We start from the raw sequence: 515,428 nt of genomic DNA, 5'->3' as shown, positions 1-515,428 counted from the left end.
GGTGAAACCAGCAAACACAGCCAGATCACACGGTGACCCTATACCGTAGTTTACCATTGGTGACTTCAGCTCCTGTGGAGGCAGGGTATTAATCGTTCACATAAACATTTGAGTTGACTTTCATCAGCCTTCAAAAGACTGAAGGTACTTTCACTGTTTTATGAAAAATTTAGGTCTGACTCCAGAGCCCATTTTCTTAACCCTTACGCTAGACTGGACACTGACCACATCTTGCAACTCCATCCCATGATGCCCATGTCTGAGAAGGCCGGCGTCACCCCCCAGATCATCACGTAGTGCATGGCTTAGCCCTCACCAGTGCCTCGTTCCACGGTTCTCGACTCCGGATGTCAGGATCTCAGGAGAGCTTCTTAGGACATTGCTGGGCCTCACCCCCAGCATCTGCCCTGCTCACCACTTCCCAAGTGTTGGTGTCATGGGCATCCCTTCATGAAAAGCCACCTACATTCACAAAATGAGCTGCATAAAATTTTAGTATTTAACAGATTCCTAGGGCCCATCTACAGGCTCCCCACACCCCAGAAGGATCCAGGTCCCTCAGGTTACAAATCCCTGATCCAAAGGATTGGACAGGCAGAAGTTTGATGGGCAAGGAGGCAATAGGAGCTTTGTTGACCCTAAATCAGACGCTTTCAGACTCGTGCATGCAGATCACCTGGGAATCCAACTAAAATGCCGAGTCTGACCCACTAAATTTGGGGTTGGTGGAGCTGGTGTTCTGCCGTTTCTCATAATCTTCCGAGTGATGGGGGCGCCTGGGTGGCTCAGTTGGTAAGCAACTGCCTTCGACTCAGGTCACGATCCTGGAGTCCCAGGATCAAGTCCCGCATCGGGCTCCCTGCTCGGCGAGGGGCCTGCTTCTCCCTCTAACCCTCCCCGCTCTCATGCACTCTCTCTCTCTCTCTCTCTCATATTCTCACTCTCATAAATCTTCCGAGTGATGTTGATTCTGCTGGCCAGGGACCCCAGCAGAGAGGCAGGGTGTCGACGGGCATGTAAATTAACAAAGCTCCTGCGCTAAATAAAAACTACAAATAATGCTCAGATGAAAACCTTTAATGTCGGGCACATAGGTAATTTTAAAATCTCTAGTAGCCATATTAAAAGGGGCAGGTGACTTTCAATATAATACATCTTAATCTAATATGTCCAAAATATTTCAGTACATAATATACCAATTAATGAGACATTTAACATGCTTATTTGGCATTAAGTCTTCAAAATCCAGCTGATAGTTTTAGGCTTTTAGCCATCTCCATCTGGACCAGCCACATTTCATTCACATGTGGCTGATGACTATCTCAAAACAGACCTTTGTCTTAAGTAATGCCCCATCCCTGCCTTGCCTGTAGGCAGTACTCATTAAGCAAATGTATATTTGAGAACCTACTTGAAACCCAGCAGCTGACCAGAATTTCTGCCAGAACTTGAGCTGAGGGGAGGCTCTTGGTCTATTTCCGGGTCTGAGATTTAGAGTGTGACATTTCAATTAGGCAGCCCTGGAAAGGGATCCTAGGGATTGCTGTGGCTCTACGTAGGGTTTGAACACTTTTATCCAGAGTCCAGTTTCTTAATCTCACAGTGGAGAGAAAGCTGAGGCCCAGAGCTGCTCAAAGCTGAGACCCATGGTCCCAATATCAGCCCCTTGAAGACTGCAGGTGGCTAAATAAAGTCTTGCAATGCTAACAGTCTCCGTCTTCCAGTAACAGGGCAGAGTATAACCGGAGGTGTAGGACACTAAGGGTACTCAGAAGACAATGTAAACAGCATTAATTTGTTCACTCGTTTAACAAATATTTTATCTACAGCATCTGTATTAGATGCTGAGTATATAATCATGAGAATAATTTCCTGTCCCCGTAGTTTATGATCTAGTGAAGGCATTCAATACAACATTCTACTTAAAAAAAATTAAAATAATGAAGGGTTAACTGCACGGTGACTACAGAAGAGGGGGTGGTATGAGAAGATCAGAGAACCCTGCTCTTGAGAAGTTTGTTAGTGAAGGGGAAAAGAAAAACATAAGGGAAATTATGCTCAGGAGAAGAAGAGGAACCCAAGACTGATGTCGGCATCCTGGTGGGTAAGATGTTCAACATAGAATCAGACATCTATGCACCAACCAAAGTGTCTTTATGGTTGCTGTGGGATCCAGCAGCATGTGCCCAGGACCCAGAAGAGTCTCATCCACCTGTGCATTTGGTAATAGGCAGATACACTTCCCTATGGGCTGTGGAATCAGTGGAGCAAAGAGCCTGCCCTAAGCCTTCTTGCCACTTTCGCAAAAACACCCGGAGTGTGTTGACCTGGCCAGACACCCACAGAAAACAGAGAGACTGCAGAAATCCAGGAACCCTGGAAGCATTTTGGTTCTCTGCTTTGCACCCCAAGGAAAGACCACACAGGGCTGACTGGCAGCTGCAGTGACCTCTGTGCTGCAGAGGAGGAGAGGGGTCAGGAGACCCTGGCCACCCCAGTGGTGTAGGATACAGCTGCAGAACCTACAGTCCCCAAGTGGGACCTCCATGGCTGGCAGGAGGAGGAGGGGGGACAGGCTCAGAGAAGAATATTGAAGGGTGATGTGCAGATGCAATTCCTGAGGACTGCACTCAGCAAGAGGTCCACCAGCAGCTTCTGGGAGCACAACACATGGGGGCCTCTGCACCAGCTACAGGGCATCCCCAATTCCCCAGAGCAGAACCCACACAACCCCAGGCTCTGCAGCTGCTCCTTGTGCTCCTGGGTAGAGCAGGCAGAGCAAGCTCTGAGGTCAGAAAGGAGCCAGGATCTGGGACAAGGGAGAAACCGCAAACATTGCACCGCCTTCTGGAAAAGAGGAGAGAGGTTTCCAGCAGCCAATCAGCTGAATTTCAAGAACCAAAGAAGACATAAAGCTTAAGAATTCTGCCACGGAGAACAAGAAGACTGGAAGAGGTGTTCCCATCCAAAGACAGAGCTGACCCAGTTAATAACAGCAACAACTGGAATACTGAAGGCAACGAACAAAGATTTCAGGAGGTGTCTGCTTCTTCGAAAAACGCAAGAACAACAATGCAAAAAATACAAGGAACATGAAAAAAAATCAAGAAAACATCACCATCAAAAGATAATTCTCCAATAACCAAGCTTAAAAGCATGGAATTTTCCAACCTAGTTAATAAAGAGTTAAAAATAGCTGTTTTGAAGAAACTCAAAGAGCTACAAGAAAACTCAGGAAAACAATTCAATGAGACAGAAATCACAAAAAAGAACCAAGTAGAAATTGTGGCATTGGAGAACTCCACACATGACATGAAAAAATGCAATAGAGCACATCCTCAGTAGAGCAAATGGAAGACAGAGTGAGTCAGAGGATCAGGGATTCTGAAATAACCCAATTAGTGGAGAACAAAGAAAACAATGAAAAAGACTGAAGAAAGCCTATGTGAACTCTGGGATTCAATCAGAAAATATTAGAATTTGGGTTCCAGAAGAAGAAAGGGAGGAAGGGGCAGGAAATTTATTTGAAGAAATGATAGCTGAGAACTTCCCAAACCCAAGGAGAGAACTGGACATCTGAGTTCATGAAGCTAATGGATCACTCTAATCTCCATGCAAAAAGAATGTTTTTAAAGACATATTATAATGAAACTGTAAAAAAAATAATGTAACATAAAGAAAGAATTCTAAAAGCAGCCAGGGGGAAAAAAGATTATAATCCACAAAGGAACCCTTAGTAGGCTCTCAGTGGATATCTCGGCAGAAACCCTGCACGCCGGAAAGGAGAGAGTGTAATGACATATACAAAGTGTTGAAAGAAAAAAACTGCCAGCCAAGAATGCTCTATCTGGCAACATTATCCTTCAGATATGAAGGAGAAATAAAGATCTTCCCAAACAAAAGCAGAGGGAGTTCATCACCACTAGATCTGCCTCACAAGAAATGCTGAAAGGATTTCTTCGAGCTGAAGTGAAAAGACACTACTTATGACATAAAAACATATGAAAACATACAGTCAGACTCAAGGAAAACTCTAATTCTGTAATAGGATGATGTGCTAGCCATTTAACTATAATATAAAGGCAAAGAATATTTGCTATAATTTGTTACTGAATACATAATATAAAAAGAGGTAATGACAAAATAATTTAAAGGGGAGAGTAAAATGTGAAGCTTTTGTATCTGATCAAAGTAGCATCAGCTAAAAGTGGACTGTTTTATCTATGAGATGTCTTATGTGAGCTTCCCGGTTACCATAAAGCAAGAACCTACAGTAGATGCTCATAGGTAAAGAAAAGGAAACATGGAAAACCACCAGAGAAAATAAAAAATTTACAAAGGTAGGCAAAAACAGTGAAAAAGAAACAATGGAAATACAAAACAACCAGAAGACAGTAAGAGGCACTGGTAAATTCTTACATATCAACAGCAACTCTAAGTGTAAACAGATTGAATTGACCAATCAAAAGGTACAAAGTAGCTGGATGGATAAAAACATAGGACCCAACCAGATGCTTCCTTAAAAAACCTTCAGGTTTGAAGACACACATAGGCTCAAAGTGAAAGGACAGAAAATGATATTCCATACAAGTGGAAACCAAAAGAAAGCAGGGATAGGTATACTTCTATCACACAAAAGAGACTTTAGGCAAAAAATGGTAACAAGAGACGATGAAGGTCAATATATAAAAGGGGAAAATCATCAAGAAGGTAAAACAACTGTAAATATATCTGCACTCAACATTGCAGCACCTGAATATATTAGTAACAGATCTGAAGGGAAAAATAGACAATACGATAAAAGTAGGATTTAATGCTTCACTTTCAGCAACTGACAGATCATGCAGATGGAAAATTAACCAGTAAACATTACACTTGAACCATACACATTGGACCAAATGGACCTAAAAGACATTTATAGACATTCCATCCAAAAGAAGCAAAATACATATTCTTCTCAAATGCACATGGAATATCCTCAGGATAGATGGTATGAACAAATATTAGCAAATTTAAGAAGACTGAAATCATAACAAGTATCTTTTCCAACCACAATGGTATGAAACTAAAAATCAACAATAAGAAGAAAGCGAGAAAATCTATATACCTGCAAATTAAATGACACATTCTGGAACAACCGATGGGTCAAAGGAGAAATCAAAAGAAAATTACAGAATATCCAGAAACATGAAAATGGAAGCATGACACACCAAAACTGATGGGATTCTGCAAGAAGCAGTTCTGGAGGGAAGATTATACCAATAAATGCAATATGAAGAAAACAAAGAGCTCAAATAAATACACCTCAAAGAACTAAAAAAGATCAAATGAAAAATTTAAGAGGAAGGAAATATTAAAGATCAGAATTTGAAATAAATAAAAATGAGAAAAACAACAGAAAAAACCAACAAAACTAAAAGCTGTTTTTTTTTAAGATAAAATTGACACACCTTTAGTGAGATTACAAGAAAAGAGAAGACTCTAAATTAATTTTGAGAGAGGCTTGGATGGCTATGTACTTCCAAGGACCGCTTTTGCAGTATCCCATAGGTTTTGGACTGAAGTGTTTTCATTTCATTGGTTTTCATGAATTGTTTAAGTTCTTCTTTGATTTCCTGGTTGGCCCAATCATTCTTGAGCAGGGCGCTCTGTAACCTCCAAGTGTTTGAGTTCCTTCCAAATTTTTTCTTGCGGTTGAGTTCCAGTTTCAAAGCATTGTGACCTGAAAATATGCAGGGAATAATCTCCATCTTTTGGTACCAGTTGAGACCTGATTTGTGATGCAGTATGTGATCTATTTCAGAGAAAGTTCCATGTGCACTCCAGAAGAATGAGTATTCTGTTGTTTTAGGATGGAATATTCCGTATATATCTATGAAGTCCATCTCGTCCAATGTGTACTTCAAATCTCTTGTTTCTCTGTTGATCTTCTGCTTAGATGATCTGTCCATTGCTGTGAATGGAGTGTTGAGGTCCCCTACTATTAATGCATTATTATCGATATGTTTTCTTTATTTTGGTTATAAGTTGGTTTATGTAATTTGGCTGCTCACACGTTGGGGGCATAGATACTTACAATTGTTAGATCTTCTTGTTGGATAGACCCTTTAAGTATGATATAATGTCCCTCTACATCTCTTACTACAGTCTTTGGTTTAAAATCTAATTTGTCTAATATGAGGATTGCTACCCCAGCTTTCTTTTGAGGTCCATTGGTGTGGTAAATTGTTCTCCATCCCCTCACTTTCAATCTGGAGGTGTCTTTAGGTTCAAAATGAGTCTCTTGTAGACAGCATAGGGATGGGTCCTGCTTTTTTTTTTTTAAGATTTTATTTATTTAATTGACAGAGAGAGAGAGAGACAGCATGAGAGGGAACATAGGCAGGGGGAGTGGGAGAGGGAGAAGCAGGTTTCCTGCCGAGCAGGGAGCCTGATGCAGGGCTTGATCCCAGGACCCTGGTATCATGACCTAAGCCAAAGGCAGTCGCTTAACCAACTGAGCCACCTAGGCGCCCCACAGGCCCTGCTTTCTTATCCAATCTCAAATCCTGTGTCTTTTCATAGCAATAGCACCAAAAAACATAAAAGACCTAGGAATAAACCAAAGAGGTAAAGGATCTCCACTCTAGAAACTACAGAACACTTATGAAAGAAATTGAGGAAGACACAAAGAGATGGAAAAACATTCCATGCTCATGGATTGGAAGAATAAACCTTGTGAAAATGTCTATGCGGCCCAGAGCAATCTATACTTTCAGTGCAATCCCTATTAAAATATCATCGACATTTTTCACAGAGCTGGAACAAACAATCCTAAAATTTGTATGGAACCAGAAAAGACACTGAATCGCCAAGGAAATGTTGAAAAAGAAAAACAAAGCTGGGGGCAACACATTGCCTGATTTCATGCTATATTACAAAGCTGTGATCATCAAGACAGCATAGTATTGGCACAAAAACAGACACATAGATCAATGGAACAGAATAGAGAGCCCAGAAATGGACCTTCAACTCTATGGTCAACTAATCTTCCACAAAGCAGGAAAAAAATATCCAATGGAAAAAAGACAGTCTCTTCAACAAATGGTGCTGAGAAAATTGGACAGCTACATGCAGAAGAATGAAACTTGATCACTCTCTTACACCATACACAAAGATAAACTCTAAATGGATGAAAGACCTCAATGTGAGATAGGAATCCATCAAAATCCTACAGGAGGACATAGGCAGTAACCTCTTCGACATCGGCCACAGCAAATTCTTTCAGTACACACCTCTAAAGGCAAGGGAAACAAAAGCAAAAACGAACTTTTGGGACTTCATCAAGATAAAAAGCTTCTGCACGGCAAAGGAAACAGTCAACAAAACTAAGAGGCAACCCACAGAATGGGAGAAGATATTTCTAAATGACATTACAGATAAAGGGGTGGTATCCAAGATCTATAAAGAACTTCTCAAACTCAACACCCAAAAAACAAATAATCAAGTCAAAAAATGGGCGGAAGATATGAACAGACACTTCTCCAAAGAAGACATACAAATGGCTAACAGACACATGAAAAAATGTTCAACATCATTAGCCATCAGGGAAATTCAAATCAAAATCACAATGAGATACCACCTGACACCAGTTAGAATGGCAAAAATTGACAAGGCAGAAAACAACAAATGTCGGCAAGGATGTGGAGAAAGGGGAACCCTCTTACACTGTTGCTGGGAATGCAAGTTGGTGCAGCCACTCTGGAAAACAGTATGGAGGTTCCTCAAACAGTTAAAAATAGAGCTACCCTATGACCCAGCAATTGCACTACTAGGTATTTACCCCAAGGATGTAGTGAAAAGAAGGGGTACATGCACAACAATGTTCATAGCAGCAATGTCCACAAGAGCCAAACTGTGGAAGGAGCTGAGATGCCCTTAAACAGATGAATGGATAAAGAAGATGTGGTCCATATATACAATGGAAGATTACTCAGCCATCAGAAAAGATGAATACCCACCATTTGCACCAACACGGATGGAACTGGAGGAGATTATGCTAAGTGAAATAAGTCATGCAGAGAAAGACAATTATCATATGGTTTCACTCATATGTGGAACATAAAGAATATCATGGAGGACATTAGGGGAAGGAAGGGAAAACTGAAAGGGGGTGGGAATCAGAGGGGAAGACAAACCATGAGAGACTATGGACTCTGGGAAACAAACTGAGGGTTCTAGAGGGGGAGGGGTGGGGGGATGGGTTAGCCTGGTGATGGGTATTAAGGAGGGCATGTATGGCGTGGAGCACTGGGTATTATATGCAAATAATGAATCATGAAACACTACATCAAAAACTATGATGTACTGTATGGTGACTAACATAACAAAATAAAAAAAATACCTAGAAGTTATTGCTATAAGCACATTTTCATAAATCTTGTAAATAAAGGATTTACTACTTCTAAAAAAAAAAAGAAACATGCTTCAATATCATAAAAGTCATCTATGAAAAACCCATAGCGAGTATCATTCTCAATGGGGTACAACTGAGAGCTTTTCCCCTGAGGTCAGGAACATGACAGGGATGCCCACTCTCACCACTGCTATTCAAAATAGTACAGGAAGTCCTAGCCTCAGTAATCAGACAACAATAAGAAATAAAAGGCATTCAAACTGGCAAAGAAGTCAAACTTTCACTCTTCACAGACAACATAATAGTCTATGTAGAAAACACAAAAGACTCTACCCAAAAATTGTTAGAACTTACAAACAAATTCAGCAAAGTTGAAAGATATAAAATCAATGCACAGAAGTCAGTTGCATTTCTATACACTGAGATAGAAGGAAGAGAAATCAAGGAATTTATCCCATTTACAATTGCACAAATAACCATAAGATAGCTAGGAATAAACTTAACCAAAGACGTAAAGGATCTGTAGTCTGAAAACTATAGAACACTTATGAAAGAAATTGAGGAGGACACGAAGAAATGGAAAAATGGGGCACCAGACTTTTGTAGTTTCCCTCATACAGATCTTACAGTTTAGACTTACACCTAGGTATTTCATTATGGGGGTGCTAAAGTAAATGGCATTGTGTCTTTTAATTTCAAATTCTACTTGTTCATTGCTCCTATGCCTAAAAGCAATTGAATTTGTATATTAACCTCATCTCCTGCAACCATGCTACAATTGCTTATTAGTTCCAGGACTTGTTTGTCAATTCTTTTGGATTTTCTACACAGACCATCATGTCTTATATAAACAAAGCAGTTTTATGTCTTCCTTTCCAATCTGTAAATACCATTTATTTCCTTTTCTTGACTTACTGAATAAGCAAGAACTTCCAGTACACTGTTGAAAAGGAGTGGTGAGGGGGGATATCCCTGCCTTGTACCTGATCTTAGCAGTAACTCTTTGAGTTTCTCACCATGAAGTATGATATTAGCTGTAGGCTTTTTGCAGATGTTCTTGACCAAGTTGAAGAATTTTCCCTCTGTTTTTAGTTTACTGAGAATTTTTATCATGAATGGGTATTGGATATTGTCAAATGTTTTATCATGTGATTTTTATTTTTTATTCTGTTGGTGTGATCGATTACATTGATCTCTGAATGGTGAAGCAGCCATGCACACCTAGCATAAATCCCCCTTGGTCATTTTATAATTCTTTTCTTACTATTTTAGATTTGATTTGCTAATATTTTCTTGTGGATTTTTACATATATGTTCATGAGATATATTGGTCTATGGTTTTCTTCTATGGTTTTTGGTTAGGAAAGTCTGATAAAGACACTACAAGAAAAGAAAACTACAACCAATATTCTTCATGAACCTGGATGCAAAAATTCTGAACGAAATACAAGCAACTAACTATAGCAGTATACTGAAAGGATGATACACCCTGACTAAGTAGGATTTATTACTGGACTACAAAGATGGTTCAACATACAAGTATCCATTAATGTAATACACTACATTATCAGAATAAAGAAAAAAACCCAAATGATTATATCAACTGATTCAGAAAAGGCATTTGACAAAACTCAACACCCTTTCATGATAAAAACATTCAACAAATTAGGAGTAGAAGGAAATAAATGTAATGAAAACCATATATAAAAACCCCACCATGAACATTATACACAACGGTGAAAGACTAAAGCCTTCCTCTTACATCAGGAACACAACAAGGATGCCCTCATGACTACTTGTGTTCAACACAGCACTCAAACTTATAACCAGAGTGATTGGAAGAAGTAAAAGGCAACCAAATTGAAGGGAAGAAACAAAATTATCTCCCTTTGTAGATGAGATGATCTTGTATTTAGAAAACCCTAAAGACTCCACAAAAAAACTGATGGAACTCAAATGAATTCAGCAAAGTAGAATACAAAGTACACTAAAATCAGTTACATTTCTACACATGAACAATGAACAAGAAAAGGAAATTTTGAAAACAACTCCATTTACAATCAGAAAGAAAAAAAATATTTAGGGATTAGCTTAAAAAAGGAGGTGAAAATAAATGGAAATGCATCCCATGTTCATGGATTGGAAAACAATATTATTAAGATGTCAATATTACCCAAAGCCATCTACAAATTCGGTATAATCCCCATCCAAATTCCAAAGGCTTTTTTTTTTTTTTGCATTAAAAAAACCCATCCTACCCGAGAGTGTACTATGAGGACGAGAGGGTATGATGAGGACGAGATGGTACGATGAGGACGAGAGGGTACTACGAGGACGAGAGGGTACTACGGGGACGAGAGGGTACGATGAGGACGAGAGGGTACAACGAGGACGAGAGGGTACTACGAGGACGAGAGTACTATGAGGACGAGAGTACTATGGGACTTGAGAGTGTACTGTATGATAAGGAAAAGAGTACAATGAAGACGAGAGTGTACTGTGAGAGGTAAGTTGTGTAGTTTTTTTTTTTTTTTTAGTAAATGAATTTAAGCACAATTAGAATTCAAAACAAACCTTCCCTAGTTCTGTAATTTTAGTAGTACAACCTGCCTAGGGAAAGTGCCTACTCAGTGGCAACAAACTACGTAGCAGAATGACTATCTCCAGGCCTTCACTTTGCTGACTTCAGAAAGTTTCAGTTAAGAAATGGAAAAATAAAAATAAAGTAGAAGAAATAATGTGGACTAAAAATATCATGCGCTTCAACATGACTCGAACTCCAAAAGACATACAACGTTGGTAAATTCAATTACATAAAAATTTTTGGCAAGACAAAAAACAAATTAAAAGGGATGCCTGGGTGGCTCAGTTGGTTAAGCATCTGCGTTCGGCTCAGGTCATGGTCCCAGAGTCCTGGGATTGAGTCCCGCCTTGGTCTCCCTGCTCCGTGGGGAGTCTGCTGCTCCCCCCTGCTTGTGCTCTCTCTCTCTCTTTCTCTCTCTGACAAATAAATAAAAAATCTTAAAAAAATTTTTAAAAAGTGACACTAAGCAAAAAAAATTTTCAACTCGTGACAAAGGGCTGAACTCCCTGAGACTGCACAGCAGTTAAGAACAAAAAGTCTTTATTTTTTATTTTTTTAAATATTTACTTATTTATTTTAGAGAGAGAGAGAGCATGAGCAGGGGAAAGGGCAGAGAGAAAGAGAGAGAGAATCCTCAAGCAGACTCCCCACTGAGTGGGGAGCCCAATGTGGGGCTCAATCCCAGGACCCTGAAATCATGACCTGAGCTGAAATCGAGTCAACCCAATTAACCAACCGGGCCACCCAGGTGCCCCAAGAGGAAAAAGTCTTTAAAAGGAAAATGTTAGATATAATCATGACACCCTTAGAAATAAAAAAGTAAACATGTATCAACAATTTTACTTAGTTCATTAATGAGAAAACAAGGAATATGTTATAACTGGTTCAAAGGAGGATTCCAAAAGTACCATATATTTAGAAAACAAGGAATTCTGAAATGAATTTACAACTAGATGTGAAACAGTTCTATTCATAGGGAAATATTCAATTGTATTCATGTGACATAATTGGCTATGGACAAGAATAATTAGTATTATTATCAGTTTTCCACAATTTATAAAGTATCTCAAAGACAATAAAAGCCAGGGAGAATCTGGATAGGGGAGCTTGACAGGGCATCTGATAATCTTCCCTCCCTCCACTTAAAAATCTTTCACAAAATTTCCTGGCAAGTTCAACAACCCAGTAGTTTAAGGGACATGAATAAACAGTTCACAGGAAGAGAAATATAAAGGGTCTATTAAATAATTTTAGAATCCTCAACCTTAGTTATAATAAGAGAAATGCAAATTAAAGCCAATACCTTCTGCTAGTGAAGTGCTGCTAGTAAATAAACTTAAACCAATATGGGGTTCTCTGGTAATTTGTCAAAATTATAGATGCATTTGCCTTCCAACACATCAATCCCACTTCCAGAAATCTATCCAACAGATAGTCTTTCTCACATATAAAATGAACTGTTTTGTGTTTGTCCAAACAAAATGTGATTTTTTACAATAGCAAAAGATTGAAACAAGACTATGTGTCCATTGACAGGAATGGAACTATGGTGCACGTACAGGATGGAACACTACTACCTAAAAGTAGATCTCTCAGGGTAACTTTAAAGAAAACACAGTGCAGAATATATGGCACACTACCTTTTGAGTTAGAATGGACAGCAAGAATATATATTCTCATAAAGAAATATGGAGAAGAAAAATCAGTTACTAATATACATAGTTATCTGTCATAGGCTATGGGGAATGGGGGACAGATACCAGATGGGAACATGATGTCACAATGAATACCTCTTCATATAGTTGCCATATTTGGACAACGTGTCTGAACTATTCAAAACGTCACATATATTTAAATGGTCTAAATGCTCCAATGAAAAGACATAGGGTGACTGATGGATAAGAAAAAACAAGATCCATCTCCATGCTGCCTACAAGAGATTTGCCTCAAACCTGAAGACAGGTACAGACAAGTGAAAGGATGGAAAAAGACATTGCTTGCAAATAAAAGTGAAAAGAAGCCTGGGTAGCAATACTTCTATCAGACAAAATAGACTTTAAAACTAAGGCTGTAACAAGAGACAAAGAAGGGCATTACATAACGATATTGATCAAAAAGAAAATGTAACAATTGTAAATATCAAATGACCCAACATAGGAGCTCCTACATACATAATGCAAATATTAACAGGCAAAAAGAAAATGACAGTAATACATTAATTAGGGGACATAAAGACCCAACTTATTTCAACAGATCATCCAGACAGAGAACCAATAAGGAAACAGTGGCTTTGAACAACACATTAGATCAGATGGACCTAACAAATATATACAGAACATTCCATCCAAAAACAGCAGAATAGACATTCTTCTCAATGTACATGGAATATCCTCCGGGATAGATCACATGTTGGGCCACAAAACATGTTAGGCCTCAATAAATTTAAGAAGACTGAAATTACATCAAGCATCTTTTCTGATCACAACAATATGAAACTAGAAATCTATTACAAGGAGTAAACTGGAAAAAAACACAAACATGTAGAGGCTAAACAACATAATACTGAAAAACATAAAGAATCAAAGAAGAAATAAAAAGTAAAAAGAGACAACTGAAAATGAAAGCAGTGTGGTCCAAAATCCTTGGGACATAGCAAAAGCTGTTCATAGCAATATAGGTTTACCTTAAATGCCAAACCTCAAATAAAAAATCTAACCATACACCTAAATAAATGAGAAAAGGAACAAAGCCCCAAGTTACTAGAAGTAAAACAAACAAACAAAAAAACAATGAAAATTGGAGCAGAAATAAATGAAATACTTCAAAACAAAACAGCCAAGAGCGAATACTAGCCGCCCCCCCCCCGCCCCCCATGTACTCCAAGTATTCTTCACATCACTGTTTCCACACTGTCTGCCCCTGGGTTGTTTGCCTGCCTTCTCTCCAGGAGTAGGTCACTACTCTCTGGGTTCTATCCCAGTCAAGCCTGCTGATCTTTAAAACTCTATCCAAGCCAAGCCTGCTGCTCTTTAAAGTCCCACTGGTTCCAAGAACTCATGAAATTCAGCCTCTCTTGTTTTCTAAGCCAATGGCTTTGGGGAAACATTCTCCTTGTGCCTTCCCCCTTGTGTATTTCTCTCTCTCCCTTTCTTCTTTTTTTCTCTCACCCTTCTCCATGAGCATGGCTCCCTCCCCTCTCCCCAGGACCCACAGTTTGTTTCTCCTTTAAGCTATGTCTCCACACTAAACAAAACCAATAATCAATAGAAAAGATAAATGAAACCAAGAGCTGGTACTTTTAAAAGATAAGCAAAGTTGATAAAATTTAGACAGACTCATCAAGAAAGAAAGAGAGCAGACTCAAATAAATTAAATCAGAAATGAAATAGAAGTAACAAATGACACCAAACAAATACAAAGGATTATATGAAACTATTACAAAACGTTATATGCCAACAAATTGGACAACCTAGAAGAAATGAATTAATTCCCAGAAACATACAATCTTCCAAAACTGAATTAGAAAGAAATAGAAGATCCGAACAGACTGATTACAAGTAATAAAACTGAATCAGTAATCAAAAAACTGCCAACAAACAAAAGCGCAGGACCAGATGGCTTCATAGCTGAATTCTACCAAAAATTTTTAAAAAGTTAATACCTATTCTTGTCAAATTATTCCAACATAGAAGAGGAAGGAAACCTTTCATATTCATTCTATGAGGCCAGTATTACCATGTTGCTAAAACCAAAGACAATACAAAAAAGGAAAACCATAGACCAGTATCCTGAACAAAGATGCAAAAGTCCTCAAGAAAATGTTAGCAAAATGAATTCAGCAATACATTAAAAAAATCATTCACCACAATCAAATGGGACTTATTCCAGGGATGCAAAGATGGTCAAACACCCAAAAAATCAATATGATACATCATATTAACAAAATGAAAGATAAAAACTATATGATCATCTCAACAGATGCAGAAAAAGCATTTGACAAAATTCAACATCCATTCATGGTATAACTTGTCAACAAAGTGGGCTTAGTGGAAACATACAACAACATAATCAACATCATATAGGACAAACCCACAGCTAACAATCATACTCAATGGTGAAAAACGTAGCTTTTCCTATAAGATCAGGAACAAGACAAAGATGTCCATTCTTACCACTTTTATATAACACAGTACTGGAAGCCCTAGCTACAGCAATCAGACAAGAAAAAGAAATAAAATGCAAACCTTCCAGGGACGATGGCAGAGCAGGAGGATCCTAAGCTCACCTCATCCCACAGATAAACCTAGATAACATCCACATCAGTGTAAATCACCCAAAAAATGACCCGGAGACTGTCAGAACAGACTCTCCACAGCTAACTGTAGAGAAGAGGCCACATCAAAGAGGGTAGAAAGGGCAAGGATGTGGTTGGGACCAAAATGACCTGCAGGAATGTCCACAGGAGGGAGGGACACTGCAGGCATGGAGAGGGTAGAGGAGTAGACCCCACACCAGGCACCACAGGCACAGGGGACCCACACAAGGAAGATGAATCCTCATCAGAGTTGGCTTTGAAAACCAGAGAGGCTTAACTTCACAAGTTTTTACCATCAATATGGCTTAACGTTCAGAACTTTAAAATTCAGTGGGCTTGGCTCTGGGAGACATAGAGTGCAATAGGAAACTGAGTCCCTGCCCTTAAAAAGACAGCATAACAAATAACCCCACTGAGCTGTAGCACAGAAGCAGCAGTATGAAAAACCATGAGGCACATAGGAAGATTTATTTACTAATCTCAGATTGTGCACAGGAGGGGCAGGGATTTCTAGATTTCTCCAAGAACAAAAGAGCTGTTGGGTGTCATTTCTCCCCCCACTACAACCTAGATACACGGACACCTGCAGGAACCAGCACCAATACTCCCCACCTAGGTTTGCTAAGAGTATGCTCTAATCCAGCATTCTTCTGTGGATCCACACCATCCAATGCACCTCACTCTGTAGGAGTCCATTCAAAGCAAGCAGCCCTGAAAGTGGAAAGGACCTCATTCCAAAGTGACTCCTTCTCTGTAGAGACAAGAGATAAACACATGTACCACTTCAACTGCAGCCCTACCAGTGGGCGAGGGGCAGACATCTGGTCTGACTGCAGGCTCCACCCACCAATGAAAGCCTCTCAGGGGACAATACAGGGAGGGCGCCCTGCAGTTCAGTGCCACTGCATCTCTGCCAAATAACTGGTCTCACCCAACTCAAGCCCATGGCAGCCCCAGAAAAGAAAAAAAAATTCATAGGTACATATAAACATAATAAAAGTAGTAGATTAATCACTTACAAAACATGTGGAGGTTAAAACACAAAAAAGTAAAATCAAGTATATCTACAAAAATCAGTCAAGGGAGTCACAAAATAAAAGGATATAAAGTATAATAGCATATACACAAAACATGGCAGAGAGGCAGTAAAATTTTAGTGCTTTGAGAATGGGGTCAAACTTGAGTGACCATCAACTTAACAGAGACTGTTACATGCATAAGATGTTACATATAAACCTAATGGATGGGGCGCCTGGGTGGCTCAGTCAGTTAAGCAACTGCCTTCAGCTCAGGTCATGATCCCAGGGTCCTGGGATCGAGTCCCACATTGGGCTCCCTGCTCCGCGGGAAGCCTGCTTCTCCCTCTCCCTCTGCCTGCCTCTCTGCCTACTTATGCTCTCTATCTCTCGGTCAAATAAATAAAATCTTAAAAAAAACCCTAATGGTAACCACAAATCAAAAACCTATAATAGATACGCAAAAAAATAAAGAGAAGGGAATGCAAACATATCATTAAAGAAAGCCATCAAACAACAAGACAGAAAGAGAAGAAACAGAGAACTACAAAAACAACCCTAAAACGAGTAATAAAATGGCAGTAAGTACATACCTATCAATAATTACTTTAAATGTAAATGGACTAAATACTCCAATTAAAAGACATACGGTGACTGAATGATAAAAAAAAATAAGCAAGACCCACCTATATACTGCCTACAAGAGACTAATTTCAGACCCAAAGACACATGTACATCCAAAGCGAAGGGATGGAAAAATATTTATCATGCAAATGGAAGTGAAAAGAAAACTACAGTAGCAATACTTATATGGAACACCCAAATACATAAAGCCACTATTAACAAACATAAAGTAATCAACGGGAATACAAAAACAGGAGGGGACTTTAACACCTCACTTACATCAATGGATAGATAATCCAAACAGAGAATCAACAAGGAAACAGTGGCTTTAAGTTACACATCAGACCAGATGGCTCTAACAGATATATTCAGCACATTCCATCCCAGAACAGCAAAATACACATTCTTCGCAAGTTCATATGGAACATTCTCCAGAATAGATCATGTTAGGCCACAAAACAAGTCACAACAAATTCAGAGACTGAAGTCCTATCACACAACTTTTCTGACCACAATGGTATGAAACTAGAAATCAACCACAAGAAAAAATCTGGAAAGAACATATATACATGGAGTTTAAATAACATGCTACTAAACAATGAAGGGGTCAACCAAGAAATCAAAGAGGAACTCAAAAAATACACAGAGACAAATAAACTGAAAACAAGATTGTCTAAGACCTTTGGGATAAAGCAAAAACTATTCCAAGAGGGAAGTTTATAGCAATACAGGCCTACCTCAAGAGGCAAGAAAAATCTCAAATAACCTAATCCTACATCTAAAGGAGCTAGAAAAAGAACAAACAAAAATATTAGAGCAGAAATAAGTGAAATAGAAACAACAACAGATGAAACCAGGAGCTGGTTTTCTGAAAAGATCAATAAATTGATAAAACTTTAGCCAGACTCATCAAAAAAAACAAAGTGAGAGAGGACTCAAATAAACAAAATCACTAGTGAGAGAGGAGAAATATCAACCAACACCACAGAAATATAAAGGATTATTAGAGAATATTATAAAAGATTATATGCCAACAAATTGGACAGCCTAGAAGAAATAAAAAAAAATTCCTAAAAACATATAACCTCCCCAAACTCAATCAGGAAGAAAGAAAAACACATGAATGGAGTAATTACCAGGAATGAAACAGAATCAGTAAAAAGGCAAAACAACCCAAAAACCACAAAACAACAACAACAAAACCTCCTAACAAAAGTCCAGGACCAGATGACTTCACAGGTGAATTCTACCAAACATCTAAAGAAGACTTAATACCTATTCTTCTCAAACTATTCCAAAAAATAGTAAGAGAAGGAAAACTTCCAAATTCATTCTATGAGGCCAACATCACCCTGATACCAAAACCAGATAAAGACATTACCAAAAAGAGAACTACAGGCCAACATATCTGATGAACAGTCAGAAAGGGTTTGGTGGGGTCGGAGGGAGAGGGAGAGAGAATCTCAAGCAGACTTACCACTGAGTGTGAATCCTGACTCGGGGCTTGATTTCACAACCCCAAGATCATGACCTGAGCTGAAACCAAGAATGGGTCTCTTAACCAACTGTGCCACCCAGGCACCCACACTCTCATATCTTTTATTCAACAAAATACTAGAAGTCATAGCCATGGCAATCACACAACAAAAAGAAGTAAAAGACATCCAAATTGGTAAGGAAGAAGTAAATTTTTCGTTATTTGCAGATGACATGATACTATGTATAGAAAACTCTAAAGGCTCTGCCAAAGACTAAAGTCTAAAGACTAGTGATAAAGGAATTCAGTAAAGTTGCGGGATAAAAAAAAAAATCAATATACAAAAATTTGTTGTAGTTCTATACACTAATAATGAAGTAGCAGAAAGAGAAAGTAACAAAACAATCACACTTACAATTGCAGCAAATATAATAAATACCTAGGAATAAACTTAACCAAGGAGGTAAAAGATCTGTATTCTGAAAACTATAAAACACTGATGAAAGAAGTTGAAGACAACACAAACAACTGGAAAGACATTTCATGCTTATGGACTGGAAGAACAAATATTGTTAAGATATCCATACTATCCGAGTACAGATTCTTTGCCTGTTTGGTTAGATTTATTCCTAGGTATCTTATGGTTTTGGGTGCAATTGTAAATGGGATCGACTCCTTAATTTCACTTTCTTCTGTCTTGTTGTTGGTGTATAGAAATGCAGCTGATTTCTGTACATTGATTTTATATCCTGCCACATGACTGAATTCCTGTATGAGTTCTAGCAGTTTTGGGGTGGAGTCTTTTGGGTTTTCCACATAAAGTATCATATCGTTTGCAAAGAGTGAGAGTTTGACTTCTCCTTTGCCAATTCGGATGCATTTTATTTCTTTTTGTTGTCTCATTGCTGAGGCTAAGACTTCTAGTACTACGTTGAATAGCAGTGGTGATAGTGGACATCCCTGCTGTGTTCCTGACCTTTAGAGGAAAAGTTCTCAGTTTTTCCCCATTGAGAATGATATTTGCTGTGGGTTTTTCATAGATGGCTTTTATGATATTGAGGTATGTACCCTCTATCCCTACACTGTGAAGAGTTTTAATCAAGAAAGGATGCTGTACTTTGTCAAATGCTTTTTCTGCATCTATTGCGAGGATCATATGATTCTTGTTCTTTCTTTTATTAATTTATCACATTGGTTGATTTGTGGATGTTGAACCAACCTTGCAGCCCAGGAATAAATCCCACTTGGTCATGGTGAATAATCCTTTTAATGTACTGTTGGATCCTATTGGCTAGTATTTTGGTGAGAATTTTTGCATCCGTGTTCATCAAGGATATTGGTCTGTAATTCTCCTTTTTGATGGGGTCTTTGGTTTTTGGGATCAAGCTAATGGTGGCCTCCTAAAATGAGTTTGGAAGTTTTCCTTCCATTTCTATTTTTTGGAACAGTTTCAGAAGAATAGGTATTAGTTCTTCTTTAAATGTTTGGAAGAATTTCCCTGGGAAGCCATCTGGCCCTGGGCTCTTGTTTGTTGGCAGATTTTTGCTTACTGCTTCAATTTCCTTACTGGTTATGGGTCTGTTCAGGTTTTCTATTTCTTCTTGATTCAGTTTTGGCAGTTTATACGTCTCTAGGAATGCATCCATTTCATCCAGATTATCTAATTTGCTGGCATAGAGTTGCTCGTAATATGTTCTTATAATTGTTTGTATTTCTTTGGTGTTGGTTGTGATCTCTCCTCTTTCATTCATGATTTTGTTGATTTGGGTCATTTCTCTTTTCTTTTTGATCAGTCTGGCCAGGGGTTTATCAATCTTGTTAATTCTTTCAAAGAACCAGCTCCTAGTTTCGTTGATCCTGTTCTACTGTTCCTTTGGTTTCTGTTTCATTGATTTCTGCTCTGATCTTTATTATTTCTCTTTTCCTGCTGGGTTTAGGCTTTATTTGCTGTTCTTTCTCCAGCTCCTTTAGGTGTAGGGTTAGGTTGTGTATTTGAGACCTTTCTTGTTTCTTGAGGAAGGCTTGTATTGCTATATAATTTCCTCTTAGGACCGCCTTTACTGCATCCTAAAGATTTTGAACAGTTGTGTTTTCATGTTCATTGGTTTCCATGAATTTTTTAAATTCTTTAATTTCCTGGTTGACCCATTCATACTTTAGTAGGATGCTCTTTAACCTCCATGTATTTGAGTTCTTTCCAACTTTACTCTTATGATTGAGTTCTAGTTTCAAAGCACTGTGGTCTGAAAATATGCAGGGAATGATCCCAGTCTTTTGGTACTGGTTGAGACCTGATTTATGACCCATGAAAAAAATCGAGGAAGACACAAAGAAATGGAAAAACGTTCCATGCTCATGGATTGGAAGAACAAATATTGTGAAAATGTCTATGCTACCTACAGCAATCTACACATTTAAAGCAATCCCTATCAAAATACCATCAACTTTTTTCAAAGAAATGGAATAATCTAAAATATATATGGAACCAGAAAAGCCAGAAGGATGTTGAAAAAGGAAAGCAAAGCTGGAGGCATCACAATTCCAAACTTCAAACTCTATTACAAAGCTGTAATCATCAAGACAGTATGGTACTGACACAAAAACAGACACACAGATCAATGAAACAGAACAGAGAGCCCAGAAATGGACCTTCAACTCTATGGTCAACTCATCTTCGACAAAGCAGGAAAGAATGTCCAATGGAAAAAAGACAGTCTCTTCAACAAATGGTGTTGGGAAAATTGGACAGCCACATGCAGAAGACTGAAACTGGACCATTTCCTTACACCACACACAAAAATAGACTCAAAATGGATGAAAGACCTCAATGTGAGACAGGAGTCCATCAAAATCCTTGAAGAGAACACAGGCAGCAACCTCTCCGACCTCAGCTGCAGCATCTTTTTCCTAGAAACATCGCGAAAGGCAAGGATATCAAAGGAAAAAATGAACTATTGGGACTTCATCAAGATAAAAAGCTCTTGCACAGCAAAGGAAACAGTCAACAAAACCAAAAGACAACGGACAGAATGGGGGAAGATATTTGCAAATGACATATCAGATAAAGGACTAATATCCAAAATCTATAAAGAACTTATCAAACTCAACACCGAAAGAACAAATAATCCAATCAAGAAATGGGCAGAAGACATGAAAGGGCATTTCTGCAAAGAAAACATCCAAATGGCCAACAGACACATGAAAAAGTGCTCAACATCACTCAGCACCAGGGAAATACAAATCAAAACCTCAATGAGATACCACCTCACACCAGTCAGAATGGTTAAAATTTACAAGTCAGGAAACGACAGATTTTGGCAAGAATGCAGAGAAAGGGGAACCCTCCTACATTGTTGGTGGGAACACAAACTGGTGCAGCCACTCTGGAAAACAGTATGGAGGTTCCTCAGAAAGTTGAAAATAGAGCTACCCTATGACCCAGCAATTGCACTGCTGAGTATTTACCCCAAATATACAAATGTAGTGATCCGAAGGGGCTCCTGCACCTCAATGTTTATAGCAGCAATGCCTACAGTAGCCAAACTATGGAAAGAGCCTAGATGTCCATCAACAGATGAATGGATAAAGAAGAGGTGGCATATATACAATGGAATATTATGCAGCCATCAAAAAAATGAAATCTTGCCATTTGGAAACTGGCTGTCCAGCTTTCCCAACACCATTTGTTGAAGAGACCATCTTTTTCCCATTGGATATTCTTTCCTGCTTTGTTGAGGATTAATTGACCATATAGTAGTAGGTTCATTTCTGCGTTTTCCTTTCTGTTCTACTAATCTATGTGTTTATTTTTGTGCCAGTACCATACTGTTTTCATCACTAAAGCTTGGTAATATAATGTGACATCTGGAATTGCGATGTCTCCAGCTTTACTTTTCTTTTTCAAGATTGTTTTTGGCTATTTGGGGTCTTTTGTGGTTCCATACAAATTTTAAGATCATTTGTTCTAGATCTGTGAGAAATGATGTTATTTTGGTAGGGACTCCGTAAAATGTGTAGATTGCTTTGGGTAGTACAGACATTTTAACAATATTTGTTCTTCCAATTCATCAGCATGGAATGTCTTTCCATTTCTGTCAACTTCAATTTCTTTCATCAGTGTTTTATAATTTTCAGAGTACAGGTGTTTCACCTGTTTGGTTATGTTTATTCCTAAGTATCTTGGTTTTGGTGCAGTTGTAAATGGGATCGATTCCTTAGTTTCTCTCTCTGCTGCTTCATTATTAGTATATAGAAATGCAACAGATTCCTGTATGTTGAGTTCGAATCCTGTGACTTTACTGAATTTGCCTATTAGTTCTAGCATTTGACTGATATGATAGACTTTGGTGGAGTCTTTTGAGTTTTCTATATTGAGTATTATGTCATCTGCAAATCGTTTAAGTTCAACTTCTTCCTTGCTGATCTGGATGCATTTTATTTCTTTTCAGTTGACTGCTGTGGCTAGGACTTCCAGTACTATGCTGAATAAAAGTGATGAGAGTGGACAGCCTTGTCTTGCTCCTGACCTTAGGGGAAAAGCTCTCAGTTTTTCCCCATTGAGGATGATAGTAACTGTGGGCTTTTCATATATGGCCTTTATTATGTTGAGATATGTTCCCTCTAAACCTACTTTGTTGATGTTTTTTCATGAATGGATATTGTACTTTGTCAAATGCTTGTTTTGAATCTATTGAAATCATATGGTTCTTATCCTTTCTCTTATTGATGTGATGTATCATGTTGATTTGCAAATATTGAACCACCCCTGCAAACCAGAAAGAAATCTTACTTCACTGTGGTGAGTGATTTTTAAAATGTATTTTTGGATCTGGTTTGCTAATATTTTATTAAGAATTTTTGCATCCCAGAGAAAGGGGAACCCTCCTACACTGTTGGTGGGAATGCAAGCTGGTGCAGCCACTCTGGAAAACAATACGGAGGTTCCTCAAAAAGTTGAAAATAGAGCTACCTTATGACCCAGCAATTGCACTACTGGGTATTTATCCCAAAGATACAAATGTAGGGATCCGAAGGGGTACATGCTCCCCGATGTTTATAGCAGCAATGTCCACAATAGCCAAACCGTGGAAAGAGCCAAGATGTCCATCAACAGATGAATGGATAAAGAAGATGTGGTATATATATATATATATATATATACACAATGGAATATTATGCATCCATCAAAAGGAATGAAATCTTGCCATTTGCAACGATGTGGATGAACCTGGAGGGTGTTATGCTGAGTGAAATAAGTCAATCAGAGAAAGACATGTATCATATGACCTCACTGATATGAGGAATTCTTAATCTCAGGAAACAAACTGAGGGTTGCTGAAGTGGTGGGGGGTGGGAGGGATGGGGTGGTTGGGTGATAGACACTGGGTAGGGTATGTGCTATGGTGAGCACTGTGAATTGTGCAAGACTGTTGATCATAGATCTGTACCTCTGAAACAAATAATACAATATATGTTAAAAAAATAAAAGCAGGAGGGGAAGAATGAGGGGGGGAAATCAGAGGGGGAGACGAACCATGAGAGACGATGGACTCTGAGAAACAAACTGAGGGTTCTAGAGGGGAGGGGGGTGGGAGGATGCGTTAACGTGGTGATGGGTATTGAGGAGGGCACATTCTGCATGGAGCACTGGGTGTTATGCACAAACAATGAATCATGGAACATATCAAAAACTAATGATGTAATGTATGGTGATTAACAATAAAAATTTAAAAAAGAATATTTGCATCCATATTCAGCAGGGATATTGGCCTATAGTTCTTTTTTAGTGGTTCTGGTATCAGGGTAATGCTAGCCTCATAGAATGAATTTGGAAGTTTTACCTCCTTTTCTATGTTTTGGAATACTTTGAGAAGAATAGGTATTAACTTCTGTTGTTTTATTTAAATTCCAGTTAGTTAACATATAGTGTTGTTAGTTTCAGATGTACAATTTAGTGATTTAACACTAACATACAAACTGAAGGCTCATCACAAGTGCACTCAATTCCCATCGTCTATTTAACCCATCGCCCCATCCGTCTCCCCTCTGGTATCCATCAGTTTGTTCTCTGTAGTTAAGAGTCTGTTTCTAGAACCAGCCTATGATCCAGGAATTGCACTATTGGGTATTTACCCAAAGGATACATAAATATTGATTCAAAGGGATACATGCGCCTGATATTTAAAGCAGCATTATCAACAAGAGCCAAATTATGGAAAAAGCCCAAAGTCCATCAGCTGATCAGATAAAGATATGGTGTGTGTGTGTGTGTATAATGAAATATTACTTAGCTGTAAAATGAAATCTTGCCATTTGCTACAACATGAATGGAGCTAGAGGGTATTATGCTAAGTGGTACTAACTCTTCAATTGTTTGATAGAATTCACCTGTGAAGCCATCTGGCCCCAGACTTTTGTTTGTTCAGAAACTTTATTATTGATTCAATTTCTTTGCTGGTTATCCATCTGTTCAAGTTCTCCATTTCTTCCTCTCAGTTTTGGTAGTTTATGTTTCTAGGAATTTTTCCATCTCTTCCAGATTGTCCAATTTGTTGGCATATAGTTTTGCATAATATACTCTTATGATTGTATTTCTGTGGTATTGGTTATTATTCTCTCATTTGTGATTTTATTTGGGTCCTTTCTCTTTTTGATAACTCTGGTTAGAGGTTTATCAAGTTTATTAATGTTTTAAAAGAACCTGCTCCTGGTTTCATCGATCTGTACTATTGTTTTAGTTTCTATATCATTTGTTTCTGTTCTAATCTATTATTTTCCTTCTGCTGCTCATTTAGGTATAATGTTGACTTTTTTAAAAAAAATTTTAGTTAACATACAGTGTAATATTGGTTTCTAGAGAAGTCAGTGATTCATCACTTATATACAACACCTCGTGCTCATCAGAAGTGCCCCCCCAATACCCATCATGCATCTAGCCCACCCTCCACCCACCTCCCTCTATCAACCCTCAGTTCTCTATTGGGTAAGAGTCTTTTATGGTTTCTCTTTTCTTCTTTTCCCCCTTCCCATATGTTCATCGGTTTCCTTCCTTAAATTCCACGAGTGAGATCATATGGTATTTGTCTTTGACTTATTTCACTTAGCATAATACACACTAGTTCCATCCATGTTGTTGCAAATGTCAAGATTTTTTTTGATGGCTGAGTAATATTCCATATTCATATATATATATATATATATATATATATATATATATATATATATATATAATGTCGGGTTTGGCCAGCAAACCCTGAGGCAGTGAATGAAAAGATTACTCCAGACACCTTAGTAGGAGAAAGGAGAGGCCTGGAGACCAGACGCTCTAGTGGCCAAAGGCCTCAAACCAGGCTCTGTCTCTGCTTTTATCGAGTTTGATTAACACACCACGTGCAAGGCAAGGAGAGCGTGAGGTACGTGACCACTACAGGTGCATCTAAGCATTTACTCCCTGATGAGACCCTGGAGCCGCAGGAGGAATCCGGCTGCGTTCAGCCAAGAAACTTCAGAGGAGGCCCAGCGTTCCGGGCCCTTCTCCTTTGCTGTTCAATTAGTCTCATCCAAGGGGGCATACACAAGTCTGGTTTTTTCTATGCAGGCACTGTGAACCACCCCCCCCTCCCCCGCCACACACACACACCACATCTTCTTTAACCATTCATCAGTCGAACATTTGGGCTCACAATTCTAGACTTCCAGCTCTATTACAAAGGTGTCATCATCAAGACAGTATGGTACTGGCACAAAAACAGACACATAGATCAATGGAACAGAATCGAGAGCCCAGAAATGGACCCTCGACTCTATGGTCAATTCATCTTTGACAAAGCAGGAAAGAATGTCCAATGGAAAAAAGACAGTCTCTTCACAAATGGTGTTGGGAAAACTGGACAGCCACATGCATAAAAATGAAACTGGAGCACTTTCTTACACCATATACAAAAACAAATTTACAATGGATGAAAGACCTAAATGTGAGACAGGAATCCATCCAAATCCTAGAGAAGAACACAGGCAGAAACCTCTGTGACCTTGGCTGCAGCAACTTCTTACTAGAGATGGTGCTGGAGGCAAGGGAAACAAAAGCAAAAGTGAACTATGGGACTTCATCAGACAAGATGCTTCTGCACAGCGAAGGAAAGAACCAACAAAACTAAAAGGCAGATATGCGCAAACAACATCTGATAAAGGGTTAGTATCCGAAGTCTATAAGGTTGGATTGTTTGAGACTTTCCTTGCTTCTTGAGGTAGGCCTGTATTGCTATACGCTTCCTCCTTAGGACCATTTTGCTGCATCCCAAAGGTCTGGACAGTTGTGTTTTCATTTTATTTCCATGTATTTCTTTATTTCTTTTTTGATTTCCTGGTTGACCCATTCATTGTTTAGTAGTGTGTTGTTTAACTTCCTTGTGGTTGACTTCCAATTTCATAGCACTCTGGTCAGAAAATACGCATGGTATCACCTCAATCTTTTTGCATTTCTTGGAGCCTGTTTTGTGACCTAATATGTGACCTGTTCTGGAGAATGTCCCACGTACACATTGGAAAGAATGTGTATTCTGCTGTTTTTTAGGATGGAATGTTCTGAATATATCTGTTAGGTCCAGCTGGTCTAGCATGTCATTCGGACATTGTTTCCTTGATGATTTTCTGTTTGGATATCTGTCCATTGATGTAAGTGCGATATAAAAGTCCCCTGTTACTATTATATTATCAATCAGTTCCTTTATGTTTGCTATTGTTTTACATATTTGGGTGCTCCCATGTTGGGTGCATAAATATTTACAATTATTAGATCATCTTGTTGGATTGCCCCTTTATTATGATACAGTGCCCTTCTTCATTTCTTGTTAGAGTCTGGTTTAAAGCCTAGTTTGTCTGATGTGAGTATTGCTACTCTGGCTTTCTTTTGATGTCCATTTGCATGATAAATATTTCTCCACCCCCTCATTTTCAATCTGCAGGCCTTTTAGGTGTAAAATGAGTCTCTTGTAGTAGGCAGCATATAAATGGGTCTTGTTTTTCAAATCCATTCTGATACCCTGGATCTTTGGATTGTTTAGTCCATTTATATTCAGAGTAATTATTGATAGAAATATATGAAGTGCCATTCTATTACTTGTTTTGTCATTGTTTCTGGAGATTTTCTCTGATCCATTTTTGTCTTTTTCACTTTTGGTCTTTTCTTTCCACTCAAAGACTCCCCTGTAATATTTCTTGCAGACCTGGTTTAGTGCTAAAATCCTTTAGTTTTTGTTTTCAGGAAAACTCTTCTCTCTCCTGTTCTGAGTGATAATCTTGCTGGATTGAGTACTTGTGGCTGCAGATTTTTCCCATTCAGCACACTGAATACATCAAGCCACTCTCTTCCAGCTTGCCAGGTTTCTGTTGAGAATTCTGCAGTGAGCCTTATGGGTTTTGCCTTGCAAGTTAAGGACTTCTTTTGTCTTGGTGCTTTTAAGATTTTTTTCTTTATCACTATATTTTGCAAATTTAATTACAATAGTTTTGATGTTGGTCTGCTTTCGTTGATTTTGATGGGAGTTCTCTGTGCTTCCCGGATCTGAATGTCTGTTTCTTTTCCCAGATTAGGGGAGTTTTCATCTATGATTTCTTCAAATAAATTTCTGCTCCCTTTTCTCTTCTTCTTCTTCTGGGACTTCTATAATACTAACATTATTACATTGGATGGAGTCACTGAGTTCTCTGAGTCTATTCTTATGTTGCATAATTCTTTTTCTCTTTTGTTCAGCTTCATTATTTTCCTTTATTCTGCCTTCTATATTACTAATGTCTTCCTCTGCTTCTTCTAGCCTAATGTTCATTGCATCAAGCCTGTTTCCGATCTGTTTTTACATTCTTCATTTCTGACTCTTCTTAAGCTCTTCTATCTCTGTGGTCAGGGTCTCCCTGATGTCTTTTTTTCTCAAGTCCAGTATCATTATGATCAGTACTTTAAGTGCTCTATCAGGCATGTTACTTATATCTGCTTTGCTTAGATCTCTGGCTGTGACCTTATTTTGTTCTTTCATTTGGGACAAATTCCTCATCTTGGCATTCTAAGTCTTTGCCCTCTTCTCTGTTAGAAAAGCCAGTTATGTTTCTGGCTCATGAAAGTAATGGCTTTATGAAGAAGAGGTCACGTAGTGTCCAGGGCCCAGCACTTCAGGGAGGGTCTCAAAAAATCAACTGTTTTTAAAAGAGAAAAAAGAAATAAAAGGCATCCAATTGGAAAGGCAAAAGTAAAACTGTCTCTATTTGCAGATGAGATATATGTAGAAATCCTTACTAAAGTCTCCAGCAAAAAACTATTAGAATAAACGAATTCAATGAGGTTTCAGGATACAAAATTAACATACAGAAATCTGTTGTGTTTCTATACACTAGTAACAAAATAACTCAAAGAGAAATTAAGAAAACAATCCCATTCACAGTTGTACCAAAAGGAATTAAATATCTAGGAATAAAGTTAAGCAAGGCAACGAAAGACCTATACTCTGACAACTCTGACATTAATGAAAGAAACTGAAGACAACACAAATGGAAAGATATATCATGCTCATAGATGAGAAGAATTAATACTGTTAAAATGTCCATACTACTCAAAGGAATCTACAGATTTAATGCAATCCCTTTCAAAACACAATACTATGTTTCACAGAACCAGAACAAAGAATCCTAAAATTGTATGGACACAAAAAACCCTTTTTAACCAAAGCATCTTGAGAAAGAAGAACAAAGCTGGAGGTATCACAATTCCAGATTTCAAGATATACTGCAAAGTTATAGTAATCAAACAGTATGTCACTGGCACAAAAATAGATACACATCAGTGGAACAGAATAGAGATACCCAAAATAAGCCCATGCCTATATGGTCAATTAATATACAACAAAGCAGGCAAGAATACAATGGGGGGAAAGGCAGTTTCTTCAATAAATAGTGTTGGGAATGTTGGACATGCAAAAGGATAAAATGGGGCCACTTTCTTGCAACATACACAAAAATAAACTCAAAATGGATTAAAGACCAAAACATGAGACCTGAAACCATAAAACTCCTAAAAGAAAACACAGGAAGTTGTCTCTTGGAAAGCAGCCTTAGCAACATATTTATGGACCTATCTCCTCAGGGAAGGAAAACAAGCAAAAATAAATGAATGAGACTATAGCAAAATAAAAACCTTTTGCACAGCAAAGGAAACCATCAACAAAACAAAAAGCAAACCTATTGAATGGGAGACAATATCTGCAAATGATAGATCCAATAAACATTAACATCTAAAATATATAAAGAACTCATACAAGTCAACAAAAAGTCATCCAATTAAAAATGGACAGAGGACCTGAGTATTAGTTTCAAAAGAAGATGTACAGGTGACCAAGAGACACATGAAACGATGTTCATCACCACTTACCGGGGAAATGCAAATCAAAACCACAGAGATATCACCTCATATCTATCAGAATGGATAGTATCCAAAAGGCAAGAAATAACAAGCATTGGCGAGGATTTGGAGAAAAGGGAACCCTCATGCACTGTTGGCAGGAATGTGGAAAACAGTACAGAGGTTCCTCAAAAAATTAAAAATAGAACTACCACAAGATCTAGTATTTCTACTACTGGTTATTTACTCAAAACAATAATGCTAGTACAAAAAGATATATGCACCCTATGTTTACTACAGTATTGGGTGTGGAAGCAGCCTAAGTGTCCACCAGCAGATGAATGGATAAAGAAGATCACACACACACACACACACACACACACACACACACACACACACACACACCACACACACACCACACAGGAATATTACTCAGCCACAAAAAATGAGATCTTGCCATTTGTGACAACACGGATGGACCTACAGGGTATTCAGCTAAGTGAAATAAGTTAAAGACAAATACTATATAATTTCACGTCTATGTGGAATCTAATAAACAAAACAAAGGAACAAACCAAACAGAAACATAGTCATAAATACAGACAACTTGTGGTTCACAGGGGGGTCGTGGGGGGATGGGTGAAATAGGTGAAGGGGATTAAGAGGCACAAACATCCAGTTATAAAACAAATAAATCAGGGGAATGAAAAGTACAGCATAGGGAATATAGTCAATAATATTACAATAATTTTGTATGGTCACAGTAACTACACCTACTGTGGTCAAATCACTCTGCTGTGCACCTGAAACTAATAGAACATTGTATATCAACCATATTATAAAAATCAAACATTTCTAAAAGTTACATTTTTTTCAAAAATGAAAAAAAAATAGGTTTTCCTAAATGCCCGTGTGGTAAACTGTGGGGTACCGATGGCAGATAGCAGTGATCTTTTTCTCTTCTTTCCCCTTTGCCTAACTGTATCATTCCAAGGGGAGGTCTTCACACCCACACACATAATACGCCAGTCCATTTCTCGTTTTCTAGCTTTATTTCCCTAACTAGATTGTTGTCATTGGCAATTCTGTGACTCCTGGAACCCCATCTCTATACCCACCAAAGTGCTCTAAAACAGTAGGAACTCCTTAAGTGCTGTGGGACTTACTGACCTCATTCTCTGAGCAGCCAGGCGTCCTTGAAGCCCATGGCTGAGTTGCACTGAGGACCTGGTTCATAGAGATGTCTGAAAGGACGGACTGGAAAAAACAAAGAGGTGGCAATGGGGGAAAAGAAGCTTTCTGTAGAAAATCATCCCGCACAGGTCATCCTTTTACATGCTCCTTTTACACAAAATACTGACCATATTAGTACCTGAATATCTGACTTTAAACAAACCAAATGGAGGGTTTACCTGTTCACATCACACAAGAGTGTGGGGGCTCTTAAAAGAGCTTCTTCTCAAGTGCTTCTCCACATGTCCTTAAACATTCGACAGAGTTAGGAACTACCAGCAAATAGGGTTGCCTCTGCTGAGAGATTATCAATTAGGCACTACGAGCACTTCTGAACTTTGCTGTTTAAAAAGCATCTTGACATTTGGGGGATTTTGTTGCTGTTTTAGGAAATGAGAGCACTGGAGGATTCTGTTCAGTACTGGACCCCCAGCACCCCTACTCCTGAGTTAAGAAAAGAGGAGGGTTGACTGGGAGAGAGAGATCCACATGCTGGGCTTGTCTCTTACTGGCCATGACGCCATCAACCTGACATGGTCACCCTTGTGTAACCACTGTACGAGCAAAAAAAAAAGGCCCAAACAACCCAAAGTATGTCTTTAGTGACCCTCTGGGTTTACTTTGAGAATTAAAAACCAATTTCTGTCGGAGCAGTCCCAGCACCCTAGGGGAGCTCTGGTGTCTGGAGGTGGGTTTGTTATAAGGAGTAATAGGGAAACAAAGATAAATGAGTCCTCGACTTCCCCATCGTATTTTAGTGAGAAGATGAGTTAAAAGAATTGTGTGTGTAGGGGAAATGAGACCTTTAAGACAATCTAGTCTTACCCCTTCTTTTTAGGGACAGCAAAGCTTATGTGACCTCCTCTGTGTGCAACCAAGACGAAACCTGAGTCTCCGAGTCGCATGGAACTGGGGACCAGCTTATGCCTTAGTCTCTGCTAGACCCGAAACTCAGAGTCGTGGGGTGCCTTTACTTTACCCCAGCAACCACAAATGGCTGGTGCTAAAATACTTGTTGATAAGGGAATGATACAGAATTTGGAACATTAAATTTTTTGAAGACCAAATAATCAGACTCAGAAACTAATTCCTCTTGAAGGAAAAATCAGAATCAAAAGTTAATTCTCAAAAGTTTGTCGTACTACTTTGTACCTTAGAACAAGAATCAGCAAACTATGACCTCTGGGCCAAATCAGGTTGCTATCTGTAGAACCCAAAAGCTAAAAATAGCACTTACACTTCTAAATAATTGAAAAAGTCAATAGAATAGTATTTTGTGATAAGGAAGTTACACAAAATGCAAATTTCTGTGTCCATAAATACAGTTCTATTGGACTGGAGCCTTGCCCACTTACCTGAGAGCTGCGTTTGTGTCACACCATCAGGAACGGGTGGCTGAGACAGAAGACAACCGGCCCTTCACAGAAATATTGACTGCCTGCCCTGGAAGGCTGGCAAAGATCTGCTTAAACCCCAGCTGGAGTGTTGCCGAGATGCAGCCATAACTGGTGCGTCTTGTGATCTTTCAGGCATCAGTGCCCACTAAGATTCAAGACTTAGTTCTGACCAAAAGCATCCCTCAAACCTATGGACAGTAGCCAGCTCCAGCCTCAGAGCCCACGGTTGTCTGCAGGAGCCACAGTGCTGGTGGAAGAGCTTCACTCATTGTCAGTCTGCGAAGCTGTTGGAGTGACCATCTGGGTTAGTTACAATGACCAGAGATAACCAACTCTCGAAAGCCTGTGATGCATGCTCAGTAGCCAGTAGCTCCTCTTGATGGTGAAAACAGCATGTTTTTGAGAATTCCCTGCTTGTTTGGCACTAGGCACAGACCACACAAGCCAGGGACCTCAGGTTCTCAGTCTTGTAAACTTTTGGTGCTATACCCATCCTCAATGGAAAGCCTGTCCGGTCATGGTCAGGTGCAATCTGCCATTGCCAGGTGGGTCTGAGGAGGGAGACACTGGGGAAATGTCTCCTTTGATAGTGTATCAGGGAAGCATAGCCATGGGCCAGCAACTCACCAAGTGTCACTCAACAAGAAAAGGGGGTGTCTCTGGCGCCTTGCAGAAACGTCCCCAAGGGAAGCTGGTGCGGGGCAGGGGCAGCTCCAGAACCCATCTCAGGCTTCCGAGGCACAGACACCCCTGGGCAGGCCCTGGGGGTCTGTTCACCGGCAGATGCGGACAAGGTCCTCCTGAGGTTCCGCTGCAGGAGAGGCAGGATGCATCGTCTAGGTCGCTCCCTGCCCCCCGTGCCCCCAACCTTCCTTCCCCAAGGCCGTGGCAACGCGAACATTTCCCGCCACCCTGTTCCGGCCTAGGCATGCAAGGGCTGGGGGACTCCGCCCAGGCTCCGATCACCGAGGCCCACGCAGACCCGGCTCCTCCCCGTGTCCCTCGCGCTCTCGCTGGGCCTTCCCTACTTCCCATTTCTACGGCGCTACCGCATCAGAGGTCTTCCTAACGTGCCGCTGTCCGCCGAGTAAACGATCCCCTCGCTAACCGCATCGCTTTTTTTTAATTCCTTCCCCCTTTGCCATCGTCTTCCTTTACCCTCTTTCTGATGTTTCCGGTCGTTTCTCAAGCGGCGGGGATACAACGGTCATTAGAATTCCTAAGTTCGGCCACAAAGCCCGAGTGGCTATCAGGATTCACTGGCATCTTCCGTGTTAGGAAAATCGGCAGCGTTCCTCCTGTTTCCAGTAGCTCCTCCTGTCTGTCTAGCATCCATGTCCCGCAGGGCCTCAAGCCCTCTGCTCCCAGCGACCCTGACGCCGCTTAGCCGCGACGAGGTCCTCCAGTCAGCCAGTGCTCACCGAACGCCCGCTGCCAGGCCCTAGGGACACTCAGAAGTGCCGTTCCTTCTCACTGGCCAGTGTCTGCCCTCTGGCGTAGCGGCACCTGCACCTGCACCGGCGCTCGCTGCCACACCCGGGGGAACACAGGAGCTGTCTTGTTCGCGCTCCTGAGAACAGGGCGGACGACGGGGAGCCCGTCCGCCACCCAACTTCTAGGGCGTTCCACCCTTCCGCCTCTGCGGGGCAAGCCCCGGTGCGGACACGAAGCAAGAATGGAACCCTGACGCGGGAAGGCCTGTCGGCCGGTGTGCACGAGTTACTCGTCCGCCCAGAGGTCTTTGCAGCTGGGGCAGTAAATCCAAACCAAACCCGAAGCACCACGAAGCCTCGGATGCAGCGGCGGAAGTCTGCTGTCCCTGCCACCCGCGCTGAACGCCACGTGTGCAGCAGCTCACGCACCGCGCGAGCCCCTGCCGGCCGGAGTCCGGCGCCCAGCTCGGTCCTGCGCGCCGCTCCGTTCCCAGACTCATCCTGGAAGCCGGAGAGGCGGCACGACTGCGGGCCTCGGGTTCCTAGGGGCACTGGGCGCGCAAGAGGGGGGCCAGGGCGCACCCCTCGCCTCTCCTCAGGTGCACGGACCACCCGCCAGCGCGCCCAGGACCTTGCGGGGCGGACGACCACACAGGGAGACGACCGAGCTGCCACCAAGCCGATGCCAGCCGCGTCCGGGAAGCCAGCGTGGTGCAGGGGCGAGCGGAGGGAGGCACCCCAGGTGCAGGTGTGGGAAGCAGGGCCGCCTGGGGGCCGCGGGCGTGTCCGCGGGTCCCTGGCACCGCCCAATCCCGGGCTTCCGGGGCGCCGTCCTCAGCCGGCCAGGGTGCTCCGGGGCTTCTCACCCGCAGGTGTTCGGCTAAGCCTCGTGACCTGGGGGTGCACATCTGGGTGCTAATGACTTTCATGTGTACACTATTTTCTGATAACCCTTAGGCTGAAGGCTGTACTGTCTTCCACGAGACAAACCTGTAAGAATTCTCAGATCTTGGGCAAAAGACAGAGCTTTTAAGGTTGTCAAAAGAGCAAAGATAATTTGGGTTGGAATGGCCAGCTAGGCCTACTTCCTGACATGCAGAGGTTTCCTGTCACACGGCTGACAAAGTATCGGCACACAGGAGTCATGCTTCCTCTTTGTCCCCCAAATTTACCAAGAATCTGTACACTTGCAGCAAATGTGAACAAATATATTTAGATATATTTAAAAGAATTAAAAAAAACATTTCACAAAACATTTGTTGCCATAGGAATTTTTTAAGCAGTAAATGCCCACATCAAAATTTAAACATTGTTCAAAGTATGATTTATCTGTACTAATAAGTAATGCAACAAATTATGTAAACAGAGTCAGATACATTTCCCATTTCCCTGCAGGACTCACTTCGTTCCTGGGATTGAATCTGTCCCAGACAGTTTTCCAGGGGACCAATTAAGAAACTGCTATTTTCAGAGCAACAAAAATAAAAGCTTTTATTTGTTCATTTGAATATAAAACAGGCGTTATCACAGATGTACAAAGCTTACTGGTGGTTTAACATACGAGAAGGTTGCCGTCCTTTGCACATAAAAATTTTGTTTGAAACCGTGATTGGTTGAGTACATGAATTTCTCTAACCAGTCACCACACTCTATGAAATAACGCTGCTAACATTCAACTGATAAAAGGGGCAGTTTCCCTTGGGTAAAGTGTCAAGCAGGATTAAATATATATAATAAACAAGCACCATGAGGAAGCCGCCCTGTTGGGTTAGGTCTGTGTTTCAATGTTCATTGTGTACCCTTCTTTGTGCAAGTTGATTACACGGTTTTGTCTGACTTCAAAAGCACAAGGTCACAAGACAAACATTGTTACATTCTCATGAATGATTTATCTACAGCACAATTTCTAATACAGAACAATCCTTCTTTATTGCTGAAACAGGTTTCCTTTCCTTTTTCTTGCACAAATGACCTTCGATCCCAGCCCCCAACCCTTTGGACCTCAACTCTACCATGAGAGATGACAAGACGTCACTAACCACGTTCACAACCGCCCCGCCTTGCACGTGAAGCTGACATGGTGAAGGTGAAGGTCATACTGGAAGTGATACCTGATTTGTTGTTTGCTTCCCACATCAGCTAGACCTCACAAGTTATCCTGTAGCTGTGTTTCCTAGTCAGTATCCTACCTGAAACCTTAAAGCTCCTTCCCCTTAAACAAGGTGGGTGTGTGTAAGAAAATGCCTTTTTTTCTGTGTGTGGTGGGTTTTTTCCCCCTTAGGAAGCAGAAGACTGTAGGAATGTGTACCTGAAGCATGTAGAGAAATATTCACACACAGCAATGAAGTCAAACAATATCTTAAAAATCAAATAATTTGTGGAGATGGAAGGATGCACCCCACATGCAGACAAATTAAAAAAAAATGCCACTTAAATTTTTAAAAAAACGATTAGCCTTGGATCTCGGAAGTCAAACAAAACTCTCTTAGCAAAGGGCTTACTGCTGGCGCATACAGCAAAGGCAGATGAAGACATTGCCTACAATATGATGAAAAGAGACTCTAAGGTTTGCCCAGCAACAATCTTGGTCATGCATTTCTAGCAACGAGAGCCACTGCAGGGTCATATTGGGGCAGTTACGAGATAGATCACGCTTGGACAGCGGATACCTCTTCTTGGCTGGACACAGATGGGCTATTTCGATCGAGGAGTGTACAGATGAGACGTGGAAATCGGAAGGTGTGTGAGGCGGCAGCAGCAGCGAGAGACGGAAATCAGAAACGTGTCATCCACAGGTGGCGAAATGAAGGCAGCTGGGAGGCTTTCTCGCTCCAGCCAGTGGCTCTGTGAGGAGTCCTGGGGCAGCTCATGAGGGTGGAGCCCCAGAGCTCCGGGCGGGGGAACCCCAGAGAGCTGGCTGAGGTAACAGTCTCCTATGTGAGTCTTTTCCCTTAAAGCTGTTCTGGACAGTCTGTCCACTCCATACAATGGCCATCTGAGGGGAATCAACACAACCCGGTGCAAATGACCACAAAAGAGCACTCCTTTTCATACCAAGGACCAAAAAGGGTGACATTAACAAAAAGGATGAACAACAAGGATTTCTTGCAGCTAAGTGGTGCTGCTCAGCACCTGCCTTCCCTAATGTCCGCTCAGGGTCGTACACCTGCCTTCCCTAATGTCCGCTCAGGGTCGTAAGCACACACTGGCACCGACCGCTCACCGTTGCCCCCGCAGCAAAGGGAAAATAGTGCACATTTCGCCTCAAATTCCTTCCCCATCTTCGAGATGGCAATAATTTCACTTGCTGGTCTCTGGTTCTAGAAGAAACATTTAGACCGGGCTACTGGCAATCTAGGATTGCTCGCATCAGCAAAGTGGGTGTGAGAGAATCTCGCTTTATCTACAGTACAGTGGAGGGGACACCATGCAAGTGACAGGTTCTGCATTTTAAACTTTAAAATCTCCTTTGTTCATTAGTGAATTTATATTTCATATATATATATTTGTTGTGATACTATCCACGCAAGATAATACAACACTTTTTTATATTAGCAAACATTACAAGACTTTAATGTTCTTGAATGTTTTTCTCTTTTATACTTCTAAAGAGATCAAAATAAATTAAACGTTTTGTACATAATTACATATGAAGAAGTTAACTTATTTTATCTTTTTAGTTTAGTACAAAGATATCTGCAAGAGAGTTGCCGAAATACACCTTATTTATAATTTCTTCTCATTCTATGCTAACTTCAAAGGCCACATGTTAGCCTTTGTTTATCCAGCACATTTCTGACAAAGAAAGCTGCTAAAATCTAATCGGAAGGTGCTATTTGGAAGGTTTTCTCGTACCTCAACAAACTTTCCTAAAAGGATGAAATCTAGCAATGGCTTAAATTAGTAACAAGGTCCATGTCATTAAGATTTCATGACACATTAAACAGAGAAAACAATTCTTTGTCACACTACATAAATTGTTTAAAAGAACCCATCTGGAGGGCAGAATATTTTTTTAATTGCTATTTTGGCTTAACAAAATACCACATTTACGAAGAAAGCACTTATTATCCAATAATTAAAAAAAAAAGAAAAGAAAGTTTTGAAATGGGTTTTTCCAACAAACTGAAGGCAGTAATCCAAAGTCCTTCTGAGCAAACTTCAGTGGTAAATTCACATTTCACATTTCACCCCCATGCCAATCAGGACTGCTGTGGAAAGTCTCACCACCGCGTGAACAAAGGCTCCATTCCGGTGAATGTGGCCCTCATGTCTGCAAACTTGAGTGACACAGAAAAATGTTTACTTTCCTAGAAAAGTCTATGGGACCAGAGACGAGACTACATGTTGTAGGCCACATAGATGGGATCTAGCTGGTCTGCCAAAAACCCATCCCGCAGGTGCATACGCTGCTTCTCTCCCCGGGAGTTGATGGGGATGACACCGATGTCCACCACGACCACGACCCCCACCACCAGGTAGTGCTCCTCCAGAACGACGTTGGTCACTAAGGGGACCAGGTCCAAGGCTTCTTGCTCTGACCCATCAAGCTCAACCACCACCACCAACAAATTGGTCCAGGTGAACACAGCGCTGCAAGAGAGAAAAAAATCATCACTATGCCATGAAGTGTTCATGTAACAATTTCATTTTCTTTTCAAGAAGTGCCATCTGGTTCTTTTCTGATCTGCCTGCACATTGACAGTCTCTCTGAGCCCGTGGCTTTTCGCTCATTAGGTGGCTGCACACACTCCCGTGGTTAGGGTTTTCTACCGGGCGGCTCTCACGGGGGCCGCCGCACATGCAGGGGATCTTCGTGCCAGGCAGCGCCCTGACACGGCCCCGCCCTCTGCTCCCAGCTGTGGCCGAGGGGCACACGGTGCAAGGGTGCCACGGGAGCCCCACCAATGTGCACACCAGGCCCCTAAGGTGGAGTCCTGGCCTTGGGCTTGGTCAGCGGTAAGTTAGCAGAGGCCGGACAGCCCCTGGGGCTGTGGGGCTGGTCCTGACCTCCCTCTGCCACAGCAGGAGCGGGGACATCGAGGGAGGGTGAGAAACGTGGAGGGCCACCAGCTTGGTGCCTGGCTGACCGTGGGCCCCAGTCACACTGGGGCCAGACAACCCAGCAGTCAACTGCAGACATGGGGGCGCAACAACACGCTGCTGTCTGAAGCACGGAGTCTGGAAGGAGTGTCAGGCAGCAAGAGGTGATCTGTGTCGGGGAAGGATCCTCCAGAAAGTCAGAGATTCATCTAGAAGCATTTTATTTGGGATCTTTCAGTGGAGGGTCACCCAGAAGATTTGGTCTGGCCAATCTGTGGGAGCCTAAACTCAGTACTTTACACTTTAAGCCACCTGCAGTTTATAAGGTTGGTCTTTAAATGGGAGTGGTTACAGGGCCTTAACAGGCTTTGCTCCTGGTGCCCGTGGTCCGCTGGCTGAGGCGGTCAGAAGTGTCCAGGGCAGAAGAGGCATGGGAGGCGGTGGCCAGGCTCCAGGGACCTGCAGTGGGTTGCTGGCTTCTGCGTCCTCCAGCCGGACGCACAGAAGGGTCTAGGAGGCAGCAAGTATTTGGGAAACTCACTACTGTTTTCTTAAAACTGTATGGGTATGTCTATTCAGAAAAAAACCCGCACGTTTTGTTTAGTATGACCAATATATACGTTAATGTGGAAGGGAAATATTGGAGAATGTGTCCAACAGATTACTGCTTCTCGAGTTTGTTGTGATCAGTGTGTACCTAAGGGAACAGTCCTGCCAAGGTCCGTTCCCAAGATGCGCTGGTGCCAAATTCCCATAATGGGACACTTTATGACACTAAAACATTGCTCTGTGTGGCCCAAGTGAGCCCATACTGAGTTTGTGATACCAGAAATCTCATATGTATATTAGCCACTTGTGGTATAATTTTATTATAGCACTTGACGCTTATGACACAGTATCAGGAACTGGGGTTTCTGTATTTGGTGGAGAAGGGGGTTTGCCAGGAGTGATGGGCTGGATGGACACTGTTTTCCTAGGGCCACAGATGTCCGGCACTGGCGACAACGCAGGAGAAGGGTAAGATTTGCTTAGCGGACCATGCCACCCCCTGAAACAGCCACATGGAGGGGCGCGAGCGTCTGCCTCTGCCTTGGTGCAAAGTAACCGAGGGCGTGTGCTGGAGGAGGCGCCCAGGTGGGGCAGGGAAGGTGAGAAGGAGCAGGAAGAACAGAGCAGTTTGTGCTGGGCGGTTTCTGAAGGGCCAGAGCCCCGCAGGACGGAACTATGGGTGCACATGTGAGGCGAGGTGAGTGCGAGGCCCCGCGCGCATCAGGTGAGGCCACAGGGCAGGTGACAGCAGCAGGGCTTAGAACAGAAACTCGAATCCTGGAACAGAAACCCACAGGCGGCGGCAGGGAGTCCCCGTCACAGGCCTTTAAGGTGGAAAGCAGCCCTTTGCAACCAGATGGAAAATGCTTGCGGTAGGCAATACAAACCAGTCTAAGTTATTTTCTTAAAACTACAGACCGGGAGACTGTAATCGGTATGCATAGCTAGTGGCGTGGAAACCGAGGTAGCCCTGTGCTGTCTCTGGGCTGCAGTCTCTCCAGGGATCCTGGCTCCTGTCCACCTGCAGCTCCAGCAGCCTCGGGGTGAGGAGGGACACCACCACATCGGAAGCACAGGGCCGCGCGTGGGTTCGCAAACTCTCTCTTCTCTCTTCCAGGCTGCCGAGCCACCCATGTCCAGGGCCCATGAATGGCAACAAATAACTAGCCTGTGATCAGCTCACAAGGGGCACTGAACAACTCAGGCCCATACACCCACCAGGAAGGACTGCTCATGAGCGATTTCAGAATGTGCCTCCCTTGGGGCTCCTGAGCTCCGAGAGCACATCAGGTCCCTGCCAGCTCTGGGGCCAAATGAACAAACAAACCTACAGTTAATGGTGTGGAGCCTTTCTGCACCCTTTACCACCATGTAAAGGCACCGCGTGAGCTTGGGGCCCCCAGGCCAGCCCCACCAGCAACACAGCCAACCACATGGACCAGGCAAGGATGAAGCCAAGGACACTCGCCGGCCTGGTCACTGGCAGCTGGGTGCAAATGCCCGCCCACTACTCACCATTCTGTGACGCTTTTATGGGCTCTGATGACCGAGGTCTCAATGTCTATCGGGTGATACCTCATTCCCCGCAGCTCCATCGCTTCGTCCAGTGCCCCCACCACATACAGGGCATCATGGCGCTCTGTGCAGGGAGTGGAAAACGTGTGTGAACCTCACCACAATGGTGCTCAAGCTGCTTTGTAAGATACTAAGATTAAAACTACCCCTGGGAGACACATGCCAAGGAATGGGGTCACTGAGTGCGGGTAGCTAGTTCCTTTCTCCTGGGACGCTGTGCAGCCTAGGGCCCCTAGGACACCAGCCTGGCCAGGATCATGGTCTCACGGAGAGCCGGCTGCACACCTCAGCGCCCCGGGGGAGAGCGCACATCCTGGACCAGCTCCTGCACACCTTCAGTACACTATCTCCTACTCCTCGGGAGCACCTCCACCCCTCGGCAGCCGGCAGACACCGTGCTCTCCCAGAGCCACAGGTCAGGGTGCAGCACAGCCAAAAGCAAACCCCGTCCCCTCTGATGGCATCCCATGAGGCCGTAACTGCTAGAATTCCACCTCTGAGTGGGAATATCTTTTCCAGTTCAAGTCGGATGAGATGGGGATGTTTATTTGCTGGCTTCTATTACTTCAGCAGGACTCCCATCTTTTGGGGGGTCACAGAGGTGAGGAAACAGCAACAGTGCTGTTCCCAGCACCCTAGAATTCCACGGGATGGGACCTGTCCCTCCTCCTGGGGGGTCTGGATCACATGGCCCTGCCTTGCTTCGTTCTTCACAGGAATCCCAGAGAGCACCCTCAAATAAAACAGTCTATGATTTTCCCAAATTGCAAATGCGATGCCAAAATGTTTTTGTGCTTTTCCACTAATTATATGCCAATTCAGCCAGCTTCACAAAGCTCCTGCCAGGCAGGTGTGTCAGGAAGCCTCCTAGACACTCACCTCCTGGGGTTTGGGTCCGGCAGGATCCCCCTAGGAAATCTCAGCTCCCATCTTCTGAAATAACTGAGTCTTGCCTCTACTTTGAGTGGAACTAGGAGCTGAGACTCTCATAGCAAGTAGGCCTGTACCTTTTCATTTTGTATAACTCTCCTGCCTGGCGCCAGCCGCCAGTGAAGGAGGGAGCAGCGCCTCCCCCTGCCCAAGGCCTTAGCACCTTGCTACCTCCCTTTCCCGACAGGCCAGGCCCGGTCCGGTCAGGCAGAGGGCAGTGCGTGCTCCTGCAGCAGCTGTCCAGGTGGGCCTCGGGGGCATGGGGCCGCTGCGGGTGGGTGAGGGGCCCGTCCACTGCATGGAGGGGCATGGTGTCCTGGCTCCTGTGCCGGGTTTAAATCTGTCCCTGGCTCCGTGAGAGACTGTGCTCATGGAGCACACAGTCTCTCACGTGGCTCCAGCGTGCTGGACTCACACCGACCCTCCTCTCCTTCACGCTCAGCTGGTTTGCAGCAAGCATGCACAATGTGCTCATGGGGCTGGGGTCCCAGGCCCACAGACGTTCTCAGGGCCTGGGGGCCTCTCCACCCATCTGCCTGGGCTCTTACCTCCGTTTGCATCTGTGAGCTCCGTCCTCCGCAGGAACCCCAAGTAGCCTGTCCGTGCCCAGACCGTCTGGGTGTCTCCAAAACTTAACCTTGAGTTGAAGTGGTCTGACTGCAGGGACTCATCTCCGTAAATGGTGAAATAACCACTGGCATTGTGGGCACTGTGAACCCAGATCTGTGAAGGAAGCAACAGAACTGGGTGAGTTCGCTGGGGAGGAACCACAGGGAGGAAACGACCTGGGCAGTCAGTGACATCAGAGTGCCCCCGTCCGGCGGGAACCTGGCCGTGTTAATCTCACGCAGGCTTCAGGGGAGACTCAGACGCCACAGAATTTACTGGAATAGAGTCACTAAATGAACAATGAGGCTGCCCACCTCTTGAGAAGCCCATTAAAACAGACTGAGGATTTTAAAGTGAACATATCAAATGTGTTCACCGCTGGGCACCTGCAGCCACCTAATCCTCCGTGCTGAACAAACCAGAGCCTAGAGCAGACACAGAAGCGACACCATCACGCAGGGGGAATGAAACCTGTCCCCTGCTCTCCAACACGCAATTTCCTCATTAAGACACATTCCCAGTCAGAAAACGAGAGTGAGGTGGATTCTGACCCCTGGCCGGCTCCCCCAGGAGCCCAAGACAGCACGCTGTCCTCCCCAATCTCATCTAGGAATGTACTTAAAGGAAATTCCTAAATAAGATCTGTACGGACTTTTATCACCTCAGCTCTGATCTTTACACATAACTGAGACATTCAAATGAAGGGCCAAACCACAGCCCACACAGAAATGGAGTCTGGGGAGCGGTCAGCACGGTCCTTTAGTCACCGTTTACAGCTCGAGGGCTCCGGGAGAGGCGGTGGCCCAGCCTTGTTGTTTCAGCGGAAGGCGGGCTGACACAGGAGGTTCCGTTAGTGTCCCGTGCACAGCAGAGTGATCTGACACTTGTATGCGGAACAGTAACTGTAGTCACCGGGCAACATTGTTACAATTCCCGGGCTGCACTCTTTATTCCCGAGACTCATTCACTTCACAACTGCAAGTCTGTACCTCTCAATCCGCTCACCCACCTTCCCCTCCGCCAACCACCGGTTTGTTCTCTTGTGTGTTGCACGGTGGTGTTTTTAATGGGGTGTCAGCTACAGGCAGGTCTGTAAGGAGGGAAAGCTGACCACACAGGGCTGGTGACCCCAGCAGCCAGGAGGCTCCCCCCGGGCAGGATGGGCTTCCTTCCACCCAGTGCACAGGGCAGGCTCGGCCTTGGAGAGAACGGGAGGGAAGGTAAGTGTGCTGGCACCCTTCCCTGATGTCCTCTGCGTCCTCTGTGGCCTGGCTGAGTGGGGCGGGGGGAAGGATCGGGGACGGCGGGCTGAGGATGTGTGTTCTCCAGCTGCACGCAGCAGGAGAGGCGGTCAGCCGGGTTTCATCGTACATCTGGGCTGAAGGGTCAAAGCCAGTATGGACTTTCTGACCGAAGGAAATACCTGTCATTTCCTAAACCCGCTTGCCACCGTTTACTGATATTCTATGAGTCTAGGCTGCGGCCGTTTGCTCTGTGCACAGTGCTCCACCCTCGTCCCCAGGAACTCAGCAATGACGGCTTCCTTACGGAAATGCACTTTGTAGCCTGAACTTCCATAGCTCATTCTGAGTCACTTTCCAGCCAGTCAGTTGAGACTTAACGAATCTGATCAGGAGGGGTACTGTGGCTTGGTGGCAGGGAGAGTGGGGTTGACTGGTGTCCAGGAGGACAGGAAGCAGAGAGCAGGAGAGTAGATTTGGTCTCAGAGGCTCTATCTCTGAGGACACCCCAAACTCACCTCATCCATGTGGATACCTCATACCTCACCTGGGCAGATACCCCACATCTCACCCAGGTGGACACCCCACATCTTGCCTCGGCCGGGTGGGCGTCCCGTAATTCACTTCACCAGAATGAGTACCCCATAAGTCACCTCTGCTGGGGGGCACCCGTAACTTGCCTCACCCAGGGGGCACCCCATAACTCACCTCACTCAAGTGAGCACCCCATAAGTCACCTCTCCCAGGTGGGCACCCCGTATCTCACTTCTCCTGGGTGGGCACCCCATAACTTGCCTCACTCAAGCGAGCACCCCATAAGTCACCTCTCCTGGGTGAACACCCCGTAACTCACCTCACCCAGGTGGGAGTCGCCCAATGGTCCTTTTGTTTCTGGATTGGCAATTATGATCCGAACCCCTGGAAGTATCTATGCGGGAAAGGAGAACATTCTCGTCAGTGGAGAGAGAGGTAGATGCTACACTCCAATCAGCCTTGACCTTGCCTTCATGCCACATGCCTGTTTTCCTTTTCTAAAACTGTTTAGAAAGTGGTATGGCTGTAAATCAAAATTACATACCACAGCATGACATAATTACTATGTGACAATTGCATCTTACTGCAATTATTACTACGGTGATAGAGCCTGCGTTAACGTGATCTTAAATTAAAAATCTGAATAAAAACAGGATAAATGATGTAACTCAGCCTGACGCTTGCAAAACAGGAATCTTCAGGTATTTCAATTAATTTTCCACTTATGTTTAACATTGTGCGTGACATCATGGGACGCTAATGTGGAGGAAGGGGTGAGGTCTGCAGTAGGTACTGAATTAAGGAGGTCACGGATCAAGTTTTCTGAGATGAGTGTGGACTAAAAGCACAGGTGGGCACGGCACAGGGCAGTGGCGGGAGGAAGGAAGAGCCGGCACATCCCAGCATGTTCTGACTCGAATGCCCGTCCAGCTCTCCATCTTGGTTATGCTTCAACACCCTCCTGCAGGTCACTGTCTTGTATCCGAATGCTCATATCAAGCATCTCCCTCTTAACGGAAGTTTGGCTTGGAAACATTCTGAATTTCACTAACACCACATGCATATGGCAGCAAAAGCTGGTTCTGCAAATTTAGAAAACAGCCCATGTTGGTTCAGCTACTGGGAAGGGTTGAGATTCAGCAAAACATCGGTGGTGAGAAGTCCTGTCCCGTCCCTCGACGTGTAATATGGTGGCTCTGGTCTGACGTGTAATATGGTGGCTCTGGTCCCTCGTCCTGCTAACGGCTGGCTTGGGGCAGGCAAGCACAGCGTCCTACCGTTAGAACCAACTTAGTACTAGAACTCTAACTGGTGCTCATGTAGACGGAGATTACAAAAGGTCCAGAAGTGACACGAGGCACTTCTGGAATTACGTCAAGTGGGGCCAAAAACAGGAAAAAGAAGTCTTCACTTAGGTGTAAGTGAAGAGGTCTGGCCCTCTAACTCGAATAAAAAACATACCCACAGTGGCAGAAACTACTTTGTCCCCTGACCACCCTTCTTCAACTACTTTCACAGCAATCGGCACTGGGTTTTTAGCTAGGCCCATGGATATTCAGAACCGGTACAACATTTCCAACCTTTCTTTCCATCAGTGTGACCGCGTGACCAGATTCTGGACAGCGGTACTGAAGTGTGTATAAGGTAGCTTAGGAGCCTTCGCTGAGGTCTGCACCTTTAGTTTCCCTTTCCTGCTTCTGCAGCTGCTGCTGCTGGAACGTGGAAGCGATGGCTAGGGTGGGAGCAGCCACTTCTGACCCTGAGGCACCCTGGGAATGGGATCCATGCAAAGCAAAACAAGACAGAAGATGGCAGGGCCCCTGGAGTTTTCATGATGTCTTTTATGTGAGAGAAAAGAAAAATCTAGGGGCGCCTGAGTGGCTCAGTCGTTAAGCGTCTGCCTTCAGCTCAGGTCATGATCCCAGGGTCCTGGGATCGAGTCCCACATCGGGCTCCCTGCTCCGTGGGAAGCCTGCTTCTCCCTCCCCCACTCCTCCTGTGTTCCCTCTCTCACTGCATCTCTCTCTGTCAAATAAATAAATTCTTTAAAAATAAATTGTTTAAAAAATTAAAAAAAAATCTAACTTGTTTAAAACACTGTTGTTTGTGCAGTTCCTGTACTCATGGCCAAACCTAGTCCTGAAATATTACATTTAAGAAAACTTTTTGGAGAAAATACTGTATAAAATACCTTTCTTAAAATGTCAAAGCCCATACGCTGAGACTCAAACTTACACAGAAATATATCTTTCTTCCTTCAATACTTACTTTTCCTGATTCCATGAGGGGCAAGCTATGAGGAGAGCCTCTTTCCACCAAGCGGACTCTGCAAACAGAAAAAGAAGGTACGATGACTTGGCTGTTTTTGAGCCTACGGTTCCCTTCCTCCATATTTAGCACCCGGTCGACGCCGGGTGGGTTGCTGGGGCATGTTCAGTCTGCTGGTGAGCACCGTCCAACACAAAGAGAGTTCAGAAATCAAAGTATTAAGTGGTCCGGCAGCAGACGGCGGCTGAGCTCTGGCGGGGAGATGGAGAGAGACATGGGACAGGCCACAGAGGCCACGTCCCAGTCACCAAGCCTGCACAACAGCTGGGAAAATGATTCTGCATCGAGAGGAACCAGGACTCAACTCAGCACTTGCAGAAAAGGAAAGGAGTAAGCATGACACCATAGCTCTGAACCTGCTGCAGGCCGTGGGGACCGCACTGCCCAGGGCTGAGGCGCTTGTGAAGCCTCGGCAGGGCCCAGGTCTGTGGCTGCAGAGAGTCTACCTTCTGACCCAGGTGCGTCCGAGCCCTGGGGGCAGGACTGGCCAACTCGGACAGCAAAACCTCGTTTCAGAAAAGAAACTCTTTTCCATTAAAAAAAATACTTATTGGTGATTAAATCTTAAGGACTGTGGGTGGTGACACCTGGGTGGCTTAGTCATTAAGCGTCTGCCTTCGGCTCAGGTCATGATCTCGGGGTCCTGGGATCGAGCCCCGCATCGGGCTCACTGCTCAGCGGGGAGTCTGCTTCTCCCTCTCCCGCTGCCCCTCCCCCTGCTCATGCTCTCTCTCTCAAATAAAATCTTAAAACAAACAAACAAACAAACAACTGCAGACGACATTGGTGCGGTCACAACCAGAGCTGGTTAAATCCTTCCCAGCTGTTTTTTTTAAATGCCTGGTTTTACATCTTGGCCACTATAGGACTGCAGTGCTGTTCATTCATCTAAAAGGCAGTTTTTATTGGAAGAGTGCTTGAATCCTGTGGCGCAGGCGCTGGGGGCACGGAGAGGTGGCACGCTGTGTCTCCACGGCCGTGGGGAAGTGAAGCTCAGCACGCCCCAGCCACGCTCTGCACGATCACAGCGGTCCTCCTCCTGACTAGTAAGGACTCTGAAGACGGAAGGGGGCTGGAGGGGTGCTGCTGGGCACGTGGGGCTCCCTCGCAGCCAGCCTGGGGTGTGGGCCTCCTGTTGCTGCAGCTGAATCCTGGGGGTCGGGGCAGGACAGGGGGACGGACACCTTCTCTTTGGCAGCCCTGGGGAGGGAGGGAGAGCACCCGAGCAGTGGCAGCGGTAATCTGATGATGTGGAAGAACTCACTATTCCAATTTTGGGTTAGATGATAACCACTAGCATCACTGGTGTTTGTCTCAAGGAAGACTTGATGCTGACGGCAGCAGACGAGGGGTCCATCCAAGAAAAACAGCCTAGATCTCATGCACTATGGGAACGGTTCTAGAATATGCCATTGGGCTTAATGACGTTAACCTTCAGAAGTTAACACACCAGGTGCATTACTCCAGAACTGTAAGAGACACACCCGCTCAGGACCCAGGGAGGCTGCGTTAGGACCAATGGCCCCCATCGCAACAGCACTGAGAACCTGTGGGCTTTGCCTTGTCGCACTTGTAGACAGACGTGGTGCTCGCGCTGGGTCGGGAGGCTGGGACCGCGACCCTGAGCTAGCGCCGGGCTCGTCTGAACGGCTGGGTGAAGTGGACACGCCTCTGTCCAGCAGCTGGCTGCCCAACTGTGGCGTCGGGATATTCGCAACTTGCTACCGATGGAGAGAGCCGTGGGGATGTGAGGCCAAACTGGGCGGGCAGTTGGGAGTGGGTGGGCTGGAGAAAGGGCCGAGCAGGCCCACTGCGTGGCCCGGCCCCTGCGTGAGCAGGGCTGCTGTGTCTGGGGGTACCCAGCGGGCCAGCAACCAGGACAGGCACCCCCACAGGCCAGGGAGTCGGGCTGGGGAGCAAAACTGAGCCAAAAAGGAGGGCTGTTTCAGACACACTTCCGCTCTGCCGGCTGTCCACGCGTAGCGACCGCTATTTTAGGGTGTTGGAAAGCCCTGCCGGGCATTTTGGACGTATCAAGCAGCTCTGACCACTGCATTAGGACTGTGAGGATGTCAGAAAGGGCATCCCGGTGTCAAGGGTGGAACCAGAAAACGAGGGGCAACGTCCCTGGACGCTGGCGTCTGGTGCCCAGGACCTGCTCTCCCTCCCTGCAGGCTTCTCCCCAGGCCCGTGCCTGGCCCATCTGAGGGGAGGGCACAAAGGCACGGTTCTCCCTCGGCGAGCGGGGTCCTGGCCGGTGGCTGCCTCCCCGAACAGATGACTCCTCTGGCCTCTTCCTGCTCGAAGAGATTACTTGTGATTCTTGTGCCCTGTCCTTTCCTGTCCGACTCTCCGAGAAAGGAGGGATCTCATCTCACATGAGGAAGAAAGGAGGCTCCACCGTGAGGAAGGTCTTCTGAGTCAGGGTCCAAACGGTGTACTGGTCTCCCTAGGGAGCAGCAATAGGGTGCTGGCACTGCTCACGGTGGGTCCCACACGAAAAGGCTACAAATGCCACAGAAGACTGCCCTTCATCCACATGAGAAGAAAAATATCCCGAGAGTGAAATGAAAAAGAACCAAACCAAACCAAACCCTGCTTAAACAAGAAGGCAAGGCTGGCCAGCGTGGGGTCCGAGGGCATCCAGCGGGCACCTGCCCTGCGGCCCGTGGCCGTGTGCTGCCATGGGCACTGCTCTCTCCCTACAGTTTGCAAGGTTGCGGCCACACGACAGCACATGGGAGGCGTTGCAGGGACAGGCTCTCCGCCAGCGAGCGGGCCTGGCTCTGTCCCACAGGGACGCGGAGCGGAGAACACAATCCTGTCTTCCGAGAGAGGACAGACACCCTACAGCAGAGACCCTCTCAGGAGGACTCAGACGGACGCGGCAGAATCCATCCAACATGAGGCAGGAGCCGATGAAACCCGCCAACCCTGGGCCAGAGACGTTCCGCCCCTGCTCTGGCTGCTCTCATGTCCATTCCTGCAGACCGAGCCGGCTCCCCGGGTCCTGAGTAAAACCCCCTCCCCAGCCGACGCGGGTGCTCACCAGCGCACGAGCGTGCTTGGGGCGCTGGCTGTCCCGTCCCCCTCTAACCTGGCCATGCTCCTGTGGGGAAGAGCCCGGCCTCATCTCAGACATGCCTAAATTCAAGTGCAAACCCTGGGCTTCTGAAAACATGTTTTTCCACCTAGGCTGTCTTAATGACTTGAAGTTTAGGCTTTTGCTAGAAAAGAGACAGCAAGGAACACAGGTAATGTGGGGGAGATTTATGATTCCTGATAAAATCCCTACCTCGTGCTCTGTCCTCGGGCTGTTCTTACCCCGACCCGAGCTTCACCCGGAAAGGCAACAGACCATCGGGCTGATGCCAAGGGGCTGCCGACGCAGGGCTGTTGCAGTGAGAGGTCCGTTTGCAAAGGGTTCCTTCCTCGTCAGGACTTCCTCCTGCCGTGCGGGACGGGGTGGGAGCACTACCACAGGCTCACCAGCTCTCCAACATGCTCGCCCCTCTCCTCCACCTGACACGGGGCTGTGGACCATGAGTCTTGCCCCGCGGACAGGAGCACCTTGCCCTCCTGGGGCCAGGCCCGCTGATGCTGCCCTACACCCACTGTCACCCACTGGCTCAGGAGACACGGAACAACCCAGACATCACACCATCTGCCCCAGTACGAGTGAAGGCGTGCATCACGGCCGCTGTCAGGAGCATTCTGATGGGGGACCTGTCCCTGCTGGTCACGCTGCTGCCCAGCCCTGGCCTCCTGGCAGTCGCTCGCGACCTGGGGGCGAGCACCATCTACACCTTCAATCACCACAGCCCGCTCTGCTACACCAGACGCAGAGGAGGAGACAGGACCCAGAGTCGTCCGTCCGTGTGAAAAAGAGCTTCTGTGCCGCCCCCCTCCCGGCCCATGCCCCAGATGCGCTGCTAGAAACCAGCCTGGGCTTTCACTTAAACGTTCTTCCAAAAAGTCTGAAGCATCTAACATGCTGAACGTAACACAATAAAGCCATTGGCATGAGAAGTTGTTTAAAGTCCCAGAAGACGGAGGGGAAATCCCCAACGACGGGGTGTGTGTGACGGCTCCACAGACGTGGGTCTCCACTGTAGGTGCTGTGGCTGAACCTCGCCCTCAGCCTGCCGGCGGCTGAGGCACAGGGAGGAAAATGAGACAAAGTTTACTGTCCAAGTTTGGCACTTAATGGCATGCTGTTCCCTGTGCTGCTGGGGAAGCGTATCCGAGGACGTACGAGGGACATCATGGTCACAGCCCCGAAGCAGGTGCAGAACAGAACGCACCGAAAGCAGTACGGTCTCTAAGGGAAGCTCGTCCCTGGAGTCAGCCCTTGAGAACAGCGGTGGGTTACACGCGGGCCAGCAGCCCCGTGGTGTCGCGGGGGCCCCAAACCGGGGGAAATCGCCCCAAGACCAGCGATGACAGGCAGAAGAGGAGAGCATGCTTACCTAACATAACCACTGTGCAAAGAGAATGCCTACGTGCATCTGTTGCCTCTTCTCTTATAAAATTGAGAACCTAACACGCTCTTGCCCCGCAGCACCCCTCCTTCCAAATCCCGACACTTGCGTTTCTCCTCGTCTTTCCCTCAGGCTGGATGGAGCCCTGCACCCTTTTCTTCCTGTTGGCGTCTGTTTGTGGACACCCGCCTGAGGGTGTGGGCCAAGCCCTGTGTCCATTCATAAGAGTCTGATGCAAATTCATTCAAATTAAATTTAGGAAAAACACGTTTTTCAGACATCCGGGCTTTTCCTTTTAACTTGTAGCAGTTATTTTTAGGACAGTTTTATTTTTTAAGATTTTATTTGAGAGAGTGAACTAGAGAGGGGGAGGGAGAGAGTGCGCAAGTGAGCATGAGCAGGGAGCCTGATGCAGGACTCGATCCCAGGACCCTGAGACCATGATCTGAGCCGAAGGCAGATGCTTCACCGACAACCCCCCAGGAGCCCCAGGACAGTTTAAGATTCACAGAGAACCTGAACGCAGAGTGCAGACCCACCAGGCTCCTGGCCATAACCACAGTCCTGGACACACAGGCATGAGTGTTAGAATGGGAGGGACGTGCGCTGCAGCTAAGGGGCCGCACCAACCCATTTCTGTCAACTTGAGTCCAAACTTCGTATTTGGCTAATGACCTTCCTCTGCATCCCACAGAGTATTTGGCCCTCACGTCTCCACAGGCATTCTAGGCTGCTGCAGTTGCTCACACCCTCTGTTTTAATGACCGTGATAGCTGTGAGGGGACGGGCGAGCTGCTCTGGGGGACCATCTGGTACTCCTCCCAGGATGGGACAGCGGTTGTGAGTTTGGGGAGGAAGAGACCACAGAGGTGAAGCCCTTCTCAGCATGTCCAGCCAGGGGCACGTACTCAAACGAGGCATCCCTCTGTGCTGACCCAGACCTCCATCCCAAGAGGCTGTTTGTCCGGTCTCTCCATTAGCACGACCCCCACCCCTTTCCACACCTCAAGGCTGGGACTGGCAGTGTCCTCCCAGGATGACAAACAGCCGATCCATCTACGGAGACGTCCGGCAGAGCTCCGTGCCGAGAGCACAGGGCAACATGGAGCACCCCTCAGGGTGTTCTGGAGTTTGCTTCTACCCTGGGTTCCACTGGACACCCTGTTCCCTTCTACAGGGATCCGTGTCTGCCAAAAATAGTTGGAGTTGTGTCTGCTACCTCCCACCAGAAGGTCTTCATGAATGCACACCTCCTTTCCCTTGAGAACAGAAAGACCTGAAAAATAACTTCTGCACTTGATATGTTACGAGTATCGTTTCTCTGAAACTAATTTCAAAATTGTAGAAAACTTAAAAAATGAAAAGAGTACAAAGAACACTTCCAATATCCCCTAGTCAGGTTCACCTACTGTTAACATTTTATTCCACTTGCTTCATCACGTGTGCACTCTCTGTCCTGCTCTGTCTCACACACACACACGTCCTTCTGAAGATGGGCGGGACGCTGCATCCATCGTGACCCCTTACTGCTCAGTATTTCATCAAGCATTTCCTACGAGGAGGGATATTCTCACGCATAATCAAAGCACGGCAATCAGCGTCAGTGATGTAACGCCGATCTGAGCCCCGACTGCAGTTCTGTCCATCAGCCCAACGATGGCTGCAAGAGCATCGCCCCCCTCATGTCGAGGACCCGCTGAGCACCAGCTTTTGCATTTGGTTGTCACATCTCTTTAGCTTCTATTACTGAAGACCATTTCCAAAGCTTTTCTGTCTTTACGAAATCGACATTTAAAAAGAATACAGCCCCTGCCTTTTAAAAATATCACTTAGGGGCACCTGGGTGGCTCAGTCAGTTAAGCATCCGACTCTTGACCTCAGTCCAGGTCTTGATCTCAGGGCTGTGAGTTCAAGCCCCACACTGGGCTCCATGCCCAGCATGGTGCCTACTTAAAAAAATAAATAAAACATAAAAACATCATTTGAAACCACTTTACTCAAAATGAATCAAAGACCCTAAATGCAAAAGTTAAAAGTATAAAAATGTTATGAGAAAACATAGGGCAAAAACTTCACAATATCGGATTTGTTAAAAAACCAACCAACCAACCAACCAACCAACCCAAAAAACCTCAGCTAGGACACCAGAGCACAGGCAGCAAAAGATGGATAGATTGGATCACATCCAGAGGAGAAACTGTGCCATGGATGGTGTCAAAAGAACAAAGGGCATTCATGGGTCGGGAGAAAGTATTTGCAAGTCATATATCGGAGAAAGGACTTGTGTCCCGAACTTACAAAGAATTCTTAACACTCAAAAATAAAACAATTTGATTAAAAATGGGCAAAGGACTTGAACAGACATTTATTCAAAAGAGATATATGAATGGCCAATAAGCACATAAGATGCTCGATATCACTTGTCATCAGAGAAATGCAGATCAGAACCACAATGAGATACCACCTCACCCCCGTTAGGGTGGCTACTATCAAAAAACCCAGAACAACAGATGTTGGCGGGGATGCCAAGAAAGGGGAGCCTCGTGCACTGTTGGTGGGAACGCAAGCTGGTGCAGCCACTGTGGAAACCAGTATGGAGGTTCCTCAAGAAGTTAAAAATAGAGCTGCCCTGTGATCCAGCAACTGCACTTCTGGGTATATACCTGAAAAATGTGAAAGCAGAGGCTAGAAGAGAGAGTTCTACGCCCATGTGCACAGCAGCAGGAAGGTTGAAGCAATCCAGGTGTCCATCAATGGATGAATGGGTAAGCAGAATGTGGTCCATCCGTACAATGGAATATTACTCAGCCCTAAAAAGAAGGAATTCTCACACATGCTCCAACATGGATGGGCCCTGAGGACATGTGGGGGAATGTGATAAAAAAGACGGGACCACTGGTTGACCCGTGAGCTGGACCTGGGCATTCGGAGGCTTCTCACCCCTCCCCTGTCCTTGGAACGTGGGCTCCAAGTGCCCTTCTGCTCCCAGAGGCTACTCCCCAGGGACACAGCCCTGACCTGGTGACATGGTGTTGAGAACACACCTGCATAGTCCATGTGACAGAGCCCAGTTAGGGCCCCTTGTAACTTGTAAGATCTGGTGGGCAGGTGCGGGGGATCCACCTGTCTTACTGCCGCCCAAGACAAGCAGCGTGTGTAAGTTCCCTTTGCTTATTAAAGCTGCCACCCGCCCCCATGGAGGGGCAGCCCCTTTCTTCAGGCCACTTCTGGGCTGCACACCTGCAGAACAGCATATGCGCAGGAGAATAAGCCGGTCGCAGAAGGACAAACCCTGTAAGATTCCACTTATGAGGTCCGTGGAGTAGTCAAGTTCACGAAGACAGAAGGTAGAATGGGGGGTGCCAGGGGCTGGGGAGGGGGAGTTAGTGTTTGATGGGGACAGCGTTTCGGTTTGGGAAGATGTGGAAGCTCTGTGGACGGTGGCAGGGACGGCCGCCCACCAATGAATGTGCTGAACGCCACGGAACTGTGCATCTAATGGTGGTAAGATGGTAAACTGTGTTGTGTGTGTTTATTCAGCTAAAATTTAATCGTTTAGACATTATTACTTTGGGGTTCTCTAACATTTCCTCATGCCTGACCCGAAGGGCTGAGGGAATGTCACGTTGTTCTCATGGGGTCCCCTCCGGAGGCCCATCGGTCCATCCGTTCCCTTCAGGTTTGTTTCTGGGCTTGTCGATTCTTTGTCCGTTCTGCAGAACATTCCAGCACACGACACCGGCATGCCCGTTTGCAGCATCCTGTTACATGGCAGGGGACACGCGGTGCAGGAGGAGGTCACACGTTGCTTCAATACACAGACCATGACTAAGTCCCATAAGGCAGAAGCCACGCCGTCCTTTTGTGGTGCCCGTCACACACGCAGCCCTGAGCCCCGCCCCTGTGGTCCCCTGTGGTCCCCTGTGCCAGCCCCAGGCCACAGTCGGGCCCATGCCCGAGCAGGCGGCCAGCACTTCTCCACAAAAGGACTCTCCAAGAGTAAGTTTACTTAAGCAGAGATGCTTCCCTTTGAGGGAAAAGTATCTAGGATTCATTTCTTTTAAAATGACGTTCACTTTCTAATGATGGCTGGGTATGACAGCCACATGGGCAAGAATTAGCTGGCTGCCCTTGGCTTTGCTAAGACCCTATAATCAAATGGCATTCGTAGGGTTTTGTGGTGGTGATTCTGTTAACGGCGGGAACAGAATAAGTCACCAGGATACAGAAAGAGAAGCTGAAATGTGCTGACCAGTTGGAAGAGGGTTCTCACAGACTTGTAGTTGCTGTCCTCTTCTCTCTGTACCCACCCAATCACACTCTGGGCCACTTCATTCAAAACCGCGACGTGTGTGTGCACAACACCAGAATGAGGAGGGAAGAGAGAGCAAGGAGATGATGGGACAGCCTTTCTAACCGCGCAGCTGGTCGGAGGGAGCCGGTGCGCAGGCAGAACAGGCACTCTGTCTGGCTGATGCCACCAGCCCACGGCGGGGGAGCTGCTGAACCCCTTCTCCTTCTCGGGGCCTGAGTCCTGACCCCACATGAGACACTGCAGAACCCCCCAAAGCCAGCAGGATTGGATTTCCTGCACAGCGTACCGGGAAGGGCTCATGTTGCTCTGGCCATGTGCGCACATGTCAGGACAAGAAATCAGGGACCGTGTCCACCTTCCTCTGGAAAGATCAATGTATAATCAATGTATGAGGCGGCAATCTGCAGAGGGAGACTTCCGCCAGGGAACACATGGGGCATGAACCATATCGCTCTACTGTCAGAGAACACGCCTCACTCATAACGTGGTGGCCGTGAGAACACAGCGAGCGTCTGATTTTAGGGAAGGGGGCCCAGATGTCGCAAATGAAAATACAAGATGCTTGGTTAAATGTGAATTTCAGATCAACAATAGTACTTTTTAAAGTGCACATTTACCCACGCATATTTGGGACCTACTTGCACTAGGAAAATGATGCCTCTTGTATCTGAAACTCAAATTCAGCTGGCTGTCCTGTAGTTTATCTGCAGCTCCAATTTAGAGGATTTGGTAGAGGTCTTTGGGATAAGATTTAATGAATAAACCAGTGGGGCAAAAACTATCCAGTCAATACGTTTTTATTCTTATTTATTTAAATTTGATCTTTACTGAGAAAAGACCACAGAACAATTTCTCAGTAGAGCCTCAAATGTTCTAGAAAAGGAAGGAACACTTAGTCAAAACTCCACCAATGTTTGACTTGGGAAGGGGACCTCAGATACATCCCCCAAGCATTCAGAACCAGGTGGGGAAGGGGGGGGCCTGAAACGAGTGAGGGCCGGGCTGAGAGGCTCAATGACGTGGTCTGAGGTCACACAGCCAGCTGGTGGCAGAGCTGTGACCAGTGCCCGCATCAGCGCCTCTGTGGCTCTTACTTCTCTAGGGATCTCTTGACAGGACAGCAGGTGTAAGAATGAGGTGCAAAGATCAGAAACAGGTGATAGGTTTGAAAGGTGTATGGTCTCTAAGGGATGTTGATGCTGGATGGCGGAAAAGCACAGAAGAAATCAAGGGAAGAGCTTGCTTCTCCCAGCTCCCGAAATGTCCTTGGAATGGGGCTGGGAGCCTGGGCCTGCCTCCCGCACCCAACCAGGGCCTCTCAGACATGGCTTCGGGGCTCCCCACCCACACAGCCAGCTCTGGAGACTTTGACAGGCTGATATGCTGGGCTGCATTCTAAAGGTGAGAGAAGAGAGTAAAAGGAATCATGTCTTTTTATGGAAGCTACCAATTCCAGGGAAGATTTTGGCCTTGCAGGGAAGATGGAGGCTGGAAATTCACCCCAAAATAACCACGTTGCAAAATATGAACTCTTTCTTTTTACTCAGTTTTCTCCATCGATAAACTCATCCGATTTTCAAGTACACTCCTTAAGCACCATTTAAGGAATGCATAAAACCCACACTACAACCCTGATCTCTTCAACTTCGATTACGTAGCCGCGATTAAGGTGGCCAAACAATGAACTAGAAGCACGTGTGCACATCTGTGGACAGCCAGACACAGACATAAGGGAGGAGAGCAAATATAACAGATGGAAAAGCAAATCTATAACTATATATATAATGTATGTATCTATAGAAGCAATACATTGTTTAGATGTATTACGTTAGTGAATCATCACGATGCTTCCACAAGGTAGGTACTCCTATCCCCACCGGACAGGCAGGGTGCGCTCGGGCTCAGCTGAACGGAACCCAGGAACAGTGGGTCCTGTGCCTCATGGAACGTCAGGGAAACTATGATGCTCACGGCATCCAGAACCCCTGGGGTCAGCTCGCTCCACAAAGGGCCTGCGCAACTTAGGTGCCCCACACACCTCCCGGGTGGCTGTGGAGGACCACGTGACCGGAAATCAGAGATTCAGTAATAAGTGCGAGCTCCACGTCAGGTTCTCCTAAGACCCTCATGCCAATCACGTGCACACCGGGAGCCAACCAAGAGCAGGGTCGCTTTTCAGCTGTTCTGTGTTCATCTGGCCCCCCTCTTGCCGTAGACTAAATCACAAGTCTACCAACGCACGTCTACTCTGTGCTCACTTCTCTCTGGGTCTCAATACTCGGTTAACCACTGACCAGGACTTAATGGACTATCCCTGCTTTCTGGAGACTTAGCACCTCAAGTTAGGAGGAGTAAGGAAGCTAGGGAAAGCTTTATGCTAACATTGTGTCCATAAGACTTAACTCCTAAAACTATTTCTTTAAATGCTGAAAATTTTTCTTCTTTCCTATCTCAAGTCTGCAAAATCCAAGTGCTTAAGGAAAGATGCAATTGGAAGAGATGGACAGACCATGAATTCATCTTAAACGAACGTATTAGAAAGAGTATTTTAAAAAGTAACACTTTCAAGTAGTCCCCAAACCATTTCATCATTTCCCTCTTGTGCACAGTGAGACTAAGTCTACTCCAGCATCAGGAGTCAGTCCCTTGTGATGTGAGGCAGAAATGTTCTCCACAGTGACCTCCTATAAATGCAGAGGACCAAATCCCAAACACTGTGGGTCACAGAAGACAAGGCGGTGTTAGAAAAAGAGAAAGAAAGTCAAGTAGAAATCAAATCAATTTGGGTAACTATTTGATCGCAGGCTTCCACAATGTGGCTCTCCTCCGTCACCTGTTCCACGTGTGCACGTGAGCACGCACAGTCGCTCTCTAGGGAAACTGCACGTACACACGGACAAGTTAACTCTCTTCAAGTTAATTAGATCATAATTAAGCAGGTGCTCTGGGGCTCCTAGTGAATGTACCAAAGCAACAAGTGATTAATCATCACTGACTCTCCATACGTCTGAGATTAGCACAACGGCCCCATTTTTTTTCCCCACAAATAGTGACAAGAGAGAGGGTCAGTATTTACAAAGGCTCTCCTGTTTCACCTGCACCTCTGCTGGGACCTGGAGCCAGGCGAGCTCCCTCTTGCCCCCGGGTCACCCTGGTGCCGTGGGAGGGACAGCTTCAACCCCGAGGCCCCCACAGCACCTCCAGGGCCCTCGGAGGGTGGCTGTACCACGCCCATCCTGAGCGCAGGGAGGCTGAGGTCACAGAGCTGGCCCAGATTTGAACTCTGATCAGCTGGACCGCACAGCCTCTCCGTCACATCAGCTAGGACACTTCTGGTTACGTGTTGATAAAGGTCAGAAGTGAGGCTGGAGATTTCAAGCTGGGTGATATTTTCTCTAGGGAATGTGCAGGGTGGATGGTATTGAACGGAACGGGCTTGAAAGCAGGGGATTTTGCAGACTAGGGGTGTTGTGGACAGTGGCGAGGCCCCGGGGGCACGACTCCCAGCTCGAGGAGGGGGTGGGAGCTCCAGCTTCCAGAGGCAGGGGCCTCCCAGGCGAGGGAGAAGCACCAGGGAGGTTTTCTGCTGCAGAAAAGCAGGCGTGAGCAGCATATCCGCCAGCCACCCAGCCCGACCTGGCCGGGAAGGTCTATTACAGGTGGTGAAGGCAGTGGAGGACACGGAGAACGCGGGAGCTCGGGCTCCCGGCTGCTGAAGCGCTGGGGACAGAGTACACGGAAGGAGCGGTTATGCCATGTCCAGGTTTGCTTCGGTTTCAGTCAAACGCTGACAGAGGAGGCACTCCCCTCAGCTCCCGGCCTCATCCTCGCTCTGCCCGAGGGAGGTGGGAATGCCGCAGTGTGACTGGCCGGCCGGGGGGTGGCCAGACGAGAGCAGGAGGGCTCAGGCACCACGCGGAAGGCTTTCTTCGGAGAGGCCCGGCCAGGGCGGACGTGGGGTTCTGCGTGTCCTGCGTGGGGGCAGCTCGCTGGGTCCCTCTGACACTTGCCGATGTGGCCAGTATTGTGGCCACCAGTGTCGGTCATGACACAGCTGAAACTGTGAAGATGTGTGACTGATAGCAGCTTCCAGCTCCCCAGGTACTTCTACTTCCACCCCAGATGGCCTTGTCAGAGAGCACAAAGCAGGGACAAAAGCGTCACTTAAAAGGTTTTAAGGACTTTGGAGATGGGAGAACGAGCAAATCACCAGGAGCATGCACTGCATCTCAGGCCCCGGCTCCCCCCCGAGCTCGGACCACTCTGCCGCACACTTGCCTTTCCCACGTCGCGTGCTCTCCGCAGCAAGATCTGCCAACCAACACCTCCGCAGGGTCGGTCACAGACACCGTAGAAAGTACTACTGACGCTTTCTGTTCAGCCCCTCTGTCCCCTCCGTCCGACCACATCCCTGACGCTCCAGGCCGCTCGTGACGCCACGCATGGCCCAGGCCGCTCGGGCGGCTGGTCGTGTAGTCGGCTGCTTGTCCCAGTCAAAGGGTCCGCGTTCGTCCACGTGCTCTCATGGCGCTTGCTCGTCCCGAGTTTGGGGCCAGGCCACAGACGGAACTGCATGAATGCTACCCAAATAGGCATTCCTGGGGGAGCTCCTGCTCATCTTTTGAAGGTATAAAAGGTATAATATAATATCATTTCCAAGTAGCTTCCGTAGAGAGTAAAGCAGATTTGTTCTAAAGCCTAGAAGTCACCATTTGGAAGTGTCGATGCCCTTGGAACAAGCTACTTGAACTCTTCAAAGCCAGATTTCTGAGTCGTGAACATGATCTACAGGGACTGTGCGGTGGGGAGCTGGCAAGGTGCGGGGGTTGCGTGGTCTTGTCTGTCCTCGGCCTCCCGCACGGGTGTCCAGCCCAGGGCTCTAACCTTGATTCCCCTTCCACAGCAAAGTCTAAAACGAGGCCCCCAGAGACCAGGGGGGCTCCAGTGGGACACAGGGGGATGCAGGCGAGCCTCTCAGGCTGAGCACACTGCATTTCAATCATCTGTGTGGGGCTGTCCCACGTGCTATAGGACATTTTTAGCTGCACCCCTGCCCCTCCATCCCTGGGACTCCAGCCGTACTACTCCCCAAACTGCGCTCATCAGACATGGCCCGACGTCCATGGGGCCTGAGAGCCCTGCTGGGAATGCCCTGTGTGAGTCAGGGGTGGTACTCCCCGGCCTCCCCAGCCCCGCTCCCCAACGCACGCAGGATTCGGTGTCATCCAGGAACACGCTAGGCCACCCGCTCAGCTGGGCGAGTTTCCCCCATCCACCAACTGTGGCCACTAACTCTTCTCCCCTCGCTGAACAGCATGATGACCCACGTCAGCAGGTGAGCAGAGGAGGAGACCCACAGTATCTGGCCGTTGAAATGCATTCGTCAAGCACCTGCTAGTCATTTCCGGACACACCTGTATCAGGGTCCATGCTCCCGAGTCTCATCACATAAACAACAATGAGTGGGCGTCTCCATAGTGACCAGACAGAAAGAGTCCACTCGGTGGGGAACCACAGGCTTTTTGGTAGGTCCTCCTGGCCGGGGCAGAAATTCCTCGAAAGGTTCTCATCTTGCTTACACCTCCACGTTCTTCTGCTGCTTGAGGAAAACTGACAAATGCTCACCTTTCATTCTTGCTCAAGGCTGCTTGGGAAGCTGCACAGAAGGTAACTTCACTCATGTTTTAGTTTTTCACAGAAACACCTTTACACAAAATTCCAATTCCCGTAAAGAAATGTGGGCAGACCGCATCGGGCTCCCTGCTCCGGGGGAAGCCTGCTTCTCTTTTCCTCTGCCACTCCCCCTGCTTGTGTTCCCTCTCTAGCTGTCTATCAAATGAATAAATAAAATCTTAAAAAAACAAAACGAAATGTGGGCAGAGTGCTGGTAGCTTTAAAAGGTGCAACACGGTGTCCAGTTAAAATAGTGATGGAAAGAACCACAGGCTTCTGGCCAGACTGTTACAGAAGCAACTCCGGTCACCCCTGCGCACTCTGCAACAGTCTTTGCTTACGTCAAAGTGGACAGCCCCACTGGGAACCAAACAGGTGGAGAGAGGTCACGGTTCAAGCCAACTGGTGCAGCTCTCCTGCTTGACCCCCCGGCAACAGCGCTTCCAGCAGGCAGACACTACGCTCCTTCCCTCGCTAGACAGCCCCGCACGCTGGGCAACCAGGAAACAAACCCACAAGCGCACCGTACCTGTCATGTCTCAGAGCTCGCATATCAACATAGACGGTGGTTGGGTCAGGTCCCGAGGTCCCCTGCAAGCAAGGACACAGCGCAGTTAACTCAAGTTTGTGTGGGAGGCATCTGGGTCTGCGCTTCCTACCAGTTAGTGAGAATTTCTGTGGTAAAATCTCAAACTAAACAAAAACTAAAAAGCACTAAACCCACACCTCTCTCCAAGATACCTGTTAGTTTCTAGTTTGATAACCTCAGTTCTGAAAGGAGCACCTTAGTAGGATTATGCCGGATTCTCACACGGCTTGACTGTCAATCATATTTACAAAGATAAGAAAGAAAAGAGGCATGCCACACGTCTTGCCAGATAAACAAAGGCTGAAACTGTGAAGATGTCTGGCTAGCAGGTTGTCAAGGATAGGAGGCATCGTTTGCTGAGGAGTCCCTGCTACATGCATTCCAAAAGGCGTGTTTTTAGAGGTCAAGATACTGAGGCAGAACACGTGACTTGACTGACAGCTCGAAAAGGAAGAGATGAGATAATTATCTCGTTCCTTTTAGCTCTGCCTCTGTCTTTGCTTCCCTCCAGCCGAGGGAGGTTATTTTTGTAATGTGACACAGGTCAGGGAGGTGGTATGTTTGTCAAGAGTGCAGTCAGCCTGGGAGCACCCTGTGACTCAGCTACCGAACACAGGGGTGCAGAGACCTGGTCTTGGCACCACAAATCCCTTCAAAACGTGCTGGCTTGACTTCTGACCAATGATTTCCCTCCACGTAAGAGCAATGCAATTAAACCTACGTTATAAACCAAAACTTCTAGCTCTATTTCTTGGGAAGGCCATGTGATACCTTGGGTAGAAAAAGATGGAGCCCAAACAAATTTCCAAAAATGGAGAGAGCCCCTCACAATTTATTTAAGAACTATGCTAAAATTCTTCAGGAGAGAATCTTAACCTTGTATCATAAAAGAATAAGATAAAGACACCTTCCTTAAATCAGGCTGCACTACTCAACACTCCTGGTCACCGGTCTCTTACCATGACAGGGGACAGCACGTGCCGTCAGCCTCTGTGTGGAAGCTTACACCCCACCCCGTATTACGCAAAGAACATTCTCTCCAACCTGTGGATACTCAAGGAGCCACGTTACAGACTAGTGCTGAGTGGAGAACTGGTATGGTGTTCTGAGTAATGCAAAACACATAACCACAGAAGGCCAATTAAAAAGTAAACAAATCAGAAAACAGGTCACCAAATGTGGGAAGTGAAGTCAAACAGACAGGACCCCAAACTAGCAGAGAAACCACTGACTGTGCATAATGGCAGTGTCTGTCGTGAGCGTGTGACGTTCGAAGACGTCTGAGAGCGCGCGTTGCGCTGGGCGCCAGTCCCCCGACCGCGGCCCGCACCCCAGCCCGGCTCCGCACTCGGCTTTAGTGTGGCCCGGTGCTGGAAGCTGATGAGGCGGTGGTGAGTGGGGGGCACTGGTGTGGGTGAAGAGGAAGGTCCCCTACCTGCTCAGCGAGCTTCCACAGCCTGTGGGGCTACAGCAGCAGGGGCGGGGCCAGAAGAAAGGGGAGAACAGCAGACCAACAGAGCCACAAATAAGCGACACACAGACACGCAAACAAAACAGCCCAACAATGGAAATGGGATGAGCAAGCGGGAGGGTAGGGGGGAGAATGCAAAAAGCAGGGAACAAAGTAAAAAGAGGATCAAAAACGATGTCAAATATGGAAATTGTTAAAATCAATCACTGTACCATTAAAGACTAAAAACAAAAAACAAAAGATCCTAGATGTCAACAAACCCACAGGGCACTGGAGGAGGGCAACAGATGACGACCTTGGACACACAGAGCCGAGCCACCCCCTTCAGACACAAGGCTGACGGCATCACCCGGCAGAGTCTAAGGGTGTGACGCTTGCAGCTTCTCTCCTTTTCTGAGGGAAGTAGGGAGTATGAATCGTGCAGCGAAACTGTTGAACGCTCCCTCCTTGAAATTCAGTTGCTCCTTCAGTGGCATGACTTTACACCAGGCGGGGCCGCTTACATGCGGACTGTTTCTGAGAAACCAGGGCTGTAATGTAAATGGATTTCCTCTTCCCTTTGATTTTCTTAATGATGTTTTTGTTTGTCTAGTTCACGTTACTGCAAGAATGCAGTAAATAATACATAAACACTCAAAATAGGTGTGAAGTCATCACTAAGGCACCTGGTCAACAGTGGGCTATTAGTAAAGTTTCTGGGGAGTCAGAAACTCTTTCTACGTGGATTTTCCACTGGGTGGGGGTTGGCGCCCCTAAGCCCCGCATTGCTCGAGGTCAACTGTAGTTCCAAGGCTCTGATGACGATCATGAAGGAGAGCCTGGATGCGTTCATATCTAAAATCAGGATGCCTAGCCCTGCTCCTCCACAAAAGAACCCACAAGAGAAGATGCCCAAGTACACATGAAGCATGAAGGAACTGAGCCCCGGGCGTGCACTCAGACCAGGTCAGCTGTGTGAGCAGGGACCTGCCCCTCCCGAGCACGCACCCCACCCCCGTGTCAGCCCCGCACGTGAACAGAGAGCTCCCCGTCCGGAGCACGCACCCCTGTCAGCCCCGCACGCCAGCAGGGACCTGCCCCTCATGAGCTCGAGCCTCATGTCAGTCTCACAAAGACACTTCCCCCTGGTTCTCACCTTCCGTGGTTTTGGGGTCCACGGCCACCCCTCTTAAATTACTGACGTCGGCGCAGCAGAAACACTCCAGAAAGCACCTGGAGTCAGGTCCCTGGAGCACGTGGGGAAGAGCAAGGGACGGATTCAAATCCTCCCAGAAGCGCTCTCCAGGGCCCTGGATGAGGGACAGTCGCGGTCCACCAAGGACCGCCACAATATCAAGTCGTCAGCTGGGTTTCCAGGTGGTGACACCCAACGCCAGAGGGAGACGCTAGCACCGCTCAATGGGGAATGGAGCCTTTAATAACAGCAATGCTCCAGATCTAGAATGAGGCTTCCATGCCCCTGTCGCTGCCTTCACAGTGGCAACCAGGCAGTGGCTTTCTTGGCGCGGAGCTGCAGCAGGACAAGAAGGAACAGGCTCGGGAAAGGCGTCTGCACTTAAAGTACACGGGACTTTTACTGGACCTATTCAAGCTGAATGCAAGGTTTTCAATAATTCCCTTCATGATTCCTTGAATCCCAAACATTCCAAATATTAATGGAGCAAAATAAGCCCATGTTTTCTGTAAATTAATTCAGATTTTGCTGTGATGGCTCAAGGCATTATGTCAGAGAAAAATACGTATGACCAGGAATAAATTTCCCAACTTGTAGGCTCAGGGAAGGGACAACTCAGCATCTGGAGCAAAATCTGTCTGTGCATCATTAATAAGGGACACACGAAGGAGGAGGTAAAGAGTTAATATATAGTTGTTTCCAACTTTAAAAATCTTAAGGTACAAAAAAATTGAGATTTCAAGATACATATGAGGGACTGTGTATTTAACAAAACTTCCTCACTTGAACAAAATTTACTTTGACAAAGAATGTAAGCTGGAGTTTCTTTAAATAAGGAGATCCCTAATGCATAAAAGTGCCCCCGAGTATTTAAAGATCATCAAATATTTGCAAAAGGGACCAGCAGGAAAGAAAATTCACTCATTCCAACTGGAGCTTATTCAGAAATGAAAGAGCATGTTTGAAATTTCAGGTTATATTAATAAAAAGAAAGGATTCACTCTAAAGTTCAGCTGTGCAATAAATATGTTGCATATGGATATATTCATACTAAAAATCATTTTTTCTTTGGTATAAAAGTACTGTCAGTTAGGCATTAAACACTTCTTGATCACATAAGCTATATTTAAATCTCAGCTGAAAATATAGACTCACATCCTAAACACAGCACAGAAAATCCAACACCTCAGCACATAGCACCGTAAGCTTACGTAACAAATTCCCGAGTAGAAATGTGTGCAATAAAGCCACAATGCCCAAAGTACTGATGTTGGGCATATCTACGTGCTGGGTGTTGGAGGAGTTGAGGGAATTATCCATAAACCAGGGTCAGGGGAGGCAGCGTCCCCCGGGGCAGATTATGGGGAGCACAAAGTAGACTCTGGGCGCAGCACAGGCTCATCACTGGCCACGCTGGCAGTTGAACGCGGAGCATTGGTCTTGCCTGCAGGACTCAAGCCAGGTTCTTTGGTGCTCCTAGCAGATCTGTGTATCAACTATGATCTTTTCACCATTTTAACTGAGGTATAATTTACAGACAACAAAATGCACAGATTTTCACATTTGGTTACATGAATTTGGACAATCATATACACCCATGTGACTACCACCCCAAATAGCATATAAAAACTCCTTCACCTCCGACCCCAAAAGGCTACCACTTTGTGATTTCTAACACCACAGATTAACCTATTATCAGACTTCATATAAAATAACACAGCATGTATTCTCCTGTGTTGGCTTTCACTGAACACGATGATTCTGGAATCCACGCATGATGTTTGCGGCAGCAGCTCGCCCCTCTATGTTCTGGGAAGTGTTCTGCTGTATGAACACGTCATCATGTACTCTTCCATCCTGCTGCTGTGGGACACCTGGGTTGTCTCCAGTTTGGGGCTATCATGACAAAGCTTGTACAAAGAAGTTTGTAGGCAGGTTTTCTTTCAGGTACATACCCTAACATGCTGGCTCACAGGGCGGACATGCATTGAACTTTATAGGAAACTGTTAAATCTGTCCCCAAACTTGCAGTGATTAAGGGTTCTAGCTGCTCCACATCTTCATCACCATTTAGTGCTGTCAGCCTTGTCGATCTTAATTATTCTAGGAGATGAGACATGCAAGCACTGTATTTTTTTTTTTTTTGAAGTGAAAATCACGGTTTCAATGGAGTACCACATGTTGTGCTTTGACTCTTTGGGGAGCTAATCAGCAAAGGGAAGAAGCACCTTCAGGAACTGCACAGAACATGGAATGCTTCCCAAATCTGCAGGTCACCCTGCCGGAGCTGTGCTTACCTGTTCTATATTGTCCTCACTGTGGGCTATGTGCTGCCTACGCAAGTATGCCATGTGATTCATCAGCATTTTCCTGATAACTAAAGATGCTGAGCACATTTTATGCACTTCTTGGTCCTTTGTAGGTCTCCTTCTGTGAAGTGTATATTCAAGTCTTTTGCGGATGTGTCCAATATGTTATTATAAATATATCTTCCCAGTCTGTATTTTTTCTATCAATTTTCTTAAACATATTAATTTTAATTTTGATGAAGTCCAGTTTATCATGTTTTCCTTTTTCGTGCCCTAAGAAATCTTTGCATATCCCAAGTAACGAAGACCGTCTTTGCAGTATTTCCTGGAAGCTTTATTCTAAAACTCACATCACAGACCTTCAGGTCCATGATCCACCTAGAACAGATTTTCGTGTATACTTCGAGGAAGGGATTGAGGCTACTTATACCCATCTAAATCTTCAGTCATTGCAAAACATTTGTCAAAAAACCTTTTCTTTCCCTACTCAATGGAGCTGGTGACATGGGGTCTATTCTTGGATTCATTTTTTCCCCCAGGTTTGCTTTGTTTTTGTGGTTTTGCTTTCCTCTGTTGGTCTCTCTGGATGCCAATGTCACATTGTCTTGATTACCACAGCTTTACAGGGAGTTTCAAAATCAGGTACCTAAGTCCTTCAACACTGTTCTTTTTCAAGACTGTTTATTCTTTTTTGCAATTCCATAACAACTTTAGAACCAGTTTTTCAATTTCCTCAGGACAAGCCTTCTTAGACTTAGTTGGGACTGATCAGTTTTTGGGGGAAAAAGTCATCTTAAAAATATTGACCCATTGGTTGAGTGTCTGCCTTTAGCTCAGGTCATGATCTCAGGGTCCTGGGACCGAGCCCCGTGTTGGGTTCCCTGCTCCGCGGGGAGTCAGCTTCTCCCTCTCCCTCTGTCCCTCCCCACCCCCCACTCCTGGTCTCTCAAATAAATAAATAAATCTATCTTTAAAAAAATGCTGACTCATCCACTCCATGACTATGACACATCCATTCATTTATTAGGATTTCATTTCTTTCAGCAATATTTTGTGATTTTGGTGTACACCTTTAAGTGCACCTGTCATTCTTAAGTACTTGAAGTTTTTGGATATTATGGTAAATGGCACTTAAAAAATTTCATTTTCTGGTTGTTCATCACTACTCTATGGAAATATTATTTACTCTTTTTAATTTTTCTTTTTTATTATGTTATGTTAGTCACCATACAGTACTTATATTTTAAATCCAGTATAGTTAACATATAGTGTTATATTAGTTTCAGGTGTACAATATGGTGATTCAACACTTCTGTGTATTACTCAATGCACATCATGATAAGTGTGCTCTCAATCCCCTTCACTCACCCTCACACTCGCCCCCACCTCCCCTATGGTAACCATCAGTTTGTTCTTTATATTTAGGAGTCTGTGTTTTGGTTTGTCTCTTTTTTGTTTGTTTTCTTTCTTAAATTCCACACATGAGTGAAATCATATGGAACTGGTCTTTCTCTGACTTATTTCACTTAGCATAGTACACTCTAACTCTGTCCACATTGTTGCAAATGGCAAGATTTCATGCTTTTTTATAGTGGAGCAATATTCCCTATACACACACACACCTTCTTTATTCATCTATTGATGGACACTTGGGCTGTTTCCGTATTCCAACTATTGTAAATAATGCTGCCATAAGTACAGGGGTGCATAGGAATACAATTTTTTTATGTATAAACTTTTTTTTTAAAGATTTTATTTATTCATTTGAGAGAGAGAGAGAGAGAGAGAGAGAGAGAGAGAGAATACAGAGGCAGAGGGAGAAGCAGACTCCTGATGCAGGGGGCTCAATCCCAGGACCCTGAGATCATGACCTGAGCCGAAGGCAGATGCTTAACCAACTGAGCCAGCCAGGGACCCTATGTATAAACTTTTTATTTTGTACTATTCCTAACTTTACATATTAGTAATTGTGGTTTTAGTTCCATGGGAGTTTTTATGTGCACTATTGGGAAGTCTGCAAATAGCAAGTTTTACTTCTCTATTTCCAGTATTTGCACTTTTTATGTCTTACCACATTGGCTAGGACTTCAATACAATGCTGATGTTCCTGATTTTAGGGGAAAAGCTCTCAAAGTGGACCCCTGAGAATGAGGTTCCAGCTTTTTGTATATGTTTTTTCTCAGATTGAAGAAGCTCCCATGTTTTCCTAGTTATCCCATGAACGAGGGGTTTCTTACATCTATTGATACATCATACAATCATATTATTTTCTCCTTCATTCTGTTATAATATAGTAAATTTGACTGATAGATTTTAAATGGTGAAGCAACTCTGCATTCCTAGCTAAATATGCTTGGTTGTGATTCACTACTCTTTTTATGTGTTGCTGCATTCAATATACTAGTATTTTGTTTGGGATCTTTTTCACATGGGATATTAGCCTAGATTTTTAGTTTCCGGGAATTTTTGTCAGATACTGGTACCCAGGTTACATCCACTTCATAACACATGTTGGATCATGTTCCTTTTTCCTCTATTTTCTGAACAAGTTTTTGCAGGATTGGTATTTTCCGAGTGAAATCATCTGGGCCTAGAGGTTTTCCTTTTCTCTCCTGTGAAGATTTTGGATAAGGATTCAATTTCTTTCATATATATATATATATATATATATATATATATATATATGAAATGACCTTCTTCATCCCTGGTAGTATTCTTTGTTCTGAAATTACTATTGCTTGATATTCATATAGCCACTTCAGCTCTCTGTTAAGATTAGTATGGTACAATTTTTCTGTCCTTATACTCAATCTATTTGTGTCTTTATGTTTAAAATGAGTTTGTCATAGGGAACGTATAGTTAGGTTTTGCTTTTGAAAAATCCAATCTCATGATCTCTGCATCTTACTTGGGGTGTTTAGACCATTTATATGTATTGAATGTGGTTATGTATGTATTACTGACGTGGTTATGTTTAAATATCTTTTTAAAAATTCATCGTACCTGTATTTTCGCCCCTCTTTTCAGACTTCTGTATTTAGTATTGTTTCATAGGTCCGTTTTATCTCCCTTGCTGGCTTATTAGTTTATAAGCTACTTAAAGGAAACAAATCTGTGGTTATGTTCAGGTTTTTAGCATACATCTTTTTCACAGCCTACCTGCAAGTGGTATTATACCACTTTTTGTATGACATATACACCTTGTGATAATCTATTTCCATCTCTCCCCTCCCAACCTCTGGGCAGTTTTCATACTGTTGACTTCTACACATTATAAACCCCACGCTACAATACCATTTTTGTCTAAGCCATCAATAATCTTGTAAAGAGATTTAAAAAGTGCTAAAGGTCTTACATGTTCACCTAGGCAGCTGCCATTGCCAGTTCTCATTCATTGTGTAGATCCAGATTTCAATCTGGTATCATTTCTCTTCTGCCTAAAGGATTTCCATTAGTATTTCTTCCTGTGTGGATATGCTGATAGTAAATTCTCAGCTTTTTTTTGTTTGTTATGGCTAAAAAAGTCTTTATATAGCCTGTGCTCTTGAAAGATATTTCCACTGAGTGTAAAATTCTAGGCTGACAACTCTTTTCTTTCAGTACTTAAAGATGTCCTCTACTGTCTTATTTCTCACATCAGTTTCTGATAAGGAACATGAAATGATCCCTATCTTTGTTCCTCTGTATATAATTTGACTTCTTTTTCATCTGGCTGCTTTTAAGATATTCCCTGTATCACTGGTTTTGAGCAACTTAAGCAGTTTCCTTCAGGTTATGTTGGAGGTAGCCAAGCTTTGAGATTTGTGGGTTTATAGTTTCATCAAATTTAAAATAGTTCTACATGTATTTTTTCTGAACCTCTATCCCTTCTTCCTCTGTTTTGGGGACTCCAAGCACCTGTATGTTAAGTCATCTGAAGTTCCCCACAATTCAGTGATGCTCTCACCATTAAAATTTTTTCTATATTTTATTTTGCAAAGTTTCTATTGCTATGTCTTCAAGTTCACCAATATTTTCTTCTGCCATCAATTTCATCACTGTAGTTTTCATCACAAATATTGTAGTTTTCATTTCTAGAAGTTCAATTTGTTTTTTTCCCCTCTAACATTCCACGTTTCTTCTTAACTTTTTGAATATCTGGAATACAGTTAAAATAAATCATTTAGTACCCTTGACTATAAATTTAACATCTGCATTAGTTCAGTTTTGATTGACTGATATTTCTCCTCATTGTGGATATTTACTTGTTTCTTGGTATGCCTGGTAATTTTTGATAGTATGTCAGACATTGTAAATTTGACCTTGCTGGGTGCTGGATATTTTTCTATTCCTGTAAATATTCTTGAGCTTTGTTCTACATCAAATTACTTGGAAAGATCTTGATCTTCCTGGTACTTGCTTTTAATATCTGTTAGGTGGGACCTGAGCAGTACCTCATGAATTATGAGATTTTCAGTCTGGCTGCTGGGAACAAACAGTATTCACTCCAGCCCTTTTGGTTGGTTCTTTGTGTGGCTCTGAGTAGTTTTCTAACATGAATTGATGCTGACTGGTGTTCAGAAGATTACTTGAGAAGGATGCTCTACAAACACTTGAGGAGGGTCCTCCGGGCATCCCCAGAGCTCTATGTGTCTCTTTCCTCTGTAGCACCCTGTTCTGTGAACTTTAGCCACCTTTTATCTCCTCAGACTCAGCTCCATCTCCTCCACTCAAAGAGCTCACCAGGCTGCAGTAACCTAGAGAAATCACAGGGCTAAACTTGCTTCTCTCAGGGCTCTTCCTTCTTTGTCACTTGACATCTAGGGTCATGCTTCATGAATTTGACCATTCTTTATTTGTTTCAGGGAAGAGGATATATCTGGTCCCTGTTACTCCATCTTGGCCAACAGAAGAAGACCCTGGCCCTATTACATGTAAATTTTTTCCCTCTCTCCATCACTCCTATCTCTCAGATGTATTTAGGTGTAATGTGCATGCAATAAAATTCATCCTTAAGTTTACAGGTTGATTGACTTTGACAAATGTATAGTCAATGTAACCACCATCACAATCAGGACACAGAAAATCTTTATCATCCCAAAAGTCCCCTCCTGCCTCTTTGCAGTCAATCCCCTCCCCTGGGCCTCAGCACCTGGCAACACTAATCTGATTGTTGTACCTACAGTTTTGCCTTATCCAGGATATCATACAAATAAACTCATATAGTATGCAGACCTCTGTGTTTGGCTTCCCTCATCCAGAAGATGATTCCTGAGGTCCAGTCATGCTGTTCCCTGCAGGAGCAGTCTATACCTGCCGCTACTGAATAGCACATTGCTGCATGAATGGAGTACAACCTGCCTGTCCATTCTCAGGTAATGGATATGTAGCTGTCTCCAGTTCTTGGTGATTATGAATGAAGCTGCTGGACACATTTGTGTGTTGGCCCCTGGGAGGATGTACATTTTCACTTCTCTTGGGTGAACACCCAGGAGAGAAATGCTGGGTCATATGGCAAGTCATGTTCAATAGTACAGGAAGCTCACAAACTGTTCTCCAAAGTTGCTGTGCTGCCCCGCATCCCCAACAGTGATGCATGAGGCTTCAAAAATTGTCCCATTCCCTGCTAGCATGGTATCATTAGTCTGCCTCTCTCTTATTGATTAGTATTGCTAGTTTACCAAATTTATTAGTTTTTATAAAGAATCAACTTTTCACTGTAGTGAGTCTTCCATTGTCTATTTTCTATTTAACTCACTTCCACATTTATTTTTATTTTCTCCAACTTTGGGCTTGAGTTTTTTGCTTTTTCCTAGATTTTTTTGAGGTGGAAGTTAAAATAGATTTTACACTCTTCTCTTTCCTAATACAAACATTTACTGCTGAGCACTACTTTAGGTGCAACCAACAAAACGTGACATGCTGTGTTTTCATTAACAATCCTTTTAAAGTATTTTCTCATCTTCCTCATGATTTCCTCTTTTATATATGAGTTATTCAGAAGTGTGTTAATTTCCAAATATTTAGGGATTTTCTGGCCATCTTTCTGTTATTACTAGTTTAATTACATCACAGAATATACTGTGTGATTGTGGTCATTTAATATTCATTGAAAATTGTTTTATAGTCTTTCCTGGGAATTTTTCATGTTTGACAAAAATGTCAGCTCTACATATGTGTCTGAGTCTGCTTGGGCTGCCATCACAAAATGCCATAGACTGTGTGCCTTAACAGAAATTTATTTCCTCATGGTTCCAGAAGCTAGAAGTCTGAGACCAAGGAACCAGCACAGTTGGGTTTCTGGTGAGTGCTCTCTTCTGGGCTTGCTGATAGCCGCCTTCTTGCTGTGTGTTCACATGGCTTTTCCTCACTGTGTGTGCATGGAGAGTGCAACCCTGATTTCCCTCCTTGTAAGGACACAAATCCTATCAGATTAGGTCCCCCCCCGTTTTTTTTAAAGATTTTATTTATTTATTTGAGAGAGAGAGCAAGAGAGCACAAGCAGGGGGAATAGTAGAGGGAGAGGGAGAAGCAGGCCTCCCGCCGAGCAGGGAGCCCGATGCAGGGCTCGATCCCAGGACCCTGGGACCATGACCTGAGCCGAAGGCAGACGCTTAACGGCTGAGCCACCCAGGCACCCCAAGTATGGTGTTCTTAAATGTCAGTTACATCAAGTTAGGTGACAGTGTTAAAATCTTCTATATGCTGATTTTTTTCTTACTTATTTTATCATTTACTGGGAGAGAGATGTTAAAGTCTCCAACTATGACTATGAATTTGTCTTTTTTCCTTTTGAATTCTGTCAGTTTTGCTTCATGTATTTTGAAACTCAGTTTTTAGGTGCATATGCACTTAGGATTTTTATGTTTTACTGGTGAACTGACCCTTTAATCATCATTCAATGGACACCCTCACTTTCAGTAACCTTTACCTCTAACATGTCTGTTATTAATACGGCACACCAGTCATCTTCTGCTGCTTTGTGTCTACTTTCAACTTGTCAATACCCTCATAGTTAAGGTTTCTTGTAACTTTTACACACGGTTGACTCTTTTTAACTTGACAATCTCTGCCTTTTAACTGCCTGTTTACTTTTAATGTAATTGTTGATATGATTGGCTGTTTATTTGTCCCTTTTGTTTTTGTTTCTTTCTTTTTCCCGCCCACCTCCCTGCAAACAGAATATTTTGGGTATAGTATTTTATCTCAATTGACCTTTTTTTTTTTAGTGGTTGATGTAGAGATTAAAATTTGCATAATTTATCACAATTCTCATATCATAATTTATCACAATTATCACCTTCACATAATGTGCTCTATGAGCATAAAGAGTAGCATATTTCCACCCACCTCCTTGTCTGCCCTGGGGTTTGTCCCCGCATGTGCCACTTCTACTCATGCTACAAATACCTCAATTGTCTTTTTTTGTGCTTTGATTAATGGTCTTTAAAGAAATTTAAAATATTTACATATCTATACATTGATAGAAAAATTTTCAAATGTTTCCTTGTATTGACCTTTTCTAGCATTCTGTGCTTCTTCCTACAGATCTGGCCTGCCGACCTGCCTTGTGTGCTTTCTTCTCTCCACCCGAGCAGTTCAGCCTTTCTTGGAGTGCATGTCTGTTGCTGACGGAGTCTCTCAGCGTTGCCCTGTCTACAAATACCTGCTATTGTCTTCCCGAAGGGTATTTTTGCTGGATAAGCAATTCTTTTAGCACTTTGCATGGATCACTCCACTGTGTTCTAACTTCTGTTGTTTCTGTCATTTTTATTCTTCTCCTCTATACACCGTATCTTTATTTTTGTAGCTGTTTGAAGACCATCTCTAACTTGGCTTTCAGCATTTTGAGAAGGATTCAACTAGGTTTATTTTTATTTACTCTGCCTGGAGCTCACAGAGATGCTGAGTCTGTAGGCTGACACCTCTCATCGGTCCTCACCACTATGTCTTCAAACGGTTCTCTGTCCCAGGACCCCACCCTCCCCTGCTGGGATCCTACTACACGTACGGCAGACAACTTGGTATCACCCCAGAGATCGCACATACTGTTCCACTTCACATTCTTCCCGTCTCTCCTGGTGTTTCCGTTTGCAGAGCTTCTACTGATGGGACCTGAAGTCCGCTCACGGGGCCTCTCCATCTGCAACCAGTCTGCTACGGGGAACCACGAAGAATCTTCTTTCTATGTCTGCAGCTTTCATTTCTAGCATTTCCATTTGGTTCTTTTTTGTACTTTTTATCTTTCCATGACATCCCCACCTCTTTGTGCAAGGCGCATACCTCTTCAACTGCACCCTTTAACGTATGTACCCTAGTTCTCTCAGAGTTTCTGGTAATTCCAGCGTGTCTACTCTACGGACTACTTCCACATTCTTCTTGTGCCCATGTATTTCATCTGTGCATGTCTTTTAGTTTTTTACTGTAAAGCAAACACTGTGTTTTAGAGACCAGTGGAGGCTGAAGTAAAAAGCATGCACTCCCAGAAAGGGGACCTCCTTCTCTGGCCTTGTTTGGGTGTCTCAGCGTGTGCCTTGTGTAGGTGGCCTGGGCTCTCTAACAGCTCCCCTGAGATGCCAGTCAATGCTGGCTTCATGGCTGTGGGCAGGACGAGACTCTGGCACCAGCTTTTTACCTGACAAGGTGGTTCTCCATCTCTTCAGCCTCACCCCAGCCTTCCCCATCCTGCAGCCAATGCCCAGCCTCAGGAGGCAAAGGTGCTGCACTTGGTGAAGGCCCAGGGGGCTGCGACACACGTGCTCAGCCCTCTTGTCCCACCTCTGTCTTTGGAGCGCAAGGGGAGTGTGTCCAGTTGTCTGCAGCTGCCCAGAGGGGGCCGCTCAGCATTCCTGCTCTCTGCTCATCCCTCAGTACCTCTGCCTTCCACCCACTGAAGGCCCACTGTCCCTGAGGGGACATGGTTTCTCAGGCCACCCCCCCCCCCCCCCCGCCACCAAGGCTTCAGATGCTGGTTACTGTGCATTTACTAGAGACCTAAAGAACCTCAGATGATTGTCTCGGCTCTCCTGCCCTGCTGCCGGCTTCTGCACTCTCCCCTCTGGACAGTGGAGACCTGCAGACAGGCTGGTGCAGGGATGCAGAGTGACTGAGCTGTGCTCCTTGGGATTTTCACCCACTCTCCCGCACTACGTCCCGCATCAGTGCACTCAGGGTTTGGTTGGTCTCTACGGTAAGTTCCCCCTGCTGCTTCTCTGCCAGGGATGAAAATAGGGGCATCTTCTCTCCACAGGTGACTTCAGTTCCCTGAGACTTCCGTTAATCTTCAGCTCTCTGACAGATCTTAAAAAAACTGTGACCTGTATATTAACCAGGTTGTTTTAATGGTTAGGGTTGGAACAACAGTCTCTTGTGACTTACGCAGCCTAATAAAAAATGGAAGTCCAGAATTCGTTATATAAAAATATACTTTTTGCTAACATCAAACAGAGCTGGTCTCTGTGGTTTGTCTGAAGCATCTCAACTGATTTAGAAACTAGTATCAGGAGTGGCTGCAGTAACAGATTGTCAGGGAAATAAGAAGGTCTGAAATTAATTAGTGGGTTTGGTAGGAGCCAAAGGCAGTGAAAATCCAGCTCGTATGCTGGAGCGGACCATGGCAGTCCATGCCATGTCCTGACAAATTGGTTAATTAACTGACTTTCACAAAGGTCAGCAAACCCATGTGCAGAAAAGGAGCCTGCCTCTTTGCTCACTCCCGTGTCACCCGCTTCTGCTGAGCTGCACCAGCAGAGCTGGGTCCTGCAGAGAGAGGCCATACTGATCGCAGGCCCAGGCTGCCCACTCAGCCCTTCAAGACAAAGTGCCACTGAGGGCTTCAGGTCTGGGAGCAGTGTGAACGCATGCAGACTGAGGCAGGGCAGCTGTGTCTGTGAGCGCTGCTCAAGTCGAAGGACCAATGAGAAGCTCAGATGCCCATGTTCTTCGTTCAAGGCACCAACTCAAACCCAGGAAATTCCTGCAGCTGATAAAGGATCAACCCACACCAAAGTGACCCCTTGCCTGTGAAGCCTGTGGTGTTCAGCCTCAGGTGCCCAGCTCATCATGGTCTCCTAGGACCCTAGGCTCTTCCTGTTATTCCCAAAGCTCCAGAATGGGAAGACACGCCCAGGAACCAGTAGATCCAACACCAAGTCTGTTCACTGTGGTAACCCCCCCACGCCTAGCACACACCCAGTAATGCCATACAGACGGGTGCAAGAACGCGTCTTCTCTGCCTTTGTCCCACAGTTTACAGAGCCCATCTGTCCCTGGCGGTGAACTTTACAGCCTAGTCCACAGCTGACAAGCTAGCATGAGGGAATGTCCACCAGTGACAGCAGAGGCTTGAGCTCGTTTCTTTTTTGGACAGAGAGCAGGTGTGTTTTCAGTTCTAAGTGCGAAAGCTGTGTTATGATAGTTTTTTTTTGGGGGGGGTGATGTGTAAGAACGGGACAGAGTGTGTGTTGATTTGGGCAGCCAAAGAGATGGGCTGAAGTCGCCATCCGTCACCCCTTTTTGGTCACCAAGCATCTGAACCCCTTTTCTGTATTTGGGGAACTCTACTTTTGGAGCTGTGCTGGATACAAAGCCCCTGTGTGGTGACTAAAGCTAACCGCCACCCTCCTCCCGCTCTCCCGGACACCAGCACGTGGGCAGGTAACCAAGCCCGCCAGGTACCTGCATCCATCCGTGGCACCGGACAGCGTGTGCGCTCCCGCCTGCGGCGGCGGCAAACCTGCAGCACAAGCACCAGCTGGTCGCGGTACGACTCCCAAACACCAGCGTCCTCCCACGAACGGCACCGCGGCACGAGCTATTCCTGGGTGCGCCATCCTAAACCGGGTTCCAGTGCCCCACATGCCTCTGAGAGCCACCCATGGCATCTTAATAAATTCCTTTTCATTCAGATTGCCAAGGAAGGTTTCTGCCGCTTACAAATCAGAAATGTGGACTAGGGTACTGGGTGACTGAGATGCGGGTCCCATGATCGCCAATGTTAATTTTCATTCTCTGGGACAACACGTATCAGCAGAAAGGGTGTGCGGGTTTCGGCTGAATGTGACTCATTCCTGGGAGCATATAAACCCCCAACAACACCTCATTTACTGTCACTTTCCCCCATCTAAAAGCAGTGGAGGGGGAAAATGAGAGCTCAAATTCATGAAAGTATTATACCTATCAATTTTCTTTTGAGAATTACTTAAGATTTATATCAGCCTCTGAGCTTCCTGGCTTTTTTTCTTTCCAACAATCAATGACTTCACTTCTCCTTATCAGGGTGGCTGTATTTCTCTTTCATTGTGTGAGTGTTAAGATTTAAGGTTGGCTATACCTGTTACTATTGATTTAATTCCACACAGCTACTTATGATAAACTTTCCTCCCAGATAAATTAATCAGTATTTTTTAAAAATATCATAAAGATCAAAGTTTCTGCTAAGGTGACTTAAAAGTTTTAGAAAAGAGAAGACCTCATATTCCCTCCTTCCTTCTGCTGTGAGGAGGATGCTCATTTTTCTGTTACAATGAGCTAAATTTCTTAATCGAGTATAACCGAAGACCTTTCAGCTTACACTTCTGAAAAGAGTAATTGTGGTTGTAGGCAATGTCTTTTTCAACAGAGGTTAATAAACACATGACACTTCTTAACAGCACTAATGGAAATTTATGTTAAAGTTATTTAAACTCAGAAGTCATAACTTGATCTAATGTCTACTTCTGTCATAGATTCAACAAATCCCAATTGTCTTAAAGTCATTTTTATGGCTAAAGATTCTGGGAAATGTCATTTCTAAGCATAAAAAATGGCACATACTTCTACATTTCATTCTTGCATGTTGTCTATAATATGCCAGTATTTCATGTAAAATTCAAGTCAGCCACACAGTTAATTTTATGAGTCCATTCTTTTGCCACAGAGCTATGACACTGAACTCAAGGGGGCTGTACTGAAATAATTAATGTGGCAATTCCCGCTTCAGAATGGTAAGTGGGTAAATAAACCATTTCTGAGATAGAAGAGCTCAGTCAACAGCAGCACAGAAATTATGACTGTCCCAATCTTCTATTTTTATGATCATCTCATATTTAGATTTTTTATACTTGCCCAGTTGTACATTGGAAAATGACACATTTGTCAATTTTCAGGATTTTCTCTTAAACCCGGGTTTCATGCAACAGCACAAGCAAGCAGCCACACAGCTCTGAGCTGTCAGGACGCCTTCCAGCATGCTCCCCACCACGGCCACGGAGCGGAGAACGCCCCAACCTCCCCCCACCCACAGCCACGGAGCGGACAACGCCCCCAACCTCCCCCCACCCACGAACACAGAGTGGAGACCGCCCCCAACCTCCCCCCACCCATGGCCATGGAGCAGAGAATGCCCCCAACCTCCTCCCACCCGTGGCCACGGAGCAGAGAACGCCCCCAACCTCCCACCCACGAACCTCCCACCCACGGCCACAGAGCGGAGAACGTCCCCAACCTCCCCCCACCCATGGCCATGGAGCGGAGAACACCCCCGACCTCCCTCCACCCATGGCCATGGAGCAGTGAACACCCCAACCTCCTCCCACCCACGGCCACGGAGTGGAGAACGCCCCCAACCTCCCACCCACCAACCTCCCAGCCACAGCCACAGAACTGAGAATGCCCCCAACCTCCCACGCACTAACCTCCCACCCATGGCCACAGCGGAGAACGCCCCCAACCTCCCACAACCAACCTCCCATCCATGGACACCGAGCGGAGAACACCCCAACCTCCCCCCACCCACGGCCACGGAGCGGACAACGCCCCCAACCTCCCCCCATCCATGAACACAGAGCAGAGAATGCCCCCAACCTCCCACCCACAGCCACAGAGCAGAGAACACCCCCAACCTCCCCCCACCCACGAACACAGAGCAGAGAACACCCCCAACCTCCTCCCACCCAGCCACAGAACAGAGAATGCCCCCAACCTCCCAACTATGGCCACGGAGCGGAGAACACCCCCAACCTCCTCCCACCCACGGCCACGGAGCGGAGAACACCTCCAACCTCCCACCCACAGAGACACAGGTCTTGGGTTGCTCGGTGTAGGACGTACAAAATAGCAGGTCTGATTGAAATGCTAGAGAAAAGGAAACAGCTAAAAACCAGACAGGTTCCTCTGCATCCACAGTCATCTCTGCTTACATTATGTGGTCCACGAGCAGGGAAGATTCTGTCTACTTCCCTGCTTGGTCAACCGGGAAGTCCTCTGAACTGCTCTGAGGTTAAGTCTCTTCCATCTCAAAACAACCAACTTACCCTCAGTGAGCTGTGGGGAGATCCTACCAGACGCTACCTGGAACCACATGGCCCAATCCTCTTGTCAGAGAATACTTCTGTTTTGAGGGTAAATGTCTTTTTTCTCAAGTGCAGACCCTGGACCGGCCACCTGAGCTAACAATGGGCAGCAAAGCCTTGATTCTCACTGACCAGGAAGAGCTACAAGTGATGGAGATTCACACCAGGGGCTCATTTGGGAGGAAATTCATTGCTGCCGTGACTTACTTCCCACGGGAGGCTGAACTCAACAAAAAAGTGTGCCTGCTTTCTCCAAATTGAGCTGTACCTGCAGCTAAAGGAATACGAACTGTGGTACGTTCATGAGCTGGACGCAGCTGTGGGAGGTGCTGTCCTGGGTTCTCTGACAGTCCCTCCCCGAGTCGGGGTCATGAATGTCTACAGAAACAATGGCAAGCAGTGGCAGAAAGTGTGAAGTGAGGGATGAAGTACCACGGGAATTCAAAGCAAGGAAAATACCTCCAGCCCCAGGACTCACAGGGACCTGGAAGGAGAGCAGGAGTGGGGCACGTGAGGGTGGTGGAGGTCCACTTCAGGCTGCGGCCACCGGGAGTCGTGGTACAAGAACATAAAGGCGTCCAAGACTCCACGGTGGAGAATGACCCATAGTATCAAACCGTACACGTTGGGAGGGATGCTTGGGGCGGGAGGGCACATTCAGAGTGCCATCAATGGAAAACATTCTTGCCAAGTAAAGACAAACCCCTAATTTATCTCCGCGTAGCGTTAAAATCTCATGTAGTGGATACATTGTATTCTGCAGTCACAAAACCTGTCCGCCATGTAACTCAGCCTTCCCCCAAAGACCAGAGAACCCTTCTGAAAGTGGCACGTGGGCCCTGCCACACTGAGCCCAGGAACACGGCCGCGACTGCACGGGCAAGGCTCTGCTCCTTGTCTGGACAGCGTCCCTCCATTAGGCGAGGACGCACCATGCACATGTGGAGACTCTTCCCTTTCCTGACAGGGCTGCTCTAGAGAACGGTGGCTCAAACTGCAGGCCCCCTCAGTGACCGGGACAAACAATCCTTGGGGAAAACAACACATCAACTGAAAACAAGGATGCCCACTACCCGATTTCACATATGTTGGTAATTCTGCAACAAAGGGAAAACTCAAATTTCCAATGCCTTTAAACATTTATAGGTACAGTATTTGGGACTGAGCGTTATAGCTTTTTGTGTTTTAGATATTTTTACATCAAGGAGTCAATGGTGATTATTCCTAGGTGGATGGAATTATGGGTTTAATCATGTATTTACTGGCCGCTCTGGGTTTTCTGATTTTTCTAAACTACTCCTTTATAAAAAAATTCAATCTGTAAGAAATTTAGAACCATTCAGGTTATTTCCCTTATTTCTCTAAACAATCATAAAAATTCAGTTTTAGAATATTTAACAAATCTTGTTAGGCATTTACTGTGGGCCAGGCCCCCTAGAAACACAACAGGGAGCACGACACGTGGGTTTCTGCTCAGAATGCGGGCTCCGCCTGCCCCTTCCGTACCATCATGACACGTTGTAACTTTTGCAGTGTTTAAGAGAAAACTAAGGTATTCACTGACCAGCCCTGCTTCAAGGCCTCTGTACCTGTCCTCTGGCTTCCTGGGGCCTAGCTGACATGCTGCCTGCTGGGGAGGCCCACTTGGACCTCCTATGTCCAAGTCACCCTTTACCCTCCTACTCCGCTGGTTTTTACTAGGAGTATTTTACTCACTCACTGAAAACTCCCCTGGATGCTCAGTGTCTACCTTACTGAGTATAAGGATGAGTTCAATAAGAGTAAAATCTGACTCAGGTTGACATAAAATACTTTATGCCTTGGGAGACCCGAGGCCCAGCAGGGACATTGCTGTGTGTGACCATGGGGTGTCCCCAGGCCCTGCAGGGACACTGCTGTGTGTGACCGTGGGGTGTCCCCAGGCCCTGCAGGGACACTGCCGTGTGTGATCGTGGGGTGTCCCCAGGAGCTGCAGGGATACTGCCGTGTGTGACCGTGGGGTGTCCCCAGGCCCAGCAGGGACACTGCTGTGTGTGACCGTGGGGTGTCCCCAGGCCCTGCAGGGACACTGCTGTGTGTGACCGTGGGGTGTTGCATCAATTACAGGATACAGGCTCCACGGCCTCCTCAAAGCCAGGAAGTGCCTTCCCCCTATAGCAGCCCTTGCCCCGAGCACCACGGCCTGTGGCTGTGAGCCCACACGGCCATATCATGATGTACTTTGTCTCGACTATCTGACACATCGACATTTCTAGCCAGTTTCCACCACTAACGATTCAGAAAAAGGAAAACTGGCTGAAAATGAGTTGAGAATAAAGCAAACAAATGGAAAATGGTAAATGTACAAAAATGATTAAAGATGCTGCCAAGATTCCAAAATAGCACCAGGGCCTATGACAGCAATGTCACTTTGGATGTAGTAGAAAATCAAAACAATAAAAATAAGAAAGCAACAAAACGCCTTCTGTAGCTAATGTTTCTGGAGCAATCTCATCCGATGGGTCATATGGTAAGAGTTCGTTCTCGGCCACCGTCCGTGGAGCAGTCCCAGCACCCGGAGCCCTGGTGAGGACCTGGCCGCCTGGGAGCTTCCCAAGGTCACCCCCAGGCTAATCGTGAACAACCACCTCTGGGGTCAGAAATGGGGGGACAGTGGGTGGGCAGCATGGGAGACCGGGAGACGACCTGAGTCGTGCTCCGTTGCAGCACCTGGGTGAGTGGAGTTTTTATCCTGCCAATTTGTTTGAGGACCGAAGTCTGCAGCTGTGCCCCGGGCTGCTTGCTGTGGTGAGGCTGTGCGGAGGGCACATGGGGACGCCCCTGTCTTTCCTTTCAGGCGGCCCTGCCCTGGCCAGCGATCGCCGTGGATCAACATGCTCGTCTTAAGGGTTCGAAGAAAGAAAGGAGCAGTGAAGATGGTGGCAAGCAGCTAATGAAGAAAACCCAAGACAGCAAGCGTCCTTCAGCCACGGTTGCTGTGCGGGTATCTTCAAGGGGCTGCCTCACACCCTGGAAATGCAGCCAGGAACTGCAATGTCTGCTTCTAGATGCCATCACTGCAGCAAATTCCCGAACCTGCTGACGGCGCTTGGCATTCCTCCTACAGATCCTACTGTCTGTGTCCAGGAGGCTGAGCACTTCAAGATGCAGCATTTCTTGCCACAATGAAACATTTGTGTCCTATGCGATCTTTAAAAAGCCTGATTTCAGAGGTCTGGGCCAACTACTACTCATGTTACCAAAGTGAAAATGTTTCAGGATAGAGTAAGAGCTCTGAATGCTAGCTATGAATAATGGTTACTGACAAATGCAGACTGAAAATAAAAAAGAGAAAGAAAAGAAAAATCCCAACCAAACAAGTGTGCACCAACCACACGCATTTGATTACAAGGCATCTTCTAAACATAGCTATGCATCAGCCACGAAAATGACCCTGTGCTGAGTGCCTGTCACTTAAAGTCACTCTCTGACGGGAGCACTTACTGATCCCGACGAAACCCACCTGCAAGCAAATGGCCAGGTTCACTCTGCAGCCGAAGGAGGTGCTCACAGCCCGCGGATGGAGACCCAGGTCTTTAAAGAGCTTTGAGAATGACTGGGTGAGTGCTATCCGAGGCCGTTCCTCTGCCACGACCACACACGTCCGCACGCGGGACAAGTCCAGTCCTCGTGCCTAGAAGGAACAGCGGTAAGAGGTCAGCCTTCCAGGTGCCGGGTGTGACCTTAACCAGGTGGACGCAAGCAACACAAACTCCACACGGACATTCACTTCCTGGGCTCTGTGTGTCCACGTCATTTGACTGTCCTGGGACGTCTGTGCGGGGGGAAATCCTACATCAGAGGACCGAGGATGCCATTACAAACCCATCTTAAATAACAGCAAGATGCAGCCGCAAGGGACATGAGGAGAAGCAAGGTCCTGGATAAAATATTTAACAGGACAGGGTTTGGGGAAGCGAGGTACACTACAAACACGGATACAGAAGAGTGCACCCTGGACAGAAATGAGAAGACCTATTTGTAATATAGAATGGAAAAGTAAAGTGTTTGGACAATTTCATAAAGATAGCACTCCTCTTAAGTCCCACGAGACTGAAAAGATTCCCATCTAATTCTGACGACTGTGCGCGACGGAGCTCAGCTCAGTAACCCTTCCCATGCCCTGTGACACGGTGCTTCCCTAGGACGCTTCCTTAGGCGTGCTCCCCAAAGCCCTCTGAGGCCTATGACAGGCTGCTTACCTTGAGGGAGTCTGTCTGCGAGCCCAGCCCCTTGGTACAAAGTTCCATCACTGAATAGGAGCAAAATGTATCCCGGACTTTGTACTGACTCACGGCAAGAAGCCACAAGGCAGGGTTGGTTTCCAGCTCAGAAGGCGGGATGAGAATGGACTGGTGCCCTGAGTAGACACTGCAGAGAGAGACGGGAAGGGCTCGTGAGGGTAGGGCCACAGGACCTACCCACCACTCGTGTTGCAGAAACACCTGCTGCCCATTTGCACGAAGGGGGCACTCACGCCACTGCCCCTCCAGGTGTGCAAATACAAAACGAATGTTCACGAAAACATCCTGCAAAGCACAAGAGAACTATAGGACTCTTGTTCAGTGACTGCCTTTTTGAGCGCTCACCTGAAACCTCTAGACGCTATGAGGCAATATATAGGGTTCTCTCAAAGCTGCTACATTCACAAAATGTAGGAAACGCAGGGTCGCTTTTATAAAAATGTACGTTTTCTTTGGAGGAGTGTCTAATCAAGTCCTTTGTCCATTTTTTTGATGTGATCTCTATGCCCAACATGGGGCTTGACCTCAGGACCCTGAGATGTCGCTTGCTCAACCGATCCATTTTTTTTTCCATTGGTTTTTATTGCATTAATGATGGAGGAATCTTAAACCCCTATAGGTTAAAAACCAAAATTCAGAAAGTGTGAAAAGTCATCCAGTTGTGAGTAATTTGCTGTTAGTGCTGCACACACATGTTGTGATGGGACATCATAATGGTGCACTGCTTTTTCTTTTGTTTAATTGCTTAATGTATAAGCCAGGAAGGTTAATCAATCTGATCACCTTTGAAGGAATAGCAGAAGTAGTTGAAGAAAACGCCGTATGCCAGTCGCTATTTACGCACACGCTGTATGAAATACACTCAAGCACCTCAAAGCACACCTCAAGCTGTTCTGAAAAATAGTCTATTTAAAAAAAGAAAAACATGGCTGACTAGGAGGAAAAAGAAGACATTGTGGTAACATAAAATTTCACAACTGTAGTTCAGTGATTTCAGCTTACTAACCTGAGAAAACATACAAACCCTCAGAACTTGGGCACTTGGAGCAAGGCAGACGCATGGCTCCCTATAACACACGTACCCTGTGGTGGGCAGGTTACTGTCTGCCCTGTGTGCCTGTTACCCCGATGACAGGCTGTTTTCTTTTTTTTAAAAGAGTTTTATTTAGGTATAACGTGCATACCATAAAATCCACCCCATGAAAGGATCTTTACTAAATTTGCCGAGTTGTATCCTTATCACCACAATGTAGTTCTAGAACATTTCCAGCCCACCTGTGTCCCACCGTGCTCCGACCCCAGCCCCAATCAACCACTACTCTACTTTCTGTCTCTGCAGGAGCTGCCTTTCCCAGACATTTCATATAAATGGCATCCTACGATACAGTCACGGAACATGTGGTCTTTTGCATCTGGCTTCTTTCTCTTCGTGAGCTGTTTCTGAAGTTTATCTGCATTGCAGCTGTATTGCGTTGTATGGATATGAACAAACACTGTTCATCCTGGTCGACCTGTGGATTTGTCTTTTTCTTGCTTGCGTGCTTTTATGAAGGCTGCTAGGGACATTTCATACATCAAGGCTTCCGGTGATTTCCCTTTGCTTTGGCAGATGCTTTGGCTGATGCCTCCGAGCAGAACTGCTGGGTCAGACTGTGAATTTATGTTTAATTTTTACGAACGTGCCCAACTGTGGTTTCACCATTTCACATTCTCATCCACAATGTAGGAGAATTCCAGTTTCTGCACATCCTTGGTTATTGTTGCTTTGTGGTACGGTTTTGAAACCAGAAAATACAAGTTCCCCAACCTTGTTATTTTCAGGGGTTTGTGGCTATATATCTGCTCCAGTGGGTATGAAGTGTTATCTCACTGGTTTTAATTTGCATTTCCCTAAACAATGTTAAGCATCTTTTCATGTGCTTATAAGTCATTTGTGTATTTTTAGTGAACTGTCTATTCAAATCTGTTGCCCATTTTTAAATCATGTTGTGTGTCTCCTTCTTCTTGAGTTTTGAGAGTTCGTTTTATATTTGGTCGGAGGGACTCTATCAGGTTATGATTTGCATATATTTTTCCCCAGTCTGTGGCTTGTATTTCCAACTTTCTTAATAGTGTTGCTTGATGTGCCCACATTTTTAGTTTTATTGGAGCAGCATCTGTCAATATTTCTTTTATGTATTGTACCTCTGGTACCGTATCTAAGAACTCTGCCTAGCTCAAGATTATAAAGACTAATATCCTCTGTCTCCTTCTAAAAGTCTTATTTCCTACATTAATGTCTGCAACCTACTGTGAATTTATTTACATGATGCAACGTAAAAGTTTAATCTTTTTGCAGGAGAACGACCAACATTCCCAAGCATCATTCATTGAAAATACTACCCTTTTATCATTGAGCTGCCGTGGTACCTTTGTTGAGAAATGAAGTGACTACATGTAAGAGGTCACCACAGTTTCTGCACTCCCAATTCTGTTTCACTGGCTCTTTTTTCTGCATCTACCTTCCTACTACCTTTACGTTAGCCCAGCCCTGGCCTGGTTATCACATAAATGTTGAAACTGGGAAGTCTGAGTTTTCCAACTTTGTTATTCTACTCTAAAATTGTTTTGGATATTGTGTGTTGTTTTTTTTTTAATTTTAGTATAAAGTTGTCCATTTCTGCTAAAAAAAAAAATCCCTGCTGAGATTTTGACAGGAATTACATCAAATCTCTAGATCTATTTTCAGAGAATTTCTATTTTAATAATATTAAAACTTCTAACCCATGAATATCAATGATTGGAAATGCTTTTTAAGACATATTTGATCTTAAGACTATTTTGAAACAATTCTGTTAATATCATGATTCTCAGAGAAATAATCCTCTATTTTATGACTGAAGGGGAACTTTAGGATGGAGACACAAGAAGTTGTATTAAAGTTTTTAGAAATGTTGAAACCATTGTAAAGTTACAGAAAAGTTTTAAGTAGAAATAGCTTTTTCCCCTCTTGAATCACTTGAGGATGGGTCAGTGACCTGATGATGCCCCATCAACCCAAAATACATCAGCAGGTATTTCCAGGAAGCAAGTTTGTATTTCTCCATATGGCCAACTAAGACGTCAAATCAGGAAACATACATTTCTTCCACTGAAGCCTCGGACCCTCTTCACGTTTGCCGGTGGTCCTGATGGTGACTTTTACAGAGAAAGGAGACCGTTGGGAGACACATGCACAGACACCATCAGCCCGCCCGCTGGGTCCTCAGGGCTTGTGTGACTCTGTGACCCTGGCGTTCGTGGTCACAGACAGCAGCTACGGGCATCCCTCAGTCTGGGTCTGATGCTCCCTGGACTCAGTGGTTCAGGGAAGGGTCTTTGTCAGGAAGACCCTGGACGTGACACTGTTTCCTTCGCTGCAACTCTCTGGGTGACGCACAACGGCCCTGTTTCCCTGCCGTGAAGGTTCTCTCCTCCCCTTTATAACAACTATTTTCTAGATGTCTACTCTATCAATCAACCTTTCAATTTGTCCGTCTGTCTGAATAGTGAGATAATTTCCTATTTTATCCAGTCTTACCTATCATAATCTTTATTTTGATGCTGAAATCCCCCCAATTTGACGAGTGGGAGGCCCTCCAAAGGACATGTCACCCTCCTACCACGTGCGCTTTTTTGCACAAAAAGACATTCAGGTTCACCTTGTACATTTCCTGTACCAGCCCTGAAATCGGCCATTTCTTGAGTGAACACTAGCTCATCTGAGAGACTACTGGTATCCACAGTATTGACAGGTGCAGGGCATTCTCATCACTCCTGGGGTAGATGCTCCCAGGTCCAGTTTTTAAGCAAGTTTGTCTGGATCTGTTTCTACAGAGGGCTTCAGAAGGAAGAAGTTTAGAGTTCTTATGTGTTTATTTCAGCATTGCAGAGGCAATCAACAGAACATTGTAATTTCAGGACTTCGGAACGAATTTGCAGGAAAGATGCTCATTAGGCAGAGGTTCCTTAGAGCCCCTTTCAAGAGCCCCACCATGTCCCTGTTGCTACTGGTACACGTCAAACACTTACTTTCCCACTGACAGGCAGCCTCTCTGGTGATGTCACGAGGGTTAGGCTCGGCAAGCCCCAGGACGAGAGAGCACTCCATCCACTGGCTTCGGCTCTATTGGTGTCCTTGCCAAGGGACACACAGTCTCCTCCACACACAGTTGGTGGTTCAGGACAGGCTTCCTTCTCAGTTGGCCAAGGGTCACTTGGCCCCTCTACTGGAATGCCATATTCTAAACTATTTCCCAAGAAAAAAATTTACCCGCGATACTACTGCATTTTACAGTGAGGCAAAAATCACTAAATATTTTAATTGAATTTGCTCTCTCAAAAAGTTTAATTGTTCTAATTAGAATGAATTGCAAAAACTCATTTTTTTCCAAAAGAAATTTTTTTTTTCAAAAATACAGGACTGGATTTTAATGCCACTATTAAATATTAGGAATGCCTTAGAAGAATTGTTTTCCGAAGTGTATTTCAAGACATGAGGGAAGACATTACAGACTATTAAGAAGAAAGGAAATCGTAACGACTTTCAAATGGTATCATCTCAGTTTTATACCTATATTAAGGCATAGTCACAAAACCGTATGCATACTTAATGGTTTATGGTGAAATCACATTGTTTGGTGATTGTTTTAAAATGCCGAATGGAACACAGGGGCAGAAAAAACCGGAAGGAGAGATGAAACAGAACCATCCAAACGTGGTCTGTGGGGAGCCGGATGGTGGGCACTGTGTGTACTATGGCATTCTCCATACACTTACAGAAGCTTGAAGTGTTAACAATAAATAGTATGCTACCTTCCAAACCAAACTCTGGAAGACTATATGCAAAATGCTAATGGTGAGTATTTCCTGGTGTCACGAGGTGGTATGGTCATTGAAGTCTTCATGTTCTTCATGCTATTTTGTACTCCCTAAAGTTTCTACAGTGAACACGTATGTATAGTCCGAAGAAATGCCAATACATCTCCATGTGTTCACTGTCTCTGCAGACCCTTGCTGAACCTGCTACCGGCTGGCACTGGTGGGGCTGGGGCTGGGGGGCCGGACTGTGGCGGGGCGGGCGGGGTTCTCACAGGGAACTCCCCGCCTTCCTGCAGCTGAAGTTCCTCCCACCCACGAGGGAGAGGCCTGAAGCAGGAGCGAGCCTGAAGTGCCCACCAATTTAATACACATTCCAGGGTGGGTAATGGTTAGGATTTAAAGGCGAAGAACCAAAGGCTCAGCCTGGCGTCCACACTTAGAAACAGGGGTCCCCACTGGACAGCCTCCCAGAATGAGCCCAGAGTCTGTGGTCTCTGCGGGGCTCAGCAAATGCTGAGGAGCGTGGATAGTACCGCGATGTGCCTGCTGTTCCCGGATCGCGGGGCTGAGGAGGGACGGGACAGCGACCCATCTGTGACTGCGCCGCGGCCAGCCCCTCGGGAGGTGGCAACCCCCGCCCCCCGCCAGAAACTGGCATCCCCTCTGCAAATGGTCTAGAAAGGGGGTGCATGACTGATTTGGTCATCATTGCAAAGATGTTCAAGAGGATACTCACCTACAGAGGCACCACAGGACAAACCCAAGTCCACAGTAAGGGTCCAAGCAGATGGCCACTTCTCGAGAGGGGTAGAGCTCACACTGCAGCTTAATGGAACGGCAGAAGGCACTGGTGGCTGCATGAGACATCTGTAAGACAGCAAGGCCACCCTCAGGCCACACAGCCTGGCCTCCAGCACCCCAAAGGGACTACAGGAAGCGGGCAACTGGGCTACGGTTCCTGTCAGTGCTCCCATTTTCAACGACTAAACCACACACAGCACGTTCCCGCAGCTGAAGTAACCATGTCCTGCAATGCCACCACACTGTGAAGAAGGTGGGGACCCCCCAGGGCTCGGGGCCCCTCGCCGGGTCGGGACTGTGTCTGACCTCCATGTACCTGTCATGCGATAGGGCCGGTGGGGCACAGTGGGCGGACATCCCGTGTCAGTGATCAGCAAACCAGGCTCAGAGAAGGCGGATTGCTGACAGTCACGTGCCCCAGCAACCCCGCTCCCTGCACGACCAAGGTGACAGAAGGGGGACGCCCACAGCCAGAATCTAACGTGAGTGACTGTAAAATACTGTAAAACGTGTCTAATAAAAATCAGTTTTCTCACAGAAGCTCTCTAGCCAAGCCAACCTGAGAGGGGAAGGAAAACTTTTCCGAGTTCACGGTTTTAAACATGTCTTCAGTGCATCTGAAGCCGATGTCCCCTAGAGCTGAACTGTGGGAGGGGCGGGAGCGAGCACCCTCACACGCAGGCAAACCCCGCCAAATGTTTGGGAAAAGCACCGTTAGCCACCCCAGCAACAGAGGAGAGAAGCCAGGAGTGGGGGACACTTGTGTCGTGAACGTGGGAGCACTGTTAGACGCTCTGGCTGGCAGGTTTCATGTGGGTACTTCACGGAATTCACAAAAGGTAATACAGACTTACCCCAGAATCTAACACACAAGCGGTTCCTTTTAGCTTGCTGTTAAAGCCACAATATTTGCTTAAAGAAGAAACAATGCTGGATTTATGAAACATTCCTTCAACCTCCTACCTGCTGGATGGGGAGTGAGTAAAATCCTAAATTACCAACATTCTCACTAAAATGAACCCTTCCTGAACCCCTAGCTTTGCGCAGGTACTGTTTGTAGCAAGAGCAGAGTTCTTCAGCTCAGCTCAGCAAATATTCATTATATTAATTGAGGACATGCTATGTATCAGGCTTTGTATTATGTGCTCTGGAAATAAAAAAGAATAAAACACAGCCTCAAACCCCAGGAGCTTGTGAGCCAGTGGGAAATTGAGAGAGAACTCTGCTAACTGCGGGGCCCGTGAGCATTTTGACAACATATATGGTGAGCAGAGAATGGGTTCTCCCATCGCCCTGGGGCTCATAGAGGGCTCTGGGTCTTGAGGGCGAGTAAGCATGAACAGATCTCATCAAAGTGACAAGAACAGAGACAGATTAAGAAAAAAGCAACCAGGAAAGCTGAAGATCTCATGTCCAAGCTCACAGCAATCTTGGACCCTATCAACATCACAGACCCATAGCCCAAGTTGGAAGAAAAATGCCCAATTCTTATGAAGACAGACTTATACCTGGATAAGGAATTAGTTTTCCATAAGCCCCAAACAACAAGCTCTCATGCTCTACTCTGAAAGAGACACTGAGAGCAGACGTCAGTTGGAGGACTCAGGGATGAGGGCACCTGTATTTATTTTTAGGATGCATCTTAGGACTTCTCTTGGGAAGGGTTACTTTCGAGTGCAGTATGACTTTGCCTGATGATGAACTAAGTGTCCATGGTTTGGGCAAACATCAGCGGCACACCCCACCTAAGAGTGAGCACCCTCGGTGGAAGGGAGAGCCACCACAGTTCTAAAACATCCTGTGTAGAGGCCCAGAGGGCAACTGATCTGAAGGAAACAGCAGATGCTGTATGGGTACCCCCCACATGACGTCCTCGTGGACATCGAACAAATGTGTATCCAGGAGCTACCAGGAACTGTCAGAGTTCAAATTACACTTTTGAAGAGTTAGTATTATAAAACTTAAATTGAACATAAAACACATACTCATGGGTCTTACACTAAATCAGACATTATACAGTACCCATTATGGAGAAAAACGGTTTACTGGGTAAACTTCTTTCTCTCAACTTTTGGTATTTCACTGAAGGCTTAATGACATTTTTGTCCAAAAGCTGAAAGTGTATTAACATTTCCAAAAAACATGGTGACAAGTGCAAGCAAAGAGGTAGAAGGAATTTCCATCAGGACAGACTATAAACCAGATGATTTCAGCTCAGTTTGTTCCTCTCAGTACTGAAGGCATATGGGTTTTCATTAAATGACATCACAGTAGGTTTCACATCAGGTACTCGTCAAACAAATTAAATGTCAGAAGTTTAATAAAAACTTCCATAAATTTGAGGGGTGCATGGGTGGCTCAGTCGGTTAAGCAGCTGACTCTTGGTTTCGGGTCAGGTTGTGATCTCAGGGTCATGAGATCGAGCCCCACATAGGGACCCAGGCTGAGCACAGAGTCTGCTTGAGATTCTTTCTCTCCCTCTACCCCTCTCCCCCCGCCTTGCACGCACTCTTTCGCTCTCTAAAATAAATAAATCTTTAAAAAAGAAAGCTTTCATAAGTTTGAGAGAAAGTCTAGTTACTCCTCTCTCTGGGATTCCTAGGGTTTATACTTATATTGAGTGGAATCACCATGAAGTAATAGCATAGATCGCTTTATCTCTGTTTCAAGCAGAAGTATCTTTATCGAATCAAGATGTAACATTATAGCCTCCACCTCTGTAGAAAACGGTAGGATCCAAGTGTGTGTTTCCCTTCAGCTATGACCAGAGGCGACTCAAGGCCACCTTCAGCACTGTGGCAAGTCAGTTATCCTGGTCTGAAAAGAAATCTGTACTCCAAAAGGCTTTTGAAGGGGCACCTGGGTGGCACAGTCGGTTAAGTGACAGACTCTTGATTTCGGCTCAAGTCATGATCTCAGGGTCGTGAGATCAAGCCCCAGGTTGAGCTCTGCTCAGTGTGGAGCCTCCTTGAGATTGTCTCTCCCCCCTCCCTGCTGATGCATGCTCTCTCTCTCTCAAACAAGTAAGTCTTCAAAAGGCTTTTGAAGAATTATTTTATTTTATATTCCACTTTATTTGGTGGATCAGATTCTACTGAAAAGCAAAGGAGAGGATTCTGGGAAGACGGTCTCCATAGCAACCAGACAACAATTATGTGGGCAGAAAATGATGCAACTATTTGGAGCTCTGGAGTTTGTTAAGGTTTTTAACTTCCAGAGGAAGGCTTGGGCAATGGCAATTAATTTTGGAAAAATTAAGACATTCCCATTGAAGAAAAAGTTGTGGGCACTCCTGACATTTAGATCTGCCATGAAAGGCTCAAGGGAGTCCTATAGGTTGAAAAAGAAAGACACCAGATGCAACTTGAAGTCACTGAATAAATTAAGATCTCAGTAAAGGTAAATACAAGGCAATTATAAAAGCTAGTGTAATCCTGGGGCACTTGGGTAGCTCAGCTGGGTAAGCCTCTGACTCCTGATTTCAGCTCAGGTCATGATCTCAGGGTCGTAAGATTGAGCCCCGTGTTGGGCTCCACGCTCAGCAGGGAGTCAGCCTGAGATTCTCTCCCTCTGCCCCTTTCCTCACTTGCTCTCTCTCCCCCCACTTCTAAAATAAATAAACAAGTCTTGAAAAAGCTAGTATAATCACAGCAATACTTTATAACTCTACCCTTCATTTTCTACGTGATTTAAGAGAATAATACGGTAAAACAAAACAATTATCAGTCGAAAAACTGTTACTGTAACTTTGGGTTTAAATTCCACTTTTTTCCCTACATAACTTAAGAGACCAATGCATTTAAAAGAATTATTACTACATATTTTGGGCCCCACAGTGTATAAAGATATAACTTTGTGAATCAGCAACTGAGAGAGGTAGAGATGGAGCAGTTTTTTATGTCCCTGAAATTAAGTAGGGATAATCCAAACTGGAGAATTACAACTGTAGGCTGCCCAACCCAATCCCCATGGTCACCTCAAAGACAAAACCTGCAGAATATATATGAAAGGAAATGAGAAAGGAATTTGAATGTTTCAGTACAAAAAATCAACTAAGCACAAAACAAGATAGTAATGCAGGAAATGAGTAACAGAAAGGTTGTAAGACATATAGAAAATAATGAGCAAGATGACAGAAGTCCCTTCTTTTTAAAAAAAAAAATTATTTGAGAGAGCGAGCGAGAGAGCGAGTAAGGGGAGGGGCAGAGGGAGAGTGCCGAGCTGAGCGGGGAGCTCGACACAGGGCTAGATTTCACGACCCTGAGATCATGGCCTGAGCCAGAATAAAGAGTCAGACACTTAATCGACTGCACCACCCAGGTACCTCACAGAAGTCCCTTCTTACCGGTAATTAGTGCAATGTAAACAGATTAAATCTCCAAAGACAGAAATTGGCAGAGTGAATAAAATACATAAAATACCATATGGTGCCTACAAGAGACTCATTTTATCTATTTTTTATTTATTTTTTAAAAAGATTTATTTATTTGAGAGAGAGAGTGAGAGAGCAAGAGAGAGAAAGAGAGAGCAAGCATGCAGAGGTGGGGGGCAGGGGGAGAGGGAGACAGAAACTCCAAGCAGACTTTGTGTTCTGTGTGGAGCCTGACACGGGGCTTGATCTCATGACCCTGAGACCACGACCCCAGTCAAAACAGAGTTGGATCCCCAGCCAACTGTGCCACCCAGGCACCCCCAAGAGATTCATTTTAGATCAAAAGACACAAGTAATTTGAAAGAGAAAGAATGGATAAAGACATTCCATGCAAACAGTAACCAAAAGAGAGCAGAAGTAGTTAAACTAATATCAGACATACAGACTTCCAGAAAGGTTGTAAGAGACAGAGAGGGGCATTACATATTAACAAAGGGTTCGGTACAGCACGAAGATTTAACAATTATAAACAACTACACACCCGACAACAGTCAAAACAGATGAATCAAAAATGGACAAAACTAAAAGGAGAAATTGACGTTTCTTCAGTGACAGAGACTTCAATACCCTACTCTCGATAATAGTTAGAACAACAAAAAGAAGACACGTTAAAAAAAAAAAAAGAGGGGTGCCTGAGTGGTGCAGTCATTAAGCGTCTGCCTTCGGCTCAGGTCATGATCCCAGGGTCCTGGGATCGAGCCCTGCATCGGGCTCCCTGCTCCGTGGGAAGCCTGCTTCTCCCTCTCCCACACCCCCTGCTTGTGTTCCCTCTCTCGCTGTGTCTCTGTCGAATAAATAAATAAAAATCTTAAAAAAAAAAAAAAAAAGAAAATAGGAGACTGAACACAATAAACCAAAGAGATCTGAGGGACAGGGAGAACACTCAACCACAATGGAATACACACTCTTCTCAAGAGCACTTGGGTCATATTCCAGGATAGACCATATTTTAGGCTGCAAATTAAGTCTCAATAGATTTAAAAAGATAGATACCATATGCGGTATCTTCTCCAACCACAACAGGATGAAATTAGGAATTAGTAACAGAAGGAAAACTGGAAAACCCAAACAGAAGGAAAACTGGAAAACCCACAATTAAAAAAAATGTACTCTTAACCACAAGGAAAATCATAAAATACTTAGACACAAATGCAAATGAAAATACAACATACCAAAGCTTACAGGACACAGCAAAATCAATGTTAATGCAGAAATTTATATAAACAGGTTAAAAACAAGACAGATCTCATGTCAACAACCTAACTTCACAACTTAAGGAATGAGAGACAAAAGAACAGATGAAACCCAAAGCTAGCAACAGGAAGGAAATAAAGATTAGAACGGAGGTAAGCAAATAGAGAGTGGAGAAGTAGTAATCAATGAAAGCAAAAGTTGGTTCTTTGAAATAATCAACAAAACACACAAACCTTTAGCTAGATGGACTAAGAAAAAAGGAAGGAACACTCAAATTACTAAAATCTGAAATGAAAGTTGGGACATTTACTATAGATTCTACAGAAATAAAATTAATTATGAGAGTACTATGAACAACTGTACACCAACACACTGCACAACCTATATGAAATGGAGAAATTACATTTCATGGAAACTGAAACACAAATTATCAAGAAAGAACACAAAACTTACAAAGACTAAATCATGAAGAATAAAAAGTCTGAATAAACTTACAAACAGTAAGATCAAATCAGTAAAGAAGATTTCCCAATAAAGAAAAGCCCTACACCTGATGACTTCACTGCTAAAATGAACCAAACATTTAAAGATGAACTAATACCAGGGCACCTGGGTGGCTCAGATGGTTGAGCATTTGACTCTTGATTTCAGCTCAGGTCATGATCTCAGGGTTCTGAGATCGAGCCCTGAGTCAGGCTCCATCCTCAGTGGGGAGACTGCTTGGGATTCTCTTTCTCCCTCTTCCTTTGCCCTTCCCCCCAATATGCACACATACTCTCTCTCTAAAATAAATAAATCTTTTTTTTTTTTTAAAAAAGAACCAATACCAGTCCTTCTCAAACTTTTCCAAAAAACTGAAAAGAAAGGAACACTTCTTAACTCATTCTTTGAGGTCAGCATAACCCTGATACCAAAGCCAAAGACACTATAAAAACAGAGGTCTACAGACAAATATCCCTGCTGAACACTGATGCAAAAATCCTCAACAAAGTACTAACCCAATTTGGTAGCATATTAAAAGGCTTATATGTCAGTGGGATTTATTCCTGGAAGGCAATGTTGGCTCTACATATGAAAAATCAATCAGTAGGGGCACCTGGCTGGCTCAGTTGGAGAAGCATATGACTCCTGGTCTCAGGGTTGTGAGTTTGAGCCCCATATTGGGTGTAAAGATTACTTAAAAATAAAATCTTTTAAAAAATCAATCAATATATCACATTAAAAGTATGAAGGGAAAAAACCCGTATGACATCTCAATTGATGTAAAAAAAAAAAAAAAGCATCTGATAAAATTCAACAACCTTTTATAATAAAAACACTCAATAGACTAGGAATAGAAAAAAAGGGCCTCAACATAATAAAAGCCATATATGAAGAACACAGAGAACGTCATACTCAGTCATGAAAAACTCAAAGCTTTACCTCTACAATCAGGAACAAGGCACCCTTTCTAGTCAACATAGTACTAGAAGTTCTAGCCCAAGCAATTAGGTAAGAAAAATAAATACAAAGCATACAGATTGGAAAGATAGAAGTAAAATAATCTCTGTTCACAGATAAAATGAACGTATATATAGAAAACACTAAATATTTCACACAAAAATTATTAAAAATCATAAATTCAGCAAAGTAGCAGGATAAGAAGGCAGCAAGCAAAAATCACTTGCATTTCTATACATTAAATGAAAAATCTGAAGAGGAGATTAAAACAAGTCTATTTATAATAGCATCAAAGCATAAAATGCTTAGGAATCAGGAAGACTTGTACAATGAAAACTACAAAATATTGCCAAAGAAATTGAAGACATAAATAGAAACATATACCATATTCATAGACATCAATACTACCCTAATACAGACTCAATGCAGTCTCTGGGTGTTATTAGCAACTAATGAATCATTGAACATTATACTAAAAACTAATGATGTACTATATATTGGCTAATTGAATTTAAATAAAAAAATTACAATGGTATTTTTTGTAGAAGTAGAAAATGCATCAAAAACTTCAAACAGAATCTCAAGAAAATCTGAAAAGCCAAAACAATCTTGAAAAGAAATAGAGGACTCACACTTCCTGATTTACTACAAATATACAGTAGTCAAAACAGTGCAGTACTGGCATAAAAACAGATGCATAGATTAACAGAAGAAAATACAGAGCCCGGAACAAAAAAAAATCCTTGCATTTATGGCCAACTGATTTTTGACAAGGGTGCCAAGACCATTCAATGAGGGAAAAGACAGTCTTCTCAACAAATGGTGCTGAGAAAATTGGGTCTCTGCATGCAAAAGAATGAGGTTGGACCTTTACCTAAAACCACAGAGAAAAATTAACAATTGGGTCAAAGACAGAAATGTAAGACCTAAGATAATACAATTCTTGGAAGAAAACACAATATAAAGCTTTATGACACCATAGTTAGGCAATGATTTCTTGGATGTGACCGAAGGCATAGGCCAAAAAAAAAAAAAAGGACAAAATTGGACTGTACGAAAATTTAAAAATTTTGTGCATCAAAGGACACTATCCACAGAGTAAGAAGGCAATCCACAGAACAGGAGAAAATTCAGGGTTTAATATCCAGAATATGCGGAGAATTTGTAAGACTCAACAACAACAACAACAACAAAAAAAACAAGCAACTTAATTCAAAGGTCTTGGATAGATATTTCTCCGAAGAAGATGTACAAATGGCCATTAATTGCATGAAAAAATGCTTAACATCACTAATCATTAGGAAAGTGCAAATCAAAAAACCACAATGAGATACCACTGCACACTCATTAGAATGGCTACTATTAACAACAACAAAAAAACTAGACAACTCTGAGAGTTGACAAGGATGAGGGGAAGATGAAATGGTACGGCCACCATGGAAAACAGCATGGCGATTCCCTCTCGGGATTAAAACGGAATGGCCATATGACCCCAAATTCCACTTCTTGGCACATACCCAGAAGATGTGAAAGCACTGTGTTAAGAGAGGCTTGCACATCTCTGTTCACAGCAGCATCGCTTACAAGAGCTAACCCTTGGAAGCAGCCCTACTGTTCGCTGACAGATGGACGCAAAGGCCAAACGTCAATGGAATGTTAACTTAGCCTTAAAAAGGAATTCTGAGCCCCTCAGCAACATGGATGAACCCCGGGACATTACGGTACGTTCAATGAGCCAATTACAAAAGGACAGCACTGCAGGACTCCATCTCTATGGGGTCCCCAGAATTGTCAAAATCCCAGAGACAGAAGGGAGATAGTGGGTGCTGGTGGAGGGGATGGGGGCTCTTGATTAAGAGGTAGTGAGTTTCAGTTTCACAAGACGCGGTGAGTTATGGCGGTGGATGGTAGGGACGGCTCCACAACAGTGTGAGTGTTTTTAATGCTCCTGAACCGTATACTTCGGTCGGTTATTAAGGTGAATTTATGTTAAGTGTATTTAACAATTAAAAAAGTTGAAAAAAAAAAAGTAGAGAAAGAGAACTGAGGTGAATGACATAAACAGAGGGGTCAGATCCCGAAGGCAGGCCAAGGGCTCCTTGAGGCTACAGAGGAGGTACCAGTCCCTTGACAGGGACAATGCCCGAGCCCTGAGGGTCCTCACGAGGTGAAGCACACAGCATGGCGCACCCCTGAACGACACAGGACCGTGGGCGCCGGCCCCCTTGTACACTGGTTTTTTATGGGGCAGGACTGTAAATGTTTCTTCTCTCCCTTGTGACTTTCTCAACAGGATTTCCTTTTCTCCAGCTTACTTTACTGTGAGAGTACGGAATGTAATACATAGAACACACAAAATAGGTGTTAATGGACTGTCTATGTCACTGGTAAGATTTCCAGGAGGCTGTAAGTAGCTAAGTTTTGGGGGACTCAAAAGTCATATGCAGATTTTCGACTGCACAGGGGTGGGGTTGCTCCTAACCGCCCCCCCCCAGTTGTTCAAGGGTCAACTGCAGCTCCATTCTTTGGTAGAAACAAGGGTCAGTGGTCAGCCAGCCAGGATGGAACCCAAGCTAAAAAGGGAAGAAACCCCAGTGCACCGAGTTTTATAACAGAGCACTGGGATTTGAGAACCAGCAAGGAAGAAAGACATGCAACTCTTTACTAGGGGCTAATGAGGCTGTGTTTACATACAAAAAAACAGTTGGACTGTGTGGAAAGAATCGGCCAGCCTAGGTCACCGTGGAAATGGTCACGCATCTTAGAGTCTCAGGAAGGGCAGGGACGCAGCCCTCCCACGTGCCCCTTCAAGTGCCTGCTAGAGTCCCGCTCTACAGAAGAATGTCAAGGGACAGCCCCACGTGGCTCGTAACCACACACCGTGCAGACCACGTTTCTCACCTTCACTCCAGCAAGCATCCCGGTCGTGGACACGCTGAAGTCGAGATAAGCTAGCATGTCTGGGTTGGAAGGTTTGTAGATCTGGGCGGGCCGCTTCTTTGGCAAATCATCTGTAGCAAAATAAAGCCGTTAGCGTACCTGACCCAGTGGGAAAGCAGAGGCACACAAGAACGTCTCTGGCGGGTTCGAGGACTGACCTGTGTCCAGGATGGGGGGCCATGCCCTGACGTCTACGGCCGCAGCTGCCTCCCTGGACCGTAACAACTTACAGATGAGCTGTGTTGTCATCAAGCAGGCAGAGCGACTCACCTGCCGGTCAGAGAACACGCCGCTCACTACGCACCCCGAGGCCGTGGGCCCTCACAGCCCGCGGAGCCAGTGTTGGCCGCCGGAGGCAGGACAGAGCCAGGAACTGACCACAGCACACAGAGCTCACAGACACTGTGGTCCCTGGCATTTCTGGAGCTGAGGGACACCCATGACACACATGCTCAGAATGGAGCACCCCAACCACCGCGCTCACAGTTAGCTCTGTCCTATAAAAGCCGCCCTGTGTACCCACTTACACGATCACTACCTCCTAAAGGGAGTAATGGCCTCGGCCGTCTTCCAACATCACCACTGAAAGAATTTGCATGTGCTGTCCCCAGACTAAGCTGTCCCTCCTCCAAGGGCAAAAACTTCTCCTAATCCTTCTAAACTTCCCCAAGCATAAGAACGATTAAAATAAATCTGTGCTTTAAAAAAGGAATGGGACATTTCTAAACCTTGAGCAAAGAAATTAAAAAAAAAAATAAGACTTTTGGGGCACCTGGCCGGCTCAGTGAGAGGAGCGTGTGACTCTTGATCTTGGGGTCATGAGTTTGAGCCCCACATTGGGTGCAGAGATTATTTAAATAAATAAATGCTAAAAACATTACATGACTTTTTCATCAGTCTGGTGCAGAAGCTCCCGCTGTCTGTCCAGGTGCCGTGGGCGAGGAGCTACTTTCTCCAGGGCTCCTCCATCCCCATGCACCCACAATGCCATCCCCAGCCCACACAGGAGCTGAAACCCTACTTCCAGAACTGGAGGCTAGAGGCCGCACCTGCCCCACCGGCCCGGAGCCAGTCCTGGCCTGGGCCCTGGGATCTAGGAGCCCCGGCACTCCCAGGCAGGGTTACCTCCACGATCATCTTCACGGTCGGCAGCGTCGTTGCGATGTTCTGTGGGTGTGGAGGGCGGACGGTTATTGGCACACAGCCCGCATACAGGCAGCCGTAAAATGCCGCGATGAGGTCTATTCCTAGATGGGAGAGGAGCAAAGTTCTCAGTCGACACAGTCAATGCCCATCAGCAGAGGTTCTAGCCTGGGCATGAGACCGCTGCCGATCGTCCTCCGCCCGTGAGCTTTGCTAGGCTTCGGCCGTAACTTCCTGTTGGCCTGTTCCTTCAAGTACGAGGTGCCAAAGCAGCCCACAAGTTTAATTTCTGTCACTTCTCTACGCAATTACTCAACTCTACGATTATCAGTTTAGTGAAGGGTTTAACGACTATCGATTCGATGAGCTACCTCAATACGTAAATAAACAGATACAGATGTCTGCGAAATTTCATCGTATTTATGCCCTCGAGTTACACAGCACACACCACCGTCCCCACAAGAGGCTGTAAGCAGCTGCGGCGAGCAACACAGAATGCAGGGCCAGTGGTCAGCCGGTGCCCGTCCCGCCAGCTCTGGAGCTGGCCCCGCCCTTCACCTGGCGGGTAGACGAGAGCCACGTGGTCCCCGTCCTGCAGGTGTCCTCTCTCCATGAGCATCACGGCGATCTTCTCGGCACGTTTATGCAGCTGCACGCACGTTAGCGAGCTCGCTATCGTACCCTGGGAATTGCAAGGACAAGTGGGTGAGATGTTTTTGAACAGAACAGCTTTATCGAGACGCCTGCAGGTACCAGCCAGTTCCCTTATTGGAAATGCACTCATGTGGATGTTAGTACATCTGCACACCTGTCAGTTTTAGCACACTGGCCACCCCCCTCTCCCCCCACTGGCCAAGAAGGGCAGCACTGAAGAGGCATCTAGATCCACTGTGTTAACAAGAAATATTTTATTTTTTAAAAGACTTTATTTGTCAGAGACAGAGAGAGAAAACACAAGCAGGGGGAGCGGCAGAGGGAGACGCCGACTCTTTGCTGAGCAGGGAGCCCCATGTTGGACTCGATCCCAGGACCCTGAGATCATGACCTGAGCCGAAGGCAGATGCTTCACTGACTGAGCCACCCAGGCGCTCCAACAAGAAATATTCTAAAAAATAATTACTTGGGGCACGTGGGTGACTCAGTTGGTGAAGTGTCTGACTCTTGATTTTGGCTCAAGTCATGATCTCAGGGTTGTGGGGTTGAGCCCCACGTCAGGCATGGAGTCTGCCTGAGATTCTCTCTCCCTCCGCCCCTCCCCCCACTCACATGCTCTCTCTCTCTCAAATAAAATCTTTAAAAAAAATAATTACTTGACCTAAAAAATAGCTCAACTTACAAAAAAAGTCAACCTGGTAATTCTGGGACTTCAGTGTAATCGCCAAGGGCAGTAAGACTCAGTGGGGAACGAACAGGAAAATTACACAAATTGAAAATATTTTTAAGAAACACCACATCAGAAGTCAAAGAGGTCTAAAAACAAACAAAACAAAGCTACAGTAAAAACAAACAAACAGAAAAGGGAAAAATGAACTGTCATATTCATTTTATGTAGACTTTTTAAACATGAAGAAACAAATGGAAAACATATTTAAATAAAAAAAATACCTCAAAGGCACTATTGTAACTTCCTGAGGATCTACAGTTATTTCAAAATCAAGAGTTGAAGAAAATGAAAAAAAAAAAAAACCACTGCTCTTCACGATCAAACCCTATTTTAAAGTGATTCTCAGTGTGAAGGGCCTTCCTGCAGTCACGGGCACGGCGGCCCACAGCCTCCACGTACTGAACACGGCCCCGGCATCATGACCACGCCGTTGGCTCTGGCGGAGCGAGCCAGCGGTCCAGCGGAAGCAGGAAGAACAGCGAGACACCGTGATTTTTGGGGACTGGATGCAAACGTCAAGTGTGGAGAATCAAATCTCAAGGGAAGAGCGGTGAGCACGCTCGTGTGGAAGGAGGGTAACGCTGAGCGGACAGAAGCGACCAGACCCTGGGGTCCCTTACAGATGGGCAGTGGAGCTCTGGTGATGGGAGATCCTGGGGACACGGTAGAATTCCTGTTAACATGGTCCGTGTGTTAGAAACACCTGCTCTGGGTTGGGGGTGGGACCTTTTACCATCAGGACACAATCACCAGCGCTCCGTGTTTGCCAAAATCATCCACGAGCTAACGGACTATTGTGTCGAGCTCCAGGAAACAACACACTCCCCTCCCCGATGTATGAGCAGCGCCAGGGGCTGCAGGGGGCTGCCTGCAGGCTCCGGCCCTTTCCCACCGACCAGGACTGGCCTCTCCTACAGGGCACAGGGTCCGCTTACGCTTCTCTGAAGTGAATCCTCTTGTCACACACATCTCCCTTCATTGTCTCTCTTCTGAGGATGGTTAAAATATGAGGCAGTAGAAGAGCCACGGCACAGTGCAGCAAAGCTGGGTAAACAGAGACCCAGGAGACTGGAGCCCAGGGCCTCCCAACACTGGACACTCCCTGAGCGTCCACTCCTGGGGACCACACCTGTTCGCCGGAACCAAAATGAACGCACTCCTTGACCCAAATGTCCTTTGAGAAGTTCAAAGTGAAGATGGGCACAGCTGATGGGGGGGCCCAGGACCAGCTCCCTCCCTGTGCTGGTGGGGACCACCCCACCCCTCCCATCCTGGGGGACAGCCAGCACCCCCCTCCTGACCGTCAGACAGGGACAGGCGGGTGGTGGTGCACCAGTGGACGGTGCTGGTAGAAGGGGCTCACCCTTATGTCTCCGAGGAGCTAGACCCTGCTGTTCTGTCACCGCCCTCCGGCCGCTGGTGCACCTGTCTTATCTCAGCCGACAAGCGCTCCTGCTCTGGGCGGTTCCACTTCTGGATCTGACCTTCCCTCCAGTTTCGGGAGATCCGATACCCAACCCCCATCAATGACCAGCTTCTCCGTCAGCTCAGAACCAGCAGGCATGAGAGTGTCTGAAAAGATGTGTTGGCCCTGGTGTGTGAAATTCCCACTGATACACTTTAGAAAAGGTGAAATGTAATTGGTACGCTGCCCTTTATCTTTAGTGACCTCTGAAATGGTTCACAATGCCGCTCGAGGCTTTTTAGCAGGAAAGCCCCCGCTGCACAGCAGGCCTTGAGGGCTCATCCGATTCTGGAGTCAGCGACCGGGTGCCTGGACACTGAAGCTGTCCCCGAGCCACCTGGAGGGGCTGTGCTGGGACGGGGAAGCGCCGGTCCACCGGCAGCCATGCCTGGCCCCAGACTCCCCTGTGGGAGCTCCTGCACAACCTCCTGCTCTAGAGAAACACCACTGGTGGGGGCTCTGAACAATGAGGGGCCACAGATGCGCATCCCACAAAATGGCAGCCTGTGATCCTTGGCCAACGACTGCCTGGCCCCCCATCGACATCCACGGGAAACGATGAGGTTTCCATAAAGAGAAGAGAGACTAGTATAAACCACCTCACCAGAGAAATCAGGGCTGACTTCTAAAGGAAGTTTTGGGTGGAATCATGACAGGACCAACCCCTGTCCTGAGTCAACAAATTTCAGGGCCAAGGACTGTGAATTTGGGCACCACTTGGAAGTTTGACATGAAATTAAATAATAAATGAAAAAACACTAGGAATTAAGAAAAAGCCAAATAGGATTTATATTTTAAAATTCTAGGGGCGCCTGGGTGGCTCAGTTGTTAAGCATCTGCCTTCGGCTCAGGTCGTGGTCCCAGGGTCCTGGGATCGAGCCCCGCATCGGGCTCCCTGCTCCGCGGGAAGCCTGCTTCTCCCTCTCCCACTCCCCCTGCTGGTGTTCCCTCTCTTGCTGTGTCTGTCTCTGTCAAATAAATAAAATCTTTAAAGAAATGAAAAAAAAATTCTAAAGAAGTTGCTACAAGTAAAAAAAAAGGTTAAAAAACTTGGCTGATGTTTCTGTTAAAAAAAATAACACTTTTGTTATTTAGGAACTTTTGTATGAAAACAAGTTCCAACTCGTAGCTTTCCACGACCTGCAATGAATTAGAGCCCCACTTCCTACTGCACGTCTGACAGAACTCCTACCCCACCGACCGCACTGGCATACGCATGAATCCCGTCTGCACCAAATGGGAAACTGCTCTCACTCAAGCCTTATCAAGTCGCCAAAGACAACCAACAGCATGCCCCTTGCAGGACGGAGGCCAGCAGGAAAATGCGGGGGGGCCACATGCCGGAGTGACAATATTTTGGATCTACGGAGGTCAGCTAAACATTACTAGCATGAATTTCACCAGTTTCTGTCTTTTAAAAATACTGCTTTTAGAAAACATACAATTATGTGTGTGGCTCGCGCTACCCTTGTAGGGGATAGTGCTGACCTAGGAGGGTGCTTGAAGCAGAAACTATGAATAACAACCAAGAAGACGGCGACTCCGACCCTCAGCCCCGGCTGAGCCCTTGTACGTTCTGGGTGGGGAGGGAGGGGGAGGGGGCGGACCCCCAACTGGCTCCGGACGCAGCCACCTGCACATCCAGAGCTGTGTGCAAAGGAAAGCCAGTCGCGCGAAGCACCCTTCTCCATGCTGACCCAAAGTGGATCCACTCACGGCTCTGACCTCCCCCTTGCCCATCCAATTTCCTGTCGTCTCTAACGAAGCGGGAGTCATTTCTGGTGACTCGTTTTCCCCCAACAATCCGGCGTCTAGCTACAGCAGATGGCCGTGGCCACAGGGTCAGGGATGGGAATACACATCACCCAGGCCAGAGCTGCTCAGAAGAACCCGGGGTCCGGGCATCACGCCAGGGGCCCACCTGAGGGCTCTGCTCTCACGCGGGCACTCCCGCAGTTGGATGTGGTTAGAACAGCTCTGTCTTCCTCCCCTGTTGGGACAGGTCCTCTGTGAACACACCCGCATGACCTCCGAGCCTGTGTGTGTGGCAGGGCTGGTGTCCTACTCCTCCGGCTGCCTGCTTATGGCTCCGGGGCGTCCAGGCACAGATCCTCACCCTCCCTTCTCAACCCTACTGCAAGGAGGAGAGAATGTGGGGGGACTGCGCTGGGGAGGGTTGGGGGTGATGGACCTGCCTCTTGCTCTCTGGTGGCCTGTCTGCAGATGACACCACAGCATATCGACCACACCAGCACCACAGCAGCACCTGGGAGGCTAAGCAAAGGGCCTGAGGACTTGAGCAGATGTCCCTCCCGGGGGCAGAAGACCATCGTCTCTCTGGGTCATCACTCTGGAGGGGACACTGGAAATTTCTGCAGGGCCACTGAGAGACCACAGAGGAAGAACAGTCTCCAAGACAAATACGCGGAGGGCAGGGAAGTCAGAAGAATAGATTAAAGGGAAATTAGGATGGCACTGCAGAGCTGAGGACCACCCGCAAGGCAGCGGTGTTGGGAAGGCAGCGGAAAGCGGAGTCTTTTCTGTATTTAGGGGCTGAGAAAGGAGCTAATGGAGGAAAGAGGAGAAAAGCAGGGTAGGCATGTTTCAGGGGCTCAGGCAACTGCTCAGATCCTCAGGAGCCCAGATGCAACACCTCCCACCATGCACCTGGGAGCACAGGAGAGTGTGGATGCAGGGAACAGGTCCCCTCCGTACTGCCAGTTATGTGCTTGGCACTGCCTTTCACTCATCTCTAATCGATTGCTGTAAATGGTAAGAGGTGGCTTTGCACAGTAAGATTTTGATATTTTACAACTCTAAATAGTCACAACTTCCTACAGTCGCACATACCCACACTTGTCGGGAAGACCTAAGGTTAAAATCTACTTGTCAGGCTTTATTTCCACAGCAAAAGAAAAGTTAAGCATGTTAAGACTTTTGCATTTGATGTTTATTGTTAATACTACTTGTGTGCATATTTAAGGTCTCATCCTTAAGCTCCACTGTGGAATGATACTGGATGAACTTGCTTTTCCAGCGTGAAGCGTCAACACAAACCTTCATCACGCTTGTAAAACAGAGATGATTTTCATTCGTAAGAAACTCTATAACGAAAGCCTCACTTCCTATTTACAAAAAAGTAGTTTTCTGATAAAAGTAAAGACAAAAATGTCTCATAGGTCTGAACTGTCCCCCGTGTTTTGGGGGAAATATCGCCAAAAGAATTGCTAAAATCATGTGAAAAGGCAACAAATAAATGGGAAGGATGTCACATGACACTGAAGTGAAAGGAACAGAGAGGAAAGAAGAGAAAGCTGCCCGAGGGCGACCATGAGATTCGCGTGCAGTGGTCCTCACCCTACAGTTGAGCAGCGTGTACAGGACGTGGTCGGGGGTGGTCTGTGCCCTCCACTGCAGGACCTCCGAGAGGAACAGGAACTGGAACAAAAGCACAGCCATTAGCTTCAGGCCTTCCGAACAGACCGCGTTCACGCTGACATCCTACCCTCTCAGTGCTGTTAGGGCAGCTCAGAATAGCGCGCTTTCCCACAGAGGAATGAGCACATCCCTGTCAAACAAAATTGGGAGACTAAGCCAGTGCTTACAGGGTTTTTCCTGGATGACCTGGAACTCCCTGCGCCCAACTTGGACGCACCAGTTACAGGGAGGTGGTGCAGTGCCTGGTCAGGGATGTCTCCCACCATCTGCCCAGGCTGGGAGAATGGCATTCCCCTTACAGACGGAGCAGCCAACACAGACAAGCCCTTCTCCTGGGCTCCCAGAAGAGGGGGCTTTCTGGGGCTGGAATGGCAGAATCAGATCGACCCTGTTCTTAAACCGGACTCTCTTCTATTTGCTGTTTTCAGAAGGGTCATTCCCTGAGGTCATTCCACAGCATTGCCAAGCACACAGATCATGTGCATCGCATGGACTCGGTTGATAGCGAAAAAGAGGTCAGCGCCATCTTATGTCTGGTCATAGGAAACACACAGGTATATCCCTCAATCTATTTTATTAATAGAAATGTACTCTGAGGTGGGACCATGGTGATCCAGTGCTTTCAATGTATGCAATTCTACTTGTTACCAAAGTGGCAATATTTTAAACGGTTGATTTTGTGACATTTCCTGGTGGCTAGCACAGACTGGGGTCATCATTTGGCAACTCATCAGAGTCCTCAAGTCTGAGTGGTTGTAACGGGGAGACAAGCTGAGTGATGTGAACGGTGGGTGTGGCCCCAGATTTCTCCTCCAGCCCCTAAGGATGTGTTGAGGATGCCTGGTTCCCCAACGTGGGTTTTGAATTTATGTTTTCTTGTGTCCCAACAATTACAAGACTGAAGCCTTGCACCCAGGTTGCCGTGAGGCCGTCTGGGCATGAAATCAGGGCTGGTAGGAAGAGGAGAAACAAGAACCACAGAACGCCAGGATGAGACAGGCATCCCCAGAGGCTGGCCCCAGGCCTTGGCTCGGGTGTCTGTGCACCCCCAACAGACACATCTTCCTTGTGAGATGATACGGTACGTCTGTTGGACCAAGAGGCCAATGGTACACAGGGGACTGGCAGCCGGTGATGCAGCAGCCTGTGGGCATGGGGCTTGGACAGCAGCCCGGCCTCACGCTCACCTTGCGGGCCTGGTCGTTGTCTTCGATCTGGCCCAGGTCTCTGCCACTGGCCTGCGCGATCCTCTTCCCAGACACCAGGTTCCCCACCATCACAGAGGCAGGGCCGATTTCTGGAAAGAACATGAGGAAACAGGTGAACTGACAACAGGACCTCCCACCGTGGCGCAGCGGTCGCCCTGGGGAAACCCTTCCAAAGGCCAGGCTCTGAGAAAGTCTTATCAGAACAGGGTTTCCAAGGTGTCCCAACATGAGAACGATGGCAAACTTGAACAGGTCTCAATTACAGGTTAGAAACAAATCTCGCTGCCACTATTCTCCAGTTGGAGTGATGCTGGGCTCTATCCACGTTCGTATCTGCGGGAAGTAACTCGGAAGACAGACAAGGATTAACACAGATGTGCCTCACTGCCGAGCCGTCAGGGCTCCGGACCACGTGTGCCGCTGCCCGGGGTTGCAGTGGAGGCCGTCCAAGTGGCCTCGGACACAAAGTGCTGCTTGAGTTTTATAAATACATCCTGTCACATGGGGAGGAGCACCACAGAAGGCTCAGACACGGCCACTGTGCGTCTCACGGACGGCATGCTCTGGGCTCTCGGCTGGGCCCACAGAGAGGCAGACGACGGAGTCAAGAGGCTCCCATTCCAAGTTCCTTGTACACCGTCACGGACTCGGTTACCACGCTCTTTTCCCAGGAGAAAGGCATATAGAATCTACTCTGATAACTTTCTTTTCTTTTTCAATGAAAGAAACAAGTTTCTTAAAGAACTGCAGAGACTCTTTCAAGATTTCTAACTACAAGGAACCCTAGGGACCCTCTAGGCTTCACTGTGTTGTCACCACACACACACACACACACACACACACACACACACACACACACACACACGGATTGAAGAGGGCAGGGTTCACAGTTCTGGGAGACCGTGCTGTTGGGGGAGTGGGCGTGAGACGGAGGCAAGGAGGGGAGGCAGGGAGGGAGCATAAAGAAGGCAGTAGAAATAACCAAGATGCCAGGCACTGCTGAGTAAAATTCTTATTAAACCTTTACCAAAGGTCGACTTACAGGCTTCAAATTGGGGCATTTGGTGCACTGTGTTATTGCACACAAAGAGCTCTCAGCAGCTCAGAAATATTTAGACGCCGGCTGAGGGGTGGGGCCAGTGGCTGCCAGGCCCCCCCGGGCTCCAGCACACCCTGGCAAGATGAGCAGGGGCAGGGCTGACACCCCCAGGGGACTGTCCAGGGGAGCACGACAGTCCTCTGCACACGTGGCCAACCGGACCTGGGCAGCCATAAACTATGCAACATCACAGCGATGCAGGCGAAGGCCGGGGGCTTCCAGGCAGGGCTGAAATCTGGAGACCAGCCCAGGACGTAGATTTCTGGGCTCCTGCCCACAGGCTTCTTCACGTTAGGCAATCTCTAGGAGCCCTGATACTGGCTTCCGTGTCATCACAGAACGTGCCTTATATACTCTGCTCCATTATGTCTGAATTGCCGTGTGTGAACTTTTTCTCTTAGCGCATAATAAATTCTGGAGGGATAGTGTTTTCCTATCTAACAAAGCGAGAAGAAAACGCAGTAGCGTGGTTCATGTGCACTGAACGTGGCTGCCGTGTGGACAGAGCCAGGGCTCTCCTGGGACCCCGCCAACGAGCCCTTCGTTTCCTGGCTTGGGGTCTGTGGGTGAAGCGTCCTGAGGTTCTCTTCGGTGACCGAGGTGGACAGGACAGTTCTGGGAAGCCGCTCTGGCCTAAACTGACTTGAAGAATTCTCGGTAATTTTTTAAGAATTCACGTGAGGGCAGAAGCACTCTTCCAAGGTGCTAGCAGGTGGTCCTTCCTTCCTCAATGTTTGTCCCTGCTAGAGTCGTCTGGATGTGAAGCTCGGACCTTACATGTCTCTCCCCCACGTGGACTTAAGAATGATCTTTTTCCAAACATTGCTGGGAGACAGGTGCTTTCCTGTGGCATTGTTTACAAAATCTGTCCCCCTACCAAGAACCGAGGGTCTCCCTGCCTTGCTGAATGAGGTGGGTGGGTGTGCAAGACACCCTTACACTTCACTGCATCATGATTTTGAACCCTGGAGCAAGGCTCCTCCTGGTGGATGGAGAGGTCAGCAGCTGCCCCTCCCTGTTCCCTTCCTGTGGCTCTGATACAATGTATCCCAGGGACTCTTAACCACGGGTGGTTTTCTCAATGTTTGTGATATTGTTGCAGGCCTGACTGATGGGTTAAAGGTCTTAAAGGTCTTTTAACACTTGTGCTTAGTTAAGAAACTCACATACACAGCCTTGTTAGTTGAGCGAATATGAATCCATCCAGTAAAAGAGGTAATTAGGTTGTCTACAAATTATCTACATTTTAGGGGCTCTGTTTGAAACCTCCAGCAACACCCTCATGGAAAAATGGCCTTACTAAATGTCTGCTTTGGCTCCAAGGAGTACTTGTTCCCAGTCGTGTCTACTCCAAGGGAGCCTTAGAAATCACCTGGTCCAACTCCCTCATTGCGCTTAGGGAACCTGAGGCTTTAGGGAAATACCACCTGTCTGAGGTCCATTACAGGTGGTCAGCAGAGGGAGGAAAATGGACCAGCACCTCACAGCTGCCATGAGTATTTGTTAAAAGCAGCTTTTTTCAGACAGTTATATAACTTTTCAATATTTATTTATTTATTTATTTTTTAAACTCTTTTTTTTTAAGATTTTATTTATTTATTCATGAAAGAGAGAGAGAGAGAGAGAGAGAAGCAGAGGGAGAAGCAGGCTCCCAAGGAGCAGGGAGCCCGATGCGGGACTTGATCCCAGGACCCTGGGATCATGACCTGAGCCGAAGGCAGACGCTTAACCATCTGAGCCACCCAGGCGCCCTACCTTTTCAATATTTAACAAAAACAGATAGGACACCTAATATCATTCTTAAAAAACTGTTTCCTTAAATCAATCGCACAAAGCTTCATTCACCCTGTTGCCGCTGCAATGTGCAAGCAGCCCCACCCTCCCTGCGCATCCGGCTGTGCTCGCTCAAAGGAACAAGGCTGTCCTCGGGCGCCCTGACGCTGCCCTCTGAGCAGAGTGCCTGGGCCTTTTCACTCAGCCCGGTTCTTCTTGTTGAGGATTCCTGACATCCGGCAGGTACACTGAGCCTGAGAGCCCCAGAATCATATCATGCATTTGCCAACAAGCCCCCACCGTAAATATCTGTCCTGAATTCACAAACTGTGACCCACAGGATTCACGTGAGCTTCTCCGCTCCTGGGACCACTGGTGACCAGGCCCCGGGCCGCGGTGTGTGATGGTGAGTGGAGGTGAGCAGGGGACAGGGAGAGGGCAGTCACCTCTGACTGCGCACAAGGACACCCTGAGGAGCCCCGCCACCACGATCCATTCCACGCGGACACGCGCACACCCAGACGGAGGGACTGCTCTTCCCTTCCCATGGCTGTTTATGCCCTGAAATTACAGGAGACCGAAGACGTGACTCTTCATCCTTTCGATATGCCCACAGAAGGACAATGCTTTGTGTTTTGGGGGGGGGGGCTTGCCACTGAAGTTAAAGAAATGGACACTTGGTCAGCTGTAACTTTACAGTGTCCTGCAGCAAGGATATAAACCAGTGACTGAGAAGAAAGAGAAAGAAGGAAGGTATTAGTTACGGGAATCTGGAATGTAAGGAAACCAGGGACAGCACAGAAATCGGATTAAAGCCGCAGCGCTAATATGCCCAGAAAGCAGACAGTGACTGTAGGTGTTCCCAGAGAATCCACTCCTCATGGGAGGAGAGAACAAAATGCTGCCCCATCTAGGTACCACGCGACTGTCTGCATCACAGGGAGTCACAGCAAGGGATGTAGGCCGACACCTGCTCAACGCGAGGGGTGACGCCTTCCCCCCGGAGCATCAGCATCCCCACCTCAACCACACAGGACCAGCCACCCTCTCCTCCAGTCTCACTTACAGGGCATGGGCCTCAGTCCCTGCGTTTACCACCACGTGGGCTGAGCCTGTGGTGACCCAACCGCCTCTAGCTGACTCCATAAATTCAGCCCTGCAGCCACACTGAGCTGGGTGGGACACACGGCTGCTGGGCAATCCCTGAACCTGTCACATGTGAAATGGGGACAGAAGAGTGCCCACCACACAGCTCCGAGAAAAGAGAGGGGTTCATGTGTACAACACGTGGAAACTGTGGCTGTTGTGCCAGGAGTTCTGCTACTGTTCTAGAACACAGCCTGAGTGTGCGCCCCTGCTGCCCGCACCCAGCCACCCCCACGCACCACCCCAGGACGCCCTGGGATCCCCCATTAGAGCGCTGCCAGAAGAGCTGCATCTTCACCTTCCACAGTCTTGTGATCAATTCCCTTTCACTGATAAGTGTGTGCAACCCTGAGAAGCACGATCGATTAGTTGCTAGGAAGACAAACTCAGATAATGGATAATGACATATCCCCAAACCATAAGGTGCTAGACACACATTCTCTTAGAACAATGTCACACATACATTTGTAGAATTTCTCACATGCTCCAAGCAGCTTTCCCACACCTCAGCTGCTCGGACCCCTAAATCAGCCACGTGAAACGGGTGTAATTCTAATGTGTGCACAAGTAAACCAAGGCTGCGAGGTTCTGTGCCTGGAAAAAGGTCCCCCGGCCAGACCAAGGGTCAGCGCTCCCACCGGGAAGGCGGGGGCTCCTTCCCAAGGTCCCCCACCTGCCCAGCTCCCCACACACAGTGCAGTCCCAGCAGAGCCCTTGCACTGCACCCTCTGGCGGGGCAGGGTCATGTCCTGGGAGTGTGCAGACCAGGGAAGGGAGAGGGCTGAACACCCCTGACGGGCATAGTGCCTGCTCGCACAGCACCCACAGCACCCGGTTCCCGAGTGCCACTCGGCCTCCAGCCCACGAGCCCTACCTGGTTGCTTCTGTCGAGGTTTAGGCAAGTTTGTGACACAGGTATGGGGGCACATCAGGACGTTGCAGGGGTGAAGTGAGCCCTCCAGGAAGAGCTGCTTCGTTTCTGACAAGTGGATCCCACCGAGCGGGGTTTTGGGGAGGGTGTTTGCTGGAACCAAGGCTAGGCAATAAACCCCGACTTGATGTATGCTGTCAATCGCCTGGAAAGTCACGGGAGAGGGAACCACGTCAGAACAGGTATTACAGATGGACACGAAGCAAATGTTCTGACTGAGTACAGTCCGTAACACGCGAGTGGGGTGCGGATGCCAAGAGAAGGGCTCTCTCTCCAAACCGCATAATCTTATATGGGATTTGTGGAATGCCACACACACTAAGAAAGGAAATTTGGAGCAAGAAAATACATTCTCAAGATCAGAAGAAAAACCATTACTTGTGACATCTCCAAGTGAATGGGGGGAGCCAGTTTCGCAGACCCCGATCCCTAACCTTGGTCTGCTTAGTTACTGTCCAAGCATGAAATGGTAAGTTTCCCAGTCGATGCAATTTCTGACCCAGTGGGGTGACAGTCAGGGAGCAGGAAAGCACAGTTGTTGAGGGCCGGCCACATCCTAACAGATGGTTAAGGGAAGCTGGTACGAAAGCAGGAGCGGGACTCCCGGGCAGGTGAAGAGCTACCTGGAGCACCCTGCTCATCCACTGGAAGCTGTCTTCCTCCGTGGAGTCCGGCCTCTGCTCGGCCACAATCACGATCCTCTCGTCGTGCAGGACGGTCACCGAAAACACGGCTATCCTGTGGGGACAGGAAGGGTACAGCGCAGTGGGCACGCTGCAGATTGCCGGGAAATATCGTTCTGCAATCAGGAGCTTGTAGCCACTGCTCTGGAGTGGGAACCGGGCGAGGAGCAGCCTAGCATCTCCTGCCGGGGCTGCCTGCAGCTGATGGTGCCCACGCCACAGGGTGGGCTGAGATCCAGGAAGCCCTACAACCCGCATCCTGAGTTGGCACCTGTGAGGTCGTGTTCTCCACATCAGTAGGGACGTTCTGTTTGGGGTGAGTGGGTTTCTGCCGGACGTGCCTGTCTCTCTTGGTAAAGGCAGCATCGTGGGACTTGGACCCCCATGCCCCGCCTCACACAGAGGCTGCACCTCAACAGTGAGTTCTCTCGGTGACACCCAAGTGTCTACCGCTTCTCCGCCTGTCAGCCTGACAAGCTGAAATAAGACTTTAAATAGTTAATGACTTCCTCCAAATTAGCAAAACCTCAGGAGCTAGCATCACTGATTTAATATGTACTGTGCAAGCAAGAAAGGGAGAGGTGCGTCAGGGAGGAGAAGCCGCAGGACTCCGTTTTCCCGCACAATCTGTGGCTCGACTGTTACCTTTCTGTCTTTTGAGATGATCTGCACCAAGATGAATATTTGGCTCTTTTCTTTGTGTATTTACTTTAAAAATAAGCTTTTTAAATAAATATTTTTACTTAACATAGACGTGAAGTGATGAAAACATATGTATGGAGCTCAGGAAATTTCTATAAAACTGGACATTCAGAACTAGTTGGAACGTCAGAGGTCATAGAGTCCCATCAGCTTAAGGAATCTGTGCAATTGTATATGCAAACCACCGAGTGCTGAATTCACAGAGGGCACACCTACCTTCCTCTGTAGACGAATTTCATGGGCTCCACGGCCAGCGCCGTGGCAACAATATCGTCCGCATTGTGTCTGCGTCCGCTGACCACCATGAGCCCGTCCATCTTGCCCACCACAAAGACGAGCCCCCCGGGGCCGACGAAGCCCAGCAGGCCTGTCCTTACGAAGGGGTACTCACTGACGGGGGCCCCCGAGCTCGTCACGGGAAATACCTGCAGACACACAAGCTGTGAGTGCCGGGGGCGGTGCTCGGCCCACCTTCACCCTCCCCTGGAACAGACCAGACCGCATTAGTCTAGTGGCGTCTCCTCGTGGAAGGCACTGCCCCTGTCCCCCGCCCCCCAACTTCTGTCCCCTACTGCCCACATGCAGGGCTGCCCAGTGGTTTCCTTCCAGGACTTCTGAACCTAAGAAGTGATACCAGAGATCATTATGATAGCCTAATGAACACTAACTAATTCTTCTGTTTTAGATCCACAGCATCAAAGTGATAAATGGAAAACCGAACACGTGTATCAGTTGAAAATGATCCCTGTTCATCAGTGTTTCCCTATCAGGATGACACCAGGAAGGAAACACACAAAGGAAGCAAATCTCGGCGCCCCGAGCCTGCACCCGGTCCTCAGACCCTGCAGGTAAGTCACACAGAAGGGGAGATGGGTTTCATGCAGACTCTGTCTAGCTGGGCTTCAGGGACATTTTAGAAACTCGAATCCACCCTCAGCAAAGGCGCTGGCACAAGGCACCCCATTACATCATGTTCTAAACTGTAAGGGACGAATCCCAAACGACCCCCATTTCTCGTGCGTGATGTAATCAACGTGTGCTCTTCCTAAGGTAAGGCACCACCTGGGCAGGTGAGGTGTCAACTCCAGGAGCATGGCGGTGCGGCACGGAGCTCACTGCTGAACCGCGCATGTGCAAGGCCAGTGCGGGCACTAAGTGCAAGCCACACACGCATGCAGTCTCCTCGCACACAACCAGCTCCTGCCACGTGCATCTATTCACACCTGCCAAGTCCAGCCTCAGTGGGTAGGCCACAGGGGGCCCCAGCGAGGCTGAGACAGGTGTCCTCCATCCCTCAGCCTCTCGGCTGAGAACAGCAACATATAAAAAACGGCCCCTTTTAAGAAACGATTCTGGTCCTTTTCCCCACACAGCTCTGATAAGCCAAATTTACTGAAAATTATCCAACTGGCAGCAAAAGGTGCGACCATTTTAGTTACAATGAATATGTGTTATCGAGATACTGCCACCTTCTCTTTCTGTCTGCATACCAGTGAGGGCCACCTGCAGAGCGCACCTGGAGGAAGCGCGCCCCTCGAACCTACCTCGAAGGTGTTCTTGGTCATGCCCGAGAGGCCGTAATAGGACGTGCCCGTTGCAATGGCACACACGCAGAGCTCCCCGATTTCATCTGTTCGACAAAGTTGAGGGATGCCATCCGGCTTCACCGAACACATGATGGCTGGAAGCAAAACAGGACACAGGGGTCATGTTAGAGAGAGGGGCAGATGGTGAGGGCAACAGACAGAGGGACAGAGGAAGAGGGAGACAGACAGACAGGAATAGAGGGCGAGGGAGACAGACAGAGGGACGGGGGGACAGAGACAGAGAGACAGGGATGGACAGGGGGACAAGGAATAAATGACCGGGTAGGAGTGAGAGCAGGTGAACAGGAAACAGCATCTGGAACATAACTGCGAATATACAAGTGGGCTGGGTACTCATTTTCCCTAAAGCGAGTCACGGATTTTCATGTTATAGTAAAACGTCCAGTTCCATTGTTGTGACATCAGTGAATAATTGACGTGTGGATCGTATTTGAGGGCAGTGACCTCTGCCGTCCAGACCGAGGAGGGCACGTGGAGGAAGCCCAGGGTCCTGGCTGCTCGGGTGCTTTCATACTGCACATGCCCCATGCTCCTGCCACAGACCTCAAGTCCGTGCAAGAGCTGGAGCCAGGGTTTCGGGAGGTGAGGTGTGCGACCAGCGATGGCTGGCTGTGCCCCGACCACAGCACATGTGCACATTTGTGGAAAAGGTCCATGACTTTTAAGAACAGACTCTTCTGCAAGTGAGCACTACTGGTCATCCAGAGCCCCACGGATGGGTTTTTATGTCGTCCGCAGCCAGACTGGGTGCCCAGCCTTCTCCAGCGTGCTGGGATGGCCCTCACTGGTGGGAAGAGGAGCCTTGCAGGGGGAGGAGCCTCTCAGGGGCTGCAGGGGTGCAGCAGGGCCCACGGTGCCCCTGAGGAGGAGGACTCTGGGGTCCCAGCGTGAGAGGGGGCAGAGACGCCCGCGGAGGATTCCTGAATGTTGTCACCAGGAGGGGTAGCATTACCACCAAGCTTTAAAGATGCACAGCGGAATTTAAGCGTCCTGTTTGCGTTCATGCCAGAGGGGCACGGGGGTGCCGGGCGGGAGGGCATGTGCTAACGGACCAGCCCACCGGCCACAGCCGGGGTTCCCACCTCAATGCCCCACGCCACAGGCAGCCCAGTGCCCACACTCACCGCCAGGCATCACGAGGCCGACGTCCTGCACGGTGAGCACAGACAGCTTTTCCTCCGAGTCCACCCGGATGACGCCATAGGTCAGCCCGTGCATGGATAGGACGCCCCGGCCTGGAGGCTGGTTGCTGTCATCCGTAGGCCTGAAAGAGCAGTTTTGTCTGAATACGCAGAAGCAAACAGGCTGCCGCGGCCAGAGAGCCACCCAAGGACACACACCAAAGGCAGCCAGCCATGTTGGGGTCCCACGGACCCCCGAACGCAAACCTGCACGCCACACCGCCCTGTGTTCTAGCTCGCCGGGGAATGCTGCTGCTCCGTCCACAAGATGTCCGTGTCACTAACTCTACCTCCAGGCTTCCAGAATAGTTTAAAAACACCTTAGGAGCGTGAAGACCTCCAGTCAGTAGACTGACTGATTCCTTCTCTGCCCGTCTCTCTCCGGGTCAGATTTTCCAGTGTGGCAAGTGGATAAACACAGAGAACAAGGTCTCCAAGAAGAGATTCTGCAGGGAGCAGAACCGGTGGAGATTCTGCGGGTCCCGCCTCGAGTTGGGCGTGCCCTGTGCGGACGCACACCACGGGTAAGAATCTGAAAGGAGAGTCATGTGACACTGAGCTGGATGACAAGCTCTTAGGGAAGGTTTTGGCTGAGAGGTGTTCTGTAGGATGCTGTAGGGTCCGGGAAGAAGTACAATTTCACTGCCTCTGTCTCCTCCATGGCCCGTGAGCCCCAGGCCTCCCGCTCACTCCACGCTGCCCCTGCCGTCTCTCCAGGACCCAGCCCTCTCCCTCCTGGGGCTTTCTGCACCTGCTCCTGCCTCTCTACCTGCAATGTTCTTGTAGCAGCCATCCCCGTGGCTTCCTCCCTCACTGCCCTCTGGGGCAGCTCACATGTGCAAGGACTCCTCATCCCATAAAACAGCACACCCCCAACTCCTGTCTGCACAGCAGGTGCCTCGTCCATCAGTCTCAGCTTCCTGAGGGCAAGTGGGTTTCCCTCTGTTCACTGCTGCATCCTTTCTCCTGGAGAGATAGTCTGTCGGCTACTGAACAGATGAAATCTTTCCAAGAGCATGGATTTTATCCCTGTAGCTAAAGACCCTTGTGTGTGAGCTATGAGCTAAATGAGAGCCAATTTAGGTGAATACCACGCTTGTTCCTGTAACTCTCTATACACGCATGTGTAGCGTTGCTTTAGGATCTAAAAGTTGGAGGATAAACAGAAGCTTGCTGTTTGGTTTTAAAATAGTATCAAGATTTAAAATGAGCCTAAAAACATAAATAGGGAAACGTAAAAGTTAAAATGTGCAAAAGGAGGTCTCATTTGAATCAAGTAACTGGTGTGTTTAAAAAAGAAGCCTATGCTATATGTCAATTCTATCTTAAATAAAAACTAAAAATAAATAATAATAAAAAGCATAAGAGAGTCTGGAAACTGAATTGTTCCATCTGCTAAGAAACAAAAAGGTAGAACTAACCAGACATAGAAGAAAACCCTGCCCAAGTTAGAAGGTCCATGTGGAGCTACCTGGAAAGAGCCCCAAACACTGGAACCTAAGATGCTCTCTAAAACGAAAGGAGGAGCCCCACGGGAACCCTGTGCCACCAGGACTCTCGACCCCACGCTTTTGTCCTCAACAAAATGCAACGTGACAGTCAGGAATCAGAAGGCTTGGTCCTCGCTGTGGGCTGTGTCTCCAAAACCTATGACCTCGACTGTGACCTTATTAGTGTGAAAGGGAGTCTTTGCAGAGGTTGTTGGTTGAGATGAGGTCCTACTGGATGGAGTGGGACAGACCCCAATCCATTGACCGGTGTCCTTATGAGAGGAGGAGACACAGATGGCGTGTGACACAGAGGCCATGCGGTGCCGTGTCTCCAGCCACGGAGCCACAGACGGGGCACCAGCAGCGGGAGGGCCTGGAGCAGACACTCGGCCAGAGCCTCTGGGAGCACCTGCTCGGCAGACACCCCGAGACCCGAGACAACAGTTTCCCCGTTTCCATGCGCCAGCCCCAGGCACTTACGACAGCCCCAAGACACAGACGCACCGAGCAACAGGGTTCAAAGGTGCACGTCGTTTGTTGTGGAAAGCCACGTGGAAGCAGAACGCAGGAGTGGCCATGAGTAAGGGGCAGGCGGCAAGTGAGACGAGCTGCCTGTGAGTGCTGGGAGGGAAAGGCTTCAAGATTCAAGGACGCAAGTTCTGTGTCTTAGTGACGAGACCTGCCTCCCTCCGTTCCAGAACAGCAAGTGAGAAGCAAGACTCACTGGAGCCCAATTCTGGACTGCGTTTGCTACAAGGTCTTCAGTTACGTTTATAAAATGATACTATGGAAAACTGGGTAAACTCACTTAAAATGTGAACCAAAGACACCCATCTTGCATTACTTCTGCTGCTGAGCACTTGCATTTAATAGAGTCCCTCGCTGGTCAGAGAAAACTCAGAGCCCTGGATTCTTTCCTTTGCAGACAAGAGACACTTAAAAAAGCAGAAGAGAAGCATGTGAGTCCCTGGGACATGGTCCTGGGCTTGTCAGCCACCTTGCCAGGCAAAGCCTTCCGGTTCCATGTGTCAGCATTCGTGCAGGAACTGCTTGCGGGCAGCCCCGCCTCCCATGACAGAGCCATGCTCCACGGACACCTCTGTGCCCAACCGTCCCGAGCTGTCCACATACATGGGCTCAGCGATATGCAAACCTGCCTGGCACCACTTTATAGATCAGTAGCGGAGGCACAGGGATGTGAACCTAGTCGTCTGCGTCCCTGTGGGGCTTGGAGGGATCCGGACCCACAGCAGAGCCCGTGCCCAGACATGGACACCAGCCCGTCCCCTTTCCCAACACCTTCCCCACCTCTGGCCTCAGACATCAGCACCCCTTAGTTCACTGCACACTTTTCTTTTGAGGAAACTTTAGAACCAATGATGTGTGTGAAACACGAGCACGTCATTCCATGGAGGAGTCAAGCACGGCAACGGAAGTCACAGTCACAGGTGTGTCCCCAGCTCACCCACCCCTGCCTCACAGGGGGCCACCACCAGAGACCCTCCCACCTCTTCTGTGTGCACTTACTAAAACGTGTGCATGCAGATACATCTGTACTCCAAGAAAAGCAGAACCAGAACAGGCATATCCTTCTACAACCTGCTCTTCCCCCAAGTGCATCTTGTGGCTCCTGCTGTGTGTGAATGTGTGTGACACACGCAGGATGCGTACTGCACACAATAAACTGACCTGTCTTAACTGCAGATGGTATCAGTAACAAGGACATGTGACCATTTAATTTCACTTTTATATAATTAGAAATATTACTGTAAGGCACACATCTAGAAAAGGAACTGAAGAATCAGACTACATTTAAAATTTGAATGAAGCCTAAGTAACTTCCCAAACACCGTATCGTTTTGCATTTCCACTAAAAGTATTTTCTTGATTTACCAGACATGCGTATTGCACTGTTTCATGCAGGAGGCTGCTCTAAGCACTTCATGTATGTGAAGTATTCTTCCCAGCAGCTCTGTGACACAGGCGTGCCCATCCTCTCCATTCACAGGCAAGAGCAGAGAGAACAGAGGTGGGGTGGCCCCGAGGCACAGCTGTGGGGCAGACCCAGGCGTCAAGCTCACACCAGCCTCAATCCCTGTGCTTCTGGCTGTGGGGAAGGCTGCCTCCTGGCAGTCTTGCTTCTGCACACCCAGGACGACACTGTCATCAACCTTAAAACTGCTCCTGGCTTGATGGGTAAAAGCCAATCCTCACTGCTGTTTCGGTTTGCATTCCCTTGATTATTGACCACATCAGCCTGTTTTTTCCTCCATTAACACCTTCCTAGGAAATAAAAAGTCCAAGTAGATTAAACTAGGTGAGGAAGTGAAAAAATGACCCTGGTGAGAACTCCCAGGGATTTCAAAAAGATGTGCTTTTGTGATCAGACACAGTAAAGCTGAGCAACGGCAGAGAGGACGCTGGACCTATCTGTCAACCTCCAGGTTCAAGGCAATTCTCAGGATGCAGAGTCTTTGTGCTCAGAGATACAGAAGGAAGATTATATGTAGCTGTGTGTGGCTAATCCCGCAATCAGAGGCAAATCACAGAAAGACCTGAGACGGACGACAGAAGGTGCACACGAGCTCGGCCTCAGGAGGAATGTTCCCGACGGCCAATGGCTTCACCGGGACGGCGTGTGCACCTGCTGCTCACCTGTCGCTCTGGTCCCACCTGGGTAAACGTTAGATAACTCTTAGGCCATCATGCTGTGTGACACCTGAAGACGTATCTCCTCTAAGTTTCAATGAACACATCTACAGTTTGGTATACCGGCCAAGCTCAAATCCACACCAATGGGAAATAAATGCAGTCAAGTAAGTGGTAAGCATCTGGGATGATTTCTACTCCCATGATTTAACAGAGAAATGGCCACCACACCTCCAAGGCTTCAGCACCACGATCTCCCACTGAAGGCTTTTGCAAGCACAACTACAAAGATCCCTGCTTCCGTCAGATGGAGGCAACCTCCAGTTCCAGAAGCTGTCAACTCAGGAACATCTGGAGAGCCAAAGGGCCAAGTCTCGGGAAAGTGCCCTTTCCTCCGCCAGCACCAGGATTTACTACAGCATTTTTGCATTCAGGACATGTTGTCACAGAACAACGCACCCACCCAAGTACACGTGATGTGACCACAGTAACACTGACGTGAGCCCGATGCCTGAATTCTTACCGCGCACCATGCAGATACTCTACGTGTACAGACCCATCTGCTGTTCACGCAGTGCCGTGACATGGCACGGCGGTCACCCCCCGTCACGGACTCGGACTCTGAGGCCTGAAGGGAGGCACTGTGATAAGTTACAAAGCCGGCAAGAAGAAAAGCAAAGGAAGGAAAGGCCAGAACGGTGACCCAGGCCGAGAGACTCCAAAATCCACTGGTGGGCGTTGTGCCGGACTCGCTGGACACAGAGCATATGAAGCGGTCACTGCACGCACGGGGCGCACGCCTGGGGCACATGCATGGGGTGTACGCATGGGGCGCATGCCTGGGGTGCACATACGGGGCGTATGCACGGGGCATATGCACGGGGTGCATGCCTGGGGTGCGTGCACAGGGTGTACGCATGGGGTGTACGCACGGGACACATGCCTGGGGTGCACACACAGGGTGTATGCATGAGGTGCACACATGGGCATCAAAGTGCCTCCTGGAACTCTGCCTCCCTGGGAAAGACACTTCTAAGCTGCGGGGCCATCAGTGTGTGTGAGCAAGGGGCCGCCTTTCTGCCTTTGACCAGCGAGGTCCTCCTCTGTGGATGGAGGGCGCCCCTTGTAGGGGAGCAGCCCTGCTGCACGTGTCTGGCACTGCCATCCATGACTGAAGTCTTTCTACAGATAGATGAACGTGAGCTCAGTTACCGCAGCGGCCGCCCCAAGAGGGCAGGTAAAAATGTCCTTTGTGTTATTTCTGTTAAAACCGCTGTGTGCTTGTTTTAACAGAAATAACATTTTCAGGGAACACTCCGCCAATGCGGATTTCAGGGGAAATCTGGTCAAATTTGTGAATATGTGCATCTCCCTTCAATGCTCAGTGTGATGGAGCCTCTCAAAAACACAGTGGACGCCCACACGGAAGGCTCAGTGACAGGGAAAGATACAAGATCAACACAGCACACCTTTAGGTGATGAGTTATTTTAGTGTGATTCCTTTCCCTTTCTCTGGTAAGAGCAATATCTGCTTATTAAAAAACACACCTGCTTTAAGAGCTCTATAATGTAAAAAGGGGACGTTCTCCCTGACGCTACCTCACCTACCCACCGTAGTATGTGGCTTCCAGGTTTTTTTCTTGGTGAAGAGACTGTCTAGAGATACTTAATCTTTTTCAGGCAGGAAACAGATCATACCACACAAACCGTCTACAAGCTTTGTTTTCCACCTGCCCTGGCTACTTTGCCGCGTCTTCGGGCAGGCGCTCAGCGCACACAGGGAAGCATCACCTGCTGTCTGCGTGTGGTATGCACGCCTCCACTGGAGCACGCTCCTGTCACTGTCCAACCAAATACAAAACAGAGCAGAATGCACTCCTGCAGGTGAGCAGTCCGGACAACTTGCACAAGGTAACTGAAGTCACTTGGCTCTTCGACGCTACTGAATTAAGCCATATTTCCATTTAGGGATGGTGAGGCTCATCTGCCAACTCTTTCACGCTCAGAGGACTTTTAAAATTTTATCTGAATTTGAAACTTCCAGATTAAAATCACCGACAATGCATTTTATCTTGTGTTGTAAACGAGATTATGGATCTCCATGGCTGACTCTTTGGGCGGTCAAAACCATTCCTGAAACCCCCACTTCAATTCACAGGCTTGTTAGCTATTTTTACTCTGGGTCACTGGCTGGCGAGCCTCGGGCAGAACGGTCCGAGTCTGACTCCGGCCCTGGACGGGCATCCAGCCGCACGGGTCCCTCCCTCCAGTCTTCCCAGCTCCCTAATTTCCAGGGGGGACATTTTCAACATGCAAAATAATTCCGTGGCAAAGGGGCATCTTTATCCTCCTCTGGAACTGCTGCTTTAAATACTGCTTTACATAATTACTATCCTTTGAAATAATACCTTGTGGTTAAAGAGCCCACAGAATACTTTTTTAGTTGAATCAACATTACCACAACATAGCTTTACAAAGCGGGTTCTATCCTCTGTATTGCAGACACAGAAGCAGAACCAGACAGCAGTCCCAGAGGTACACAGGACCAGAAAATAATTTGCTGGTTTTCACTTCACAATTTGCCCTTTTAAAATAATTCTACAGATGAGTTTACGCATCATAAAGTCATATTTCTCCAATATTTTGAATCTTACAACTAATCCTCAAAGAAGGAAACACAAAACGTATACCTGGATGATGACAGTTTTAAAAAGAAAGACATTAAATACTGTGGCAAACACGTGGTTGGACAGGAAGCCAGGGCACCGGCTACCGTCCCCAGACCACAGCAGAGTCCTACGGCTGGCTCTTGGGACCAGCTCTGCACCCCGCCTGTGTTTCAGGTGGGATGTCTGAGGCTCCCGTTGAAAACTCTGGGCCCCAGAACCTCCCAATACACTCATTCGGTGTTGGTGACAGGTGTTCTCCTGCTTACCAGAGGAGGGAATCAGGATAACGAATAGCCACGGGCACCAACCTGTGAGGCCCAGCTCTCTGCTCTGCACAGGCCAGCCTGGAGCAGCCCGAGAAGCTGACGGGCGTGCACGGCCGTCCCCATGTGCACAAACCCCGGGCGCCCGGCAGCCCTGCCATAGCTACTCGGCTGCCGACCCACGTACGTGTTTCACAGAAGAAGACCAGACAGATGCATGTTCCGGGAAAGACCAAAAGTCCCACAGTCGTGAGTAATGCAACACACCTCCAATTTCGTCGTCAGTGCTGACCACACACATTAACCGAGTACCGTTTCCTAACTAAATGCAGTGAGAGCCAAGTGAGCACTCAGTGGCTCTGAGCTGCTTACTGGAAGTCCAATCTCTTCTTCGCTACCCGGCTCAGCAAGCTGTCCTGGGAAGGTTATCACGCACAGGACAAGAGAAGAAGGAGAATGTCAGTCCTCAAACCCATCTGAACAAGGGGTGGCCAGTCCCCCTCAAAGGGGGCAGGGCTTATTTTCCAACAAAATCAGGCGACCTAGCAGCCAAACGCTTTTTTCTTTATAAAACATCCTACGAATAGAAACAAAACAGAGGATGCAACCCTTGCCACTCTGGTCTTAATAAAGACGTCAAAGAAAGTGCCCGTTTTGTCCACACCCTGGGACCAGCCATCCTGGACCCCCACTCAGAGCAGCTTGAAAGGAATGAGTAAGGCGGTCTCTACTCGGTAACCCAGCTTCTACCGTTCCCGTGTGGAAACTCCTGAGTCCCCACTGTGCTTGGGGAAGAAATAACCCAACATGAAGTTAAGTGCATGGGCTCGTTCTACAAGAGCAAGAATTCGTCCCAACGCCTCTGTGGATGGTTGTGCACGTATGACACCAGGAATGGGGAGCTGCCCTCCTATTCACAGAGAGGGACGTGTTCATAAAACGCAAGTGAGTGCTGTTTCTATTCTATTTGTTTGAAAATGACTTAAATATGACAGGTCAGCGAAAGAAACAGGTTCTAAATGTGAGCACTCTCTCCTCTCCTGACGAGCCTGACCACCAGTCCTCGACACCCATGCTCACTTCCACACGAGGCTCACGGCGGGGGCTTCATCCGTGTGGCTGCCGGCGTGCAGCAGTGTCCACCCGTGCCACGGGCCTCACGGTCATGTGGAAGAGCACAACCACCAGACCGAGGGACGGCATCCAGCAAGGGAACAGACGTGGGACAGCCTCTGCACCCAGGGGCCCGTCTTGATTTGGATTATGCCATTACCCCTAATTCTCCTGAGGATGCTGTGGTTGTACCTCGTGTTCCTATCCCTTCAAGTCCTGATTTACCTGCAGGCCTGGGAGGATATCCATCGCAGAACGGGTGGGCTCTAGGAGATGTCCCAGCCAACAGGGTGGGGGCTCGGGAGGGGCTGCGGGGGGCTCTTGCTTGGAGCCTGGCGGGGCTGAGGGCGCTACACTTGCTCACATCTCTGTTCTCGTGAACCCCTGACCTTCCACAGTTCCTACGTAGTGACTTAAATCCTGGGGGTTGCTCCCAAAGTTCGGGGGGGAAGCAGGTCTCCCGGCCCTACTCTGGGGCCCTGAGCTGCCCTTCTGCCCCTATGTTAGCACATCACCGCAGACGCATGTGGGCTGCTACCCAAGACTTCCCCCTCCTTCCCCTCGCCCCCACAGTCCGTCTGTCTCGGGACTGACCTTGGGGGGCCGCCCACAGGTGGCAGTAAGGACATGGCCCTCCTGCTGCTGCTGAATCAGGGGACCAGAATACGGCACCAAACTCTAGGCTCAGAGCTGCACCTGGATCATCATGAGAAAGGCAAACCCACAGACAGAGGAGAATACACGACTCCATTCAGCCAAACATGAGCTAGAGACCCGCATGCACACGCATGTGAGCTCGTCTCGCCAGGATGCCTGTGAAAAGCTCTGGCGCTTCTCAGCACTGCTTCTGGAGAGTCCACAAGGTGCTCAGAGGCAAGCGCGTGCCACAGGTCCTTCACAGACTGAAAATCTTTCTTTCGCTCATTTATTCAAAAAGTATCTACGAGCCCGGGACAGACTGAATGATGAAGACACCCATAAGTCCACAGCATGTGGGGGGGTGGAGAATGTGAAGGGAAGGAGAGGGGAGAGTGATGAGCCTGGAGGACCACGGTCGGGACGCCAGCAAAGGTGGGCTTGGCGGGCAGGCCCCGCGGCTCCAGCACAAGCTCCTGGGCCCGCCGGTGGGGGGACAGCGAGGAGGCCGGGGCCGGGCAGCACGGAGGGAGGGAGGCAGCACGGCCAGACCTGGGAGCAGCGTGCACTCCTGCAGCCGAGCTGACACCGAGGGGGCCGGGCGGCAGGGAGGTGGGGCAGCCGGAAGTTCGGACCGTGCTTACAGTTTCACTGAAGGAAAGTGGGAGCACACATTGCTGGAGGAGGGCGCTTGCACTGAAATCCACGTGCTCCGCCTGCCACCCTCCTGCCCACATGAAAGCAGAACTGAGTCGCCAGGACAGTGGCCAAAATCTAAGACATGGGAATCAGTGTCCAGTCTCTGCACAGTTCCGGATCTAACCTAAGTTTTCGTGGACAGGGAGAAGCTACGCAGCCTGCGGTGGGGGTGGTGGGCGGGCGGTGAGGGCTCAGACTGCAAGCTGCTGGGCCAAGGGCTGACGACCAGGGCAGGGCACCGGCTGTGTGTGTGTGTGTGCACACGTGTTAGCAGACACGCGTGTTCTCATCGGGGACCGGGGTGTGCGCACGGGTTAGCAGACACACGTGTTCTCATTGGGGACAGGGGGTGTGCGAATGTGTTAGCAGACACGCGTGTTTGCATTGGGGACTGGGGGTGTGCACACGTTAGCAGACACACGTGTTCACATCGGCGACTGGGGGTGTGCGCACGGGTTAGCAGACATGTGTTCACATCGGGGACTGGGGGTGTGTGCACACGTGTTAGCAGACACACATGTTCTCATTGGGGATGGGGTGTGCGAATGTGTTAGCAGACATGCGTGTTTGCATTGGGGACTGGGGGTGCACACGGGTTAGCAGACACGTGTGTTCACATCAGGGACAGGGGGTGTGTGCACACGTGTTAGCAGACATCCGTGTTCACACTGGGGACGGGGTGTGTGCACGTGTTAGCAGACACGTGTGTTTGCATCGGGGACTGGGGGTGTGCACACGGGTTAGCAGACACGTGTGTTCACATCAGGGACAGGGGGTGTGTGCACACGTGTTAGCAGACACCCGTGTTCACACTGGGGACGGGGTGTGCGCACGTGTTAGCAGACATGTGTGTTCGCATCGGGGACTGGGGGTGTACACACGGGTTAGCAGACACATCAGGGACCGGGGTGTTTGTGCACATGTGTTAGCACACACACTAGTTCATATTTTCTTCCTCTGTGGGTGGAGAAATCGAGGGTCTCAGAGGATAACTGGTCCACGGAGACACGGCAGAGAGTCAGTCACTGTAAAGACCTGCCTCTTTCTGCTGCATAAGGTGGCCTTGAAATCACAATGACACTTTTTTAAAGAACTCTCCTGAATCTATACCGCTCTGGGCAGACAACGCAAGGGGCGTGATGCCCCAGCACGCACCTGGTGGACACCCACCAGCTGCCCGGTCTTGCAGTGCAGCCTGAACTGTGTCCACGGGACCCACAGATTCTCTCCCAGAGGTGAGGACGCAGTCTGTGATGCCAAGTCCCACCGGAGCACCACCACGCAGCTTCTCAGCATAAGGGGCCTGCTGGCGGCTTCGGTCCACACAGCACGATTCCTCGCCCGTGTGCACAGGACTGAGCAGGGCGCTGTTCTCTGGATCCACTCCGGGTGGTAGCGTGCAATCAGAGGCCGCGTTCCCCCAGGACCCCGGACGTCTCCAGGACATGAAGTCACTCAGCCAAGACACACGAGGCACTGTCCAAAAGCACTGGTTTTAAGAACTGCAGCACGATTTTTAACGCTACCTGCAGCCTGCTTCTTCTGCTTTTTCACTTCAGGTGTCTTTGTGGGGATTTTAGTCTAGATTTCTAGAATATCCTTCTACTTCGATTTTGGTCACAGGCACAGACAGATGTGAAACCAAGAAGGACAGTGCGAACGGTGCAGAGACATTTATGTGCTTGTGAGTGCTTCGAAGGGATGAAACCATAATGTATAAAGACCCTCTATTTCTTACAAGGATCTTTTCCAAAATTATCTTTATTTGGCTACAACCAATACGTCAATAGGGAAACATAAATACCTTAGCATTAAAACTAGACCTTTTCCCTGTGGATCTTATGGCCCCTTGCTTTATGTAGGAGCAAAGTGGAAGGGATCACACTTCACTGTCCCCAGGAGTGACCATGAGGCCCAGGGCCAGCAGACCGTTGTCGAGAGTCCTCAGGACACACTGGGCTATCCCCATGGGCCATCCCCCAGCACAGGGCTCGTATCTTTATTCTGAAATAGGCAGCCTGGAAGCTTCACGGCAAAATGAACAGACACATTTAAACCCTCCCGGCTTCGGCAAGGACAGGGTGGCACAGACGATGTCAGGCTCAGCTGTTCCTCTGGAGCAACTTTGCCGCACCCGCCAGAGGCCAACACTCGAGCCACCACTGACCCGCATGAGGCGGGAACGGGGCTCTGCCTGTGGTAAGTGGGTCCCAGCAATGTGAGTCTCTCCCTTCCCCTTCCAGACACGCAGCCATGAGCAGTTAATGCGCATTCCTGTGATTCTTGAGCGCTGAAAGAGTGGTGGGTCTGCGGAGAGACCCGGAAGGTGGCCAACGAGCCCAGGATCCTCTGGGAGAAGATGGTGTCTTCATTTAGAAAAAAGCTCAGGGTGAGCCACCAGGCAGAGACCACTTTATTTCAAAGTCTGTAAACCAGAATATAAGCAAGGATTACAGACTATATGTTAGGGAAACCGAGAGTTTCTTCGTGTTACTGATGCACATTTCAGTTGTATGGTATTTTTCACTGTAGGGGTGACGGACGTGAAATCACTCTGCCTGTCAATCAATGGTGTTTGAGGAAAGAGTGAGCCTCTCTCTGAGCTCACTGGTATCCGCTGCCCTGTCCTGGCTCCCTGCTCTTCTACCAGCTAACTGGGAAATAGCAGATGAGACTCTGAGGATGTGAGAGTGGCCACCAGGCTGCAGTTGGCCGTGAGAGAAGCCAACTCAGTTCAAAGCAAGGCTGGCTGGTGGACTCATGTCTCTGCAAGTATGACTGCTCTTTCCTCTGCTCAGAGTGGGAGCTGGCCAGTCCACTGCCTCACACACAGGAGCAGCAATGTCTACCAGCTCTGGTAGTGAAGGTTGAGGGACTCTGAAACCATCCCTCCCAGCCCGATAATGGTGCAGACTCAGCTAAGGCAGGTCTGTGCAGGGGTTGCGTGGGGACGTGCAGGGACACGCAGGGATGTGTGAGGACCATGGAGACATTAGGGAGCATAGGGATACATGGGGACATGTAGGGATATACAGGGATGTGTGCGTACCATAGGTACACGCGGGGACACATGGGGACGCGCAGCAAGCATGGGGACGCACAGGGATGCGTGAGGAGCATGGGGATGCATGGGGATGCATGAGGAGCATGGCGACGCGCGGGGATGTGTTCAGACTCTGACCCCAGGGGAAGTGTACTGGAGGCCACTGAACATGAGCCCAGGAAATAGCAGCACTTAATTTGCCTGTTTCTTAATCTTCTTAAAGATTTTAGCGATTTTTCGACATTTTTAGAGAAACAATTACAAGTCCTTCACTGACTCCTCCCTGTGCCAATCAACTCCGGCATACTCCATAATCCTAATGCACAGAGAACAGATTTCTAGAAAAAGCACACGATAACACCATCGGACGCTAACAGCTGGAGTGTCCATGTGTCTCAGTCCCTCACCTTGTGACTTACCTGTGGCAACGGCGCTGTCACACCGCGGCGCAACCCTAACACTTTCAGGTGGGAGGCCGCGGAGGCCGCGGAGAGAGGAGCCGCCCGGGATCCTGTGGCCGGGTCGTGGCTGGGCTGCACCCGGACAGCTGAATCCTGATCTCGGAAGAACGTGGTGCCGGCCCATCCACCAGCGCGGCCTCCAGCACTCTGTCCGAGGCCAGACTTCTACTCGGAATACTGTTTGGGGAGCGCCTCCTGCTAGGACAGCTATGACACCTTCTAACAAAGGTCGTTCATGGTGCCATTTTTCCTCATCAGTTTAAATTGTTACGGACTTCTGATTTCTGGTTCAATCAAAATTAAACTTGCTCCTGATATGCTAAAGGTTTTTGATTTCCCAGCCCGTTAGACAGTCTGGCTAATTTTACACTATCAGCTAAAACTGTGAGAAAGCATCTCATTTACAAACAATCTCCCAGTGAGTACTTTTGGGAAGCCCAGCTTGTCGGTAACAGGGCGGAACTCACATGCGCCTCCTACAGTGGAGCACGTTCATGTGCCGCAGAGCAAAACCTCATGAGCGGACGGACGCAAAGATACCGAAAAACAAGTCAGATCCCGAGCTGGAAATACCCAGATGATGCCAACGCTCCCTTCCCACGTTGTGAGAATGGTGGACGGCGGGTGACAACCAGAGAGGCCTTCCCTGCACCCCTCAGCCTGGGTGGGACCAGCTTCACGCGGCCATAACCATGGTGCCCATAACGGTGTGCGCGGCGCTGGGGCAGGTGGTGAGGCAGACTGACCCACCACCGAGGGCATGAGCGATGCAGGCCCCGCACCCACGTGCACACTGGAGCCCTGCAATGGGCCAACCACAGCTTGACAGCTCAGAAAACCAGGGTTTTTAAAAATTCAGGGTGTCGTGGTGCACTGGGCATGTCCACAGGCCCGGCTGCAAACACTGCACTCAAACCAGACAGCATGCACCCAACCCGCCCCAGAATAACACCTGACCCAGATGCCGGCACATGAACATGTGGGTGAGAGCACATGGGCGTCCACTTACTTGGGAGACAGGGTCACTGCCCAGAGGGAGAGAGGGTTTCTGACTAGCAAATGTGGACCACCCTGAAGGGCCCATTCCTGCGCATGCAAGGAAACGAAGCTGGTCCCCAACAGGCTGGGTCCTGCCCTCCCTGCCCCGCGGACGTGAGCTGCAGTGGGCAGCCCCCCGCCTGGGCTGGCCCTGCAGGGCCCAGCTGTACCTCCGGATGGCCACGGTGAGAGCCTCTGGGGAGCTGGCGCAAGGACAGATGACCTCCTGACGCAGGCCTTTACTCTGGAAGACGTTGAGAAATGCGTCACAGGACGAGATGGACCCTGCAGGTGGAAGGGGTGACAGTCAGCCCGCGGAAGCATGGGGTCGACCGTGGCCACCCCACCACTCCCGCCTCTCAGGTGGGGCTGAGGCCGGCTGAGTGGAAACATGCTCCATTCAGTACCGCTAACTACTCACGTTACCGTGAGAGGTGATCCTCTCAGGCCAACAGAACTCAAGGATTACAAGTGTAACCTCTGTACTTAAATGTTTCTGCGGCCGATGAGCTTGTGAGCCTTCCCCCAGGCTTGCTCCGCCATGTTCCATATGCATGTCTCCGAGATGAGTATGTCTAAACTAAGCAAAGAAAACTCTCTCCTGTATCAGCGCACCTGGTGAGATCGGGGAGTCACCACCAGGCGCCCACCCGTGAGACCACTTCCTAACACAGGTCAGCCTGGTTTCAGCAGACAGTGGCTCAAACCAGATGCCTTAAAGCAGCTCGCAATTCACGGAGTTCTCTGGGAAATGCAAGAACCATGTATACTAAATCCTCTGATTGCAAGCGCCCATTTGCATTATCAGATTTTCCCTGAGAAAGTATGTGCTGCTTTAATTTACAAATGTACACGTGGCACTGTTTACAGATGGAGAGAAACACACGTTCTCCTTCACTCACTCTGCTTCTGGCTCACTCACTCTCATTAAAAACAAGCTAGCTGTGTTTGTTTCAACCCAGGGTGGTATTTCTCAAGGTAGGTTAACGGCATTCTATGGGACTGCTAATTTGCTTTACCTGGGTGGTGTTTCCTATAGGATTTGATAACAAAATTCCATTAAAATGACAAATTACTTCCCTGATCAATAAAATTACTATAGACCATAAAATAATAATAGTTACTATTTCCTGAGCACAAAACATCCCAAGACAGAGGAACCACTTCATTTAATCCTCATAAAATCTTATGATTTAGGTACCATTTTGCAGCTAAAGAAAGAGAAGGATTAAAACCAGAAAGTTAGGATTTTTCTCTATGGAATCAGGATGTGGAAACACCAGGCCTTGAGCCCAGGGCGGTGGGCCTGCAGGCTCCTGGCTCCCCGCCACTGAGTGTGCTGCCTCGAGGCTTCGGTGAGTCACACTGGGAGGTCATTAACTTAAGGCAGCTTCCCAACCGAGGCAACAACTAGAAAAGGAAAAGCAAAGTGCAGAAATGGGACGTGGAGAACGAGGCTCTCTCTGGCTGCCGGCTGCACCTCCAGGCAGAGCAGGTGGGTCACTTACAGGGATTTGCACCGTCAGCCACGATCAGCATCCGGAGGGAAGAGAGGTTGATGTCTCTCTGATCTCTATGTGCAACTAGCGCCCAGTGCATGTCCCTGGATTTCACACAAGCCACTTTTGCTGTGGGAACAGTGGAGAGCAGAGCATTAATAAGCACACCATCAGACCGCGAGATATTAAAAAAGAGGGAACCACACACCTGAGGGCCCTGGAGACGTACCTTTGTACTGGCAGACCTTCTGAATCCAGGAGAGGGGGTTCACCTTCATCAGCGAGTATGGGATGCTGATCACGTGCATCATGTTCATGACACTCTGCAAGCAACACATGGGGGTGACTGCCAAATGCTAGCAGGAGAGGCACCCCCCCCCCCCCGCCAGGCTGGACGTGAGGACACAACGGGCTTGGGCCCGTCACGAGCTTGCTCCCTGCTCCACACTGGGAACCAAGAGCAGTCTAGACGAAGCTCGTGTGCCCTCCTCCTAACAAATTTTGCCTGAGAAACCACAAATCCTGCTTTCTGTATTTATGTCCCATCACTCGGGCAAAAGCCACTAGAATTCTCTACCTCTGCAAAGACACAGTTCCAGCACAAGCTTAGAGAAGCAGGGAGTGGAGATCATCTAGGGCACGCACGGCCAGCCCGCGAGCAGTCACACTGTGCATGTGCTAAGGGCTGAGCACGTCTTAAATAACAAGGCTGTGTGTCCACAGACCCGCTGCAGCTTCGAACCGTCCTCCCTCATCAGACAGCACTAACAACGATGGGGCACAGGAGCAGATCCGTCACCATGGGGAGACCCGTAAGAAGGTCCCCCTGCAGCATAACGGAGCCGCCTTCCACAATATTCACAAACACAGACTCACAGAAAGGAAAAAGAGCAAGAACATCACAGCCAAATCACACGCAAGGGAAAAGTGCCCCGAACCCAAGACGTGAGTAACATCACTGCAGTCTGAACGCCAGGAGCGGGGAGGAAAGATGCTGTTTCCCGCGAGCCCCTGGGGAGGGGTCTGTGTGCTCACTCCCGTGGGGGTGGGGGGGACAGGGCCTTGGGGGGGTCTGCGTGCTCACTCCCATGGGGGGCGGACAGGAGGGGTCCGCGTGCTCACTCCCGCGAGGGTGGGAGGGATGGGGCCTGGGGGGGGTCTGCATGCTCACTCCCGCGGGGGTGGGGGGGACGGGAGGGGTCCGCGTGCTCACTCCCGCGGAGGGGACCGGGCACTGGGAGTCACATTCTCGGATAGCTGAGGGCTGCTAACAGTGACGGCCCTTCTCCCCATGCGGGAGGAGGGGGCTAACCCCTGCACACGGACCCTAATTCCCGCCGTGGCACGCAGCACAGCCAGCATCCATGGGGTTGCACTTACGGTCAGAATTCCATGCCAGAGCCCGACGTCCTTCTTGAAATCCAGCACATTCACTATGGTTTCCGCTGCACAGACAGAAACAGAAGACATGTATTCCCACCAGACGCACAGACCAAGGGAATCCAGCGTCACCTCGGGGGCAGGAGAGGCCCTGGTAGGGCAGACGCCGGGCCACCTGCCTGGAGACGTTTCTGGGTAATCTCCGGACACGCATGTCCACAGTGATAGCTCTTCGCACCTCACTTAAAGCACCTCATTCCTCCTTTGCGTGGACTTACTCCCCCTCCCTGCCTTGTCTTTTTCTCTTTTAAGATTCTTTTCATTTCCATCATGGGTTCTCCCAGGAAAGGGAAACTCTTCCCGGCAAATGCAGGGTGAACATCACTAGAAGCCTCAGGCCAGGGTTGGGGTCACAAAGGAGACCAAAGATTTGGAAGGGCAGCACAGAAGAGCACTCCAGTGTTACGGGGGAAGATACGGGCGCTGAAAATGGAAAGCCACCTGAGGGCCAGTGACACCATGAGCTATGCCTCTGGAGTCACACTTGTCCACCCATGTGGGCATCGGCCCAATACCACCTTGTCCATGCGCCGGGCATTTACCAACCCCTCCGCTTACGTCCTACGTGCTCCTTCTTGCGAGGCTTGCCACAGTTTCGGTATCGTGTGCCTCACTTCACAGAGCGGACAGGAGGCCACGCTCAAAGGAAATGTCCTCTGTCCCATTTTCTACAAGCATGTTACACTCAGAAGTACGGAGCATGTGCAGGTGCGAGTGTGCATTTCCTCTGTGACACCCATCAAAGCCACAGCCCTGGACCTCCGAGAAGCAGGGCAAGGAGTATGGTCAGGAGGTTACAGGAAGCATCGTAATTAAGACGGAAAGCACTGGCAAGCAGGGGGGTAGTGATCAGCGGCATGTGTCTCGATGGGAAAACATCTTGGAAACTAGTCCAGGGACTGAACATTAACCAGAACGTTCCTACGGAACCAACAGATTGTTTTTTACAAAGGAGATCACCAGGAGGATGGGGGGAGAAAGCAAGAGGATGCGAACAGTAGAGGAGACGAGCACCTGTTCCACAGAGGAGGGCGATGCACCAGCTGCGGGGCTGCCACTCAGTCCCCAGGGCAGGGAGCTGAACACAGAAGCCCCAGCCGGGGGGGGGGGGGGGGGGCAGGGCAGGGCATCTGTGCGGACCCTGCCATTTATGAGCTCTGGCTACTTCTGGTGACCCCACCTCTGTCCGCTCAGGGGAAAGAATGTGCATCATGAAAACCACGCTCGGGACTGCGGTCGCCCACCCCTGGGAGCTCACACAAACCCCATCAGAGATTCTGAGGTGCTAGGGAGGGCTGAACATGGGCTTTTTTTCTTTTTTTCTAAGATCCCAAAAAGACCCTAACATGCACTCAGGGATGAATTCTCATGGAATCAACTGTGACAGCCTGAGCGGTGTCCCCTGACTTCACGGGTAGAACCCTCACCCGGCATGGTGCAACTGGGAGACGGGGCCTCTGTGAGGGTAAATGCGGTTAAGTGAGGCCACCGGCGTGGGCCTGACCCACCAGGACCGGCGTCCTGAGCGGAAGATCCACCAGAGCTGTCCCTCCCTGCGCAGGGGGAGGCCTGGCAAGGACGAGAAGGCACCGGCTGCTGAGGCGCACACAAACAGGACGCTACTCCTACTGTGGGGGTGGGGACGTGACACAATCCCTCCTCCGGCCCACGCCCGCCGCCCAGGGACGCGGTCTCCTGTCGGGGCCCGGCCGTACCTTCCGTGTAGCCACACGCCTGTGTGAGGGCCTGGCAGTGGGTCAGCAGTGCGATCCTGGTCACGGTCACCCCGAGCACGCTCCCGTCCTTGCACGTCTTATACTGAAACAAGAGGACGCCGTGCAGGCGGGGGGTTCCGAGGGGACAGCCAGTGCAGTCTGCCCACCCGTCAGGAGCCCGCGTGCAGCCCTGTGACCCACCTCTATGTACGCGGTGTCGTTGTTCGCATCTTTGATGTGTGGGAACCAATCTCGAGGGGGCTTGGAGAGATGCTTTGACTCGGTGACAAACCACAGCAGCTTTGGCCAACCTTGGAAATAAAGAACAATCCCACTCAGGGGAGCGTGAACCGGAACGCCGGTCCGCAGCATCCCGTCCCCTTCCCGTGGCCCGTGTGACAGCACCACGAGCCAGGTGGGACCTGCAGTGCTGCCGTCGAGGCTCAGACCACGTAAGCAGCACGGACGCCCCCGGCTACAACAGGCCACACGGCAGGCGACGGGTCACGTGTTACAGGAGGTGGCCGCATGTGCAAGAGCGTGTCTGGGACCTGAGGAGATGCAGGGCCTTCCTGCATGGAATCCCCAGCAAGGCTCTGGGTGGCGGCATACCTTTGAACTGTGGGATCTCCCCTGTCGGGCTTTTCGGCAGCCCTTTGTGGCAAGCGTCGCTTGTTAAGGCCACGGTGACTCCGCAGCTTCCGAGCAAGAACCCAATCTGCTGGCTTCCGGCGTCCTGGGGGAGGCGACAGGGAGACAAGTCACAAAGCCAGGAAGGATGGCTGCGTTCCTGGCAACACGTGGCCTCGCCCTTGGGTTCTGGGTCGGAGGGAACCTCCCCGAATGACCAGCAACGTGGGGTTCGAACAGGAGTCTGCAGAGCCTGGGTTGCACCCAGGCAGCACTCACTGCTGTGGGACCCTGAACAGGGTAGCTGGCTAGCTCGGCCTCCGTCTCCCGGTCTGCTGCAAGGGAGGAAGCGAGGAGCGTGCACAGTGCTCGGGTGTGGCTGAGGCCGCGGGTCTCCTGAGAGGGCTCTAAGACTATGACCGTGGGACGTGATTATCGTGGAGAACAGAAAGCACCCAGCAAACATCTTCCTACTTGACATGGAGCCTGATTTTAAAGATGCTCAGAGCACAGGGCCCTGCCCTGTTTGATGTCACATGACTGGGCGAGCTAGACGCCCAGTCCTGATTGACACAGTGAAGACCTGCCACCCCCCTGCACCCTGAGAAGGCCTCGTCTGTGAGCGGGGACACAGGGCTGGACGGACCACACCCCTCGCGGAACATGGAGTCCAGAAGCCCTGAATGACCAGCACTAATGTGGCAGACCCTGTGAGACGGGGCTCTCCTGGGACCATCCACCCCATTGTCTGGTCGCTGACCACGTCCAGCTGCCTGGGCCACATCCGCTCAGCTAGTTTTATGCCCACCGGTCACACCAGCTCTGATTCAGAAAACAAGAGCCGGGAAAGAGCAGGCATTCCTACAACCAGACATCACAACACGGTGAGCAGGCCACCCTCATTTAGTCCCCCAGCACGTGGCCTGAACCACTGGCCGACCAGCCACGGCTTCCTGTCACTCTGCCGGCATGCGCCCCGCTGGGAAAGCACGGGATGACCTGGGGTGTTTCCAGCAGGTAAAGTCCGCAGCACTGACATTTTTTTTTTTTAAGATTTTATTTATTTGACAGAGAGAGACACAGTGAGAGAGGGAACACAAGCAGGGGGCAGAGGCAGAGGGAGAAGCAGGCTTCCCGTGGAGCAGGGAGCCCGATGCGGGGCTCGATCCCAGGACCCCGGGATCATGACCTGAGCTTAACTGAGCCACCCAGGGGCCCCTGCAGCACTGACATAGTCTTTCAAGTGCGTCACAGTTCCACCCCACAGGGAAAGCCACGATCCTTATGTGGAATTGTGCACCACCAGCCTCCTGATGTCACATGCGGCACTGAGCGGAATGCAGAGGGCTGGCACCCGACGGACGGATGGACCCGTTTCAGGTACTTTTCCTTCATGCACTGCTTCTTCAGGTAGAGTTTTTTAACATTCACTCGAATGTGAATTTGCGTATCATGCTGTCAAACATCGAGACAGGTTCTGAGACCCCTTTCCGCGGCAGGAAGGCATTCCTTTGTGAGCGAGAACTTGCTGAGACCGCCTCCCTCCAGGCCATGTGGGCAACGGTGCAGGAGAGTGAGTGCGGGGCTGTCAGCCGTGACCTGCCGGGGCCAGTGGCCATGCTGAGGGCTCGCCTCCCATCTGGGCTTTCCTGCACCTTGACTTTCTAGAATCTGCTCCTGATTTCTAATGTGACGTAATCACGCACACAAGACAGGAGCCCAGAGGAAGAGCTGGGACGCAGGTGAGGAGAGTGACGACAGAAGGCCACAGTTCAGCCCGCAATCCAGGCCTCACACCTGCTCCACCCTCAGCTGGAAGCGGTTTCCTGTCCCGTCCATCTGTTAAATTCCTCCTCAGGGCTCGAGCCCACTCTGCAGAAACAGTTCTGCCCACCCCGGCCCATCGCTGGAGGCAAGACTGGCGCCTGCTCTCCAAGTCGCTCGTGTGGCTCCTTCAAGCACTGAGACCCCCGAAACCCCGCACACACTTGACCTCGGAGCCTGGACCCTGCGGGCGGATGCCCCCTCCACATGGTGTTGGGGCTGTGGTCCTCCAGTCCTCTCTCTGCATGGAGCCTCCTACCCAATCCTTGGGAATGGCTACCTCCAGCTGCCCCGGCTTTGGGAAGCTGCATCCCACCTCCGGAGGACTCTGAATAAAGCATGTAGACTCCAGCCCTCACGGGGCTCCCTGTGTGCCTTTTCCTTGGGATGACCATGTCCCCTCCTCGGTTGAGGGCCCATCCTCTGAAGGGCTGGGCTGTCAGGATGGTGACCACCTCCCTGGTCACAAGGTCTTGCGAATGATTCTTTTTGGCTCTTCAAGAAAAGCGAGACCACACCTGACTTCAGCCCGTCACCTCCAACCCTCCTGCAACACAGACAGGTGCCAAGTTACGTCACCCCGTAAGAAGTCTCTCCTTGGTCTCTCTCATGACCCCAGAGCCTCCAACAGACCGGCGTGGACATGTCCCTCCACCGCCGTCTGTTCCGTCCCAGGCTCCCAGTCAGGAAGGAGCAATCACGCTCCCAAGAAGGACTCTCACAAACGTGAGGACAGCTCACAGAAAGTCCCTCTTGTGAACACACTTTGGATGTGTGGCCCCACGACTAGCTGGTGTTGGGCCAATTCTGTCCTTTGCTGACAGGGCAGTTCACCGGCTCTCAGGAAGTGGAGCAGGGCAGAAACGGGGCAAAGGTGTCTTGGGGACACAGGCTTCAGATGCTTTGGCTCTGCACAGGCCTGGGGCCTACGGGCCATTCTGTCCCTGGTCCCTCAAACATGCCCACTCTGACCCCTTCCTAATGGCCTTGCCACTCTCCTGTCAGACTCACGTGCCCGTGGCAGAGCCTGTGTTGGCTCAGGGGAGATGCTGGGGGAGCCTCTTGGCCGGCCGGCCGATGTACCCCCCAGACAGCTGGCCTTACTCGAGCTCGGCTGCCTCAGCAGGGCGACAGCAACAGGCTGTCCCAGCTCTGCTGTGACCCGGCAGGGCGCACTGTGCAAATTCCCCTGGATGCTCCACACGCCCTGGCCAAACCACCCAGGAACTCCAGTCCCTCCTGCTGCAACTCCTCATGGAAAGATGAGCTTTCTCCGCCCACCCCAAGAGCTAGGATGGAGAATAAATACACGCACAAGACTAAATGGTTCAGTTCGGTGAATGACATTCAGGATTTGGAAAACTGGCTCTCATGAGGCCCTTTGTGGCAAATCTGGTGGGCACAAAACCGGCTGATAGAGGAAATGTTCACATACTCCATCATCTTGCCCCATTCTGAACTGTGCGGCGCCAAAGGATTCTTTTGTTTAAAAATAAGTTTTGTTTTTAAAAAAACTTTTTTTTTTAAGATTTCATTTATTTATTTGAGAGAGAGAGAACACCAGCAGAAGGAGGGGCAGAGGGAGAGGGAGAAGCAGGCTCTCTGCTGAGCAGGGAGCCCGATGCGGGGCTCGATCCCAGGACCCCGAGATCATGACCTGAGCCGAAGGCAGATGCTTCACCAACTGAGCCACCCAGGCGCCCCTAAAAATAAGTTTTCTGAGACATGAAAGTCATGTTCTGAAGTCACAGAGCCTGAGGAATGATGCTCAGCTTCTGGCTTCAGGAAGACAAAGTCATCTCCTGGTTCTGTTTTCCACAAGGAAATGGTCTGGTGGAGAGAAGGACCTCAGCATTTTCTTCTGAGAAGGATCTTCAGGTTCCATGGTGCAGGATGATAATCCGAGGGTCTAGCGTGGGTTGCAGAGCACGCCACCTGGAAGGTCACAGCCTAGCTGCCTGAGACAAGTCCCAGCAGGACCAATAAGGCACAGGTGAGACTCCACTCCCCTGCTCACACCTGGGCCAGCGGAGCTCCTTCTTGGGTGCACGCACCTGCACGGACCCTCACTGAACTACCAGAGTTGCTGCTAAAGGTTCTCCTCAGCAAAGGGGGCTGAGCCATGGTCAGCACAACTCATGACAAAACACCTCCCTTCCCAGGGATTATTATTGCAGGAACTTCCTACTCACACAATTAAAAAGGCTTCCACTACAATTAAAATGAACAGACTACACATCCTTCAAATAGTCGAAGGATACTCAGCCTCGTTATTTCAAAGCATCGAGAAGCAGAAAGAGCAGAGGATGGATTTTTTGCATGTTTGTATCAGTGGTGTTTGAAATGATGTGCCGAGGTTGTCCAGTGGCAGAAAGAGCAGAGGCATGTGCCTCCCTGCTCAAATGGTCTCCTGGCTACAGACTTCCAGATTATCACTTTGATGCTACTGACTACAGACCTCAGAGGGCGTTGAGCCCTGAATTAAGGTCACCAGCGCTTTGCATTTCCATGGATCTCAACCCACTGAATTTAACATCAAGAGAAGAGGAGCACTGTATGTCCCCGAGGGGGTTTTCAGGTTAACTGTCGTAGAATTAGCCATGGCACCAAGGAGTCACCTAGGAGAACGTGGCTATATCCGGTCAATCCCCAAACCCCTCCGCATTTCTCAATCGTGAAGATCACAGGACTCAGGTCTTGAGGAAGACTTTGTGGGGTGTCTACCACACACCTGGAGTGCTGGCAGAAAACACTTGCAGGAATCGGGCCACTGGAGAAGGCTCTGAGGTCAGGGGTTGCAGGATGCCCCTGACTTCCAGGGTCACCAGCTGCCCTGCCTGACACTGACGTGTGCCCGAGAGGTCAAGTATGCAACTCCCGAGTTTTGTAACCAGGAAACCAAAACGGCAACCATCCCCCTTCATTTTCTAAGGGAACCCCACATTCTCTCCTTCCATTCCAAGAAGCAGAGTTTGAAATGTACACATGCACCCTTAACAGGCCTGGAGGCATCCCCGAGGCACTGGAAGGTGAATGACCCCACTGAGTATCAGAGTAGCCACAAAGACAGCTGGAAAATTCTCCAGAAATTCTGAGCCTGGGCACATGTAAACCATGATGTTTTGGAGCTAGGAGCATCATCCCACAGAGTCTGTGCATGACAATGTGCCGAATGAAGGCTAGATCAATCCAGTGCAGAGTCCAAGGGCATAATACAGAACATAACCAGTGACCAAGGGGACCACACCTCGTGGCCGTCAGCTCCACCTCCTTGGATGACATCAGACCATTTTCTTCAGGGACCATCAATGTCTACCCTAGTAGTCTCCTCCCCTTGTCTCTTCCTGAAGTTTCTGTAGCTTTGCTTCACTATGGAACGTCATTCATGTGGACAAGAAAACACTGATATGTGGAATATGTACAACATGTTTCTAATACTTGACTACATTATAACAGCAAGATTTAGAATTACATCTGGCAAATCATAGGTGAACAAGGGACTCCATAATGTCCAAACACCAAAACATAAGCAACAACCAACACCCTCTGAAATAAAAATTTAAAAAATCTATCATTTATCCAGATTTCTAGCGTAACACTGAAGAACGAGATATTCAAACACAGTTAATGACAGATTACTAAGCTCAGTGTTTTTTTTTAAATTAAGGTATAAAACATAAAACATTCTATTAATTTCAAATGTAAAACAATGATTCAATATTTGTACATACTGCAAAATTATCACTACACAAGAAAAGTTAAGAACTTTAAAGATTTACTCTCTTGGCAACTTTCAAATGTGCACTACACTATCACTGTATATGGTCACCATGCTATACATTACATCCCCCTGACTTTTTATTCTATTTATAACTGGTAGTCTGTACATGTCCATCTTCGTCAGCCATTTCATCCACCCCACAACCACCACCATTGGCAACCACCAATCTGTTCTCTGTGAGTTTTGTTTGTTCATTTGTTTTGTTTTTTATTTTTTTTTTAAGATTTTATTTATCTATTTGAGAGAGAGAGAACGAGAGATAGAGAGCATGAGAGGGAAGAGGGTCAGAGGGAGAAGCAGACTCCCTGCTGAGCAGGGAGCCCGATGTGGGACTCGATCCCAGGACTCCAGGATCATGACCTGAGCTGAAGGCAGTCGCTTAACCAACTGAGCCACCCAGGCGCCCCTTGTTTTGTTTTTTAGATCCCATATTTAAGAGAAATCATATGGTGTTTGTCTTTCTCTGACTTACTTCACTTAGCATATCAAGGTCCCTCCATGTCACTGCAAATGGCAAGGTTTCATTCTTTTTTATGGCTGAGTAATGTATGTATACACTATCTTTTCTTTTTCCATTCATCCACTGATGGACATTTAGGTTGTTTCCATATCTTGACTACTGTAAATAATACTGCAATGAACATAGAGGTGTATATATTTGTTTGAATTAGGGTTTTCTATTTTGTTTAGAAAAATACCTAGTGTAATCAATGGCTGGATTGTATGGTAGTTCTATTTTTAATTTTTTGAGGAAACTTCATACTGTTTTCCACAGTGGCTGCACCAGTTTGCGTTCCCACCAACGGTGCACAAGGGTTCCCTCTTCTCTGCATCCTTGCTAATACTTGCTATTTCTTGTCTTTTTAATATTAGCCATTTTAAAAGGTATGAAGTGATAGCTCATTGTGGTTTTTTTTATAAAGGTTTTATTTATTTATTTGACAGAGAGAGAGAGAGAGAGAGTGAGCACAAGCAGGGGGAACGGCAGGCAGAGGGAGAGGGAGAAGCAGGCTTCCCGCGGAGCAGGGAGTCCGATGTGGTGCTTGATCCCAGGACCCTGGGATCATGACCTGAGCCCAAGGCAGATGCTTAACTGAGTGAGCCACCCAGGCGCCCCCTCACTGTGATTTTAATTTACATTTCCATGATGATTAGTGATGTTGAGCATCTTTGTACCTATTGGTCATCTGTGTGTCTCCTTTGGAAAAATGTCTATTCAGATATTTTACCTATTTTTTAATTGGATTGTATCTTTTGCTATTGAGTGGTATGAATTTTACATATATTTTGGATATTATCCCTTATCAGATACACAGTTTGCAAGCATCTTCTCCCATTCAGTAGGAATGGAATCTTGCCTTTTCATTGTGGTGACGGTTTTCTTTGCTGTGCAGAAGCTTTTTAGTTTGATGTCGTCCCACGTGTTTGTTTTTGCTTCTGTTGCCTTTGCCTTTGGCGTCAGATCCAAAAGATCATCACCAAGACTGACGTCAAGGAGCTTACTTGGAGCCTATGTTTTCTTCTAGGAGCTTACAGTTTCAGGTCTTACATTCAAGTCTTTAATCCATTTTGAGTTAATTTTTGTGTTCTGGGTAAGATAGGGGTCTGGTTTCATTCTTTTGCATGTGGCTGTCCAATTTCCCCAATATCATTTATTAAAGAGACTGTTCTTTTCCCATTGTGTATTCTTGGATCTTTTGTCCTAAATTAATTGGCAATATATGTGTAGGTTTATTTCTGGGCTATTATATTCTACTCATCTGTGTGTCTGTTTTATGACAATACCACACTGTTTTAATTACTATATGTAATGTAGTTTGAAACCAGGGAGCCAGGTGTCCCCAGCTTTGTTCTTCTTACTCAACATTGCCTTGGCTACTTGGGGTCTTCTGTGGTTCCATATAAATTTTTGGAATGTTTGCTTTATTTCTGTGAACAGTGCCCTTGGAATTTTAATAGGGATTGCACTGAATCTATAGATTGCTTTGGGTAATATGGACATTTTAACAACATTATTTCTCCCAATCCATAAGCATGGAATATCTTTCCATTTAGTTGTGTCTTTGTCAATTTCTTTCATCAATGTCTTATGATTTTCAGAGTATAGGTCTTTCATCTCTTTAGTTAAATTTATTCCTAGGTATTTTATTTTATTTCTTTTTTGGATATAAGTATTAATGGGATTGTTTTCTTAATTTCTCTGATTGTTCATTGTTATTGTATAGAAATGCAATCAATTTTATATGTTTATTTTTTGCCCTACAACTTTACTCAATTCACTGAATAATTTGAATAGTTTTTTGTAGAGGCTTTAGGGTTTTCTAAATATAAAATATCATCCTCAAATATAGTTTTACCTCTTCCTTAACAATTTGGATGCCATTTACATCTTTTTTTTCAAGATTTTATTTATTTATTTGACACAGAGAGACACAGCGAGAGAGGAAACACAAGCAGGAGTGGGAAAGGGAGAAGCAGGCTTCCTGCTGAGCAGAGAGCCTGATGCGGGGCTCGATCCCAGGATTCTGGGACCGTGACCTGGGCCGAAGGCAGACACTTAACAACTGAGCCATCCAGGTGTCCCTACATCTTTTTCTTGCCTTAATGCTCTGGCTAGGACTTCCAATACTATGTTGAAGAGAAGTGACAAGAAGAAAAATTTTCAGCTTTTCACAAATGAGTAAAAGGTTAGCTGTAGGCTTGTCCTATATGGCCTTTATTATTTTGAAGTATATTCCCTCTAGGCTCACTCTGCTAAGTTTTTTTTTTTAATCAAAAACGAATGTTGACAAATAGACATTTCTCTGAGGAAGACACACATATGGCCAATAGACACATGAAAAGATGCTCAACATCACTTATCATCAGGGAAATGCAAATCAAAACTATAATGAGATATCACTTCACACTTGTCTGAACGGCTAAAATAAAATACACAAGAAACAACAAGTGTTGGCAAGGATGTGGAGAAAGGGAAACCCTCTTGTACTATGGGTAGGAATGCAAAGTGGTGCAGCCACACTGGAAAACAGTGTGGAGGTTCCTCCAAAAATTAAAAATAGAGCTACCCTACCATCCAGCAATTGCACTAGTAGATATTTACCCAAAGAATACAAAAATGCTAATTTAAAGGGATACATGCACACTGATGTTTAAAGCAGCATCATCTGCAAAAGCCAAATTATGAAAACAGCCCAGGTATCCATCAAATGATGAACGGATAAATAAGACATGGTGTATATATACAATGGAATATTACTCAGCCATCAAAAAGAATGAAATCTTGTCATTTGCTATGACATGGATGGAGCTAGAGAGTATTATGCTAAGTGAAATAAGTCAGAGAAAGACAAATACCATCTGATTTCAATCATACGTGGAATTTAAGAAACAAATGACCAAATGGGGGTAAGAGGCAAACCAAGAAATGGACTCTTTCAACTCTAGAGAACAAACTGATGGTCACCAGAGTGGAGGGGGCTGGGGGTACAGTTGAGACGGGGATGGGGATGAAGGAGCGCACTTGCTGGGATGAGCACCAGGTGTTGTATGGAACTGTTGAATCACTACATTGTACACCTGAAAGTAATATAACTGCATGTTAACTAGCCGGAATTTAAATAAAAACATAAAAAAAAATTTGAAAGTTGCCAATGCTTTTTCTGCATCTATGATCATATGACTAACCTTCATTTTGTTGATGTAGTGTATCACATTGACTGATTCGTGAGTGTTGGCCCATCCATGCATTCCTGAAATATATTCCACTAAATAATGGAATATGATCCTTTTAATGTATTATTGAACTCTGCTAATATTTTGTTGAGGGTTTTTGCATCTATGCTCATCAGGGATATTGGCCTGTAATTTACTTATGGCATTCTTGTCTGGTATTGGTATCAGGGTAATGCTGCCCTGTAAGATGAGTTTGGAAGCTTCCCTTCCTCTCAGTGTTTTGGAAGAGATGGAGAAGGGGAGGTATTAAATCTGTCTGAATGTTTGGTGGAATTCACAGGGAAGACATCTTGTCCTGGACTCCTGTTTGCTGGAGGTTTCTGATCAGAGTCAATCTCCTCACTACTAACCGGTATTCAGATATTCTACTTCTTCATGATTCAGCCTTGGAAAGTGAATGTATATAGGGACTAGGGTTCAATTTGTTGGCATATAGTTGTTCATAGTAGTCTCTTATAACCCTTTGTCTTTCTGTGGTGTCGGCTATAACTTCTGTTTCATTTCTGATTATATTTGACTCCTGTTCTCTTGTTTTCTGGCTGAGTCCAGCTATAGGTGGATCAATCTTGTTTATCTTTTGAAAGAACCAACTTCTTAGTGTCATTAATTTTTCCCCCCTATATTCTTTATAGTATCTATTTCATTTATTCCCACAATGATCTTTGTTCCTTCCTTCTACTAACTCTGGGCTTCATTTGCTCTTTTTCCTTGAGGTTTAAAATTAGATTATCAGAGATTTTTATCATGGACTAACATAGGCCTGTATCACTGTGACCTTCCTTCTTAGAACCACTTCTGCTGAATTTAGATTTTATATGTTCTGTTTTTGTTTAAATTGATCTCAAGCTGTTTTTTTCCTTTTTCTTTAATTTCCTCACTGACTCACTGGTTGTTCAGTAGCATGTCGTTTAATCTCCACATATTTGTGAATTTTCCAGTTTTCTTCATGTAATGGATTTCTAGTTTCATACTGCTGTGGGTCAGAAAAGATGCTTGATATGATTTCACTCTTCTTAAATTTACTGAGACTTGCTTTGTGGCCTCACATGTGATCTATCCTGGAGGACATTCCAAATGCCCTTGAGAAGAATGCATATTCTGTTGCTTACGGATGGAATGTTCTACATAAATTAAGTCCATTGGTGTAAGTGGGGTATCAAAGTCCCCTACTACTGCTGTATTGCATTTCTCTCTTTAGGTCTATTAATATTTGCTTTATATATTTAGGTGCTCCTATGCTGGGTACATAAATGTTTTTACAAACGTTATGTCTTCTTTGTGGACTGATCCCTTTATCATTATGTAATCCCCTTCTTTGTCTCTTATTAACAGTCTTTGTTGTAAAGTCTATTTTGTCTGATGTAACTACAGCTATTCCTCTTTCTTCTCATTTCCACTTCCACGGAATCTCTCTACATCCCTTCACTTTCAGCCTCTGTGTGTTCTTACATCTAAAGTGAGCCTCTTGGAGGCAGCATATAGATTGCTCTTGTTTTTTTCCCATTGACTCACTCTTGGTCTCTTGGTTAGAGAAGTTAGTCCTTCTACATTTGGATTAAGTATTGATAAGTAGATACTTATTGCCATTTTGTTAATTGTTTTCTGGCTTTTTTCAGTTGGGCCTCTCTTTGTCCTTTGTGATGTGATGACTTCCTTTACTGTTACACTTAGACTCCTTTCCCTTTATATTTTGTGTCTCTACTGGGGGTGTTCACTTTTTGGTCACCATAAGGTTCACATACAACAGCCTATATACACACGCACGCATATATTTAATTGTGTGTGTGTGTGTGTGTGTGTGTGTATCTCAGTCTATTTTAATTTGATAGCAACTTAAGTTTGAACATACTTGAGTTTACCTGTCCTCCCCATATTTAATGTTTTGATATTACACTTACATCTTTTTACTTTGTGTATCCCTTAACTAAGTATTGTGGTTTTCATGATTTTTACTACTTTTGTCTTTTTAACCTTCATTCTAGTTTTAGTTTTATTAAGTAATTAATCCATTACCTTTACTCTACATTGACCTTTACCAGTAAGATTTATACTCTCATTTATTTCCTTGTTACTAATCAATGCCCTCTCTCTTCAGCTTAAAGAAGTTCCTTAACATTTTTCATAGGGCCTGTTTAGTGGTGACGAACTCCTTCAGGTTTTGCTTGTCTGGAAAACCATCCTCCTTCAATTCTGATTGACAGCCTTGCTGGGCAGAGTAGCCTTGGTTGTAGGTTTTCTTTTCAGGACTTTGAATGTATCCTGCTGCTCTCTTCTGGCCCGCAAGGTTTCTGCTGAAAAATCTGTTGAGAGTCTTAGTAGTTTCCTTGTATGTAACAAACTGTTTTTCTCCTGCTGTTTTTATGATTCTCTCATTAATGTTTGACACTTTAATTATAATGTGTCTTGCTGTGAATTTTTTGGATTCATCTTACTGTCAGCTCTCCAGGCTCCCTGGACCCGGATATCTGTTTCTTTCCCTAAGTTAGGGATGTCTCTGCTATTATTTCTTCAATTACATTTTCTGCCCCTTTCTCTCTTTCCCCTCCTTCTGAGACTCCCTAATGTGAACGCTGTTCCACTTGATGTTGTTCCTCAAGCTATCTTAACTTAAAATAAATTGTTTTTGTTTCTTTTTGCTGCTCTGTGTGAGGTATACTGTCCTGTCTTCTTGAGAGCTGATGCTTTCTTCTGCTTCATCTATGGGAACTTTCCAGGGCATTCTTCATTTCAGTTATGTTATTCTTAAGTTCTGTGACTTCTGTCTGGTATTCCCTTCTGTTTGCCATCTCCTTGTTGAAGTTCTCACTGTGTTCATCCGTTCTCTGGAGTTCAGTGAGTGTCTTTATGACCATGACTTTGAACTACTTATCAGGTAAATTACTTAGTTCCATTTCATTAAGGTTTTATCTTGTTCTTTTTTCTGGAACAAAGTCCTCTGTGTCTTCGTTTTGTTTGACTCTCCGTATTAAGTCAGCAGCCACCTCTCCCAGTCTGGAAGGAGTGGCCTGTGCAAGCGATGAATCTTCTCATGCACCCTTGCCCTTGGATGTCTCTTGAACTTTTCTGATTGTCTAAGCAGCCAGATTTAGTCCTGGTATGTTCCCATTGCTGAGGCTGTGCCAAGACCTGTCCATGTTCCAAAGGGAGGAATCCTGTTGAGCACCCAATTTCAGGCTGACTGGAAGCCAGGCTCTCAGGCAGCAGCTTCTAATGTATGCAAATATATACAGTTCTGTGGGACCACACTCACAAACCCTGCTGGCCTCCAGACCAGGACGTCTGGAGGGGTCTCCCAAGCTATAGTTGCAAAAATCAGGGCTCCAAATGCATGTGCAGCTCCTTTCTTGGAGATGCCAATGAGCTGTAGCACGGTCAAGGGAGAGTGTGAAGTTGTCCCCCTATCTGTGTTCCCTGAGAGTCCCTCTGTAGTCTCCAAATCTGTGGCAAACCTGAAAATGGCGCCTCAGGCTGCAGCCCCAGGACAAGTAAATAGCCCTTTATCACAGACAGACTGAGCACATGCGTCAGTGTGCTGTGTAGTGCCCTGGGGTGGCTGTCTGTCAGGAACTCTCTGTCCAGGTGATACAGTCCTGGGGGGCCCAGGTATGCAAGCCCCCCGAGCCGGGTGTGCACCTGCCAGCTTTGGCAAGGCCGCGGGACGGTGCTGGCGCTGCAGCTCACCCACTGGCTTTAGGGCAGTATCAAGCGAGAAGCAGAGGCAACAACGGTGCGGGTCTGTGCCGTCCCCAGACACAGTCCCAACCCTGTCCCCCTGGCTTATGCTCTAAGATTAGCAAATGGATCTTCTTCATACATAGTGTGATCACTTCTCAAACCACTCCTTCTGCACAGGGCCCTGGGACAAGTGAGTTGAATGTGAGCTCCATGTGTGTGCTGGACACAAGCCCCGACGTTTCCAAAGGCAGGTGTTTTGGGGGCTCATCTCCCTGGTGCAGGCTCCAGGGATTGGAACGTCTGACTTCGGCATGAACCCCTCACTTTAGGAGAGTGCTCCAAATTTGTGAGATCCCTCCCACGTGTGGGTCACAGTGCAGGGGTGGGACGTTTGGTGAGACAGCATCTCTGCCTCTCCTACCTCCCTCATTTTACATGAAGGAGCTGATCAGCTAGCTCTTGGGTCTTTTTTTAGAGGGAGTTTTTCATATGTAGCTGTAGATGTGGAGTGACTGGGGGAAGAGGTGAGCTCCGCATCTTCCTGCACCACCGTCTTGCACAGCCCGCATCAGCGCTCTGTCACCATCGCCCAGAAGCTCCACCTCCGAGAAGCTGCCCGTGCTAAATCCTGCCGCGAGCTGGGCTTGCCAGGGACTGTTCCCTCTACTGACACAGCTGATGAAAACCCGCACAGAGCCTCAGAAACAACAAAAACATCTCTGTGCTTCTCCATCCACATCCTGCTGAGATGAAAAGCCATTTAAAAAACAGCCACCCACGCATTCTGACCTCAAAACAGAACGTTCCACTGCAGCTGAGCCTGACACTCCCCCAGGGTGACAGGCCCGAACGTAATAACACGCTCTTTACCTTTCTCGTGAGCGGGACTTCAATGGGCACAGGGACAACTTCGGCCAGTAGGCAGCCGTAGAAGGCCACCATCGAGGCAGCAGGGTCATTGTTGGGGAACACCAGCGCCACCTGCACGGACACAGAGCGGGAGGGATTAACCATCCAATTGATGCCACGGGCTCTCAGAAAAACCGAAGAGGGATGCAAACCGCCACAGCCCACAGGGCTCATGCTCTAAGTAAGAACAGACATTGCAACAAAAATTAGGTGTGTGCTAGAAAATACATTTTAGTAAATACCGTGTACTTTTCCTTTAATGTATGTGGAAGCCAAACACATTACTGACAGTCATCTAGAACACCGCCCCAGAATACAACCATCCCGATGGTTCACGCATTGCCTTCTACTGTGCACCTTTATACACTGTGAACCATCACGGTGCACATACTGCCTCGCTTCTCACCATTTTCACAGGCTCAGCAGGGGCTTCCTCATGCGTCCACGTGGGCTTCACCAGTGTGCCCCCCACGAGGGCGGGCTGACAGTGGGGGTGGGGATGCGCGGACCACACAGGACTCTGTTCTGGTCCCTGGCCAGGATTAACCCCTTTGGGCCTTAGTTTTCCTACCTGCGTCCTAGTGTCATGAGGAAGGTCACCTGAGAAGGTGGTAAGAGCTCAGCGTGAGGCCCAGGGCACGGCACGCCGGCGTGAACGTTAGCCCGCCTGGCTGTCAGCCCCCCCGCACTGCCCTCACAGAGGAGGTTTCCGTGAAGACCTGCTCCCCTTGTTTCGCCCACTGCCTTCCCATGTGGCCTCAGGAGTGGAGGGCACAGTGAGCAGAGTTATCAAAGCCGGGTCACTTTAATCCCCATGCGTAGTGTGATTTTTAAAATATGCTGCTGATAGCCCTGAGTGTGCCTTAATGATGAACGACTTTTCTACAGGATGGCTTATGACTCTTCCTCGCATCGAGCACTTCATTCCCCTTGCCTATTTACCTGTGTTTCCACATGTGCCCTAAAATCGGCATGAATTTTAAATATAGCTGATAGCATTCACTCTCACACTTGATGCAAAGACATGACATAGTATCTGTTTTATTTTTATCACTACAGTTAATGTTTTATGCACATTCATCAAAACTTTCCTTTACATTGGCACCTAGTATTTCACAAATACGCCGTCAGCCTAAGTGTGCATGGAGCTCATTCTAGTGCCTGCCATGCAGCTCATCTACCGTGGACCCAACTTGCTGTTCTGCCACTGCGGCTCCTCAGGGAGCAGCCTCTCCTGTCGTCTCGTTCAGAAAGCCTCCCTGCGACAAAGCGTGACCGTCTTGTTGCGCTCCCCACTCCGCTCTGCAGAACCCCGCTCCTGGGCCAACGCACGTCACTCCCACATGCCGGTCCCGCGTCCGTGTTGCTGTTCCCTCCCTGCAGACAACTGCTTGCTGCACACAGGCCCCGTGATTTAACGTGCCTGGGTCACTTCTGCATCACCTCACTCAGGGACTTAACCAGTTTTTTCTTGAATAAGGCCCTAACTAGAAGTCATTATTTTTGCCATGAACAGCTGGATAAGATGCTCTATCTCGATATTTAAATAAGCAAATTGGCACAAAGGGATTCAGATGGCAGCTGGGAACAGAACGGGCCACATCTTAAATTTGGCCATGTTGGAAATTTAGCCACACAGCACAGCTGGCAGGAAAAAAAAATTAAGTTTGGCATTGAATGAAGGTTTCCTTTCTATATGGCATTCCTGCAGTTGATTAAAATTGGTGAAATCAAAGATCAATAACCCTGTAAGGCCAGTAAAAGCCATTTTGCACTACTGATGAACTGTGTTTGAGAAATCCTGAGAAGCGACTTACTTCGTCCCAGCCAGAGGGCAGGTAACCATTAGCAGGACCTTCCAGAAGGAAAAAGAGGATTTATCTGTACGTCTCTGAGGTCCATCATAGCCTCAGGTGTTCTGCCTTCAGCCAGTAGGCTGAGGTGACAGCAATGCTTTTAGATCTGGATCCGGCACAGCAATAACATTCATCAAGTAAGTGTTTGCAAGGCTTCCACAGAAGACTCAGAACTTCCATCCAAAACTGACGGTTGCACCTATGCACAGAGGACGAGGTAAATATGGGCTCCTAGTCTTCCAGGAGCACCTGTCCAGGAAGCAGTGTCCTCACCAGGAGCAGAGAACCGAGAGCAACACGGTGACATTGCCAGACCAGACCAGTCCTGTTTCCGGGATCCAGGGCCAGCTACCAGCCCAGCTCTGTGCAGACGAAGATCAACCTAACCTGGGATTGCAAATCCCCACAGATGTGGCTCATGCCCACGATGCTACATAAACCTTGCAGGGTTGTGCTAAATAGGAGAAAATGTTATTGCCAGTGTAAAGTACATAAAAGCAGAATATAACATTGTTCATTATTCTCTCTCTCAACAGTATCAAAGTAACGGATTGTGCTGGCGTACAGGTGCTTCGTTCTAATAAACCCACACAGCTCCCCCTCACTTACTGCTCCACATATTCCTCTGAGATTTCACTGGACCTAATTACCCACAGGGCACGGCAGCAGCCACGGACCAAGAGGCAGAGGCACATCCCCAGCGTCTGCTGAGATCTCATCTCCTTAAAGCGATTCCTCTTGCTCGGCCCGCACTCAGCTCTCCCTGCACCCGGGGCGGCTGCGCAGACACCCGGCTTGTCCTATGTTTGTGCACCGCACGCTCTCCCGTCCCGGCTCCTTCCCACACTTGCCTGCCGCCTGGCTGATAGCCCCTGGCTTGCTTCTCCTCTCTGGGAAGACTTCTCAGGTTGCAGATGCTCCTCCTGAATGAAAAAGCTCACTCTCTCCCCTTCCCAGACAGTCCATCTCCAACTCTTACCACCTCTTTTGGGGACCTTCATCACTTTCCAATTTATAGAAATTATAATAATATATTATTATTATTAAATAATAATTATCAATAATGTGTCCATATACTTTTTAATACTGCAAGCTCCCTGAGGGCAGGCTTCACACGGGATGCATCTTTGTATCTTCCAAAGCTTCCACTACACCTCTCAAAACCCTATTCAGCTTAGGAATATAAATGCCTTTTATTTATTTATTTATTGTTTTATTTATTTATTTAAGATTTAATTTATTTATTTGACAGAGAGAGACACAGCGAGAGAGGGAACACAAGCAGGGGGAGTGGGAGAGGGAGAAGCAGGCTTCCCGTGGAGCAGGGACCCCGATACGGGGCTCGATCCCAGGACCCATGACCTGAGCCGAAGGCAGACGCTTAATGACTGAGCCACCCAGGAGCCCCTATAAATGCCTTTTAAAAGCCCAAGGTAATTCCCCAAACTACGTTAATAAGGTCACCCATGTGAAAAATGTCTGCAAAATTTTATGTCAAAGACTGAATATGCTCATTATTCTGGGGAAAATTATGTTTTATTCAAAAGTCATTTTGAAAGAGAGTAAAAAATTCTGTTTATTGCAATAGAAGGTTACGATCAATTGACTACTATAGTCACGTATATTTAATAAAAGGACCTATATGCATGTGCCAGATGCTAAGCACACGAATACTGTTTAATTTAGAAAAGTAGTTCCCCTCACACAGTTCAAATCAGCCTTTGCCGAAAAACCTCCTTACACAGTTTATTCATCAAAACTGTGCCCCCCAAATTCCTAACATCTTAGCTGAACAGAGGTGATTTACTTTGTCCTTGTTATTGTCAAGGAACTTCAAGAGTCTGGAGCCACGCTACACGAGAACTTTTAACAAAGTCACTGCACTAAGAGACTAAGACTATCCACCAAATCAGAGCTAAGGGAGATATCACATTACACAGGACTTTTTATTGTGGTAAATCTACATAAAGCTGAGGGTCTCGACTGTTTCCAAGTGCACAGGGGCATTAAGGACATCTGCCCTGCTGTGCCGCCCTCACCATCCAGAACCAGCCCCAGAATTCTCATCTTCCTCAACGGAAACCTCCACCCCCGAGCCCCTCCTTCAGCCCCCCAGACCCTCCCAACCCCCATCCCCTCCCCTGGACCCTCCCCCTGCCCGACAGCCACCTTGCTTCTGTCTCCAGGACGTTAACTGCCCTAAGCAACTCCTGTATCTGTCCTTTGTGGCTGCCTCATTGCACGTAGCATAAAACCCTCGAGGCCCATCCACGGGTTAGTGTGTGCCAGAATTTATTTTTTTAAGACTGCTTGATATTCCTGTGTGTGTACACCACATTCTGTTTCTCCGTTCATCTGTCCGCGGACACTTGAGTTACTTCCCCCTTCTGGTTTTGTGAATAACGCTGCTCTGAATACTGGTGTAAAATATCTGTTCAAGCTCCTGCTTTCAATTCTTCTGGAAGGGAAGGGAAATCACTGGGTCAAGGGGTGATTCCGCAGTTAATTTCCGAGGGCACCACGGTACTGTTTCCCAGGGGCTGCTCCAGGGGACCTTCCTACCGGCAGCGCTGAGGTTCCCATTTCTTCATTCTTGCCATCGTAAGGGATGTGCTGAGTCACCGGGGTTTTAACGTACTTGTCCCCGAATGAGCAGGCACGTGGAGCATCTTTTCAGGTGCTTGCTGGCCACCTGCAACGCTTCTCTGGGGAAATGTCTATTCAAGTTCTCTGCCCATTGCTTCACCTTTTTTTTTTTTTTTTTTGGCTGTTGCTGAACTGTGGGAATTTTGTTTACATATTCTGGATGCTAATCTCTTAGCAGATACAGGATTTGTAGAAACGTTTTCTCCCATTCTGTGGCACACAGGCGTTATTCTGATAAAATCCAATTTATGTTTTCGTTTTTGTTGCGTTTTCAGTGTCATCTAAGAAATGACTGCCAAATTCTGCATGATTAAGCTTTCCCCCATGATTTATTCGAAGAGTTTTATAGTTTTTGCTCTTAGGTCTTTGATCCATTGTGAGTTAATTTTTTACTCAAGGGTATAAAGGTTCCACTTTCTCATTCTGCTTGTGGGCGCCCAGTTTCCCAGCACCATTCGTTGAAGAGACTGTCCTTTCCCTGTTTCACGTCCTAGCGCCCTTAATGAGAGCCATTCCCGCCACACGCGAGGGTTTCTCTCTGGGCGCTCTTCCCCACTGTCTGCACGTCTGTCTTTACGTCGGTACTGCACCGTGTTGGTGACTTGCTTTGTAGTAAGCTTTATGATCAGGAAGTGGCAAGACCTATAACTGACACTTAAAAGCCAGAGGTCAAGCCTGGGCAATAAACAAGTGTCAAGAACTGCAGTCCACCACACAAGGACTGTGGCAATCTTTCAAAAAATTCCTCAAAATGGGCCCATTTCTTTATAGTATCTTAAGTCAATTGCAGCTTGTGTTCTTGTTGGTTTGGTGCTCAGCACTGGTATTTTTATGAAACTCAATTAGAGTTCTTTGGGCACAGGTAGGATAAATCAGCGTTGGGGTCTAAGGTACAAAACAGCCAAAGGGGAAAAGGTGCAACATTCGCAAGCAAGAAAACGTGGTTCTAAGCCCAGCGCCACACCTAAATTGGGGTATAAAGCTGGATAAGGTTATTAACTGCTCTGGGTATAACCTGCAATAGAAATACTAATATCCACTCTGTGTAATTTATCAAGTAAGAATAAAAATTTGCTTATCAATAAAAGACAGTAGTCTCTGTCCAGAAATCTAACACGGGGAAAGGAATGGGACCAGCGGCGTGCTGCTGAGATGGTCCGGCTCATGACGAACATAACATAAAGTTTTACAATCACTGTCCTGCCTGCCCAGGTAGAGGACACGAGTATGGTTAAACTTAGCAACAACAGGACAGTGGCTGGGAGTACAGCTCCAGGCTCTGACAGGAATGGACGTGAGTGCTGACTGAGCCACTTACTGGTTACCTCGCCAGCCTGAGTGTCTTCATTGGTAACACAGGAGAGGGACTGCAGCTGAGCTCATGGAGTTGTTGTGAAGGTCAATGACATCTTGTGTAATTAATGCTAACCCACAGTTAATGTAACAAAGCCTGATTTCGTAGTAGTAGCATTAGGAGACACTGAACTCTGGGACTTCCGACAGCAGGTGTCTTTGCTGTGCGGGACCGAGTATCCGCAGAAAGAGCACTTACCCGGTCTCCAGGTCGTACCATCGGTTCTTGCTTTGTACCTAATTTATGCAGAATGTTGTAAGCAACCTTCATACTTCTTGTCCACAGTTTGCCTATTAACAGAAATGACAAAGACACAAGTAAGTGGACACGGGCATTTTCAGTTATGTATCAATGTGCACATTAAACTAGAGAGAGTACTAGTTCATTTTAAGTCTTCAAGTTATCCTGAGTCCCTGGAATCAGGAAGGAAAATAAGAGCCAGCAACTCTGATTCATAAAATCTGAGAAGCCTTAACACTGGAACAAGGTACTGCTACAAATACTCTCCACGGGGGGTGTGCCAAGATGGCGGAGGAGTAGGAGACCTGGATTTCGTCTGGTCTCAGGAATTCAGCTGAATAGGGATCAAACCATTCTGAACACCTACGAACTCAACAGGAGATCGAAGAAAAGAATAGTAACAACACTCTGAACAGAAAGGCGACCACTTTCTGGAAGGTAGGACGTGCGGAGAAGTGAATCCGAGGCGATATTCGGGAGGATAGATGGCGGGGGAGGGGGCCTCTGTCGGCCGCTTCTGGCAAGTGCTAGAGCCGCGGAGCACAAAATCGGACCTTTTAGAAGTTGCTCTGCTGAGGGACGTCGCTCCAGTGGCTAAGCGGGGGGTGGAACCCTCGCGGGACAGTGTGGTCTCAGGACCCTCGGGGTCACAGAAAGACCGGGGGTGCCTGAGTGCGGCAGAGCTCCCAGGTATCGGAGCGGGGAAGCCGGCTGCAGAGACGGAGCTGAGGCGCGGGCTCTCAGCTTGGGGTTGCCATAAACTGTGATCCGCGGCCCAGTCGGGCCACTGCTCCTGCAGCAGGGACCCAACAAGTGGCAGATCCGGGGAGACTCCCCTTCCTTCCCGGGAAGGAGCGGCGCGGGAGCGCACCGCAGGGATCTGCTGGGTTTGGAGACTCCACACGGGGTCGGGTGCCAGAGATAGAAACGCTCGATCACAGGCCGGGTGAGCACGGAGTGCGGCCGGAGACCGGGGACACGGGAGTGACTGCTTTTCTCTGGGGGTGCACTGAGGAGCGGGGCCCCGAGTTCTCAGCTCCTCCGGGTGGAGATTGGGAGGCCACCATTTTCACCCTCGTCCTCCAAGGCTGTACCGAGAGCTTGCAGGGAACAAAAGCTCCTGAGAGCAAACCCGAGCAGCTTGCTTAGCCCGGACTCACAAGGGCGGGGCAGTTCCGCCCCCGGCAAAGACATTTGGGAACCACGGCAACAGGCCCCTCCCCCAGAAGATCAGCACGAACAGCCAGCAAGCCAAGACCAAGTTTACCGATCAAGGAGAACGGGAGAACTCCAGCGCTAGGGGAATACTGCACATAGAATTCATGGCTTTTTTACCATGATTCATTAGTTTTTCAAAGCTAATTTTTTTAACTGTTTTTTTTTTGAATTTTTCTTCTTCCCTTTTTCAAACATCTTATCAATCCCTTTTTTAAAAAAAACTTTTTTTTCATTTTTAGAGTCATATTTTTATCCCTTCATAGTAGTTACCCTTATTTTTGGCATATATACACAAGTTGTTCGCTCTTTAAAATTTTGAGATACAATTTCTTCTAACAGATCAAAATATACCCTAAATCACTAGTGTATGGCTTTGTTCTATTCTCCTGCCTGATCACATTCTCTACCTTTTTTTTTCTTTTTCTTTTTCTTTTTAAATCTTCTTCTTTCTTTTTAAAAAACTTCTTATCTTATCAACTCCCTTTATAAAATCTTTTATAATTTTATTTACAGTCATCTGCCATCCCTTCATTGTATCAACCCTTATTTTGTACATATATAAGTCTTTCTTCCTTTAAAATTTTAGCAGGCACTTTCTTCTAACAGACCAAAATACGCCCAAAAGCTAGTGTGTGGCACTGATCTATGCACTAGCCTGATCATATTTGATCATATTGTTTTTTTTTGTTTTGTTCTGTTTTTGTTTGTTTTTATCTTTTTCTTTTTCCTTTTTTTTTTTTCCTCTCCTCTTTCTTTCCCTTCCTTGTCCCCTGGTTTCAGGTCTTTTCTGATTTGTATAGAGTATATTTGCTGGGGACGTTGTTAACCTGTTAGCATTCTGTTCTCTCATTCATCTGTTCTCCTCTGGACAAAATGACAAGACGAAAAAAATCACCTCAGCAAAAAGAACAAGAGGTAGTAACGTCGGCCAGGGACCTACTCAATATGGACATTAGTACGATGTCGGACCTAGAGTTCAGAATCATGACTTTAAAGATACTAGCTGGGCTTGAAAAAAGCGTGGAAGTTATTAGAGAAACCCTTTCTGGAGAAATAAAAGAACTAAAATCTAACCAAGTCGAAATCAAAAAGGCTATTGAGGAGGTGCAATCAAAAATGGGGGGACTAACTGCTAGGATAAATGAGGCAGAAGAAAGAATTAGCGATACAGAAGACCAAATGATGGAAAATAGAGGCTGAGAAAATGAGAGATAAACAACTACAGGATCACGAGGGCAGAATTCGAGAGATAAGCGATACGATAAGACAAAACAACATTAGAATAATTGGGATCCCAGAAGAAGAAAGAGAGAGAGGGGCAGAAGGTATATTGGAGCAAAGAATACCAGAGAACTTCCCTAATGTGGGGAAGGAAACAGGCATCAAAATCCAGGAGGCACAGAGAACCCCTCTCAAAATCAATAAAAATAGGTCAACACACCGACATCTAATAGTAAAACTTACGAGTCTCAGAGACAAAGAGAAAATCCTGAAGGCAGCTCGGGATAAGAGATATGTAACCTACAATGGTAGAAACATTAGACTGGCAACAGACCTATCCACAGAGACCTCGCAGGCCAGAAAGGACTGGCATGATATCTTCAGAGCACTAAATGAGAAAAACGTGCAGCAAAGAATACTATATCCAGCTAGGCTATCATTGAAAATAGAAGGAGAGATAAAAAGCTTCCAGGACAAACAAAAAGTAAAGGAATTGGCAAACACAAAACCAGCTCTACAAGGAATATTGAAAGAGGTCCTCTAAGGAAAAAGAGAGCCTAAAAGCAGCATAGACCAGAAAGGAACACAGACAATATACAGTAACAGTCACCTTACAGGCAATACAATGGCACTAAATTCATACCTTTCAATAGCTACCCTGAATGTACATGGGCTACATGCCCCAATCAAAAGACACAGGCTATCAGATTGGATTAAAAAACAAGACCCATCAATATGCTGTCTGCAAGAGACTCATTTTAGACTCAAAGACACCCCCAGATTGAAAGTGAGGGGATGGAAAACCATTTACCATGCTAATGGACACCAAAAGAAAGCTGGGGTGGCAATTCTTATATCAGACAAACTAGATTTTAAAACAAAGACTGTAATAAGAGATGAGTAAGGACACTATATCCTACTTAAAGGGTCTATCCAACAAGAAGATCTAACAATTGTAAATATCTATGTCCCTAACGTGGGAGCAGCCAATTATATAAGGCAATTAATAACAAAAGCAAAGAAACACATTGACAACAATACAATAATAGTGGGGGACTTTAACACCCCCCTGACTGAAATGGACAGATCATCTAAGCAAAAGATCAACAAGGAAATAAAGACTTTAAATGAAACACTGAACCAAATGGACTTTATACACATATTCAGAACATTCCATCCCAAAGCAACGGAATACGCATTCTTCTCTAGTGCCCATGGAACATTCTCCAGAATTGATTACATCCTAGGTCACAAATCAGGTCTCAACTGGTACCAAAAGACTGGGATCATTCCCTGCATATTTTCAGACCACAATGCTTTGAAACTAGAACTCAACCACAAGAGGAAAATCGGAAAGAACTCAAATACATGGAGGCTAAAGAGCATCCTAGTAAAGAATGAATGGGTCAACCCATTCATGGACTTCACAGACATATTCAGAACCTTCCATCCCAAAGCAACAGAATACACATTCTTCTCTAGTGCCCATGGAACATTCTCCAGAATTGATCACATCCTAGGTCACAAATCAGGTCTCAACTGGTACCAAAAGACTGGGATCATTCCCTGCATATTTTCAGACCACAATGCTTTGAAACTAGAACTCAACCACAAGAGGAAAATCGGAAAGAACTCAAATACATGGAGGCTAAAGAGCATCCTACTAAAGAATGAATGGGTCAACCAGGAAATTAAAGAAGAATTTAAAAAATTCATGGAAACCAATGAAAATGAAAACACAACTGTTCAAAATCTTTGGGATAGGGCAAAGGCAGTCCTGAGAGGAAAGTATATAGCAATACAAGCCTTTCTCAAGAAACAAGAAAGGTCTCAAATACACAACCTAACCCTACACCTAAAGGAGCTGGAGAAAGAACAGCAAATAAAGCCTAAACCCAACAGGAGAAGAGAAATCATAAAGATCAGAGCAGAAATCAATAAAATAGAAACCAAAAGAACAGTAGAACAGATCAACGAAACTAGGAGCTGGTTCTTTGAAAGAATTAACAAGATTGATAAACCCCTGGCCAGACTGATCCAAAAGAAAAGAGAAATGACCCAAATCTACAAAATCATGAATGAAAGAGGAGAGATCACAACCAACACCAAAGAAATACAAACAATTATAAGAACATATTATGAGCAACTCTATGCCAGCAAATTAGATAACCTGGAAGAAATGGGTGCATTCCTAGAGAGGTATCAACTACCAAAACTGAACCAGGAAGAAATAGAAAACCTAAACAGACCTATAACCACTAAGGAAATTGAAGCAGTCATCCAAAATCTCCCAACAAACAAAAGCCCAGGGCCAGATGGCTTCCCAGGGGAATTCTATCAGACATTTCAAGAAGAATTAATACCTATTCTCCTGAAACTGTTCCAAAAAATAGAAATGGAAGGAAAACTTCTAAACTCATTTTATGAGGCCACCATTACCTTGATCCCAAAACCAGACAAAGACCCCATCATAAAGGAGAATTACAGACCAATATCCCTGATGAACATGGATGTAAAAATTCTCACCAAAATACTAGCCAATAGGATCCAACAGTACATTAAAAGGATTATTCACCACGACCAAGTGAGATTTATCCCTGGGCTGCAAGGCTGGTTCAACATCCGCAAATCAATCAACGGGATACAATACATTAACAAAAGAAAGAACAAGAATCATATGATCCTCTCCATAGATGCAGAAAAAGCATTTGACAAAGTACAGCATCCTTTCTTGATCAAAACTCTTCAGAGTATAGGGATAGAGGGTACATACCTCAATATCATAAAAGCCATCTACGAAAAACCTACAGCGAATATCATTCTCAATGGGGAAAAGCTGAGAGCTTTTCCCTTAAGGTCAGGAATGCGGCAGGGATGTCCACTCTCACCACTGCTATTCAACATAGTATTAGAAGTCCTAGCCACAGCAATCAGACAACAAAAAGAAATCAAAGGCATCCAAATTGGCAAAGAGGAAGTCAAACTCTTACTCTTTGCAGATGATCTGATACTGTATGTGGAAAACCCAAAAGACTCCACCCCAAAACTGCTAGAACTCATACAGGAATTCAGTCAAGTAGCAGGCTATAAAATCAATGCACAGAAATCAGTGGCCTTCCTATACACCCACAACAAGACCAAAGAGAGACAAATCAAGGAGTCGATCCCATTTACAATTGCAACCAAAACCATAAGATACCTAGGAATAAATCTAACCAAAGAGGCAAAGGATCTGTACTCAGAAAACTATAAAATACTCATGAAAGAAATTGAAGAAGACAGAAAGAAATGGAAAAACGTTCCACGCTCATGGATTGGAAGAACAAACATTGTGAAGATGTCCATGCTACCTAGAGCAATCTACACATTCAATGCAATCCCCATCAAAATATCATCCACCTTTTTCAAAGAAATGGAACAAATAATCCGAAAATGTGTATGGAACCAGAAAAGACCCTGAATAGCCAGAGGAATATTGAAAAAGAAAAGCAAAGCTGGCGGCATCACAATTCCGGACTTCCAGCTCTATTACAAAGCTGTCATCATCAAGACAGTATGGTACTGGCACAAAAACAGACACATAGATCCATGGAACAGAATCGAGAGCCCAGAAATGGACCCTCAACTCTATGGTCAACTCATCTTTGACAAAGCAGGAAAGAATGTCCAATGGAAAAAAGACAGTCTCTTCAACAAATGGTGTTGGGAAAATTGGACAGCCACATGCAGAAGAATGAAACTGGACCATTTCCGTACACCACACACAAAAATAGACTCCAAATGGTTGAAAGACCTAAACGTGAGACAGGAGTCCATCAAAATCCTAAAGGAGAACACAGGCAGGAACCTCTTCGACCTCAGCCACAGCAACTTCTTCCTAGAAACATCCCCAAAGGCAAGGGAAGCCAGGGCAAAAATGAGCTATTGGGATTTCATCAAGATAAAAAGCTTTTGCACAGCAAAAGAAACAGTCCACAAAACGAAAAGACAACTGACAGAATGGGAGAAAATATTTGCAAATGACAGATCAGATAAAGGGCTAGTATCCAAAATCTATGAAGAACTTATCAAACTCAACACCCAAAGAACAAATAATCCAATCAAGAAATGGGCAGAAGACATGAACAGACATTTTTCCAAAGAAGACATCCAAATGGCCAACAGGCACATGAAAAAGTGCTCAACATCGCTCAGCATCAGGGAAATCCAAATCAAAACCTCCATGAGATACCACCTCACACCCCTCAGAATGGCTAAAATTAACAAGTCAGGAAACGACAGATGTTGGCGGGGATGTGGAGAAAGGGCAACCCTCTTACACGGTTGGTGGGAATGCAAGCTGGTGCAGCCACTCTGGAAAACAGTATGGAGGTTCCTCAAACAGCTGAAATTAGAGCTACCATTCGATCCAGCAATTGCACTACTGGGTATTTACCACAAAGATACAAATGTAGGGACCCGAAGGGGTACGTGCACCCACCCCAATGTTTATAGCAGCAATGTCCACAACAGCCAAACTGCGGAAAGAGCCAAGATGTCCATCGACAGATGAATGGATAAAGAAGAAGTGGTATATATACACAATGGAATATTATGCAGCCATCAAAAGGAATGAGATCTTGCCATTTGCAGCGACGTGGATGGAACTGGAGGGTATTATGCTGAGTGAAATAAGTCAATCAGAGAAAGACGTGTATCCTATGACCTCACTGATACGAGGAATTCTTAATCTCAGGAAGCAAACTGAGGGTTGCTGGAGTGGTGGGGGGTGGGAGGGATGGGGTGGCTGGGTGATAGACATTGGGGAGGGTATGTGCTATGGTGAGCGCCGTGAATTGTGCAAGACTGTTGAATCACAGATCTGTACCTCTGAAACAAATAATGCAATATATGTGAAGAAAAAAAGAAGAAGAAGATAGCAGGAGAGGAAGAATGAAGGGGAGTAAGTCGGAGGGGGAGACGAACCATGAGAGACGATGGACTCTGAAAAACAAACTGAGGGTTCTAGAGGGGAGGGGGTGGGGGGATGGGTTAGCCTGGTGATGGGTATTAAAGAGGGCACGTTCTGCATGGAGCACTGGGTGTTATGCACAAACAGTGAATCATGGAACACTATATTAAAAACTAATGATATAATGTATGGTGATTAACATAACAATAAAAAATTATAAAAAAAAAAACCCAAATACTCTCCACGTGCAGGTAGGTCCAGCAAAGCCACTGAAAATTTATCATCGCAGAAGCGGTAGGGGAAGGTTTCTAGGGAGTTAAGTAGGGCAGGGATCACAGCAAGAGTGCCTAGTGCTGATTTCGAGTTACGCAAAATGACACATCTCCTCCGTTAGTAGGTCTTGCCTCACGTGACTGTAACGAATGCAAAGGATACTTAGGATATAGGGTGGCTCAGTCGGTGAAGCGACTGCCTTCGGCTCGGGTCATGATCCTGGAGTCCCGGGATCGAGCCCCAAGTCAGGCTCCCTGCTCAGCGGGGAGCCTATTTCTCCCTCTGCCTCCTTCCCCCTACTTGTGCTCTCTCTCTCTGTCAAAAAAATAAATAAAATCTTGAAAAAAATTAAAATAAGTTAAAAAGCCACAGAAGAAAGAATGGCCAGCTTTTTTTTTTAAAGATTTTATTTATTTATTTGAGAGAGAGAGAGAGAGAGAGAAGGAGAGCCAGAGAGCACGAGAGGGAAGAGGGTCAGAGGGAGAAGGAGACTCCCCGCCGAGCAGGGAGCCCGATGCGGGACTCGATCTCGGGACTCCAGGATCATGACCTGAGCCGAAGGCAGTCGCTTCACCGACTGAGCCACCCAGGTGCCCAAGAATGGCCAGCTTTGAAGAACCCACAACTGTCCTGTCCCTGCCCCCATCCCAGAGCTGGATACTCCCTCAGTGCAACCCAGGTGGGGACACAGCCTGAGACGAAATAAAATGACTCTGAAATCTAACATGAGCTCTTAGCCACATAAAGGTCCTTCATGACGTGAGCTTCCAGGCACGTTCAGAAGTCGGCAAGGCGTGAGACATTATGTTAATGTGTCATAACGACAGTTAGGAGCAACTTAAACTTTCCCAGAAATAAAATCAGTTTTAATCTTTTTCCTTTTAAATGTAAAAGCTAAATTAAGAAGATTTTTGTTTATAACAGTTGTTTTGAATGAAAAAAAAGTCGAATTTGTTTTATTTCACATTGGATTTTTCAGCAATCCAAATTAGGGTTTTTACTATTTATCTACCACAAGATTTATCAACTTGTCTCCCCCTTAGCGATTAGGGGACATACAGAATGATTTATCTTGAGATCTCTAAGTCCTAGGGTATTCCTGGTTTATAGCATGTGCTCAACACACGTTTGTTTCATTTATGTCCTAGGCAGTCTATAAAAAGCACAAAATTACACTATGTGCTTTGGCATTCTTCTCGAGCACTCAGAGTAATTACCAGAGATGAAGGTTTTGTCTGCCCCTGCACCCTCTTCTCTAGCTCCTCAACGCTGCAGTCCTGGGCATCTTACAAGCATTTGGTACTTTGTTGGGTGATCATATATTTTCCATAAAAACAGTTACTACTAGCTAGGGGCACCTGGATGGCTCAGTTGGTTAAGCGTCCAACTCTTGATTTTGGCTCGGATCATGATCTCAGGGTCGTGGGATCAAGCCCTGGGTTGGGTGCCGCATTCAGCAGGGAGTCAGCTGGGATTCTCTCTCCCTCTCCCTTTGCCCCTCCCCTGACGCACCCTCACGGGTGCACTCGTGCTCTCTAAGATAAATAAATAATTTTTTTTAAAAAAGTCACTAGCTATTAGAAATGACTCAGTTCCAGAAATGAAAGGAACTTAAATGACTCCTTCTTCTAAAGAAAACACAAATATTTTTGCCTTCAAATTTTTAATATGAACAATATCAGGGAATAATGGTTAAATAAACAATTACAATCAATTTGTTGTAATTGTAAAACTCAATGCTTTGTACATGAACAAATCAATTACACTCAAACAATTAGCACCATTGTGTTTTGTTAAAGTTCCAACTTCATTCTCAGTTTGGAACATTAACTTTGATGCCATCGTACATTCATACAAAAGCCAGTTTACAACCAAGAGCTTGAAATGGGCAATACACTTTTGGCAAAATACTAGAAATATACTTGACATTTTTCAAGGATAAAAATATAAAGTTGTTGATTTCAGTGAAAGGAGATAACAACGGTTCTTCACTGATTTATAAAGGAGGAAGAAAAAAATTCCCACCCGGAAAAGTTCCTGGGAAAGTGATCATTCAGAGCGGAAGGACAGATAAAGTGTTTTCCTACGAGCAAATGCTAACAGACTTCATCACCACTAAATCGCACTTACAAGAAACATTAAAGGGACTTCTTCAAGCTGAAAAGAAAGGGCACTAAATTAGTAACAAGAAAACACATGAACGTATAAATCCCACTAGTGAAGGTAAATATATAGGAATGGTAGTGGACTCTATAAAGCTAGCATAAAGGTTAAAGAACAAAGTAGTAAATAGAGATATACAAGATAAAAAAGACGTAAAATGTGAGAACATAAATGTGGGCAGGGGGAGTAAAAATGTACAGGTTTAGACTGTGTTTGAACATAACTTGTTATAAACTTAAAATAGACTGTTATAAAAATAAGTTGTTATATGTAAGTGTCATGGAAACCACCAAGGAAATACCTCTGGCAAATCCACAAAATATAAAGAGAAAGAAATCTAAGGGTAACACTAAAAAAGTCGTCAAATCACAAAGGAAAAGAAAAAAAGAAACAGAGAGATCCTACTGAAAAACAACCAGAAAACAATTACCAAAATGGCAATAAGTACCTACTTATCAGTAATTACTTCAAATGTAGAAGGACTAAATTCTCTAAACCAAAGACATAGAGTGGATCAAAGGGGAAAAAACAAGAATAATCAATATGCTGCCTACAAGAGACTGATTTCAGGTATAAAGACACACAGAGATGAAAGTGAAAGAATGTAGAAATATATTCCATGCAAATGGGAAAAAAAAAAGCTGAGGTAGCAATACTTATATCAGAAAAAACACAATTTATAACAAAGACAGTAATAAGAGACAAAGAAGGGAATTACATAATGATAAAGGGATCAATCCACTAAGATGACATAACGTTTGTAAATATTTATGTACCCAACATAGGAGCACCTAAATACATAAATCAAATATTAATAGCCCTAAAGGGAGAAATTAATAGCAATACAATAATAGTAGGGAACTTTAATACCCCACTTACATCAATGGATAAATCATCCAGACAGAAAATCAGTAAGAAAACAGTAGCCTTGAACAGCACATTAGACCAGATGGACTTAATTTATGTAGAACACTCCATCCACAAGCAACAGAATGTACATTATTCTCAAGTGCACCTGGAACATTCTCCAGATCACACATTAGGCCACAAAACAAGTCTCAATAAATTCAAGAAGACTGAAATCATATCAAGCATCGTTTCTGACCATAGTGGTAACAAACTAGAAATCAGTTATAAGAAGAAAGCTGGAAAATTCACAAATATGTAGAGATTAAACAACATGCTACTAAGCAACCAGTGGGTCAACAAAGAAATCAAATAAAAAAACACCTTTAGACAAATGAAAATACAACATACCGAAACCAACAATTTGCAGCAAAAGTAGATTTAAGATGGAAGTACTTGGCAATACAGACCTGCCTCAAGAAACAAGAAAAATCTCCAATAAACAACCTTACACGTAACCTTACACCTCAAGGTTGGTAGGAAGTAGGAAAAAAACGAATGAAATCCAAGTTAGTTAAAAGAAGGAAATAACAAAGATCAGAGCAGAGCCACACGAAATAGAGACTAGAAAGACGATAGAAAAGCTCAACAAAACCAAGAGCTGGTTCTTTGAAAAGAGAAACAAAACCGACAACCTTTAGTTAGACTCACCAAGAAAAAAAGAGACTGGACTCAAAATCAGAAATGAAAGAGAAGTTACAACTGACACCACAGAAATACAAAGGATCACAAGAGACTACCATGAACAGTTACATGTCAACACACCAGACAAGCTAGAAGAAATGTATAAATCCCAGAAACCAAACCTATAATCTTCCAACAATGAAGCATGAGGAAACATAAAATCTGAATAGAACAATTACTAGTAAGGAGATTTAATCAGTCATTAAAAATCTCCCTACAAACAGAAGTCCACAAACAGATGGCTTTCCTGGTGAATTCTAACAGTCAAAGATTTAATACCTATCCTCCTCAAACTCTTCCAAAAAAAAAAAAAAAAGTGAGAGAAGGGAACGAATCCAAACTCATTTTATGAAGCCAGCATTAACCTGATACCAAAACCAGACAAGGACACCACAGAAGAAAAAAAAAAAAAAAACCCAACAAACAAACAAACAAACAAAAACCCAGGCCCATATCCTTGATACAGATAGATGCAAAATTCTTCAACAAAATACTAGCAAACCGAATTCAACAACACATTGAAAGGATCACATACCATGATCAAGTGGGTTTATTCCAGGGACACATGGATGGTCCAACATCAACAAATCAATCAACATGATACATCACGTTAACAAAATGAATACAAGTCCTATGTCCATACATGCAGAAAAAGCATTTAACAAAATTCAACATCTTTTTTGATGAGAAACTCTCAACAAAGTGAATACAGAGGGAACATACCTCAGTATAATAAAGGCCGTATATTACAAACCCACAGCTAATATACTCTGAAACCAGGAACAAGACAAGGGTGCCCAATCTCAACTACTTTTATTCAACACAGTATTGGAAGTCCTAGCCAGAGTATTTAAGCAAGAAAAAGACATAAAAGGTATCTATATTGGAAAGGAAAAAGTAAAACTGTCTCTCTTTGAGGATTATGTAATTTTATTTTATTTTTCTTAAAGATTTTATTTATTTATTTGACAGAGAGACACAGCGAGAGAGGGAACACAAGCAGGGGGAGTGGGAGAGGGAGAAGCAGGCTTCCTGCGGAGCAGGGAGCCCGATGTGGGGCTCGATCCCAGGACCCTGGGACCATGACCTGAGCCGAAGGAAGATGCTTAACAACTGAGCCACCCAGGTGCCCCAGGATTACATAATTTTATATATAGAAAATCCTAAAGATGCCACCAAAACCAAAACCAAACCAAACAAACCAAAAAACCCACAACCAAACTGTCAGACCTAATCAATGAATTGAGTAAAGCTGCAGAGTGCAAAATCAATATACAAAAATTGTATACCGTGAACTATCAGAGAAATTCAGAAAACATTTATAGTTGCATCCAAAAGAATAAAATAGCTAGGAATAATTTTAACCAAGGAGGGGAAAGACGTATACATTGAAAATGATATGACACTGATGAAAGAAGTTGAGGAAGACAGGAATAAATGTGAAGATATCCCATGCTCATGGACTGGGAGAAATAATATTGTTAAACGTCCATATTACCCAAAGTAATCTACAGATTTAGTGCCATTGATATCAAAATTCCTACGGCATTTTTCACAGAACTAGAACAAAGAATCCTAACATTTGTACAGAACCACAAAAGACCCCAAAAAGCCAAAACAATCTTGAGTAAGAAGAGCAAAGCTCGGGGCACCCGGCTCCTTGATTTTAGACTATATCACAAAGCTAAGGTAATTAAAACAGTGTGGTATTGGCATTAAACAGACAGATGAGTGGAACAGAGAGCCCAGAAATAAACCCACTCTTATATGGTCAATTAAGGAGGCAAGAATACACAATGGGAGAAAAGGAGTCCCTTCAATAAAAATACATGGCAGTGGGAAAACTGGACGGCCACATGTACCAGAAGGAAACTAAACCACTATCTTACACCATACATAAAAATTGACTCAAAATGAATGGAAAACTTGAAGACCTGAAACCATAAAACTCCTAGAAGAAAACATAGATGCGAAGGTACTCAGTATCAGTCTTAGTGATTTTTTTTGGATCTGACACCAAAAGCAAAAATAAGCAAGTGGGATCACATTAAACTAAAAAGCTTTTGCAGAGCAAAGGAAACAATCAGGACAATGAAAAAGCAAATTACAGATATCTGCAAATTATTTGTCCAATAAAGGTTTAATATCTAAAATATATAAAGAACTCCTACAACTCAATAGCAAAAAAACAATCTGATTTAAAAATGGGCAGAGGGACTGAATAGACATTTTTCCAAAGAAGGCATCCCGATAGCCAAGAGGCATATTTAGAGATGCTCAACATCACTGATCATCAGGCAGATTAAATCAAAATCACTGAGAGACCACCTCACACCTGTCAGAATGGCTGGTATCAAAAAGACAAGAGATAACAAATGCAGGTGAAGATGTGGGGAAAGGGGAACCTTGTGCACCGTCGGTGGGAATGCAAACTGGTGCAGCTGCTCTGGAGAACAGTATGGAGGTTCCTCAAGAACTTAAAAATAGAACTACCCTGTGATCCAGCAATCCCACTTGTAGATATTTATCCAAAGCAAATAAAAACACTAACTTAAAAAGATATCTGCACCCCCTGTTCACTGCAGCATTATCTACAATAGCCAAGATATGGAAGCAACCCGAGAGTCCATCAAGGGGTGGGTGGATAAAGGGCATGTGGTATATGTATACAATGGAATATTACTCAGCCATAATAAGGAATGAAATCTCTCCATGTGTGAGACCACGGATGGACTTGAAGGCATTATGCTAAGTGAAAGAGGTAAAACAGAGAAAAACAAATACCTTATGATCTCACTTATTTGTAGACTCTAGGAACCAAGCTCATAGACACCCAGAGAGCAGACTGGCTCTTCCAGAGGTGGGTAGACACCCAGAGAGCAGACTGGCTCTTCCAGAGGTGGGTAGACACCCAGAGAGCAGACTGGCTCTTCCAGAGGTGGGTAGACACCCAGAGAGCAGACTGGCTCTTCCAGAGGTGGGTAGACACCCAGAGAGCAGACTGGCTCTTCCAGAGGTGGGTAGACACCCAGAGAGCAGACTGGCTCTTCCAGAGGTGGGTAGACACCCAGAGAGCAGACTGGCTCTTCCAGAGGTGGGTAGACACCCAGAGAGCAGACTGGCTCTTCCAGAGGTGGGGGACAGGAGGGAGAGATGGGTGAAGGGGGGGCAAAGGTACAAACCTCCAGTTATAAAGTAAGTCATGAGGTGTAACCTAAAGGACGGTGACTGTGGTTAACACTAGTTAACAATAATACTGTATTGTCTATTTGAAACGTGGGAATTGGACATGAAGTTCCAACAGATTTTGGCAAGTTGAACTGGAAAACAGATCCTGAGACTCTAAGATAGTCATGTGCATACAGAAGAGAGATGTGGACATGACGTACGCACTGTCTTATTACATAATTTCAGTTGGATTTCTGTGAGGAGCACGCACCTGTAAGAGTGTGGCTCTGAGCACGGTGGCAGGTGGGTGAGGACGGGCTGTCAGACCTCACACACCGCCCAGAAGCTAGGACGCCTGCACAGTGCAGAGACAGCCCGAGAAACACACCACCAACAACACAAAACACAGAAAGACAGAGAAAGGTTCCCCAGGGCTGTTCGAGCTCAAGCATCTAAATGTTCCAAAAGATCTGGAGCAAAAGCCAAGTCATAGATCCTAAAAGGAAGGAAGAAGGAAGAAAAGAGAGGGAGGGAGGGGTGGGGAGGGGGAGGCTGCCTGGTAGCAAAAGCAACACTACAGCAAAGCAGGATGAACTTGCAGGTATCTCGTCGAGAACGGGACGAAGCAGAGAATCATGACGGAAGGAAAGGAGTTCCTTCGCATGATTTATTTTTATTAATTGAAGATAGTGAAATGCCCTGGTTCTCCTCAGTGTGCATGTTACTTATATCGGTAAATGGAGAACAGAAGATTGTTTCTACAGGGTTGTTGACAACCTTCACCCACCATGTGTGTTTCCTGTCAAGGACCCCAAGTTTCTCATCTGGGAGTTCTGCTACCCCGGGCTCTGCAGGAAGCTGAACTTGGGGGCTGACGGTGAACTGCAATACTGAAGACCACCTGGAGCTATGTGGTAGTAGAACAATCTTATTCAGTGGACTTCTGTCTTTGCAGCAACACCCAATGATTATAGGTTCATCTATTTCAGGGTTTCTATAAAGCACTGAAATATATATAAAGCACTTTTCCACACTTTTTCTTGTATTAGCCAACACTTCCCTTTTACAGCCTGATAAACTACTATCTTCTTTTTGGAAATGCATTGCTTTCTCACATTCCTTTAACAAGTAAAAACCAAGGTTGACCCATAGCATATGTCTAATCTAGAAGAGTAAAATGCAATAAAATATAGATGATTTAAATGCAGGAGTTGTGATGCCTGGGTGTAGACAACACGTCTCAAATTTTCAGAGATAACTTTCGGTCTGCATCTTACACTTCGGTTCCTCGTAACCTTGCAAGAAGGGAAAGTCAGCGCTCCCTCAGCAGAGGGCTGTCCTTCTGGTCTAGATCCTCAGTCTGGGGAATCATGTCTCATCTCTGATGACCTGCCGTGGCACCGAGCCACACCCCACTGAGCGCTCGTGGGCTGACAGGTGAGTGCCGCTGTGTGTGTGTACAGGCAGGTCCGAGAGTCCCTGGATGTGGCAGGCGAGCCTGCGGAGGATTCAGCTAGGAAGCAGCTATCCCACCTACACACCAGCTCCCAGGCTGCATCTGGCAAGGGATGAGGGTCACGAAGGAAAGTCTTCATCTACTTCACTGAATAAAACCTATCTCCAAAGAGTATAATGAAAAAAATCAAGCTTATGCCTCATCCTGGGTGAAATGCTCTTTATCCACTTAGAATTACCCTAAAGTGGGGCACCTGGGTGGCTCAGTTGGTTGGCATCCGACTTCGGCTCAGGTCATGATCCCGGCGTCCTGGGATCAAGCCCCGCATCGGGTAACCCTGCTCGGCGGGGAGCCTGCTTCTCCCTCTCCCTCTGCTGCTCCCCCTGCTTGTGCTCTCTCACTTTCCCTCAAATAAATAAATAAAATCTTAAAAAAAAACGAACTACCCAAACATGCCCTAAAATGATGAAGCTGTGAGACGCATGCTCCCGAACCTCACAATCCATCTCTGCCGGGGAGGCGTAGGGGTAATGACTCAGTCTGGGCTGGTACCGCCTGGGGCCCCCCACCCGAAAGGCTGGCTCTGCATCATTTAATGTAACATCTGCTTCTTGAGCTGGACTGCCAAGGCAGAAACCAGTGTCATTCCTACTGCCAGTGCAAGCTCCAGTCACAAAAACAAAACTGAAATCTAGACAAAGGTCATCTCATCTCACACAGGCAGATGCAACACGAGCCGTTTTGGTCTTTTAGTTATCAGCTGGTTTCTTTGCAAACAATGTGCTTTCTCCATGGCCCCTTACCCAGGGACAGCTATTTCCAGAAGTGTACAGATTCCAGTAATTGTGCTGAATGAAGAACTAGAGAAAAGCCTGTTTCTCTTGCTTTTCTGCATAATCACTTTGGAAAGACATGGTCTTTTCCGAGGGGTCCATGTCACAGGGTTTAGACACGAATTCTTTAACTGCCCATCATTCCTGAAGGCATGACTTTTGAGAATATCAGACATTCCCAGATGTAAAATCCAACATCTCGTTAGGGTTGTGACCCACTGATCTCTTGTACCCATCTCTGGCTTTTACTCACGGAACATTTAGCAAGTAATAACTTTCCATATTCAAACTAAATACTTTTCCTAAACCATTTCCTTCCAGAGTCCCATTTGTGTGTGTGCCGGACACGGAAGGCGGTGCAAGGGGTCAGCCGGCCTGAAAACGGCCGCTGGGCCCAGAGGACAGTGAAGGAAGCGCGGAGAATTACCGTAAGTGAGGATGTACAGGGGCTTCCCGTTCGTGTCCATCGTGGTCAAGCACGGGGCCTTCGGGGAGATGGTCCCCCATCGCTGCAACGCGGCTTCCAGGGACGGAGGCCAGTTGGTGACCACTCCCAGCTGCTCCCCGCGCATGGCCAACATCTGTGCTCCCTCTGGCTTAGGCTGGTTCGGATCTGGTTGTTGAACTACATGCATTCAAACACAAAGAGTTTTCAAGAAAAGAACATCCCTATCAGTGCAATCACCTTTTTTCTTCTTTTTGAAGAGAGTAGAACACTGACACAAGTTTACTAGTGGACAGAAAGCATGCATGCCACTTTTCTAGAATCAGAGCCAGGACCCACATACTGGCCTCAGGGATAGAGAGGAAGCACTGAATTCTTACACTGTCCAAGACAATATTGGGATGGTGAACAAAGGGAGACCTGAGCGCATCTGTAAACGGATGCAGGCACTGGGTATTTCAACATGCCTGGAGTCGGGAATAGCAACAGCTCTGTTTAAAATATTAATTATTGATCAACACTCGTGATTCTGGACTCCAGAGCTCAAATCCTGCTAAACTGTATTGCCCTTAAACACTGACATGTAAATGTGAATTTGCAACACATACGCTGAATAACTAGCACAGAGCACGTTTTCTAGAGTAAAACAAAAATAAGTGCCCCGTAATGCAATCAGACAACTGCATTACGACTCTTCTGTTGAGGTGAGCAACTGGAGGTTTCTCCCCCTCACCGTTCGTGACTGACAATCTCCACCTGCTGGCTAGACAGTCGGCTGTGTCTTACTTGTGGTACAAAGGGTTTGGGTTGGACGTGGCAAGCATGACTTTGTCTTGACTTTATGTTCAAAGGCTCGGGAATGTGTACAGAGAGCAGGAGAAGGAGCCAGCCACACGCTCACACACTCAGTCCGCGTTCCTCAGAGAGAGCGCGTGGCCGTGAGCCACATCTCACCGTGCTGCCTGACCGAGGCCCGGCTCACGGGGCAGAATCCCAGTCTGCGAGGGCCCCGCACACGTGTGCCCTGGGTGTCTACCCGGCCCGCGTGCACTCGGCCTGTCTGCGGAGGGGGTAACAGGGCCTACAGTCTCCAGACAGGAGTCCTGTCTTCCGGGGAATGCCGAGACTGCTGATCTTAACGGGGCCCGCCACGACGATCTGTGGGGTCACGCGGACACGGGGAGAACGGGGTGGCAAAGGGCCCATCACCTTCCAGCAGTTCTTCAAAGTCATCGACAAAGAACTCCCGTAATGGCGGCCGCTTCGGTCGCTTGAGGGTGTTGACGAGCTGTTGGATTTTCGCCGACACCCGGCTACTCACGGGCACCCCTGGAAGACAGAACCATGGATGGCCTGATGAAGGGACAGTCAGCACCTCACCCGCGGACCAAGCGACCGTGACGCTGGTGCCGGGGCCCCATCTCCAGTGCTGCCCGGGACACCCCACACCGCGAGAGCTTGCCCCTGGGAGGACAGCAGGCCCCGGGGGCTGCAGAGGCCCCAGGAATGACACTCCATGACCACTCTATCCATCACCTGTCGTGGTGGTGGGAGGGATGTCAGACCTCAGGCTGGCCCCGTCCCCACCGCCTGTTCCTGAAACAGGTTCTGTCCTTCTTCATTCACAGACTCAGGTCCCTGCTCCAACGGGGGTCAGAGACCCCACACAGCAGGGAGACCCTCCCCAAGGCCCTGAGTCCTGAGACCACCGGCGTTCCCCTGTGGGGCCAGAGCAGTCTGCCGGACACGTCAAATTCAGGGAGACGGCAGGCCCCTGTCAGGCGCTGTCCCTGCACCTCCTGACAAAAGTGCGGGCATTCGAGGTCCATGGAGGGCCCGTCATCTCTCCTCACGGGCACCCAGCACCCTCCCATGTCTTTCAGCCCCACCCACGAGTGCACATTTAGGCAATGCATCCCGGAGCACAATTTAAATGCACCCTAAATTCAATCATTTGCATAACACAGAAAACTAGCCTGTAGCATCTATTCCTGTGTACAAATAAATTCTGTTTTATAACAATATAGCTCTTATTTATAACAACGAATGACATCATTTTGAAAACTGAATAAATGACATGATTGTTGAAAAAGGCATGAACAACCCAAGTTAATGACTACAAGGAGTGCTAGGGTGCTGACATCCTCAAGGGGAAGAAGTGTGTCCTCTGCAGACACGTCTCATTCCGCGGAAAGGTGCTCAGACACACGGACAACCATGTCTTCCAGGCAGAGCAGTCATGCTGGAAACAGGAGCGGCTCACGGACCGTGATGAGGGACACGTGCCCGGTGGGACGGACGGCACAGCTTGGCCATGCTGACCATCTTCATGAAAGTCACCTCTTCCTCAGTCTAAAGCACCACGCTAGCCCATACCTGCCAATTGTTTTGTTTTACATTTAACTTCACACTGCCCTTCTGCCAACCACTCATGGTCTTAACACTTCCACGCTAATTTCTTAATTGCTGAACCAACATTTGTTAACAAGTAGCAAGCACATCAAAATCTTATAAAACATCTGCTTCTTCTCAAGAGTAAATTCCCACCACACTGATGTTTTTTCTGACGTGGAAACACGTGGAGATACTCTGCACTTCTCATGTCCATGCCACCTTCCGTGGGAGCTACGTGACATATCAGAGTCCACTGTGTACCCACAAGAAACCTCCGCCCCTGCACACGGAAGGGCGGGTTGCAGGGACGGGGTTTACAAAGGCGTCGCCACGACCCCAGGAAACCTACCGTCGCCTGTCTCCATGAGCTCCGCATTGCCGTACTTGGGTGTCGTCCGTGATGTCGTCGAGCCCTGAGGCCTTTCTACTTGTATTGGGTGTTCTGAGGTGTAAGTGGTCACGTCAGGAGGTGCAGAGTGATTTTCTAGAAAGAAGCAAATCACAAGTTTTCTGATCATCACGACCGAGTTATTCTGAAGGGTAAGTGAGCCACAGGGTTTCACAAACTGCCACGTCCCAAGAGAAGACCAAGAGTCTGAGTCCACGTCTGCTGCAAGTCTCAGCATAAGGATTATCTTTAAGGTAACGTACGCCGCTCAAAATGGAACCAAGGTTGGTACCCCTCCCAACATAAAATTACAGTGGGAGCTACATCGATGAATCACTGCGGTGTGTTAACTAAATAATGTTCTCAAACTGCCCGTGGCAACAGAGACATTGTAAGTTATGCATTTGTTCATAAACGAGTAATTTTCTCGTCTGTCGTGACAGAGGCAGCGAAGAGCTCAAGCTCTGCAGGCAGATTCTGGGGTCTGCACCTCCGCTCTGCACGTCCCCCAGCTCGTGGGGAATGTCTTAGCCTCTCGTGCCTCAGGGTCCTGCTCCCCAAGCGGACTAATATGGCCGGTCCCCTGCAGGGTGCAGGAATTGAACGAAACATACGTAAGGCTCTTAGCACATTTTGTGACGGAGGATAAGCATTCAAGAGCTGTGAGCTGTTCTATTTGTTTTAGCACACATGATACTGAGTGACCATTCCAAACACGTGTCTATCTGTGTATCGGTGCCGCATCCCATGCAGTGAGCCATGCCTGCACAGTCCCAGGCACCAGACCCAGCGGGCACGTGGACACACAGGGGGGCTGGGGCTGCCAGCGTCCCCGGTTTGGTGCCCGGTCCCCTGCTCATAGTTGCTCCCCTGAGACCCGTTACTCACCTGTCTGTGCTTCGGCTTCCTTTTCTGTAAGATGCCGATCATAATGACGGCACCGACCTTAAGGCCGGTCGATACACGTAAGCACCCGAGTGATGTTACTGCTGGGCGCAGAGAAGTCCGCTACAGGAGAGACCGTGGCTGCAGCACAGTGTGAGTGAGGCAGGAGCAGAACCCCTGCAGCAGCAGCTGTGGGGTCTTCCACGGGGTCTCCACGCAGCACATGGGAGCACCAGAGTCCTAGCTGCAGGCCTTCAGCAGACGGCTGGGTTCCCTGCATATCTGCCCTGGTGTGAGCCACGCTGGGTCCCCTCACAGGTCACCCGTGCAAGTCCTCACCCCCAGGACCTCAGACGGGTCTGCACAGAGGTCACTAGGGCCACTCTAACCCCATGTAACTGGGGTCCTCATAAGGAGATCGGGACACAGACACGTGCAGAGGGACGGCCACATGAGGACCCGGGGAGGGATGGTGTCTGCACGCCCAGGACAGAAGCCTCGGGAGACCCCAGCCCTGCCCACACCTGCACCTCGGGCTCCCAGGCTCAGGACGTGGGATGAGAATCTCTGGTTTAAGCCCCAGCCTGGGTGCTCGGTGACAGCAGCCTGCGCAGACTCACACCCCACGAGGGCAATTTCCTCGACCTCAGCTCAGGAAGGAACCCCTCTCAGAAGGGTGAGGGAGGCCGCTCTGTCCGGTCACTGAGGGACATGCAGCTGGGGTCTCTCTTCCTCTGAGACTCGGTTTCCACCCTCTTCGTCAGCCTTACGCATGCTTCTGCCACACGTGCTTCACTCCACAGAGAAACGTGACCTGCTTCTCTGTGGCTAAGTGGTGTACCTGCTGGGGTCTCCTACTTCACGTGAAGACACAGCAGATGGAGATGCATCGTGAGCAAGATGCCAGCCCACCACCATAACAAGGCAGCTGGAATGGGAGCTCACAGCACTGTGGTTTTGTTCAGATTCACTCGTGTTTCAGTTATGCCATGGCTGCATCTCCGGTGGTGGCCCATCGGGGTTTGTGCTGGGAATGCTCCGCTCTGATGCCGGGGGAAGAATGATTCTGATACATCTGGCAACAGAGACAGCTGGGGGACCCAAAGTGCCTTCCAAATTTACTGATGTGTGTGTGTGTCACCTCCCCTCCACTGTGGGGTCGCTCCCCTCACCGCTGGCTTCTGTTGGGGCGCCAGAGGCCAGTGCCGCTGCGAGACACGCCATGCCCCGTTCTGATGAAGGTCGGCACTCCACGTATTCAACTCTGAAGGAAGCTCACGTGTAACAGATGCTCAAGAAACACTTGTTGATGGGCAAGAACAGTGGATTCGGGCTGGAGGCACCGCTCAAAGGGCTGTAATGCTCATCAGCCCCCCACGTGAGCCACGGACAGCCATGTGCAGCAGGAACACCTGCTCACCAGCCCCCGGTGTGAGCCATGGATGGCCACATGCAGCAGGAACACCTGCTCACCAGCTCCCGGTGTGAGCCACGGATGGCCATGTGTGGCAGGAGCACCTGCTCACCAGCCCCCCCCTCACGTGAGCCACAGACAGCCACGTGAGGCAGGAGCACCTGCTCATCAGCTCCTAGCGTGAGCCACGGACAGCCACGTGTGGCAGAAGCACCTGCTCACCAGCGCCCCCCCAACCTGAGCCACAGACGGCTATGTGGGGCATGAGCACCTGCTCATCAGCTCCTGGCGTGAGCCACGGATGGCCCTGTGTGGCAGGAGCACCTTGAGATCCTCAGGGCCAGTCTGTATCTTCTGAGCAAGTGAGCCACACTGGTTCTTGTGTCAGCTTCCCGGTCCTTTTAAAATCAAGAAAAAAATGGTGGCCACCCTCCAACCACCTGTCAAGGGTCACCTCTTCCACTGAGAACCCCCCAGAGCTGCCCCCACAGGTGGGTCTTGTGTCATCAATGCTATATGACTTTGCTCCCAGCAGCTGACGGTTCCTCCAGAATCTGCAACTCAAGATGGCACAGATGTGGGGAGGGAAGGAGGCGGGAGGGGGCGCAGTTCAGCCGCCCTTACGACCCAGTCGCAGGGGTCCGGCTCACTCCTCGGACACCCTCTGGGTGTTCTTGCCATCAATGCCCTGGTCTCCACCCCACCTGGACAGCGGTTTCTGGCCAAGACTGTCTCAGGGTGCAGGCTGGTCTCCCAGCTGAACCTGGAAACCCCCCGCTTCCTGACCTAAGTCTCCAGCTCCATGTGGCTCCCCGGGTCCTACTCAGACACTGAAGTGACACCAACCAGCCCACGGCATCAGCGCTCAGCCCATGTTGGAGAAACAGTCTGAAGAATGAATGAACACAGAATAAATAAAGCAACACTTCAACAACCACAGATATTCCAACATCGGCTAAAAAGCAGCTTTAATTCTGACTGTACGGTGGGGATGCCTAGGGTAAGTGGTGACAAATCCCACTTTAAAGCCGTGTTAGTTACCTCTCAGTCCCCAAATAACTTCTGAGGGAACAGTAGGAAATCTGGCCTTTACATGTAGAAAGCACGTGCTCGTGGCCCACTGATGGACGTGGGCCACAAGCAATGTGTTCAGGTGAACCCGACCTTTGCTCATGCAGAATGCCCCACACCGAGTCCCTGCAGTCACCCGGACCTCCGTTAGCACTGAGGAGGAAGCGGGAAATGGGCTCCCTGTTACACCCCAGACCACCCTGAGTGCCCAGCTGCTCTGGCTCGCATACCTTCCCCATGGGGGTGGAAAAGCAGGCTCCTCGATGGAGTCGTGGAGGTGAGCCAGACGTGACCTTCTTGGAAGGAGCTGGCCTCGGGGGGGTCAGAGCATCCGCTCTGCGGGGTCCTGTGCCTGACAGCTCCCTGCTTGGGTCCATCCTCCGCACACAGCCGACCCGGAGAGAGGACCTGCCCTGAGTCTCACCAGCCATTGGCCTAACCCGTTACTGCTGGTGGTGATCCACACTGGCCTTTCACATTTCAGGTGGACCATTCACAGACTGCCGCTAGGGGTGGTTGCAAGAGGGCTAGGTGGTTCTATACACCAACATTTCTCTGGCCAAAGTTCTGAGTCAGGGGTGACTTTAGGAGGATCGCCAGGTTCTCTGCCCTCCCACACTGATGCCACGTGATCCCATGAAGATAGGACAGCAATAGTCAGACAGGTCTTAGGAAGTATGTGCCAATATCAGAACAGGAACCTTCGACTTCAAACAAGAGCCTCTTGATTTTTATATCAAGTTCAAATTCCTGATGACAGGCTCCAACTGTCCCAACAACTCCACAGACCACAGACCCTGTGTGTGTATGTGGGGGGTGCTGGGGACACTGAAGTCTTCACTGTTAATGCAAAGTGTAACTGAGCTTTTGTCTGGAAAGGAGCTCCCTTCCGTTGTGACGAGCTGGTGCTCCTGCATCCCACAGGTCTGTCAGGTCCTGCTGACCACCGACCCGCTGGGCACCTGTGGCCTCACGCCAACATTCCTGGGCCTCAGTCTCCCCCCGCAGAACAAGGCATGGTGAGCCCTCACCGGGCTGAAGGAACTACATGACAGGGCGCCCCGACGCCCTGGCTGGGATGTGCTTACCCTCAGGCCCGTCGCCCAGACCTGCAGGCTTCTCTCCGCCTTTTCTCCCTGTTTGTGGGGACCCTCTTAGAAGCTCCAAGAGAGAATCTGTGAAACTCATGTGCATGAAGGTGTAAATGGCTTTGTTACTGCTTTCCGAGTTAAATGCATTTAAATGTCACAAACGGCAGAACTAAACAGACGCGTGTCTCTGGTGTGTGCCAAGGTGTGAGTGCACAGGCCAGTGAGGTGCTCCTGTGGCAAGGGGCGCATGGAGGAGGAGGCGCTGAGACACTTCTGGGTCCAAAAGTCATTACTTTGAGTCTACATATAAAATCTAAAAAAGCGAGTGCTGAGAGGTGAAAATCGCAGGAGCATTTCTGGGAAGAGACAGGAGCGGACCTGTGTCCTAACAGCGCTGAAGGAGCAGTGGGGCTCAGAACAGCTAGAAAGGCAAAAGGACATGCGGGCACAAGGGGCTGAGGCAGTCCAGACGAGAGGTGGGGGTCTGGGGACAGTCACAGAGCGGAGCAAGGCTTGCAACACGTGTGGCAGCCGAACACCCAGACGTGGATGCACGAGGGTCGTGGGGACAAGGGACCACGGTGCTCGGGTCTCAAGCGTGCTCCTGGGAGGACAGCCTCTTCAACAGGCTGGTCGACAGGGGGACCCGTGTGCAGTGTCGGGAGGTGCTCTGAAATGGGGGCTGTGAGGGATTTCACGGTGGGAAATGCAGATCTGTGTGTCAGGAAAGAGCAGGCGGCCTCTCGAAAACCGCGTGAGTGCATGAAGGCAGCAAGAACGTGGAGAGACGGGGCGAGACAGGAGCCCGGGGCGGGGGGTGGCTGGCGCGTGGTGCAGGCCGTGAGCAGAGGCCGTGAGCGGCCGGTGACACCCCAAGCTGGGAGGGAAGAGCTGACCTCCCGGGAGCCAGCATCAGAGGAAAGGATGGGCCTCAGAAGAGCGAGCACCCCTCTCCGGAAAAGGAAACAGGAAGATGCAGTGAGAGCAGGACAACGTCTGAGCTGGAGAGGGGTCAGTGGTTAGAGAACGTTCCCCAGGCAGATGGACACAGACGGGCAGAGACGTTCGCTCCCCGTCCCCGAGCATTTCTGCGGGGATCAGCTTCCCGTTCAAGTAAACATGACGACACAGGGTGAGAAGCCTGCATGAGGACCTAACTAAAACCCCCCGGTCGGGGTAGCTGCCGTGGGTCCTGCTGTCAAGCCAGGCCTGGATCACCAAAGGAGCCCCAAGAAATGTGTAACCCACGGTGGAGTGTCTGCGCTGCCTGCGGTGAGCTCACTCACTGTCCGCCTTTCCCTGCTGTCCCAGGAGCCTGGTGTAGAGCTCTCCAGCAGGAGGTGGCCAGTGATGGATCAGGGGCAGCCTGCCACCTGTTCTTATGAATAAAGTTTTATTGCCACAGGGACACGCCCACCTGCTTACAGACGCCTTTGTTCTAGAGAGCAGGGTGGAACAGCTGCAGGGACCACTGCTGGGGCCACGAAGCCCAAGTCACTTACTCTCCGGCTCTTTGACGGGGAAGTGTGCTGACCGCGCAGCGGTCAGGGAGCTCTCGGGGGTGAGAGACTGTGCAGGGAGACCCCGGCCCCACGCGGGCGAGCTTCACCTCTTCTGCTCTGCCAGAGGAATTGTCGTTCTCCTTTATTCCCTGTTTTATTGTATTTTGCCACTGCTTTCTTTCAAGATTTTTCCTATTTACAGAAAATTTCCAGATATTCTAGGAACTTCTCTTTGTGCCCGATTAGGAATGACTGTAGCGTCACACGCTGTAGGCTCTGTTCAGGTTGCCTTGAGATGTGAGGCACATGAGTCACGCCACCTTTTATAGTCTGGATAAATTTAATCCTCCATGCTATAATTTCCTCCAGGATTTCACACGAAACGTCACAAAGGGAGAACCGAAGGCAGTGATTAATTTGTTTGGAATTATATGTTTCTCTTAGCAAGATTCTGATTCTTCCTTAAAAGTGAACAGAATTGGAGCGCCCAGGCTCCCCAGGCTGGAGTGAGCGGCAGACGCGGAGGGACGGCATGCCCCACGTCTAACCATCCGCACAGGTGCCGGACGACCCGCCCAGACGCCACCTCAGGCTCCGAAATGCACGCAAGACGAAGCTGACCTACGTCACGCACACACGCTCTCTTTAGTTTTTAACTGACTCTCGGTGTTGCTGTCACTCACGGGTGTAAAACTGAGCTCTGATAACACCACCTGGCACTGGACCATCACTGTCCAAAAGATGAGAAATTTCCCTTTTCCTCCTTTTTACTCACCACAGCTCTGAGAGGTACAAAGCAAAGAATCATTGTTCCTTTTTTTTCCCCACTAAAAAACGAAACAGGAAGAAGTGTTTTCTTAAGATGTCAGAGCCGTTCGTGTGGAAACGGAGACCAGACTAGTTTCTGCCGGAGAAGAAAGAGCTCACCTCTGATTCTTTTATCAGCAAAGTTAAAAGCTGAAGCATTTAACTTCAACTTCATTCGAGTGAGTGCTCCTAGGTCAAAGTCCTAAAAAAGTGGTTGGAGTTTCTGTGAACTCTCTCAAGTAGCTAATAGTCTAGAAACAAAAACCTGTGAGTCTGAGATGTTTGTACGATCTTTACCTGTTCCCTAAGTTTGGGACTTCTGCAGACACGAGGTCTGGTGTGGCAAGGGGTACGTGCTGCCAACCACAGCACAGTGAGGGGTGCGTGTCCTGTGGGCGAGGTGACTCGTGTCCACGTCGCGGTTTGAATGGGGAGCATCCTGAACTATCCTGGCACCACATTCAAAGCAAGCCAATTCAGTCTGTGAAGGATCTTTACTGGGAAGCTCAAGAGTGTTAATCCGTCGCTGAAATGGGAGAGCAGAGATCTGGACGCCGTACTTGCCCCTTGCACAGCAGACAAGGACTCATTTCCTGGTCATAAGGAGCATCGGGCACGGTGGTGACAGAAAGACATGCCCCTCCTTTGCCCACAATTCCGACAGCACCACGGCTCATCCAACGCGCCTTCTTCTGCTCCGGTAATTCTTACTTAATCTCCTTTTCCATGCTAGTTTCAAACATCTCAGGCAATGCTTCCTAACTGTGTGCTTGTTCCGATAGAGAGGATCTTACTCATCACAGAACCCACAGAGGATAGAAGACGCACCAGCCAAGAACTTTGAATTCCAAGCGCGGAGAGCAGGCTACAGCAGAAGCGATAAAAACCCCCACCTCCTCAAACGATACCCCAAGTAATAGCAAATTCACTTTAAAATCCCCTGCCTTGTTTATCAGCACTATTAAGACTCCACGTAGAAGCGTGTTTTAGTGTGAGGAGAAATCGTGTAGACACGGGGTTCCACAGTGCCCTAATGAACAAGCATGCATTCCTTTATGAACAGAAAACCCCTGGCAGTCTAGCCGTCAGAGACATCGGGATGCTGAAAACCAGCAAAACCAAGGGTTTCACAAAAGCAGCAAAGCAGCCAGAGTCGGAGCTGGGCTCTGTGCTGTCCTTTGAATGGCTCCGTAAACGCCAAGGGCACAGCCACTAAAGCCCCCTGCTCACCGAGGAGAGCGAGGCACTCACCTATGTGCGTCTGGGCCATGACGTCGGCCAGCCTGTGGGCGGCGCCACTCCCCCCACTTTGGGTAGAAGAGGAAGAGGTCGTGGAGGTGGTGGAGCCGTGGATGGCCTGGCTGATCCAGTGCTCCATGTTGATGCTGCCCTGGCTGGAGGTGGGGGTCCCCTGGGAATCACCCTGCACCGAGCCTTCATCTTCCGAGCCAGAAGACGTATCTGTGAAAGAGAGGAGATGCGCTGTGCATCAGAGCAGAAACACGCCCAGACCCAGCGTCGCCAGCAAAGACCCACCACACGCACTACCCGTCCAACACCTTTTGCTTTGAACTCTCTTAAAAACCAGTTACACCACATCTCAGATAATGCATTATTTTTTTAGTATAATGAACTTTTCATCCAGAACACCTTAAATAAATATGCTACAAAAATCTGTGTGTTTGTTTGTTTTGATATTACAATTTCAGGCAAAGACACTCGCCAACTTGCTCCACTCAACAGTTTGGGAAGAAACCAAATATTTCCAGGCATGCATACAGCAAGTGAGAGGGATGGGGGCAGCATTCTCTAAGAGGTGTTGAACTTTCATGTGTTTCAAAGTGTGTTTGTAGCCCTTTAGAGACCAGAGGTGTTTCTCTGAGCTATAATTTTTTTTTAAATTCTGTGCGAGTGAAGATAACCATGTGCGTCCTCGAAGAGGAAGATGTCAGCAGAGACAATGGTGTAGAAGTTAGAAGGACTGCCATCTCTTTCCCACCAACCTACATGCTCAAGACTTTGCTTCCTCCTTTGGTGAGGACAATACGTCATCATATTACATATTAAGAGCAAGCTAAATGTATTTAACATTCATTTCTAGGGGCGCCTGGGTGGCTCAGTGGGCTAAGCAACTGCCTTCGGCTCAGGTCATGGTCCCAGGGTCCTGGGATCGAGCCCCGCATCGGGCTCCCTGCTCCACGGGAAGCCCGCTTCTCCCTCTCCCACTCCCCCTGTTCGTGTTCCCTCTCTCTCTGTGTCTCTCTCTGTCAAATAAATAAATAAAATCTTAAAAAGATTCATTTCTAATAAAATTTTTTCACTATTTACTAATTTTTTTTCTCTGTGAAAATTGTGCATCTTAGATTGGGATAAAACATGTCACCCTGTACATCAAAATTAATGGAACTATTTTCATTTAATAAGATTTCCCCTAGCAGAGACGTTTTCAAGAATTAAATATTGGTGTACTTGTTATTTAAATACCCACGTAAGAGTGAATTCTGGGTCCTCCCACTGTGAGTTATGGGAGATGCCAGGAGGGATAAGAGACTGTGAGTAGCTCAAGAACATCTGATGACAACGAGAGAAACGACAATTTTCTTAAGTCAAGACATGGGATGTTTTTTTTTCCAACACAACAATATTTGTGAAGAATATTTATACTCACATTTTGTTAAACCTGTGACATGACCTGCGCTATCTGGAATATTTTTGAAAGTCCGTTAGGAATTTGTTCGAAAAGCAGCAGTCATAGTAAGAGCCTGACAAATTCTCTCCCTCTGTCCTGGCTCATAAAATAGCGGGACTATAATTTACAGAAAAATAAAACTGATACTTTTTTTTGGATTCAGACCTAAGACTTCTTTTAATTTTTTTGAATGTGATAAAATACAACCCAAAATTTACCACCTTAACCATTTTAAAGAAGTTCAGTAGTATCAAATACACTCATAATCTGTGCAACCGTCCCCACCGTTTTCCTCAATAGGATCTGAAACTGTCCCAATTAAACAATAACCCTCCATTCTCCCCTCCCCACAGGCCCTGGACCACCATTTTGCTTTCTCTTTACATGATGCGGGCCACTCTAAGCACCTCATATGAGTGAAATCATACAGTATTTGTCTTTGTGTGCGTGGCTATTTCACTCAGCATAACATCCTCAAGATTCATCCATGTGGTGTATTGCAGAATGTCCTTCCTTTTTAAGGGTGAATTATATTCTATCTCATGTGCATACTATATTTTACGTACACATTCATCTGTGGATGGACATGGGTTGCTTCCATGTCTAGCTATCACAGCGCTCCTCTGAATATGGCTGTACAATTACCTCTTTGAGACCCTGCGTTCAATCCTTTTGGCTACAGACCCAGAAGTGGAATTGCTGGGTCATGTAATATTTTTATTTTTTATTTTTTTAAGAAATTGCCATACTGTTTACCACAGAGGTGGCACCTTTTTACATTGCCATCAACAGTGCACAAAGGTTCAAATTTCTCCATGTCCTCACCAACACTTGTAATTACAACACTTGTAATTTTTTACTTTTTTTTACAGTAGCCATTCTAGTGGGTGTGAGGTGGTATCTCATTGTGGTTTTGACTTGTGTTTCCCTAATGATCTCTGATGCGGTGCATTTTTTCTTGCATTATTGGCCATCTGTATCTTGTTGGGAAAAATGTTCAAGTCCTCAGATTTACGGTTTTTGAGAAACGCATATACCCATATATCCATCCAAATATTACCATCTCCCTACCAAGTGTTCTCATCCCTCTTTACTGTCAACCTTTCATTCCTACCCCACACCTTTTCACAAGAAAACCACAGAAAAATATCCCTTGTGACACAGACACAAAAATCCTCAAAAAGTATTAGCAAACAGAATCGAGCAACATATAAAATGGATAGTACACACCAGGACCAAGTGGTGACATTCAAAAGCAAATTAATGTTATATCCCATATTAATAAAGGGAGAAAAACCCTAAATTAACCTTGAAAGTCACAGAAAAAGTATTTCACAAAATCTAACATTAACTCATGATGAAACCTCTCCACAATGCAGGAATAGAAAAGAACTTCCTCAACCTAACATAGGGCATCTGTGAAAACCCATAGTTAACACTGCATTTAATGTTCAGACTGAACATGTTTCCCCTAAGATCAAGACTCAGGTAAGGATATCCCTTCCTACCACTTTTATTCAACGTTATCTGCAAAGCTCCAGCCAGTGAAATACAGCAAAAAGAGTAACTTAAAGGCATCCAGATTGGAACAGAAACATTAAAACATTCTTTAGTCACAGATAGTACGATCTTGTATGTAGAAAATCCCAAGGAACACACTAAACAATTCTTGAATTAATGAATGTTTAGCAAGGTCACAGGATATAAGATAAAGATACAAAATATCTTTATACAGATCTAGACACAATTAAGGGAAGGATTGTGTATCTGGCAAAGGACTTGAAATCAGATTATATAAAGAACTCTTAACTAGTGAGAAGACAGACAATTCATTTTAAAAATGGGAAAAAGTGTGCACACTTAACCAATGAATATATACAAATAGCAAGTAGGCCCATTCAAAAATGCAAATTAAAACCACGATGAGATTACATTTCATATCCACTAGAATAGCTACAATAAAAAATACAGACAATACTAAGTGTTGGTAAGGATGCTGAGAAACTGAAATCCTCATATATTGCTAGTGGGAATGTAAAATGGTGGCAGTCATATGGAAACAATTCGGCAGTTTCCTGAAAGTTCAGCATAAACTAACCATAAGATTCATTAATTCAACCCCTAGGAATCTACTCAAGATAAATAATACATGTATACACAAACATATGTACATAAATGTGGATAGCAGTCTTATTCATAATAGCCAAAAACTGGAAAGAAGCTAAATATCGACCAACTAGTGAGTAGATAACCAAAATGTGGTGTATCTAATAGGATACAATTCAGCAACAAGAAGGAATGAATCGATGCATGAGACAACATGGAGGATGCTCAAAAATATTATCCTAAAGAAGCAAGAGGCAAAAGAACGTATTTTATAATTTTATTTATAAAATGTCTAGAATATTTATAGAGGCATATAAATTAGATCAGTGACTCCCTATGGCTCAATGTGAGAATGGGAATTAACTGCAAATGGGCACAAGGAAACTTTTGGGGTGATGGAAATGTTCTAAAACTAGACTGTGGCAATGGCTGCATAATCTGTATGTTTATTAAAAATCATTGAGTTACACACTTATAATAGGTTAGTTTTATGGAATGTAAATTATACCTCAAGAAAGGTATTAAAGATGAATGTGTGTTCTACAGTAGTTGAGTATAATATTCTGTGAATATCAACTGCATCAAGTTGGAGGATAGTGTTGTTTTGACAACTTATTATTTAAGAAAGGTATTTTTTAAATCTCCAATTATTATTTTTGATTTTTCTATTTTCCCTCATTATGCCAGTTTCTCCTTTATAAATTATTTTTTAAATTTAATTTAATTATGTTATGTTAGTCACCATACATCATTAGTTTTTGATGTAGCGATCCACGATCCATTGTTTGCATATAACACCCAGTGCTCCATGCAGTATGTGCCCTCCTTAATACCCATCACCAGGCTAACCCATCCCCCCACCCCCCTCCCCTCTAGAACCCTCAGTTTGTTTCTCAGAGTCCACAGTCTCTCATGGCTCATCTCTCCCTCCGATTTACCCCCCTTCATTTTTCCCTTCCTTCTCCTCCAGGCTATTCCTTGTTCCACAAATAAGTGAAACCATATGATAATTGTCTTTCTCTGCTTGACTTACTTCACTTAGCATCATCTCCTCCAGTCCCATCCATGTTGATGTAAAAGTTGGGTGTTCATCCTTTCTGATGGCTGAGTAATATTCCATTGTATATATGGACCACATCTTCTTTATCCATTCATCTGTTGAAGGGCATCTCGGCTCTTTCCACAGTTTGGCTATTGCGGACATTGCTGCTATGAACATTGGGGTGCATATGGCGCTTCTTTTCACTACATCTGTGTCTTTGGGGTAATCCTTTATAAATTATAATACTCTTTTGGTTATATATTCATTATTATGTCTTCCTGATGAATTGTTCACTTTCCATCATGCAAGGTTCCTCCTTATATCTTGTACTACTTTTGTCCTATTTGATATTAAGAAAGACTTGTTTGCTTTACATTTAATGTTTGCATTGTGTATTTCTTCAACCTTGTATTCGTAATTATCCCAATTTTTTATTTAAATGTGTCCTGGTTCACTCAGTTGGTGCAGCATGTGACTCCTCATCTTGGGGTTGTGGAGTTCGAGCCCCACACTGGAGGAAGAGTTTACTTAAAAAAAATATGGCTGTGTCTCTTATAGACAACATAGAGATGTATCTTTTTTTTTTTTTTTAATCCAGTCTGACAATTTCAATCTTTTAATTCAGTGTTTGGTCCATTTACAATCATTGTAATCACTGATATGAGTGGGCTTAAATCTAGTATTTTGCTATTTGTTTTCCAATCATTTCTCCTATCTTTTCCACCTGTTGATTTTTCCTATCTTCTTTTTTTTATTATGTTTAATTAGCCAACTATAATACATCATTAGTTTTTGATGTAGTGTTCAACGATTCATTAGTTCCTGTCTTCTACTAACCACATTTTTTTACCTTTCATTTTATGTCTTCTATTAAATTCTTACCTCTACTTCTTATTTTTTAGTGGTTGATGTAGGGCTAAAGTATGCATCCTTAACAGACCCAATATGGGGTCAATATTCTAACTATTTGCTCTTCAAACCTGACACTACAAACTTTCTCTTTCACCTCTACTCATAACACACCTGACACTATTCATTTTCTACTGTTCACATTCTGCTCCCCAATTCACAAGAGTAATAACCACACAACAGTGTAATTCCATTCACCCACCTTTGTCATAAGTACAGGTGTTTTAAAGCAAATTACAATAGGAAAGCATAGTATTGGAGTTTTCTTTGCTAGTGTGGATCAGTGGAAAGCTCTAGTCCTTTCATCTGCTGAACTCAGATCTCTGCCTCTTCCAGGGAGCAGAATGGCCAGTCTCATTCAGATCTCAATCCCTGGGCCGTGGTCTGAACATCTTCTCCAGGAAGAACACTGGGAACCGTGGGGCTCACCTCACAAGTTGTCCTGCTCTCGGGGTGCTCTTTCACTGCTGGAGGTCCACAGCCAGAACAGCTGCCCCATTCATCTGGGGCAGTTTTATAGTTGCTTATAGTGCTTGGGTTAGTCTAGTACCAGTTATTTCTCTATAGTGAGAAGCAGAAGTGCTGGCAAATTCTTGTTATAGTTTTGTATGTAAAAACCAAAGGAAAGCTTCTCCTATAAAAGACTGGCAGTGTCACAATCCTAATTAGATCTTTTCCAGAGACTATGATACCGGTCAGTGACTAGTCCTTTCACACAGAAAACATATATTTCAGGAATATGCTCTGAAGAGCAGTGGACATGAGATGAATTCTAACAAATGTTATCAGCAACCAAGGAAAACAGAATGAGTGAAAATGGAGCTTAGCCCTAAGGTCTTGTACAAGTATGGTTATAAATATGTACACAACTGCTACACACAAAATAGGCTGTGAATAAAAATTGTTATGATGAGGGTGCTGGCATTTGATTGTACAAAACTATTCCATATGTGATATTATCGCTAGGACTCTTGCATGACAGTTTACAAAAGGTATTATATGATGTACAAGAAAGGGCTAGTCAAATAATTAAATGCAAAAATTTCAACAAAAATAACACTTCCAATAATGTTCTATTTTGCAAAGATATCTGTACAATGTTTGATTTTCTGAAGTTTTGTCTTTCATCACAAAATAACATTTCTGAGGATGGATTCAACATGTGAAAAAGCACATACATGAATAATCATATTGCTTTTTGCATTTTTTTTTAAAGATTTCATTTATTTTTTTGACAGAGACAGAGATAGCAAGAGCAGCAACACAAGCAGCGGGAGTGGGAGAGGGAGAGCCGGCCTCCCGCCAAGGAAGGAGCCCAACGCGGGACTCGATCCCAGGACCCTGGGACCATGACCCGAGCCGAAGGCAGATGCTCAACACCTGAGCCACCCAGACACCCTGCATCCTGCCTTTTAAACTCATCATTTTTCATAAAAAAGTAGCTCAGAAAAATGTCTATCTCCTTGAATACTGTCTAGTTCTAAACACTTGGTTTAAGTGGGTTTGTTATCCTTGTAAATTCATTCTGTTTGTTACAAAAATATGTACAAAATAAAACTTTTCACCACACTAATAAAATAGAGAGTCCAGACATAAATCCCTGTTGATATGGTCAATTAATCTATGACAAACGAGGCAAGATTATGCAACGGAAAAAAGACAGTCTCTTAAACAAATGGTGTTGGGAAAACTGGACAGCTACATGCAAAAGAATGAAACTGACCACTTTCTTACACCAGACACAAAAATAAACTCAAAATGTATTACAGATCTAAATGTGACACTGAAAACCATAAGACTCCTAAAAAAAATAGCCAGTAGACTCTTGGACATATTAGCAATGTGTTTTGGACCCATCTCCTCACACAAGGGAAACAAAAGCACAAGTAAGTAATTAAGACTCTCAAACTGAAAAGCTTTGCACAATGGAAGAAACCATCAACAAAACAAAAGGGCAACCTACTGAACGGAAGAAGATATTTGCAAATCATGTATCTGATAAGGGGTTAATATCCAAAATATATAAAGAACTCATACAACTCAAGACCAAAAAAAGAAAAAAAATTCCAAACTATCTGAGTAAGAAAATGGGCAGAGAACCTCAACAGACATTTTCCAGAGAAGATAATGCAGATGGCCAACAGACACATGAGAAGATGCTCAACATCACTCATCATCAGGCAAATACAAATCAGAATCATGTATCACTTCACATCTGTCAGAATGACTAATATCAAAAAGACAATAAATAACAAGTGTTGGTGAGGATGTGGAGAAAGGGGAACCCTCTCGCACTGTTGGTGGGAATGCAAGCTGGTGCAGCCCTTCTGGAAAACAGTACGGAGGTTCCTCAAAAAGTTAAAAATAGAGATACCGTATGACCCAGCAATTCTGCTTCTGGGTATTTATCAGAAGAAAATGAAAACCCTAATTCAAAAAGATATATGCCCCCCCTACGTCTTTTATAGCATTATTTACAATAAGCAAGATATGGAAACAGCCCAAATGTCCACAGACAGATGAATGGATAAAGAAGATGTGGTATATATACACAATGGAATATTACTCAGCCATAAAAAAGAATGAAATCTTGCCATTTGCTATGATGTGGAGGGACCTTGAGGGCATTATGCAGAGTGAAGTCAGTCAGGGAAAGACAAATAGTGTATGTTTTTACTCACATATGGAATCTAAAATAAAAACAAAACAATGAACACACAAAAACCAGAGACTCAAATGTGGAGAACACACTGGTGGTTACCAGAGGGGAGGTGGGTGGGGGTTTGGACAGGACAAGTGAAGGGGACTGGGTAGTACAAACTTCCGGTTATAAAACAGGTGAGTCTGGGGGATGCAAAGTGCAGTGTGGGGAACACAGTCGACAGTCGGCACTAACTTTGAATGCTGACAGGGTGACTGCACACATCACAGGGAGCGAAAATGCTGAATCACTATGTTGTGTGCATCTTGCAGTTGAAGTACCTGCTTCTGTTACTCTCACTGCTTGCAAACATTCAGGACTGAACGTCAAAGTACTCGAAAAAGTGTTGTATACGTTCCTCTGTTCCTATTGTGCAAGGTAACTTAGGTCTGCAGAAAGGCACAGTGGCAACAACATGAATAATGTTGGAACCCGATTCACAGAAAAAACACCAAATAAATTAGGCTCGATCCTTCACGTTTTCTAAAGGTACCTGGATAATTTAACTTTGCGCTTTACTTTGGTTTTGAAGATCATAAAACAGAGATTATAATGATTTAGGTAAAACGAAGCAGAGAACTTAGGTGGTTATCAACCATTTGGATCAGCCAGTGTGGGCCAAACTGGCCCTCTGTCTTTGTAAATAAAGTTTTATTGGCACACAGCCACTCACTGATCTGTTGCCTGTGGCTGCTTTCACATCACCGCAGAACAAGCACTGTGACAGACACAAAATACTACCTGCACATTACAGGAAGATGAGGACCCCAAGTTGAGGTAGCTGCATAAATTTTTCAATTCATTTGGTTTCTCAACACAACCTCATGGCATATTTATATTTGAAGGACTTGAGAATATGTACAGACCAATCTAGGCAGAAGAGAAGTCCAACTTCAGTTATAACTGTGGAGGCACAAACTCTTCCCTTTTGCTACATGAAGGGTCAAGTAAAACTTCACGAGACTTTAAAGGCTGTATCATTTATGAATCTCAATGAAAAGATTAAAATACATATTTGTATAGACACATACATAACGTTCCTTTTCCTTCCAAGTTTAATTTGGACTTCTGGTTCGAAACCTGAATTACAGTACCATTAGTCTGAAAGCTACAAAGACCGGGACTGCTTGAGCTAGTGGTGAATTAATTCCAGGGCTCGCTCGTCACTTCAGGAAGCAGACAGCGGGCCCGCCGCTCACCTGGAGGTGTGTAGGCATCCATCGAGGTCTGCACAACCAAGGACCTGCGTTTGGAAGGCATAGGCACCGCCATCTTCCTTTCTTTGTGTTTAGCCAGCGCCGCCTGCACGGCTTCTGTGTGGACGTCTAAAACAAAAGGAGAGCTCAATCACCCCATTGTTCAGGGACATCCCGAAGGCCCCAGGCCTTTTTTTTTTTTTTTTCCCTTTGGTCTGGTCCTGTGAAATAGCTGATCCTCCTACAGACACTGTCACAAACAGACGGGTGGGGAAGGAAGGAAAAGAAGTATAAAATCACTGGCTTAAAAGCTGCAGGGAGACATTCAAACTCATTCAGACTTCTAATTATTCATTTTTTTACCCTAGAACCTGTATAAATAATCACATACTGGCCGCAAAGTGCTGCATGACTTTTGTTTCTTAGGTGATCTGTGGGTATTTCTTCTCACACTCCTCAAACCTCGGGATTCATGTCTACGTTCTGTTAAGGGGGCAGGTCACACCTCGCCGGCTGCAGCAATGATTTCCACTAACACCAGACTCTCAGGGGTCAGTCACTGTGTTTGGCCTTTTGAGTATATTAACCCCCTGGATTCACCCCACAAATAGTCACTGAACGCCTACTTCGTAAGCATCCTCAGGGCGGGGGGTACAGTGGAGAGTCAGGTGGACAAGGGGCTGTGTCTCACACAGCTGACTTGCTAATGGGTAAGGGACACCCAAAAGGCGGTCATCTAGGGCAGGAATGAAAACAGGATAAACAGACTGCCCACTTCATTGTGAGGCCAGGGAAGAGTTCTGTCGATGTGAAATTTGAAGAGTAAGAATAAACAGCCATTCTGTAAAAATGAGAATTCCCAGGACACAGAGAAAATGCAGCTCCCAGGTGTGGAAGGTGAATGAGCAGGTGGCGGGCAGAGAGGACACCACCCTGCAGAGGGACGCACCAGGACGAGGGCTTCTGAGGTGGGGCAGGCACGTGTGACAGGGAGGCACTGGGGATCTTAAGCAGCTGTGCCACGATCTGAGTCCGTGGGGGTTCTGGGTGCTGTGAAGAAGGCCGCAGGACAGATGGAAGCCGGGAGCCAGCAAGAAGGCAGCAGTCAGGCGCGATTCGGCTCCACGCAATCTTCCACACAACCCCACTGAGGAGGCACTCCCAGGATTTCCCAAACGAGGAATTATTACTGTGGCAAGTGGCACTGCTAGGTATGAGCCCAGGTGTGAACACCTCCAGGGTCCACACCCTTCACCAGCAAACACACCACGCTCATGCTGTTCCTAGGAAAACTCCAGCAGGTTAGCATTTTAGAACAGAGCCACCCGACCACCCCCATGGGCCACCTGCAGCCTGCATCTCTTCTATAGAAAGTGTGAAGAGACACTACAAAAAGAAAAGCTATTAAACAGAGGTCAGTATTCATTTGCAGGTGTGGGGAGAGAGTATAAAATGTACATGTGGTGAAATGTTCAGATCTTAAGTACAACTGATAAATTTTAATAGATGGAAATCTATCTACAGAACCATTACCCCAGTTGAGACACAGGACATATCTATCAACCCAAAGTTCCTGTGTGTGTCCTTCCAATCAACCCCCATCCTGAATAAACAGCTACTGTTCAATATTTTGACAAGCTTGCCTTGGCTCTTGACCTCCATACAAACAGAATCGCACAGACTTTATATGACCATATGGATTCTCTGCTATAGCGCTACCTGCTTGATATATTCCTTCATGTGGCTGCAAGTTTCAGTACTTCACAGGGTTTTACCGATGAGACATAATACAACATAGGAATATACTGTAATTCATTCATACTTCTCCAGCTGATGGATATTTGCATTATATTTAGTTCTGGGCTATTACAAAACACCTGCAGCAAAGATTCACATACATATGTTTATGTGGGCATTTTCATTCCTCTTCTCTAAATGTCTAAATATGTAATTGCTGAGCCATACAGTAAGTGCAGGTTTCAATTTTAAAGAAATCGCCAAACCATTCACAAGTGGTTATGGTAGTTCACATCTCCGTCAGCCGTGTATGAGACTCCAGCCCTGACACACCCTTACCAACACTTGGTACACTCAATCTTTTCCACAGCAGACACCATTGTGGTTGGGAAGGGGAATTTCATTGGGGATTTAGGTTTGCATTCACCTGACGGTTTAAGCTGAGCACTGCCCTTGGGCTTACTGGACTTGAGTACACCCATCTGTTGTAAAGTACCTGTTCAAGTTTTTGTCCATCCTTTGAGCTGCCTTTTCATTGCCGATTTATAGTAGTTCTTCACATACTATAGGTACAAGTTGCTTTTAGGTGTTATGTTTTGAAAATATTTACCCTGAATCTGTGGCTCACCTTCATACCCCTACCAGTGTACCACATGAGAAATTTTTAATTTTCATGAGATTTGCTTTATTTTATTTCTCCTATCCAGTGCTTTTTGACTGCTGTCTATGAAATCTTTGCCTACCTCAAGGTCCAAAAGATACTCTACTTTCTTCTGGAAGCATTAGAGTTTTTAGCATAATGTATTCAAGGTCCATCTACGTTGTGGCATGTGTCAGAATTTCGTTAAGGTTGAATAGTGTCCTGCTGTATGGATATAACATATTTTCTTTATTGATTCAACCATCAATAAATATTTAAGTTGGGTCTACCTCCCGGCTATTGTGAATATGCTATCATAAGCACTTATGTATAAATAGCTGTTTGAGTTCCTGCTTTCAATTCTTTCAAATAAATACCGAGAATTGGGATTTCTCAGACTTCCACGGAAGATGGCGGAGTAGAAGAGTTCCAACCTCATCTTGTCCCGTGAATAAACCTAGATGACAGCCACATCAGTGTGACTACTAAACCAGAAAAAAACCCTAAGACCAGCAGCATAGGCTCCCACAGTTGATGGTAGAGACTAGGCCACGCTGGAGCAGGAGGAGGGGCAGAGACGCACTCCAGAACCAAGCCAGCCACAGACAGGGGGGAGGCCACAAGTGTGGAGACTGGAGAGAAGCAAACCCCAAAGAGATCCACACCAAGACACAGCATAATTAAAAAGGCAAAAAAATGGTATTAGAGAATTTTAAAAGCAACAAGAGAAAACAGCTACATACAAGAGAAACCCTATAAGGCTATCAGCTGATTTTTCAGCAGAAACTTTGCAGGCATGATATATTCAAAGTGCTGAATGGAAAAAACCTGCAACCAAGAATATTCTCTCCAGCAAGGTTATCATTTAGAAGAGATAAAAAGAAGAAGATAACATTTTGCCAGACAAATAAAAGGTAAAGAAGCTTATCAGCACTGAACCAGCCATATAAGAAATGTTAAAGGGAATTCTTTGGAATGTAAAGACCATAATCAGGAGTAAGAAAATTAGCAAAGGAAGAAAATTCACAGATACATACAAACACAATAAAAGTAGTAGATTCCTCACTTATAAAACCAGTATGGAGGTTAAAGCCCAAAAGCAAGAAATCAAATATGTCTATAAAATATGTTGGTCGAGGGATTCACAAAAGGATGTAAAGTTCGACATCATATACATAAAACATGGGGGGGGGCAGTAAAAATTCAGTGCTTTTAGAATGGGTTCAAACTTAAGCAACCATCAACTTAATATAGACTGCTATATGCGCAGGATATTATGTATAAACCTAATGGTAACCACAAATAAAAAACTAATAGATATGCAAAAAATAACAAGAAAGGAATCCAAGCATATCACTAAAACAAAACAAAACAAAAAACAAAAAAACATCAAACAACAAGACAGGAGAGGAAAAGAAAAAGGGTCAGAGAAGAGCTACAAACCCAACTGTAAAACAAACAGCAAAATGGCAGTGGGTACACACTTATCAGTAATTGCTTTGAATGTCAATGGACTAAATGGTTATCAATCAAAACAGAGGGTGATGGAATGGATTAGAAAACAAGACCCATATTATGCTGCCTACAAGAGAGTCACTTCAGACCTAAAGACTACAGATTGAAAGTGAGGACTGGAGAAACATCTATGCAAATGGAAGTGAAAAGAAAGCTGACGTAACAATACTTCGACAAAATAGACATTAAAACAAAGGCTATAACAAGAGAAAAGAGAAGAACACTACAAAGGCAACAGTCAACAAAAAGACATAACAATTGTGAATATCTATGCACCCAACACGGGAGCACCTAAGTACATAAAGCAGCTATTAACAAACATAAATGAAAAAAATGATAGTAATACAACAGTGGTAGGGGACTTTAACACCCCCACTTACCTCAATGGATAGATCACCAAACAGAAAAATCGACAAGGAAACAGTGGCTTTGAATGACACACTGGACCAGCTGGAATTAACAGAGAGATTCAGAATATTCCATCCAAAAACAGCAGAACATACAGTCTTTTCAAGGGCACATGGAACATTCTCCATATGAGATCATATGTTAGGCCAAAAAACAAAGTCTCAAAATATTAAAAAATTGAAGTCCTTTCCACACCTTTTCTGACCACAATGGTATGAAACTAGAAATCGACCACAAGACAAAATCTGGAAAGGACACAAACAAATGGATATTTTTGGTTAAGATTTTATTTATTTATTTGAGAGAGAGAGCACAAGCAGGGGGGGCAGCAGAGGGAGAGAGAGAAGCAGGCTCCCTGCTGAGCAGGGAGCCCAATGTGGGGCTCGATCCCAGGACCTTGAGATCATGACATGAGCCAAAGGCAGACACTTAACCGAATGAGCCACCCAGGTGCCCCCAAATGGATATTTAAAAGCATGCTACTAAACAATGAACAGGTCAACTAAGAAATTGAGGAGGAAATAAAAAAATACATGGAGACAAATGAAAATGAAAACACAATGGTCCAAATTCTTTGGGATGCCACAGGAGCTGTTCTAAGAGGGAAGATTATAACAGTACAGGACTACATAAAGAAGCAAGAAATGTCTCAAATAAACAACCTAACCTTACACCTAAAGGAGCTAGAAAATGAAGAACAAACAAAGCCTAAAAAAGCCAGTAGAAGGAAGGAAATAATAAAGTTTAGAGAAGAAATAAATGAAACAGAGACTTAGACAACAATAGAACAGATCAATGAATCCAGGAGGTGGTTCTTTGAAAAGATCAAAAAATTGCTAAACCTTTAGCCAGACTTATCAAAAAGAGAGAGGACTAAAATAAATAAAATCAGAAATGAAAGAGGAGAAATAACAACCAACACCAAAGAAATACAAAGAATTAGGAGAGAATATTATAAAAATTATACAGCAACAAACTGGATAACCTAGAATGGGTAAATTGCTAGAAACAAATAATCTCCCAAAACTGAATAAGGGAGAAATAGAAAGTTTGAACAAACCAATTACTAATAATGATATTGAATCAGTAATCAAAAATCTCCCAACAAACAAAAATCCAGGAACAAATGGCTTCAGAGGTGAATGCTAACAAACATTTATAAAGAATGCTTATTCTTCTCAAAGTACTACCAAAAATGGAAGAAGAAGGTCCCAAACTCATTCTGTAAAGCCAGCATTACCCTGATACCAAAACAAAATACACTACAAAAAAACTATAGGCCAGTATCTCTGATGAAGACAAATGCAAAAAATCCTCAACAAAATATTAGCAAACTGAATCCAACAACACATTAAAAAACTCATTCACCATGACCAAGTGGGATTTATTCCCAGGATGCAGGGGTGGTTCAATATTCACCAATCAATGTGATACATCACATCAACAAGACAAAGGATAAAGACCATATGGTTATTTCAGTAGATGCAGAAAAAGCATTTGATAAAGTACAATATCCACTCATGATAAAAACCCTCAACAAAGTAGGTTTAGAGGGAACATACCTCAACAAATGAAGAAGATCATGTATATATAAAAAAAAAAAGGTCACAGCTAACATCATACTCAATGGTGAAAAACTGAGAGCTTTTCCCCTAAGGTCAGGAACATGACAGGGCTGTCCACTCTCACCACTTTTATTCAACACAGTACTGGAAGTCCTAGCCATAGCAATCAGGCAAGACAAAAAAAATAAAAGGCATCCAAATTGGTAAGGAAGAAGTAAAACTTTCAGTGTATACAGATGGCATGATAATATATATAGAAAACCGGAGCCTCCACCAAAAACCTACAAGAACTTGCAAATGAATTTAGCAAGGTCAGAGGAAACAAAATCAATATACAGAAATCTGTTGCATATCCATACACTAATAATGAAGTAGCAAAAAGAAATTAAGAAAACAATCCCATTTATAAATGCACCAAAAATAATACAATACCCAAAAACAAACTTAACTAGGGGGTGAAAGACCTGTACACTGAAAACTATGAGACCATGATGATAGAAATTGAAGATGACACAAAGAAATGGAAAGAAAGTCCACGCTCATGTACTGGAGAACAAATCTCTCTCAGCACTGTGTTCCAAACAGGTGTGAGTCTGTCTGTACTCCACTGGTTATATTGTCTGTTTCCTGACAAAATGTGTAACAATGTTATAAATTCTTTCCTTACACAGAATAGAATTCACTAGTGAAACCAACTGGGCCTGAATTCTCTTTATGGGAAGATACTTGATAATTAATTCTATTTCTTTGATAGATGAAATACTATTCAAAATTTCTATGCCTTTTGTTGGTTTGGTTGTGTTTGTCAAGAAATTCATCCATTTTGCCATTTTATCATTGTGAAATTTCCTGGCATAGATTTTTCATGATATTCTTATCTTCCTTTTAGTATCTATATGTAATGTAACATCAACTTATTCATTTGTGATGCTGCTTATATTTTTTTCTCTTTTTCCTTGACCTTGCTAGAAACAATCTTCTCTTTTTCTTCTACTTCATTGTTTTTTGCTATTAATTTATTATTTCTTTCCTTCTACTTATTCTGGCTTCATTTTCCATTTCTAGCCCCTTAAGGTGGAAACCTGGATCACTGATTTTAACCTTTGTTCTTTTCTGACATAAGCATTTACAGGGGTATATTTCCCTCTATACATTGCTTTAGTTCCTTTCCACAGATTTTGTTGTTTGGTATCTTAAGATCGTTTATTTTATTTATTTATTTGACAGAGAGAGAGCACACACAAGCAGGGGGGAGCGGTAGAGGGAGAGGGAGAAGCAGACTCCCTGCCAAGGGGGAGCCTGATTCAGGATTCAATCCTAGGACCCCAGGATCATGACCTGAGCTGAAGGCAGATGCTTAACCAACTAAAACACCCAGGTGTCCCTTAAGATCATTTTAATTTCAACCCATTTCCTTTAAAGTAAACCTTTTATACACAATGTATGGTTGAGTTTGGATTTTCTCAACTCTGCTTTGATAATCCCTGCCTTTTGTCCATTTACACTTAACACACTTAAATCTGATTTTTGGTATTTATTTTCATTTGTTCCATTGGGTTTTTTTTTTTTTTAAGATTTTATTTGCGAGAGAGTGGGTGGGGCACGGAGGCAGAGTGAGAGGGAGAAGCAGACTCCCTGCAGGGAGCCCGATGTAGGACTCGATCCCAGGACCTGGGACCATGACCTGAGCCAAAGGCAGACACTTAACCGACTGAGCCACCCAGGTGCCCTGGGTTTTTATTCTTGTTTCCCCTTCCCTTTCTACCTTTGGCTTAACCAAGTTTTTTCTTTAGTATTCCATCTTAATTCCCTTATGGTATTGTTAGCCATATCTTCACATATTGTATTTAATGGCTGGTATAGGCATTGCCACATGTTTTTTTTTTAAAGATTTATTTATTCATGAGAGACAGAGAGAGGGGGAGGCAGAGGGAGATGCAGGGTCCCCACTGAGCAGGGAGCCAGATGCAAGACTCGATCCCAGCACCCTGGGATCACCACCTGAGCCAAAGGCAGATGCTTAACCAATTGAGCCACCCAGGCGCCCATGAATTGCAACATGTTTCTTGAACACAGTCTACTTGGAGTTAATATTGTGCCATCTGGTGAAACAAAACAATACAAACAAAAACTTGCAGAATTCCACTTATCTCCATCTTTTGTGCTATTTTTGTCATATATTTTTTACAACGGCATTTATAACTACCACCACAGAATGTAATTTTTGCTTTACCTCGCATTTTTCACAGAACCTAGACATTAAATCCTAAAACATGTGTGGAACTGAAAAAGATGGAGAATAGTCAAAGCGATCTTGAGAAAGAATAAACCTGGAGATTTCATGCTCCCAGATTTCAAACTACACCACAAAGCTAGTCATCAAAGCAGTGTGTCACTGCCATGAGAACAGACACACAGACCAACGGAACAGAACAGAGAGCCCAGAGATAAACCTACACATCCACGGTCAACTAGTCTACAGCGACAAAGGCGAGAAAAAGCAATAGGTAAAAAACAGTCTTGTCAAGAAATGGCGTTGGGAAAACTGAACGGCAGCATGCAGAAGAATGAAACTGGACCACTGTCTCAGAGCACACACAAAAATCAACTCAGAACAGAATAAAGACTTGAACGTAAGAACTGAAACCATTAAAATCCTAAAGGAGAACACAGGCAGTAAGCTCCCTAAGCAACATGTTTTGGATCTGTCTTAGGCAAAGGCAACAAAAGAGAAATGAGCAAGACTACATCCAACTGAAAAGACTTTGCAAATAGTTACTTTAATGAAATTAAGAAAAAAATTGATATCTTCATTCTTTTATATGAATTCCACCTGTTGTTCTTTCCTTTTAGCCCGAGCCGTATCCTTTACCATGGATCATAGTTCAGGTCCGCTGGCCACACCTGTCCGTTCTGACAGCCTAAGCCAGAGAGCCCGGATTTCAGCGGCCACAGCTCACCTGTGCATTGGAGACTCTGCCCTTAGCACCGATCTTCCCAGGTTCAGCTTCTAAATGTCAGGGGCAGATTCCTCTTCCCTTCTGCCTGCTTACACTCTCCAGTGTCTTCCACACAACACCGACAACACACACACGGGAAGACGGAGTGCTCTGGGTCTTGTCACGGGTACCTGACCAACCTACTGCACCATCACTAGAGCTGGAAGCACTCTCCTTCATTAAATCGTATGCTCTGGTCGTCATAGAATTTCGTGCTGGCACTTTTTTAGTTAATCATTTTAATGATGCTGTTCCTAAAGAGAAGTCAGCTGTAAATCACATTGTTGTTTCCTTTAAAGTAATCTTTGTTCTGATTTCAAGATTTTCTCTTTATATAATTAAAATTCTTGTATTTAAAGTCATTTTACTAAAAAAATTTTTTTAATTGAATGAACCACACCGAGATAGTAAGAGTAGTCAGGGGCGTCCAAGGGTCTCTGACACTTGATTTCGGCTCAGGTCATGAGGAAGCCTGCTTGAAGATTCTCTCTGTCCTCCTAACCCCACTTGTGCGCTCTCTCTCTCTCAAATAAAAAAATAAATCTTTAAAAAAATAGTCATTTCAGAATAATGAAATTATAATGTATTGATTTTTGTTCATTCTTCTTGATATCTGCTAAGGTTTTTGCTTTGAGGATAAATTACTTTGGCAATCCAATAAAAATTTTATTTTTAACATGAAATGATCATTTTAGTAAAGATGGATAGTAAAAGTACATTTTAAAATCATGTATTTTTTTCCATAAAAGTAAAAGACATTTAAAAAATTGCCAGTACTACACACATGTCTGCTAAATTTTGTCACAAAACTGAGAGAGAACAGAAGTCGTCAAATATTTCCAATCACACAGAGACCGGCACGCCCAGCCAGGCCTAGGCCCCAGAATGAAAGCAAGAGTTTACCTACAGTTAACCATGAGTCAGAAATGTACATTTGCTGTAAGTCAGGAAGATGTTATTTATTTACAGCAAAACTGAACGATACATATGAAATTTTCAAAAAAGCAACCCTGTGTTCTATCTTAATGACAAAACAACGGCATAACAAACATTTAAAAATAGGTATCAGTAGCGCCCAGAAGATTCCATCAGACTGCATACTGGATCGTAATGTTAAGTAAAATAACAGGGCGACCCCACCCCAAACGGCACTATGGTGTTGTCCCCCAGACCCTCTGGAGAGCTTGCTGATCCAGTCCAAACAAAACAAGGCCAAGCTGTGGAAAGAGATGAACTCCCCTGGAGCTTCAGATGTGCTCCTGCAGCACATGGTGTAATCACCCCAAACAGTTCCCTGCCCTTTTGAATAACACATTATTCCCCTGTGTTAAGAGGTTGCAGTGTTGAATGCCGCCCTCCGCCCCCGTAACCCCTAGTATACTAGACTACTACCTAGAATGCTGAACAACTAACCCCACCCCCACCCCCCCGAGTGATGAGATCTGTTTGGAAAAACGTCTTGAAATACGGGGCGAGCTGTGGGGGACAGACAGACCCGCGTCACCATGCATCTCCCGGGGCTTCTGACCTGGCTTCTCCCATTTCCCCTCCACGGGGCTGGGAGCATGCCGTGCTCGGGGCCGGGACAAGAACCACCCACGGTGATCCCGGTCACAGCTTCTGCACATCTAACAGCCTGCAGGCAAGTGGAGGTGGGGATGACACTGGCCAGAGGGCAAGGGACAAATCCTTCTTCTTCACAGGCCAACGCCAATAGGCACCCCATGGAAGGCCCGGGCAGTGCTGAGGGCCCTGGACACAGGCACAGGGAGAACTGGGTGCGCAGGAGATGGGAGAGGGGGGTACTAGCTGAGAGTAAGTTCATAGTTCTTAGCCTAAAAGCCAGATCAATCCTACAAGAGCTCACAAAACTAAAAACTTTGAGGAAAATATGGGTAGGTGGGTGGCTACACAACCAGCCTTCCCTTGAAAGCTCAGCATTTCCTAAAACGAGGCTATGAATGGGTCCAGCAGCTGGATGCACAGGAAATCCATTACGGCCTCGATCAAGGGTCACGGAACCTTCACCACAAAGGTCCCGGAGGCAGTTTTCAGCTAGCCACACGAATTAGGAAGGAGAGGCTGGCGGGGCGATGGAGCATGCTGGGTACAGGCAAGCAACACCACCTCTTTAGCGAGCATGCAGAGCACACAGGTGGTGAGAACTGCCAGCTGCACTGGGCAGGGGGACGGGGGGACTCCTGTGAGGGGCTGAGCAACAGGCGCACTTGAGACGGACACATGCACCTGGAGATGCATGTGACAATCTGGCTCTGGAGCTGCACGTTCCCACATTATCTACCAGAATTTTTACGTATCGATGGAGACGAGGACTAAAAATAGGTCCAAGACACTCCAGGCTGCTTGCCAAGGGGCCAGGAAGTGATTTCATGGACAGCGAACATGATTTCAGTTTGGGGTTCCACGGTGGCATCATTAGCTTACCGAAGCAAAGAGGAAGGAAGCACACACAGCCGGGAAACACTGAACACGCAGGGTCAAGGGCTGTCTGAGGGTGGACTCGGCAGGGGTGCTGCAGGAAGGGCAGACATGGACGCTGCCGGTGACCCAAAGCTGACAGGGGTGCCTCACGGGAGGGATTCTTGCAAAACCGTCCAGGGGGGTGGATTGCTGGAGACGCTGGCCCGGCAACTGCATGGGAACCAGCAAGAAAACCACCTCCAGGAGACACCCCCACAGCTACTAATGCAGCTAAAGGAAGGGCCCAGATCCACGCTTGCCCGAGAAGGCAAGGAAGGGTGAACTCAGAGCCGGAGAGACAGCGCCATGTGGCACATTCGGAAACACGAAGCAAAACGAAGCAAACCTCTGTCTTTCTCCTTCATTTCTCTTGCCTTATCAGCTCAGGGTTTATTCCCTTCACAGGTTTCCTGCTAACATCCACAAAGTGTCCCTCCGTCCAGGGGAAGGAGACATCTGAGGGCAGTGTAGCCGTGAATGCACAGATCACTCGTGCTAGCGCAGAATGTGGTACGTCCAGTGTTAGTCCTGCGCTGGTAAGGGACAGCTCTTCAGCAGAACTTCCTAACGCACAGAGGTGCTAACAATCCAGGGACTAGGTCAGTGCTGGAGAAACAGAAATGCGGTCTCCTCGTAGAAGAACTGACGAAATTCCTCACACAGCTCCAGTCCCTGCAAACGCCTCTTCCTGACATCATCCCCGTGGATGGTGACTTGGTCAACGCGCACAGCTCCCCCTCCTCCCAACTGGATGGAAAGGCGGGCCTGACCCTGCTTCTCACCATCTCTCCACCTGCTATTTCCTCAAAGAAACATTCAGAGCTTTTCTTTCCAGTTAGTTCCACGAGCTGAGATCCTGCCTTCCGGGCAGGAGGCTATAAGAAACGGAGAAACAGAAGCTGGCCCCATAGTTCTGGGGACATGACTGAACACTGACGTGGGAGCTGGGCTTTGGGATCAGAATCCAGGCTTTGCTACTCACTGGCTATAAAATACATGGCAAATTTTGTAACCCCTCTGAGCCCCACTCTGATCCCCTGTAAAATGGGAAAAGATTATAGTTAATGAGAGAATTATGTACAACACGACACACGAGGCAAGCCATAGCTGCCCGTCCCACGGCAGACGCTCGTTAACAACGGTCACTGTTACCGATACTGTCAAACAGTGGGTTTGGTCCAACAGGTGTGCAATAAACTGAAAAGGCCCAAAGGAACCTGACTGTTGGCAGTTCCCACCTCATCCTGTGCATGGGTAGCCCGAATTCTCGAAGCAACGTGGGCACGATGCTGGTGTTTCCACAAGGCACACATCACAGGCCATGGGGCAAACCAGGGAGGGGGCCTGGAACAGACAGCAGGGAGGCAGGCACGAACACAGACTCCCCGCGCCCACCTGCCTGTGTCCGGGGGACCCAGGACCCACTCCCCCAGCCGTCCCCAGTCTGCACCTTGAAGGTCACAGGTCTGTTCTCTGACACGAGAGAAAAGTCCCTTCCAAAGACTCAGTGAGGCCCTGGAACGGGAAGATCCCAATAATTTCCTGAACAGAAAACTCCACTTTCCCTTGGTTTCCCTCAGTAGACTGTACATTCCTTCACCCTGGAAGAAACTCGTATCTTGCAGTACGACAAGCACCGGGGCATTTGGAGGAATCAACACACAAATGATCGGGACACGTTCGCCCCTCAGAGGAAGAGTGTGTCTACGCACATCGTGGGTTTAAATCCCAAGAAAAACTGATGGGTGCCCCCTTCACTTCATCCTGACGTCAAAAACCTCCGCCTACTTCCTGGAGCTCCCACTGGTCCCAGAGTCCTTGGCAACCCACCATCAGTAACGTGGATGCGGGTGCGGAGGGGACAGCTGTCTGACTTCAAACCAAAAGTGAATTAACCCAGAGAAGTGTCTGCGAGGATGCTCGCCTGTGTCACAACAGTGGGGCAGGTAAGGCCAGGTGTAGATCCCAGCTCCTCTACATGAGCTCAGGCATGCTACCGAGCCCGTCTGTGCCTCGGTTTCCCTATGTAGAAAGAAGGAAAAAGGAGAGTCCCCATGGACAGGGGCGGCTCTGGGGAGGAAGGAGGAGTCAGGAGCCTGAAGGACCTGGGGCGGAACCTGGCCCACAGTAACACAGACACCTGCCCCACACCTTCACCTCTCAATCCACTACTGCTCAGGATGAATGTCAAGCACGAGAGACACCAGGCCCGGGCCAGGGAGCCAAGTGGGGCAAGCTTTGCTCGGACCATTGCTGCCGCAACCCTGTCCTCCCATCCAGCAGCCATCCATGCGCGTCTCTTTCATGGCTGAGCTATTTGTTCTTTGGGTAGAACATGCACCTGGAGGCAGAGGCCTGGGGCACCGGGTAAAAATGAAGAGTGAAGGCAAGAACGCAGGGATGGTGGACAAAGTGCATCTCCAGCGAGTGCGCCCACCTCGACAGCAGGAAGGGCCGTCCCCAGGCACGTTTGCTCCTCGCCTGCCCGAGTTTCAGGTCCCTGCCACAACTTCAGGGGACACGGAGTCCAGGAGCCCAGGGGCTGGGGAGGGACAGTGCACAGAAGGGGGCTCCGGTCAATGGCGGCCCATTCCACAATTACCCACTGAGCCTCTCAGGGGTCACTACTTGCTCTTCACCTGTAGAATTACTTCTGATGAAGAATGAACAACGTCACTATTCAGACACCGACTGAACACGTACCAAACGCCTTCACTGTGCCAGGCTCTGCTCTAGGCATAAATTGTCTTTTTTTCCATCAAAAATTCATTCTATGTTTAACACTTTTAACTAATCCTTTTGTCCTTAGTGAACGACATGGGAGATAAAATTTTAGAGCAGCTATAAACGACCCAGGAAAAACACCAAAAGTTAATCAGAAAAACAAAGGCCACTGACCTCATTGGTATGAAATGAGGCAGTGATGCTCCGGAACCGTGCACTAGGATACACAAGCCACATAAAAGACTTTAAAATGGTGCCTGGTACAAAGCAAGTGCCCAAATAAAGGTCGGCTGCCATTAGGGTTAGGACTAAGCAAACACCAGGTTTTGCTATGTGCCCTGGGTAAGCATTAACGTGGGCCAGGTTTTGCTACTGTTCCACATTCTCTAGAATTTCACAAAACAGAATTGTGTGCAATCGGTCTGTCTGGCTGGCTTCCTGCTAGGAGCAAAATGCTGGGGTCTGCTCAGGCACGTCCACAGTGGCTCCTCTCGCCTCATTACCTTGTGCCTGTCCCTGGCCCCTGCTTTTCCACCTAAATTCCAGTCCATTCACATTCTGGAGGACCCCATGGGGATTATTATCAGAATTGAATACGGCAGAGCTGACGTCTCGACATGATCACGAGTCCCCGTCCATTATCACAGTGCGCCCATTCATTTGGCCTTCTTCAACCACTTCCATCTACGGTTTAATAATTTTCACCATAAAAGTCTTGTACATCTTCTGTTTCCATTTTCATTAGGTTCTTTATAAGTTGCTGGGGTTTTTCTGTTTTGTTTTCATTTACGGACTCTTCATATTATTTATTGGGAAAAATGTTTAAGAAGAGTAGTAAGATCCCCAGGAAACAACAGAAATATTCAATGCAATTGAAAATGTCATTTATTTTTAACATTTTAAAATCTGTACATACAACTTTTTAAGTCACATCTTCATGTTTGTTAATATACAGACATAGGAATTTTGTTTAGGTTATATTGAGCCATCATACTAAACCCTCATTTTTCTAAAAATCTAGAGATTACTTTGGAGTTTCCATGTAGATGTCAACCTGCAATTTTCCCTTCCCATCACTGTGCCCATCAATGACACACGTGTCTGTCCTAGAACCAACTGGAAAGGGTCCCGTCTCTTCTCTTTCCACTCTAAAACTGTTCATATAGAATCCGACATTAATTGCTTCAAAGTTGGGTATAACTTAAATATAAAGCTTTCTGAGCCTGCTCTGTTTTTTGTGGAAAGGTTTTTAGCGACTGCTTCCTTTTAGTTAGTGGCCATAGGACTACTCAAGGTTTCCATTTCTTCAAGCTTTTATATTAGGAATTTGTCCATTTAATTAAGTTTTCAAATTTACTGTCATATGGTTATTCACACTATTCTTTTTCCCCCTCTGATGTATCTGTAGTAACGTGTCCCATTTTTAATTCCTTATATCATTTACTTCTTTCTGTCACCATTCTGACTGTAGGTTTTTCCATATAATTAGTTTCCAAAAATAATTTTTGTCTTTCTCAATCCTCTAAACTTTATCATCATCCTTTATTTCATTTTTTTAATTAATGGATTTCTATCTTTAGGGCAATTTTAGGTTTATGGAAAAATTGAGGGGGAAGTGCAGTGCGTTCCCCATTACCCCCTCACCTACACACACACACACACACACACACACACACACACACACACACACACACACACACACACAGACGCTTTTGCCCTAAACTGACATATTACGTTAGTGCAGTACAATTGATGAGGCAATGTTGGTACACTATTAACTAAAGTCCACAGTTATCATTAGGGTTCGATCTTGGTGCTGTACATTCTATGGGTTTAAACAAATGCATAATGACATGTATGTATGATTATAGTGTCATACTAGATTCACTGGCCTATAAATTCTCTGTGCTCACCTACTCATCCCTTGTTTCCCCTGAGCACTTGGCAACTGCTGATCTTTTTGACTCCATGTTTCTGTCTTTTCCAAAATGTCATGTATTTGGGATCACACAGTATGGAGCCTTTCCAAATTGGCTTCTTATACTTTGTAATATGGATTTAAAGTTCCTTCATGTCTTTTCAAGGCTTGATAATTTCTTTTTAGCACTAAATATCATCACAATATGTTTATCCACTCATTTGTTAAAGGACATCTTGGTGCTTCTAAGTTTTAGCAATATGAATAAAGCTGCAAATTTTTGTATGGATATACTTCCAACTCATTTGGGTAGTTACTGAGGAACACAATTGCTGGATCATATGATTCCAGTATGTTTTGTAAGAGACCACCAGACTGTCTTCCTAGGTGGCTGCACCACTCTGCATTCCCACCAGCAGTGAGTTAGAGTTCCTATGGCCCCACATCCTCGCGTGCATTTGATGTCAAAGTCCTGAATTTTTGTCATTCTAATAGTGGTATCTGTTATTTCAACCTGCATTTCTCTAATGACATATGATATTTAGCATACTTTCCTCTGTGTATTTGCCATCTGTATACCTTCTTTGGGAAGGGTCAGTTCAGATCTTCCACCCACTTCTTAATGGGTTTTCTTACTCATGGTGTGAAGAGTTTTGTGTATATCCTGGATACTAGTTGTTTTTTTGTTTTTTTAATCAGAAATGTGTTTTGCAAAGATTCTTCTTTGGTTTACCTTTTTTATTCTGTCTTTTGCAGAGCAGACATTTCTCATTTTAATGAAGCCAAACTTATCAACTTTTTTCTTTCATAGGTTATGCTTTTGGCATTGTACCTAAAAAGTCATCACCAAACCCAAGGTCACCTGTATTTCCTCCTATGTTATCTTCCGGAAATTTTATAGTTTTTGGTTTATTTTTGGGTCTAGATGCATTTCTTTAAGATTTTATTTGATAGAGCAAGAGAGAGGGATAGACTACCAACATGGGGTTTGATCCCACAACCCTGAGATCATGACCTGAGCCAAAATCAAGAGTCAGACACTTAACTGACTCTGCCACCCAAGCACCCCGGGTCTATGATGCGTTCTGAGTTAATTTTGTGAAAGGTTTAAAATGTTTAAGATCTGTGTCTACATTAAGTGCTATGTGTTGGAAAGACTATCATTTCTCCACTGGGTTGCCTTTGCTTGTCAAATATTGACTATATTTGTGGGTCTATTTCTGAGCTGTCTACTGTGATACACTGATCTATATGTCTATTGGTTCACCAATATCTGTCTGTACTATCCCTCATTTTATATTAAGTCTTGTAGTTGAATAGCATCAGTCCTCAACTTTGTTCTTTATTGTGTTGGCTATTTGGGGGTCTTCTACTGTTCCAGATAAACTTTAGAATTGACTTGTTGATATTCACAAAATAACTTCTGGGATTTTGGCTGGGACTGTTTAATCTATAGATCAAACTGGGAAGAACCGACACCTTGACAATACTGAGTCTTCCTATCCATGTACATGGAATCTCTCTCAGTTTATTTAGTTCTTATGATTTATCACTTTTATCATTTTCCTCATATTGGCCTTATACATTTTTTTAGAGTTCTAAGTATTTCATTTTGGGGGTGCTGATGTAAATGACATTGTAAATGACAATTTCAAATTCTGATTGTTTGTTGCTGGTATTTAAGAAAGTGATTGGTTTTTGTATGCTAACCTTCTATCCTGTAACCTTGTTATAATCGCTTATTACTTCGATTTTTTGATGCTTGGAATTTTCTACATAGACAATCATATCATCTGTGAATAAACTTTTAATTCTTCCTTCCCAATCTGTATGCTTTTGATTTCCTTTTGTTACTGTCCTATTGCATTAGCTAGGATTTCCAGTACAATGTGGCAAAGGAGTGGTAAGAGGGGACATCCTTGCCTTGCTCCTGATCTTGGTGGCAAATCATTTAGTTTCTCACCACTAAGTATGGTGTTAAGTAGAAATTTTTTTTAGATGTTCTTTATCAAATTGAGGAAGTTCCCCTGCATTCCCAGTTTGCTGAGAGTTTTTAATCATGAATGGGTGTTAGATTTTGTCAAATGCTTTTTGTGTGTCTATTGGTAGGGTCATATGAGTTGTCTTCTTTAGTTTGTTGATGAGATGAATTACATTAATTGATTCTTGAATGTTAAACCACCTTGCGTACCTGGAATAAATTCAATTTCACTTGGTCATGGTGTATAATTTTTATATGCTATTGCATTTGATTTGCTATTTTGTTGAGGAATTTTTTTAATCTATGTTCATAAGAGATAGTAGCTTATAGTTTTTCTTTCTTGTAATGCTTTTGTCTAGTTTTGATATCAGGTTAATGCTGGTCTCATAGAATGCTTAGGAAGCACTCCTCCTTTTATCTGCAGGAACAGAATATACAGAGAGGTATAATCTCTTCCTTAAATGTTTGGTAGAATTCACGAGTAACCCATCTGCGCCTGGTGCTTTGTTTTGGAAAGTGATTATTGATTCATTTTTTAAATAGACATAGCCTTACTCAGATTGTCTACTTCTCCTTGTGTGACTGTTGACAGATTGTGTGTTTCAAGGAATGGGGTCCATTTCATCTCCATAATAAAATTTGTGGATACAGGGTTGTTTGTAATATTCCTTTGTCCTTTTATGGTCTATAGAATAAGTAGTGGTCAGTTTTTCATTTCTAGTATTAGTGATTTTTAACTTTTTTTTTTTTTTTTTTTAGTTAACCTGGTCAGAAGTTTATCATTTATTGATCTTTTCAAAGAACAGTTTTTGGCTTTTTTGATTTTCTGATTTCTTCTTTTCAATTTCATTATTTCTCCTTTAAGTTTTATTATTTTTCTTCTTCAGATTTACTGCGCTCTTTTCCTAAGGTTGAAGCTTATAGATTTAAGATCTTCTTTTCTAACATAAACATTGGCTGCTGCACATTTGCTTGTAAGCACTATTTTTGCTGCATCCCACAAATTTTGATCACTTGTATTTTCTCCTTTTAGTTCAAAATATTTTACAAGTTTCTTAGGCTTCCTTGATCCATGTGCTCGTCAGAAGCATGCTGTCAGCTCTCCAAGTGTGTGGGAATTCTCCAGTCACCAGTCATGCATTCTTAGGCTAATCCCACTGTGCCCTGACAGCATATTTTATTCCTATTCCTTTCAATTTAAGGTGTGTTTTATGGCCCAGGATGTGGTCTATTTGGGTGACTGTTCTGTGTGAGCTTGGGGATGTGTGTTTTGCTGTTGTTACACGGAATGCCCTATAAACGTCAGTTAAATACAGTCGATCCAGGTGAACTCTTCAGTTCAACCATGTCCTCAACTGATCTGCTACCTACTGGATCTGTCCATCACTGATACAGAGATGCTGAAGCTCCACTGTAACTGTGGATTTGTCTATTTATTTCTGCAGATTTATGGCTCTTGTCTCATGGATTGTGATATTTTGTTAGGCATGTACACATTAAGAATTACATCTTCTTAGAGAATCATCCCCTTTATCATATGTAATCCCTGATAACTTTTCTTGCTCTCGAGTCTGCTCCGTAAGAAATTAATGTAGCTACTCCAGCTTTTTAAGTTAGTGTTAGCATGGTATATTTTTCTCCATCTCTTTACTTTTAATCTGTGTTTTTATATTTAAAGTGCATGTCTTACAGTCCACATGCAGTGGGTTGTGTTTTTAGTCTACTCTGATGGTGTAATTGGTGCATTTAGGTCAGTGACATTTAAAGTGGTTCGTATGTTTGGATTATTATTTAACATATTTGTTGCTATTATCTATTTATTGTACTTGTTCTTTGTCTTCCACTCTTTTTCTGCATTTTCTAGTTTTAATTGAGTACTGTATATGATCTGACTTTTACTCCTTTCTTGGCATATCAGTTATATTTCAGTTTTTACTTTTTCAAGTGGTTGTCCTTAAGTTGATGCTTCATAACAGAACATTCTCAGTTCCTCCCGCCTGCCCCTATAACATTGCTGCCATTCATTTCACTAATGCATAGGCTATAATCACCCAATACATTGTTCCAATCATTACTCTAAACAAACTTGTTTTAAGATTTATTTGTCAGAGAGAGTGAGCAAGCGGGAGAGCACAAGCAGGGGGAGCGGCAGGCAGAGGCAGAGGGAGAAGCAGGCTCCCCACTGAGCAGGGAGCCCGATGCGGAGCTCGATCCCAGGACCCTGGGATCATGACCTGAGTTGAAGGCAGATGCTTAACCGACTGAGCCACCCAAGTGTCCCATACTCTGAACAAACTTTAATCTGTAAGAGCAATTCAGAATTATAAAAACAACAGATTCTCTTTAGTCTTTGTGTAATCCTCTCTAACATCTCCTCTTTCTTTATGTAGACATGAATTTCTGACCTCACCACCTTCAGTCTACTGATGAGCCCATTCGTCATTTGTTACAGTGTCTCTGATTTCCAGCACTGCCTTTACATTCTCTGTAGGGCATCCATTTATCCACTGACATTACCCACCCCTAATTTTGGAGCAGTGGTTTCCCCAATGAGTTCAGTTCGCTGATGGATCAAAGTTGGGATCCAGCTGAACTCAACTGGTTGGTTTCCATTTCTAAACTTCTTTCTTGTTGTAAGGATCCATGTGACACAGTCCATGCTTCCTCAGCATCCTGGCATGGAGCCAAGACTATCTCCGCTACTCCCTCTTACTCTGTTATTTCTCATTTCTCCCTCCTATGGACTTAATTCAATTTTCCTTTTCCAATGTCTTAAATCCTTATTTCTTCAGTTTCCAGGATCTCTTATTACCTAATATATTTTAGGCTATCAATTTCTAAGTGCTACTTTAGTGCACCATGCAAATTTTGACTGTTTTCACCCAAAATACAATAGCTTCTTAGCGTGTCCCTGCTTTCAGCCAGGAACCCACCCCAATCCAACCAATCTATCCCACACTGACATTTTCAACATGCAAATCTAACCATGCCATTTTCTGTTTAAATGACTAGGCACGGGTATCAAGATTGAGTTAATTTTCATTAGTTTTGAACAAATAGACCTTTACAGACTGTCTTCAAATGCATCTTCTGTCTTCCTTCCAAGTCTCCCACAGCCTTGGTTTTAGAGCGGCCTTGTGGGATAAAACTTTCTGCCGTGCCAAATTTCCACACCTGCACTACCCAGTGTAGTAGCCGCTTGTCTTAAATGTGGCTAGTGAAGCAAAAGAACAGAGTTTTGAATTTAATTTAAATTAATTTAAATTTAAAAGGTCCACCACACTAGACAGTGCAGCTCGACACAGATAAGCCTGTCCTTCACTGGGAATATCTCGTTGAGTATGCAGTTTGATTTAGTGCATTCTCCTCTTACTCTACTGTAAAAGATATGTTATTTCAGATTTAAACTAAATCATGAAAACATTTAGTTCAGAGAGATTCAGATTGCAGAGTCGGTAAGCATATTAAAATCAGTGAATTCAAATTGACTAGAGAAAGATAAACCTTCTCAATGTAGGAAATTAAACTTTAATGTCAAGGAAGAACTGACTACAGGGTAAATACACTCTTTGGAAGCAAACACAATGTCTTCTGTATTTGTGTCTCCCCTACATTGCTCGGCAAATCCTCGGTTGGCTACCAGGAGGCAGGCCCTTACGGCCAGCAGCTGAGCACTGCCACAGCTCAGATTCTAAACCGTCACCAGCACAAAACCAGCCTCAGGGATGGGTTCGCATGTACAAGTTTGTAGTTCACAGTGTCTCCAGGTTTAAAGAAGAATTTCATTTTTACAAGTCACAAGCAGTGAGCAGTGGTTCTCAAACTCTTGGACCTAAAGAACGCTTTAAACTGTTAAAAATTGGTGAAATGTTAAAAAGCTTTTGTTTCTAGGACTAATGCTTTGATATTTACTGTATTAGAAAGTAAACTGACAAACTTTTTAAAATGCAAGGCTTCACAATCACTATCTGCACCAATTGTCAGAGCGCAGTATCACCACATCTCACAGCCTTGGAAAAAGCCATGTACCTTCACGAGAGGAGAGTGTGGACACAGCAAATCATGTCAGTGTTATTCCAGAAACAGTTTGACCTCACAGACATCCCTGGAGGGTCTCGGGGGCCCCCTGGGCCCCTGGAGCCTGTCTGGGTCTGCTGTCCAGGAGGGAGGCTGGGCTCCATGGCATCCCACCTGGAGTGAGGGCCGGGCGCCGGGGAAGGCAGCGGCTCTGGTCCATGCACACATACGGATCCTGAGATGTGCTTTCTGAAGCTATTTGTCAGCTCACCGAGAGACGAAACAACTATTTTAAACATATTAGGAAATTGTATGCTGCAGGTTTTTTTGAACATTCTTCCTTATCATCGTTGGTCCTGGTAGGAATAGCAACAACACAAATCTCAGTGTTCTTTTCTAAGGCTTCTGGTTGGGGAGAAAGGGTATACAAAGTTCTCATTTAGACTTAGCAAGTAAAAGTAATAAAGTGCCTAATACAGAGTTTGACATTTTCTAGGTACTCAGGATATGCCTCTTCATTAATTCACTCTCCAAATCAAATTTAAGTTTGCAAATAAAGTTATTTAAAAAGAGGAGAAGTACACACTATTATAAAGAATTCCAGTAGGAGTTCATTACAATGGAAGGCCATGGGTTTGGAAATGAAATGGAAAAGTACAGCCAGGAGAGATTAAATTTGAGGCTGTATGGCTGGATTGATTGATTGTTAATTAGAGTAATTATCTAAGAGATAACAGAATTACTTCTTGGTTGATATAATTTGGTCACTGAAGCATCCGAAGTACTCCTACTGCAAGCTGAGTGGTCTAAGGATTTTAGAAAGCAAAATCTCTTGAGGGCCACAAAACTTTTTGAGTGTCTGAAATCTTCCATGCTGGCTCAGGAAAACACAAACAGAAAATCCTGACACCTGTACACTGGCAGTAGGCCACACGAAGCTCTTCAGAGTTCATACCACGTTTTAAAGAAGGATTTGTGGACATACACTGAATGGGAAGGTAACTCGCAGTATACTAGTGAAACGTCTAAATTAAGAAAACTCAGGACTAGCCTATTTTAACAACAAGAAATAGGAGAGAATAAGGTGGTAAGACCATCAAAGGAGGCTGATAATGTCCCCCAGGTCCTCACTAGCTCCCCTTCAGGGTGGCTGCCCCAAGACACAGGGGAGGCACAGTGTTGGTCCTAGAAAATGAGAGCCCCACCGAGGTTCACAAGCACATGCAAAGAGCCTCTGGATAGGTTTCTCCGATATGTAAATTAAGTAGCCATTACCTATTCAAAGTTGAGAGGAGTATGAATTTTTAGAAATGAAAATAGTCTATATGGAACACCATTTTCATAGTATTCCCTACATGGTAAGTGAACAGCAGGGCCAATTCCACCATCTTTAACCTACAAACGGAAACCTTAATCCTCTAAAGCAGAGCTGGAGACCATAACCCATGCAGCCGCGTGGTCTACACATGCAGGAATCACCACGCGTTCCCACCCTCACATACCCCCACGCTGACTCAGCCTCAAGGTCCTACCGCTATTACCTTTTAAACGGAGGTCAGATCTCACTGATCCTGACTCATCTAAATGTGCATCAATCTCAGGATCTTTCTGACTCCTCTGCCTGTAAATCACATGCCACAATGCTACCAAAGTCCTCCCTAAACCCTAAATGTGCTCCTCTTGTGCCTTTGCCTAAAATCTTCAAGTGGTACCCTGACATCTTCAGGATAAAGTCTAAGTTTCCAAGCATAGTACACAACAGACCTTAAAATCTGACCCATCCTACCTAATTTCTTGCTTTCCCCCAAATGTACTATGCTTTTTCTCCTCCCTCCCTCCCTTCCACAAATATTAACGACACACTATTTTAGATCTTTGGCATACATGAATGAACAAAAAGATCCTTGTCTTTGTGAGCTTCATGTTCTTGTGGTAGACAGGCAGATGGATAGAGAGGCGTACAGATGATGTAGGTAGCGAAATGACAGGTAGATGGACAGATGATGGGTAGGTAGGTAGGAAGATGGATGACTGACAGTGTCAGAGGTGATAACTGCAATGGACATCAGTGAATCAGGAGGGGAAGTGTAGGGATTGTCCGAGGTGACACTGTGTCGTACCATTTTAACTGGGTGGTCAGAGAAGGCTCACGAAAAGAGTAACCCTTGAGCAGAGACCTATGGAATGGTAACAAGCAATGTATGTATCCGAGGGAAGAACATTCTAGGCAGCAGCAGCCAAGAGCATAAAGGCCGCACAGCAATTATGTGCTTGAGAAACATCCAGAAAACCAGCGTGGTTGCAGAAAGGAGACGATGTGAAAGACAAGACCATGGAATAATGGGAAGCCAGACCACGGACATGGTAGATGCGAATCTTACTCCGAGAGCAGCAGAAACTGCTGGAATACGAGCAGAGGAGTGTCACCAGCTAACCCATGTTTGGGTCACTGGTCTGGCTCTTCCTTTGGACTGTGAGCTCCTTCACCCAAAGCAGGAAGAGCTCCAAGCTCATCCCCAGGTCTGGGGTTCTCACTGGAAAGACAGACTCCAAGTGCAGCAGGTGTTCCCATGTCTGCTGCCCTGTGGGGATGCTACCTGACACGAACGGAGATTCTGAAGTAGGGCTCCAGGTGGGCTGGACCGAGACAGGTGTGATTTTCTTCTAAGAGGGCATTGTTGCAGGTTCTCGTACTCTCCTTCACCACCCTCCACCCACACTTCTCTCCCACATCTACTCCTCCACTCTCCAAGATGGGAGGCAGCCTGCAAGTGTGAATGGAGATGCATCTGAGGCCAAGACAGCACCATTTCCTACTTTGTTAACAGCTCTCAGACTTAACTTGAAAAGAAGAGTGGTGAGGCAACCAGCCCCTGGCCTGTCTCCTAAAACAGCCAGGAGGATTTGGAAAATATGCCTTAGCAAAGGCCAGGAAAACATCAGGGTTTATCAGCCCCACCCTTCATCATTAGGAAAGACAGGTAATGGAGGAAACAGACTGTGTTAGGTCTTAGTTTCCATCTAAATTTTAAAAAAATTTAACACAGAAAGAGCTTAGAACAAGACACAAGTTACAAACTTCTGTGTGGTAAGAAGTCAGATAATAGAGCCAGACAAAGCTAGATTTGCATCCTGTTTTGATGAGGTACTCACTGTGTTATCATTAACAACCACACACCTCCCTGAACTTTGTTTCTCATCTATAAAATGGAAAAAACATCACCTGGCTGGTTTCTGTGAGAACTGAAGATACTGGTGATCATACATGTGCGTGCCTGCATGTCTGCATGTGTCTACATGTATTTGCACGTCTACATCTGTGTGTGTTGGTGTCCATACGTGTGTCTACATGTGCATGTCTACCTGTGTGTCTGCATGTCTACGTATCTAGGTCCACATACGTATCTGTATGCGTCTACATGTGTGTGTTTACATGTCTCTGGGTCTACATGTGTGCCTACACACCTTTGTATATATCTGCATGCATGTGTCTGTGTCCACATGTGTATCCACATGCGTGTCTACCATACGGGGGCTGTGTGTGCATGGATGTGTGTTTACATGTGTGTCTACTGTACATGTGAGTTTGTGTCTGTCTGCATGCGTCACTACCTGTGTGTCTACGGTATGTGTGATTCTGGATGTCTACATGTGTCTATACTTGCATCTGCTGTATGTGTGACTACGTGTGTACATACATAAAATACTACCATGGTAGTATCCGGACAAGTGAGGTAATTGAAGCATTTCACAGTAAGTTCACAGCACCTGTGTGCATGCCTCTACCCGCCTAACTATTTGAAAGAGGCCTCTCAGACACCTGAAAGGGGATGGGCTCCTGAGACATGCCGGGTGCTCCAATATCTCTGGAAAACAGAAGGTGGAGTTGAGAACAAGCTCCTGCTTCATTCCATCCCCACACTGTCCCCACATCAAGGCATCTGGGGGGGGGGGGGTCAGGGGCAGCGCTCAGCCTTCGCTCTCATTCCCCAGATGACGGCCCTGATGCTGTAAGGTCTGCCCTACCCCTCCCTCCCTCCTAGGAAGGAGCCCAGCCAGGAAGTCGGGCAGACAGCTCCTTACTGGAAAGGGTGGGGGGTTTGTCTTGTCACCCCACTAATGGAAGGAGCCATGAAACAGAACCAAGAGCATGGTCGATCCGCCCAGCCCTGGTGTCAACTGCCTGAGCTGCCTCATCCCACAGCCTCTGCTTCCTCTTCCGCAACACAAAGGAGCGGTAAGTACTTCACCTGTTTGTTGTAAAAACCAAGTGGGATAGTACTTGTGAAAGTGCTCTGCAAAATATAAAGTGAAGTGTTACTCTTTTGTCATCATTAGCAATCCACATCCACCCTGAACTGAAGTCCCAGCAACAACACTTACTAATGATTTTCCTTAAATACTGTAGTTAGGGAAGCAGGAAAAAGCAACTTTAATGTAGATGTTGGAAAAAATCTCTCAAAATGTAATTAAAATATTAATCACAAGTGTTCTGATGAGAGAAATTAATGGAATGAAATTAATGATAGAAATTTATGCCAACCAAACCTGGGTGATGACTACAATAGAAAAAAGGTACCAAGACAGCGTTCTTGTACACAGCACCATAAAACACCAAGGAAAGAAAAAAACACAGGAAAGTTTAAGGATTTTCTTTTTTAAAAACTACTTGAAAAACAGAAAACCTGGGCTTAAAAGAGAAGGAGAAAAATTATACTAGCAACCAAGAAAATACAAAGTAAAACCAAACTGCTGAATAATAACACCTAAAAAAAAGCAAAATTTGGCTCATGAGAGATTACTGTTCAATTGTTACGAAGTTCTAAATAGCAGACACTATCTTTAAAAATGTGAAGAGTTACTGTTTATTGAGTTTTAATGTGAACCCCTGAGGGTATATTTGTTTAGGAGGCAGGATGTCATTACCTGTGATCACACAACCAACCAAAGGACATTCAAACGTACCACACTCCTGCCTCACACCCACGCAGCTGCTGCAGACATGCACCTGCCCGTCCACTTCACCATCACAATCACAGACTGGGAGATCAGTGACCTCACGACCCCTTGGTGCCTTACCTGACCGATAACGCTCATCTCGTGACCCTGAGGACCTTCGGCGGTGATAGCGAGTGGAAGAAGCAGGAGTGACAGGAGCCCGGCGCTCGGGAGGCAACGCTTGATCCACCCCTGGGTTAAGGGAAACAGCAAAGTAAGGTAAGGCTTTACTTGGCAGCCAGAGTTCATTCATTTGGTAAAATCATTTGGTAGAATGAAGCCCTGACTCACCGCATGCCCGCAGCCAAGCTAGAGCACACAAGGGCGTGGACCAGGGCCAGGGGACGTCATGGACACTGAACAGGAAAGGGAGAAGTGTCCCAGGCAGGGGAAGACTCACGCCCAACACTACCCTTTAGAGACCCCAGCACAGGCTCCCTTATATCACACACATGTAGAACAGGCATAAGAAAAATGGAGCCCAAAGAATCAAGTTATGATCTTCTTTATATAACAAACATATAGAAAGGGTTATGTTCATTCTCGAGGAAATTTAAAATTACGTTTACCATTAAGGTTACCTTTACAATAAATCTTATAGGATCTCTTAACGCTACAATTCAGGTAACCAGGACTGTGCATAAATGTTCATCTTTGTTCATTCAAAATTTCTAACTCTGAAATCTTACTCCCCTCGATGTGAAATAACTAAAAAATTTCTATTTCCATATGGCCATGACGAATTACCTGAAAGGATGAAATGGTCAGATAAAACTAATTTGACAGGTATTTGTCAAAAGCTGACCTAGATCTGGCGATCACAATACCGATTACACTTGGGAACTCGAGCAGCAGGAAGCACCATCTCTATAAAACTAAGTACAGCAGGAAAGGTTTCATCATTACAGTGCAGAAGTAAAGAAATTCAGAGCACTGGGCATCAAACATTAACTGCTGAGTCTTCAGAAAAGGACCAGCAATACTTGGTAGAGAAAGTAAACCAGTGATGGCTATTTTAACAGAAACTGTTTAGGTTTTCTGTGATGGCCCCATGAGGGTTATTTATATCAGGGGTGTAGTATTTCTCTTGTGCTAGTGATTTCTACACCTCAGTTCTTTTTTTTTAAGCAGGCTCCATGCTCAGTGTGAGGCTTGAACTCACGACCCTGAGATCAACAGTTGCCCGCTCCACCGACTGGGCCAGCCAGGCACCCGCCGCACCTCAGCTCCTGCTGACATGTTTGTGGTTAATGACACGATAGGTTAGCTAACTGCAAACTAACTGCATTTGGTTAACTGCATTAGAATTGTGCAGGAGACAGCCATGCCACAGTCACGCGGCGAGCTCCTGCAAGCGCTCCATCCAGCAGGTACACCAACATACATCATTAAACTTCTTGATGACACAGCAGCTCACAGCTGCCAAACCCTGTCCAGTTATAGTCTGCAAATGATCTTTAAAAAAAACTACTGTATTTCATCAAACAGATGCACAGAATTTATGAAATCAAGGAGTACTATTAAGTCATAATGACAAGTGGTGGTCATTTGGTGTTTATAATCATGTTTGTAAACATGAGCTTATGATCCCTTTTCATTGCCCGTTTTAGACAACACATGACTTCTTTACAGAAGTGTGACCCTCACTGCACCACAGTTAGATCATGAGTCAGTAGTGTGCTGTGAACACCCTTCTATCTTAGACTTTTTTATTATTCCTGGGTTAATATTTCAATCTTTTGGTTCCATCATCTTGGTTTTCAATGGACCTCTTGCTAATTCCTTCAAAATATCCCAACAGAACCGAAACCCTTTCCAACACTTTCTCCCCCATGGGCAATCACCAACAACTTGGGGACAGTCTTCTAGTTCGGTATTCTTTTTCCCTGAAGACCCTCCTCGTGGATCCCCTCCTGCTCTAATCCGGGCTGGCTGGTCCAGACCTGCTGTACAATCACCACAGAGCATCCCTTCCTCCTGGAACTTGGCTTTTGCCCAGACATCTAAGCAAAATTACAGATAAATTTGAAGTTTGGGAAATGTGTATAAATCTATTTATTTGAAAGTTACATGCATTCATGGCTTCTCATGCCAATTAGTGGTGAGAAGTCAAATGTCATTCTGATGGTATACTGTTCATGAAAAATCTGTTTATTGTTTTCTTTTCTCCCCTGTCAACTTTCACAATTTTTTCTTTACTCCCACCGAAGGAGCTGCGAGTCTGTCTTCCTCCTATGGCGGGGTTATCACCAGACCTACCGCCAGCAAGCAGATGTTTTACCTGAGCTGTTGCATTTACCTGCAGAAGAGACCTCCGGTCTCCTGTGAATCATTCGGGGCTGGAGCTTTTCTCACTCTCTGGGGCACATGCTCGGATTCAGTGCCTTGTAACCCAAATCCCGAGGTTTTCAGGTCCATTTCTCCAGAGAACAAACATCTCTGGGGAGTGGGGAAGACGTGGGTTGCCTGCTTCCTTGATGCCAAGCCTCATCGTCTCCCTCCGGTGCCCGTGAGAGTGGCACCACCTGCGACATGTGGCACCCCCATCATCGACCCCAATACCACAAAAACTTGCCACTGTCTCTCCCAGCCGTCCGTCCTGTGCACTGACACTTCACCCACTCACAGACGCATCTTGGTGCGGTTCTGGGAAGAAGCAGAGCTAAATGTGCACGTTCAAGCTGCCAAGGTCTAGCAGATTTATACATACAGCTAAGTCTGGCTTCCACCTCAGTCCTACTACAGACCTCGGGAATTCCATTAACCTTAACCCCTCCTGGGTCCCCTGTGGCCGTGCACCTCTGGGAAACACAGGCGTGGCGCACAGACCAGGGACCTGCCGCCGGTCCTCAGCTAATTTTGCACACAAACACTGGACATTTACCTTCATAGGCTGAAGTACACAGCTTACAACACAAGTTTTAAGAGAAATGGTTAACTAACAGAAGGAGAATACCTTCAACAGCTCACTGGCAACAGGGCATTTTAAAAAGCTAAAATATTGGTGTGCACATTTCTGTCATTAATTTTTATCTGCCCTCACTGTGAATGAAACCTGAAGTAGCTTAAAGTATGTTCTGACAAGGAAAAGCCCTCCATCAAATATGCAGCAACTCCAGATTAGAATTTCCCACCTGTCCGCACAGGGGGACCCCGAGGCAATGAGTGAGGGGTCCTTCCGTCGTGTTTAAGGTAGCACGTGCACACGCATCTTTACTAGAACACACAGAGCTCAGGATGCAGGACGCCGAGGCCCCAGGCTCCTGCCATGACTGAAAACCAGCTCTTGGGACCCCTGGAACATGGGCAACAGAATGTGGGGACCGGGTCTGAGCGAGGACACTAGAAGGCCAGGGGTCTTGAGGGAGGTGAGGAGCCCTCCAAAACCACACAAAGCCAGTGGGCAAAGATTAATCCTTCTTAGGCAAACATATGGCGGGGACGGAGAGTGGCCCTCCGTCCCACACTTACGAAGCACCACATGGCAGAGACGCAGCTTCGGGTCCCACGTGAATGGAGGGACAGGGCACCAGGGACACGTCGTGCTCTCGAGCCCGGCTACCCTGAGCCTCAGTTTCCCGTCTGTACACAGCCCTGCCATTCTAAGTAGCATCTGAATGTTTACGGGTAGCTGCCCCTTCCCTTGAGATGGGCGCTCCCTCCCGGGGCTCCCAGGTGCGCTGGGGGCTCGGTCCTCGGGGCAGAGGTCATGGGCTGCTGGGCTCTGCATGCTGGGGCAGTGACACTGTCACACGGGCAAGTCTACCTGGTCCCTGGAAGAGAAGCAGCCTCGTGATCTCGCTGCCAAACGACTCGTCCCCCAGTGACCTTCCCAGGACAGACTGCTGCCCAGGAACGAAGTCGGGGCAGCTAACAGCTGTGAGGTCGGCGGACAACGACGTGTTCCTCGGATTCTCACCCGGGAGCCGGGACGTCTGTCTGCTCATCCCCTCCCCAGGCAACACCGCCCCGGCCCACGGGAGGAGCTCGGGGAGGGCTCCTGAACCAACACGGCCGGTCTTCACAGCGTGCGCTGGGCCTTGCGAGGCTCCCGCCAGGCGTCAGTTCAAACATGGCCTTCAGTGAGAGTTCTCTTTCCCTCGAGAACCACAAAGGGGCTCAAGAGGAAGGAACCCGAGGAGCCCAAGAGGAAAGAGGAAGGTGGTCAGGCAGGGAGACAGTAACCAAGCCCAGGACCCCGGCCCTCTGCCAGAGACGTCCTTGGACAGCCACACGTGAGTCCGTTCCAATTGCTTCCAACACATGACGAAGAAAGGACTCTGCAAAGGAAATCCCTAACAACACAGTGCTGTCCCCTGAGCACCCCACCAATTCCAGTACCAGACACTGGAAACCATGACAGTCCTCACATACACCCAGGAATGGGGCCACAGGGGCTCTGTGGCTCTGACATGCTGTGTGCTTCGGGCCAGGACACCTGCCGTGTAGACCACCCTGGCTCATCCGGGTATCAAATGTTCTAGAAAACATCAAGACTTCTAAATTCAGATAGCAAGGGAAATACATGAGAACGTTGTGGTTTTCCACATAGTTTCAAGAGATCACGAAGGATTTGTGGAAGATGACTTCAGTAAAAATGCATATGGGATTCAAAACTAGAAGACCTTGATCCAATTTCTGGTCTTATTCTTAGTCCGCGTGGAACTGGGCAAATGTCTCAGGCGCTCCCTCAGCTTCCGTGTACGTTGGGGAGTAGACATGGACACAGTCACACGGAGTGACGTCCCCTCGGGCCCTTGCTGGAACCCAAGCCTCTCTGGCCCTGTCCCCTGTCGCGTTCAGCGCCCGTGGATCCCAGGGCCCAGCAGGACTCACAGCCTCCCTGGGGCTCCTACACACGTGGATCCAGCTTCAGGAACCTGGTGAAATTGCGGAGGGCTCTTCCATGTTTCAAGTCTACACAAAAACGATTTCTGAATTGTCCCCTTCTCCTCTAGTACCTAATTAACTCTCACATAGCGGCACTTACTTCTAAAATAAGTGCAATCAAGCCTTTGCAGAAGATACGCAGTACCGTCGTTACGTAAGATGAGAAACTTACTACGTTTGCTCTGTATGGACTCAGATGAGAACACAGCACAGAAAGAAATTCCATCACCTCCACAGCTGCCCCAACCGTCAGCCTGATTCTTGTTTCTGCCTCTCATAACCGAAGTTCTTGCTGAAAATCAGTGCGAATTTGCTAACCATAGTCCTGTCGATATACTGTAGTTTGATTAGAGACTCATTTTGTGGAAAAGTGCAGAAGATCTGGAACTTTAGAGAGCTTGATGTGCACCAATGCTCGCTCTTTCCTCACCGAGTAACAACAGAAGCTCAGAAGGGAATGAGTGCACGAGGTCAGGAGCGGGGCTGCAAATGTCTGCGTTTTTCAGATGTCCACACGAGCCAGTTCCAAAGCAGACGTCTTTCTTGCTGCCCAGGTGGACACTCAGACCCCACTACCGGCTCTGCTCAGGCTGCAGAAGCTTGCACAGGAGGAGGCTTCTCGGCTCCCATCACCCCCGGTATGGGGAAGCAGGAACTCGGCTGGTAGGACACCACTAAGAATAACGGGAAATCCATCTGACCAAACCCACAGCTGCGTGTGCTAGAACAAGAGCTCAGCCAATGAGAGGAGCAAACTGTGTACCGAGATCATGACCGTGGGTGGCTCACCTAGGACACGGGTGTTTCACCTCTCGCTGAGGAAGGCTCAGCTCCCACAGCAAGTCCATCTGGAAAGGATTCACACCAAGTCACAGACCGGCAACCTGATTTAAAGACCCGTTTTCTCTTCTGGGGTTTAAGCTTGCACCTGACACCCCGTCCGTCATGAACAGACAGCATGGCGTGACCCCTCAGTGGGGGTGGTCCCCAAGGAACCTGTCCCTCAAGCCCTGGTGGGGATGGGCTAACGTGGCTTCCGGGCCCAGGACTGCACTCTGGGAGACCCTAACTCCTGCTGCAGAATGAAGACATGGACCCGGTGTGCAGCGGGCACCGGAGGAGCAGAGACCCGGCCAGCGGCAGCTCAGGAGGCCACGGCACCCGCACACTTTCTTCTCTGAGTCTCAAACGGCACCTGACTGCAGTCTGCACCCTTAAACACAAGCCAAGAACATGCCTCATCACCCAGGAGACCAGGAAGGGCACAATTCACAAGCTCTGAACTCTGTCCCTTGCAGGAGACTCCTTCACAAACCTGGGGACCCAGCAGGAGCCTTGGCAGCTGGGCTTCAGATGCTGCCGCCTCTGTACGGGCCTGTCCCAGGTAAAACGACTTCAGGACAGTGTGTCTGCAGTTAGAGCACCGAACACCAGGGGATGCGGAGCTAAAATCCAGGATTAATGATCATAAAATACAATTCAGTTGACTAGAATGTGCAGAGGCCCCAAATCGTGTTCTCCTTTAACCTCTCAGATACGGGAACAGTGAGGAGCACTATGTGTCACCATCTACAAGTATCCAGATCGGAAATCAAAACAAAGCTGTGCTCACAGTGGAGATGACTCCAGCACCAAGGGGTCCGTCTGCCTGGATGCTCGGGGCATGACACAGAGCTGAGCACCGCGCGGACATGATGGCTCGGCCCTCGGCGGGGCCGGCTCTGAGTGCTCCCTACTCCACCAGAGCCCGTGAGCACCAGCACCTGCTGGACACACTGGCCTGGTGCCCACGTGGGGGCTGTGGCCAGGAGGACGCAGGGCAGGGCCCTACCTGCCACCAGCAGGGATTTGACAGGGCATCCACACCCTAGCAGCCGGTCTGTAACGTGCAGACGGTTACTGGTTCATCCTTCCGCAAATATCTGGAAGCGCCTACCTCCTTGGGGAGAAGTGGGAAGTTGTGAGGAGCGGGACCAGAGGGCCTGTCCTAACCCCAGGGACCCTTGAGGAAGTGACGCTGGAGCCGGGCTTCGAACCACGCGCTGGTGCAAAGAGAGGGCAAGCAGGTGCCACCCTTGGAAACGGAGCACGGGACCGTCTAGCAGCAGGAGGGCCTGCGATGCTGAAGAGGGGCCAGGGTTTCTGTGTGCAAAACCTTCTGACGCAGACTCGGCTATGCTCTGCGCGGGGCCCTTGGCGTCCTTCAGCAGGAACGAACGTGGTCAATTCGCCCTCACCAAGAGAGGTCCTTCCGCCGAGGAGGCTGTTCACGCGCATCCCACGGCCAATTCCCAGGGAGCAGGAAGAGAGCAGACAGACTTGCCCTCTGGTCTCATGAGTGGAATCCACCAAGATTTCTGTAACTGTACAGTCATGGGAAATCCTTGAACACAACACCACCTGGCCGTTTACGGAAAAGCAAGATAGGCATACATGAGACCGGCCCTACAGAAACCACCCTCCAGGAGAAACACGCACAGAGTCACAGGCAAAGTCAATCCCCTAACATATGCGCTGTGAGAAACAGGGACTCTGGTCCAGGGAACTCTCGCTATTTAGGTAACAGTGGAATTTGGCGGCATGGCCTCGTCCCAGGAGCAGCAGGGACTCGGTTGTCGAAGCCAGCTCTCGTGCTCAGATGTGCCCACAGAGACTGGCAGTGAGTGGGTTTGTTTCTGTTTTTAAAGTTTTATCAGGTTTGGGGATTAATGAAAGACACTAGGACCAAGACCCAATGGGTCAGTCTTAAGTAATATTTTCTCCTTGAAAATGATTTTTAGTGTATTTTCCTGACTCCTTCTTTCCTTTCTAGCTCCCAGCACAGTTTTTCTCCTCTAGATTTAGGGAAGCACTCAACATTGCACTCCCCAAAGCAACGTATCTTCTGGGGAACCTGGTACCACCAGGTATCCAGAGAGGAAAACCAGGAGACAGACTGCTTCCGGAGCACGTTCCCTGGGATGGGCTAACACCTAGGACTCCGACCCAAGTGCTCCACAAATGTCCAGACAAGCCACTGTAATTCAGAACTGTGTGTCCCAAATGACATCTTAGAAATGTTTTTGTAATACTTTCTAGAAGTGTTAATATTTTCTCTGACAAATAACGTTGAAAAAAAAAAGGTTCACAAAACACAAATGCCCTTACAGGAACATGCTCGGCAGGATAAGGTGACTGACCACACACGAGACGCTTCTCGTGAGATCCTAGCCCAAAAGCGACACTTCTCAGACTGGGCGCGTCAAGAAAGCAAGCTCGGACTCAGAACCCTCTGCTCTCGTGCTACTTCATTCTACAGAATGAATGGCGGTTACACGATTTCTCAGAAATAATGACTAGCAGTGAAAACTGCAAAACTGGCTGGAATCTGCTCTCCTGAGTCTAGAACCGTGGGGAACCCGCCTTCCCTTCCCAGGGGGCTTGGGGAGGGGGCGGGACACAAGGCCCCCAGAGCAGCTTCCCCAAGCAGGCTGCGTCCTCCTCACGTCTCAGTCAGGTGCGGGAGGCTCCTGCAAACTGTGAAGCGGACCCCGCGGCTCACGCCCGACTCCACTGGCCCCTCACCCACCTGCCCCTCCCCAGCAGGGGCCCAGAGAAGAGGGACTGGAGCCCCAGCAGAGGCCTCGTCTGACACCCTAAGACCAATGCAACATTAAACATCTCTCTTTATTTCCTCATGATTTTCAAATAATGGCCTTTCTTTGGGATAAATTTCTAAAGATAGACCTAAAGCGTACCAACGCTCACTTTCTTGTACTGAAAGATGTGTTGAACTCATTCTTTGAGCTTCTCATATTTAAAAGATTGCCCACGAAAGTAACTGTAGTCTCCGAATAGGCCCATCACCTCTGAGAATACACTGTACGATCACTGGCTCGATTTCTCTACTTCCCTTTGGAAACAGGATCGTGCTGCTGTGTGGACCTCGCTCCCTAGCAGAGCTCAGGGCCAGGGCGGCCCAACACTCCCTTGAGGAGACCAGACCCCCACGGTAGCGGAAGACCAACCATTGCAACAAGAATTTTAGGGTTTGTCATGCAATCTTCTTTCTCAAGTGTTTCTAAGTGGTGCCCCAACTGTGAAAATAGGGTTGTACAACACCCAGTAATATATCTTCAGAGAAAAGACTGGGCCCCGAGGCAGCGGGACAGTCGGGGTGCGGGGACTGGACACGTGGCCTCCGGTGAGTCGCGTGAGCCTGTTGGGAGGATGGGGCTCGCCCGGAACCCCGCCTGCACCTGCACGCAGCTGTGTGGGAAAACCCGCCAACGTCACCCACACGGGGAGTTCACGGCACGGCAGGTGTGGGGGGTCGGCCTCCGGCCCTGCGCGGGGTCTCTCTCAGTGGAGGGCGCTCACCGAAGCGAAAGTAAAACAGCGGCCGGTTCCCCGCGGTGCTGGCCGCCCGCTCTCTGACCGCGGCTTCTCGGATGTCACACACCCCGATGTTGCCGGAGTGCAGCGCTCTTCCTGGGGCTCCTTCACTGTGCTGCAGTCTACACCGGACCACGGCAGCTCCGTTCGCTGCTGTAACAAGTTGAGAAAAACTAATTAATGCAAACTTTCGGTTTTTGTTTTTTTTTTTAAATTTGTTACAGCACTGAGCAGAGCTGCCGCCCCCATGCAGAACAGCACAAAGAACACCAAAGGACCACGCGACACGGGGCCACCCTCAACGCCCAGCCAGCACGGTCAGCCGCATCCTCCGCACTGTTGCGGCTCAACAGCGTCTCCCGGGGACGCACAGACCTGTTTCTGTTTCACTTCTGTTTGTTCGGTCCCAGAAACTAAAAGCCCACAATGTCAGGAGCCTACAGTCCGCCCCTGCAGCCCTCCTCAGAGACGTGGGGGCAGTCCCTGCAGGAAGGAATCACACGGACCGCCACGGAGTCTGCCATCAGCCTGGCAGTCCTGCTGGAAGACCGTCTGGTCATCTGCCCACATCTGCTCTGAAAGCCTTCCACACGTGGGTGTCCGCCAGCCAAAAATCGGACTCACTTTAAATTCACCAAATAGAACAGAGCTGCTTCCTTCCAGAAGCCAGGCAAAAGGGAAATCCAGTCCAACGGCTAAGTCAGGCCAACACAACAGGTCCACTTTCACCTTAACTTTCTCAAATATCAAGCAAAGAAAGAAAAATACACAAAATCAAAAACAAAACTACAAGCACAACAGAAACTCCACACACAAATTCAGTTCCCTGGATTGTGAGCTGTGCGAACCACCCCACACCGTGCTAACGGAACACTAGCTAGGGGTGTCACAGGAGGGCAGAGGGACAGAGCGGGTCTGTGCGCCGTGCGCACCTGCAGATGTAAACCTCTCTACCAGAAACTCCTGAGCTGGGCTTGAAACAAGTCGTTTCAACAGTGGAAACTATAGAGTTCAGGAAGCACCTGTAAAATTTAGGTTGCTTTCCTTCTTCATTGAGGACTTGGGTCAGATTTAATCCATTCCTAAAACCTAGCAGATTCTCAGGGTCATCTCCAATTGAACTATGCTTCAATCAGAACTAAAGGGCCACAACTCCAGCCTGGGAGCATGTTTTCTCCTGAAATGTGCAGAACGCAGGTCAAGTGCACAGAGATTCTACAAACCTGCACCCAGGAAACACTTGAATGAGAGACTTTGTACTTCAGGGAAGAATCCACAGCATTTTATGATCACGTTTCAGAACACAACCAACCTTTACCAAGTCATAGCCCCACGCGGGGTACTCTAGGTTCTAGATCTGCCCCCTCATATGACAGCAACAAAAACCTTGGGTTAATTTAAACTAGAGTCAATGGCAATAATTTTTAATTCACTAAACCAAAAGTCATGTTTACATCTTAAGTGCTCTCATATTTGTTTATAATAAGCATTTTAGAGTAATCAAGGTATTCTTGCCTTCTGTAGATGAAATACCTATTAAGCTAGGCGCATTTACAGAAGAGTCCATGTGCCTCCTGGGTCCACAAAACATGTGCAATCACAGAGGAGTCCTGATGTGGCCAGCGCCACATCAGAAGTGTGACCTTTGTGCAGACTGGCCGTGAGAAAGGGTTTGCACTCAGCGGTTTCTCTTGCATGTTACACTGAACTCTTAAAATCAGATGCTTTATGTACTCATGGAGGGTACGTACTCGGAGGCTGGGGCAGGTAGGCTCCGATGAGTTTTGACCTCTTCTTTTCATACCCTTTTTGGGTGATGTCACCTGGAAGAGAAGGAAAGAGACATTCAGAATGGCCTCAGTGACAAGTGGGTCGCTCTTCAGATTGTAAGACGCCGCAAGTTACATCTTTTGTATCTTCTGTTTGCCTTTTAATTATAATTTAAAGAATGAAGGACCTCGTCATTCACCTTGGCCCTCCCCTGCCCTCAAATAGTCATTTAAGTTACATAAAAATCCTTGGTAGGCTCCTGCTTGTCCCAGCCCCTCCCTGCGGGGGTCTCGGCCCTCACAGGACCCAGAATTAGTCTGTGATCTTGTTCACACCAGCTGAGCAGAAAGCCTTCCAGTCTGCATGGCTCTCACTAGCTTAGCCGAAGGGACACTGCAGGCATCGACGCTGGGGACAGCCACCCAAACCGCTGCTGATCAGCATCTTCCTCCACTGACCAACCCCGCTGGGCAGTCCCAAGGACACCAAACTGCTCGGGTGTTTATGAAAATAAGTGACTCAGACCAAATGAAACATGAAATAAAGCAAGAGAATGTGGGAACTACAGAAATCCAAAGTATGTGAGCAAGGTGCTCATCCTTAAAGCAAAAATGGAAATGTTAAAGCCAGAGGTTCACACGCAGAAAAGCAAGGCGTATACACACTGACATTTTCCCCAAGTGCTCAGTACCTAGGACAAAGCAACCCATGGAACACACAACAGCCTTTTCTAATTTTAAGTGCTAATACACACAAAATGCTGGTTTTGCTCTTGAATATTTTGTAGTGTTTTTCCCCCCAATATTCTGATCAAACCATCATTCCCAGAAGAGCTAAACAGTCAAGTTTTAATAAAAATACAGCAGATTGGTGAATTTGCTTTTTCTGATGACATATGCTCACTAAATTTGAGCAAACCATAAAGCACCCTGAGTGTTTGCTGACTGACCCAACAAACTCACAGCTCCCACTGTGAGTCGTGTGTGCCCCATGAAACGCATACCTTGTTTTAAACAACAGAAGTCTGTGGAAAACGTCCGTTCACCCTCCGGTGAACACGCACTACAGCTGGGCCCACACCCACCCTCAGCACCGAGGCCGCTTGGCTGCTTTTGGACATGCTCCATCCAATCCCCCATTTTATTTATTTATTTTTAAAGATTTTATTTATTTATTTGAGATAGAGTGAGCAAGAGAGAGAGCACGAACAAGATGGGGGGGTCAGAGAGAGAAGCAGACTCCCCACTGAGCAGGGAGCCCAATGTGGGCTCGATCCCAGGACCCTGGGATCATAACCTGAGCCGAAGGCAGATGCTTAACCAACTGAGCCAGTCAGGCACCTCTCAAATTCCCTATTTTAAAAAGGTGCCTAAAATCTCAATAACCAAAAACCCCATGTGCACACACACTCTGGAGCATGTTTGCAATTTCAGGAAAAAGGAGTAAGTTAGCGAATTAGGACACTGGCTGAGAAGTGTTGGTCACGGGTCACACCTTCTGATTCCTGCCCACGACCAGTACACCTCTTGTCACGTTAAAGACAAGAAAACATCTTTGAGGAAACAGCATAAAACCAACCTGCAGAAGAAACACCACCGCGATAGGGAAGTGGTGTGGCTAGGGGGGACCACGCGGGGGAGGCGGGGTCAGGGGTCAGAGGTGGACAGGCCCCCCAGGCTGCTTCACATCAGCCTGCCTGAGCGCAGGGGACAGCGAAGCTCCCAGTCCTGCTCAGAGGGAGGAACCCTCTACCCTTAGAGGACACGGCAGTAGACGCAGGAGGCTTCTCCCAGCCCCATGGACCCCGAGAAGCAGCTCCCCATGGGCTCCCTGCCTCTCACTCCATAGGCTCTCCCCACTGCTCTCTGAGCACAGTGCCAGGGAGGAACCAGTTCATTTCCTGCTCCTTCACCCTCCGCAGCTCAGGGCCGCATTTCCCCAATTCAGAGCCTGTCTGCTCCCCGCAAGGGAGGGGCCGGGACATCAGGGCCGGGCAGAGGGGCACACAGGAGAGGGCAGACCGTGGGGCCACAGCGGTCCTGAGCGGCCCCCTTCCCCGGCCATCCCCCGTCCTCCCGGCAGCTCTGCACAATTCCAGGCCCGAGTCCCAGCCTGGGTAAGCCAGCACCTTTCATGGTTTGCGCTGCACCCAAAATTCAGCTCATGTTTTAAAAATGTCTCAGATGGGGCACCTGGCTGGCTCAGTCAGTAGATTATGCGACTCTTAGAGTTTGAGCCCCATGTTGGATGTAGAGATTACTTTGAATGAATGAATAAATAAGGAATAGAAATATATTTGCAGGAGCACCTGGGTGGCTCAGTTGGTGAAGCGTCTGCCTTCAGCTCAGGTCATGATCCCGGGGTCCTGGGATCAAGCCTCGAGTCGGGCTCCCCTCTCAGGGGGGAGCCTGCTTCTCCCTCTCACTGTCCCTCTATGCACTCTCTTGCTCTCTCTCTCAAATAAAATCTTTAAAAAAGTCCCAGAGGAACATGTAAGTATGGGAGGAGGAGGTCCTCACTTAACTTTCGGCATAGGACAACCTCAAAGGAAACTCGGTTTTTACTGTCTTATTTCAGGAAGCTCCAATTATTAAGACCTTAGGCCTCAGGAAAACAAGCCCTTTCCTGGTGAAACCAGGACTGTCCGTGGAATCGGAAGAGGTCAGTGTCAGTCCCGCAAAGGCACGTCCACACAGTTCCCGGCCCCACGCGGAAAGGGCTTGGCAGCGGGAGGAGTCCCTGCTTCCGAGCGGGCGAGGCATGTTGGCCCCACTATGAAACCATGCTCAGAAGCAACCGGCTCACAGGGGATTTCCAGATACCACTCTCAGGGACCCCAGGTTGCTAACAGCTCTTAAAACCCACAAGCGTGGAAAGACAGACACTTTTTAATCGGTAACGTCATCTAAATCAGGGGTTGCCAACTACAAATGCAGTTTGAGGACTCTTTTTGCAAAGGAGGCTTGCCGGGCACATAGCTGCATTCCCTCGTGTGCACCACAACCTGGACCACAGCGCCCACACAAGCTTCCCAGCCACTATCTCATGACCCTGAATACCTTTAGTCCTGTGACAACAGGTTTCACAGGTAAGAAACAGACACCAATCGTGCTCATGTTTCTCGCCCAGGGCCCCAGATCTACGAAGAAAACACACTGACCAAATCTCAAATGACTTCCCATCAAAGCCACACCTGGAACCTTACACCCCGCAGACGTGGATGTGGTTGGTGACCCCGCCACCTGCCCAGGACATGCCCCCCGCGTCAGGGCCCTCCCAGCCTTGGGCTCCAGCCATGGCTGGGCTTTCCTCACGAGGCCTGGACGGCTGCTTACAGTTTGTCACATATTCGAGTGGCTTAGCCTCAAACCCAGGGCGTGAAGCCTTCACGGGCCAGCGTCCTGCAGAGCTGAGCCCCAGTCCCGCTGGTTCACAAGCCTGCACTGAGCACGCATGTCACAGCCACTCCAGTAACCAGCCGGCCGGAGCCGCGTGCATCCGCAGGGCAAACAGAGGGTCACTGGAGGGGAATCCTCCATGATCCCGTTATTAACGTGTCTGGGACAACAGCTGGAGTGCGTGCTCCCCAAGACGATCCAGTGCCTGTGGCAAGGGGCCAGGGTCATTTGGGCACCCAAAGCATCACAGCTGAAAATGCCCTTGCTACTCTTCTCTTGCGTGGAGAAAGTCCATTATTTGCAACTCTGCAGCTACTTGAGCATCTGGTAGACAGCAGCCCCACGGATTAGTGGTAATGACCTCTCTCTGCAAATTTATATAAGCAGACTTTCTAGCCGGGGGCTCTTCCTTGGCCCTTCGTTCTGAAGCATCCAGTGATGATTTTTGTGCAGGTAGGTTGAGAAAGCAAGAGTAGATCAATGATTGATACATGGAAGAAAGATGGTGGGCAGAAGGAAAAAAGATGAAGGCACACACAGGATGGACCCAAGGGCTGGCTGTACACACAAGTCTGCCCTCCGGGACCGCTCCCTGGGCTCCGCCCCAGGCTGACCTACGGTCAGCGCCACCATGTCACCATGACAACACGGGTTCTCCATCATCTTCCATCAGTTCAGGCTGAAGGACTGATCCAGGATCACCCCGGATCTGCAATGAGCACACAGCCTTCAGGGTAAAACTGTAAATCTGAGGCACAAGGCTGTCTGAGAGGAGCCATCCTCCCCGTCACGTGTCTAAGCGAGAGTTGATTTAACATCTGTGGTGCCCCAAGGACCGTCCCGCAGCTGACAGCAGGTTGGTGAATGCTCGCTCACCGCAGAAGCGAAAGACCATGTTAATGTCCCGGGACACCAACCACAGGACCCCGTGCTCGAGTATTTGCCACATACAACCCAAATGGTGTATTTCCATGCTTCTGAGCTCGAGACACCTGTCCACCTAACACCCTTTCATTTCAGGAGTGAGGACACAGGACAGAAAAGTGCAGAAATCATCTCTCTTCAGTGAGGAGAAAATAAAAGTGATCTTTTGAAATACTTTCCACTTTATCAAAAGTATTTAAATTATTATCCTTAAAGAAGCTCTTTAAGACTTAAAATTCAGCAGGAGACATTAAATTCATGTGTTCTGTTACAAAGAGAAAAGATTTGCAGACAAGTCTTAAATTTAAAAAATGAAAACCCAAGTGAATCAAAACCACCAATACACAGCTGAGTAACGCTGAGATCACGCTCCTGTTCCCCAAAGGAGGCATCCTCTTATTCATACCATAGCCCAGACTTCCAGGCAAACCTCAAGTCCTAGAAAAGGGAAGGTCAAGCAAATGCCAGACTGAAGTGGACACCGCAGGGCCCCTGTCTGTCCGACTGGACCTCACTCCGTAAACTCGGGCCCCCTGGGGATCTGTGCAGAGCCACCCGCCCTGTGACGCCTGACCGAGATGGGAAAGCACGGACAGCCATGGGATCTCCAGGTGACCGGACGTGCCCCAGAGTGGACCGCATGCCATGAGCTACCTCCACACTGGGATCATTCAGGGTAAACAGACCAGCCTAGCAGGATGCTTTCCATTCCTGGTGTCAGGACTATTTCTTCTTTTGAAGCTGGAACGAATGCTTTATGTAACAAAGCAATCATTCCCATGTTTGGAATTTCACGGCTGTCAGGAACCTTCCTAACGTCCCTCTAAGCTGATGGCTTTATAAGGTATAGGGAGTACCCTGGAAGGCACTCTCCCTCTGGCCCAGCTGCTGAAGGCGTGTTAGCCAGCTCTGTGCTGAGCTCTTCTTCAGGCAGAAGAGACTGTGACATCCGTACACGCACCCACCTGCTCAGGGAGTGGAAGCAGGTGGACCTGGGACCCTTCTGTCTGTGGCAACATGGCCTCATTGCTACCACTCTTTTGGGCCTATGGCCACGTCTTGTCTCACTAAGGGCAGGGAATGAGGGAAGACTGTTGCGTCCAAGAAATGGTTCTTGGTCGTAACATGAGATACATCACCTGGAGGGAAATGCTTGGTGTCTCTGAGCCTCAGGAGTGCATCTCTGCAGGCGACTCCGGGCAAAGCAAACCGGCCACGTGCCCGGCCAGCTACTTCTCCAGACGGTCAGGCATGGTGATGCAAGCCCGCCGCTCCTCCTCCTTGAAGCGAGGAGCCGCACCGCCCTCCACATTCGGGTGGACTACAACACAGCACAGAGTCACCCTGACCTTCAGGAGACCCAGAATCTGACTGGAGCCGTGCTACTGCTCAGCAAGGACCCCCCGCCCCAACTGTGGCTCTCACCTGCACCCAATCTTGACCTCAGAACTTCGGAACACCACGCAAAGGGTCCAGAGTTTTATTCCCATTCCTTCATCCAGCAAATATTTATTAAGACCTACGATGGGCCAGGCAATCAGTAGAGGGTAGTAAACAGCCCCACCACTAAATGTTTGCTCAATGAAAGATTAGGTAAATAACAGTTCTGTTTTCACTTTTGAAACTTTTTTTGTTTTAAAGATTTATTTATTTGACAGAGAGAGACAGCGAGAGAGGGAACGCAAGCAGGGGGAGTGGCAGAGGGAGAAGCAGGCTTCCCGCGGAGCAGGGAGCCCGATGCGGGGCTGGATCCCAGGACCCCGGGACCATGACCTGAGCTGAAGGCAGACGCCCAACGACTGAGCCACCCAGGCGCCCCTCACTTTTGAAACTTTTTTAAAGGTCAAAACAGGGGCATCTGGGTGGCTCAGCTGGGTTAAGCATCCAACTCTTGGTTTCAGCTCAGGTCATGATCTCAGGTCATAAGATCAAGCCATGTGTTGGGCTCCCTGCTCAGCTTGGAGTCGGCCTGAGATCCTCTCCCTCCGCCCCTCCCCGCCGTGTGTGTGCGCATGCTCTCTCTCTCTCTCTCCCCCCCGAAATAAATAAATAAATCTTTAAACAAACAAACAAAAAGTGAAAACAAAGTGGTGACTAAGTTAATGATTCCAATGACATTCTTCAATTGCCCCATCTGGCCAAGTAATGGAAAACAAACTAGAGACAGAGTTTGTTAGAAAGAGTGAGAATGGCTGAATATGACCTCCCTCTTGTCGGTGTCAAGAGACAGAATGTGCCAAGATTTTTAAATCATTTTATCTTCAAATTATAAATATACATACATGTATACACATACATATATACAAACGTTTATTTATTTTAATCCTGTTTTCTAAAATAATGGCTCAGTTCTAAAAACGACTGCTGTTAATTTGAAGGATTTGGGGGGGTGGGAAGGAGAAAGAAGGGCAGATATACTGGAAGACATGTGATAGGCTAGTTATTTCAGATAATTTTATAGAATCATTATTTCTCTTTGTGAGACCAATGAGCTGTAGGAGTTCCTGCAGCAAACATGCTGAGGCTTCCTATGTGCAAACTCATTTGCAAGCAAAGCCAAAAATACCGAGCTGTTGGGAATAAAACATCTGGGTACATCTGGATAGTCCCGGCACATAGTATGTGGCAATTATTAAAAATACATGTTATTCACTGAGGCTGTTGGAATCAAGAAACCTCTGCTGGATATTTGAGTACACAGGTGTTTAAAGTTAATTTTTTAATCTTTACAAAGTAACATGTGTTGGCACCGTATATCCCAAACATAGAGGAAAAAGAAGTACAAAGAAAGAAAAAAACCCACTTCATATAAAATAAGAAAAAATAAGCAGTAACCAAAGTCTAAATCAAACTATAAAACTGGCTTGCACGTGGGGTCATGATGCAGGTTAGCTTGCAGAGCGAAGCAGCTCAGAGAAGCCAAGGGTCAGGGTGGAAAAGCACAAAAGTGAAATTATACTTCCCTTCCACACCTGCTACATGCCAGGCCGTGTTCCCTGGACCTGGCAACAGCAGAATACAAAACATAAAACCCTTGTCCTCATGGCACATGAATTCAAATTCTCCCACGGTAACAACTTCTCCATCATCCACATGCCATGCGTCAACCACCTGCATGTCAAGCTCCACCATTGCTAAAGACTGGTCACCACACAGAAAGTGAGATTATTAGGAGGGAAAATTTGGAAGGAAGCCTGCATGAATCTTGATTGCTAAATGAGCTAAGATGAGATTTGGATGAACTGCACAAACCTACCATGAACTTTCAAGAGAGAGTAAAAAATACTTCCAACTGAACAAAAATGAAAAACAAAATGTGTGCAATATAGCCAAAGTAGTGATTAGTCGCACACTGACCGCATTAAAGGTTTCTATCTGAAAAGAAAGGTCTCAAGTCACTAATCTAAGCTTCGAGCTTAAGAAGATAGAAAAATATATATATAAATAAACCCGAAACAAGTAAAAAGCAAAGAAATAATGAAAGCCAGAAATCAAAGAAATTAAAAACAAAAAAAGAAAAATGAGTCAAATCAAAAGCTTACATAGAAAATCCCAAGGAATCTACAAATTTTTTTTAAAGATTTTATTTATTTATTCATGAGAGACAGAGGAAGAGAGAGAGAGAGAGGCAGAGGGAGAAGCAGGCTCCCAAGGAGCAGGGAGCCCATGGCGGGACTCGATCCCAGGACCCTGGGATCATGACCTGAGCCGAAGGCAGACGCTTAACCATCTGAGCCACCCAGGCGCCCAGGAATCTACAAAATTAACTTCTAGATTTATTAACTGACTTTAGCAAGGTCACAACATACAAAATCAAATCATATTACTATATACTAGCAACAAATATTTGGGACTAAAATTTTAAAAACATCTTACATTTACGTATCATTCACAGTCGCTACATAAACAAGAAGTATTTAGCTATAAATCTAACAAAACATGCAAAATGTGTATGGGATCTGTAGGATCATGGAGAACCTATATGCTGAGAAGTACAACATGAGGAAGAAAGAAATAAAAAAAGATCCATACAGATTGAGACACACGCCGTGTCCACGGAATGGAAAACTCAGCATAATAAAGATGTCAATACTCTCCAAATTAATGGATCGATTGGACGTGATCAAATTAAAATCCTAGCAGAATTTCTTTTTAGATATACACAAGCTCATTCTACAAGTTATATGAAAAGTCACAAGAGCTACAAGAGCAAAAAATTGATAGAGAATAAAGTTGGAGGATTCATACTACCTGATTTATCACAAAATTAACAATAATCGACACAATGTGGTATTGGCAAACAGACCTACAAATAGACACAAATATGACTAATTGCTTTTTGACAAAGGTGCAAAATGAATTAAATAGAGAAAGAAGAGTTTTCATCACGGTGCTGGAATAAATGGACATCTATATGTAAAAAAAAAAAAAAAAAAGGAATCTCAACCTAACCCTCACAGCTTCTACAAAAGTTAACTCAAAATGGATACTAGATCTAAATGTAAAACAAAACTAAAATTTTAGAAGAGAACACAGGGGAAAATCGTCATGCGTTTGGGTTAGCAAAGAATAGAACCATGAAAAAAAAAGTGGACTTTTTTAAAATCTAGAAATTTGTTCTGAAAAAGGCACTCCTAACAGAATAAAAACTAAGCTAGCGACCAGGAGAAAGTGTTTTCAAACCAAACTCCTAACAAAGGACAGACGGCATCCCCATGAAGAACCTGGCAAAGGCTTGAACAGACCCTTCCTTCCATGGTGTGGATAAGCAGCTTGCCAATAAGCAAAAGAAAACTCACAGATCTGGACACCAAAAAGAGAGTCAGTTTTCCCTTCCCTAGATGTTAATTTTCAAAACAAGACAAAATCCTATCAAGAAGAGTAGATGTGGCATCCTGTGCTATAAGGCATGGGGTTTCCAAGCCCGCAGAAAACCAGGAGGGGTCCCCCACTCACAGCACCACCTGCCTACCCCAGACAGCACCCAGCTGGGCACCTGCAGAGCCCATAGTTTGTGCACAAGGAAAGAGAAAACAATTTCAACAACATTCACAAGTATTTCTCCAGCTCTTAACCTCCTGTTCAACTGGAAAGGGACCTACACTTTGATGGACCTTTCACAGAAATTTAGGTTGTACTGCTAACACTTTTTAATTCCTTTCAAGAAGAATATTCCTGTCTTGTTCTCCCCTAAGGTTTTCATAAAGACTCTCTACACACCTGATAAACTCTGCAGCCCATAATGGCTTTCCGTCGGGACCCAGGGACTCAGGCTAAACTTCTGCGTCTCGGACTTCAAAGCCAAGTCAAAAGTCACATTCCCACGGTGATTCTTTCACCTGAGAATTACACTCCAGTTTCCTGATTGTGCTTAACTGAGAAAATCAACTCCTTTCTATTTTTGGGTAACCGATAAAACTGGTTTATCTTTGTGAATGAAGAGACCATTGCACAGGAAAACCTCCCCCTTCGTCTTCTGGAAGCATGCAGACCCCACACCTCAGCCTCCACCCCCAGTGCCTGCCTGACCAGAGTAAGAGCGAACAACAGAGAATATTTATCCCCCAGGCTCCATGATGCATGTAAGTCATTATCAAATCACTGCTGGGCAGAAGTCCGTTCAAGAGCTCTGCAGAAGATACAGAGGGTGGACAGCCCCCACAAGGAGGAGGGTGTCTTCTCCCACACCCCAGGTCAGAGCTGCTTCCTGATCCCCTCGCGCAGAAGGGCGAGGGCGAGCCCTCCGAGACACACTGCGACCTGCTGTTACGCCCTGGAAGTTTTAGGGGGAAAATACAGTGTGTGGTTCAGCACCAAACCGTGAGGATTTCATTGCCAGCATCCACGTGAGAATCAAGTCAGTAAAAGATGAATAAAAACAGGATCCTAAAGCTACAGGATGCCAGTTCAGAGGAAAATACCCTGAAAACTCAGTGACCTAAATTATGAATAATGAGACTTTTTCCTGGTATTTTGTGTTATCTTACTCGGCAACTAAATAACTCAGTGTATCCTCCTTTTTTGAAAGAAAAGGAAGCATAACATAAAGACTGAGTAATAAGATGTGACAGCAAACCTGGTTCTTTTCAGCTTCGTATTAAAAAGAGGAAACAAACCAAAATTCCTGAGACATCACACCTTAGGCTTGCATTGTCCTTTTCCTCACGTGGTGAAGCCTCAGCACCCAAAACAGCACCCCAGGGGGAGCTCTTCACGTTTCTGGTTCTTGACACTCAGAGCTCCTTTCAGAGCTCGTGTGAATGAGCGGTGCTGGGTTTAACGCCTTCATTTATTCAAACATCTGAGGACGTGACTTAGCAGACCCTGCAGGTGCACGGGGTCCTACCCCTGCCCAGGAGGCCAGGCGCTCTCAGGACACGCATCCGACCTCTGCTGCAGCACCTGCCTGCCGCTCGGGAGCGGGCCCGCCCCGGAGGAGGAAGGGACCCCGCTACACAGGGAGCACCGCTGTGTGTCGTGGCTACCGGGAGCCCTGAGGAGCGATTACAATTCCAAACTTTTAAAGGCAACACCCAATAAATAAAAGAGGGATTAGTTAACACTCCTCAATAGCTCCAACCTCTTTGGAAGACTATGTAGCCACAAACACACGAGCCGGGGACATGCCGCAGAGGAGATGGGGCTGCCTCGGCCCGGCGCGGCGGCCACAACTGGGGCGAGGCCGCCAGCTTCTCCATCTATGAACCTCACCTCTCGCAGCACAGCCCCAGCCCGGAAAAAATGCATCGAGCTTTCCCTTCTTGCTGTGTATCGTGACAACAGTAAGCATACTAAATATGCACTCTATCCTGGGGATCACTCCACAATGTACAAAAATATCAAATACACCCAAAACTAATAGGCTGTCGTATGTCCATTATACCTCAACAAAATACCACTGTAAGGAGCAAGAAGGATTGGTGAGCGGTTCTCTTTTTCAAAGAAAAGTGAGGGAGCTACAGAAGAGCACCACGGGCATCTACAGCATTGAGTGTCGGCCCGAGGAGACGGAACGGACGTTTACGGGCCCGGGATGCACGGCAGCTAAGCCCGCTCGAGTGCGGGGGGCACAGCTGGGTGAGGACTGTCGTTAATATGGCGCCACCACGGTGCGCAGCCCCTCGGGAGACACACCTGGACAAACTCGTGAGACACTCAGTCCCGACTCGCCAGAACACGATCGCGGATGAGTACCAGCCAGTACTCCAACCCTCCCTATCCCCCGAATGCAGGATTTTAGTCTAAACGAGCGTAACTGAGTGTGTAAGATTCACGAAAAGCAGACAGGCTCAGTGAGGCTTGAAGAAACCACGACACAACTGTTTTCCTGCCCCTATCTCTCGTATAAAGTTTGCTACTCAAATTAAACATTTAAAATCCTGGGAAGAAAAAAATTTGTGTGTATGCACGCAATTCTGTGTCTGTGTGTGCGTGATTGTCCACACGTGGGGGCGTGTCTGTGTGAGCATGTGTGCATCTGTGCATGTCTGCGTGTGCATGTGTACCTGCCGTGTCTGTACGTAGGCATGTGTCTGGGTATGCCTCTGCGCATCTCTGTTCACACGTGTGCGTGCATGTATCCGTGTCTACGTGTGCATGTGTGCGCACGTCTGTGTATGCAGCTAAACTGAAGCCTTTTAAAAAGTGATTCTCTTTGGATCATGCCTATTTATCAACTTCTTGGCACTTTATAGGCAAAGTGCAGTCACCATTTTTAAAACCCTCTAATGAAACAAATTACAAACTCAGTGTCATGGAAAAACCAGGCGGGCTGACACTTTGGCTGCAGGAGGAGCCAGTAACTTCAGGACGAAAGGGGAGAAAACTGAGAATTTTAATTTACACTTTGGAATATCTCATTAACCCAGTCCCTAATAATTACTGTCTAAACCACAGAGCCCTGGGGGAACATGGTGCGCGGAGACACGGAAGAGAAACACTCTCGAAACCTGATTGGCTGCTGTACACGCGTCCCACGCACACTCCATGCACTCCCCACGCAGCGCCCCACGCACGCTCCACGCGCGCACTCTCCACGCCCGCGCCCCACGCACGCTCCACGCGCGCACTCTGCACGCCCACGCCCCACGCGCGCACTCTCCACGCCCACGCCCCACGCACGCTCCACGCGCGCACGCTCCACGCGCGCACTCTCCACGCCCGCGCCCCACGCGCACCCCACGCACTTCCCACATGCGCTCTACACCCCGACAGCGAGAGCGGGAGGCCAGCCGGGGCGGGCTCGGCTCACCAAGCCCGTGGCAGAACCAGGCACGCACATTTAAATACACGCTTCTGGGGCACCTGCGTGGCTCAGTCGGTGGAGCCTCTGACTTGATTTCAGCTCAGGTCGTGATCTGAGGGTCCTGGGATCGAGCCCTGCATCAGTCTCCCCCTGCTCAGCGGATTCTCTCTCCTCTCCCTCTGCCCCTCCCCCTGCTCACTCTCTCTCTCTCTCTAAAATAAATATTTAAAAACACGCTTCTGAAGGCATTATGTGAAGAGTAAATTCAAAAAAGCTCAAGAACACAGTTGTACTCAAGTCTGGACAACCTGTTGTGACAGGAACACCACGGTCCACGTCTCTCCATAGCAGGACCTTTCTTATCTCCAGCATCCAATTCTAATTACTTGTGTTTTTGAAGGGAAAGTGACACAAACACGAATGGATCGTTGTAAAATTCTCAGTGGTGAGAACCAGGGAAAGAACACAAGTGGCGAAGAGGAACGTGCCTATCAACAGGTGCTACATGTAAGCATGTTTAAAATGCCCACAAATGAGAGAAGCAGAAGGAGAGAAACAGGAGAGAGACACAGGAAAGGAAAAGCAGTTGTGGACCAGGAGTGGTAGCCATGAAAACTCACGGTCCTACTTCCAATTAGTCTTAGGAAAACCCATCACCAAGAGCTTGGTTCTCCCCTTCCTGAGAAAGGGACGGCGGCCTCACAGCACCAAGAGGAGGTCCACCGCGCTGGCACAGGTCGCAGCCGGGGTGATCTCCGGCACACAAACATGGACTCCTCGGAAAGGAAATGAACCTTGTCTCCTCACCCAGCCCCACGGACCACCACAGAGAAACACACAGAGCCTTTGTGGTCTTCGGATTCTGTGGAACCATCCACAGAGCCCTCAGATCCTCCTGCGACCTGGTGATGGGCCAGTCCCAAGCCTGGTCTCGCTCCTTCCTGCACAGCTGGACTGCGGTCCCAGCTTCTTCCACAAAATCAGGCGTGTGCCAGCGTGTGTCGGGTGTGGCTGTGAGACTGGTCGGCTTCATCAGTCAGGTGGTGATGCCGTGATGGGTGAGGCACTGGCTCCAGCCCGTCCCTCCCCACGCTGCCTGAGTGCAGAGGCCACCATGAAGGTGGAAGGTGGACCTCGGGCCACCAGCACCTGGTCCCCCAGGCATGCCTAAGGCCACCTGCTGGCCAAGAATTCCACAGGAGTTTGAGGTCGGCCGTTAAAATCCTGGGACTTGTTACAGCAGCTGGAGTTAGGAAAAGTCATCCAAAACCCATTATCTTTAACTAGATCCTAATTGTGTGAGATTACTTTAGACAGCTGGGGACTTGAGATCAAAACACACCTGAGCATGAGCACCTTTCAGGCACCAGCAGGAGGCCCTGGACTCTGCTGCCTTCCTTCCCTGATGGATCCTACACACAAAACAGGCACTGCATCTGGTGAGCACCTGCTGTATGCAGTTTCCTTTGATCCTTACAGCAATCCCAATGGTACCTGAGAGTGCTCGTACTTTATGGGGTAGATCTCTCCGGGGTTCAAGGAGGATGGTTGCAGATCTAGCTGGTGGGGGACCGAGGGTTCCAACCCTGGCCATCTGACCCCAAACTCCATGCGCTCAGGCTCTGAGACATAAAATCTTCCCCTCAAGGGCCCGATCAGTTTTCTGTTTTTAGTCATTTGCCAAGGAAAGGAACACCAAATAAAGGAAATACATTAACTGAAAAAAAAAAAAAAAAACCGCTGGTGTGTTAGCAAATTTTAATACAGTAAAGGCTACGTTGGTGATAAAGTCACCACCAAATCTGTGTGTTGCCAGAGTTTCAAAGCCCTTCAAAGCATTACTTCATCTGCCCCACAACTTGGTGCCGAGAACACTGCTAACTGCTAAGAAACCGAAGCCCGGAGAGGTTAAGGGTGGGAATCTTACTCACCACTGTTTTCCCATAATGAATACTCAGCGCATGCTGAACAAATGCACAGAACGTGGATGCTCTAATGGTTAACCCCCCACTGAGCTTGGGGGTGACGCCCATGGGCTCCCGCCCCACAAGGTCAGCGTTTCTGACACACCTCACAGGGACATGAGGCTCCGAACCTGACCTGCCTGTCCTCATACAACATGGAGCCTCTGGCCCGGGTTCCGCGGGAAGCTCTCTTGCCCAGAGCTCGGCTCTGAGTGGGTGCCGCAGGGACGCCCACATGGCTATTCACACGTCGGCTCTGAGCAGCACCAGACACGAAATGGTCCATAGAACAGCCAGGCAGCAGTTAGAAATAAATCGACTTCCTAGATGGAAGCAGTCCTCAAGGGTGAGCGTAGACCTCCAATGTGGGCAACGTACCCCACCATGCTCTCCCTGACCCCTGTTCCCAGCCACAACTTGGTGAGCCTTCACCCTCGCTTCTGTCTCCCACCCAGAAGGTCCTGCACATTCTCCCACTGACAGTATTCTCAGCCTCTCCTCTGAACTCCTGCTTAACCGGAGACTCCTCACAACGTGTTGTGAACGATGCCCGTAGCCTCTGGATCAATGGTGATGGAGAAGCAAGGGGTCCACGCCTGCACCCCGAGGGGCCCTGCAACGTGACCACACAGCCACAGCCCTGACCCGTGCCTGTGCCCTAGCTTCAGCTGCAGGCCCATCGCTGGGGCTCTCCTGGCACCCAACTCCAGACTTGAGTCACACTGACCTCCTCAGCATTGAAACGGGCGACTTCCGCGCCTCAGTTACATCACTGTCCCGTCCCAGACCCGCCCCCACGCTGAGTATTCATACAGCCGCTGACCGACTCCCTCACGTTCTGCCTTTCCGACTTCATCAGGAAAACCATGATTCCGAGTGTTACCTTTGTGGGTCCTGCATTCCTCAGTTTACAGAGGACAGATTTCCGCCCGCGCCGGCCCTGCGGGCACAGTCTAGGACCTTACGTGTGGGGGCGCCCGCCAAGGTGGAGCGGGGACCGCGACCCAGCACAGACCCCTCCTCCAGAGGCCAGGTGGAGAGAGGTTAGGCCCTGTGCACGGTGCTCTAACCATGCTGGCCGAAGGGACACCAGCGGGGTCAGCCGAACTGGCGGGGAGTGCCGTCTGGGAGAGGGGCGAGGTCTGGGTCACTGCTGTTTCGGGGCCATGTCAGCCGTCTGCAGTAAAGGCCGTGCGGCACGACGTGACGGAGGGCTGTAGCGCGGCCATCCACACAGCTGCACACTCCCAGGGACAACGCACTCTTCATGCCATGGAGCACGTTCATCTGTTTGCGGCGGCACAGGCGTGCCTTTCCTGCGCCATCACACGACTGTGGCCACACAGTGCGCATCCCTTCCACGCTGGCCTTCCCCAGGCGGCAGCGTGCAGGCAAGCTGGCCAGACTCTGGGCGGCCCCAAGCGGAGTGGCGGTGCTGTGTGCGCCCACTTACCGAGGGCACGCTAGCCAGTGTGGCTACAGACACCTGCACGTGGCTTCCCGCACACAAACCCTCGGCCAGGTAGACACTTCGCAGCCCGCCTGCTGGGAAATCAGGCATGTGTGACCTTAGCCTTGCAGGGGTCAAGGTCGACGACCATCCCATATCAGGCGCACGAAGCCCCATCCCTGACAGGATGTCACCGGAACGGCATTCGCCGCCGGGATCTCCCTCCCCAGACCCATGGTCCCAGTCAAGTCTCTATCGCGGGATGTCCTAGAAAACCCCATGGTGGCCAGAGGAGAGAGGAGGCAGGACACCGAAACATCATGTGCTGCCCCAGACGCGCGTCTGTGGCAGGAAAACGAGGAAATCCCTGAAACCTCACATAGGGGTTGTGACAAACATGCCACGCTAAGAGGTGCTGGGTGTGGGGGGAAGCCCGCAGTCTCCACTGTTCTAAACTGCTCTAAAATTGTTTTAATATGGAAATCCACTTCATCTGAAAACAAACCTATTCCCACAAATACTTTATGCTTCTGATCGAACAAGTGTGAGTGTAGATCCAGCCGGCAAGGTGACTGCAAGCAAAACGCCCTCTGCGGCGCCTGCTCATCGGGGCCCAGAATCGCTGGCCGGGCCATCACACGCAGCTTGCTGGACAGCGCAGGCAGGCCGGGGAACCCAGGACCACGGGAGGGGCACAGACAGTGAGGCGTCCGGGCTACGATCAGGTCTGCTGCCGCCCCCACGCCCCACGGCACACAGAGCCCGTCCACCTCACCACAACCACGAGCACCATGGATGGACGTGTGGACCGTCCTGTGGGGTTGTTCTGCTCGCTCACGGTGGAGATGCTGCTTCCTCCTCCCGAGCAGGACAGGGGCCCCACAGACACGCCCTCCCTGGTTCGTGCTGCCCCTGGGCCCCCACTGTCCACGTGGCTCATGTGGCCAAAGTGCAGCCTGGCTGTGGCCCACGCAGGGTCTGCTGTGGCCTGCTGGCTCCCCCGACCGCCAGGCTCATGGCAACACGCTCACAAAGTTCACTTTAAATTGCATGGAGAGCACTGAGTGACATGCTGACCACCAAGCGGTAGAACCCATGGCCTGGAACGCCAGTGGCTGGTTTTCTGCTCTTCCTGGGGAAGGACGAGCCACTCTGCCTGGGCACAAATGCAGGCCATGCGGCAGGGGCTCCTGGGGGATCCCCTCAGCCAGTTGCATGCTTCCTGGCTGTGCCATCGCCCCCAGCCACGCATCACCCCCGGCCATGCATCGCCCCCGCCCCCCCAGTGCACCTGCGAGCCTACGGGATCCAGGTTCATTCATGAGCTGCTCCAGGTTCTCACTTCACACCAGAAAACGAGCTTCTGGCCCCAGACCCCCTGACATCTAGCTGGTTACACACGATGGTGAAGGAGCGTGGCCGTGTGGCCGTGGCCAGCGTGCCAGGACTAACCACTAATGCTCTCAGGATCACCCAGCCATCCTTCAGAACCTTACAACTGCCAGGGATTTCCCAGAAGCTCTGCCCCTTGGAAAGACCGCACGTGCATCCACTGAGCACAGAGCGTCCACTCCCAGCCCCTCCCATGTCTGAGCCGATCCAGAAATGGAGCTCTGAGCTGGTGCCTGGGGCCACCGTGGGTCAGTGCAGGCTGGTCCCCGGGACCCCAGACCTCCACGGACAATGTCTAGAAGCCAGATGCCATGCCCCCAAGAATAATGTGAGGAACAGCTCCCCGCGGGTGTTTTAAGGAGGAAGTCAGAGACGGCGCCGTCCGGGCCGATTGGTCATGGCACACGGCACAAGGCCAACCTCTTGGACAGATGCGAAGGTTCCAAGAAGGTGGAGCCAACCGGAAGTCACGGGAGAGAAGAAGCAGCCCACACACCCGGGAGTCCATGTCAAAACTGGCCCCGCGAGCTTGGGCACATGGCGCTGGGAGGCCTGCCTGACCTCCTGCCTCAGTTTCCCCACCAGCAAGCTGTTCCTCCGCCACTCGCCTGAGGCTGCCCACATTTTAAAAGAAACAATGAAAAGGAACCAAAAGCACATTTTTTCCACCAACAATGTTCCTTCCATGTCCCCCTGTCAAGCCCACGAGGGCTGCCGCACACCTCAGCTGGGGCATCTGCAAGCCCGGCGCCCCCGCCAGCAACCATCTCCGCTGTCCCCCTCCTGGCTGGCTCGCTGCCCTGACTCAGCCATGCCACGCCATTTTTCTAACATGGAAAGCCCTTTTCCCCTTTCCAGGAACACCTGCGGGGGTCCCACCTTCTCCCCAAGCCCATCCGTGCCTGCCGATGGCACCTGTCCCTCACTTCGGCGGGCTGGGCCAGGAGTCGGGGTCCGGGCTGCTGCACGTGTGTGCCCAGCTCCCCACCTGCCCAGTCCTCGCCCAGAGCCAATGCGCCTCAGCAGCAATCTCCCCAGAAATAAAGGGGGAGGATCCCAGCCATGTTTCCCTCACGGGGCCCTGCAGGGTCTGGGGGACCACACACACAGCTGCTCAGAGCACCATCTGCTGCAGAACGGACAAGCCTATGTGCGGCCTGCTCTGCCCACTCCCCAAGAGCCTTCACAGAAGGACCCTGTGGGGACAGGGTCGAGCAGAGGCCCAGGCCACCATCCCTAGGTCCTCAGGGGGCAAATGGAGACACGCTGCACATCATGAGATTCTCTTAAAGCACCTTCTGTTTGGTCAAGAATAGGAAGAAATGCTGGTGTTCTGTGGCATCCTGATGTCTAACAGTGTCCAGAAGAGACATGCACGTGCCTCCAACTTATACTGCTCTGGAAGCTCTGAGACTTACAAGACCAAGGCACCCAACATCCCCAGAGCTGTGGGTTTTCACGGTTCCTGATTCTGCAGAATTCAGTCCAGGACCGCAGCTTACACAGCATGAAACACCGGGAAAAGCAGAGCCATCGAGAGGTGGGCCAGAGACAGGGGACTCCAGACTGCTGCTCCAAGCTCCCCCAGACATCACGCTGCCAAGCCACTCACAGCCACTGTCACACAGGTGGGGTCAACCTCCCGGGCCCTGAGCCCAGCTAGCAGGGGTGGGACACAGAGGAGGAGCTCCCCCCACCCACATCTCACCCCTGCTGGCCTGGGTGCCCCCTGCCCTCACTGCAGTCCCTCCCGGCTGCAAGGCTGACATCCTGTCTCCCATACTCTGAACCAGCTCATGCAAGGGATCCCCCTGAAAATCCACAGCTGATGAACAGGCGGAAGGCACCTTGGAGTATTTCTTGGCAAGGATGATCACGATGTGTGATCCAAAAAGTAGGAGTCATTTCCCAAGAGGGCCGACGGCCTTTGGCGTGGGCCCCGCTGGCCAGCCCCTAGCCCTCCATGCGGAGCTCGGTTACCCTCCCCTGCACCACCGTGGTTTGGTGACCTCGTCCCTGGCGGCTTCCCGCTGACTGTCCACTCACTGGTGACTCCCACAGACACTCATTAACCAAGACGGTGGAAGAGATGATGGAGGAGGAAGACCAGGGACCACGGAGCCTCTCCAGGAGCCAGGCGTCACCTTCATACACGCTAACGTCTCAGGCTTAGCTGCCGACAACCTTGTCCCCCAGACAAGAAAACCTACGTTCAGAGAAACTAAGGCATTACTCCAAGGTCCACAGGGAAGCGGTGCAGCAGGGACTCACCCAGGACTCAAAGCCCACACTCCCACTCTGTCAAACGCCGGCCCACACCATGACGACTCCTGACATGGGGCTGCAGGACGGTGCCTCCACCCACCAACACTAATAATGCACCAGTCTGTTCCTCATGGCGGGAGCTCGGCCAAACTTGAACGACGCAGGGACCACATGCAGTGAACTCCGCAGATGGGACCTCCCCTGTGCTCAGAATCCGGGCGACAGGCAGACGCAGTTGGGCACCCTCATTCAGATGGAGACCCAAACTTGGCCAGTGCCCCACTTAACCCTCTGTAGATTTCCTGCTGGGGCCTGCAGGGGGTGGGGTACCAGACCTTCATCTGCAGCTGGCTCTGCAGAAGCAGGAGCTCCAGAGACGGGGTACTGCTCCCCAGCCTGCCCTTCCTGCCACCCGTCCCACACCACGCTCCACCCCTGCACACACAACCCCATTCACACACTCGTCTGTAAAGTCATGGACGTTCCTCCGAGCACACACAGCCAGCCAAGACAGCGCTCGCCAAGATGGATGGCTAGTCCATGCAAATGCCATGGATTAGGCACCAACTGGATGCCATCACTGTGGTAGGAGCCATGGGAAATCCTGAGGTGACCGAGCCAGAAGGCTTTCCTGCAGTGAACATGGTTCCCAGAAGCAGTAAGACCGGGAGAGTTCTCTGCTAAGGAGTCCGACCGGCCTCCTGGTGGCCGTTAGCACATAACAACAGACCACCAGGTTAACGAGTGGTCAGTGACTTGAGGTCATGGGCTCTGAGGGCAGACATAACAGGAGAACGCTGGAGTGCACCACAGAGATCAGGGAGCAGGAGTGTTTCTTAGGGAGGAGCGTCTGAAGAACAGCGGACAGACGGGACCCTGGACTCCAGCAAACCCCGCACCTGTGGTCCACACGTAACGACCAGCTCAGAACGGAGATGCTCCAACAGTGCCTCAGGTGGGTCCTACGGTGTCATTTCACTGTCCTCCACCAGGTGTCTGGGAAAGATGCTTCCAGGTCAAGGGTTCTTGCTTTCACAGCAACAGGAGAAAGGAACCAGCAGCGTGGCACGTCTTAGCCCGGCAGGGAACCAGGGTGAGCGTGAGTTTGCAACGGATCAGAAAAATCAAAAGCCAGGTTACCGCCGTAGTGCTCAGCAGCACGACCATCTAACATTTAGATTTATCTGTACCAATCCTTGTCTTGGAGGATCTTTAAGACATCAAGGATAACTAATATTTCCTGAATTCTTAACTAGGTTCCAAGTGCTAAGCCATGACTTTGCCTGCAAATCATCAGTAGGTAGCCGCAGATCTGGGAGGGAAGCTGCATGTGGTAACTCCCAACCTGGAGACAAGGAGGGTTTGAGGGGTGTACCCCATCGGTCACCTCCAAGACCCTCGCTCCCACCTTGTCTGGTTTGCTTTCAGAAATCATTATTTTACTCAAACTTCTTTGCTGAGCTTCCCATTTACCCTGAATATACACGTACTACTGACATATAGGAGCCGCCGTGTGCCAGCAAACAGTAACATTTCCCCCTTCCAGAGTTTTCTGCTTTCCGGAACATTCTGGTCTGCTTTGTGACCCTGCCGGCTAGGCTTCGAGACACAGCTGCAGTGAAACCACCCCACCCATGCAGTGGCTGGTATTTTGGACAGGAGGGCCAGTTCAGCAGTAAAAAGAAACTGAACAAAAACTCTTGGGATGCGGACCCAAGTCCAGAAGGGCAGGAGGAGACAGGGCTAGAGAAGCCGGCAACCGTGTTTCACTATGGTGCGGACGACAGTGGACGGCTTCACGTGCCCCACATGCCCGTGGGTTGAAGTCAGCATTGCTCCCTGTCTGCTCTGCGGCTGCCGACCAAACGTTGTAAAGATCAAGGGTATCTGACCCGACCCAACGTCGACACTCGGACCATCCCGTACGGCGGCACGGAAGGACTCGGTCACCGACACTCGGACCATCCCGTACGGCGGCACGGAAGGACTCGGTCACGCTGGGGCACCACACACACCACTCCTCCCATCCCGTGTTCATCACACCCACCTCCTTAAAACCCAGGGCTTTCTCCTGGACATGAGGTGCAGCATGGCCAAATCCACGTCCTCCTGGACGTTTTCAACATCAGTGTGCCCTGTGCGCGCCGTCGCAGGGGCACGTAAATCTCTGCTGCTACTCTCAACACACACACGTGCACACGCCTGTGCACACACACACTGTGCGGCTGCTTCCGGAATGCAGCACCTCCTGACCCAGGACCGCCCCCCCCCAGGAGCATCCCAGGCATGCAGCCTCCAGGCGCTGTCCCCAGCCTGCCACCAGGGGACAGCAGGCTCCCCGATCAGGAAATCCCCAGGAGGTCAGACCTCACAGGTGCAGGGCTGCGCAGGAAGCGCTCTCCCCAGGGAAACCTGGGAGTGACCTCCCCAGCTGCTGGAGGGTTGTCAGTGACTCAGATGATGGGGGGCGGGGCTGGCCGACTGATCAGAGTTACACGTGAGAAAAATTCTGTGCCCTCTTTAATGGAAAAAAATGTTACCAAACAACCATAATCTTAAGATTCACCATCAAGTAAGTAACGATTTTGTTTCCAAGCCGATGTGCTACTTAACTACTACAAATCCTGTTCAGCAAAGTAAAAACAGAAAAGCTTGGCATTTACTTAAAACAAAACAGAGGGCGCCTGGGTGGCTCAGTTGGTTGAGCAACTGCCTTCGGCTCGGGTCATGATCCTGGAGTCCCGGGATCGAGTCCCACATCGGGCTCCCTGCTCAGCAAGGAGTCTGCTTCTCCCTCTGACCCTCCCCCCTCTCATGTGCTCGCTCTCTCTCTCTCATTCTCTCTCTCTCAAATAAATAAATAAAATCTTTAAAAAAAAAAAAAAACAAAAACAGAAAACCCCTCTGAGTTTCTAGTTTTCCCCGTTCCATACAGCCTCAGAGCTGTGTATAATCTTTAGGGAAGTACGGCGGATGGATTCCCAGGTCCAGGCAGCCTCCAGCAGGAAGGTTCCCTTCCGCGATGCGTCAGATGTCTCCCCGAGGGTTACCCGGGCAGCCAACAAGCTCGCAGGACACAGGATTGCTGAGCAGACGGTCAGATGTAACACATTCAAGGATTTCTACAGCGTCCACTACAAGGACCAGTTACACTGGTGTTTAACCTCTCCCCGGACAAGCAGGGCCAACATCTTCACGTCTGCACGTGCTCGGGGACTCTGGCACCGCTCATCCCACCCCTTATGCCCGGGCTCCCTCAGACCCTACAGGCAGACCGCACCCACCGCGGACACCACCCATCACAGGGACGGACACGTTGGGGCTGGTGACAAACCACTTTTCTCCCGATGCTTGCTAACCAACTGCCCTTAATGGGCTCTTAAAGATTTTCCACTTATGAATGTTTATCTTCCTAATGCATGTGGCATCAAAACTTATTTTACTTTTTAATTTTTTTCTAATGATGAGAACTTGCAAGATCTACTCTTTTAGCAACTATCAAATACGCAACCAAATATGAACCACAGTCCCCACACTGTGTCACCTCCCAACAGCTTATTTTATAACTGAAGTCTGTGCCTTGACCCCCTTTCACTCATTCCGCCCCGACCCCTGCCTCTGGCAGCACCTATCTGTTCTCTAGATCCATGAGCTTCCTTTAGATCCCCCACACAGGCATATCACATGACATGAGACTTCCTCTGACTTTTTTCACTCAGCATAATTCCCTCGAGGTCCATCCAGGTTCCCACAAATGGCAACACTTTATTCTTTTTTACAGCTATTTGCATTTTTATACCTCATCTTCTCTATCCATTTATCCATCACTGGACACTCGGGCTGCCTCCATGTCTTCACTGTTGTAAATAATGCTGCAGTGAACTCAGGGTACAGACACCTTTTTCAGTTAAGTGTTTTCATTTTCTTCAGAAAAAATACCCAAAAGTGAAATTGCTAGACTATATGATACCTGAACCTCCACAGTTTTCCAGAGGGGCTGCGCAAGCTTGCATTCCCACCAACAGTGCACAAGTTTCCAATTTCTCCACCTCCTCACCAACACCTGTTGTTTCCTGTTATTGATTCTAGCCATTCTGACAGATGTGAGGTGGGGTCTCACTGTGGTTCCTTTTGCATTTCCCTGATGATGAGTGATGCTGAGCATCCTTTCACGTGGCTCTCGGCCATCCGTATGTCTTCTTTGCACAAATATCTATTCAGTTCCTCTGTCCACTTGCTACATCATTGTTATTGCATTATTGCAATATTGCATTGTTATTACAATTATTATCACTGCTATTGATTTGCATCAATTCTTTTTATATTTTGCATATTGATATTATCAAGATAATATAATACCTGACCATTATCAGACCATATCTGACCATAATATCTGACCATTATCACATAGATGGTTTGCACTATTTCCTCCCACTCCATAGGTTGCCTTTGCATTTTGTGGATGGTTTCCCTTGCTGTGCAGAAGCTTTTAAGTTTCATGTAGTTCTGGGGCACCTGGGTGGCTCAGTCATTAAGCATCTGCCTTCGGCTCGGGTCATGATCCCAGGGTCCTGGGATCGAGCCCCGTGCATCGGGCTCCCTGCTCGGCGGGAAGCCTGCTTCTCCCTCTCCCACTCCCCCTGCTTGTGTTCCTGCTCTCGCTGTCTCTCTCTCTCTCTGTCAAATAAACAAATAAAATCTTAAAAAAAAAAGTTTCATGTAGTTCTACTTGTTCATTTTTGCTTTGATTCCCTCTGCTTTTGGTGTCAAATCCAAAAAATCATCACCAAGACTGATGTGTCTAGGAGCTTACTGCCTATTTTCGTCTAAGAGTTTTGTTTTCAGGTCTTACATTTATGTCTTTAATCTATTTTGAGTTTCTGTGCATGGTGCAAGAAAGGGGTCCAGTTTTCCCAACACCATTTACTGAAGAGACTACCCTTTCCCCATTGTGTAGTCTTGCCTCATTTGTCACGAATTAACTGACCATTTACGTGTGGGCGTATTTCTGAACTCTATCCCATTCCGTTGATTTACATGTCTGCTTTCATGCCAGTACCACACCATTCTGATTACTATAGCTTTCTGATATAATTTTTTTAAAGGCAGTCCACAAATACTTTTATATTTTGGTTTCTGACTTTTATTCTAGAGGAATACTAAGGTAAATTAAATTTATAAAGATTAAAAGGGTTTTCTGAAAATTTACTTTTAATCATGGGGGGGGTAAAAACCCAGCTTCCTACTATTAACTTTGGCATAGAAGAGTGATATCTTCTTTGTTTAAGGAAGTAAAACACCACAAACACATCTGCAGTTTTACCCTAAACTACGTAAGATGATTGTTCCTACAGGTTGAAACTACTAACCAAGGTAGATGTTAAAACCATGTGCATTATCAAAGAATCCTACACTATACTTTGTAAGCGCACATAACCAGTATTTTACATTGGGTATTTTTTCCTTCAGAAGCAATACAGCTAAATTAATATTCCATTTTTAGTCATCAATTTTAGTGAATTTATGATTACTTTTATGCACAATATAATATATTGACACCCAACGACCTCTAGAAAAATGTTACTAAAAACTTACAAGAGAAAAGGTTAAACTTGGCAAACTAACTTTCCTGGACTTCATGTAAGCTGAAAGATTCATGTTTTGAGTGGCTCCCGTCGTGTGCCTGTGTCTGTTTCCCTTGGGAATGGAGATTCCACTTAATTTTGCTCAAAAGCAACACACAGCCGAGCAGGGCTTTACATCCAAGGTCAATCTACCCTGTGGCCTGTACCTGGCACTTGGCCTTTCACACCTCGACAGAAGTCATTAAATACAACGAAGAGAGAATGAAGGACACACGACACCAGCACCCCGGGATTCGGCATCCACACAAATATTCACACTGATAAAATATTCATCAGAGGAAAACGAACACGAAACCGTGTGCACCTGCAGGGATAGCTGGTAGAGGCGCTCTCACAACGGTTAGCCGGGTAACTGAAAGGCGCTAACTGGAAGTTCCAAGAAAGAAAAACGTATACAAAAGACAGGCATTTGCAGACACTGAGGGTGAAGACTTCGTTCCCCGTGCAGCCTGGCATCGGGGCCACAAAGGTGTCTGTAGGGCTGAGCAGCTCAGTCGTGTAAAAATTCAGACACAGAGTGTACGTAAACCGTAAATGCCCAAACACTCAGAAAACAGGAAAATGGGCCAGTCCCCAGTAATACTGTCTTTTCCACATATGGGCACAAATAATGGGAGCATGGGCCATGCCAGGGTGAACAAGGGTTGTCCGTGTCATCCACTGAGCGATGCGTATTACATCCCCCCACGGACACACACCGCCCTCCATCCCGCCACGGACACACACTGTCTTCCCTCCCGCCACGGACACACACCGAGTCTCTAGGTTTCCTCCTGTTTGGATGCTCCCACCAGGAACGTGTTCCCTCACTAAGAGCTGCCTCTCTCGGATGCTGTTAAACCAGAGTTTCTATTCCTCGTGTCCAGTGTGTTTGAGGCATGGCCAATAGACCCTGCATGGCGCATTAAGCTGAGGGGGTCCCGTGCTCCCCACCTGCTGGTGCTCAACAGTTGTGAGAAGGTCAGCAAAATCAGGACGGCTCTGGGGCCTCTCCCATCTCCACGCACTGACCTTCACCACCTTCCCATGGGCAAAGGTCATGTACCAGGCATGCTCACACTTGGAGGGCCAGCTCAGGCCACTGCAGACCACATTGTTCACTGTCCCCGACCTTCCAGCTTGAGGGCATCTGCCTCCCCCTTTTTCTCAAGGCTCCTGGACACCAACCCTCGTGAGCCCGGCTGCCTCTTTCCCCACCTCTCTGTCCCTTTCTGCCTTCACCGCTCCCCCACCCCCTTGATGTCCGTTGCAGGTTGGAGACAGAGTTAGGACTCCTGCACAACAATGCCAACACACCCATGCCAATTACCACCAGTCCCACTGCACCTGACATTCTGGAGTCTGGATATCAGAACCTGGGATGCTTGTGCTTACTTGGGAGTATCTCCTCCGAGGATGGACCGATCAAGTTCTAAGCTTGCGATGACCCCATGTCTGTAGCTAAGCAACCACGGTGGTGCCACAAAGGATTTAACGTCTCCTTTCTACACAAACTGAATATAATTTAATCTTTTCATGTCCACATTTTCAAGAGTTCCCACCTGGTGAGCATGCAAATGCTAATTCCTGGAGAAACAAGCTGTTCCATAATTTTCACATTTACCATTATCACTCTGAAGCAAGAATTATCCCAAAAGATGCACAATAATCTTGTTCTCACATTCACAAACTAAGAATCACATAGTTAAATATCACTGAATGGATAAGGAATGCTTCCTTTCAGGTTTCTGATCTGAAAAAAAAAAAACTGATTGCTGGCAAAGAGATAAATATTAATTATGTAAAATTTTGCAAATGCCTCCAGAAAAGTTAAGAAATAATATAACCCAATTAGTTCTTTAAAATGTTATAAATGCAGAATTTCAACAGTAATTTGTCCATAATTAAAAGTATCACAAAAATCTTTTAAAATGTTGATACTGAAAGAATAACCATAAATGGATATAAAAATGCAGGCTGGAGGAGAGTTGGTGCTACGGTAATCTTGGGCTGTTATTTTTAACATGCAGTTAGTATTTACTCAGCTACAGTACATGCCTCTCCACTCCAAAACTGATTTTCATAGGTAGGCTTGTTTTTGGTAAGTGAGGGCAGTTTTAAAAGAGGTTGGGATATCTAAAGATAAGAACTTAGCTCTCAAAAAAAATCTGTAAGCACCTCCCCAGGGGTCACACGCCAAGAGTTCTGCATCCGATTTCAGGGCCACAGATAAAGGTCTGCTCCCCTCTGTGCACACGGTGGTAAATACTCCCCAGCAGTGCAGGACTCCGTCCAGGCTCATAGGGACGAACAGAAAACGGGCTCATCTGTAGCATTCAGCTGTACGGCTATGACCTTAGACCTTTTTTATGCTCAAAACTGGATCCCGCTGATGTGGGGGTAGGGAGAGCCTTCGGGTGGAATAGCTTCTGCTCCTAAGGTGGACTGGACCCTGGGTGGTCATCGTAAAGCCCCGCGGGAATCCAATCTGCCCACCGGCTGTCTGGGGCCTGGCTGCCACAGGTCGGCAGGAGGCGGAGAGGGCAGAGGTGAAGTGGGTTTCTGTCGTCCCCAGCAGCTCAGGACTTGCCCACAAGCACAACCAGACTAAAGAAAGTCTTCCCGCTTCAATAACCCACTTAGAGACCCACTTGCCTTGGAAATCAGTGAGGACACTGATTTATTGTGTGTTTTAGCAACATTTATTTTGCAACATTTATTTAGCAACATTTATTGTGTGTTTTAGCAACAACTCAGCACATGGGTGAATTTCAACGTCAGACCATGTGAAGTGCGAGCTAGCCGAGGTCACTCTGTAGCTGTCCTTTGTCCTCACTTGACATCGTCTTACATTCCACGCTAACTGCCCATCATGCTCAGGCGTAAAGTGCATCCCCCTCGAGGAGCACAGTGTGCGTGGGGGGGAGGCTGCCAGCCCCACCCACGCCCGTGGAAGGGGGGCGAGCTCCGCCCGTGCCCACGGAGAGAGGGGGAGCTCCGCCCGCGCCCGTGGAGGGGAGCCCGGCCCCCACCAAGAACTGGGTGTTGGTCGTGCTGCCACCCGGCATGTTATTTCCTGATCAATTCATCAGCAAACTCCCTGTTTTTTGGTTCAACAGCGACACAACATTTGTATCAATGTACTTACGCAAAAAGAGAGGCAGCAAATTCAGATTTCAGGTTAATACAAGTCACATTAACTCAGGATCTCAACACAAGACAATCACAAGCAGCAGAAGCAGGGGGATTCCTGGGAACTAAGACAACACGGGGAACATGGGCCAACCCAATCATGTTCTGCCGAGAGCAGGTATACCCACCACAGCACCAAAGCACCTTGACCTAGAAACACCAAGCGGAAAGCACCAAATCAGCAGGCAGACAGTGTCCTCAGCCTGCGCAGGATCTGGGACCACATCCTAAGCCCCGCGTTTCAGCAGCTGGGAGGACAATGTGACAGCCACAGACTTGCGCAGGGACTCCCGAGGGTACCACAAGTGACGCGGCATCGAGTGTGTCCCTGCCACAGCCTGCATCTCCGTGATCCTGCACTGAGCTGCCACAGTCCCCATGCAAACCAGTCCAATGTCCAGTCCCCCTCCACAGGGTGGACCCCACTTCCCAGGCAGTCAGCAACCCGACAGAGTTGTCCAGAACGCTCCCCAGAGACGGCTGTCACATGCAAAATTTCGCCCCTTCCAGAGGCTTTTTCTTGCTTCGGGGATCTTAAAAGGAGAAGACACAGGTTCAGGTCCTGCAGGGCAGTGCCTATGGATGACGGATTCTGGGAGCACCCCCACGCCAGACTCTGCCACCCCCACTCCTCGTGCAAGCCCGCAGTCGGCCCAGCACACTCCCCTCCCTCCCCGTGTGGGGTCCACTGTCTCCACGGAGTAATCTCACCGTTAACCTGCCCCCCTACCGCCAAGGCCGAAACATGCTAATCAAGCTATGACACCAGTTATAAGACGCATCGCCACTTTGGGATATCAAATGGAAACACAAAAAACACAAAAGGAAGATGGAGAAGAGCCTTAGGATCCATGAAATGTTTTCTCCATGAGGCTCCCTTTCTGCCACAGCCCTGTATGCCCCTCCTCCACGTGCCCCCCCATGCACCCCCCACCCCGCCTCCACGTGCCCCCCACGCACCCCACCCCGCCTCCACGTGCCCCCACGCACCCCCACCCCGCCTCCACGTGCCCCCCACGCACCCCCACCCCGCCTCCACGTGCCCCCACGCACCCCCACCCCGCCTCCACGTGCCCCCCACGCACCCCCACCCCGCCTCCACGTGCCCCCCACGCACCCCCACCCTGCCTCCACGTGCCCCACACACACACATGCCTCCATGTGCCCCCTGCTCAGAGTTCCTGAGGCCAAGGGTCACCTCTCCTGCTTACACCTCAGCAACCAAAAGCAACAGGTGCTCAATACAAGCTTTCTTGGTGATAAGGACAATTTCTCATTACAGCCAGACCACGAGGAGGAGAAAAACCCATGAGACAAAGCAAAATGGGGACAACTTTTAAATAAATTTTTAAAAGATTATACTGAAAGCCATTCATCATTTTCCATCATAGTCGGAACAAAAATCAATACTGCAAACTAGCGGAGACAGCCCTCTCTTTTCATGGATGCCTACGTTACACTGAGTTTCTCTAAAAGGCACCCTGTTTGTGCTCACATAAAAAGTCACTTTACTATTGATCAGTAGCCACCGACGGATGCTTCCAACATTGAAGGAGACACAGAGAGAGCAAGCCCTGCCTACACCCAGGTGCCAAAGGAGACCTGGCAGCCCCCTGGCGCAGCTACACTGAAAACAAACATCGTGACGCGGTGCTGTCTGCTCGGGAAATTCAGGGCCCACACCTTCCAGAAGCAGGGCTGGGGTGGGGGTGTTGAGGGAATTCTACGCATGGAGGAAAACACTAACACCTGCCCTCCCCTCTAGCTCCGGAAACACCCCAGCTCCCAATGACGGTCCCCTGGTAACCAGGTGGGACCCTATTTCAGGCTGCAGTCCCCGCACAGCTCGGGACCCTCCTGAAGGGCCAACAGCAGTCCCCTGCTACCCCTCAGCTCCGAGCTCCCCTCCCCACCTGACAAGATCTCACAGTTGGTGAGGGCTGTCACAAGACCCAACAGTGGTATGTACCCAGACAGGGCCTTCCATGGGACCTGAAGCCCAGCACTCTGACTCGCGGGCACGCCAGTGTCCACCGCGGCGCTTCCTGCTTCTGTCCGGACTCAGGCTCCGTCCCCCCGAGGGCTGAGTTTGACGGAAAACCACACCTAAGTCGGGAACACAGGACACAGGACAGATTTCACAGTGCCCCCAAGGGGGATGACTGCCCCTCTCCCAGGCAAGGCTCCAGAGCTGGTCTGATGAAAACTCCACCAACAACAGGATTTCTGAGCAACCCGCTGCTCACCCCCGTCAGCTTTTAAACAAGCACGTGTTACTGTTAAAAGAAAGGAGGTTCCTCTGGATCAATGGACTCCCTGTTTGTCCAAAGACTGCCGGCCTCGGCAGCCATCACTTTATGGGACCACCCATGGTGACCCGGAGCCCAGGCTCTGCCCACGGGGCTCACATGGACTTTCCAGGTCACATCCAGTCCACACCTCTTCGCCACTTTGCTAACAGAATGCAGACTTCTTCATTATGCACCCAGCCTCCAGCCCAGTGCTTCCGCTCCAGCTCCTGCCGAGTCCTGCGCCTAGGCACCAAATGTTCTTACCCAGCCCCCCCAGCCTGCCCCCGGGATGCCAGGGGCACTTCTAGGGCCCATCTGGACCTCCACCAGTGGTGCGCAGCCATGGGGAGGTGCCGCAGATGGGGCGGCGGCAGCACAGAGCTGCTACACAAGGTCACGCCTGAAATCTGAACGACTTTGGGACCACGGAGGCTGCCACAGGGCTACAGGCAGCGGCTATAGTGCTACAGCACACGTGCAACCCCGTCCCCGCGGTGAGACATACGGGGGCCAAGCTATGCCGGGCACCGGCCACACCACAGGTGCCCGACGAGGTTCCATTTAGATGGCACGTGTCACGGCCCTCCTGGGGCGCGACAAACCGCCTTCGCCACCAGGGCCGTGGGAGTCGGGCTTGTTACCCAACAGAACCCGAACCCTCCCTAGTAGCCGACGGCGCGCGAGCACGTCAGGGACAGGCGTGGCCCTTGCTGCCTTCAACGCTGTTTCTCCATGTGCAGCTGCAAACACTCAGACCCCTCCCTGTGGACCCTCGCCGTGTCAGAGGCGGGTAGACTCCGCCACCAAGGGAAGGGACCTGAACCCCCACATGCTGAGGGTGACCAGGTACCCTCAATGGTTGCTTCCCCAAAAAAGAGCCTTGTGCCAGTCTTGGAGGGTCAAAGAGAAAGTGTGAAGCTCAACTCAGAAAAATGATGTTTCTCCCCCAAACACAGTCATGAATAACCGAGGGCACGATCACCATACCCACCAACTTTACACCCTGAAAAAATCTGAATAGTATTAAAATGGAAAGGTCATGCAACAGGATTGAGAAAGCTATGAAATTCCAGAAGATGCAGAGATTTTGAGCAAGGATTGCTAACCTCGGCAAGCGAAGATGCTGGGTGGGTTTTACACAAGACCTTCGCCGGACCAAGCTCCAAGACAAGGAGCCACACTGTTCAGGTGATCACACTGGAAACTCCGCTGGGAAAGGTACAAGAGAGAGATTGTGACCAAAACCATCAGAAGTAAAACTGAGCACCGAATGATATTTAAGCAATACTGAGAGCTTCAGAAAACCGTTGTATGCATCGTATTTAAAACCTGCACCTACGTGCTGGCAGTTATCAGGGATTTAACACAGGGAAGAGAAATTAGAAATGAAGCTAAAATGTATTACAAAAATAGTGTCTCCACATCCACATCTAAGGACTCACACAGACTACGTATTCCACTTGAAACAGTGTGTGTCCTCTGTGGGAAGAGACCACTTCTCTCCAGAGACTGTGGGGACACTACAGCCGAGCGGGAGGCCACAGCCACACGCGGCCCCGTCCACTCTGCCGCTGGGCCCCGTGCGTCCCGTGACCCCTCTCGGTGCTCTGAGTCGGGGTGCTCAACACCCCAAACCCCGTAACCCTTCTGTTCTGCCGCCATTATACACCACGGAACTTTTGCTTTGGAGCAAAATCACAGAATCTTGGGCTTCTTAAAAATTTGCCTTTCCAGATAAGGTATGTGATCTAAAGGGTAACAGACTACAAGCTCCGAGTCTCCTTCCGTGGTTTTTAGGCATGTTGCCTGCATTTGCGTAACACACAGGACCTTTAATCCACATCTGCAGAGTGTGCCCCGCTGACTACGTGTGGTCACCGTGTGGTCACGTCTTACGGGAGAAGTGTTAAACTCAGCGGGGTTAGACATCACTCAAGCATTAAGCGCCCTGGCAACCGCTGATTGAGACTACTACACGGGACCGTTGCAGAATGAGGGGCAGTGTTTAATACAGATCCTGCAGCCTTGTTTCCCACGTGCGGTGGACACTACACACACACGTCGGAACGTCAGCCTCTTCACAAATCTTCGAGCCCAAATTCCCTAATCTTCACAACCACAGGTAAATAAATATCCACACAGGATTTAAGTGAACAGAATATCAGCTCTTGAAAACCAGTGAGTGTGATTCCAGGCCGTGCAGAGTCCCACCACCTACATTTGGGCAAAACTGTGTTGAACATGAGGATTCTTCTTAAGATTTATTTATCTGAGAGAGAGAGAGAGAGCATGGTGGGGAGGGACCGAGTAAGAGGGAGAAGCAGACTGCGCTGAGCGTGGAGCCCGAGGTGGGGCTCAATCCCACGACTCTGAGATCATGGCCTGAGTCGTAAGCAAGACTCAGACGCTTAAGCAAATGCACCACCCAGGAGCCCTGCACGCTAGGGTTCTTTGCTGTGATTCTGGTTTTGGGGGAATATCGCCATAACAGCCTTTCCTTTCTGAGTCCCTATATGTCAAAGATGAAGCAGCTTGTGTAACCCCTGGTGCCCAAAAACACATCAGCTCAGTAAACTAGAGTTAAAAAACCTTGCCGACCCTGAGCAAAAGTGTTCCAGGTCTAACGGCATGTCCGTCACCCGGACCCGTTGCTGGACACACTCCAGCCGTGACCGTGGAAGTCACTTTACCTGGAAGATGAGACGTCAGGGCAAGGTTATCTCTGCATCCCACCAGCTCCAGAGAGCTCGCCGACTTGGTGAGTAACTGCTCAGTGAATCAGCAAATGCTGAAAAGGCTGGGTTGTGGATAACTGGGTATGTGTACATTAACAGGTAAATCCTGGACACACCCTCACACAGACTTTACCCCAGCAGTACTGAGGGGCTCCTCCCCCCCCATAGACCTGACTTTTAAAACGGTTTGAAATTCATAGGGCACCTCAGTGGCTCAGTCGGTTAAGCATCAGCTCTTGGTTTCAGCTCAGGTCGTGACCTCAGGGTCCTGGGATCGAGCCCCGTTTTGGACTCCGTGCTCAGCAGGGAGCCTACTTGAGACGCTCTCTCTCTGTCGCTCCCCCTTGTTCACACATGCATTCTCTTTCTCTCTCAAATAAATAAATCTTAAAAAAAAAAAAGAAGTTTGAGATTCACAGAAAACCTGAGGGGAAGGACACTCCTCTCCCCAGCATGCCCAGCCTGCCCACCATCAGCACCCCACCAGATGGTGCATTTGTCATGATCGATGAACCCACACAGACGGGTCACCACCACCCAGATCCGTAGTTTACATTAGGTCATTCTATGGGTTTGCAGAAACATATGATGGCGTGAGTGCAGCACTGTGGGATCACACAGAGTAGCTTCACTGCCCCAAAAACCCTCCACGCTCCGCCATCCAGCCCTCCAGCCCCCGCAACCCCTGATCTTTCACGGTCTCCACAGCCTCTCCCAGAACGTCACAGAGTTGGGATCCCCCCACAGGATGGAGTCTCTTCAGACGGACACCCTTTGCTTAGCAACATGCATTTCAAGTTCGTACTGTGCCTCTTCAAGGCTTGAAGCTCATTTCAACATTGAATATTATCCCTTTGTCTGGACTCAGTTTTCCTTATCCATCGACCTTGAAGAACATCTTTGTTGCTTCCAAGTTTGGACAGTTATGGGTAAAGCTGCTGGAAACATCTGTGTGCAGGTCACCGTGTAGACGTAAGCTCTCAGCTCCTTTGGGTGAGCACCGGGGAGTGCGATCGCTGGATCGTGTGGTACGGGGACGTTTCGTTTTGTAGGAAGCCAGTAAACCGTCCTCCAGGGTGGCTGCCCCGCTCTGCGCGCCCACCAGCAGTGGGCGAGCGTCCCTGTGGCTCCACACCCTCCCCAGCTCGGCTGGAGTCAGAGTCCCGGATGCTCCACCACATCTCTAGGCCCTTACAACTTCCTGAGGGGACCACTCGAGGCAGACAGGGCCTGTGGTCTGGAAGGGCTGATGAGGCAGGCGGGAGGCCGTGGAGGCTGATGGCACAGTCACATACACCAAGGGGGCTCCCTGGCCGAGCAGGAGCAAGGCTGGCCTGGGTCCCGGCTGGGAGCTCCCTCTGTACCACAAAAGGACCCACAGGAGAGCCTCACAAGCTCCCCTGACTAGGGGCAAACGCCTGTCATCATCAGAGGTTTTTTTTTTTCAACTGGAAAACAAAAGGAGAGTGCCTTGAATGAGGAATCCACACTGCTCTGAATTATTTGCATGGCTGTAGGGTTTGTTTTTACCTTGTGCAAGGCCTGGAGCACACACCGGGACTTCTTAGCCTAGATCTCAGTCTCCCCAGCTCAGGGAAGCCTAACACCGTCAGACACTGAGGGGTGGGGCCATGGGATCCCACAGCAGCTCAAGGACATACACCGACCGTGTGGCCAGGGCTGGTCCTGCGTCTCCTGGTTCTCACGAGCTGGGACTCCAGGGTATTGTAGACAGCGCCCTGCAGGGAGCCCCTGGCCCCAGGCCTGAGTTTCCATGCTTGGGCTCTTGAAGGAGCAGCTTCCACCCAAGGGATACTGGACCGACAGACCACAGACGGCCTGGGACGATCTCGGGCTATTCTGAGCAGCCAACTGCTTCCAGAAGTGACAGGACCAACTTGTGTCCAAAACCTGAAATGTGCCGTGTGAGACGGAGAATGTGGCAGCAAGCAATGCAAGATGCTGTTCTTAGGTCTGGGAGACGCTGCAAAGCCCAAGACCACAGGAAAATCTCAGTTGTCCGCGTGGCCACGGAGGAAATCACAGCAGCTTAGACATGTATCTGACTAGAAGAAAACCTAAAAAAACACGAAAACAAGCCCCAAACAGAAACACCCTCAGATATGGCAGCCAAACTCATTTCGCTGATCAAACGTCTCTGATGGAGGTTCCGGCCCTCCTGCTCCATATGGAGATGAAAATGTGAAGGGGTAGCAACAAAACACAGCTCCTCCCAGTGTCAGCATTTTATTCTGAAAACTAGGGACATGTTGTGCTCTCCCCCTCTGAACTGCCATCTTAAATAACCACGTTTACTCAGAAATCCTAGAACCTGCTAACTCGATAGCCAACATTCATAATGGGTAATTGGTTCCAACACGAGTGAGTTTATTTTTTAAAACAGAAACAGTGATTAGGGAAACCCGCTTAAAGGACCCTCAGTGTTTTCCAGGATAATATTGTCCATGTTCTTCTGCTCGGAAGAAGGAGGCGTGCCTACAGTCCAAAGAGCACATAAAGCTTAAGACACGACCACATCTCCAAGGTCAGAAGATCAAGACTGAATCCAGAATTTGCCGAATGAGGTCATTCTGCACGACACTAAAATATCCCACGTACCTCGACTTGGGCGGAATGCACGAGACACCGGGAAAGCATTCCTAACCCAGGGTAAGAACTCGGGGACTAATCGCTTTATATCAAATTTAAAACACCTGTTTAACTGAGTGGTCATTTTCATTTTATATTTTCAGAATTCCTAAAGCTCTTAGACCCTCAAACCAGAATAGACTTTGGGATAGGCAGCGTCCAGGTCACAAAGAGCCACAAGCGATTCAGAATGCCGTTTTTGAGGGAAATTTTTATAAGTGGAGACAGAAGCCCCCAGGACTACAAAGGCAGATTAACCTACAACAGAACACAGATAAGTACATTCTGCTGGACAATAGCGGAAAGCAGCACCGTCGAGAAACCAGGGACTCAACAGAATAGGAAAAGCAACACATCGCTTCCCAATGAGTACGGACGCCGGAGGAAACGTCTCCAACTTAAAGAAGGGGAGTCTGCACAAGGCTCAGGAGATTCTGGAAGCTTCTGGAGTCTGGAAAGGGAGACCCCTGAGCGGTCGAGGATGGCAGGACGGCAGCCACTAAAAAGCCAGGGAAACGGAGCCAACGCTGAGCACCTGTTATCAGCTGGGCTGTTGCTGGCACGTTTAATCTCCCCGGGACCTGGTGTCAGGCTTCAGCCTAGGAATCCAGACTCCAGGGTGGTTCTCACACTGGGGCTGGATGAACTGATTCTGATCCAGCAGGGGGGCCCAGGAATCTGCATTTCTGGAAGTTTCTGCAGTCCGGTCAGCCGGGTGGGGTAGTGGGGAGGAGCACGTCCTGCCCCACACCCCCTCCCTGTGAACAGCGGGCACCAGACTCTCCTTCGTCCCCTGGCCCAGGCGTCTCGCGCGTCTCGCGCTCAGAATGGCAGGGCAGACGCAGAGCTCAGGTAAGTCTGCGAGGGAGTCGGCCTGAAAGAGCAGTGACCCGGGTTTCCGGTCAATCGCAGAAAACGCAGGACACGCACAACGCACCTCTACCAGACAAGGTGAGCCAGCAGCCCCAGCAGCCCCGCTCCTGTCTGGAAAGTTCTGACAGGTGCTGACACGTATCGCATTCGCACGCCCCTGGGGCCCGGAGTGTGGTCCCTGGTCCCCCCACCGTGTGCCGGGGCCCACTCCACTAAGGACCCACAGTCAGAGAGTTTCTTCACATTTTAACAAAACTAGCTTTACAACATTTTTAGAGATAAAAATGCCCCCCTAAAGACTGCCTAATGTAATGGATCTCACAACAAAAGAACATCCTCTCTGAGTTCTCTACTTTCGAGAACCCGTGGACACTCGTGGCTTTAACTATTTCGACCCAGAGAACTTCCAAAAGGCGTTTCACTTGTGCTTTACATCAAAACATCAGACTCTACGCCCAAAAAGCAAACTGATAGTTATCTTTGTTTTTCCAGTACCTGGAGCCCCATTTTCTCAAGGCGAGTCCCCGGCACGAATGTGGGGACTCATCCCACACCGGTCCCCTCATCATGCAGTGTCGTCTTGATGAGGGAGAGGCGGCCTCCGTCCCCGCCCCAACCTTGCCCACCTGTGCGGTTTGGAGCCCCAACTTAACCTGAATCGTGTTTAAACTGTGCACCCAGCGTAGCCACATACCTCAGCAGCCGTGACGGAGCAGGTGCTCGGCCACCTTGTGCCCCCTGTGCCGCTTCCCTGCGTCTCCCTCACCCTAGTCCAGGCCTGTGGGTCTTGGGTAGCCTTCAGCAATTCCCGTTTGGCCTGAATTCTGACACCTTCATGAACTTTACCCAATTCATAACTCAGGTCCTAATGACCTCAGTGTCCGGGCAAGGATGACAGACTGCCTGTGGCCATTTTTCTTGTGTGCGTGCAGTGTTTCTCCTGACTGACGGCTCCTGAAGAGACGGGCCCATCCGCAAGACCTCCCTGACCCAGGCTCCCGGATCACTCGTTGGCACGCAGTGCCGATCGGCTAGAATCATCTGGAAATCTCCGGCCTTCACTCTTGCCACTACCTTTTCTTTTTTTTTAAACTGATGATCTTGGTACTTCTGGGGTGACTTTTGGGGGTAATAAATTTAAAAATAAGAACATCTGGATTTGACTCGCCTCTTTCCACTCTCAGAAAGGTTTGCTAGAAGTAACTTCCACGGAAGAGATGCTGGGACCCGCCTCCAGCAGAAGAGCAGAGAGCCACATGGACGGAACACACCGTGCGAGGGCTCGACCAGACTGAGCGGCTCACGCCTGTCCAGGCCATCTCCAAGATCGGCAGACACATGGGCTGTCAGGAGATCAGTAAGCGGTCAGCCTGGAAACAAGGCTCTCTCAACCGGACAGTGGGAAGTCATTAAGGAAATCGAGTCGGCCTGCAAGGAAAACGGTGAAACTTCACAGCATATGGGTCTGTTTCCTCTCATTCCCGCTCACGACACCAGCTGCAGCTGTTCTCCCAGCACATGGGGCTCCATTTCATGCCTCGCGCCACTTACGGGGAAGGAAGCAAAAGGGGACGCGGTGCCGTTCCGGCCCCGAGCGTCAGGGCAGCTCCAGCTCAGGAAGGACGGCGGGCCCTCCGGCACGCAGAGCGGTGATTTGGAAGGAACCTGGATCACCAGCCTCGAGTGAGAGAAAACTGCTTGGTTTCTTAGCTCTCTGCATGTCGGTTACAGCAGTCTGCCTTTACCCCAGTCAGAGGCTGCTTCACGGGGCCAGAACAACACGTCAACCCTCAAGCACCCCACGAATTCACCCACACGAAGACCCACTGTGCGTCGCCCGGCACCGGCACGGCTGGGTCCACACCCAGAAGAAGAGAAAGCAGGGTCCTGCAGGGAGATCTGCACACGCGTGTTCATAGTGGCATTACTCACAACGCCCAAGAGGTCGGAGCAGCCCAAGTGTCCCCCGATGGATGAACGGACCCAAAAACTGCGGTCACTCCATACAACGGGTATTATCTGGCTTAGAAAGGAAGGGAATTCTGCAATATGATACAGTGCAGATGAATCTTGAGGACATTATGGTGAACGAAATGAGCCAGACACAGGAAGACGTATTCGACTGTACTGTTGAGCTCACCCGAGGCAGAGCCCTTGCGATCCCAGAGCCAATCCCAGAGCCGGGAAGTGCGGCGGTTGCCAGGGGCTTGGGGGGGGGGGGGGGGTGGAGGAGAGGGAGTTACGGGAGTTATATACGGTGTAAACCCTATGCCCACAAACAGTTATGGCAGCAACTTTATGTGTATTTTACAATTAAAGAAGGAAACAATTCCATTGTTCACTTAATTCTGTTCCCAACACAATCCCCTCCAGTTACAGTGATAGTTCGGAGCACATGGCTTTTCAGTGGAGACACACATCATGCATTCGCTGCACATCATCTGGGTTGGAAAGTGCACAGATGGGACTGGATATCCGGAACCCATCACAGCAAGGGTGCCCTCCACATGCAGGATGGAGCTCTGTTACACTTGCCGCTCCTCTTGCACACGGACACGCAGTCTCAGCCCCATCCAGCCGCCCGGTGACAGGCACACACGCTGGGCCCCACTCCCTGCTCATGGACGCATAAACAAGGCCACGTGTACTCCCCAGGAGCTCAGAAAGCACTGGCCGGACACTCCCCTCACTGGGGACGCACTCGGCTGCTGGTCTGAGATGAGACACACCTCCACGGGACCCCATCGCACACGGGCTGTGCCCGCCGCATCCAGCATGGAGGCACCCCGGCTGTGTCCATCTCCCAGGGCTCCCAAATGACCAGGAGACCTAATTAAACCACTGTAGATAATCGGAACAAAAGCACTGTCAGCAGCTCCCGAGGTGCGTGCGTTAATTCATCAGCTGCGAGGACTGCTGAGAATCTGTCAAAGTCAGAGCCCAGGTGAACTCCCCAGGAGCCGGGTGAGCCAGTTCAACCCCACAAATGTCCCCGTCACCTACGAACAGCTCCACAGGCAGGGACTCTCCTGCGTTTACCCCATGTGCGCAGCACCCCCAGCTCTGAGCGGCAGGGCGGAGGCCACGCCCCAGTGCTCTCGCCCCGCCTCCCAACGGGGCGCCCGCGGTCCCACCAGCACTCCTGGATCGGGACAATACCCATCATGCGGCTTCACGGAAACTTCCCTATTTCAATTTCAACTTACAGAGCCCGAGCAAGTCCTCCTCGTAGGGGGAGGTGGTCCCTAATCAGGGACAGAGAGGAAGTCCTACCGTGACTCCACGTACATCCCAAGTCTGTTCACTGTTTGCGTGGCTGCCCGTTTGCTTCATTTTGGGTTTTTGTCCTTAAGAGACACAAAAGTTATTTCTCAACCGACGGCCTGTTTTACCGTATTTTACTCCTGCTTGGGAATGAAACAGCTGACTACATCCTCCAGAAAGGAGGAAACAGGTAAGGGGGCGACCAGAAACCAGACTAGAGCCAGAACGCCCACAGGTCAGTAAGCGTGTCAGAGGGAAGGACGGGCACTTCTCTTCCTTCTTCCAGCAATCAGTGGTGTGCCCACAGACACCCCCCAACCTCGTGCTACACCTGTAAGAGTCTTGTGCTGTCATTTTCTACGGCTAAGGTCTCCTCACTGGGGAGACAAAGGGTTCACTCCCTTTCCTTGCTAACAAACCCTTCTCCACCACTGCACACTGGCAGGCTGGGCCCCCAGTTACCCTGCCCCCCCGCCACTGGTCAGTCTCCGGGACCCGACTCACACTGTTAGTGTTGCCGAAGCTTTGCCAACAGGGCCGTGCCCTCTGGGTGCTACCTTGAGAGAGGCCCCTGTGGCTGAGGCTGGCCTAGGTGCCAGGCCAGGGGACAGCGAATCGTAAGGCCACCCGAGAAGCTTCCCACCTCGCTACAGTGGGTGGTATTCCAACCCACAGTGTATCTCTGCTTCCCGGGATTCAGTATCACATGCCACAACGGATTAAAACATGTTCAAAATGAATACATTTCTCAGCTATCAAGTGGAGCGTGAGAAGGACTGATCAGGTGCCTTGGTTACTGGATAGGCGCTTGACTGAAAACAGCTTTCTGGACTTGGGACAAACCTCCTGATGGGTCAGCCTCTGGCTTTATGTACAGAAGAACCACCCGTTTCCTAATTGCTCTTCTAATCAGAACCTGAGGCCAAAGGGAAAGATCGTGGGGCAGGTGTGTGTATGAGGCTGACCAGTGTGCTTGCGGGGCTGGAAGAGGCACAGCCTCATGGGGGAGTCCAAAACCATGCTATCACCAAACTGTAACAGATAAGACAAGGGATGAGTGGCTATTAGTCTAGCTGCACAAAAACAGGGCCCCCTGCGAGCTGGACACCACGTGACAGCCCAGTGCTTCCCAAGCGGGCCCAGAGCTCGCTCTGCTGGTGAATCTGGCAGGTGAGCCTGGGAGGCTGTTTCCACCGGGCAGGTGTAGACTGAAGGAAAGCCACAGTCGTGTGTGAATTCTTCAGGGGGTGGGCTGCAGGATGCACCCAGATACCGCATCCTCTGTGAGCACCACGAGGCCTGGAGGCATGGAAGGCTCCAAAGGTCTGGACGGCAGAGCCGGGTGCCCGATCACGCAATAGTTCCTGGTGACGATGAAGGGTCACGCCCATGTGCTCCTGGCCATGCTCCACGGGTGCCAAATTCTGTGACAGAAATTAACCACCAGGCCATAAGTACTTATAATTCTGTAACGTATATTTCGGACACATTGGGCGGATACAGGGCTCCCCGAGACTCCAAGAGACCAGCCCGGAGCCTGTGGTCTACAACCGAGGCAGCTACCTCTCTGAGTGTGACCAATCATTCTTGATCTAAACGACTGAATGCACCTTCCAAACCAGAGGAAGCTTGAGGCTATGTCATGCATCTTCCTGCACCCAGGGACTCTGGAACACGGCTGTCCACAGTCAGTCCACGAACCCTAACAGGAAGTCCGAATCCAGAGCCTTATATTCCCACCGATGCCGATCCACGGAAGTCCCAGCAGCCACTCCCGGATCCGTGATCCACTGACCCCAGGCCTCCCCCACAGAGCCTGTGCCTGGCCCCTGCCTCTCAGTGCAAGAAGCCCAAATAAGTCGCCCCACCGGAGCCGGAGCAGAAAGGCGGCTTCGTCCGTAACGTTCGTTCCGGGGGTGACCTGCCCCCGTGCTTCTCACTGGCAAACGAGTCAGAACAGGGGTGTTTTTCCACTTACGAGATCCGTCTTGGTCCACTTAGAAGCGATATTTCTTAGACTCCAGATCCCTGAGTTTGACCGTGCGAGCTTGGCCAGGGGGGCTTAAGGTCAACACCAAAGCAAGGACCAGAACGGACCTTCTCTGCAGAACTTCCAGTGGGAAATGCAGTAAGACCCCGTGACAGCCCAAGAAAGGCGGTGAAGGAAGGTAGTGAGGTTCCGATGTTCAAATCCTCATCAACAAAAGTTAAGAAGCAGTTTATGCTCCTCGGCAGCCAATATTTACTGGAAGCCAGGCTACCAGCTTCCCCACGCCACGCCTGTCCCCTTTGAGTACCGCCTCAGAGAGGCACCGATTTCCACAGGGTCGGGAGGAGTCGACTTGCACACCACCAAACGGGGCCCCAGGGCTAAAACAAAGTGCTCGAGTCCTTCAAAATGGTTTGTTCTTCTCAACACTGGACAGTCTTGTCAAATACTGTGCATAGGACTGACGCGTTCAACACAGACAAAAACGGAGCATCGGAATTACAAAATGTCATTTTCAGTGAGGTCCAAAGAAGCTGAGGGTTCAAAGCACTAAGAACGTTTTCAAAATCCTTTCTAGGGTGCCTGGCTGGCTCAGTAGGTAGAACTTGCGACTCTTGGTTGGGGTTGTGAGTTCCGGGCCCACACTGGGGTACAATTTACTTTAAAAAAAAATAAAAATCCTTTCCAATAGTTCATCTCTCATGAAGCCCAAACTCACTTCTTTGGTGCTTAATAATGAGGGAAGTGTGGACCCGTCATACTGACATATTGCAGAAGACCCCGCTGGTTACCCCAAGACCTCAAGCTCCACCTGGGCACGTCGCTCCCTCTTGTACAGTCAGGTGGCCCTGGTGCTCAGGGGCCTGAGATGGGCGGGCACAGCTCGCACACTGTCTCCCTAAGGGACAGGCACGTCCCCCACCTCCCCTCCTTCCTGCTGGCTGGGCCCTGGCAGGTAGGAGATCAGTGAGACCGAGGAGTCTGGTCTGGGGCAGACCAGCTCCTTACAGACACAGACCCCCCTACCCACAGTCTATTACATAAAGAAAGGTTTATTTCCTTTATTTTGAAAACCTGAGAAATAGAACAGGAGTGTTTTGCTGATGGACAGCGTCTCACTCCTTCGGGGGTTTTGGATCATGACCTAACAGAAGGAAACTGCACCCTTCTCTTTAGGAGACCCAATTCCAGCCTAGATTTACTGCTGATGTGCCCTGTGGCCTCAGAATGATTCCAACACATGGCCTTTCTCATCCGCTGGACGGCCTGTGAGTTTAAATTACAGTCCTCCTTACAAAACAGGCAAGAGTCTGTTTCTGGTTGTGGGGAGCCTGGCGGCCATCCCCGCCCACCTCCAAGGACAATCTGAAGCTGCCTGAGCCCTGGAGTCCGCGATTCCTCCCAGAACACCTCTCATAAGGTCAACCCTGGGTGGTAACTCTCATGACAGACGCGGTTTCTCTCTCGCCCAGTTTACCTTGAGCTAAAGACTGTCACTGCGTCGTGTCCTGCAGAGATGGGGGACGTCCACACACGTGAGCACAGCCAGGAGGACCTGCACAGGGGCCACAGCTTCCACTAACCCGCTGATTCCTGTTCACTCACTGTTACCACTCTAACCACTCAGGATAAAACGGATCGGTCTGGTACCAGACACGCTGGCGGCCCACATGGGCTCTGGCCACACCGTCCACGTCAAATCTGAGCGCACACGGCCTTGCTCGAGGAATGACCGGTCTTCACTCGGGAAGCGTGGCCTCGCGCATCACACCGCCCACAGTGCTACATTCTTAGGGTGAAAGCTTCCGTCACAATCCATGGGTTCTGCACATACCTGTCTGTACACACGGGACGTGCTCGCCAGCACCATGTTCTCAACATTTATCTCTCATTCCTCACACAAACCTTCATTCTGGAGCAAACGATGTTTTCCGACGGACGTGACAGCTTCCGAGGGTGGCCACGATACCCTCAGCGCTGGGGCCAGGAGGCTGCGTTCCGGCCACGGGCGCTGGGAGAGCGCCAGTCCACCGCTCCCGGCGCCGCTGCATCTCCATCTCCGCGTGGCCCGTGCGTCGCAGGGTCTCAAACCTCCCCCCTTTCTAAGGACACCAGTTACTGGATCTAGGATAATCTCACGTGGGACACCCCCCCCCAAGGAGCCTCGTGCCACATGAGTTCCACATGAGTTCACAGAGCGTGGGATGTGGGACAGGACCTGAAACGGCTGAAGGGACCGTGAATTCTTTGTCATCTGCTGAGCTCTGGAGGCAGGGACAGCGTGCGTTGTTTTGGGGTGTCTCATCCATGAGCCTTCCTGCCGGCATGCAGCATCCATGTGAACAGGGAAGAGAAGGTGTGAAATGGGGGGGGCAGGTAAAGGCCTGAAACCACTCTTTCCCTTGAGCTGCCGTGGTCTTAGTTTCAATTTTTAAGTATTTCAAAGTCCCCACCTAAAAAGCATCAGTTAACACGGCAATTTGTCAGTCTTTGTTTTTCCCAGAATGAGTTACACACTCCATTAGGAGGCCACCCATTTGCAATAACGGGAGAGGAACCAAACATTTCGGTCCCTAGGTCTCAACACCGCATCTCATTAAACGCCCACCAGGAACCCACCGATGAAGAGGAGGGCCTTCCACAGGGTGGGGGCCGATGAGGAGACCAAAAACCCCAATCACAGTCACGTGAGGCTGCACAAGAGGGAAAGGGAGATGACACGGGCCATGCCGGGCCTGCCGTGGGGTCTGCTCTGGAGTCCTTCTGTACAAATTCGCAGAGGTGCACACTCCCCGCCCCCAAAGCACCGTGTAAAGCCGCATCTGAACTCCTGTCGTTAGAAATACGCCTTGTGGCGCAGGCATGGACCCCAGGCACCTTCTCTCCCCCACAGCCTGTGCCGGCAGCGCCCCCCGACTCAGGGCGCCTGACGGCACAGGCACCAACCCCACTCAACCATATCCCTGTTTCTCCCTGGACCGGGACAAAGCGAGCCAGGAGCCCTGGACACAGGCCCAGTGAGCTCGGTCCTGCCGCCCGAGGCTCCCGTGACCAGGGCAGGCCTCCCGTGATGAAGGCCCCCGGGGTCTCCACAAACACCAGGATCCTGAGTCTTTGGCAGCTCAGTCCCTCCACAGTGAGGAGAGGGAGGTGATTATTATGGAGTTTCAAAGCCAGGAAACATAAAGAGTTTGGGACTGCCGGCCATGCTCAGATCCAGGCTGGAGACACTCACCCGGTTTGCTTTCATTCCTCGACCTCATCTAAGAAGCTCTGTCCAAGAACCTCAGAACACCCAGGAAGGGGCACAAAAGTTGTACAGTTCTGATTTAGAGTTAAAAAAATTTTTTTACAAAAAAAAAGAATTGTGCCTATTAATAATTCTACCAACGGTATCAATATAAGCCCGGAGTAATGTGATTTTGAAAAATACACCAATTAGAGAGGCAAAAAATATTGCTGTTATTAGCAAGCACACAGATGTAAATTATGACAAAACTTTCTCTGTGTTTGCTGATCTTCCATACGACCTCGGCTGTGAAGTGTTTGTTCATGACACTGGCAGAGTCCTCCAGCATTTCTCACCAGTTGGAACAAACCATTCATGTAGTATTAACCCCTCATTCACTGTATTGGATTTTTTTTCAGATTTTATACAGTTTTATTCCCCTAACAAAATGCAGGGAAGACAAGGAGCTTGTAAAAAGGAAAACGTGATACCAATTCAAATACTGCACCTAAAGTTATGTGCACGTCACAGTGCAGAAAAGATGCACGGGTTTTTGTTTGGGTTGGATCTGGAAATATAAAGGTTTTTATGTAACAAATCTATGTTGGTTTCTATGTAACAAATCTAATTTTTTTTTAAGATTTTATTTGTTTGATTTATTTGTCAGAGAGAGACACAGCGAGAGCAGGAACACAAGCAGGGGGAGTGGGGGAGGGAGAAGCAGGCTTCCCGCGGAGCAGGGAGCCTGATGTGGGGCTCGATCCCAGGACCCTGGGACCATGACCTGAGCCGAAGGCAGAGAATATCACTAATCTTTTATTAACAAATTACTTTCTACCTCTTCATCTGTAAGTCTGTCCTGGTCCAGAGACTTGATACGTGCTTCCTTCCCAGAAGTGCTCCGTGTTTACTTTCATGCAAAACATAATCCAAAGAACGTAATTTTGTCCAATTACTGAACTAATCTTAAGTTTACACCTCAATGTTTTTAAAACTAAAATTCCTACAGAAATCACATTCGCACTATAAGAGAGCTATTTGGTTTTTTTAAAAATAACCAATAGTTTTGAGAACCAGCAATATTACAGGTTAAGAGAATAAAGCAGACTTTCAAAATGCAGAAATAGGTGATTTTAAAGCTAACCAGAGTGTGAAGCCTATCACAAAAACCATGCATACCAAGCGCTTGACACCACAACGGATACTGAGAAGCCAGATACTCAGAGGAGCTCCTGGTCTGTTTCTCCTCCATTCTTGGGGTTTCAGGAATAACTGTGGGGCAACACCGAGCACAGCACAGAGCAAACTGGGGAGCAAGCCCCATGTTTCATACTAAGCGGACAGGTGGGAGTCGCTGAAATGATGTGCAGGTTTTCAACATTCCAAGTCGGAGTCTCCTCTCAAGGCTAGAAGTTCGTCACAAACCTCGAGCACCTGGAGGAGAAACTTTGCAAAGAGAGAGCTGGCTCAGGTTTCCCGCAACGGCGGTGTCATCCCCACGTGAGGATCTCAGACACGGGTCGGAAGCCAAGTTCACACCGGGAAAACAAGCCCAGAGGCCCCCAGGGACTTACCACCACGTGACCACCTTCTATGCAAACAGACAAAAACCTAAAATACTTCTCAAACCTACAGCCAGCCCTCCCGGAACCCTATCCACTGCCTCCTTCTGAAGAGGCTCGTCAGCAGTCTGTGGTCGGAGCCGGCGGCCAGGGTTGATTAATAGGGCAGCTTCAGCCTGGGAAGAGGAGGAAGTTCTGGAGGCGGCAGCCCCACGATGTGAATGTGCTGAGTGCCACTGAAGGGGACACTTAGAAACGGTGAAAAGTGTAACTTTTCAGTCATGTAAGTTTTACAATAAAAAAAATTACAATTTTCTCAAATAAAATGTAATCTATAACATATAGTCTCCATTTCTTGCATCTTGTTAAGATGCATGAAGCTCTGAAAACTGTTGGTTCTATTATGAAAGATGAATGGAACAGGTTTGTCAAACCCAGGCAAATCTTTTTTTTTTTTTAATTTTTCATAGATTTGTTTGAGGGAGAGAGAGAGGGAGCACAAGCAGGGGGAGCAGCAGGGGGAGAGGGAGAAGCAGCCTTCCTGCGGAGCAGGGAGCCCGATGCGGGACTCGATCCCAGGACCCTGGGACCATGACCTGAGCCAAAGGCAGATGCTTCACCGGACTGAGCCACCCAGGTGTCCCAAACCCAGGCAAAATCTTTAAAGGTGTTTTAGGTGAAGCCAGAAAGTAAATATGAAATGACATGAAAATGCTCACAAAGCCCCTGGATTGGACATACGCTCACGGGGTGCTCACGAGGCCTCACCTGGCCTGCCATCACGGACGACCCACTATCTGGCCCCAGATGTTCTCTGCCCAAGAAGCAGCGTTGGGCTGATGGGCACACAACCACTGTGGCTCTTCCAGGCGGACTGTTACCCCAAGTGCTCAGAGGCACAGGACAAAAATCAACACCCCCCCCCCAGGGCACGAGCACAAGGTTCCCCACCCGACTGCTCCCCTCCCTGCATGCGTGATCACAGCCCACCTTCGCCCCCACGTTCCGCTGCCTGTTCTCTGATTTAATAAGCTGTGCGACTGGCACAGGGAGACTGGTCTGTGAGCCTTCTGGTCCCCTCACCCCGGGCACAGCTGGCCTGGGAGCCTGCCTTCCCGAATGACGCAAGCATTCCTCCATCTGCAGCCTTTAGCACACCTGCTGGCCCCCTGCCCGGCCTCCTGTTCCTGATGACTCCTTGTTCCCTGGCATCTCCATAGAAGCACGTCCAAGCTCAGCTGAGGCCCCATGTTGCCCTCGACGCACGCCGCCTCGCCCTACCCCATCTCCGAGGGCTCACCCACCCGAGGCCTTGCCTACAGGCTACAGCCACAACTGGACACTGGATTCGGAGTCCACTGTGCAAGTCTCACCCCCGGGACGGCAGGCACCTTCCTAACCCTCTGTTACCAGACCGCATGGACAGCACCGTCAGGCACAGACTCAGAACCGTAACACACAGCGCAGCGCCGAGAACAGCGCCTTCCTCGACAGACAGACCTTCGGCTTGTCTCCTCCTAGAGCTGCACAGGTAGAAAGCGGACTTGTCCTTCAGAGCTTCTACCTCTAACACTGGGAAACGTGGACGCCAGCATCAGGCTCCTCACAGACTCGACCTCGGGGATCTCACAGCTGCCGTTCCCGGACCCCTACGGCTGACAGCCAAGCCCAGGAAATGCGAGTTGTAGCATTTTAGTTAAAAGACAGACACTCCAAAGCCAATTAAGTAACAACTGAAAACAATCTGACTGAGGGTGTGGGCTGCCCTGATTCTGTCCCTATCGATGGCTCCAATAATCAAATACTTGTTTTTTAAGTGAGTGTTTTTCTGCACACCATTTAAAAACCACCATGAGTTTCATGGTTAAATAGATTACAATCGCTAGGATGTGTCTTATTCCTGAAAGAGAAAACACACTTCTCAGTCTCACAAAACCATCAGAAAGAAACCCCAGGCTGACGTTAAAACAGTTTACGGCAAGAGGCTGCTTTGAAGCACAGCTCCACCAAGAATGGACAGCTCCCAGGTAGCCTAACGTGGATGAGCCGCCCGGGTGTCGGGACTGATGGGGACAATCAAGGAGGAGGAGGGAGGAAGCTCACACCAGCTCCTGAATGATCACGAGCAGCAGAAGGGGCGATCTTCCAGGTGAAGGAAACCAACTGAACACTGTTCTCCGGGCAAAGTCTTCCTCCTCCAACGCAGAGTGCTCCTCAGCCCAGGTCTCCTCACCCAGCACGTCTGCCCGACGTGGCTGGTGCTTGAGAAAATCAGCCCGTTAGCTGCCCGGCTGCTGCTTGCCAGAGCAGGATCGCCCACCAGCCGGTGGACATATCCTGTCAAAGCACAGGCGTCCCTGGAGGCTCAGGCCATGAAGACGACTTCCCCAAAAGCCTCCAAGTGGCCCTGATCGCAGCCAGATTGGGAAAGGGCTGGCAGGGAGCTTCAGCTCCGTGATGCCCAACACGCCACCCTCCTCCGAGTGTCCCCAGCTGCAGTGGCCGGTGGCCGGGGTGGCATCAGGGATGGTCGGCAGGTATCTCTACGGGATCCGCCTGCCCAGCGGTGCTCTGGCCAGCAGAGCACTCAGGACACCGGGGGAGCCACTCCTATTGCTGTCTCCCCCACCCGCGTGAGAAAGGTCAGAGCAGCGGGCCGGGGGCACAGCCGCAGGGCACCGTCCTCACCCCCGAACCCTGACGGCGGCCTCCACGCTTGTCCGTCAAGCACAGGCCAACGATCTGGGCTGCTTTTCTCGGAGCCCATCAATGCCACACACCCCTGTGGCAGCACCATGACCACGCGGCTTAGGCAGCGGCGGTGACAACTGCAGGTGCAAGGACACCTGGCCAGGGTCACCAGCAGCCCGGGTCCCCGGCACCGTCCCACCCTGAAGCCGCCCTGCAGTCAGGTTTCCCGCGAGCTGTCCCGCCCCCCCCACCCCCCGCAGCCTCGGCCAGACCCCTGCCCCCGTCTGCGGGTACCTGCGCAATCCCGTTACTTATTTCCGCGCGGAGGGGGACACACGGAGCACGTGAGGTGGGCAGCCCTGTTGGGAACCTTGTGGGAAAGATGTCCATGATTACTTGTGCCAACTCTTGTTGCCATGGAGATAAAAGGAACGGACGGTGACCGCGCGGCTTGCCGCAGTACAGACGGCCACTCGGGTAAGAGAAATTTCCTTCTGCGTAGAATTCAGCTCGCATTCCCACGCCCGTTCTCCCTGCGTACGGAGAACAGCAGTGAGTTTTTATGTCAGAAATAGCATAGGTGTGGCTCTCACTGCATCGATTATGCCAGACACACAGTTTAAAATCCGTGAAGATGGAGCACGCTTAATGATTTTTAGGACAGGGTTTCCATGGTAACAAGTTCTACATGCAGTACCTTTCGTATTCTAAAATATCAACACCAGCAAAGAAGGTCTTAATTTCTTTAATTGAAATGCCATGTATAAACCACAAAATCCCTTCTTTAAAGGCATGCAATTTAGTGATTTTTAGTATATTCTCAAGGTCATGCAACCATCCCCAGGGACTCCAGAATCTTTTCACCCCCCGCATAAGAAAGCCCACCTCCACTCCCAGCCACCCCCAGCCCTGGCCACCACTCACTGCCTTGTCTCCATGGAGTTATCTGTTCTAAACATTGCCTATAAATGGGATCATACAACATGTGACCTCTTCTGCCTGGCTTATTTCACTTAGCAGAACGTGTTCAAGGTCGATCCACATCGTGGGAGCATCTCATCGTACACACGGACCACCTCTTGTTTACGCATTCAGCCGCTGGAGGATGCCTGGGTTGTTTCTACTTTTTGGCTATTATGAATGATGGTGCTATGCACATTAAGTTGTGTGTATGGACATACGTTTTAAAGTTTTTTGGGCATATGCCCAGGAATGGAATTTCTGGGTCACATGGTAATTTGCTAACATACTGAGGAAGTGCAGAACTTTGCAAAGCAGCTACACCATTCCCCCCACCCCCAGCAGTGCACGGGGGTTCCAGCTCCTCCACGCCCTTCCCAGCACCTGTCACGGACCCGTTCTTTGATTACAGATATCCTAGTGGGTGTGAAGTATTATCTCATGGTGGTTTTGATTTGCATTTCTACAAAGACAAATTATGCTGCACATCTTTTCATGTGCTTTTTAAGACCCTTGTATATCTTAGGAGAATGTCTATTCAAATCCTTTGCCTATTTTTAAATTGGGTTAGTTTTCTTCTTACTGTTAAGTGGTAAGACTTCTTCATGTATTCTGGATATCAGACTCTTATTAAATTTAATTTGCAAATGATTTTCCCCTTCTGTAGGTTGTTTTTTCTTTCCTGATGTCATTTGAAACACAAAAGCTTTTAATTTTGATAAAGTCCAATTTATTTTTTATCTTTGGTTGCTTGTGCCTTAGAGGTCGTATCCCTGAGGAATCATCACAGCAATTTTCACCTATGTCCCCTTCTAAAGTTGTTTTGCCCTGAAATGTGTCCCCTAAAAATTCATATGTGGAAGTCCTAGATGTCCAGGACCTAGTTTTGAGGCTATTTGGAGAGAGAATGAGCCCTTAAAAAAGTAAAGAAGGTGGGGCGCCTGGGTGGCTCAGACGTTAAGCGTCTAAGCCTTCGGCTCAGGTCATGGTCCCAGGGTCCTGGGATCGAGCCCCGCATCGGGCTCCCTGCTCAGCGGGAAGCCTCCTTCTCCCTCTTGCACTCCCCCTGCTTATGTTTCTGCTCTCCCTGTGTCTCTCTCTGTCAAATAAATAAAATCTTTAAAAAAAAAAAAAGTAAAGAAGGTAAAATCAGGTCACTAGGTGGGCCCTAATCCAATCTGACTGGAGTCCTTATAAGAGGAGATCAGGACACAGACATGCGCGGATGGACGACCACGTGAGCACGCGGGGAGGGGACGGTGTCTGCACGCCCAGGACAGAGGCCTTGGGAGACCCCAGCCCTGCGCACGCCTGCACCTCGGCTCGCAGCCCCCAGGATGCGAGGCAGTGAACTCTGGTGTGTGAGCCCTGGGTCTAGAGTGGTCTGTGACAGCAACCCTAGTAAACCAATACAAAAGGTTTTTTATAGATTTTGCTCTTACATTTGATCCATTTTTGAGTAAATTTTTAAAAAATTTTATTTGAGAGAGTGAGCAAGCACAAGCAGGGGGAGTGGGAGAGGGAGAAGCAGGCTTCCCGCGGAGCAGGGAGCCAGATGTAGGGGCTTGATCCCAGGACCCTGGGACCATGACCTGAGCCGGAGGCAGATGCTTAACGACTGAGCCACCCAGGCGTCCACTGAGTAATTTTTTCCTAGGGTCCAACTCCCTTCCTCTCCATGTGGTATCGGACATGTCAGAACCGTCTGCTGGAAGACCATTCTGTCCCCACTACTTGGCCTTGGCCTTGACCCTCGTCAAAAACCAGCTGACCAGAGATGCTGGGTCTACTTTTGGAGTCTCAGTTCTCTTCCATTGGTCAGTCTGTCTGTCCTTAAGCCAGGACCACACTGTCTAGATTACTGAGGCTTTGTAGCGAGTTTTAAAATTGCCAAGTGCTGGTCTTCCAATTTTATTCTCTGTCAGGACTGTGTGGGCTTTTTACTTTATTTTCAACCTTCAGAGAATTTTTTTTTTTTAAGATTTTATTTATTTATTCGAGAGAGAATGAGAGATAGAGAGCACAAGAGGGAAGAGGGTCAGAGGGAGAAGAAGACTCCCTGCTGAGCAGGGAGCCCGATGTGGGACTCGATCCCGGGACTCCAGGATCATGACCTGAGCCGAAGGCAGTCAATTAACCAACGGAGCCACCCAGGTGCCCTCAACCTTCAGAGAATTTAAAAGACTGCAGTCAGGACTGACCTTGCCCCGTGAAAAGTTCGGCCGTTGTCCCAGGCTCCTGGGAGTTAACTGCTGGGCCCTTAAAATGTCCTCACTGATCTGGGTCCTGCGTGGCCTGGGGCTTGGGCTGTGCCAGCTATCAATGCCCACAGTGTGGGCGGCCGCAGGGCCTTGGCTGGTCTTGACCCCTGGAAGGGCTGGAGGCAGAGGTCAGGCATGCGGGCGGTCTGGACACAAGGCCGGGTGAACTCCCGCTGGTCACACTCACGCCTGTTGCCAGAAGAGGTCCGTGCCATCCGCACACTCCAGTGGCAGTGGTGGGCTGGGGGCCCCACACCTGGACCTCCCCGCAACCTGCACTTCCCGGTGATGATTTTGTCCTGTTTCCTTCCACTGGGACCCACCATAAACGTAAAGAGTTCTGTGGATCCTCGCAAATCGCTAAACCTGAGGGTGGTCCTAAGGACCCTCTGGCTTGCACAAATTTAAAAGCAAAGAAAGCTCTCGGGGCACTGATAAACTTCTATTCCAAAGTTCTATCCTTCACCCTGAAAAGCCCCATTCTGGCTAGCCGCTAGGCTGTCAGTGGGCCATGCTCTACAATGTCATCTCCGCAAACACGCGCCTTTCAACGGTTTGGCATCATCCGGGGTTTTCCAAACACAGTCTGCAGAAAACTCGTTCCGTGAAGGACCTTTACAAGACTATAGCGCTATTTCCCACAGTGTGCCCAGAATACGCAATATTCTGGGTTATGAAAGGAGTCAAGCCTTCAACCATTCCTCCAGCAACAGATTAGAAGTGAGTTAACAGCAGGCAACTTGCTTTCAGTCTAGGCCAGTGGTTTTCAAACTGCACTCATAAAATTACTGAATATCATGAAAAGCTTTCATGTGGGTATATCCATTAATATTCACCAAACTAGAAATAACAAAAAAACTTTACGTTTATATTAACTTTTTTTTTTTAAGATTTTATTTATTTGACAGAGAGAGACACAGTGAGAGAGGGAACACAAGCAGGGGGAGTGGGAGAGGGAGAAGCAGGCTTCCCGCGGAGCAGGGAGCCCGACGCGGGGCTCGATCCCAGGACCCTGGGACTATGACCTGAGCTGAAGGCAGACGCTTAACGACTGAGCCACCCAGGCGCCCCCTATTAACTCATTTTAAAATAAACTCATTACATGCTAATAAACACTCTCAAGGAAAAAAAAATTCCAAAATGAAAAAGGTTAAGGGTTAAGTGGCAATGAGCTACTTTGTTGCAGATTTCTAACATCTGACCTGATACTGGACAGGACAACCCTGTCTGTACTCCTGTGTCCTTTGCAGTAAGTCATTTTGAAGTATGTGAAGAAAATCGGGCCTCACGCTAGTACACAGTTGGAAAACGTAGAGACACTTCATTTTTTTCCCCAGACTATTTTTTTATTCATCTGTGATGCTACATCAAATTTAATAAGTGGTACTTTCCTTAACAGTTGTTTGGAAAGTGCAATCTGAAATCTCATGGGGAGTCTTCAATTTCTTTCAAATTCATTGATCACCTTGCACTTCGCACAGCTCTCATACTAACATACCACACACCGGTCATTTAGAAAACCCAGATTTGCTAAATTATGCACAGTCCCCAAATGTTGACACCATTTATCCTGTGACATCAAAAAAATCACACGTAGGAAAATCACCATTGATCCCATTGTAAATGGTGGTGAATACAAGATCTCCAAAATTGTAATATTCACTTGAAAGGTCGAATTTTATCACTGGGGACAACTGATAGGTTATTTCGCCTTGAACTGAGTCAATCTATTCATTTTTGAGAAAACACCTGCAAATACCTAAGTCTGAATAGACTAAGTCATCCTCTGAAGCAGAAAAAGGCTGCTCCGTGGAAGAGTGGCCAGCTCACCCCAAGTCCTTGCCCTTGAGACCACTGCACACTCAGGGTGTGGCAGATGTAGCTCCTGCAGACGCCCCATCTCATTGCTCAGATTAGGAAACGTGGGAGTTCAGAGTTAACGAAAGCAAACTTTCACCATTTCGTCAAGTGTCTTTCTGGGTGAAACTGGTCTTTCTTCTTCTTCCTTCCTGCGAGTATGTGCCAGGGAAGAATGCAGTCGGCACCACCAGCTTGATGCAGGCCCAACGTCTGCGGCTCACCCTGCATTTACGTATCATCAGCGTGAATGCCCATACCGTGAGGAAGACAACCAGCAGCTTAGATTTTTGTAATTTCTTCTAATTTCACTGAACTCGTTACAAACATACAAAACCTGTCCATCACTGTGCTCCCTACCGGAGCAGGTTGGAGACCCCCTCTCCTGCCAACACACTCGCTTGACTCAAATTCCATTCTCCAGATCGTGTTCAATCGTATAAACAAGCTTTCATTAAATCAGACCAGTAATGACTTCAAATTCATTCTTCTATGTCAACGGGACCTGGATCCATTAGGACTGGGTTCAACTGATCAGAACAAAAACCTCAAAGTTCCAGTGGCTTCAACAACACTCAGGTATGTTCTTGCTCACGTGGACAAGACTGGGGGCCCTCCCAGCCCAGAGCCCCAGGTGTGTCCCCTAATCCTTCAGGCCGTGGTGGCCACTCGCGCTCCAGCCACCTGGGAAAGCAGGTGCCCACACCCTGAAAGCCTCCCGGAGCCAGCAAACATTTCCTCCTTAGCCCAACCCCACGGCCACAGCAGGGTGGCACAGGGAAAATGCTACTTCGTGGTGGCATGGTGGGTGCCCCACACACACTCGGGGTTCTTGTGAACGAAGAGGGGAGGCAGCGATGCTCTGGGCCCACAACTAACGTCACAGGGCCCGTGAGCAGTGACCAGGCTCTCTACACACATTAACTCAGGGGATGAACAGAGGTGTCATTACTTCCACCGTGTTATAAATATGAAGCCTAAGATCCAGATCGAAGGTGACCATGCCCTTCCGACAAGGAAGATGCACGCACGTATATCTCAGTCACAACTACGTGAACACTGAGCACATAAACAGGACTGGGTTTGCACAGGCCCCCTCTTTAGTGGGGCTGCAGTGCCCTGCCCGGTCCTCCCCTCCACACCCCGCCCCTCCCTGGGCCTGGAACACCTCCTCTCGCTTCCGTGCATGCTCTCCCTCCCCACGCAGCCCCAAAGCCAGTCCTGTGTGAAGCCCGTTGCCCGCTCAGAGCAGGGACGGAGTGGCCGAGTCTGCCGAACGCTCTGTCACCAGGGACCCACAGACCGTGTGGCCTCCTGCGCGCATGCCCTGGATGCCTGCTCAGGACAGATGGCGGCGAGCGGCCCCTCCTCCCCGGCCACCCCCGAGGGTCTCGGGGTCCCCGGAGGCAGCTTCCAATCCACTGGTGTGGGCAAGTCCGCACTCCCGACGGGGAGGGCCCCCGCGCCACGGCAAGCAGGAAGCCGCGCTCGGCTGGCTCTAAGCCCCACTCAGCAGCTCGGGCCCGGGACACTCCGCGCTTCCGGAAGCAGGCAGTGACAGGAGGGCGGGAGGCAGCGGCTGTCCTCCAACCCGATGATGGAAGCACTGCTCTTGCAGAGGCAGTGGCTGTCTGAGCTGAGTTACTGGTGACGCTGTAATTAAAACGTTACACCTAACTCTAAGGGAAAGTAGCAATTTAGGCCATTGTGCACGTTTAAATCAGGGTACAAATATAGCACACTTCAGAGACCAAGGAACAGTAGGCTGGCAGGAGAAAACACGGAGCAGCTCGACTCACCCCCAGGAAGACGGGGGAGAGAGAGAGTCCGTCGAGATGAGAGTGAGAGGCTTCACGGCTCAATTGTCCCACCCCACCCAGATGTGAGAGGGAAGATGGTGTAGATTTTGCTGTTCACTTTTACTTCCACTCAATGGAAAACCAGAACACAAGCCATGGCTTTAGCTATATCCCCAAACTGAACGTCCATCTCTGTGAAACGGAGTCATTATGTACATGGGTATGAAGGTGCTGTTCGCACCGCTCACAAGCCTTCCTAGATGTGTTTTCTCATAACCTCCCCTACCTCCAGGAACGTGCCTTTTCCAGTCACGCATGGAGGCCTGTGGGGGACACGGCCATGGCTAAGCCACCGGTCAGACCTCCCCAAGGAGAAATCACCCCGTGGAGAATGCGTGTCTCACACACACGTATGGACAGAGGACTCTCTGTGCTAGGAGACATACAAACAGGCAAAGGAAGCTAACACGCTTACCTGACACCTAAAAGCAGCAAAGAGGGGGTGGTGTGGGCAGCCTGCATTCAGATGCCAGGGACCCCCCCCAGGGAAGCAGCTGGGGGGCCCCTCACCTGGCTCCCCATCTCGCCCTGAGGCTCGCAGCAAGCACAGGTTTTCCCCCCACAGAACTGAGTATCGGGGAGTACCGATCACCAACGCCTGCTGCGTGGGCCGTGGGCCGTCACCAACACAGGCCCTGCTGCTTAAAAAGGGGCCCACATCACCACATGGAACGCTGTGACCGCCACAAAACCATCTTCCAGACTGGGTGGTCCCAAGCAGTAACCACCAGTGACAGGCGGCTAGAGTGAATTAAGATGAAAGGTTTGGTTTTGTATCTGCAGTAAACCCATGCCCGGGGCTGCGTTTCCGTCACCGTGGAACGTTCCACGGGACAGCGCTGTTTGGGGCCCTCTCCATCTGCAGATGTTGGAGCTACTAGTGTTCTGTTTACTGCAGACGTCAGCATTCTTCCCATTAAAATAATCCAAGCTGTTACAACAAACAGATTCGTATGGACTCTGTATCTCAAAAGTCTTCCCTCTTTCTGTATCACAAATATCCGCAGAGCGCCCATTCCAAGCCCAGGAAAAGGGATATGGAAATTGAAGTCGTAGAAAATCAGGAACAAAATCAAATTTCCAGCCTCCTCCCCTACAGTTTTTTTTTAAATCCCCTTAAAATTCAGGATGATCCCCAGGACACGCAGCAATGGGGAACCCAGACGGCTCGGGTGCTCCACTCAGACCCCACCAGCGGCTTCCACCCCTCAGCTCAGCAACACCCGGGGCTCAGGTGTGGGCACTTTCCTCCCTCCTTCGCCTCTCCAAGAGCTTCCCTGCTCGTTCTCAACGCTGAGCACCCCCATCATGGGGCCTGCTGCCCGTCCTGCCCACAGAGCCTGGTGCCCAGCAGCTGCCCCAGACACAGATGAAGGACAGACCGCACAACAGAGAGAACGGCGGTCAGGGGTCCGGCCTCCACGTCTACACTCAGCTGGCCTGGCATCTGTTCTTGAGCAAACTTGGTGTGCTGGTAGGATCCCGAGGTCCTCTGTAGACTTCTTAAAGGGACAGAGGTCTTGGTTTCAGACCCACACCTGGAGCTCCCACCTCCTGCTGGGTTCAGTCGGGTCCAGCACGAACGCACGTTGCCTTTAAGGAGACCCCACTGCCTTCCAAGGAGAAAACCCACAGAAGCAACACCTGATGCACAGGGAGTGATCTGCCCCAACATCCACCCCCCCAGCATGTGCTGAGCCCAGAGCATGTTGCAAAGAGAACCAGACCCCTACATAGCGCTCAGTGCACAACTTTCAAACTGCTCTAGAACATTCCCAGTGTTAAATGACTAAAGTTCAGTCTCAACTGACCAGGACCACCTTCTGGGAAAATGTACACCTGCCCATTTTCCATGGACCACAGAGAAAAGTTAGTGTATATTCATCAGCAGCACAGTACTCAGCAACAAATAACAAGAGATTTAAGACTCTGATAGCCATCCAGACATTGGTCCTCCCTCCATCCTACGGATGTACAGACACATAAGCACCATTTCACAAAGCAGGAGCAGAATTAAGCATGAAGCTGGCTCGGAGAGTCATGACAGGCCGGCTCCGATTTCTTCAGGCACAGGTGTGGGGTGCACGCAATAGAGCACATGACCGGGGTGCAGGCCTCCCAAATCGCTGTCCCTTCCCCCAGATGCGATGAGGACTTCCTGCAGTAGCCCCCAGCAGGTGGACCCAGGAAGCGCGTCCCTCTGGATGCCCCGTCGAGCCTGCCACAGCTGCTCCTACACGAGACAAGCCGCACCTGGGAACTAGAGGGAAGACCGTCCCATCTCTGCACATTGTCTTGGTGATTTCGGCACCGCTGTGCACGCTGCGGCCTGGGGCCATGGTGACATGCACTCTGCTGTAGCTGATGGAGGCTGTCAACGGGAGCTCTCGAAAGACCAGGAATTACCGCTCATTTCTGAGATTGACTCTCCACACTTTCTATTTGCTATTCAGAAGGAAAGCATCATGAAGTTCTCGTAGAAAAAAATTTTTTCTGCAATCTGTGACATCGAGATAGTAGAAATATAGCTGGGATTTTAATAGGATCTATGCAAAGGAACAGATGGTACTATTTTAGGAACAGTGCTTGCTGCCTTTTTAGAAACATAGTAAAGTCCCTGCCAAGTAAAAGGGTTGTTTATTCCTTTGCTTTGGAAATGGAGGGGAAAAGTCCTTCCTCATTATCCTCATGTATTAAGTACTCGGATATATTAAATACATGAAATATTCAAAATATATCATTGTATTTGGTTTCCTTCACTCCTTCAATGCAACTTTGAAGGGGACAAAGCATCCTGGATCAGCCAGGTCTGAAGGCAGTTAGCCTGCGGAAAGCTGACAAAGGTCTTGGGAAGTGTCACACAGAACCCTCCGCAGCGCTGTCCTTGCTCCCTGGACGTGTGGCTAAGCCGCCACTCACACGGCCACACGCACGGACATACACACGGCCACACGGATGGCCACGTGCACAGACACATGCATGGCCACACTCACGGCCACTCGCATGGCCACACGGACGGCCACTCGCAGGAACACTCACACGGACACACACACGGCCACATGGATGGCCACGTGCATGGACACACACACGGACGGCCACGCACACGAACACATGCACAGCCACACGCACAGCCACGTGCACGGACACACGGACGGCCATTCGCAGGGACACTCGCACGGACACACACACGGTCATACGGACGGCCACGCGCACGGACACGTGGACGGACACACGGATGGACACTCGCACAGACACACACACGGACACCTGCACGGACACTCGCATGGCCACGCAGATGGACACACGCACAGCCACTCGCACGGACACACGCGCCACCGTCACAGAGGAAGCCCACGTAATCGGAGGACATTATCAGAGGACGTCCCAGTGCGAAGCTAGAACCATTTCTCAAGCAGAGGCCTGGGGCTGCTGGAAGCCCTCTCCCCACCTTCCCCTCGGCCCCGACCCCCGAAGCCTGGGCTCCCTCCACAGCGACACCCCCATGGTCAGGGCCCCTCTGAGGAACGTGGCACAGGGAGCCATGACCCGCAACTAGGTGTCTCTACCTCCTGTCCTGCTCCTGGTTCCTGGCAGAAGCTGAGCGGCTGGACCCACGGTCAGTCCACGGGAGGCTCGGTGCAGGAACAGTCTAGGAAGCAGGGCTTCCCGTGTTCAGGGCAGGAATCGTGCTAGAACCAGGGTCCCCGGGCCCAGGCCAGACGCTTTCCGATCTGTGATAAAAAATAACAGCTTTTGGGGGTGGAATCCTCACTGGCTTGCGCTAGGAACCTGTGCCTCTGGGAGGCGGGGCAGAGCAGAGCCATGAGGAAACCTGTCTTAGGTGGTTCCTGGCGGGAAGGGTACATGACAGCTGAGGCAGGAGCGGAGGACAAGGGCCTCCCAGCGGACAGCAGCGCGGGTAACGGCCTCATCCTTTCCTAACTGGGCAGGGGGACCACCATGTCAGTCTCAGGAGGAAGACACTCCTCCAGGCATCTGGGGGGGTGGGGGGGCAGCGAGCTGGCTGCAGCCTCACCTCCCCCCCCGCAGGTTCCCCCCCCCACGGATTTCCCCCCCACACCACCCCCAGCGGATTCAACACGGAGCCTCAAGATGGAGAAATACCACCAGGGGATTTTGCATTAACACCTCCAGGATCATGCAAGCCCACAAATACCTACAAATGCAAACCAGCCCACAAAATGCAAACCTCTTCACCTACAACGCAGGATTCTGGCTTGTTTTGGAAACACTTCACTACTGCGCACCCTGTCTCCACGATCCATGTCCTAGGCAGCTCTCCCTCTCCTACCCACAGGGAGTCGACCTGCTCCTCTCCAGGTCCTGCTCCCCTGTGGTCTGACCGCCCGCAAGCGTTCACGGCAGCACGAGCTCCCCCATCAGCTTTCCGGTTCCTCTACCACCAACTAAGAACGAGGGTAAGGACACTGCTGTGCATCAAAACTCAAATAACCCAAGTCTGTCGTAAGTGAGAGGCAAAGGAAACGTCAGATCCTCAGGACAGAAACATCCTGGGCCACCAGGTGCTAAGCAGCGAGGCACACCCCATGGTCAGCTGCGCACTCCCGCTCCCGAGAAGTGCTGTGGGCTGGCGGCACGACCCCGTCACAGGGCAGAGACAAAAACAAGAAAGAGAAGGTAGAGGATTCGTACCTTGGAGATGCAGAACATCCAGGTGACCACAGCTGTTCTGGGGACCGGCCACCTGCACGCAAGCACCTTGCAAGGACACAGACCCCTCAGGACCCACCTCAGACCTGCTACATCTGAACTCTAATGTGGGGCCTTAACAAGCTCCCAGGGTGATCGCTTTGTACTCCAAGTTCAAAAGACCCATCTGCTTTGAACCAAATGCACGTGGCCATGAACACGCCGTCCACACGGAGAGTCCTCACCCCGCTGTTGGAGGAGAGAGGAGCCGGGGCTACAGTCTTCAGAGAACACCCCCACCCCAACCCACCAACTCTGTCCACGGAGTGCAGGACCACATGGGCCCCCACCTGACGCTGCACCTGTCATCAACCTGTTTTCATAGAAACCCTTGGCCCTTCCTTTGGTCTGGTCAGACGTGACTTCGCCTCCTTCCAGGCCCAGGGCTTGAGGTCACTAATCCCGAGTTCTCTCAGGACACCTCTGTATTAAGTCTGATCCGTGAATTGCAGCTGAGTCACAGGGACGCCCGGCTTTGCCACGGTTCCACCCTCACCCAACCCCACGAGGCTAGTGCCACAAGCGATCCGCCATGTAGATGCGGGTCCCGGGCCCAGGAGGACGAATGTCAGGAGGCACAGAGCTGAGGTCTGCACCAGGCAGCTGGTCCTAAAGGTCTATGCGCTCATCAGCGCGATTCAACGGCCTTCTGACAAAAAGGAAGCTGGATTTGGAACATGAAGTGCCTTACAGGTTAGTTTCTGGTGAACTGCTTTGCAGGACATTTGCCTGAAGCACTGAGATAGCACAGAGCATGGAGTCGTGTCCTGTGACCCACAGCAGGAGCAAGGAGGCCTGCAGACGGGTTACAGCTGTCCCAAAGCTGAAGAGCCAACGGGAGAGAGAGTGCAGATCTGCTGTGAGCTGTTTCCGGAGGCAAAGCAGAGACGTCCAGGGACCCCATCTGAGGCAGTGCACAAGGCAGAGCATGGTGGGAAAGCCCGTCCTACAGGAAGCCAAGGAGCATGGTCGGTGAGCTCGTCCCTGCCCAGCCCCGGGGCAGAGGGCCCTCGTCGGCTCCGACGTCCACATGAACCTCGAGCTCCTAGGGGAGCAGACCACCAAGGCCCCGGGCCCCAAGGTGGCCTCATCACACCAAGCCCATGATCCCAGCCAGCTCTGAGCAGCACCAGGGACCTCCCCCAGCCCACGGCTGCAGGGAGAGAGTACCACTTCGGGCGCCTTCCGCTTCAAAAACGTTCTCGCCTTACATCACGTGTATTTATAGTGTAGCCTTGCAGGGCTCTAAGTAAGTCACCCCGGACCCCGCCGACACCAGCCCCAGGATGGAGCCGCTTGTCCCTGTGTCCTGGAGGTGAGCCTCACATGGGAGAGGAAGCAGAACTGCCCTTCCCCTTCCAGGCCCCGCTCAGCCAGACGGTGACTGCTTGGCCGCTAGAAGCAGCCAGACCTCAAGGGGACACTCACGGTGACGGCTTTCAGGGCCCATGGCTGGCCGTCCAGGGCCAGAGCGCGATAAGCCTCATGGTGTGAGCTGCCCACACAAGGGCTCCTTTGCTGATGAAGAGGAAGAAAAGCTAGCGAGGAAGTGAAGCAGGAACATGTCGTGCGTGAATCCCCTCGGAGCTTGAAGAAGATCCCGTGCGCAGCTTCAGCCTCAGAGACGGAGATTCTGGGTCCACGAGAAGCTTGGACATCACTCCTCTCTGAGCCCCGGGAACAGTGGGAAGGGTCATCCAGGAAGGGGCCTGGCCAGGAAGGCACATGACCTCAGCCCCATGTCCACACAACATGGACGGTCCCTCAGACACATTCTCACTTGTGGGACGGGCATGTTTGTGCTCCTTTCACGGACCTGCTGACCGGGCCGCGAGGCTCAGTGGTTGGCCCTCCACCTCTCTGCTGAACGCCTTCCCGCCCACCCTCCTCCCCTACACCCCCACCGGAGGATTGGTGCAGGGACAGAAACTCTGGGGTCTCTGGGGAGCGCTCAAGAATGCGGGAGGCCAGGCCCAGCCCAGACCCAGAGTCAGAACCTACGTCTTTAAACTAATATACACAGATTGGGGTTTTAAAAGCCTTGGTCCTTTGTGTTCTTTATATGGCCACGAAACCCTGCAAGTGACCCCAGGCCCAAGAGGGGCCTTCAGCGCAGGTAGACACGGCCAGAGACCAGACTACAGACCCTTGGTCCTTTCCCCAGAAGGGACACCCTGTCTCACGGAGGCAGCCCAGGACCGGGACAGGCTGAGCCCTGCGGACCTGCCTCTCATCAGCGCTGTCCCTACCCGGCAGCATCACCAACCTTCCTCGGAACAAAAGTATAGTATTTCCTTGTGTCAGTTAATTCACAAACAAACCAAAAGGCGGGTGTTAATTCCATCACTTTTTGGATAAAGGAACTGGAGTAATGCCGGTCTGGGCCAAGGGAGGCGGGCAGGACAAGCTCTGCAGGGGTCTGGGGTGGAGCCTGGGGGGTCCTAACCCCCATCTGTGGTACATCTGAAGCGCTGGACGATGTCCATCCATCACCACTGCTCCAGCATGTCACAACACACTCCCCTCTTTCTTGAACCTCTGGTCAGTATTCAGAATATCTGCGCACGGTTTCGGTACCAAGCACACTCACTGCAAAGCTGCAAACCCCACGGCAGCTCCCAGCACAGTCTCTCGCTGCCGCCCGCACCTCCAGCATCTGGTGGGCACCTCCGGGACCCGATCGATGCCCGTGCTTGCTGCTGACAGACCCACTCAGCATCTCTGACTCCCGTCCTAAACACCAGCTTTTCATCCCTTTATGCACCCACTCCACGTTCTTTCCGTCTTGTTCTTACTGTTACATGTATTTTCAAAATGTAACCATTTTATCTGATATGCAAGACAAGGAAACAAACACAAACGGAAAATGCTGATAAGCGCACAGTGGGTCCACGCAGACGTGCTGGTGCCCTGCCCACCTGCTCCCAGAGATTCTCATGCCCTGCGACCCCGAGCACACTCAGGACATGGAGCTCCAGGGAGAACAGCAGAGTCGGAGGGGAAACAGGCCTGTGGCTTCAGCTCCATCTGGGGCCCTCCGCCCCCCTCTCCTCCATCCTGAGCACCCACAGATGTCCTTGTGTCCAGCCCAGACCTTCGTTGAGAAGAAGGACAACCCACCCTACAACCCACCAGCCACTGGATCTCTCCAGCACGAAATTTCTAAGGAACTTCAACAAACTCAGTCTGTCCAGGCTGCCCTCAAACTCATCCCCCACAAACCACCTCGGGAAATGACACCGCTGTCCACCTGGTGCTCAAAGCCTGGACTCTCCTCTGGCTCTCCCCGCTCTCCCGCCCACCCCCGTCCCTCGGCTCTCTCAAATCTGCACCTCCAGCCACTGCAAAGCCATGACTCCACCCTCAGGACACTGCTGGCCTCCATCACTGGAAGAGCCCCACACGAACCCACCACGCCTCCGTTCTTACAGACGATCCTCAGTCGGAACATCAAACCAAACAGCTGACCACCCAAAGCAAACACATGCCTTAATGATTATGAAGGAACACCCCCTAAACACTCCCACATCAAACCACAGAACTCTGCGGGTCCCCCTCCAGAAGCCATCCACCTGCCCCCTGTAAGGACCCTGATGTTTATAGCTATAACCCCATGCATGTCCCCTGCAGCCTCTCTGTTCTTCTCCATATTCCAGCCAGATTAGATCAAACCCCAGCTAAAACTCTTTCAGGCTTAACTTTAAGATAATGTCCAAAACCCTATGTGGCCTGGGAGCCAGATCCAGATGGCCCCAATGATCCCGTGGCCTGGTGCTCCCCTTCCTCCGGTGTCAGGGCTGGGTGGTATGACCAGTAAAACGTGGCACATGGCATGGAGGGTCAAGAGTAGACTATGCAGGGCGCCTGGGTGGCTCAGTCAGTTAAGCGTCTGCCTTCAGCTCAGGTCATGAGCCTGGGGTCCTGGGACTGAGCCCCACATCGGGCTCCCTGCTCGGCCGGAAGCCTGCTTCTCCCTAGCCCTCTGCCCCTCCCCCTGTTTGTGCTCTCTCTCTCTCTCTTTCTCTCTCTCTCTCTCATCTCTAGCTCTGGGGAAAGCCCAGCAACTCTGCAGAGAGGCCCAGGTGGTGAGGATGCCTCTTGGAAGCAGAACCTCCAGCCCTACTGAGTCACGAGGAGCACGCAGGCCTGGCAGGCGTCTCGAGCCAGAACTGCCTGGCAAAGCTATCCCTGGACCCAGGACCGCAGAAACCGTGTAATAACAAATGTTCATTGTTTTAGGCCACCGTGCTTGGGGGTAACTGGTTAAAGACTAGATAACTAATACACACAGCCCACTGTGCGTATCAAAAATATGATCTCATAAGAGCAGGTCTGCATGTAGGTGAATGCATGCATGCATCAGAATGGGAACAGTTAGTGTGGGCACCCACTCCACCGAGACTGGGCCAGATCCCCTCTGCACTGCACATGCCATCACCCATGCCAGCCCTTCTCCACCTGCCTCTCGGGACCCTGGTGGCTCCAGAACAGAGGCTCTGCCTTCCCTATCACGTTTCCAGCATCCAGCAGAGATGGGCCATAAATATTTATTAAACCAAGACCTGTCTATGGATAAATCTGAAAAATTGTTATTAAACGTGATTCTGGAATTTTTATCAGAGAGCTCGTAATTAAATGTTTCCTTTATTTTTCCTACGGTACTTCTAAATGGTTGGTAGCAGGGTTGCCAAAAATACCCATGGGCTCAGGCCAAGATCCTCAAAACTCCTGGAGCTCTGACAGCAGACCCCAAACCCAGAGTCTGTGTGGAGTAATTAACAGTGATTGTGTTTTGACACTTGTCTTTTGTACTTAGATTAAAATAAAAAAAAAAAAAACAAGATGCAGAAGTAGCTCACATTCTATTTCAATTCCCTATATTTCTGTAGTAACCAGGCCCCCCTTCCCTCCGGTTTCCCAGCCAACTGCTAAAAAGGGGCAGCTGGAGAGTATCGATGTCTGGGCCTCTGTGAGAGTATGAGGGAGACACAGAGACAGAGAGGGAGAGAAAGGCGGGGGCACGGGGAAAGGGGAGGCGCTCCCCGGCGACACTGGTGTCTTGGCTCCATGATGACTGAGACTTGGCATCATAGCCAGAATTGAGGGAATAAAAGTGCTTCAAGAACAATGCCCAACTGCCTAGCATTTTTTAGACTGTGTCCCGTTTACTTCTTCCCTTATATAATTTTCTACAAATTGTAAAGATAATGCATTTGGTTGCCAGACACGCTGTTACCAAAGAATTACACATAATAAAAACGAGAGTGCGCTGGAGGGCTTGGGGCCAGAGCTGTGGCTGGCACTGGGCTCTCCCCACACAGCCCTTGAGGCAGGAATTACTTTCCCTTGTTTCCCTGTAAAGAAACAGGTTCCAAGGAAGTAAGTTCCCAACATCACACAGCCACTCAAAAAGTCTGGATCCTTTCCTTATTCCTTACTTGCAAGGAGAAGCCCTAAACGGTTCACAGAAGTAACTAAACCCGTTACGCTTCTCAGAACTTATTCAACTCCCAAACCTAAAATTCTCTCATTACTCAAAAATACATAAAAATAGGATTATAGGACCATACCTGCCACATTAAACACAGTACTGCTGTGGATGAGTTTGCCTTATTCATGGTGATACTCAATTTCAAAGAACTGCAGTAGCAAATTCAAACTTTGTCCAAAGAGATTTTGGCCCCTCTACAAAGCAGCCTGCCAACAGCACACTGTGGAGGCGGGAGGCCAGCCCGCTAGACAGGTCCACGGAGCCAACAGACAGTAGGAGATGGGCGACACAGGTGGCTCAGGTCCCCTAAAACCTGTCAACACTTACATGGAAGATCAGCATCAGATGGTGGCAAAGGGAAGCTGTAAATGACAAGAAGGAAACGTTTTTTGCTCTCTCCAAAAACAGGACACCTTCATGACGGATCTCCACTCAACAAGATACACCATTCCTTCTGTCCACGTCCACTCATTAGGGCCTGACCAACAAGCACATTTTCCACCCAAACAGGAAAGATGCTCAGTCAACTGTAATGACCCAGGCAGGTCTGAAAGTTGGAGTCTACTGGCATATTCTAACCAACCTAAAGGAAGATCTAAAACTATCAAGGTTGGCATGGAAATTTAGCCATTTGTCACTGCTGAATAGAGGACAATGGGAAGTGACCAATGCTAACCTCATGAAATAAATCAGTTGTTCAGCGTGGTTTTCAAGAGAATCTTATTCTTTAGCTACTTAGAAAATTGGGGTAAACCATTAAGGTTTTGTGAAATGACCCTTATGTAAAGATTCTCGGTGCTGTTTTGTATTTATACTTAATTCCCACCAGTTGTCAGTGCTTGGATTGGGTTTTTATGGAAACACTTGCTTTGAGTATAAACTCTCCTTCACAGAGAGTTTATACGGCAGTTTGTTTCCCTATGCAATATAGTTTTTTCCCACCTTTCCATTAATCATGTTATTACAAAAATGACAGTTCCTCTCACATACAGGCACACACACATTTAAAAACCGTCGATGCATAATTTGATGATGATCACAAGCCAGCAGAAATAGGACAGCTTTAATACAAACACACTATGAGCTCACCGAGTTCTGGAGAATCAACACAATTCTTTTCTTCACCCATGTCATTCATTAGTTCATTTGTAAAAATTTATCAGACACCCACTATGAATCCGCCACTGTTTACATGGCTCTCAGGGACCCATTCTGGTGGAAGGAGCTGGAACTTCCAGAAAACAATGAGCAAACAGTAGAAGACCAATAGTGGTAACAGCCGGGAGTTAGAGGAGGCGGCGCCTGGGAGTAACTCCTCTCAAGTAAGCGGTCAAGAAAGGTCTGAAGTGTCAAAACGTAAAGACAAATGCTCCCAGACTCAGACATGGGGCAGAGGAGACGGCAGGGGCCGAGGTGTGATGCTGGGGCGAGCACAGCAGGGCACAGGGCCACCAACTGTCAAAGGACCACCATAGGACTCTTCCATCGCTGGTTAAGGAAAGCACACTCCTGATAAGGTGCATATGAATTCGTGTCTCAAATGTCAGATGTTCTGTCAGATACTTCTCTGTCTGACAAGAAGCCTGTTTAGGCATTTTCAGCTCTGAGACTGTGATATTTCTCTGCAAACAAAGGGTGCTCTCTCTAGAAAGCATTCAGAACAAAGAGTCCCATTCGGATGCAAGGCATTTGTTTCTGGTATTTTTCTAAGTTAATTCAGGCAACATTGGAACAAAATAATGAAAAATGTCAGTTAATCCACTTGGCCCGCTAATAGTCCAGGCCATGTAACGATGCTCCCCCATGGCTGTCCTGTGAAGGGTGTAGCAGGAAGAAGCCAGGGAAGGAGACAGAAGCCCAGGAGCCCTCACTGAGACCCTGAGGGGGTCCCCGACGCTTTCTGCCTGTCCTCCTCAGCAGAGGAGGGAGGTGCTGGGACCAGACCAGTGGCTGCCAACCAGGAGTCTGAGGGAGACTTTCAAAATGGTAAACATGTATGGGAGTTGTCTATTTCCATCTATGAGATCACACAAGCTAATAAAAAGTGACATTTCTCCGTTTCTCTAGAATTATAATCAACTCGTTGTGGGAGCACTAGCTCTATTACATGGGGGCCAAAAGTCCAAAAGGCAGTTATGTGTCTGAAAGGAATAATTTTAATAATGTGAAATGAATCACAAGACCCTAGAGAAGATCAGTAATTAGGCACATAGCCGGGCCTGGATGTCTGGCCTTTGTGGGGGAGCCTTGGAACAAAGAACCAGGAGGGGCAGGACACAGCATCCCACAGTAGGACCGCAGGAGCTCCGGGCTCATCACCCCACAGTAGGACCGCAGGAGCTCCGGGCTCATCACCCCACAGTGGGACCGCAGGAGCTCAGGGCTCATCAGCCCACAGTGGGACCGCAGGAGCTCAGGGCTCATCACCCCACAGCGGGACCGCAGGAGCTCAGGGCTCATCACCCCACAGCGGGACCGCAGGAGCTCAGGGCTCATCACCCCACAGTGGGACCGCAGGAGCTCAGGGCTCATCACCCCACAGTAGGACCGCAGGAGCTCAGGGCTCATCACCCCACAGTGGGACCGCAGGAGGTCAGGGCTCATCACCCTACAGTGGGACCGCAGGAGCTCAGGGCACAACCCCAGGAGCTCACGGATCATCACCCCACAGCGGGACCCCAGGAGCTCAGGGCTCATCACCCCACAGCGGGACCACAGGAGCTCAGGGCTCATCACCCCACAGCGGGACCGCCGTAGCTCAGGGCTCATCACCCCACAGCGGGACCGCAGGAGCTCAGGGCACATCACCCCACAGCGGGACCACAGGAGCTCAAGGCTCATCACCCCACAGTGGGACCACAGGAGCTCTGGGCTCATCACCCCACAGTAGGACCGCAGGAGCTCCGGGCTCATCACCCCACAGTAGGACCGCAGGAGCTCAGGGCACATCACCCCACAGTAGGACCGCAGGAGCTCAGGGCTCATCACCCCACAGTAGGACTGCAGGAGCTCAGGGCACATCACCCCTGAGAAGGACCGCAGGAGCTCAGGGCTCATCACCCCACAGCGGGACCACAGGAGCTCAAGGCTCATCACCCCACAGTAGGACCACAGGAGCTCTGGGCTCATCACCCCACAGTAGGACCGCAGGAGCTCCGGGCTCATCACCCCACAGTAGGACCGCAGGAGCTCAGGGCACATCACCCCACAGTAGGACCGCAGGAGCTCAGGGCTCATCACCCCACAGTAGGACTGCAGGAGCTCAGGGCACATCACCCCTGAGAAGGACCGCAGGAGCTCAGGGCTCATCACCCCACAGCGGGACCGCAGGAGCTCAAGGCTCATCACCCCACAGTGGGACCGCAGGAGCTCAGGGCTCATCACCCCACAGTAGGACCGCAGGAGCTCAGGGCTCATCACCCCACAGTGGGACTGCAGGAGCTCAGGGCTCATCACCCCACAGTGGGACCGCAGGAGCTCAGGGCACAACCCCAGGAGCTCACGGATCATCACCCCACAGCGGGACCCCAGGAGCTCAGGGCTCATCACCCCACAGCGGGACCCCAGGAGCTCAGGGCTCATCACCCCACAGCGGGACCGCAGGAGCTCAAGGCTCATCACCCCACAATAGGACCGTAGGAGCTCAGGGCTCATCACCCCACAGCGGGACCACAGGAACTCAGGGCTCATCACCCCACAGCGGGACCGCCGTAGCTCAGGGCTCATCACCCCACAGCGGGACCGCAGGAGCTCAGGGCTCATCACCCCACAGCGGGACCCCAGGAGCTCAGGGCTCATCACCCCACAGCGGGACCACAGGAGCTCAGGGCACATCACCCCACAGCGGGACCGCCGTAGCTCAGGGCTCATCACCCCACAGCAGGACCGCAGGAGCTCAGGGCACATCACCCCACAGCGGGACCGCAGGAGCTCAGGGCTCATCACCCCACAGCGGGACCACAGGAGCTCAGGGCTCATCACCCCAGAGTATAACAGAGGTCCAGGATGTACCACCCCAAAATGCGTGGCTGTGGCATACTGGTTATTTGAGCGGAAGGCTCTAGAAACACAGCAGGCACAGGGAGAGGCTTTCTCTGAACTCCCCTCATCTGCCTGAAGACAGACCCTCCAAAAGGACCTCAGTGTCCTCAGCCCCCTCCCCAGGAGCTTCACTGACCAGGAAGACTGACTCTTGTCCCGGAGAGACTAGAGGTCAGCCCCACACGCAGATGGACTGTCGGGGTCACAGCCCCACCTGTTCTTTGAAGGACCCAGTCCTCTACCCTAACCCTTCCGCTCTCCTCCAAGAGGCCTCCGCCCCCTTTCTTGCCCTCTCAGGACAGGGTGGGAGCCTGGGTCTCAGCCACCTCCCCATCTTCCCCGGACATCTCCTGTGTGTACGTGACATAACACACGTTCAACTTTTTCTCTTGTTAGTCTTTTTTGTTATGGTGGTCTCAGCTAAGAACTCAAAAGGGTAGAGGGAAAATGGCTTTCTCTCCCCTACAGCATCAGCCCCAGGATTTTGTTTTCTATTCAAGAAGGAACCTATTAGCCCCAGACAAGTACTCCTGCCTCAGGGCGCCATGTCCCCGAAGCCTCTGTGTGACCTGCAGGTTAGCTAGCATTCTTCACAATAGTTCCCGATGGCCTTCCGGCCACAAGTGCGAGCCGAGATCCCACTTCCTCCTGCAATCTGGGGAGAGCCTCCAACCAAGAGCGGCTGCACACCCCACCTGCACAGACTCCTTCCTGCCCGTGCCCGGGCGCTGTGCTCAGCTCAAACTTGTGCAAGCCGCTGGGGGTCAGGGTCACATTGGGAGAGAGAGCTGCTCGATCTGCCAATTAGCCTGTTAACCTCAGACACACAGACCTCAAGACCGACTGCTGCCCTTGACCAGATCCCCTTCCCGTTCGCCAGCTCGGTCCCCCCGGCACCCCGTCTGGCACCCCCTCTGCCACCAGGCCTGACAAAGGCCTAAGGGAGGCTGCCGCTGGGAAGCCAAGACCGTTCAGTAGCAGGAACCTGCAGGTACCCACGGCAGGAGGCATACCACACGAGTGGGTCTTGAGCACCCAGCACACACGTGGCATGGGCATCAGGCTTGAGACGGAAACCCATGGGGAGAAGGACACGCGTGCATGAATGCACGCAAGCCTTGGTGGGAAGGCCGCAGGACAGCCAGGAAGTCAGCGCAGAGGGAGATCCCAGGGGACAGGGCCAGCCTGCGTTCAGTGGCTGGCGCAAGGAACGAAGGGAAACGAAACCCAGCGACACGGGAGTCCTTTGAACGCTCATCTGTAGAGGACACCCGGCTGTTAATTAAGAGTCAATCAGGATTTAGGTTCTCGACCTGGCGGCATATCGGCACGCGGGCTTCTCAAGTGTCCTGCTCACTGGCAAGCAACCTTGAATCAATCTCAGGGAAGAGGGCCTATCGTTTTCTTTGATGGGCCACTGGATTCAAAGGAAACCTCCCTTCGCTGTAACTCGGGAACGTGCCTGACAACCCACCGGCTGCCAAAGTGATCAGCTAATTTCAGAAAGTATCAATTAGCACATGGAATCCTCCCCAGCGAATCACTTTCTGGGACTTTCTCACATGCGTGTTTTCTTTTTCTTGGAGGTGAAGAAAGCTCACGATTGATAGATGGCGGCACGTACCCTGATGGACAAAAGCCCCACAAAGTAGGACCCTCAGCGAGGGGATTCCAAACGGCCCAAAGGAGACGATCTCACTCACGCGTGTACACACACACCCACACTCACACACACTCAGTGGTGGACCGGCCGAGCTGCACCTGCTAGGGCTTCTCAGGTCAAAAGCTCCCAAACTTGACCACATCACAGAATATTTGGAGAACCCTATTCTGTATTTTTCCTTTTGCTTCCCCTGGAGCTCACCCCTCTGACAACCACACACGTGGTCAGCACCTGCAATAACGCTGGCTCTGGTTTCTGGAGCCGGGACCCAGTTCCCAAGAATGTCCGTGCACTCACCTGCCCTTCCCAGCCAGGGAAGCTCTTCAGTCACGCGACCACGGACCCTCCCTTTTGGTCCCGTGGACCACTTGTCTGCTGGGAAAGCAAGACGCCTCATTCCAGACCCCAGGAGAAGGTCCCAAAAAGCAGGTTTTTCACCACTGGAAAACCAGGTCCTTCTGAACTTAAACACTCCCACCTAATCTGTCCTCGCCTAGAGGTGATTGAGCCATCGGCACAACATCACCAACCCGGAAGCCACGTTGCGGGCGCAGCAGCCTCTGAGACCCTGCACGCTCACAGAAGGGTCTCTTCGTGGAGTCCCTGCCCCCCTCGGTTCAGCGGGCGCTTCTGGCCACGGTCTGCTCACCTGCTCAGCCGTGTGCCTTCTCTAGCGCCTGGTTTTAATGGACTGCAGGCAGAGAAGCCAGATAATCAAGATTACTGTGATTCTAAAATAAGGTGAGAGTATGGTTCTTAACAAAAATGCATGAATGTTACTGCATGAAGCCTGCTGTATCTTTTGTTACTCAATCCAGTTTTGGCTTTGCCCAGGTTCCCAAAAATAACCCTAACAGTTAAGGTCCCTGATTACAAGAGGAGGGTCAGCAGGCTACTGTCTCACGTTTAAAACCCGATAAACAGGAGTCCAGATTAAAGAATTTTCTCTTTCAGCAACACCGTACAAGATAAATTTTCCTGTTCAGAAAATTGAGCTCAATTGAGAACTAAAACTACAAATGTGCTCTTGACGAAGTTGCATATGGATGTTTTTGTAAATGAATCATTATTTCAAGAAGAACCAGGGCTCACTGTTTAAAGAAATCACTTTGTTGTGAAGAAAGGAACTCATGTGATTTATCATTTTCTAGAATTTCAGTTTCAGGTATCTGACACATGAAGACACTCCTGACAAATTATAAGATTTCCACTGACTGGACAAATTCCATATTTTAGCGGATAGCAGCACTCATTTCTTTTTACTGTGTGTGTGTGTAAGTGTGTGGTGACTAGAGGTACACACACACACACACACACTTACACAGCCATAATTTTAAATTGACCTTCCCAGAGAATTTCTAAATTCAGATGTCTTCCATTTTAAAAACTGCTTGAATGCTAAATGTTCCATTATTAAACATTTGTAACAGGGTTTGTATGAACAGTTTTGTAGACTTCTTCTTCACCAAAAACCAATGTACTCCAAACCACGTTCTCTTGCTTCAACCAGCTTTTCATGTTTTCATCATAGTCTACTGCAGAATATTCTAGAAACAAAAAGGATTTTGAAGAGGGAATATAATTACGACAGGCCAGAAGGATTCTAACAACAGAGCAGAAATGGCAGAGACATGGAAAGACAACCCCATTTAACAAAATGAAAAGAAAACCTTGCCTGCTTTGACAAGGGATACACCCACACAGGTGGAGATTCGTGTGCAAATGCTGATCTTCCCACGACCATAGAGAGGTCTCCCTCCTGGCGGAGCCCCCGCTGACCTGCAGGTGTTTCTTCGGAGAGGATGCTCACCTGTGCGGCCCCATCCAGCAATCACACGCACTCCGGCCTCTGAGCCCACTGCATCTGCCTTCGGGAAGCTGTCCCGTGCTTAGGGTCCACGTACTGCCCTGAAATCTGAGTCTGACGCCTCCCTGTAACCCAGCGTGCACGCCACACGGCGCTCACAGCCAGCAACTGCCAACACACCTGCTCTTCTGGGAGCATCCTGCAGGCCAGCTCTGCTTGCACAGTTTTAAGGTCTGCTTTGAGTTCCCCTCCCCTGGCCATCACAGATGAACACTTAAGTGTTCATAAAACCTAAAAACTGTTCCGATTTTTACATTAGTTCCGTAATGAGCATAATACAAAGTTGTCAAACACCCTTCACCCTAAAACACCTCCTACTAATAGCAGCTGTATTTTACGACACCCCTCCCCCCAAAAAATAAAATTAATAACAGAATTCACCAAACTGGGTCAGATCCATCTTCAGCAGAAAAGGAGAATACAAGCAGGTTAAAACTGAGTTTCTCAGAACTAATTTAAGCCAGGGGGTCAGCAAACCACAGCCTGGGGGCCCAGTCAACACTCTCCTTTCCTATAGCTCATGAGCTAAACACAGCGCCGCCTACACTGCTAAATGGTGGAAAAAATCACAAGAATAATATTTTGTGACATGTTAAAATTTTACAAAATTCAAATTTAAGTGTCCATAAGTGCAGTTTCCCGGGGACCCAGCCTCGCTGCTTGTGTCTGGCGTGTGACCGCAGGCGTCTCTCTGCTGTGGCTGGGTGCGCCTCACGGCCCCGGGCTGCCGGTTGACCAGGAAGCCAGGCAGGTGGTTCTTGTTCTCTCTCTCTCTGGCTCTCAGGAGCGTTTTGAGTGCCAGGTAAACCCCTAGGTGCAATATTTTACTCTATCACATCAAAGCTAAACAGAAAGAGAAGAGAAGAGTGGATTTCACCCTCTTTAAGCACAGAAGAGTGTGAAGTACTTAGTTATGGAAACGAAGAGCAAAGCAGGGGGCTCTCTAATGCCTGGACAGCCCAGCGACAAGAAATACAACAGAGGCCAACATAATCAACGTCAGCATTCATCACGCTACTTCCAACTCACAGGAAAGACAGAAAAATTAGGAAATTCAAAATCTAACACTACATCACAGCAGAACCTGACCAAAAAAAAAAAAAAAAAAAAAAATCAAACCTGCAGGCCAAGTCTCTGAGGTGCATTTGTTAGCCAAGCAGGGAAAGGCGCTGAGTGATTGTGAGATAATTACATTGTATCTGATTGCAGCAACTCGAGAACCCAGTGTGTCCAGAGGAAAATAAACTTCCTAATGAGCAGCAGGAGCAGCTGCTTAGCGCTGGAGAACTCTGAGCAACATCAACTATTAACAAACGAGGCAAATTATTTCAAGGTTTCCCTGGCTCTTGATGAGTCAAACGCTCCAGCGCTGCTCAGTTGTTGACTCAAGGAGTCTAGGCGGAGTCTGCAATAACTCCGAAACAGCGTGAAGAGTGTGGATGCACCAGCCACAAAGGAGAGTACTTCCAAAGCTGGGAAAACACTAATTCAGTACACACCGAAGTAGAATCTGCTGAGATGTGTTGTGAGTGATCCCGGGGAAAATGCAGACAACAGACAAGATGTTGGGGGCCTGTGAGGTGCAGGAGTTCGAGGGACGTGGTATTCTCCGCACCACTTGCTGGCAGGTCTTCAGTGGGAAGAATTTCAGTCCCTCCTGTTTCATTAATGGAGAGGGGTCATGGGAACCCCACTGGCTCTCATGCACCGAGCCAACCTCAGCTTCTTCGTCTCTAGGACTGATCAGCCTGTCTGCTGGGTCACCAAAATTCTGTGGGGCTCTGCTGGAGTCCCCTCCCAGCCCTGAGGCCCAGGGACCTCCTCGAGGCAGTAAGAGGTCCCCTCAGGACTCACCCCTCGCTTCCCAACTGTTAGGTTACAGTCCTTGGGAAACAGACCGTCCACATACTTTGCCCAGGGCTTTGTTTGAGGCACCAAGGGGACTTGGACAGAAGCTCTAGTCATCCTTCGCAAGTACAGGCATACCTCCTTTTATTAAGCTTCACAGATGTTTTCTTTTTTTCTTTTTTTTTTTTTTTTTTACAAACTGAAGGTTTGCAGCAACCCTGCGTAGAGCAAGTCCATCGGCACCATTTTTCCAGCAGCATTTTGCTCATTTCATGTCTCTGTGTCCTATCTTGGTAATTTCATAGTATTTCATACTTCATTATTATTATATTTGTTATGGTCATCTGTGATCAGTGATGATGACCCACTGAAAGCTTGAATGGTGGTCAGCACTTTTTAGCAATCAAGTATTTTTTAACTTAGGAATTTACTTTTTTTTTTAGACATAATGCTACTGCACACTAACTTGACTATGATACGGTGTAAATGTTACTTTTACACCCCCTGGGAAACCAAAAAATTCATTTGACTTTGTTGTAATATTCAACTTACTGCAATATGCCCTTTGTTGCAGGGTCTGGAACCAACCCCACAGTATCTCCAAAGCATGCTTGTACCCTCTTAACATCACGGTCTCTGCCTGTAAAGTGAGTTCCAATTTTAAAAGAAGGCATTTTCTGCAGCCTACTATCCCACTTACACCTAGAATTCACATGTGCAAATACAAGTAATAGTATTTGACTATCAAGGTTTTTAGAAGGATTAAATGAATCAAGGACTCCTAAAGCACTCCAAGCAATGCTTCACAGAGAGCAGGTATCACATAAAAAATAGCTATTATTTGGGCCACTTTGGCTACAAACACCCATTTGCTTTTGCTATTTCACAAACATACGGATAGAAACAAGAAAACAAATATTTTTCCAACCCGACTTGCTGGAAAACTCAACCAACCAGACAATAAAAGTCATTCTCTTCTCTTTTTCTGACATCCTTTTATCATATTCAAACAAAACTGCAATACAACTGAGCGAGTTCAGTTTTCTACTACAAAACCTGGCAAGGCCACACAAAGCCCTCTCAAAGATGAACAGAAGCAGAAAAAACTTTTTTGGTCCCCTTACCGGCCACAAATGTCCCTACTTCTGTTGAAGGGGAAAAGCAGCGAGCTGCCGTGTGGCTGCAGGCATGGGACCACATCATCACTGCCGAAGGGAGCAGCAGTGGGGGGAGCCAGGACGACACCCTCTCTGTGGGCCACCCGGCCCGGCATCACGGCCCCAGCTGCCTGCAAGTCAGGGGAAGAGCACACCCTTCGTCCACAGACCAAGCGTAGATGGTCACGTACGTCTCCCCTATGCCAAGAACTACACTAGAGTACACATACATCGTTACATATAAAACTAGTATCGTCCTCCAAATGTTTAATTCACTTAAGGGAACGTGCCACTCCTAAAAATACAAAACGGTACCTGAGCTCCAAAAGAGGGTAACAGACACAAACAAGAACACACACGCGCTAATGCAAAATCACCACCCACGCTTTGAAAAATACTCCTTCCACGTGAGCGAAACGGTCTTCAACCAGCATCAGGGCAGAAACTTTATTTTCCATTTTGGTTCTGCTTTTAAAACAACGTATAGGAGGAGTATTAAATTTTTAACCAATTTTAAAAGAAGGCATTTTCCACAGCCTCCTGTGTCAGTTTCTCCTAGAATTCACATGTATTCAAGGAGTAAGATACAAAATGATGCTTTTTCCACTTGCCACGTGCACATTTAGTTTCTAACACCCTATCACCAAATGCACTTAAATTTCAAACTCATGGAGTCATTCAAAACCTAAGGGAGAAGCAAAGTTATATAAACTGACAACTGCAAAGAGAAACACATGAATTAGACTCCGATGCAGTGTTCTGTTACCAAGTATCTGAGAGTTTAATAACATAACAGAAATATTGCTGAATCCAAATAAACTAAAAATTAATGATTAGTACTTAGAATATATCGGGGAAAATGGAACTCTTCGTACAAAAGCCACGTCCTTAATTCGTTGTTGCTGATGTTATATATTAAATCCACATCACTGCATTTTCATCTGGTCTCTTACTTTGCTGGATGGCGTCTCACGACCACATATAAAGACCCGCATCCTGGTGCCTTTGCCACTTTATATGGAAAACAAGATTTCTAAACCACATCAGGAAAAAAAAGAGGTCTATTTAAAAATTTGTACACATTTTAAGGAATAAGAAGTTTTTTAAAAGATATATAAGTTTTAAAAATCAATGCTTCTTTTAGAGCATTTTATATTAAAATCTTCAGTCCAAAAAACACAATAGCTTACATTTTCACTTCTCTAAAGAGCTATTGTGTAATTTTTGCCCATTTAAAACTAAATCATGACTACCATTTATTAAAAGCCTACTTTCAATGGGCTTTTAAAAAACGAATCCTACAGGGCGCCTGGGTGCCTCAGTCAGTTAAGGGTCTGACGCTTGCTTTCGGCTCAGGTCATGGTCCCAGGGCCATCGTGCCCTGTGGCAGGCTCCCTGCTCTGCTGGGCGTCTGCTGAAGACTCTCTCCCTCCCCCTGCTTGCACTCACTCTCGGTCTCAAATAAATCTTTATAAATAAATAAATAAAAAGAAATCCTATGCTTTTTCCTTTATTAGTGTAAATGTGTGCTTTTCTTTAGAAGATGGTACTACTGTTTATTTGTTCATGTGACACAAACATCAGCCAACAGGAGACACAACCGAACCCTTTATTTCTACACTTGGCCTTTCTTCTTTTCTGTTAAAAAGCATTCCAAAAATAAATAGTGCTCACAGTCTGGTACAACTGCTACCTTTGCAGTTCGTTTCGACTTCAGTGCTCACACCTTCAGGAGGCAGGAGTGACGGCCAGTGTGCAGGGGACGGGATGGCCGCCACTCCTGCCCATCTCTAGCTGCCGGTGCCCAGAGCAGAGGTTCGAAGGCCAGTGCAAGTGGAAAACATGAGCCCGTCTTTCTAGCAGCTCAGAGTCCATGAGGACCTCACCACAGAGGCAGGACACCACAGGGACACCAGCAGCTCCACGGAGCAGCTCAAACAGGGCACAGCCGCGCCCTCTAACTTTTCATCCTCATCCGAGGAAGTGCCCATCACTGGACAATCCAGGACTACTGCCCCCCCGCCCCCGAGTACCGGACCAGAGAAGGCACGGAGCTCTGCATACCACAGGCTTCCCCATCCCCCTTCTCCCTCAAATGCCCTTTCTCTGAATCAAGACTCAGTTCAGAGAAACACTCCTCCATAAACCAGGAAATGATGAGCACACAACCTCGCAACTGATGTTCCAGGCTTTAAATCTATTTGTGATAACTGACCTATTCAGGATAAGTAATTCAAATAAATGGAATTAAGATGCTAAACTCCAACATAAAGTGGGCTGCCCAGAGCCTAGACCAGTGGTTCTCAGCACAACCTGGGAACTTGTTAGAAATGCACATATTTGGGGGCACCTGGGTGGCGCAGTCTGTCAAGCACCTGATTCTTGGTTTTGGCTCACTGCGATGCTGTGGCTAACACTCACACAAAGGGGAGAAACACAGCAGAAAATTAACCTGGTTGAGGTTTCTCTTAGTCAAAAGTGCTTCCTATGTTATCTGAATGTTTCTGGGGAAATTCTTCTCAGCTTGGCTTACGCGCCTTGAGCAACAGTATGATGAAGAGTTTCTGATCAAGGCTCAGAGCAGGGTTCCGGGGCCAGCTTCGTGGCACTGAAAGGGTGCCCTGGGGCCATCAGGCACCATCCTGAGCTTCCAGGTCACTGGAGACATGGGGATGAGGAACGTGCAAAGGAAGCAAAGCTACGCCGCCTGGTCCCAGGAGGGACACCCAATCTCAGCATGGAAACAGTCAACAAGAAACACAGTCACTTTCCCACATTCAGGCATGGAGGAAGGAAAAGTGCCTGTTGGAATGGTTTTTGTTTTTATGGCTCTAAAAACAAGTAAATAATAATCCACTTGAGGGGCGCCTAGGTGGCTCAGTCGGTTAAGCATCTGCCTTTGGCTCGGTTAGTGATCCCGGGGTCCTGGGATCAAGCCCCACGTCAGGCTCCCTGCTCAGCGGGGACCCTGCTTCTCCCTCTCCCTCTGCCCCCCGTCCCCCTTGTGTGCGTGCACGCTCTCCGTCAAATAAATAAATAAATGTAATCTTTAAAAAAATAATAATCCACTTGTGAAATCAGAGCTCAAGTTCTAACTTAGGAAGAAAAAGCATTATTTTTTTCAATAAGCATCACAGCTCCAAATGGGAGCAGGAAGATAAGCCTGGAGATAAAGCAGGATTGGTAGATGGGAAGCACCAGAAATTATGTGGCAGCAACATGTGTTTAGGGAGAAATGAACTTCCTTTCCCATCTAGAGAATGGCTGTGGATCTACCAGAGTGTTTCTGCAAACGTTCCCAAGAGCTGCTCCCTAGAGAAATGACAACCAAGCTGGGAAACCCAGGCCCCCCGCGCACGTGTCTGGGCCTGACACAGCACAGAAGTCAGCTGCAGCCTGGGCTCTGGAGCTACACTGGCCTCGAGAAAGGGAAGCCGGCCGCAAGGTCCATTTCTGGTATCAAGGAGCATGCTTCTTAGGGGAAGTTGCCAAGCTTCCAGGAGACTGAGTAGCCAAGCAACAAAGTAACAAATGCAAACATCAAACGAGTAAAATGCAATCCAAGGTCTTCAAAGGATGGCCCCTGCAAGAAATCCAAGGAGCTCAAGGTGAATTTTACATTTTTAACAAGTTTTTTAAAAGCAAACAACAAAGAAGAATATGACAGAGACGGATGTAGCCAGCACACCATAAGACGTGTGCCCCCTGGCTCCTGAAAGTTTGCCCGCCCAGCTCCAGCCACAGCGTTTCTATAAAATAATGCCACGGATTCTCTGAAACCAATGTGCTAGAACATTCAGGGCTGTGGCAGATGCTCCTGAACACATTAAGTGGAGACGTAAGGTCCTGTCCTTAACACAGATTTTTGTTGGAGCTTTCAGAAGAAAGGCAATTCAGCTGAGAAGAGGTAGAATTTGAGATACGAAACGACAGGTACTGGCAGAATAGCCAAAAGGTGCTCATCTGTGCAGATGATCCGGCTCAAAGTTGAGCATGGCATGACCCAAAGCTCGGCTGGACCACACCAAGCAGCTAGATGGTGCACACGAGTGTGAACGCTTTCTGATCCCTGCTCAAGTGGACTCGGGGGCCACAGGGAAACAGGTGACGAGACTTGTAATGGAAGGCTCTAAGAGGCGCCGATCCGTGTGAAACCGCACCTCCGACGTGCGGGCACCTGCCCCCCCCCGGCCACACGTACCGAGTCTATAACTCCTGCACGTCCTGGCCCTGTAAGCCAACAAACCCTGGCAGTCACAAGCCCCGCTCTTTCAAGCCTCCAGACCGCCACATTTCCTCTGCCTGGACCTATATCACAGCCCCGAACAGCTCATCCCTGGACTATTTACACAGCTGAGCATTTCCGTGCACACCACGGACCAGAGTGAACTCCATGCCACCCTGAGGCTGTCCTCCCATGAGCAAAGACCCAGCTCTGCACCCGAGTCCGCGCTGCTTCCCCTGCTCTGTGCAGCAACACTGTCAGCCCAGCCTGTTGCTGGTACCATCGGTGAGCGGGCATGTGCCCGCGAGGGAAAATCACCAGCTCAGCTCCTTCGGTGCATTCTACCACATCCACTTTGTAGAGAAGGAAATTGCCTTACAGAGGCCACCTGAGTGCACGGTCCAGGATGACACACACATGAGCCCAGCACAGGCCCTCTTGACTCTGGGGCTGGGAGGGTGACCTCTGCCCGAGCCCCCCAGTCTCCACATCCACTGTCCTCACGTGAGCCCATCCCCCAGCCAGGCCGGATGCCAGCCATTCCCAAAACACAACCTGCAGCTCCCATTCCCCCCTTGCGGTTTCACACAAGCCACACGCCCACACCTCACCATGTTTCCACGCGGATCCAGCACCCCCCACGCAGGAGGCTGTCTAGAGCCTGGGAGTGACTCCCCCTTACTCGTCAGCCCAAGTTCACAGCTATCCCTTACCTCACAGGGATTCTCAGACGCTCCTGTGCGGCACCGTCTGACCAGTTAGAGTCTGAGAGGGGCCTGTCTTCGAAAATTCCGATCCCACCCCAGTTAATTCTTGAATTAACATCAGCAAAATACCTCCTTTCAAAGAATGGAAAGATCACAAAGGACTTCAGTAAGAACAAAAAGTTCCATTATGGGGATGCCTGGGTGGCTCAGTCAGTTAAGTGTCTGCCTTCGGCTCAGGTCATGATCCCAGGGTCCTGGGATCGGGTCCCGCATCGGGCTCCCTGCTCGGCAGGGAGCCTGCTTCTCCCTCTGCCTCTGTCTCTCTCTCTCTCTCTGTCTCTCATGAAAAAATAAATAAAATCTTAAAAAAAAAAAAAAGTTCCATTATGGTCACTGAAAATTAGGATCACTGCACTGCAATGAAAACCTACTATTCCTTATTTAGCTTTATTTGGTAAGAGGCTTTTTTTTTTTTTTTCAGTACAAAACATTTGCCAAGATTCCTGTATGATGAAGGCAGCGCACATCACCTCAGTGTTGCCACAGCGGAGCTACCTGAGCCCAGCAAAATTCACATCGGGCTTCCTCCACCAAGAACTCCAGAATCTGAACTGGCCAACCAGCCCATAGGTGATACGGAGATGCCGCTAAACCCTCCCGTTCCCAAGGAGAAGCCACGCAGCGGACCATGACAAACATCACAGCATAAACATGGTCCAGACGGAAGACAGGCGTCTCTGCAGGTGGCCGTCACGAGCGACCATTGTCACGGCAATGATCTCTTCGGTGGACAGTCACCCACTGAGGAAGGAGAAGCCATAGTCAGAGGGCCTCCGGCATGCCCCCCAGAAGCCTGCCTCCTCAAGCTGGCCTCAGCTGAAGAGCGGCCTGCACCCCAGCTGCCTCTGCCGGCCGCCCCTCCCCAGCCGTGCGAACGCCGTCCCCAAAGAAGTAACATTCACCGCCTCTGCCCTGCGGTTCCCTTTCCCTTCTCTGTCTCGTCCTCCCCCCCTTCTGTTTCTCACGCGTCTCAGTCCAAGTGAGCCGACGCATTTGCAGGACCCACTAGGTTCACCGGGAAATCTTTTTCATCCCGTGTTTTCATCACAATGATTATTCTTAAAGTTAATTTAAGTACATATGTTCTAGCCCACCTGGATGGCTGCCTCGTAACCAACTTCTGCCCTGGGATTTCCACATCACGTGTGCAGGTGCCCACGTAGCACGTTTAGCTGCTAAGGGAGGTGGTGACACACAGGATGTATCAAGCACACTCAAGATGCAAGTGGCTGTTTCTGCAAAACATTATCTAAATTAACATTGATTGATTTCCTAGATTGTATAGTTTTGCTATTTAACCTGCATACTGTTTCACTGAGGTGGTCTGGAATGAACCCAAGGCATCTCCAAGGTGTGCCTGCACACACTCAAAACAGTGAACACTTTGTAGATCAACCCTACAGTGGGTGGATTTAAGATTACCAAGGATAAAACTCCCCCGTAATCCCCAAGACAAAATAATCAAGGAGCACTCTTTTCAGCATAACTTATAAAAATCCAATAGGTATAGATGTACGTTTTCTTTCGTAAAGCTCCAAGATCAGTAGGCGGGGTTTAACTGTGTGAGCCCAGCTGAGGAACCGGCTCCCCCAGGCCCCACAGGTACACATCTGGAAAGCCACCACGCTCTGAGACCAGCATGCTCAGGAGTCTGCTCTTTCCAGCGTTCAACTAGATAGTAGCCAATCACATTAGACTACGTAGCCCAGAGACTGGGGTCTCTCAGAGCAGAAAAAGCACTTGAACCCAGATGTCCCACTGCGGATTTTCTACAAACAACAGGACATTATGCCCAAATAATGAGTAAGGTGGAAATACAAAGATATTTGCAGAAAACAATGCAATCAACCCATGAATAAAAGGTATCATTTTCGTTCTATGAAGGAGACACTTTAAAGCACATAAATGTTAATAGATGTGAACTCTTTCGGTTTTACTGCTTCTATTATCAAATGCAGCATATCATTTCAAAAGTCAAAGTCATAGAACTCACATCCAAGGAAATGGAAAACAGTCCCAGCTATTAGCAATCAAATCAGAACCCCAATCAGGAGGTCCAACTGTTCCAGACTATAAGCAACAATACACTAAAGAAATTGGAATAATGAGGAAAATTTCAATATTCGTAAAAGACTAAAACGTTAAATTTACATGACTCTAGAATGATATACAGAGAAAGTGGGCAGTCCATCCACACCTGAATATTATATTTTTTATGATTACCTGCTTCAGATGGTTGTTGGCATTCACATACTTTTTCCAAACTAAGCAAAGTAATTCTAGAAGGAAAAGAAACAGTTAACAGTTTTCACACATCTCAAAACTCACAACTGAAATGCTAGAAAAAACATACTGTATTTTATTCATGAAAGCAGCTTTCTGAAGTTCCTACAGAAGTCATACCATGGACCCTATCGACACCAACTACAAACTCAAAAACAACAGGATGGCATTTCTAGAAAACTAGTTCACGCTCTGGATGTTTGAATTCATTTTGAATGGCCCTCCTGGCGACATTCTATTCTGTTCACTCCGCTCTGCTTATCCTGCAGGAGAGTCTAAAAAAATGTCACAGGTAACGTTTAAAAACTGATGCTTTTCTTACATTAAAGTCACATTATAATGTATCTTACTGACTAGATGGTCAATAGTAAGTTTAAACCCTTATCCACATCAATAAAGATTCCTTTTAGCAATAAAAGTCTTTTTTATACATAAATCCCTATAACCTAACAGACTAGTCATTTTCCATAAAGATTTTGCACAATTCCTAGCATAGATTATAGCAAGAAAATCTCCATGACTTTTTTCCCACAACTAAATAATTAAATGAGGAAACTGCATATTGTTTATTAAAGCCAACTATTCTGTTGTATTACATATAAATTCAGATGAAAAAATTCAGTAGGCTCTTTGGAAAACAGAATTTCCAGTAATGATAACAGTGAAATAGGAGACAATCCTTCAGGTGACGTCCTCGTGGGGCATGTGACAAGGCAAAGGACCCTGTCCCAAACCCAAGCCTGGTACCTGAACAACAGAAAGAAAGCATCAGTCCCAGGTGGGTCACTGTAGTGGGCTGAAATCCAGGAAAGGGGGGCTAATGTTCGTTTCTTCTTCTTGTGGGAAAAGTAACACGTTCTTTTTAAGAGATGCTGATTGAAAAAAAATATCTGCCCCAATGCCAACATTATTAAGCTCTTGCTAACAAACACAAAATGTGGCATAACCACAGAGGTTTTTAGGCAGGCTCTCGAAAATCAGAGTGTGGTACATACACCATTTTTTCGAATGCTCAAAGCCAGATGTGGTGAAGTTGCTACAATACCAAAGGTTTCAAGCCGGCCGCAGAGAGAAGCCTCACTGCTCAATGATCCCTCTCAGCATTTAGTGCTTTATATGTACAAAGTCTGCTGTGAAAACATATTTGGTTTAATAGGATTCCATTTACCAGAGAAGAAAGTAAATTCGACATGCCGATTCTTTGTTCTCACCATCCCGGCGGGAATGGCTCCCATGCCCCGAGCATGGCCGGGAAGATCCGGGGGAGCTGGTTTGGTGCTGGGTGCTCAGAAACTGAGGGGACCCATCAGCGCACAGGCTCCAGCTTACAGACAAACAGACGCAGGGGTGGAACTAAAGGGGGACCCACTCCATCTAATATGGTCGTGGTTTCAACTCTACCTTGTAAAAAACTCTAGAGCATGAGGTTGCAAACACTAATTTGAAACCAGAGAATTACTTAAATGACAAAGTTTATTATGAGTACAATTCACTAACTATACATAAAACAATTAGTAAGACCCTTTGAGATTGCTTTTATAAAAAATAAATTCTCATGTGAGGGTGTTTTCAAATACCAGTGACCATTAGCACTAACTATACCTGCACAAACTTCCTTTGGCTGGTCAAGGCAGCCTTGTTTTTAAAACGGAAGAGAGACGTAAGGGAGGGGACTAGAGCCAGCAACTGATCGTCTTCGGGGTCTTCTAAGATTCCAGGCCACTTTCATCGGTGGGGGTAGAAAAAGAGAATTGTGGAAATTTAAACACAGAGCCCTCCTTAAGAGAGATCCAGATTCCACAGTAGGTCAATGCGCATGTGATCCTCGTAACGATGTAATTCTGCATTATCAGAAAAGAGAAAACAAACAGCACTCCTTACAGCCCTGACATCCGAGAGGAGGGTCCCGGCTTGAACAGCAAACCGTCCTGGACAAATGACGCAGGAAGAACAATCCATGGGGTGGGCGAGAAGCAGCAGCTGCCTCAGCACAGAGAAAAGGGTGCGCCTGTCATTTTGTGCGTGTAAGCACTGCCACAGGGAGGTCACCCCTTCCCCGGGCTCAGGGAAGGAAGGCCCTGCGTGCCCATTTCACCCCTCCAGACGAAATGCAGAGAGCGATACCCCACGGGCTCCCCATGTAGGGAGAACTCCATCCAGGGCCACAAACACACCACTTCCAGAATCACATGACAGTGAAATCCAGTCTTGTACCCATCCCCACGCTGCAGCAAGACTTGATTAGCCTTTTTATCAGCCACACGTTAGATCTTTAATGATTTTGAATTTTCATCGTATGGAACACCACCCTCCCCAACAGAGAGGCTGTTTCCAGAAGCAGGATGTGCACAGCCATCAGCCATGAAGCAAGAATTCACACCTAGTACAAAAGGAGTAGAGATTTAAAGTGGCCACACACATTCATCGGTCAGTATTCTATCTAACTACACTACACTACTCCAAATATGCGAACACGGAGCAAGTTCCATGCCTGTTAAAACCAGCAGCTGTTTGCGAAATGAGCCCCCTTCCTGGCACTCCCATTCGCTAAGCAGGGAGAGTAGCTTCTACTCAGGCATGACCATAAGCAGTGTGGTAAACGCTGGTGCACTGCAGGCTACGGCACATTGTGGTTTTCACTGCATTTAACCATTGCTGACTTCTGACAACTGTTCTTGTCTGGGTGCTGAGAGGCAGCAGGAAGGAAGCACCTCCAGGCATGCCCACAAGTCCCCCACCCTAAGCCTTACCTGTAGTTTCTCCAGTAACAAACCCACCTTGTAAGCTGCTGGGACACAGGTGAGCCGCGTGTCGGTCACACGGCCCCTGCCTGTGGTATGTGGGTGGGTAAATGCTCACCTCAGTTTACTTTCTTTCTCCCCATTTGAATAAAACCAGATATTCTCATCAAGACTAAATAATAAAAAATGTCACAATGGAATGTCACAAATAGAGACAGACCTCCAGGGAATGCCTACATGCCACTTACTCAAATTCCTTAACAAGTACTTGATCTTTAAATATTTTCATTCGTTGTGATGTTGTGCATTCTCCTGACATGGATCAAAATGTCTAACTTTGAACTAATCACTCCTGCACCTCTGGTGTGCCTATCAGCAGAAGCTAAAATGCTTACATTTAATAAATGAGCAAATTCCAGAACGGATACACTCTGTAGTATTTAATGATCCTTTGACAGTGCAAAACTGACCGTCATTTGACATACTACTGGTACCTATCAAGGAGAACAGTCTCCAATTAAATGAATAAATCCCCCACTAGATTTAGAACACATAAATATACTTTATCACAAATCTGTTGGTGATTAGCAATGATTTGTTTTTAAAGGTAGAAAAAGAAAATCGTCAGGATTATAAGTAGGAATTAATAAAGGCAAATGTAAACCTGAAAAATCTGTCACATTCAGGTTAATGCCATGTTCAACGTGCCCATAAAATATCTGTATACTGGTTTCTTACACTTTATCGAACAGCTGTTGATGTACTGAGTGGGATGAGACCCTCCGCACATACAGAACCTCGAGCTCAGCAGCTAACCCCATGCGTGGCGCAAAGTAGGAACTCGTGAATGTTCGTCAAAGGAATAACAGGCCAGATGAAGGGTTTGCCACACTATCATTGGCCCTGTGGCTTATGGAACTCCTGCCTCAAAGGTACTTAAATTTAACCTGTGTAAGATCTTCTTTTTGTGAAACATTAGATAACTATGAATGACAAAATAAAGAGGCTGGGAACGCTTTTGAGAAATTTGTGGTAATTCAGTAAGGTGAACTTGGCTGTGACGAAACATTATTTTTCAACTGTTGGAGAAAAGAGCTGAGACAGTATCTTTTTAAAAAGTTGCAACTTCTGGGGTGCCTGGGTGGCTCAGTCGTTGAACGTCTGCCTTCGGCTCAGGTCATGATCCTGGAGTCCCAGAATCGAGTTCTGCATCGGGCTCCCTGCTCGGCGGGGAGTCTGCTTCTCCCTCTGACCCTCCCCCCTCTCGTGCACTCTCTCTCTCTCAAGTAAATAAAATCTTTAAAAAAAAAAGTTGTAACTTCTGTTTCTCCAAAGTAGAACCTGAAGATTACCTTTGAGACTGCCTGTTCTTTTGTTCCAAGAAAGCAGAATATCCTAGGGATAATCTGTCAAAAGTAAAATCCCCCAAGAAATGGCAAACTGAAATAACTTCTTTAAAAATCCAAAACGGCAGACAAATAATGTAACATTTGAGACATCCTATTTTCAAATCCCAATCTTGGACATGTTTTTTTGCACAAATTTATTTTCCCTGTTTACTTAAATACTCTCCACCCTTCTCTGACCCTGAAGGTCTTCTTACTTATCCTTCCAAACAATTCCTAAAAATAAGCTTATGCATGGTGTTCAATTTTAACACAGAGATACTGTGTTGACTTTTAACTGCTTATAGGAGCAACATGAGAGAGACTCTGCTACTTAGCGACCAAGAGGAAGAACACACCATCCTGGCTTCTCTGGGAACAAAGCTCAGCAGAAGGAAGACGAACACATTTCCGAGTGGGTGGCAACTTGGTTAAGCGGCAACCAGCAAAGGCTGTGATAAGACAATAAAGGGACCCGCGAGAATTGATAGTTCTTTGGTTCGACAGGTCACCTGGTCCCTGGGAAATCTCGGTCTTCCCTTCTGGGAATAAAACCCACTTCTTAGAGCCATTACGATGATTACGTGAACACACACACACACACACACACACACACACACACACACACACCAATTTTGCAATATGACTGGCTCCTGCATTACAGCAAAGGTCCAGTATCTCGCCAAACTTCATATCCCGTGTAGCAAAGAACAACTGTTTTCACCCTACACTATCCCCGCGCTAGCCAGATGGTGCTTCACTGGAGCCTCCGGGAGCCGTGTTCCTGGTAATGTGCGGTATGCAGACATACACACCACACAGCGTATGTATATACGATGTAGGACCATGGACACAGGCAGTGCATATCCAGTGTCCACAAATACACAGTGCACGCATACATGCCCCGTGCATAGTGTAGGATACATGTACAACGTGTACTCCGTGCACATATAGACACAGTGTATACATTACACACATACCCATCTAGTAACAGTTTGTATACAGTGTCCATACAAATACACAGAGTACGTACATGTGTCTATATAGTGCGTACAGTGCACACACAAATGGCGGGAAATGTCTACGCACACTGCCTCATGTGCACTGACGCCGTGCACATATACCGACAATGTACATACACATGCAGGGTACAGAGTTTAGACCCATGTGGTGCACATGCATACAGTATACATGTGTGCATATAATGTGTGTGCCCAGTGCACACACAGTACACATGCCCAGTGTGGGAATACAATGCACACACGTACAGTGTGCACACATGTGGTATACACGCACACACGTGTTCATGCACAGCAGACACACCAAGCCCCAGCAAGGCCCTTGCTTGATGTTACCCTTTTACACTCCACAGAAGTGCGGCCAGTTCTATGGAAGCAATTTTTTTTTAAACCAGAATTCAGTGTTTTAAAAAATGATTTTAATGACTACAACTAGTGACAAAAACCGTGAAAAATGTAAAACCACTTCCTTTGAAGGTCTGGCTTGACGACGAAGTTCAGATGTTTCCTGACGCAGTAGACACGTGAGACCCAGATAGCTGTCAAGTTTTCTATAAAATTAGCAAAGAAACTTTGTCCTCATGTTTTGGCCTTTGAGACAAATCTTCATCCTTGACAGAGGTCCAACTCTGCTTCTTGAGCTGCAGATTCTGTGTGTCAGATTATTCTTAATTTTCTGGAGAAAAAGACCACTGTCCCAGAACAAAGCCACCTGCCATGTCCAGAGCACAGCCCCGAGCCAGGCAGGGCTCTGCACCCCAAGGGCACCTGCTGCCAGCCCCCCAGCATGTATAACCTTTCTGACCTATTTGTATTATTCTTTTTACAAGTCCTTGCTTCTTGAATTAAGCTAGAAAAAAAAAAGCAGAGCCCATGTGTTCATATTTTTAAAAAAATTAAAACTTTCTACATGAGAGACTGGTATCTATTAAGAGACTGGTATCATTCCTTGGATGACGCAAATATATCATCAATTTTCACTACAAATGTGGCCCCTCTAGAAGAAATAAGGGCACAAAGTCTTTTCCAAACATAAATGAGTTTCTGGCAAAACAAAAACCAAGGAAATTTACCCAAGGAAAACTGTCCATCAAATTATTCATCAAAGCTACTAATCCAGTATGCACTTAGAGATTTTTCTGAAGATTTTTTAATTGCAATACTTAGACACCTGGAGGGGAAATCAGAAATGAACATACCAGTATCTGGAAGATTCATATAAAATTGTCTTTGTATCTTTTTGATGCAAATAAAACTGTACCCTTTAAGTAAAGGATTTGATTACTCCTTATTGGAAGCTATGAATAGGATTAATAACCAAGAGGGAGTAAGTGAATATACCGTAAGGTCATGTCTGCAGGATGTGAGCAGTAAGCCAGCAGTTGAACCCGTGGTCGTTACGTTCTGGGAGAATCCTATTCCCAGATGCTGCCATGCTGCTAGAGAGAAGAACCCATATTTAGATGCCGTCAATCTCCCAAGCTCCCAACTCTCTCCAATTTAGCCTCTCCGAGAGTAGCCTGAGCACAAACATCTACTAACATCTGAGCACACGTTCACTTATTAAAGTATCCACAGTTATCTGAGAACCTCAAGGGAAGAGTCCAAACCTGACTCTGACAAGACAGACCCCGGCCTGTGAACACCACGACCCACACAAGATATTTCCTGCTACCCTCATTGGTCGGAGGAAATCGGGGGAGAGCTCCCTGTTATGGGAATTCTCTTTGGACCTGATCCAATTCAAACAGATACAGAAAATTCTCCTTTGGAAAACCCACGGTGTGTTCACTACAAAAACCTAAGGAAACCTAGTGACTTTGGGGTGGAGGGAATATCAAGAACAATAGGCTTCCTACTGAGCATGCACACCCACCTGGCCACAAGACCCTACCTGTCCTTAGGAATCACTGGCGAGGCTGCATGTTTCTACCTGTTCTTGTTTTTGATAAAACAGGGCCACACGCTGCCCCAACATCGGCTATGAGGGAACTCTTCCAGGCTCTCAGAATGCCTGCTGATCGAGGAGAAATAAGGGCATGTATGTTTCTATGATTTAGTTGCAAAGCAACATGGTGTTTCCACTCTCAGGTAAGAAAACTTCTCATGTCCATGACAACTATCGTATCCTTGGGGGCAAGTGTGATTTTTCGTTGTAAACAAACGTATGTCCATTAAACCATTCACCACATATAATAAAAGCATTTAGGACATTTTGTGAGTCACTGATATTTTCACAGACATCACAGACATTTGGGCATCTTGGAGGTTTATAAAACCTTATAAGTCTTCAAAACTGTGTGAGTGACCACTCTTATCCCCCACAAAATGTAACATACAGAGAAATGCATGATGACAACGCCTCCAAAGGAACACTCCACCATTTAAGCGCACTAATAAGAAAAGAGCACAGTTGTATTAATCGGGACATGCTCTATTCATTTTCTTCTGAAAAGCCGGGTAGTATATGCAAAACAAACACTCTCTCCAGAAACCTTTCCCACTTTTCTAGAGGCAGCTCTACACATCCAGCTTCCTCAGATGATGCAAGGAACACCACGGGATATCTTAGGAACCCGTGGAACACAAAGCAGTGAAGAAAGAGCACACAGTGTCCTCTGGGGAGGAATTCACTATTTGTACCAAGAGCCTTGAAAATCTGCATACTTTCCAGGCCAATAATTCTATTCTCATTTTCATCATCAAGAAATCTTTTATAATGCAGGGGGGGAGAGCCTATTTTATTACATGTTAATATAAGCAAAATGCTCACTTCAGCATTAAGAAACGTTGTTACTTTTCCAGTAGCAGGCGGGGGAAGGACCCACAGGTACCCTTAACGATGGAGACCGGCCACCCGGACCCAACAACACGGTCAGATGCAGCTTCTGGCTTCCCAGTCCATATGAAAGTTACTCTCACAGTATGCTACAGTCTGTCAAGGGCGGAATAGCATTATGTCTTAAAAACATACTTAATTCAAAAATAGCTTGCTTAAAAAACACTAACCAGCTATCACTTGAGGTGTTCGTTGTAACCACGGATCACAGATCACCATGAGGATGATAAAGTTTGAAATATTTGCAATAACTCCTAAAACGTGGCAGAGAAAGTGAGCCAATACAACTGGAAAAGTGGGGTCAGCGGACTTGTGGTCACCACAGACCTTTCATTTGTGAAAAATGTACAATCTGCAAAGCGCAATAAAGTTGTGCCTCTACATCTAAGACCTTAGGACAGAGAACCATGTAATCTTTTTTAACTTCAGAGGAAGTGTTACCTTTATATTAAGTATGAATGATTTCATATTTTTATTACAAGCGATCAAATCACTCCTCTGAAGTGTAATCACCTGCACAAACTTCAGTACCAAGTAGCACCACTTGGCTTCAAACAAACCCCGAAACTGCACAGTCGCTCCCACCATAGGGCTCTGAGCGCACACGGGGAGGCTGCTACTGGTTGTCCCCACAGGCTATCAACTTGGGAGTAAGACTGAGGAAATGCTGCCATGGAAGACGTTATTTAGGACCCACATGGAAGATAAAAGTCAATGCATTATTCTACAGAAGTACCCTTTACCCATGTCTTACGGTAAGAGCTCTTACAAGTAGCTACTTCCCCTTGTGGATTTTAAGTACTCCGATAATGACTTAGGATGGTTCCACTTAGGATTTTTCTAATTGTCCAAGCTTTACAACGGTGCAAAAGTGATACTCATTCAGTAGAAGCCATTCTCTGACTTTTGAGTTTGGGTCTTGTCCCGGGCTAGCGGCCTCATGAATGGCACCCCCTCAGCCCCGCAATCACGGGAGTAACAGCGGATCCAAGGACAACAGTCCCGCACCCATACCCGCCGTCTGCTCTTCACAGTGAGCACCGTATTCGATATGCTGCGTGAGACTGTCAACACCGGCTTATCAAGTAGGCTTCGTGGGAGAGGATTTGTCCCAACTGCGGGCTGACATAAGTGTTCTGAGCACGCTTCAGGTCAGCGAGCCTACGCTGGGACGGTCAAGGTTAGGGGTATTAAGTGTACCGCTTGCAATATTTTCAACTTAAGAAGGGTTCTGGGGGGACGTAACCCCACAGGAAGTTGAGGAAAATCTGTAAACACGGCATTGTAAGAAGTCTAGAAAGAAAACGGCTGGGAGGTAAAGCGCCTGCTATGGAGCAGAGACACAGGCTGGAAACCAGCCCCCTCCCCCCACTGCTTAGTCACATGCTCTTGGGCACATTTATTCATCTCTAAGTCTCATTTTCTATGTAAGTAAGATGAAGATAACATTGCCTAATTCACTGGTTTCTCCTAAGACTGAGTTTAAATGTGCAAATGCTTAGGTCATATTAAGCTCTAAATGCAAGTAACCTCTATGACTGTTATCATTAAGATCATATTGAAGAGAAAAGCACCTGATGCAGAAATAAATGTTGAATGTACAACCAAATGTTACAAGAGCCAAATTCCATCCTATTCATCACCCAAATAAAAAGTTCACTGAAAAACTTGTTGTGAACCAAAACATGGAAAATCCAGAGGGCCATCACCAATGACCACAGAAACTCTTCTGGAAGAGCATGCACGCAAGCTGTGTGTGATCACTGGGGCACTGGCCCTGGGCTTGCGACCACCTTTATTCACAGCCTTGTGCAAAATCGCTGACCTCTGGCCTTTGTGTCCATCCTGACAAGCAGGCCATGCAGACGGCCCTCTGGCCCCCCAGCACCAACACTGCCTTTCCAACACAGAACTACTCCATACACTAGATTCCCCTGGGGCCAAATCCTGGGTTGGAATCCTCTTAACTACACACCCGTTAACTATCAACAATGACAAAATCAAATATTCAGACAGGAAAGGAAGAACAGGCATGAGCCCTGCCCTGTTCAAGGGGCATTTTGCTCCTAAAGCAACAGGAAACCTACAATCATCACTAAAACAGCAGCAACCACTTAACCTGTGCTTCTGAAAGGTTTTAGTTCGTCGGGAACATCTCCACCGAGCATGTTTTTTTAGGAAGTCAGTTGACAGGTCCCATGATTTCAGAGCCTGCACACTGACCCTTGCTCAGACAGATCACCTTTTGTTGGTGGAAAATCCCTGGAATCTATTCAGGGTCTGGGGACGAGTGAGGATTTCCCTCCTCACAATACAAAAAATGTGACCCTTCCAAGCTCAAAGAATAACTAAGTTCATGTTTTGGTTTTTTGTTTTTTAAAAGAGCACCTTAGAAAAAGAGAGAGAGAGAGAGAGAGAACAGGCAGGGGGAGGGGCACAGGGAGAGAGAATCTCAAGCAGACTGGACCCTGCGCGGGGAGCTCAGCACAGGGCTCGATCCCACGACCCTGAGATCGCGACTGGAGCTGAAGCCAAGAGTCGGACGCCTAACCGACTGAGCCAGCCAGACGCCCCCCAGGCTCGTGCTTTCACAGTCTCCCACTGCCCTCGTTAAACAAACAAGTGCTACTAGCGTGTTATCATCCCTCCTGTGAGGAGCCAGCTAGCTGAGCACGGGAGCTCACAGATGCCTCCTGATCTTCTTCAAATTCCTTTTAGACAAGGGCCGCTCCTCAAAGACCCCAACTCTGTGCATCAGGACCATCTGGAGGATACTCAGCAAGTAAGTCGTACAAGACATTTCCCTGAAGAGAAACTCAGTTTCTGATTATAGAAGTACTTTTCGAAAAACAGCAGGTCTGGGGAGAATGCGTTCTGTGCCTGGTTCAGACTCGGGCGCCTCCCAAAGCCACCCCCTGCCAGCACCCGCCGGGCGGGCCACACCCCCTGCTCCTCAGGAGCTGCTGACAAGGCTGGGATAGGCCACCCAGTCACTGCACCTGGTGCTGAGCCAGGAGGAAGTGGGGACAGGCTTGTCCCGGGCTCTGCTGCTTGGAGCCTCCCAAACAAGGGAAAGGGGACAGAAAGCAGCCCCGGAGGTGAGCCCACTGGAGCTCAGCACGCACTGGCTGGGCCACTGGACATGCACTGTTGCAGGTGGTCAAGGTCGCCTCCGGAGAACCCGTGCCAGTGGCCATCCTGGGGGCAGCCGGCACCACAGCCTGCTCGCCTGACACCTGCCGCCCCCCACAGCCCCGGTCCTTCACCCAGCTCTCCACAGACCACAGACAAGGCCAACTCCAGGTCTGGAGGTTGCTAATCACCACTGTGGAGCCCTGATTCAGGCTCTTTCCAGAATCAGGAATGCACCCAACTAGGAAGGCGCCACGACATGAGTGGAGGCTGGTAGCTAAGTCCTAGAGCGGAGACACTGGAGACCCACCGAGGTTAGAGAGCGTGCTTCCGTCCACCCCACGACAGAGCCCTTCAGGAAACAGGTAACTTAGTACTGCTGCGGTCACCGGCTTCAGAACATCACATTCATCAGCAATCGTCTTGAATACCGACCCGCTCCCTTGGACTTTATATCAGACACTCAAAATAATAATAAACTTTATCGGAAAAGATTTTGCCCAATCTGCTTTCAGAATTCTATGTTAAATTATGAAAAGCTTAATGAAAACCTGAACTATGAGATCAAGTCAGGTTCATCCTGAAATGAATTGCAAAATGCCTATTTATCGCAGCTTTTTTTTAAAAAAGATTTTATTTATTTATTTGAGAGAGAGAATGAGAGAGAGAGAGAGAGCATGAGGGGGGGAGGGTCCGAGGGAGAAGCAGACTCCCCGCTGAGCAGGGAGCCCGATGCGGGACTCGATCCCGGGACTCCAGGATCATGACCTGAGCCGAAGGCAGTCGCTTAACCAACTGAGCCACCCAGGCGCCCCTATCGCAAAGCTTTGATGTGAAGAATAGAAGTGGAAAACTAATATCCTCTAAAGGATGTCAGCCATCATCCCAAACGACAGGTCCGAGTCCTGCAGCGTAAGTGATAAAGAATAATCCCCCACAGCTAAGACCACGAGCCGAGCGGCATCTCAGCACAATGTGAGAGTTCTGCTGTAATAAGGACAAAACAAATGTGTCTCTGGAGACCACTTGAAGGACTGGGACTTAAGCGTGGCAGGACGGTGGCCAGAAGCTTCCGTGGGGGGGGGCGGGGGGCTGTTCTCCAGGGTTCCCAAGCTCGCACTGCTTTGCAACAAGGACGCACAGAGAGCTCTGTCAGCACGCGAAGGGAAGGTGCAGCAGGGTAAAGGAATCCATCAGTTACACCTTCTTTAATTACTGGAAAACACTCCTTTCTCTTTGGGGACTGCTGAAAAAGAGAAAGGGGGAGTTTTTTCTTCTGAATTTTCTAACAATTACACCAGACCTCAGAAAAATAGAAAGAATAATTGCTAAGAATTTGATGAGGCAGTATGTTGATGTGAAAACAATTAATTAGTATTAGATATTTTTTAAATTTCCTAGGAATTCAAATAAAAAAATGTTTATTCCATTAGCTTTATACCACTTTAAATAAAATTATTACCCTAGCATGAAAAGAAGCCAATCTAGCTCAAGTGGGGTTTCACAAAGTGGTCCCACAGTTAAAGGTCCATCGTATGTATGAGTGATGTAACCAGTAACAGTCACACTGCGCGCAGTCCTGGGCTCTGCGGGCACAGACCCAGCATGATGAGAACCAGCACACGGCAATGACCCAGGGTGAGGGCAGGAGCCCTGTGCACGGAGGGTGTTTAGGAAGAAATTTTTCACCAGTTTGTTTTTGACTGTGTAATGGAGAGTTTCTAGTTAGACTTTTCCATCCCCACAGAGAACCACCCTTGTCTTCTACGAAAAGACACACATAGGAAAGAGCAAGCACAAAGCTGGTCAGAACGCCACTAACAGACACATGTATGCCCTGGAGACCGAGCCCGGGGCTGCTGACCTCCCAGCGCCTGAGCTCCTAGCACCTGAGCTAGCCGAGCTGCTGACCTCCCAGCGCCTGAGCTCCCAGCACCTGAGCTTCCAGTGCCTGAGCTCCCAGCACCGGAGCTAGCCGGGCTGCTGACCTCCCAGCACCTGAGCTCCCAGAGCCTGACCTCCCAGCGCCTGAGCTAGCCGGGCTGCTGACCTCCCAGCACCTGAGCTCCCAGCGCCTGAGCGAGTCACTGGCCTGGCAAGGATGCCCATCACTGATTCCCCAGCACGATTTAGGAGGAAATCCTCCCAAACTCGCACTGGCATATGCACCTGCTCTGCACAGGAACCACAAGGACATGTGTCCCTGGGGTTTGTGCGGTTTAAGTGCACCAGGCTGTGTCGGGAAAGGGACGCTGCAGCCAATGGTGGTAAAATGCAAAAAAAAAACCTGTTCTGATCCTTCTTCCAGGGGAGAACAACGGGGGTCTGGCTAGAGGAGCAGGGGTCGCGCTGTTCCTGCACAGCCGCACCAGGAGACACAGACTTCTGGATTCCCTGCACTCAGAAATAACCCCACATCACGAAGGCTCGGCAACAGACAAGGGAATTCCACGGGGCTGGTATGGCCTGGATCAAGTTTAAACTGCAAGTCTTCACCTGGTCCTTTAAACAATAAGTCATTTCTCAGAAACACGGTTGTTTTAGTGAGTGACATTTTGGGCTAAACACACACACACAAACCATGTAAGGAAAACAACATTAAGTTTCATGTTATTTCTCCTTTCTTGCCAATAAAAGCAACTTGCTGAATTCATCATTTATTTCCTTCTTCTGAGAAGGGAGAAAATACAAAGAAACATTTACTGTTAAACCATGCCCACGAAATCCTGAGGTTAAGGAAGGCTTGAGGTCTTTCCCCAGTCCTTCTGGAAATTAATATCTGTAAGAACTATTTAGAATAAAAGAATTTATAAGAATTTAGAAAAACATTATTTTTGTTTTCCATAGAGATATATATGGGAGCCCGTAAGTATTTTTAAGCTGGGAGCTGTACTTTTCCCAGTCTTAAGTCTACCAGGGCTATCGGGGGGAGGCGGGGGGGCGGGTGCTGAAGTGCTGGGTATTCACCGTCCGACCACACTGGGCTACGCGCTGCAGGTGCATGATCTCAGTCAGTCCCACAACATACAAAACCATCACCCTCACCCCATTCCCGAGGAGGACACGGAGGCTCAGAGAAACCCCCTCGTCTGAGCTCCCTCCACGTTAGGGGCAGAATGGGTCTCTAGACCCTATTCTCCTGCTTCACCCCCGTAAATTGTGAGCAACAGATCTTAGACCTTAAAGAATACTCTGCTCTGCCTTTTATGATTTATTACAGCATTAAAAAAAAGGAAGTTAAAAGTTAGGGTTAGGGGTATGGCCTCCATTACTGGCCCAATTCAAAAGTGGCAGAGAACACTGTTTTCTTCCATTTTCTAAGAGTCTAACAAATTCCAAACAGAATTAATATAACACAAACTTGGATGTGTCTTGTCCTGATTCTAAAGGGCTATAAAGGGAATTTTTTTAACTGGAAAGTCTTCCTGCCACTGCCTTGCTTGACAGCAGCTGAGTTATAGTAGGTCCAAGAACAAGGAGAGGGCTGCCGTTCTCCAAAAGGGAGCACCTCTGGAAAACCTGAGACGGGTGTTCTCCGCTTCCCGTCCAGCATAATCAGCGTCTCCACAGGCAAAGGATTATCTGCTGGAATTCCTGCGGCCACTTTCATGTGGGTCTTAGAGACGTTGCAATTCTAAACCAAAAGCGCTAGTCGCTAGTTTCCTGAACAAAGTACATGAACCTAAGACACCGACGACTGTCACCGTGACTCAGGTGATGCCAAGCACTGACAAGACGGCCTGCAAACCAGGCCCAAGCCTCCAGGGAGGGCAGCACCTCGGGCATCACAGACGGTCTCGCGCTCCCTCCTCCAACACCGGGGTGAAGCCTCACACATCCACACAGCAGGAACAAGGTTGTAGTGTGCTGCAGATGTGAGTCCTCCAAGATTCCGGAGAAGGAGATCCTGGGGGCTCCAGCGTCGGAAAAGAACCACCCCCTGGTTTATTTTTCCCGGAGTCAGTGCAGGACTGACCCCCGTTTGGAAGGCGGCATAGGATGCTCCCTGAACCCCGAGGTCAGTGAGAACAACCCCGGCCGCTGTTCAGCTCCTCCAGGAAGAGGAAGCTGGAACAGCTCTGGAGCCTCCGATTCCCACGTGGCCGGGGTCTCCTGCTCAGGAGTCACACACCCGAGTGTGGACGGCACAACTGTGGCAACGGCTCCCCATTACCTTCCTGCCTCTATGACGAGCCCTGAGAATTCGCTCCAGACCCTCAGAACGGGGGCCACATCGAGCTCTCTCCCTTGAAATGCCTCCTCTCTTACGGGGAAAGAAAATCAAGTGAGAGAGAAATCAAATAAAGGCTGTAAAATACATCCACCCATTCACACGTTAAAATTTAATAATCCTCTCTGAACTGAAGAGGTGTTAAGTCACGTTTCCAAACCCCTCAGAGCAGCACAACCTCAGCTGGGTGGGGGCGGGGGCAGCACACAGGGGCCCACTGCCGGGGAACACCTGCAAGGGCAGAGGCGGCCTGCACGGAGCCTGGCCTCCCGGGCACCCCACCGGCCCCAGTGCGGCTGGGCCACCCGTCCGTGTGCCAGGGGCGGGTGTGGGCCGGGGGCAGCAGTGGTGAGACCCCACGGCCCCACGCGCACCAGCCACACCAGGAGGAAACGGGACACAGCCTGGCTCTCACCAGAAAGGAAGAGGGTAGTGAGCACCGCCTGCGGTTCCGCAAGAGAAGCCACGAAACCCCGTTTGCTCTTGCTCAAGAGTCTTCGCACCCTCTGTTCCAGGCTCCATGCCCATCCCGCTCCCCGGGACCCTGTGGGCCCTTCAGCACCAATGCCTCCTGAATCACAGGTGCCAAAGCAGGGTCCCAAACAGAGTCCACCCGCGAGGGTGCACGCATCTCCTTGGAGAGAAGCCGCGGGGTCCGGGCCGACACCGCGTCGAGCACACAGGCTGCTCACCGGTCACGTGGCGTGGGCTGCAGTGCATCGGGGCGGGGTGGGGGGAGGACGTGCTCGGACACTGGCCTTGTCACAGCTCCCACAAGCAGCCACCAGGAGGACCGTGACCACGGAGGCCGCGGACACCGGCCAGCAACACCGTCCCCAGGAGGCTGAGAAGGTGAGCCTGCTGGCGTCCGCGCAGCAGACCGCCCCCCAGGAGAACCAGAAGCTGATGTAGACGCGGGCTTACGGGAGCCTAGACACGGATGTCAAAACCCGCCCTGCGGGGAGCCGGAGAGCCAGTCTTCACAGGATCTAGACCATGGCCAGGTGGGGGTCTCCCATCGTTATCTTTAAGTAAGGCTCCAGCCTCCGCCTCTTACCTCGGGCTGCCACAGACGATTCACGGTGTGTGTTAAGGTCCTACTCTCTGGGGCGCCTGGGGGGCTCAGTCGTCAAGCGTCTGCCTTCGGCTCAGGTCATGGTCCCAGGGTCCTGGGATCGAGCCCCGCATCGGGCTCCCGGCTCCACGGGGAGTCTGCTTCTCCCTCTCCCACTCCCCCCTGCTCATGCTCTCTCTCTTTCAAAATAAATAAAATCTTAAAAAAAAAAAAAAAAAAAGGACCTACTCTCTCCTCCGGAAGCATCGTGTGGTGAAATACAGGTGAAGCGATCCCTACCAGCTAGCACACGCCAGGCTGAGTCCAGAAACAGGACAAACGAGAGGCAGGGGCTCCAACAGGATGTTCCACAGACTTTCTGGCCCATCTGTCCGTAAGATAAGGAAAGGCCTCAGGGTATCAATGTTGTAGAAGAGTCTCTGTCTTCCCCCCAAATTCCTATATTGAAACTGAACCCCCAGGTGATGATATGAGGAGGTGGGGGTCTTTGGGGGGTTATGAGGCCATGAGAGTGGAGCCCCCATGATGGGACAGGGTCCTCATGAAAGACACCGCAAGAGCCCCCTCGCCCCTTCCCCACAGGAGGACACAGGAGAAGACGCTGTGAACCCGGAAGGGTCCTCATGGGACACAGAATCTGCCGGCGCCCAGACACGGGCCTTCCAGCCCCCAGAGCTGGGGGGACTCCATGCTTCTTTCTGAGCCCCGTCTGTGGTGCTGGGTCCTAGCAGCCTGAGCCGAGACAACAGACAACCTGAGCAGAGAGAGGATTTGGACAATAACAGAATTAAGGAGAAGACAGACAAGAAAACCCTCGCTTACAGAAACTTCCAACCTAATGTGAAGGGAACCAAACAGCACATATGTGAACAAGGTGGGATGCATGTCATTCTAGTCAAAATGTCCCCAAAGAACTGGACGTGAATTATGTTGAGCAAATAGTGTCTGAATCCCTCTCTGGCACTTTTACTTTTAAAAACCCTACAGCACATAATTCCATAAAACCAACAATCCACAGCCTTATTAGCTCCACAAACCATTGCTCTGGTTTAGAGGGCACACATCCTAAAGCCCAGACCGTTCAGGACAGTGGGGCCAGCGAGCTGGGCGGGGTCAGTTCACAGGGAGCAGAAGACTGCCTGAAGCAGGTGCTTCTCGGTGTCCATGCCCATCGTCCCCAGGCTTGCCGTGCCCCTCCAAGGTACATCTGTGAGCATCACCCACAACTGAGTGTGGTATAATGCATTCGTTGGGAGATCTTCATGACAATAACAGCAACTACGAGACCCAAGGATGATAAGCCCATGACCCCGAAAGAATGAACCTGACCCACACCTAAATCCACACAATCACCATATGAAAATATTGGGGGGAAAGGGGACCTTGTTTGTTCACTTTGCATCAAACATTCCTAACTGCCATATAGAGGGGGAAAGCAATTTGCTCAGCCAGAACACGAAGTCTCTTTTACAGACCCCAGGAGCCTCGAAGAGACCGTGCCCTCCAAACCAAGAGGGCAGGGGGACCACAAGCGTTGACGGGACAGGAAGTGCCCTGCACCTGAGCAAAGCTATCCGAGGTGGCACCACGATCTCTCTCCTCACTGGGGTCTTTCTTCTCTCACTTCCTTAACCCTAAGTTTCTGCCCAATTAACTTTCCAAACATCTCCAGGAGGGAATGAGAATTCAATCACGTGAGCCTCTCTGAACAGGTAAAGAAAATGAACACACAGGGAAGTTTCCACAGAGGCTGAGCCTAGGGGTCTGGTACCGTACTGTGTTGTTAAAACCCCAAATTTCCTTCCAAGTTGATAAAGACGGGCAGAGGATTACAGTACACGCGTGTGTGAGACCCTGGAAGCCAAGACTAGGACACGGGAGTCACGTCCATGGTGGTGCACTATCCCACGTTCTTGCCGAGAGCCCTCGATGCAGGCCTGCCTCGGGACCAGACACTCCCAGTCACCATCCCTTGGCTCCCAAGGGAATGAGGCTCGAGACAGGCCAGCTCTGCAGAGAATCACACTCGAGGGTGCCCAGTGTCTGAGCAAACTTCCAGCACCAGGGGTCACAGGTCACCGAGAGAACCTGCTAGGCTGTGACACGGTGCAGCTCACCTACCCCTGTTGCTCAAAAAACTTTCCACCTAGAAGCTAGAAAAACCTGTTCCTGTTTACATAATATTTAGTAAGCAGAATTTCTACTACAAAACAGATTTTCAGAAGTGCTGATGAGTTACAAAATGCACACAGGTCCAGCAGAGCATATGCATTACCTTTGTTCACGTGCCAGCCCGTGCTGGGCCCAGGGAATCTACGGGTCTCAAAATGATAATGTCTCACAACCGTCCCTAGGAGGTCCTGGTTCCATCTCACCAACCTTCCAGTGCTGCCTGGAAGCAGGGGAAACCCAGGGGTTTGGAGACGGTCGAGAGCATGAATTCTAAAGCCAGACTGTGAAGGTCAGACAAACTATCTGAACGCCCCAAACTTTAATTTCCTTTTCAAGAAGACAAGGATGATGACAGTAGCTCCCTCCCAGGGTCACGGGGTTAAAACAGACGGTGTCGGCTAAATCCGCGCTGGGGGTAAGGGCTGCCTGCAGACCCTATCCTCCCAGGACTCAATGCCAACACCCCTCTCAGCAAAGGCTCTACGCTTCCAGACAGGAAGGGATCCAACACACGTTTGCTGACCACTTTCAGGGATGACACCAAGGTGCTGAGGATAGAGACAGAAAAAGCCTCCTCATGAAGGGACCAGCGCCGAGCTGCTCCCTCCAAAACCACACAATCACCCCCATCAGAGGCTAGCGCTCCCAGCCCACACGCACGGCAAGAGCCCCTCCCAGCTGCAAAGTTAGGTTTACCTAATACTGCGGACCACCAGGCTATCTGCGTCCCCTTGAACTGCCCCCATCTACAGCCCCGCCACCAACATTTGTGACTTTCCTTTCAATTCACCACATCAAAACATAAAAATAAGACAAAACAAAGTTTTATTACAGAAACCAATGTTTTTCAAAAGTAACACAGGGTAACTTTCCCTACTGTTGTTGCCATTGTTGTTAAAAGTGATTTTTTAAATCTGTGTTTTAAAATCAAGTTTCCTTATGTTGTTTTCCCTTATCAACTGAGACTCCAGAAAAAAGAAAAAAATGCAATCACCGTGAATTCCATTTTGCGTCAAATTAGAAATACAGGCGTTTCCTAAAAATTACAAAACGTGATGAAAGCAATTGAAGACAAACCAGCTATCTTGCGTTCATGGATCAGAAGAATTAATATTGTTAAAACATTCATGCTACACAAATGCATCTATACATTCAGTACGATATTGGAATTCCGATGCATTTTTCACAGAAATAGAAAAAATAACCCCCAAATGTGTATGGAACCACAAAAGACTCCAAATAGCCAAAGCAATACTGAGAAAGAAAAACAAAGCTGCATGCGTCCCACTTCCTGATTTGAAGCTTATATGTTACAAAGCTATATAGTGGGTCAGAACAGCAATGTTATGGTCACACAGACAAACACACAGAACAATGAAATGCAATATGCGGCAGTCAACCATCCGACACGGCTCCAAGAACATGCAGCTGGGGGAGGGATAGTCTCCTCAACCAATGGCGCTGGGAAAACTGGATAGCACATGAAGAAAAATGAAGTTGGGTCCCTACCTCACACAACTCACAACAATTAACTAAAAAATGGATCAAAGACTGAAGTTTAAGACCTGAAACCATAGAACTCCCAGAAGAAAACATAAGGCAAAAAAAAAACTCCTTGACATCTGTCTTGACAATGGTTTTTTGGATCTGACACCAAAGCACAACAACAAAAGCAAAAGCAAACAAATGGGATGATGTCAAACTGATAAGTATGTTTCTGTGCAGCAAAAGAAACAATCAGCAAATTGAAAAGACAACCCAAGGAATGGGAGAAAAATATTTGCAAGTCACGCATCTAATAAGGGGTTAACATCCAAAATATATAAGGAACTCTTATGACCCAACAACAAAAAAAAACAAAAAACAATTCAATTAAAAATTGGTCAAAAGACTTCAATAAGTACATGAAAAAGTGCTCAACATCACTTGTCATCAGGGAAATGAAAATCAAAAGCACAACGAGATACCACCTCACACCTGTCAGAATGGCTAAAATCAACAACACACGAAACAACAGGTGTTGGCGGGGATGTGGAGAAAGGGGAACCCTCACGCACTGTTGGTGGGAATGCAAGCTGGTGCAGCCCCTCTGGAAAACAGTATGGAGGTTCCTCAAGATGTTAAAAATAGAACTACCCTGTGATCCAGCAATCGCACTGCTGGGTATTATCTGAAGGAAATGAGAGCACGAACTCTAAGAGCTGTCTGTGCCCCCGTGTCCACGGCAGGATTTGTCACACAGCAGCCAAGACACAGAAGCAACTTAAGTGTCCACAAACAATGAATGGATAAAAAAGACGCAGTGTATGTACATGGCAGGATATCATTCAGCCATAAAAGGAACCCTGTCTTTTGCGATAACATATAAACTTGGAGATTACGCTAAGTGATCTAGGTCAGAGGAAGGTAAATGCTGTATCTTTTCATTTATATGCAGAATGTAAAAAAGCAAAACTCATAGAAATATAGATGTTTCCTCTATTTCTATGGTTTTGCCTTTTCTAGAATGTCATATAAATGGAATTTCATAGAATGAAATGTTTGAGACTGTTTTCTTTTACTCAACATGTTGCCTCTGAGAATCTTCCAAGCTGCTGTATCGATAATGTTTGATTTTACTGCTGCATAGTATTCCACCGTATCGAAGGAGCCGCCAGTTATCTGCTCATCTCTTCTGGGCAACTATGAACGGAGCTTCTACAAAGATTGGAGCACAGGTTTTTGTTGAACATCATCGGCTTTCGCTTCTCTAGGGTAAACGTCCGGGAGTGGGACCACTGGGTCACGCGCTAAGTGCACGTTCACTTGTGTAAGAAACTGCCAAGCTGTTTCCCGAGCATCTGTGGCGTCCTGACTCCCCACCAGCAGCATCGAGAGTTCCGGCCGCCGATCCTCGCTAGCAGGTGGTACGGCCCGTGCCTACATGGCCAGTCCACAGGCGCACACACGCATCTCACCGTGGCGGCAACGTGCACGCTGTGGGACTCGTCCTGTCGAAGGTTTCCTGTGCTTGTCTGCCGTCCTCACATCCTTGCCAGTAAAGCATCCGTTCAAGTCTTCTGGCCACTGAAACGATCTGGTTTGTGTTCTCTGTGTCGAACTGCGGGGTTCCTTTATAGATTCCGGATACAAGTCCTCCGCAGGGGATGTGATTGTGAGTATGTTGCCCCCAGCCTGTAGGTGGCCTCTGCGTTTTCCTTAACAACGTCTTTGAAGAGCAGAAGTTTTTCATTCTGGTGAACTCCACTTATGTTCTTCCTCTGTGAACCATCGTATTCTAAGAACTCTAACTTCAGGTTAAAAGGAGTTTCTCCAATGTTGTGTTCTAGAAGCTTCAGAGTTTTCATCTGCAGCTGTGATCCCATCAGAGTTAACTTCTGGATATAGGGTTTTCCACTTTGTTGTATATGGATGCCCAATGCTACCTGCACCATTTGTTGAAAAGATGATCCATTGACCACCGAATTGCTTTTGCACCTTGTCAAAAAACAATGGCCACATTTATGCGGGTCTATTTATAAACTCCATAGTCTATTGATTCATGTTCCATCCTGAGCATATTATAATTTACTACTTACTTTAGCAAGAGTCTCTATGTGGAAAAAAAAATGACATTACTTTCTGGAAGCAAAAACAAACTAATAATGCTCTACACACCATTCCTCTTCTTGTAAGGAAGGGATGAAGCCCTGAAAGACATAAATGCCTTAATAGCTCTCAGGCAAATACACACGTAAAACTCAGCAGCAATTCAGGGTGAAAGCAATTCATCTCAAAATAGTTTCCAAAGGCTATATCAGCGTAGAACCAATTTCTCCATGTAGACATACCATCAACTCAGCAACAGACCAAAATTCATCAACAACTACTCAAAATCCTTTAATTAAAATTACAGTATGAACATACTTGCAGATTAAGATTGGTGGACCAACGCAGACTAGGTAGTAAATACCTGCGAGGTGCAGAAGAAACAGGAAAGACACTGGGGCGGTTTCCTTCCCAGCAGAAGGAGCCTGATGAAGCAGGAAAGCAGACCCTCTCTCCCTCTAAACGGTGGATCCTGAGACTCACTTCATAAACCAAACTGGGGACCAGGGCAGAGGCCGAGGGCCTGCCCCCAAAGGCCTCAGAGCAGATGGCCTCTCCGGTCCCCTAATGAGGGGCTGGATTGTTGGGAAAAGAGCAACAAAGGTAAGTAATTACCAGGAAAAGCATAAAACTAGCACGTGGTGCCAAGTAAGAGCGCAGCATGGGACACGGCCTTGGGGGAAAGGCACGGACTCTTAGGAACACACAGCTCTGCTCCTCAGCCCTGGGAAGGCTGGGATTATCGATACCCACACACTGACCGGCTTCCCTTGATGACGACCCCAAACGCAAGGCTCCACATCTCCTTCTAACCCTGGAAGTTCAACAAAGAACTCGGATGCCCACCCTCTCCCGGCCTGCCATAAAAGCTGCTCTGATTCATTCATGTGGAGATTAAACAGGCACCTCCCACCCCGACCCATCCAGAGAGGAGTTTGTTCCTCTCTAAAGAAACTCGGAGCCAGAGAGAGGCTCCTGACTGTTGCTACCAGAGTGTTCGGTCCCTGTGAGTCAGAGGAGTGCTTTTCCATTCCTTTGCCTTCAGAGTGCTAGAAATTAAATGTAGAGGGAGAAGAAACCTGGAAACTCTGCTAAAACAGTAAGAATAAAAGCTCTGGCAGACATCACCATTTTGATGAAGCATGTAGCGGGGACACATCCCCCCGTAAGAGAGTCACATGCACACACCGATGCACACCAACCGCTACCAGAAAATTCCTCTGCCGAACCCTCTACCCCACCATCACACAACACAGCAGTGATGCACACTCCACAAAACCCATCCGGGGGGGGGGGGGGTCACGTTCCAAAAAGGCCACCAGAGGAAAAATGCACAATCGCTCCGATGAATGGAGGGCACAGCACCAAACGTTTCCGGAACTGTTTTTGACACCGCCTTTTCATTCCATCCCAAACAACCTAAAACAAAATTTGTAAAATTCTTTGAGCTGGGAAAGACTTCAGGGATCTCCTTATTTAACCATAAATGTTCACTCTTCGGGGCTGAGGTAAAATAATGGGATTCTCAAACCAGTGGCCGTTTGGCATGTTGTATATCTTGTGTCCAATAACAGCACATCCTCGTTCCGTGAAGGGTGAGAGTTTTAAAGAGGGACAGAGAACTATTTTTGGTGAGTTAAACACCAGGTTGAAAGCAAACTAGTGTCCCTGGCTATTCACGAGTGGTGGATAACCTGGGCAAAGTGGATGATGGAAGGAAAGAAACCATCTTGAAACCTGACCCCCTCAGGAAACCGGACTTAGAAATGGAGCAAGCGTTCAGTGTCGTGGAAACGGCAGGAGGTCCGGTCAAGGCTGCGCCTGTTCCTTGGATCTGGAAGCACAGACCTGGTGCACAAGGGGACAACCTTTGAGCGGGCAGGGTCCTCCCCGCCTCCCCGAGGAGGACAGAGGTGGTGGAGAACCAACGCCATCGTTCTCCTCATCCTGTTCAAGCTCCTCTGAACGGGAGCAACTTCTAGAACCTCCCCCGTTCCTGGAAGCGAATGCTCACTGCCACTGGTGTCCCAGCCCTGCCCATCCTATTCTGGGGGCTCAGTGACCACAAAGAGCTCCCTGCTCTCCGTCCCTCACGCCACCTCCACCCATGGTCATCTGCACGCACCCGAGGAGGCTCAGACTGTACAATCACGGTGCACGCGTGGAGCCTGAGGGGCTGGCAGGAAGCGCCGTCTGGACCAGCCGGATCTGCCTGGACCTTCAGCTGCGCTTCTTCCTTCACTGCGCTTGTCAACGCACCGTAGTCACAGATCCCTACGCTGTGCTCAAAGAGCCCACGGAAATCACGCAGGAATGTCAACCAATTACGTGTTCTTACTTTCACTTGTCAAGAACACTGCAACATGGATTCCATACATTTTGTTACTAAAGACAAAAGAATTATCTCCATTTATCCCAGATAATGTAGGTACTCTGCATTATTAGTGTAATTGGTAAGCCAACCACACACCCACACTTGCATCTTTTCTTTTTAAGATTTATTTATTTCAGACAGAGAGAGAGAGTGTGTGTGTGCATGCACACAAGCAGGGGGTAGGCAGAGGGAGAAGCAGGCTCTCCCCGGAGCAGGGAGCCCGATCAGTGACTGAATACAGCATCCCTTTACATTTCTTTCCCTCCTAGCTGGATAAAGCACAAGTCCATGAAACAAATTTGAGGAACATCAAGGCAAGAGAACTTTCAGGTCAAATTCTAGGGATCAACAGAAAAGAAGCTGCAGTAACTTGCAACTTCTGTGACTCCCTCATATTTAAGGGCTGCAAGACAGTGAAATGCAGACATTTTCAGAGAGACCCACTCAGGGTTTCATAATCCCTACAGGTTCAAGGCCACTTGAGTAGAAGACCACAAAGTTGTCCAATGCCGACGGGAGCAGAGCACACAGAGTCCTGGGAAATGATGTGCCGCAAATACTGAATATTCCTGTATGAGTTTTTACGATTCACTGAAGAACTACGAGGAGTCTTGCAGAAGAGCTAGAAAACCATATTCAAATACAATTTTACGTCTCAAGTGAAAAACACCGTGGTCACATAAGAAGAAAAAACATGCAAACTGTCCATTTAGGAGCATTAATTAAAATGTGGTTTCTTTCTGTTCTATATGTGTAACTTCAACATTCTCAGGTTTCAGTATAAGTAATACATTTGCTCAAGTAGCCAAAGTAATAATAAAACTAACAAATTTAAGATCTGAGCAGCCGTTTGGACGTGAGGATGACTTTTATACGTGTTTGAATATGAGAAAGTGGTCCATCTGTATAATGAGAACTCCTCTGGTTCCCTTGCAGATAACATCATCACATGATGACATTCTTACCTTGTACAAGGAGTCCTGCCTTCAACAGACACACACACCAAACAGTCCAAATGTCCGTCAGTGGGAGAAGGGATGAGTGATGTTCCCACAACGGAATATTCCACAGCACGAAAACCAAATAAACCAGAGCTGACCCTCCACCCACAACCAAGCCTCCGGAGCCGAGTCTGGGAGCCCCGCACGTGGGGCGGGAGTCCCTGCCAGGCCGGCTCATGGGCTGAGTGCCTGGGCAAGCCTGGGAGCTGCACCTGCCCATTCCTCCCCGAGCCTCTGCACACACCTGAGGGTCTTCACGAATAGTGAGATGGAGCCCCTAGGGGCAGCAAGTGCTGAACACATAAATCCCACGCCTCTGTGCTGCACTTTGGGGTCTACCTCGGCTTCCCCGCCAGAGGTCCACTCCCTGGGAGAAGGTCCTGTCGTTCACCTTTGAACCTCCAGGGACAACCGAGGGCCTGCAGAGGGTGACTGCCTGGGGGACAGGGAGCAGCAAGCCCACTTTCTGCAGCAGTGAAAATACCCCACTTATTACCGACGACAACCCAGCCGAGCCAGCAGCTCGGGGACCCATGCCATGTGGCAGCCACTCCGGTTCTCCTGGCTCAGCTCATCCTCACAGCTCGCTGCAACAATGTAGCTGCACAGGAACCCTTAAATGCACACATGTAGGATCTGCTCCCGTACTTGAAAGAGCGTACAGTACATAGTGACAGAACTTTAAAACTGCTGCTGTGTTTTGTGCACAAGTAGCCAGGCGTGGACAGGGTGAAGGCCTAAGGTCACATCAGCTGTTTATGTGCAACACTCTTCCCTACATAAGCCCTTTTTTAACTGCACAAATTCCCAAAATTCCTGCACCCGCATTCACAGGAGGAAAAGCCTCTAACAGGTATTATACACCCCGACATGAAATTTCCCATTTTAGATCCCACCCCGACCGGCACGGGCTCTCTATGTAACACACGAGGGAGGCACGAGGCGCCATTCCTGAGTGACAGGGCCTCCTAACTGGACATCCCCACCGCTGGGAAAGGACCAACACGGAGTGAAGAAAATGAGTGCAGAAAGATTAGGTATTTTCTCAAGATCAGACCAGGACTGAACCCCCAGGCAGGGCCCTGAAGCCTAGCCTTCTGGGCTCGAGGTGTATTTATGCTATGACGGATGTCTGTCCCGGATCATCAGGGACAGATGCTGGGATATCCGCCCTGAAGACAGCCCTTTTATACGATTTATATACAAATCTCACACTGTACGTGCCAAGAATCAGCTACTTTGGGGGGTGCCGTGGAGAGGTGTCCAGGACCCAGTGGAGGGAGCCTTCTTCATGAACGGGACTGGGGGTAGCCACGATACAGTCCCCCAGCTCCCAGCCCCTGTGCAGGAGCTTCCGGGAAAGGAGCTCACAGGGGCCCCTTCTGGCTCCAGGCCCAGCGGGCCACAGCTCCCTGCAAGGGCTGGGAGAGAGCAGGCATAACTGGCCGATGGAATGAGGCCGGACTGTGTCCTCTACAGGAGGTTATGAGAAGCAGCCAGGCATGTGACCGCAAGGAAACCAGCCGAAGACCCAGACTACAGACACCCAGCCATGGGGGAGTTCACGGCTAGCGTCTGAAACTCTTGGGGACACAGAGGCACATCCGTAAGATGAGGGTGAACAGGGACACAACACTCAGCGCCTGTTCCTACAGTGGAAAGGGAGACTGGAGCTCACCTCCTTCCGGAGCATCCCTTGGGCCGTCGGTGGGACCGCCCACCGACAGGACCATGATGCTGGTAGAGCAATTCTTGGCCCCGCATCCATGGAGGGGACGAGACCCATGCGGAGCGGCTGTCCTGCCACCGTGCTCGTGGTGTGGCATTTCACAGACTCTGGACTGACCCGGCAAGCCACCGGCCGAGGACGCATCTCGCAGCTGGGGTCACAGCTCCCCACACAGCGCTATTCTAGAACAGAACACTCACGGTTTCATCACCCTGCCCCTAGTCGGCTGGAACAAAGCCCAGAATTCTTCTTTTAAATTATTACAATGTATCACAGTGAACAGGTGAGGAATTGGGTAGTAACTGAGTTGATAACACTATTGCTCAAAAAAGCAAAACAAAGTTTAATAGGAAAAAGAAGTCCCCTCCATAAAATAACTGCTTTTAGACCCAAAGCAGTGACTTAACCCAGGAGCCCACAAACGACAATTGCAGGTCTCGATGCTCTGAACCCACGCAGACAACTTCCTGCTTTGTGTTTTCAACAAGTTTGCTAAAAATAGGCCCCAAATAGAGTCCCTCATGCTAAGCCCACATCATGGAACGGAGACTTCAAACCTAAACGAATTACAGGTTCAAGCTCTCCCGGGAGCAGAATCTTAAAGCAGGCAATGTGTCACCACCAGGTCAGCAAGGGTGCAGGGAGCTGCCCGTCAGGCCCCTGTCGTCCCCAAAGGAAGGCGGCCTCGCCACAGACAATCCATCCTGCTGGTAACGCCCTCGTCCAGCCCCCGGCGCCCGCAGAAGCTCCATTCTGTGCGGCGTGTGGAGCTCCTTCCCGATGCACGGCGGGCCACTGCCCGATTCATGAGTCACTGCATATAGCCAATAAGATCTCTGAGATTTACTCAGCTGACCCTGGTTTTTTAACAATGACAAGAGCGAGGTGGTGTGCATCCAAAATAACGGCCATCGGAGGCATCTCTCCCATCGTGTGGTCCCAAAGCCCAGCGAGTGACAGCGGATGCTCCCAAGGCTTATCCTGCAGGCGCCGTGTGTCCCTCAGCACGTGGCCCAGGGGCCTGTCGGGACACCAGCGTGTCCCACATCCTCTCGGGGTCAGCCAGAGCCAGCTGGGCTCCAAGCACAGCAAGCTTGATCCTATTTCACAGGTGGAGAAACTGGCCCATAGCATCACGTGGAGACACACAGCTGGGCTCGACGCAGCCCCAGACCAGGACGGGGAGGGCCCCCCCGCAGAGCGAGTGCCTGCCACAGCCCCGTCTCCGTGAGGACAGCCGGGGGAGACGCTGCCCTGCAGGATGGGAAGCTGGCTGTTCTAAGAGCCCACCCGCAGAGTCAGAAGGTGGACCTTGTGCCGTCTTGTCCCCAAGGACCAGTACACCTATGTGGGCTGTCTGGAATGACAACCCGGGCACTGCGGCATGCGTGCAAGACCAGCATCTTCTTAGTTTTTCTGTCATCAAGATGCATCTTTATTAAGATCATTTTCATTTAAAAGTGCTTGAGCTCACACAGCAAATTTTAAGGCACCTTTCCAAAAGAAAATAATGTGAAATAACTGTCTTAAAAGGTGAACTTCCTTTAATTCAAGCATAGTTAACATACAGTGTTGTATTAGTTTCAGGTGTACAATATAGTGATTCAACACTTCTATATATTTCTCTGTGCTAGAAGTTATATAAACTTTTTTTTACAACAGCTTACTTTCCAGAACGGACTTCACAAAGACCACAGAACGTGTCTGCCATACCCAGACCCAACAGCAAGCGGTGTTCACCCCCCAGAGCGTACGGGGCTTCCCCAAGCCAGAGGCGCTCGGTCCACCGCCTCTGCCCTCGTGCTCAAGCGAGCAGGCTGCAAGGCAGCCCCTCTGTCCAGCCAGGGCAGGCATGCGGTAGGGTGATGCCCACCACCTTCTGTGGGCATGTCCCCTCATTTCCCTGACCCTATGGTCTGCTGCGACCATGCACAGGGTCTGGCCCAGAGGCCATGGGTAGGAAAATGGAGCATCATGTCCAGGCTGCTGCATTTCAGGATGCGGCTTGACCCCAGCCTTTCTCATCTGCTGGAACAACCTACAGAGCCCCCAAGACTCAGCGGGATGGCTGAGCTGCCTCAGGACAGCACCTGGCCCACCCTGTTCGTGCACAGCGCACCAGGAGATGCAGAGGTCTGTTCCTGAGCCTGGCCTGTCTATCCTTGTGCAGAACTAAAGTCCGTCCCCAGGACACTAGAAACATTGCTATCTCCCCTAAAAGCTCAGCTTCCCCCTGGAGCGTAAAAAAACTGGGTGCATCCTAAATACAGAGAAGCAACCAGAAACATGAAATCAGCCACAACAGTCTACAAAGCAATGACTGGAATGATCTGGACGGAGCACTGATGCTGTAGCCAAGTTTCAGCACATGACAGATTCAACGCATGAGCAGTCAGTGAACGGCGTAAGTAAGCTAAGTGCCCCTCAAATGCCCCGTAGGGAAGGTGGGCTGGCAGCCTGTCTGTGAGCCCGCACTGGCGCCCCTGCCCCCAGGGACAGACGAGGCTGCTCAGGGAGCCCACCCTTTTCCCACCCAGCCAAGAAAACAGGCCGGAAGCCACCAGGAGGGCTGTCCTGCAGGACAAACTGTAAACTGCTCTAATGTCTAGAGACAGTGAGTCATCTAAAACTTGATTATGGCTGCCAAACCCCGGCATCTGAGGCCACACGGGGCACAGCCTTTGCCCAGCCCTGAAGGGCCCTGGAAAGGGGCTCTGGAACTTCCAGGAACGAGGTGGCAGCAACCCCAGGGTTGACGTGCAGGAGGCGCGCTCAGGCCAGGCCATGCGGACACGTGCTGTCCACTGCGGGTCTTCACAGCGCCCTGCTCTCCCCGGAGACGCGGACCTGCCTTTCCTATAGCCCTCGCATGCCCTCCTCTGAAGTTATCGGTGGATATGCCTTCCTCTGGTTGTCCTGCATGCCAGCTGCAGTGTGCAGGTGGGTGTGTGCAGACGCACTCTGGAAACCACCCAACCAGGGAAGCTCAGACCTGAGCCCAGCCTGGAGAAGCCTCTGAGGAGCATGGTCTGTGCCGAGACACCTGGGCCCCACCCGAGGCAGAGAACCCGAGGGATCTGCCAGGAAACACCTCTCGGAACGTTCCCCGTGGAAGGGCTGTGTCCACGTCACTAGCGAGCAGGGCAGACAAAGCTAGAACCACAGGACTGGGGAGTTCTGTGTTACTAAGGTGTAAAATTGTGTCTTCAAGACTGGACTCTGAGAGGCAAGCAGGGAAACCTGCAGGATGCTCTTCACTTGCCATGCTGCTCTGACAGGCGTGAGTCCAGGCATCCTCAAGCACGGTCTGCAACCTTTTCTAGAAAGGGCCAGAGAACAGATATATTTGGCTTCAGAGGCCAGCCTCTGTCACCCTCACCCGCCTCTGCCTTTGCAGTTCAAAAATGAGCAGGCCAGACTGTGTCCCCAGAAAGCCTTACCTACAAGAAGCGACAGCGGGCAAACTACGGACCCCCGGACGGGAGTGGACGGCAGTGGAGTGCGAACAGTTGTGTGGGGGACTGCCTTCCCAGCAGGGAGTGGGGAGCCGGCCGGAGGCAGGAGGGCACGCGGCCCGGGTCCTGCCAGCACGCGTGCACGTCGTCACCTTCCGCTAGAGCTCCCAGAGGTGGACTGCAGCTCCCCGGCTTGTCCACGGCCTCTCGGCCACCTGCACCCGTGGTAGCAGACAGAACCCCCCATGGGCAGAGCCGACCAGGGAGGACTGTGTCCGGTGACCCCGCCTCGTGGCCCCATGACTGCCTGAGCCCCAGCCAGGGGGCAGCGGGCCCTCAGGGTCCCCTGATCCTGCCCCAAGCAGTGTACGTGGACTCCTGCCACAGACAAGCTAATAAATTCTGTCCTCCTCCCAGAGGAAAGACCCGCTGTCCGTGTGTCTGTCCGCTCAGTCCACCTTCCCTTACCCTGCGTACACCGGTGCTTCTGCAACGTCTCCTCTGATGGCTTGTAAATCCTACAGCTTAATAACTAAGACTTCAATGTTCATTTCATATCTGGAGCAGGGACGCTTTTACCTTTTTAAAAAACATCCCTGTACCTGATGGAACAAGACCAGTCCAGTGTGAGCGCCTTCCTCCGTCTGACTCAAGTCAAACACACGTGCAGCTGCCCCCACACAGAGGGTCTGCACCAACCTCAGCCACGTGCACGGAGTGCTCGGCTCTCGGCGCACTGCTCAGGGGACTATACTAAGCTGCGAGGCAGAGAGAAATCGTGGGGGCCCCATACCCGCCTCCACGGAGTCTCCACCTCCCTGACACGCGGCTCAGGTAAGCAGCCCCCAACACCCTGAACAGGGCTCAGCCACTTTCTGGGATATAGCCACGGACGCTGGAGCGATCAATACAGCTGCTGCTAGGTGTAACCGGGGTCAGCCTCTAAGAAAACAGAAGGAAAATACTGCTTGGACCTGCTTGTCTGACAAATCTCCGCCACTTAGGGCCCTGTTCCAGAACACTTCCATTTTTTCCACACATAAAATGACTTTCAATGAAATTGTTCCAATTTCCCCCACTTAGGAGACCTTTTCTTTTGTATATATCAGTATCACATATTAGGTTAAATCATATGAAATTCGAAAACAGTTCAATATTGGTGATCTCATGTGCTTCAACTTAATAAAACATCATGAACTTTCGTGCAATTAAACCATGAAATAAATGTTATTATTATAGCATTCACTGCCAAACTCATTCTTTATTGAAACATCAACTAATCATTTCCTCACCTGGGATTTTAGACACTAAATATATACGTACACACACAAATATTCTACCAAGAAAACAAGGTAGCATCCACCTTGGCTCCCTTTTAGAACAAGGCAGGATAGAAACTTTTAAATAACTACTTACTATTTGCGCTGTGATAATCAGAAGTCTAAAAGCAATAATTTTGACATTTTAAACAAATTAACAGAGTATACTCTGCATTGATTACAAGGGGGAAATCTTACCTTTAAGCTGACAATGGAATAAAGGGACCTAGCATGTTACAAGCGTACAACAGGAATTCCAAGAGCCCAGAGTCCCAGGCCCTACCCGGCCGCTGATTAGCTGCAGTGCTCGGATGCGCCCTGAATGTCTGTCTTCGGTTTCCCCATCTGTGAAAAGGGGCAGCTCTACCTTCCCATGCTATCAAAGAGCGTGGTAAGATGTAAGCAAGAGGTGTTGTGGGAAAGATCCCATAAACAAAAATACCCTTATTTTTAAATCAAATTCATTATATTAATACAAATACTCAGTCCACTATCGTCACGTAATACTTGGTATCAAATTTTCCTCTTTGTGAGACATATCATCATCTACCTGTTTATTCTACAGATCTTTACTCAACTCTCAAGAAAACCCTACTTCAGGGGCCACAACAGGACAGTTTCCCTGAAAGGTCTGAGCCGTGGGAGGGAGCTGGTCGGAGGGGTGAAAGGCGTCCAGAGAACCTCGGCAACTTACTGCCTGCCCGTCCTCCCCCTCCAGCTGTGCCTGCTGCCTGCCCAGCACCCGGCGTCCCGAGGTCCACCGCCTGCACGGGACAGACACGCGCAAACCGCACTTCAAGTCTACCCCACCATCCACCCCAGCTTATCTCCCTGAAGGCAGGCTGCCCAGAGGCGACCCGTGGTCTGCTCCTCACCCTGACACCCAGCACCCCTACCCCTTCCGGGCCGTGCACAGAACTGCAGCAGATGGAGACCCCGAGCAAACAGGATGCACAACAGCATTAGTTACAAAGATGACAAAAGTTTTACTGAGTATCAATCAATAATTAATGCTTGCCACAAAAATGAAAATAGTGAAGATATTTTTAACTATCTAAATGAATTTGTTTCATTGACTTGCTCCTAACAAGACATGATAAAACTAGGCTTGTATTATGTAAGTCTTTAAATGCCCTTGAACTGTTTCTGTCCCTTCTTATTTTTATATAAAATTAAGCCTAAGGTTAGAAGAGCATAAATAATATCACCGATCGCAGCGGAGATTACATGAGGGCAGAACTTGCCCCCATAAGGGATGGACTGACCCCAATTCCTCTCCTTCGCACACACGCAAACACCAAGAATCCAGGAGTGAGGACGGAGTGTGGACCTGCCCCTGATTTGGGAGTCATCCTGGGGGGCTCGCCGCGGCCCCACAAACAGCCCTGCAGCCGGGATGCTCTCCCTCCGCCCTCCTCGTGTTCCAGAGAGCTCACTAACGCAAGAAGCTCAAGTCATGCTCTGCACACAGCACCACTGAGGACCACAGTAGGCGCCCTCCTCTGAACACCGGGAGCCCGCGGGCAGGTCAAGGCTGAAGGAGCTGATCTGGTAACCACTCATCCATGGGGAAGACCCAATATGTCCTTCTAGACAAGGAGCCAAAGGTGCTACAGTGAATCAACTTCAGAGTGCTTAGCTCACACATAAAAAAGGAACAGATGTGAGACATCATCAGCATCGCTTAGCAGGTGTACATTAGCGCCAGCCGCTGCCACATGGGTGTCTTCCCTCCCTCTCCCTCCAGGGCCGCTGAAGGTAGCGCTTTCCTGCCTTTCCAAGAGATCCCGAAATTCAGCCCAAACCCTCTGGGGTTCAAGCCTTTAAATCAATGAAGAATCTCAATATGGATTTTCTCTCCCTAAATCCAAATGCCCACCCCCAAAAAACATACATACAACTATGATAACGCATTACCTGGGGAAAGAAACCATTGAAATCCCATGCAGACACCACAGGGCCACCCTTGTCCCCACCCGCCAACCTCCATGGTGCCCTGGAGACCCCCAGGGGCCACCGTGGCTGCACATCTCCGCGGACATGCTCATTCCCCAAATCCAAAGCCAAGTAGGGCCTGAGGGCTTAAAAGAAAACCCACACCATGCCTAGCTTCTGTTTTGATGTTTGTAAGTGTGAGAATAAAGTAAGAAACCTCACTTGCTGCGTCTTTGTGACAGCAGACGGGGCAGAGCAGAATACCTGAACCCAGGTAAGAAGTAATGGTTGCAGGTATGTCTGCCACCACCGGCAAAACGGAAGCCCCAGGACGTCAGCCTTGTGTCTACAGTGGGTACAACCTCACTCCTGGAGACGTCCGCATCGGGGACCCATGTGGCCCTTACCCCTGCTGCAAACACGGAGGGAACCAGCACCCCAGAAATAAGAAGGAACAAGTCAGCCCACAAACCACACCTTTCCCGGTCATGAACTCAGTTCAGAGCCAGAATCCCTGACCCCTCGCCCCAGAAGGACAGAAGAAATGCCGTTTCGCCCTAGCTGCGGGGGGACGGATGTCAAGAGAAGCGACACTTCGCTGAAACGGTTAGAACCAGTCGACCGTGCGCACAGAGCAGGCTAAGGACGGAGCCGTCCCACTGGAACACAACACCCATGAAAACAGGCGTTACGAGGATTCACAGAGACATCAGCTCCTGCGAGGGTTCCCCCTCCTGTTGCCAGAAAGATACCGAGGAACAAATCTGCTGGGGCGGAGCCCACCTGCTGGACAGTAGGTCAGGGATGGAAACGGGAGAGGGGCGGACGAGCGTCCAGGCCACCTCATCTAGCCGCCACACGGGAGGTCACTCGCCCGCCCTTCGGGGGAAATGCAGGGCAAACCAGGTGCCCTCACTCCTCACCACCCACCTCCCATCTGTCTTTGTGGCTCATAGTGTTCACGAATAATAAAGAAATCTAAAGATCATGAGTTTCAAAACAACACATTTAGATTGCGAGCATGAAACACAGGCTAAAAGGAGATTAAGTGGTGAGAAGTTCTGCAAGTTCTCCTAAATGTGGTTTACTGAATCCCCAAACTCAAATACCAATCTTCCCAAAGGACAGGAGAAGAACTCTGTCTCTGCCTCTGAAGTTTCGCTTGTATGCAGAATCCCTCTTAATATATGAATAATCCAACAAGTAATTAGTTCTTTCCTCTCAGGGAAAAGGCTAAAACCATTTTTAAAGTCCCTCAACAAAACCCCACATTCTTGTCATCTCTCTGTGCTTTAGAATGAGAGGCCTATTCAGCTTCAAGCGTCTACAGTACCGTTTCTGTTCAACAGCATTTATGTGAACAGACATGGGAATGTCAAAAAACGCTCAGTCTGAGCTTTCAGAACCCACAGAACACGTTTTAACAGCAAAGGAAAAAAATACCATAGCGTGGGTCACCTAAATATTCTGTCTTTGCTTTCACCCGGAGGGGAAAAAAAGCCAAGTAAATGCCCCATGTCCCTCAAAAAACAAGGAAAAGTATTCCTCACACAAGTCATTATTTCTAACCACCTCCCTCTTATCACCACCACCCAACAAAATCTGCAAGATAATTTCAACATATTTCACTTTAATTCCACTGAAATTAGACTGAAGACCTTACAACTAATTTGTGTATCTTTAGAATCCAAATGTGGGACTCTAACAGAAGTTAACTCCTTTTATTATGAGTACCCTCAACTTTTCTAGAATGTTCTTGAAGAGATACATCCATAAAACTTCTGTAAGTTTTCCACTAACTGCTGTGGGATGCAGAGGTGGGGCAGAGATGCACACGTGCATCCCCACCAACTACGCACACTCCCAAGGGATGGGCCCCCTCCTTAAGGACTCAGGAGGGAGTACAGTTGTTGTCTGGGAAGGGACAGGCTTTCTCAGAAAAGGATTACACACAGAAACAACACCCTGTATGTGGCGACTTGCCTTCCCAGGCCTGCCCCCACTCCTACCCCTGCTGTAGCTCACGTGCATCAGCTCAGACACTGAGGAGGGGTCCTGTCATTAGACCTGCTTGCGATGCAACAAGGGTCCACCATATGCATCTCCGGGGCTGGTCTCCGCTGGGGCCTCCCTCCTGGGCCCTGAGTCCCCATGCAGGGGCTGCCAAGGGGGCACTGGGACCCTTACTCACAAGGGCACATATAGGGCCCACCCTCAGTGCAAGGTGCAGAACCTGAGGCCGTAAGTAAAACGAGGGAACCTGGTTGAAATGACGGACAGCTGATACAGTCTGGATGGGGCTTCAAGAGAAGGGGAAGGGTCCAGGTCACTGCGTTCATCGACACAAACCCTACACACCCACCCTCCTCTGCACAAATCTCAGACGTGCACAGCCTGGATCTGACCCTCGGCTGGAGGGCTCCTGTCCTCACTCAAGGCACCTCACCTCCGCGGCCTTGCGCTCCTTGCCCCGGCAAAGGCAGGAACACCAGGACCCAGGTGGGAAGGCTGCAGGATGACCTGAACCCACGTCGTGCAGGGAGCGGCAGAGTGCCGGCCACACAGAGGCTTGCTGCGGCCTCGGCGGACCGTCTGCCAGCAGCTGGGCTGTGCACTCCTGAGGTCAGTATGAAGCCTACACCCGCTTGTCGCAGACTCGCACTGACCCCAGTCCAGGAGGAAGGGCTGAACTGGGCAAACAGGGCTCTGCGCAGAGCAAGTCTGGGAGGGAGCCTGGGACTGGAACTGTGGGTGGGTGATGCGTGGCTGAGGGTCCAGGTAATGGACACCCACTGTAGGGCTTTGGTCACCAAATTTTATTCCGGTGTTCTGGGTTCCCTAGTGAAGCTCACACAAAGGAGAAGTGTTGCACACCCCCAAGGCTCAAGGCGGGCTGCACACCTAATGACCACGGCCGGGACCCTCCAGATTGATAACATGCACAGGAATTTTAGGTGGAGATTGCATGAGATGGCTTTTCAGGGACTTCATTTCTGCCAGGTGTCGCGAGGGTCCAGTGCGGTGATGCAGGAACGGCACTTGGCCCACCTCTCAGGATGTGTGGGATCGGGCAAGGCAGCAATGGAGGCTGGCCCCAGGTTTCTAGTAAGTGATGGGGGGACCTGCAGCTCCCCAGAGGTGTCGGGAGGCGTGAGGAGAAGCCCAGGCCACAGTTTCCAGCGCACCTGGTGGACACACCCATGGGCACCCGGACAAACGGAAAAACTCTGGGCCGAAGTCAGGAGACCGTGGGTCTCGTCCTGTGGCACCGCTCGGGACAAGGCTGGGATTCGGTCCCCCTGAAGCTCCAGGTTTCAGAAACGTCTGCCTTGTCACTGGGTGACATGAGGGGCCAGAGGGAGCAGAGCTCGCGGGCAGGCGCCCTGTGCTATGGACTCCATGTCCAACCCCCCAGAACTCAGGTGTTCAAGCCCAGCGTCCAGCGGGACGCCATTAGGAGGGGGCCCCCGGGGAGGTGAGGACATCGTGAGGGGCCCATGATGGGGTTAGTGCCCTTGCAAGAAGCAGCAGGGAGCTGGCTGCCGTAGGTGCCCCCTGGGCTCCCCTCTATCCCGCTGGGCCGTGGCAGAGGAGGACCCCCTTCACCAGAACCGACCACGCGTGGACCTCCAGGCTCCGGAGCTGGGAGCAACCAATGCCGGCTGGTGAAGCCCTAGTCGGGGGTATTTTGCTACCCCGGGGTCCCGAGCCGAGACCCCACCTCACCTGCTGGCCACAGCACCCCCACCAACAGCCGCCACGGAGCACAGACTTCTCCTGGTCCTCCCCCACCTTCCCGGACGGCAGACACTTTCATCAGAACAGAAATCAAGAGGACTTCCCAGGTGAGTTTTGAAACGGTCTGAGCCCTTCCCGTTCCCTTCCAGCCCCGGCCAAGAGCTGCCCGTGAGGGAGATGGCGCGAAGCCTGTGGGGAACGCAGAGCAGGAGGAGAAGCGACGCAGCGAGGAGGTGCTCAGCGCCCTCGGCTGCTCCCCGCGTGCCGCGCCCCCACACACGCATCCCTCGGGTGACGGCAGCCCAGGCGGGTCCAGCACAGGCACGCGGACGCCGGCTGGCACCCAGGGGTCTCCTCAAAGCATCCCTACAGCCGGGTGATGACGTGAACCGACGTTTTCCACGCTCATGAAAACCCCTCCCAAGCATGAGTTCACCTGAACGACGGCGCGCATCAGGCTGCGGTGCGGCCACGATCCACAGGTGACGTGTTACACGTGAACGTGACGGACGGAGCTGCAGGAGGCCGTGGTGCCCCTCGGGTTCCGCCGAGCCCGGAAACCGGGGACCGCTCCACCCACACTCCTCGTCTACACTCACGTCCTGTGTCGTTAAAAAGAATACCAGGGCCACCTGGGGGGCTCAGTCGTTAAGCGTCTGCCTTCAGCTCAGGTCACGGTCCCAGGGTCCTGGGATTGAACCCCGCATCGGGCTCCCTGCTCCCCGGGAAGCCTGCTTCTCCCTCTCCCACTCCCCCTGCTTGTGTTCCCTCTCTCACTGTGTCTCTGTCAAATAAATAAATAAAATCTTAAAAAAAAAAAAGAAAACCAAACAGCTGACTTTTTTCTCCAGCCAATCATCCTACTGCTGCAGCTGATCCTCCAACGCACTAGGCGTCCAACCTCGCGCACCGAGAAATCCACGGGTAACTGAGTCCCCCAAACACTTCACTGACAGCCTACTGTGGACGGAAGCCTTACTGAGAACAGTCACTAACCGATGTTTTGTACGTGATATCTGTTATATACCGTATTCTCACAATAAAGGAAGCTAAACAAAATATAAGGAAAATCTTAGGAGAAAACACATTTACAGTACTGTCCTCTATTTATTGAAAAAAATCCGCACATAAGGAGACCTGCACACTTCAAACCCATGCTGTTCCACGGTCAACTGTAGAGGTTTTAAATTATAACGTTCTCATTGCTTCTAAAAACAAAGTCATACAAACATAACTATAGCATTATTACCACACCATGTATTCAGTAAATTTCTAGATCATCAGGCAAAACCAAAAATAAAGCTACATAAAGGTTTACAACACCCAACAATAAAAAATACACCCATGCTTCAAAAATCACCATTCTCATTTTAGATGTCAAAAGGCATGAGAAAACTTGAAATGGTCTTGATTTTTCTTAAAACAGAAATGACCACTTTTTAAAACTTTATTTTAAGAAATGACTACTTTTAGAACAATAATAAGTTTATGGATCCAGACAGATGCTGTGGATTGGCTCACTTGATCTCAATTCCAGATGAAGCTAAAAGCCAAAACCACGCTTCCCAGACCCGCAGGTTTCCCATGAGCTCAGACTGCAGTCTGGAACGTGGGTACGCTCCCCGCTCTGTTGAGAGGGGTTCCGGGGCCGGGCAAGGGCAAGTCCACAAGAGGAAGAGAAAGTGTGAGGCTGCAGCGGCCCTGGGATGGAGAGAAGCCTGCAGCATCTGGGTAACAAGCACTTTGCTCCCACTGATCAGCAGTGCAAGCAGCTGGTCTCATCACCCAGGAAGCAAAGCTTTGGAGCGTGGAGGGTGCACAAGGGCATCAGGTCCTTTGGTCTTTGGGGAAAGGATTCTTTCTAGGAAGCACAGGGGGTGTGGGCACTTCCTCGCCAACCTGTCCTGCAGCACACGGGGCTCAGTTGAGCTCCTTGCTGTCAGACATCAAGGTCTGTAGGGTCTGGAACACATGCCGACAGGCAGCCCTCCCATAGGCCATCTGAGCTAAGTCCTCATGTTGCATTCCTGTTGGAGCATCTGGCACTGACCCCTGGACCCATACATGCCGCTCCTGTTCCCCCTCAGAAGCAAAGGCAAAAGAGAAGGGCAGGGTTCTGCCATAGGGACGCAAGGCAATGTCTTGTCCCCAGTCACGGCTCCTCAATGGGCCAGAGTCCCAGGGAAACCCTACACATGCAGGTGGACTCCTCTGGAGCAGGGCATGGGGCTCGGCAGAGACAGGTGCGCCCAGAACCAGAGCCTCTGCTGCAGAGGTTGGGCGGTGGGGGGCTGGGCGTGGCTCACATCCCACCCTACAAGTGACCTGGAGCTGATAAACCCACGACATCTGGGAGAGGTCCCAGTGCTGATTTTTAAGGACGGTTCTCTCAGGAGCAATTAGCCAACAACTTGCCCTACACCCTCTAACACAAACTAAAGCCTGCCCCAGGAATGCCCGGTCACCACCGATCTGCTTGGAAAGATGTTGGAGGCTCCCAGTTAAGGTCCGACATGTCAATCCATATATGAAACCTATGTGAACATTAGTTATTACAAAGTACATGAAATAGGAAAATGACAACTTCCAGCCAGTTTTGCCATTTCACTGTTACCAACAGTTCTTTGGGTGAGCTCTGCATCCCAGTCCCCAAACCTCGATTAGTGCGGACTCGGGACTTCTGTGGATCTCTAATCAGCTTTAATTTTGTATTGTAAGCGCACAATGCGGGAAAGCCTAGTCTCCCAGGAGACTTGAACAAGCATTTCCAACGCATCAACAACAGGAAGGGACTATGTGACTAAAATGTAGGGTTTTTTAAGGCCCAAATAATAGACCCAAAGTAGATACTACTTCTGTCCAATTTTTCTTTTTCCACCGAAGTTTAATTACCGATTATTTCCTAGAAACCACCTCTCATGATCATTTAAGGGACAGGAAAGGCTCCTACGATGTCGCTATTTCTAAAATGCTCAGAGGTAAAGAACAGAAAGGCTGGATTCGCTTCCTGATCTGGAGATCAGGAGTCTCACGAGGCTAAACTCAAGGTGTGGGCAGGGCTGGTCCTCCGCCGCTCCAGCTTCCCTGGCCGACAGCCAGCGTCACATGCCTCAGGCCCCTCCCTGACCCACCCCTAGAACTGCAGCTAAATCTTATCTCACTACAATAAAACAGCTTCCTGACTATATAAACCTTTAGGTTTGGAGTTTTTAAAAGGAACTATCCTCCCCCCCAAAAAAATTTCTCCATAATTACAGAAATGAATTTCCTCCACAAACACAATTCTCAATTCTGTGGTCCCGCATACACTAAGAAAGTATATTAAAGAATAGAGACAAGAACTATTTAGTTAATTTGGGGGTTTGCCTAGGACTTGGCCACACATGACCTACCCCTGAGCAGTTAGGGGGCTGCAAAACCAAAATCTGGGGGGAAGGAAAACATGAATTCTCACTTAGGCCCAGGCCATATGCTCAGGGTTCGCCCTATGAAATTGTCGGCTGATGCTTTTCCTGCACATTCTCAATACTAGTTGATCACAGAAATTATAGCTCAAGGACACTCAGAGGACCCTTGCTATCTGAACAGTCTAAGCACAAGCCAATCCAGAGACATGGACAAAAAAAAAGAGAGAGAGACATGGACAATGCGATGCTTTATGACAATACAGAACATCGAAGTATCGGGGGCAGATGGCTGTTTGTGGAGGCTCGGAGAGTACACGGAACGCACACAGACGGCGTGCATGTGGGGGGGGGGGGCGGGCCTCTGCTCCCCGTACGTGACCTGAGAGTCACAACCTCCTCCCCCCAGTGCAGTGTTGGGGGCTCTGAGATGGACGGATGCCAGGACTTACACGCATGTCAGATCCAAGCGAGGTTCTTCCTAAACTGGGAAATCAGGGTGGCACAGTCAGATGCCCACCACTATCCCGACTGCTGGAGTTCAGGGCGTCTTTGGACATCATGAGAATCCAAATCTATTAGCTTCACACCAGCTTCCAGAGTTTCCTGAAATGTTCTTTTCCATTTGCCACTCAGCACTGTCTCGCCAAATCCAGTGACGTCTCAATCCCTGACCAAAAACATCACGTCACCACAGATCACAAGATGCATGGATGCCCTGCCCTGAGCCCTGGTCTAAATATATAAACTGTTATTTGTAAAAGATGGTTCTTGAGGCAAATTCTCAGTGGAAACCAGAAACCGTGACATTTCATCATCCCCGTTTTGGATCTGGCTGTGAAGGCTGCTGCTGAACCAGGTCTCTAACACAGGAGAGTCATTTCTAAAGAAGGATGTGATTTAACCACAGCCCCTTCTGTTTGGGGTATCGATCCTCCTCAGACTGTGAACCATGGTCCACCAATAGCTACAGGTCATTCACCTAGACACAAAGATCACATAATAATTACACCATAAAACTGCCTTCCTGGGAACTTCTCTCACACTCGTAAATAAACACAGAAGTGTGAACGCTTCCTACGGCCAGGACAGAGGGGATTCCCCAACAACCAGAACAAGACTCATCTCACTGGAGGGGACCACAGCAGAATGGCCCGCAGGTCTCAAGCCCAGGCTACGACAACCCTCTGAGAATACACCATTTCTGGGCACACGTAATGTTGCGAGCCCATCTCGGGGGTCCCTGCTTGTGAAGCACCCCTCCCCAAGGTAAAAATCAATCCCTCCATCCCGGGCCCACGGTGGCCAGGTCCACGCCTGGCGCCACACCACGGTATCACCTGGACGCCATGGTCTTTCTAAATGGGTCCCCAGAGCCAGCCGCAATGTCTGCCACCGTGAAGTTTCAGAAAGTGAGGATACAAGCGAACCACCAAGTCTGTCTTCTTCATTCTGCTCTGCAATTCCTAAGCAGTGTCTTCCAGGTGAGTTCTGTAAGGAAGGAAGGGCCCGCCACGGGAGACCTGCCCCTCACAGCCCTCAGCGGGAGCACATCACACACCAAAGATGGCCAGAGCTCGCCTGGCCCGCACTCCTGCTGCCGTGCTCATGCCCGCGGGCTCCCCGGTGCCTCCAGAAGGCTCTGCAGCGGCCCCATGCAGCCACCGCCCACCCAGCTTCTCTGCCGGGACTTGGAGTTCTCTCGAATCAACAAGAGCATCCCACTTCTCAAGGACTCCTTGCTATTTTCCACCCAAGATTAACAAGAGCCAAAACCCCTCTGAAAGAGTCATGTTTCCTCCATTTCAGAAACCAGACCCATCCCCAAATCAGAGAAGATGCTGGCACACAAGTTTGTGGGACTGCTGATTCGTCAACCGTGTCTGATCACCATGCTGTTCTTCCATCTTGGTGCAGCAGGCTGGAAGAACTATGTCGCAGTAAAACCTGACTAGAGCCTAAAGAGGGGTTGCTAGCAATTACTTGACAGGCAACCAGAATACACCAAAAAAACAACCCCCAAAACCACACATTCCTGTATTCGTGACATGCCGGGTCCTCTGCCACACACGCACGCACGAGCTCTGCGCCGAGAAGTAACCCTCTAGGACAGACTTGCATCTTACGACCCCTTCAGGTGCCCCGTACGGGGACCGAGCACAGAGCAGGCCCCACAATGTCCTATTTACTCTAACAGGGTTCTTCAGCACAAGGGAAGAGGTGCTCAGTCTGCTATTAAGGCTTCTAAAGCCTTCCCTCCGCCTCGTCATTCCAGAAGGCCTTGAAGACACAGAGAAGACCTGGACCCAGAGCACAATTGGAGCACGGGACCCAAGACGGGAGAAGGCTGCACCTCGAACCTGGGTGACCACCGTGCCCTTAGAAAGCACTTAACCACCTGCTGAGCTACGAGAAAAACAGAGCTAGGAGGACCGCAAGGACTCGTCCAGGAGTCCACACGCCTCGAACGGGAGCGGACGCACCGATCTCCTTCCAGCTTCCCAGGCGGGCTTGGAGAGGACTGCTCACAACCATATATGTCCATGAGCCCACATCAGACGGTGTCCACTTCCACGAATAAATTACAGCTGCCGTCCTCATCAACAGAGCTCAGGGAACCATGACTTATAATCTTCAGGGTGGATAAGGTGGGAATCCACAGTAAGACTGTAAGCATTTTACCAGTTCAGACAAAGCCAAAACAGGTTTCCAGAGCCACCTGCACCATGTCACTAAGCTGCACGAACCTGCAGTGAGGGCTTCGGCTCACACTAAAATCCCACGGGGTGAGTGCCCGAGAGGAGGACGCAGGGCTCACAGCGGGCAGACACTGCTGCCGGTTCTCCCCGAAACATGCACAAACGCTCATCAGCAAGTCTGATAGGACCCTCCTCCCTCCCATAGCCACGCACAAAGATCATCTCAAAAATACGCTGACACTTGCATTCAGAACAGACTTTCTGGGGGTAAACCTCCCGCAAACCTGCTGCATATTCTCCTACGACACGAAGGAGTTCACTACACAGAAGTCCTGTATAAAAATATAACCGTTTCATGGGATTATCATTCCCATGATACAGTTAAGCACTACTCACCCCGATGCCCAGCAGTATTTATTAAAAGTATGACTAACTGGTTCCGCTGAAATTCCTCACATGTTCAAAGCAGAAAACCCCTGAATCGCAAGCATAATCCTCATGGTTCCTATCATGGACGTCATATAAACAGAAGTAATACTGCACCAGAAAAGGAAAAGGTAGGAACACATTTAGCTGCTATGACTCACTGTTCTAAATTCAATGTAAAATTGCTAAAAATATCAGGAGACAAACACAATTAGAATATATTTAACTATCTCCACCTAAATTCAAGTCCCTGTTAAGCACTGTGACCTTTTCCCTCATGGTACAAACCTTCCAAAAGTAAACGTTAGAATTAACAAGATGACAACGTTTTCTGGTTCTGGAATCAAGAGGAAATTGGCAGAATGTTGTTCCCTCAGCTGTCAAGAACTTTTCTCTTGCAAAGTATCAGAAAAGGGAAGGAGCTGATGTCCTTTATTCACTAACAGTCCAGGAAGCAATGTTGAAGCCAACTGGAAATACTGGCAGTCCATTGTATGAAAGCTGATACTTTAAGAACAAGAGTAATTTCCTGAATTAACAACAGCTCCCATGGTGTCTTTTCAAAACCAGTTCATACGATCTAATAATTAACTCAGAAAACAACATGAGTCAGCCTTTTATCTTTGGGGAAAAAAGGGTAATTTCTTCCCCAAAATAGTTTCCCTTTCTTTCAAATGATTCAGTTTAATCTAAAGTTGAGACTATTTAACAGGATAGTCTCATGTTCCTTTGGCTTTTCTAATTGAAGTAAAGATACAGTGTTAGTTTCCGGTGTACAATGTAGCGATTCAACACTTCCATCCATCACCCTGTGCTTATCACAGATGTGCTCCTTCATCCCCATCACCTGTCTCCCTGCACCCCCACCACCTCCCCTCTGCTGGACAGCACTGTGTTCTCTAGAGCCGAGAGTCTGTTTCTTGGTTTGTCTTTGTTTTGTTTCTTATATTCCACATGAGTGAAATCATACAGTATTTGTCTTTCTCTGACTGACTTCACCAGCATTATACTCCCTAGATCCACCCATTTGTTATAAATGACAAGATCTCATTCTTTTTTATGGCTAATATTCTATTGTGTATATTTACACCGCATCTTCTTTATCCATTCATCAGTCAATAGGTCAGCACGTGGGCTCTGCTTCCATGTCTTGGCTATTGCAGATAACACTGCTATAAACATAGGGTGCATATATCTTCCCAATTAGTGTTTTGTTTTCTTTGGGTAAATACCAGCACTGCATTGCTGGGTCACAGGGTAGTTCTATTTTTAACTTCTTGAGGGGCCTCCATACTGTCTTCCAGAGGGGCTGCACCAGCTTGCATTCCCACCAATTGTGCAAAAGGGTTCCCCTTTCTCCGCATCCCTGCCAACACCTGTGGTTTCTTGTGTTGTTGATTTTAGCCATTCTGACAGGTGTGAGGTGGGATCTCATTGTGGTTTTGATTTGCATTTCCCTGATGACAAGTGATGTTGGCCATCTGTCTGTCTTCTTTGGAGAAATGTCTGTTCAGGTCTTCTGGCCATTTTTAAGACTTTTTTTTTTTTAAGTGTTGAGCCGTGGGTACCTAGCTTTTAGAGCGGCTAACATTTCCCAGAGAAACAAAGATCAAAAAAAAAAAAAAAAAAACCCTAATAAAAAAGAATATAACTAAATAAAACTAAGGGCAGAACTGATTGACAGGCATATATAGGGGACAAAAGACCCCAAGACTGGCAATTTTTTTTCTTCTCTGCAACAAATGTCAAGTCCCTAGGTTTCACCTATTTCTGGAAGCCCTTTGCCAGAATTCCTCGGGCTGCTCCAGGCATTCTACTCTTCCCAACCCAGGCAAACCAGGCCTGCCTACTTTCCCGGTCCCACACGGCCTTTCTCAAAGAAGCACCGCATACCTAAAATACAAGAGCCCTCTCACCAACACTTCCTAAAACTTCCCCTCATGAAGCATTTCTGGATTTAGCAATTGAAAATCTGAACATTCCTTTCCATTCTCTTACTCTGGGCAATGAAACATTGTATGCTTTCCATTCAACTAAAAGGAAAAAAAGAAAAAAGAAAAAGCAGTCCAGTGGGGGCAGGGTCCACCACTGCTTATCCATGACCGAACCAACCCTGTCTCCCAGAACAGGGACCGCCATACAGCAATTATTAGCTGAATTAATATCAGTATTTTGTCTAGAGGTTGAAAAACATCTCTGTGACTTCAGACCCTCGGATCCACTGGTGGTGTGCACCCTGGGGCCATTCACAACTGGTGTCCGAATCCTGTCCAAATGGGTCTTTGAATTTCAGGGCTTTCCAGACACAGCTGCTTTTGTTATTTTGTTTTGTTTTAAGCATCTATCATATCAGTGACCACCAAGAATAAACCCATTCACCTATTTTTCACAAATAAAACGTTCAGTATGTAAAGGTATTTTTAAATCCAGTACGTTGAGCTTAGCTCGATCTTTAAATGAGAATGTGACGTTGGGAAGAAGTCCCCCAAGGATCGGGAGGACCTAAAGCCTCCAGGAGGAAGTCAAGTATGGGGCAGGACAGCGAGGAAAAACGGTTTCTTCGAACTTTTATTTCAAAAGAGCAGAGGCACCTGGAGCGTGTTCTGTACTCGGTTCTTCTCCACGTCCCCCGAGGGGGCTGCACGGGGGAGCACAATGGGCGGGCGCACATCGGGGCGTATTTGCTCATGATCTGGCTGAGCGACGGCCACACGTCCTCACAGAAAGGGTCAGAATCCACATGTAGTTGCTCATTGCTTTGAACAGAGGCAGAGCTTCGAGAAAGGAAAGGAACGGTCAAATCCCACAGAGCCAAGTGTCCTTTCTTCAAGGTCAGAAAGGGTCAGGGTTCACATGAGACACACTGGTTTGCTACTGAACGCACTTGCTTATCCTTCCTTATATATTCCCTAAATAAACTTAGTTATTTTAGATGACTAATGACCAGGGTTCCTGGGCGGCTCAATCAGTTAAGGCTGGACTCTTGATTTTGGCTCAGGTCATGATCTCAGGGTCGTGGGATGGAGCCCCTGTCGGGCTCCCTGCTCAGCGAGGAGTCTGCTTCTCCCTCTCCCTCTGCCTCTCCTCCTGTTCATGCTTGCTCTCTCTAAAAATAAATAAATAAAACCTAAAAAAATAAATGACTACTAACCATTCTCAGCAGATGGGTGTACACTTTGAACTGGTTGCGATAGAGTGTGTGTTTTAGCCGCACACTTCCCCTGGTCTTGCTTACAATGGAACATCCCATGCCTGTGAAACTGGTGGTACAAGACAGACGTGTCTGGTTTAGGGTGGTCAACAGCAGAGTTGCAGGCCGTCTCATCTACAGAAGAACATTAGTTCTTGTTTTATACAGGAAAGGACCGCCAATTTGTAAGAAATGGATTTTAAGATTTCTAATTCCATTCCATAAGAACTTTAAAGAACAGGTGTGCAGAAATCTAAGGGCACCTGCTCTCTGCAAGTCAACGAGAGGATGCTCTGGACGGGCACAGCATCCAAGTCTCTGGAGCCTGTTAAATCAGTACATGCTCCGCGCCCCTCCCAAACACAGGGACCCTTTGGGTATGGGCCCACGGGTGCTTCTCAAGCTCACAGGTGGTGACGGACAAGCACCAGGGTCTGTGGATTCCCAGAAGCTGATGAACAGAAACCCAACCTTTCAACACTTCATGTCATAGTTCTCCTTAAGCCGAGCCAGGAATGGATGTTCGACCGCAGACTACCCTATCCCCAAACACAGCATATCTCAACAGGAGACCTGCCGGAAAACCAACGGGAAATTTTAGCTTACCTAACAAGTAAAATTAGACAATGATTCACAGAAATGGCGTTGCCAGGGCCCCAGACGGCCCCACACTCCAGGCCGACGTCGGCACATTCCGCCATGAGTTACAGAAGCCACGTCAGGTGCCTGCCCGTGGGAGGGAAGACGTATTCTCCCTGCTCACTCTGCTCCTGGCAAGGCCCCCAGGCCAGCCAGGGCATCCTGGACGTCAGGATGACACAGGAACCCCTCTCCGCCTCCGCGCCCACACATACAGGAGGTCAGTGCGACAGGTAAAAGAATGGGGAGCCGCTTCTATAAATAAGCAGCTGGTCCTGGCATTGGAGTGGAGAGTGACCGCCTGGAATGTGCCCGCCAGACCCGGGAGGGGCGGCGCAGCTGGGAGGAGACCAGCCGGGCAGGAATCCGACTTGGAGGCCAGTCAAGGCATGGAGCACTGGTGGCCCTGGCTCGGCATTCCTAGCAAGGCTGGGGCGGGCACACACCGCCCCACTTTCCACCCAGATGGCGCGGATGCCTTGCCTCTTGATAACCATCACTGCTTCTCATCCGCGATCGATGCCATGGGACCCTCACAGCAGGTCACTAGAGCAAATGCAGTCTGCGACCAAATCTCAAGTGGGCTTTATACCAGGAACTGCCGCCTGGAAATGGGGTCCACCAGGCTTCTCCCTCCTCACCAGAAATGTGGCCACGGCAGCCACTCCTCCGGCCCAGAGCCTCCCGAGCAGAGGCCCCAGACAGCAGCCCTGCGGCGCACGTGCATCTGCCCAAACTCAACACGTCACCCACACCAGGCCCTGCCCTGCCTGCCTCCAACCTGATTCAGGAACTGTTTTTCTGTGCAGACGTCCAGGAGGCCTGGGTCACCTCACACGGGTGACCACGCTCCCAGTCACCAAGCCCGCTGCACTGTGGACCAGGAGACCCAGCTCGGAGATTGGTGCCAGGATCTCTCCTTTCAAATGCAGATACTCTGAACTCAAACTAGCAAGCACACAACTTTGTGTGTGTGTGTGTGTGTGTGTGTCCATACAAGAAACACGCACAACTGTTTAGGTTCTGTGTGTGGCCAGAAATCAAAGCAGAGTTCCACCTATACTCACAATCTGAGGTTAGCACAACATGGCGTACACAGTGGGAGCAAGGGTTTCTCTGCCAAAATACTACTGGAGACTCACTGGGATGGGGCCTGGCCAGGGAAGCAAGGAGCTGCCCCGTCCCCACCTGAGACCAACAAACAAAAAGGCAAAGGGTGGCTCAGTGGAGATGCGAGGCCATCCGGACGTGCACAGCACTGCAGCGTCTGCCCACACCCCAGCCACAAAGACTGAAGCGCGCCCACAGCCCTTCTGTGCAGGCGCCCCTACTCTGGGAGGCCCCACATCTGCTCTGTCCAAACAGAAGCCAACAGTCACATGGGGTTGCTGAGCACCCGAAAACTAGCTAGTGTGACTCGGGGACCTGAACCTTCAATTAATTAACTTCTCTGGCAAATCTATTTACTTCCTGTAATTAAATTTACGCTAGCCCCTGGCGACTGGCCACCACAGTGGACATCATAGCTCGAGGGAGCCTGTAGATGCCGAGAAGATCTTCCGGATCCCCCAAGGTGTTCAACACATCATCACAAAGCAAGTCGCCAGGTAAAAGGAGACAACAGGTATGGTGAGAAGAACCTGGCCTCCGGAGTCAGACGGCCTGGCTTTGAGTCACAGCCCTACTGTGGGTGTGACCTCTGTCCCCATTTCCCCGGCGAAAAGTGGTGACCCTGCCACCCGGGCGGGTCCAGGACAGGGAGACAGAGCCTGCCCGCCCCCACTACCGCCCATGCCCTCTGCAGAACAGGCAGCTTCTGCCCCAGGCTCTCACGACAGGAGGCCGGGGAGAGCGTTTCCACAACACAGCCTATGCTCCTCAACGAGATCTACCCGGAAATTTCACTGTGATGCGGTGCAGGACCTGAGCAGCCCCCGGGGGGCTCCTCCGTGCGGCTGTTTCTGCCAAAATCCAAGTGACAGAAATAGAAATCTCGTGTGCGTCACTTGCTTTTTCCTTTCAGAAGAAATCATCTGCTCAGCTGTTAAGAAGAGAGCAAACGGCTTGTCTTCAGCCTCATCACCGAGGACGACCACGGCTGTGTCCACAGGCCTGGAAACGTGCAGACGCTCTGTGGGCGGGTGCACACCACGGAGGCACCAGTTACTTGCTGAGGGTTTGCCTCCTCAGACACGTCCAACAGATCCAACAGACCCAACCTTCACGAGCGCGACCTCAAGGTCGTTTACAGTCACCGCCCGAGGCACAGGAGATGCAGAAATGGCATTACCAAGGGCCCCTCTAGGACAGAGAAACGTTGATGTCCTTGGCTTGCGGAGACACACAGCCCAAGAGCAGTTTCCTCACCTATTCCCTCAGTAGAACTTTAGATGCATCTGGAACAACGTCACCAACAGATTTCACCCATGGAGGAAACACCCACACACAGCACGCAACCCACTGGGAAGAGATGCTGGGCTCTGTCGTGGAAAATTCCCTTTTTGTTACTTTCACTGAAGCTTAGTTGACTGAAAACCAGTATCTCCGGCATCAGATTACACTCGTCCTCAAAGCAACAGGGGTTGGACTCCCCTCACATCATCCAAAGGGCTCCTGCCAGGAAATGCTACCCGGACACCAGATGCCCCAGATGCCACGAGCTAGTTTGTGTCTCAGTTAATTACTTTGTGTCTGCAGGAAGGCTGCACAGATTCCAGGTAGCCCAGTTTCAGGACCACGTGAGAGGCGTGGGGCTTAGGGAAAGAAACCGGTGGTGGGGATCTGGACCTCCAGCTGCCTTCCCTCCCAGTGCCATCGGAGGACTGGGGGAACCCGGCGGGCCATGATCCTGCTTCCACGCAGAAGGGGAGGCTCACGTTTCCCCACCACCCAGTCTAACCCTGAATTGTACGCCTTTTGGGGGAAAAAAATTCCATTCTTCTTACTTTGGGCTCCAAAACAAGCACGGAATTTCTAACAGTTTCATCGATTAAATTTTCAAGCAGCAGTTTATAACCCGGACTACAATCTGATGCAAAATTCACAAGCCACTGGGCCACAATAGGCTCCTATTTACATTACAGACGAACCCAGATGAAAGCTCCCACCAATCTGCAGAAACTGCTCATGGAACCAGTTTCCTAAACAAATCAACTATTGAATCAGCGAGAGCATCTTCAGTCAAATGCAAATGAATTTGCTTCCTTCATAAAGGTTTCTTTTTCCCCCCAGTATGAATTTTAAAATCTACAGTGTTAAGGAAAATCTCACAAACGTATGTTTCTCCTGAGTAGGCCTGTGTCCACCTTCTCAGATGGGGAAACCCTCCTATGGGTCCAGTCGGCGAGAACAAAGCAGCAGGGCCAGCCTCACGCTGGACTGGGCCTGAGACAAAGAAAACCACGCTGACCTGAGTCTCCCTGGCCCAGGCAGGGGCCTCGCAGGGTCACTGTTGGATTGATGCAACCCTGCCCATTTCAGGTACAGCCCCGCGTCTGCCACAGAGGGCATCGGCTAGCGGAATTCCCTCCCTGATGCAGTGGCCCACGGCAAGGACAGGTCAGAATCCCGTCCTCAGCTTCCTCCAAATGCTCAGGTGCAGGCACAGAGAGGTTACGGGGCTGCCTAGCAATCTGCGTTTTATTGAGATCCTCTAGCTACTAAGTTGGAGCACCACGTGGTTGAAAAAGGCAGCCATGGCCTCAGTCTGGCCAGGCTGGACTCAATCATCCTCACGCCCTAAAAGGTCAGTGATTCACGCATCAGACTCCAAATGGGCAGGGTTGGGAGGGGGAAACAGGGCGATCACTGAGGCTCCAAGGAGAGGCAAGGCCCAGGGGGCAAGGCGCCGGTGCCAGCCCAGGGAGGTAGAAGATCTCACCTAACTTAGTAACAAACTGTGGAAGCCACAGCCTCCACACAGCCGGGCACCTCCCTGGGCACTCAGGACCGGGGCCGCTCCCGCAGGAGAACATGAAGAGGGGAAGCAGGACCCTCTCCCCTACAGCGTGGCACGCCTTCAGCCGTGGGTGAGAGGGTGGCTGCGCCGTGGCCCCCCAGGCACAGGGCAAGACCCAGTGCCAAAAGGAAGGGGCAGAAAAAGAGCTCCATTCCTGGAGAAGGGGCAGGAAATGTCTATGGCCAATGATAACAGAAGGAGACTGGCTGCCATGAGGAAGAGAGCTAACACCACCCAAAAAGCCCCCAAGGTACCCCAGATCAGGGGCTGTGGATGGGTCCAGTGGGGCTTCCCCTCCCCCATGCCCAGCAGCAGCCTACAAGGGATGAGGGGGTGGAGAGCCCCTCAGCTTTCTGACCTGAGGGTGGATCAGGAATCCTAAGAAAACCTCTGGATACTCAGCCCAGGAATAAGGTGGGGTTGTAGGAATCTGAAGGGGCTATAACAGCAAGAAACCCCAAACTTCACTCCCACACCAGTGACTTTGCAGGAGAGTGGGGCCATTTTCAGCACAAAAACTTTTCACTTTAGTCTCTGCCCTCCTATGCTGGTGTCAGGTATTCAATCAAAAACATACAAATGATGTTAACTATACTGGAGTTTAAAAACTTTAAAATATATATATATAAGACACATGAAGAAATAAAAAATTTAAAAAAAATAAACCCACAATATTAAGACAAAGCCACCCACAGAACCAGACACAGAGAGGACCCAGAAGTAACAACAAACAGAAAGGGAAGTGTTCAAAATGATGATTAATATGTTAAAGGTTCTAAAGGGAAGTGTGGCCAACACACATAAAGAGATGAGGAACTTCAAGGAGAAGGAAACTCTAAGAAAAAATGAAAAGGAAAGAAAATAAAAACATGGTAACAAATGGAAAATTACTTCAACTGGCTTATTAGCAGACTCAACCCAAGTTAGGGGAGGGGAGGACCTGAACGCAGATTAATAATCACCCAAACGGAAGCACAAAGAGAAAGGAAAGTGGGTGGAGGGACCAGAACACAGCATCCAAGGCTGGGATGGTCCCACAGAACAGGGGAAAATGGAGAAAAGAAATATTTGAAGAAACAACCACCAAGGATCTCCAAAATTAATGAAAGACATAAATCCACAGATTGCAGAAGCTCCGAGAATCCTGAGCTGGAAAACCCTGCATATTATAATGTGGTAACTCTCAATAGGAAGAGATTCACCTCCAGAGAAACGTTCGAATTATCCAGAGAGCTCTGTCCGACTATACACATCCTAGATTCCCTTTGCACAAAAATCCCTGCCTTAGCAAATCTGTGTCCTTCAGATATGTCGCCTCAGGGGAAAACTGATTTAAAAGCACTTATTTTGATCCATTCAAATCCAAGCATTTTTAAAGGAATAGTTGAGAAAAAAATACATATGTATGACTCACTACCAGCAGAAGCAAGTAACATCAACGGAAACATTTAGCACCTCCATTGGGGACCGTCTAATGAGCATTTTTTAAAAATCTGAGAGCACACTCTCTTCCTATAATAAACGAAAAAGTATATATACTAGTTATCAGTTTGGCTATATGTCTGGTTTTAAGAGCCTCACTTCAATAAAGCCAAGCAAGGAAAGAAAAATATAATTCCAGTTCACAAATGCTGGAGTTTAATCTGGTTATCATACCCGAGAAGCCATCATTATAATCATCTTTAGTGCTAGCTAAATAGCTTCCCAGATTTTGGCAGACCTGACTGACCTCTGGTAACCAGATGAATTTACCCCCGAATAAACGTAACACACATGCCTCATGGAGGCCGCCAATGCCACCTTGGCGGCTGAATCAGTCCACATTCCCAACCTTAACTGTTTCCCATCCCTCTCACTGGTGGCCCTCCAACTCCTTTGGTGGCAGTCTGTTGGGTCCACCCAAGTGCCTGTTTCCTGTGCTCTCACATCCTCAGGATGTCAGCTGTGGACACAGGTGCCTTGGGAACGTCCTAACGCACTTCCCTCCTGAGGGACCCTCCTGTGGCACACTAACCACCAGGTGGCTAGCTACCTTTGCTCAGGTACTCTTGCTCCCAAGCTCAACACGCCCAGGGACAACCACAGATATCACCCCACTCTTCTTCTTCTGGTCCAAACCGAAAATCTGATTCATCCTGCATGCCTGGTTCTCCTCATCCCTTGCTCCACACAGCCACCAAGTGTGGTATGTCTGCCTTCCTGATGCCCCATGAACATTCTGTTCTATCCCTCTTGCACCACTAGCTGCTTCAGCTCCCCGCTGCTCCCCTAAAGTGCGTAAGGACCCTCCTCGCTCCTTGTTCATGCGCCCCCAGCAGCTCCTCCCCACCCCCAGGCTGCGGTGACTAGCACCAGGCTGGGGCTCAGGTGTGGAGTCAGGACCCGCTCTGATCCTGGTTCCACCAGTAACAAGCAGTAGGACCTTAAAGACACACGTTAGACCCTCAAGGTTTCTCAAATGTAAATTGGGGCAATAAACGAGCCTACCTCAGAGAGTTATGTAAAGGCCAGATGAGATTACTGCAGCCCTCAACACACACTAACAAGTGACGTGCAAGTCGGTCACATCTCTGATGGAAACCCTCTGAGGATTCCCCATCACCATCAAAATACAATCAGAACCACTGGGGACATAGGGCAATGCTTACCATGACGCACCTGCCATCTCTCTCCCCGGTCCCACCCCTGAACACCCACACTCTCACCTGCTGCCACCTACACAGAGCAAGGCAGACCCAGCTCCCATGCGCACGCTCCCTCCCTCCCCATGCTCTGGTGTCTCCGGCAGCCCCTTCCTCTGCAAGAACACCCTTTCCAGGAAGCCCTCCCTTCCCGTGAGGCTTGTCTGTTCATCCTGCATGCACCAACCCCCCCTCCCTTTTTAAAGAGACTTTTAGAGCAGTTTTGGGCTCACAGCACAATTAAGAGAAAGGTACAGAGATTTCCCATATACCCCCTGCCCCCCCATAACCTCCCCATTTATCAACACCCCCACCAGATGGTACATTTGTTACCAAGGATGAACCTACACTGACACTTGATCATCACCCTGAGTCCATAGTCTACACTAGGGTCACTCTTGGTACTATGCATTCTAGGGGTATGGACAGATGCATATGACACGTATCTATCATTATAGTACGACACAGTAGTTTTACCACCCTAAAAATCCCCCATGCTCTACCTATTCATCCCTCCCTACCTCCCAACTCGTGACAACCACTGACCTCTCACTGTCCCCATAGCTTTACCTTAACAAGAGCATCATACAGCTGGATCCTAGTGTACACCCTTTATCAGATTGGCGTCTTTCACTTAGTAACGTACTCATGGTCTCTCCAGGTCTCTTCATGGCTGATGGCACATTTAGCTGAATAATGTTCCATTGTCTGAATATAACAGTTTATTCATCCATCACCTACTGGAGGACATCTTGGTTGCTTCCAAGTTTTGTCAATTATGATTAAAGCTGCTAGAAACAGGGGCGCGTTGGTGGCTCAGTCGGTTAAGCATCTGACTCTTGGTTTCAGCTCAGGTCATGATCTCAGGGTCACGAAATCGAGCCCCATGTAGGGCTCCACGCTCAATGTGGAGTCTGCTTGGGATTCTCTCTCTCCCTCTTCCTCCCCACCTCCACTTACTCATGCACAGATGTTTGCTCTCTCTCTCTCAAATAAAATCTTTAAAAGAAAGACTTTAGGGCGCCTGGGTGGCTCGGTTGGTTAAGCATCTGCCTTCAGCTCAGGTCATGGTCTCAGGGTTCTGGGATTGAGTCCCGCTTCGGGCTCCCTGCTCAGTGGGGAGTCTGCTTCTCCTCTCCCTCTGCCTGCCGCTCTGCCTACTTGTGCTCTCTCTCTCTCTCTCTCTCTCAAATAAATAAATAAATAAAATCTTTAAAAAGAAAAACAAAGATTTTTTAAAAAGCTGCTGGGAACAGCCGCATGCAAGTCTTTGTGTGAACATAAGTCTTCAGCTCTTCTGAGTGAACACCAAGGAGTGTGACTGCTTGATTGTGTGCTCAGGGTTCAGCTCTTCTGAGTGAACACCAAGGAGTGTGACTGCTTGATTGTGTGCTCAGGGCTCAGCTCTTCTGAGTGAACACCAAGGAGTGTGACTGCTTGATTGTGTGCTCAGGGCTCAGCTCTTCTGAGTGAACACCAAGGAGTGTGACTGCTTGATTGTGTGCTCAGGGCTCAGCTCTTCTGAGTGAACACCAAGGAGTGTGACTGCTTGATTGTGTGCTCAGGGCTCAGCTCTTCTGAGTGAACACCAAGGAGTGTGACTGCTTGATTGTGTGCTCAGGGCTCAGCTCTTCTGAGTGAACACCAAGGAGTGTGACTGCTTGATTGTGTGCTCAGGGCTCAGCTCTTCTGAGTGAACACCAAGGAGTGTGACTGCTTGATTGTGTGCTCAGGGCTCAGCTCTTCTGAGTGAACACCAAGGAGTGTGACTGCTTGATTGTGTGCTCAGGGCTCAGCTCTTCTGAGTGAACACCAAGGAGTGTGACTGCTTGATTGTGTGCTCAGGGCTCAGCTCTTCTGAGTGAACACCAAGGAGTGTGACTGCTTGATTGTGTGCTCAGGGCTCAGCTCTTCTGAGTGAACACCAAGGAGTGTGACTGCTTGATTGTGTGCTCAGGGCTCAGCTCTTCTGAGTGAACACCAAGGAGTGTGACTGCTTGATTGTGTGCTCAGGGCTCAGCTCTTCTGAGTGAACACCAAGGAGTGTGACTGCTTGATTGTGTGCTCAGGGCTCAGCTCTTCTGAGTGAACACCAAGGAGTGTGACTGCTTGATTGTGTGCTCAGGGCTCAGCTCTTCTGAGTGAACACCAAGGAGTGTGACTGCTTGATTGTGTGCTCAGGGCTCAGCTCTTCTGAGTGAACACCAAGGAGTGTGACTGCTTGATTGTGTGCTCAGGGCTCAGCTCTTCTGAGTGAACACCAAGGAGTGTGACTGCTTGATTGTGTGCTCAGGGCTCAGCTCTTCTGAGTGAACACCAAGGAGTGTGACTGCTTGATTGTGTGCTCAGGGCTCAGCTCTTCTGAGTGAACACCAAGGAGTGTGACTGCTTGATTGTGTGCTCAGGGCAGGGTTAGTTTTCTAAGAATCGGCCACACTGCCTTCCAGAGTGGCTGTATCATTCTCCCTTCCACCAGCCACAAGAGTTCCTGTTGCTCCACATGCTCATCAGCATTTGCCGTTGTCAGTCCTGGATTTTGGCCATCCTAACAGGCGTGCAGTGGCATCAATCCCTCTCTTGAAGAAATTCACTTTGCTTTCAAGCACAGCATGCATTTAATACAAAAATGGCAGGGTCGTGGCTGGCCAGCTCCAGGACAGTGTGGAGCTCACCAGCGTTCACTCAGACCCAGAGCCATGTCTCACCTAAGATTCTAAGTTGTCCTAAATCCTAAACACTTTAAGATGCTGCTGAAATGTACTTCGTACATAAAATGCTAAAAACTGACAAAACGAATGCTTCCAACTGTTGATGCTATGATAATAATGTCAAACTTAAAAATTTGCCAAATAGTTAAGATTTTTTTGCATTTTTTTAAATTGATAACATTTTCTTATGCATATTCTGGGTATTCAAGTGCTTCATTTATATAAATTATAAATATCCCTTTGAGCAATAAGTTTTTCTGGCATGAGGTAAGGACAGGTAAGCTTTGGGCTGAGTCCTGGTGGACTTGTGGGCTCGTCAAAGCAGATGGTACGTTTGCTGAGACAAAGACAGAACTCCTCACCAGTGGTACAGCCTCGTCCCAGTCCCTCACCCAGGCACACACGGCCCTGGCTGGATTAGCTGGCCTGCCCACATTTCTCAGATGCCCTGCACCAAGCTCCTGCTCACATTTCCAACAGAGCCCGGGGATGCGCAGTCTCCCACCCATGTTAAAAATACTGTCAACGAGTGGTCTGCTCGTGGGTCACATGGGTTTAAGATACACTGCAGCTGATCCCAGAGCCATACCCATAAATTATATGTATTTATAGCCATGACTGCTGAATAATAATCTTTAAATCATCACAGGTTCTGTTTGCTTTTTTGCAAGTGAGTTAAAAGACTATCATCTGTTATCAACTCCAAAACCATGGAATAACTCATGATTTGGGGAACAAAGCCCCTCTGGATACTTAGTAGCACTTGGAGCACATCACCCAGCAGGTTCCCTGGCTACAAAACAATGCTACATCTAGGACTGTCAGGAGAAATACCCCAGAGTGCTCTGCTGCACGCAGAGTCTCCAGATGTGCACACGGCTGAGTACCGGCCATGGCACTGCCCAGAAGCACTTTCTGTCAAAGTTTGAGCTTTTTGCTTTTTGCTTTTTCCAGAACTTGAAATCTGAAAGGATGATGTATGTAAACACACACACAACATCACAAGTCCTGCCAATGTTTTTTCCCAATGTGGAATTCAGTAAGGTCATAACCACCTTCAGCATTTCTCACTCTGGCCCTTTCTCCTTGAAAGGGAGCAAGATCAGAAGCCGGTGACTGCCTCCAGGGCTGGGAAAGACACACTTTCTGTAAACGTGAAAACCTTCCCCTCGGAAGGAAGACAGCACGGCCAACTCCCTTTACCAAACCAGGAACCCACTGAGTTATCACAGCGGCTCCTTCTGCTATTTCCCGAACTTCACTGTGAGCCGTCTGGTAACCCTGGTGTAGGAGCTTAGCGGCTGTAAGAAATTACTGTGGGCTCAGTGTTGAGCCTCAAGTTTAAGATACAAGCTTATCTTACAACTCTGAAGGTCAGACGGGATCCAAATGGGTCTCACGGGGCCAACGTCCAGGTGCCACAGGGCTGGCTCCCTCTGGGGCTCCATGGAGAACTCATCTTCACACCTCTTCCCGCTTCTGCAGGTGCCCACCGTCCACCGGGCTTCACAGCCAGCAATGAATGGCCAGATCCCCTGGGATCATCCCGTGAGCCCCCCCCAAGCCCCACCTCCCTCTGTCTGCCCCCCAGCCTCCTGCTCCAGCTTCACGGACCCTCGTCCTAGCAACCAGGGCTGGGCTATGTGGGTCACCTGACCAGCAACCTCCATCCACCTTTGTCATGGCCCCACCATACCCACCGGCTTCCCAGGGCAGACATGCACATCAGGGGCCGTCATCCGGTCTGCCATATTCTGCAGCAAAGTTCCAGCACATTCTTTTTAACAAATGAATAATAATCACTTATAAGGCTTCTTGTGTGTCAAAGCACAGATGAGTCAGTTACTTTCTATGGACCTAGGGCTCATCTTACCATCACAGCTAAAACCTCTCACAGCAGCTGCTAAAGGGCCGGGATGCAGAGTGACAAGGGGCTGGACAACTGGGTGGGGTACCCCAGTCACCTGGCAAGGGGTCAGAGCAGGTGTGTGAAATAGCAATCCGTCACCACATCCAGGGCACTCACCAAGGACACCTCTCTCTGAGAGCCGCATTCAGGACAACTTCAATCTCCACTGGCAAGAAAACACCAGCACGGAGCAGAGAGATGACACACCACAGGGGCTTTCAAGAAGGAGGACACCACGGTGCGTGTGGCACAGGGCCTGGAAGGACAGCCGCTTGGTCACAGGCAGGCTGCAGCCCCTGGACCCTGAAGTTAGCCCACATTCCTGGACAATACCGCCAGCCCCCTCCCCAGGAGATAGGTGCCTGAGCCCCGACTCCACTAGACCCAGGAGCTACTCTGGGACATTGAGGAACAGCGAGAGCAGACTGCACGCCTAACAGGAAGCCTGGGACGTGCACATTCCCACCCCTGACCCCCAGATCCAGCGTGGTGGCTCGTCAGCAGACAGTGGTGGACGGCAGGCTCACCCCAGCTCGGGCTCCGCCGCAAAGGATGACTTGGGGCTGGAAACAGCCATGTCCGCAGCACCAACGACTCGCAGAGATGCTCGCAGTGTTTTAAACAGACCAGGTGGATGAGTGACCCCACTACCAGGACTAAAAATAACACTGAGCCCTCGTGCGGGCTGTGTGGGCCCCGGACCCCTGCCGGCTCCAGCCGCTTTGCGTAAGTCGTCTTCACCACGCCCCACGTATACACTTGTACAACCCAGGCACAGCTCCACGAGAAACGCTCCGAATCAAAATGAGGTACTAGCGCCCTTTAGTCTCAGGGCCCCGCCCAGTGAAGACACGCTCACCTAAGGGCTCCACAGCCCGTCTACCGGACGAATGGACCTCCTGTTTAGAGCACCAAATGTTTTATTTGTGTTTCATTACATGTCTGTGGCTTTCTCCTCCCGCCTACTCCACAGGACTATTTCTTGCTCTTTCAACTGCAGTGACCCTTCAGCTAGACATTTACAGAAGTAGCGTGTGTGTGCTCTATCACTCATACTTCACAGGTAGGCGGCAAAAGGCACTTAGAGGCGGCCCGTTTTCTGCTCGCCCACCCCAGAGCCACACTGAACTTCCAGCAACACGTGGGAAGGGCTCAATTTCCAAAGCCTCCGTGTAGGGGTCCCCTTGGGCGGACCGCTGCGCCTGAAGAAAAGACCATTCCGGTAAATTCGGGCTCCGGACTGAGATTAACCAGAGCATGAATAAAAACCACCCAGGACAGTTTCTCCAAAGCAAGACTAACATCGCTTAGGTTACAACAGAAGCCTGGACGTGAGGAGGGGGGAAGAAAGGGATGAAAACAGTGAACACGGAGGGAAAACGGCCCATTGTTTCTCCCTGTTAGGACAGGCTTCATGTGACAAAACTGAACGCAGACATTTTACTACTTTGGACTGTTTTTAAGCAGAGTGGGAAGCATCAGTCATGTCAAACAATAAAATCCTGAAAGCATGCTAAATTGTTTGAATTTTTCAGTAAACGTGTCTTCCCTGGCCCCTTAGTTTACTCACTGGCTTACCAGTGGTTGGTCTAACAGCCTGGTCATTGCGGCAAACGCTACTAGATTTTGGTTTCCCTTTTCCCGTTAAAGACGCGGGTGAACATTCTTCTATTTGCAGGAAGCTGGTCCTGAGGAGACCCAAGTCCCTGGAGAGGAAGAATCAAACACTTCAAGACCCGTACGTTCAGTTTTGGGGAGACTGGGAGACGCGCAGGCCTGAGGGCCACAGATGGATTCAAACCTAGAGCACAGCCGTGCTGACAAGCAGGTCCCTCGGCAACGGTTAATGAGACAACATGGCTCACGTGGATACTCAGTCGTTCACGGGAGGAGGAGAAGGAACGGGGTGAGTAAGGAAGACCCCGCTCACACCCAGCTCCGGCGTCACCACCGGGCAAGCCAACCCGCCAAGGCAATCCTGGCACGCAGTCTGCCCTCCCTCAGCCTCATCTGTGAAGGGAAAACGTGGCTCATGATGGAATCTGCTTCACAGTGTCATCAGGGGGCACAAATAAGATCGCATGCGTGAAGCTTAGAGCCACAGGTGGAGCAGACAGCCCTGTGGATGTTCTCTTGTTGGTGCAGAACCGTAATAAGCAGACAGAACTCCCAGAAAGAAAACTGTGCGTTTACAATCCAAAACCCACAACTTAGGGTTCTTCTCAGAAAGTCCACGTCTAAGAACAAACAAAAAGGTGTTTTTTTAAACACCCTATTCTGGGGATTTTATAAAGATCTACCTTCTTTAGCATAGTTTAGTATGTATTTTTTCTTTTGATCAAAAAAAAGTCCAATAAATCCACAAAATCAAAGAACGACGTAAGTGCAGACATCTTATTTCGGTTCTTCATGTCCTTCAACCTGCTTCGTTGCACTTGAGACATTATTTTAGGATTTCTATTACTAATGCCTTCCTGAGCACCTGCCAGGGACTGGAGAAGCAGCTGCTTCTGTCTGGCCCTGGGGATCTGCCCAGACCACTCACGCAGATTCCTGCAGTGCCTCCCTCCCCCCACCCCCCACCCCCGGCCAGAAACATAAAGAAGAAAAAGGTAGTACTTTCCACCAGCCAAAAAATGCAATGCTGCAATCACGGGTCCAACAAAGCTCTCTATGTGAGGTCATTTGATTAGATACCCAATACTGACTTGGATGACGATGTTTGGAATACCTCTTACTATATTAGGATAAAACTCATGTTCTCACTGCAGTTTGCTCAGTGATGGACCTTCTAATTCAGGGTGGGAATATTAAGCTCAGTTCAATTACTCAAGCATTTATTGAGAAACCGCTAGACCAGGAGCTATATTTGATGCAAGACACAAAGACAGTCAGACCTCAAGCAGCTTAAATGTTCTCAACTTAAATTCCAGATTGCAAATTTTCTAAAAGTGCTTAAGATTACCCAACACCAACCCAAGGATTGCACCATTGAGATTCTGTGTTCTAATTCTAAATTGCATAGCATCAACATTCACCAAGTAATTTTCTATTCAGAACACCGAGCAGACTGAGAGGAAAGGTTTCAGCAAGAAGGGGGCATAGGACTACACAAGGGGCCCCCAGAGCATCAGAACAGACAAAGCCCAAGTTTGTAAAGAGCCAAAACAACACAAGAGAAACAATGTTAGACATCAAGAGATCAAGAGCATGTAGACATCAATGCAGTCGGCTCGGAGGTGGGGGGGCACTGTGTAGACATGGGATGTGGTCGGCTCGGAGGAGGTGGGTGCTGTGTAGACATTGGACGCAGTCAGCTCAGAGGAGGGGGTGTTGTGTAGACATGGGATGCGGTCAGCTCAGAGGAGGGGATGCTGTGTAGACATGGGATGCGGTCGGCTCTGGAGGGGGGCGCTGTGTAGACATGGGATGCGGTCGGCTCGGAGGAGGGGGATGTTGTGGCTTCAGCTGGCTGGGAGGCTGAGGGGCAGTCAGGCTGAAGCCCGGGAGAGAAGACACGGGCCACAGAGGCCACAGAAGCAGGACGCCAGGAACACAAGAGCCCCTATTCACAAGCCTCTCCATACAACCAAAATCCACTCCAAGGGAAGAAAGCACAAGTAAATAGAGTGGACCCCCACCCCAGACTGCAGTTCCATGGTAAATATACTTTAAATTAATAGATTATATAATCTCTAAAAATACTTCCTGAGCTTTCATTGTGCTTACCATGGCAAGATGATATTCCAAGAAAGAAATCGAGAAGACCAAGCCAAACGTTTGTGCTCAAAGCCTTCCTCTGTGACTAGAACCACCACTCATGTGAATTAGCGCATGCGTTCCTTAAGTATGAGCAAGGCCCCTTGCCTGACCCTCTGGGGACTTCTCTGCCTCACCTGCACACACACCTTTAACCAGCCCCCAGGTGAGGCCGCTGCAGGCATCCCATCCCAGGAGCAGGCAAAAGGGAACCCAGCTGCCTGTCACCCCACGGTCAGCAAATCGGTGGAAGTATCGTGAATACTAAGATTAGAAAAGGCCTCAGACACTCACACCTGAACCTTTCACTTCATGCCTGTCACCAAATCACAAAGGAAATGCTGTGAACTACGTGGGACATTTAGACCAAAGACAGGAACAGGCCTGCCTCCTCCTGGACCATCTTGGCCACTTGCACACAACTCGGCCTCATGAACTGGTGCCAAATGGCTTAAACCAACGTGTCAGACTCCAACACCTTCAGGAGGCGGCAGGTGGATAAATGGGCAACGGGAATGTGGGCGCCCTCCTGAAGACACACAAATTCAGAAGGGTTCTTTCCAGCTTTGAGATCTAATTGACAGAACACTGTGAAAATGGAGGGTGGACAATGTGATGACTTGATGCATGTATATGGAGCAAAATGATCACCAGGGGAGGCCTCGTCAACACCTGCGGGACCGTATATGGCTGCCTGGTGTGTGCGTGGCCACAACAGTTAAGATCTACTCTCTCAGCAACTCTCCAGTGAAGAACGCAGTGGGATTACGCCACCATGTTGTACGCTAGATCCCAGAACTCACTCCTCTAACACTGGAAGTCTAGATCCTTGACCAACATCTCCTTTTCCCCCAGCCCCAGGCAACCGCCACTGTACTCTGTATCTAGTTCAGTTTTAGAGTCCGCAGGCACGTGCGGCCATACAAGAACGTCTCCCCTTGACTGATCTCACTCAGCATATGTCCTTCAGGGTCATCCGTGTCATCACAAATGGCAGGACTTCCTTCTTTTTACGGCTAATATTCCTATGTGCGTGTGTAACACCTTCTCCATCCGTTCATCCACTGATGGACACAGACTGTTTGTGTCTGGCTGCTGTAAATGCTGCAATGAACACAGCAGGGCAGCCATCTCTTCCAGATACGGATTTCCTCTGCGGATGCACTCAGAAGTAGGATTGCTGGGTCACAGGGCAGCTCTATATTTAATTTTTCAAGGAACCTCCACACTGCTCTCCAGAGTGGCTGCACCAACTTGTATTCCCACCCACAGTGCCCGAGGGTCCCCTTCACTTGACATCCTCGCCAACACCTGTTAGCTCTGGTCTTTTTGATAATAGCCATTCTAACAGGTGAGGAGAATATCTAGCTCATGGTGACTTTTACTTCCTAATGAGGGATGCTGAGCACTTTTTCATGTGCCTGTTGGCCATCTGCAGGTTTTTGGAGAAATGTCTGTTCATGTCTTCTGCACACATTTAGTTGGATTGTTTGTTTTTTTTGCTAGTAGTTGTATGAGTTCCTTACATATTCAAAAGTTCTTCAATCCTTTGCTGATCAAATAAGACCCAGGACTGGCTCCAAGTCTGAAGTTGGGGTATTTGGCTGCCTGTGCCAAGTACAAGGATGCAACCACTCCATAAAAGGGCAAATCTCTCCCATTACTTGCTGACATCACAGTATTTATCCCAGTTGGTGAAGTACCCAGGCTCAAAGCTAACACATTCTTCTTTAATTATTAAACCCTTAAAATCCACTCAATCATTTGAATTCAAAAATCTTGAGCACAATGCCCACTGCGCAGAAGGCTTGTTCACTCAGCTGGATGGATCTGGACCCAAAACCCACCAGCCCTCTTCCTGCACATCTGGCCACTCAAAGCCCTGCACCTGCCAGGGTCTGTGCCCCTCCTCGCTCTCGGACACAGTCAGAGCACCTCACACCATGCCGTGCAGACAGAGAGCCAGGCCTGGCCACCTCTGTTCTCAGGAGATCGGAACCTGGCTGGCCCCATCTCAAAGCAGCCGTCCTCAAACCTGAGGCACCTCAGAAGCCCAGAGAAGCCCTGAGGCCACACAGGTTGACCGCTAGGCTTCCTTCCCGCTCCTGGTCCAGCAGGGCTGGGCTGGGGACAATCCTCTGAGCTTCTGACAAGCTCCCAGGTGACGGTGATGCTCTGACATCCCCCCCACACACACCCTCAAGGAAGGGAAACTTGAGGTTTCTATCAGCTCACTCCCTACACGTCCCCAAGCTCTAACTCTGCACAGCTTTTACCAACGGTGATGATGCCCTCACCCCCAAATTCCCAACACAGTAGCTCCACCTACTTCTAAGACAGGCACACCCATGACTCAGAAGTGCTGCACAGTACACAGCCACGAAAAATGACCTTCCCGGGGCGCCTGGGGGGCTCAGTCAGTTGGGCGTCTGCCTTCACTCAGGTCATGATCCCCAGATCCTGGGATCAAGCCCCACGTCGGTCTCCCTGCTCAGCGGGAAGCCTGCTTCTCCCTCTGCCACTCCCCCCTGGCTTGTTCTCTCACACTCTCTCAAATAAATAAAATCTTTTAAAAATTAAAATTAAAAAAATGAAACTGCCAGGGGCACCTGGGTGGCTCAGTCGGTTAAGGGTCCAACTGTTGATCTCAGCTCAGGTCTTGATCTCAGTTGTGAGTTCAAGCCCCACGTTGGACACCATGCTGGGTGTGGAACTTACTTTAAAAAATAAAATTAAAATAAAAATGACCTTGGCAGCAGCTCTTTCTGCCCATGGGTCCTGTCCCGTGCTTTAATAAAACCACCATTTTGCACCAAAAATAAAAAATAAATAAATAAAAATGACCTTTCATAACTTCACCTATCAACACAGAACTTCCACATGCTCTATTACTGGCTAGGAAAACACAGCTGATAAGGCTGACAAATGAGTGACAAGGCTGTAGTTCAGAACAGAAGTACTGGTTTCCAGGACAGACGGGTGGGTGGAGTAAGTGGACGGATGCACGGATAGATCCTTAAAAACCTTGCAAGAATATGCATGATGATACTAATAGAGGTTATTTCTGGTGATGGGATCACTTGTGGTTTTGGCCAAATAATTCTCAATTAACACTACTTGGTAATAGCTTTTAATTTCTTTGAAGATGTTTTGGGAGGCATATGCTTTCATAAAGCTTCCTCATAACACTGATTTTATTGGTTATGTTTGTCATCCATCCCAGAGTCCGACTGATACGAGACGGCACAGCCTTCAGTCCACAAGGCCAGCCGTGCCTTCACCAACAGCTGGAGGCTGCATCTTGCCTGTCCACTGCAACGGGCCACAAAGAGCACACGGAACTTGCTCCTGAAAGCTCCAAAGGACCCACAAGACGTGAACAGAGACTGATTTGGTCACTCAGCTCCATTTGGAAACCTGGCTTTTTCCCCCACTTAGTGCGCACCACACTCCAAAGGCACAAAGAGCTCCTGTATTAAATTTTAACATAACTGTATTTTTATGGAGTCATAGTGCCAAAGGAGCGTGCCCTTGAGCGACCTGGACTCCACGCCAACGCACCAGGCATGCTGCGCCTGCGCCGCACACGAGCATGTTCCAGAACAGCCTCAAGCTGGTCACAGAGCCCTGGGAAAGTCCACATATAAACACCTCAATACACAAGATAACCAAGTAACCAAGTCGCTTACTCACTCCACAAGGATTTGCTGAACTGTGTGCCGGGTACAGCTGGGGCGAACCTGAGCAGTGCTCACCCGAGCCATGGGCAGCAAGGAGAAAGTGGCAACATGAGCTCACTGAGCTGGGGGGGGCACACGCACATCACCATGACAACAGCAGCCTGGGGGCAGGAGGGAAGGCTGGGTCCCAAGTAGCAGACAAAACCTGAAAGGCCCCCCAGCTCCTGCCCACGCTCCAGGGGCCGCGGGCGGCACGGCCTCCCCGCAGGCCAGGCCGGCAGCCCCCACCTGCGCCCACCAGGGCTTCTGAGAGCAGAACCACTGTGGTCACCAGGGAAGATCGCCGCAGCCAACCCTTGTGCCGGACAGGCCCCTGCACTTTCCATCCGGACCCCGGAAGTCCACTAGGAAAACTGGAATCTGCCAGCCTGAGATACAGCCGTGTCTCCGGCCGGTCACGATGTCCGCTAACAATGACAAAACAACTTGCACAGCCTGAAGCAGCAGACAGACCCTCGATTATCACCCGGCCAGCCCGCCTGCTGGAATTCCCTGGCGGACGCCAGGCAGCGTGCCCACATCTGCCGGCTTCAGTCAGACTGACGTGCAGTCCCATGACGATGAGTAAGAGGTAGCCACACACTAGCCGCCGCTCGGAGGGAAGATCGCGTAAACACTTAAATACATCCTCAAAGTGGGCAGCCGCTCGGAGCCAATTCCTGGACGAACGGTGGCTCGGGGGCCCTCCTTCCTCGCCCGCGTGGCTGTGGACAGGCTCGCGCTCCCCGCTCCACGGGGAAGAGGCTGTCAGGACGCGGCTGTGCCCGGGCCCACGGCCTCAGCTGTCCGCCCCAGCCGACACCGCAGCCACAGCTCCGGGACGCGGGTGAGGCCGGAGAAGGGACGGGCACGGGAGGACAAGGTTGGGGAAGGGGAAAGGAAAGCAAACAGCCCTAAGTCTGCAAAAGGCCCTGAGCCATGCCAGGCCGCACACACACGTGCACGCGCACCGTCCTTCCTGAGGGTGACGGCAGTTAGCAGCTCTTACTTCATCCAAACAAATACAAGCACCACCTTTTAAAATTGTACTGAATCACTGATTACTTACAGATGGGGAACAGTCACGTAAAATACCAAAAAAAAAAAAAAGAAAGAAAATTAACATGTAATTGTATATATTTACTTTTAAATGACAACCCATCAATTAAAGGTAATTAAATACTGGAAGATATTGCATTAGGTGGTAATGGAATGAAACAACAAACACCACCACTGAATTTCCTTGGAAAGGGGCCAATCGAGACTTTTCTTAGAGGACATGTCAAAAGACATTTTCATAACCTGGAAAACTAGAGTAACTGCATCTAGATGAAATACATGAAAACTTCCTTCATTCCAAAATCAGGAACTACTTAAAAATTACGTTCACCAAGATAAAGCAAGCCGATCAGCTCTGGACGATGAGAAAAACCACAAAGCAGGAGCCATCATTTCCACAGGATACTCTTCCCCAAGTTCAACCATTTCAACCATATTAACCCTCACTCGGGTCATATTCGTCGAGAACTTAGTTACCAGGTATTGTTTCCAGCACACAACACTGGTCTTCACAACCGCCTTATGACTGAGATACAGTTACAATCCCCACTTCACAGATGACAACACAGAGGCAAAGAATGGTCAAGGCACACCTGCCATGGTCACACCTCTGGCCGGGCCAGTGGCTCCAGGGCGCGGGCGTCACCTCAAGCTGCCCCTCCCGCCCGGGCTCCCTTCGTGCACCTGCGGTCAGCGACCATGCACGGGACGGGGTTGGGGCAGGGGGCGGCAGCCATCCCACCCAGCAGCACCTGGGAACGCTTACAGGGCCCTCCTCCTGCTCTCCGCTCCCTGTTTGGCTCCGTCTCCTTCCTTCGCTGAGCCCGTCAAATGGCTCCACTGGTTTAGAGAGGGTCTGCACGGCCCCCGAAGATACTCTGGACTCTGCAGGTCAGGACGCCAGAGCTGGGAAAGTGCCGGAGCACAACAAGAGCGGAGACCATCCAGGTGAGCCCACCGAGGACAGAGCCACCTGAGGTCCCACAGACAGTGAGTCAGGGGTAACCCCGCTTCTGTTCTTCACTGGAACCCGTTTTGGCCCATTCACAAACAAATCTGTTGATTTTACTGCAATAACCATTCATATTTACTCTCTGGTCACAGACACCATCTTCCTACTGGTAAGGAACAAGATCGACGACCTATCTGTTATAGAAAAACTCCTCTCCTTCCTTCTGGCTCCAGCCCCCATCATTGAAGTTAGACCTAATTACATCTCTCACTGTGCCAGGAGCCCTCCCAGCTGTAAGAGAAAAGCTGAATGGCTGAAGTGAGCAAGGGCCCGTTGGCCTAAGGGACAAGGAAGGTCCAGACGGGGGTGGTGATGGGGTGGCAGCCCAGGACACCCCTCCAGGACCCCGGTTGCTGCTCCCCACCACCCCTCCAGACGGCTCTCCTTCTTGCACCAAGAGGCTGCTTTGTCACCAGCTATCACAGCCATGGCCCAGGCAAGGGCAGAGGCCGAGGGCTGCATGTTGTTGTTTTAATCCAGAAAGGGACGCCCACCCCCGCCCCAGGAATTCTGATCAATATCCTGTTCTCTACACTGGTCACCGAGCCAGGCCTAGCTGCAGAAGGGAGTTTTAGCTGGGGCCACTGCTTCCCCAAAGCCGGAGCATTCTTAGTAAGGACACTGGGAAAGCATGGCTATCTTCCCAGGCACCAGCAGCGCCAGGGATCCTGGATCTCAGCAAACCCACGAGTGCGAGGAGTCTCATTTTCGTACAGGACTATCTCCCCGTGGACCGTGGTCACTTTCTGCTTTCACTGGGAGGCACAGACTCTTTCCACCTTGACACCACCCGGGAAACAGTGGGTTTGCCAAGCGGATCGGGCTGCAGCTGGGTGGAGGGAAATCCTGAGGCTACCTGCAGGCCCAGTAGAATCGAGGGCACGGCCAGCTCGGGCCCCGGCAAGGCCGCCACGGACAGGCCGATCACGGCCGAAGCCCGCCTGGCTCACCCCGCGTCTCATCTGCCGTGTACCTCACACTGTCATCCACCTAAAAAGGTGCGGTGCATATGCAGTTTGGTTTTTTGTTCCTGACTGGGGACTCACCCGACATGTAGAACCAGAAACCCGAAAGGTCGTTAGCATCATCGCCAAGCAGTCTGCACACGCACTCCTGAGCACCCACAGCCCCTACAAGGCAGTCATATTATCACTCCTGTGTCATCGGTGAGGAAAGCCAGGGCCCAGAAAGTTTTAGTAGCTGCAGGAAATCATTCAGCCACTAAGCAGCAGAACGGGGGTCAAGACGAGGCTAACCTCGCACTGACCTCTCTCTAGGCTGAAATAACATCCAGAGTCAACGAGGTACAACATCGCTATACACCCACGTAAGGTGGCCACTGTGTATGGTCCCGGGTCACGCGTTTCTTCACTGAGGGCCGAGACCCGTTTGTTCAAAAGCCTGCCGGCACCAAACTCAAATTTGTACACACCCAAGAATTTTTTAAGATTTTTTTTAGAGAAAGAGAGAACACACATGGGGTAGGGGGGGAGACAGAGGGAGAAGCAGACTCCCCACTGAGCAGGGAGACCAGTGCGGGGCTCGATCCCATGACCCCAGATCATGGCCTGAGCCGATATCAAGCGTCGGACGCTCCACCGACTGAGCCCCCCAGGGGCCCCCGCACACCCGAGAATTTTAAACAGCGCAAACAAGCCCACTTTCGGCGCTGACAGCCTGTGATTTGCCGTGGCCTCCTGCGCGCTCTGCCGGGCGATGGGCTCCATGCAGGCCAGGCAGTCCTCACCAGAGGGGCAGACCCAGACCGGGGCACAGCTACCCCATAGGCGCCCTGCGGACGGGCAAGCTGGTAACCGGCAGGAGGAGAGCAGCAGGGACCCCGAGTCAGAGGGAACGAAGAACGCGGGGGGCGGGCGGGCAGGAGAACCACCACTGTCTTCCACCAAACCTGCAGGGGTTCTTCTGGGCCTCGGCGTGGCGCTGTCCTCGGCAGCGTCCCTCTCCCCAGGATGGCCGTGCCACCCCGACCCCAGTCCCGATGACCACAGCTGTCTCCAGACATCAGCACCGGCCCCCTGCCCTGGGGTCACGGAGCTGGGACCCACAGAGCCCGGTGGGTGGCAGAGGCGGATCTGGGGAACACTGGCTGGGAGGGCTCTGAACGCCTCAACAAGAAGTCTGGTTTTGTTTCTGTGGGTTTCCATCCCAGGAATGGAATGTGTAGGATGGTTACACAGAGGCTGGCGAGACCCTTGGATTCTTCTCACCGCCTGGCTCCACGGAAAACCAGACGCGTGCTTGCCATGCGGCGGCAGCGAGAGGAGAAACGGGCCATGGGAAATAGCGCGCCACGGGGACCGGCACCGGCCCTCAAGCCAGGAGCTCTCGGCTTGCTCACGCACAAACCCTTACGATGACCAGGAGAGGCGGCCGTAACTGCTCCCTCCTCCAGAGGAAGGAGCTGATCCACATTCCTCAGGAGCACGATACGAGGTCCCCCGCGGGGAATCAGGGCCACCCGGGACACCGGCCTGCCACAGAGCCACAAAAATGAGCATGGAGCCCAAGATCTGGGCATTGGCAAGCACCCGCTCCATGCCCCAAATGTCAGATCGAGGGCGGCTGCCCTATGCAGAAACCTCCAGAATCGGACATGTTACAGACGGAAACTATGCTCAAACCAGGCAGCATGGCCAACAGCCCTACTGTCCCCGTGAAATCAGCTCTGCTCGGCAGCCGCACTGCCCTTCAGGCTTAATCTCGTTACTGGGACTCAGTGTGAAGGTCACCAAGCATCAGCCACCGTGGCTGGAGTTCAAGGCGGACAGGTGTCCTCAAGGAGGGTGACGGACTTCACATCAAGAGCTAAGGCACAACGATGCTTTGCAGAAACCTCCCCACCTGCCATCAATTCCGTCCTGTTTCTGTCAAGTCTCTTCTAACCAGTTTTGAACTAAACTCTTCCCGGTGTAAGGTACAGAACAGACAGCCCTGGGCGGAGAGGGGCCGCCCTGGTGTCTCGCTAACACCCGCCCAGCTGACCCTCGGCAACGCCGCTCCAGGGACCCCCGCGGGGCTGTGTGGAGCCCATCTGCTGAGAGCTCGCTTTCTCCCCAGGAAACAGCAACGCTGGCCGGACCCACTTCTGCACTTGAAGAACACGGGTTATGAGAGGACGGGCGCTCACAGACCGACCGCATCTCCATCCAGGAGAAAGAACGGGGGGGTGGGAGAACCTACACAGCCCACCGCAGGGGGGACACGGCGACTGCCCGACTCCTCTGGTTCTTCGCTTTGCTTAAATAATTAAAGAGAGTTGTCGACAAGGAAAAAATGCACGATGAAATGGAACAACAACAACAAAAAACAGTTTTCTTTCTAATTAAAGATTTTTAAATTCTTCCACATACTTTTTTTTTAATAGTTGTAATTATAACCCTACTTAATGTTAAGCACTTCAATGAAATGAGAGGTTAATTACACGGACTCTGGTAATTATAGAAAGTAAAATAGTGTATAAAATGTCATAATGAATAATTAATAAAGCCTCTTCGATCTGGTTGAGACCAGGGATGCGGTGCAAACAGGCTCTCTTTGGTTTGGGGATAATCCTATGTAATAAATCAGATCTCTGCTACCAAAAGTAGGAGTGTGTGATATGCCCTTAACTCCGCCTGGAAAACAGCGTTGAGCATTTTTGATTAGTTTCATACTCAGAGACACAAACAGGGAGGCATGCTGGCTCCTGAACCTCGTGTACAGAACACAGACGACGTATTTGTGACAAGTGCTCTGGGACTCGGTTTCCATTCTGTGGGGCCGCTTGTCACATGACAACAAGGAGCTGAGCAAGCAGCGTGTGTGCCCCCAACGAACACCAAGTCTCCCAAGAACGCCAAACAACCCAACTAATTCCGATCAACAAAGTTATCTCATATGTTGTTTAGTTAAAATTACAAAATATTTCAAAGAATTCAAACCATTGAAATCATCTCATTTATGGATTTAAGAGCATTGAAGTTAAGGCCAATAAACTACTCCAATTATTACTTTAATTAAGGTAGTAAAATAACTGTTTTAAAGTACCAGTTGCCTTGGTACCTTGCATTTACTCCATTTCCCACATTTTAGGGAAAGAAGACAGAGGATTCTGGAGTCTTAGGTTCCCAGGCTTTTAACTGTCCCTCGGGGGCTCGGCACTTTGTAGCAACCTCCATTGTAATTAAATCTGCGTAAGACGATGTCATCTGCAGGGACCTGATTTTGCTCCAAGAAGAGGGACTCCTGTGATCACGTCTGATACATGGTTAGCCCTCAGCGCCAACGCTGCCTAAATGTGTCACTTAGAGACCGTAATGGATGACGGGCGGGACGCTCAGTCCTTAGCACCTGGAGGGGTCCACGCTCTTAAAACGTTTTTACAGGAGCGTCCTTCCACGAGTGGACCTTTAGAGGGAATGCTAAGATTTTTTTAAACTAATTTTACATTTGTACACGTCTTGATCCAATGTTCACTCAATGCTGATCATCCTGCCTTCTCCAGTGACCCCTCCAGAGTTGGCTAAAATTCAGGAACGAATCGCAAATATGTCCCGGGGAGCGTCTACACGTCTGGAGCTTTTGGACCCAGACGTGCGCTGAAGGCTTTCCTATCTGAACACAGAGGGTCCACACCTCACTCCCACTTCAGACTCTGAGACGTAACTCTCCAGCAAGCAAACCGCCAACATTCAATAACCAATATTCCAGTGGACTTTTGAAACCTTCAGAAACTACTAAGTATGATTTAAGATTGTAAGTGGGGCAGGATCTGTTTCAGGGAACAGAATGGAGTGGAGCATATAAAAGCCACGACTCAACTGAAGACTAGGATTAACAGAGACCGTATAGTTCTGTAGAGCCACCTGAGCAGCTCTCCAGAAAGGCCAGGCTGGCTTCCTCTGCCACCAGGTCTGAGAACACACACTGTGCACATGCAGAATGCACAGCAACGGCCGTAACCTCGGGGAGGGAGTGATGACAGCAAGCAGGTGCGGCAGGACCGGAATTCACATCTGGAGGCACGTTCACCCGTCTCCCTCCCTCAGCTTCCGCCGGGAGCCACGCACGCCACACCTGCGTCTGCAGAGCACCTTCAAGGGGACGAGCACACAGCCCTTCTCTTTCAAGGGACATCTAGCTCACCAAGGACTTCTTTTTAGGACACTTAATACCTGATTCTAAAATGTCCTGGATTTCAGTGGCCTCTGCTTTCCTTTGTACGGCTTCAGGGCTCAGGACGAGTAAGATGTGGTCCACCATGTCCTCTGGGGTGTAATCACGGAGCAAGAAACTTCAAAGCCCATGTCTCTGGATTGGGCGGTAAAGTTAGAGAAAGTACCAACTGCCAACCTGTGCCCACTATGAACCCGAAAGACAACCACTGCTCATGTTCTGCGTTCACCTCCCACTCCCCAGGGCACACCTGCTCATCATCTGCGAGGAGTCTCTTCCGGGAGAGAGCATGGCGTGCGGACACATGCCGAGCACACCTCCACCTGAGAAACCTTGGGGCGGAGGTCTGCCTGAGCACCATGGCCCGTCCCACAGAGGCTTGGGCCATGCTTCCCACAGTCCTCCTCCCAGAGCACGCACCCCGGCTGGAAGCAGCTCAGCAGCTCCCTGACTGCCTTGGAAAGGGGGAGCGCTCACATATTCGAGAATCTGACCGAGAGCTCTGAACACGGCAGCCTGCAGAGGGTCAGAAGTCATTCCGACACGTCACACGGCCACCGCCTCTGCACCCCCTGCAGCCGGTCCCCAACCCTGTTACTCCCAAAGCACCGAAAGGTTCAAACTAAAGTGTGCCGGCCTGTCCGTGAGCCAGGGTCAGGCACGTGCGGGTGCCGGCAGCAGGATGGAAAAGCCGCACCCAAATGGAATACTTCTCAACACTATCCGCACAGAATGCCCTGTTTTGACCTGTTACAACCACCCACCCAGAGCCCAGCTCCAGAACAGACCTCTGCAGACCGAGGAGCAGCTCCAACGTGCGGCTCGGGCTGAGGCTCCTGGGGCTGCCCTGCACTCAGCTCTCCACCTGGCCTCAGTAAAAACACGCTTTCCCCGTTGATTCACGCCAGCTGAGCCTTTCTACTAGGAAATGACAGACGGCAGACACCAGTGAGTATCTTCAGTAAGACCTTGCCTGCCTAGTTCCGTGCTCCCCGGCCTAAACCATCCTGGTTCTACCACGCTGATAAAGCTGGACTCTGGCCCCGGACAAGCGTAACGTCCGGCAGAGACACACTCCAAACCGACCTCTCCTTCACGAAACCATCCCAACGAAGGGCCGGGTGTTTCCTGCTAGAGTGGAACCACGTCTTCCCATAACTAGACTGAACTCCCGAGCGTTCATGTAGATGGCGGGGGATGAAAGGCACAAGGCTGCTCCTGTCTGCTCCAGGCCACTGGGCCTCAGGCCAGGCACCCAAAGCCGCCGCACAGGTGCCAGGAGCCAGACCCCCAGCATTTGCGGCCCGCCTGCAAAGTGGCCCCACCACCACCCGTGGACCACTCCCCTCACAAAAAACAAAGACGTGTTCAAAAACTCCTGAACTTTGATGGGGCGTCCGGGGGGCTCAGCCAGTTCAGCGTCAGACTCTTGATTTGATCTCAGGTCGTGAGATCAAGCCTACATTGGGCTCCATGCTCTGCGGGAAATCTGCTTAAGATTCTCTCTCCCTCTGCGCTCCCCTCCCCATGCTCTTGCTCTCAAAAGTAAAAAATAAAGGAAAATCCTGAACTCTGGGCCTTCCAATGGTCACAGGGTGGATTAGGAACACAGAACCAAAACCACCATGAAGAAAAAGCCACCGAGGCACCAAACACAGAGAACGTCTCAGTGACACTACAGAAGAGTAGTTCTACTGTGACTTATTCCTCAGGTAGCCCTGCCCTGCAGCCGGCACACGGCACACGGCACAGGGCCGAAGACTAGCTCTGAGTCAACATGGGAAGAGGCACTCGGCTCCCCAGACGGAGGCAGATCCCCATCTTTTCCTTGAACCTTGTTTCTAAGTGCTCTCCCAGCTTTGCCTACTCAAAGGGCAGTCCTTCAGCCCCAGGAGACAGAGTCCCTTCCAGAAACCTCCCCAGACAGTCTGCACCTTTGCGAACTCCCTCAAGGTAGCCGGGCCAGAGTCCTACTGTGGGCAAGCACCTACATTTGCAAACCCCGGTCATCAGGTCAGCGACAAAGCCTGCCAGTCGGGAAACCTTGGTTTACCAGCCACACCCAGCAGCATTTCACGAGAAGGAACGCTAATAAAAATATTAGCATCTACAGAAATGCGGTCTTTTAGATATTCAGACTTCCCGGGAACAGCAAGTCAAAGGAAATGCCTCTCCTAACCTCTCCTGACATTTCATTGGTCTGAATGCTACAGTGACTTGTTCTCTTTAACCTGCCAGCATCGAGTAGCTGCTCTCAGTCACGGGGTCAGGCAGCCCCACTCGTGGGGATATCAGCTCATGAGAGTCCCAAGTGACACTGCGGGGCAACAAGGCTTTAGTTGGAGAGGTTTCCCCTCCCTTTCTTCCAGAGATACCGAATTTCTCACCAAAAAAAACTAGGTGACAAATGCAAGGGATGAAATCGTACGTTGAACGAGAACATCATGAAAGCTGAAGCTCTCCACGTCTACATTCAAAAACAAGTACACTTTGATCTGGACTTCCCTTTTAATTTCCAGATTTTCTCCCACTTTTTATCACGAAAAGCTTCAAACATACTAGAAAGTTGAGAGAGTGAAAATACCCAACTTCCTCCGCAAGGATCAGCAGCTATGGACACCACGCACACTCGCGGCTGCGCCCGAAGCCAGCGTCTCTCCTCACTCGGGACGGTCTCCCTGAACTACTTAGCCGGACACTTTCTAGGAATAGGGAGCCTACAACCACAACCCATCATCACACACAATTAACAATTCCATATTATCGTTGTCCAGTTGATATTCATATTAGCTCACACAATTAACAATTCCATATTATCGTTGTCCAGTTGATATTCATATTAGCTCACACAATTAACAATTCCATATTATCGTTGTCCAGTTGATATTCATATTAGCTCACACAATTAACAATTCCATATTATCGTTGTCCAGTTGATATTCATATTAGCTCACCTGTCCCCTAAAACGTCTCTTACAGCCTTTTTTCTTCCGCCAAACCAATCCATCCAAGATCACGCCCTGCCTTTGGCGACTCGCTCTTCTCTTCGGTCTGTGACAGTCCCCTCCCCTCTACCCACCCCACTAATTTTTCACAGTCTTCACTCCTGGGGAATGTGTCCTGTTCTAGGTGGGTTTCCTCAGGTGTCAAAAGTTGTTCCTCTAGGCACCCCCATCTCCCGTGGGTGGGAAGCTCCACACTCTGCCCGATCCCAAACACGGTATGGCCAGAAAGTGGCTCAGGGACCTTGCTGGGTGAGGTCATGCCCTTTGCTGCAGTGCGGGCTCAAAGGCTCCGGAACAGCATCTCCAGAGTCTGAGCAGTGCAGGTGCACCTCGAGCCCAGAGCCGGCCGCTACCCTCCACAGCCTGCACTCTGGTCAGCAACCTGTCCACTGACAGGGGCAAGGTCTTCCCTTCCGAGCGAGGCACACACCCTACTTGCCAACCAGCTCCCCAACATCCCAGTGTCCAAAGAAGACCCTTCCCAGACCAGTCACAGCCCTGCTGGGCTCAAAAATGGAGCCGGTCTCCTTCCCCCTCCTCCTCCCTTGACCAGCTCGTCCCCACACCGGCTCCTCCCTGTTGTTTTAAAATATGGATTTCTAGTTCTCATTTTATTTTTTCAGTGTGATGCAGTGAATTGTTTTGACACAGAATTTGGCATTAACTTCTGCTCTTGTGTAAATATTGCTGTGAAGACCTCTTATATAATAAGGTGATGATTTACATTATTTTTACAAGATCTTACAAAATCACATGATGGTGTACATTATCCTAACCCACATTTCTCCAGGACTTAGGGCTGTTTCCTTCTGGATTCATTTCCTACATTCCGAACATCTGAGTGTTTGGTTAACATTCCTTCTTCCATGAAACCAGCCTGGAGAAACCATGGTGCCGAGGCTGCGTCTCCCCCGCCCCGTCTGTGGGACCCTGACAGCACCGACGTCGAGGCAACAGAAACAGGTCTTCATTCTCCCCACGCATTTGTGAGATTTCCTTCCCACCCTGTGCAGGGGGTTTCCATCTTCCCCAGCGGCTGCTGTCAGCTTCCATCCACACGTTATTCCTCAAAATACGTCTACACACCTACACCGACACCTAATACAAATTTACCTTGCTTTTGCTCCGTGACAGGCTACCCAATGTTCATCCAATCGTCACGTTTCAAAGGGGTGAGAGCTGGGTCAAATCACACCACAGCATTGGATTCCAGGACTCCCACACGCCCCTCCAGAGGGAAAGTCAGCTCCTGATGGGAAAGGTCACCACTGACACGGTGCTGTCTCAGGACTCCACTGACAGCGCGAGCTTCAGGGCAGTAAACCAGGCCGTCTTCCCAGAAGGACAAGCGATCCACACCGGCACTGTACCAGACTGGCGGAGTGCTCTGTGTTCCCACAGCTGATTATGAACCCCCGGGTCCTCATGTGGTCAGTACTCAGAAGACCAGACTCACTGTTCCAGTTCATGCTCTTTTCCAAAGCTCAACAAGAGACTGGACTCAGTTAACAACCAACCCAGTAGAAGATAACCAGACCTCTTGTCCAAGGACTAATCCCTCCACAGGCACGGGAGGGGCCAGGCATCTGCTGACCTACTGACCTGTCGACCCTCCCTCCCTCCCTCCCCTGAGGGGAGTCACAGCCCAGAGTCACACAGAAGGGGGGGGCACACCAGGAGGAAGGGCCCGCACCACCCGTGCGCCACATCTCAGCAGTGGCTTCTGTAAAATCGAGAGCAAGCTGCAGGGTGAAAGCAGCATCCTTAACTCTGGCCCAGTTCAAATGTGACCTTGTCTCAGAGCCAGAGAGAAGGGACTCGGGAAACACAGCAGCACAACTGGGGAGCCGGGACAAAGCAGTGAACCCATGCTTTATTGAACAGCACGCACTATTTAGGAAACTGCTACCTGATGTGACATCCTGTGTAGCTGCTGCTTCATACAACTAGATTTTGTATCAGCTAACTTAAGAAAACGCAAGTCACTCCAATGGCAAACCGGAAGTCCTGACAAAGTAAAATTATAGCGCCCGTCCAATCATGCATGACAATTAAGCCTGAATATTTAAATCCCCGAAGCACTGTTCTCGCAAAACACAAATAATCACCTTAAGCAAGACAAGAACAGACAGCGTTCTCCGGCAGGCGACAGAGTTAGACTGTGAGTCACAAGAATGGGCCATCGGGTAGAGAGGCTGCGTCCTCTCTTCCCCTTACAGCCCGTTTTGGTAAGGAAATTCATGCCAGGAGATTGGCGGTTCAGGTGCACAGGCTTTGGATGCTTCTGGCACAGATTCACCCAGGAAGCTAGATCAGGTCTCCGGGGTGTGCGGGTTCAGAATCACACGAGCACCTGCCTGGTGTAAAGCGCTGCCGACCAAGGCACCCTCCTCTGCTGTGCAGATGCCAATTTCGTCTGGGGTAGGGCTGCAAGATGTCTCCATACAGACACACAGCCCCCAGGAGGGGACAACCGAAGCTCTCCCAGCCTCTCGGAACATCTCAGGAAAACAAACTGTAAAGCCCACGTGCCATACTCTGAACTCTCCCAAGTTCCAGGTAACGTCACCCCATGCCTTGGTGAGAAAGGCCCCCCGTCCCTCAAAATAAGGACTGAAAGACACAGTCACCCACCGTACTTTTGTCATCAAACAACTCTTCTCCTGCCGCTCAAGTGACAGGGGAGTCTACACGGATTTTGCTTCCTGCTTCAAAAGCGCTCTTGTCCCCTGAGGCTGCCCCAAGCAGCGCTGGGGACCCCCCAGCAGAGAGCACGCCACGGCGCCCGGGGTGCGGCTAGGCTCTGGTTCCCGATGCTGTTTATTGCTGCAAAATAAGGGAGCCCAGCCCACATGCGCCGTTTCCTCAAGGTGGTAGTAATTACGCGAAGTCCAGCGGGTTCTACAGCAGACGCAATGGGACGTGTGCCCAGAGCAACGTCTCCCCTGCTCTCGAGCACCACGGCACACGCGTGGCCTCCACAGAAACCACCGAGGCGAGGGGCTCAGGAAACTCACGAAACTCACGCCGTCCCCTGTGCAAGCCCGCGGCCGCCGGCCATTCTCTCAGCATGTTGCGCCCGTCTGCAGACGAGACAAAGCCCCATAAATCCAGACGCTTGTGCAAGGTCGCACGGCTACAATTCTTCTCGGATTCTGCGTGGACACTATCCCAGGTCAACTTCCCAACCTGCACACAAGACCCTTCCCGTGTGAGGGGTCCTGTTCCCCCGCGAACCGCACAGACGCCCAGCCTGAGGGTCACCGTCCCCGCAGGCCAGCCCCCTCCCTGACGGCCCTGGAGATGGGGGCGGGGGGCACCCAGGGAAAGTGTCCACGTGGACGTGCCGTAGGACAGGCTGCCTCCTCCTGCCGCGGGCCCTCGACTGCCCGTGGACGGGGAGGTGGTGCCACTGGAGAGCACAGTGTGTGGCCAGGCCTGCCCTCGCCTCAGAACGAATGCTCCCCTGGTGTGGAACTCTGGACTCGCCGGGGACGGCCCTCCCCAGCGCAGGGGTCCCTCGCGTCAGAGGAAGGACATCCAGGAGTACGATGTTGCTCATGCTCTCGCCCTCCGCAGACTCACAGACATGGCAGGACCACCTCTACATGTGGCACCCAGCTCAGCAGCACACGTTACGCCCCAGGGTGACGGGAGGCGGGGAAGTGGTCACATGGAGGAACACGCTGGAAGGCCTGCCTCCAACACATGTGCACCACCACAGACGGCTCTCAAACCCTCGGGGCTTCGCGTCCGCGCCCCAGAGAGCACGAGGACTCCAAGCACCTGACTCCATGTGCCACGGAGCTGCGCGTGCACACACACAGGCAGGCGTGTGAGAACAAGGTCCAACGCATATGCAACACTGCATAATCATACAACCGTGTTTCTCTTCTGTGACTCTCCTTAGGATACCTGTTGGCATACCAGGACTTTCTAAAGATAGCAATGGACAAGAACGCCCTATCACAAGGGGGGGAAACAGGTGCAAGATCATTCACAAAAAAATTACCGTCACTCAAAAAAAATCCATCCTAATCCCGAAGGACCTCTAGGTAACACCTCAATCTTCTGGGTCACAAGTGACACACTCTATTCACCTACTTCACTTGCTCCATGTAACTGCTGAGAATCCACTTTTAAGGACAGTTTACAAGACAAGGGACCTGAGGCTGGTTTGGGCTCCAGGTTCTAACAGAGCTGCTCTGCCCTGGGCTGGATCATTCTGACCCTTCCTGCGCTCAGACCCAAGGGCAGGGTGGCCACGTGGCAAAGCCTGCGACAAGACACAGGACATCCTCCAGCTGGGAGGATCAACCCTGCACCTTGATTGGTCCTTGCTCATCATAATCATTATATTTCTGGGCTTCTGTTCATAATTAGATCCCAGGTACCTCATGGATGGAACCCCTCCTACCAGCTCACACTGGGAAGAAAATACATGTAGCACTCTTCTCTCTTGCCGCCGAGCACCAGCGAGCATTCCCGTTGGCCAACACTCAGGGAGAAATGGACCCAGTTCTAACTTGATCTACTAGTCGATCACAGCTCGTAGCCAACATCCCTGGTGTACAATCCTATTAGATTCCCTAAGAAAAAAGCCAACGTGGATTTAACTTGAGTGAAAGGTTTTCTATCCCTGCTCCAAGAAGCAAAGACAAGAAACAGTGCCCACTACTTCGAAATCTTTCCTAAATGCAATGGACATCATTTTCCTGACCATGCCTGTTTTAAGAAAGCGCTTCTATTTCTGCGCCACACAATACTACAACCAGATATTTCAGAACCTGGCCTTTTTATGCTGGAAAGTCAGCAAACGCATGGTTCACTGGCAGCCAGCAGAGCAGAGGTTCTGAAACCTAACTCCATCAGAATCACCCGCAGGGCACGCCGAAGGCTTGCAGGGCACTCCCTCCCTAGAACTTTTGATTCTGCTTGTCTGCAGGGGGAAGGTGGCTGGAGAGTCTGCATTTCTGGGTCGACTAGGACATACCTGGCTATACTGGGCAGGGCACATCTATAGGGCAAATGCCCAGACACCAGGACTCTCGGTTCCCCATTTAAATACAAAAATGGCGGAGTGGGTTTTGTTGCATAGATTTATGTCCCTAAGGACACGTGGGCCAACTCAGGCATCTACTATCATTCTCACTCTAGACCTCCGCCCCACCCCGACTTTGTTCAGAAGAATGGCTGTAAGTGTCAAGGTCCAAGGCCCCCCAGAGGGAGCCCACACGCACCACACCATGAGGCACGGACGTCTACAGCTGAGGTGCAGAGGGCCTCCCATGCTCTCACATCGGGACGGGACAAGGCCTTCAGCCTCTACTCTTTTGTCAACGGCAGCTGGTGCCCGTGGAGGCTAATTTAAGAAAGGAATGTAATACATAACCACGTGAGGCCCACTTCTGTGCTCCCACTGCCAGGCTCTCCAGGGGAAGAAAGATTCGACAATCCAGGGAAGTGCATGGAACAAGCCCATTTCAATCCCATGTTCGTGAGGTCACACAGCGACGTGCTGAGGGAAAGCATCTTTAACCTAGCTTGCCAGAACAACTCACAGAACATCAGGATGGGCAGGGGCTTGGCCTCCATCCCCACCCTTCCACTCAGCCTATTTTACTCAATAAACATGCATTAGTCTCTGATGACACACAGGGAATCTCTTCCCTGCAGCTGTCTGGGGCTATCCACTCAGAACATCCAAGAAAACATTTTTATTGAATTCTGGCTGGCTTGTAATGTTACACATATCCATATTTCTGGGTTTTTTCCCAGTTTTTAAAAGGACTCTCATTTGATGCCTTTGCTCTATTAAATCTTACTGCATACTTTTAAATAAGGGGGAAATAGTAGTAGAATGTTCCACGTGTGAGGGGGAGGAGGCTGCGGAACTGGAAAGCACGGTGGAGGGGACAGGTGTCACGTGAAGACGTGAGAAGCAGCCATACCTCTCCTTCACCAGCACCTGAAACCTCGGATGCACCTGCACTCACAGCAAAAAGGACCGGAGGTTCAGTTAGCGTAGAGGCACAGACGTCCTGGGGAAACGAGGTTTTAAAAGACGAAATGATGTAAAAGATCGGGATTCTCCACGTGCACCCCTTGCTTAAGAAGAGAAAAAGCACGGTCTTGAGGCCTCGCGCACCCCAGGGGCAGCAGTCCAGGGCGGGGGGGGTCCAGCAGGGGCAGCGCTGGAGGAAGTTCTCCATGGGGGTCAGCCCATCAGCTCCCTGCCAACATGCAGACACCGCTGTTCACTGTAATCACAGTTCATCAAGCCATGGTCTCTACAGCAGGAGAAACCTGCCGGTGAAAACCCTACAAACCCTCTGGGTAGTGTTGAGATGGATTTTAAGAGAAGTAGAGAACCCTTCACAACTGTGACAATCCCATGCCTGCCACACTCTGTACATTTGCCTCCCGTGCGGGATGGGACCAGCTCCTTCCTCAGCTGACAGCACAACCTGCCTGGGGTGCTGGGTTCCCACCGCACACCGGCCCTCCCTCCAGAGAGCCCGGGCAGGGGCCACAAAGCAGCATCTCACCAGCTGGTGTAACCTCCCCACCTCCCAGTCATTCCTGCAGAAACAGAGGAAGGAAGGCACTGCCACCAAAACTTCAGACATGCAGCCAAGCCACGGACACGCCACAGCCACAGACAGCATCGGAACCCACAGAAATGTCACAGCCACGGCAACAGTGGAGTCCACGGACACGCCACAGCCACAGACAGCATCGGAACCCACAGAAATGTCACAGCCACGGCAACAGTGGAGTCCACGGACACGCCACAGCCACAGACGGCAGCAGTAGAAACTGCGGACATGTCACAGCCACGGCATTGAGGGAACGAGAACCAAAACTCCTACAGGAAGCTCAGCATCAAAACCGTAAAGAGTAAAATCAAAACAGAGACTGTGGAGGAAAGCAGGGACACAAAACATGGGCTCACAACCCAAGCAGGCATCTGTGATGGGGTAGAACATTCGAGACAAAACGACAAAGACTGCATCAAGATGAAGCTGAACATCCATTTTACTATGGAGATAAAGGGGAGAAAAGCCCAAAACATTCAGAAGGAAAATACAAGTTTCCTAACGTGAAAACAAAAATCTTGGATGGCCTCGGATTTCTCCTCCACAAACTGAATTCCAAAAGACGGCGAAGCAGCAAGCATGGGTGTTTTGAAGAAATATTTGGCATATGTGGTTCACGGAGCAGTCTCCATGGACCGAAGGCAGCGGAAAGACTCACAGACGCGGGGGCTCAGAGCTGCATCGTCCGAGTTCCCTCCCGGGAAAGTCGGCCCAAGCACGGACTCTCCTCAAAATGGAAACCAAAGCCAAGAACTGCATGTTGGAGGCACGGCGCACAGTGCGGTGTAAGTTTCCTGTCCCCAGTGTGGTCTCCACGCTTGGGAATCGCTCCCGGACACGAATCCAGCTCAGCCCTGGCCGCGCCCCGGGACCTCTGCCACCCTCCTGCCGCTTCACTCCCAGAACCAAAAACTACACATTTACTATTCACATCAATTTACAGGGTAAGTACATGAAGAGACCAGGAAAATCTATAAAACCTTAGTGACTTGATGGGGGGAGGTTATAAGTAGTTTTTAAACAAGTCTCAATTTTCCACACCTTTTAAATCACCACTTACCTGCCACGCGATCGTCGCACAGCACAATGGGACCAGGCTGCACGCCAGCTGACTCCTTCTCTCTCCACATGCATTTCCCCCTCCGTTCTCCTGTGTTTAACAAACGTGTTCTTTGAAAATGCAAAAATAAAACAAACTCCATAGTTGAGGAAACGCTGTCAATCACGAGCACATAACCTCCCTCAAAATGTTGTTTTCCTACCCATCATTCTGATTTTGGTTTTAAAATCAAGTGGATTTTTTTTTTCCCTAGAAAACTGCACACGGTATAATTATTTTCCAGACTAAGGTAAATTAACACTGGTGCTGAATCAGATACCTTTTGGAAAGGGGGTATGCAGAAGTTACAGGACATTCGTTCTGTTCTCCAGCAAACCCCGGGCTCCCACTGGCCTTCCGAACCCCCTCCAGCCCCAACGGGAACCTTGCAACGGCACCGAGGGCCAAGACCCACAAATCACTGCTCCTCACCTCCTTGCTCAATTGTGACAATGTCCGGTGTCCACCCATTCCTACCTCTGTGCCCGAGCACAGAGCGCAGACCCCCGCGACTCCACCACAACCCATAAAACACGCCACCAGCGGACCGACGGAAAGGGTGCTGGACCCACCGTGTACACACGGACCTGAGAAAAGGTGGCCCTCGTGACGAGAGCAACAGATACAACTTTATCCCTACTTTGTTGACTTTGTAACACTTAGCTATAGCACAAATTTTTACAGCAAGTATTAAAACAATTCATTTTGCATTTATCATCTTAACCAACTGAAAAATATAAAACACACAGGCAGAATTTTATAGAAACAGTTTTTAGACTGTCAAATTACTTTAAATTGGAAATTAAGCTAACTAAATGATTCTCGAGATGGGGGCACATGTAGAGGGGGGCAGTTTAAACAGGTTTTTTCTCAGGGCGCCCGGGTGGCTCAATCGGTGAAGCGTCTGCCTTCGGCTCACGTCATGATCTCAGGGTCCTGAGATCGAGCCCCAAGTCTGGCTCCTTGATCAGTAGGGAGTCTGCTTGTCAGTCTCCCTCTGCCCCTCCCCACTGCTGTGCTTACTCAATCTCTCAAATAAATAAAATCTTTTTTAAAAAATTAAAAATTAAATAGAAATGTTTTTTTCTTCCAAACTTCACACAGACGCACTCAAGTGAGAATTTCCATTTTGCTGAAATTACATCCTGTTCCTGGGGTTGAAAACCACTGCATTAACATGCATGAATGATAACATTTGCTTATTCACAAGCATATTTGAACGTGAACCATAGTGGTGGGGGAGGGGGAGGGCAGAGGGGAAAAAGCTCAGCAAATATCACAAATATTCTATGGCAACTGAATACCTTTTAATTAAAAGTACTATATTTAACTTATCATAATTATATGCTCTCTGAGTGTGTTACTTTTATTAACTAAATCAAGTTCACATCTGATAAGGAAATGACTTTTCTTATTGGAAAAGGAGAGAATTAAGGAAGCGTAAAATACCATAACTCCCTTAAAGCAAAACACCAGAACTAACTTCCCTTTTCTCACATCACCCAATAATTTTCAGATTTGGGGTTTTGTCATGTTCTAGCAAATGCCGTGAATTAGAGGGAAATCAGGAGTCAGAACACAGCATGTGTTACCTGAGTTCTTAATAACTAACTCAAATATGTTGAGTGCTATAAGATGAAATTAATTTATAGTTTAAACCACAATCTCAAGTCACTTGCCAAATGATACCCTATTTTAAATAAAGTATAAGTTCTTTCTGGCAGAAAATCAAAGTCTGTATCTGAGTTAAGAGAAGCAATGCCATCCTTCTGACAAACACACTCATGGTTTAGGTGACCATCTGTCACCAACATTCAAGCATTCCGTGCTTTGTAACACACCATTAACACATTGAAATTGGAGAGAAACTTTAGACCACATTTGCTGTCCAAAGTTCACGTCAACTCAAGCTGTCTACAAGGTGCATGATTTCCTTATCGGGAAGAGCATTTTCATTCTGCGTTGGGAAGGACGCAAGGCAAGGGAGAGAGGAGCCCACCACCTCCAGGTTCCACCCAGAGACGCTCTTGTGGGGCGCTGCATCTGCCTCCAGAGAGTGATCAGAACCCCAGGCAGCAGGTGCCCCTGCTTCCAGGCGGTGGCCGGAACCTCAGTCCTGCAGGGACAACAAACAGCAGGAGCCTCAGGGTCAGGGCCGTGGTCCGCAGAGAAGGCAGGATTTACGATGTTTGCACACGGTGGGCGGAGCACTTACCTGCAGCCATGTCTGGATGTGCCCGCCCTGGGTGGGACCCTGACCCAACAGGCTCCTTAGAATCCCTTCCCTGGAAACAGCAGCTCGGGGCCACCAGCCTGCGGTCTCTTCGGGTGGAGCAGGGAAGGCTCAGGCAGCCCCCCGCCACCACCAACCGAGGCTCATGTGCAGGGCCTCCCGCTCCCTCCTGCTCTTTGTATAAGTGAACAGAGTGGTTTTCTGCTTCTTGCCGCCAGAATCCCCAAGACCGCCAGCCTACAGGTAGGACTCAGGCTTTCTACCTGCGTTCCCACCTGCTCATGAAAGACAATGCAAACCCCCCCAACACTTCTGGGCACGTTGGGGTGCGCTCGGGACCAAACCTGAAATCCCAGAGTTCCCGCATCCATCTGTAGAGGGTGGACACCAGGCTGTGCTCTGCTGCTCTCCCTGCCCCACCTTGGGCAGGTACACATGCCCCCACGCCCCGTGTCAGCACGCCTCCATGGCCCTTCCCAGACTTGCCCCGCGGCCCCTCCAGCTCCGTCTCCCCGAGCCTCCTCCCAGCCAACTCCCACCCCGGCGCCCGCCAGAGTCCAGGGCCTTCACCTCTGCACCCCAGTGCTGCCTCCCGCAACCACCAGATCCTCCACCAGCTGCACCAGATCGCTGAGCACCAGTCAGCGTGCCCCACCGCCGACCTGAGGCCACGTCAGCCCCCCACGTCTACCCTCAGCCTGGGATAAGGCACCACAGAACAGGGCAGAACGAATGAGGCGATGACCGAACTGAACACTCAAGATAAAAAAGAAAGTGCGTGAGACAGTTACAGGCTAAGTATTCCACAGAACGAACTGTGTAAAAAACTTGAATTTTTCTTTAACTTGTTTCAATGCCTTCCCATTAATACATTTTTAAAAAGTATTTCCCCAGAGTGTAAGAACACAGGCCTCTGATATAGCAGCTCTGAACATTTAAAAAAAAAAGTCACATCCTCAAATTCCCCAAATACCGTCCTTGGCACAGAAAAAGTCTCTCCGTCGAAAGCAGCACTCAGCACGGAGCTGCCAGACAAGGGAGGTGGCGTCTCCCCCCCAGGTGACTTGTCAGCACAGTGAAAGGGAAAGCGCAGAACTCTCGGGCATGAAACATACCCAATGCTCACACATCCCGGGGAAGATTCTAGTACTACTACTGACATGCACAGTAATTCCAACTGGTCATACCCTCATCGATGCGCTGACATAGTAAATAAAAGGAACAAAATTCAGAAACCGGAACAGGGTTATTTCAGTAAGAATCGTGCACTGTGCACCACCCGTGGTGAAGACAGCCGCTCTGCTGGCCGCAGAGGAAACCGGGGTCGTCTCTGCCCCAGATCACACTGCCCAGCCCCTCGGGAAGGATGGAGCCCTGGGCAGGGCGGTGAGGGCCAAGGACCCTCGAGAAGCCCACTGCGTAGCACAGCCGGCCACTGCCCAGGCCTGTGCAGGACACAGACGTGGGAGCCTTGCAGCCCCAGCCTGAGACCTGGGATCCCCCTGACTTGTTTGGGGATCCAAGAACCAGCTGTTGTCACTCGAAGCCATTACCCGTCTGCACCTACTGGTCAGCACAGGCCAGGCCGACCCAGCACCCACAATGAACGCCCATCTTCTGCTGGGAGAAATAAAATCCCATTACACAGAGGCGCCCCTCTCTACCTCCCCATCCCGGCGCAAACCGCGCTTTCTGCTTATCGTCTGCATGGACCGGTGCAGAACCCACCCAGGGGTCACCACCTCTCTCACGCAGAAATGGGATCATGGCAGAGGTCCCTGCTGTCCCTGGGCGCTTCTGCAGGCCGGCAGGTACAGATCCCACTCGTTCTTTCTCACCAGCTCCACCGCGGTCTGCTAGGAGCTGCACTCTCGTTTCTAGCACTGTCTCCCCAGGTGCCTCAAGCCCTCAACGGTCTCTGTGCCACGAAACCAAGGGCGCTCGGTGTGCCAGCGGTGAGCCCCTGGACACCCCTTGTGGCAGCTGCGCAGCGCGGACTCTCAGCCAGGCCAGCAGCCCCACGCGTACCCACGGCCTGCACGGTGGGAACCGTGAGCAGTGGTGCTGGGCATTCCGCTGGCATTTCCTTTAAAAGTAAAGAAAAATGTAGAGATTTGATGTTATTTTCACAAACTTTCATCAAAGCCTCCAGGAAACCAGAAAGTCCTTTGCTGGTCATCGGTCACCTTTGCTAACAAATCAAGCATCTCTCCAACCAGGCGGAGCCCCTGAGCCTCACAAAACAGCCTGGCGCCCTCACAGACCAGCAGTGCCCAGGACGGAGTTGGACGGGCTGCACGGGCTGTCTCCCCCCAGAGCCGGCCCCCACTCCCAAGTGCCCTCTGCGCTCACAGAGGTGCAGTCCTCACCGGGGTCTTGTGCACCACGTGGCCCCCAAGGAGAAAGCCAGCGTCCCTGCCACGCCAGCCGCAGCCACGCCTTGCCTCGCGTCAGACGGTCACACGGACGGAAGACCGACCTGTGGGGTAGGGGCTCCTTCCGCTGTGCTCACCGGCCGGTCTTCCTGTCTGTGACCATGTTGAATTTTCTTCGACCACCTGTGATTAATCCCACCCTCCCGCCCAGGGGGAGCTGGATGCCCCAAAGCTCCTGCATCAAACGTCCCGTCCCCGGGCGGACGGCTCCCAGGGGCAGGCTGGGAACGCGGTTTGGCATCTGCCGTCAATCCTACGCACTTCCAGATTGGAGGGGTAAGGCCTTGGTCGCATGTCACCAAGAACCAGCAGTCTTGTCCCCTCCTACATCCAGAACCACTCACTTCTGGTTAGAAGACAACATCTAGTTGTCTGCAGGCCACAGTTTTCCGAGAAAAATGCTGTCACGACGCGAAATGCCCGCAGCACACAGGCTCCTGCGAGCGGCCCTGGTCACTTCCTGAAGCAGCAGCTGCAGGAACACCACCCGTGCGACCCACGAGACCTCCGCGCAGCTCCCCCAGGCCTGCACTTCCCCACGCACATGGAGACCTGCAGGGCACGGCGCACCTGCGGGGTGGGGCAGGGCACACCTGCGGGGCAGGGTGGGGTGGAGCAGGGCGGGGCAGGGCAGAGCGGGGCAGGGCTGCAGGGAGGAGTGTCCCTTGCTGATGGCGGTCAGAGACCCGAGCCCCCGCCGGCCCTCTGGCCTCAGCTAAAGAAAGAAGAGGCAAAGGCCCCTGCCTGTGACCTGCTCCCACTTCCCACCAGGAGACCCTCCCCTCAGACATGGACGAAGGCTGGACACCCTCTGGCCACGTGCGACAGCCGGTGGAACAGGGGTGCACCTCCCTACACAGGGAACATCATCACAGCAGTCCTGCCGGAGGACTCCCAGGGAGGGTGCTGGAGAGGTCGGATTTGGGGTAGGGCGTGGGGTCCGTAGAGGGCACACAGCAGTGACAGGCCATAGGACAGAACCCCTGCCATCAGCCAGAGTAAGCACAAGGATGGGGCACCCTCATTCCACACCAGTCACACCTTAAAAAGTCTCATGGCTAAGAGACCCCACAACCTACTAGGCAAACAAAGAATCCCTTTAGAGGCTCATCAGTAAACCTCAACGCCCAGGAAGCCCTTGGCCCTCCCAGCCCACGCCTCCCTTTGCACAAAGGCCTGTTTCCACAGCATGGAGAGCTAGCTGCTCCTGGGATCACGTGCTTTCTCAAACGGACAGTTTTGGTCACAGAGACAGTTTTTGAAGAACGGGCTTTGAGAAACACGCTATCAGAGCATCTCAAGCCTTACCCAGGAAGCTCCCTACTAACTCAGGCCAACAGAAAAACACGGTAACCTGTAAAACGTGCCAGTGTCATCAAATCCAGGGGACAGGAAAGACACCACATTCCACAGTTATCTGCTGGGGTGGGGGCTCAGTTTAGGACATGTCCCCAAAGCCACAGACCTGGGAGAAATCCTGCCCCACCTCAGCCCCCCATCCATCCATCAAGGTCCAAACTGCACAAGGGCAATGAGAAGCTCACAGCAAAACCTCCAGCAACAGGTGGGGCTTGAGGCAAGTATGTCAGCTGGTCCTCTGGAGCCACTCACGGGACAGCAGTGCCGCCAACAGTCACGATTCTGACCCGTGAGCTTGCTGGAGGACGCACCCATCACAAACTCAAGTCCTAACCCTATCACCAGGATTTCCTGATTCAGAAAGGTTAAGATAAGGTACATCTTTGGAGAAGAGGAAGTCCCCCACAGAGACGGGCACTAAAGGACCTTAACAGTGCTCGAGCCTCAGAGACCCCATGTCCTTCACAGAGACCTAGAAAGGATGAAACCAGGGCTGGCTCAGAGGCGACCTGCTAACGTCCCACCTGGAAGAGACCCTATGCGCTCACATCGGAGTTGTCAGGCTCCAGACTCCCAAGACGGGGCACCTCGGACAGGCAATGACCACCAACCACAATGCCATGTGCACTTCTCAGGGTCACCTGATGCTGGCTGTTCCATTCCCCGCCCCCAAGCCCCTGCCAAGGAGGGCTCTGGCCAAGGACCACAAAGGAGACCACAGCTTGGGATGAGCCGGGGGTGGGGGGTGGTAGGGGACGAGCCGGGGAACAGTGGCAGTGCACTGCTCACCCACCACCCCCCCTTCACACTTCACAGCCGACAGCTGCTAATGGGTGCTCTGCGGACACCTGAGGATCTGAGAACACCACCAGATGAAAGTCAGAACAGTGGGAGTCCATTCCGGGCGAAACTACTCCCAGCACACAGAGCTGAAGGGCCCCAGCACTCAAGCACCAGCGGCTCCCCCCACAACCAATAAAGTCTACTTTTGTTAAAAATAAACCCCAGCCATGAAAAGGCTGATATTCCACACCCCTGTGGTACGGACAGTGCACCCCTTCTCAGTGAGGGAAAGTACTTTAGAAGTTATTAGAGTATTAACAATGACTAAACTCCACAGAGCACTGGACACGTGCCAGGCAGATGCATCTACTTTACAAATACTCCATTTGGAAGCCCTGCCACACTGAAAGCACATAAATGGGACCATCAAATGACCCCCAGAGAGTAAATAAATGGCCCTGGAATTCAGAGAAAACAGCCTTGTCAGACTGACTCTTTGCTCTCAGTCCTGAGTCTCAGAGTCCACCACAGAGGCATCACGACCAGAAATGCTAAGTCAGGCTGTGCTGGTCTGTTGTACTACACAGTGTTCTTATGCAGGGCTGTGGGGTCCGTTCTAGACTCTTCAACACCGTGCTGTGGGGTCCGTTCTAGACTCTTCAACACCGTGCTGTGGGGTCCGTTCTAGACTCTTCAACACCGTGCTGTGGGGTCCGTTCTAGACTCTTCAACACCGTGCTGTGGGGTCCGTTCTAGACTCTTCAACACCGTGCTGTGGGGTCCGTTCTAGACTCTTCAACACCGTGCTGTGGGGTCCGTTCTAGACTCTTCAACACCGTGCTGTGGGGTCCGTTCTAGACTCTTCAACACCGTGCTGTGGGGTCCGTTCTAGACTCTTCAACACCGTGCTGTGGGGTCCGTTCTAGACTCTTCAACACCGTGCTGTGGGGTCCGTTCTAGACTACACAATGCTACAGCAGTCTGTCCTATACAATCCAATGCCACGCTATTCGGTCTGTTATATTCTACGTAACACCATGCTCCACCAACTCTACTACAGTACACTGAAGTTACACTTTATGAAAGTTACACTTTTATCTCTTTTCTAAGCTCTTCTCAAAGACAATATCAAATGCAACTTTTTCATTATATTTTTAAATAATGTTTATTAGTATGCAGATGCACATTCACTATATTCACTGGTTAGAGTGACATTACCTAACTCGTATAATTAACCATTTCTTACAGCTGGGCTTCTATGGGCTTCCTCCTAAGTCTTTTGCAGGCTGGTTTCCTTGTGAAGAAGGGAGTACAACATATGCAGCAGGATGCCAGAAAGCCAGCAAGTGGCCCCGTGTTGAGGGCGTCAGTGGACACCGGGCATGAGGCACACAGTAGACGCCAGAACAGCAGAATGCAGGCGGGAGGAGGAAGGAGGAAGAAACAGAAACCCTGCTGTAGTTAAATCGGTGTAGTGCCGGGGACCCTTTGAGTGTTGGAAGTTTACACAGCTTGTCTGTTACCAAGAATACTAATCACTAACCACTCCTCCCTGGCAAACACCACTATTAACCCACCTGTATTTTGTGCAGCATGTTCTATCATGTGTCCAGGAAATCGCACACAAAGCTCAGGCATTGATGTTATTTTTAACTTGATGTCTGTGACACCTCTGCACCATTAAAACATCAACTCTCACAACTTCCATCAATATAGATTCCATATACCTTCAGGCACCTCTCCCTAATGGCCGGGCTGCTTAAAAGTGCTGTCCTTCCCTGAGCAGAGAGCCAAGGGGTTGCAGGCACGGACTTCCCAGGGATGTGTCCCTGCCAGAGAGGGATTCACAAATGAGACACACACAGGGAGAAGAAAGGCTCAAAGAGAAGAACTACAAAACACAACTGGAAAACAAGTAACAAAAGGCAATTAAATGCATTTACGTGCCAATGAGTAATTACTTTAAATGTAAATGGACTAAATGCTCCAATCAAAAAGAACAGGGTGACTGGAGGGATAAAAAAGTAAGATCCACCTGTACGCTGCCTACAAGAGACTCACTCACCTCAGACCTAAAGACACAGACAGACTGAAAGTGAAGGGCTGGGGAAACATACCAAGCACATGGAAGGGGTGGGGGGCAGGACATCACGACTTGTATCAGACAAAACAGATGTGAAACACTGTAACAAGAGACAAAGAGGGACATTACATAACGATAATGGGATCAATCCAAGAAGAAGCTACGACAATTTTAAATATCTATGCACCCAACATGGGAGCACCTAAATACAGCAAGTATTAACAGACATAATGGGAGAAGTTGACAGTAATATGATAATAGTAGACTTTAACACCCCACTTACATCAATACATCATCCAGACAGAAAACCAGTAAAGAAACAAGTGGCTTTGAATGACAAATTAGGCCAGATGGACCTGATGGATACATACAGAACATTCCATCCAAAAACAGAATACAGGAGCCCCTGAGTGGTTCAGTCCATTCAGTGTCCAACTCTTGATCTCAGCTCAGGTCATGATCAGAGGGTTGTGAGACTGAGGATTCAGGATCCTCACTCAGGACAGAGTCTGCTTGGGATTCTCTCTCTCCCTCTGCCCGCCTCTCCCTCCACTCATGCTCTCCCCCTCTCTCTCTACAATGATAAATAAACAAGAACAGAATACATAGTCTTTTCAAGTTCACATGGAACATTTTCCAAGACAGATCACATGTTCGGCCACAAAACAAGTTTCAATAGTCAGGAAGATTAAAATCATGTCAAGCATCTTTTCAGACCACAGCAGTATGAAATTAAAAGTCACCTGCAAGAAAAAAATCTGGAAAGAACAAATACATGGAGGCCCAACAACATGCTACTAAATGATGAATGAGTCCATCAAGAATTCAAAGAAGAAATGAAAAAACACATGGAGACAAATGAAAATCAAAACAATGGTCTAAAATCTTTGGGACACAGCAAACGCTGTTTTAAGAGCATGGGCATGGAGCCTGCTTAAGAGTCTCCCTCTCCCTCTGCCCCTCCCCCCTTTCTCTCTGAAAAGAATAAAATTTTTTTTAAAAAATGAAGGAGGAGAAGTAACAGACACCACAGAAATAAAAGGATTATAAGAGAATATTGTAAAAAGTTAAAGCCAACAAACTGGACAACCTAGAAGAAATGGATAAATTCCTAGAAACATAATCTTCCCAAACAGAATCAGGAAGGAATAAAAAATTTGAACAGACTGATTATCAGCACAGAAATTGAATCAATAATCAAAAAACTCCCAACAAACAAAAGTCAAGAACCAGATGGCGTCACAGATGTCTACCAAACAATGAAGTAAGAGTTAATACCTACTCTTCAGAAGCTATTCCAAAAAAACAGAAAGGAAAACTTTCCAATTTATTATATGAGGCCAACATTACCCTAATACTAAAACCAAATAAAGACAATACAAAAAAAGAGAACTACAGGCCCATATCCTTGTTGAACACAGATACACAAATCCTCAACAAAATAGTAGCAAACCAAATTCAACAATAAATTTAAAAAAATCGTTCACCATGATCAAGTAGGATTTATGCCAGAGATGCAAGGGTGTTTCAGTATTCACAATCAATGGGTTATATCACATTAACAAGGATAAAAGCCATATGATCATCTCAATAGATGCAGAAAAGGCATTTGGCAAAGTACAACATCCATTCATAAAAAACTCTCAAAGTAGGGATAGAGGGAACATACCTCTCAACATAAAATGAATACATGAAAACCCACACTTAATATCATCCTCAACGGAGAAAATAGAGCTTTTCCTGTATGGTCAGGAACAAGACAATTCTTCTCACCGCTGTTATATTCAGCATAGTACTGGAAATCCTAGCCACACCATTCAGACAAAAGAAATAAAAGGCATCCAAATCCGCAAGGAAGAAGTCAAACTTTCACTATCTGCAGATGACATGATACTATACATAGAAAATTATAAACCCCACCAAAAAAACAACCAGAACTGATAAATTCAGTAAAGTTGCAGGATAACAAAATTAATATACAGAAGTCTGTTGCGTTTGTTGCACAAATAAAGTAACAGAGAAATTACAACAATCCCATTTACAACTGCACCAAAAACAATGAGATACCTAGGAATAAATGGAACCAAAGAGATGAAAGACCTGTACTCTGAAAACTACAGAACACTGACGAAAGAAACTGAAGCTGACACAAACAACTGGAAAGACATTCCATGCTCAAGGATTGGAAGAACAAATACTGTTAAAATGCCCATAATGCCCAAAGCAATCTACACAGAGATCCCAGAAATAAACCCAGGTTTATATGGTCAATTAATCTATGACAAAGGAGGCAAGAATATACAATGGGGAAAAGACAGTCTCTTCAACAAATGGTGCTAGGAAACTGGACAGTCACATGCAAAAGAATGAAACTGGACCACTTTCTTACACCAACAACAAAAATAAACTCAAAATGGGTTAAAGACCTAAATGTGAGACTTGAAAGCCCAAAACTCCTTAAAGAGAACATAGGTCATAATCTCTTTGACACGGGCCTTAGCAACATTTTCCTGGATATGTTTTCTCAGATTAGAGAAACAAAAGCAAAAATAAACTAGGGAATACATCAAAATAAAAAGCTTTGCACAGCCAAGGAAAGAACCAACAAAACAAAAAGGCAACCTAGGGAACGGGAGAAGATATCTGCAAATGACATCTCTGATAAGGGGTTAACATCCAAAACATATAAAGAACTCCTACAACTCAACACACACACAAAAAAAAATCTGATTAAAAGATGGGCAGAGGACCTGAATAGATATGTTTCCAAAGACAATATTCAGATGGCCAAGAGACACATGAAAAGATACTCAACGTCACTGTTCATCATGGAAATGCAAATTAAAACCCAATGAGATATTGCTCACCCCTGTCAGAATGGCTAAAACCAACAACACAAGAAACAACAAGTGTTGGCAGGGATGCGGAGAAAGGGGAACCCTCGTGCACTGTTGGTGGGAATGCAAACTGGTGCAGCCCCTCTGGAAAACAGTATGGAGGTTCCTTAAAAAGTTAGAAACAGAAAGATCAAATGATCCAGTGACTTCTACTACTGAGTATTTACCCAAAGAAAAACACTAATTTGAAAATTAGCTCCCCTATGTTTATAGCAGCATTATCTACAATAGCAAAGAGAATGGAAACAGTCCAAATGCCCGTCAACACATGAATGGATAATGATGACGTGGTGTATATATGTACAATGGAATATTACTCCGCCATAAACAAGGAGATCTTGCCATTTGTGATGACATGGATGGACCTAGAGGGTACTATGCTAAATGAATTAGGTCAGAGAAAGACAAATACCATATTATATATGTGATTTAAAAAAAAAAATTCCTATAAAAAAACCAAGGGGTCATTGCCTGAGGGGAAGAAGGTGGGGGATGGGTGAAACAGATAAAGGGAATTAAATAGGTACAAACTTTCAGTTATAAGTCACAGAGATGAAAAAATCAAACACACAGAAACACGTCATACACTCACAGAGCACACATTCACACCCATGCACACACACACGTGCACACACACAAACACAGAGGCTCAATCATTTAACTCTACAAAAAGTGGCACATCCTCCCGAACATACCTTCTGGAAATTAAGGAGCCCCCTTCCCTGCACAGCTCACTCTCAGGTAGTGAGGCCGCACCAAGACCCCTCCAGCAGCTCCCGAACGTGAACGGAGCCGACTCTGCTGATTAGCCCGAGTCAGCAAAGATATATGTTCTGAACTCAGACTGAATACACTCATTCTCCCCGTCACCAGGGTAACAACAGTTCTGTGAAGCGGGGCTGTGCAATATGGTGCCACTTATTCAATATAACTTCCTGGGATCTGACCCACTTACAATGTTTTTTCTGTCTGAGTGATTTCCTCCTGACTAAAGTCATGAGATAATTCCTTCCCCTCCTGCTCTTCCCTTCCGCACCCTTGCCCTACCCTTTCATCATCCCAGAAAATAAATCAGACCTGTCAACATCGAAGGCTAAGGAATCGCCTTCGGGAAGGAGAGCATGGCCCAAGGAACCAGAGATGGGGAATGTTCTCTCTGGAAAGGCAGGTGACGGGAGGGCAGGAGCCCCGGGTCCCTCTGCAGTCGGAGGGGTGCAGATGCGCCCAGGAGCAGTTCACACCCCGGCTCGGCATTCCCGTCGAAGATGAAGACCGTGTCCGACACCATGAGCTCATGGAGCGGCACTGAAGAGACGCACACACCAAAGAGAGGAGGGTAAACTTTAAGACGTGCATCTGCTTTCCGAGGAAGCTCCCAGGAGAGCGCGCCACAAGGACAGGAAGAAAGCCGCGTTCCGCCCGCCTCCTGACTCGGTGTGCTACGGACGCCAGGGGCGGCCAGCGCAGACAGACCTCAGTACCAGGTGCTCAAAACATGACCTGTGCAGCGTGGCCAAGAGCTCCCGTAACCTGATTTCTAGGAATCTAATTTTAAACCTCTCCACAGCTAACATATCCCAAAAATACAGCATTTGGAACACTATAGCGTAAGTGCTAAAAAAACAAAACAAACAACAACAACAAAAAACCACACCTAACCAAAAAATAAAAGTGGCATTTCAGGCAAAACCCCAGATTAGAACATAGTTCTATCCTGAAGCTCTTCAGAACCTTTTTTTTCCCAACCACACTCACCCCCATATAACAATGATGATCATAGTCACAATAATGAAATAATTTGGCAAAAATTCCAAGACTCTCTTTTTTTTCCATGAGGACCTCCCACCTGCACTGTGAAAACTCTCCCCTTCCGCGGCCATCCCTGCCTGGGGCTGCCCCTTGCCCTCCAGGGGCCCAAGTGTCCGCTCCCCCATCTCCTGCTCTCTGTTCTCCACTCGGAGCCCTGAGGGTGTGAGGGAGGCTGGCGCCGTCACCCCGACTGCTGACTTAGGCTTGTTGTTAGGGGAGAGGAGCAGACACTCACAAGGACGAAGGGCGGCAGACACTACCGGCCGACGGGACACGGGATCAAGGGAAGCTTTGTTCCCTGCTAGACACTGGGGGCTCAGGATCACAGGTGTAACTCACCATCCATTCACCGCAGGTAGAAGCGGGGCTGAAATGTAGGAATTACACATTCCAACTAAAATCCATGTTTCTCAGCTGCTGCAGCCCTTGCAGACGGAAGGACGGGGGCCAGCCAGCTGCACGCCCTCCCGAGAGACGCAGTGGGGGTCACGACGGCGGAGGCTGTCCCGCAGACCCCGACGAGACGTGCTCACAGCGAGGCATCACTGATAAGCCACAATCAGAGCATGGGGCACACCCCGGCTTTGGGGGCGCTCTGGCACTCCCTTTGTTCTGCACGGTTCACATCGTGAACTTAGAAGAGCAGCCGATCCAGACACAGGTAGAGGAAGACCACGTCCATCCGTGGGACCCAAGTCCACTGGTTCGGCTCTTCCACGCACTTGGGCTTCTTCTCCACCAGCTCACCTGCTCATCCCCACCCCCTAGGAGCACCGTCTCCCATGGCACCTCCCCAAGGGAACGGACACCCTTTGGAAGGTGGACACCCCCAGCCTGACCCAACCACTCTGTTCAGACATGAGCGGCCTCCCAGGCTCCAAGTCCTTGCCCTCCTGGTTCTCAGGACACCACATTTCGAATTCTCTTCTTCTAGAAAACCTCCTTCCTCTGGGCTTTGATGAACTGCAAATCCAGGTCTTCCCTTGACCCTCACAGGGGACCTTTTCTCCCTCAGCTTTGAGACTGGCTCATTCCTCTAGCCTCCTGGACTCCACCTGGAGGCCCTCATCCACTCTGGAGCTCAACTGCACTTCTGCAAAGGCTACCCTCAAGCCCGTTCCAGTCCCTGTGGTTTCTCCAAGCACCACTCCCAGTTTTCAAACTCTCAGCTCACATGGCATCCAGAAGCATCTCTAAGGTCATGTCCAAAATGAGCTCATCATCTCCCTCCCAGACTCACTCACTTCCCACAAACACCAGCAACATCTTGGAAACCAACACTGCTCTGCCTACATCTTCTCTTTCCCCCTAATTCATCATGAAGGCTCGTCAGTTCATTTGCTTCCCTGGCCAGCTCAGGCCTTCATCAGCACCCCTGCGGACGCTGCACGGGGAGACGGCCCCTGAGCTTGTCCCCTGCCCGACCCAGCCCCACAGCCTGCCATCCACCCAAAGCAGAGCCTGGATCAGCTCAGAAACACCTCCCAAGCCCTTCGTGGTGCACCAATAACCTGAGAGTTGAGGACTTCTGCGTTCTGACATCACTTATGTTAATGCACAGTTTATCACTCCACAGGACTGATAAGCAGCAGGTGACAGGGTACACGTGAATGGGGGAGATAGGTCCCCCCACTCCTCCTATAAGTACCATGTGGAAAGCGTCATACCTTCAAATGTAAGTGAATGTGCATTCTTTTTTTTTTAAAGATTTATTTATTTATTTGAGAGAGCGAGAATGAGAGAGAGAGAGAGAGCACATGAGAGGGGGGAGGGTCAGAGGGAGAAGCAGGCTCCCTGCTCAGCAAGGAGCCTGATGTGGGACTCGATCCCGGGACTCCGGGATCATGACCTGAGCCGGAGGCAGTCGCTTAACCAACTGAGCCACCCAGGCGCCCCGTGAATGTGCATTCTTAAAACAGCAAAAGGCTGTCCTGATAACTTCATGACCTTGCCACAGAGTGAGCTGCTGCAGAGCTCAGGACCAGCACAAAGAGCCCCCTGTCAGGGAGCTGCCTCCCCCAGGAGTCAGGTGCCACCCCTCCTCTGCAGCAGGCTCACCTCACCTCCCGCCTCCTGGGCTCCCCAGCTGAGCTGCACACTGATCGTAAAACAGGTTTGTTTGTACAACTGTACCAGTTACGGATTATTTAACTGATAAAATACAACTCCATAAAGAGACACCAATTCCATGGAAAAGCAGAATGCTTGGCAAAGACTAGATATAGGAAAATTTTTTGTTTTTAATTTTTTAAAAATGTGCCTTCATATTAGGTATGGGTAAAACATGAGGGGAAATTATTTAAACCTAAGACTCTAAACGGTCAGTGACATGGCAGGTCATGGCCATGGGCATGGTTTAGGCAAGAAAGCCATGCTCATGCTTTTAGGTAGGGGTTCTATGAACCATCTTTAGGATTCCTAGTTCAGACCTCTTCGATTAACCGAACGTCAGACTGGTGGGCTCCCCCTGTCCAGGAAAGCCTTCACAGTATCCTTGCCCCATGAGGGCAGACATGAAATGACTAGCCCTCTCCAAGACGTAAGCATGGTCTGGGTGGGGAGGGACTTTAGGGGAGCCTCCCCACTGCCCGAAGCAGGGCTGGAGTTTTTGCTGTAATTCCAAATCCAGCTTCTGAATCGCAGCTTCAATAAACGGTGGCAGGTCCACAGGTGGTCAAAGGCAGGCACTGTTCAATGAACGAACAGAACAGCCTAGAAGGGAGGCTGAGCAGACTAGAACTGGTTTGGAAGCACAAAGACCAACAGGCATCATGCGGGGGGTGGGGTCCCTCACCCTCCACTCCAAGCAACAGACAACAAAGGAACAGGAAAAACAGCTCCCTAAGTAAAAGGTGCTTGGGGTGGGCCAGAAGGGTGTATAAAAGGATCGCAGACTCTCCCTCCCGAGAATTTTCATCACGGAACATAGCAGAAACCCCCAGAACCCCCGATCCTGGGCAGCAGGAGGGTCAGAGTGCCCGCTGACCCCCAAATGGAGAAGCATTCAGCCTCTGCACTGCAGAGCTATGCAAACACTTCGGGATCCGTGCATCAGAAGGGCTGTCGTGTGTGTAAGACAAGCATGTGCACGAATGCAGGCCTGGACACACGGGGAGGTATACGCTAACAGGAGGCCTGGTTACCCTCCCCGTGCAGGGTACCAAACCCATTTACATTCCCACCAACAGAGCACAAGGTTCCTTTCTCTTCACATCCTTGCCAACACTTGGTGAGAAGAGCCATTCTGACAGGTGTGAGGTGAGATCTCCCCGTGGTGTGGATTTGCATTTCCCTGATGACAAGTGATGCAGAGCATCTTTTCATGTACCTGTTGGCCTTCTGTAGGTCTCCTTTGGGAAAAAAAAAAAAAAAAGTCTATTCAGGTCCTTTGCCCATTTTTTAACTGGCTTATTTGCTTTTTGCTCTGGAGTTGTACAGGTCCAGTGGGGAAAGGGTCTCTTCAATAAGTACCATCAGGAAAACCGGATAACCACATGCAGAAGGAGACTGGACCCTTCCCTTGTACCACTCACAAAAATCATAAGACCTGAAACAGTAAAACTCCTAGAAGAAACCAGGGGAAAAGAACCTTGACACTGGCTTTGGCAATGATTTCTTGGATCAGACACCAATACCAAAGGCAACAAAAGCAAAACTAAACAATTGGGACTACGTCAAACTAAAGAGCTTCTGCACAGCAAAGGCAACCATCAAGGAATTGAAAAGGCAACCTACAGAGTAGGAGAAAGTATTTCCAATCCTTAGATCAGGATTTCTATCCAAAACAGAAAGGATCCAGTTTTTGTGTTTTCAACATAGTTCAGACGATCATAACATGTAATGTTATGAGATACAATATAATGACCTAGCAATTTTATTTTGCTCCAGGTGGGAGCAAAGAATGGTTTGGGGAGATCCATCAAAATTCTGTGAGCTCCTGACTAGAAATTATCCAGCTGGGGGTCCTAGATGTGGGTCCTGGGCCACCTTTACACTCACGAGACCCAGACAAGACATTTAACCTTGAATCCTGGTTTTATTTTTAATTTCCAACCCTACTTGTTTCCTGTGATTAATGGATCATCCAATAAAATGATACACATGAAAGTATGTTAAAACAATGCTGATACTGACTAATTTATATCAGTGTTACACCTCTGGATTAATCAACTTTGAGAATACCGTGGAGAAATAAAATGTATTTAAAAATACAAGGTTAGAATTTTAAGATTACAAATGAGTTATTAATCTATGTCCCATTCTTTATATTACTTTTTAAAATTAAACATTTACATTCTAAAATATTTGTGATGTTTTAAAATTTAATGTATCAGGCATTTTAAATACACCAAAGAGGGGGCACCTGGGGGGCTCCGTGGGTTAAGCGTGGCTCCAGTCATGATCTCAGGGTCCTGGGACCAAGTCCTGTGTCGGGCTCCCTGGTCAGCGGGAGGTCTGCTTCTCCCTCTCTCTCTGCCCAACACCCTTGCCCCCCCACTTGTGTTTTCTCTCTCTCTCTCTCATGCTCTCTCAAATAAAAAAATAAAGTACACTAAATATATATCTGAAAATATATAGGGAACTTTTTATTTTTAATAAACATCAGGGCAGAAGGAATTACAGGTCCTAATTCAAGACACAATTCATAGTAGCAAAGAAGATAATTCTCAGACTCCTGAAGGCATAGATAGTAATAAAACTCAAAGTATATTAAAAATGTTTTTAACTGTGAAATGTTTTATCATCAACTAATAAAGTCTGTTGAATGAGGACTGGCAAAGTCCCAAGATCATCAATCTAGCACCTACTCCCCGCCCTGGGCTGGTAAAGACAGACCTTGTTGGAAGCAGACCTTCAAAACGGAAACACAGAGCTTTGAACATTTAGGATTATCTTCTAGAATTGAGGAAACCTAACACTTGGCACCAGTGGGTGCTCTCAATCTTTATTGTTCCTTTTTTCTTTGTACGACAAAGTAGACAAGTGTATTTCAACAGTATTTTAAGGTTATAGACTTGTGACATTTCATTAGCTTCATTCTACAACTAAAGGGTACTTTTTTTTCACCAAAAGAAAAAAGGGGTAGGGCGCCTTGGAGGCTCAGTCGGTGAAGCGTCTGCCTTCGGCTCAGGTCATGATGCCAGAGTCCTGGGATCGAGCCCCGCATCAGGCTCCTTGCTCAGCTGGGAGCCTGCTTCTCCCTCTGCCTCTCTCCCTCTTATGAGGAGATAAATAAAATCTTTAAAAAAAAAGAAGGTAAATAATACACAATTTAAAGATTTTTAATCCTACAAGTCCAGTAATGATATCATCTAGTTGGGGAAATGGGAAATAATCACTTAAACACTAACTGAACTCTAAGCACAGTAGGATATAAGTTGGCTTTTCAAAACAAGTACAGAGGTGTTCAGAAGATTGGGAGTTTTCTTTGACAAAAGTCTTATAGAATCTCCTTTTTTAACCACCTGTGAGAAGGTGTGAGTTGACTGGGCCTCGCTCCTGCCCACTGCTTCACATGAATTGCGGCCTCATGGAAGCCACAGAGCTGGGTTCTCTCAACGAGGAAACCCTCCCTGAGCAAGGGCCTCACACTGCTTCCCACAAAAAGAATCAATCACAGGATCAAGGTGAAATGTAGGAGATTAAAATGAAAATCCCCTATAGGATCTAAAGCCAGGACACCCCATCCATCTTGCCTCGGACCCATGCACCCCTGAACAGAACCTGCCGACCCAGGTAAATGATCAGGCGGAAATTCACCCACAGACGCTCTGCCGAGGACCCAAGTCTTCGCGTTAGTGTTGGCCCAGTGCTCAACCCCAGTCAGTAACCGTGGCTCACAGGACATGCAGGGAAGGTTCCACTGCTGAGCACACAACACAGCTATAGGACAGCACAGGTGTCCTTTCCCTTCTGCTGGGGGGAGGGGGGGGAGGCATTTATCGGAAATAAGAAAATTTCACCACCCAGAAGTCTGAATTTCAGTTTTCTTCAAACCGACCTTCTACCTTTCACTTAGTACCCACTGGGAAAAGTGGAAAGGCGGTATAGGACACCATTACCGTTCCCCACGTGCTGACAGCACCCAAGCCCACAGGGCCGACAGGATGAAGCCGGGACGCCTGCCTTCCACTGCTGTGCCTCACACACTTACATGCAGACCTAGATGATGATCTTCAATGAGGGGAGAAGCCCTGGCTCCCAAAGGCTGACCAGCTGCACTGGAGGGACTTGGGGCCACAGCCTAGCCCCACCCCTGGGGTTCTAATGGCCAGGGTTAACATCGGGGAATCCATTTCCCAGGTGATTACACCAAATGGCCAGGCTTCTGCATGGCAGATGGGAACAAACAGGTAATAAAAGCAGAGCTCAGGAGGTCAACGTGGCGGCACAAGCGTTTGCCCACACCTGTTCAAAGTTTCAGGAGCAATGATGGGAGCTTTCTTCAGGTGGCCGAGGGGATATCCCCTGGACCTCTGGCTTGGTCTGGACAGTGCTTGGGACCAGGTGAACGTGCCTTTGTTAAGGTGCCCGGCCAGAGCCATCTCACTTCCAGAGGCCAACAAAGAGAGCAGAGACCTCCAGGAGTGTCCACTGGCACGGGAGGCATCTTCCTCCCGCAGGAGGGGAAGGCTACAAGGAAATTGGTTTCCGTTTGAATAAAAACTCTAATTTGCTTGTAATGACCAACTATTGCTGTGCTTTATACTACCAACACTTCCAGTACGGCTTCAAAGGATTTGATGCCATAAATCATAATTTTCATTCTACTGGAACACAGAAGTACTCTGGTTAAAAATATGTATGGAACTGTGCCAAGAGGAAAGGGAAAATGCCCTCACCACTCATATTTTCTCCAACAGGACAACCAGGAACAGCTTACAGGCTGTTTACGAAATTGGGATTATAACGTACGTAGCGTTCTGCAATAAGGAAATTTCTTACCAGGAATGGTGTCTGATTAACAGTTACAGGTGTGGCGCCGGGAGGTAGATAACTAGTATTTGCACCGTGATCCACTCTTACTAGTGTCAGCCAATAAATACACTGGCATTTAGACAGACAGAGACCCCACCAAGGTGCAGCGATGTCCTCGAGCAGGCGAGCCGGACCACCGCAGATGCAGAACACGGCCCTCCAGGTAGAGAGGCCAGGCAGGGGCTTGGAGAGGAGGGGTGGGGTGGTGGAGGAAGAGGAGGGCGGGTCGGGGCTAAGGGGACTCCTCAATCAGCCTCTCAGACCTGGAAATGAGAGAGCTTGATGCCGCTTACTGCCCTTTCCCGTTCTACAGCCTTAGAAATACTTACTAAGCCCGATGCCTCACCTGTCAGGGCCAGCTCGGACCCTGCAAATCACCACCCACGCCTGGGTCGCCACTCCCAAGGGACACTGCGGCCACCTCACCTGACACGCAGCTCTGAGCTGCAGGGCTGCACTCTCCATCCACACTTAATAGCGGACATCAATAGCAACGCGGGGGAGACTCTCCTCCTGACCTAGAAAGAGTGAAACCTAAAAGGTAAACATGCACAGCCTAACAGGGAGACAACCGAGAGATTTCCTCTGATCACAAACAACAGAAAGGCTCTCCTTCACAGCCCGGATGACTGAGGGCTCAGCCTTCCGCGCAGTACCAGAGCCCCCGCTTCCACTCCAAGCCACGGCCGAGGAAGGAGGGGGAGCGCACAGGCAGGCCACACGGACAGTCCCTGAGGTCAGACACACCGCCTCCCTGCCCCGAGCCCGCTCGGCAGCTCCCCAGTTGGCAGGGATCAGCCGGGAGCCTGGTGCTGGCGGACGGAAAGAGAAGCTGAAGGGAAGCCCGGCCTCCAGCTCCCGGAGGATGGGAGCCTCCCCGGTTCCGGGGTCACCCCCACCCTGCGGCCTCCCCAGTGGGGAGGGCCCAGCGCCTGCAGGGACCCGCGGTAGCAGGCTGGGAGAATGACAAGCAGGACTCCCCTCGGCACACATTCCACACGCACAACACAGGACACACAATCCAGGCCCAACGCGCACCGAAGACCGCAGGTGCCGGTGGCTCCGCTGTTAATGATTCACCCCTGCCCGAGCCCAGCACTCGGAAGGAAGCAACCTGGGCTGGACTGGAAGGAGGGCGTCCCGAGCTCCTGCACCTCCACTTCTGTAAACTTGCACAGAAAGTAGGACGGTCAGAGGAGGTCATCTCTGGGGATGCAGCCTCCTGTTCAAAAGTCATACTGTTGAAAGTACACATCAACCCTCAACGGTCAGTCCACTGGCTAGACTCGTGGCGGTAAGAACAAAGGAGTTCCCCCGATCACTCACATGAGCCCTTGAAAACGGAGAGACCCAGATGCCACCATCTCATTACGCTTCTCTGGCCCGAGAAGCCGCGTGGCTCAGTCGAAGGGCCAGAGAGCAGGACGAGGCTGCCTGAGCAGAACACGGGAACCCCGGGGCACTCAGCTGAGAGCCCCACAAGAGCCACACCCAGGACACCCAGCACCGCGGGGCCCCAGCCCCTCCTTCCTCTGAGCTCCCGAGATCACGCTCTTGTCAAGGAATTCTGCATGGACTGTGGAGGGTCCCCGTGCATTGTCTGCTCTGGCGATAGGCTTACGTTCCATCTTCTGCATGACAGAAATGGCTGTCACCACCCCCCCCCAGCGTCTAACGTATCCGCTCACGCAGGAGACTAAACGAATGCTCGAGAAAAAGAGGACAATTCAAAAGCACTCGGATGGCAGAAGCCATCTCCACCCGAACTCTGGAATCTGATCGTTCTAACTGGATGTGTATCTGCAGGTGCGCACACGCTCTTCCCCAGTACACACCAGCACGGGACGGAGCTTCCTCAACCATGGAGAGGTCCACTCTATTTGGTGTTAAACAGCAGACACATAACATGGCAAACTCCTATCTTCTTGAGAAAACACTTTTATTAGGACATTTGTCCCCTTAAAACACGCACACACCTCCCTTAGGAACCACAGAAATTCTACAAGGTATGACAAAAGCCTGCTGCGTTTTTCAAAAAGGTCATCCAACATCCAAGCCAACATCAGATTAAAGCAGCTTTGGCATCCGCCCATGAGCCGTAGTGATCAATTTTACTTACATCTTAGGCCCACTTCAGCCCAAGGCGCTCGCAACAAAGGCCAGGATCCTCAGGGTCACTCACGGGAACAAAATACAACCACGCCCCAATGCAAGGGAAGGGTATTTATGGGCCAAGGAGAGAGGACGGCGGCTGCCTCCATTCTGACCTCAGACTTGCCAGCTGGGCTCCTCTTTGCAGCTTGTTTCGGGGCTCAGGCGGAAGACCCTGAGGACAAAGCATCCCCCATGGAAACCAAGACCGCCCCCGCCCCCAGCAGTAAGGACAGTCCTGAGCCAGCAAGACCCTGCCCATGACTGACCCCAAGACCGTGATCTATTTATCTTCAATGCCCATCTACACGTACTCAGCCACCTTTGCTCCACATTTTCTTTATATAAACGTGGAAGTATTTTTGGCACTTTGAAGACAGTCTTTGAGACACTAGTCCCCAGTCTTCCTGGTGGTGGCCTCAAGGAAACAAAATCATTTCTCATTTCACCACCACTCATTTGTCTGCCTCTGGATTTTGTGAGCAGCGAGGGGCCGAACCTGGAGCGCTCGGGATTCCTAGAGCCAGGTATCCTTGCACCCCTGTGCCCCAGCAACAGCAACATGTGAGTTCTTATAAAACTACTTAATTATTCTGCATATGGCCAGTGCTGCAAGAGGCTCCCAGAGCAGAAGCACACATGGCTGGCATGGGGAGTCATTGGTGGGGCAGAGAGAGATCAGCCAAAGGCCCATGGAAAAAGGATTACAATTTTCCAGACAACCAACAAAACCGGTGATGCTTAAACCAATTGGAAGTCTATTCACAGGCATCTTGCTCCAGAGAAGCTCTTTCCAAAGGTTATCAAGGATTCAGGCAGTCAGGATCCTCCCCCGACACACACCCCCAACATACGCCATATATGAGGGCTATGGGTCAAAAAAAGATGGCGGAAGAGGAAGGCGTGAGCACGGGAGGAAGAGAGAACCTCAGAAGAGCTCAGGATTTAGAACAAAGTTGTAAACGGAAATTAAATATAGGCCTCTGGTCATCTTGCAGAGACCTAGTTAGTCTAAATTACAAGTAACAACATTCACACTTTCATCTGAGCCTACAGGTGATCTCCTGGAACCACTCTATTATGACGATAAATCGAGAGAGAAAAATCAATTCACAATGTGGTATAATGACTCAGCCAGAATAACCAAATTAATGTAATCTACTCAAAGTCAAATCATATCGTTAAGACTGGGTTATTCTGCAGCTCAGGGGCAACTTCAGATTTAAGATACTTAAACTGGAAAATGATCGTGTTTCCCTTAATTCTGATAACGAGGGCCCTAGAGAGATGGAGTGGCTTTCCTTTCTTATGGAACAGATGCAATCATAATTATGCACAAAGATCCGAAGACAGAATGAACACTCCATGTTTTCTGTTTAAACTAGTCATGGGACTTCCAATAGTAGAGCATTCACAAGACAAGTCCATGGTAAATACATAAAACGGTCTTTGTTCTGGGATTTACTTAACAAGAAAAGTCTTCAAGGGTCCCTGATACTGGAACATTTATCCTCATTAATGAAGGGCTCTATGCTTTCTAAATGAGGGAATGGGAAGTTGTACTCTCCGAAAACAATATTCTAAGAGAAGGCCTACACACCTGTCCATGCACACTGTAGCAGGACCATCTTAGATACAAGGATTCAAAATCCTGATGCAAACAGGAAAAGGATGTAAGGAAGGGAGAACAAAGGTGGAGGGTCCACAAAACTTGAGACAACATCCCAGGATCACACGAAAATCTTACCTGTTTTAAACAGCTATTCCTGCCAACATTTACCTGGATTAAGACTTTATTTACATACCGCAAAGGAAGCTGTAAGGGTTGTCCTGATTTCACTGGTATGTGGAATCCACAGAAACAGGGAACAGACTGGTTGTTGTCGGAGGGGAGGGCAAAACAGGTGAAGGGGGTTAAGATGTACACACTTCCGGGTATAAAACAAGGCACAGGCATGAGACGAGCGGCAGGGAATGCAGTAATACTGTAGTAACTTTGGTGACAGACGCACGGGGACAGATGGGGACTACACTTATCGTGGTGAGCATTTCATAATGGATACAACTGTCCAATCACTATGTTGTACACCTGAAACTAATGTAATATTGTATGTCGACCATACTTCAATTAGAAAAAAAAATTGCCCTAACAAGCTTCTCCAATCACTAGATTCTCTTCACAATTATGAGTAACCACTAAATAGCTTCCTCCCAAGGATCTAAAACCAAAAATAGAGTAACAAAAGAAAGCCACATCCTGACGACTTTATTAAGCAAGATTATATTTATGAAAATAAAGGATGTTAGGGACCAGATTCCTAAAATACCCTTCAAAGAACTCTGTACCAGTAATAGCTCGTAATTCTTACATCAGGTGGAAAAAATATTTAGGGTATATGGAAGTAAGTAGGTTTAAAAAAAAAAAAATCGCATTCACCATGAAACCTGGCATCTTTTTAAAACTTCTCCTTCCTACTTTGGTTGGATTAACGCACTGCATGAGGGCAGGCCTCAAGCTGGGGAAGCTGTAAGGTGAGAAGCAGATGTCAGAGCAGGGCAAAGCAGGCTGTGTGGACCTCACTCAGGCACGTGGCCTTGGGCAAGCTCTCGGAGCAGGTTTCCCTTTTTAGGAGACACATGTAACTTAACTTGGGTTATAAGTCCTGAAAAAGTAATATATGGGAGACACTGATGCAATGCTTAGCACACAGTGAGCCGGCGGGGAGTGGTGGCTAGAAATACACATAAGCATCCTCCACCATGGATGGAGAGACTGTCCACATTAAGAAAAAAAGAGGTCGATTTGCAACATCTGATTTAAAAGTCCAAATGTTGCACCGTCCATTCCTACTGACAAGACTCCAGCTCTCTGGGGACTGAGAGAAGCATGGTGCATTAGATGTGGCCCTCATCCCTGCAAGAACTGGAGATCAGAATGGGCACTTCACTTGGAATAAAAGCACTCTACATAAAACTAAGAATTGATTGCCTCCTAAGTGACGGGTGGCTGCTTAAACACAACCACCAACATCCTGGTAAGTAATAGGGACGCTCTGAGAGGTCACTCTTTCCTTGTAGAGATGCTGAAGAAGCTATTCCTGGAACCTCATTTAGAATATTTTTCCCAGAAACACAACCAAGAATTAACAGCATTGTTTCTTGACCAAAACGATTAAGATTTCTGATAAAACCATACTACCCAGCCTCCGGATTCTAAAGGATGCTGTACAGAAACGGTAGCCAAAGGGGCCACGTTTTCGGTTTATCTTCCATGAGCAATGAGTTTTGAACATAGAAAAAATGGGAAGAGCTGTATAATGGACACCCATATATCCACCCCCAGATGACAGATTCGATTTTAAATGCAAAGTTCCCGCGGCAGCCAGCTAAGAGAATGCACAGCCTAAGCCTCAGGCCCATCACAACCGAGGAAGGGAAATGGGAGCATCTTCCTGGGACCTGCTGCTCGCCCTCCCGGGAGCACCCACACCCACCCCAGAGCTCCCAGTGCCGGTCTCAAAAGGAGCCCAGAGGGAAGGCTGCACCCACAGTGGTTCAAAAGAAAGCCAGCCATATGGTCTAGGATATCAATCACCGTTAGGAAACCCAGGCTCTAATGATCGTAACGAGTTTCTAACTATTTGAAATCCAGTCTTCTCATCAGTTCAAAGAAGATGTCATTTCCTTAGAAAATATTTTAAAGAGACTAAAAAAGATCAGCATGAAGGCGACAAGGGAGCAAGCAATTAGAAGGTTTACTTAGTATCTTAGTTTCCAGGAATGCCAGTGTTCCAAATACTGCTCCCCACCCCACAGTACCCTTCAAGAACACATCACAGTCATCAGCACCGATCCCGCGGATGCAGCCAGCCTTGTGGGCTTGCCAGCTCTGGTGAGCATTCCCAACCAGCAGTCCAGGCACCGGCCAACCGGCCAAGGGGGGCGCCCACCCTGGGCGTCTTCTGTGCATATTCCCTCCCCAAGGCCTTGCTGTTAGCCATTCACAGGAGGCAGAGTGGACTACCACATTTCCAGAGAGCCCCTCTGACTTACACACTTTCCCTCAAGGGCAGATTTCATCCAGAGTCCCATTTGTGCCAAACACTAAGCAAGTCATCAAGGAAACAAAATTAAGGCGACTTCCTGCCTGTGTCCAGGGCCAGATCCTCCTAATAAAAGGGAAGAAATTCTAAATTACCAACAGTCATTATAAATCCCTTAGTAGTAGGGGATCTAAACAATAATTCATCCCATCTACACGGGAAGAAAGAAAAGCAAATTGTACTTCCTTTTCATATTAATTTGTGTACCAATAAGTGAGAAACCTCTCAAAGGGGGTGCCTGGGTGGCTCAGTCGTTAAGCGTCTGCCTTCGGCTCAGGTCATGATCCCGAGGTCCTGGGATCGAGCCCCGCATCGGGCTCCCTGCTCAGCGGGAAGCCTGCTTCTCCCTCTCCCACTCTCTCTGCTTGTGTTCCCTCTCTCGCTGTGTCTCCCTCTCTCTCTGTCAAATAAATAAATAAAATCTTAAAAAAATATATTTAAAAAAAAAGAAACCTCTCAAAGTCTGGATGCTGCTATCAACAGCAAAATAACCCCAATCACTAGTTCTCAGCCCATGTCCTGTTGTGGTCCACAGGGAAAGTCTAGCCACCATAGCAAGCCTAGATTCACTTGTGCTAAAATCTAAATCAAACACCAATCCACCCAGACAGCAAGTCTTATTTTTACAGAATGTCCTGACAGCTCTAGGACAGTAGCTTGCGACAGTGGAGGCACATTACAGTATGCATTAGTAACAAAGTTTCAACCCTGGCAAGTGGGTAGGCTGTTTCCTGAGTTTTAAATGTGTATACTTTAATGTCTTAAATTTAATCCAATCGTGCCCTTGCTTAAATAGCTCCTTAAAGACTGCTTTATAACGCTAAATCTCAACAGCTTTTAAGCATCCATTATATTTGCCAAAATAAGAACAAAAGAGGTTTTGAAGCCTGTTAATGCTCACTTAAGAATCTAGCATGAAGTCCATCTCCACCTTATTGTTTCATGTTACTTTTAAATAGTTGATACATAACTGAAGCCATAACTTCTGCAAAACCATTAAGTCCACAGGGTACATGTTTGTGGGGGGGGGCCTCAAAACCCTACCGCTGCTCTTTATTTATTTATTTTTAAAGATTTTATTTATTTACTTATTTGAGAGAGAGAGAGAATGAGAGATAGAGAGCACTCAGAGGGAGAAGCAGACTCCGCGCTGAGCAGAGAGCCCGATGCGGGACTCAATCCCGGGACTCCGGGATCATGACCTGAGCCGAAGGCAGTCGCCCAACCAACTGAGCCACCCAGGCGCCCCTGCTCTTTGTTTTAAAAGAGCTTATGAGGGGCGCCTGGCTGGTGCAGACAGCTCAGCATCCGACTCTTGGTTTTGGCTCAAGTCATGATCTCAGGGTTGTGAGGTCAGGCCCTGTGACCGCCTGCACTCAGTGCAGAGTCTGCTTGAGATTCTCTCTTCCTCTGCCCCTCCCGTTCCTGCTCACCTGTTCTCACTTGCTCCCTCTCTAAATAAATCTTCAGAAAATAATGAAAAATAAAAGATGCTTACGAAAGTCGACAAGAAAAAGATCCCACTCACAATCACAAACTGAAACGGTGCTCACCCCACGTGACTGGCAGGGTGAGCGTAAAGGATAAAGCCCCAGAAGGTCATGGATGTCATCGTAAAGGATAAAGCCCTAGGGTGTTCAGCAAGCGGGTCACAGGGCCATCACCACAGCAAGCCCCTGCCCGTACCCAACACCAAGCTCCGAATGTTGAGAGTGGCCTGGCCTCTCAGACCTGTCTCGGGCTCCCAGGACCCCACCCGTTCAACATCCGTGTTTCCGTATCACCCGACGCGGGGCATGATGAGAAGCTGTGTCCAGCCCAGCATCTCCCCACACGCTGAAGGCTGAGGATCATGCAAGGCCAGAAGAAAGATACCCCAGAGTCCCAGCCATGGGAATTCTGAGCCTCAGCGGGCAGGTCCCGGACGCTCCTCCAGGAAGCCTTGGGAAAAACTCCAACTACAAGTCCAACGAGGTCCAGAGATGCGGCAGGACTACAACTTACATACAATGTGCTTCCCAGGTACACCTGGGCCAGAGCCTAAACAGGACGTGCTTCCCAGGTACACCTGGGCCAGAGCCTAAACAGGACGTGCTTCCCAGGTACACCTGGGCCAGAAGCTAAACAGGACATGTTTCTCCTACCTGAATAAACTCAGTAGCAGGGAGGGCCAGGGAGAGGAAGCACCAGGAGCTCTGTCCCAGTGGACACGCCTGGGAGAGAAAGAGTGGACCTGGGTATTTACCAAGCAGACGTCAGGACATCACCTCACTGATCCTCAAAACTACCCTGGAGGTAGCGTCAGTAGCGGCACCTGACAGCTCAGGAAATGGAGGCTGGGGAGACTGGCCAGCTCACCAAGATGATGCTGTGAGTGGTGAGGCTGGCAGGGCCCCACGTACTCCCCAGATGCACAGAGATCACGAGGAGGTCTTCTCAGTGGACAGACTCACAGGTTTAGTCCAGAGAAACCTCAAGATCCTCCCACAAATCCCTGCAAATAGGATGGAGAAAAGCATCCAAAGAGATTGAGGAAGCACAGAAGAAGGTCAACCACAAGTTAAAAATGGAATTTTGTGCTTTCAGTTCCTACCGCACTAAAATCCAGCTCCCTCAAACTGATGGCAGCTAAGTGAACCTGTTCTAAAGCATTTGGCCAACTGAAATATTTCATCTCTTCCTTTCCTCTGACAATAGCAGGCTTTGCAACTGCTCTTAAATATACCTGACATCCTTCCATGAGGATTTGTAAGCTACATTTTGTCAGCATTTGGGGAAATGTAACACTAACTGGCCATGCTCTATTTGCAGTATAAGAAATAATCCCTATTTGTCTTAGTTTATTCATAAAGAAGACTCAGAATCTCCCAGTGAGGTTAATTAATAACACAGTTTACATTTCCGTTTTCATTTCAGGTAAAATGGCCTACAAAATCTATTTTTCCCCCAAGAAGCATCTCTCGTTACTTCCTTAGAAAGATCGTCAGGGTGAATCCATGCCAACTTCATCTTTATGGGGAAGGGATTTTCAGCTTGGCGAGAAAGGGGAACAGGGACTAACACAAGGCTTCACAATAGAGGCTCATGTTTTTCCTGAGTGACGACGTCAAGGAGTGTGGCTCTGTGTCAAAACCAGGCGACAAGAGTGCGCTAGCGAAGGGAACTCGGGGGTGGGGGCCTCACCCCCCCAGCTTTTACTTGCTTTAGGAACTTCTCACAGAGGGCAAGCTACGTTTGTAAGACACTCAGTCAGAACACAAGAATCACTCCTGTGATGCAGGAATCAAGTTTCTCTCTGCACAGGACGAAGAGAGAAGGGAAGCCAGTCCTGTGCACATGCCTCCCTCCTCAGCCAGAGGCTCAGCCCTGAGCCAGGTGTATCGAAGTGGCCCAGATGGAACAGCTGATACGTGTACATATGATTTTTAAATAATCTTTAAATTATTTATTATAAAGTTATTAAATGACCTGACTAGCCAGATAATTCAATAAAGAAAAAAAATTAGTTGTTCATAGTTGTGAATAAAAATGTAATGAATCCTCTCTCTGGAGCTGATAGACTAGTTTGAATCTGGCCCACGGGCTTCAATCTTCTCAATGGGACACAAAGAGATTTCCAACCCAATCAGCAAATACAGGATTTAAAACCAGCAACCCAGAAGAAAAAGCTACATTCCTAACCTAGTATCAGTCACAGAATACCTTCATTTCTCATGAACTTGGATAGTTTAGCATTTTTTTTCTGTTTTAATACCCACTGTACAAAGCCCTTTAGTAAGGAACTGTCTCGATTTGTAACGCACAGAGAGCCCATGTTACTATCCAAGATATTCAAAAGCAACAAAACTAAACAGCAACCCTCCTCCCCGGAAAGGAACTGCTTGCTGTAATCTTAATTTTTACAACTCAATATCTTAGCATTTTCCCACTTTGTCTCAAGGGATCATTAAAATTAATAACCCCAATTGGGTCCCAAAGAAAGCAGCGCGGCGTATGCATGGCTGCAGAAGACAAGCACTCTTTCCTTCGGCATGTTGACTCGATATTCTTACCCCACACCAGCTGGGATTCCCAATTAGCGTCCCCTCTTTGAGAGCGCTATTTATTATCATCGCGAACAAATGGATGCAATTACTTCTTTTGAGACGTGACAAGAGTTTGACCCTCTTAGCAGAAAAGAACAGAGCACTGGTAACAATGGGTCACTTCTGAATGGTGTGCACGCGGGCGCACACGCACACACACAACACCAAAAAAAGAACTAACGTGGGCAACCTTGAGAGTAGAGGTGTGGAGAAGGAGAAGCTGGACTGTGAGAAGAGAGCCAGCCTGATAAAAAGTTGCCAGAAACCTATCACATCATCCTCGGTGCCTTGCACGTTACAACAGATAAAATGTCCCCTGTTCCCAGGATAAACAGTGATACGCAAAACTAAGTCAAGTAACTGCAGCCAAGGACTTGATTTTTTTTTTTCAGGGTGCTCGAGCAATTATGACAAGAACTGGAAATGATCTTTAATAATATGACTAGGATTTGAACTGGTGAGTCAGTGCATATATATATATGACATCAAAACAAAGGTTATCCAATATATTCTCTTTACGAGTCAGAATAACGCTACAACTCATCCCATAAATCACTGCTTTAAAAAAAATAAACTAGCTCTAAAAAAAGAGACAACCCCTTTGAAAAAGGCTGGGATGAGGAAGGCAGAAAGTGACTCATAACATCCAACAGCTTGTAGTCCAAACCATAACAAGAGTATAAAACCAGTGGGCCCAGTATAAAACAAAATAGAGTCATTGTTACCGCTCTGACCCCCGTAAAGCTCAGATCTAACCATAACCACGGCATTGCAAATATCTTACGAGCACTTGGAACAATTTCACAGATCTGTGCCTTTAATGTGTGTGTTTACTCTCCTAGCTTCCCGGCTAAATTTGACATCTATATTTATTCATCGAGAAAAGAACATTCAAATTTAACTATTTTCCTAACTCTGAAGAACTCTTATAATTCACGTCCACACATTTCAAATCCCACACATATCGATGCTGCCATTTTGTAAATATTCTTTTAAAATGCAGGTGACGGTATTTTAGGGCCACCATGCCAAGTATGCCCTTCACTCACCACAGTGCTGTCTGCTATCTGACAACTCTGACATGGGTATAACAAATTCCGTCCCCAATCCTGAGGTCGGACCCAGGTGGATGGGGTCCCTGAGGCCCTACAGCTCTCTCTCTGAACCTGCTGACCCCTTCCCTCCCTCCTCTCCAATTATGACAAATTATCAATGAGCCTCTGCAAGAAATCATTTTTTTCACACATTTGTTTTCCAGAGTCAACTATGTCCTTTCGGTGAGGATGACGTCCGCAGTTTGGTCTGCGTTAGACACGGCTGGGTCTTACTGACTTTGGAAGTGGTCCTAAGGTGTCAGCTCCAGCAGAACCCTGCAGTCTGCAGCAACAGGGCCCTCCGAGAACACAGGGGTGGGACTTGAGTTCTAGAGCTACGTGAATCTGCTACCTCGTGCCCAACAGCCCTCAAAATCTACAAACATTCCACCTGGCCATCTCTTTCAGATTTTACTCTTTGGTGTCAGGAATGTGCCTGTGAACCACCCCTCTGCAATTTAAAAAAAAAAAAAAAAAAGGCAGTGGCCCCTTGACCAAGGCAAAGAACCAGTAGCAGTCGCTCACTCACCAAGACAGTGTTCAACCAGACTCTGCGATGGATCACAACATTCGTTGAATAATTTGGTAGACTAATTAGGAAAGCAGAGCATGAACTGAATAAGCCCCACAAGCAAAAGTTAGGAAGCTAGCAGACATACTAACAAAAACCACAAAATGTAAAACATGGCATCTAATTTGTAAAAAGACTTCTCTTCTACAAACACCGAACAATTTTCACGGGCTGTATCACTAGGCGGTTTCCCTAAGTTCTACCAAAATAAGACTCCAGCTACTCCTGGATGAGAGAAGGGCAGTGTGTATGCACAGCCCACGAAACAACCCACCAGTTCACACAGAAACTTACTGCTAAATTTCAATCAACAACTGAAATTTTTTGAAGACATGTCTTTTTTAAGTTTTCTGTTTCTTCTCTACTCTGCCTGATGTTTCTATTTAAAGTTTTTTCTTAAGTCAAAAAAAACTGTTTACCCATTAATGAAATTATCTGGGGGTCTCCTTAAAGCCAAAAAGGAAAATGCACAATTCCAAAAGGCAGAAGTGTCAGGAAGGAAAGAAGAAATGCTTTAGGGGAAAGAGTGTGGGAAAGGAGCCACGGCCACTCCTCATGGCACCCTACGTCCGGCCCCAAGCCTTTGAGCCCCAGACCGACAATCCCAGCCCCACACCGCCGACTGGATGCAGACATGTGGACTGGAGGCTGTCAGTGCCCACAGGAGGGGCTGCCTGCCACATCTCCCCGCAGAAAGCCCCTGTACTTTGCTGACAATGCTGTTCTGCAGCGGGAGGCTCTCCCCAGTGAGGGAAGCACAGGGGGAAAGAAAAAAGGAGACGACCAGCGGAGCAGGAAGCAAAAACTGGAGTCCTGCAGCCAAGAAGTCAACCTGCAACCCTTTACCAAACGATGACCCACTAACAGAACACAACACCAGGATCTGCAACAACAGAAAGTACAAACCCAGACTGCACCCGTGTACGAGATGTGCACCCCGGACAACCAACGGTGGGCAGGCCGTACAGGAACGCGGAGAGGAGTCTGCTCTGCCTCTTCAACCTCTATTATGTGCTTCACATGCAACTGTTTTTCCATCCTCCTCTGAAGGAACGAAGCCCCGGAAATTCCACGTGTCTCCACAATAGTTTCTGATATTGTCATAAAATGATGAAGGCTAATTGGAAGAATTCTCTCCACGTGAATCATGGCTGAGGATAAAATGTGATAAAAGCTGTTTTAACTTTTCACTTTGCAAGTGGATATGCTGGGGGATTTTTAAGTTCCACAATGTAAAAAAGACTGAGATTTCTGATCCTTCCCATCTTGGGCTTCTTCTCTGAAGCAACACTGAAAAACAAGTTGATTCATCTAATTTAAGTCAGTAAAACCGTTCTATGTGGTTACAAGACCTGAAACTCCAAATAACCTTAGAGAACGCTCCATCAACTCAGCATGGACAAAGCAAGTCAAAGACGACACTGCTAACATGTGGGAGCAGCAGGGCAAGGCGGGGGGCTGGACGGGCCAAGGCACCAACCCTGTGATCACTTCATTCTTCTGCGTTCAGCCCAGGTCTAGCAAGGTTTGCAAAGAGAGGAAAACGGTAATGTACTTCCCACATGCAAACACATACCTCTTTCTCTGCCCAAACACTTGATAAGAAACTCATTAAGCCCTTTTTAAGAAATCTGTACAGATGGAAGGCATTCATGGAGAACTAAACTGAGCATACCTTGGTCTAACGTGGTTTTGCCATCCTCTGGGCAGTGGAACATATTACTCACCCTCCAAGATGGATGGCTGGTGACAGGCCAGTGTCATTGAACAGGTAAGTGTGCCCCAAGTTCACACCCGTAAGCAACCACTCCCCGTGCAGCACGGGGCCAGGACACACATCCTCAGCACTGTCCCAGACTCGAGGAGCAACTGTCGAGCTGATGTCCAGGCTGACGGGGGAAGGGGCTGCCGTCCTGTTGAGTTGGGATGGCTTCCCGCTTCGGTAACACAGATGGGGTATGGACACTTATGGTCCATGTAATGTGGACACAGCAAAAGCATCTGGGGGTGAAGCATGAATGTTGGGGTGCCATAAGGAACACAAGAATACAACCTGCAGCGAGCGCCAAGACGGCCGCAAAGTGAGGAGGAACCCCATCTGAACACTGACAAAAATCACAGAACTTGGGCAAACATTTTCCAGTGGAGAGTCCATTCCTCTGAGCCATCCGCCCACACTGCACACTTCATCCAGCAGTTTAAACCTAAATATTGTCCCCAGCTGGATACTGGCCTGGACCCCCTGCCTTCGGGTCCTCTGAGGTACCCGCAGAGCCCTCCTCGCCTTCCACCGGCCGGAAGAGTGTCTGCTAAGCACACAGAGTCCAGGAAACAGCCTCCTCTCCTCCCACGGGACTGCTTCACATTACAGAACATCACAATACCCTGCAGAACCCCAAATTTGAAACAGAAAAATAAAAAAATGCCCAGTCTACGTAGGACTGAAAAGGCAGTTAACACCATGCCACAGCCCCCACGGTTATCCCTTCCCTGCCCTGAATGTGTTAAAAAGGAAAACGTAAAGTCAACATCAGCTCCTCCCTGCTGATGAAAATTGGCACGAATGAATGTAGTTTCTGGCTCCCCGCCCTCACAAAACCGTTACACACGCGCACACGCACACGCGCACACACACACACACACACAAAAGTTCACCAGGCTGAACTGCTCCAAATGTAAATTCAAAACCAGCCAGCCTATCCCCACCGCACATTATGGTAGTGGCCTTTGCAGGGTGAGCTGGGTGCATACCAAATATATATTAAACATCGCACATTTTGGAACTTCAGTGCTTCCTTTTTTAAGAGACAGCAAAACCCGATCTAAAACTTATGACAGTTGAGCACATGACCCCACCATTAGGAGCAAATAAGAAACCGCATATAACACTCCATGAAATCCCTGTAGCAAATCTGTCACAAATTCTAAATATGAGAGATGAGAGCGAGACACCAAACCTGGCCTGAGGGGGGGAGGTTTTACGGTTTCACCCAACCTTCCCATCACAACACACAGAACAATAGTAAGCCCGTTTGGAAGCCAGGATGCCCGGGCCGCCGAGCCCAAACCCCCAAGTACAACGCCAAGTTTCACATTCGAATAAGGCCAGCCGGCACCTCGGGCCGTGCGACGCGGACGTGTCCCCAGCGCCGGCCGCGGGGCGAGCGCACGGACGCGCACCAAGGACACGGCTCCCAGCCAGGCCGGCTCAGCGCGGCCCAGGCGCCCCCGGCCCAGGCGCCCGTCCCCGCCCCAGGCCCCGCCGCAGCGCGGGGACCCGCCGGCAGCCCGCAGCGCGGGGGGGGCCCGGGCCGAGCCCGCGGCAGCCGGGGCGGTAAGAGGGCCGCCCGCACCCCCGCCCGGGACCCCCCCTTCCGCCCGGGACCCCGGCCCGGGACCCCCGCCCGGCCCCCGGCGCCGTCCCCGGCCCTCCCCGCGCCAGCGCGGCCCGGCCGGGCGCGGGGCCTGTTACCTTCCGACAGCTCCAGCTCCAGCTCGGCCAGCCGGGCCCGCACCTCCAGGGGCAGAGCCATGCCCTCCAGGCCGCGGTCCGCCATGCTCACGGCGCCCCCGCCCCAGCCGCCTCCCTTTGTTCGCAGGCCGCGGTCTGGCCGCTCCTCGCGCCCAGCGGACCCGCACCGAGCGCGGCAGGCCGGGCGCGGCGCAGCGAGCGCTCCTCCCCCGGCGCCTCCTCAGCGCGGCCCCGCCACGCGGCCTCGCGCCCGCGCCCCCGCCCGGCCCCCCGAGCGCGCCCCCGGCCCGGGCGCCAGCCCGCCGCTCCGCCCGTGCGCGCTGACGGCGGGGGCGCGCGGGGGTGGGGATGGGGAACGGGTAGAGGAGAGGGGCGCCCGGGAACGGGGGCGCGCTCGGGGTCCGGGCAGGGGGTGGGGACGGGGAACCGGGGGGCTGCGGGCGAGGACGCGCGCGGGGGGATGGGGCCGGGGGCTGGCGGGGACGCGTTCGCGGGGCGGGGGGAGGCTGACGGGGAGTGGGGTGGGTGCTCGGCCGGAGGCGCGCACCGGGGGTGGGGGGGGCGCGGGGATGAGCGCGAGGACGCGCTCCGGAGGTGGGGTCGGGACGGGCGGGCCGGCGCAGCGCGCGCTCCCAGGGGCGCGCTCGGGGACGCGGGGCGCGCGCACCGGCCCAGCCCAGCCTCCGCCTCCTCCCGGCTTAAGGCGAAAATACCTGCTAGAGCCCCGGCCTAACGTGCAGGTTAAAACTAAAGTGTTCTGCGTCTTCGAGGGCTGAATGATTTTTATGAATACTTGAGGGTGAGGGGTGTAAAATGGCAGTGTGGCCGTGGCACAAGGTACTCGATGGGAAGTTCCTAATTCTGGATCTAGAACCGGCAGCCTGTGCCCTTGGGCTGATCAGTACCCCAGACTGGGTCCCACTCAGAGAAAAGGAGAAGAGATCGAATTACCTAATCCCCACTTCCCACGTCAGCACTCCCAGACTGTGGCCCAAGGGCACACGGTCACGGGCACCCAGCCGTCCTCAGACTGGGGGGCTCCCCGAATTCCCCACACCCTGGCCACGACGGCCTTGGGACACGGCCCTGGGCCCTTTTCTCTTCCACGCCCTGTATGCCTTCCGGGTGGAGGATCAGCACCCACCGCATCAGGGTCACCTCTGCGCGCTGATTACCAAATCAGGGCCTCTGTCCTGACTGTTCAGAGAGGCGGTCTCACACTCTCTGTCCAACTGAATAGCCTTGCTGGGACGCCCCCCATACCCAGAGCTCCACAAACCCAAAGTAAGCCAGCTCCTGACTTCTAACTACTTCTACCATTTCCTTAATTATTCAGGCTGGACGGAGTTCTCGAGACCTCCCTCCTCCTCGGCCGTCACACACCCTCTGCTTCTCAGTCCTCTCAAGGCTCTGGCAGGAACACTGGCTCATCTGACTTCAGGGTCATCCCTGTAACCCCTCCTATCGCTCCCGGAGCATTCCCACTCAGTTCTCCTACAGCCATGTACTTGACCTGTGGCTGCAGCGGGCTCCGGGAGGGGAGGCATTCATTCCCAGCGCAAACACAGGCCATGGCACTTACCGCACTGGCTGCTGAATACAAGTCCGACTTGGCGGGAGACTCAGGACTTTCCACCAGCTGACCCCAACCTGCAGACCGCACCGCATCTCCCACGTGCTCTGGTTCCTCAAGGCCTGGTGTGTTCCTCATCAGCACTCTTGCTCTTTGTTCTCTGTAGTGCCTTCCTTCATGGTGTGCCTTCATCCTGGAGTGCCTGCTGCCCTGCGCTGCCCACACCCTCCCACACCCACCCCTACCATCAACTCCAGAACACCTCTCTTCCAGCTGTGCTCCCGCTACTTGCTGCCCTTATCATATTTGACCTTTTGTTTATCTTCCTCATTAGTGTAAGCTCCTCAAGACTGAGCCTCCCTCATCTTTCTAGTTCCCCTTGACGTGACCGTGGTGACAACTGAGAGAGGTGTTGGCATTTCTCATGCACATCTGTCTTCTCCGTGGGGGATGGTGAAGGGAGAAGTGGATATCTGCACTGATGAACTTGAGAGGAGTGAATCCCAAGCTCCTCTGCTTCAAATTTTGTGGGCATGAGTCCAGTGGACACTGCGAGCCAAGCCATATGCCCCATTTCTGTCCCCTCTTCATGATAAACAGGCCACCGTATTGTAGAGAGCCCTGGAGTCCAGCCCGTCCGTGCTGCATGTGGAAGACTTTACAGAAATAACATGCAGCAGAACCAGGATTCACAGCCCAGCCTCTGGAGCAAAGCCTGGGGTCCCTTATAGCAAAGTGGGACTGCACATTCCAAACAATAAGTGATATCGAGTCCACCTCGGGCAGGACGATGTCATTTTTTCATGCAGGGATGGTTCTGGGTCATTTACGTATGATGCTGTCACTGAGTTTGGCTCCAAGGAAGACTGTGATTTTGCATTAAACACATCGATAGTATACTTAGATTCTGAGCTGATGGTTCTTCATTTCAGCAGGTCTTTGTGTAACTACACAAAAAACAGGAGATGTTGTGCACTTGGCATTTCCAACCGCCTGACAGACACTTTTATCTGGAAATCCTGCCATGTTCTCAAAACACGGTATGTCCAAAATCAGACTTCTCCCACTGCCAATCCTGGATCTCTGTTCATCATCTCGGATAGTGGCCTTGCTCCTCCTCGTGATCTGTCCTTTGAGCCATGCTGTTACCAATCTCACACATCTCTGCCTCCCCTCTGCTCATGGTCACTGCCCAATCCAGACCTTCAGAGCACCCAAAACTACCCCATCCTTTCCTTCTAATCTTTCCTACCATGGCTGCCAGATTGCTCTTCCCAAGCGACCCTTTGAACAGGTCATAGTCCCCTTGCTCTACCATGGACACTGGTTCTCTCCCTGCAGAGCAAAGAACTCCTTGATTTGACATTGGAGCTTCCCAGGCTGGGCACAGTTTCCTTCCCTATCTTCCGCTCCACGGCTCCGCATCGTGCTGCGTTCTCCTGCAGAGTGCCTCCACCCTCCTGCTTCCTCTTTCTGTCGTCCCCTGCCCCACCTGTGTCACAGCCATACAGGAAATCACACCCACTCATGCCCACCTCAAATGCCACTTCTTCCGGGAAGCCTCCTTCCTGACCTCCGTGTTGGGAAGATTCTCACCACCTCCTGTTTTTCTGCCTGTTCCACCTGCAATGCGTCATCTATGTGTGCATCTTATCTGGCAGATAGTTTATCCACAATTTGCCCGCTATGCTGAATGACATAGAAACAACATACTGTGTCTCAGAGTGCAGTCTGGCTCTGCAACAAGATAAAGGACCATTCCCCCCATCTCGTTCTGCTTCAGTCCCAGCCAGCCTCGAGGATTGGGAAGCTTGTAAAAACCTTGTGATATGCGTGTGTGTGTCTACGTATAAAAACCTGGTTCAAATGAATGTCGAGGTGGACATAACAATACCCAATAGAGGTTTATTAGAATGAATTGAGTAAATGCTAAGGGCTGTTTGCTTCCCAGGTCTGCCCAAAGCCCTGAAAATTCTGTCATCGGAGTTATTCTCAGAAAGCCACTGGAAAATCTCAAGACCACTACCTGAGAGTGGTAAAACATCAATAGCATTTATTAACACACTGGCATGGTTTAATTTCTCAAATAAACCCAGGCCTTACATAACAAAGCCCAGAGGGTCTGAGACACAGTACAAAACATTCAGGTGTGAGGACGTGTGATGATCCTGGCCGACCAGGAGGCAGCCTGCCAGAGGCTAGCAGATTGGAGAAACACAGAAACATGGCAGGGTAAGCTCTCTCTGCTCCTCTACCGTACCAACTAGACAAGTCCTGGAGACAGTGTTTTGAGTTGCATGGAGGGGCAGCTACATAAACCTAGTTAATTAATTAATCATCATGTCCCCGAGGATTTGGGTGCCTCTCTCTGAATCTTGCTTACTGTCTGCTATGGGTCCTTTGTCACCACTCTTTGCCCACCTGTGACAGCTCACCCCGGTTGTGTTTCTGTTTCTGTTTCACGGAATTCCCAGCCAATTTGGAGAAAGAACTTAAATACTCACATGGACTGGGCTCCAGATTTTAGACAATCTGGTTGGGACAGACGAGAGCAGTAAAGGACTCTACTAACCCAGTATCAGTGTGTCATTAATGTGGTAGCTGACCGTGGGAAGCACGGGCTCGATAGGTGCCGGCTTCCTGTACAGAAGCGTATCTCAGAGTTGTACCTTTACTTCTGAAGCCTGACTGCTGATAAGAGTTGATTATTTCATTCCTTATCAGATTCATGTGGGATTTGTTCACACTGTGCTTTCTCCTGGGGAGCCCAACCTTGTGAATTTTTTACCTTTTTCAAAGTCATTAGGAAGAGCTGGTTGTAAGATACTATGGTGGTTTTTCTGTAAGTACTTATATCATAAAACTTCTGTGACCCAGTTTTCCTAGGCTGAAATTTACCTACAGAACTATGCCTGGCAATTTGTGTGTGGGGTTACATTTCATTTGGGTCTTACTGTATTATCAGCAACTCAGCTTGGGTGGAGTGAGTTGGGTTTAAAGAAAGGAAAAAAAAGTGAATGATCTGACACAGAAATTTGGGCTTAATTAATCAGTACTTAGAAAGCAGCTTGAACCCCTGCATGAGACTATTCTATGCATGCAAGAAATCATTAACATTTGTGACTTTTTTTTACATCATTATAGAATTAACTAAATAATATGCATGTGACTAAGTTTGGTGAACCATATGGGTATTTGCATTTCATTTATGCTGTCTTCCTCAGGAAGTGGAGAATTATCCCACCTATTTACCTAACTAAGAACAGGCATACAGGCGAAAGAGAAGAAGAAAGAAGTAATCCCAAAGACTCGCACAGCACAATTAATTGGATTTTCCAGGCCATTGCCGGAAGTGCTGAGGATTCAACTGTGAGTCAAAGATGTCTTGATGGAAAAAGAAGTGTTGAAATTTATCTTGGACAAATAGCCTAAGTGTCTCCTTGTATCCATCATTACAAATCAATATGCAATTATCAATAAAGTAATTATTTCTGATCATTTTAGTGACGTGTTAATCACTTGTACTAACGGTGCTACGGTAGCACAAAATACAAATTACCCAAAAATTAGTCCTGTTTGGTCTTAGATTGCGTCATATTTTGATAGCATATTTCCTTTGCCAATTATGATTGACTAATATCTGGCTTAATTAAGCTAATGTCAAGATTAATGGTCATTCCCAGAACTCATATCAATTAATCGCTGAGACAAGTGACACATAGGCTTTTTTATTCAAGATTTTATAAAGTGTTCTCGGATATAAGGCTTTTTTGAGTGTTTAAAACATAAGCTTTTGAAGTAGAAGAGAGGAGAGTGGTTGAAGACTAAAATTTTGCCATCAAAAATCCACAATGTGAAACAGCATCATAAAAGAAAAATTTTAAATTGGGCTCATCCCTTCAAAATGGAAAATACCTCTATATACCAAGTTTAGCACAATCCTGAACAGCCTCTACTATGCCAGGGAACGCTCCACCACAATGCCTGCAGTGGCGTCTAAACAATTTAGTTGTATAAAATCCAGAATCTTGTTATTATGAAGATAATTAAAAGCATTGTTTTCAGTGAGCCAGTACTAGCTCACACATACGCTCAATGAAAGTAAATAAAAATAAAGAACATGATGCTTGGAACGCCTGAGTGGCTCAGTCGGTTGAGCGTCCGACTCTTGATTTCGGCTCAGGTCATGATCTCGGGGTTGTGAGATGGAGCCCCGTGTTGGGCTCTGCACTCAGCACAGAGTCTGCTTGTCCCTCTCCCTCCCCCAGCTTGTGCTCTCTCACGCTTTCTCTCTCTAATAAATAAATAAGTAAAAGCTTAAAAAAAAAAAAAGAACATGATGCTCTACTCTCCATGGCAGACTCTACACTACTTGAGAGGGTCCCAGGACTCTGGGGACTTGGCTTCCTCACCATCACCCTTCTCTGAATGAGAAGATAAAGTTGTTCCTTTGAGAATGAGACTGGGTGGGAGCAGGAGGGGACCGGCAGTCCAGGCAGAGCCAAATCCCAGCTATAGTGGAAGTTTCACCTTATTTGGTGCTAGTACTTCATCTTCCTGCCATGCTCACAGTCACATAAATGGACTAGAGTGAGGTTGGGTGGGTTCCCAAGAAGCAGAGCCTGAGGCAAGGGTTCTGAGGTACTTGCTTGATTAGAGGCATGCTTTCACAAGAACCTGTAGGGAGTGAACACATCAGGACAGAAGGGAAAGAGCAGACCACAGTGGCCCAGTCCATAGAATGATGGGGCAGTTGGCTGAGCCGCATGAGCTACACGGGTCCACATATATGTGGATTTTTTTTTTTTTTGGACAGTATTGTAAATGTATCTTCTCTTCCTTATGATTTTCCTGACACCATTTTCTTTTCTCTAGCTCACTTTATTGTAAGAAGACAGTATATTATATACAGAACATACAAAGTGTTGGTTATCCAACTGTGTATGTGATCGGTAAGGCCTTCAGTCAGCAGTAGGCTGTTAGCTGTTAAGTTTCAGAGGGTCAGAGTTATACCTGGGTTTTCGACTGTGCAGGGGTCGGCACCCCTAACCCCACATTGTTCAAGGATCAGCAGTACCCTTACGCACAAGAAAGGTGGAAAGGTAGAAAGAGAAAGATAATGGGCAGAGGAAGGGGAAGAGCAAGAGACTAAGGTCAGCGAAAGGCACGCGCATGCAGGGCAACGGGACCACGCTAGAACAGAAAGGCGGACTGAGGGAAGGAAACGGAAATGCAGGCACACAGAGCTCCAAACCAGTGATTTTTAAAGACATGACAAATCCAATAAAAATTTTAAAAACAGGCAAGCAAAATGCTCCTTTGAAATGTTGCTGTGGAAATTAGCTGTCGTGTTAGGGTCTGAGGGCTGCCGTAACAACGGGGCACAAACCAAGTGGCTTTAAACTAGAGACACTGTTGGCCTCACCATCTAGAGGCTGGAAGTCTGGAAACCAGGTGTCGGGGAGGGCTGGGCTCCCTCCGATGCTCCTGGGGGAAACCCCTCCATCCCCACCACTTCCAGCTCCTGGTGGCCCCTGGCAATCCCCTGCCTCCCCACAAGGTCTGACTCCGTTGTCACATCAGCATCCTTCTGTCTGTGGCTGGCTCCAAGATTCCCCTTTTTATAGGGACCCCAGTCCTCTCGGATTCGAGCTCACCCTAGCGAACTCCTCTGAACTTGGTCAAGTCTGCAAAGACTATTTCCAAATAGAGTCACGGTCTGAGGTGCTAAGGGTTTGGACGTCAAGAAATCTTTTGGGTCACATAATCCAACCATAACAGATGTTAATATGGGAAAAAACAAATCTAGATGAAAACCTTTACATCCCAAACCCCAAGAAATTACAAAGGGCTAGCTACTTAGGAGCAAATTACAAAACCAACAAGCCAAATTGGGGAATTGAAGCCGTAGGAGAAATTTTCAGTAACATATTATACACAACTTAAAACATTTTTGAATAGCAAAAAATGATCAACTAAAACAAAAGCAGTGAAGGACAACTGGAAAAGAGATTATGAATAGGCCCCAACTTACAGTGGTTCCACTGATGAGTTTTCAATCTCTACGCTTTACAATGGCACAAAAGCAATATGCATTCAGTAGAAAAACATACCTCGAATTTTGAAATTTGGATGTTGTCCTGAGCTAGAGGCATGCTGGACAATCCTTCGTGATGAAGCGGGACAGTGGCTCACAGTCAGCCCCGCGATCACGGGAGTAACAGCTGATACACGGACAACCTCCTGCACCCAGACCATCATTCTGTCACGTTCAGTACAGTACTCAATGAATCACATGAGATATTCAGCCCCTCATTGTGGGACATAGGTTCTGTGTTAGGTGATTTTGCCCAGCTGTAGGCTGATGGAAGTGTTCTGAGCACATTAAGGTAAGCTAGTCTAAGCTGATGTTTGATGTTAGGTAAGTTGAATGCATTTTTGATTTAACAATGTCTTCAACTTACAGTAGGTTTATCAGAATGTACCCCCGTTGTAAGTCAAGGGAGATCTGTAGTTTTATTTCCTTTTTTTTTTTAGATTTATTTATTTATTTATTTATGAAAGAGAGCGAGCACAAGCAGGGGGAGTGGCAGGCAGAGGAAGAAGCAGGCTCCCCGCTGAGCAGGGACCCCCCCCCCCAATGAGGGACTCAATCCCAGGACTCTGGGGTCATGACCTGAGCAAAAGGCAGACGCTTAACCGACTGAGCCACCCAGGCGCCCCTGTAGTCTTATTTCTAACCAGTGAGAAATGCAGAGTGCTTGGTAATTATCATCAGTTGACTAATGGATAAGCTACTCTTCTTTGTCACCTAAGATAGTTTCACTTCAATGTCACCAGGTTTTAAGTCACATGAGTAGATAGATGCCTGCTTGAATAGGGCCTCTGGTTCTGCAATTTTTTGGGAGAACAAAACATTAACTTTTATTACAATAACACTGTTATTGGTGAATGTGTCTTTTATCTGCAGACAAGTGGGCTTCCTGGCACTGACCACAAAAACTTACTACGGCGAGAGGCAGCACTGGCAGGCAGGCCTCCTCTTGCAAGCAGGGTCCACATTTGTTGGACAGTACGCATGTGTGTTCTCTGCACACAGTTGACCCGCCAAGAGGAATAAAAGAAGCCAGAATCTGGGCTGTTTCTGATTCACCCTCACCAATCGGATAAGATACTTCACTTTTCCTGGGGCAGAGTGTGTGTGTGTGTGTCTGGGTGTGTGTGTGTGTGTGTGTGTGTGTGTGTGTAAATACAGAAAGGCTAGAAACATTACAGTAATAGAGTTTCCTCCACGTGGAAGAAAAAGAACATGAGGAATGGGGAGCTATCTCCCCTGCAATAACATTTTAAAAAATAGAAAATGGGGCGCCTGGGTGGCTCAGTTGGTTAAGCGACTATCTTTGGCTCAGGTCATGCTCCTGGCATCCCAGGATCAAGTCCCGCATCGGGCTCCCTGCTCAGGGGGGAGTCTGCTTCTCCCTCTGTCTGCCACTCCCACTGCTCATACTCTCTCCCTCTGTCAAATCAATAAATAAAATCTTTTAAAAAATTAAAAAATTAAAAATAGAAAATGGAATCAATAGATTAATTAATGTGATTGACCTTCCATAGAATTTTAGCGAGAGATTATTGTAAGATAAGGGAAAAATTATGAATGATGACCAAAAAACGAATGTAGTAGGAAAGATAAGGCAGTTAGTTTTAGGAAAACTAAAAGAAAAGATCCATAGTTATAAATATACTGTTAAATTGTTAAATTCTGAATAAATTTCCTTGTAATGAATGTAATGTTGATACGGTTGGATTTAGGTCTATCATTTTGTCATTTGTTTTCTGTTTTTTTTCCTCTGTTCCTCCTTTCCTGACTTCTTTGGAATTAATGCATTCTTCTAACCCCGTGCTGATGTTTTCCTACACGTCTCCGCACTGTTGTGTGCATCATTGTCATACACAACATATACACATACATCAAAATGCCACAAACCAGTGAGGTAACACTTGCTCTCCCAGTCATATGTCTTACAAAAATTAGGAGAAGAAAATGTAAGGCATACAGTCTCTTCTATTTACCATTTTTTATGTTCTTTATTAATTCCTGTGATCTAAATTTCTATGTGGGGTCATGAAAAAATTTCCGTAGAACTGCTATTGCAATTTTGCTGGCGATGAAGTATCTTCAGAGAATCTTCAATTTTGAATATTTGAAATGTTACTGGATTTAGAATTCCAGGTTGGCAGGTTTATTCTTTCCAGAATAACCACGTTCCCGTATCATTGTCTTCTGGCCTCCATCGTTTCTAACAAGACACCAACGTCCACTCCTGTCATTGCCCACTTGCATGTAACTGACTTTTCTCTGCTGCCTTCAAGATATTCTCTTTATCTATGGTCTCAACAATTTGATGTACCTGAGTGATGTGCCTGAGTGTTGCTTTCTTTGTATTTATCCTGCTTAAAGTTTGCAGAGCTTTTTTAATACGGAAGATTTTGCTTTTCACAAAATTCAGGTAATTTTCAGCTATTCTCCCAATATTTTTTTTTTTCTGCTCATTCTTGCTCTCCTCTCCTTTGGGATTCCTCCTGCACTTATGCTATACTGATTGATGTTGTCCTACGGGACGATGTGACTCTTCCATGTCTTATTTTCCAATATTATTTCTTTCTATTTTTCAGAGATAATGATTCATTTGACCCTTCCCTCTAACATCTGGAATCCACTCTTAAGCTCATCCTGTTAATTTTTCATTTTGGATACTGCACTTTTCCATTTTCTAATTTCCCTTTGGTCTGTTTTTACAATTTACATTTCTGTGTTAATAGTCCCCCATTTGTCCATTTATTATAACCGTTTACTCAAATGGCTATTATAGACAATGTACACTTATAACAGTTGCTTGAAAGTCCTTGCTTGCTAATTCCAATATCTGGGTAGCCATGGTTGAGTTTCCAAAAACTGCATTTTCTCTTGACTAGGACTCATATTATTCCATTTCTTTGCATATCTAGTAATTTTTTTGTTGAATGCTGACCATTGTGGACAATATATTGTAGTGAGAGAAAATCATGTTTTCTTCCTCCACAGATGTTCACATTGTTCAGGCAAACAGTGAATTTAGTGGTTCTTACTTTTGGTCTTGTTAGCCTTGGTTTTATCCTTTCTTGGAGCGGAACTGTTTTATTTTAGAACATATGTTTAGGACATGTCTCTTACTATAGAGTGTGGACTTTATTCTTAAGGTTTAGACTTTCTGAAATTTTAACTCCATTCCAAAATCTTCAATGAGGTCTCCCAGTGCCTAGGCTAGTACCCCACTGTGACACAGAACTGTGTGCCTTCTGGTGCCGGCATTTGGCTCTCAGGCTGTAGCAGGTGATCTCACAAAGCCTCATGGAGTTTCTCCCTTTGCCCGTGCAGCCCCCATGCAAGAATCACACTGAACCCCCATGCAGACTTCTTGGGCCTCCTCTCTGTACAGCACCCCTTCTCAGAAACCCTGCCAAATTAGTTCCAGCTACTTCAAAGACCTGAGCTCCAGCGTCTTCCTCCTCCACTCAGAGAGACGATCTCCAGGCTGAAAACCAGAACAATCATGTGGCAACACTGGGATCACTTCGTAAGTTTCTCTTCTCCTGTGATGCTCATTTTTAAATGCCTGAAAAGAATTGTAGCCTATATTTTGTGGTTGGTTTCAGTGGAGAGAAAGTCTGTTTCACGGCTTGTAGTAGAGGTCTCTGAAAAATATTTCATAAGCATAATAATGTAAATACCAATCCAAATTGGAGAAAAAGCACGAGGAATTCTAAAGGGATGATTCCAAGGGGAAAAAAAAAGAAATTAATAGAAGGAACACATTGATAGGAGTTTGAGATTGATTTATGTTGGTGATTTATTTTGATTTACATAGTTACATAATAATGTAAATTCTGAAAATTAACATAAAAACAATATAGTTGGGGAGGGAGAGAATAGGAAATGAATGTGTGTAAGCTTAAAGAAAAAGGTAGATAAGAAAGCTATGTCTTCATCTTGTGGACATAGACAGTCAATAAGTAGATCTAAAGGTGAAAAATGAAGACACAGCACTATAAGCTTATTATTTAGAAATACAGAGGTAAACACGAAAAGAAACACCATAAATGTGACTGTGCTTGCCTCTAGGAAGGAAGATGGGGTAGCTCTGGGGACTACTGGTTTTATTAGAAGTCTAATTGTTCAAATAAATACTTTTACTATGAAAGATAACATATACAGAAATGTGCATAAATGTTTTGGCACTTAAACAAGTAGAAAGCCAATTGATTCTCAAACATGTTAGAAAATTGGTTTTCATTGAAAGTCTAATTATACCATTTTTAAACATTTCTATTGCAAGATATAACATGTAGAAATGTGCATAAATGTTATTGGTAACATTCAAATCTTTAGAAAACCAAGTAACAAGTGAACCAACTGAAGAAATTGAACATGATTTACTTTCCAGACGTCCCTCCTAACCACAGTGCCCTCATTCTCACCAAAACAGACCTTTCTCCTGACTTGTAATTACTTCTTTGGTTTTCTTAATCAGGACTGCACGAATCCCTATAAAATACAGTTTAATTTTGCTTATTTTGAACTTTGTATAATAGAATTACATGATAAGTATAATTTATATGTTTTGTTTTTTATTCATTCAACTCTAGGTTTATAGATTTCTCCATATCGTTGTTTGCAGCCTACGTTTTCTTTTCCTCTAAGTAAGTATTCTTTGAATGAGTGTATCTGAGTTTATCAATCCATTCTATCATTCCACTGTTGATGGGCACTTGGGCTGCTTCCAAATTTGGGCTATGATGAGGAAAATATAACAATATAATATACCTTATTATTATTAATCATTTATTTAATACTTATATTTATTTATATTTTAATAAATGTGTTGCTTAATGCTTATTAAATAATGATCAATATTAATTTTATTTAATAGTTATACTTTTTCATATTCTTCAATATTATATTATTATTTGAGATATATATGAAATATCTATCAGATGTTTATCATATCACATATATATATGATATATATATCTCATATATGATATCCTGGTGAATAGAGATGCAACTTTCTCCCCCTGCTCTCTATTGCTCCCATATGTTGCTGTGCACATACAGGCTCTCTTTTCTGTTTCACTCATCTATTTGTCGATTCCTGCTCTAATACAGCCTGGTACCGACTAATACAGCTTTACAACACCTAAACTTTTGACAGACCGAGGCCCATCTCTTCTTTCCCCCTCCCTCCTCCTCCTTCCAACCTTGGCTGTTCTTCTCCGGCATTTTTGTTTATATTTTGATTTCTCCTGTCAGGTGTCACTTCTGCAAAACACTTTTGGGATTTCGAGTGGGATGGCCCTGAACCTAGAAGTCAATTTAGGGATCAATGGCCTGTTTGCATTTTGAAACTTCCACTCTATAAACACAGGGTATCTCTCCCTTTTTCAATAATGTCTTTCAGTGAAGTTATATAATTTTCCTCATAAAGGTCTTTCACATCGTTCTTTTATATTTATCCTATTTGCTATTTTTGGATGCAATTTGTAAATGGCATATTTTAGAATTACATTTTCTATTTTTGCTCTTATTTAGAAATACAATTGAATTGTTACACTGATTTTATTTTTATGAAATTGTTTTATTTATAATCTTCATAATTTATATTTTATGAAATAATTATTAATTCTAATGTTTTATTTACACATTTTTTATTCAATACCTATACAATCGTTTCTTCTAAAAACAATGACAATATCAGTGGTGATCACAGTGTTGGGGCATCCTTTTCTTGTCCAACACTGAAAAGGGAAAAGGGAAGGTTTTCAAACATTTGTAAAAGACAGTGTTGATTGTGGATTTTTGTAGCTTCTCTTTATCTGATTAAGAAAGCCCTAGTTTACTCACTTTTTAGGCTGATACTGAAATTTATCAAGTGCTTTTCTTGCATTATTGGGATGATTATGTAATTTTTCCTGTATTGGCCTGCTAATACGGAAAAGAATTAACTAATTGTTTTAAACATCAAACCGACCTTATATTCCTTGGATAAATCTGACTTAGTCAAAATCTATTATCCTTTTAACATATTGCTGAATTTGGTTTACTATTACAGTAAAACTCATCAATAACTCCCCCCAAGATAACCTGAAATTGAGAATAATGCACTGGCCATTTTTTCCTTTCCTTTCTCAAACAAGGCTGATTAAAGTTCTTAACCTTTTCAGGGATTGGAGGGGGCTAGGGTAGCTGTAGGTACTCAATTAATTCCTAAGAAGTGGGAAAGCGGAGGACAGGTCCCTGAATCCCCAGCTTCTCCCAGCCTAATCTGTGGGAAACTTTCAAAGTCCAGGCACCACAGAAATCAGAATCTTCCCCATGATTTTAAGCCAAAAGGTGACAAACAAAAAGGAGAGGGGGGAGAAAAGACAAGAAACAAAGAAAGAATTTAAAAAATACACCACGCATGCAACAACAGCCGGGGCTGAGGCGTATTTGCAGTCCCCGGGAAGTGGAAGCCAGTGAGCTGTGCAAACTGACGTGCCCACTCGTGAGCCTCACAGTCACTGGATGTGTGTTTAGACAAAGGATTTATTTGGATCCCATTATCATACCGTGGTGGGGCTTTACCCTATTTTGAAAATTTTTACATCTGTGTCCATGAGTGAAATTAGCCTACAAATATTCTTTATACATTCGTCCCTGGAATCCAGTTTTACTAGATCATTTGAATAAGTTGCAAAGCATTTCTTCTTCTGTTGTCTAGAAGAGTGAATAGGGTGGGATTGCTTCTTCCTTGAAGGTATCAAATAACTAGTGAAACCAGCTGATCTGGAGTTTTCTTTTAAGGGAACACACTTCGTGCTGATTTAATTCCTTTTTCAAAAAAGATTTTATTTATTTATTTGAGAGAGAGAGAGCACGAGCTGGGGCAGGTGGGTCTGCAGAGGGAGAAGCAGGCTTTCTGCCAAGCAGGGAGCCCGACACAGGGCTCGATCCCAGGACCCTGAGATCATGACCTGAGCCAAAGACAGATGCTTAACGACTGAGCCACCCGGCGCCCCTGCTGATTTAATTCTTTAAAGGTTTTAGACTATTGCATTTTTCTGTTTATTCCTGAGTCAGTCTTGGTATATTTCCTCCCAAATTTGTCCACGTCCTCTCTATATTAAAATTTATGGGCATAATGAGAGACGATGGACTCTGAAAAACAAACTGAGGGTTCTAGAGGGGAGGGGGGTGGGGGGACGGGTTAGCCTGGTGATGGGTATTAAAGAGGGCACGTTCCGCGTGGAGCACTGGGTGTTATGCACAAACAATGAACCATGGAACACTACATCAAAAACTAATGCTGTAATGTATGGTGATTAACGTAACAATAAAAAAATTTAAAAAAATTTATTGGCATGAAGTTAATAATATCTTTTTTCTAAGATGTCTGTGTGTTTGGCATCTGTAGTAATTTTTTTCCAGTTGAAGTATAGTTGGCATACAATGTTATATTAGTTTCAGGTGTACAATACAGTGATTCAACACTTCTATACATTACTTAATGCTCACGGGGAAGTGTAGTTACCATCTGTCACCATACAAAGTTATTACAGTATTATTAACTACATTCTCTGTGCTGCACTTTTCATTCCCATGACTTACTTATTTTATAACTGCAAGTTTGTACCTTTTAATCCCCTTCACCTATTTTGCTCACCTCCCACCTCCTTCCCCTCGGGTAACCACCAGTTTGTTTTCTGTATTTATGAGTCTGTTTCTGTTTTATTGTTTGTTTTGTTTTTTAAATTCCACATATAAGTGAAATCATATGGTATTTCTCTCGTTCTTTTTTTTAATTTTTTTTAAAGATTTTATTTATTTATTTGAGAGAGAGAGAGAGAGAGAATGAGAGAAAGCACGAGAGGGAAGAGGGTCAGAGGGAGAAGCAGACTCCCTGCCGAGCAGGGAGCCCGATGTGGGACTCGATCCCAGGACTCCAGGGTCATGACCTGAGCCGAAGGCAGTCGCTTAACCAACTGAGCCACCCAGGCGCCCTCTCTCTCTCTTTCTGACTTCACTTAGTGTAATATCCTCAAGATCCAACTATATTGTTGCAAATGGCAAGATTTCCTTCTTCTTTATAGCTGAGTAATATTCCACTATAAATACACCACATCTTCTTTATCCATTAACCTACTGATGGATGCTTGGGTTGCTTTCATATATTGGCTATTATAAATAATGCTGCAATAAGCATAGGGGTGCATATATCTTTTCAAATTAATGTTTTTGTTTTCTTTGGGCAAATACCCAGTGGTGGGATTACTGGATTTCTATTTTTAATTTTTTTGAGGACCCTCCATACTGTTTTCCATAGTGGCTGCACCAGTTTGCATTCCCACCAACAGGGCACGAGATTTCCCCTTTCTCCACATCCTCGCCAACATTTGTTGTTTCTTGTGTTTTTTTTTCTAGCCATTTTGACAGTTGTGAGTGATATCTCATTGTGGTTTTGATTTGGAGTTCTCTGATGATGAGTGATGTCGAGCATCTTTTCACATGTCTGTTGGCCATCCGGATGTCGTCTTTGGAAAAATGTTTATTCAGGTCCTCTGCCTATTTTTCAATCACATTATTTGCTTTTTAGGTGTTGAGCTATATAAGTTCTTTGTATATTTGGGTATTAACTCCTTATTGGATATATCATTTGCAAATATCTATCCCATTTAGTAGGTTGCCTTTTGTTTTGTTGATTGTTTCCTTTGCTGTGCAAAGCTTCTTATTTTGGTGTAGTCCCAATAGTTTATTTTTGCTTTTGTTTCCCTTGTCTGAGAAAACATATCTAGAAAAATGTTGCTAAGGCCAGTGCCAAAGAGATTAATGCCTATGTTTTCGTCTAGGATTTTTTTAGTTTCAGGTCTCACATTTAATCCTTTTCTCATGATTGCTTTGGCTAGTTGGGGTCTTTTGTGGTTCTACACAAATTTTAGCATTATTTGTTCCAGTTCTGTGAAAAAATGCTGTTGATATTTTGCTAGGGACTGCATTAAATCTGTAGATTGCTTTGGGTAGTATGGACATTTTAACAATATTAATTCTTCCAATTCATGAGCATGGAATATCTGTCCATTTGTTTGTGCTGTCTTCAATTTCTTTCATTGGTGTTTTATAGTTTTTAGTATTAGTTATTTGCAACTTCTCTCTATTTTTCATCAGTTTCACAAGTGGTTTTGTCAATTTTATTAGTGTTATTGAAGAACAAACTTTTAGCTATTTAATGTTTGGTTTTATTTTACTTAATTATTCCTCTTCATTATTTACTTAATTCCTCCTTCACAAATGCAAGATTAACCCAAAAAAGGAAGATATAGATGAGGTGGACAATCTGGGGGGAGTCTACCAAGAATGACTCAAGAACACTCACTTTGGTGTCTTGTTATCTCTGACATCCTGTTTGTCATTGCCCTTGAAAAGTACTTTTGTTCGTTGGTTACCCAAGGTCTAGGATGGATATGCCTTCCATCAGAGAGCATTTATGTTCCTGTCTAAGAATATTGGGGATACTAACAGTTGCAACCATCTCAAACCAGTTCCATAGCCCCACTTTTCTTGGCCTCTGTGTTCCAGATCATGGGCACCCATGTGCAAAGAGCTGATCTGTGGCTGCAAATTCCCCCTAATTTTTTCTTCCTTTCTCTTCTCTTGCTCTGTTTCCTTCTAAGGCAGTTTCCTTAAAATCCCCTGTGGTTGGGGTAGAGAGTGGGTTTAGATATGATTCACTCTTATTTTAAGTGTGATTGCCCTTTTTGGGGTCCCAGTTTATGGTCAGGATGTCTCCTTTAAGGCCTTGGATATTGGCCTTGACTTCTATTTGTCTTGTCTTGAATGAACAAAAAACTCACCAAAAACAAAACTCATTGAGGGGTATAGCAAATGCTCTCAGGGCATGAGCACCTTTGATGACCATATATGCTCTGATATATATGCAGTGTATGCACATGCTTATAGCTCTCAGTATAGACTTTCATAAAATAGTCTGTTCCTACTGTCTTCAGATTTTTGACACATATAAAGTAATTTTGGAAAAAAATGTAAAACTGTGCTATATAATATTTTCCATTGTTTTTAGCTGGAGAGTTAATTTGACTAATCCAGGATGCTGTTTCTGGAAACCAGAAGCCACTATGGAACTTCAAAGGATTTTTATATGTTTCTTTTACTAAAATAAAACTAAAGGAAAAGAGACACATAAACAGACATAAAGACTGTGGGGACTGCAGAGAAGGAGCTATGTACGAGACAGATGCGGAGTAGAGAAGGAGACGGTCTGGAATGGATGTAAGCTTTCACAGAGAAGATATTTCAGCCGAGTCTTCAGCAATGAGGACAAAAATCCAGACAAAGACAAAAACGTGGGCACATCAAGAAGAGTCAGCAGCACACACAAAAGTAAGAGGTGTGAGAGCAGGGCGCAGTCCAGGAGGAGAGGTGGTGTGGCTGCCCCTGCGGCCCAGAGCTCACAGGGCAAACTGCAGGCACGTGGGCATGGATGCCTTCTGACTTGGTCCTGTCATGGTCACCGTCTCCTCACTCCCCTGACTTGAATTTATCCCCCCTTTCTGCCCTGCCTCTGCTCATCAGAACTGGAAGGACTTGTTTTCCTGAGCCCTGACAGCTCTCAATGATGTTTCACTCACGCTCTGACTCTGTGGTCCTGACCCCTTAGTTGGTTTTCAACCTAGAATGAAAGCCCTGGTGCCAACTGATTTGCATCCCTATGGCCTCTCCTGTGACAACTGGCAGTGCCAATCACCAGGATCCAAGTGAGGAGGAGAAGCAGCTTTGTGAGAGAAGGGGATGAGTGAAATTTGAAGCACACAGACTTTGCAAATCTGAAAGTTTCAGGAGGCTGTCAGATCTGTAGGTCCAGAACGCAGAAGGATGCTTAGAATAAGAGAAAAAGTTTAAGAGTAATTATTACACATGTGGTAACCGAGACCTTGGGAAGTCTGGTTCCCAAGGTCTGGATCATGTGGAATAAAATCGATGAGCCCAGAATGAACCTGGAGATATCCAACACCTAGTGGTCGGAGGAGGAGGAATGAAAACGGCTGGCCAACAACGCAGAAGTCTGGCCCACAACTTCAGCTTGCTCTCATTATGGGTGGAGGAGGCAATGCCGTTTCTGAAATGTGTAACTCATTACCGAGATAGCTTGTGCTCTGCAAGAATGCAGTTCAATAACTATTAAAATATATTCTCTTTGAATAAATGCTGCTAGAATAGTGAAAAGTATTTTTTTAAAGGTCTTCAAGTCCTAGCTATTTTTTTATTGCTCCATTTTTAAATAGTTCATGGAATTAGGATAATAGAAGTGCAGATGGCATATTCATTGAATCCGGATAACTACATTTCTTAAGCTGCTGGATAGCACTATTCACAGTGAATGGGGAAAAGTGAACAGTGCCATCCAACCAGAGACATCAGCTGGAAGGACCCTTAGAGATTGTTCAGAACCAACCAATCAATTGATTTTTTAAAAAGGAACATAAGAACTATCAAGGTTAAGTGACTTGCCCAACATTGAATCTGCAATGTTGAAATGTACAGCCTCAAAAGGAGTTTGTCCTCGGCATCCAGGCCATTGTCTGCTAACAGCTCTGAGCTCTCCAGCCCTGTGGAGAGAGGAGGCTGGGAGAGGGTCTGAAGATGACTTCTTGGGTTATCACTTCCCGGATAACATGCTTAGTCATTTTTCTCCTGTTGATATTAATACTAGGACATAATTATCTTTCTCTTTTAGTATTTTTTTTTAAGATTTTATTTATTTGACAGAGAGAGACACAGCGAGAGAGGGAACACAAGCAGGGGGAGTGGGAGAGGGAGAAGCAGGCTTCCCGCTGAGCAGGGAGCCCGATGCGGGGCTCGATCCCAGGACCCCGGGATCACAACCTGAGCCAAAGGCAGATGCTTAACGACTGAGCCACCCAGGCGCCCAGTATTTTTAATGTTGACATTCACAAATGTAGACAGAAGAATATGTACAGTTTAACCAGGGGGGAGGGTGGGACAAATCCAACATCTTGTTGACCACCATCCAGAGCAAGAGAGAGATCATCAAAAATTCCATTTATCCTTCCCCACCATACCCCTCCCCCCGACCAAGACATAGCTGACATTTTTAGTGATCATTGCCTTGCTTTTCTTTATAGTTTTACATAGAATTTCCATAGAATGTATAGTTTAGTTTTTTCTGCTTTTGAATTTTATGGAAATTGAATCATACTGTATGTATTCTTTTGGGACTTGCTTTTTCCCCTCAATATTATGTTTGTATGATCCATCCTGTGGTTATCTGTGTCTGGTGTTTGTTTAACTTCATTGTGGAATAGAATCCTATTGGATAAATAATCTTCAACTTATTTATCCCTTCTTCTGTTGGTGGGCATGTAGGTTCTTCCCATTGAGGGGTATTCTGAATAATGCTGATTTGAACGTGCTTGTATATATCTTTACACTCATATCTTGGAGGCATATCTGAGGGGTGGTGTATTCAGTAACAGGGTATGATTATCTTCAGCTCTACTAGATAATACTAAACTGTTCCCATGTGGTTACACCCACTCAGCCTCCCTTTGGCCCTGGATAAGAGATCCTGACGCGTCATGTCCTTGCCAACATTTGATGGTGCCCAACATTATGATAGCAAAGCAGTAGTATCTCTGTGTTGTCTTCGAGGTTTTATTTTTTATTTCCCTGATGGCTGATGAGATTGAGCACACTGTCATATGTTTATTGGTCTTTGGATCACCTTTCTGTGATACGCTCATTGAAGCTTTTTGTTCATTTTCCTATTGGTCATTCTGGCTTTTCTTGCTGACTTGCAGAAGTCCTTTATATATTCTAGATACTAGTCCTTTGTCAAATATTTTTTTCCCCCAGGCCGACTTACCTTTTCATTATTTTTATGGCATGCTTTGATGAATAGAGTTCTTAATTTTAATGTGTTACATTTAGCAATCTTTTCTTTTCGTGACTCGGGCTTACTGTATCTTGTTTAAGAAATCCTTCCCTACCCTAAAGTCATGGAGATATTCTCCAGTAGCCCATTCTAGAAGCTTTTACTTCCCCATTTGTGTCTGTATGTTTTCTACTTCTGGTAATTATGGACTAAGACCCACCAGATGGTCTCCCCTCCCCTGGAGAAAACAATCATAAAAGCTGGATGCATTACCAAAAGCAAGAAGCAACCACCTGAGGGAACTAGAGGGTGGAATGATGGGGGGACCCCACACAGACTGGTGGGGGTTCATGCTCTTTGGAGGAAGGGGATGGGGAGTTATGTAATAAGTTCCTGTTTCCAGGTCTCTCAATCTGGGACTGAGTGTGGTCTACACAGCAAGCATAGTCTTTTTGGCATGGGGAACCAGAAAAGTGCAGCCAGAATTACAGAATGAATGCCAGAGAGTGTGGAGGAACCCCATAAATGAGAAGGTAGGACGGGGTCCCCACACCCTGCTTCCCACAGGGCTGCTGAGCCCGAACCACACATGCACGCAGCAGATGCAAAGTCCCCCCACTGAAGACAAAACACCCAAACAGACTGAAACAGCCGCTCAGGAAGCTGTTCCTGTTCCAGGCCAGGCGAGAAAACTACCCACTGAGGAAAAGAAGCAGTACCGATGGTGGAAGTAACAGAGTTCTGAACACCACAGTTCAATTTTCACAATGATGCGGATTCGGTCCAAAACTACCCAACCCCTGAGGAACCCAGAAAATAGAACGCATTCTCAAGAGAAAAGAAACTCAGTTGAGTTTGAGCCCAAGCTTGCTTCCAGGTGTTGGAATCTAACATTTCAGTCTTTGGTCTCTCTATCAACTCTTGTGTGTGTGGTTAGGAGGGGTCCCTCTTCCCTCCCCACCCCTGTTTGGCTAGTTAGTCTACTGAAAACCACCATCCTTGCCCCACCGATCTGCCACACATCCCATGACCATAAATCAGGTCTCTAGATTTTCTATCCCATCTGACTGGCTCGCATGGCCACACGTACCACCTTGCATGGCTGTGCAGCTTCTTGGCACGACCTGACCCTCGACATGCTAAGTCTCCCCACCTTGCTCAAGGATAGCCTGGTTGCTGCAATTCCTGTGCATTCCAGGGGCGGCTCATCGAGGCATGCTGGAAAACAAAATGAAGGAAAAATCTGTTGGAAGTGTGAATGAGGTTACATGGGATCATCAAGTCAGTTTGGAAGGGATTTACATTATGGTGCAGAGTCTGGTCAGTCACAGACATTCCTGAACTCCCTCTCCTTGGGTTCTGGAAACTTCTCACGATTAGGTTCTGCCATTTTCCCTGGAGAGGTCTTTTGTTAGATTTATTTCTGAGTCTTTGACAATTTTGATGCTGCCTTAATAGTATACATTACAAATGTTTATTTTTTCTTTCTTTCTTGAAAACAGAAATACAATGCAATACAGAATGCAATTTTTAGCATATTTAGCAATGCAAAGCTCACTTATTAATTCTAGTAACTTATCTATAGATTGCTTTGGTTTTTCCATGTACACAGTCATCTATGAAAATGATAGCTTTATTTATTGCTTTATGGTTCTTATAACCTTCATTTCTTTTCAGTACTTGCTGCACTGGCTGAGCCTCGGATACAAAGCTGGAGAGAGGTGGTGTTAGCCGACATCCTTGTGTGGTCCTCAACTCTCAGACCAGTCTCCTACCTTTCACCATCAGGTCTGGTGTTTGCTAGAGCTCCTCTTGCTACCCTTTATCAGATTAAATAAGTTCCTCTCTACTCTTAGTTTGCTAAGAGTTGTATTTTTGTAAATTATGAATGCATGTTCAACTTTATGAAATGCTTTTTATAAGTCTACTGGGGTGATCATATTATTTTTCTCATTTAATGTGTCAATATGATGAATCATATTGATTGATTTTATAATGCTACTCTCTTCCTAGAATACATCCATCTTGGTGGTGAAGTGTTTTTCCTTCTTGTTTTACTGATTTGCATTCCCTAATGTTTTGTCCAGGATGTCTGCATTGTTGCTCTGGAGAGAGATGGGCATGTCCTTCTTCTTTCCAGGGAAGCCTTCCTCTGGTTTCCATACCAACAATGTGCCAGTCTATTAAACAACAGTTTGGGTATGTTTCTTCTCTTTCTGTTTTCTGAAGTCCTTTGTGTAAGATCGGTGTGGGTGTTCCTGAAAGCCTTCTGAGAGCTTACCAAGGTCAAGACTGCTGAGTGGAGCAAAGCCTGGTCGGCCAGCTCTCAGGGCACCTGTCCTCCCTCTGCTTGGCTCAGCGTTAAGGCATCTCTCTCAGGATCCCCAGGGTTTGAGCAGGAGCCGGGGCCCATCTGGATGTGGATGGGTCCCCGACAAGACTTCCCACTCTAGGTGGTGGTGCAGGCGGCAGCACCTTGGGGCAGACATGGCTGGGTTGCTCTGGCTTTCTGTTTTCATCCAATAACTGACCTCGGGGTGCCCTGCTGGACCGCGTCAGATCTTTAGTGCTTCCATGGTATTTCTTTCCCCAAATGGGGTCTTTTCCATTTCATTTCCCTTCAGCAGGAAGGGTTAGCCAGACACGGGAGGCATCAACTCTCCTTCCTCGCTTTTCATGTCAGATGCTACATCTGCCAAGCCGAACCAGCTCCCTTCATCCTGGTGATATGACAGGCAGTGGGACGGTAACTTTGTCTTCTTCTCTGTGGAATAACATGACCAGGAGCTCAGAGGAAGGTCCATCTTCATACTCAATCACAAATTCCAACCACACGGGCCATGGCTGTCAAGCAAACACAAGCTCAAATTTAAACATTTTGTGAGTTAGCAAATATCTTCGTGTCCTTGCTTAAATGAATAAAAATGGAAAGCTTAGTTTCATCTGTCTGATCTGAGGAAGTCATAATAAATGTCTTCAAGATGCACATCTGAGAGTAATAGGACTCAGAAGCACCAGCGCAATCTATGATTGCGTGTATGCTTATGTGCTTATAAGGAGAAAGCAAATGTTCAACTATGCCTGACTTTCATCAAAATGCCAGTAAATTTTATCTCTTTTCATTTCTGGGGTTTAGTGTCTGTAATACTCAAAATTTTCAATGTTCCTTGAATAAAGAAAAACAACATGATGATGTTTCTGAATCTTTGTTCTACTTCGCTGTGAGAACCCTGTGCATATTTAGCAACCCTAAGGTATTATTCCTTTTTCCATGACAAAAGAACATGGACTTTCTTCAGTCTGAATCCAAAGTCATTATTACTCAAAAGAAAAAAAAAAGAGTGAGGAAGGGAATTCTCTAAATAATGTGGATTTTATAAGTCACGATCCCACCCCTATTACGTGTTTTTGCAGAGTAGACAGACACACATTCTCTGAGTGTGTAAGCTGCTCACTCAGAAGTTATTCTACTGGAGGTGATGTCACCAGGTGATATCTACAGAAAGCATTACATCATTTGGTGGATGCTTCTTATAAGTAAATTTAAGAAAAGAGTTGTCCAGGAAAAAGGTAACTTATAAACATTAAGGACTTGAGTGTTATGGAGAAGAACCTTTCAGAAGGTGAGTTGTTGGCTGGCAATACTCTTTTAAACAGAGAACGGGACGATGCCCGTGAAGCATGTTGTCTCTCTTGATCTTTGGGCAGGAGAGCGTTGTCTCTCCTGCGGTGCCAGGCACACAGGAGAGACGTACCGAGCCACATAATCAAAGGGGCAACAGCAGAGAGGAGTGTTCAAGACCACGTGGTCCCACAGAAACACACCCATACCCAGGAGACTTGTCCTTCCATTAGCCAACAGTCCTGCCAGGTCAATCCACGTCGGACTCCAAACGTCCTGGGAAGCCCATGCTCCACATTCTAGGGCACGTTCCCTTCCCTGGGCACGTCTCCTCAGCTTTAACATCACGTAACTGTTAATTACATATCCGAATACCCAGGTGCTGCCCCAAATATCCAGCTCACACCCCCATCTTATGGCGTTCCTGTTAGCTTCTTGGGAAGCAAAGAACAAAAGAACCAGGAAGTCTGCACGAAATTTGAATTGACCTTTTTATCACTGATTGTATGTGGTTCCTCTTCCCTGACAGCTTGAGGAGACCTGCCTGTCCACAGGGAGAGGCTATCGAACTGTGTGCTGAGTAGAGCTGGTGGGCTGACCCGGTCCTGCTGAGCACTGACCGCATCTATCTGTGCCAATACACGTTACCAGGTCTTGAACTAATTCCCTGATCTTCCCCTAAGGGATCATAATCATTTTATTACCAAAAAAGGAAAACATGTGGTTAGTGACAAATTTAAGTATTTTATTCCCAGTACCGTTAAGTAATGAGATGGCATTTTGTATAAATAAAAAGAGATAAAGGGGCGCCTGGCTGGCTCAGCTGGTGAAGCGCAGGACTCTTGATGTCAGGGCTGTGGGTTCGAGCCCCAGGTCGGGTGTAGGGATTACTTAAAAATGGAAGGAAGGAAGGAAGGAAGGAAGGGAGAGAGGGAGGGAGGGAGGGAGGGGGGATGGACACAAAAAAATAGTAAGTCTGTTAAGTTTTCTGGTTTGTTTACACTGACAGTTTTTAGGGCTAAAAGATAAGGAATCCAGAGAAAGGCCATCACAGTGTGGCCAGGACCGGGCCCAGATGCAGCATGTGTTCAAGAAATTGTGATGAACGAAAAGGAACAGAAAGGTTTTTATCAGCAAACATGGCAATCCAGGCTGGACCACAGTAGCGTGTAACAGAGAGAAGAAACTCAGGTTTCCCCAAATGGTTTTTAAGGTGCTGAACCTTTCTGTTGAATCCTTTCTAATGGGGCCTGAGTTTAGTAAATTTCATTAAATATTCAAACATATAATCAATGAAATACACAAATGCAATGTTCCTCCTTCTGATTGCTACCTTATATTTTCCAACATAAAATTGAAGAAGGAATTTTATCAAGAAAGCTTTTTAAAGATTACCATCCCCTCAGGACCCCTGCCCCACGGTGGGCAAGAGCTTCCACGTGGCAACAGGGTAGGGACTGACCTGCAGCTAGTTCTATCCGGGTGGGAGTGGGAGCCACCGGATTTATACATTTATTTATATAATGTAAATTTATATAATTGTACACATGGCTTAAAGTTTTATAACAATGCACTACTTGCCTAATAAAAAATAAAGATTTTTATATTTGGGGGGAAAAGCAAGCTTGCTCTTCTGAGCACACACTGACATTTATTTAAACATACCAAAGACCAAATAAAGCCTAAATTTATACGGTGAATATCTGTTGAGCTCATCACATAGTTTTGTACAATACATGATTTTCTAAGAAGTTTAGCTTTATTGAGGTATGACTGACATAGAAAAATGTTAGCTATCCAGTGTACATCAGGATGATTTGCTAAAGGGTCCCCCCACTGAGTTAATGAACACATCCATGACCTCACCTGTTTACCTTCCCCTTTGGTGAGAACATTTAAGTGTTACTCTCTTAGCAAATTTCAATTCCACAGCACAGTGTTTTCAACTACAGTCACCATGGTTTACACTGGATCCTCAGTCCTTACTCATCTCACAGCTGAAAGTTTGCACCGTTTGACCAACCTCCCCAACCCCAAGCCCCCGGGCAACCACTTTTCCACTGTTACTATAACCTGACATTTTTTTTTAAGATTCTACAAATAGGTGATACCACTCAGTATTGTCTTTCTCTGTCTGGCTTATTTCACCTAGTGTAATGCCCTGAAGTCCACCCGGTTGTTGCAAATGGCAGGATCTCCTTATTTGTTAGTGTTGGGTATGTACACAGCACATCTTCTTTATCCATTCATCCATCGACAGACATTTAAATTGTTTCTATTTCTTGGCTCTTGTGAATCATGTTTCAATGCACATGGGAATATAGACACCCTTTTGAGATCCCGTTTTCATTTCCTTTGGACGTATGCCCAGAAGGGGGAATTGCTGGGTTGGATGGTGGCTCCATTTCTAATTTTGTGAGGAACCTCATTTCTGTTTTCCAGAGTGGACACAGCAATTCCATTCCCACCAACAGTGCAGCAGGGTCCCCTTTCCTCCACATCCTCGACAACTTTTGTTCTCTCTCTCTCTTCCTGATGCTAACCATCCTGACGGGGGTGAGGTGATATCGTGTCGTGATTTTGATTTGCATTTCCCTGGTGCCGAGTAATGTCGCTACACGTGATTTTATCAGCTGCACTGCAACTCACGTCTCTTTCCTTCAGTGTTTTTGCTCTTATCAATAAATCCGCAATGGACATCTATCCTTATATGTTATACTTTATGCATATTTCTGATTGTTTTCTGAAATGAGAAAGTGTTGCTTCATTAAACCGGAAAGCCTGGGCGAGGTGTGAGCTTATGGAGCACTTACTATTTGTTAGGAGCCTGGGAACGTGGACATGAAAATGACTGAGCCCCTGACGCCCACGGACCTCCCCGCTCCATGAGGCCTCTGAGCTCACACTCTTCTCCAGGGCAAATGTGTCAAAGGTTTTGCTCTCAGACCAACTGTGCCAGTGGCCATGAAACTCAGTTCAACCAATCCCAGGCCCAGCAAAGCTGGACAAAGCTCAAACGGCCGGCCATGCTCAACCCCATGCAACAGCCATCTCTCATCAAACCAGAGGATTTGGTCCAATTTGGGATGTGTGTTTATGTTATTTTAAATTTCTATGCTAATCAAAATTTTGTAGATGAGACTCTATCTTAATGAAAGCTTTCCCTGTAAATCCTTGGGCTAAGTAAAGAAAATCATTACCCTTTAACGGACTTGTTTTTAAAATGCAGGTTCCAGGAGCTCGAAGGGAAACAGGTGGGCCCATTGCCCCTATATTTAGAAATCTACAGTACCCCTGGGCAGAAGAGAAGTCATCTCTGGTTCTCCTCCGGAAAGTCCTAGAGGATAGGACCACTTTGGGTTTGGGGGAAGGTGGGCACGTCATAGTGGACACCCTGTGGCTGGAAGCCACATCAGAGCTTTCACTGGATGTGTGTCGGTGACACGAGGCCCTCCTGACGCACGCCCCGTCCATTTTCTACGGCAGGTGCCAGCCCTAGATGCCGCGCGCAGTCTCCATCCTCTGCAGCTCCTTCTCCTCTTGGTCCTGGTCCTGGAGTTGGCCCCAGAGGTCCCCAGGCATTCCTGGAGCCACTCCGAGCCCGCCGAGCCCGCCGAGCCCGCCGGGGTCTGTGTCCCGAGCCCCCTCTCAAGCACCTGCCACTTGGGGACGCGAGTGTTCTGCGTTCAGATCCCTGGGAAGGTCGTCCTCTCCTGGGAAGGTTGCACGTTAACAGAATATTGACGATAGTGTACCGCTCCAAAGGACAAACGTGAGTTAAGAGATTTGAACATGAGGGACAGTGGCCCCTGGGCTTCGTCCTTGCCCGTGGGCACTGCCCTCCTCCTCACGGCCCCTCCTGGACCCGTTTTGCCACACGCTGCCTTTCCTGTGACCATTCACCCTTCACGTCACTTCTCCTTCTGCTACAGCAATGGAAACACTGACTCTGTATGCTCTTCTACTCAAAATGGCACATTTTAACTTATCTTGAAAGAAAAGTGATGTCACATGTGGGAAGGGTGTGCCCAGTAACACGGCTGTCAGTGTGCACATGTAACCCCAGGCATTCCAGGGACAAGCATGGAACAGCCCTGCCGCTTCGGGGAGGCACCCGGAAGAGGCAGACCACTCGGCGGGGTCTGGGGGCCCTGCAAGCCAGCGAGAACCCATGAGGCACCATAGACACGCACACTCCCCCGCATGGCTCCTGGCGGGGGGGTGCCTCTCTCGGGGTAGCGAGTCCCACGCAGATGCAGAAGCAGCAGGGACTGGGGGTCACAAAGGCGAACCACAAGCTCGGCGGAGACAACTTGCATCCGAGACATCAGAGCTAAGGCAAGAATTGGAGCAGGAAGTTTTTGAAATACGAAGAATACCTTCAGAGGGGCCACAGTGGGCTAAGCCGGGAGACAAAAACAGGTAGAATTAAGCTATTCAAGTGTCCGGGGGGACATCCTCACCGATGTGGGGGAAAATGTGTTCAGTTAGAGCCAAAAAACCCAAAAAGCCATTAGTGAACTAAATGGTCAAAGCAAACAAATAAACACAAAGTTGAAGTTGAAAAAGGCTTAAAATGAGAGAAAGTTTACCTAAATGAATAAGAAATCAAGCCAGTGACAATTCCAGTTCTGATGCATCGAAGAGAACCAGAGCGCTTTTAGTACGGTATCAGGATCATCTACTTCACTGGATCTGAGTATTATAAATTCTCAGCTTCTCCAAAAAGTTGATCATTTTTCTCTACACTAGAAATTCCACGTAGGCGCGACGTGTGACCCCCCGAGCAGTTTTCCAGGCGGAAGTTCAGCTGCGGAGCGTGTATTTAAAAGAGCTCGGAGGCGGCAAGTCTGTACAGATGTCCATTTCTAGTCCAGTTAGCGCCTCGGCGCAAGTCAGAGAAGACACCTGACCCTGTGCTGCACAGCAGCCACAAAGCCGAGAGGCGTAGCTATCTGCTCACACTGCCGCAGCCGGTGATTCGGGCATCCAGGTGCAGGCGTGGCTGCATGGGCTCTGGCTGCTGGAGGGGCCACATGTGTCCAGAAGGCTAGCTTGGGCTCTGGACTCTAGAAGCCCCAAGATAGGGAAAGCCCCTCCCTGTCCCATGGCCACATCCCAGCGTGGGAAGGAGGGACTTCCACCAGGGCATGGACACAGGGAGGGAGGTGGCTCAGTGCACGGGTTTCTTCCTGCAGACACCACCTGCATTATGCATTAAAGGGTTGCAATGAACTGCTTTGATTACAATAACCCTTCACTGAAATTTTCTGGGAAACTTTCACAAAACGTGGCCTGGACTGTGACATCTGTAAGGTGAATGTCACCTGTGGGATTTTGGGTGCACACCTGCACAACTCAATGTGCGGGGCCTGCCACCTGCTGCGATTGAGCACCCTGTTTTGCAGCCTCATTCTACTCACCAGCCCCCAAACTGAGCAAAGATTCCGTAAGTCTCTGCAGAACATAGTTCGAAAACTACAGAACGAGAACCTTCTAAACCAGGTTCAAGACGACTTGGGATCATTCCTGGCTGCTTGGAACAGCGATCAAGTGATGGCAAACGATGAATACTCCCGACGCCCACGGTCTGCCCAGGAGTGTGCAGGTGCCGCGGAGGACACGGGGTCCACGAAGCAAGAAGCTTCCCGGGTGTGTGAGCAGCAAGGGACACAGGAACGCCTGTCAGACCATAACAGGGGCCTTGCCAGGAGATGCCAGCCACTCACACCCCAAATAAGTCATTGATCCGAGCTCCTTCTGAAGCTCCTTGCGCCCACAAGGGTAGAACCTGAGACGTGGCTTCTCCAGAGGAGGCCATGTCCACACGACAGCTGGTCTCTCCCTGCCTCTCCATCCTGGAATCTCCTGACCATCTCCCTGTGCTTACGGCCGCAGAGCGCCGACCCGGGGACACACTCCCCAGAACCCGCTGGCCCGTCCTTTCCGCGGCCGACCAACGAACTGTGCTCAGAGCCGACGTTCAGTCCTCTCCTGCTCTGAAACCGAGACAAATAAAGCTCCTGGATGAAGAGTGATTTCTCTTCTTGTGAGGCAGGCGGGAGTGGTAGCCTTCACATCGGTGTTCCTCTCTCCCATTTCAGCACCAGCAAGAAGCGCATTTGGCTCCGATTTGTCAAATATTCATGTTAACGTGCTGTTAGGACTAAAATTACTCCTGGTGGAACGCCTCACAAGCTTGACGAGAAGCAGTTAACTGAGACAGTTTACAAGGATTATTATGCCTTGTTCTTAAAATAATTTTCCATCGGAAAGAAGGAAGAGATTTATGGGGTTTTTTAGACAACCATATTTCTTTATTTGATATGTGAAATCCTCTGGCACTTTCCTGCCCTTGTGTTATTTTTTCAGTATCAATTTGGAAGAAAAAAAATTTTTTTACCTTATTACATTTCAGACAGATTGAAAGGTAATATTAAAAGGAAGAAAAGCCCACTGATGGAAGGAACAGGACACATCTATCCAAGCTGCCCTTTTCTCCTGGGTCCATGTAAAAACTGTGGGGTTCAAAGAAGCACAGACTGGGGAGCAGTAATGAAATGCAGGGCTGATGAGCCACGACTGGACCACGTGGGCCGTGAGGGACATCTGGTCTCCCCCAGCTGAGGACCAGAGTGAGCTCGAGCGCACTTTCCACAACCCTGTGTTTCACATTGTCTATACGCTTCTCAAAAAACAACATTTTTTCCCTTAAAGAAAGTAATATTTTACTTTCTGGGGATATTGGAACAATAAAAGTTCATGGAATGTGAAAAGTCCATGACCTGTAATCCCATGCGGGGGTCTGGCTGCCATGTTTTAGCTTCGTGCCTACATACACACATCTCTGTGTTTTAGTTGTATTTCTCTATTTTAAAAATGGGCGTCACATGGTAAATTTAAATTTCCCTACGCCTCCGAGGTGACTCGGGACTTGTAAATAGGCCTTTGTGACCTGAGTCATAGTCAGAGCTGGAGTGGCTCTGCCCAACGGGTGGGGTGGCTCGCGCTCTCATGAAGCCTTGGGTTTTGGGATCTCTTCCGATGACAAGTGCACCCCTGGGCTCCTGCGTCCACCAGGAGAGTTGCAGGAACCCGCAGAGTACGCTGAGCGGCATTCCTGAGAAGGGAATGCACACGGCCGCTCCAATCCCACCAAATTTGGGCTGAAGCACCCAATGGTCTCCCCCCCGCACATCTGGAGAGGCAGGGGCACCAGACAGAAACAGCGACCCGGATCTGCCGACCCGACGTGCATTTGCGACCATGCCCGACAGTGCCCTGGGGAGTTGGTGCTACTCATGCTGGAGCAGCCAGTGTGCAGGGCTCACGGCACCGGGAAGCAGGCGCTGCAGGGTCATTGGGCTGTGTCACTGGCCTGAGCGATGGAACATTCGCCGATCAGCAGTTCCCTGGGGATGAGTGCAATAGTCCGGAAGATTTGGGTAAGTCATGCGGTCTCTCCAGGTTTCTGTTTTCTTGTCTGGAAAGCTCCAAAAAACACCGTAGCCTCATCCCAGAGACTGGATGTGACTGCTCTGGGGTGCATTCTGGACGGTTGTCTAGGCTCCTCAGCTGCTCCAAATGTGCAGCCGGACGGCGAACCAGCAGGCTCAGTGGCCTGGAGGTCCTTCCTCCTCCTCGGATGAAGCGATTCTGCAAGTCTTTCATTTCTGTCTTTCCAAGGACAAATGCCGTGTGCAATTATATAATCACCACAGTACAGATTGTGTAGGGTTGAAAATTGTGTTAACTTTATCATGAGAGTAAGAAACCCAGACCAGCAGTGACTCTCGGATCCAGTGACTGAGAGAGACCACACTGAGTCGCGTGCTTTTCTAGGGCTTTCCAGGGGCTGATAGAGGAGATCATCAAGAATGGAGAAGGACACAAGGTGGTGGCAGTGCCAAGTGGTGGCCCCAAGGCTGAGTGCATGAGCACACCACCTGTCGCTGTGGGACTGAGGGGGCATGCGGCTCATCCCACAACATGCCACACGTGCACACAGGCTCAAGCCTCCCCTGGGCTCCTGTCTTACACACCACACTTCACGTCTGTCTCGGTCTGCCTCCACGGGTCAGCTATGGAGGACCACGCTGTACGACACCCCCAAGAGCCTTCACCTACAGGTGGTTCTCTGTTTTGAGAACCATAGATCAGACTAAGGTTACAAGTCAGGTTCTATTTTAAAACGTGCCCCATGTGTGATAAAATTACCTTTGTAATGTCTCCATTTCTCCTTCCTTAACTACACAGAAAGGACTCTTGAATTTTATATTTGATTTTTTATCCACTTAAGTATTTGTTAAGCATCTAGTTAAAATTGAGGTGAAATTGCTCTAGCTTATTTATTTTTTAAAGATTTATCTATTTTAGAGAGAGAGACAGGACGAGCAGGAGGGGCAGAGGGAGAGGTAGACTCTCAAGCAGACTCCACACCCTGAGATCACAACCTGAGCCAAAATCAAGAGTTGGATGCTCAACCAACTGAGCCACTCAGGCGCCCCTGTTCTAGCTTATTTGTTTATTTATTTATTTATTTTTTATATATATTTTTAAAGATTTTATTTATTTATTTGAGAGAGAGAGAATGAGAGATAGCACGAGAGGGAAGAGGGTCAGAGGGAGAAGCAGACTCCCCGCCGAGCAGGGAGCCCGATGTGGGACTCGATCCCGGGACTCCAGGATCATGACCCGAGCTGAAGGCAGTTGCTTAACCAACTGAGCCATTAAACAGCACAAATACTTTAGGGCATAAGTAACACCCAGGTACTCTGGAATAAACTGCAGTAAGAAAAAGGCTGAGAAGCACCATCAGGGGAGGTAGGGCTAAGTGTGAAGATTTCGGTCACACCTGGGCTTCTTAAAAAGTTCTGTATGTATTATTTGGCTGGCCAAGGCAGAGCCTCTCTGATCTTTATTTGGTGATTTCATCATGATTCTCAATTGCCCTTTCCACAGATGTAAATCACACCATGTTTCAGCCAGCATTCTTGGCTTCTGCAGTAACAAATTAGTCCTGGGCGCCTGAACTGTACAAGGTGACTCTTTGGTCTGAGGTCTGCGTAGTTGAGTCCAGTGGCCAGAACCAAAGGGCCAGGTTTAAAAGGAGACACACAGCCTCAATATATGCTCTCTGGATTTGCAGATGAAAGAAGGCAGAGTTGGGTACGGGTCCGCGGTGGGTGTCTACGGATGACGATGCTGTAGCTGGGCTTCCAAAACTAAAATGTCAGGCTGGATGGGAAGGCGGTAGGTAGATGTTGGGAGAAAGAGGTTAGGGAAAAGGAGAGTGTAGGTCAAGTGACCAAGATTTACTGAGCACTCAGCCTCTCCACGTCAAGCCGTTGGCATTGCATGTACACTTTGACTTATCCTCACACAATCTACTAAGGAGATATGGTTATTCCCACTTTTCAAAGACAAAAATCAAGACCAAAGGAGGTGAAGTACAGCCAGTGAAACTCCAGGTCTTATTTCAAAGCTCTTCATACCTATTATGGGCCGAATTGTGTGCCCCCAAAATTCACATGTGGGCCTCAGAATGTGACCATATTTGGAGATGGGATCTTTAAAGAAGTGACTAAGGTAAAATGAGGGTATTAGGTTGGGTCCTAATCCCATATGACATGGTGTCCTTGTAAGAAGAGATCAGGACGCAGACATGCGAGGAGGGATGACCACGTGAGGACACCGGGCAAGGACAGCATCTACATGTCTGGGAGAGAAGCGTTGGGAGACCCCAGCCCTGCCCACACCTGCACCTCGGACTCCCAGCCCCAGGACGCGAGGCAGTAAATGTCTGCTGTGTGAGCCCCCACTTGTCATGAGCCCAAGCAAACTAACACAGAACCATAGTCAACATGCTGCCGATGGAGGGGCAGGACAAAGCAGCTCTTCCCAAGGAGTGTCCAAGAAATGTTAGTGGGAGACTTGAAAAAGATGGCTCTGATGTCAACCAGGTTTGAATAAGCTAGCTCAAAAAAGTTAAAGAATTTTCTTACAATTAAAGAATTTCTTGTATTTTTAAAGAGATTTTTATTTATGTATTTTTAGAGAGAGAGAGAGGCAGAGAGAGCACGAGCAGGAGAAGGGGGAGAGGGGGAGGGAGAAGCAAACTGCCCGCTGAGCATGGAGTCCGATATGGGGCTCGATCCCGGGACCCTGAGATCACGACCTGAGCCAAAACCAAGAGTCGGACGCTTAGTCAACTGTGCCACCCAGGCGCCCCTCCTGTATTTCTATATGCTAATATAAAATGAAAACTCTGAGAGGGGCACATCAAAAGCAGAATTTCGAAAACTTACTTGGACACTTAGGGACAAAGTCACTGGAGGAACCACCTTTCCTTTTTAGACATGTGCTGTCACTTCTGCCATTCCAGTGTAGACAGAACCTCAAACAAAGACTGAACAGATAATGTCCTCAGTAGGGAAGGGCAATGGCCATGTTGGGAAGGGTCAGATATGTCAACAGCAATATTAGTGTATGAAAAAACTGAATTTGTGGCACCCTTCCTCCTTCTCACTGCTTTTGCCACTAATACTAGACTTGTGGATAGAAATGAAATTCATTTGAAATTTAATGTTGAATGTTTAACTAGTAATAATCAGCTCTTTAATATTGATTTGTCCATTAATAAAAATTTAAAGTGTATCAACTAATTTCTCACCACAATACCTATATTTTTTCACACCTGCCCAAAACACTCAGACAAGTATCTTCTGTGTCAGCCTTCACACTCTGACAACGTTCTTGTAATTCCCATCCCTTGACCTCTCTTTAATCTTAGAAGAAAAGAAACTAGATCGCATGTCACATGGGAGAGTGGATGGACAATCGTTATGTGCGCCTGCACACGGGCACATTCTATTCCAACCACTGACCCCCTCCCTCGAAGCCACGAAGATGGGGAAGAATGTTGTCACACAACTGATCTTTAGCTTCCCTGTACAAGTGCAATAAATACTGAATCCACATCTCCCTCCATTTTGACCATAAAACAGGGGGCATGCGTGACTGACCCATAGAAATAGGAAGGAGTTGACCTCCAACTTAAGAAAAGCCCCTACTCAAACTATTGTTCTCTTTATTTAACCTTTTTATTTGAGTCTAACCAACACACAATGTTCCATCAGTTTCCGGTGGACAACATAGTGATTCAACTTCTTTATCTGTTGTGTATGCTCTATACAATTTTAAAAGGAAATATCAAAATTCATACAGAGCAGTATTTTGTTATTTTGTTAGGACACTAAATTTCATTGCTCCATCATATGTATGTTATAAACTGGTTATCTACTAAAACTGAGGTTCCAGAATGACATTCTATACAAGGTCTAGGTCTGTATCCCGAGAGCTTCCCTCAAGGGAAATTATGTTTGTGTCTATCTGTGCCTATTTTGAGAGGAAAATTGGAGACTACATGTATTCTCAATAGTAGACTAGTTGTTAAATGAGTTATGATGTATTCATACAGTGTAATAGTGTAATGGCATCCAAATTATATTTATGAAGAATTTTTATTAACATGGGAAGTGCTCAAGATATGTAAAAGTCCATGTATAAGTTCAAATATATAATCTTACAATACATAGTCATATATTTAAAAAATTGTAATAAATAGAAAGAAATTGGAAAGAAATATTGTGGAGGATTTCCTTTTCTTCAGCTCTATTGAGATACAACTGATGTATAACATTGCATAAGTTTAAGGTGTACAAGGGGATGATTTGATACACATTTGTATTGTGAAATGGTTAACACCTCTATTACCTCACATGATTACAATGTGTGTGTCTGTGTGTGTGTGGTGAGAACAGTTAAGATCTACACTATCAGCCGCTTTCAAGTATGTCATACAACATTGTTAATTAGATTCACCATACTGTACATTAGATCCCCAGAACTTACCCATCTTAAAAACTGGAAATTTGTACCATTTGACCAACATCCCCCCAGTTACCCACAATCACCATTCTACTCTGTTTCTACAAGTCCACCTTTTTAATTTTTTAAAGTTCAGCTTTTTCAGATTCCACATGAGATCATACTATATTTGTCTTTCTCTGACTTACTTCACATAGCATAATGCCTTGATGGTTCATCCATATTGTCACAAATGGTAGGACTCCCTTTCTCTTCATAGCTGAATAACATTCCATTCCATTACACACACACACACACACACACCACCACCACCATCAACAACAACAACAACAATTTCTTTATCCATTCATCCGTAGACACACACTCAGTTTGTTTCTGTAGCTTGGCCATTGCGAAAAACGGTGCAATGAACACAGGTGTACAGGTATCTCTTCAAGGTCATGATTTTGTTCCTTCAGATACACACCCAGGAGTAGGATTGCTGGATAATATGGTAGTTCTACTTTTAATTTTTTAAAAAGTAATCTCTATGCCCAATGTGGAGCTTGAACTCATGACCCTGAGATCAAGAGTCCCATGCTCTATCAACTGAGCTAGCCAGGCGCCCCTGTTTTTAATTTTTTTGATGGACTTCCATACTGTTTTCCACGGTGGCTATACCAGTTTGCATTCCCACCAATGGTGCACCAGATTCCCTTTATTTCACATCCTCGCCAACATTGTCATCTCTTGTCTTTTTGATAATAGCCCTTCTTTTTTTTTAAAGATTTTATTTATTTATTTGAGAGAGGGAATGAGAGAGAGAGAGCACGAGAGGGAAGAGGGTCAGAGGGAGAAGCAGACTCCCTGCTGAGCAGGGAGCCCGATGCGGGACTCGATCCCGGGACTCCAGGATCATGACCTGAGCCGAAGGCAGTCGCCCAACCGACTGAGCCACCCAGGCACCCCAATGTAATAGCCTTTCTAACAGGTGTGAGGCAGATAGCCCATTGTGGGTTTTTTGTTTGTTTCAAGTTTTTATTTAAATTCGAGTTAGTTAACATATAGTGTAATATTGGTTTCAGGAGCAGAATTCAGTGATTCATCACTTACATACAACACCCAGTGCTCATCCCAACAGGTGTCCTCCTGAGCACCCATCACCTATCTATATCCCATCCCCTGCCCACCGCCCCTCCACCCAAAGGGTACGAAAATACTGATTCAAAGGGGCACGTGCCCCCCAATGTTTACAGCAGCATTATTAACAACAGCCAAATTATGGAAAGAGCCCAAATGTCCATCAGCTAATGAATGGATAAAGAAGATGTGGTGTATATATACAATCAAGTATTAGCCATAAAAAATGAAATCTTGCCACTTGCAATGACGTGGATGGAACTAGAGGGTATTATGTTAAGTGAAATAAATCAGAGAAAGACAAAAACCATATGATCTCACTCATATGTGGAATTTAGGAACAGGTGAGCATAGGGGAAAGAAGAAAAAAAAGGGATAGAGGCAAACCGTAAGAGCTTATTAACGATAGAGAACAAACTGAGGGTTGCCCACTGCGGTTTTGACTTGTATTTCCCCATGATTAATGATGTGGAGCGTTACCTGGTGGCCATTTGTATGTCTTCTTTGAAAAAATGTCCATTCAGGTCCTCTGCCCAATTTTTATTAGACCATTTGATTTTCTATTGCGTTGTTAGGAGTTCCTTTTATATTTTGGATATTAACCACTTATCGGATACATGGTTTGCAAATATTTTCTCCCATTCCATAGGTTGCCTTTTCATTCTGTTATTTCCTTTGCTGTGCAGAAGCTTTTAGTTTGATCAAGTCCTACTTGTTGATTTTTGCTTCTGTTGCCTGTGCTTTCGGTGTCAGACCCAAAAAATGTTGCCAAGACCACTTGATTATGGTGTATGATCCTTCTAAAGTGTTGCTGAATTCGGTTTGCTAATATTTTGTTGAGATTTTTTGGACCTGTATTTTTCAGGGATACTGGTCTTATCTTAAAGGGCTTTCTTATCTTGTAGTATCCTTATTTGGCTTTGGTATCATTGTAATGCTGGCTTTGTATAATGAGCTTAGAAATGTTCCCTCCTCTTTCATTTTTCAAATTTGAGGATTAGCATGAATTCTTTAAATATTTTGTGGAATTCACCAGGGAAACTGTCTGAGCTTGGGCTTTTCTTTGTTGGGAGGTTTTTGATTATTGATTCAATCTTCTTACTTATTTTCAGTATATTTAGATGTTCTATTTTTTCATGAGTCAGTCTTCATAGGTTGTGTATTTCTAGGATATGATCCTGCTCTTCTAGGTTGTCCAATTTGGGGTATATAATTGTTTTCAGTAGACTCATTCCTTTGTATTTCTGTGGTATCAGTTGTGAGATCTCTTTCATTTCTGATTTTATTTATTTGAATTTTCTCTTTTTTTCTTAGTCTAGCTAAATGTTTGTCAATTTTGTTTGTCTTTTCAAAAAACCAGCTCTTAGTTCTGTGGCTCTTTTCTATCATTTCCCTGATCTCCATTTCATTTATTTCTGCTCTAGTCTTTCTTATTTCCTTCCTCCTGCTCACTGTGAGCTTAGTTTATTCTTCTAGTTCCTAGGTCCCAGGTTAGGTTGTTTGAGATCTTTTTTCTCTTTCTTTTTTTAAAAGATCTGTTTATTTATTTGAAAGAGAATGTGTGAGCAGGGGGAGGGGCAGAAGGAGAGAGAATCTCAAGTAGTCACCCTGCTGAGCAAGGAGCCTGACTCGAGGCTCCTTCCCATGATCCTGAGTTCATGACCTGAACCAAAACCAAGAGTCAGACACTTAGCCAACTGAGCCACCCAGGCACCCCAAGATCTTTCTTTTTTCTTAATGTAAGCATTTGACACTATAAACTTTCCTTTTAGAACTGTATTTGTTGCATTTCATGTGTTTTAATATGTTGTGTTTCTGGTTTTGCTCCAAGATATTTTGATTTCCCTTTTGATTTCTTCTTTGACTCATTGGTTGTTTAAGAGTGTGTTGTTTAATGCCCACTCATTTGTACATATTCCAGTTTTCCTCTTCTTAATGATTTCCTTTTCTGTTTTTAAAGATTTTATTTATTTATTTGAGAGAGAGAGCAAGAGAGAGAGAGAACACGAGCAGGGTGAAGGGCAGAGGGAGAAGCAGACTCTCAGGACTCTGGGATCACGACCTGAGCCGAAGGCAGACCCCCAGCTGACTGAGCCACCCACCCACCCCCTCTTAAATAATTTCTAATTTCAATTACTGTGGTCAGAAAGGACACTTGGTATGATTTTAATCTTCTTAAATCTGCTGAGACTGTTTTTTGTGACCTAACATATGGTCTATCCTGGAGAGTTTTCCATGTGCACTTGACAAGAACGTGGATTCTGCTGTTGGATGGAATGTTCTTTATGCATCTGTTAAGTACATTTGTTCTAAAGTAGGATTTAAGTCAATGTTTCCCTGATTTTCTGTCTGTCCGCTAATGATAGTAGGGTACTGAAGTCCCCTACTATTATCGTATTGTCTATTTCTCCCTTCAGATCTGTTTGTGTTGGTTAATATATTCAGGCTCTCCAATATCAGGTGCAAAGATATTTACAATTATTTTATCTTCCTGATGAACTGGCCCCTTTATCATTGTACAAGGACCTCTGTCTTATCATTGCTTTTGTGTTAAAGTCTATCTGGTCTGATGTAAGTAGGGCTACCCGCTGCTCTCCTTTGGTTTTCACCTGCATGGAGTCTTTTTGTGTCCCTTGACTTTGAGCCTGTGTGTGTCCTTGAAGCTCAAGTTAGTTTCCTGTAGGCAGCCTATAGCTGGGTCTCCTTCTAAATCCATTCAGCACTCTATGACTTTTGGCTGAAAAATTCAATCCATTTACATTTAGGGTAATTATTAATAGGTAAGGACTTACAAATGTCATCTTATTCATTGTTTTCTGATGCTTCATAGTTTCCTGTTTCTTTCTTTCTCCCTTGGTACCCTCCTCTGTGAACAGACAATTATTTTGTTTATCTACTATAGGTTTTGGCTTTGTGGTTAATATGAGACTTACAGAAAAAAACATCGTAGATCTAACAATCAGCCATACTCTGAAAACATCTTCACTTTGATACCATCCAACATTCGCCCTTCTATTCCCTCTCCTATGTTTTTGAGGTCACAATTTGTATCTTTTTATATTGTGTATACATTAACAAATCTTCATAGCTATAATTATTTTTAATACTTTCATCTTTTCATTTCTTTACTGGAGTGAGAACTCTTTGCTAGAGTAATATCGTTAACAACGATATTACAGTATGACAGGGTTTTGGATATGACCACATACTTGTGTTTGCCAGCACATCATGTGTTTTCACATGTTTTCATGTTGCTAACTAACATCCTTTTATCTCAGCCTAAAGAATTTTCAGCATTTCTTGAAAGGCAGGTCTGGTGGAGGTCTCCTTCTACTTCTGGGCACGTCTTCCTCTCCATTTCTGAAGGACAGCTGTTCCAGGTAGAGTATTCTTGGTGGCAGTTTTTCCCTGCAGCACCTCATTTTTCCTGCTGTGTCCTGGCCTCAAGATTTCTGCTGAGAAATCCACAGAGAGCCTCATGAGTTCCCCTTGTAGGAGGTAAGCTTCTTTTCTCTTGTTGCTTTTAAGATTCTTTCTTTGACTTTGATTTTATTATAATGTGTCTTGGAGAAAATATTTTTAAGTTGAATTTGTTTGGGGACCTAGGACCTTCATGAACTCAGATGTCCTTATCTCTCCCCAGATTTGGGAAGTTCTCAGCCACTATTTCTTTACATAAGTTTCTGTCCCCCTCTCCATCTCTTCTCTGGGACTCCAATAATTTGTGGATTGCTTTTCTTGATGTTATCTCATAGTTCACATAAGTTTTCTTCACTCTTTTTGGTTCTTTTTTCTTCATTCTCCTCTGACTGGATAATTTCAAAGTTCCCACCTTCAACTTCGTAGATTCTTTCTCCTGACCTATCAAGTCTGCTGTTGGTGTTCTCTGCTGTATTTTCATCTCATTCATTGAATTCTTCAGCTCCAGAATTTGTTTGGGTTTTTTTTTATGATTTTTATATTTTTTAAACTTCTAAATTTGCTCATGTAGTCTCCTGATTTCATTGAATTGTCTTTGTTTTTTCTTATAGCTCACTGAGCTTCCTTAAAACAGCTATTTTTATTTCTTTATCAGGTAAATCACAGATCTCCATGTCTGTGGCATCTTTTGGTTACTGGAAAATCATTGTGATCTTTTGGTGGTGTCATGTTTCCTTGATTTTTCATGTTCCTTGAGGTCTTGCATTGCTGTCTTCATGTTTGAAGTAGTCACTTCTTTAACTGCCTTTGGGAGAGAAATACCTTCTGTCAGCCCTGCTAGGGATTCTGATGCTTTCTCAGACCTTCTATGCATATACCTGCTCCATATTTCTTGATCCCTCTTATGGCAATATTCTTAGGCTTGAATGCCTTCTCTTCATCCTGCTGTGCACCAGGCCAGGTGCTGATAGTCTCTCTTTTGCTTTGCCGGGGGTGGTGCTAATTCTCAGGTCGTGGTCTCTCCCAAGCCTGCAGATTCAGAATGGCTTTCTGTACATGCTCACTAGCTATCTGTAAGAGTCAGTCTCCCCATGAGGAGTGTGGCCAGGGAACTGGCCATGGAGAAGGGATGTGAGGGGGGAGGCAGACAGAGTGCTGGCGGTACCCATGGGCCAGTTGGAGGATCCATGGATGAGGTGCCCCAGCAGTTTGCAGGCAGGCCTCCCGATGAAAACCTGACATGGTTGGTAGGATCTATTTCTCTTTGCTACCATCTGAGCCCTGGCTGTGGTTTTCCTAGCCACTCACCACCCCCAGGCATGCAGCTCACGACTTAGCACTCTGGATGGAGCAAGAGGGAGATGGGTGTCGTTGGCAGCATCTGCACAGCTGGGGAGCCAGATCTCACTCATACACTCTCCTTCCCCCCCCCCCCCACAGGAGAAACCATGGCTCAGAATGGCTATCTTGGCCTGAGCTGTGCTGCTGGGTAGTCGTGATGCAGCTAATCTGTTCCTCTTCCTTCCCTAGGGCACCAGGCTCAGAACCTGTTGTCCCTTTGGTACCTGGAGCTTCTCCACTGGACTCCTGGATGTCCACTAGGTTCTCTCATGCATGCGTGATTGTCTAAGACAGTGCTCTCCAGGGGCCCCAGGACCATGGCCAAGAGGGGCTGGAGCTGGGTCACTGGCCATTTTAGGGTCCGCAGCTGGGACCAAGTTCTGGGAGCCTATGACCTGAGGCTCCCCTGGGTCGTTTTGCAGACAGTGCTGGATCTCCCCAGCAACCACAGGGCACTCTTGTCCATGATGCATGTTGAGTTGTTGCTGCTGACAGGGGTACGAGCAATAAGGGGCCTTATTTGGCCCCTTGTGAGTCACTGTCAAGATTTTCCTCCAGTGTCCACATTATAGAGGCTTGATAAATAGATATTCTCTAAACATTAGGAATTAGAAAAAACATTCATGGAAATTTTTGCTCATATAAGTTGTTCTTTCAGTCATCAAAATCACTAACCACCACTCGATACATATTTGTTTTTTAAGTGACTTGTCTTCCACAAGTCGCTAAACTCTTTGATGTAGATGAACATGTTAGAAAGGTGGTTGATACACTGGTACTGTGTTATGCAGAAGGAAGATACAAGGATGGGCAACGCAAATTTTACTCCGACCTACAAATTTGATACTTTATTTCTCTAAGTGCATTTTTTCACATTTTAACTCTTCTGTAATACATTGTATCTTAAAATGATAGCTTGTCATAAGTTTGGCTGGCAGAATTTTCCCTTTCTTTGTGACTCACACTGGTGTGCCTGTGGCTGTAGCCACCTTAGATTCCACGAAAAATGGAAATAATTCCTTACTGGCTTTCTTATGTGCTTTGAGCAGCACTAATGGAGATAGAATTTTCAGTATGTGCTCTGTTCAATCTTCTGGGATAAATAAAAAGCAAAAATCTTTTCTCATAAACCAAGTGTGCTTTTTAAAAAGATTTTATTTATTTATTTGCGAGAGAGTGAGTGAGAGAGGACAAGCAGGGGGAACGGCAGGCAGAGGGAGAAGCAGACTCTCCGCTGAGCAGGGAGCCTGACTCGCGACTCGATCCCCAGACCCTGGAATCATGATCTGAGCTGAACCCAGACGCTTAACCGATTGAGCCACCAAGGCACCTTCCAAAGTCTGCTTTTTATCTCCATACGCTGCACATGTTTTTAGGTAATGAAGCTTTTATTTTTTTTTAAATTAATTTATGCACATCAACAACTTGTGGCAGTTACCAAAAGGTGATTTTTTTTTAAAAATGTCATCCCAAATCCCACTATTAAGAAACAAACAGAACCGGGGAATCTGGGTGGCTCAGTTGTTAAGCATCTGCCTTCGGCTCAGGTCATGGTCCCAGGGTCCTGGGGTGGAGCCCCCTGTCGGGCTCCCTGCCAAGCAGGGAGACTACTTCTCCCTCTGCCCCTCACCCAGCTTGTGTTCCCTCTCTCACTCTCTCTCTCTCTCTCTGTCAAATAAATCAATAAGATCTCAAAACAAAAAAACAGAACTGACATTTGGTGAACATTATTTTAGGGCCCTCTAGAAAAGCTTTCCTCTGTTAAGTCACTAAGTCCATTCTCTGTTCCATTTATGGGATCGCTGTTTAGGGACACTAGTTAACCCTGGTATAGGGACGCACACCTCTCCCTACAACATCGTCACTAGTGCTCGAACTTCTTGGACTTTTCCCTCTGCATCTGATGATCTCAGCCCTTTCCCCATGCCATCAAGTTTGGCTTTTCAGTCACATGGGTCCTTTCCCTTGTTTGTGAATAAAAGATACTCCTCTGCAAAGTTTTGCTTCATCGATTCATCGTTTCTCAGCTCTGCAACACTTCCTGTTGCTTTACCATCTCATTTTCAAACGTTTGTTTTACTGAATTAATATAATTATATATTTCCCTAGTAAGCAAGAATTTACTTCTTCGCTTTTGTGGTGCTTTTCCCAGCCTGGTTTGTTGGTCTTTTGCACACTAAGATTCCCCCTTCCCCAGTTTTCATGCCGGGCTCCGCTGTCCACGTTGCTCACCGTGAACTCGGGCGGCTTTGTGGTTGCTCTCATACACGCGGGTGAATTCCTGATGTCCTTCCAACCTTCTCTGAGACCAGTTTTCTCTGCATCGCAGCAAGAGACATGGCTGTGTTCCAGCCCAGGGGTATGTGTGAGCATGTGCAGAGCAAGTGGGTTCAGTGGGTTCATTGTGGGCTCCGAGGCACCTTCCTGGGGGCCCATCCTGAAGGCCTGGGCCCTGTGTTCTCTTCTGATATCCAGGTAATTGCCTCTGTGAGGGCTGCCCCCCATTCCCTCCAGCCAGATGCTGCCCCACTCTGGTGAGTCAGGACGTTTCTCCAACCCAGCAGAAAGCTCTGGAAGCCAGCAAGCCTCAGGGCTCATCCTGGGCCAACAAATTCTGGAGGTGGCACCCGGGTCTCCTCCTCCAGAGGACACTCCTCACCTCTCCTGCCTGGTCAGCTCAACTGGCCAGCCCACTTCCCCACAGTCGCTGGGCGTTAGCAAGAATTCTCGGGTTGCTCCTTAGCATCTAGGGACAAGGGCAGAATCAGAGGCTGTGCCACATGGCTCCCTCTGTCCTGGGCCTCGGTTGTTCACATCTATGGGTCCAGGTGGGTCCACTTTCTTTCTCTTTGGCAGGCGGATTTCACTACTCTGCTCCTCGGTGTTGCAGGAAGAGGTTCATGCTATTGGCCTGGAACTGGCTTGCATCTGTGCCCCGCAGTCTCTGGCACAGGGATGGGCGCATGGCACCTCACTCTGCAAATATTGGCTGGCGGTTTTAAAGAAACTGTTTCTCCTCCAGCAGGCGTCTTTCTAATTTTGGTGCTGACTCCTTGCTGCATGGTCACATGATGTCTGTGTCCAGTTGTGTCCCCTGATTTTGACGAGGCACCCGGAGAACCGCCTGTCTGCTCCGGCCTCTGCCAACCGTGAACAGCTGTTACGGTCACCTTGGAAAGCTCCTGAATCCCTGGAATACTTTCATTTGGCTTTAAAGTTTCTAGAATGCCACATCTGTGTAGGAGGCGGACCTGGAGGACCTGGAGGGACAGTACGAATTAATATTCCCCATCCCGAGCCGGATCGAGGGAGCGTGCCTGGAATCCTGAACTCGTTTTAGCACAAGTAAAAAGCCTCTGCTGTGCACGTGGCCTCTTGAGTTTTCAAGTATTTCTTCTGTTAAACTAGTCAACACAACCAACTGATTTCTTTAAAAGACATTCTTAAAGACTAAACATCTCCAGAATCCACGGTTTACATTAGAGGTCCCTCTTGGTGTTGTGCATTGTATGGGTTTCAACAAACATATGATGACATGTGTCCACCATTGTGGTATCACACAGGGTGGTTTCACTGCCCTAAAAGCCCTCCATGCTCTGCCATCCAACCCTCCCTGCCAACACCCGGCAACCCCCTGATCTTACTGTCTCCGTGGTTTTGCTTTCTCCAGAAAGTCATAGTAGAATCACACAGTATGAAGCCTTTTTAGATTGGCTCCTTCCACTTAGGGGATGCATTTTATGTTGGTCCGTGTCTCCTCATGGCTTGAAGTCTCCTTTCTTTTTAGCACTGGAATAACGTTCTGTTTGTCCGGATGGACCACAGTTGACAGGTCCATCACCTACTACAGGGCATCTTGGTTTCTACCAAGTTCTGGCAGCTTTGGATACAGCTGCTATGAACACCTGTGGGCAGGTTTTTGTATGGACACATGTTTCCAGCTCTTGGGCAAATACCGAGGAGCACAATTGCTGGATCATATGGTGAGAGTATGTTTAGTTTTGGTGATTAGTTTTGAATGCTGACAACATGTCAGTTGTAACAAACGTACCATCTGGTGGGGATGGTGATAATGTGGGAGGCGGTGCGTGGGGGGGCGGGGGTATATGGGAAATCTCTGTACCTTCCTCTCAATTTTGCTGTGAACCTAAAACTGCTCTAAAAACAAAGTCTTTAAAAAAAACCCTAAAAACAGAAATAAACATCAATTTTGTCCAGAAGATGGTTTCGACCAACACTTTTATTGACATGATTTATTCACATTGAAGACTTAAAAGAAGAAAAACAAAGTTCCTTGGAAATGCAAACCAGGCAGGCCACGATTGTTAAAGGACACTTGCCTCTCATTACTGAGCTCAGTTGAGATTTGTAGCAGCGGAGATGAAGAATCCTCTCCGAAACAACCCCTCAAAATAAATGAAGCCCCAAAGTGGAAACAGCCCAAGTGTCCACTGGCAGACGGACAGATACACACAATGTGGCATATACACACACTGGCAGGTGTTCCGGCTTGAAGAGGAAGGAAATTCTGGCTCCTGCCTGCACAGGCATGAGGCTTTAGCCATATTGCTGAGTGACCAGGCAGTCACAACAGGACGAATACTGCAGGATTCCCCTTACACGAGGCAGCTGGAGCCCTCGAGTTCATAGAGGCAGCAAGTAGAGGGGATGGGGACCTAGACGTTCGGGGCCACAGAAGTTCGGTTTTGCAAGAAAAGGAGCTCTGCTGGGGGTGGGGGTGGGTGGGTGTGGACGCGCCCAACAGGGCAGGTACTGAGCCTCGGCTGTCTTCACCTCTGTGCTCGATTTACTACCACTGACCACTCCCACTTCTCCAAGCTTCCTCCCCAGTTGGCTTTCCTTCCACAGCCTCTTCAGACTGTGACCCACTGCCTTGGCTTTTCCCTCGAAGTCCTACTGCCCTGACCCTTACGTATATGTGGTCCCCAGGGGCTTTCCTCGAAGTTCGACTCCTCACCCTCTCCACCAACACTGGCAACATTGTGGATTTATGTCTACACTTCCCGCTTGGAACTCTGACAGAGGACTCTGCACACTGCCCCATCCAGCTGCTCACTGGGTCTCCACCTGGCTGTGTCATGGGCTCCCCAAACTCAATGCCCACAACCTCCTTTCTGTATGACATGCTCTCCCTGTCCCCAACCCCAAATACTCTCTCCACTCTCCTGCTTCCTGCTCTGCGTCCCAAGACACTAGCCGGAGGGGGTTGGACCAGCCAGCCCCTCTGGCCTGTGGCCTGGCTTCAAGGGCAGCAGATCAGAAGGCAGGAGCAGGAGGCTGGGCAGTCCTGCCAGGTGTCCCCCAGAGGTGTCAGTCCTTGTCATGCAGCTCTTTCTGCTGAGGGGCCTGATGACTCTGGGGCTCCTGCACCATCCCTTGTGAAAAACCCTTGATGAAGCCTCCCTGCAGTCATGCAGTTTGAGCTATCCGGTCTTTCCTGGCCGTGTCAGCGGACCTAGCTCCACGCTCCCCTCCAAGCCCCACTGGCTGACCCCACGGCACGGAGCTCCAACCAGCGGATGCACAGCTGGAGTCGTGCTAACTGGCTCCCTTGGGTCACTTTACGTGTTGCTGGACCCATGTCGTCCAACAGAATCAAACAAGTGAGAAGGAGGGCGTTAGGCCCGAACCCAGCGACGTCCTAATGAAGAGTGGGAATCTGAACACAGACTCAGCAGAGGGAGAGTGCGGTATGAAGACAGAGCAGAGGGACCGCAGGACCTCCAGCAGCACCAGCTGCTGGGACTGAGGCCCCCCAGGTCCCGGACAGGTTGTCCCTCCAGCCGCAGGACAGACCAGCCCTGCCTGCGCCTTGGTCCCCGACTTCCAGCCTCCGGGTCTGATGGAGGATGAGGTTTTGTTGCTTAAGTCTTCATTGGTGGTACTTTGTTATGCAGCGGAGCAAACCAATACACCAGACAACCGCAACACAGAACGCAGGGGCGGGGTGAGGGGGAGCCTCCACAGGGAGGGAGGGAATGAGGTGCGGGAAGTGACCCTGGGCTGAACAAGCAGCCCGCAACGCACAGAGGCGGTAGCAGATGCTTTGGGAGGAAGAAGGCAGGTATGGCCGAGAGGCACGGGGACGCAGGGCTGCGGGAGGTGAGAGGGCGGCTCCCCCCGTGCCCTGAGTGGCCCGGGCCTCAGAGGGCCACGGTGGTTGGGGGGGGGGGGGTCAGGGCAGTGCCAGCGGGCAGGCAGGTGGGCAGGCGGGTGGGGGAAGCAGCAGATTCCGCGCTCTCATCACCTGCCAGCAGATTGCATATGGGCTATGATGGAAAGAGAAATTGAGATTTTTTTACCTAAACAGCTAAAAAACAGAACTGTCATTTACCGGGCAGTTGAAATGGTTTCCTTCAAAGTTAGTCCCGTGTTTTGGAAGGCCTGGTTGCAGGCGGTGGCTGGAAGCAAGCGTTGCTCACTCACCGCACAGGGGACCAGGCGCCGGTCAACTGGGCACCACCTGTTTCTGCAAATAAAGCCTCGTTGGCGCCAGGCCACCTCATGAATTCCTGTGCCATCACCTGCTTTTGCAGGACAACACAACAGCGGAGGTGTGACAGAGACCGTATTTATTCTCGGGACCCTTCCAGGAAAATCTGCCAATTCCTGGACCAGATAACATGCAGAGGTCAGGGACTCTGCCCTCGGCTGCCTTTGCTGGCGCTTTACGTAAGGATTCCACTTAAAGAAACGGACAGTGTAAGTTTGATATGCTGTGCACCGTGATTCTCAACTTGACCAGTGGCCAGCCGGGCGCTGCTGGATGCATGGCCACATGGCAGCGGGCTCTCTGGCCCTGGAGGGTGGGGGGTTTGCACGCTGCCATTTCCAGGCAAAGCCACCTGCCATGTCTGGGGGCATTTTCTGGGGGCTCAGCATGCGGCTGGAGACCTGGACAGTGGGCCAGCCAACTGTGGAGGCCCCAAACCCACCTTCTTTCCACTCTGGGTGCTGGTCTGGGGAGTGGGCCTGGCCTGACCGCACAGGTGCTCTTTCTTTGGCTCTCTCTGTCCCTTAGCTTACATCGGTAGGCGAATTCTCCTGCCATTGCCTTGAGTGGAGTGTGTGGGGTGTGCGCTGGCTGCCAGACAGCGCCCTTCTCTAACAGGCAACTCCATACCCGATGGTCAGAAAACATTGCCACAGCACCTTTGCATCAGAGCAGATCCAGCAGGTGTCCAGGATGTCATGGAGACTCTCATACTATTAGCCAGCGTTCTTGGTATGTATGGACATGGACAAGAGATTTATTATGGGAATTGGCTCATGTGATCCCAGAGGCTCAAAAGTCCCACGAACCGAGGTCTGCGGCTGGAGACCCAGGGGAGCCCATGGTCCGAGGCCCAAAAACAGGGGCGCATGGCTGAGGGCTGGAAGATGGACATCCAGCTCAACAGAGAGAGCGATTCTCCCTTCCTCTGCCTTTTTGTTCTATTTGAGCCTTCAAAGCATTGGATGATGCTCCCCATTGGCAATCTTTACTCAGCCCACCAATTCAAAGGCCAGAAAGGCACGCATAGGCACATCCAGAAGTAACGTTTCACTACCCGTCTGGGAGCCCTGGGCCCTGCCAAAGTGACACATCACACTAACCTTTACACTTGACGAGGATAAGTTCTCTCCCGGACCCCCCCTCGGCCATCATTGCCCGACCCTTCCCGGAGTCCGTCCGCCCCACACAGTGTGTCCAGGGGCCGCCCTACACCCGCACCGCTGTCTCGGCAGCTGCCGGCTCACGCCCTGCGGGCACGCTCCTGGAGCGCAGCTCGCGTGGGTCGCGCGCGTCCTCTGGCTCCTGGTGCAGAGCGCACACGTGGGAGAGCTGTAGAGGTCACGTTGTGACCCCTGACAGCAGTTTCCTGTTCCTTCTGTCCTGGGGCTGGGGAGAAACCTGTTGTCCTAAAGGGTGCATGGGCGGCAGGGGGAAGGGCACATGGTGGAGAAAGGGGCGGAGGAGGGGGAAGGAGAGGCCGAGGAAAGGCCCCGCCCGGACCCCAAGTGGGGGGACAGCTCGGTACTCCCGGGGGCAACCAGGTGGAAAGGCAAGGGGTCCAAAGCAAAGGTGGTGAAACCATCAGGGAGATGAGGCTGGTCATGTGGGGCCGGCAGGGTTCCCACACCGCCCAGCGCACACCGCGGTGAAGAAAGCCATGGCACTGTCATGGTTACCGAGCGGACCCAGGGGATTCCCTCAACGCTGCGTTCCTGTTCCACACGTTTGGAGAGCACCCAGGAGAACAGAGAGCACCCAGCATTCTCTTGTGAAGGACGCAGTAGGCGTCATTTCCACAAGCAACCCTGTCCGGGCGCCCCTCTGGCCTGTCCCGGCGCCCCACCAGTGCTGAGAGGTGCACAGCCCTCTGTGAATCCCTGGCCTTCTGTCCACACTGCTCTTGAGCCCCTGGCGACAGACACCGACGGAGGATGGATGACGCCGCTCCTCACCGGGCTACAGGGCAGAGCTTCCAAGACTGATATATCAAGTCAGTTATGAAATACCAGACTTTAAACCCACATGGGAAAAACTTAATCACTTTTAAAAGAAAGAGCAGATGTTTGTCCTGGGGCAGAGTCATAAGTAAATAATTGATACTGGAGTCTAAGTTTGCTGGGCGGTATTCAGAGCAAGGCCGTGCACAGCTCAGAGGTGCTGGCGTTTCATAACTGAAATAGGAGCACATTAAAAGCCCTGCAGTGCCGAGGGCGGACACCGGGCACGTGGACTGAACCCGAGATACCTGCTACGGCTTCTCAGCGGGAAACCCTTTTGAGGCTTTTGTCTGACTGTTGCTTCAGGACGGGCCCCTGATCCTGAATGGTCAGAGCTGGGAAGAAGCAGCAGTGTAGACCAAAGGCCATTCCTTCACACAGGCAAAGTGGGGCAGGTACTAAGGCAGAAAGCCATCTTTTGGATCTGCCACCAGCTTGCCCCAAAGCCCCCCAAGAAGTTGGCTGGAGCGCACATCTGCTCACTGAAGCCACGTCATAAACGGGCCGTAGGTTAGGGGCCCAGCACAGAGACCCATCGTCCGTCCACACATTCTGCTATGTGGCCAAGGTGTAGACTGCACGTTGCTCAGCGAGCCTCCAGCAGCCCGCCCAGGAGGCCCACCTAGCCACGGCTGGCCGCAGGGGCCCTGGTGCCCTGTTCAGCTCCCCCTCCCCAGTCCCGCTTCCCTCGCCCCGAGAGCGCTCTCCAGCACACATCCCTCCCGAGCACATCTCAGAGTCAGCCGCACACTCCACAGGTGGCGGCTGCCACGGTGTCATGTGAGCAGTGTTAAGAACGAGACCAAGGAAGAGTGAAACCCAGCGGCGGGCAGGGCAGCAATTTCGGGGAACCTGAGCCATCGTGGTCCCTGCAGAGGCAAGAGGAAGAAGAGAGAGAAGCAAAGAGAGAGTGAAGGCCTCCTGCCTGCTCCTGGCCCACTGGATCTCCTGCCGTCTCCCGGGCTGCCGAGCCAAGCCAGCAGCCAGGCGGTGAAGGGGCGGGTCGGCCCGTGCGCTGCCCAGAGGCATGGCTTCTGCACGGCGTGGGTGGACAATGAGCAGCGTGGCGATGTGGGCCCTGATTCTGAAAGGGGTGAAAATAATCTGGGAAGCACAACCTTACCCGTGACAAATCTGGACACCTGAGAACACTTGAAGAAGGCTCCGGGGGATCCTCCTGGGGGCACTGTTGCTGTCAATTGCCTGGAAAGGGGGAGGCAGAGGGAGAGAGGAGGACCTCGGTGTGGGGAGGAGGGAAGACAACGCCCAGGCGTGCCAGGACCAGGGCTTGCCGGTCTCCACAGGTGCGTAGGGGACGTTCCCCACTGCACGGCAGCTTCTACATCATCCCAGGACCTCAGAGCCCTTCAGAAGGAATTGATACCATCCACCGTTAATAGAGAAAGAGGAGAAAAATGGAAACATAGCCATTTCCCCAAAGGTGAAAACCTCATCACTGCCCAGACCTAGGACCGGATGAGGGCCCAGATTTTAGGTCACAGGTCTCCCTTCTCTCTTACTATCCACAGATCAACAAAAGGAAACCTTCAGGGGTACCTAAGGGAAATAGCACAGCGAAGCCTTACAAATCAGATATGAACTTTACCTCCACAACCTAAATGTGGTGGAGGTGAGCCATGCATTTTAAGGGAATAATTTTACATTAAGCTCTTTAGAAAAGTTTTTTAAAAAGTAACTGAAATACATCAGGGTTTTAATCTTGACACTAGGATACATTTGGCATTACAGTTTGGATTGCGTGATTTGTAAATAATAATTAACATAGAGGCATTTTGAAGCACTTATCATCATCAACATTTTGTTTATTCATTCAGCTTCCCATGCTGTCTGCTGTATGCCAGGCACCATTCTAGGCTCTTAGAAGGTGTTTACAAGTTGGTGGCACTTTGTGATGGAAACCTTATGAGAGACTTGTTGAAGAAATACTTGTAAATGACAGCTAGGCTGAGACAGAAATACCTGTCGTATGTTATGTAAAAATAAATTGGTAGAATAATAGGTAATGAAATTTCATTTTTGTAAAACAGAAAGGTTACTGTCTTTTTATTTTATTTTATAAGAATTTATTTATTTATTTGACAGACAGAGAGCACAAGCAGGGGGAGCTGCAGAGGGAGAGGGAGAAGCAGACTCCCTGCTGAGCAGGGAGCCCAATGCGGGGCTTGATCACAGGACCCTGAGATCATGACCTGAGCCGAAGGCAGAAGCTTCACCCACTGAGCCACCCAGGTACCCCTACTGTGGCTTTTTTAAAAAATAGCCATCCACTTGAGTGTATGATATCTATTACTTTTAAATTATTAAATTTATGATAATTTTAAAAGTCTACACATCAAGTAACTAGAAAAAGAACAAACTAAGCCCAAAGTTAGCAGAAGGAAGGAAATAATAAAGATTAGAGAAGATGTAAATAAAATAGAGAACAGGAAACAATTGGAAAGATGAACAAAACCAAAAGTTGGTTCTTTGAAAAGATATACATAATTGGCAAACATTTAGCTAGACTAATCATTAAAAGAAAAGAACCAAATCAACTAAATTATGAATGAAAGAGGAGACAACTGATACCACAGAAATACAAAGGATGAAAAGAGACTACCCAGAACAGTTATATGTCAAGTAATTGGGCATCCTAGAGAAAAATGGATAAATTCCAGAAACATACAACCTACCAAAACTGAATCAAGAAGAAGTAGAGAGTCTGAACAAATTACGGGCAAGAACATTGAATTAGTAATCAGAAACATCCCAAGAAACAAAAGTCCAGGACCAGATGGCTTCACTGGTGAATTCTACCACACATTTAACAAAGAATTAATACCAATCCCTCTCACACTTTCCCAAAAGTTAGAATAGGAGGAAACACTCCCAAACTCACTTTATAAAGCCAGCATTACCCTGATACCAAAGTCAGATAAGGGCAGTTCAAGAAAAAAAACAACAGGCCACTATCCCTGTTTATAGATGCAAAAACATCTCAACAAAATGGTAGTAAACCAAATTCAATAGTGCATCGTAAAAATCATATACCAGGGGTATCTGGCTGGCTCAGTCAGTAGAGCATGCAATTCTTGATCTTGTTGTCATAAGTTTGAGCCCCATGTTGGGTGTAGAAATTACTTTTTAAAAATATTTTTTAAAAAATAGTTCAGCATTATTAAAAAAAAAAAAGAATCATGCACCGTGATCAAGTGGTATTTATCCCTGGGATGCAAGGATGGTTCCATATATGCAAATCAATAACAATATACCACATTAACACAACAAAGGATAAAAATCATACGAACATCTCAATAGATGCAAAAAAAGCATTTGACAAAATTTAACATCTGTTCATGATAAAAACTGTTAACAAATTAGCTATAGAAGGAACATACCTCCACATAATAAAGGCAACATATGACAAGCCCACCAGTGACATCATCCTCTGTGGGGAAAGGCTGAAAGCTCTTCCTCTGAGTTCAGGAAGAAGACAAGGGCTCCCACTCTCACCACTCCTATTCAACAAGGTACTGGAAGTCCTAGACAGAATGATCAGACAAGGAAAAGAAATAAAAGGCATCTAAATAGGAAAGGAAGAAGTAAAACTGTCTCAATTTGAAGATGACATGATATTATGTATAGAAAATCCTAAAGTCTTCACACACACACACAAAGATGTTAACTCCAATCAACAAATTCAGTAAAGTTACAGAATATAAAATCAGCATACAAAAATCAGTTGTATCTTTATACATTGAAATACCTGAAAAATAAAGAAAGAAAATGATCCCATTTGCAATAGCATGAGAAACAATAAAATACTTAGGAATAAATTTAGCCAAGTTGGTGAAAGATGTATACACTAAAAACTATAAGACATTGATGAAAGAAACTGAAGAAGACACAAATAAATGGAAAGACATACCATGATCATGGGTTGGAAGAATGAATATGGCTAAAATGTTTATCCTATCTAAAACCATCTATAGATTCAATGAAATCCCTATAAAGGGGTGCCTGAGTGGCTCAGTTGGTCGAGCATCTGTCTGCCCTTGGCTCGGGTCATGATCCCAGTGTTCTGGGATCAAGCCTTGAGTCAGGCTCCCCGCTCAGTGAGGAACCTGCTTCTCCCTCTCCCTCTGCTGCTCCCCCTGCTTGTGCTCTCTAGCTCTCTCTCTCTCAAATAAATAAATAAAATCTTTTTAAAGAAATCCCTATAAGATTCCAATGGCATTTTTTAAAAGATGAAAATAAATCCTAAAATTCATATGGAACCACAAAAGACCTTGAATAGTCAAAGCAATCCTGGGAAAGAAGAACAAAGCAGGAGATATCATACTTTCTGATTACAAACTGTATTACAAAGCTAAGTAATCAAAACAGTATGGCATTAGCATAACAACAGACAAATAGGTAAATAGGACTGACTGAAGAGCCCAGAAAGAAACCCAAGCATATACTGTCCACTACTATTGGACAAGAAAGTCAAGAATACTCAATTGAAGAAAACATAGTCTCTTCAATAAATGATGCTGAGAAAACTGGATATTCACATACAAAGGGATGAAACTAGACTCCTATCTTACAACACTCACAAAAAGTAACTTGAAATGGATTAAAGGCTTAAAGGTAAGGCCTGAAACCATAAAAGTCCTAGAAAAACTCACTGGAAAAAAAAAACTCCTTGACAGGATCTTGAGTAATGATTTTTTAGAAATGACACCTAAAAAAACAAGCAATAAAAAAAAAAAGTGGGACTACATCAAACTAAAAGCTTCTGCACAGAAAAAAGAAACCATCAACAAAGTGAAAAGGTAACATTGGGAGAAAATATTTGTAGACCATATGTGATAAGAGGTTAATATCCAAAATGTGTAAAGAACTCATACAACTCAATAGCAAAAAAAAAAAAATCAGTAATCCAACTAAAAATGGGCAAACAACCTGAAAAGACATTTTTCCAAAGAAGATATTCAAGTGGTCAACAGGTACATGAAAAGATGCTCATTGTCACTAATCATCAGGGAAATAGAAAGCAAAACCACAATAAGATATCACCTCATATCTGTTAAAATGGCTAATATCAAAAAGATAAGAAATAACAAGTGTCGATGAGGATGTGGAGGAAAGGGAATGCGCTGCTGGTGGGAATGTAAATTAGTGCAGCCACTGTGGAAGACAAGATGGAGGTTCCTCAAAAAATTAAAATCATAAATCCCATATGATCCAGCAATCCCACTACTGGGCATATATCCAAAGGAAATAAAATCAGTATCTCAAAGAGATGTCTGCACCCCCATATTCATTGCAGTATTATTCACAGTAGCCAAGACATGGAAAGAACCTAAGTATCCATGGATGGATGAATAGAGAAAATGTGATATATATATATCACACTATATATTATATACATAATATTTGAATACCATTCAGCCATAAAAAGAAGGAAATCCTGTCGTTTTGAGAATATGGATGGACCTTGAGGGCATAATAATAAGTCAGATAAAGACAAATACTATATTGTGTCATTTGTATGTGGAAGTAAAAATAAAGACAAGTAAATTCATAGAAACAGAGATCAGATGTGTGGTTACCAGAGGTGGAGGGTGGGGGTGGGGGTGTTGGATGAGGTGATGAAAAAACACCAACTTCCAGTTATAAGGTAAGTAAGCACCAAGGGTCTAACGTACTATATGAGGGGTATAGTTAACACTGCTGTGGGTATATGTGAAAGTTGTTTAGAGAGGAGATTCTAAAAGTTCCCATCACAAGGGGAAAAAAAAAAACTCTTTTGTAACTATACAAGATGGATGTTAACTAAATTTATTGTGAAAATCATTTCGAGAGGCGGAGCAAGATGGCGGAGGAGCAGGAGACCTGGATTTCGTCTGGTCTCAGGAATTCAGCTGAATGGGGATCAAACCATTCTGAACACCTACGAACTCAACAGGAGATCGAACAGGAGAGTAGCAACAACTCTCTGAACAGAGAAGCGACCACTTACTGGAAGGTACGACGTGCTGAGAAGTGAATCCGAGGCGATATTCGGGAGGATAGACGGCGGGGGAGGGGGCCTCCGTCGGCCGCTTCTGGCAAGTGCTAGAGCCGCGGAGCACAAAATCGGACCTTTTAGAAGTCGGCTCCGCTGAGGGACGTCGCTCCAGGGGCTAAGCGGGGGGTGGAACCCTCGCGGGACAGTGTGGTCTCAGGACCCTCGGGGTCACAGAAAGACCGGGGGAGCCTGAGTGCGGCAGAGCTCCCAGGGATCGGAGCGGGGAAGCCGGCTGCAGAGACGGAGCCGAGGTGCGGGCTCTCAGCTCGGGGTGGCCATAAACTGTGATCCGCGGCCCAGTCGGGCCACTGCTCCTGCAGCAGGGACCCAACAAGCGGCAGATCCGGGGAGACTCCCCTTCCTTCCCGGGAGGAGCGGCGCGGGAGCGCACCGCGGGGATCTGCTGGGTTTGGAGACTCCACACGGGGTCGGGTGCCAGAGATACAAACGCTCGGTCACAGGCCGGGTGAGTAGGGAGTACGACTGGAGACCGGGGACACGGGAGTGACTGCTTTTCTCTGGGGGCGCACTGAGGAGCGGGGCCCCGAGTTCTCAGCTCCTCCGGGTGGAGATTGGGAGGCCACCATTTTTGCCCTGGTCCTCCAAGGCTGTACGGAGAGCTTGCAGGGAACAAAAGCTCCTGAGATCAAACCCGAGCAGCTTGCTTAGCCCGGACCGACAAGGGCGGGGCAATTCCGCCTCCGGCAAAGACATTTGAAAACCACAGCAACAGGCGCCTCCCCCAGAAGATCAGCACGAACAGCCAGCAAGCCAAGACCAAGTTTACCGATCAAGGAGAACGGGAGAACTCCAGCGCTAGGGGAATACTGCACATAGAATTCATGGCTTTTTTTTTTACCATGATTCATTAGTTCATCAAAGTTAATTTTTGTTAACTGTTTTTTTTTTTCTTTTTCTTTTTCCCTTTTTCAACCAACATCTTATCAATCTCTTTTCAAAAAAAAAACCATTTTTTATTTTTCATTTTTAGAGTCATATTTTATCCCTTCATAGTAGTTACCCTTATTTTTGGCATATATATATAAGTTGTTCTCTCTTTAAAATTTTGAGATACAGTTTCTTCTAACAGATAAAAATATACCCTAAATCACTAGTGTATGGTTCTGTTCTAGTCCCCTGCCTGATCACATTCTCTCCCTTTTTTTTCTTTTTTTTTAATCTTCTTTCTTTTTTCAAACAACTTCTTATCTTATCAAGTCCTTTTATAAAATCTTTTATAATTTTCATCTTTACAGTCATCTTCTATCCCTTCATTGTATCAACCCTTATTTTGTACATATATGTCTTTCTTCCTTTAAAATTTTAGGAGGCACTTTTTTCTAACAGACCAAAATATGCCCAAAATCTAGTGTGTTGCACTGATCTATGCATTAGCCTGATCACATTTGATCACATTCTGCTTTTTTTGTATTGTTCTGTTTTTGTTTTTATAATTTTTCTTTTTTTTTTCCCTTTCTTTTTTTCTTTCTTTCCCTTTCTTTTCCCCTGGTTTCAGGTCTTCTCTGATTTGCATACAGTATATTTGCTGGGGACGTTGTAGCATTTTGTTCTCTCATTCATCTATTCTCCTCTGGACAAAATGACAAGACGAAAAAAATCACCTCAGCAAAAAGAACAAGAGGTAGTACCGACTGCCAGGGACCTACTCAATACGGACATTAGTACGATGTCGGACCTAGAGTTCAGAATCATGACTTTAAAGATACTAGCTGGGCTTGAAAAAAGCGTGGAAGTTATTAGAGAAACCCTTTCTGGAGAAATAAAAGAACTAAAATCTAACCAAGTCGAAATCAAAAAGGCTATTGATGAGGTGCAATCAAAAATGGGGGCACTAACTGCTAGGATAAATGAGGCAGAAGAGAGAATCAGCGATATAGAAGACCAAATGATGGAAAGTAAAGAGGCTGAGAAAAAGAGGGAGAAAGAACTACAGGACCATGAGGGCAGAATTCGAGAGATAAGTGATTCTATAAGATGAAACAACATTAGAATAATTGGGATCCCAGAAGAAGAAGAAAGAGAGAGAGGGGCAGAAGGTATATTGGAGCAAATAATAGCAGAGAACTTCCCTAATGTGAGGAAGGAAACAGGCATCAAAATCCAGGAGGCACAGAGAACCCCTCTCAAAATCAATAAAAATAGGTCAACACCCCGACATCTAATAGTAAAACTTACGCGTCTCAGAGACAAAGAGAAAATCCTGAAAGCAGCTCGGGAGAAGAGATATGTAACCTATAATGGTAAAAATATTAGATTGGCAACAGACCTATCCACAGAGACCTGGCAGGCCAGAAAGGACTGGCAAGATATCTTCAGAGCACTAAACGAGAAAAATATGCAGCCAAGAATACTATATCCAGCTAGGCTGTCATTGAAAATAGAAGGAGAGATAAAAAGCTTCCAGAACAAACAAAAACTAAAGGAATTTGCAAACACGAAACCAGCCCTCCAAGAAATATTGAAAGGGGTCCTGTAAGCAAAGAGAGAGCCTAAAAGCAGCAAAGATCAGAAAGGAACACAGACAACATACAGTAACAGTCACCTTACAGGCAATACAATGGCACTAAATTCATACCTTTCAATAGTTACCCTGAATGTAAATGGGCTCAATGCCCCAACCAAAAGACACAGGCTATCAGATTGGATTAAAAAACAAGACCCATCCATATGCTGTTTGCAGGAGACTCATTTTAGACCCAAAGACACCCCCAGATTGAAAGTGAGGGGGTGGAAAACCATTTACCATGCTAATGGACACCAAAAGAAAGCTGGGGTGGCAATCCTTATATCAGACAAACTAGATTTTAAAACAAAGACTGTAATAAGAGATGAGGAAGGACACTATATCCTACTTAAAGGGTCTATCCAACAAGAAGATCTAACAATTGTAAATATCTATGCCCCGAACATGGGAGCAGCCAATTATATAAGGCAATTAATAACAAAAGCAAAGAAACACATTGACAACAATACAATAATAGTGGGGGACTTTCACACCCCCCTGACTGAAATGGACAGATCATCTAAGCAAAAGATCAACAAGGAAATAAAGACTTTAAATGACACACTGGACCAAATGGATTTCACAGACATATTCAGAACATTCCATCCCAAAGCAACGGAATACACATTCTTCTCTAGTGCCCATGGAACATTCTCCAGAATTGATCACATCCTAGGTCACAAATCAGATCTCAACAGGTACCAAAAGATTGGGATTATTCCCTGCATATTTTCAGACCACAATGCCTTGAAACTAGAACTCAATCACAAGAGGAAAGTCGGAAGGAACTCAAATACATGGAGGCTAAAGAGCATCCTACTAAAGAATGAATGGGTCAACCAGGAAATTAAAGAAGAATTAAAAAAATTCATGGAAACCAATGAAAATGAAAACACAACTGTCCAAAATCTTTGGGATACAGCAAAGGCAGTCCTGAGAGGAAAGTATATAGCAATACAAGCCTTTCTCAAGAAACAAGAAAGGTCTCAAATACACAATCTAACCCTACACCTAAAGGAGCTGGAGAAAGAACAGCAAATAAAGCCTAAACCCAGCAGGAGAAGAGAAATCATAAAGATCAGAGCAGAAATCAATGAACTAGAAACCAAAAGAACAGTAGAACAGATCAACGAAACTAGGAGCTGGTTCTTTGAAAGAATTAACAAGATTGATAAACCCCTGGCCAGACTGATCAAAAAGAAAAGAGAAATGACCCAAATCAACAAAATCATGAATGAAAGAGGAGAGATCACAACCAACACCAAAGAAATACAAACAACTATAAGAACATATTCTGAGCAACTCAATGCCAGCAAATTAGATAACCTGGAAGAAATGGGTGCATTCCTAGAGATGTATCAACTACCAAGACTGAACCAGGAAGAAATAGAAAACCTGAACAGACCTATAACCACTAAGGAAATTGAAGCAGTCATCAAAAATCTCCCAACAAACAAAAGCCCAGGGCCAGATGGCTTCCCAGGGGAATTCTATCAGACATTTAAAGAAGAATTAATACCTATTCTTCTGAAACTGTTCCAAAAAATGGAAATGGAAGGAAAACTTCCAAATTCATTTTATGAGGCCACCATTACCTTGATCCCAAAACCAGACAAAGATCCCATCAAAAAGGAGAATTACAGACCAATATCCTTGATGAACATGGATGCAAAAATTCTCACCAAAATACTAGCCAATAGGATCCAACAGTACATTAAAAGGATTATTCACCACGACCAAGTGGGATTTATCCCTGGGCTGCAAGGCTGGTTCAACATCCGCAAATCAATCAACGTGACACAATACATTAACAAAACAAAGAACAAGAATCATATGATCCTCTCAATAGATGCAGAAAAAGCATTTGACAAAGTACAGCATCCTTTCTTGATCAAAACTCTTCAGAGTATAGGGATAGAGGGTACATACCTCAATATCATAAAAGCCATCTACGAAAAACCTACAGCGAATATCATTCTCAATGGGGAAAAGCTGAGAGCTTTTCCCCTAAGGTCAGGAACGCGGCAGGGATGTCCACTCTCACCACTGCTATTCAACATAGTATTAGAAGTCCTAGCCACAGCAATCAGACAACAAAAAGAAATCAAAGGCATCCAAATCGGCAAAGAGGAAGTCAAACTCTCACTCTTTGCAGATGATATGATACTTTATGTGGAAAACCCAAAAGACTCCACCCCAAAACTGCTAGAACTCATACAGGAATTCAGTCAAGTAGCAGGCTATAAAATCAGTGCACAGAAATCAGTGGCATTCCTATACACCAACAACAAGACAGAAGAGAGACAAATCAAGGAGTCGATCCCATTCACAATTGCACCCAAAACCATAAGATACCTAGGAATAAATTTAACCAAAGAGGCAAAGGATCTGTACTCAGAAAACTATAAAATACTCAGGAAAGAAATTGAAGACACAAAGAAATGGAAAAACGTTCCATGCTCATGGATTGGGAGAACCAACATTGTGAAGATGTCAATGCTACCTAGAGCAATCTACACATTCAAAGCAATCCCCATCAAAATACCATCCACTTTTTTCAAAGAAATGGAACAAATAATCCTAAAATTTGTATGGAACCAGAAGAGGTACCGAATAGCCAGAGGAGTCTTGAAAAAGAAAAGCAAAGCTGGCGGCATCACAATTCCGGACTTCCAGCTCTATTACAAAGATGTCATCATCAAGACAGTATGGTACTGGCACAAAAACAGACACATCGATCAATGGAACAGAATCGAGAGCCCAGAAATGGACCCTCAACTCTATGGTCAACTTATCTTTGACAAAGCAGGAAAGAATGTCCAGTGGAAAAAAGACAGTCTCTTCAACAAATGGTGTTGGGAAAATTGGACAGCCACATGCAGAAGAATGAAACTGGACCATTTCCTTACACCACACACAAAAATAGACTCCAAATGGTGAAAGACCTAAACGTGAGACAGGAGTCCATCCAAATCCTAAAGGAGAACACAGGTAGCAACCTCTTCGACCTCAGCCGCAGCAACTTCTTCCTAGAAACATCACCAAAGGCACAGGAAGCCAGGGCAAAAATGAACTATTGGGATTTCATCAAGATAAAAAGCTTTTGCACAGCAAAAGAAACAGTCCACAAAACCAAAAGACAACCGACAGAATGGGAGAAAATATTTGCAAATGACATATCAGATAAAGGGCTAGTATCCAAAATCTATAAAGAACTTATCAAACTCAACACCCAAAGAACAAATAATCCAATCAAGAAATGGGCAGAAGACATGAACAGACATTTCTCCAAAGAAGACATCCAAATGGCCAACAGGCACATGAAAAAGTGCTCAACATCGCTCGGCATCAGGGAAATCCAAATCAAAACCTCAATGAGATACCACCTCACACCCGTCAGAATGGCTAAAATTAACAAGTCAGGGAACGACAGATGTTGGCGGGGATGTGGAGAAAGGGGAACCCTCCTACGCTGTTGGTGGGAATGCAAGCTGGTGCAGTCACTCTGGAAAACAGTATGGAGGTTCCTCAAACAGTTGAAATTAGAGCTACCATTCGATCCAGCAATTGCACTACTGTGTATTTACCCCAAAGATACAAATGTAGGGACCCGAAGGGGTACGCGCACCCCAATGTTTATAGCAGCAATGTCCACAATAGCCAAACTGTGGAAAGAGCCAAGATGTCCATCGATAGATGAATGGATAAAGAAAAGGTGGTATATATACACAATGGAATATTATGCAGCCATCAAAAGGAATGAGATCTTGCCATTTGCAACGACGTGGATGGAACTGGAGGGTGTTATGCTGAGTGAAATAAGTCAATCAGAGAAAGACATGTATCATATGACCTCACTGATATGAGGAATTCTTAATCTCAGGAACAAACTGAGGGTTGCTGGAGTGGTGGGGGGTGGGAGGGATGGGGTGGCTGGGTGATAGATATTGGGGAGGGTATGTGCTACGGTGAGCGCTGTGAATTGTGTAAGACTGTTGAATCACAGATCTGTACCTCTGAAACAAATAACGCAACATATTTTAAGAAAAAAGAAAAAGAAGAAGATAGCAGGAGAGGAAGAATGAAGGGGAGTAAGTCAGAGGGGGAGACGAACCATGAGAGACGATGGACTCTGAAAACAAACTGAGGGTTCTGGAGGGGAGGAGGTTGGGGGGATGGGTTAGCCTGGTGATGGGTATTAAAGAGGGCACATTCTGCATGGAGCACTGGGTGTTATGAACAAACAATGAATCATGGAACACTACACCAAAACAAATTATGTAATATATGGTGATTAACATAACAATAAAAAATTTAAAAAAAAGAAAATCATTTCATGATATATATAGGTCAGGTCTTTCTGCCGTACACCTTAACTTATACATGTTGTATGTCAACTGTATCTCAGTAGGACTGAAAAACAGAATAAGATAAAAAATAAAAACCAACTGAGAAAAATCCAATAGTTATTTCTCTCATGTGTTTTGAATTACAATAGTAATTCATGGTCATTATAAAGACACTAACTGTACACACAGTTAAAGTCACTCCCCTAAATGTGATTTCTCAGGAGTTACAAATGGTGGGTTTTTTTTTTTCTGTCCAGATCTTTTTCTATGCTTTTACATAAGTAATTTTTAAAAACAAAATGCTATTGTATTATGCCTACTGCTTGATAACATTTTTATTTAAGATATTATAAACACTTCTCCATATCAGTTTATATAAATCTACTTTATTCTTTTGAATCATTATATAATATTCTCTTATTCAGTTATATCCTAATTTATTTAATTCTTCTCTAGTGATAGAAATTTAAAAATATTTAGCAATTTTTCTATAATAAGTAATGCTTCCATGGGCATCTTGCAAGCCTGTCAGTTCATCTACATTTCTGCCTTTCCCTGGAAATATGATTGCCAGGGTTATGCACTTAAAAAATCGTGCTGGAGTAGCATATTGCCTTCTGATTCAGTTACCTTCTTCCCAAGTAATGCCATGTAACAAATTACCACAAAGCTGGCTTCTCCTGCTCATGTGTCTGGGTGCCTGGCTTGCCTGTGTGTCGCAGATAGACTGGGTGGGTTATCTTGGCTGGCCCTGGGTGGGAGGTCTGGGTCACTCTGCTTACATGTATATAGCCCTCCAGCAGGGCGGCCCTGGCACCTTCTCCACGTAAAGGGAGAGGTGCACAGGGAGAAGGCAACTCCAATCGCATACCCCTCAAGTTCCTGTTTGCACTTTGCCAACATCCCACGGACTGCCATAAATCACACGCTTGAGCCTACACTTACATGTACCACCAAGTCATGAGGTATGGGGCACTGACTTAGGGAGGAATATGGAATTAAGGACATTTGTGCTACATTCCATACCCTCCAGATAGTGTGAGGAAATTTACAGTCCCCCAGTATCAAACAATAATGATCATGTATTCCACCACAGGCTTATTAACTTGGGATATTGTCAACTTTTAAAATTTTTGCTAGTCTAGTAGGCAAAGAAAATCATACTAATTGTTACTTTAATTTTTATTTCCCACATTACTAGTAAGGTATATTTTATTTCTATATGCATACTGGCTATTTATATTTCTTCCGTGAATGGTCTCTTCATATACTTTTTCTATTTATTGTTTTTTTATGATTTTTTTTTTCAGAAAAGCAAGGACCCAATTTTCCTTCCCTAGACCACAGTTTTATTTATAAAGGTGAAATGGAGAATAAAACAACTTTTCAGGTAATTCAAGCAAATAATATCTGCACAATGCACTCAATTATCTTGATATTCCAAGGACAAATTTTGAAATGAATTACCTCTGTAATTTCTTTAGTTCTCTGCTTTACTTTGCAGTTTTATCCAAGAGAAGTTAGGTTATTTCCATCATACTTAGACCAAAGAATGTAAAAATAAAACATTGCTCCATTTTGTCCTTAATAAAACCAAAATCTAACACTAGAAATTAATTCCACCTCTTCTATTTTCAGTATGTGTGTCTAACAAAGCCTTTACTAATTTTACCTAAAATCTTCCAAGACTTTGTATTTGGACATGTACTTTTTGGCTATTTTGACTGAACTAATGAGTCAAGTTGGAAAGAAAAATAGGTCTCAAATCACCTGTGTCCTGGATAGCGTCCTCGAAACTATCGTCTCTTCCTTTGGCAGGTCAGGCATGACCCTCCGAGAGAAATATGTGGCCAGGAGTGGAGGCACTGCCCAGATGTCAGAGAAGGGTAAAAAGCAAAAAGATAGGCTATTCCAATAAGGGGGGAAATAAAAATAATAGAAGATGCAATCATTTACAGAGGTTATCTTCCCCTCTAGAAATGAAAAAAAAAAAATCAAATTGAAATAATTAAAATAAATTTAGGGGAAGGGTGAATGAATGTAAATCAACTTTTAAAATTCAATAGCATGCCTATATACTAGCAAAAATGACCAAGTAGAAAATATGGAAAGAGAGAAAAGAGAGAGAGCATGCATTAGTGTGCTACACTTCTTGACAGGATCTAAAAATATAAAACATCTTTAGAAGTTTTACAGGAAAAGGTGAATAGCTTATGTGACAAAAACTCCAAGGCATCTTTATGAGATTAGGAAGTCCTTCTGTTTCTAAGAATGACTAATAAGATCCAACACGCTCACAGGAACAACTACAGCATTCAGAGATCTACAAAAGCGCCTGCCTGAGGGACCGGAGATAAGAAGCATGCAGTGTGGGGAAGTCCACACCAGAGGACACTGTGTTAGTCAGTGCCTGTTTCTGCAAGCTTTACGGAGGGCCAGTGTGATGAACAGGGTGCACAGCCCCCAATGATGTGGGTGGGAAAACCCCACTTTTATGGCTTGGAGTACTAGGCAAGAATCCAGTGAAACCATGAGAGAGAGAGAAAGAGAATCTCAGAAGGGGAATCCAGAGAGGGGATCCTCAAATCTTGTCTGTCTGTCTCTGAACTACACATGTGTGGGGAGACTAAGAATCTTTGCTAAAGAGAGGAAGTCTGAATAAAGACTGGTTTGCAGCCTAACAAGATGATTGCCTGTCAAAACCAAGAAACAGCACTCCCCAGAGAAAATGAACAGAATCTTAAGGCAGCACATCTTCATATTTTGAATTTCCAGAATTTCCAAAATCACCTTACAAACAAACACCCAGGGGAATGGAATCCATCCTCCAGAGAAAAGAAAATTAACTGATATAAAACCCAAGATAACGCAGGTGCTGGAACTAACAGACCAAGATTTTAAAATGGCTTTTATAACTATCTTCAGTAAAGTGGAATACGTTCACAGAAAAATAGGAATAAAAAAAGAAAATTTCTAGAACTGAAAAAACCTAATGTCTAAAATAAAAACGTCAGTAGACAGACTTCATAGCCAAATGGAGATGACAGAAGAAAGAATAAGTAACCCTGAAAATCAATAAATACAAATGGCATAGTAAGGAAAACAAAGCCTAAGAATTGATTAAAAAAAAAAAAAAAAAAGACTGTGGCCCAAAGGACCTAGTAGGTGGCATCAAACGATCTTATGCATGCATAACTGAATAATGGGACAGACCAAGTATTTCAAGAAATAATGGCCGAAATTTTCCATCTTATAAAAGACATAAGTTTACGGATTCAAGATGCTCAATAAGCACCTAGCCGGATACATAGAAACAAGGCTGTGCTGAGACACAGTCAAATGGTTGAAGCCAAATATGAAGACTAGATCTTGAAATAACAAGAGAAATGCAACATGTTAAATATAGGGGAACCACAATTCAATTAGTGGTTGACGTTTCATGGATATGAATGGGGCCAGGAAAAGTGCCGAAAGGAAAAAGCTGTCATCCCAGAGTTCTCTCTAGTGAAAATATCTTTCAAGGCAAAATTGGGTCTATTTTTGCAAAAAGGCAGCTGGGAAATTCCAGTTTCCAGTTCCACTTCCAATTCACCACTCTGTCCTAACATCAAGTAAAAAGCTGAGCAAGCTGAAAATTCAACAACTCATCTTGGATCCTTTGGGGTAGGAGGAACAGGACAAACCACTGTCCCCAAGATTGGAGAGACAGACATACAACACAGAGAATAACAACTTATCAGGGCAGAGGCACACAAGCAGAAACCACCGTGGGAACCCGCACCAGGCTAGGAAACCTGAACTGCGATTAAGTGCATGCAGCTCAGTGTGGACAACCCTGAGAACTAAAGACTCCAGAGGGACCCAGTCATGGGTGGGGGAAGGGCAGGGGGAGACACAATATTGTGAGTTTTACCTCCAGGAGCTCGACCATGTCCGTACAGTAAATACTAGAGAAAAATCCACTCATGCTTCCAGTAGGAGGAGGGAAAAAGGGAGCCCGAGTACTCTGTTCTGAACAAGGTTTTCCTCAGGAAACTGGTTAAACTGCCAGGGTTTTATCAGAGCCTAAATGACCTAAGAAAGGGAAATAGCCAAGTCCAGCCACTCTAGCCATCCTGAGAAAAAATCTGAGAAGCACTGTGTAGGTCACAGTCCAGGGGCACAAGGTCACTGAAAGACTGAGCTCTAGTCATGGGACTGTGGAACACTTTTCCTCCCACACATGATGTATTTACCCAGTACATCATGTCCAGCTTTCAGTAAAAAATTACAAGGCACATCAAAAGACAAAAAACAAAACAAAATTAAAAACACACAGAGACAGGGCAAACATCAGAACCCAACGTGTCAGGGATGTTGGAACTATCAGGAAGGGAATTTAAAACAACTATGATTAAGGTGCTAAGCATTCTAATGGATAAAGTAGACAGCATGCAAGAACAGATGGGCAATGTAAATAGAGAGGTGGAAATCCTAAAACCAAAAAAGAAATGCTAGAGATTAAAAAAACACTATAATAGACAGGAAGACTACATTTGATGGGCTTATTGATATATATTATGATATATAGATCATGTAAAAATTCTCAACAAAATGTTAGAAAATTGAATTTTAAAAATATGCAAAAAGAAATATATATCATAACCATGTGGGATTTATCCCAGGTATGCAAGGCTGGCTCAACATCCAAAAATTAAATGTTATAATCCATCACATAATCAGACTGAAAAAGAAAACTCACATGAGCCTATCACTAAAAGCTAGAAAAGAATTTGCAAAATCCAATACCTATTCCTGATAAAAATTCTCAGTAAACTAAGAACAAAAGGGGACTTTCTCAATCTGATAAAGACTATCTACAAGAAATCTAGAACAAACATCATACAATATGGTGATAAAATCAAAGCTTTTTCCACTAAAACCAGGAACAAGGCAAGGAAGTTCCCTCACCATTCTTTTTCAACATCATACTGGATGTCCTAGCTAATGCAATAAGGCAAGAAAATGAAATAAAACATATCTGGTTATAAAATTGTCTTTGTTTGCAGATGACATGATTATCTATGTAGAAAATCGGAAAGAATCAACAACAAAAAACCTGAAACTAATAAGGGATGATAGCAAGGTTGCAGGATACATGATTAATAGACAAAAGTCAATTGCCTTCCTGTATGAACAAGTAGAAATTGAAATTAAAAATGCAACACCATTTACATTAGCACTCCCCAAAATGAAATACTGAAATATATATCAAAATACATACAAGATCTATATGAGGAAAACTACAAAACTCTGATGAACGAAATTAGAGAAGAACTAAATAAAGGGAGACATATTCCGTGTTCATGGACAGGAAAACCCAATATTGCCAAGATGTCAGTTTTTCCCAACTGGATCTATAGATTCGATGCGATACCAATGAAAACACCAGCAAGTTATTTTGTGGCTATCTACACACTAATTCTAAAGCTTGTATGGAGAGACAAAAGATCCAGAATAGCCAACACAGTATGAAAGGAGAACAAAATTCTTCTAATGCAACCTGATTTCAAGACTTACTATAAAGCTACAGTAATCAAGACAGGGTGGTATTGATGGAAGAATAGACAAATAGATCAGGGGAACAAAACAGAGAACCAGGAACAGACCACATAAATATAGTCAACTGATTTTTGACAATGGAGCAAAAACAATACAATGGAGCAAAGATAGTCTTTTCAACAAGTGATGCTGGAACAACTGGAAATACACAAGCCAAAAAATGAATCTATACACAGATCGTACATTCTTCACTACAAATGACAACGTGGATCACAGACCTAAATGTAAAACACAAACTATAAAATTCCTGGAAGGTAACAGGGAAGAAAACCTATATGATCTTCGGTATTGGTCTTGCCTTTTTAGACACAACACCAAAGACATGATCCATCAAAGAAATAATTGAAAAACTGGACTTCATTAAAATTTAAAACTTCTGCTCTGCAAAAGACAACATCAAGAGAATTAGAAGACAATCCACAACTGGGAGAAAATATTTGCAAAAGATACATTTGATAAAGTACTATTATCAAAAATATATACCAAAAGAACTCTTAAAACTCAACAGTAAGACCCAATTAAAAATCAAAGACCTGAACAAAAACATCACCAAAGAAGATATGCAGATGGCAAATAAGGGTATGAAAATATGCTCCACATCTTATGTCATCAAGGACATGGAAATTAAAACAGCAATGAGATAGAACTATGTGCCTATTAGAATAACCAAAATCTGGAATACTTGACAACACCAAATGCTAGCAAGGATGTGGAGCAATAGAAACTCTCATACATTGGTAATGGTAATACAAAGTGGCCCAGCCACTTTGGGACGGTTTGGCAGTTTCTTATAAAACGAAACATATACCCTTACTATACAATCCAGCAATCATGCTCCTTTATACTTAGCCAAAGAACACGAAAACTTATGTCCACACAGAAACCTGTACTCAGGCATTAATTGCAGCTTTATTTATAATTGCCAAAACTTGGAAGCAACCGAGATGTCCTCTAATAGGTGAATGCATAAATAAACTATGGTGCATCCAGACACTGAAATATTTTTCAGCACAAAAAAAAAAAAGGGCTACTAAGCTATGACAAGACCTGGAGAAATCTTTAAATGCATATTACTAAGTGAAAGAAGTGTATCTGAGAAGGTTACATACTGTATGATTTGAATTATATGATGTTTTGGAAAAGGTAAAACTATGAGGACAACGAAAAGATCACTGGGTGCCGGGGGTGGAAGTGGGGGGGATAATTATCCAAAGTAGAGAGGGTTTTTAAGGCAGTGAAACTCCTCTGTATGACATAATGAAAGATTTGTCATATCTTTGCCCAAACCCACTGGACTGACAGCACCAAGAGCGGGCCCTTGGGTAAACTATGGACTCTGGATGGTTATGATGTGTCAATGTAGGTTTGTCTCTGGTAAAAAATGTACCATCCTGGCAGTGATGTTGATAGTAATGGAGTCTGTGCATGTGTGGGGACACGGAGTGTATGGGAAATCTCTCTACCTCCCTCCCAATTTTATTGTAAACCTAAAACTACTCTAAAAAAAAATTAGGTCTAAAAAAAAAAAGAATCTAGGCAAAATACCTTCTCATATAATAGAAATGAATTTGCCACCAGAAAACTAACACTACAGGAAATGAGAAAGTCAGTTCTCCACAATAAAAGGAGTTGGCATCAGATGTGCATTGTCAGAAGTAAAGAGCATAAGAAAGGGTAAATATCTGGCTAAATATGTCTTTTTTTGCTCTATTTGCCTCTAATTTCTATATACTACAAGTGACTATTTAAAGCAAATACCATAAACAGTACCTTTGGAGTTCATAATATATTGGATAAAATATATCTAACAGCTATAACATAAAGGATGTGGGGTGGAAGAAATACAGACTAATTACAAGACTTGTGCATTTTATGTGATATATTAAAATACTGAGTGTAATTAGAACATGAAAAGTTAAGGACATGGTATACAGGTTCTTGTTCTAATGGAACGTGCTCCACCTTGTCTTTCCCACTAAATGCAGCTATTTAAAACAACAACCAACAATACCATGCATGGAGCAGCGAATTGAAGTCCTTGTAAACAGTAGCAGGCAGACTGAGAAGAAGAGCGGGATTTGAATTATCCCCAAACTAGCAGTGACTTTACCAGTTTTCTTTCAGTATTGCCCAGCCTGGACTCTGTGTAGCCTACAATTCAGAGGAGAGAGTGCAGATAGAGAAGTCTCCAGAAGAAGCTGTCTTACTCTGGCTTGAGGAATGAAAAGGGAGTGTCCTAGTGCTCAGAAATCTATTTTTTATTTTATCTATTTACTCATATCTCAATCTCTAAGCAATTCTGGGGTGGCAGCAGTGGCAACAGCAGCAGTAAGGCCCCGCCCGCAGGAGCTTAACTGAGCTTAACCTCTCCATTTGGAGATGGTGTGATAGACAAAAGGAAACATTATTGCTTTTTCTTGTTCTTCTCTGGATGATCAGCGCTGGACACATGATTAGTTGCATGAATGTACAGCAGAGGAAGGCAATTAAAGCCCCCATTTTCTGGTTGGAAGATTGAAATGGGGAGTTCTGGGAAATTTAAAAGGTACCAGGGAAATTGTGGAGAAGGAGAATCTCAGGAAAGTGGATCCATGCAGTTCTTTAAGAACATCTGGATTCACCTCTGAAGTATGCATGCATATGACCTTAAATATATATACAATTTCCATAGGATTTAAACAAGACCTAGAGTCCCATGATAGAATATTCAAATTGTCCAGGACGCAATCCAAAATTGCTGGACATAAGAAGAACCAGTATTTACCCCAAGGACACAGATGTAGTGAAAAGAAGGGCCATATGCACCCCAATGTTCATAGCAGCAATGTCTGCAATAGCCAAACTGTGGAAAGAGCCGAGATGTCCATCGACAGATGAATGGATAAAGAAGATGTGGTCCATATATACAAGGGAAGATGACTCAGCCATCAGAAAGGATGAACACCCAGCTTTTACATCAACATGGATGGGACTGGAGGAGATGATGCTACGTGAAATAAGTCAAGGAGAGAAAGTCAATTATCATATGGTTTCACTTATCTTTGGAACATAAGGAACACCATGGAGGACATTAGGAGAAGGAAGGAAAAAATGAAGGGGGGAAATTGGAGGGGGAGACGAACCATGAGAGACTCTGGACTCTGGGAAACAAACTGAGGATTTTAGAGGGGAGAAGCGTGGAGGAATGGGTTAGCCCGGCGATGGGTATTAAGGAGGGCACGTACTGCATGGGCACTGGGTGTTATATGCAAACAATGGATCGTGGATCGCTACATCAAAAACTAATGATGTAATGTATGGTGACTAACATAACATAATAAAAATAAATAAATAAAGTTATATTGTAAAGTACGGAGGGGGTGAAGAAGAACCAGTAAAATCTCAAATTGCATGGGAAAAGACAATCCATAGATAATAATGCCAAAATGACACAGATGTCAGAATTACCTGAGATTTTTAAGTCAGCTATTATAAAAATGCTCCAAGAAGTGAAGGTGAAAAAATTTGAAAACAGGTGTTCAAATAAAAACTTGTACATAAATATTCATAGTAAAACTATTCATAATAGCCAAAATGTAGAAACAATCCAAATTTCTGTCAATGAAAAAATGAATAAACAAAATATGACATAATCATACAATGGTATATTTATTCAGCCATAAAAAGGAATGAAGTCTTTATACTTGCTATAACATGAATGAACCTTGAAAACATTATGCCAAGTGAAAGAAGTTAGACAAAAGAGGCCATATATTGCATGATCTATTTTTACAAAATGTCCAAAATAGGCAAATCCACAGAAATAGAAAGTAGATTAGTGGTTGACAGGGACTAGAGGTATGGGAAATGAGTACTAATAGTATGGATTTATTTTATGTTTAACTTTCTGAGGAACTTCCAAAGGATTTTCCAAGGTGGCTACACCATTTTATATTTTCATCAGCAGTGTAGGAGGGTTCTAATTTCTCCACATCTTTGTTAACAACTGTTACTGTCTTTTTTATTACAGCCACCTTAGTGGGTGTGAGGGGGTATCTCATGGTTTTGATCTGCATTTTCCTGAGGTAGAATGGTGTTGTGCATCTTCTCATGTGCTTATTGTCCATTTGCATGTCTTCCAGGAAGAAAAGTCTATTCAAATCCTTTGGCCATATTTAAAAAAAAAAAAGAAGAAGAAGTGAAGTTGAATGCCCTTGAAATGAATGGAAAGATAGAAAGTCACAGCAAAGAAATAGAAATCATAAATAAAAACTAAATGGAAAATTTATAAATTAAAAATACAGTCATGGAAAAATTTAAAACTCAGTGGACATTCAGACATTCTCAATAGTAGAATGGAGTGAGAGAGGAAAGAGACAGTGAACTTAAACAAGCATTAGTAGAAATTTTCCAACCTGAACAATAGAAAGATTTAAAAAAAAGAGAGAGACAGTTTCAGGGACTGTAGGATAACATCAGACTGTCTAACATTCATGCCACCAGAGTCCCAGAAGGAGAGAAGAAAGAATATGGTCCAGAAAAAAAAGCATTTAAAGAATAATGGCTGGAAAATTCCCACATTTGACAAAAGATATAAACCCCAGTGTTTTCAGTTTTATGAAACTCAGAAAATCACAAATATGATAAACCTAAAGAAATGTACACTCAAACACATCATAATTACACAGATGAAAACTAACGACAAAGAAAAAACTTTGAAAGCAATGAGAATAAAATGACAGGTTATTTATGGGGAACAAGGATTCACGACTGCAGATTTCACATCAGAAACGGCAGAGGCCAGAATGAAGTGACACACTTTTTAAGTGCTGGAAAGAAAGGGCTGTCAACCCGGAACCATATAGCCAGTGAAAAATATCCTTCAAGAATTAAGATGAAATGAAGACATTCCCAGATGAAGCAAACCAAAGAGAATCCTTTGCCAACAGGCCTGCTACAAAAGAAATGCTAACGGAATTCTTTGGACAGAAGGGAATGATACCAGAGAGAAACTTAAAACATCTGGGTAAATATAATAGACCTTTTTTTCCAGATCTTGAAAATATGTTTGGCAGTTGAAAGCAAAAATTACAACACTGATCGGTTTTCTAGTGTATATACATATATATATATGACAAATGAAACATAAAGTGGGGGTGGTGAGGAGACCTATGTGGCGATGAGGCTTCTGTGTCCCATTTGAAGCAGCAAAGTGGACTATGAAAACTTATCTTTATTCTATTCCCTATAACATTCCATTAAAAAACTATACAGAGAGATAGAATAAAAAACCAGAATAGATAAGTTAAATATTTAAAATATTCAAATAACAAAAAATAAAGCAAAAAAGGGGAAACTGGAATAAAAACCAGAGGGAACAAGAAAACAACTACTAAAATCATGGACCTCAATCTAAGCACATCAATAATTACATTAAATAGAAGTCATCTAAACACACCAATTAAAAGACAGAGACTTTCAGAATATAGGGGGGAAATATATGTAGGTATATATGCTGTAGACAAGAAATTAACTTCAAATATAGTGATATAGACAGTTCAAGGTAAGTGGATGCAAAAAGTATGCTATGAAAATTCTCATCAACATAAAGTTTGAAAGTGACATCAGAAAGTGGTGAAGTAGGCAGCTCTAAGTGCTCATCCCCCTAAAGAAACATTGAGAAACCAGCAGAAACTGTAAGAATCATTTTTCTGAGAACCCTGGAAAACAGTGAAAGTTGACAGCAGCTAAGTGAGCACTATACCAAGAAAGAGACACTTCAAATGGCAGGAAAGTTCTGTGGAGATTTCCTTGTCCTGGTCCCACCCTGCCTGGCATGGCGGCCATGTTCCCGTTGTGCAGTCACTTCCCTGGTCCTGGAGGGAGCAGAGCAGACCTTATTAGCAAATTATGTAGGTCTATTGTCACTGGTCTGGGGTCTACCTGAAGGATCAATTCAAGGCACTCAAGTCAGTTGCACCTAACTTGGAACACAGGCTAGAAAAGTGATGAGAATTGCATGAAAATACCACAAGCCAAACCAAAAGCCCTCAGACTCTTGGAGCAAAATTTGCAGTATAAAGTATATGATAACCTGCCTAAAGCATAAGCTGGGAGAGTTTCTTAGGGAAACTAGGACATGCAAAATAAACTGTATATACTGGGAAATTTAGAAAGCAAAACACAGGCCCAGGCACAATACATGCTCAGAAAAAGCCTGAGAAGACCCTAAAATTTCACCTGGGACTTATTGAGTGCAAGTCTGGCTAACAGTTAAAGGATGTTCCTGGCACAGCACCAGCGTGCAAAGATTGGGAGAGGTCATGCTCGCTCGCACCGTAGCTCTGTGTCTCTCCTCCCTCTATCTCTCTTGCTCTCTGCCTCTCTGTCTCCCTCTGTATCTCTCTAACATTCTATCTCTCGGTCTCGGTCTCCCTCTCTCTGTTTCCTCTGTCTCTGTCTCTCCCTCTATCTCTTTGTCTCTGTCACTCTTTTTCTCTGTTTTTTGTTTGTTTGTTTGTTTGTTTCTTGTCTTAATTCCCAGCATTCTAGAAAATCTCAACAAGACACTAGCTGAACATGATGCTGAGGATCAAAGACTTCAGGGAGCATATCAACAGGGAATACAATGCCTCTGAAATACCAGTTTGGGAAAGTCTCAAATCAATTAGTATAATCTTCAATAACCCAAACAACAGCAAGCAGAGAGTCTCATTTCCAGAGGTACCACTTTATACTATTCAAATGTCATCCTTAGCAGAAGCAACAATAAAAGGCATACAAAGAAACAGGAGAGCATGGCCCATTCAAAGGAACAAAATAACGGACAGAAATCATTTTGTGGAAGTCCAGACTTCAGACTTATTAAACATTAAAATAACAGTTTTAAAATATTCTCAATGACCTAAAGGAAAACATAGACAAAGAACCATAGCAAATCAGGAGAATGATGTACAAACAAGACAAGAATATCAACAAAGAGGTAGAAACAATAAAAAAGGAACCAAAAAGAAATTCTGGAGCAGAATACAACAAACAAAATAAAAATTCACTAGAGAGTTTCAACAGCAGGTTTGAGCAGGCAGAAGAATCAGCAAACCTAAAATAGGACAATGAAAAAATTATTGAGTCTGAAGAAGCAGAAAAAAGAATGGGGGAGCACCTGGGTGGCTCAGATGATTAAGTGTCTGCCTTTGGCTCAGGTTATGATCCCAGGGTCCTGGGATCGAGCCCCACATCGGACTCCCAGATCAGTGGGGAGTCTGCTTCTCCCTCTCCCTCTGCCTCTCTCCCTGCTCATGCTCTCTCTCTGTATCAAATGAATAAATTAAAAAAATTTTTTTCAATTAAAAAAATGGAAAAAAGTGAAAAAGAACAGATCCCAAGGGACTTGGTGGAACACCAATATATGTATATTCTATATGTATATGAACCAACATATACATATAGAAGTCCCAGAAAGAGAGAAATACAGAGAGGGGCAGGAAGAATATTTGAAGAAATAATAATCAAAATGTCCCCAAGTTTGATTTAAAAAAAAACCCTATAAACCTACAAATCCAGGACGTTCAATAAACTCCATGTAGGTTGAACTCAAACAGACCTACATGAAATTCATTATAATTAAACCGTGGAAAGACAAAGACAAAGAGAGAATGTTGACAGCAAGAGAATGTTGACAGAGGAGTGACTCATCATGTGTAAGGGATCCTCATAAGATTAATGGCCAGTTTCTCACCAGAAACCTTGGCAGCCAAAAGACAGTGGGTTGACATATGTAAAGAGCTGAAAGAAACTGTCAAAAGAGAATCCTATATCTGGCAAAACTGTCTATTAAAAATGAAGGAGAAATAAATTAAAAAAACGTTTTTCAATTAAAAAAATGGAAAAAAGTGAAAAATGAAGAGAAATAAGAAAGTCCCAGAACAACAAAATCTGAGGGAGTCTACTACCACTAGAATTGTCCTAGAAATGGAAGGACAGAAGACAGCAACTCATAGCTGTCTAAAGAAGTGACGACTTTCAGTGAAGGTAAATACATGTACAAATATAGAAGTGAGTATACTGTATTCTGGTTTGTATTTCCACTTTTTATGTCCTATAGGATTTTAAAAAATTTATGAACCTATATTATTGGGCACATCTGTATAAAGATATATCTTGTGACAACAACATAAACAGGAGAGGGCAGAATTGTACAGGAGTAGTTTTGTGTGCTTTTGAATATGAATTGGTAACAACTCAAAAAATGTTTTAAATTTAGGATGTTAAACATAGTCTCTATGGTAACCAAAAGAAAATATCTTTAA

The 515,428-nt window shown here is 47.6% G+C and overlaps 1 protein-coding gene and 1 long non-coding RNA gene across 6 annotated transcripts; one reads left to right on the top strand and one right to left on the bottom strand.

The window, feature by feature from the left end:
* Positions 1–35,324: 35,324 nt before the first annotated feature.
* DIP2C (disco interacting protein 2 homolog C) lies at positions 35,325–438,355 on the bottom strand. 5 transcript variants are annotated; one of them, XM_027593628.2, is made up of 39 exons: positions 438,151–438,355; positions 232,557–232,628; positions 230,791–230,958; positions 221,623–221,733; positions 194,562–194,687; positions 185,167–185,376; positions 177,107–177,241; positions 175,573–175,692; positions 174,346–174,543; positions 157,004–157,095; positions 150,911–151,021; positions 137,008–137,131; positions 136,597–136,706; positions 136,396–136,498; positions 134,621–134,685; positions 133,470–133,563; positions 133,250–133,369; positions 131,912–132,026; positions 117,624–117,763; positions 116,437–116,573; positions 115,109–115,317; positions 114,131–114,245; positions 113,451–113,652; positions 108,538–108,647; positions 107,270–107,350; positions 101,622–101,745; positions 101,046–101,167; positions 100,079–100,190; positions 99,882–99,991; positions 89,850–89,980; positions 84,233–84,401; positions 83,494–83,664; positions 63,163–63,192; positions 61,668–61,729; positions 46,610–46,667; positions 44,661–44,735; positions 42,506–42,680; positions 40,968–41,091; positions 35,325–38,453 (listed from the first exon to the last, which is right to left on the bottom strand). In XM_027593628.2, exons 1-39 carry the CDS (start codon positions 438,233–438,235, stop codon positions 38,201–38,203), a joined length of 4,869 nt encoding a protein of 1,622 aa, XP_027449429.1. In that variant the 5' UTR covers positions 438,236–438,355; the 3' UTR covers positions 35,325–38,200. The 5 variants fall into 5 exon arrangements, with proteins under 5 accessions (XP_027449429.1, XP_027449430.1, XP_027449431.1 ...); XM_027593629.2 differs by having other exon boundaries at positions 230,791–230,955; XM_027593630.2 differs by lacking the exon at positions 63,163–63,192.
* Positions 438,356–449,219: 10,864 nt separating this feature from the next.
* LOC113921427 lies at positions 449,220–460,494 on the top strand. The gene is made up of 3 exons (XR_003519679.2): positions 449,220–449,337; positions 450,407–450,460; positions 460,384–460,494. It is a non-coding gene; the product is annotated as an uncharacterized LOC113921427 (long non-coding RNA).
* Positions 460,495–515,428: the final 54,934 nt, after the last annotated feature.

The sequence above is a fragment of the Zalophus californianus genome, chromosome 9 (assembly GCF_009762305.2).
Source record: "Zalophus californianus isolate mZalCal1 chromosome 9, mZalCal1.pri.v2, whole genome shotgun sequence".
NCBI classification, from domain to species: domain Eukaryota; kingdom Metazoa; phylum Chordata; class Mammalia; order Carnivora; family Otariidae; genus Zalophus; species Zalophus californianus.
This window is presented reverse-complemented; position numbering and strand designations above follow the sequence as displayed.

Bases quoted from the DNA above. Each gene is read 5' to 3' on its own strand.
- DIP2C (XM_027593628.2), bottom strand. From the start codon at position 438,235: ATGGCGGACCGCGGCCTGGAGGGCATGGCTCTGCCCCTGGAGGTGCGG. The intron at 221,734-230,790 runs GTGAGCGCCCTC...CCCTTAACCCAG, and splicing joins GCTGTTTTACTTTCGCTTCG to GGGTGGATCAAGCGTTGCCT. The intron at 83,665-84,232 runs GTAAGCAGCCTG...TGTTCCTTCTAG, and splicing joins CGCAGACAGACTCCCTCAAG to GCACGAGGACTGGACTTGTC.